The sequence below is a fragment of the Colias croceus genome, chromosome 6 (genome assembly GCF_905220415.1).
Source record: "Colias croceus chromosome 6, ilColCroc2.1".
Taxonomy (NCBI): domain Eukaryota; kingdom Metazoa; phylum Arthropoda; class Insecta; order Lepidoptera; family Pieridae; genus Colias; species Colias croceus.
In genome coordinates, this window is record NC_059542.1 from 8,285,639 (window position 1) to 8,821,568 (window position 535,930).

The window sequence follows — 535,930 nt, forward strand, 5'->3', positions numbered from 1 at the left end:
GATTTTGATAGTAGAATGGATAAAATTAAATAAAGAAATTATTAATATTATTTATTATATTATCATTTTAAATTATTAATTATTCCTTAATATTTTTTACCATTTTTCAAACATTATTATTATTGTTTGATTTATTATTAATAAATAGCACTAAACCCGATCCTTTATTTTATTAACTTTATTATTTAAAAAGTACTCACGTTTTTCTTATATTCCAATCAAACATATTTTTTTAAAGTACTTATAATTAATACAAGAAAATTTCTTATATAATATTTAATATTCAAATGGAATAAACAAACTTTATTCAGTTGGTAAACAAATTTAAAATTACATATTTATACTTTATTCATATATTTTTCCTTTAATAACTTATTGAACATAAAATTTACTTATGATACATATTTATTTACATAACTTATCGATAGTTTAACACGCAATTGATATCTACCCATCCCTATTTGTCACACACACATCTATATAGTATCTATAGCTCATCTGCCTACGATGCGCACTATGCAATTTGTGCAATACACTCGCTCTATACTATTGTAATATATACTCTAAGAGCGTATACAATTTAAATATATTTGTTTCTCTCTATCTAAAGAAAACGTCGTATGAAAGAATGAGACAGCTATAGACAACAAGCTACGTTTCAACATAGTCATGGCACCACTTTTACTATAGGTACGTATTTAGATAGATAGAAGGTGATAGTGATGGGATGTGCTTCAATCGATAAAATCGTGAATGTATTTTGCATTTACGGTTTCGTGAAATAATAAATAAAAATAAAAAAACAAAACTAATAATTAATTTCAGTTGAATACATTATTTGTTTAATCCTACGTATATAATAAATGCGAAAATGGATGATACTCTTTCACTGCGGAACCGATTACAATGAAATTTTGTACATACACACATAGGATAGGTTGTATCCCGGAAATCTCACGTGAACGGGAACTGTGCAGGATTTACTTTAAAAACGCGGGTAGAAAGCTAGTATATTATAAAAGAAATTTTAAAACTTGAAATGTAACTAATTTAAAATAAAGATAGAAATGATGATAAAGTTAAAGGAGTGAAGAGAAAGGCACAGTCAGCATGAAGGAATCATGCAGCATTTTAATTTTAACAAGTTAATAAAAGGACAGTCTTAATTTTATTTTATTTATTTATTTAACTCTTTAATAGTTGTACAGATAGGAAACCTTAGAACTACTTACATATAGAACAGAGTACAACTATTTTGGCGGCCTTATCACTTAATAGTGATCTCTTCCAGGCAACCACGGTAAAAGGTAAACAAGCAAAATGATCACTATTGGCGGGACGAGAACAGAAAAAATAATAATTAATAGCAAAAAAAACAAAAAAAAAAAAAAATGTATCCACCTTAAATAATACATGTCTATATCTGTGGCATCTGGGAGAAACCTGTTAACTCCATTTTTGGCAAAATTTTGTTAGATACATGTTTGATAAGTACAGAAAGCGCAGATTTTTTTGATCCAGGCGTGATATCTATACGACCACGGGAAGCAGGTGAAAAAAATGGTACACTCCTGTTAAATCCAAGATTTTTTGCTACAATCAAGATATATTATAATTATCATTAATATATCATAGTAACTTTTGATGCCAAACCTGATAACTAATATAACAAGTACATAAATGTTAATTCCAAGCTTTATGCCTATGGATTAAAACTTGTTAAGTCCCAGTTACCGCGTATGTACCAAAAAAATGAGATACCTACATGTTAATTATTGAAACTTATCAGATTTGGATTTATATTTCCAATTTGGTACATATAACGGTGACTACTAAATAACAAAAATACAGTGTTATTTTAATGTAAATATCTATTTATTTTCATTAATATTAATTATATTTTCAAAATAACCACTTTTAGCTTTAATACAAAGGCTAACGTTTCCTGAAGTTTTCGACGATTTTCCGTAGCTCCTCTTCAGATATTTTGTTCCACTCACGAGTAAGTGTTCCAGCCTTCAGCGCGTCTACACTTCTGTGTGAAGTTGCACAGGCCCTCGCCTCTAGAATTGACCATACGCTATAATCCATTTCATTAAGGTCTAATGAATAATTATAGAGGGCGTTGGGCTTGGAACTTATGAACTCTGGGAAATGGTCCATACACCACTGCTGCACATTTGAGGCCCTGTGAGACGGAGCAGAGTCCTGTTGAAAAGTCCACGGTTGGTCACCAAAGTGCTGCTGGCTCCAACGAAGATCTACACTCTCCAAAATATCGCGTCGGTATATTTCTTGATTCATTTTCACGAAACGAATTTTTTACGAAAACGAGAGGAGGTTTTCCTGTTGAGCAAATGCCACGGCAAACCATGACTGCATCAGGTTTTTACCGATGGTGGATAATTGATGTGGCTCCAGGGCGACTAGAAGAGTAAACTCTATCGTTTTGGAGGGTATGAGACTGTTCAATCGGAAAAATTTCTTCATCTGTGAAAAAAATATTTTTCCACGCTCCACCAGCGGAGCGCGCTTTCAGTAAGCGACATCTTTCAAGGCGTATTTTTTTATCTTTATCATCCAAATCGCTGCGCTTTTCGCAGCTTGTATGCTGTTAACTTGAGCTCATTTTTAACAACTCGTTGCAACGTTGAATACAACGTTACACCTAAATCTCAAGCCATTTTTATTACCTTGGCTTGTGGATTGCGGGTCAATCTTTATTTGACGATATGTCGAAGCCTAGGCATCCTCACAGTTCTTTTTCTGCCTCTTCCCGGAAGATCACCAAGATGGCCAAGCTCATCGTAGCGTTTAATAGCAGAAGAAACTAACTGCCGACTGATACCGAGAAGTCGCAGTATCTCGCACTGCCGCTTACCAGCCTCATATAAGGATATTATTGCAAACAATTACTATTTCTAATTTATTCTATTCACAAATAACTTTAAGTTGGCGCCAAATCATGTGAAAATAATTATTAAAAAATAAAAGCAACGCAAGTCCCATTTTTTAAATTTATTATTTTCAAATTTGTCAACGTAATTTAGAACCACCCTGTATATTACCTGTTAGGTATCTTTTGTATTGCATTGGCTCAAAAATCTACCCTCAAAGAAATCCACCACAAGTTTCTCGTACCAGGTCACACTCATTTAGAGTGTGACGGTGATCATGCGTTGATAGAAAGATTTGTTAAAGAGTACAACCCGAATATTGCAGTTCCTCAGGATTGGGTGAATGATATAAAAATGACAGGCAAAAATTTATCGGTGAAATTTATGACACAAACCGAATTTTACGGTTTTTCGAAACTACTGACTAAGAATTTTGTCAAAAAAAATATTGACACTTCAAAACTCTTTTGCTTGGAATAGTATTTTCTGGCTAAAATTTAAAAAAAAATCAGAGGAAGTAAGTTTTAAGTATTCATTGGAGAAATCAGAGCCTTTTAGGACATTTTCAATGAAAAGAAGAGGAAGGCAAAGTATCTGTTTAGAAACATTACGCCCTGAACAGGCATATGTAGGAGGATTGGCGATTGAAACCAAAAAGTTTAAAGATTTAATGGATCTTATGCAATTCATTGTTCCAGTTTATCGCGATTTCTATTCTAATTTAAACCAATCAGCTTCTGTTTTGGAAAACTACTCAGATAGCGAAGAAGATTACGATTAGTATCCAAATGAGTGATTCTTTTGTTTTGGTATTTATTTGATATGTGCCTTTATTTAAATTTTTGTTGCATGTACACTCCTGTTAAGTCCATACTTTTATTAAAATTAGCCATAAGAGTGATTCCATTGTGAAATTAACTTATAAATAAAGAAATATAACAAAAATAACATAAAATTGTTTTAATTAAATGAATAGCAATGAAATAATCATTATTTTTATTTTGCTCATTTTGAGATAAGTCCATTCCACTGCCATATTTTTTTTTTGGTGAAAATCTGATAAGTCACATTATTCGCTAAACTACTGCGTCAATTTTGTAAACTGTACATGCAAAAAAAGGGTTAATATATGATATTTCATTATAATATGACATAATTCATTTATATCTTATATCCGATTTTTAGCAGCCAATAATATGTTAAATTGCTTCTCCTGAAAATTTAACTTTTTGGAGTTAACAGGTGTCTCCCAGATACCACAGATATACAATATCACATATACTATACATATACATACACAATATATAAATAAATATATACCTATATTATATACATAAATAAAATAAACAGATATACATACCAATTACATATTATATAATATACATAAATAAATAAACACCTACTTAGAAGGAAACACACTGATATTGAATAAGATAAAATTATTATACGAATACCATCTATATCTAATACAGATACCACGTACATATTGAAACATAATGAAAATATAAAAGAAAAATAAAAAAGTTAAAAAGATATTACTGGTCCGGATCAGAAGCGGAAAGAAAATGTTGTCGCACAAGTTTTTTAAAACCCGAAGGGGTCTGGGCTTGACGAATATTTAATGGCAGAGAGTTCCATAAATTGACTGATATCGCTGCAAAAGACTTGCCATAAAAATTTGTGCGTCGGCTTGGAACACGCAAGATGAGTCTATCCTCAGAGCGAAGTGAGTAGCTTTCACTGTGCAAGAAGGAAAAATTGGACTTGAGGTAGGAGGGTGCGGAGGGGTTAAAAAGGATACGGAAGAGTAGTTGCAAATAGTGTAGATCCCGGCGAAGTCGGATAGGGAGCCACTTGAGCCTTTTCCTGAAAGAAGAAACGTGGTCATATTTTCGAAGGCCGAAAATAAATCTAATACAGAAATTTTGGAGACGCTCAAGTTTATCAAGATGCTCGACTGCTAAATCAGGAAAACATGCATCTGCGTAATCAAGTATAGGAAGGAGAAGGGATTGCGCTAGCGTAATTTTGGTAGGAATAGGCAAGAAGTTACGAAGCCGCCGGAGCGTGGCAGAAGCAGCATAGATCCTACGGCTTAATTCCTGAATATGGTGAGACCAGGACAAGGTTTGGTCAAATAACACACCTAAGTTTCTAACTACCGTTTTGTAAGGTATAACAATGTCACCGATTTTGATGTTTGGTAAGATACCCCAGTCAATTTCCGAAATTAGATAAGGACTACCGATGATGATGACATTGCTTTTAGCTGGGTTGAGTTTTAGTCCAAATTCGTTACACCAGCTGGTTATGTTAGCTAATTCGGAATTAGAAAAATGGATAGCCATAGGTAAGTCAGCAAGGGAGGACTGGGTGTAAATCTGTAAGTCGTCAGCATACATATGGTACAGAGACGTCAGCCGGGAACATAAGGAGTTAATGAAGATGGAAAGGAGGAGAGGAGACAAAACGCCGCCCTGAGGCACACCGGCAGAGACCGCACACCAAGATGAGTACTTAGTATCCACCAAGATACGCTGCCTCCGGCCGTGCAGGTAGGAATGGAACCAGTCAATTACGGAAGGAGAAATGTTAAGTACACGCAGCAGACCCAGCAGTACGTCAAAGTCCACAGTTGTGAAAGCGTTGCTGAAATCTAAAAGAGTAAGTACTGTGAGCTGCTTATTGTCCATACCAGCACGAATATCGTCAGTAACCTTGACCAGGGCTGTAGTCGTACTATGACCGGGACGGAATCCGGATTGGAAATCACTAAGGATATTATGTTTGTTCAGGAAAGAGGTAAGTTGCTGATGTATTATACGTTCAAGGACTTTGGATAGGAAAGGTAATATGGAAATTGGACGGAAATCAGAAAAGGAATTTGGGTTGGATTTTTTGGGTAAAGGGATGACTTGAGCATCTTTCCAAACAGTTGGAAATGTACCGGTGGACATGGAGAAGTTCAGAATGTGAGTAAGGGAGGGAATAATGATATCAAGGATGGGAATGATCATAGTACGGCTAACAAGGTCACAGCCAACAGCATTTGATGAGATGGACAATATGTGTTTCTTAACATCCCGTTCGGAGACTTGCTTAAAAAGGAAAGGAGGATAAGCAGGGGTAGGAAAGGTGGAGAGGTTTTTGAGAGTACGGTGTTTCATATTGGGGTCAAGCGAGGAGGATGATGTAAAGTGCATATTGAGCTGGCTTATATCGATAGTATTAGGAAAAGCATTAGACTCTTTACCAATCCCCAAGCTTTTCAGAAATTTCCATTTGATGAGATGGACAATATGTGTTTCTTAACATCCCGTTCGGAGACTTGCTTAAAAAGGAAAGGAGGATAAGCAGGGGTAGGAAAGGTGGAGAGGTTTTTGAGAGTACGGTGTTTCATATTGGGGTCAAGCGAGGAGGATGATGTAAAGTGCATATTGAGCTGGCTTATATCGATAGTATTAGGAAAAGCATTAGACTCTTTACCAATCCCCAAGCTTTTCAGAAATTTCCAATTTGTACCTGAATCACCGCTCTCAAGGGATTTGTGGATATGGCGTCGCTGAGCGTCTCTACACAATACATTGCAACGATTACGTATCCTATTGTACTTTGCCCGCGCTTCATCCGTTTGTGCGGTTTTTAACTTAGACTTGGCACGGTCTCTTTTTAAGGAAAGAGATTTTAATTCCGGAGTAAGCCAAGGTGCCGGTGTGTGCTTCTTTTTGACAGGTCGGAGTGGCGCAGATTTGTCGTATAGATTTAAAACAAATGCGTTGAATAAGGAGACTTTCTCATCTATAGACTGCGCATCGAACACCTCTTCCCATCTAATGTTTTGCGCATCGCAGCGAAGCAAATTCACGTCCATTCCCCCAAAATTACGCAGCAAAATGGTAGACGGTTTAAGTTTCGGAGAATGGAGCTTGTAGGAAAGGTAAATGAGGTCATGAAAGGAAAAAGCATCGGCTGAACACTGACCATGCTTGGATATGAAGTTGGGTAAGGAGACTATCATTAGGTCAAGTAGTGAAGGATTGCAGCCAGGAAAGTAGTGAGTTGGATTTGAGGAAAGGGGATGGAGATTGTGGGAATTCAGGATGGAAAGCAGCTTATTACTACGGCTATCACCTTTAAGCAGACAAGTGTTGTGACTTAATGAAAACATTTTCCTAACATCCTACTAATAAAGCGAAAGTTAGTGAGGATGGATGTTTGTTACTCTTTCACGCGAATACTACTAAACCGATTACAATGAAATTTGGAAAAATTACTTTTGATCCCGTAAATCCAACAGGAATGGGAACTATGCGGGTTTTTCTTTGAAAACGCATGTATATCAAGTATGTATTTAAATAGTAGTTTCTCATCTATGAGAACTGTCATTTAATCAACCGATCTACAAGTCGGGAGACAGAGACAGTATAACCAACTATCGCCCCATCTCACTTTTGCCAACCATATCAAAGGTTCTGGAGAAGCTTATTAATAAGCGTCTCGTTAATTACTTGGAAAAGAATTGCATACTTTCAATTAACCAATTTGGCTTTCGTGCAAAAAAATCGACCAGTGATGCTATCAATACTCTTGTGTCTCTTATCGCTAACAACCTAGACAGGAAGATAAAATGTTTGGGTGTTTTTTTGGATCTGGCGAAAGCGTTCGATACTGTCTCTGTCCCCCTGCTCCTGGCAAAACTTGAATCAATAGGAATCCGTGGTACTCCGCTAGAATTGTTTAGAGATTATTTATCAAATAGGACTCAATTTGTTAAAATTGGTGATGTACAGAGCCAAAAGCGGTCCATAAATTTTGGCGTTCCTCAGGGATCGGTACTCGGCCCTACGCTCTTTTTAATATACCTAAATGACCTATGTAATCTACATATACCTGACGCGAAGATAATAAGTTTTGCTGATGATACTGTTATTGTTTTTCAAGGGGAGACATGGGAATCTGCTCGTTTGGCAGCTGAATCAGGCATGCGATTGGTAATAAATTGGCTAAATCATAATCTTTTAACTTTAAATTTTACAAAAACTAAATATATAAATTTTTCTCTTAAAAATAATACCAGACCTCCCCATAATTTTACCATAAAGGCGCATACGTGCTTAAATGTAGGAAACTGCGATTGCTATACTCTTTGTCCTGTCGATACTATAAAATACTTAGGGATAACAATAGATAAAAACTTAAGCTGGAAGCCGCAAATAGATGATTTAAAAAGTAGAATACGTAAACTTATCCCAATTTTTAAAAAAATAAGACGACTTAAAGATGAAACCACGAACAAAATCGTCTACCAGTCTTTATGCCAATCACTCCTTAATTATGGTATCTCGGCTTGGGGTGGCGCAAATAAAACAACACTTCTTAAGCTTGAACGCACACAGAGATGTATCTTAAAAGTACTGCAATTTAAGCCGTTTAGATATCCAACAAATCTCTTGTACAACGAATGCCGCGTTCTGACTGTGAGGCAATTGTTTATAAAAGTAATAGTCCTGGAGCAGCACAAAGCTCTTCCATCTTCTACCGTTGTTACAAAAAGAAAAACCCGCATTGAAGAGATCTACTGTGTGCCGGGTTGTAAAACTCGTTTTGCGAAAAATTTTGCATATTATATTGCTCCCTATTTGTATAATTATATTAACAATAAAATTAAAATAAAAGACATGAGTAGATACCTTTGCAGTAAATCTTTGGACAAATTTTTGCTTCGCCTCGACTACAACGAGACAGAAAAACTGTTTGTGGCTAGTACCATCTAGAACCTATTACTTAAAGTTACCTTACTATTATTTATACTCATTAGTTTTATATGTGCATCAGAACTTGTTTAACGAGAACATTTATAATATTATATAAACCGTAGTGTACATTTTGCAAAAAATAAGTAAATAAATAAATTAAAATAATAATAAACTTCCCTGCTGTAACACAGTGGCGTCAGCGACTAGCACGGAGGGAAGTATGTTTGTTTGTACCTAATAATTGTTATGTACCTATATGCCTTATGTTTATGTGTAATAATTGTTATGTACCTATATATCTTACTGAAACGCATGTAACATGTTCTTTGTAAAAAATAAATAAATAAATAAAATAAACCGTTTAATTTTCACATAGTTACACATTTAAAGTAACTTAGGTGTAAAAAATTTCAAAATAAAAATTCACTTTCTTTAATCAAATGTATTTATTATCTATAGGATAACACGCAGGCTCGAAATGCAGTGAACACAATATAGCAAATTGTGGCGGCGTCCAATCTACTCATGTCTCATGTTTTATACCCATTTTTTATTTAGCTCTGGAAATCTAAAACAAAATGAATTTATTAATAATCTAAAAGAGAAATTAATAAACAACAAACTAAAACTAAAACACATAAGTCAAATAAAACAATCACGTGGTATTTTTTATTTTCCTGCGGTAAAAAATTTACATCTATTATTTGCAACAACAACTACATATAAATCTGATATAAGAAACAAAATAAATAAATCAACGTTACCTAATATGAAATAGATTTTTTGTCATAAATCGATATTATACGTCTAGCGTATATTATCGATTTATGACAAGTGTTACAACACTACGGTGGTAAACAAAATGCCAAACGTGTTATTATTGTGACATTTTTTAAAAATTATTTCATTATTTTGTATTCCACAACCCCATAAAGTGGGTAAATGTTACAGTTACAACATAAAATCACAAAAAAAGCGCTTGATAAAACCTTCAAATAGGTTTAAAACATAAATATTTATCAATTTGCTGAAAATCACTTACCGATGGAAAGATATTTTTACATTGTTTTTATCCAAAACTCCCATTCGACTAGTGATAGCCGGTTGCTAAACATACAATAGTTATTTTAGCACACTGACAAATAAAAAGAAACACTGTACACTTTATATTTTCTAAATATTTCGTTAAAAACACTTGACGCACTGAGCCCACCAGCTGGTTGGAAAACAAACTGACTGCCGGCGCGCTACGTTTGAAGACAGTGCAGATCGCTATCTCAATCTGGCTTATGCTGTTATTGACTAAGAGTAAGTAGATTAGAAAATATGTATTTTGTTCTGTCTTAATATAAGAACTCTATAGGTTTATTGCTCTGAGGGCCGGCCAGCCAAAACTGAACCCAGTAAAGGGCGGCAAATTTAAAAAATATGGACCTGGTAACATCGGCTTTAGTAGGAAAAAAACATTTTGATACTTTTGATATTCATAAAGGTGATCATAGTATACAGGGCTTAGATTACAAAATAAAAGACAGATTGAGCGTTGCCGAACTAAACCGAATGATTTATCGTCATTTTCAATAAAGCTATGTGTGCTGTCAGTTCGCCGCTGCACTGTACGTACACGGTGCTTCTGTTTGCGTGTAATGTTAACGGATATTGAAAAATTTCCCAAATTTTTCCCCGACTACGGAAAAAAGAGGGTTATGTTTTTCGAGTTTATGTATGTATGTATAATATTTCTTTGACACGCCCTGCAGTATAAACCGTTGGACCGATTTTGAGATGTGAGGTTTCATTGCAATCATCTGAATTATTATGTTAGTGGCGGTTGTGACGTAGGCTATACACATAAATTAGCAGTCAAGTTTTAATTTTTATTTTAATATAATTTCGGGTTTATGATATTTTTTTTTTATAATATTGTAAAAATTCTTTTATTATATAAAGTACCTGCCTACTAAAGTTATATTATATGGAGAAAATAATTATATTCAATTTTTAAATTAAATAAATCACATAAAAAAAGTTTCAATATTAACTATATTAATTAAATTATTTTTTATTTTTCAAATATATAATTATGAATGCGAATAGCGGTAGTTTTTAGTCGAGAATACGGGACATTTTATTTTCATCGTGGAGTTCACATAAATTAAATCGCTAGCGAAAATGACTATGACGTTTTTAAGCTTTATAAAAGTAACAAAATAATATATTATGCTTATTAAAATAATCTAATAATGATCATGAACCTTTAGTGCACTATACAAATAATCACATTCACGATCGAAAAATCCAATAGCATTACCCTGAAGATCTTTTAACCATTTTACCAATAAAAATGGCAAATTATTCATTTTCAAAATACTGGCAACATACGTTGAAGTTTTGTATTCCTTCATATCTGCAAAATTATTATTCGTATAAAGAAATAAATCAGCCAAATAATCTACAGAAAACCTGTGAAACGATGTTTCATCTTTTTTTTTGTTTTCGGGAACAAATTTTACAGCGTTTTATTATCACAAGACAGCATTTTTTTACTGAAATTGCAAACCCTTTTTGACGTATTGCATGACACTATATGCGCTATAGCACTGGTGCGGCGACGTATTTGCTTTTGATTTCGTATTTTCTTTGACAAGGGCGACGGGCGGTTGTCATGCTCCATCTGTACTTTATTTTGTAATCTAAGATACAGGGTTACTTGTAAAACACCAGCAACCTCGCAGGACAAGATAGCTAATATCATAAGTAACAACATTTGTTCTACGACTTTTGGCAATTAATTATTTTTAAATGATTTTTTAAACTTTTATTGTACTCTCCTAATATTTGTCTATGTTCATTTGTGTATGTTCTATTCATTATCGGATGGACGACGCGACGTTCCCTTCCCCCTCTCGATCGCTTCTTGTTTACGTAATTTTTGGGAGGCGTAGAGTTTATAATATTCAAACGGAAAATTAAATGAATATTTATTTTTCTATGACAATAAAATCTAACAAATTATCAAAAATCGTACAACAAATGTTGTTGCTTATGATGATAGCTATCTTGTCCTGCGAGGTTGCCGGTGTTTTACAACTAACCCTGTATAGGTGCATTATGAACACAACACAGCAGGATCTAGACACGCGGCAGCGTGTCAAGCCGAGTTCAAGCGAAGAGAACTGGCGAGCAGCAGCCGTGTGTATATTTACACGAACCATTTCGAGCCACTTTTCACCCCCTTATAACTCGAAAACTATTTAAGTTATATAAACCAAATTTGGTACATATCAAGAGGACCTCAAGATAAACAAGAACCTTAAATTTCATAAATACAGATTAAACAGTTGCGTAGATATTAATATCCAAAAATCGCAATTTTTAAGACTGACTGACTTATAGACATATACAAAACCTAACCCACTTCCAGATGACCTAGAAAGTTCAAATTTTGTAATCAACTAGGTAATAGTGAGTGTACAAAGGAAAAAATCAGAAAATACTGAATTTATTTACGTATTTAATTTTTTTTTCAATGACATAAATTTTGTTTGTATGGAAAAATGGAAAAGTTTAAAAAAAAAGAAAATAGTATATTCACCTTACTAGTCTTAAAAATAGATCAAAACTAATCAGTGGCCGAAAAAAATTTTGAAATCCATCAATAAATGACTGAGATATAGATTATTGAAGTTTACATATTTTAGGACGAAACATCTGTAGATTCGAAGCGCCTCTGACATCTCAGTCTACGCCAGGGGGGGCACACTCAAAACTGTCATGTAAACGCATAGACGACAGCGACGCGGGCGGTGAGTGGTATAACTAAAATTAAAAAAAAGCCGCCATCTTGTAATGATGTGCGACTGTCATTGTCAACCATAGAGGAAGGATGTATATGTTGTCAAGTGTCAACCATAGTTTTCAACTTTCGGACGGACGTTGATGCGATTTCGAGGTTATCTCATTAATTGTTTTTGTTAAATATATCTGGTTATCTTTTAAGTTTTTGTTTTGGTTAAGTTTTGTTTTGTGATTTTGTTACTTGTTTTATTATTGTTAACTGTTGTGAACGTTGTGATCATGAGTTTTCAACGGAGGAGAAAACACGCTAGAAGCTTAGAACTTTTTAAAAACTTGAGAATCCTGCCTCTTGCATGTATTTATATCAAAGAAATTTGTATTTTCATAAAAAAACATCCTCAATATTTTAAAACTAATAAAGAAATTGGAAAATTAACAAGATATCCAAACAATTTGTTTTATTGTATGTATGTATGTTTAATGTTTTAATGTATGTTTTTACCGAGGCCTAAATTAACTTTGTACAAAAAAAATGTTCCTTATATAGGTATTCAGATATTTAATAAAATCCCAAAAGACTTGCAAGGGGTTCCTCTTCCAGGATTTAAAAATAAATTTAATAAATACTTATTAGAGAATTGTTTTTACAACCTAAATGAATTTCTGTATGATATGAAAAATGTCTAAATAATATAAAATAATGATATTGATATTAATTGATTGACTGTATGACTAATGATTTATGTATAACCTAATTTTAAATGACAATACTCCTGACTCGTATTTTTACTATAAATATCTAATCATTTTCATTCATTATGTCAATTAATAATAATTATTGTATGCTATGTAGTTATAGTAAAAACATGAATGTTCCTTAATTCTGATCTTAATATCTTTGTATGTACCATGTTTTTATGCAATAAATGATTTATTTATTTATTTATTTAGAACAAAAGCTTTAGTTATTTCAGTGACTGCACTGAAATAACTAAAACTTTTGGTTTTAGCAGATTTTAGAGGTTTTAGCAAGTGTATAGTACCTATATAAATCTCAATTTCAATTTAATAAACGTGAATACCGCTAAAGAAATTGTTTTTTATTCTCACCCCTGGTTGCCCTCATTACTTATTTATTATTTACTCAACTTACAAGGCAACTTATGGAGTGAGAGTATGTTTACAAAAATATTACTAACGCCACAAAAAGAGTGTTGTCACGAAAACGACGCTTTTCTTGGTGTTAGTAATATTTTTGTAAATATACTTTCGCTCCATATCTGGTGCTAAATGTCGATATGCATACTGCATAGCTATATATATATATATACCCCTTTAAAGCATTAGTTATCCTACAAAGTTGCAGATGGCAGCACGTTCCATACATGCACTTATTACCACAGAGTAGCCACTCTATCTCAGTTATACATCCTTCCTCTATGGTCTACGCTCTGACATCACACTCACTCGCGCTAGTATCGCTAGGGCGGATTACTTCGATTGCATGATTTCTTTATTCAAAACTGTTATTAAACGTAAAATAAAAGAAAATTGTAATAAAAATATTGCCTTTATTGCTCATACAGTTAAAAATAATATATAATTTTACATATTCACATTTATTTATTCTTTATTTATGAGTGTTTAGTTTAGTTTTAATTTCAGTGTAAATAAATAAATAAAATCTTTATTTTGCTTTAAACATGGTATTCAATGGTGATACAATTATATTAATAAAGCACAAACATGTTTAGCCAATACAAGCATGCAAAAATAATTACCATAAATGGTGTAATGGAAGAAGGCTTCGTCGAAGGTCGAAATGATTTAATTTGCGTAATATTAATATGAGTGAAACATCTTTAGGCGCGTTTAGAGTAAAATTTCAAGATCGCGTCATGGCAATACCGTAACGTCATGGAGTAAGGCGACGATTCTTCTACAACGATCTTTGCATCTTGGTAATAGTGTGTGAGAGCACGCTTAACATGAGCATTAACTTAAACTGACCATCCGTTCAAAACCTGACATTGGCAGAATCCGTCCTCACTAGGATCGGGAATTGCCATTTGAAAAAAAGAAGAAGAAGAAGAATAGTGTGTGTACAAATTCACGCTGGATGTTTAGAAAATCATGTAATCTTTTAAACAGAAAACGAGTTTAAAAAATTGCAGATAATGACGGGGCAATGTGCGCTGACATTCATAACATACAAGAAAATATAGAAAATAATACTAAACAAACCATACAGAGAAACCGCAACAAAAAAAATCGTATATAAAAAGTATTATATTTATAAAGTAAATCAAATTTGCAGAGTAATTTTCTGTACAAAAAGTAATGATATCCCACCAAAAACATAAATGTAAAAATTGGAGCCGAGTTCAATCGTTGACTTAATTTGCCAAAAAAAGAAATGAGATCTAAATGTGTGCCAAGTTCTGCAGACAGTCCAGAAATTTATTTACAAAGATGTATTAAGTTCTTAGGTTGACTGAAAACTCAATTGTTTTATTTTCCCTTAGAGAACAATGTTTATTCCAAAATATAACTTTTTTAATTTGAATAATATAATTATTTTCACAAAGCAAACAACTAATGACCTATTGAACCCCATAATTTGATGAGGCTAGTTTTACATAGGTACTGTTTATATTTTGTGAGGTTCTAAAAACTAGCCTCATTCCTTTTAAATAGTTACTATACTCTTTGGTATTAGATATAAGCTTCTTGATTTGTACACATCTTAGTACACATTCGTGTTCGCTCAATGTTCACTATTCGCCTCGTCTTCACCACAGAGCAAGTAATATAGTAGTCTTCACATTCGAATCGATGATGTATTTGACCGAACTTAGGAGTATATATACTAACTAATAGATAAACGAGATAAACTAACTACTTACTATTACTTACTACATAAACTAACTACTACTGTAATATATACTACTAGCGGTCCGCCCCGGCTTCGCCCGTGGTTCATATTTCGCAATAAAAGGTAGCCTATGTTCTTCAAAATCGGTCCAGTAGTTTATGCGTGAAAACCATACATACATACATACAAACCTTTCCTCTTTATAATATTAGTATACATATAGATAGGGACGAAACATTCGTATACGACTAAGGTATACGAATATCGTCGCAAAATAGGTCGCAAACCACTGTGTGACTAGACCAAGACTAGACACAATCGTCTTCCCAGCGTCTTCCCTATATACTGTACAGCATAGCGAGCGTACTGTTTACATATTGTGTTCGTTATTCGCATCCACAGTTCGCATCGCTATTTTCACGATTGTGGTCTGAGGAAATCTTGGAAACGTACCTTAATAATATGTTGACCATATCTAGTCAGTAGTTTAGTTTTCTAGCAGTTCGTACTTCGTAGACAGAGAATTATTATGTCTACCAATGTCTACGTAGTATGACAAAGATATATTATAAGCTTCTTGACAAAGATACAACGTTTACGTACAACATTTAACATTTTGCACACATTTTGCATTACCCTCCGTGTGGTAGATTAATATGTGCGTATATTAAGATTTTCGCTATATTGGCCACAAAACAGCACAAAACAACAGATGTTGGCTATATTATAGTATGGCAACGTCGTCTAATCGTTGACAAACTGTTATTTTATGAATTTTGACACTTTGAAATTGAAAGTTTGAAGTTGAAGTTAATCTAGTTTTTGAAAAGCCGGTGTATCGTTGAATGAACAAATTTTATTACCTACCAAAATGAGTGATTTGCCGTATCAAGTTGAATATGCGAAATCTGGCAGAGCATCATGTAAAGCTTGTAAACAGAAGATAGATCAGGGGGCTCTACGAATAGCTATTATGGTTCAGGTAAGAATATGGTTTTATAGGTACCTATGTAGGGTATAGGTAAATCAATATGAAATTGATATGTACTCATACAGGAAAAACCTATACAACACTAAAAATTTTAAATATGTATACCTAAATGCTGTCTGACAAATTAGCTTTGGAGATTTTAAATGTCTCAATATTTATTATTTCTGAATATGGTTTAATAAATAAGATATAAGTACCTACACATAGGTAAGTCTAAAAAAAAATTACAAGTCTACTCTGGAACCGTACCCAAATTAAAATTTCATAAAGGGTATCCTGGGGTACAAGTGTACCCCTATGAAAAAAACAAGATTACAAAAAGATTATTAACTTTTATATTAAATTTTGACTTATTAAGGTCATCTTAACATTAATTTAAGTCTTAATAATTTAATTTAACAGGGCATTTTTATATTTTTTATACAAATTACACACACTTTACGTTGGTGATCAAGATTTATTAAAAAGGGTAATTTTGTATGGGCTAGTGGCGTCGGGCTTTCGCGGCCAGTGATGAAACTTGGATAATTTTTTAAAAGAGCAATATATTGTGTATATAAGCTTTCATATACATTGTTTTGATTAGAATTCATAAATAAATCATCATGTGAAATGTGGTATGTGAAAAACATTAACTTGAAGACAAGTTAAGAACTCCTCCTTTGTTAAAGTCATTTATAAACTATAAAGCATAGTAATCCTGAAGCATTGATTCATTTAATCATACATCTTTTCATTTTCAGTCTGCATTCCATGATGGGAAGCAACCAAATTGGCATCATGAAGAATGTTTTTTCAAAAAGAAGTGTCCAACAAGTATTGCCGAAATTTCAAATTTCAATAAACTAACACATAATGATCAGAAAAAAATTAAAGAACAAATTGGTTTGTATAATTTTCTATTACCTATATGTTTAATGCTTTGAAACAGATATTGTGTAATGTAATATCCAACAAAATTAGGTGGCTCTTCTGGTGGAGTGGTTTTACCCACAGAAAAGGGAAAGAAAGGCAAGGGAACTAAGAGAGGCAATGAAAGTAAAACTGTTCAAATCGGGCTTTCCAATTATACAATTGAATATGCTAAGTCCAGCAGATCTACCTGCAAACACTGTGATATAAAAATTTGTAAGGTAGGAAAAGTTAACATTTATTTATAGCTATACTAAAATAAAAATTATACTGACTTCTGTTATGAATGAAAATAGCTATCAGATGAAACTCTTTTTTATTAAAATCTACACAATAATAATTAAGGTTTCAACAAAATCAATGTTTTTTCTTGGGGTAAACAATGTTTGTTATTTTCTTTTCCATTTTATAAAAGTATGTACAATAGTGCTAAATAAATGTTTGTAAAATAAAATTCTGTATTACCATAATAACTAAATTTAAATTAATATCAGGAAAGGATTGTTGTTCACAAAAAAAATATTTATGTCTTAGGATGAAGTCAGAGTTGCCAAAATAGAATATGATCCAAGGTATGGTGAGGCACCAGCATGGCATCATGTTAAGTGTTTTGCTGAAAGGAAGGCTGAATTGCTGTTCCTAGCTGGTGGAGAAGACATTCCAGGATTCGTTAAACTTAGTAAGGAAGACCAAAAAATGGTTAAAGATGAAATAAAGTGGGTTTTATTTTGTTTTGCTTTATTTTGTTGTAAATCCTTATAAAACCAACAAGATGTTGAGTTACAAGTATACATCTTAAAATTATATAAACTAAAAGACAAGTTAAAGATTAATTGATAAGACAGACAGAGAATATTATGTCTGGTTATTTATAAGTTATTTATTTAAGCTTTGTATTTTCCTTGATTCAGATGGAGTTTTCAAATTCTTCATACTTAACTATTTGTTTTTTTTTTTGCATGCATTGCAATGAAAATTTTTATATTTTTTTTCAGAGCTTCTAATCTGGACGAAGTTCCAGTGAAAAAATTAAAAGCAGAACCAAAAGATGCAGCAGAAATAAAACAAGAGAAAGAATTAGAAAAGAAATTAGAGAAACAAAATAAATTGTTTCACAAATACAGAAACTTGCTCAGTGAGTTAAGCAAGACTGACTTGCATGAACTACTTGAAGAAAACTCACAAGAAATCCTAAAAGGCACTGATGAGGTTTGTGATCTATTGTGTACTTGCATTCATCATATATTTCAACATATTTATTGAAAATTGTTGATTTTGGACAAAATTTTTAATAAGTAAGATATTTTCTATATTTAAAAATATTAGGTAGGTATCTAAATTTTTATTATAAACTAGTTACCCTGACATACTTTGTTCTGCCAAATTGCCCCTTTTACATGATTTCTTATTTTCAAAGATAAAAATTAAAGGCTTAGTAAACAAGATTACATACAGTAAAAAATTTCAGTGTCTGGATCATCTGGCTGACATAATGGCGTTTGGAGCACTCCAGCCATGTCCAGAATGCAAGCAGGGGCAGTTAATTCTTGATACATTCCATTATAAATGCACAGGTATATACCCTTCTAAAATTTATTTATTTTGTTATAAACCTTGCACTCAATAAAATAGTGTTTCAGATTTTTTTTTTCATTTTCGAGAGCCCTGTCAAACTTTGATAAAATTGAAAAAATCCTCTCATTAAAAAGGTTTAACAAATTTACAGGTAATATAAGTGAATGGACTAAATGTATCTATACAACTACAAATCCTAAAAGGGCTAAAATGGTTGTACCGGCACCATATAAAGGCGGCTCAGTGTTTAAAAGCTACAAACCTAAAGTGGGGGAGCGAGTATTCGAGGTTGCTCCACCGCCAGCTATAGTCGTCGTCAAGAAAGAGGAGCCAGAGAGGTTTGTGAATAGCATGATTAACTTTTTTATCTATTAAATATGTTTAACATTGGCCACATTAATTCAATGTACACAATGTATTATTACCTGTGATTATTACATTATATTATATTCAAATAATATTATATTCGGCAAAAATTGACAAATCATAGAAATGATTAATAATAATGATCTATTTAAAATTTTAACTAGTTACATGCTTTTCTCAATATTACTAAAAAACAATTAATTGCAGTAAAAAAACTATCCCTCTTCCACCTTTGAAGAATCTCCAATTTTTCTTATATGGAAAATTTAAGGCTCCAAAAGAGGAAGTCAAAAATCGTATATTAAAAATGGGAGGTCTTGTTGTGTCTAAATTGACTGAGACAACTGCGGCTGTTATATCCACACAGAGAGATGTCGAAAATATGCCCAGGAAAATGGAAGAAATCCAGGATCAAGAGATTGAAGTGAGTCATTTTCTTTGAGCATTTGAACTTGTTTTGTAAATAGTGTCCTGTTTTATTTAATGTTGAGTATTCTTTCTCACGTGAGACTCGCATTTTTGCCTCTTCTCTATAGGTTGTGGATGAAACATTCTTGGATCAAATTGACACCAAAACGGGCACTGTCACAGAAACGTTAGAACTTATCAAACAACATAATATTGCTCCTTGGGGATCTGATGTAAGTATGAATAACAAATACTCAATTAAAAAAAATATTTCTAGATTATGTATGGAAAAAATTTATATTATATGTAAAAATTTATTAAATTTACACAGCCAACAAAACGAGTACCGCAAGATGTAATCGACGGAAAGTCCATAGAGAAATCTGGAAGCATGTATGCAAAGTCAAAATCAGCCATACAAAAGATTAAAATTAAAGGTATAATTGACAAGCTTTTTTATCTTCAAAATACAAAATTTAACATTTACAACTGGTTCGGAAAACACTTAACAGATAGAAGCCGCCTAGCGGACAGGATATCTATATTTACTCTTTTAAAATTATGTCAATATCTGCTTAATTGAGAGCGTGATTTCACATTCACGATATGGGCGTTCGAATTATCAGAGTGAGGAATGTCGCTTCTATATTAATACTAACTGCTCCAGCAAACTGTTATGCCCTTCTGACCTTTTTCATGTTTTCTCTCCAAAAACTATCCTTGTGCCTTAACAAAACCGTTAAGAAAATATCAGAAATGGTCGAACCGTTCTCGAGTTTTACGCTAAGCATAACATTTGGCGATTCATTTTCATCATATGGATTATTGCGTATTCTTCGATATTAATATAAAGATTGACCATATAGGTGGTACGGCCGTAGACCCGGACTCGGGTCTAGCGGACAAAGCGCACGTATACACGGACCAATCGGGAGATAAGTTCACCGTGGTGCTGGCCAAGACTGACGTAGTCGCGGGAAAGAATTCCTTCTATAAGCTGCAAGTGTTGGAGGCTGATGATAAGAAGAAGTAAGTTATAGAGCTAGGCTGATGTTATAAATAAAAATAATAATAGTTTTTTTTTCATTCGTTTGTTTTGGATGAACTCAAAAATTACTATTTTGAGTAATTTTTTAATAACAGTGTAGTAAACCAAACACTATCTCTGTTCTAGCATGTTTGTTCAATAAAGAATAAATAAATCATATTTGAGTAAGTGTTTAAGAAAACCATGCCAACATGTTTATTGTTTATATAAAATAATATTTCACAATTATAGTGATCCCAGCCAATTTACAGATGTTATTATCTTTTAGATATTGGTTGTTTCGAGCTTGGGGTCGTATTGGTACACCTATAGGCGGTACCAAAGTAGAGGATTGTAAAACTTTATATGATGCCACTGATAAGTTCAGAGACCTGTATATGGAGAAAACACAGAATGATTGGGAGGACCGAGAAAATTTTGTAAAGGTAAGATTACATAAAGAAAAAAAAATATATCATCAAATGTCTTCTTATATTGTTATATCGCTGGACTAGATACTGGACACATTTCTATGCTATATTGCACTGAATTCTTTGAAATGGGGAAATATCCTATAACTATCCTTCTAAGTGAAACCTGGTTAAGTGAGACATCAAGGGACCTGCAATGTCGTTTCACTTACACTTCACTTATAGAGGTATTCCACTTACCCAGTGTCTCAGATATACAGGTATAAATAAATATCTGCCTCATTTACAGAGGGTTCCATTAATTAATTTCAGTTTTTCGCGTAATGATAACGATTGTAGCTTTCGTTTTGACATTTTTCAAATAAACATCTGTAACTATGATAGTAAAGATAATCACATATGAAACTAAAACTGAAGGTAATTGAAGCTCAAAATTTGTACTTACGTACTTGGAATTACGTGTGGAATTTGTGGGTAGAATAAGAATGACTAAACAAACAATGTTATCTCAGTTACAGAGGTTTATGCATATAAAATTTACTCGCTGTCTCAGTTATAGAGGTAACTATGATGATAAATCGAAAGAACAAATCCCAGATATAGAGGTTTACCTCGTCCCACTAACAGAGGTAATTCAGTGCCAAAGTGTTGGGACCTCAGCATGAGTTCCAGTTATGGAGGTTTCCCACTTATCCAGGTCCCACTTAACCAAGTTTCACTGTATTATAAAAGCGAAAGTTTGTGACGATGGATGAGTATGTGTATGTTTGTTACTCTTCACGCAAATACTACTGAACCGATTACAATGAAATTTTGCACATATATAGAGGGTAACTTGGATTAACACATAGGATAGGTCTTATCCCGGAAATCTCACGGGAACGGGAACTATGCGGGTTTTCGTTTAAAACGCGGGCGAAGTCGCGGGCGGAAAGATAGTAAGCCATAAAATGATAAAAGGTGAACAGATGATGTTTTCAAAAATATACCACAATTCTTAGTCTCAGGTGTTCATTTTTTTTCATTTTAGATGCCAGAAGCATATTACCCCATTGATATGGATTACGGTGAAGAAGAAATTAAGAAACTACAAGTGGACAAGAACAGTAGCCTCCCAATGCCAGTGCAAAATCTCATTAAGAGGATATTCGATGTTGACACCATGAAAAAGACTTTGCTAGAGTTTGAGGTAAATATTTTAAAAGAAAGCTTGAAAAAAATATATTACTCAAAGGGTTGCAAAATTAAATCAAGTAATCAAGAAATTAATATGTTCATTTGCAATAGATCTACAAGTTTTTTATCACATTCAAAAATAATTTGTGTGGTTTTATTTTTATTTTAGCTTGACACAGAAAAGATGCCTTTAGGAAAACTATCCAAGAAGCAAATTAAATCTGGATATAATGTTTTATCTGAGCTTCTAACAAATATTCAGAATGGCAGGGCAAATAACAGTATAATTGTAGATGCTACGAACAGGTGCGCTATTTGTTAATGATATTCATATTCCAGTGCAGTGTAATAAATTATAGATATCAATTTGTTGTTATTTGATTAATATTTTTTATAAAAATAATACTAGTTTTAGCATTATTTCCACTGTTAACTGAAAACTAATGTATCCTTTTTTATTTTTTTATTAATACAATTTTATTAAAGGACTTAAAAAAATTTAATAAAAATCGCTTTAGACCATTTACACACCTATACATATACATACAATACGGTCGACGTATCTTGTATTTTGTCGTCGTGTTTGTGTTGATATCTCGTCTTGTACTCAGTCAAGTATAAATATATATGTTATTTTATGGTACTATTTCAGGTTTTATACTCTTATTCCACATAACTTTGGTACGAATAATCCTCCGCTGCTGGACAGCGTAGACGCAATCACCAATAAAATACAGATGCTTGATAACTTACTCGAAATTGAAATTGCCTATAGTCTTATGCAATCAGGTAAATTGGTTATTTGTGATGAGTATCTGTCCGCATTAAGTCTTTTATTAAGGGCATATAACTCTTTTCTGAGAATTCTTTTTAATTGTATTCAACATATATCTAAAAAAAATGAGAATCTAAAAAAAATATTTATTTTTATTTCTTGTAATATTTGTCCAAAATAATAAAGAACTTCGCAAATGTAATTCTTTTACAGATGTAAATAGCACTTGTCCAATTGAAGCTCATTATAAGAAACTGAAAACAGATATAGAGCCTATCGCCAAGGATAGTGAGGAATTCAAGATGATAAATGAATACATTAAGAACACGCACGGTTCCACGCACTCTTATTATAAACTCGAACTTCAAGAGGTATAAAGATTTTTAAATTTTTTAAGTGTAAGATAAATATAACACGCATTTAGGTCCGGTTTTACGATTTGATGGTGATGTTTGCTGAATTTTTATTCATTATTTGTCATGTTAACTGATCGATAAGATAATAATCATAGCATGTCCTGAAGTTATATGAACCCGTCGTGAGTCTTTAAACACCTTTTTTTTCTGAAGTTATTTATTTTATAAGAATTTTATCACTTATTTTGTAACCAAAAGCATTTTCTTTTATTTTTTAGGTTTTCAAAGTAGTGCGTGAAGGCGAAGAGAAGCGCTTCAAGCCTTTCCGAAAGCTTCACAACAGGCGGCTTCTGTGGCACGGCTCCAGAACTACCAACTATGCTGGAATTCTCTCACAAGGTATAATATAAATCTACAATGCTTAAAAAATATTTGATTTCTTTTGAAAATGAACTGCTGTTACTTTTGTCCTACTTAAATGGCATATTCATAAGGTATTGTGTATTAAAAAACTTATTTATTATTTTTCGTATGCAGGTCTTCGCATAGCGCCTCCAGAAGCGCCCGTGACGGGTTACATGTTCGGCAAAGGTATCTACTTCGCCGACATGGTGTCCAAGTCGGCGAACTACTGCTGCGCTCACACCGCCAGCCCCGTGGGTCTGATGCTGCTCAGCGAAGTGGCTCTTGGTGATATGTGAGTGGAAATGATAATAATTAGCTATATTTTCTGGCTAAATAGTCAGTAGAAAACAGTCTCATTAAAATTGGTAATGAAGTGTTGATTTCTATATGTGTTTGTACTAAATTTGTAGTTTGTAAGCATTTATTTTGTTTGCCATGTTGCTTTTTGTATTATGCTTAAACTGCTTATAATCAAAGTATAGTCGCCTCCGTATATCAGGCAATTAATAGATCAGTATAATAAATTTTTAATATCTTGTCCATTACAAAAAGTACTAAAGACTATTTTCTCTGAATATAATTTAACAGGAAAGAGTGCATGAAAGCGGAGTACGTAACCAAACTACCGAGCGGCAAGAACTCAGTGTGGGGCGTTGGTCGCACGCAGCCTGACCCGACCCAGAACAAGGTGCTAGAGGATGGTGTTATTGTGCCCTTGGGAAAACCAATAGAGAACCCGGTGCAGTGCACACTGCTGTACAACGAGTATCCTTTTACATAATTAGATCATTCCTGCTGTTGTGTGCTTTTGTTTCGAATGATTTTGCCAAAAACAAAGGAAGTTCTCAATTCAACTCTGTTTTTGGTATATATAAAGTACATATTTGTGGGTATGGTAAACCTCTCTGGTAAACCGTATCTTCTATGGCTTAAATTAGCCTAGAACCAAGTCCTAAGTGGATGGGCAACATTGATAAAACATCTCAGTCTGGCAGGACTTGTCCATAAATAATATTATATTCTATCTGTAAAACTTGTTTATTGCATCTGCCCCATACCCAAGAAGCTTATATCTAATACACTGGAGATTGCACTATGAACATTAACTTGTCACAAGAAAATATGACCTTGAATGACGCCTGTATGTTTTTTTTATCCCTTTCACACCTAACTTGGCAAGTTGGTGTGAAAGGGATAAAAAAACATCTTGCCCATACCCAATAAGGTGACACGGAATTTGACTTTATACCTATTATTTCCTTAAGAACTATTTCAGATTTATCGTATACGACGTGGCTCAAGTTAACATCAAATATCTGTTGCAGATCAAATTTAAGTTTTAAATAATACCAAAACAATTGTGTCACAATAATTATTGTATGTGTGCTATTGATTCGCCGTTACGATTCAAATATTTAAACTAAATTATATTTCAAATACTATTCAATTCTAATTGTTTGTGAAGTAAATTTACAAATACTTGTACTTGTGTGATGTCCCTATTTCTGTTCAGTAAAAGAGTTTTTTTTTTTTTTTTTTTTTGTATGGTGTTTCTCAATGTTAGCCAGAAGGGCTACTACATTTTAACGCGGACGCGGGGGTGAACTGAAGGTTCACCCTGGTAGCGACATGCACAAGGGCGTCCCCCCGCCACGGGGACCACGAACCTCGGCTTGAGCTGTCGCTTGAGTGGAGGAGGCCAGAAGGGCCCTAATCGGACGGGAGTTAAAGAGTGCCATAGGCGGTTTATTATGTAGTTTGTACGAATTGTTAAGTTTTGTTTAGTATTACTATTATGGCAGCAAAATCACACTATTACTGTATATATGTAATAAGTGTTTTGGTTCTCTGAAGTTGTATTTCATTACAATATTAAGTTAAATGGAAATTGAATCTTTCAAATAATATTGTGAACGTGTTTTATTAATACAGTCGATTATGTTTTGTTTAATTTTTTTTTATGAATCTGTACTTAGATGATTCGATTATTATTATTAATTGCCTAATTCTTAAAATTTCTGTGTTTTTATTAATATTTTTGGAAATAAAAAAAATGTTTTATTTTACAAAATATATCACTTATATATTTTTACAAAAGGTATGGAGAAATAATATACAATTATTATTGATACTAATTACTATCTTGTATTATGATATTAGACTGTTAATCCTGTATCAAAATGGGTATCATTTAAGCTATCACCAATTTAATTAGTTTTGTGTTTCTTAAATAATAGGGTTTGTCCTCAAAATAGTAGATCTGTCACCAAAATGTAGTCACCAAACAATGCAAAATCAGTTCCACAATAAATCACCTAAAATCCTGAGATATAAGGTCTAGTACCAAATAAATGTTTTTGTATGTATTATAATAGGTGTGTCCTAATAAGTATTTAAGCAAACTAATTTAAAGAGATCACCAATAAATCATTATGTTACTAGAAAATTGCATTACCTTCACCACTACTTGATGCCATAATCAAAAAAAAGTTTGGAAAATCCAAAAGTGCACGCCTCATAATCTCATCCTTTACAATAAAATTGATTATTTATAAAGGTGTATATAATATAAGTATGTAGATACACTTGTTCTCATGTGCCAATGCTCTTGTACTGTCTCAAAACAGTTGGAAAAGTAAAGAAAGCGGTACCGTAATAATTGAGCTATTTTTCTTGTGGCCCCACCTAGATGTGGAACTGCGCAGGTTTAAGGGACTGACTACCAACTTATTTTTTTAAACCTTGGCTTATAGTATAAAGAATCGAGTTTATAATGGTGAATTTTGAGTACACTATAAATATAAAAAAAATAAATAATAAAAAGTCGATATTTTTTTTTGTTTATTTAATAACAATTAAACCACATCGAATCAGACCCTGAAAAATGAAAGGGTTCTATTCCTGAGCATACTCAAGCGTAAGAGAAAAAAAAAGACTCGATTAGTAAAGTATTTCGGTCGCTATCGTGTTAACAAGAAAATCCTCCGCACATACAGACACACGGACGTCCAAGACAGAACTTTTTTAAACTGTTTTTTAACTAGTTTAAATAACAAAAATGACATCAAAAATATCATGAATGTTAAAAATAGTGTTTTTTCTTAATATGTGTGTGTATGTATTATCTTACAAGTGCAATGTATGATAAATAAAGACATTTTAAGTTTGAAAAATCAGATGTTTTGCGCGAAGTGACAGTAGTACCCACCTCAACGCTTCGCTTATGAGGCGTGCAATAAACATTTAAGAAATTAACTAAAACAACAAATTATCCACAACGATAATAAAATGCACCTACAACCACCCTACAACAATGAACGTGAAATCGCGAATGAAGTAAACTTGCATCTCTCTCAATCAATCTTTAAAGTCAATTTCACGCGTCCTACTATAAAATACAGATTTAGTTACGCGCAAATAATGTGCGTAGGACGTGCGAAGGTTAGCGCGCCAATTTGTCTCCGCCCCTTTGATCATTTTTTCATTAAAATTATAAATTGATGTAGGTATTAAATTGGTAACGAATACTATTAATGAACGAAATAAAATGTTACTACTGTATTGGTGACAAAATATCAAATAAAAAGGAGTCGTAGTCAGGGATCGATAATCGATTTATTTGATGACAGATCTACCATTCTGAGCACAGAGCTATTATTTTAGTAACAAAACTGTTATTATAAGAACGAAGTTTATATTCATGTAATGCAATATAATTTTATTGGTTATCGATCTCTTATTTTACACATTATATATTAACATTAATTTGATAATTCATACCTGGGAACAATTTTTGTTTATCTGAGAACGAAAATATTTCGTGGTGATAGATCTATTTATTAGGTGATACAACTTTATGACAAATATAAATTTTGGTGATAGAAAATATAGTTCCCTATCAAAATTTGATAAATTTAATAATATTGTAACTACTTAGATAAATGATATTATGCTATTATGAAAAATAATACCTTCATTAAAATTTTTCTTTCCTCACAAACCATACTAGTGTGAGACCCATTTGTAAAAAAGTCTTCAAATAACGATTTTCGTGGGACTCACCTCCGTCATACGGACTACAGCCCATAATAGATAATTTATCTACAACTAACGTCAATCTCATACATTCGTAGTCTATTCTATTGAACGCTACGCTAACAGAAAGCCACTTGGCTAGGGGGGCTGATATCCACTTAGAGCGTTTTCACATTGTCCGGTCCGATATCGGATATCGGAAGCCGATAGCCGATATCCGATATCGGACACAATTTGCCCTTTCACATTATCCGATAATATCGTCCCGATATCATGAGTGTTGCCAGAAACTGAAAATGTAGATATATGGAGAATTAAAAAAAACAGTGGATGCATTTATGTTACAAAAAATAAACTTTATTTTAAATAAAATAAATAGTAATAAATAAATAACATGTTGTGTGGTCGTAATGAATTTTAGAACTTTTTTATATTAAATCATGTACGACTGTTATGTTCTTATACAAATAAAATAAAATAAAATTCAACTCAGTATTAAAGCGACGAAACTGGCAAATATAAATTCAAATTACATTTACAAATGTAGGTGCTGTTATCTACCACAGAACAGTAAATTATCTACGTAGTACCACAGACTAATAATAATATAGCCATACGAGCCATGACAACCAAAATAGTAAACAAGCCAAACAAGCTCAAAAGTCGCCGCGCGTTCTTGACAAAATGTAAGGTCGCCGCATTCTAATTCTGAAATTTTAGAGAAAACTAAACAAAATTGCCGTATTGTAAATTTTCTTTTCAATAAAAAAGGTTTGATTTAAAAAAAATCAACTGATAGATCGTAGTTGTACATACAGTAAAAATAACTACAAAAAAGAAACCGACTACAAAAACAGCTGGAAAAGTAAAATATAAAAAAGATTTGATATTATTAATTACTTAATATTATTTAGATGTGCTATTTATTATACAGGTTTGATATCGGCGCTAAAACAAAGCACTAAATCTGTGACTCAATGACAACAATACAATAAACAGCTTACAGCACAACAGTAGTCCAAGTAGGAGGAGGAGCGGGGCAGAATGAGTAAATAAAGATAAAAGACACTAATATTTCGAAGATACGGTTGAATTTAAGAACGCAATATATTTTTGTTTACTTCAGTTCAGCCAATTGCCGTATATTATAGGACGGTATTAAAATAGCTCCCGTAAAAATAGTATTTTTAATGCCTTTAAATACTTAAATGAATGTTTTCTTAATAAAAAGGTTTAAAGTAAATGAAAGGATTTTTTTTTTACATTTAGCGCCTAGAAATGACTGAAAATACACAAACTAGTGCTTTTTTGCTGTTGGTATACTACCTTTTCGAAAATTGAGTTGGTAACACTGAACATTATCGTCCGATAGTTCACGGGAATATCGGTGTTGGCTCCGATATCCGATATCGGACCGGACAATGTGAAAGACAGGTACCTAAATCATACATTTTACTTAAGTAGCCTACTCACGATTCAATTTCAGTAACAATCTGCTGACACAATCTGCAGTGAGCTGACAGATTGTGTCGTGAATAGTATAGTTGAGGGCACGTTGGGGGCGTAACCCAACATGTTGTGTATTGGATCGGCGCGGAAGCAACCCGACAAATTGTCTCAGCAGATTGTGTGCGTGTTGGAACGTGAGTATTGTGATTCACAGATAACTATATATTAGTCAGAGATTGTGATTGCTCCAATCTCGCAGTGTTACCAACCCTCAAAAATATTTATCCCTAAAGTTTGTGTCAAAAACTCCTAAAAACGCCTAAATTATTCAGTTGTCCCCCTAAAAAAACATACAAATATAAATTCATGATGATTTAGAAATAATATGCTGTAATATGTTTCAAAAGTCTTTTTATTACAAGTTATTTAATACATAAAATATTTCGTCTTCATCTGAAGATTCAGCGTTTTTGAAATCATACATGTTGAATAAATTTAACATTTTATTGGATGGATTAAAATATGTTGTACAAGATCCACCATTTCGATTTGATGTAAATCGGACCATCATGATGCTTTGCAAAATTTTATTTAATTACGTACTGGATGTCGCTATGAGTCGCTAGGTCAAGAAATAAATATTAAAACTAGTTATGTAATTATCAATTTAAAAATATTAAACAGTCAAAAAAAAATCCCTAAAAATACCCCTAAAAATTTCAGACCCCTAAAAAATTCCTATCTCACTTATTTACCCCCTAAATCTGGGGGGAAAACCCCTAAGTTGGGAACCGTGCAATCTCGGCTCAATCGCGCAGCCGCGTTGCGGCTGGGAGTCACTTATGAAAAAGTGTAACGCTCGGTAACGTTACGATGAGTCACCGAAAGAGGCACGCGGGCATGGTTAGCCCGCCTAAGAGCGAGAGAGACAGACATAAAAAGTCGTTGTCACGTAAAACTTTCGCCCGTATACCGACTTTACAGGCAACAAATTATTTTTATTTTTGTTACATTTAAAGATCATCTAGAAAAATCTGCTTCTTCTAGAGTTTCAGTACCTGTGTGAAGAATAAATTTCTGTGATAGAAATTTTGGTGTGTATTGTGGTTTGGGCATATTTAATGTAAAACCATATTACTTCACAAAATTAATTAAAATACGTCAAGCTAGAAGCTACCCGCCGCGGCCGCAGCGTAAAGCGTTGCCAATACGTAGGTACTGACAATTATTGTTTTTGTACACAAATACAGAATAAACATAATATAACCTTTTGAATCATCAAATCATACTTTATATCAATAGTAATAAAGTTTATAATCAAAAATATTCAAGAAATAGACAAACAACGGAGAATTCCCGAATGTTCGTTGAAACAACATGACACAAAATAAATCTTCCTAGTGGTTGAATGTCGTACCTTACCACTAATTGAACTCATCTAAACCACTAGGAAAATCCACCAGCCACTAAAACCAATATTTGTCCGCTAAATGGGGGAGCTAAACCACCCAGATCTAGTGGAAATTCCACTGAGTTGGCAACACTGGTCATCAGATTGAGGGTTGGATGAATCGTGAGTAGAGAACGCTCAATCGCGACTGCAACAAATTGTTTCAGCAGATTGTTGGTTGTGTTGAACCGTGAGTAGGGCCTTTTAGCCTCCGATATCGGATATCGGCTATCGGCGCCCGATATCCGATATCGGACCGGACAATGTGAAAACGCTCTAATCGGCATGTTTTTCTGAACACAAAAAGTGCGGAAGTCACTTCCTAGGGGTATGGAGGGGGGAGCTATGACGTAGCAAAGGTGGCCGTCGGGCCGTTCTATTGTGCGGTATAACTAGATAACTACTGGACCGATTTACTTAAAAAGGGTGTGAAAGATAATTAAATAAACATTATTTGATTCCGAACATCAGAAAACTTGATAAATTATACAACATGCGTCTCGCCTGCATGTGCTAAGAGCCACCTACCAGGCATTTTATTGGCAGAATGCAAACGTAGCAAGACCCACGACTCTAGCTGAAAGGTTGAGGACAAAAAACTGTTGCCAATTACTTCATCAGTAAAGTCAGTTTATCGAAGTGATATTATCATGACAATGTAAAGCTGGGGGTTTCTTTAGTTAACTGCCGCACGTATTATAGGTTTTTTGTGGGAGGGGAGGGGGGAGGAGGAGGGGGGGACCCTCCCCCCAAAAGGGGAAAGTTAGGAAACCAATAGTTTTGGAGAAAAATCAATTTTCCTATTCTAACCTCAAAATGTATGGAATTGGTGTAAAATCATTTTCACTAAGCAATTAAGCATTAGACGATAATAACAAAAAATTTACGATACATAAATAAAATACAAACAAGTTGTGTAAACCTACGTAGTTTTTTTATTTGAGTGGGAATCGCCCTAAAGTCGCTCCTCGCTACCTATTTGGATATTAAAAATAAAAGTTTAATAGTTTTTTAACCTACGTAGATTTATTTTTTGTTTGAGTGGGAATCGCCCTAAAGTCGCTTCTGGCACTCGCCGAGTCGCCGGCCGCTGCCGCGGCACGCTCGCTTCGCTCGCTCGGCTCGTGCGGCAGTTCAAGGGTTAACCTAACACGCTCGTCGCTTCGCTCCTCGCTACCTATTTGGGTATTAAAAATAAAAGTTTGATAGTTTTTTAACCTACTTACGTAGATTTTTTTTTTTGTTTGAGTGGGAATCGCCCTAAAGTCGCTTTTGGCACTCGCCGGCCGCTGCGTAAAGTCACAGTACAGTGAAATGGAACGTCTTGGTCCGCTTTTTTTGCACAACAAAACGGATAAATGCGCTTTTTTCGTACAAAAAATTATTAACTTTAAAAATTAATAACTAAAAAACTACAAGTTTCCTAACAATAATATTTTGGAATTACAATCTTACATTACCTAGCTAACTAACAATATAAATATTTCCAACAAATTCGTGCGGCAGTTAACTAAAGCCAACCCTAAAGCTGGTTGCCGTTCATCCCGTTGTGTATGTAGTGACATGAAACAAAAGTGCTTGGAAGGGATATGCCACGTTTGATACAAATGTTTTAACCAGTCTTATTATGTAGAAGATATTAATCAAAATAATGACGATGATAATTAGATAAAAACATTTTTTATTTAATTTTAGCCTTGTTGAGTTAACTAAAAACCATTATTATTAATCTTGTAATTAATCTTAACTTAATCCAAGTAAAGTGCGCTGTCCTTATAACGTTTTATTCATTTAACGTTATGCTTATTCTATAAATAAACTAGCTGTCCCGGCAAACGTTGTTCTGCCTTACTCTTATCACTTAGGGGTATGAAAAATAGATGTTAGCCGATTCTCAGACCTACCCCATATGCACAGAAAATTTCATGAGAATCGGTCCAGCCGTTTTGGAGGAGTATGGTAACTAACATTGTGACACAGGAATTTTATATATAAGGTGTAAGTTCTTTAAATTGTAAGTTAGGCGCAAGGAAATAAGAAAACCATATTGATACCATTGATACATAATAATGTAATTTTATTCATGATCATACACAGAACCTTACACGTTAAGATGTATATTGTATGTACAGTGAGCATCAGTGAGCATTCATTAGTTGACAAAGTATGATATGGATACAAGTTAAAATGTACCAATAATGGAATGTAAATAATAATGGAATGATCAATAAGTTTGTCATCTGAGATTGTGATCTGAGTTGATAGTGATCAACTCAGATCATTATTCCACAAAAGCAGGTCGGCAGGAATTCTGACATTTATGTATCTGTGGTGTCCTACACACACCAAGTCGCTGCCAAAGGCTGGTTCGTAGCTATGGTGTCTACAACAGTGGAGACCAATGACCCTGAGTCTGAGATCAAACCTGGTATTGACCTATTGGGTCCCATCAGACAGAAGTTTGTGTCAGTAACCGACTACTATGAACCAACTGATGATGGAAGCCAGAGCCTAATCTTCATATCTGAATCTTATGATGCTACCACTCACTTTGGAGTAATTTTCTGTACAAAAATTAATGATATCCCACCAAAAACATAAATGTAAAAATTGGCGCCGAGTTCAATCGTTGACTTAATTTGCCAAAAAAAAGAAATGATATCTAAATGTGTGCCAAGTTCTATAGACAGTCCAGAAATTTATTTACAAAGATGTATTAAGTTCTTAGGTGAACTGAAAACTCAACTGGGTCAGGGTGTACCCTTGGGGGCGCTATGTAAAAGTTAAATAATATACATTTTTTATGGTTTTATCGGCAAGAATAGCCTAAAATAAACCCTTTTTATTCTTTGTATTTTTTCTCTAAGGTTGATAGTTTTCGAGATAATCGAGTTATAATATACTCATTTACAATGGGATCTGGACTTAGTCGAAATTTTGAAAATTTTTTTTATTCAGTTTAACACCTATTTTTTATGGTTTTATCAGCAAGAATAGCCTAAAATAAACACTTTATTCTGTGAATTTTTTCTCTAAGGTTGATAGTTTTCGAAATAATTAAGCGAGTGTTTTCTGGCACTCGATTATCTCGAAAACTAGAGAACAACGTTTACTCCAAAATACAACTTTTTCAATTTGAATAATATAATTATATTTTCACAAAGCAAACAACTAATGACCTATTGAACCCCATAGTTTGATGAGGCTAGTTTTAGATACTGTTTATATTTTGTGAGGTTCTAAAAACTAGCCAAGTCAAATTATGAGCCAGTATCAAGATAATAAAAAAAAATTATAATAGACTTAAAGTATGAAACCTACAGAATGTGCAATGTGAAATGTGTGCAGTGAATGCCGCGTCGTTTTCTAATATTTACCGGGACAAACGGCTAGGTCGGCAGGTATAAACAGGTAAGTAGGTACCTATGTCGGTACCAGTTAGGGTCAACTCACACCAAAAGAGCGGCGAAGCGCAGCGCAGCGCGGCGAAGCGCGGAGTAGCGGATGCCCGCGACTTCTCGAGCATTCCAGCGACTTCTCGAGCAGTCGCGGGAATCCGCGCGCCTTCCCGCGATGAATTCACGGGTCGCTCTTTTAGTACGAGATCCGGCTGCAGGATTAGTGCGTTCATCGGTTTTTTGCTGAAAACCGAATTTTTATGTATATTTATAATTAGGAGAATATATATCGACTAGGTTGCCAGTCAAAATTTGGCCGCAAGCATGTTTAATTAAAATTTTTCTAATCGATTTTTGGGAAAAAAATTCGTTCACTTGTTTTTTGAATAAAATGTAGTCTACATCACGGCAAATGATATAAAGATTCAAAAAAATCACGGTTGCCGTTTTTCACCTGGCCGCAACATCTTGGCAGCCTGGTGCAAACAGGTATGATTTCGATTCATTTTTACGTTCATAACGTACATTTATGAATCATATATCAAATTAAAGCTAATTTTTTTCTATTTATTATCATATACGGTTGCCTAATTAAATCCGGCCGCAAATAAGGGTTGCCGGCTGTTAAAAATTATACACCGACGCATTCGCGTGCGGCAGCGAAACAACGAGAAAAAGAGAGGATCGGCTGTTAATTATATTAAATCAATATTACTTTTTAAATTTGTCATTTTGAAAAGGACTACATATTTTCTTTCACTCAACCTTAAATATTCAACATCTTTAACAGCCGGCAACCCTTATTTGCGGCCGGATTTAATTAGGCAACCGTATATGATAATAAATAGAAAAAAATTAGCTTTAATTTGATATATGATTCATAAATGTACGTTATGAACGTAAAAATGAATCGAAATCATACCTGTTTGCACCAGGCTGCCAAGATGTTGCGGCCAGGTGAAAAGCGGCAACCGTGATTTTTTAGAATCTTTATATCATTTGCCGTGATGTAGACTTCATTTTATTCAAAAAACAAGTGAACGAATTTTTTTCCCAAAAATCGATTAGAAAAATTTTAATTAAACATGCTTGCGGCCAAATTTTGACTGGCAACCTAGTCGATATATATTCTCCTAATTATAAATATACATAAAAAGAATGCGTCGGTGTACTAATAGGCGTAAATATTTATAATTTTTAACAGCCGGCAACCCTTATTTGCGGCCGGATTTAATTAGGCAACCATATATGATAATAAATAGAAAAAAATTAGCTTTAATTTGATATATGATTCATAAATGTACGTTAAGAACGTAAAAATGAATCGAAATCATACCTGTTTGCACCAGGCTGCCAAGATGTTGCGGCCAGGTGAAAAGCGGCAACCGTGATTTTTTTGAATCTTTATATCATTTGCCGTGATGTAGACTACATTTTATTCAAAAAAACAAGTGAACGAATTTTTTTCCCAAAAATCGATTAGAAAAATTTTAATTAAACATGCTTGCGGCCAAATTTTGACTGGCAACCTAGTCGATATATATTCTCCTAATTATAAATATACATAAAAATTCGGTTTTCAGCAAAAAACCGATGAACGCACTAATCCTGCAGCCGGATCTTAGACTATTGCGCAGTTCGAATGCTCGCGCGCACAGACGCGTGCGGGGAGCGGGCCCGAGGGGCGGGATATTGCCAGCGGCCGCTCGCGAATGCTCGAGCATTCTCTGGAATTCCCGCCACTTCTCGCTCAGTCGCACGGTCCGTCCGCTGGAATTCCACGGAATTCCAGCGGCGCCGCGGGCATCCGCGCGACTCGTTCGAGCTTCTCATGCGATAATGAGTATTATAGTAATGACAATAAAGTTAAAATTCATATGACACGGAAACTGCGCTCCGCTTCGCCGCGCTTCGACGCTCTTTTGGTGTGAGTTGACCCTTACTTTCACTTGATAGGTAGGATGATGAAAAAAAAAAATTAAGTCAGCGCTGTTTTATTACAAAATTCTTTTATTATCTCGAAACTGCAATTGATAAAAAATGAAAATAAAAAATTTTTTAATAATTAATTTAAAAATATCCTGTCCAGGATTTTCCCAGTCAACCCATTTTTAATACATTTTTTATACACTAAATTTATTATAAAATTGGTCTCATTCTATTATCACGCCGGCCGCGGCGCCGGTGAAGGTCGACCTTGAGCACAGAACATAATATATACTGACCTTGAGGTTTATTATTTACTAGCTTCCGCCCGCGACTCCGTCCGCGTGGAAAAATTAAGATTTACTTTTTTTCTACGTATTTTTCCGGGATAAAAAGTATCCTATTTTATGCTCAGGATAATAAGGTATAATTATACCAAGTTTCATCGAAATCGAACCGTTAGTTTTCACGTGATGCCTGAACATACAGACAGACAAAAATTTTTTTAATCACATATTTGGGTTTGGTATCGATCCAGTAACACCCCCTGCTATTTATTTTTTCAATATTTTCAATGTACAGAATTGACCCTTCTACAGATTTATTATATGTATAGATAGATACTATAATACGTAGTAGGTATGACAACGATACAACGCGACGTTTACACACACATTTACACACGTACCTACACAAGTACAACATTGAATGGTGGCAGTACACATGGGGCCAACGTGTTGGGCCTACGTATATTACTTGCTCTGTGATTACTTGCTCTGTGCTTGTTATCAGTATATATTACTTTCCTCTATGCTTGTTATTTCTAGTTTTTGAAAATGAGTGATTTGCCGTATCAAGTTGAATATGCGAAATCTGGCAGAGCATCATGTAAAGTTTGTCAACAGAAGATAGATCAGGGGGCTTTACGAATAGCTATCATGGTTCAGGTAAGAATATGGTTTTATACCTAGTTAATTAAGTATATCAATATGAAATTTATATTAGGTATGTACTCATACAGGAAAACCGAAAACCTATATAAAACTAAAAATTTGAAGTATGTATAGGTACCTAAATCCTGTGTGACAAATCAGTTTTGGAGATTTCAATTAATGTCTCAATATTTATTACTAGCTGCTCCGCGCGGTTTCACCCCCGTGGCTCCACTCCTTTTGGTCGTAGCGTGATGATATATTAAAGCCTATAACCTTCCTCGATAAATGGGCTATCTAACACCGAAAGAATTTTTCAAATCAGACCAGTAGTTCCCGAGATTAGCGCGTTCAAACAAACAAACAAACACTTCAGCTTTATAATATTAGTAAAGATTTCTGAATATGTTTTAATAAATAAGATACCTACATATATAGGTAAGTCTAGAAAAAAAATTACAAGTACTCTGGAGTCTGGAACCGTACCCAACTTAAAATTTCATAAACAATACCCTGGGGACTGGGGTATACCCTGGGGTACAAGTGTCAACAAGGTGTCAACTATAAAAAAAACAAGATTACAAAAAAGATTAATAACTTTTTTAAATTTTGACTTATTAAGGTAGATTAAGGTCATCTTAACATTCATTTAAGTCTTAATAATTTAATTTATCAGAGAATTTTCATATTTTAAGTACAATTTACACACACTTTATAGTCCATTGAAAAGTTACATTTGGGGTCGCATTTTTTAGAGGACGCGATTTTATTTTTTTGATGTGTAGACACCCCCGGCACAGTATTACCATATTTCCTACACTCTACAGTATTCAGACGACGAATGTACTTGTGCAGAGAAACGGAGGGGAACTGGCGGGGGGTCGGGCGACGCGGGCCGCTTAATGCAATCACGCTGAGTTTGCATTAACTATCGCGAAAGGATGACGCAGTAGTATTTTTTGTGTAATAATTTTATTATACATAGACCGTACTTACATATTCTATTATGGCGCCCAAAAACTGTTCCGTTTACGGATGTAAATCTACATTGAAATCCCAGAAGGAAACAATATTTCAGAAAGATTGTATTAATTTTATCTGTTGAATTAAAATCATAGCTATGTATATGTTGTCCTCATTATTTTCTAATCAGATTGTACTAGGTACATCCCAATGCAAATGCATTACTTAGTTAAATGGTATAATATACAATTAATAACATCCAAAAATAAAGTGTCCACGTAAATAATATTTAGCAGTGCAATATCTGTAATTATATAATAATGAACGAATAATTACATCAGATTTAATAATCGCAATTATTTTGAATGTACATATGAATAAATGATTTCATCATAATATTAATAACCACAATTGTTTTATTTCCCATTTGTTGCAACCCTAGCGTATTTTCGTGTGGTAGCGTAAGTACCTACGCTGGCGGCGCGGCGGCATCGCGCGACATCAAAGGCGTTTCCTTACTGTAGGAAATAATATTGTAATACTATGCCCCCGGTCAGCGTGAAGCTATCACCAAGTTTGTGGGGTCGCCACCCTTGTCCCACGGCCGCCACCTTGAAAAGAGCGGTAGATATGGTTTTTACGATATATCTCTTAAACTATTTATCTGATAAAAAAAACATTGTTAGCATTATTTGTTGCAAATTAAATTCTCTATAAATTTAGTCCAGTAACTTTTTATCGTAGAACTATAAATAAAAAAAATATAAGCGAAAATGTTCAGAAATTAGATATTTATATTTTTCAATAAAACTTTTTTTTTGTCATTTTACGAAGAAATGATATCAGACCATTTTTGTAGGTTGTTTTTCGAGGAACAACTTTTATACATAACATTTTTTCATTAGGTCAATAGCTAAGGTTTTACAGCACTTCGAAGTGAGTACTATTTTTCAGTGCTATTAGCATAGCATACCATTATACATATAAGTATATTATGTGTGTATAAATAATAATTTGTCATCAGTAGGTAATTGTTTTTTCTGTTATTATAATATTTTTCATAATTAATTTTGCAATATTATTAATAATTATTTATTGACTATTTTCCCCACCTCCCAGGAGGTAGAGTCTGGAAGCACGTTATTTTTTACGTCGAAAAGCAGGGCTGAAACGTTTTGCAGTATGCTTCCATTGTTCTGGAGTCTGGGAAAAGAGTCAATAGCCAATTTATGTCTAGTTAAGAGTACTGAAAAATAGTACTCACTTCAGATGAAATGTTGAATGTTGTAAATAAAAATTGTTCCTCGAAAAACAATCTACAAAAATTGTCTGATATAATTTCTTCCTAAAATGATAAAAAAAATTATCGAAAAATATAAATAGCTCTAATTTCTGAACATTTTCACTTATAACTTTTTTATTTACGACAAAGAGATACTGGACTAAAGTTGTAGAGAATTTAATTTGCAACAAATAATGCTAATAATGTTTTTTTATCAGATAAATAGTTTAAGTGATCTACCGTAAAAACCATTTCACCCACTATTTTCAAGATGGCGGCCGTGGGACAAGGGTGGCGACCCCACAAACTTGGTTTTAGCTTCACACTGACCTCCCCTACACATCCAAAAAATAAAATTGCGTCCTCTAAAAAACTTAAGATTTGGCCTAAAAAATGTAACATTTCAATGGACTACCTATTACGTTCGTGATCAAAATTTATTAAAAAGAGGTTTGGGTACTTTTGTATGGGCTAGTGGCCGGTGGCGTCGGGCTTTCGCGGCCAGTGATGAAATTTGGATAGGTAATATTTTAAAAGAGCTATATACCTATTGCGTTAGGTGTATATAAGCGTTCATATACATACATTGTTTTGATTAGAATTCATAAATAAATCATTGTGTGAAATCATTGAGTTAATATGTGAAATCGAAATGTGGTATTTTTTAGCTCCTCCTTCCAGCTCCTTCCCTATTATTTGCACTCTATTAAAAGTAAAAAATGAAAAATAAAACTACAGATATAAATTTACTATTGTAATTTTTTATATTATACCTTAATATGGCAGGAATATTTTTGAAAATGAGTTTTATTTCACAAATTAATTTTCTTGTTATTTAGAAAGCATTATTATTATTATAGGATTGAAAAACATTAACTTGAAGACAAATTAAGAACTCCTCCTTTGTTAAAGTCAGTTATAAACTATAAAGAATATTAATCCCAATGATATTATTCTTGGATATCTATATATATAAAAATCAATGCCACTTTTCGTTGTAATTCCATAACTCGAGAACGGCTGAACCGATTTCGATAATTCTTTTTTTATTATATTCCTTGAAGTACGAGGATGGTTCTTATGTAGAGAAAACGTTAATATGTACCACGGGCGAAGCCGGGGCGGACAGCTAGTCTAATATATAAAAATCAATGCCACTTTTCGTTGTAATTCCATAACTCGAGAACGGCTGAACCGATTTCGATAATTCTTTTTTTATTATATTCCTTGAAGTACGAGGATGGTTCTTATGTAGAGAAAACGTTAATATGTACCACGGGCGAAGCCGGGGCGGACCGCTAGTTATATATAGAAACAAGAGGTAGATACGTTACCAACGCACCAAAACGTAAACCGTGAATTGGTCCTAATTGGGACCAGTGGAATCAGTCAGATTGTGACTTGTGACAGCGAACGCACATGCTGATATAAACGTTAAAATTATCAATAATGCCTTCTTGTGTGTTCAGAAAGTGCACAAATTACGATAGTAAAATAAAGAAAGATAGAGGGATATCATATCACAGGTAAATGTATTAAAATATTATAATTTTAGAGCAAAAATAACAATTTGCAATTATTAATGAATGACACTTGCTTGACACTTGTATTGAAATAATGAAAGGGATAAAACATTGCTTCAATCACTAGTGTGACAAAGCTAGCGCACACTGTGTTCAAAGATTATCATGTAGATACGATTATTGAAAATAGAACGGTTATTTTATTAATTTCGATTTGGGTAAATACTTGATTATTTTTATATTTAAATCCACACAGTGCATGTAATTAACAAATATGTATATCTATTTATTATATACCATGAAATCGTGATGGCAAAAATGTGTGTTTGCAAAAATGATGTTGAATATACGTAGGTATACATTAAAGAAAAGATTATCGCTACTGACGAAAAATGCTATTTGCTTTTCTGTAAATAGCTATTGAACATAAATTTTATTTGTGTTTTAGATAAAAAAGGCTTATACAGGTCAATTAAGGAAAGCTGGCATGTTCACAGTACTCACACTTATGCAATTTCACTTACAGTATGTTCAAAAATAAATGCGACTCTAGTTTCATTTTAGACTTGAATTGTAAAATGGGTGCGTTGTAGATAAATATATGCAAATATAATTATGAAAGCTCTCATAATTTACCTGTAAAATTATAATTTAAAAGTAAATCAATTGATGAACTTCATTATTTATTTTAAAAATAATCAATTGGATAAAAGTATTAATAATCATTCAATTATCAAATAATAATTAAATTTCAGGTCATAAAAACAATACAAATAACACGTGCGCTCACTCCCAAGTCCCAACACACGGATGGTTGTTTTGATAGTGATTTAAATGACGGACATTTTCTGCAGTTGCGGAGCAGTCTTGTCCTGACTTTGGTCGAGTAAAAATATCTAAGAAATATTATATTTGTACTAAGTACGTAATACCTACCAATACGCGCTAACAAATACGTGTTACATGTTTATTGTATAATTTTCACACTATTGGTTTTAAACTCAAACTCAAACATTTATACAATTAGACTTCTTCTAGAAGCACTTTTGAATCGTCATAACAGTTTAACAGTTTTAACATTTACCACCAATTCAGAAAGCAGTATCTATAGAGAAGAAGAAGAATCTATTTAATCGTAATCGTAATCTTCTACTTCACTGAAACTTTCATCGCTCGAAGAACACGATGTTTCGCCGTCGGAATTTCTTAATGTTATTATAAATGAGTCAGTGTAATTATCTACTTTTGGTTCTAATTGAATATATTTTTTCTCATGTTTTCGCGTCTTTCTCCAAACGTCACTAAACATATCCAGACTAATAGCATTTGCTTCCTTTCTAAATAATTCTTCCACAGTTTTCAAGTTAAAGTTCACATTTTGTGATGCTACTTTCCCTTTAATTATGTCCCATAGTAACTCTATTGGGTTGAGTTCTGGATGGTATGGTGGAAGGCGCAATACACTATGTCCATGATCTTTGAGGATTGCATCAAGTAAAAATTGTGTATAGTTTGGCGTATTTTTTTTAAATAATGTCATAAAGAATAGGTATTGTGTTTTATTCTGGATATTCGCTCGTCTTTTAATTCTATTAAATATGCTTAGGATATGTCACAACTAAGCGCTCTAAAAGATTTTCCGCAAAATTTAATTACGGATCAACAACTTTACGAACACTTCCAAAGAACACATACCGCAATAAGACATTGGTATTCAATTTTAAGTAAGAACAACCGATATAGTTTGTAAATTAATGTAAATGGTGATAACTCTGATTATTAATTAGTAATTTGATTTTTGAAAAAAAAAATGCCGATCTTAGTCAAAATTTATATTTTTCTAACAAGATCCTTATCATCCAAATTTCCACCTTGGTGAGAAAAATTGACATTTCTAATGAAAATGAACAAAAAATTAAATTATTTTATTAAATACTGTAAAATAGTCTATAATTCTTCTATTTACTGTATCACAAAATTCTTCATAGATTTTTAGATATTCGTACTACACCAATAACATCACCCTGTATTTATAAACAATTGCAAAATATGACACATACATAGGCCGGGAGATACTGACACAAAATTTCGGGTCATTTGTAACAGAATGGCGGTTCTACAGAGGTCTTATTACGCAATGACAAAAAGAAAAATGATGGTCAGAACGCTGGTACCGGCGGACTAGTCGCGTGGGCGTAAGTCACACTCGTCGGATAAGTAAGACCCCTCTAGACCGCCATCCTGTTACAAATGACCCGAAATTTTGTGTCAGTATCTCCCGGCCTAACATGTGCAATGTGTAAATGTGTTGACGTTCCAGCTCTTCTTAATATATCAATACTTCATCCTTTCTTTTATTTCATACTTTTTTTCATCTAGGCACCACTATTATTATATCCTACAAGTTGGAGTGATGACCTTGTACGGGTTCCGGGAACTGCCTTGAAACGAATAGCGTAAGATCGGTCCGTATGGAGTTCTATAAGGAGGACTATGCTCAGCAGTTGGTGTTTATCGGGTGAAATGATGATGACCGAAAACGAACACCACAGCTAGTAATAAATGCTTAATACAGTTATATCTCCAAAAAAGTTTTTTTCATAGTAAATGAAATTGTCACATTTGTTTACGTGTGCAGGAAACGAAACATCTATAACATTGAACCTTCTGTGTCGTTAGTCTATGCCAATTGCCATGGCAACTATTTGTTTATTTATATTTAATTGGTGAATTCTTATGACTTTTGCTTACACCTGCGCGGAAGTGACAAACTATCTTTGTCTTTTTTGTTTATATGATTTTATTATAGCCATCTCTCTTATACAGTCTGTCAATGTAATAAATTAAGTAAAATGAAACTTGTATTTGTGTGTGCCTGACACTGCATATGAAGCATTTTTTTTGGATATATTGTGAGTATATAACGTATCTATACATAAAATATCATTGATTAATCCTGAAGCATTGATTCATTTAATAACCACAGACACAATAGAAAATCTATTGTGTCGTGGCTCGTGGACCGATCGGGCGGCTGGCTCAATGGGTTAATCATCTTTTCATTTTCAGTCTGCATTCCATGATGGGAAGCAACCAAATTGGCATCATGAAGAATGTTTTTTCAAAAAGAAGTGTCCAACAAGTATTGCTGAAATTTCAAACTTCAATAAACTAACACATAATGACCAGAAAAAAATTAAAGAAAAAATTGGTTAGTATAATTTTCTATTACATGTTTAATGCTTTGAAACAAATATTGTGTGGATAAATATTACTTAATGTTATATCCAACAAAATTAGGTGGATCCTCTAGTGGAGTGGTTTTACCCACAGATAAGGGAAAGAAAGGCAAGGGAACTAAGAGAGGCAAGGAAAGTAAAACTGTTCAAACCGGCCTCTCCAATTATACAATTGAATATGCTAAGTCCAGCAAATCTACCTGCAAACACTGTGATATAAAAATTTGTAAGGTAGGAAAAGTTAACATATTTTATGTATAGCTATACTAAAATAAAAATTATACTGACTTCTGTTATGAATAGTCAATCGCTATCAGATGAAACTCTTCTTTATGAAAATCTACACAATAATTAAGGTTTTAACTAAATCAATGATTTTTTCTTGGGGAAAACAATGTTTGTCATTTTCTTTTCCATTTTATAAAAGTATGTATAGTTAATAGAGTGTTAAATAAATGTTTGTAAAATAAAATTCTGTATTACCATAATAACTAAATTTAAATTAATATCAGGTAGGTAAGGCTTGTTGTTCACAAAAAAAATATTTATGTCTTAGGATGAAGTCAGAGTTGCCAAAATAGAATATGATCCTAGGTATGGTGAGGCACCAGCATGGCATCATGTTAAGTGTTTTGCTGAAAGGAAGGCTGAATTGTTGTTCCTAGCTGGTGGAGAAGACATTCCAGGATTTGTTAAACTTAGTAAGGAAGACCAAAAAATGGTTAAAGATGAAATAAAGTGGGTTTTATTTTTATGTTTTGCTTTATTTTGTTGTAAATCCTTATAAAACCAACAAGATGTTGAGTTACAAGTATACATCTTAAAATTATATAAACTAAAAGACAAGTTAAAGATTAATTGATAAGACAGACAGAGAATATTATGTCTGGTTATTTATAAGTTATTTATTTAAGCTTTGTATTTTCCTTGATTCAGATGGAGTTTTCAAATTCTACATACCTATTTGTTTTTATTTTTTGTATGCATTGCAATGAAAATTTTTATAATACCTACTCAATATTTTATTTTCAGAGCTTCAAATCTGGACGAAGTTCCAGTGAAAAAATTAAAAGCAGAAGCAAAAGATGCAGCAGAAATAAAACAAGAGAAAGAATTAGAAAAGAAATTAGAGAAACAAAATAAATTGTTTCACAAATACAGAAACTTGCTCAGTGAGTTAAGCAAGACTGACTTGCATGAACTACTTGAAAAAAACTCACAAAAAATCCTAAAAGGCACAGATGAGGTTTGTGTTCTATTGTGTACTTGCATCCATCATATTTTTAAACATATTTATTGAGAATTGTTGATTTTGGACACAATTTTTCCAAAAAGTAAGATATTTTCTATATTCAAAAATATTAGGTATCTAAATTTTTATTATAAACTAGCTTCCGCCCGCGACTCCGTCCGCGCAGATGTCGGTCTTCGCGTGGATGGTTTATTTCTCCATTTTGAGTAACTCTGACAATGACATCTTATAAATATCTACTGGACCCAAATACGGCTAGGCCTATAATAATACGCATCGTGTGTTCGCGGTTCTACAGAACAACGTCTATGGATAAAACTGAAAAATTAAGCTTATTTTTTTTCTACGTATTTTTCCAGGATAAAAAGTATCCTATTTTACGCCCAGGATAATAAGGTATAATTATACCAAGTTTCATCGAAATCGAACCGTTAGTTTTCACGTGATGTCTTCACATACAGACAGACAGACAGACAAAAATTTTTTTAATCACATATTTGAGTTTGGTATCGATCCAGTAACACCCCCTGCTATTTCTTTTTTAAATATTTTCAATGTACAGAATTGACCCTTCTACAGATTTATTATATGTATAGACTAGTTAACCTGACATACTTTGTTCTGCCCAATTGCCCCTTTTTCGAGATTTCGTATTTTCAAAGATAAAAATAAAGGCTTAGTAAACAAGATTACATTCAGTAAAAAATTTCAGTGTCTGGATCATCTGGCTGACATAATGGCGTTTGGAGCACTGCAGCCATGTCGAGAATGCAAGCAGGGGCAGTTAATTCTTGATACATTCCATTATAAATGCACAGGTATACATACCCTTCCAAAATTTGTTTATTTTTCTATAAATCTTAATAAATTATGGTCTCAATAAATTATGGTCTCAGCTTTTTGATGTTATTGTTGAGAGCCCTGTCAAACTTTGATAAAATTGAAAAAATCCTCTCATTAAAAAGGTTTAACAAATTTACAGGTAATATAAGTGAATGGACTAAATGTATCTATACAACTACAAATCCTAAAAGGGCTAAAATGGTTGTACCGGCACCATATAAAGGCGGCTCAGTGTTTAAAAGCTACAAACCTAAAGTGGGGGAGCGAGTATTCGAGGTTGCTCCACCGCCAGCTATAGTCGTCGTCAAGAAAGAGGAGCCAGAGAGGTTTGTGAATAGCATGATTAACTTTTTTATCTATTAAATATATTTAACATTGGCCACATTAATTCAATGTACACAATGTATTATTACCTGTGATTATTACATTATACATATTATATTCAAATAATATTATATTCGGCAAAAATTGACAAATCATAGAAATGATTAATAATAATGATCTATTTAAAATTTTAACTAGTTACATGCTTTTCTCAATATTACTAAAAAACAATTAATTGCAGTGAAAAAACTGTCCCTCATCTACCTTTAAAGAATCTCCAATTTTTCTTATATGGAAAATTTAAGGCTCTAAAAGAGGAAGTTCAAAATCGTGTATTAAAAATGGGAGGTCTTGTTGTGTCTAAATTGACTGAGACAACTGCGGCTGTTATATCCACAAAGACAGATGTCGAAAATATGCCCAGGAAAATGGAAGAAATCCAGGATCAAGATATTGAAGTGAGTCATTTTCTTTGGGCATTTGAACTTGTTTTGTAAATAGTGTCCTGTTTTATTTAATGTTGAGTATTCTTTCTCACGTGATACTCGCATTTTTGCCTCTTCTCTATAGGTTGTGGATGAAACATTCTTGGATCAAATTGACCCCAAAACGGGCACCGTCACAGAAACGTTAGAACTTATCAAACAACATAATATTGCTCCTTGGGGGTCTGATGTAAGTATGAATAACGAATTTTCAATTTAAAAAAAATATTTCTAGTAATGTATTTTAAAAATGTACATCAATTTCAACAGCTTTTTTTTTTCAAATGATTATTAAGGAAAAATGTATGTAAAATGTTCTGTCTTGTAACAATTTATTAAACTTACACAGCCAACAAAACGAGTACCGCAAGATGTAATCGACGGAAAATCCATAGAGTTAATATCTGGAAGCATGTATGCAAAGTCAAAATCATCCAAACAAAAGATTAAAATTAAAGGTATAATTAACAAGCTTTTTTATCGTCAAAATACATAATTTTATATTTACAACTGGTTCGGGAAAACAGTTTTAACAGATAGTAGCCGCCTTGCCGACAAGATCTATATTTACTCTTTTAAAATTATGTCAATATCTGCTTAATTGAGAGCGTGATTTCACATTCACGATTAGGGCGTTCGAATTTTCAGAGTGAGGAATGTCGCTTCTATATTAATACTAATTGCTCCAGCAAACGTTTTTATGCCCTATTGCCCCTTTTCATGTTTTCTCTCCAAAAACTATCCTTGTGCCTTAACAAAACCGTTAAGAAAATATCAGAAATGGTCGAACCGTTCTCGAGTTTTACGCTTAGCATAACATTTGGCGATTCATTTTCATCATATAGATTATTACGCATTCTTCGATATTAATATAAAGATTGGCCATATAGGTGGTACGGCCGTAGACCCGGACTCGGGTCTAGCGGACAAAGCACACGTGTATACAGACAGATCGGGGGATAAGTTCACAGTGGTGCTGGCCAAGACTGACGTAGTCGCGGGAAAGAATTCCTTCTACAAGCTGCAAGTGTTGGAGGCTGATGATAATGAGAAGTAAGATATAGAGCTGGGCTGATGTTATAAATAAGAAAATAATAGTTTTTTTTTCATTCTTTGTTTTGGATGAACTCAGAAATTGCTATTTTGAGTAATTTTTTATAACTGTGTAGTAAACCTAAGAAACGATCTAGTGTCTTTAAATGATAAACACTATCTCTGTTCTAGCATGATTGTTCAATAAAGAATAAATAAATCATATTTAAGTAAGTGTGAAAACCATGCCAACATGTTTATATACAATAATATTTCACAATTATAGTGATCTCAGCCAATTCACAGATGTTATTATATTTTAGATATTGGTTGTTCCGAGCGTGGGGTCGTATTGGTACACCTATAGGCGGTACCAAAGTAGAGGATTGTAAAACTTTATATGATGCCACTGATAAGTTCAGAGACCTGTATATGGAGAAAACCCAGAATGATTGGAAGAAACGAAAAGATTTTGTAAAGGTAAGATTACATAAAGAAAATAAAAATATCATCAAATGTCTTCTTATATTGTTATATTGCTGGACTGGATGGGGAAATATCCTATAACTATCCTTCTAATATTATAAATGCGAAAGTTTGTATTCTGGACTGTATGTAGATTGAAAACTCAGTTTCTTCCTCGATAGCTCTTTATTCTCCAAACTTGATCTTAGACTAACTTTACAACAAAATCTTAACATATTTATACAATTTACAAGGGTACAATAGCGTAGGTAGGTAAGAGCCGTGGGAAACGATGTTGCGGGACGGAAGCACCCCCGCCGTCGCCTGCGCGCGCGCCGTCGACCACTGTGTATAACTCCGTTTCCGCTCGTTCAACACGAGCCGGACGCCTCGTTGTTTGGCCGCTCGTCGCTCCTCAACAGCTCTCCCCCCGGCGTAGCATGCGTAGCCTCCTTGGCCACGACGACGAGCTTGCTCACCGGTCTTCTGAACACGCCGCTCCGTGTTCTCACCTCTGCCACCCGTACAGCGCCATCGGGGCCGGCATGAGTGCGCACTACGACACCCATCGGCCAGGTGTTGCGGGGCAACGTGTGATCTACGATCACCACCACGTCGCCTTCTAACACGCGCCTCGCTGTGTTTCGCGGCTCGCCGCGTGGCACCAGCGTGGGTAAATACTCTTTCACCCAGCGGTGCCAGAAATGATTCGCGAGCGCTTGACTCGCTCGCCACATCTGCCGGTCTTGCACGTCGCATTGTGTCGTCGTAGGTAGGCCCGCCGATGAGCCCAACAGGAAATGATTAGGCGTAAGCGCCTCCGGGTCGTGCGGGTCGACACTCACATGCGTCAACGGTCGTGCGTTGACGGAAAACTCGGCCTCCGTAAGTAGCGTGTGTAGCAATTCTTCGCTTGGGGCCCTCTCGTGAAGCGTAGCGCCGAGCGCCGTCTTGATAGAGCGTACTAGCCGTTCCCACGCGCCGCCTTGATTCGGCGCGCCCGGCGGTATGAAACGCCACTCGGTGCGGTGTCGCAATGCTTCTTCGCTCAGCGCCGCCGCCCACTCGCCGTGTGCTTTCTTCAATTCCTCACTCGCGCCTTTGAAGTTAGTCCCATTATCAGAATAAATGAGACGCGGCCAGCCTCTACGCGCCGCCATACGTCTTAGCGCCATGATTGCGGAGTCGGTAGACAGCGATGCGACGATTTCAATGTGTACGGCGCGTGACGTGAGACACGTAAATAGCGCGCCCCACCGCTTTTCACGCCGTCTTCCAATTTTCACCTGCATTGGTCCAAAGTAATCCACTCCACAGTTAGTGAAAGGTCTGTGAAATGCATCTAATCGTGCGCGAGGCAAGTCTCCTTTGGCTGGGACTTGTGGTTTCATACGCCGCACTTGACACAACGCGCAGCTTCTTGCGACGGCACGCACTGTCGGTCGTAAGTGTATTATCCAATACGACTGTCTTAGATCGTTTGTCACACGCTCCCTGTTTGCGTGTCCCGCTGCGCAGTGTTCTTTTAGAACTAGCAGTCGTGTGACCCGATGTCGGCCGTCTAGAATAATCGGCCGCTTCGTTTCGACCGGCGCCGTGGCTGCGTTGATACGACCTCTCACTCGCACGATTCCATCTTCTAACACTGGATCCAATTTGAACAATTTGCTTGATTTGGTGATTGAGCGCGCTTCTTGTAGCTTCTTGATTTCTTCACCGAAGCTATCGTGTTGTGCGCGCTGAATGAGTATTCGCTCTGCGCTTTGAATGTGGCGATACTCCATTTTTGTAGCGGTGCGTTTAATACGCACGTCTATGAAGGTTAATACACGCGCTATCGTACGCACTAACGTTTCGTATTTAGAGAAACGTGCGGGATCCGGCAGCCAATCGAATATGGTAGGCTGCTCGTTGATGTGTAATACGTCCACGTCGTCCTCTTCGTACGCTTCTCGTTCTGTGGGCCACCGTTCTTCGTGTTCGTGTAAGAACTCCGGTCCATAAAACCATCTATGTAGGTTTACGTCGACGTTGCAAAGTCTCGTAGCGTCGTCCGCAACATTATGCTGTGTAGGCAGCCATCGCCACTCGGTTTTGTTGGTTAGTTCGGCTATCTCACCGAGCCTGTGTGCGACGAACGGAGTGTAGCGTTTCGTGTCGTTCCTCACCCATTGAACGACGGTTGAAGAGTCCGTCCAATAGACCGTACGTTCGATTTCGTACCGATGTTCCCGCTTTATCGTATCGGCGAGTCTCGCGCCGATAACCGCTGCTTGTAGCTCCAGACGCGGTATGGTTTGTGCGCGTCGGGGAGCTACCTTCGCTTTAGCCGCAATCAATTTGATGTTGTAGCTGCCGTCGTCCTTGAGCGTACGCCAATACGCAACTGTAGCGTAGGCCTGTTCGCTCGCGTCGCAGAACACATGTAGCTCGACGCCCCGTGCCTTCGTAGCGTCGTAGCACCGTCGTAGGCGTAGCTTGCTGACTTGCTTTAATTGTGCAAGCCAATCCGCAAATAACTCGCCCTCCTCTGCCGGTATCGCTTCGTCCCACGATATCTGAAGGCGCCACAAGCTCTGTAGTATAATCTTCGCCCGTATAGTGAAGTGGCTTAGAAGTCCCAGCGGGTCGTATATAGACATAACGGCGCTGAGTGCTTCTCTCTTTGTCGGCGGTCGCTCTCGCTCTCGCACCTCCGCCGGCACGCGATTCATAGATGTGTTGAATCCCAATTCGTCTCGTACGGCATCCCATATGAGGCCGAGTATCTTAGGCGTTGGTGGCGAGCCGCCTAGCTGAGTCGGCGCGGTGGCGTGCAGCTCTTGCGGTATGTTTCGCAATATGCACTCGTTGCTCGCGCTCCACCCACGCAATGTGAAGCCCGCCACAGCGTGTACTTTTCTTGTTTCTTCCACGGCTCTACACGCCTCTTCCACATTGTTGTAGCTAACGACCATGTCGTCCATATAATGGCCGTTAGTGATAGCCTCCCACGCCATCGGGTACTTTTCAGCGTGGATTTGTGCGTTATGATTACGCACGTAGTGTGCCATGAATGGCGAGCTCGCTGCGCCGAAGATCATTGATGTCATCTTATACTGTTGCGGTGGTGAATCACGCTTATCACCTCTCCACAAGAATTGTTGTGCAGGCTGATCTTCGGAGCGAATCTTAATTCGTAAAAACATTTCTTGCACGTCCGCTGTTACTGCCACGCTTCCCTCTCTAAACCGGAAGAGTATGCCCGGTAGAGATAGCAACATGTCGGGTCCCTCTAATAGCTCGTCGTTGAGACAAACTCCGTAGCTCTTCGCCGCCGCATCGAATACGAGTCTGTGTTTGCCGGGCTTGTTTGGGTTGGTAACGGCAAAGTGCGGCAAGTACAGTCACGAGCAATAATATATGCCTAGGGGGCGATGTGCAAAAATATAGGTCTACCAGAATCTGATGGCATATTTATATTTAAGAAATAAAAGATTTTCATGTGGCAACTTATTTGACAACTATCAAATTGGTTGTCAAATTATTTGTCTTTTTTGCAGTTGATAAATAATTTTTAGGATTTTGTCTAAAAAATCTTCGAAAATGTCGAAAATGCCGCTGTGATCACAAGCAAGAGGTGTTGTTTATAATGTGTATAGAAAAATATTTGATGAAGAAGGGTCAAACACATCACAATTTTCAGTTTAGAAGATTTTATTGGTAAATTGGACTTACCCGCTTTGATACTTTCAATTGAAAAATATTATAAGTAGGTAACTATAATATTGTTTGTTGATTGGAATATAATTTTATGAAAACTTATTACAGGAGTTTCCAATACGGCTATTCATCAAGTCCAAGCTGTCCAAGTCAATTTTATAATGTGTGTATCTGTTAATACTTACGAAAATAAACATAGTTTTATTTTATTTTTATTTTATTTTATAAAAAATTATAAGTAGTCTAGTTTTCTATCGATATAACATCGATATTTTTACATGGCATGTGTAAATAATAATATACAGTATTATCTGTATAAAAGTATAATATTATACGTACATGTAAGTATGTACCTACATAATATTAAGTGGATATCTCATTATTTTAGTACAGTATTGTCCACGTAGTAATGTGACTAATGATATTGAGAACAAACTAAAAAATAAGCAGTATCAAGATCGTTCAGTCCATTTTCCCTAGGGTTGCACACTCAAAATTTTGATTTCCCTAATTGCCATCAGATTCTGGTTTACCTATATCTGTCACTAGAATAAATTCAATAATATCTGTCTGCCCGTATACAGCAAAAATATCTGACATTAGTAGGCAACATAATAAAGTGGCATCAAAATAATGTGACGAAAATGTACAGCAAATAATTGTGACAACCTCTCACGGCATAAATATGTGACATCAACTAGATGGCAATAATATCTGACACAATTTCATATTTCTGTATTTTGCATCGATTCCTCACAAAAAGCATTAAAATATGTGACATCAACTAGGAAGCAATAATATCTGACACAATTTCATATTTCTGTATTTTGCATCGATTCCTCACGAAAAGCATAAATATGTGACATCAACTAGGAAGCAATAATATCTGACACAATTTCATATTTCTGTATTTTGCATCGATTCCTCACACAAAGCATAAATATGTGACACAAACTAGGTGGCAATAATATCTGACACAATTTCATATTTCTGTATTTTGCATCGATTCCTCACGAAAAGCATAAATATGTGACATCAACTAGGAAGCAATAATATCTGACACAATTTCATATTTCTGTATTTTGCATCGATTCCTCACACAAAGCATAAATATGTGACACAAACTAGGTGGCAATAATATCTGACACAATTTTATATTTCTGTATTTTGCGTTGATTTCACACAAAAAGCATAAATATGTGACATCAACTAGGAAGCAATAACATCTGACACAATTTTATTTTAATTTAATATTGAATTAATACAAAATATAAATTTTATTTTAACTACGTTGTTTTAAAACATTATTACCATATTAATTAATATGTGCCGTCGTTGTATACTACATATTGTATGTCTAGATATTATATCCTACTAGCTTAACACCCGCGGCTTCGCCCGCGTTTTCAAAGAAAAACCCGCATAGTTTCCGTTCCTGTGGGATTTCCAGGATAAAAGCTCTCATAAGCGTTAATCCAAGTTACCTTCTATGTGTGTGCCAAATTCCATTGTTTTGCCTTTTATTTGTGTGAAAGAGTAACAAACATCCTTACATGATACGAACTTTCGCATTTATAATATTAGAAGGATATCATATCATGACAAAATTAAAGTATTCATATTATACTTATATGAATACCCACTTGGGTAGATCTATTTTATTTGAAGGTTCAGTGTAACCTTCGTGTATTATTTAGAAATTGTTTTGTTATATTTGACGTTAGCGGCGTTTGACACCTTTGACACGATTGCTCCGTTATTCATTTTCTTTTACCTATAATATTGCTATTATTTTATTGAGTATCGAAAATTATGGCAAGTTAACATATGTCATTTAAATAAATTATCGTAATTTCATTTAAATAAAAAATATTTATAAAATATAATGTGTCTTTTGTTCATATTCTTACTCCAGCAAAATACAAAACACTAATTCAATAAAAAACGTTTCGCCTTTTTAAAATCCTATCCAATTTTATCCTACTAGTCCTACTATAATCCTACTTCCTATCCTACTAATCTATTATTATAAATGCGAAAGTTTGTGAGGATGTGTATGTGTGTGTCTGTTACTCTTTCACGCAAATACTACTGAACCGATTACAATGAAATTTAGCAGACATATAAAGAGTAACTTGGGTTAACAAATAGGATAGGTTTTATCCCAAAAATCCCACGGGAACGGAAACTATGCGGAAAGCTAGTGTCACATATTTATGCTTTTTGTGAGGAATCAATTATATTTTACAATACAGAAATATAAAATTGTGTCAGATATTATTGCCTCCTAGGTGACGTCACATATTTATGCTTCGAGAGGTTATCACAATTATTTGCTGTAACATTTTCGTCACATAATTTTGATGCCACTTTATTATGTTGCCTACTAATGTCAGATATTTTTGCTGTATACGGGCAGACAGATATTATTGAACCCGTTCTTATGACAGATATTTTTGCTAATCTGCAAATGGTAATATATTTATGCTTCTGACTGTACCAACACACGTTGCTCTTTGCTTCCGATCCGTCGCACGGTACCGCGTATCCTTTTGCAAATAAATTGTTTATTTGTCGCGTGTACTCGTCGGCAAACTTCGGTGACGCGTCCATTTTCCTTTCGATGTTTGTTAGGCGACGAAGTGCGTTGTTGTAACTGAGAGGCATGATAGTGTTGTCTCTCTTCCATGGCAGTCCGACTTCATAACCATTTTCTATTTGTTTTATAGTTTGTTGAACTATCTTTGTGGCTCTTGCGTCGGCGTCGCTAACGCGTGGTTCGTTAGCGATGCATAAAGCTTCTATCTTGAAATGTTCGGCGACTATGTCGTGCAGTCGCTCGTCGAGTTGTTGTTGATGCTCGCTATCGTGCACGTGCAGCACATTATTTTTTGTTATAAGTGCTCTCTGAGGCGCGGTTCCGTGCACCACCCAGCCGAGTTGTGTTCTTGACGCGGCCGGTTCGTCGGGACCGCCCGTGCGCAGCTCACGCGATACAATGCATTCCCAGTGATCTGTACCAATTAGCAGGCCCGCGTGCGCTCGTTCGTAGCATACTTCATCGGTGGGTATATCGCGCAAGTGTTCATAGCGGAGAAGCGAGTTCGGTATGGCTTGTTGATGAAGTTTAAGATTTTTCATCGTTCGCGCTTTCACCGTGTGTGTGATGCCTTCGTTGTTTCCTTTTAGTTGAATGGAAACTAATTTGCTGTTTTTCTCGCTTTGTTCCATGTTCGCCCCGTGTATGCAAAGAGGCAATGTGGGGCCCTCTGCGCCGATTTGACGAGCGATATCTTCGTCTATGAGAGATATAGTTGATCCCTCATCCAGTAGCGCATGAGTTTTGATCTCCCCCCGTGGACCAAACACGGTGACGGGACACATCTTCAATAAAACGTTGCGTCGATGTGTGGTCGCGCGGTCCGCAACCGACATAACGGTTTCTTCCGCAGATGTCGATGGCTCCTCCCTCGGTGTTTCGTTATGCAAGGACGAATGGTGTGAGCGCTGGCATTCGTTTACGCCGCACAACTTCGCCTTACAGAAATTGCGTCTGTGTTTTCTCGTGGCGCATTTAAAACAAATTCCCTTTTGTTTTACTAGCGCCCATCGCTCGTTTACGCTGAGTTTTGTGTATTGCGGGCACGCAGTGAGTTCGTGGTCACGCCCACAACACGGACATGTTTTTTCTTTCTTTTCTTCATTCGTTGATACAATATTGAAGACTGCAGTTTTCCTTCGTGACGCTGGCTTCGATGTTGTTGTCGTAGCGTTGCTCACAGGCGCGTACGTGTATCGCAGCGCCTGATCGGCCTCTCGCATAAGGAAGCGAGATAGCACGACGATTTCCGGGTCTATCGTTCCCTCTTGTGTGAGCGCGTAGTCGCACCAACGCGATCGAATGTGTGGACTTAGCTTGTCCAAAACCTCTCTCGCCAGCATCGGATTGAAAAGGTATCCTTTGCGGTCGATCGTTTGTATTGTGCAGACTATATTTTGCAACTTAACGGCGAAGCTATTCAATTCTTTCGCCGATGTCCCCGGCCTCGGCATTTTTTTCAATTCGTCCAATGCTCTATCGACGAGTATTTCCGGTCGTCCGAAGCATTGTTCGAGCGTTCGAATTATCAGCGCAGGCGACGTCGCGGTGTGTAGTAATGCCGCCACGGCGTCTCTTGCTTCGCCTCTCAGACACGAGCGTAAACGTTGAATATTTTCCGCGTCTGAGACGTTATACATTTCTGTCGTGTCTTTAAATGCAGCGTGAAACGGCAGCCACTCTTCAATAGCGCCCGCGTATATTGGGAGCTCTACGTGGCGCAGCCGCGGTTGTGCCATTTTTTCTAATGACGCTGCTAACCGTTCGATGCCCGTTCGGGACTTAGTCGGCGTGGGAGATCGCCCTCGTTGCACGCTGAACCGTAGCTGTCTCTCGTCTTTGTTCGGCTCCCCCCGTGTGTTTATGGGGTTCGCCTGCAGCCAGTCGTCCACCTTCTGATGTTCGTCATGTGCGGTGGTGGTGTCTTCTTGTAGATTTTCTTCTTCTATCGCCGACACCTCGACTTGAAGACGCTTCTTTACGAGCTCTTTTTCAAGCTCGAGTTCCTTGCGGTGAATGGCCGCGAGTTTTTCCGCCGCCTCTAATTCCGCCATTTTAATTCGTGTGGTCGTGCTCCCCGTGGACCGTGCCGATCTGACGGACCTTGTAGGTGATCGCCGCCGTGGTTGCGCTACGTCAGCCGATTCGGTGGCTGTGGTAGTCCTCAACTCCGACGGTGAGGCCGGAGGGTCGAGTATTAAGCGTCGAGCCCTCTCCTGCCGCACTTGCTCCATAGCCCGGTCTTCGATGTCCGCGGCTTCGCCCTGGCTGCGTGTGACGACCATGTTGATATTAACCCGTAGATATCGATGGCTTCTTCTTTCAGCAGGGTTTCCGTGGTTCGAATCTTCAATCCGGCGCTCGATGGACCACTGAATATTCTGGACTGTATGTAGATTGAAAACTCAGTTTCTTCCTCGATAGCTCTTTATTCTCCAAACTTGATCTTAGACTAACTTTACAACAAAATCTTAACATATTTATACAATTTACAAGGGTACAATAGCGTAGGTAGGTAAGAGCCGTGGGAAACGATGTTGCGGGACGGAAGCACCCCCGCCGTCGCCTGCGCGCGCGCCGTCGACCACTGTGTATAACTCCGTTTCCGCTCGTTCAACACGAGCCGGACGCCTCGTTGTTTGGCCGCTCGTCGCTCCTCAACAGTTTGTGAGGATGGATGTGTATGTGTATGTTTGTTACTCTTTCACGCAAATTTAGCACACATATAGAGGGTAACTTGGATTAACACAAAGGATAGGTATTATCCCGGAAATCTCACGGGAACGGGAACTATGCGGGTTTTCTTTTAAAACGCGGGTGAATTTTTTTTTGTGTGGTGTTTCTCAATGTTAGCCAGAAGGGCTTCTACATTTTAACGCGGACGCGTGGGTGAAATGAAGGTTCACGGTGGTAGCGACATGCGGGCGGGCGTCCCCCCTTGACGGGGATCTCGAACCTCGGCTTGGACTGTCGCTTGAGTGGAGGAGGCCGGAAGGGCCCTAGTCGGACCAACGCGGGCGAAGTTGCGGGCGGAAAACTAGTAACCCATAAAATGATAAAAGGTGAACAGATGATGTTTTCAAAAATATACCACAATTCTTAGTCTAATGTATTTGTTTATTATTTTCATTTTAGGTGCCAGAAGCATATTACCCCATTGATATGGATTACGGTGAAGAAAAAATAAAGAAACTAAAAGTGGACAAGAACAGTAGCCTCCCAATGCCAGTGCAAAATCTCGTTAAGAGGATATTCGACGTTGACACCATGATAAAGACTCTGCTAGAGTTTGAGGTTAATATTTGACTTTTTTTTGGAAGGAAAAAAAAGTGAAGAAAATATTTCGCAGTGGGTCAAAAAAATTGCCTCAATTAATTAATTTGTTGGTTGAAATCTTTTTTTTATCACATTCAAGATAAAAACATAGAAATAATTTGTGGTTTTTTTATTGTTATTTCAGCTTGATACAGAAAAGATGCCTTTAGGAAAACTATCCAAGAAGCAAATTAAATCTGGATATAATGTTTTATCTAAGCTTCTTAGAAATATTCAGAATGGCAGGGCAAATAACAGTGAAATTGTAGATGCTACGAACAGGTGCGTTATTTGTTATTGATATTCATATTCCAGTGTAATAAATTTTAGATATCAATTGGTTGTTATTTGTTTATTTTTTTTTATAAAAATAATACTAGTTTTAACATTATTTCCCATTGCACATATCACTAGTTAACTAAAAACTAATGTATCCTTTTTTTAAAGGACTTAAAAAAATTTAATAAAAATTGCTTTTGACCATTTACACACGTATACATTATACAATATACATACAATACGGTCGACGTATCTTGTATTTTGTCGTCGTGTTTGTGTTGATATCTCGTCTTGTACTCAGTCAAGTATAAATATATTTTATTATGGTACTATTTCAGGTTTTATACTCTTATTCCACATAACTTTGGTACGAATAATCCTCCGCTGCTGGACAGCGTAGACGTAATCTCCAATAAAATACAGATGCTTGATAACTTACTCGAAATTGAAATTGCCTATAGTCTTATGCAATCAGGTAAATTGGTTATTTGTGATGAGTATCTGTCCGCATTAAGTCTTTTATTAAGGGCATATAACTCTTTTCTGAGAATTCTTTTTAATTGTATTCAACATATTATATTTAAAAAAATGAGAATCTAAAAAAAAATATTTATTTTGATTTCTTGTAATATTTGTTCAAAATAATAAAGAACTTCGCATATATGTTATTCTTTTGCAGATGTAAATAGCACTTGTCCAATTGAAGCTCATTATAAGAAACTGAAAACAGATATAGAGCCTATCGCCAAGGATAGTGAGGAATTCAAGATGATAAATGAATACATTAAGAACACGCACGGTTCCACGCACTCTAATTATAAACTCGAACTTCAAGAGGTATAAAGATTTTTAAAATGTTAGTATTAGTTAGTTAAAATGTAAGATAAATATAACACACATTTAGGTCCGGTTTCACGATTTGCTGGTGATGTTTGCGGAATTTTCATTTATTATTTGTCATGTTAACTGATGCATCAGATAATCAGAGCATGTCCAGAAGAAAGAAGAAGAATTTTATGACTTATTTAGTATCCAAAAGCATTTCTTTTATTTTTTAGGTTTTTAAAGTAGTGCGTGAAGGCGAAAAGGACCGCTTCGAGCCTTTCCGAGAGTTTCACAACAGGCGGCTTCTGTGGCACGGCTCCAGAACTACCAACTACGCTGGAATTCTCTCACAAGGTATAATATAAATCTAGAGTGTTTAAAAAGTACAAGTTGATTCCTTTTCTGCTTTGATTGTAAAAGCTTCAAAATTATTCGAAAAATACAAAATGAACTGCTGTTACTTTTGTCCTACTTAAGGTGGATGCTACGATCTGTTCCCAGCCAATGTCCCGCTAGATGGCGTTGAATTCTACATTTCTAGTTTATTTGAGTTTTTGCGTAATTGGAAAACCTTAAAGTCGTAGGAATAGTCATGGCGGTTACTGAATATTATATTTTATTGAAATATGTCATATCATTGCCTTAAAATCTACCCAATTCGGTAAAAAAATGCATTATAACATCTGTCATTGCATACAGGGTCGTTTACACACACAGACGTATACAAAAATGATAAAGATTTAACTCTAGATGGCGTGAATCGTGAAACACAGACGTATACAAAAATGATAAAGATAAGTCTAGATGGCGTGAATGTAAAACAAGTTTTCCATTTTTCTGTATGGGTAGACAAAACTTCAAAACGCCACCTGCTACGGTTTATATTATGAACGATTAGCTTACCGCCCGCATTTAAAAAAAAAACCCGCATAGTTCCCGTTCCCGTGGGATTTCCGGGATAAAACCTATTCAATGTGTCCAAGTTACGTTCTATATGTGTGCTCAATTTCATTGTTATCGGTTCAGTAGTATTTGCGTGAAACACACACATGATACACATCCTCACAAACTTTCGCATTAGTAGGAAGTAGGATTGTTATAAAAATAAAAGTTATATTTGTTGGCGTAAACTATTTTATTGTAATTTTGGGAAATAAATAATGTCAAAATTGATTACAATAAAACGCAGTTTTATTTTATTACATTACTGATTACACTATTGTTTTTTTTATCAAAACATGTATTTGAAGTAGCATATATATTATATGATATAATATTATGCTGATCCAAGCATTTTCACTCAAAACTAATATCACTAATGATTTGTAAAAGTAAATTATTACAATATACATTTCATAACCAACAAGTAAGAATAATAATTATTATTATTCCTAACTACAACAACAAACCTAAAACACTATTTACTATGTAGTCCATTGAATGAGTCCCTCCAAGGGGGGTCTAGAGTGCGTGAGTTAGTAACGTAAGATGTTTCTTCGTAAACATGTCAAGAGTCCCTAGGTAATAAACATACTAAAACCCCGGGACACTAGGAGGAGCCCCGGAGTGGGGGGAGGGGGGGGAATGGGTACATTTTTTCATTTTTCACTTAAATCTCCAAAACGGTACATGTTAGAGAAAAACTTTCAAGGAAAAGTTGAAAGGCCATAAAATTATCTACAAGTTGTACCAAAATCATTTTTTTCTATTCGCAGCCGTTTTCGAGTTACATCCCATGAAATGTGAAAAATTCGAAAGCTTTTTATTTTACCTAACTACTCTATTAAATTCAATACCTCCTAAACGCCTCCATGGTGGAATCTGGTATTTTTATCAATGAAAGACCCAATTATGAGCAATCTATCTGTACCGGTCACAAGTTGCACTTTTGAGTTTTTTGGAAGAAAAAAATAAAAAGATCAAGTTCAGTATGTAACTCAAACTACCCTAATATAATATTTTGACAATCGATTCCTCCTAAAGGCTTCCATGGAGGAATGTGTTTATTTTACCAATTATAGACCTAATTAAGAGCAATCTATCAGTACCGGTCACAAGTTGCACATTTGAGTTTTTTGGAAGAAAAAAAATAAAAAGTTCAAGTATCGTAACTACCCTAATAAAATTCAATTCCCCGTAAAGGCCTCCGTGGTGGAATCTGGTATTTTTATCAATGATAGACCTAATTATGAGCAATCTATCTGTACCGGTCACAAGTTGCACTTTTGAGTTTTTTGGAAGAAAAAAATAAAAAGATCAAGTTCAGTATGTAACTCAAACTACCCTAATATAATATTTTGACAATCGATTCCTCCTAAAGGCTTCCATGGAGGAATGTGTTTATTTTACCAATTATAGAGCTAATTAAGAGCAATCTATCAGTACCGGTCACAAGTTGCACATTTGAGTTTTTTGGAAGAAAAAAAAATAAAAAGTTCAAGTATCGTAACTACCCTAATAAAATTCGATTCCCCGTAAAGGCCTCCGTGGTGGAATCTGGTATTTTTATCAATGATAGACCTAATTATGAGCAATCCATCTGTACCGGTCACAAGTTGCACTTTTGAGTTTTTTGGAAGAAAAAAATAAAAAGATCAAGTTCAGTAGCTCAAACTACCCTAATATAATATTTTGACAATCGATTCCTCCTAAAGGCTTCCATGGAGGAATGTGTTTATTTTACCAATTATAGACCTAATTAAGAGCAATCTATCAGTACCGGTCACAAGTTGCACATTTGAGTTTTTTGGAAGAAAAAAAATAAAAAGATCAAGTTCAGTAACTCAAACTACCCTAATGTAATATTTTGACAATCGATTCCTCCTAAAGGCTTCCATGGAGGAATGTGTTTATTTTACCAATTATAGACCTAATTAAGAGCAATCTATCAGTACCGGTCACAAGTTGCACATTTGAGTTTTTTGGAAGAAAAAAAATAAAAAGTTCAAGTATCGTAACTACCCTAATAAAATTCGATTCCCCGTAAAGGCCTCCGTGGTGGAATCTGGTATTTTTATCAATGATAGACCTAATTATGAGCAATCCATCTGTACCGGTCACAAGTTGCACTTTTGAGTTTTTTGGAAGAAAAAAATAAAAAGATCAAGTTCAGTAACTCAAACTACCCTAATATAATATTTTGACAATCGTTTCCTCCTAAAGGCTTCCATGGAGGAATGTGTTTATTTTACCAATTATAGACCTAATTAAGAGCAATCTATCAGTACTGGTCACAAGCTGCACATTTGAGTTTTTTTGGAAGAAAGAAATATTTTTTGATCGTATGGGGAAATTGTTTGAGCCAAAATCATTTTTTACTGCGTGTAACTCAGAAACGGTAGGATATAGGAAAAAATAATTGAGGTACAACTTGTAGATAATTTTATGGCCTTTCAACTTTTCCTTGAAAGTTTTTCTCTAACATGTACCGTTTTTGAGATTCAAGCGAAAAATGAAAAAAATGGACCTTTTCCCCTCTCCCCCCACTCCGGGGCTCCTCCTAGTGTCCCGGGGTTTTAGTATGTTTATTACCTAGGGACTCTTGACATGTTTCCGAAGAAACATCTTACGTTACTAACTCACGCACTCTAGAACTTTTTATTCAATGGACTAATGGGAAAATAACCAGGAAGGTGAAAAACATATTATTATTTACGATTTCGACGCACTCGACTTTTAGTAAAATATAGTAGGTAAACATATTATGGTTTTGATTTTTGCTACTAGTATAAGAAAACTGCGTGTTCAATGCACGTCGGGGTCACGCAACTGTGGAGGAAAGAAGGTGATTTCCTCCATCGAATAAGTGAAGTTTCTCAACATACTCGATTGGCAGACCGGCCTCAATGAAGTATGTCGGAAAGTTGTATATGTTCTGTGAAACGAAAAAATTTCGTTTGCGCGATTCAGATTCAGGTGTCGTACAGTATACCTAATGAAGTTTTTCACTTTTTGATTTTACAGCAAATACAAAATAAAAAATATACAATGGATAATATGTAAATTCTAAACAAACTACTACCAAAATACAATTAGAACAAAAATCATTTGACTTGTTGATTTCGGCCGCGGCGACGCGACGCGTGACGTGAACGGAGTAGAGTACCTAATAATACTAATTACTGATACCTACTTTGATAAAACAAACTACTTGTTTGTCTGTCTGAAAATTCGGAAGTACTTTGGTAGTTTACCGATTTATAATAATATTGTATATATATCGTTGTTTAAAAAATATTCAAACACAATAAAATATGATATACTGATTTATCACTGGTTTCAGTGATGAACTGATGAGTCAATGTTAGCCACTATACTTTCGTCATACGTGTGTATGATTGATGTGATTTGCAACGTGGTGATATTTCAGAAAAGTCACGGGTCAAATTGTTGTTTTCCCACCGAAAATATAACTGCGTTATAAGAATAACTATACCTACGATAAATTATACATAATACAATATAGTCTCAAATGCATACTAGTGAAATATTTTAATTTGAATCAATAAAATAAAAAAAAATAAAAAATAATAATAATACAAAAATAAATTCACAACACAAGAAAATCCGCGCGCAAATCATAGCGCGTGACAATACGAGCCGACGACGAAGGAGCCTAACAAAAGTACCTACAATCATAGGCGGCTCGTGACAAAATTGTATGGCCGTGTTCACTTGAAATAAAACAACGAAAATAGGTACTTACCATACCTACCAAATTTCATGAAAATTGTTTCAGTAGTTTAGGCGTGATTGAGTAACAGACAGACAGACAGAGTTACTTTCGCATTTATAATATTAGTATGGATTTCAAAACGAATTCAATTATTATTTAGCAATAATTAGAAAATCCCCGAATTTGCATTCGTGATCGTATTCATATTCATCATGTCATGCGATGCGCAACGTCGCTTGATTGAACGCTCCGAAAATGGCTATTTTTCCATAGTAAATCTTTTGTTACACGCGCAGGACTGATTTCTCTTTCACTCTTATTGGATTTCGTATGTAGGCAATGTACTGAATGTTGTTTCATAGGAGCGAAATCGAGAGCGCTCCGTAAGCTCCGTTTCGCGCGTTACTTATGAAATGAACAAGAGTGTATGTAATGATGTATTTTATTTGTAATGTGTAGTTACTTATTTTATTGATATTAGTATTGTAGTTTTTTACGATAGATTTTAAATAATGAGCAGGTATAACTTTATTATTAATTATTTATGGGAGTTTACTGCACCAGCGCTCCTGAGGACGAGCCGCCAAGGCCGCCGCTGTTCAAAACGCTACCTGCTACGGTTTATTATGAATGATTGTTATAAAAATAAAAGTTATATTTGTTGGCGTAAACTATTTTATTCATCAATTTTGGAAAATAAATAATGTTAAAATTGATTACAATAAAACGCAGTTTTATTTTATTATTACATTACACTATTGTTTTTTTTTTTATCAAAACATGTATTTGAGTAGTTAGTAGCATATAATAATTCTGATCCATGCCTACCTATTCACTCAAAACTAATAACACTAATGATTTGTAACAGTAAATTATTTCAATAGGTATTTGAACATTTCATAACCAACAAGTAAGAATAATTCGTATACAAGATACAATAACAAAAATCTAAAACACTATTTAGTATTTTATTATATTTTATTATGTGAAAATAACCAGGAAGGTGAAAAACATATTTACGATAACATAGTAAACATAATTATGGTTTTGCTATTAGGTAGTGTCAGGAGAGATTGCGTGTTCAAATCACGTCGGTGTTACCATTGTGGAGAGAGGAAGGTGGAATACCTCCAACGATAAACAAGCCTACCTACTCGACTGGCCGGCCGTTGAAGCCCTAATAAAAGATGTCGAAAAGTTGTATATGTGTTTTGTATGGAAAAAATTTCGCTTGCGCGATTCAGAACGAGCTGTTATATTTCAATTTTATCTTTTTATACCTGGTAGAACTGGCCGACGAATAAAAAATATCGTATTAGAATAAATTTAAACAATAAATTACGTAACAAAAAAAGGATTGTAACTGAATTAGGTATGTTTGTTTCTGGGCGCATGAATTATAAGATAACGAACGCGATTCATGCGCACGACATCTAGCGCATCGCCTGTGCGTGACTTTTGCCAAGCAAACGAAAGGCGATGTTTAAACATCGACGCGCTAGATGTCGTGCTTGGCAAAAGTCACGCACACTACTGTAAAAGTGTCGAATTTTGCCGATATTTCACTGTTGTTTTTCTAAGTAAATAATGTAAGTTATTGATTAAAAAGGTCGATCGCGGACACATTTCATTGTATAGAAGCGATAAAATGATTAGTTTTAAAGAAAGAGTGTCTGTGTTAAGTGTTTAGTCGTGTGCAAAAATGTATGGAGGGACGGTCGGAACATTCACCTTAAATGGCATATTCATAAGGTATTGTGTATTAAAAAACTTATTTATTATTTTTCGAATGCAGGTCTTCGCATAGCGCCTCCAGAAGCGCCCGTGACGGGTTACATGTTCGGCAAAGGTATCTACTTCGCCGACATGGTGTCCAAGTCGGCGAACTACTGCTGCGCAAACAGAGCCAGCTCCGTGGGTCTGATGCTGCTGAGTGAAGTGGCTCTTGGTGATATGTGAGTGGAAATAATAATTGGCTATATTTTCAGGCTAAATAGTCAGTAGAAAACAGTCTCATTAAAATTGCCAATGAAGTGTTGATTTCTATATGTGTATAGTACTGAATTTGTAATTTGTACGCATTTATTTTGTTTGCAATGTTGCTTTTTGTATCATGCTTAAACTGCTTATAATCAAAGTATCTTACTCCGTATATCAGGCAATAGATATATCAGTATATTGAATTTTAAATATCTTGTCCATTAGGTACACAAAGTACTAATGACAATATTCTCTGAAAATAATTTAACAGGAAAGAGTGCATGAAAGCGGAGTACGTAACCAAACTACCGAGCGGCAAGAACTCAGTATGGGGCGTTGGTCGCGAGCAGCCTGACCCGACCCAGAACAAGGTGCTAGACGATGGTGTTATTGTGCCCTTGGGAAAACCAATAGAGAACCCGGTGCAGTGCAAACTGCAGTACAACGAGTATCCTTTTACATAATTAGATCATTCCTGCTGTTGTGTGCTTTTGTTCCGAATGATTTTGCCAAAAACAAAGGAAGTTCTCAATTCAACTCTGTTTTTGGTGTATATAAAGTACATATTTGTGGGCATGGTAAATCTCTCTGGTAAATCGTATCTTCTATGGCTTAAATTAGCCTAGAACCAAGTCCTAAGTGGATGGGCAACATTGATAAAACATCTCAGTCTGGCAGGACTTGTCCATAAATAATAATAAATAATAATATTCTATTTGTAAAACTTGTTTATTGCATCTGCCCCATACCCAATAAGGTGACACGGAATTTGACTTTATACCTATTATTTCCTTAAGAACTATTTCAGATTTATCGTATACAACGTGGCTCAAGTTAACATCAAATATCTGTTGCAGATCAAATTTAGGTTTTACTAATACCAAAACAATTGTGTCACAATAATTATAATTGTATGTGTGCTATTGATTCGCCGTTACGATTCAAATATTTAAACCAAAATATATTTCAAATACTATTCAATTCTAATTGTTTGTGAAGTAAATTTACAAATACTTGTACTTGTGTGATGTCCCTATTTCTCTTCAGTTAAAGAGTGCCTGAAGGCGGTTTATTATGTAGTTTGTACGAATTGTTAAGTTTTGTTTAGTATTACTATTAGGCGATCTTCACACTGCCCCGCATCATGCTGCATATTGCGTGTCGACGCACATACGCGCGTTCCTGTGGGAGTGCAGATCTGCATCATCGTGCGGGTTTTTTGCGCCCTCACGCGCGTAGGTGCGTTTGTAGATTCACGCACGGCGGCTCTCATTTATTCGCCGTTCTCTGTGGTGGTCGTGCAATACTGAGCATCACGACGCGCGGCACTGCGGGATTCGGTGTGCCATACCTTGCGTCTCGCCCCGCACCTACGCGCGGGGGTGCATGTTTCTCCGCGTGTATGCGCGTGATCCGCATGAACGCGCGTGGTTGCATTTTCAGTGTGTTGGACTGTGCGTGTTTTCTATACAAACGGAGATACTTACAAGTAACGTTAAACACGCAGTCACGCAACATGCAGCGTGGTGCGGGGCAGTGTGAAGATCGCCTTATGGCAGCAAAATCACAATATTTATATGTAATAAGTGTTTTGGTTCTCTGAAGTTGTATTTCATTACAATATTATGTAAATTGGAAATTGAATCTTTCAAATAATATTGTGAACGTGTTTTATTAATACAGTTGATTATGTTTTGTTTAATTTTTTTATGAATCTTAATTATTATTAATTCCATAATTCTTAAAATTTCTGTGTTTTAATTAATATTTTTGGAAATAAAAAAATGTTGTTTTATTTTACAAATATCATTTATATTTTTACTATAATAAAGATATGGAGAAATAATAAATTAATAACAATTATTAACCGGAAGGAAGTTGGCGCGGAAAGTTTTTTTTTTTTAATTATTAATATCTCAAAAAATTGCTCCTTAAATGCTCCATCAGAATCTGTAATTGCTCCACTTCTATAATTATTAGTTTATTTATAATTAATTTTTTAAAAAATCCAAATACTGAAAACTTGATTTCCCTATAGAATGAAAAATATTCACTTTTCATAAAAAATTTTTTTGCAAAAAAATTGCTCCCGATTTGCTCTATCAATAACAAAAAAAAATTATTTAATTTTGATATTTTTTACAATAATTAACTGAAAAACTATGTTTGCATAGTAAACTACTGCGCTGTGACGTCATCAATTATTGTCGTTGCGACGCATAAGGGCTATATAGTATATTTACATGTATTTGCAGCACTGCAGCGATATATATTAAGACCTTAATATTTATGTTTTCTTATTTATATTATTTACTAGATTTCCGCCCGCGGCTTCGCCCGCGCAGTCAAAGAAAAACCCGCATAGTTCCCGTTCCCGTGGGATTTCCGGGATTGCGTCATTTTCTCGGGATAGCCTATGTCCTTTCTCGGGTATCAAAATATCTCCATACCAAATTTCATGAAAATTGGTTCAGTAGTTTAGGCGTGATTGAGTAACAGACAGACAGACAGAGTTAAGGTAAGGTGGGGTAAGACTAACATAGTTTGTTGTTAGAAATGAAAGATCGCTTCATACACTGAAATTTCACATCTTACTGTTAAATGAAAAATAACACTAAATTAAGATTTCTTTACACTTTTATACAAATCTTTTAATTTTCACGCAAGTATACTGGAATCCGATTTATTAAATGAAATCTATAGACTATTTGAACTGCTAGTCTTGCCCCACTAAACGGGGTAAGACTAACACTGTTTTTATTCTTTGATTTATAACATACTTTCTTAACTTCTGTCAAAAAACCGTTACATAACAGTTGTCACTTAGATTTGGAACTTTATGTGTTACAGAATAACGTTTAGTTTTGCACTTATTCAGTTTTTTCTTAATTTGGGGGAAGACTAACATATGACAAAAATTAGGGGTGTAGAACCTTTTTTCTTTATTTGGGGGAAGACTAACATATGACTAAATTCAGTGTAGAACCCGGGAAATCCTGTAATAAAATTATCAAAAAAAGTCAGAATTTTTAAATATCAGACAGAACATAAGTTGACCTCATTAAAAGATTAGATAATAAAGAAATAAAATCAACGTTTTATTACGTCTTTGAATATATTTTTCAAAAAAAATCAATTAAGTACTTAAACTTACACAAAGAAATTAAAGAATAATTTACATAAATAATTTTTAAAAACATTCATTAAAAACTTAGAAGTTATTTGCTTCTAATGTAATAAATATTTATGAGGATATTTTTTTAAATTAATTGTATATATGCAGAGAGAGCAATATTAGCAACCATCCAAACGTCAAACCAATTTGTTAAAATAAGTCATCATCATCATCAGCCTGTGTCAGTCCACTGCTGGACATAGGCCTAAATAAGTACCTGTACCTACCATAGATAAAAATGTTTACAACATCTGACTTGGGGCAAGACTGCCATATGTTAGTCTAGCCCCAGGTCGAATGATAGTCTTACCCCACCTCGCGATTTAGAGGTCATGTATTTGTTTTGATCAATTTCTCTTTAAATAAATTGGTTTTACGTGGGACCAATATCATTACTTAAAAGCTAGTGTTATTGCAATTATATTCACGTATGTAACGTTCCAAATTCACCACTTTTTCCCTCGAAAATTTTATTCTAATCACTACACGCTGACCTCGTGTTTTGCCTCCTCAAATGTCAACTTAGAAATGTCTCATTTTCACATTTTTTACGTTAAGTAGCGACATCTGTGTTTTGAGCCGAGAACTTCCTGAGTATTTCCTACTTTACCAGCGTATCAAACTAGAGAAAGAAGCTGTGCTTATCGAGTTAATACACTGTGATAGTCTTCCCCCTATGATTGTCTTACCCCACCTTACCTTACTTTCGCATTTATAATATTAGTATGGATAGTGATTGAGTCAACAATTGAATAACAAGTGTAAGTACTATTTTATTCAATAATAATGAACAATTAATAAATATTTCTACTGTCAATCAAGTGTCAATCATCATCAAAGTATTAAATTGGTATTACGCCTTTAGTACACCGACGCGTTCGCGTGCGGCAGCGAATCTCTGCGAAACTACAGCGTAGCGAAATATCAGCGAAACGTTAGTACACAGCAATGTTTCGCAACTTTTTCGCATTGATATGCCATTGTCATTTTTGACGACTGCAGGTGCAGACGTAATTTCAGAATGTCATCTCAGTCAATGTCATTTTTAGCAACTGGTGACACATATACAACAATATATTTTTCTTATCGTTTGGGTGAATGCACCGTTTCAAAGATAGTAACTCAAGTATGCGAACAAATTTGGAAAATACTACAGCCAGAGTACATCCCGGTTCCTTCTACTAAAACATGATTGGAAATAATAATGGGGTTTTCCTAATTGCCTCGGGAGTATTGACGGCAAGCATATTGTTATTAAATTTCCACCTAACAGCGGCTCACTGTTCTATTGCTATAAAAAACGATTTTCTACTGTGTTATTGGCAATAGTTGATCCACATTACAAATTTACTTACATAGATGTAGGATCATAATTATGGTAAAGATTCCGATACTACAATATTTGAGAACTCATCATTTTATCAGCTTTTAAAAAGTGGACGGTATCTGAATTTGCCAGCTCCAAAACCTTTGCCAGGTTTCAAACAGACTACACCACATGTATTCATTGAAGATTTAAATTAGAAACCTTTCTAATGAGACAAGAGACGCAGCAATGAATGACAATGATAAAAAAAGATTTAATAAATCATTAAGTAGGGCACGAGTAGTAGTAAAATGTGCGTTTGGCATTTTAGCACAAAAATTTAGAATATTCTTGAGGCCCTTTGAAACAGATTTGAATAATACTATTAAAATTGTTAAAGCTGCAGTATACACATACGAAAATAAACAATTTTCGGACACTTTAGGAGCATTCGTACCAATGCATGCCAATAGACATAGGGCAGACTTAGCAACGCTTAATGTTCGATCACAATTTGTAAATTATTTCAAAGAAAATTAAAAACATAAAATGTATGAAATATAAACAATAAATTTTTTACCATCTATCAGAGTCTTTTCTTGAAGTTTTCTCCATGCTACCTCTTTTTTGTACGTATTTTTATAATCTGCGTGTCCAATTGCGTATAATACGGGATAATCTCGAATAGAATGCAAAAATAATTCAGTATTTTCGGCATCCATGGCCAATGATATTTTATGTATAGATACGTTATTATAATACTCACAAATCACAATATAGTATATAAATAAACAAATAGTTGCCATGGCAATTGGCATTTTGGCACGTTGGTGGCGTATCTAGGTACCTCTTGTCTATATCTATACATATAATAAATCTGTAGAAGGGTCAATTCTGTACATTGAAAATATTGAAAAAATAAATAGCAGGGGGTGTTACTGGATCGATACCAAACCCAAATATTTGATTAAAAAAATTTTTGTCTGTCTGTCTGTCTGTCTGTCTGTCTGTCTGTCTGTATGTGAAGGCATCACGTGAAAACTAGCGGTTCGATTTCGATGAAACTTGGTATAATTATACCTTATTATCCTGGGCGTAAAATAGGATACTTTTTATCCTGGAAAAATACGTAGAAAAAAAATAATCTTCATTTTTCAGTTTTATCCATAGACGTTGTTCCGTAGAACCGCGAACACACGTTGCGTATTATTATAGGCCTAGCCGTATTTGGGAATTGGGTCCAATAGATATTTATAAGATGTTATTGTCAGAGGTATTCAAAATGGATAAATAAACCATCCACGCGAAGACCGACATCCGCGCGGACGGAGTCGCGGGCGGAAGCTAGTATATATTATTTCTATATCACTTCTATATAATATCATTGTCCATGGACGCGAAAATCTGTCCTCACCGACAGAATGCGAGCGGACGCTATGCGATGCGAAACTCACGCGAAACTTCACTAGCGAAACTTATGCGTCTGTGTAATGGCCATTTCGCAGTTCCTTGCGAAACAATACTGACAAGGACGCAACTATTTCATCTATCTATGTGCTAGAGTGAGACATATCATATGCGAAAACCTTCCATACTACTGACAGATTTTTCGTTTTTTCGCTGCCGCTCGCGAATGCGTCGGTGTACCAAAAAGGCGTAGTACACAGCAATGTTTTCGCAACTGTTTCGCAATGCGTCTGTGTAATGGCCATTTCGCAGTTCCTTGCGAAACTATACTGACAAGGACGCAACTATTTCATCTATCTATGTGCTAGAGTGAGACATATCATATGCGAAATCCTGCCATAGTACTGACAGATTTTTCGATGTTTCGCTGCCGCACGCGAACGCGTCGGTGTACTAAAGGCGATAATAATTGAATTTGAATTTCTATTTACTATAAGAAATATTAATATGCACTTTTTATTTCAGGGTGTGAAGGGATTCAGTCAAGGAGTTTTAAATTATTGAAGAGTGGATATTTAGAAGTACGGTTCGCGAAAAAAGTTGAGCCCTACTTTTATATAATCACCTGAAAATTTTTCACTAGAGTATAAATAATTCTTTATAATATATAATTATATAAAGAATTATTTTTGACAATAGGTTTTACATAAAAATTTTACTCATTACATAAATTCATTATTGAGTTTCATCCATGGTTTCATCTAGCAAAAGTTGAAAGAAACAGATATTATTATGTATTTAAAATCATTCATAATATAAGTATGTTTATAAACATTTCCCTACCCATCCCTAAACTCGCATATTACGTTTATTCGTATTATTAAAACTTCAAATAATTTTTAATTAATTTGTGTTTCAGTCGCTTGTTTCATCTTTCGGTGTCAAGTTGCTATCGTTTGCGGGAACTATGCGGGTTTTCCTTTGAAAACGCGGGCGAAGCCGCGGGCGGAAATCTAGTAAATAATATAAATAAGAAAACATAAATATTAAGGTCTTCATAGATATCGCTGCAGTGCTGATACATGTAAATATGGCCCTTATGCGTCGCAACGACAATAATTGATGACGTCACAGCGCAGTAGTTTACTATGCAAACATAGTTTTTCAGTTAATTATTGTAAAACTTATCAAAATTAAATAATTTTTTTTTGTAATTGATAGAGCAAATCGGGAGCAATTTTTTTGCAAAAAAAATTTTTATGAAAAGTGAATATTTTTCATTATATAGGGAAATCAAGTTTTCAGTATTTGGATTTTTTAAAAAATTAATTATAAATAAACTAATAATTATAGAAGTGGAGCAATTACAGATTCTGATGGAGCATTTAAGGAGCAATTTTTTGAGATATTAATAATTAAAAAAAAAAAACTTTCCGCGCTAACTTCCTTCCGGTCAATTATTATTTATAATAATTACTATCTTGTAACTATTATGATATTAGACTGTATAACCTGTATAAAAAATTGATAAATTTAATAATATTGTAGATAAATGATATGCTGTTATGAAAATAATACCTTCATTAAAATTTTTCTTTCCTCACAAACCTTAATAAGGTATTAATCACGTATTAATAATTTGATATAAAAAATAGTAGTCGGATTTGCCACGTATGGGAGTTTAAAATTTTTAACAACTACAAAAAAAGGCGATGTCGCGGCCGGAGCGCACTGCTTTGTCGAATCGAAAATAATAGGTAATTAATTGATAATAGAAGCCCAACAATAAGTGTTAAAACAGCCGTCTGCGCTATGTTCTAATGCTAGGCGTCCATTACAGGCGGATCGGGCCGGGCCGCATCGCAACGGGCCGTCTCTAATGGACGCGCTGTTTGCTCCTGCGTCCACCTGTACGGGGCGCGGCGGATCGCCTAGGCGGATTTTATCTAACAGACGCTCGCCGCTCACATCCGCCTGCCTGCGTCCACTAGACGGGTCGGGGCGGGCCGGGCCGCAGCGCACCGCCGGCAGAAATCCGCCTGCGAAGCGATATCCGCCAATGCGTTGCGGCCCGCCCCGGCCCGATCCGTCGCTAATGGACGATGTTTCATACAAAACATAGGCCGGCGTATTTTTGCGTTGCGATGCGGCCCGGCCCGATCCGCCTAGTGGACGCCAGCCATAAGAGTGAGGATAAGGAATAAAAATTTATTAAATTCTAGAACGAAACTCATTCTTGTTCTGTGTCAGAAACAGTAATGATTTATGGCAGCAAGCAAGTGGCAACACCGGTCACCGCCTGTCTTCAGTCAGACTTCAAAGTTCAAACATAGTAACCAAGAAGCTTATATCTTATACACTGGAGATTGCACTATGACCATTGACTTGTCACAAGAAAATATAACCTTGAATGACGTCAGTGTTGTTTTTTGTCTCTTTCTGTGGGTGACCACACTGGTTTGTATATTCAGGATTTTTCGAAATAGAAAAAACTAAAAATCATGGTCTATAAATAATAACGACATATATTTTTAACAGTATTAGTTATATTATAATATTACTGGTATTACTTTATAGGTACATACAATTTTAATTGGTATAGAATGATAGTTTTAAATAACTTTTGGCTACAAAGCCTGGATATGAACCGATTTATAGCATTAACATCCTTTGTAAATAGAGGAAAGTTGTGTTTTGCATCAGATGCTGTTTACCAAATTGTAAGTTCTTTTTAAACGCGTTGCTTCGACGGGTCAATTTCAAGCCAAAATCATCAAAGAAAAACTGTTTATAACAGCCTTGCACAAATTTCAGCTAACTTTACAAAGTTTATTTTTCAAAAGGTATTTTTTTCTGGGTCGTAATCCTCAGTAATTTTACCCTTGATGGGCACATATATTTCTTTTTATTTTACTTTTTGGAAAGCTGAAATACCTAAAACAAAAAAATATGAGGTAAGTTAAAAAAGTATAAATTTCAATGTAAAAACGAACAATCTTATAACTACATGTGAGTGCAATACCGATGTCGTGTGTTGTTTCATTACTAGTAACAATCTTGAAAATGGTGTTCTAAATTTCATCATAATATTGTTATTACAATAATATATTCTCTTCACTATCCATAAAAACTCGTCATCATGGTTACCTTTATTGTTAATTTTGTTTATTGAAAACTTGTTGAAAAATGATAAAATATTAGGAAAATAACAAATTTAATATCACTGCTTTCTAAAATGATGCAAAATTTTACAATTTTTGCCATTGAAATGATTCTAAACAGGTAAATGCAGGAGCATTGAGGAATATTGTAAATAACGTAAATATACACTTGCCTGTGAAATTCTAAGCCAGAATTTGGTGTCCAAACACTTCTGCAATTTTTCACAATGCAATACATTATTTATATTCGGAAAATATTTATTAAATACGCAACAATATTAACTTAAATTTTCGAAGCGACGCAATTTTTTTGACACTTATGCCATATTGTCAAAGTGAGAGTTGCTACAATTTTATTATGGTAACTACCCATAATTAGGGAGTATCGCTTTTTAATAATTGGTTCAGATACTTATTTTATTTAGCATAAATAATAATTGTCTCATCCAACAATGCTTCTGAATGACGTTGTTGGCAATTTATCAACAAACTCATGTACAAAAACTAACCTTTTGCACAGAATATTACAGCATACATAGTAGCCTTGGGAAAACTTCGTATTAACAGTGGCAATACCAAGTTAGGTGTGAAAGTGATAAAACACAACAATTTTCTTGTTACACGTCAAATGTTCATACCGAAATCTCCAGTGTTTAAGATATAAGCTTCTTGGTAGTAACCGTAGAGGGAGAATGAACTTCATTCAGTTAGAATGAACTTCATTCAGTTCATTCTCCCTCTACGGTAGTAACTAATACTTGTATACGTAGTATATTATTATTAGTCTGTGCTAATACATAATCTGTGGTTCAAACATGGGTGTCAAATTGTCAAGAAATGTTTTGGCAAAATTGGCGCTAAAGCTAATTTTGTAGTAGGTAGATAAAATAAAATTATAAAAATAATATAACGTTCTAATTTTTCTAATCGGATTATACTTGGTTCGAAAAAACCTATTCGCGTTTAAAAAGTATTGTGTACAGTTGTTTTTTATATAATACCTATCTAATGTTTAAATACCAAATTGACTACGCCAAGAGTAGTCGGTCAGAATGTAAATCGTGCAAAAAAAAGATTCTCAGCAATGAATTAAGGATTGCCTATGTCTTTAAGGTAATGTTAATCAAAAATAAATAACTGCTTACTGCAAGTATATTTGGGTGATCAAACAAAAACACGGGCGAAGTAGTACCGTCTATTTCATTACACCTCACGAATTTCAGCTTAATCTATCTTTATTATTGGTAAAGTAGAGGTGAAGACTGATTGATTTTTAATATTTCCTTTTTAATTGACCTATATTTTAAGTGACAGATTCGTCTAGTACATTCAATTTCATAAGTTATATACCTACTTCGTAAGTTAACTCGACACCCATTATCAAAATTTTAACATGTCTAAATGTCTTCATGTATTTACATCCTAATTATTCTTAATATGAACTTGAGAGTTAATGGTGTTATATATATTTTAAATGTAATGGCCAGAAAACTTTATCTGTTTCAGACAAAAGGGTTTTTTCAGCCACGTTGGAATCATGAAAGATGTTTTTTCAAAAACGGCAAACGCTTTGCACACTTTAGTGAATTTGAGAATTTTAACACTCTTCAGCCTCAAGATCAGATAAGAATTAAAGAGAACTTAGGTATTGTTTCTGTTTATTTTTTTACTAAGCTTAATCTCATTGATCCTGTAGTATATTGAATGCTTTTTATTGTAATTTGTTATATGCTATAAACATCTGTAATGCACATAATTAATATTTTGTAACTTTGCAGTTGATCCTAATGAGCAAAATAGTAATTGTGAAAATGATGAACGAAAAATTGTGCTCGATGATAGAGAGAAAGCTATTCTATCAGAGTTTTCTATAGAAAAAAGTAAAATATCTACTGCTTCTTGTAGGATATGCGGCTTAAGAATAATTAAGGTATTTACATAGTTTGTGTGATTTTATGCATGACTGTTTATGGATAACAACTTTCTATATTGAATTATTTATAAAGTACTGATTGTTACTTTTAGGATGACCTGAGGATTGCCAAAGTAGAATATTCAGTGAGGTATGGCGAAACACCTAAATTCCATCATTTGTCATGCTTTTCAAATATAAGAAGCGACTTCAAATTTTCTGTGGGAGGGGAATATATGCCAGGATTTGAATTGTTGTCTGAAGCAGATAAGGAAAATGTCAAAGATTACATAAGGTAAATATATTTCATTTTAAGTTTTAGGTAAAGTTGTAACAAACATTCTATTATGTTAGAAACGAACTGCGTCGCGCTGTTTCACCCGGCGAATGAAACCGCGGATAAAATCAATTATTTCGATAGTTTCATCCAAATCTGTCCAATAATTTTTTCGTAAATGAGTAACAAACATACATCCATCCTCACAAACTTTAGCATTGATAATATCTTCAAAGAACGCGATAGTCATTCTATCAAATAGCAGATTCAACCAGGTGACGGCGATATGTACATTATATTATTGGAAGTTGGTAGTCGAGTTTAACACATTTAATTTATTGGAAATTTTTCTTTCCTAGACCACATGTACAAAAACCAACCATGAAGCATAAGATTGTGCCCGAGCAGAACACTCTGCGGCGCGGCAACGACGAGGAAATAACACTGCAAAATGAAACCTTTCACAAACATAAGAGAGCTTTACGTGCATTATCTAAAAATGAATTGGAAAATTTATGTCAAAGGAATGATACGAAATTTTTGAAAGGAACTGAAGAGGTAATTTCTTTGTTATCATAAACTAGCTGCGCTTCGCGGTTTCACCCGCGTGGCTACGCTCCTGTTGATCTTAGCGTATTGATATATAGCCTATAGCCCTCCTCGATAAAGGAGCTATCTATCACCGAAAGAATTTTTCAAATCGGACCAGTAGTTCTCAGAAACTACTGGTCCGATTAGCATGTTCAAACAAACAAACAAACTCTTCAGATTTATAATATTAGTATAGATTAATAAGCAACTTGCCAAGCCCAGACTAATATTTTCTATGTTTAACATAAAGTCGTAATATTTATACAATACTAGGTTTCCGCGCGCGGCTTCGCCCGCGCAGTCCAAGAAAAACCCGCATATTTCCCGTTCCCGTTGGATTTCCGGGATTGTGTCATTTTCCCGGGATAAAAAATAGCATGTCCTTTCTCGGGTATCAAAATATCTCCATACCAAATTTCATGAAAATTGGTTCAGTAGTTTAGGCGCGATTGAGTAACAGACAGACAGACAGAGTTACTTTCGCATTTATAATATTAGTATGGATAATATCCAGACGTGTTGGTTATCTTTAGTCTGCCATTTGAACATTTATTGATTGAAATTATTTTTAACTGCTCCCATTTTGAATACCAAAGTTTAACAAATTTATTATCGTCATCTCTTAATTATTGGTTCTGACATTATTGTTGGTTTTGTGGAAATGTTAAGGTTATTTGAGTTATTGACGAAGCTGGGCCGGGGCAACCTTGTCAAGTAAATTGGAATATAATGTAAGAGGGTTAGAACTTAGAACATAAAATATTTACCTAAATGTTTGCATGACTAGCTAATGTCTGACTTTGTATTCTTTAAACATTTTCCATAAAACAAAGGAAGAACATTTATTTGTAATGTTTGTTTTCTTCTTGTGAAAGTTCTATCCAACTTCAGCCAGCAAAAGATGTATGAAGCTTACACACAAGCGTTAACATGAAGTTATGAAGTTAATACAAAGTATTAATTAATATTAAAACAGCTTGATCATGCATATAATTATACCTGCACCAAGTGACTAGGATTTTGCTGTTATGAGAGTTTATTTAGGTACTAAATTAGAACAAAAAGCTTGGTTATCTTGTTCTTTATTCCTGTGCACGTCATCAAAATATTCAACAACTAGCGGTCCGCCCCGGCTTCGCCCGTGGTACATATTTCGCAATAAAAGGTAGCCTATGTTCTTTCTCAGGGTCTAAAGATTGTCTGTGCCAAATTTCATCAAAATCGGTCCAGTAGTTTATGCGTGAAAACCAAACATATATACATAATTAAAAACCTTTCCTCTTTATAATATTAGTATAGAAGTATAGATATTGTTTTGCGACATAAACATAAATATAATATTATTTTAAAATTAGTATTATAAAACCTATTATTTTGGAGACTTTGGATAAGATTGCGTCAATATGTGGATAAGATGTTAGCTTTTTGTCAATACTAACATTCGTATTCGTATATTAGAATATATTTATTTATTTTGGTTTCGTTTTCTAGCTATTAAACTTGCTGGCGGATTGTATGACGTTCGGCGTATTACATAGGTGTCCGGAATGCCTGGGACAGTTACAGCTTAAAACTTCGAATTACGAATGTACAGGTGAGATTTATTATTTTTTATTTTATTACTTTTGTTGTTTGAAACAACTAAAAAAATTCACAAATGTAAATATTTATTTATCAGTGAAAATTGTTACCTGAGTAATAAAATATGATATAAATAAAATTTACAGGTCATCGCGATGAATGGGGCTCGTGTAAATATCAAACTAGGAAACCTCGCAGGAAATTGATGGAAATTCCGCTGGAATTGCTAAAGTATGCAGGCTTTGGGGATTATGTGCCAACCTTAGGAGAAAGAATATTCAACGATGAACGACTGATAGAAATACCTCCACAGCAGCCAAAGAAGTTAGTTTAATAGATACAGATCTATATTTTCGTTACTTTTCAAAACTCATTAAGGTATTGAATCATAGACTATACACTTATTGTCGATTGTCTATGAAATGTGACGTCACTTTGAATCGCATTCCTAGTGGTTGTGACCAATGCACAATTGTTAAGACGGTTATTCAATGTTCAACCCATCTACCATCATTTCGCTTACAGTCTTTGTGACTATTGCGATTTGTTATCAACTGACTACCTACATCAATTATTCAGTTTTGTAGGCAATGCTTATTACGTTTAAATTAATATTCAAACTTTTTTTATTTTCTAACAATTGTTTTTTGGATTATTTTATCTTTTTTTTTCTCTTGTGCTATGCCATAAACTTCTGACATTCCCTTCCCTACCAGGAGGCCCGGCAGAGATTGCTGTGTAGCGTGCCTTTTGTGTATTTTTTAAAGTGTTTATTTACTTTGTATAAGAGCTGCTTTCCATAAAGAAATATAAATAAATATTTAAAAAAAGACGTGTGGCACTCGGGGACTGCCGCGTTAAAGCTATTGCATAGCATGCCTTCAAGCCACACCTCCGTGCCCGTCGGAGAGGGGAGCGTGAGGTTTTTCGTTACGCAATTTCTGGATTCGGTCCCCGCGCTCAAGGCCCGCGATAGAAGCTATGCAATAGCTTAAAACACTAATGTACCATCAAAACAAATTCCAGGCCAAGAACTATACTCGTGCACGCGCCACTAAAGAACGTGCAGTTCTACATACACGGTCTGAAAGCGGAGCAGAAGGAGGCGATCAAGCGTCGCATACTACGGCTCGGTGGGCTCGTCACCAGCCAGCTGGTGCAAACCGTAGCTGCGGTTGTTTCCACACCGGATGCGCTGAAGAAGGGCTCAAGTGTGGTGGAGAAGATCGAGATTGGCGGCATTCATGTGAGATTCTTGTATATTTACGTCTAGCTGTGCGTTGTAGTCAAACTAGTTGAATGTTTTTTGAAGAAAACGTGTTTGAAAAATAAAGATAATAAGTGCGAGAAACAGATATTCGCGTTTTTAATATTAGTATGGAATACTACAATTATACTACAAACTATAATATACACTAAGGGCGCTTTCAATATATGCGTTTCGTGTCGGACGGCTGCGGTGCCGAAGAGGTGCGTTAACGCTTAAACGCTCGGTGCGGCAACCATGCTAACGCACCGCAGCCGTAAACATAATAAGTTCAGTGAAATAACCGATATTAATGAAAGATTATAAACTATTTTTTTAAATATGTAACAAGTTGCTTTGTACCAAATAAAATAAATTTTAGATATAATAATATATATGTTCATATTTTTTTTAATTCCCAGGTAATTGAAGAAAAGTATCTGGATGAAATTGAATCTACTCCTAATATGGAACTAATTGGTGCGCTGTCTCTCATTGAGAAACATAATATCGCGGATTGGGCTTTTGATGTAAGTTTTTTTTTTTTTTTAATAAAGCTTGACAACAAGTTTGTGATTTATCAATTTATATAAAAGAAATCATTTTAAAAAGTTTAAAGAAGAGCTATTTTCCTTCCGGAAATCCTGCTTATATTGGTTATGCATTTTGAATGTATGTAACGTGTTAGTACTATAGTACGCATTTTTGAAAACGCTGTTATATTAACAAACAAATTTTATGGATTGTCATATTTTAGTGGCCTGTATTTTGAACTTTTTATTGATGTTCTTAAGGTTCTATCTCGGGTACCGCAAGACGTCATAGAAGGAAAGCAAGTAAAGGTGTCAGGAAATATGTATGCAGCTAAAACGGTCGATACTGATATTGCAACCACCAAAGTTAAGGGTGAGTTTACGTATTTAATAATAATGACTCATCATTTAACTTATTATTCGAAGAAAAAATTAACAGATGACGAATTTAGTTTAAGGGCCGATTTTTCAATCCTTGGTTAAAATTTATCAAATAAAGTATTACACGAACATTTTAAAATGTCACCTGTAAACTGTCATATACGGACAATTAGAATACATTTTTGAAATGGTAGTTTAATATGTTATTCGATGAATAAGTTTTACCCAAGGATTGAAAAATCAGCCCTTAATAATAAAAAAAGACAATAAAGAATAAACAAATAACAGAATGGTCCTGGGTTCGATTCCCGCTGCGGAACAACTTTATACTTAATTCATAATGTAGAAAGAAATGCTTTAAAAGTATTATTTATTTGCCTGGTTGCAGAAGTTAGATAGACTGGTAACATGAAATATAAAATTACATACACAAGAAAGAACTACGAACATGTTTCTTTTTATTTTATAAATTTTGTTTGGTTCTGCTCACGGCTCCATATTGTTTTCTTTTTAATCCTATCTACAACTTCAAGGGTGGGGAGCGAGGGACAATTGATTTTAATGTTTTGTCATCTTGAAACCTATATTTTTAAGACCTATCCAAAGATGCCTGTATTATCGTTTGACTTCTTTAGTTCCGTCGCTGCATGTATTAAGTTTCTCAATTTATTTGTTTGACTATTTCTATATTATTATTTTAACATCAATTTACACAAAAACATTCAACTCGTTCATTTTCTTCGGAAAATGCACATTTGATTACGTATATAAGTTAATACATAGATAATTATTGTACATAGCATAGGTACTAGTATAAAATGTTATAAATTTATCTGGGAAAAAATCTACTTGGAAACTGCGTTTAAAATCATTCCACTAGCTATTTATTTAAATCAAGTATGTATACCATAGAAGCTAGTTATAAGTTGAATATCTTATAAGGTAGCACTTTTATTTTTGTTTCGATCTCTATTATTATGTTTCTGATTAGATTTAAAACAATTAACGGCTCCTAAAACATTAATAATATTGTTTTAGGTGACACCGCTAACAACAAAAGAAAATCTTTTAAAGATTCTTTTAATAAATACCTTGATGATAGTACTAAAACTGATACTGGTCAAGCGGCTAAAACTGTCGAGATGCTGCCCTGGGGACAGGACGCGTCGTTCTTGCAGCCTTATCTAACGTTGGTTTCGCCCGATTCAAACGTTCAGAGTTTCAATGAAAGCGAGGATTCCATATACGAAGAAGCCGGCCTACAGTCGCAATGTCCTCAGGGTTCAGCTCAACTCTCTTGCGAATCGCCGGCCACGTTGGCCCAATATCCACAAACCACGACACAGCACACTCACGTGAGAGTTAACGAGCCCGCCGTGCCATCCCTCCATACCGACCATAATTCTTGTAAAAGAACGTTCGATCTGAATGAATCGCAAATCGACAAACTAATTAGGTTATTAAATAATAGGAAAGACGATTTGGACCACGATGAGACAGATCTTATATTTTTGGGATATTCTAGAACATTAAAACAAATGTCGAAACGACGTCAAGCCACTGTCAAATTTTGTATAGCGAAGATAATAATGGAAGCCGAACTCGAGAACGCCGAGGAGACCAATGCTCCTGGAATGATGCCGACGCAGAATAACAAGAATAATACGTCCGAAGGTTATGTGGTTACATCGACGCCGCAATACAACCAGGGATCGACGGCCCAGAGCAATTTTTCTTTAGAAGACACTACTATGCCAAGATACACGTTTACTAATACGCTCAGTGACGACCCTAACACAGATCTTTCGAATAATGAAAGTATATCGTCCGTAAATTTTGTGGTGGAATGTCTCGAGACTTTAAATTCTGAAACAAATTACTTGGAATGATAAATAATTAAGAATATTAGGTAAAACCTGAACTGTTCGCTTGATCTACTCTTAAAATGTACCCTTACGTGTTACATTTTTCCTGTGCTGCTTCCTAGTAGATATAAAAAGTTTATTACTTTAACAAAATTAGGGTAAAATAGTGATCAAAATCGATGAAATAATTTCTCTAAGAAATTACTGAATCTTCTTATGCTTTCATGTATTCAATTGATGTAAGTTAATAAAATTAAAAAGGGTAGACATTTTATTCATAGATTCATGTAAATGATATATTCAATTGGAGTTCATTAAATTATTATAAATAATAGGATTCCATTAAAAAATAATTATAATTACAAGCCCATACGTACTGTGTTCATGTCACTGACATAATTGATATAATTAGCATTAAAATAGAACCAGTGCACATTAAATTATCTACGAATATATAAAAATAGAACATTCTGTATTGAATTAAGATAGAATATAAGGATATACCTATTATGCCTATGATACAAATAAATTAATATAAAAAGACTTAAGTAAATGTATGTGATTCAAGGGAATAAAGACTTCTAAGACCCTTTGCATTTTATTGAACACAACATGAAACATTATTTGAATTCAGTTTTAATAAAATTTATTAAAATTTAATTAAAGCTGAATTGATACTTATTTAAAAATAAAGTCATAAAAGATTACGTCGATATTTAATTCGTTACGTTATAAACATACAACTTTAACGTTAATACTTGGGCGATGGTCTAAAAGAGGTTTGAAGTCTTAAAATAAAATGTATAAACATGAGGTATCGTTGGACAGTTCTTATTTTAAACCTGAGGTTTCATATGACATTGAAATGACCGGGACGAAAATCATAGGAGTGATGTGAGCTAGTGCCACTTATAGTAAGTCTGTAAGAGATGTTACGTAAAAAAATGAGTGTGTAAGTGAAAAATTTTAATTCTATATGTGTTTAATAGTTATAGTATATATTCCATCTTTCTTTATACTATTTATTTATAGATGGGGTGCCAGTTTTGTGCATCCAGGGACTGGAACAAGTGGCGCATGTGTACAGAGATGACGAACCATTCACCGCGACCCTTAACCGAACAGACCTGAACTCTAAGTTTTGTGCCAACCTCAGTTGTACCATACAGTTGCTAGAAGCTGATTATTCTAAACGGTAAATAATATGCTATATAAACAAAAAAAGCTTCTAAATATCTGATAATATCAACTGTTTGTTAATCATACGTTCATATTTACAAAATTTCCATTTATTTATTATAATCTTATTTATAATTTATAAATTACTAGCTGTGCTCCGTGTTTTCACACGCATTACTCCGCTCCTGTTGGTCTTACCGTGATGATATATAGCCTATAGCCTTCCTCGATAAATGGGCTATCTAACACGGAAAGAATTTTTCAAATCGGACTAATAGTTCCTGAGATTAGCGCGTTCAAACAAACAAACAAACAAACTCTTTAGCTTTATGATATTAGTATAGATTGTGGAAATACCCTTCCAACAGGTACTGGGTTGTTAAGAGGACGGGTGAAACTGGTTCCAAACCTTTCTTAACTGTGAAAGAGTTTGAGGATGACTTAAGCGGAGCTAAGGAATTATTTGAAAAGGAATTTTTTAAGAAGACAGGGAACACGTGGTGTTCAAGGCATCAATTTCAGAAGGTTATCAAATATAGTTATCTATTGTTGATTATGCAGCACATGTGCTAGTTAATATATTTTTAACATTTTTCTTTTTTCTTAGAAACATGGTAAATACGATTTGGTGCAATTGGCTAATCTGAACAAAACAATTCCTGTACTACTCATGGATAGCCAAAGCTCTCTACCGGTTACATTACAGAAACTGATGATTTTGCTCTTCGATATCAACATCATTAATAAAACAATAGCAGATATTGATGTAAGTATAAAGAGTTAATATATCTACAATACTAACGGATCCTTTAATTACTAACCTACCTTACAGGTATAAGTTTCAAGAATACGAAGGCTGACGTTATTATGATTTATCCATAACTAGCTTACCGCCCGCGGCTTCGCCCGCTTTGTCTAAAACCTAATAAATCTATATAATATATAAAACTCAAAGGTGACTGATATAGTGATCTATCAACGCATAGCCAAAATCACTGGACGGATTGGGCTGAAATTTGGCATGCAGATAGATGTTAGGACGGAGGCGTCCCCTAAGAAAGGATTTTGATCAATTCTACCCCCAAGGGGATAAAATAGGGGATGAAAATTTGTATCATGTTTATTTATCTTTTTCACGCAGGCGAAGCTGCGGGTAACAGCTAGTTATATACTAAAACCTTCCTCTGGAATCACTCTATCTATTTAAAAAAAAACGCATCAAAATCCCGTGCGTTGTTTTAAAGATTTAAGCATACAAAGGGACATACGGACAGAGAAAGCGACTTTGTTTTATACATGTAGTGAAGCATACATAATGTTTTATGCTAAGTTGGTGACTCGATCGAGATTGAGCACTATTGCCGATATTTTCATGTAAATTAAAATTCACAACAATATGAGATGTTAATTTATGCTCGTTATTTTCCTAGTTATTGCTGATAATTAATCATTAAAATTTCTGCAGGTGCAGTGAAGACAATAAACCTTTTTTTCAAAATTTGCGGAAATACAATAAGTAATACGAACACTCTTGTAAGCATTCTAGTAGTTAGATAAACATAGTGTGGGATTTTTATGGTGTTTAATATTTACACATTGAGTATAACAAATATGTGTATTGTGTATATATAACCCTGTAGATTTTTTTATATATTTCGCTTGTATACTTTATGCCCCGATCAATAATCCTATTGTAAATACCCAAAACACATAGTTAAGGGTGCCTTTATCCCAAAGTATTATGTGCATTCCTACTCCTAGTGGAACTTATAGTGACCAATTAGGTAGTATAGATAGGGTGTTGGGTTTTTGTAGTTAAATATATGTAAGTGCTTCATTTTTGAAATGTTTTATAATTTTTGAGTTCTATTTATTCAGGTGGATTCGAGCAAAATGCCTTTAGGTGTCCTTGATGATGAACAGATTAGAGCGGGATATGAGACCTTATTGCATTTATTTCTTCTAGTCCAAAAGGGAAAAGTCAGCTATAATAGGATTAAAGATCTCTCTAATAAGTAAGTTCTATTTTTTTTTCTTTTGCGCCTGTGTATTGAATCTACTAAAAATTCACTGATATTCTGCTCACTCCATCTAGCCTGAAATAAATATAATTTTTGATTGCAGATTCTATACGAAGATACCACATAAGGGAACAGAAAAAGATTTAGTGGTTCTGAATAGCATGGAGTTAATTAGTTCCAAATTTGAGATGCTATTCAACTTGCAGAACACTCACTTATCGTATAGATTATTAGAAGAAGGTAATCCATGTTTTATAAGTTGTGTGAAGTAATGTTTTATAAGAATTTTTTGCTTAAGTATATAAGTGGAGACAATTCTTGTAATGGTCTCCAATCTTGTCACACTTCAAAGATCTTTTTTTCATAGGTCTATTTTTTATTTATACTTTTTTAGAAATGGACGCGTCTGTCAATAGAATGGAAACATACTACCATAGACTGAACACAGAAATCGTTACGTTGGACAAAGATTCTAAAGAATTCAATATGATATTGGAATACTTTACGAACACTCAATCAGAGAGACACTTGAATAACTTTAAGATGCACATTGAAGAGGTGAGTCTAAAAATTTTAGCTTTCTTTAGTAATATGTGACTATTAATATAATTATAATAATATTTTCGATGTCATAAAGGCCTACGAAACAAACAAAAAAAAACATATCACGCAATCCAAAAACAAATTAATGTCATTTGGTAACCGTCGTATGTATTACGTTTTTGAACTTGTCTTGTTGGCCTTACAGATCCACTTAGAATCACGCTTGAATTGTTGTTACACTTATAAGAGTCACATGTACCTTATATTGGAAGAACCCAGCCTTTACAACTATTTAATGTGACGTCGCACTATAATATATTCATTATTCATTAATATTGTTTGTGTACATTTTGGAATCATTTAACATTTATTGCATACTAGCTTTCCACCCGCGGCATCGCCCGCGCAGTCAAAGAAAAACCCGCATAGTTCCCGTTCCCGTGGGATTTCCGGGCTAAAACCTATCCTATGTCCTTTCTCGGGTATCAAAATATGTATCTCTATACCAAATTTCATGCAAATTGGTTCAGTAGTTAAGGCGTGATTGAGTAACAAACAGACAGACAGCGTTACTTTCGCATCTATTCATATAATAAATCTGTAGAAGGGTCAATTCTGTACATTGAAAATATTGAAAAAATAAATAGCAGGGGGTGTTACTGGATCGATACCAAGCCCAAATATGTGATTAAAAAAATTTTTGTCTGTCTGTCTGTCTGTCTGTATGTGAAGGCATCACGTGAAAACTAACGGTTCGATTTCGATGAAACTTGGTATAATTATACCTTATAATCCTGGGCATAAAATAGGATACTTTTTATCCCGGAAAAATGCGTAGAAAAAAAAATCTTAATTTTTCTTAATTGTTCCGCGCGGACGGAGTCGCGGGCGGAAGCTAGTTTATAATATTAGTATGGATTAATCCAGTTCTGGTTATTCAGATATTTCTAGTGGAACGGCAAGGTGAGAAGCAGCGCTATGAGCCTTACAAATCATTGCACAATAGGAAACTGTTATGGCACGGGTCACGGCTCTCTAACATTGCTGCTATACTTCATAAAGGTTATTTTAATGTTGACGCTTTTTATATCTAACATATTTTTGAAGTGAAACTTCTTTATCGAGGTTGGAAAAAAATTTAGTGTAACATTTTTTCGTTACACGTGACATTTTTCCGTTACGCCCATCTTTTTCTTATCCCTACCACGCGTGATTCGACGTATTTCTGTAAAGTTGAAGTACATAAATTATTATTTGAAAAATAAGGTCATAAAGAAGTTTCACTTCTTACATGTGTACACTAGTACACGCACACATTTTTTTATATATATCATTGATGATGATGATGATGATGATAGTCGGTTTTATTCACACTGTGGAATACAAAATTTTGAAAATACTTGAATGCAGATTCTTTCTTTTATTTTTTTTTGAGTACCAATTAATATCTATAGCATTAAGACTTCAGAGTGCTATCCCTCGATGGTATTACAAAAATCCATCATGTATCAAGAACCTAATCTAGAATCTCTCGAAATCAATAATAGTCAACGTTCACCCCTTTTCAGTAGTCTATGGTATCAGACTGCATTATAAATATTGTTTTTAAATACGTAAAACTTGCAAAGGTCTCCGCATAGCACCACCAGGGGTGCCAGCAACGGGCTACATGTTCGGCAAAGGGATATACTTCGCGGACGTAGCGACGAAGTCCGCACAATACGTACACGCTACTGCGGACCATCCCAGTGGGGTGCTTCTGTTGTGCGAAGTGGCGCTTGGTAATATGTAAGTTATACACATGTGCTTGAAAATATCCTCAACTTAAGACTTTAAGACAAGAACTGTACTTAAATTTCTTTTAGTTACTAAATATTATATCAATCGTAGAAATCTTGCTTGGTTATGATTTAAAGTTTATTTTACAAATTATATATTTTATAATTATAATATATTAGTACATACTTCTTAATTGTTAATCTGATAAGTCGAACTGCGATAAAATTTCATCTAGTCCATAATAACATTCAGTAACATTCAAATGAATACTAATTAAAATTTTTCTATATCCTTTTTCCAACAGGAAGAAATGCCACACCAAAGAATATGTTACAAAATTGCCAGATGACACCCAGTCAGTTTGGGGAGTCGGTTGTATTCAACCAGACCCCTCGCGCGCCATCACTTTACAAGATGGCACCATTGTGCCTCTTGGCAATATTGTAACGAACGACGATGTTCTCTCTGCGCAAGGTGAACTTATACACAATGAGTATCCTTTTTGTGAAAATGTTTTAGAGTAAAAGCTTGTCTTCACAGTACAGTATAATTTTAAAAGCCATAAATACTTAAAAAGTAACATTATTTAATGTCTCCCGTTACCTTATTTTAGATTCTGAAATATAATAAACAGTTCATTTTATCTACAAGTAAGTTGATCTAAGTAAATTTGAAGGAAAATAGCTTGCCTAAACCAGTAGGAAAGCTCATTTCGTGCGATTCAAGTAATTTGCCTTGTTAAATTGGATGTCTGAATATCATTGTTAGCCTTAGATCATTAAGTAATGGATAACACTCACAGGCGCTTCCCCTTTCGCCGAGGTATAAGATTATTCGAATCGAAAAATCTTATGCTTTCATAAAAACTACTTGCGTAATCGATTACAAACACTGCGTATTCGTAAAACATCGAAAGGACGTCTGCGAGTGCTCCGCTAAAAATGCCGTTTTGTGCTGTCAAGTCTTGCAGAAACAAGTCAAACACATCAAATATTTAAAAAGATGGAATAACCTTTCATTTGTGAGTATTTTTTTGTTTTTTTTTTTTACGTAAATATCATATTTAAATGCAATTTCTAATAATCGTCGATGTATCGTTTAGCGATATGATCAAGACAAATAATCGAGTCATGTTTACTCGATCATTGATGCGGCCCCACGAGACTATCATGGAAAGAAAATATACAAATTTAATCTTTATGAACTAAGAGATAAAGTTGAATTTAAAACGCGATACTGAACCGCATCCCTTACGAGACTATCTTGTAAAGAAATACAAATTTAATCTTTATGAACTTAGTGATAGAGTTGAATTTAAAAACTCGTCGCTTAAAAGATCGTAAATTTTTACGACTTTCGTGACACAAATTATTTTTGTGGATGTGTGATTGTGTTTCATAGTGTGAGTAACCCTCCCCGGACCAAAATCAGCAGAAAGTTTAGTTAGAACATTTGCCAGCGTACTCCATCCATTACTTATTGATCTAAGACCTAAGTTGTTAGCTGAACAAGGCCGTTTAATAAATGGGCTAGGCTCTTAATTAAACATCTAATTAAGGCTGTGACATAATTATTACATATATCTCTGAATTAATGGACAACTGGAATCCTATATATTACGATCGTCTCCATTTTGTTGGCGTTACCAAAATAAAAATTTTTTTGGACGTTCACCAATTCATGTTTATTTACTTATTTTCTTAACAAATAAACCAGATTTATTGTCTACAATGAAGCTCAAGTCACAATCAAATATTTGCTACAGATAACTTTTGATGTATGTACGTGAAAAAAATATTATTTACAACATTCTGTAGGTACTTACTCTTGTAATCCATTTTTTTATTTATAATAAAATTAATAAAAATGGCTCTTGTTTTTTTTTACCTTACGTCTGTTCTATACAAGGTTCCATACATGAAAGGCTAGATTGTCAAGTGAACATAAGAAGGTAGCGCGCACGAGCAACTTTGTCTCCGCAACTATTTTGTCTCTCTCACCCATGGGCTAGTATGAAAGTGCGCGCACGTAGCGACGCAACTCCGCATACAATAATTGACGGGAGAAACAAAATAGTTGCGGAGACAAAGTTGCTCGTGCGTGCTAGCTCTATACCTAAATCGTTTGAAATAATTAGACTCAGTATTAAGAATCATATTTTTAGACTTAAAACTGAAAACACCGAATCTCAGAGAATTATGACTGGTTCCAAACGTGCATTCCATGGATCTATCCATCCTCGCCTAGATAGATTTGCCTTGAATTTGATATTTTGGTTTTATGGCATTCAAATGAATTTATATGGAATAGAAAAAATTAGCGTATCGTGAAAGGATGTGGGTTCGAGTCCCGCCTCGTGATCGAATTTTTTCTATTTTTTATAAATTTATATTTATGAAGCAAAATTCAACAAAAAGGTCGGGTTTTATTTCCTTATAAAATGGCAACTCTTTTTTTCTCTGTGCAATTAGTCCATCAATTATTAATGATCTATGATCTATACCATCAACAGAAAATGTCCAATGTCAAGGTGTCATCCGTGTGTCATCTGTCAAACAACGACGGCGTAGTAGGGTAAAGAAAGGATGGGACATTGTCAAATTGAGATAATCAAAGTAAAACGCTGGAACTATGTCTTCGCTTTCTCTCTAGTCTTACAATCAGTGTTTTTATTTTTTGTTTAAATTTAGGATAAATTTTTAAGTGAAGTTTTATAAAGAGATTATTTTATTAGTGATCGTGTACACATCATTCTGTTATCATGGATTCGGATATTATAAAATGGAGCAACAAAGAAGTTATTGAATTATTACATAAAGAAAAAATTAGTAGCTTAATTATAGGAATTTGTAAATCACAAGATATCGATGGTCGATGTTTACTGAGCTTCGTGGACAGAGATTTTTACGATTATCCATTCGACAAGTTAAAACTTGGGGAACGCAAACGGTTTATATTGATGGTGAAGAAATTGCAGAAGAGCAATAGAAATGCAATGTGTGAACTAGGTTTGTGCGAAGATTCACTCTCAAACCCAGCGACAAACATAAATTTTGTGGGAACTAATTTATCACATTTAAGTTATAACCTTCATCATCAGCTACAAAATGAACTTTATAGTGGAAATACTGATTGTGTATCGAATTATACAGATGTAAAAGCATCTAAATTAAAACCAGAAATTTGGAAAACTGCAATTGCAATGGGTAAATGAGGATTGTATCTTTTTTTATAGCCTTTTTAAAATGTTGTCGTTTTATTCAATTTTTATTTGTTTCCATAGGATATGTGTTTTTAGTCACTTGGGTGACAGCAGTGGTTATGGTGATAGTGCATGATAAAGTTCCAGATATGAAAAAATATCCACCGCTTCCAGATCTCTTCTTAGATAATGTTCCACATATTCCATGGGCCTTTGATATGTGTGAGATTACAGGCTCTCTATTGTTGGCAATCTGGTTGGTTGTCCTCTTCTTCCACAAACACAGGTAATTTTTTTACATTTACCTTATTTACAGTTAAGGAAAGTTTAATAATTTGAATGATTTAATTGTTAACAATATTTGATTCCTCTTTGTGTCATCATTTTATTGTTATTTTCTTTGTGATGGCACAAAAACAATGTCACTGTTTGGCATTGGATCAAACTCTAATCTACTTTTGGAACTACATTTTTCCAATACAAATTTGTAAACACATTGTTATCAATGCAATGTAAGAAAATATTGGTTGTTATAATTTTTTCTTGGATAATCTTTTTTCTTGGGATTTCCCGACATTAAAGTGTGAATAACCACCTTTGATTTTACATAGAAATACACAGTCATTCACTAATCCATTAGATTTGTCATTTACAATAAATAATTAAATGAATAATATGAATATTTTTTTTTTCTTTATTTTGTAGTTAGAAAATGGTTATTATTGATGTTTACAGTTTTTAAAATTGAGGTTAAAACATTAGTCATATAGGTAAGTAATGCATGAAAAACAAAAATATTTTAGAAAGTTTAAGAAACTGACATTAATCAGTTAATTGCAAATTTAGCTTTCTCTTCATGTATTTTTAAAAGAAATGATTTAGTCGTAGATATGTAGCGACCACACAACAATAATAACTAGCCATTGTTCAATTTATATTGCAAGGGAAAATTAATTATTGATTTTTATTCATAAACATTAAGTCATATTAAAATCATTATGGATTGGCTAAGCATATTGAATAACCTTATCTTTGTCCCTTTTCATATTTTTATAGAAATAAAATAAATAGATTACAACAGAGTTGACTGCACTATGTACTATAAATGAATCACTGATTTTCTTTGTGCTCAAAACAAAAACAATTCAGATTTTGTAACCTTGTTTAATTGATAAGATTTTATTTACATTTTTATGTCACCCTTTGTTGTATTGTCCACAATAGATAATTGAAGTATTTCATAGATAAACAAGTAATGACATAATGACTATTCTATTACATATAAGAATAAATAATAATGAATTATTAAATAAGATATTTATTATCTTTGTTTCAATAAAGTTAGTCAATTAAATAAATCTCTAATATTTTTAAATTCTTTGTCATAATATATTGTTAATAATTATAACTAAAAAACTGACTCTTTAGAATATTTTAAAGATAACAGAATTTTGCTCCAAAAAATTTTATGCAATTCCATATTTTTATTTCCATTTTTCATATTTATACAAGTCTTCTGGCTTCTTGTGCTATCTGGGAAAGAAGCATTTCAACATATAAATTTACTGTTTTTTTATTAATCTCTATAGGAGGATTTATGTAGACTTCTGTTTAATAACAGAGATATTAACCTACTGAGAGTGCATTATCATACTTGATCATAATGGAATATGATTTTTTTTGTAACTGTACTCTTAATAATTGCTAATATTCGTCTTAAAACAAAAAAAAAAAAGGTAGAACTGTATACCGTCACCCATAACAATGGCATGTTATTAACCTTTTCTGACACTGAAACACAATTTTCACTTATCCTTATCAACATCTAACTGTAAAATTCGATTACGAAAATATTGATATGATATAAATGTAAAAAAATAGTTATATCTGAACAATTACCTAATCATTCTTAGTCAAAATGTACTTAACAATACACATACTTAAATATGTAATTCCATGTAGCGGCATTAAAATATTTCACCGCTTTTTATTTCATTTAGTTCAATTAAAACGTTTTCGCTCACCTTTCGCTGTTATGTAAAGCAGTTTTGGCCTTGTTTCTTTGAAAATTAAAAAAAACATTATCGCACCATACGTCATTTTCATAAAGCAGGCGTATGACCTAAAAAGAAGTTAAAGGCTACATTCTACTTTGATCGATTGTATTAATTTATTATGTATGCTAATCAAACTAATAAAAATAAATTACGGGATAATATATTTGTATCATTTACTTAGGTATTTCATTTACGCATTATACGCAATAATATTGCCAATTTAAAATTTATGAAAATCAATATTGTAACTAATATGTTCCCGCACTACGCAATATTTAAGGCAATTTTTCCAGGTAAAATATGACTCGGACGAAACAAAAGCTTTTTTGAAAACTACATTTATTTTATCAAATAAACAACAACGCAAACTGGCAAACACACACAATATTAGTTTACGTAGTTTTTTTGTCAATATTCTTGTGTGTGTGCTCGACTTATAGGTACATCCAGTTAAGGACTTGGGTAATACGTTTGTAACGCCTTATGTCTTGAGATCGGACCGGGTCATGCATTGTATCCACGCATTTTAAATATTCTGTTCTATTGTTATTGTATGAACAGTCCCCGGCACGTAAGTTGGCAAGGGTCGTTGAAAGCGCACAAGGCGTTTTCCACGTATTCCTCTCCTTTCTTAAATTTTCTTCTAAACAGACATTTAACATAGATGATAGCAATAATCATGAAAAAAGCAAGAGATAAATGACCAGAGTTCCACCTACTAAACTCTGGGCGAACTTTTCCTCACTACGCCAAAACCTTGCCAAGTTACGTGGTAGAATAATTATTGTACATGATGTCAATAATCTCACACCTACAAATCCTACAATGCTGTTTAGCTTTACTCCATTGACAGTATAAAGAACAAAACGGCTAAAATCAATCCGCGTTCCTAGGTTTATTATATTGCGGCGGTTCTTCGCGTTGGCGGGCACCGTGTTCCTGCTGCGATGTTTCACGATGTTGATCACGTCGCTGTCGGTGCCCGGGTCGCACCTGAAGTGTGAGCCGCGGTTCTACCCGCCGGCGGACGACCTTACGGTGTGGGGCCGGCGGCTGCGGCAGGCCTACGATATATGGAGTGGTGCCGGCATGTCTGTGCGTGGTGTGCGTACTTGTGGGGACTATATGTTCTCGGGACATACGGTGGCGCTCACGCTGCTCAACTTTTTCATCACTGAATGTGAGTAGTATTTACTGTGATTGTTTTGTATTCTAAATGTTGTGTATATTGGCTATAGATTTAAGCTACGAATTGAAGTTGCTGGTAACAATTTTATGTTCATCTACCATAGCTCAACAAATGTTTGCCATGGTTTACATTTTTTTAAACATAGTGTATAGGTATTATTTGTGTTTAATTTTTACTTCATACTTTATTGTTGCTTCTTGTTAGGAGGTAACAAGATTCAATTAGATCGGTGGAACGTCAGATTGGTTTAACAGGCGCGACATTGAGTCACAGAGAATTCAATGGACGGAATGCAACTGTATCATTAGGTCAATCGTTATTTGTATGAAGCGGATACGCGTTCGTTGTGTAGCCATCTTAATGTATCATAAGATAACATTACACGTAGAGACGTCAATTTCTCTTCAATAAAGCTAAAAATTCGGAAGATAGCCAAAATTAATATCATAATTTAACTCAAGTTTAAGTTACCGCAAAATAAAACTTTACTATTTAGTTATTACGTTTTAAATTTCTTAATATGTAAAAATAAAATGAATGAAATTTGAAATACTTATGTACACACACTTAAATTAACATACTATTTATATCTAGTGGTTTAAATTAATAGCCAAATTAATGCGATACCATTCTGAAATTATGAATCATACGCGGAAACAGCCTGATATCGCTATGTACAGTAAAACCAGATAAAGATATCTTTAATGGCAAACCTTTTCGGCACTTAGCTGCAAATTCTTTATTTCTAGTTTTCGGCGATACAGTTTTAAATTTTATAACATTAATATTATTGTATAATTTAAGTTGTTATTAAAATAATATTTAACTACTGACCGGAATTGTTCATTTAGAGAAAAATTCCAATCCAAAAGATAATTTATCAAATTACTATTATGAGAAAGACTGTGGATAAGTTCTAGAAGAATAGTTCTATTGAAATATTGTATCTTCTAGTACTTATCTAATAATACTTAACACTAATCCCAAAAGTTTTAAAGTCCACAATGATACTCATTTTAGAGTATTGAACTATTGACTCTAAAATGAGTATCATTGTCGACTTTAGAATTCAGATTACTGAATTCTAAAGTACATCGAACAACTTATTGCATAAGTTGGAAATGATGTTTATCTAAACAGACTTTGTTGTTTGATACTCAAACAGGCTAAAACAACTGACCGAGTTTTTTTAATTATAGCGGGTAGATACGTACACATAGTCCTAAAAATAGGGTTAAGGGGAATTGGATGTAATTTGATGTTAAACGTATATTGTATGGATATATTCAGTCAGCAAGAGGAAAACCTAAGTGCCCTCTTTTGTCGATTCAGGAAAGAATAGGAAGAGTATTCGCTTTGAGAAATGTATGATTAAATATTATGCAGTTGTGATCGTACTTCCAGGATGTTTTTTTAGACGTCATTTTGATTTTATCTTTAATGATGAATCGATGAAGGTCGACCAGTTCATTGTGTTTGATAAAGAAAATATTCCCACTTCAAATAAAAATCGCATAATTTAGTTATTAAATAATAGTTTCCATACGATTCAGTTGTGCAGATACGTTAAATGTATTGCTAATAAGACTTGTCTGTATCCTTTTCCTCACTTAGTACTGTGCTTTATTCCCTCACTTCATTTCTTATCCCAACTCCTTTTAAAACTGGCAATCCATTCGAAGGGCGAAAGATTTCTGCTAATGTTTATTGCGTTATACTTAGTAGTTGTTCGTTTGCTGGATATAACATAAAATAATAAAAACGCTTAAACCCTTTTGGATGAAATAAGTATATTAGGGTGTTGGCTAATCTCTTATTCTTATAGAATTTTCTAATGTATTCACTTGGGACCTGTTATTCACATCATATTTTCCGAATCAATGCCCTTTGTATTATTGCTGCTGAATGAAAAACATTTTTTTATAAACATGCATAAAAATCTCCTACTACGTATTGGTCAAGGAATTAAATTGAAAATTAGAATTATAAAAACTTAACGCACATACTTAGAATACCTATTCGTAAAATGTTAAAAATATACTTTTAAGTTTTAACATGACTTATCTCATTGTTTGTTTAGCACTTTTCTAAATTCTCATTGAAAATCGACATTCATCAATTCATTGAATGTTTTCAATAGCAATTAGGAAGTAACGCAAAAAGGTCATTATAAACATTTTGTACGGCGTAATTCGACCTACATTTCTGCAAATTGCGCACAACCCAATTCTTTATTTACCGCAAAACTGCAAATATAAAACAAGTTCCCCATAGTTAATAATTTCTTTAGATAAAAGTATCAAAATTCGCGCTAAAGAACTTCCTTTTGTCTCTCTAAAGTGCAGTTTAAACTTCCCGATACCGAAACAATGTTATCTAGTAACTGACTGTTAATCGGTAATATTGTTTCGTTCAAAGTCAATATTACACAGATAAACGCTTGAAAATTGAACACAGTCATCAATTTTATAAGAATTGAATTACGTTTGCGTTACTCACTAAAGTGATTTAATAAATATTCTACATTTGAAAGATATTGATAGAATGAACAGGTAAAACACGTTGCTTTACATATGCTTACAATTTACATTTTACATTAGAACAACTATTTTGATGATAAAAAAATTTGCATGAGACAGGGAAGGTGCTTGTTTTTGGTATACAGATACATGGAAATAGGCTGTAATATAAGTAGGCTATTTTTAATTGTAAAAATGTTCTTAGTCTCCTGTTTGCCACGATAGAATATGTTGTGGTAATAAATCATAGGTCCGTAGGAGAGACAATTAAACTTTGACTCGAGTCCCGATAATAATCTGTTAGAATGAGATAGAAATAAAAGATGTAGGTTTGTATATTACGTACCTACTTATATTATCTATTTTATTAAATAATTGCGTATATATACATTTCCGTATCAGCAAAACACGCAATAATATAATTGTTATTGTGCTTGTTGAACTGGTAACATAAATATTTAAATCTATCCATTAATGCCATGTTTGATTTGTGTCCAAGGAAGTAAATGCTATATGTTTACATAGAATTACGCTTATTTTAGCGTATCTATGTCGGCTTTATCTTAACCGTTGAATGCTTTGACAAATAAATATTTTCATATCGACCAAGCGGGTCTGACTTCCAGTACTAACATACAAAAAATAGATCTTTCATACAATAAATTGGCAAGACTTAATCCAGTTTTTACTGGTATAAACTTAAATAACTTGGATCTAAGTCACAACTTGTTACAAGTGTTTCCATCTAACTTATTCCAAGATCAGACTAAGTTAGAAATATTGGATCTAAGTTACAATAACTTCGTAAACATTAGAGTTTATAACGCACTGATTGCGTTTCAGAATTAAATAATAATATGCGTCTTATGTTGATATTGGACAAAAAAACAAATGACAACAAAAATGTTTTGTATTTATTTTAATTTAGTCTACTATCTACTGCTTAAATTACGCTAAATTAAAAGTAATACCTATTTACCTCGTTTAGTTAATAATATTATGTAATCAATAATAACAATTTTATCTAAACTTTCTAAAAAAATACATTAACTATACATTACTTGGCGATAAGAAAATAACACTCTTATGACATTAAAATTATAAAGAATGCCTATTTTATTTGTATAATATTAGCATCTTCTTATAATATGAGAATACCACCAAAATTATCTGGGTAGTCTTATGAATAACATTCCTGCAATTTATTTTTTTCATAATACCTACCTAGGATAAAAAAATCATCACTATCGACAAGGTAGGTAATCGAAAATTATATGCTCCATTAAATTCAAAATAGAACACAATAGATACAAAAAGATTTGTTACTATGATTAGACATCGGTATTGTTACCAGAAGAATACAACATAACATAACATTCTGCTTTGAATGAATAGATCAACAGTCGTTTGAATATTATCTATACTAATATTATAAAGCTGAAGAGTTTGTTTGTTTGTTTGTTTGAACGCGCTAATCTCGGGAACTACTGGTCCGATTTAAAAAATTCTTTCGGTGTTAGAAAGCTCATTTATCGAGGAAGGTTATAGGTTATATATCATCACGCTACGACCAACAGGAGCGTAGCCACGGGGGTGAAACCGCGGGGAGCAGCTAGTGTACTTATGAAACGGAAATCTCAAATATTACCACCCCGACTAATCTATCCATGCATCATACGTTAGTTTGTCTGATGTAATTTAAATAAATCTAAAATCGTCTTATTTCAATTAGTTTAACATTTTACTTCATATTTTATATGGGTTCTCTACAAATTAAAGTGAAAATTCTATAAATATGACATAGAATGCCAGCAGCACTACTACGATTCTTCGAAACTACTGCATACCATCTTGTGCGTATTAGTTTAGAATATTGCTCGGTTATTGGCGGCCACATTCCTCCGCACATAATATGTTAAGATATTCCTTCGCTCATAGGAAGGTATATTTGATTCAGATTCCAAAAAATCTTTTTAACCGAAAGCAATTTTTCTTAAATTAAATAAAAAGCTGATTTATCCTCATTCACTTTTTTTCTTTATCAATCGGTCACATTCATTAACATTACATATGGACATATCTAATCTTGATAATATTCGTTAATGTAGGTAACAGGTACTGGATGACCTTTTAGAAATATATTTAAAAAATTGTTTCGTAATATTTCATTTTCCTTTTATAATTCGATAATGTAAAAGGAGATGCAGATTATAATGGATCGAGAAATTAATGAATTCAAGGTTTATGTTACGAAATTATGTGAAATCTTTATTTTTTATTGATCAACTTAGAAATCCTTTATAAACCGATTAAATTAAATTACAATTTATTTAAATCTCATACCATCTCATCACGGAAATCCACCCTGCTATTGTAAATTCCTTCTCTAGGTTAGGTACGGTACGCTATGAATTTGATAACCAACGTTTTTGGGGACGTCAGCTATAAAAATCTCTCGAAACCAAAGAACCTTAAAAACGGAATTCAACTTACAAACAATATGAATTGACCTTTATTTTTGGGAAAATCTACTACCAAAAATGTCGTTTCTTCCAGACACATCGCGCAGTCTGTACCTCTTGCACATCCTGACGTGGGTGATGAACATGTTCGGCATATTCTTCATCCTGGCGGCGCACGAGCACTACTCGATCGACGTGTTCATCGCGTTCTATATCACGTCGCGGCTGTTCCTGTACTATCACACGCTGTCCAACAACCAGGCGCTGATGCAGAGCGACTCTTCTAGGTACCTTTAGTTAGTACTTCTAGGTTAAGAAATTGTCTGGGTGCGGTTTTGAACGCAATAGTTTTAGCGATAACGTTTTTAAGTAAAGTTATTTTTATTGAGTGACGTTTTCCCGCTTTTGTAATATTTTTCATTGATAATATATTAAAAAGGTAATATTTTATAAGATGTAGGATATGTATAAAGATTGGATTGTTTGTTTAATTGTTTCGATTGAACTCAAATATTCTCTCGTCCCTTACTAGGTTGTTTATTCTATTCATTTACATTTGGAGAAAAGTACGTGCTGCAATATGTATTCATTTTTAGAAAATGACAATTGCATTGCTAAAATAAATCATTATTAATTTCTAGTGTAGTGTCATGTGAGTGGCGTGCGCGCATTAGGTGGATATTAGAATTTATCTATACGTATATCTACACTAATATTATAAAGAGGAAAACTTTCTTGTTTGTTTGATTGTAATGAATAGGCTCATAAACTGCTGGACCTATTTTAAAAATTCTTTCATCATTCGAAAGCTACATTATCCACGAGTAATATAGACTATATATTATCACGCTAAGACCAACAGGACACACCGCGTGGCACAGCTAGTCTAATATATAGTGATCGTGTGACTTAAAATTTACTCAATTTTATTTAAAACCCTGTCAAATAATATGATGACACTGAACAGTGTCTTTGATGTACATTGAAGCGGATGAACTATTTTGGTGCACGTCTTAAAATTGCGTTGCAAATTGTCGGGTAAATTGATAATTGAGGGAAGTTATATAGTTATCTCTTGACTAGAGCCTGACATGCAATTAAAATTAATTCTATTTTTAAATTAAAAATAAACGTGTGTTCTTAAAATAGTTATGCAGGTTGGTTAATAATTAAAATAAATGTTAATTTATGATCGTATAATCCGTATAAAAGAAAGAAAATAATTTGGTATATATTATCTTGATTTTAAATGTAGGTAACGTGATAAATAGTTGTGTTGCATAACTTTACCAGTTTTGTGAAATGATTTTGAACTGAAAGATAAGTTTTTTGTGGCATTAAGCCAAATACGTTTTCATACAAACAATTCGTGCATCCATTAACAAGGTTGTCGCCGCGTTGATGACAGGAATTTTATCAATTTACATGACCCATAAAAGGGCAAGAATTAAAACTAATTCTCGTAAACATGCACACGTAATATGTAAATAGCATTCCTATTAATGTTTCCCTTATATGTGACTAATAATAAACAACAAAACTCGAAACATGTTTACTAACGAACATCCGTGCTCGAGCATATAATTGTTTTTATGTTTTTTTGCGAGTGTATTTTATCGTATCCATAAATAATATCAAATAATTGTCTATTCCAGAACAAGAATATGGTTTCCGCTGCTGTCGTTTTTCGAATCCGAAGTGGACGGCACCGTGCCCAATGAGTACGAGGGGCCCATGACCATACTGAACAACTTGCGGCAGTGGCTCATACAGCTGGTGAGCGACGTGAAGACGTCCTCGATGGCCAAGATTGCTGGCACCAAGCTGCAGGAAGGAGCCGCCATGGGGGAGTACTCCGTCGTCAAACTCGTCGACGGCATCAAGAGGAATCTCAGCCTCGTGGAAGAGTTCAAGAACTCGCGACAACGACTCGTCACACTCGACAAGAACGTGCAAGCGTGTCTGTTGGACGAGCTCACGGAAGCCGAACCGCTGCACAGGAACATCGGGGAACTCAGCGAATCCTTCCGACGAGACTTCAGCAATCCGCCCTCGCCCGTCATGAAGAAGACGATGTAAAACGTATTCGGCGTAGGAATGAGGCTATACAATATACATAATTAAATAATATCATTTAAACTTTAGATACCTGAGCGTTATACATTTCCACTGTAGATTTTATATACAGTTATTCCATATTTATGTTAAGCTAAAGATGTAGTAAATTATTAAGGAATTATTTTGCTCAAAATGATAATCATGAAAATATATTACGCTTTCAACGTAAATACGCATTTTGTTTTATTTGTGTATGTTTTCGAGACGACATTTGTTTTAAACGACATGCAACAATCATTCAATGGTCTTCGCATGAAATAGTTACTAACATTCATACAAACACTCGAGTTCATGATAATGAAATCAAATACTTTTGAATGTTACTAAATAATTATATCTTTTTTGATATTTCTATTGATTTATTCTGGGCTTATCGGTCCTTTTACAATTTGGAAAAATGTGAATATGTCAATATAACAAAACTTTCAGTTTTCAGTTTGAATATATACCTATTACATGCTATTCGGACTTATTTGCCAGGGTTTATTCTAACTGCAAATTGCAATACTAAAACTTAAATGGAACAGGCAAAGGTGCATACAGTTGAGGCCTTTTCGGTCCGCTTTATCCGCAAAAATAACAAAATCTCATGCATTTCCATTCTTTGCCTTTAATAATTGTATGTATTATATAAATTAGCTCACTTCCAACCTTCAAGGAAAATATGTTTTCAAAATTAATTGACCGTCGGATATTGTGAAAATTACGTATCCGACTATAGATACGTAATAACTTAGTTCTAACATAGGTACCCTATATACTTCCATAAATGAAATAATTAATAAAAGCATATGTATTTTAAAACAGGCAAGCCAAAGTATAAGGTTCCAATTTTTTAGCGTAGATTCGTTTTTCGTCTGTTATGAACTCATTACACAGACACACGTTCATAATGCTCGAAGCTCTGTTCGGCGCAGTGCTCAGTGTTCGAGTGTGCCTAGTAACCTAAGTTCGTGCTTTGATTCTGTAAAATATTACAATAGGTACACTCGTTGGTTTCGCATTAAACTCACGATGTAACACAACATGGGACGTCGTCTTTGATGGGCAGTTCAATAAAATTTCAAAACGATGAATGCTCGAAGTTGCTGTATCTGATGACGAGATATTTCCACGTTTGTGATATAATAAATACCTACTTACCACCTTTGTTTGGGAACAGAAATAGGCACAGAACAGGAAATAGGTTTTAGGATAAAAGGTTAAGTTATAACTACCAAGCGTATAATAAAGTCGCATTCTCTCTCCCTATCCCTATAACGGATTTTGATGCGGTTTTTTTTAAATAGGGGAATTCTCGTAGAAGGTTCATATCATTTAAAGGGTTAGACAAAGCGCGCGAAGCCGTGGGCGGGTCGCTAGTTTAAAATATAGCTGTTAGATTTATTTTTGTAGGTGTATGTGTAAAAATTAGACAATTTAGAATTGAGAACGAAACAGGGAAGAGGGAAAGGGGTTCTGTTATGTTTAAAGTTAAAGAGTATAGAATTATGTACTATTAAAACTTTAAGAGGGATTAAATAACGACACCATTTGCATTATTATAAAAAAAATATATTTGCTATAGGGGTTATAAATACGAGACTCACAAAAAAGTCATAATACCGAGGGATTTTTTATTTCAGACTGAGTATTCATGACTTGCTCTGTGATTCATGCTACAACTCTACAAGGAGCTAAATCTAAAATTGTATGACTTGTTGTCGTATTGAATAACTTTAGTATGTAACTTCAACTTAGAACGCACGAAATATAAGTTAATGTGATTGGAAAAATAAATTAACTTAACATCGCTGTTGAACAAAGTAATGTAAATCCATCATCTCTAGATATCATAATAATGCATCGCGGAAGATCAACCAATACCCGCGGTCCCATCATTAAAGCGGCTCGACGGAACACAGTGGGATTTTAGTCGGTAAGAATCCGACATAACCCACGGCTCCTTCCCCGGGGCCCTGGGTATCTTTGGAAGATTTCCCCACGTAAAAAAAAGGTATCATAATAATTTTATGAAAGGTCTAATCTTTTTTTAATTGTCTTTAAAACAAAATACATTTAACGACGTTATTAAAAAACAATTACACACATAAAAACGCAGCTAGTGCGTAACTATAATCTCTTCATTACATATTATTATTAAAATGTGCCAACTTAGAAGAATTACATATTATTCAATACAATTGGATGGATTATTCCGCGTCTTTAGGTGGGTAATGAGATTTAACGCCCCTAAAAATTAAAAAGATTAGGAATATAATGACGATGCGAAGATGTGGCTTCTCCAACAATAAGGTCACAGAGGAATATAAAATATTAGCTCGTTTGCAGTAGTCATGTTGATCTTTATAAATAAAATGCAGAAATAATTGTATTTATATAATTTATATGAAAAAAATTGGTTAAAAAATGTCTTTAATAACATTAAGAATATGATGAATAAATGTGTAAACTCATTAATCAAATTAAAAAAAATACATACAAAAAGCACTGTTTAAATAGAAGAATGCTTTTGGGTTAAAAATATCAGCACCTTAAGACTAAAAGTCTTGATATCGGCTTGTACATCTTATAATAAATGTCATGTATTAAGCCTATAAATATTTTAAACTTCATTATAATATGAGCTCTTGGATTTTCGGCTCTTTTTTCTAAAACTATCTTCTTATACCAAAGATTTAGAATAGCTAAGGCAAAATATTTAAAACTTTAACATGCTTCTAATATTCAAATTAAATCCTTGTAAATGGAGGCACATCTAGAAGTGTTAATAATGAATAGTTTGAAACTTTTAAAATTACAAACACAATTGTTACAATATAATATTCCACATTGAACAATAATGTAAAACATATTACAGTCTAATGATAAATGATCGTAGGCCACTCCATTAAATTAGTAACTTCATACAAAGCTACATAACACAATATCTCAACAATACTTTTGTTATATACAATGACTCGATATAATTTTGCAATGTGAACAATGGTTATAAATAATGATTTAGATGAGAAGTGCTTGCTTAGTGCTAATATGATTTGAGCTGATAAGCGTGGAACAAGCTGCATTTATTCAGCAGCAGCTGCCTGTTCACTTTCAATGAGAGCTTCGGAGGGATTCTCTTTTAAATTCTCTACTTCAGCAACTTCTTTTTCATTTGATTGCTCCCGAGAGCTAACTGCGCCATTTTCATTTACATTCTCATCTTTTAAGGGTGTATTCTCCTTTGAGGATTTTTTACTCTCTAAATTTGTTTCTTCTACTGGCGCAGGTGTTTCATTTTGTGTTTTTTCTTCATCTTCTTCCTCATCAGGTTTTAATCTGTCTGCTGACTCTTTTTCTACTGATGACTCTTTTGTTAATGCTGCATCATCTGTGGGAGGACTGTCTGCCTCCGCTGGATGCGAGTCTTTGTTTTGCGAAGCCTCGTTGGCTTCATCATTTTGTTGATCTTCTGCCGTTCCATTGGTATCATTTTCTGTGACTTCATCCTTGGGCTCTTCCTTTGCAATGTCTCCATTTGCAACGTTTTCCTAAAATATTGAAGAGATTATGTATATTTTTCCTATTAATGCTAAATATATAAAAAAAAACATTCAGTAATGTGTGTACCTGAGGCTCTTCTGGTGGTACTTCCACTTTTAAAAACTGCTCTAAGGTATCCACTTCATTGGCAAGATCAAACTGGTCATAGTCCTAAAATAAAATATCATCAATATTAATATCACATAAGAATTGTTTTGTATTGGGTCTTATCAGTTAATAGCAAACACAATTAGTCACACTTTACTTTTAACTACTCAATGACACCTCACTGCAGTTTAAAAACTAGCTTGGCTTTGCTCATAAATATAAAACTTGTTCTTACACCACAATATTCTTCGTCGTTGAACACTTGAGGAGGAAGTGGCGAGCGAGGGTTGGGGTCGCTGACAGTGCCGCCGTTTGATTTGGCATTGTTTTGCATAAAATCCTTATCAGACTCGCGCCCGGGCTCCGTTATGTCGATTATTTCATATTTTATGTTCTTCGAATCGAGTATCATTAAAACTCGTTGCTGTCTCTTTTTTACCTACGATGGAGAGATCGAAAAATAAAAATGAAAGAAACAGAATGTGAATCAGCCGAGCAAAAAGATGATCTTAAGCAGTGTATCAAATATCAGTAATTTACTTACTTCCTTGTTTCCCGAAATACCACTAATATACACTTTGACAACCATTGTTTTTTACTATAATTAACGTGACTCAAAAAGCTAAAACGTATTCTAAATTATACTAGACAAAAATATAGGCTTGGCCATTAGACAATCTGGTAATAATAATTGCTAGCTACTTGTCAAGTGTCGTTGTCAACTTATGTTTGACATACATTTCAGTGTGGCCGTATTTTTTTCATCAAATGAGCATGAATCTTTTGATATAGGTACCTAGTTGTTTTGCGACCTGCGGTTATAGTAATGGTCACAGCTTAGTTTGTTAAAACTTCAGACAACTATTATATAAAACTCTATGTAATATTAATAAAAACTCAATAAAGCCTTTCATGATATTATGTAACTTATGCCTTATGCGGCGTACCTATGTACCTTTTGAACATTATTCAAGAGATAAATAATAAGTAGTAAAAGTAAGTATTAAAATAGCCACTGGAACTCTCCCCTACTTATTCCTTGACAAATGGTTAAACGCACGAGCAGTAACAGTTTATGCCATAAGATGTTCAATTCCAGCTCGCCAAAAAATATTAATAATTATCTCCGAACCTGCCCGTTTGTGTTATCCGAACTATATGAGTGTGCGTGTTTCTGTGCGCGCATACTATACATGAATGCCTACTATTATAGCGCGCTATTCAAATTGTCGGTAGAAGTTGAAATATTAGAGCACTATGAAGTAAACGTGCCATAACTGTGAGCATATCTTTAGTTTAAAGCAGGTTTTTTACAGGGTTTGTAAAGGTAAATTTATCTCAAAGAAAACATCGTTAACAAATGGTCAGACTCCCATTGTTTACATTGGTAATAGGTAAATTAAAATTTAATGCGAAATAAAAAAACACAGACTTTTTATAAAAATTTATTCAATATAATATCATTATTATAATACATAGGCAAATGATGGTTCCGTTAATAAAAACTAGACTATTTCGCAAACGATACTGCAACGCGTGGAATGTTATGCAGTCTTATTAACTATGATCCTATCTCTTAAGCTGTAGGCCTAGTGCACGACAACCAGTACTTAGAAATCTTCAGTAAGTACTAAACGAAATACCTACTTATAATTTCAAAAATCCCCCATACTCATAATAAGTACCAGATTTGCTTAGATCATTACTTGTTCATACATTAACAATGTATGTATTTAAAAAACTAATGTGGTTATATATGATATGGCAACATATTATATAGAAATACATAATATATCAATTTAAATATAGCACATTCATATAGATTCAACCGAGTTCTAAAATATAAGATACAACTATGATATTAATAATATAAAATATAATAATCACTTTTGAAGGATACATTTAATTAACGTACGTATATAATATACAGAATAATTTTTATAAAATAAATCGCATAAAAATAAATAACACAATAAATATTTTTCGAAATCACTTTTGCATATGAATGTAACAAGCATAAAGTAATCAAATCATAATAAAAGGCAAAAAAGAAACAGTGTAGATTATTCTATTGTTTAAAATATATTCTATGATCGGAATCCATTAGTGTAACAATTAAATCACACGGAGACACCGTAATGTAGTCAAAATCTAAAATGTTGGCAAATTTCCAAACAGCTGTTTATTGTGATAAACAAAGTAATTATTTGCTGGTCGTAGTCCGTAGACACTGTTGCTGCTTGAACTTTTCATAAATATCAAAGTATTATCAATGTTTTACGCAACTGCGCAAAAAATAATTTACTAGATACAGAAATTCAATCCGAATTTTACCAATATTCTTATTTGTGCAAATGCTTTCCAATTTAAAGTTTCACGCACACATACGTAAATACGTGTTCTCACATTCCGAAACAGATAATTGCATATTTTCATTAAAAATTTGTACAGTTGCCATCGGGTCGGTGGCATTTTTTTTTTTGAGAAAAAAAAGCAGAGGTGCCATTAGGCGTAATTATCACATTAATTGGCATCGCGTATGTGACGTACTTGATGACTCGCGCCGATCGCCTTCACTCGGTTGTCGACACGCCAGTGTGGGCGCACCATTTAGGTAATGAAAGTATATTTCACGAACATTAACTAGCAACTACGATTAATTTTAGATTTACATACTAAAATTGCATATATTTTCTATTATGGGTAACGTTTTTTTTCGATCTCACCAACTTACGCGTACGAATTTAGCGAAAAAATAATCATAGAATTTCGTTTAATTTCATTAGCGTATAAATACAACAGTAGGGATATGACGATTAATAAAAAATATACCCTATAAGTCTTTTTGCTTATTGTATACATTTAAAACCAATGATCAGTCCGTTAAATAAAAAAATAACTAATAATTTAAGGATGTTTTAAAAGCGTAGCATGCATTGTAATAAAATGCTGCTACAAAATAGACATTATGATCTCTTACACTGAAACACAAGTACTTTAGTGTCACGTGTATACACAATGAAAACCCCAGATGCACAATGACATACCTAAATACACGAATTTTTATATTGTGCGTTTTTTAGCCAATTTTAAATATTTAACAAGGCTTCTCAATCTTTCTTTCTGTGTAAATCGTGAATAAATGTCTGAACCGATTTGGCATTCAGATATACTTCGAATGCAGCGTATTTTTATCCAACATGAACTAGTCTCGAATATTATGTAATATGCAAACAAGACTAGTCATAAGCGTATTTGCGAATCAATCCAATTTTAAAACTCGTGATATTGTACTTTGCAATCACGTTTAATCCGAATTTCATTTTTAGCCGCAAAGTGCATCCAGGGTATAACATTTACAATAAGAAGCGGCCAATTCGCGGCTGAAGCTTAATTTATCGAAACAGCGTGTCATACCAAATGCCACTGTTATGTAAAAGTGATCCAACCCGCTTATTAATAATAAAACGCTTTGTAAAAAATTGGCAGCCGTTAGCAAAGCCAATTTTCGTGTCTACTTTTGTTTCTACTGCAATTTAAGGATTATTTGGAATGTGGGCGTGGGTGGGATCACTTCTGCATAATAATTGGTTGGAGCTATCTCGCCAATGTAGTGAGCGATGTAAGCGAAAACACAGAGATTCTTTTATTTGTGGCGCGAAATCACACCGGCGTGCCGAAGTCGGGGTCTCCGTCGCCATTCAGCAGCGAGCACGCTTCCACACGACGGGCTGACCCTATCCTGTTGTATGGGAATTATTATTAAGATGATATCTACATACATATAAGAAAGTCGTGTTTGTTACACTATTTATAACTCAAGTAAATGATTTGGCTGAAAATTGTCTGGAGGTAGCTTAGAACCAGGAGAAGGACAATAATAATTATTAATACATACTAATTATTATCCCTAAAATTTTGAAGAAAAAAAAAATACAACCGAGGCGGAGCGGTGGCGAATGGCTAGCATTATATAGATTATTGCTTTAAACTCTATAGGTTTAGAATATTGACTCTAGTATTTACATTCTGAATTATATCAATGAAACCCGTGGTTCCACTTAGTTTAAAATTTAAATGCAGAGTATTTCAATAGCTTTTTTTATTGTTCGAAAAGTCAATATTATACACATACGTATACACATTTTAAAGGATTACTGCCAACCAATACAGTGCTGGCTACAGTTTTGCTTTAATGATATATTGCTTTTAATTAAATAAAAATAATGGATGATTTCAGTATAATATGGACACAGAATACTACGATGGCCTTAGAAACTACAAACTACATTTTTGACACAAATAGTTTTGGCACGAAATACAAACTTAGGTTTAAGACCATGAAGAATTCGTTCACGTTGCTAGCATAAAATGAAATTATATTGTGCTAACGTTAATGATATGAACTAGAATAATAAGTTCCGTAACGTACAAGAAGTTATATTTTGGGTATAAGGTTTTAATGGTTCGAGTTCAATTCCAGAGAAAAAATAAACGGAAAATTTGTCATTATTGTATTGTAGTTAAGTCAAGTATTGAATTGATATGATCAAAACTTTATAAAATAAACCGATTAAAATAAAAATTAAGGACACATTACCTAAAGTTTTTAATCTCCTTCCTCGACTTCGTATCACCGTTCAACTTGTTCGATTTCCAATCAACGCTCAACGGAGACGCAAGAGCCGATTGACGTCGGATCGTCGTGGTTTGTACCGCTGACGTCGACAGATCCGCTGATGACGTCACAATCAACGTCGGCGTGGTCACCGACGCTGTTGTTGCCGCCGACGTCATCGTTGCGGCGGACGTCGACGTTGCAGCTGACGTCAGCATTGGAGCTGATGTCGACGTCATCGAGTTTATTGCTGGCGGTGCAGCTTTTTCTGGGACAACATTGGTCGTTGTCGGTGTTAATGATATAATAGTTTCCTTTTCAGCCGGTGCTGGCACTTTAGGTAATACAGATCCGTTCTTGATTACTTCATCTGTGCAAACAAACAATAATAGATTACATTATAATTAACAAAAAAAATCCATTAACCCATACAACATTTCATAACTTTACTAAAATTCTGAAATTGCATTCACCAGGGAATTTTTTCACTATTCTGTATTCATAAATACTACCATAACAATAAATTTCATTCAGCATAATATGATAACTCATAATTAGGGCAAGTGTTGCAAGCCGTGTACGTGCCGTGCGTGCGCCAATCACAGTCCGCCTTTCGCCCTACCGGATAGCGGTACTGCCGACGTATTCATCCTATCATACTAATATTATAAAATGCAAAAGTTTGTGAAGATGATGTGCATGTATATGTATGTTTGTTACTCTTTCACGCAAATACTACGGAACCGATTACAATGAAATTTACGACAAATATTGAGGGTAACAACTCAGATTAACACATAGGATAGGTTTTTCCCGGAAATCCCACGGGAACGGGAACTATGCGGGTTTTTTTTTTTTTGAAAACGCGGACGAAGCCGCGCGCGGGAAGCTTGTCCTACAATATACCGTCTATTGAGACCGCACTGTACAGATTACTCACCGCTCCGCACTACATCGAGCAAGTCATCATCAGACGAGGGTGCGTGTTGCAATGCCGTGTACGTGCCACGCGTGCGCCAATCACGTGCGAGCATAACACCTTCACCGCCAGAACCTCACCCCATTGGACCGGTTACTGTGCCGCCAACCGGTTTAACCAGTGATATAATTATAGTCTATTGACTTTTTACTGTACGCGTTACTCACCGCTCCGCACTACATCGAGCAAGTCATCATCGGACGAGGGTGCGTGTTGCAATGCCGTGTACGTGCCACGCGTGCGCCAATCCCGCGCCGTCACACCCTCACCGGCCCCGCCCCGCGCCGTGGGGCCAGTCACTGTGCCGCCGGCTGGCTCGTCAGACGATATGCCATCTATGGAGACCGCACTGTACGCGCCTTTCGTGCGCCAGTCCTGGGGAAAAGCATGAATATAATGAAAATGTTAACAGCATTGCAATTGGATAGACTTATGATTATAGAACTTATTGTATTCTATGCAAAATGTATGTATGTACGCTGTACTTCAAACAATGGGGGCAACTGAAAATCAGTGCTGTGCTGTTGAAGGCACAGCTAAATACTGAATTGGTCCCCTTCTTGCCACACGTAAATTATTCTTTCTTTCTTCTTTCAAAATACAGTTTTTTATGAGCTGATCACACGCCAAGTCCTAGTATAGATAATAGATTATAAATTTTATCCTTAGAATAATCTATGTATTAATGGAATAGTCTATAATTAATACCATTTCACGCATGCATGTTTTTGAATTCAACTACCCCTTGTATCATCAATAGATAGACATAAATAAATAAATAGCTTTTTCCGACTTACCTGAGCTTTCCGCTTCTTCTTTAGCGTAGTCCTTGCTAAATGCACCGGCGTGGAGCGAGGCGAAGAGTTCTGCCTTGGAGACGCCGGCACCATTGTTGCAGGGACTGTTGGGACAGGGATACTAGGTACTGGTATATTTGGAATGGGGACATTTGGTGTTGGTGCCGCTGGGATACTTTGTGTTGGTGGCGCTGGGATACTTTGTGTTGGTGGCGCTGGGACAATTGGGGTTGGAGCCGCGGGAACACGTACGGGGGACGCGTACTTGCGTTTATTGTCCACATCTGGCTCGTCTAGCTTCACCATCTGAAACAGTGCATATGTTAAATGCCAAAATAACTGTACGACCGTTGTATTTTGAAGTGACACAACAAGTGAACAAGTTTTGCTATTTCTTCATCACATTGATCAATATATTAAAACGCTTATGTATGCAATAAAGGTTCGATTAACTAAAGAAAAAGCATAATGTCGTCGTCCATATCAAAAGAAGTTTTTTCTTTATTAAAAGTTTAATATATTTTTTTTAACTAAACTACATTAGTAAAAAGTCTTTGAACCTCTGAACCCACCTCCAACCGAGCTTCAATCTTAATCGAATCATCGTCCATGTCCAGTATATTGAGATTATTGTTAATATTATTATAATCCGGGTAGGGTGCGGGGTGTGTGTGTGCATTGAGCACGGGGTGTTTGTGTGCGGAGTGTAGGGGGTAGGTGTATGCGGGGGGCAGGGCGGGCCGCGGGGAGTGCTTGTATACGTCGTAGCGGGACTCGCTCTCACTGCACGACCGGTCCTCTGAGTCGCATCTGAAAGGAAAAAATATTTGTGATTAATTTACTCGCATCTGATGACGATAACACTACCCGCTGTTATTCGTTTTTAACTTAAGTTTAAAAATCTAAAACTGTAAATTACTTCGCTTTACCAAAACCAATGAAGTTATTTAGTTGTATTCAATATAAAAATAGATTAATAAAATATAAACAGATAAGCTTTTATAAAAACGAACTTATAACAAAATAGGAACATGGTCGATTTTATAAAATCGCAATAGCCGAATGATACAACAATCAATAACGATTTTCAGTTATAACTAATTAAATTAATGTAATTCAATACATTGAACCCTTCAATAAATCTAACCTATTATTATACTCCGGTGTTCTAGGCGCGGTGGGAGTCACGCCCGACCCGTCTCGCTCCTCACAATAATCCTCGCCATCTTCGGGATACAATGGAAACCTGCAATTTTTAATAAATAAAAAAATCGATGAATCCTCGTTATATAAAGACAACATTCATAATTATATAGTAACCAAAAAATAAGTTTGAGTACGACACTCAACTCGATTAGGGTTAAATAATTAACTTTGTATGGTTAGATTGTATACACACGTATTTAACAAAGTTCATTAAAGTAACAACGACACTACCAAAGCCCACCTGTAATTGTCTTCAGAGAGTCTATCGTCGTCGTCAGTAGCGATATACTGCACGCACAACGCGCAGTCACCTTTCACACTCTGTAGCGCTTGGACAGCCTCTTTATGGCATGCCTGCAAATATAAATAACAAACATAATAAAATTACCTATTCAATGTCTTAAAAATCGATATCAATCGCCAATAGCTCGAAAAAAATTTCTAATCTAATCTAAAAAAGAAAATGAACACCTCCTCTATTTTTGAAGTCGGTTGAAAAGAAATGAAAGGAGGCACATAATTTATATATTAACAGGATACTAAGACTTACTCAACAAACAATTTAAATACCACATAAAACTGTCCCAATTATCATTTCACATTTCGAATCCGGCTCGAAGGACCATTATACCATACCTGCGTGAGATCAACATCGTTGATAGCCAGTATAGCATCTCCCACATACAGCTGGCCCGTGAGAGCTGCCGGGCCACCCGCTTCTAGCTCCGATATAAGGATCGGTACACCGTGCTCTCGACCACCCTGCATAGGAATTGTGAGTTAAGTGTGAGAAATGGTCAGTATAGTACACGACACACGTAGTAACTATTTATTAATATGTGATTGTACTGTGTACATTATGTTGCAGTATTGGTACAAAGTTGTTTGATCAAAATTACGAGTTAGGTACATTTTGACGCAGTATTGGTGTATAGTAGTTGAGATGGAAATTGTAGGTATTTCCATTCAATACAACCATCGAATGGAAGAAGTGGTATTGAATGGAAATAGAATAGATACCTATAACGATACGATACTGGTCTAAAAGAATGATTGATTCATGTGAATAAATATAGGTTAGCTGTAAGCATAATATTATAACAACGACATATTAAACGGTCAAAATTCGTGTCACTATTTTAAAAAATTTGATACATTGATTGTTTCGCCACTGTTATGTAATATAGCCGAAGAGAATGTTACACGAACGTAAATATAGATACATTGTGTATATTTCTCATTTACAAAAATAATAGAGAACATTTTTGTTTTCAATTCTATTTCTATTTTAGGGTCAACTTAAAATGCGGTATTTTAGTGATATTGTTTTAGTAAAACGATGTCGTCTGACAGTTGGATCTTGTTACAGCAAAATTCAAAACATTTGTGACGATTTTTTTAACCTAAAAATGCGTAAGTATACAAAATCACAAAACAAAGAAAATATGCATTCATCATTATTCATATGAAATATTTTACACTTTGTGCCAAAAGATACAAAACGTTTCTGGTCATAGATTAAGTTCAAAATTTTGTCAAAGAAATATTTGAAAAAGTAACTCAAGAATTAAAAAATATGTACATCTTTTATCTATAGTTTAGTTACACTACTTATACCTCAAATTGGCTGAACGGATTTTAATAAATTTTGTTTAAATAAAATTTTGAAAAGCAAAAAAACAATTTAAATCCTTACGGGAATATCTATACTAATATTATAAAGCTGAAGAGTTTGTTTCTTTGAACGCGCTAATCTCAGGAATGATCTCTAATCTCAGGTCCGATTTGAAAAATTATTTCAGTGTTTGATAGCCCATTTATCGAGGAAGGCTATATATCATCACGCTAAGACTAACAGAGGCAGAGAACTGTGGGTAAAACCGTGGGGCAGAGGGTTATGTATACTCACGGTGACAGAGATGCCGAGGCCGAGGTGCGGCGAGCGGCGCACGCGCACGGTGCGCGGGCGCGCGCGCTGCGGGGACGCGGGCCGCGCCGGCCGCGGGGACGTGCCGCGGCACACGCGCACCAGCGTCTTGTGCCGCTGCAGCAGGATCTCCGCCTCCACCTGCACACACGCCACTTACAGCTCGACACACACATAAACACACGCGCAGGAGCTTCTTATGTCAGTAATTGGTCGAACCGCTTAGTATCTTACGGATGGATATATTCATTAGTTTATAAATTTACCTCGAGACGTCGCAAATTGATATATTTGCGAAAATGTGGGCGAAAATTATACAATTTATCTGTCGTTTAGTTTCCTAGGAAGGTTTACAAATTTCCTAGTCCATACATACACACACACACACGTAGACATACTTTTCTGCGCATTCTCCTGCGCACACTATTCAAACAAATCGGAAGGAATTCATCCAAATCGAAAACGTTCCTATTAATTCAATGTGTGACGTTACATTCCAAACAACGAATATTATGGATTTGAGTGCTATTGTCATGTGTTTGCGAGCCACGTGACCGTTTTCATGGTTCTAATACCCAAGAAAAATTTTATAGCGAGTTGTAGAGATTTTAAAACAAATATTTCACCTGCGCCCAAAGAGAGTCCCGCAACTCAGCACGCATGTCGCTGCCCAGCAGCTGCAACTGCTGTATCCGACCAGCTAACTCTTTATCTAAGTATTTCGTAGCTAATCTGAAAACCATATTATACGACAGATAAGAAATGACTCCATGTATAATTAATATTTTCTTAACAAATTACCTACAGATCTGATAGAATATTTGTGTTAATTAAAGTTTTTGAAAACTACCCACACACAAAGTAAATGACTCTAGTTTTATTTGTATGCTTGAACATACATTTTATAGTCTTAGTAAAGTAATTATGTATACAAATTTGCTAACCTAGCACCAAACAGTTCAGAATGTAAGGCGAGCACAGTCTCTCTAAGGGTTGCGTTCTCGCGCGCGAGCTGGCCCGCCTCAGCCCGCGCGCGCGCCGCCTCCGGCACGTTGCCGGCCATGTCGCCGCTCTCTTGACAACCTCCTGGATCAAAATTGGTATAAATACAATGTCCATATGCAGTGAATTTAAAAGAACTTGAATGTCATAGCAACTTTAAACTACATAGATACGCATGCGATGATTTTGAAGTGACGCGAGCGGATTTTTATATTTTCAAATTCAAATTATATTTATTTGTAGGTACATAATACGAAATTTGGAAAACGTTATCGCCCTTTTTATATAAACTAATATTAAAATGCTTTTCTGGTGTGTATGTAGCTTAGACTAAGTCAATAGAAGTAGAGTTTTGTGTTTACAATTTGTTTTACAAAATTTCTTATGCGTTTTCCCATTTTATTACAGTTATATTAATTATTTCCTTCAAGACCTTAGTTTTTAACACCAGTATCGACACGACTCATTTTCAATATAATTAATTAAACGATATAATAATTGAATATAATTTTAGCGTAGCTAGGTCAAAAAAAATCTTTTTGTGACTTGACGTTTTAGTCAATTGATCAAGACATTTTCAACTGCCCTAATTTAATTGCGAAATAAATCACAGGTATTAGACTAATTTGCCTTGATTATAACGCGAAATTGCTTATATCTAGGTTAAAGCAGTAATAAAATAATAACACACATATAATTACACGAAGCTTTGGCATCATTGAGAGCAGTAAAAATGCCGGAAAAGGATGTTCATGAAACATGCAGATAAATCTTAATTTAAAAGCCCAAATCATTTCGTATAATATCAAATTGCATGCTGCAAAAACTCTACATAATATTATATTAGAGACTTAGAGTAACACCAACATTGTAAGTAAAGCGAAAAGCCGTTACCACAAACTAATCTCACATTTAGGATCAGTTATTTGTCCCAATTATTGACCGACGATGCAATCTGATCAGATAATAGACACACGAGCAACTAGCATAATAGTTATTTACAATGTAGAATAGAGATTACCAGCTGAGGCAGCCCGGGTCTGCACTAACTCTGCCCTCATATCCACAAGCTCTGCCTGAAAAAAAACGAAACTTGATTCTTTTTGTTGTTCAAACTAAATGCAGTTAACAAACTGCAATCGCGTGTCAGTCGCACAATGGGATGAAACCTTAAACGTAGATTGAGAGATACGGTCATTGTTGCGATAAATAAAACGTGGCGCCTGCATAATATATTAATGTTAAAAGCATTATAAGGTGTGGTTATGATAAATTATTGTTTAACATCTCAATAAATAAATGTTTAGTGAAAACTTCTTCGAATTTAGAAATTGAAGATTTTTAACGGATTTTATTCAGTATATTGTTTTCCCGACGTTACGCACTTTGCAGGGGGAAACGTTGGGAATAATGTAATAATTAATAACAGTAAATACAGTAATATAATGAATAAATCGCGTTAAAAATCTTTAGTTTCTTCGAATTTATTGAGTCAGTCAATAAAATTATTTCTTATACGTAGATGAGATTAAACAAAACTTATAACAAGTTCATTTGAGCAAATCAATAAACGTATGCATTCATTGGGAAGAATGCTCTAGCAACCCTCTTGTAAATACCCTCATAGAAATAAACGCTGACACTGCTTCCGCCAAACATCATCATTAGAGATATATTTTATTTTAATTTATTGTCCATAAGTGGGTGTGATATATTAAAGAAGAGACAAGTGATAACCCTGCGGGTAAACATTTATATATCGACAATTGGCTAAATGGATTTTCAAATATTAGATTTATGGATATTTAACAGACCGCAACATTTGTTATTTGAAAATTTTGGTGATAATTTATCAACCATTAACCAGATTAGTTATATGAATCTTTTATTTCGAAGTTCTACGTCTCTTATGGTTGTGAATCCATTAGCATAGGGGTCAAGAACATATCCTTATACCGAATATTATGATATTAATACCAAAAACGTACATAATAAATTATGGGACAACAGGTTGATGTTGAACTTACATAATCCATATAGAGAGCTTTTGATACTAACGAATATTGCAATATTCTTTTATTTCTCAACTCGGAAGCCATTCGAAGCATCTAACACTAACGGAATGACTTAAATCCAGGGCATTTTAATCATTACAAAGATACGATTGAGTAACAAATTACCTAACTTGGTTTCACTTGTAGGCAAATAGGGATTCAATTAATGGATGTAACATGTTGAAACGATTGATGTTATATCAATATGTAGCTACTGTTCATTACAGTCAAATGTTCATTTCACATTACCTTGAAAACTGCCTATTACTTTTTATTACCACTTTGAAGTACACGTGAAAATATTACGCATAAAATAGGTATATGATTCAAAAGTAATAAATATTCATCTGATACTTCTTGTTTACTAAATATCGCTGCTATACATTTCAAAGTTTTTAACTGTATAATTATGATAATATTTCCAAAGAAACTATTATATTCCAAATATAGGTAAGTAGATAAACTTTAATGACGTGCTTTGTAGCTTATAAGAAAGTTCTCGGACAATAGAACTTATCAACGAGTATAGACACTAACGAAATGGGAAGAAAAGTGAAACCTTAATAACAACAATTGTTAATACAAACTACAAGAGATGCGTAGTCGTTGAAATAACCCGCATGTGATGTTACGCAACATTACATAAGCTTTTCAACGACTGCATCGTGTGAAGATGCTCGCTGTTTATTGACAATCTTGTTACGATTTGCAACTACATCGTTACTAAGTATTTGAGAATGAGTTATGAAATTTCAGTATCAAATTGTCTCCTCGCTTAGTAGGTATATTAAAGAAATTAATCTATGGAATTCTGCTTATATATCGTGTTTATAACCTTCCCTCAATATAAAATCTCTCTGTTGAACATAGAGACCTATAGGAAATTAATATAGTGTTAGATTTATGGAATAAATATACTAGTTCATTAGCCTTCTGTACTCTGGCCGACCTAGATTATTTATTTTATTGGACCACGTTATTACCACTGCAACTGGTCCAAAAGCTCTGTTTACAGTTCAAAAACATTTTATGATACACTTAACCCTCACATTTTATTAGTGATTTTTTTGAAATATCGATATTTTGATGTATCGATGTTACAAAAAGAACAGAAAAATTATAAAAATGAGAAATAGCGTTGAATAGTTCATTTCAAAATATACGACGGATACATAAATACATAAAACCATCTCAATATTTATGAAGAACTTTCATTAGTGCAACCAAGTCAGAGCGGTCTACAATAAGACAGACCTATTAACTAATAAACACAGCCTACGCGGATTTCAAGATCATTATCGTCTGAATATTGAAGTGGGTGTGTATTTTGACGAACGATCGTGAATATCATAATAGTGCACTCAAGTTGAAGGTTCGTTTGTTGTAAAATCGAGATGAATTATTAAACTTGAAAATGTAATAGACCGTTTCTCAAGATCATTACTATTTAATTATCAGTACATAATAGTCTTCATATAATTATTATATACAAACTTCAGTAGACGAAATGTTTAAATGAAAAATTAATTTAAATACCTCACTGGGTACAGACGTTTAGCAAATCAGACCCTCTCTCTTAAATCTCACTTTTAAGAATATCCTTAAATATACATATAATTAATTTCTATAGGTATCTTGATCTTAAATTTTTGGTAAAAGGATGAAATTCGTTTGCTCCCCTAGCTAACATCAAAACTCGCTAACATAACTCTCTTTTTCATTCCCATGGACCTTTTCAAATGAACAGTTACAGTACAAGACAATGAACAAGATCCATTACGACAACAATAGAAGTCGAGCAGTGCCCCAAGCGATTTACCGAAACATCGCCAATCACGTGGTCCGATCGCATACGAGTATCGTCTAATTAAATAACGATTAATTGCATATATTTCACTCGAGATCACGACACGCTGAGTGATCGTAGAATAGTCTTTCCTCGTTATTCCATGTGGGCTCTGATTGCAGATAACGTCACAGCCGGGAAGATTGATTCACCGCGGTTTAAACGATTTGAATATCCACCGCACGTGCCGCTCTGATCGCGCCGGAACAAGATACAATTTCATCCGAGAAATAACAATAAATCACCTTTCTTCTGTGTCGACACTTTCGGGATGCGACTTGAAATGGGAGGCTAATTTGAATAACACGTAAGGTGTCACATTTTAGTAGCGAGGCCGTTTCTGGACTCTTGCCTCTACATTTCTAATGAGACCACACATGTCGCGTTCTCTAATGTAATCATAATTGATTTATGTAATTATGCTATCAAAATACACAGTGTATATGAACATTTAATGGATTTTATAAGATTTGATAACATCGTCGGACACATAATAAGCATAACAGCTGTTGCGAGACATTTTATACTACCATTTAGAACATTATAAATTTATAAAGATTATCTTAAACAGTTTTAAACGTGACGTAATGAGTTTTTAAATTTGTACAACTTTGTTTATTTGTTCTCATGTTCAACTGCATCCAGATCGCAACGTCTGTTTAGCCAATTTATTTAAATTCGAAATTAGACATCAAACTGGAACAAGGACTAGCCGAAACAAACAAGAAGAAATCTCATAGCTCTATTTAAGAGATAGATTCTCCTTAAGTATTTGAGTTATGCGGTGTTTGTCTAATAGCCGTGGCCGCACCCTATAGGTATTGTTCATACTTGTAGCTAGAGCATGCCTCATCACATTTGCATGCGTGCGGCTGAGGCACGATTGTCCTTCGCCTTTTCACTCATTGTCACTCGGTATGCAAACACCTCACCGCGCTAACTGTTCAAGAATAATGTAAACGGCCTAAAGGTTAATAACTTGCATCTTTTCTAAACATTATTCCTTTGAAGAAAGAAAACGGACTGTATAATTTCTTACGGTATATTAAGGCATCTGCTGTTCCTACTCACGGATACATCGATGGGTGTGTTCATACTTGGAGTTAGGTTACACTATGTAAACATATATAAAATTTACAATTGAAGTTTTAGAAACTTATTTAAAACTACAGTTAGTTTATTTATTATCATAGTGTCATTGAAAATATATAGCTTCATTCGTAAAAATGCAATTCAATAAAATAAATAACATGCCTCGCACATATTTTTACATACAAATTCATCAATAAACGTCTATAAATGAATAAATAAATTGTCGGCGTCTATCAATTTAAGAGGCGTTATTTAAACCCACGCCAAAAAAATAGCTCGTCACATGTATTCCTTTAAAATTCTGGTTAAACCTGCACACCATCAACGTGTTCTCAAAAATAAATTGATACATTACCATAAAATTGAGTATGAATTCATTACCGAGTACCGATATATTGGACTGATTTGAAAGTGTCTTGTATTTGTGTATACGGTAATGAGGGCAAACAATAGTAAGGCGTTTGAGAAACATTGCCACCCATGCGCCTAACGGGTTGTCAGAGCATGTGGTCAAAATCACCGCGGGATGTCGCTTTCGACTTTTCTTGTCCCATCCGAAACAGACAAGACCGCTGTCGGCATTGTTTTCTCAGTATACGCTTTCATTCGTCACGATCTAGCATTCAATTCTGGGAGCATTTAACAAGAGGGAAATAACAGCGAGTGTTGTATGCGTCCGCGTTTTCTAAAAGTTCTTGCGTGCAGTGCAATATGTAACAATAGCGAGGTATGAATAAATTATAATGAAATGCCATCGAACGGCATATGACGAACACTGAAAACTACCTTATAATATATGTACAAACAAGCGAGCTTCAAAAACACGTCTAGGATAATCGTCCGTGATCCGTTGGAAATGTTCCAAGTAGAATACTGTAAAATTAATTTGGTTTATCTTCCTTTGACATTTGTCCGATACGTTATAAAAGCTAACGGAACCACCACGAAATAATCCTAAAGAATTACTTTAATCTGTCTTAAACGTATCACAAATCGTTTATCACGTCGTTTGTAGTGGTGGTTATGTCAGTCAACTTTCCTTATACGAGTTTTATAAATAATTGAATTAATTATAGTAATATTTTGATGTGTCCAAATTGGTTCGAAAAATAACAATGAGATCCTTTGTATTGTCAGTATATCTTTTCTACGCAACCCGGATTTATCAATCGATTCGACAATTTTCCTTATCGCGGTGAATCATAACTCGCATGCTTTTGTAGTACGGCTCCCTTGCAAGGGAATAAATCGGTTGCAAACTCAGAGCATGTCCAACGGATACATGCTGTCCGCATTACAATTTACTATTGCACTTGTTACTGACGGAACATCACGTCTCCGCCAGTGACTGTAATTTACGCGATAATTTCCACGCATAATGGAGGCGTCGATAGCTCACTCCAAATTACTGCTCTTGTATTTTGTAGCAATTTTAAACAAACTATAATTTTCGAGGCTAGTCAGTTTTATATTTCCTGGAACCGCAATTGCTTGCACTGGATACTAGTTTTTCAAAACCTTGCATGTGAACTACAATCTGTTTTTTTACTACTGGCATTATTATCTTCTTTACTCACTAAACTATTCAACTATGTTTTAAATAATAATGTTATTATCCGAATACAAAAATAAATATAAATAAAATATTGATATAACAGATTTTTTCATATTGGTTAACAATATGTATAGTAAGTAAATGATTACAAGGACTTTTGTTACTTTAGTTTCAATAGTATACATTGTGAACACATGAAGACATTTGGCTTGGTCGCTATTCGACCATTTAACAATCATCAGCAAGACTAAATATTTAGTCTAGACTTATTGCAGTGTCAACGACAATGTTTATTTTTGTATATCGAGTGCGAGATATAACGGCGGTGAAATGCATTTGTGCAGGCGAGCGACATTAGGATCGTGATCGCACCTGGCTGTGTGCGCGCGTCGTCATCAGGTCTGACACGACGGCTTCTAGGAATCGTGTCTGTACAATGCCCAGCCGAATGACGATACGCAAAAGTAATGCATTCCCATTAACATCCCGTATCCAATTACCGCTTCATCCTGCAGCTGCATACCTCTACATTACTTTCAAGCTCCAGTAACCAATTGTTGCCGAAATACTTGAGAAAGTTTCAATGCAAAACAATGGCATGTCAGATCCTAATCAATGACTCAAGTGTGACCCGAAAATGTCAACCCACGTATTTAATTAAGAATAGACTGCAGGTCTAGGCTATCAATGGTACAATGATAACTCTACATCACGACCCGTTAAGTGCAAACGTGTCTTGCACGCCCAAATATTTATTTGGTATGACTAATACACCGTATAATTATAGTATTTATGACGGCTCAGATTTTACGAACATGCAAGACCTATTTATATAAGAAGCATGGGTCATACGGTTCACTTGCTGTGGGATTATGAAATCTGGGTGCTTTTCTAAAATCAAAATCTGTACGCTTGATCTTAAAATTACCATAATAAAATTAAGCTAGCATTAGGTACCTCGAATTTACGGATATCAAAATTATTCTAAGAAATAATCACATTTAATGGGTCGTAGAATTTCTTGGAAGCCGTTAAAATAATTGGTATCGGAAGGGAGTCTAAGCTACGCCGAGAAATTCTGGTATTTTTGGTTAAAGGATGGTTGTTCCATTCGAATGACTGTGCTATAACTACGTATTATTAGATCAAAATTCATATTCCGTCGTAAAAATAACTGTTCAACTGTCATTTAAAAGTATTCAAATTAAATTCTTTTGAATATAATATGATACTTATTATTGATTACGCGACGCATGTAATACGTGGGAGCAATGTTCAATGAACATGTCCCAGAGCGATATGATGCGCCGAAACAGGTTTGCACGTCTGGAACAGTGTTTGCGGTCGCAGCCACAACGGTAGAGGATGTCTACGCTTCAGCGGACCTGAAAGCCAACCGCTCGTCTTCTGAGTCAACAAGCGTGACCTACCCGACGCCCTCACTTACGGGACTGAACGTGACAACATAACCCGGGAAGACAATCGTATCGAATAACTCACAGGATGCGGCACAGACACAATAGCTTACGACACATCGATAAAGGAGGGTAATGCTGCGAAAACGCGTACATTTAAGGTACGCCTATGACAATTCTGTATTCAGAAGTCACGTACGATATTTCTAATCCTGGTCGTGCTAAATTCCTATTACTTTGTAATGACCTCGTTGAATGCTCGCCCTACGTCTATCCGTTTGTAAGCCGTGTGCCGTATCTATACATATAATAAAATCGTAGGAAAGTCAAACCTGTACATTGAATATTTTTTTAAAAGAATACATAATCCATGATCTATAATCGATATAGAAGCCAAAAACATAGTTTTTAGAATTTTTGTCTGTTTGTCTGTTTGTCGGTTTGTCTGTTTGTCTGTTTGTCTGTATATTTGTCCGAGCTAATCTCGAAAAGTACCGCATAGATTGACTTCAAATTTTGCATGAATATTACTAACAGGTCGGGTGAGGCTTTTATATACACATTATCATGCTATCACCTCCGGGGGAGGAGCTGTGAACCTTTATTTTTCTAACGTATTCCATGTATTACACAGCGTACAATCTAAAGACTCATGTTTAAATGTAGTTTTTGGGTAAGCCACGCTATTATCTAGCTTTACACTATAAAACTACGTCATTTACGTAATTTTGGCAGAGAAACAGTTTAATGAATCTTAGTAGTATAAAGACAAATTTGAAACAGCGCCATCTATGAGACTTCATTAAAATCAAATCAATTTACATGTTTAACGCTTCTTGCAAATTTATAATTAAAAATTAAATAATATGATGTTGGTGGGGTTTTTAATTGTACTTATTTATTTAATTTTTTAACCCATGTCTTCCCAGAGTCCACTTCAGGTGCTTATATTTTATACAAGTGAGGGTAGATGTTTATTATTTGATGTCAAACAAGACACTATTAACAGTTAATTGTGACATTTTAAAAAATCCTTCTTGCGTTCCCACAAAAGGTAAGTTGTAGCTTTTATATTTATTCTTTATTAATTAATTATAAAGTTAGACTCGTGTTTTTAATTAGAATTGAAGATACGACAAAATAAGAAAATGATGAAATTTTATTTTTATGTATAACTTTTACAAGACGCCCAAAGAAGGTCACTTTAGTTCTTGATAGAATTTTATTTGTTAGTAGCTTTTTAATAAAATTAGGTTAAGTAATCTTTTCATTTTTTTATTTACAGATTCAATGTTCATAAAAATTAACGATTTGCATGAGGATGTAGTAGAAATAAGTATCCTGGCGCGTGGTCAATTGTTGACTAAAGTTAATTTCCAACGTATGGTACAATCATTGGAAGAATCTTGGGTAATTTTAGAGGATATTTTTCGGGAATGAGAAAAGGGGCAGCCAACCACGTATCAGCGTGCGTGCGTGAGAATCTACCTACGTTTTAGTACCAAAAAAAATGTTATTTTGAAACGTAAATATTGCACTCACAACTACAGCTGTACAAGTATGATTTTTAATCGTGCTTTACTGTCATCTGATTGTTTTATTATCGTTATGGCTATCGCGGTACAGATCGTACTGGGATCAGAGTACATATTATTTATCAATTGGTGTGGTAATATACGTACCACACCAAGTAAAATATTTACAATCATACCAAATGGATTAACACGGTATGTACATAAGGCGGTCTTATCGCTTACTAGCGATCTCTTCCAGACTGCCCAAGGTAAGAGATAAAGAATTATACTCATGATCCAGCAATTTTCAACCGAAAAAGAAGTTTTTCTGTAATTGGTAGTTGTTTCATTTATTTATTTTAAATACCTAATTTTACTTTTATATTTGCCCATTTGCATTACATTCAGCTTCCATAAAACTTATAAAATTTTTATGTTTATTTCTGTCTAATATAAATACTCTTTTTTAGATATAAATAACAAAAACAACTTTTTTATTAAAATTTAGTACCTTGGGAAGATATTATCTATGTGTTAATAGAACAATACATAAAGGAAATTATGTTACGATTTTATACAATGAAAATATGTAAAAAAATATTAGCAGGTGTAATTATTAAATTGATCCCGAACCCAAAACTGTAGTTAATTTTTTTGTCATTTAGTGTTTAATTCATGTCAATTGGTTCATTAATAAAAAAAAATATGATCATTTAAATAATCACGGCGAACATTTGCTAAGGCATTCATGTACAAGGTGTAATCGTTCAGTGTGCACAGGCGATTTTTTTTTGTAAGTATTACAGATAACAAAAAACTTTAAACTGATATCGAAAGTACTAAACCTAATAATGGCCGTAATCATTTTTTTTAAATAAATCGAGAAATATAAAAAAAAATATCTTTAAACCTTCCCATACATTAAGTACATAATATGAAATATGAATATCCCATATACATTTAATATGAAAGATTTTAGCTTTCTTTTTCTTTTTTTGGTTGTCTGCTTTAATTACTTCGCAAATTTGAAGTGCCACGCTCTTTCCGGACATTTTCACGCATTTTCCGGATATTTTCCGGGCATTTTATGGGCATCTCTCAGGCATTTTCCGGGGATTTTCCAGGCATTTTCCACGCTTTTTCCGGATATTTTCCAGACATTTCCCTGGCATTTTCCGGAGATTTTTCAGGCATTTTCCACGCTTTTCCCGAACATTTTCACGCATTTTCCGGATATTTTCCGGGTATTTCCCGGACATTTTCACACATTTTCCGGGGGATTTTCCAGATATTTTACAGGCATTTTCCGGGGATATCCGGAAAATGCCCTGGATTTCCGGAAAGTACTTAAGTTTTTTAGCTTAGATTAGTAATAAATTCTATTGACAATTCTATGAATTGTTTATGGTAGTACGTGTTTACTAAATAATTGTTTGTAAAGTAGTAACTGTGGGGTGCGTGATAATGGATAGGTATTAATTACACTAGGTACAGTACCTTTTGTGATGCACAAATAACCACACACTCACAGTTTTAACGTTTATTACTCCACATAGAAGGAGAGAGACAATTATCAGATACAAGCAACACTTTGGACATGAAAATACAAGAACAAAAAAGACACTGACTAGATGCGCATTCGGTAACTAAGATCGAACTGTTAGTTTTAAATTGTTAAGAAACTTGAATGCAAAATATTACGATCTACCCGCTGGATCCGTGATAATTTAGTCGCGGCACGCATACTACGCAAATACCGCGACTATGTCATAAAATAATAAATATTATAATTATTTTGTATGAGTGTAATGTATGTCTGTATTTCTTGTGATTTTGTGTAATGAATGTTTGTGTTATAATTAAATACGAATATAAATATGAAATAAAATATTTAAATACTTGTTGTGTGTAATAAATACGTATGATAAAATACATACACTAAAATATTGTGTGTTAGCCACATCACTCCCCTCCAGAGACCGGGTTAAGGGCGATAAAAGTCTGGGAAGTGAACTCTCCTCCCAGAGCGAGTGGTATATGCCACGGGAGCACTGGGAAGAGGTAGGGGAGGACTGGGAGGTGGAAGAGCGGGAGAAGGAAGGTTTTCAGGAGAAGACGACAGTAAATAGGCTGGCTTCAGGCGGTCTATGCTTACCGTCGTTGACTTTCCTTTTAATTTAATTTTGAAGAATTTGTGATCTCTTGAAATGACCTCGTATGGTCCTGAATATGCGGGTTGTAAGGAGCCACGCAGTGCGTCTTCCCTAAGGAATACGTGACTACATGTGGCTAAATCTTTGTAGATAAATATTTTTTCTTGCCATGATGCTGAGTTGGTACAGGACGAATATTCCGGGCAAAATTCGTCAACCGAGCTGATAAGTCAGTGATATCGGTAGTGTAAGACGATGTGTCGTGACCAAAAAATTCACCTGGTAGGCGAAGTGGTTCACCGAAAACCAGCTCAGCTGAGGAAGAGTGCAGATCCTCTTTTACAGCACTTCTTATGCCGAGGAGCACGAGAGGTAGTGTTTCTACCCAGTTTGCGTCAGCGTGACAGATAATTGCAGCTTTCAATTGTCTGTGGAAGCGCTCCACCAAGCCGTTGCACTGCGGGTGATATGCCGTTGTCTTACGGTGATCGAAGCCGATAGACTTAGCGAGCCGCTGGAATAGGGCCGATTGAAATTGTGCACCGCGGTCAGTAACGACGTCGGTTGGACAACCATAGCGGGCTACCCAGCAGGACACAAAAGCTTTCGCGACGGTTTCTGCGGTGATGTCGGTAAGTGGTACAGCTTCCGGCCATCGCGTGAAGCGATCGACGGCTGTTAGGCAATACCGATAATCACCGCAAGGTGGTAAAGGGCCGATTAGGTCTATATGGACATGTTTGAATCGCGCTGAATATCAGGAAGTCATCGAGATACGGATAACAGAAATCTAGGCCTCGTGTCAATTCATCGACAAATCTCTGAAAAGTTTGACCTGCGTTGCGAAGTCCGAAGGTCATGAAAGGAAATTCGTACAAACCGAAGGGTGTGGTGATTGCCGTCTTCGGGATATCGCCTTCAGAAACAGGAATCTGATTGTACGCCTTAACTAAATCGATGACAGAAAATATAGTACAACCAGACAGACAGTGTGAAAAGTCCTGTATGTGCCTGATTGGATACTTATCTGGTATCGTTCTTGCGTTGAGAAGTCTGTAGTCACCGCATGGACGCCATCCATTGTCCTTCTTCGATGCAAGGTGAAGCGGAGACGACCACGGGCTGTCAGATGGACGGGCTGTTCCGTTGGCTATCATAGCCTCAAATTCCTGCTTTGCTATTTTGAGTTTGTCAGGAGCCAAGCGTCTAGGGGAACAGGAAACGGGAGGGCCAGGGGTTGTGCGAATGTGGTGTGTAGTGTTGTGTTTGACAATACCTGGAGTACCAGCGGGGCGTGTTAATTCTGGGTATTGCGCTAAAATTTTATGATAATTACTATCACCACCAGTTACAACCTTAACACTAGAAATATTACAATTAATCATATTACAATTTATTGCTGAGCTGCTGACATTGGTTAAGCCATCGATCAATTGTTTTTTACTTACATCAACAATAATTCGGTAGTGTGAAAGAAAATCTACACCAATAATAGCTTTAGTGACGTCGGCTACAACAAAACGCCATGGAAAAACGCGACGTAAGCCTAAGTTAAGGTTTAATTGAATGTAACCGTAAGTATCGATGACGGAACCATTGGCAGCACACAGTTGGTAATTAGTTTTACATCGTTTTTCAGACACAGCAGTTATAGGGAAAACGCAAATATCACTACCGGTATCTATTAGATATTCAACATTTAGAGTGGGGTCCGTAATGAAAAGACGACTTGGGGAATTGGGGCAGTCGCTGGTCGCCATCACTGACTGCCGTGTGCATTTCCCGATGCCTTGAAGTCGCATGGCTTAATGCATCTGTTAGCCTTTGTGCCATGTTTATTATGATACCAGCAGATAGGGTAACGCCGGTAATTAGAGTGGGATCGTCGAGAAGAAGACCGTGGGCGATGGTGTGGAGAGGGACCTCTGCGCTCGCGAGGGCGGGACCGGGAACTGCTTACTTGAGCGGACAGCGCGCTCACCTGGCGCGTCAGCTCCGCCACCTGGCGTGCCAGCTCGTCCATAGGTGATGTAGATGAAGATGCCGCCGCAACATGAGCGGTAGGGGCCGCGATGTCATTCACGCGATCAGCTAACTCAGCCAGAGCGTCCAGGGACAGCGTAGGTTGTGACGCCACGATCGGCTGCAATCCAGCAGGTAACCGGCTGGTCCAGATTGTTTTCAAAAAATCTTCTGGGATTTCGGGACCAGCCAGGTGCTGCAAATGCCGTAGAAATTGGGATGGCTTGCGTAGTCCCAGCTGCTCGTGCATCAACAGCTGTTTCACTTTATTTTCTCTGGATACGGACAATCTTTTAATTAATTCTGATTTTAATTTATTATAATCAGCGGGGCCGGTAAGGATGTCTTCGACCTCGGCCGCATACTGCCGGTCCAATGTGGCCAATATGTGATAAAATTTTGTAGTATTGTCAGTTATGTTCATTATAGCGAATTGTCCTTCAACTTGTGCAAACCATATTGCGGGTTTTTCTGGCCAGAAAGGTGGGATCCGTAAATTAACGGATGGTTGCTGGGCGGGCGACACGTGCGACGGTCGTTCCGCCATTTTGACGCACCTTCGCGCTTGAGTATTAACTCGATCAGCGTTGTCGGAATCGCTTGCACTAGACATAGTTTTTATTTAAATAGTGTTCAGAGGGGTCACCAATTTGTGGGGTGCGTGATAATGGATAGGTATTAATTACACTAGGTACAGTACCTTTTGTGATGCACAAATAACCACACACTCACAGTTTTAACGTTTATTACTCCACATAGAAGGAGAGAGACAATTATCAGATACAAGCAACACTTTGGACATGAAAATACAAGAACAAAAAAGACACTGACTAGATGCGCATTCGGTAACTAAGATCGAACTGTTAGTTTTAAATTGTTAAGAAACTTGAATGCAAAATATTACGATCTACCCGCTGGATCCGTGATAATTTAGTCGCGGCACGCATACTACGCAAATACCGCGACTATGTCATAAAATAATAAATATTATAATTATTTTGTATGAGTGTAATGTATGTCTGTATTTCTTGTGATTTTGTGTAATGAATGTTTGTGTTATAATTAAATACGAATATAAATATGAAATAAAATATTTAAATACTTGTTGTGTGTAATAAATACGTATGATAAAATACATACACTAAAATATTGTGTGTTAGCCACAGTAACTACTATGCAGTCGCTATTCCACGCGGACGAAGTCGCGGGCACAGCTAGTTACACTATGTAATTGGAATTCAGTTAGTACGGTGACGGCATGATACAGGTGTAGCTAAAATGCCTTTGACAAAAATGCTAATCTTATGCGATTGTAAGCAAACATCGTGGGCTCAATTTAACAAGCGATTACATTATTGCGTATATACGCCATCCATTTAAATATGACGTTTTATGGCATACTATAAATTGTCACCGTCGGTATATTTTCCTAATAGACCTATCGAATTCGAGAAAGTTTTCACAATAGACACAGTAGAAACTAGAAACTGTGTTTTTGAGTTATTTATAGATGGCTATTCTCGATGAAGTATAGTGTTCCTCGCTTTCAAAATTTTATTCTTAAAAGTAAACAATGTTATATAATGATTATGCATAACAACCTAGTGAAAAATATCTTCTCTTAAATGTGGAAAACGTTTAATATGTACATTATATTGGACTTGTAATGCCAACCCATCTTGGCGCTAGTATAGCCATTATTCTTTTATGTCTTTTAATCTAATCGCATTTTACTCCTTTAGCTGTTGATGATCACGCATCACTGTGCAGTTTATATGATTACTCGGGCAGCCACAATTTTATTAACCATTAAAGTTACAACCGACAATATAATAAACCGCATCACTATTCGGTTAAAACAGCTCAAATAAGTTCACTGAGCTTTTCATTATTGTGTACATTTTCTTATTATTTAACAAACAAAATAATTACCATTAAATTTTTAATGAAAGTAGATATTATAAACTATATTTATATATAAGTTAATGTAATAAACATATTAAACAACTATACCCAGGGAGCACTAGAATGTCGCGATGAAAGTTTTTAAAGAGCTAACCTAAGCTCAGAAGAAGCTCTCAGACCTCTTTATAAAAGATCCCGGAGCAAAAAACACTTCAAGATGTCGTTGTCCCAACAAGCTTGTGAATAAAGAAAATCTTGTTTGAATAACTTTAACCAACATTTTTATCAGGTACCTGTGTCTAGGTATTCCGTCATGCATTCCTTAACAATACATGGAACAAATATTGCACCCAAAACTTTTTAACCCCGAATCTAATGTATAGACTGTCTGCTATGCAGTACCGTTACAGCACCTATTATAATTATTAATTACGATTGTTAGAGCAAAATTAAAATAATTATTGAGAGAGTTCAATCATTACCACCAACACAGTTCCATTCTATTCAAAGCACGTAACACGTATACGGATAGTATTTCATAGCCTACAATCATCGGGGGGCAAAAGCTCGTATATAGTGAAGTTCTAGGCCTCACCGCAAACCGCAGACAAGACAACAAAGAACTTTAATAGCGGAACCAGATGCGTTCTAACAGCAGATTGATGCGGGTCAAATAGACGATTTATTAAACCATTTTTAAATGAGCAAAGGAAAATCTCACCGACTTTGTTGCACAAATTATCTCGAATCAAATTTCTGTCACTATTGAACCCAAATTCAAAATACTAATTACTCTGTCACCGTCTTTACCAGACCCACAAATTGGCGAAATTATGGCATTACCCCTAACATAATAGGATACGAAAGGATCGTTGCATACATGTTGAATATTAATGTAACTGTCACCGAGCAACGAGTGCATAACACGTAATTGCCGGCAATAAATATCGTGTCAAATTAGATTACTTCTTAGAATACTAAACGAACCATGTAGCTAAAGAATGCACTCTTCCTATAAATCCCGGCGATGTGTAATGAAACTTGCAAGTCATAAAAAGCTCAATGGATTTGTAAATGGCATTATAGATGTAATTAAAGAGAGCGTAATTGCGGCGTCGGAGACGGACCAATTAGAAATCTTACATTTTTCTAGACTTCTCAGGAATTTTAAGTAATTTAACGTTTAATTGAGAGTGCGAACATCAATGTTTTCACAGACATCAAGGAACTGAACATCTATTATAACATAGATAGCTTTTCCGTCAGAATCAATTGCCAATTAGTGTTGCCCAAATTCAGTCTTGGTCTTGCAGTCTTGGTCTTGCGTCTTGCGTTTTTGCAAGACCAAGACCAAGAACAAGACCGCGTATTTTTAGCAAGACCAAGACCAAGACTGACCGTGCAAGACTTGAGCAAGAACAAGACATAGCCTGCAAGACTCTTGCGTCTTGCAGCTAGGACTTAGCGCTATTTCACTGAGTAGTTAGGTGTAACAGTTCGGTGTATAACTAGGTAGGTACGCTTAGGAATTCTATGAGACGCAAAAAACTGTATCAAAGAATATGAAAAACTGGACCTATGCGCATTACTAGTTATTTATTAATCTGCTTGATCTTTACTATGGCTATGTTAATTCAAGCTCACAATGTTCCAATTCTAATACGTTTTTCTAAGATTTAAAGTAAACTTTAATAAATAGTAATAGACTAATAGGTAATTGCAAGACTTGCAAGACTTGCAAGACTCTTGCTGCAAGACCAAGACCAAGACCAAGACTGGGAGCGCAAGACCAAGACCAAGACCAAGACTAGGTGTATTGGCGCAAGACCAAGACCAAGACCAAGACCAGATGTATTGGCGCAAGACCAAGACCAAGACTGGCTAAGTCTCGTCTTGTTCTTGCATTTGGGCAACACTATTGCCAATGTATACCATGTAAACCAATGCACATAGAGAAAAATACAACAAAATATAAAGACAGTTCTCCTGAATTCTCCGATACCTTATGTTTATCATTGTTAAATACTTACTATTGGAGGTAAAAAATGTAAATCATAATAATGTAGTAGTGGTCTTGCAACGTATAATTTTGTCATATCTCGAGACATGTCGATATTGTAATTTCGCTATAATAACATTATCGAAAAGCATCGATCATGTCGTGACACATGTTAATAGACAAGCTTTAAACTATATAATTTATACTTTCCTGTTGATTCGCGCAATATCACAAAAATTGATAATAAATGTAGTTTCTAGCATATGGTGGCTATTACTGAGAGAACGTCTTATTAAACAACCAAGTTAAAGATAATAATTCTCGTATCATCACCTTTTTTTGTCGTTTGCTTCCTATGCGTTAATAAAACGGACAGATATTATATTCTTGCTGTAATTTCATATAAATTCGTTTTTATATAGTTTTTATACTATTTACAAAATAATGACATAGCACACGCATATCGCAGTACGGAATTAATAAACGCGTAAATTCCCAAGATCAAAAACCGTCTAGATAAACACCTATTTGACCAACGTTAAGAACACCGACAATTTCGTAACACACATAAACTTCAACAACTTCAACACATAAACTTCAACACAACTAATTCAATGTTTTCAATCCATCAAAATAATTACACGAGTTTGTTAAAAACGGTATATTTATAATCCTAAGTCTGAGGCACGAAGCTGTATGCATATTTATTACATTGAAGTGCAATATCAATCGGGAAACATCTCAGTTTATAGCAGCCATAAAAACATGATATACTAACAGACGGCGAATATAAAGTGAGAAGTGGGTTATATTTCAAATAACCTGATGTAAACTTGCAAAATATACCACGAACTTACAAGCTTTCGTGTTAAGATATATAAGATACATATCGCGTTAATATTAGTATTGATAGATACTTTGGTTATTGGTATATTGCCTGCACGAATCGCGCGTATTGCAGGTAACATCGCCAAAAATTTCCAATAAAATTTATATGCTAAAGACATTATTAAAAAACAATGACAAGTCGGGCGTGTACGTTATAATTATTACGTTTTGAGTAACCTGAGGACCTAACCTATAAATATTATAACGTACACAACTTATTTACAACCTCGACAATTACACTACAAATACAGATTTATTGTACCAACCACTTGACTAAGATGTTTAAATGCATGTTTTAGTAATTTGTTTGTGCGCTAAACCTAATTAGAATGCATAATAGAGATAAGTGTAGGACGACAATAAAAGAACGCCGTTGATATTTATTCATAGATAATATGTAGTTTCTCAAGATAAATGGGCAAGGCCAGGCTCGAGCAAAACATTTTATCCTGCGAGTGACGTAATTTTGTGCAATTAGAATAGCTCGTTGAATACGATATAAAGCAAAATTTCAAATGACGAGAAATCTCGCGATACCGCTAGAGATACGATCGCTAATCTGGCGTCTATTGATACAAATGGCCCTCTAACGAGTGCTTTCAATTTGCTGCAATTCGATAAAATATTTGCGCTAAATTACTTTAAATGCTTATTGTTCGCGTAAAGAGTCTGCTGTAACAAATAAAGCCTTTACCTACATATTTCAGATGAGTCATACATATCATACAATTTGGCATGATTGCTTTTAGTGGAATCTAACATCTTATTTCAGTGTAAACAACACGGCGGTTGAACGTAAAGCGCCTGGGGAAAAGCTTTCGATTGATTGAAATATATGCTTCTTTCGTTTCAGATGTAAAGGAAAAGTGCATCTCATTTTAAATAGTATGTTTAAATTATATTGAAGACTAGCTTTCCGCCCGCAGCTTCACCCGCGTTTTCAAAGAAAAATCCGCATAGTTCCCGTTCCCGTGGGATTTACGGGATAAAACCTACTATAGCCTATATTACTCGTGGATAATGTAGCTTTCGAATCGTGAAAGAATTTTTAAAATCGGTCCAGCAGTTTATGAGCCTATTCATTACAATCAAACAAACAAACAAAGTTTTCCTCTTTATAATATTAGTGTAGACTGTAGACTAATCGACATCTAAAAACTCGAACGTATAACATTATAGTCTAACATAATATGTTTTGTTCCAACAACAGTCTCAAAGTCGGCCATCCAACATACGACTGTACGCCTCTAAGCACCCAATTATAAACGAAAATTGATCTTTATAGTTTAGCATAGTTGTAAAGCTAGGATCGTTTAGTTAAATTGATTTATCGTAGATTGGTCATTCACACGGGCCAGACATTCTTCGTCAAATAGCTCCAGACAGGCCGTATATCATTCTGGATTATGGCTTATTCGCAGCAGCCAATATCCAGTCCCCTAAACTTTTAACCCTAGATTACTAACCTTCGTCGATTCGACGACGCGTCACCAAAAAAATCGCGATAACTTTTACGCGCGCGACCGTATGGTTTTCTAATTTCAGCTAATCTCAACCGACCCGTTGCGCTTGCGATGGACGGTAGTGTTTTTTGCGAGGAAGGCCCACACGTGCTGTTCTAGAAACCATGGCTCGTCACATCGACGAAGGTTAGTAGTAACGTGACTTTTTGTACTATTTAGTTAAGTTAAAATTACGTTATTTTCTTTTATAATGGTGCCTATTATTTTATTTTTTAGATAAGATTCATTTTTTATTATTAGAAGTCAAAAGCAATGAGGTAAATTCATCTGCGAGAGAGCCTGAAGACCACATTAAGGCTGATCCAGTGCATGAAATGGAGGATGATGATGAAGTTTCTATTGTAAATGAAGAGCAATTTCCAGATCAAGATTATGAGGCAAGTAGTAATACATCTCCGCAACGTTCAATTGAAGACGCGACACCTAGCACTTCAGCTGACCCTAGCGATTTGATTATAAGACCATCGCGTCCCATTCTTCTTGGGAAAGATAAACACATATGGTCATCAGAACAGTCAAGGTCACAAAGCAGAAGACCTTCAAGGAACATAGATACATAAGACGTAGGCCTGTACACTTTTTTCTAGATATTTTAGATCCTCTTCAATGCTTTTCAGGTATAATTACTGATGACATTACTGATACTCTGCGGGACTCAATCACATAAATTTTAAACATGTCAGGAAGAAGTAATGTGAGTGTTATAAGTGAGACTGAGCAAAGTAATGCTCCACAGCACAATAAAGAAACATATGTGCTATATGTCCCTCCGTAAAGCAAAGGCAGACTAAAAATAGGTGCACTAAGTACAAAAAATCGTTGTGTGGGGAACACAAACTTTATGTGTGTCACAAATGTTTTAGTTCCTAAGCTATTGTCAAAATTATATTTTTAATTACTTTTTCCGATATTATTTTTGTAATTAATAGTTTATTTCAAGCAATTTGGTGCTATATTTTATATGTATGGAATTTTTCAAAAAATTAAAGAAAGTTCATAAAGCGTGTACACTATGATCTTATTTTGATGATTGTTTGAATTAAAATTTTGTTAAAATAAATATTTTAATATTTCTATACGTAGATTAATACATTTTCCATAAAATAAAAACATAACTACAAATATATTTTTTTAATTAAACCCCTAAATCCCCTCCAATAAACAGCGTAGTCGAAACGACGAAGGTTAGTATTAAACGTCGAAAAATAAGGTTAGTGTTTTAGGGTTAATTGGCTCGTTACGCACGCGTGCATTTGACATACATCGAATGCTAAAATTGAAATAAAACCATTTTCGGTTCCATAAATGGGGCCTATTGTTATTACTTATTGCTTATTTTATTACTTTGCATAACCTTTTGTCAATAAATACAAAATACATACTTATTTTGCATTTTTATATCATTTTTATAATATACATAATTATTATACGAGAGCTTAATTTTTACAAAACACACTTATATACTTTAAAAAAGTACACACAGATACTTTTTTATATTCAAATATACTATAATATAGCCAGAAAAAGCAAAGTCAGAAAGGTTACTAGTATTTAAAAAATCTATCAAGTCGTTAATTACCCATAAATGTATTTACTTACTCTGCAAAAGATAAAGCAACGCATAAATTATAACTTAAAACGTTTACCGATTAAAATAACGTCCGACTTGTCTTTTTAATTCTACAACATTACATTAAGGAATTAATGAAGCGTTTTGTTGATAATATTAATTTATAAATATTCATTAGGGCGTCGTTAATACGATAGTAAAACTGGAGTGTTGACAACTTACAAGTATGGTATGACCTCGGGTTATAATGAGCAGACAGATGCAAAGTTAATTTTTGCGGGAAAGAGCAAAGCCAGTGGCCGGGTCCCGACCAAAACCCACAAAACCAGTTGTCCCGCTGCTTGGCAATACACGCGTCGCGGTCATCGAAAATTGTAATTTGCTAATTGCTATGCAGCCAGCCTGCCCGAATTCTGCGGTCAAATACTTCAATGAGCAGCTTTCAGCAGGAAGCTTTTAACCTTATTATACTTATTTGAGGGAAACATAAATTTAAACATGAAAGAATATGATGAACACGGAGAATAAAACAAATAAAGAATTCAAACAATCCGAGAGTAAACATACGATGTTTCCGTCAGAGGTTGGGTCTAGCACATTCTATCTAACGCCTCATCCATTATTTGAAATATTTCTTATTAGCTTTTGCCCGCGACTTTTTTGGATTTTAATTAATTATGAAGGAGCTTTTCAATGTATTTCTCGTATTTTTCAATGTGTTCTGTTGCCCTCACAATGTACCATGTACATACTTATAACTTTCATGATACTCAGGGGACAATAAAGATAGGAGTGAAATTATAATAAATTTATTTTTTTACGGATGTTAATAGATCGATTCTGATTCCATAAATATCTTAATAGTACCGTAAAACAAATTATATTACCATAAGCAAATTATAAACTTATAACACGAGACTATCTTTAAAAAAATTGTTACCTTTGTAACATAACAACGCTTTATCAGTTTTCATCAGCGCAAACAACAAACAATGACGAAAATCTCCGCTGGCAAAGATAACTAACTGCCTTTACATACATTCAAAATTATATCTTATGTAATTGGAATTTTCTAGCACACTCTTAACGAACTTAACCCTATTCCTAACAAGATCGTAATCCGATAATAAACTTCGATAATCTCGATGAAATTAATTGTCCATTCCCTTCGATTTATCACACAACTAACATAAGTTAATTCATGCTAAAATAATTCGATACACCCATAATTTATCTCGTATGTAAAAAGTGATTTATAATAGAAAATGAAAAATTCTTCGAATGCCCCCCAGTTTGTCGCTAATTACGCGCAAGAACGCAGCGGGCGTAAATCATCCGCGCAGGTGCGCTGGGAAATTTACTTTGACTTTTGATGATCGCGAAATCTCGAGTCTTACGCGCTTCCAATCTAACAGAGAAAGTTTTATGTAACTGAAAGCAGCAACAGCACTAATATTGATTGAGATGATCGATGGTCATTTGAATACTTATAAGTTACTACAGGGGTCATGACGCAAGCGTGACGAGAGTCAAAATTAATACTCGAGTGCACGAGTACCACCTATATGACATCGTTTCACCGAACCGTGCACAGAGATTTCATATTTTCTCAATTAGCATCTAATCAAGGGAATCATTTAGGACGGGCCGATTTATGGGCGGCTTTCTCACGCTGCTCACATTCAATTTCAGCGTGACAGTCTCGCTTTATGATCGCTACTTGTGCTTGTGTTCTGGCGAGTTCAGTAATTAACAATATCAATGGACGCCGTCGACGTTATTGATCTATTAATTACCATACATGGTTACGATAAAGATAAGTGTACCTACCTACGGCTAACTAGCCGGATACGAGGACAAATAGATTTTAATTTAGTATTTAGTGCTCAAACCGTAAACAACTCATATTCTCGAATTTCACTGCTTTCCACGACAGTTAACAAGTGAAAGCTCATAAAACAGACATGGGAAACCACTGAAAATGTTATTGAGGAAGGCTTCAGTGTGCGGCGGGGAGGTGCGCGTACGCACGGGGCGTGGTCAGCCGGCTCGGCGCGACAAGCAGTCAAGCACACTCGTCGTGGATGCTGCGACGGCCGCACCTGTCGCGCGACCCTACGCAAGACGCGACTCCACGCGCGATGTTCGCGATCGCAATATTGTGAATCGTATTGTTGTGTGTGTTGTGACAGTGACCGCATAGTAGCCCCGGGGACACTCCGTGTACGCAGCCCGCTAACGAACCCTAGGTTGGTATGATTTCATTATAATCACCTTATCAGAAGACCGCACGTTCTGTTAACGCGATATCCTTAGCAACCTCTTTTAAATATTTACGCAAACGTGCGCACAATAAAGACTTGATTAAGTGTATCAGAAATTTCTATCGCGCATAAATTATTATCGATTTTAATATATTTTCTACCTTATTAAATAACTACTATTAAACGCATACTATTAGGTGACTTGTTAAAATAATTCTGACGTTTAGTTATTTAATTAGAATAATAGATTATAATGACTCATTTATATGTTAATAGGAGGAAAAATGGCGCCACTATAATAATATATTTATAGGTACACATTATTATCATACAGATGTTAAACGTTCATTTTATGGGTTTAATAATAGCATCATGTAATGCACTTTTGAATCTGTTATTAGAGCTGTTAATGTCAATGTAGATTAGAATTAAATGTTTCAAGAATGTTTTAATTATTACAATCTGCATGAAAGTAAAATCTTCGATGACGAATGTTTTTATTTTTTATTTTAAATACTAATTTTAGTATAAATTACGATGGCTACCAAAATAAATAGATTTGTTAACATAGTTAGATTTTTCAGCAAATTTAAATTTTTTGTACAGTTCTTACATTTAACCAAGATACCTAAATCTATAATTTTCAGTAGGTAAGTACATAGGTAGTTTATACCAGTATGTATAGTAAGAAGAATTAAAACTTATTTTTCCATCTGATTATTTAATGTTTCTATGAAAACTAGTAAATTAAGAGGAAGATTCAAATAAACATTCAATAATTAATAAAAAATCGCTTACTACATTTATTCTAAAACAAGTTTAAAGGGTTCATTGCAAAACAAGTAATTATCTATACATATAATAAATCTGTAGAAGGGTCAATTCTGTACATTGAAAATATTGTAAAAATAAATAGCAGGGGGTGTTACTGGATCGATACCAAACCCAAATATATGATTAAAAAAATTTTTGTCTGTCTGTCTGTCTGTCTGTCTGTCTGTATGTGAAGACATCACGTGAAAACTACCGGTTCGATTTCGATGAAACTTGGTATAATTATACCTTATTATCCTGGGCGTAAAATAGGATACTTTTTATCCTGGAAAAATACGTAGAAAAAAAATTAATCTTAATTTTTCAGTTTTATCCATAGAGTACGTTGTTTTGTAGAACCGCGAACACACGTTTCGTATTATTATAGGCCTAGCCGTATTTGGGTCCAATAGATATTTATAAGATGTCATTGTCAGAGTTACTCAAAATGGAGAAATTAACCATCCACGCGAAGACCGACATCCGCGCGGACGGAGTCGCGGGCGGAAGCTAGTCTTTAATAGAAGCCTAAATTATGAAAAACCTAGAATAGGCTTTTATAATTCCATGTCATAAATAAAGTTAAATATAACCCGTCATCTTTTAAATGAATAAATTAATGTAGTGCACAAAGCATACAAATGCGAAGTAAGAACATAAATCATAATATTGACCGGTTTGCAAACTTTAACTACCGAAGCGTCTCCGAGCAGATATCGTAATCATCAGTTTGCTATACTGTAGATACCGCATTTAAACGTAGAAAGGAAATGCATCTTAATCAGATCTTCGTTTATGCTCCATAATATACGTGTTCATATTTATTTATGTACTCAGCCGAGATCTTTATCACGCTCGTACAATTTTATAGCGATATAACTATGTATTTTACACATAAAAACTAAAACGAAAGCGACACCTTTAGAAGTTTAGATTCATCCTCATTGAAACACAATATATTTTAATAGAAACAGCAAGATTTACGGATAGAATTATAGCGGGAATTGCCAAGTGCAGCGATTACGGGTTAATAAATCGTAAATAGCTACCACAGGGCTACCTCGATTCGCAGCTTTATAATAGCGCTGAAGCGTGGGAGAAGGTGGATAGCCTGATGGCCAATATTCATTTCCTCACATTACTATACTGTAAAGACTATTTTGCTTTGCCTCCATTTAACGCTAATTGATATTATAATGTAGGGATTCATATAATTATTACACTTCCGCTGCTCGTGATTTCATCCTCATCCCCGCGAAACCTGTTCTTGGAAATTTGACCAGTTAGTTCCACGTTGCAAAAAATGACAAAGAATTGATTGTGTGTCTTTGTGTCGATTTCTGACTCACAGATTTCCAACCTATATATTTATATTTTTTTTTACTTCTTATTACAGTTATACCACTTCTGATAACAAACTTATTTTAGCGGACATTTTCCTGCGATTCCATAAGAGTTTAAATTAGCAACATCATCTGCAATAAATTTTACTGCGTATGAACAAATTCTCAACACTCATAAAATTATGTCATTAGAAGAACCAATAGAGCTTTCGAAGAAAACGAAACTGCAGCGGTGCCCTTGAAAGTCGATTGAGTAATTTAGTATTCACACGACATCTTTCGCGTGTTGACATCGTAACCAATTCAAATATTTTCCCGTTTCAATTGCAATACGCAATTTCAATTCGAATCGTACACATTGTTCTCGGAATTAATCTCCGCAGCCTGTGGGCAAGCGGCCATAATCAATTACATCTCGAAGCTGGCCCGGGAACAAGCCTCACTTCCCATAAACGATCTAAGTTCCATATCAAATGCTTAGCCGTAATGGCACACAGTCGAGTACTGTTCTCGCACGGAATATTCAACATGTCTAACTGCGAATAACTACAAATGACTTGCGCACTCGGAAAATAGAGAATGAAGAAGAACCTATTTCTTACGCTGCTATATTAGATGGCGTTTTGAATAGGTATCATAAAACAATAAAAACAACGAACATACAAATTCCATATAGTTATAAGGTTTGAACATTACTGTTAAATCAAGCAATGGTAGGTCAAACTATTTTTTTTTTCAAGTCATTTCGTGATACGGAACAATTACGTAAACCTACAAAAAACAAGCTATTTGTACCACGTAACAAAACATAATTAGTGTAGACAATTGGGACATTCTCGGGGGGTTGTTATTAATTTGGGTGGTATGCATATCAAGGTAGACAAACATGCAACAAGTGGTCCCTGGTGGCTCCCGCGTGTCAAGTGCGTTGTATTTGCCCCTCACAAACACCGCTCCCGACACGTCTTCCGAAACTCAAATATTATTTCCACATAACTGCATAAAAACAAATACCGTATACGAATCGTATTTTATTAAACGCATATATATCTCGAAATGTTACTGATATCTCTACGATGTTTGCTAGGAAGCGAGAACACGTATCTAGAGTAATAAAAATAAATTGTTATTAGGGTTCCGTAGAGGAGATATCTGTATGATGAAAAAATAATAATTGTACAGATACAGAGGTGCATAGAGTACATAAGATAAATATAGCATAGTAGTATAACACGCAACTAGACCACCTTATCACTGTAGGGCAATCTTGTCAAGGGAACCTTAAGGTATCAAAGAATAAAGATTTATAATAGATGTTGATAAAACATCAAAGAACGAAATTTATACTTTCAGAATTTTTAAAAGATGAATTTATATTTTTTGGTTTTTATGGCATTCAAATGCTTTATAAATATAAATTTATAAAGGATAGAAAAAATTCGATCACGAGGCGGGACTTGAACCCGCATCCTTCGCGCCATTCCGGGGCGGATGCCTCACCAACTCAGCCACTCGTGACCCGCCTGAGCAATCGAATTTATTCTATCCTTTCAGTTTTATGTGTCTTAAGGGACACACCGCGCGCCATCTATTGAGATGATTTAACAACCATCTCAACCTTCATATTGGTTGAGATGGTTGTTAAATCATCTCAATAGATGGCGCGCGGTGTGTCCCTTAAGACACATAAAACTGAAAGGATAGAATAAATTCGATTGCTCAGGCGGGTCACGAGTGGCTGAGTTGGTGAGGCATCCGCCCCGGAATGGCGCGAAGGATGCGGGTTCAAGTCCCGCCTCGTGATCGAATTTTTTCTATCCTTTATAAATTTATATTTTTAAAAGATATTCAATAGCTTTTATGATACAAAATTTTCAATTAAATAGGGTACTTAATGTGTGACACAAAATCCTATATAGATTTATTGCTGTGCTATTACGTCCCCACAAACATTAAGCGGTTTATTTTAATTAAGATAGATATATTGAATGGCGTGGTGTAATCACTGTGGATGTACGATTGACAAATACAAGCTGTGAGATTTATTCAAACAACTTGAAGCATAGATGAGCTCTTGCCATTTAATTATACATAACAGCAGCCAATAAATACGGCAATTAGGTATTTAATATTCTTTTAAATCTGTATTTTGAATATGTTTTCATATAGAAAATTTTAATCATGGAAATACATAATATATTTTATTAACCGATAATTTAATATAGTCGAAATTGCTTAATTAAACTGTATAAACATATTCATATTCCATTTTCACTTATTTAGAAATGATTTAATATTGTGTAGACTGTACACTATTTTGATAATATTACTAATACCCAATATTTGTGTAAAAATGCAACATATTATCTTAATCTCCATACTCCGTATCAGTTGTGAAGTAAGAGAAAGAACTCATATTTCATCAACTGTTACATCAACTGAACCTTACCAGAAAAGTGGTGAGTAATGCTATGTATAATATAAGATTATTTATTCAAATTAATCACACGAGCGTGGCGTATAGTACGGTTAAAATATGAATATATTAACAAAATCCTTGACAAGCCATCGATCCCTAACAACATTCATAAAAGATTTCCTTTCTGTTTACATAAAATATATTAAACATCATGTGGCTTAACTGTATATTGTGGGAAAATTATACTACAGTTAAATTTATCCGTCAATAATATTACAGTTACACCATTATTTGTTTAAAAGAGCTATGCCTAAATTAAGAAGTCAATAATGGACTGTGCTAATATTATTAAAATATTCAACGGCAACATTTAACAGATCATAAAACCTCATTTTCACTTACATATCCACTTACGTTTTAGGATACAACATAAATCATTGAGATAACATTTATTTATTTGCTGATTTGTTTTTTTTTATAAAAGTAAATACGAAGATTAGTATGATATATCGATTTAAACGAGAAGGATCGCCAAGAATTGTAGTGACCAGACATAGTCATCATCATGCAAATGTTGAAATTAAGATAATGTCGCCACGGAGCCGGTTTGCGAACATTCGTTATATTATTATGTATACTTTATCAAGGTACGTCTTACGATTTCTATGAATTCCCATACAGCAGTAAATCAGCACTACATGCGCATTAAAATGTAAAACAAATTAAACAAACCACGACCCATTAATACGTTGTTAAAATTTTAAGCCTCGTGATTCTCGAAAGAATGCATGTTCGTTGAATGGAATTAAATATACGAACAATGCATTCAAAAAGCAAAGAAAGCTAGTCATGTACCACACGCAAGTATTTAAACGTTTTTGAGGCCATTGTAAACTTTGGTATTATCTTATTAGGAATATGTTTTAAGAGGCATTTTACGAACACAGGACATTAACGACACCATAATTCCAGCCGTTGAACCTGGCTCGAGGTGACCTCTTTGACACGGCTTCCACGAGCCTCCGTGAGTGAAGTATATGATTCAGACTCCTTTTTCAGCTCACATTTTTGTTAGTAATAATGTAAACAGTGAGATCACGACCGTATTATGATAAATATCACCAAATTTGCGGCATTATGTTCGCAAGGTAGCGCATCTGTATTCAATAAAATTAAGAGCACGTCAATGTTATACGCGTATTCGCAGTTAAATACCTGTTAAACAAGAATCTTCAAGGCGACATATTATTGATCTCAACATAAATAATGTCCAATATTATTTACGACAATATTGTTGGTACTTGGTACCTAATACCTACCTATGTTTCTATAAAGATTTGCAATTTATATATTTTCCGATGTTCGGTGAACAGGTGTTCCTAATAGGTATACAATTTGATACAATTTTAATACATTGAATGTGGCAAGTAATTCATAGCATTTTTTTTTAATCTAACTCAGCATAATTAATGTAGCCTATAGTCTATAGATATCCATTGACCATGCTCTAGAAACGTCTAACTTTATTAATCTCCCTATTCAAGCAATCTTATGGAGACGTTCTACTTTCACTGTACAATCTATTTCAATTATATTTTTTTCGAACACAAAAAGGTTCTCTCTTCCAAAATTTTTAGTGTCACAGTGCATTATTAAACGCTAATTAAACTTTAAAAACTACCCAAATATCATACCTAAGACGATTTAGCAATGTATTGCCAGCAAAATAAATGCTTTCAAAATTTTATAATTTGGCAAATCTTATGATACTCGGTAGCCGAGAGATAGGTACGAGAGATGCGCATTTGCAAATGTTCTCAGCAGGAACACTAAGCCCAAGATTAGAGCGGATTATATATGCCGTACTGTGATTACACAATTTCATGTGTACGACTAAACGCTGGCTGCAATTCAACTGTTTGTTAATGATAACCGAGCTTTCTACGCATTTATTTATCACCACTTTGTCACAACGCTTCGTACGCACTCGGGAAAGTGAGTGGCGTGATATGAAATATACGCCGTGAAAAATCCTCAAAACATTTTTCAAAATTATATAATATGGAGCATATTATACCACCCACACACGTCACAATAAAAAAATAAAAAGCTGCAACTGATCTGGTAACTCGTGCTTTGAAAGAACGTTCTTTTTTAAAGTCCTAACAATAACAAAATCATTGTTCAAATCAACGAGTTCAAATAATTAATATCCATTACAAATAAATTATCTTAATATATATAAATCTCGTGTCACAATGTTTGTCCTCAATGGACTCCTAAACCACTTAACCGATTATAATAAAATTCGCACACCATGTGTAGTTCGATCCAACTTGAGAGATAGGATAGGTTTTATCCCGGAAATCCCACGGGAAAGGGAACTATGCGGGGTTTTCTCTGAAAACGCGGGCGAAGCCGCAGGCGGAAAGCTAGTTTCTGATAAGTTTCAAAACCAATGCTTTCCCTAAAAAGTGATAGAATTAAAAAGCGATTCACCTTTCCGCGTCGAGTTATTAAGCAGTCCACCAAAGTGAATAACATAATAGTAATGCTGTATAATTTAGCCTGTAATTATTGTGCCTCTAGCGAGATAAAACTGTTTAGTTATATTTATTAGAACTCTATTAAAGCTTCCATGGACCACTTTCTAACACGATCAATTGGATGTTACGTAACAGGTAATGAATGGGATAATTGAGTTAAACATATTTTGTTCCCTATACAACATTAACTGTAATAAAGAGATTTTGATTTTAAAAAAATCATAGGAATAGTTCATCATAAGAATAGAAGCGCTTTTTCTTTCTTTTTCATGTCGCTTTACCACTTTTAATTTGCAATCAGAGTCCTTGCCAATAACCTTCATTACTGAAAAAGGCGCTTAATAAATACCGAAGTTTAAACAACGATTTGGTAAGGACAATCACCTATAAAATATATAGAAAACAAAGTAAAAATTTCACGTTTGGATTATGAATCACGTAACCGCATTACTGACTTATCACCATCATGTGTCATCAAAATCGTCAAGTATGACAAAAACTTAAAAGCCTCTGTCCTTTAATAATCTAGAATTGTTTTATTGACATGCTGTAACTGTCGGCTTAAACACAAGAAGAAATGCTGATTACAACAAACCCTTTTTAAAATGTAACACATTTTATGACGGCTTCCATGCATTTTATGATAATACTTCATAAATATTTTAAGCTGGGCTGAGCTGCTAAAACTTCAGGCCGTAAGTCAGCGTTATTATGATTAGACACGATTTATATTCTGTGTGACCTAGATAAGTGGTATGTTTATTAGTTATTAGTAATCAACCGAAGTATTGGTCGCAGTGAATTATAGTAAGTGCTAAAATAGTAAGAGGTCATGATTCTGGTGTTACCGGCCAATCCTCGGCCGGTTCGTGCCGCCGCGCAGTCTACAGCGCTCATTTAACCCACTTTCATGTACATTATGTACAGAAATACATACATAAAAAATAAAAACATTTGCATTCATTACTATCATATTAGTAACTTTATTAGTAACAATAAAAATTTTAATTACCGTCTGAATAGAACTGTTTCAATTAAAGTCGATAATTTTCAAATTATTTTAATTCTTTTCTGATTCTAATTTGTAATTCATATTGATTTATAAATTAAAAAGCTGAGGCAAGCTCAACGTTTAAAATCTAAAATAACAATAGGGCGACCAGTGACACGACCTCAGGCAAGAAGATAACGAGATCTAGGAGAATTGCAGCTATCTTAATTTATATCAACGTATTTTATGGCTATTGCACGAGTAAACAGGCACAAATTTTGGGCAAGATAAATTTAGAATAAGTTCTTGTTTTGGTAATGTGGGTGTTATTACGCCCCAAACCCATCGTCAGGAGCCAGAGCTCGATGACAGGCTGCAGCCGCGGGCTTTGAAAGTTTTATTAATAAGGGGCTATAACGATTTCTTACGCTGCATTTAATTTGTCCAACGTGAAGTATTGTGATGGGCAACGAATAGATAATATTACATCCTTTTCACGGAGGTCCACGAGATGTAAATATTCCGAGCGGTGAGTCACGTAAATTGCACACATAGCGAAAATTTATAATCAGCTACCCGACGACATTCCACGAACGGGGCGGTGCAGGTAAGCTCCTGTGATTTGTATTCATGATCTAATCACATTTATACGAACGAGTATCGGCAGATTTCATTTTCAATTATTTTTTTATGGAATTGAAAAATATATAAATTAAAAACAATAAAAACAACTACGTGTGGTAACGACATTTCATCATCTCTATGTGGAAGGCAAAAAATAGAATATGTAGCTCATTCTCTCTATAAAATCAAAGAACCACTTTATATTTCATCGTCGATAATCTATAATCTGTTGGATTTAGGCACATATGCAATATCTGTATTTTACTATGTCGTTCCACTTAAAAGTATATTTGCATGTCTAATAGACCACAAACTGTTTCACTGATCTCATTCGCGTACGACCTGAAGCAAGTGTATGTTGAAGTTTAAGGACTAAGCGAGTGATGTGTGATAATCAGATATAAATCTTTATTGAAATCTGTGACCTTCATAATTTAGAGCTGAGTTGGGTTGGTCCCGCATCACGCCTAGGTTTGTTTGCATTGTTACTACTAAAAATAAATTAGGAATGTAATAGAAATAAATTTAATACGACGAATGATAAAAAGATCCTTCGACGTCAAAGAAAAAGATGTTTGGACATGTACCGTTCCTACATTTTAATTATAAAACGGAAGCCGCATGACTCAGCAGGAAAAAAAATCCGATTAATTTCACTCCATATCAGGGCAGGCGATCTTTAAAATGAATTGCATTAAATTGTGGGAACAAGTGGGTATTTTAGACAAAGGACCAGACGGTAACTACGACAGAAGGAAGCTTAGAAATAAACGTGATCTCACTAGGAAGCCGATCTGTACAATAGGGCTGAGAAAGATGTAAAGGCCAACGACTTGAGAAAACAAACACAATATCTCTATTTAGGATTTGAAAATGAGTCATGTTCTTGTTGTTTTGTTTTAAAATTCTAGTACCAAAATATTTCACTATGATAAACGTGTGGGAAAACAAAGGGATTTTATTCTTGATGGAAGTAGCTACAATAATTAAGATAACCCGTGAAACAAATCAGACTTAACATGAGGAAAAGGAAATTCGAAATGTGATGTAGACATTTTGGGGTTAATGAAGTCTTATTGCATGCGATCGTTCAAGAAAAAGGAAAAGTCTAACACCTGGAAATATGCCCTAGGCGTTTTGGCTACACTCCAGTCCTACTGCACTTTGACAAACGGTCTAAAATTTATTCTATAGTATATTAGAGACTAGATATAATTAAATTACTGTTTTACCTATTGGGATTAGTCATAAATGATAGATATTTATTAATTTAGTAAGTACTTATAAGCATATCAATGAATCGCTTTCTCATGTTGTTCTAGAAATGCACATGCTGCTATAAAAAGTTTTTAGCCATTTGTTGACCCGTGTTCGTTTGAATTGTTTCCAAAAGGATCAGTTAAAAGAAAACCTGTGTCGCAACTTTTGCTAAGGGCAAGGTTATTGCACTCCCAATTTCTGCATACCTTTCCCTTTCATTAATGGATATAAGTCGCGTACTCAATAAAAGAAATTCTATTCATTTATGAAGAGTTAATGTTGTGAAATTACAAGCAAAATTAACAAATATACAAGGTAATTTCTATTTAAAAGTACTTACATATTAGACATTGGAAATTACTCTTTACAATCAATAAATAATTGATATTTAACAAGTTGTAAGCACGCGGGGCGTTTAAACGCATTTGTTTTCATCGAACCTAATTACTGGTTCGACGTTTAATAATCTATTGTTTGAAGAGCTTCCCGAGTACGATGCCTCCGTAAATCACTTAGTAGACTTTGTAACATCCAACACAATGCTTCATGTTATTTTAAACACGAAACATTCGCATTTTTTAATTTTACATAAGTACATAAACATACGTAAAGAAAGAAGAATTTTCCAGAAACAAAGGTTACACATTTCAAATAAACCTACGAGATTATAATATTTCTTTCTCTTCATTGGTGTCGTTATATTTCAATGAACCTTTTAACGTTTTTAATTAACAGACATGAAATGAAAAAAGTTTGTAGCCTTTAGAAATTTATTACAAAATTGGATTCAAGCTTTTAATTTTAGTACCTTCCAATTAGCGAAAACTTGAACAAGAAATATATTATAGAAGGAATGAAACATTCAAACGCATTGAACATATTACGAGAACATTAAATAAACTACTGAATATCAAGCAGTAAATAGTGTACCGACTATGAAATGAGCTTTTGATTCCTTTTGAAATAAAAATTTAATAGAATTAATACATGGGAACTAATAAGTACTTTGATAGGGTCGCTGCGTGACGAATCAGACCTCTACAACTAACGCGTCGAAATACGTGACTACTCACAACCAACACAGCCTTAGTACAAGTAATCTAAACAATTAAATATTTGAGCAACCCAAATGAACTCTTCTGAATAAAATGAAGCATAATCGAACTTGTGTTGAACATTATTTGATGACAGGCACCCGATACAAGTTGGGAATAATAACTAGACATAAATAGATACTGGTACAAAACGATCCAATCAGGGACCGTGACTGACGTATAATGGAAGACGGATTATGTAACCACATGAGACCAAGTTAAACTGACGAAAGGTTGACCCCGGTCGCATGTGGGCGCACTGTGACAGTCCGGATCTTTATGGTAGTTCCACCACATTAGGAGACATCTTTATTTGGAATAGAGTAAATTCTGAATAGGCTGTAGGGAACACGGATGTGCTAGATCTGTTTGATTGAAAGGGCGGACTATAAACAGTGAATAATCAAGTCCAATGTAAATACCTTTGAGTTAGTTAGCTATTAGCTCGTCATTAATTCCTTTTCTTTAAGCTATGAAACTTTCCGATCGGGGTTCTTCTTTAAAGTAACCTGTATCTTCAGAATGGTTACGGAACAATATATTTGTATGAAATCTGGAAACGCTAGACCTCGTTGGATAATGGCCAATGTGTATTGCAATAAATATAAGTGTGTTTACTTGCCAATGATGAAAGATTCATAAAACATGTTCAATTCACGCGAATTATTTATCAAAGCCCACACGCCTATCGGTCTTGGAACTGAAGAAGAATGCTAACAAATTGATTTAAATAAGGACGAGATAGCACACCTGTTGTAGCAATAAACAATGCAAATCTGCACGCGTTGAGAATGATTCGCCTAACATTAGTCACGACTCATGACAATTTCTTCCGGTCTGTACATTCACCTGAAGGAGAGGCTAGGAACACTATGCGTTTAATGCGATTAGTATTTTTAATACGTACCTATAATATTAATGGACAGCTCTTGTAACCAAACTAATTATAACAGTTATCTCTTCTGTTGAGGCAAAACACGTTTACATTTTCAGAATTACAGCTCAATAGATGGATTCTGCAACGTATTTAACATTTATATGTACCACTCTTCTAACAACTTAAAATAAATCTAAGATCATTAGTAAATATTGTGTAGGTACGGCTTTAACCTTTGTTCTTCAAACGTATTCAATAAGCAAGAGAGAATTAACAAAGGATAATGAGCTACTATAAACAGGAATAATGTTGAGATACAATGCAGAGACAGGAATGAATGGAGCTTTAAATTTCCCTGCCGTATGAATGGACAGTCTTGAAGGTGACGTGTAAACAAATTTCAATTACCTACGTAGGCCAACGGGAAGGCATTTTTCGCTTCGAATTAATTTATCGGGGTTTTGTTTTACGTCCATTCATCATCCTTCATGAGTGTCCATTATATGTTTTTTGCGGAATATTTTTCTGACGTTGATGAATTATGATCTCGCTGACGAAATTATTTTATTTATTTTCAAAGCATATAATGGTAATTTCATTCTTTGTAGGCGACAGACTCCAATTAAAAAACACCGTATTTACGTATGTAGTATGTTAAATATACAATAAATTGATGTTTGCTCTGTGTCTGGGTGTTAATTATCTATATAAATATTTATTTAAAATTATATATATGTATGTTTATCAGCCATCTGGATCCATAACACAAGCGAAAGCTTAGTATGGGATCAGATCGTGCCGTGTGTGAAAATTGTCCTGAAATATTTATTTATTTTATTATTTTTTATTTTACAGACGGGGCGATGTTAAGTGCGGCCGTCACGGCGCTCGCGTGCCTCTGCCTGGCGCGCTCCTCGCCGGCCGAGCCGCACTCGTTGCGTGCGTACGCGCTCGCTGCTTACACTCCTAAGGTATTATCGTATTTTCTTTCTTTCTTTCTATTTCGCATTTCATGGATGTCAGACGTAATACATTTGGTAATTGTAACTATCCTGTATCATATGAAATACGTATTTAGATATATCCGATCCCGTGTTTAGCCACCGCAGTTAAAAATTTTATTTAGACACGTTATTCAATTCAATGATATGCGCGCATTGCTTTTCTAAAACTATGCTTGTAAATATCACACACTTCACTAGTATCTTTTTGGAATGTGAAGTCTGAAACCTGGTAGGTATGTGATGAGTAAAATGTTTGCTTGTTTATTACAGGAACTTACTAGTATATTAGCAAACATCGACGAACGGTTACGTATGTTGGACACCATAAGCGCAGTGCAAGTAAAACAAGCGAGGCGACTCGACGTAATACAAGATAAACTGGGTGAGCGCAAATACATAAAGTATACAACAACCTCACATAAATTGCGACGACAGGCTTCAAAGTTCTAACATCACAAGCCTTAGCTCTGACTTATTGGCATGTACAAACGCATGACCGCGCAAATGTAAACAACTATAGACACTTTTTGATGTCCTGACCCAAATCGCACATTTGTGCTGAAACTAACATATTTCTCAATGCAACGATGAGTCACGATAATCTTATTGTGTCATATCCTATTTTAGTGTCTATCCGTAGGTTATGACAACTTTCGCAATATTGTTCCCGTATGTCATTCGCAATTGAACGAATAGGGCCATCAATTAATCAATTACTGGATGGAAGCGAGTTACATATGAAATTAACTATCTGTTTAAATATTTATGACGTTATTTAGTATAGGAAATGAATAATAAGCAATAATGCTTTCAGATCGCATGGAAACCACGCTATCGTTAAGGCTAGAAAGAGCACAATTAGCGGCAGAACGGTTAGAACACAGACTCCACATGTTACAAACAAGTGTGCAGGTAAGCTTTCGGAAAAATATATTTATCTTTTATGATAAAACAGGTGAATATTATGATAGGTAAAATTTTATTTTTTTGTTTCAGGCCTCAATAAAGGAAAGCAGCGAAAAAATAGAGCGCAGTCAGATAAAAATTGCTGAAATTGCACAAAATATTACCAACCAGATCAGCTCGCATACACACTATTTAGAAAAGGTAAGTGTTTTCTAATTAAATATAACTAGGAATAAAATAATATCCTATATATAGTATCCTTCAGTGTTCAAAATTCGACCTGGGAAGAATCTAAGTATGAACTTCTAACCTAGTTCCATAGATCATTTTGCGGAGACACGTACAAATTATACATAGAGATTGTGTGTAATTCGAAAACCACTAGCTACAATCATATTCATATTTACAGGTAAGCGGTGCATACGCTGACACGTGGCGTCGAAGCCTCCTGTTAGAATCCCTAATGCGAGATGGCATGGCCCTTGTGAACGTGACCAGGCGGGAGTTAGCTGATGGTCTACGAGCCCTCGCGCGGCGACAAAGAGACGCGCGACTAAACTCCGCAGATTTAGAAGCAGCATTCACAAGGAGACTTAATGATAATACATTTAAAATCGACTTGAAGGTAAGATAAGCAGTGAGCAGTTTTTGAGTCCATGACCTTGCCCTATAATACCCAATTTTTAACCATTACAATGGCCAGTAATCACATTAAACGTTTTTAATTAAAATCTTCATGTTTACTAGTCCTAAAGTATTTGTACACTATAATTATCTCATTTCAAAATCTACTTTGCGTGTTTACAATTATAATGAATGCCTTGCTATAATGTCTAACCATTCCACGAGTAAAATAGTACCTTCGGATCAAGCCTTGCAAGTAAATAAACTATTACTCAATAAACTAAACAACAACAGCATGACGCTTGCAACATTTTACATTGAACATAAACATGTAGGACTATGAATCCATAATAGAGAATTTAAAATAAGACAGCTACTTGCTCGAGCTTAAAGCTACGAAGGCCAGAGGCACGGCAAGCTGTATTACGAAAGCAATAGAATTGCTCAGTCGAGCGACTTGAACATTTTATATCAGAATGAATAAATTTAGAATAAGTAATAGGCAGATACTAAAGTCAAAACGCTTTAATTTCACAAATATCGTGAGTAAAACATGAGGTATTTGCTTTGAAACTCGATCGAATAATTAGATTGGTAAAGGGCTAAATGAATAGTTACGTTATGATAGAAGTAGAGTGAATAAATTTACAACAAATACTCAGGTCAAAATGTTCGAATCATGTAAATAAATTCGAGATGCCTGCTTTGAACAAATTACCAAGTTAGGTTTTTGAACTACAATTTGTAAGATGAGATGAGGGAGTCGGGATCAGCGGCATAATAATTTTTTGTTGCAAATTTATTCGATTCTTATTATAGGCTAATTATATGTAATTAAATTACCATCATTTATTAAAAACCTATCGAAACAATGAGTTATTTCTTATAATTAATGAACAATGGTATTTACTTTTTGTTTTTAGATGCAAGAAGTACTTAACGCACAAAAGAGATTTGTTGACTCCTGCCAGCGGGTTCAACTAGACGATCCCACCCACGTCGCCGACGTTTTAGATAAACTTATTGATTCCTTAATAAATAAGTATGTATATCAATCGCCGACCTTTTTATATTATCGTGTACATGATAACGAGTTATTTATTATCATTCATTACGACCTTTTCAGGACTGCTTCAACATTTCACGAGTTACAAAATATACAAACCACGATGCGTAATCACGACAACAAAGTTATGAAATTACTCAACAATCGTCCTGTACAGGTGATGCGAAATACGTATTTAAGTATAATTAATATAATAATTGCTATATCTAATAGTTTATTTTTCATTAATTTAATTAATTAAATTATTTTTTTAACTGATTATTTCAAATGTATAAATGTATACTTTTTAGACGGACGCAACATGTAAGCGATTGGAGAGCGTATTTCGAAACGCATCGCAAACAACCTTCAACGAAAAAGAGCTGCAGCAGCTTACAGAAAAGTTCATAGGTCTAACCAATCGTGCTGATGCAGCGCTGCAGCGGTTGGAGGCGCGAATGACAGACAACACGGAGGAGCAGGCTCCAGCGTCGGACGTCACCGCCGCGGCAGACAGATTGTTTCAAAAGCTTCAAGGAATAAAGTATGTGAATGATATTATTTGTTTAGATGTGTTACAAACTTATGTTAAAAATAAATCGTACGTACGTATGAACTTAAATATCGGATATAAGCAAAATACCTATATGAGTTTGCGTCTAATTGGCGTTCGCAATTTGCAAGTAATACAATTATTTTGAAAACTTTTTACTTTGTTTTCATAAAAGCTTAATTACTTATCGAAAAAAGCTGAAAAATAAGTCTGCATTTTCATAAACTGAAATCAGTTACTGTAACTTATGATGGGTTATTTTTATTTATTTAAAATAATTAATTAATCAAGTTAAAAAAAATCCATTAATAAAACTAAACCTAAATAAAATGAAACACAGAAGTGAAAAGGATTCCGAAGAAAACGACGACTGGGGCGACGATGAGCAGGACGCGAGTTACTTCGACGAGAACATGGACAACTTTATGGACGAGGACCAGGAGATACTCAACAGTTCCGCGGAAAAATCCAAACCAAAGACTACGACAGAGAGCGCAGCCACTCGGCCGCCGCATCGGAGACATCTACACAAACATCCATATGACCGCGGCCCTACTTGGAACAGTCCAGAACCATAATTATAAGTTTGTGATATAAAATCTTTATGCCATATTGATCATTGTTTTATTTCAACTTTTTTATAAAATATAATGTTACAAGTTCTACGAGAAAGATTTTTCTTTTTAACAGTTGAAGTTAGTACTTGACTTCATCAATACATATTATGTTCCCTCAAAAACATATATGAAATTATGAACATGATAAATTGATAATAACACTGTAACACAAATGATATAATTTGTTAGCATGCTATGGAATAAAGTAAATTAACCAAAAACTTCATTTACTATAAATTTTCACATCTCCAACAGCTTGTGTAAAGCAGTGGTGATGTTAAGATCATGCGCAGATAAATTGAAAATCAATTTATTTCCTGCACACTCTAAAGTCTAAAGTCTCAAGCCCCCAAGTTATGAATTTGAATCTGAAATCCTAATCCCATTTTGGATGGATTTGGAATAACCAAATTAATATATTTTCTCACATGAAGCAATAAGCAGCCAGATTTACATTAAATTCAAATTGGAATATATCTGGTTAATAAATATAAATTTAATTTCATATTTCCTTATAAAGCATGGGATAATATTCTAAAACCCTCTAATATATAGAAAATATATCATATTCATTAGATGAGATTATAATACATAAAAAGAAAGAATTTTCATATTTACTTTTTTCATAATACTAAGACTTATTCCTATTAGATTTTGATCTGAATTTTTATTGTTATGTTCTACTTTGAATTTTGATTATGTAAAAATAATATTTCATATTTTTTTTATTTAGAAGTTTAATTGTTTAAATATAATTATTTGGCTCTCATAACCCCTTGTACATAAGACCTAAAAATATTTATTCATTACCTAGTTACCAGTACCGACAGCAGGTCACTCAATTGTCTTAATCATGTGAAGAAAGACTAAATATTGTAACACTTCTATAATGTTTAAACTTACAACTAACTATAATTCAATACTTCATAATATACATTCAGTACACATAACTATTTCAAGTAAGATTAAATTATGACTTACCTATTTATATGACATAGGTATTATATCCTTGTTTCGATATCAATAGCTAAATAATAAGCAAAAATGTTTAAACATATGACGAAACAAGACATTAACCTGAAACACCTACCTCAAGTTTAGCACTATGTTGGAATATTGTTAAGGCTTTGTGTGTGAGCTGGGCAAAACATGAGCTAAGTGTTGCTATTTTCTGTCGTGCTGAAAACACTGTCTCCGGCTCCTCCGTTTCCAGTTCCACTGTAAAACATAACGATTTCGGCTTAATGTTTATTGATTATAGTCCATGACCTAACCGCTCATTTATTGTTTACGTAATGTGTGTAAAATCCTTACGATAGTGCATACGACAAGTTTAGACAGAAGTTTTAATGAATTAAAAAAAAATAAGCGAAAAGGAAAGGAAACTAAAGGAATTATGTTGTAAGTTAGTTCACAAATGAAGCTGTGTTTCTTGTGAAAATGTACTTGACAGATTAAAGCTAAGTTGAGAAAATTATGACAATATATAAAAGTTGCTTACCTAATGATGTATCTAATCCAACACATGCTTTATCGAATTCTTTTTCCAATATATCTAACCACCGAAAACCAACCCCAGTCGTCGCCATCTTCACAATAAACTTGTTGTTGACAACAATAAAATGTCAAAGTGACAGTCATCTTCGTTCAAAAATATTTTTTAATTCTTATTATACATACAATAGGAAATATGCATGATTTTTTGTTATTTTTTTATCAGATAGTTAACAACGTTTTATATAAGGGAGAAAAATATCGCAGCCAAAAAGTAATTAGAAGTATATAAAAAATGTTTTATAAAACCCAACTCAAATCGACAATTCAAACGACGCGGCCATTTGGCGCGCTTCGAGTGACGTCACAGTTCATGACAACAAACAAGAAATTAATGGAACAAGTTTAGAAATTTCTTTGATTCAACGTCTTTATATTCGTTTCATATAATAATTATTGTTAATAAATCGCTATGGAACATCATTGTTCAATAGAAAAATACAAAAACCTACATAGAAGTATTGGGTTGTGCATAACTGCAAAAATACAAAATAATATTGTTAACTTAAATAATATTGTTGAAATAAAAGTGTTAACATTAATATTATTAATTATTATACCCATTATAGATGATGTGATAGTGATAGCAAACGGTTTAATTAATATGCAGTATGTATTAAAAAGATGAATAATTATAAATGTTGTTTTACTAAGTAATCGTTTATTTTCCACCATTCTTTGCTACATACATTTAATGACCCATAAACATCCTAAGATAGTTATAAACTGATTCATTTAAATATAATAGAAGAAAAATAGCACTACAGCAAAAATCTGTACATTTGTCAATCAGATATTGTTTTCTACTTTTATTTACATTTTTAATAACAAAATCCTTGTGTGCAAGCACAATAGAGCACAAAATGTCTGAATTTTCCTCAAGGCTCAATGTAGTATAGTATTCATGGATTTTTTTAAAAAAGGTCTACGTTGGCAGCACTGACGCAGATTAAAATGACACCCAAGAAGCTTATATCTAATACACTGAAGACCTCAGTATGAACACTAACCTGTCACAAGAAAATATGACCTTGAATGACGCCTGTATGTTCCTTCATAAACCTAACTAACCCAAGAAGCTTATATTTAATACACTGGAGATTGCACTATGAACGTTGACTTGTCACGGGAAAATATGACCTTGAATGACGCCTGTATGTTCCTTCATAAACCTAACTAACCCAAGAAGCTTTTAATTAATACACTGGAGATTGCACTATGAACGTTGACTTGTCACGGGAAGGTATGACCTTGAATGACGCCTGGTTGTTTTTTGTCCCTTTCACACCTAACTTAGAAAGTTGGTGTGAAAGGGATGAAGGAACAACCAGGCGTCATTCAAGGTCATACCTTCCCGTGACAAGTCAACGTTCATAGTGCAATCTCCAGTGTATTAGATATAAGCTTCTTGAACTAACCTAACCTAACCTAACTTGGCAAGTTGGTGTGAAAGGGACAAAAACATACAGGCGTCATTCAAGGTCATACTTTCCCGTGACAAGTCAACGTTCATAGTGCAATCTCCAGTGTATTAGTTATAAGCTTCTTGGACTAACCACGTGGTACCTTATGCATTATGACGTCATAGTTCATGCGTTTGCTCTGACCAATGGTGTCGCGTTTTATATTTTTGAATTTCCCAGACTACCTATAATAATTTATCAATGAATTTTATATTAAGTAGGTATATACAGGGTGTAATCGTCAAGTGTGCACAGGCGATTTTTCCGTAAGTATTACAGATAAAAAAAAACTTTAAACTGATATCGAAAGTACTTATCTTAATGAGTAAAATGGCCGTAATAAATTTTTAAAAATAAATCGAGAAATATCAAAAAAATTACCTTTAAACCCTCCCATACATTAAGTATGAAATATGAATATCCCATATACATTTAATAATATGAAAGATTTTAGCTTTCTTTTTCTTTTTTTGGTTTTCTGCTTTACTTCGCAAATTTGAAGTGGCATTTTCCACGCATTTCCCGGACATTTTCCGGGCATTTCTCAGACATTTTCCGGATATTATCTTGGCATTTCCCAGATATTTAGGTATTCCAGGTGTTTCCCAAGTATTTTCCGGGGATATCCGGGGCATATCCGGAAAATGCCTATAAAATATCCGGAAAATCCCCGGAAAATGCCTGGGAAATGCCCGGAAATTTCCCGGGAAAAGTGTGGAAAATGCCTGGAAAATTCCCGGTAAATGCCTGGGAAATGTTCGGAAAATGTCTGGGAAATGCGTGGAAAATGTCTTGAAAATGCCAGAGAAATGTCCGGAAAATGTCTGGGAAATGCCTGGAAAATATCCGGAAAATGCCTGGGAAATGCTCGGATAATGCCTGGGAAATTCCTGAAAAATAACCGGAAAATGCCTGGGAAATCCCCGGAAAATGCGTGGAAATGTCCGTAAAAAGCGTGGAAAATGCGTGAAAATGTCCGGAAAAAGCGTGGAAAATGCCACTTCAAATTTGCGAAGTAATTAAAGCAGAAAACCAAAATAAAAGAAAAAGAAAGCTAAAATCTCTCATCTAATCTAATAAGTATATATTATAAAGGCGAAAGGCTTATCCATTATTATGTAGCAAAAATCGAATACAATAATTATAAAAGAGACGTGACTTCTCTATTCCTCTTATATTCTAGGAGGTAGCAACGTTGACAAGTGAGCATTTTAGTATAGTTGGTTCTTTGATATGCTGTTCCTCTTGCTATTTCGGTTACAGTCCAGGCTGTCTGGCTGGCCACAGTGGTTGCGTTTATTAGTGCGCATCTTATCTGCACAGGAAAATATCCTTAATTTAAAGTCATTTTTTAACGCGTAATTTTTAATCGTTTGCCTTTAGATAGATCCATTAGAGATACATTTTTTATTGCAAGACGTTTTTTTCGTTGTTAAATAGGTGCCAGACGCAATTTTTATTTCAAAATAATTAAAATATCATCGAAATAAGTGAAATTCCATCAACATGAGTCCCAGTGAAGGATAAGTAATCACTGTGTTACTTATACTATATATAATATTCATTTACTATTTACAGTTTTATTGCAACAATCTACCATATCGCCTCCTTTTTCCCAACGAACCTCAAATAGGACGTTAATGTAAACTTGATAAAAACCAAATTTCATCAAGAAATTAAAGACTTTTTAACGGATTTTAAACGCGATTTATTCATTGTATTATTTTCCCAAGTCTTTAATTTCAAAATGTATAATACTCGCGTAAAATCAAGCACTAGAAAATACAAATATCATCAAATTCATATTTATACCCAAAAGTGTAATAAATATGAAACCATCTATTAAAAATATTAGTTTACTAATTATTCAATATAAGTATTAAAAAAGGATAATATAATATAAATAATAAAGTTATTACTTACCTTTTAAGCGGACTCATGTTGATGTAATTTCACTTATTTCGATGACATTTTAGTTATTTTGAAATAAAAATTGCGTATGGCACCTACTTTACAACGAAAAAAACGTCTTGCAATAAAAAAATTATGTCTGATGGATCTATCTAAAGGCAAACGATTAAAAATTACGCGTTAAAAAATGACTTTAAATTAAGGATATTTTCCTGTGCAGATAAGATGCGCACTAATAAACGCAACCACTGCGGTCAGCCAGACAGCCCGGACTCTAACCGAAATATCAAGAGAAACAGTATATCAAAAACCCAACTATACTAAAATGACTTTTTTTTTAACGTTGCTAGCTCCCGTACTATTAGAACATAACTAACAAGCTAACGCGATAAAATGTAAAGTAAAATTCACAGTAAAATTAATAGGTAGGTAGGTATCGCCATAATAATATCGCTTACATAGTACTTGAGACTTATTTTGTACCATATAGGCATATAATCAAAACACTCTAACTATCTCTTCATGTCAATATTATGAATAAAGTTAATATGCAATAAATGGAAAAAGAATAGTTAGATAATATATTCATTTTTTGAGATGCTTTTTTCGTTTAAAAAATTTTTTGAAAACCTTTCTTCTGGATTAAGTTACCTGTGCGAAATTCACAAGAAACATCCTAAATACCTACCGTGGCGCACGCGCAAGTCAAAACATTAAAATAGGTAGGTATCGCCATGATATCGACATTAGTAGGTAAATACTAGGTATACTTTTTTTTCAACTATGCGTAAATAAAACAATCTTATTTTGTAATGCACATAACCCAGTGACGACTTTATTGACAAACAATTTTACTTAAAGCCACATTTTAAGTTCATTCACATTGCAACGTGATTTATAATAAATTGTAATTTAATACAAAACAAAACATCTCTCATACTCATGGAAACAAACCACTTGAAAAAATTTAATATTTTTGCTTGTATGGTAACGCACAAGAGTAGATTCAGAACTTTTCGATGAACAAGATAGAGTCATATTTTATCCTATTTTTTAAACAAGGAGATAGCGACTTAAGTAGAGTCGATAACGACCACGGGAATTATAAACTCGGATCAACTAAAAAGTTTTTTATTTGATTGTATATTTAGTTTATCTGAGATTAGGTACAAATTAGGAAAATACCTACAAAATAATTGAGGAGGAAGGTGTGTGGAAATGTTTTAAATCCACCTTTGTAAGTCTTATCCTTATTCCCTAAATAAATTACGATGCCATACATGTTTTGATTTTCCAAATAAAAAGGATATAAGTAAAAGAATTAATTATAATCGTGATCTTCCTCCTGTTTTAGCAGTACCTACGTAATAATTTTATTTTGATAATTATTACAGCAGTAAGTCCACGCGAGAGCAAAATTAATAACATAATTGAGGCTCACCAGCGCCATCTACCTCGATAGGAATTTCTAATATGCACACGCTTCACTTTTCCAAAATATTTATTGACTTGACTTGCTGAAATTCTAAATTTATTATTTGTGCCATTTACTTTGCTTTAAATAAAAATATTTACATAATTACATTCTATGCTACAGCCGATCACGCAATATTCATACAAACTATTTTACCTAGAAATAAGTCCTTTTTCTACATTTTGATTCTAGCATAACGCAGAACACAACGTTCAAATTATTAACCGTGTAAATTACAATTATAATTTTAATTCTATTAAGTATTAATAAAACATCTATTTTAAACCCATTTATCATATTTAATTTGCCAGTTTTCTTGTAACAAAACAGTATCACAAATACAATTTTTTTTTAGTAACTGTAAAATTTAAATATAATATATGGTAATAGGCCAGTGTTAATTTAATATTTTTGCAGTACTAGTACATCCACAGATTTCATAAGAAATGAGATGTCTAGAACCTCAAGAATGCTATTTGTTCACAGAATATATCAATTGATAATGTGGAAGGATTTTATTTTGCTCCCCTTCATCAAAAAATATCATATTTCAACTTAAATTAAGTTGGAAAACCTACTCCTGAGGAATTTTTCTATACCCGTTTTATCAACAATAATATGCCAGACATTATCTCATTGCTTTACCCAGTGAATTTTAAGTTATTCTTAAATCTGTCAGAGGAAAATTAAGTAAAATAATTCGAGTTTTAAAATTATTTTCAATGTAAGTTTTACCTAAAATTTTTTACATTATCTTCAAGAAAGTAGGTATGCATTAACTGGAAAATCTCAACCAAAGTACATATATGGACCAAAATTGCTGTATAAAAAGATTCCACCATATTGTGTGCTATTCTTTCATCATCATGAATGGCCCTTTATTTTTGATGTGCACGTTTTGCACACACAATACGAGACTTAAAAAATAACGTACACAAGTGTTTATATTAGTAGTTATAATTAGATATACATTGAAAATCTCCATTAACAGTGCACCCATGTATTTAAAAAATGTATGTTAGATTTAATATCCCTTTTTAAAAAATGAACTTTTGAAGCTGCACAGGTAACCAAAGTAAAAAATACATTACCTACCATTATATTGTAGTGCCATATTTCGATGGAATTGTAATTTAATTAAATAGAAACAGTAACAACATAATTTAATAAAGCATGGGTATAAATGTGACGTTAAAATCCAGAATGATCAGTTACAGATCATTTCTATACTTTTTTTAAAAGCCGACACAGAAAGCTATTAACACTATGAAATGAATAACCTTATGATATAATATACAAAGTACGTCGTAAGAGATATCCAACTGAATCATGGTGGTTGGATTAACAACTCATACCTTACAATTATGATAAGGTTTCATGTATGCTAACTTCACTAAATGCAATCAAACACGTCCTCGTAATGAAAACTCTAAAATAATTTTGATAAAATTCTTTACCAAATCAGTAGTGAGTACATATAACTAAGGCCAAAATACAATTATATTTATATTTATCCCAACAGCTTTTCAATTGTAAATAAATATGGATTTAGTCATAATATAAAAAAAATATTTATATTTCTTATCAGTGTAGTTCTCTCTCAAGCTTGGCCTATGACATACAGATTATGATTAAAATTTAAAAACTTAAGTCACACTTTAATATCTTTGCTGACAATATCTATTATACACACTTAAATCTAATTGGATACAAATAAATATTTAATATGCTTATAACAATAGAAAATACCACATAAAAACAAATTATTTTGTCATTTTTTTGAACTGTTATTGGTTTTACCATATTTTTTTTTAATTATATCTTGCTTGCTTGTACAATAATGGATCAACATAGCTAATTTATAAGTTGAAAATAAAAAAAAATATGAAGGCTATTTTCTAGACTGATAATTAACCTTTTTAATCTACATATTTTAATAGAAATTGAGTTATTATTAACATTGCACTTATTTACACCTGCATAATTCTGATATCTAAAATATTCAAGAATTACAACAGTGATACAAAGTTTAGGGACACAAAATCGTGTTTAAGTGGGTAGTGCTGGGTGAATATACACATTTTATCAAAAATTTAACAAAAAGGCTGTGAAATCATACATGTTCAAAACTTACACAAAAGAAAATTATAAAGGTGAGTTCATCAGCTCATTGCCTATTTAACACTTTTTGCCAGGATGAAACTGCCCCTTGAAGTATTTATATTTTGCAGTAGTTTTATCAAACAAACAAACTAAAATGTTATAATTTATAACATCAGTAAGTGCTCTTCTTCGCTCTTAACTATTTCAAATGAAAATTGGGGCTTCTTTTACGAAATATTCTCAATATTTCCACTGTTAAGTGGAATTTGTTAAACATATTTAGAATAGAAGCTAGAAGAACAAACAAGAGCACTGAAATTGGCAACTTATTGAATATTGCATTACTCAACTGTCTTACTTAAATATCTCTTTATACTTACTGATTGTATATTTGTGTACATACAAGTCACCTAGCCACATACGGTACTTACTACTTAACTCTGAAATTTATTGATAAGAGAAAACTTTAAACAGTTCATATCCATTACATACAAGTGAACACAACATAATTTAATTGCTAAATATAATAGGTACTGTTACAGCTGTGCACGAAAATATAATCACATTAAGCACTTTGATTGTGTCCTTTCTTAACAAATAGTACATCCACTTTTTTCTGGCATGTGCCCATCTGATCTCTCTATTTCAGAGAGCATCGCATGGAACATATCCGTAACAGACTGGAAGGAATTATCACAGATTAATATTTAAAATATTAACGTTTTTGAGTTAATATTTTGTAAATTTTAAATTAAAGTATAAGCATGCAACTATTTGTAGATTTTAATGAAAACAGTCATGAAATAACAAACACAATAGAAGCATTTACCTCATTCCGTTTAGCACTGGTTTCTACAAATGCAGCATTCCACTTTTCAGCCAATCTCTTTCCTTCCTCTGTACTGATCTTTCTTTCTAAATGAAGATCTGTTTTATTTCCAACGAGTACTATGGGAACGCTGAAAACATTCATAAAAGTATCCTCAGTGAAAGAACTAAAAGTATTTGACATATTATATGAAAACATGGTTTTGTATGAATAAAATAAAAGTGATGATAAAACATCCAAATTTAGTTCTTATTACTTCTTTCTTCCTCTGTCATTTCAACTATCTACAAATAAAACTAAAAATCAAATATGATATTTGCTCGCTTAGCAAATAATTTTAAAATGGAATTTTAAATTTTATAACTATATGATAGTTGACATAGTAGTACTGTGATAATAATGAAAATAAACATCCAGTATTATAAATAAAATGAAAAAGAATACTCACTGTATTTTTCCAACCATGTCTAATAATTTGTCATATATTATTTGAACAATTTGAAAGCTTTTACTTGATGTGATAGAATATACTAAAACATAGCCATGATAATCCATACTGTATTGAAGAGGGAATATACTATACTCATCCTGACCAGCTGTATCCACTAACTTTACTTCATACTCTGTTGAATTTAACCGGATGAACTTTGTAAAAGCTACAAAAAAATCAACAAATTAATCGCAATAAGAATTGTAACATATTCTAAGGTTAACTTACTTGTAGTTATAACAAAGAAGTGAGTATATTATTCTTCTGTTTAATTAACAATATTACTTACTATTTTCAATTGTTGGATCGTACGAATCTACAAATTGGCCTTCGACAAACTGTATAATAAGAGAAGATTTTCCTGCAAATGTGTTTTTAAAAATTATAACGTCATAATAAAAATATAAACTTAAAAATAATAGGTTGATTCCAGGCCATTACCAACAGATCTGTAGCCCATCATTGCAATTTTCCTTTGCTTCGACGGCATTTTAGTGAACAGATTTTACAATAGCCTTTAATTTAATACAATTTTTCTTCCACAAAAGTTCACAAAATCACAAAATATCAGAAGTCAGAACTGTCAATTGGGCAAAAGCAATTTACTCATGAAACATCAAAGTTCAAAACTCCATCAGAAATATCAATACTGGAAGTACAGATTAAATAAAACAAAACTTGTCCTATTGGCTATTTCCCACATCATGAGGAATTCGTCAAATTTTTTATCTTCCGCTGTCAATGTCAAGGTAGTAAATAGCAATTGTTTGTGACACTGATATACGTCAAACAAAATTTTATAAATACAAATGACGAAACGAAATGAGTGATTTACTGCAAAATTAAACATAATTACTTCATAATAATAATAATAAAGATTTTCCGTTTTTCGGATAAAATTTTACACCTAATAACGATACAATTTGAAAATATTTGAATGTTATTCATTTTATACTGTGAACTTGTGAACTAGGTACCTAGTCGGTGAAAAAACATCAAAATGTCTCTAAACATTCCGGATTGCCCAGCCAGCCTGAAGAGTATTCAATATTACTTAAAAACTGCATCAGAGCACGATGCTAGAGATCCCGTCATCGCCTATTGGTGTCGTTTGCATGCCTTACAAGTTGGGCTTAAACTTACAACGAAGAAAACGCCCGAGGAAACAAAGGTTCTCATGGGTGAGTTATTGATAAGTTTTGAAATAGCGATGAATTCAATTGCCTTGTAAAGGCAACATATAACATTAGTTAGGTTTACTCTGCATAAATATATTTATGCAAATATACAATTGGGTGACAGGTAGATCGTAGTTTTGTATATTAGTCTTAAATCAACTTGCTTGATAATTCATACTTGTTTTATGCTTTCAGCTATAATGGATTGGTTAGAAGAAGCGAAAAAGACAAATAAGGATAATGATGCCGTATCTAATGAAGTAGTGGCTCAAGCCCATTTGGAGAACTATGCACTTAAATTGTTCTTGTTTGCTGATAAACAAGACAGAGAACAGAACTATGGAAAGTAAGTTATAAGAATTTGGATACACTTTTAAACATGTAATTTGTGTAACATGAAAAGGGATAAATCTCGTAATGAAGCCTTACATGACATACGTCATTCTTAAAGGCTTGAAGTTAAATGAATAGAAGAATTAAGAATACTTACCTCATCTAAATATATACTTAATTTTTTGCTAATGCTATATTATAATTCTAGTGATTTGTTTTAGGAATGTAGTGAAATCATTCTTCCTGGCTGGTATGATATATGATGTTCTTACAACCTTTGGTGAGTTAACTGAAGAAGCAGCTCAGAATAGGAAGTATGCTAAGTGGCGAGCTGCACACATACACAGCGCTCTGAAGAATGGGGAAATGCCTGAGCCACGTAAGAAATATATTATTCTTATATGACATTATTGAAATATGAAAGTGTGCTTCATTATTTTTCATTCTATTCCATTGCAAAAGTGTAATTTTATGATATGAAGTTTGTGTTTGAGGATAGTAAGTGACATAAGACTTTTCACTGCGATAAAAGATCCCATTCCTGTGGAAAGATCCAGAATGATTCACACATATTCACATTCAAATCACAACAAAAGTTATAAATTCCGATAGATCGCGCTCTATTACGAATATATGTCACATTGACAACTTTCTTTGATCATGTGAATGAAGCCGCGAATGGTACGCTTATTTGTAGTAATGAGTTCTACCTTACCATAAAATAAACTTCATGTGTTTTTATGTTTTTAGTAGATGGATTTAAGAGAGGATAATCAAATCATGGAATATACATTTACCATCTAGTCTATCATCTCTGATTAATTCAACTAATTGTAAGCCATTTAGATGAAAAGTGTGTGAAGTTGACTGTAATTAATAATTGTACAAAAAATTAAAAGAGTAGATTAATATGAATAAAGGTGTAGTTCAAAATTATCAAAAAAATAGTCACGTAAAATTTTATTTTATTTTCCTTTAGCAACTCCACTCGCTGGTGAAGGAGAACAAAACGATACTGGATCGTTAGCTGAAGGTGGAGAAGGGTCAGCGCCAGCGCCCGCTCCCACTCCGGCACCAACCAGCTTTCCTCAAGAATTCGGTTTTAGTGACAATCCTTCTCAACCCACAATTCCTACCAGCTTCAGCAACTCCCTGCCTGATCCTAACGCTGCACTACGCGCGGCGTCCCAACTTCCACCAGTGCCATACACTCCTGACCCGAACCCCGGCGGCTTCATTCCCTACGACCCATCACAACAACCACAGCCAACGCCCCCAAGCACCCTGTATGGTGATAACTCGAACCTCGTCGCCCAACTCAGCCCAGAACAGATAGCCAAAGCTCAGAAGTATTGCAAATGGGCCAGCAGCGCCCTGAATTATGAAGATATTAAAACTGCAATCAACAATTTGAGAAATGCTTTGGAACTTCTGCAGACTGGACGTGATCCAGCATGAAATAATATGCTTCATGCTTCAAAAATTCATGTCACCTGCGTTGTTCTAATAATATTCACGCTGCGAATTTGTTGCTGTATAAATTTATTAAGATATTTTATTATAGGTGCTAGTATAAGAACGTCAAAAAAATTATAATGAGAAAAATAATTTCACATAAGTGAGAAATACTCAAAGGTATGTATAGTAGATTTGCATCTGGCTTTACATTAAATTACATAAATATTAATATATAATTTTGGTATTGGTAAACTATTCATAATGATATTAAAATTGGAGATTTTTTTTTAAGTACGACTTTTTATGCACTTCATTTAACATTACGTAAATTTAACTATACCTAAATGTAAATCGTAAATATATTGTTGCAAGATATAATATAAATATATCTGTTAATAGTTACCCAGTCTTTCTTTTTAACATTATAGAACTATATAGTAACTAAGTTTTCCTGTACCTCTTTTTTTAAAAACTACGACAGTGGTAGTGAACAAGTTTTTGGGGAAGAGTTAGTTTTAAGTGCACATGAAACTCATAGGTTCATATTATTAAGGTTATTCCTCATATTTCGATGAATAAATAAACATGCTAAGTACTATATTAATCATTAAAATGTATTAAATAAAACAATATGACAATTTATTAAATCATTTTATTGTTGAAATATAAAATGAATTTTTATCGACCGGCAAACAATGAAAATGTTTAATTTATAACAAAAAGAAATAATTGCGCGAAGAAAATGCGTGTTTATCTACAAGCACATCAAAGGTTTAAGGGTACTGGTAACATTCTAAATTATTTATAGGAACTAAATTTTGTATAATACGTAACAACCCTCAGTAAAAAAAGTTATGTACTTAATAGTATCTGAACACATTATTAACCGAACCGTGATAGAACTATTTATACTCTTGTCAATTTTTATGTAGTTACTTGTATATATATATATTTAACTCTAATTATATAAATATACAGAGTTGTTTATCCGGAGTGATATGTTATTTAGCTAAGGCATAAATCGTTCACACAGGTTTTTTTTTAAATACCCTCATGGCCTTATAATTTTATCAAAAGATTTTTTAAACGTGTAGATATTGTAGTCGACATCAATTATAATTCTAAAGACAGTGTATACCTACACGATTCAAAAATGTATCATACTATTTATGACGTAAATCTTGGCTGATAAGAAAAAATATCTTTATCGGTATATTAACCTCCTGAGACCCAGGATTTTTTTTTCTTTCTTTTTTAATAAAAATTAGCTGTATCTGTTCTAATGCAATTATAGATATTCAAAAAAATGGTAAAAAAAATCTTTCGTGGAAAACTTGGATTTTCTTTATGTCATATATATATTACAAGGGGTCCCAGTTCCAAGTGTAATGAGTTTATGAAAATGAAGAAAAACTACATGTGTTTTTAGTTATTATATATTTTTAAACTTGAATCTAAATATTTATGATTCTATCCATTGTTCTGTGTCTATTTTTTGTACCTTGGTTCAAAGATAGGTATTTTTAAGGGTGAGAAATAACCAGTTCAAGTATTTTGCACCGGCGCGGCGGTGTATTTATATTGTCACGTCCACCCCTAGGTCTTATTTCTTATCCATCCTCTCGGTCAGCCTCCTCTAATGCTTGCTCCACGTCATGTGCGTCCCCAAGATGGTCTGCCAACAACTGAAGACGACATACATAGTAACGATTCTGTCTGACATGACTCATACTCAGTGGACGAATGGAAGAAGAATCATTTTCTGGTATTTGGGCGGCTTCATCGGTATCATTTGGGGGATTATCTTCATCTCAAACATTTATTTATTCAATTAGACTTCTTCTAAAAGCACTTTTAAATCGTCATTACAGTATTAACATTTACCACCCTTTCGGAAAGCAGTATCTATGGAGAAGAACCGGCAAGAAACTCCATAGGTCTATCATATAGGTCAATATTTGACTCATCCAGGTGTTGGTAGATCTCAGTATCTTATAATCCTTGAAAATTATAATAAAATCTGTAACATAAACTAAAGAATGTCATATAGGTAATACATGGGGCCCTAGTAACCAATGCCAATTTGGCAAGAATTGAGACCAAATGTCTTACCAGTATGACATAAAAGAAAACATTTATATTTTTCACAAGTTTTAGATTTATCTTACAAAATAACTATTGCGGTTGCAGAAATAATATCTATTATCATTAGATATACAAAGATATACTGAAATATACTAATGGTTTCCCTAGAAATGTAAGATTACTGACCACGTGTTTGCCGTCGCACAGCCACCGTCAACTTCCAAATGAGAATACTTCAAATCAGTGTCACATAAAAAACCAAAAACCGTTTAGTATAGCGGATGACATACCACTACATCGATTTGAGGTATTATTCTCGCATATACGCAAAAGATGGCGTTGAAATATTTTTTTATTGTTTATGTAATATATATATGACCGTAGGCTCCAGGAGGTTAAATGAACCGGGAATACCGACTTGTATTTGAAGTCACCACCGAAATAGAAACGATGCGATAGTATAAACATTTCTGTGTGAACTAGCTGTAAATCAATTCCTTTAATCTGTAAACAAAAAATTGACCGAATAAAATAGTTCTTTATAAACAAGGCTATGAAAACTTCATTCGTGCTACACAATTATTGAGCAAATCATATTCACAACGAGAAATGTCCTTATTATTATCTCCTAAGTGCAAGTTATATTATATCTATGTATAGTGGCAGTTAATATAACCTACAACACACTCAATCTACTCCCATACAAATAAATACACCACACACACTTAAATTAATATCACTTTTACACATTACAATTCATTGCCAATATTTTATTACATGGTTTCACATTATCCTGGTAAGCAGGTTTAAATTATCCTCTACACAATTATGAATGGGCATTCGCTGATTCCGATATAAAAAAGAAGTTATTTTTAAGTAACGTTTCTTGTCACTAGTAATACCTAATTATTATTACGATGTCAGAGTTTTGACGAAAATACACCTATTAAATACGTACATGATAATATACCTATCATTTATCATATTGTACGCATGAGTATCTTATAAAGTGGTCGTTATAAAAAGGCATAATAATTATGAATCCTATCGGGAATAACATACTTGATACATTCTAGTATATTTTGGACTTTATGTGATACAGTCGCAAATATATCTTAAATTTCTAATTCCTTAACTGTTCTAGTACGAATAACTCCACCATGTCGTCTCTAATTATAATTGGATTTATTATTTCCCGCATAAGACATCGCTCATAAATCAGTAGGTACTTACTAAATTTAAGAAAAGTTAAGATTTTAAGAATAGTATTTAACGTCATAAACTTCGCATGTAGAGGTAATAAAAATAATGCAATGAATTTATATCGCTCTAAACATTAAATTATGAGGATTTCATTCAGGAAAATAGAGTAGGTACTTACTTTAATTGTAAATAATATCGTGTAGACTAGATCATAATCACAGTGCATATTAAAACAAACTGCAACCAAAACTTACAACACCTAATTCAAATTGGATTTCGGATTTTTCGTTGGTAGTTGGTATCAAAAGTGCGTATCGAAAAAAATAAATTAAACATAATTACATGTATTCTACAACAAAATAATAATATCAATCTCGCTTTAGACCGTTCCCGTTTTGAGCAGCGGCCATCTTTTCCAGCATTTCACGGCGATGCGTTTGGTACCTGTAACGAGAAACTTATTGAACATCCTGTTTATCGGAATACACAAGTTATATTTTGATATAGATGTTTTTTATTACATTAGAATAGAGAATTTAAATTGCAGTTTTCCTTACATAGCATTCCTAGAGGTTTTGTTAACTTAATAAATAGGTACTCAATTATGCACATGAGACGGGCCTTTTTGACGAACTACGTATATCTACGCAATTTTCAGTAATAACGCATGGAATGTCGTGTCGTGTAATGTAATTCGAGTCTTCCTTCATCATAAAAACAGCTAAACAATGGAATTCACTCCCTAACACAATTTTTCCTAAACAATACAACTTGGACCTCTTCAAAGCTAGCTCTGCTAAGCAGACGTGCAACCAAGTAGGCCACATCGCCGCCCATCAGGTGGGATTGTGGCCAAACCTCTGCCTACTGTTAATAAAAAAAATAAAAAAAAATGATGAAGTGATCAAATAGATTTGTTACTTAGATTTGTTATTTAATAACGTATGTAATGATCAAATAGATAGTTATCTAATATATTTTACATGACCTAACTAATTTTCTCTGTAGGATTGTGTTGAAACGGGATTAATTCGTTATTAGTGTGAGATCGCACCAGCTGCTGTTATTGAGCTAATTAGATTTTAAAGACCGGTTAATGGCTTTCTATTTATATGCTTTTGAAACAAATTAATCGTGTCTGGGAATTCATGTTTTCATATTAAAAGAAAATTTCGCATTCATTGTTTAGATTATCTATCTATGGCTGGCGCTGGCCATATTGCGTACCCGTATAGGCATTATGGCCTTCAAGTTTTGCAAAGAAAGATAATATAACTTTAAAAAAATTATATAAAATGGTATCTACAAGTTTGGCGATTAGTCTGCAATCTTTTTTTTTTTGGCAGCGTACGATGATTATTTTTACCTAAGTACATAATACAGGTTAAACCATACCTACAGGACAAAAATAAACATAAAAGTCAGGTATCATAATTATATCAAATGTGATCCTACTGTATATAGGGTATATTAAACTTTTTAAATTCTGTAGCTACCACAGTAGCTACACTCAGGTACTTATAGATTAAAAATACAGATGAGCCATTACGGACATGATATAACATAACCATACTACCAGCAGCATAATAGCGACCGCATTCAAATATCTAAAAATGATTAAACATTTATTGCCATTGGTTCGAATTCATTATGCCCACGACAGGCGATTCGTCATAGCGGAATCTCTGGCCACACGCCAGCCCCACGCGGGTGTGATAGAACTAATTTTATTCACTAACCCATGTTTATATCATGTAAAAATTGGTCAAGGTGCGGCATTATCATATTCACACACATGCTTTATATTGACGCACGTATCGAAAATAGAAAAATTATTATTGACTATCTCTATTCGCTGATAAAACTTTTAGTGGCCGTTACGGAGATGAAACGAATGTCGTTTCGGATGGATCATATGGTTTGAGCGATATTTTAATATGGCATGAAGTATGCTCCTGTACCTAATGTCCCCTAAACTGAAACATGTATGCAGTGACGTCAGATACCCACTGTACTATTCGAAATATGATGATCGCTAAATATTTTATATCACATCAAATGTTAAATGGTTACCCTTTACGTATAATATTTTGTTTGGATAACTGAATTTATTTTTTCAAGCTCACACAAGCTGTGGCGTGTTGCTGGATTGAATGACACTTGTTTAAATTGTTATTCGGCATAGGACAGAGTGGGAGTATACATATACACAAATAGTTATTTTAAATCATTACACATCGTTTAAAAACCTATAGAGATTTAAATTATGAATTTATTGTTACTTGCGAATCTATAACAGTGTTTTTATAATGGACTAACTCAGATATTTCAAGTAATAGATACTTAATACCTTAAAAATTATAAATTGTAGGTATGTATGCTTTGAAATTATACCGAACAATAAATATTTTTTAAGCAGATATATTTTTAGAGACCTCATCTCCATTTCTGAAAGTACATTTTTGAAGTGAAACTTCTTTAGGCGCGTTGGGAGCAAAATTTCATGGCTATACCGTCACGTCATGGAAAAAGGCAACGATTTTGGTATCTTTGAATCTTGTCAAAGAAGTTTCACTTCTGACACGTGTGCTTGTTCCTTATTTACAACATTAATTATTTGAAGCGTAGATCTTTTTGCAGAAGTTACCTCCATATCTGAAAATACATTTTTTAAAGTTATATTCAATAACATTACCAAACAACAAGCCGTCCACACAGCATGAAGAAGAACACGAGCGTGGGCGCGCACCGGTCGAACGGGTCGCTGATCGCAATGTGCGAGTACGCGGCCAGCACCATCAGCAGGATGAGGCCTATGTTCGCTGCGTTCTTTATCCTCTCTGTAATAGAGGGGACTGGTTTTTAACCGACTTCAAAAAAAAGGAGGAGGTTATCAATTCGGCCGGTATGTTTTTTTTTATGTATGTACACCGATTACTCCGTGGTTTCTGAACCGATTTATGAGATTCTTTTTTTGTTCGATGCGGGATGGTGTCGAATTTGTCCCATAACAATTTTATTCCGATAGGCCCAGTAGTTTTTATTTTATGAGCATTTTTTTCTGTATTTGTAAATGTTGCAAGTGCAAGTTTGAAGTCGGTTGTTTTTAACGCAGTTATCACTTGTATGAAGACATTTTCGTCCGCGTTTTTAAAGGATAACCCGCATAGTTCCCGTCCCTGTGGGATTTTCGGGATAAAAAGTTTTATTCTGGACTTAGCAGCTACCATAGAAAATTGCATTGTAATCGGTTCAGAGTTACGGGAAAGAATAACAAACGTCCATCTAACCATACTCACAAACTTATAATACAAGTAGGACAGGTTTTATGAAATAGAGCGTTTTGTTTGTTTGAATGGTTGAAAAATTAACTGGTTACAGTTACAATTGGAAAGAATAAAAATATAGTAAGTCTAATATTGTACAATGACCGCACGCTTATATACTTTCCATCATACTGGGAAATTAAGAAAAAATGTTACGTATAACAAGAAACTCAGGAAAGAATTAAAATCCAGATACCTTCTACATTTGTCAATTCTCAAATGAAGTTTTAAAACTGAACACATTATCTACATCCAATTTATAGGAGTTTATGACCACGAAGTCTATTCACGTAATCTTTGAAGTTTAAAGTAGGTACCTACTAAAGCAATCATTTAAGAGCTATTATTTTCGAATTCAAACGCTTCAATGCTCCCATGCCTTTCATTCATGTAATATGAATGTTTTTAAAATTAAATAAGTTTACTAACAGATATGTAGATGAAGGATAGTACCTAGGTACGGTAATACAGAAAATAGTCTCAACAGCGTGTTATTACAGAATAATATATAATTTCACAGGAGCCCTAGAATTACGTGATCCTATTTAGGACATACTCACGGTGTGGAATAAGAGCAAGAGCCAAGCCGAAGAGAATTTCGCAGCCTCCGATCGTCCGTCTGTACCATTTCGATGGCACTTTGAAGTCCAGCATTTCAGTTAATGGAAATACTTTTGCGTATCTCACATACTCTTTTCTCTGCAAAAAGAAACATACTGTATACAAGCTGTATACCTACAGATTTTCTTTAAACTGACTTATAAAGTGGAAATATATATAGACTGTTTAGCAAATTATATTTACTGTGATCATTTTTCAATGCTTGACGTTCGTCGATTAATATATTTATTATCATATAATAACAAATGAACATTGTTGTTAATAATGTGATTAACTAACGAAATATTTGATTTATTCAAGCAGGTGTAAATAGATGTTGGTGGCAACCTTCCATACAATTAAAACCGATTCTAGAAGACTAGGTAAGTACCTACATAACAAAGTAGACTGTTCGTTATTACAGTGATAAAATTCAGTTACGAAGTTTATTTTATTTACATTATTTTTTTCAACAATTACCTACATAGACATTCAAATATCGTTTAACACATGTTTACATTTCACTTTTATGAACCGAAAATGAATAGTTATTTCGACGTGTTTCATCCTAGAATATCCGTCTTAATTTGTGTAAGAAATTGGAACATGGTAATTGACTGCTTCTAGATTTATTTGTCTAAACCCAATAAATGAAATACTTACATACTAAAACCTTCCTCAAGAATCACTCTATCAGTAAAAAACCGCATCAAAATCAATGATATTTTATGTATAGATACGTTATATACTAAGACCCCGTTTCCACCTGCAAGTAAACTTCTGCAAGAACTGTCCGACAGTCTGTCTGACAGCAGCTTGCATGTGTAAACTCGGCGTTTCCACCTGCAAGTAGACTTGCAAGTTGCTGTCAGACAGACTGTCGGACACTTCTCGCGGAAGTTTTCTTGCAGGTGGAAACGCGGCCTTACAATATATCCAAAAAAAATGCTTCATATGCAGTGTCAGGCACACACAAATACAAGTTTCATTTTACTTAATTTATTACATTGACAGACTGTATAAGAGAGATGGCTATAATAAAATGATATAAACAAAAAAGACAAAGATAGTTTGTCACTTCCGCGCAGGTGTAAGCAAAAGTCATAAGAATTCTCCAATTAAATATAAATAAACAAATAGTTGCCATGGCAATTGGCATAGACTAACGACACAGAAGGTTCAATGTTACAGATGTTTCGTTTCCTGCACACGTAAACAAATGTGACAATTTCAGTTACTATTTAATTATTATTATGAAGTTTTATTAAAATGAAAAAAACTTTTTTGGAGATATAACTGTATTAAGCATTTATTACTAGCTGTGGTGTTCGTTTTCGGTCATCATCATTTCACCCGATAAACACCCACTGCTGAGCATAGTCCTCCTTATAGAACTCCATACGGACCGATCTTACGCTATTCGTTTCAAGGCAGTTCCCGGAACCCGTACAAGGTCATCACTCCAACTTGTAGGATATAATAATAGTGGTGCCTAGATGAAAAAAAGTATGAAATAAAAGAAAGGATGAAGTATAAGCCTTTTTTATCTAAAACACAAATAAAATTTATGTTCAATAGCTATTTACAGAAAAGCAAATAGCATTTTTCGTCAGTAGCGATAATCTTTTCTTTAATGTATACGTATATTCAACATCATTTTTGCAAACAAACATTTTTGCCATCACGATTTCATTGTATATAATAAATAGATATATTTGTTAATTACATGCACTGTGTGGATTTAAATATAAAAATAATCAAGTATTTACCCAAATCGAAATTAATAAAATAACCGTTCTATTTTCAATAATCGTATCTACATGATAATCTTTGAACACAGTGTGCGCTAGCTTTGTCACACTAGTGATTGAAGCAATGTTTTATCCCTTTCATTATTTCAATACAAGTGTCAAGCAAGTGTCATTCATTAATAATTGCAAATTGTTATTTTTGCTCTAAAATTATAATATTTTAATACATTTACCTGTGATATGATATCCCTCTATCTTTCTATATTTTATTATCGTAATTTGTGCACTTTCTGAACACACAAGAAGGCATTATTGATAATTTTAACGTTTATATCAGCATGTGCGTTCGCTGTCACAAGTCACAATCTGACTGATTCCACTGGTCCCAATTAGGACCAATTCACGGTTTACGTTTTGGTGCGTTGGTAACGTATCTACCTCTTGTTTCTATATATATAATATCATTGATCAAAATCCGTTGCGTAGTTTTAAAGATTTAAGTAGGTATGCATAGAGATATTATAGGGACAGAGAAAATTGAACTTTGTTTTTTTATCTAGTATGATATAATATTATGTATCTAGTGATAATAGTTTTGCTTTTTCATCAGACTCCAAAATAGGAGGACGTTCTTAATAAGTTTTTTTTTTACTTCAATTCCAATTTTGATGATTCTTTTATTATTTGAAATTGAATCCCAAGTCAAAATTTTTGTGGAAATAATTCAATAATGTAAAATGATGGTGATGAGGTCTGCGCCTGCAAGATACGCTTCATAATGCTAGCATTTAAATGAATAACATCTTCTCTTTAAAATAGAGGAGAGAAATAAACATTATATTATTGAGTATATAAACACAATAAGATACGGCGCCTTCGAATCGGTCTGTCACCAGACAGCTCCACCGTGTTATTAGGCGGCAAGCCAAATACCAAAATAGCGAGGAACATCGCTTCGAAACAAAAATGTAATGCACCTAGCGACCTTTACATATTTCTTGAAGAAAATTTTTATCAAAAAATGTATTTAGAAATAATAATTCTCTTACCAATTCTTTGTGTAGCTCTTTAGATATCATTGGAGTTATTTTGGTGGTCCCCATGAAAATAAAAAATAGACCCAAAAGGATGGATAAACTTTTAAGAACAATCGAACCCATTTTTATTTTTTTTATATTTATAAATTTTCAGATTCGATAATCAAATATCGTAGGTAATCGTTCACTTCACTAGCACTAGAACAAGTCCATACAGTATAAACACAATAATATTTCAAGTATATTGAATATTAAATTAAATTAGAGTGTTAATTCTTATGGCAATTTAAAAAAAAACTTTCACAAAATGAATGCTATCATTTATTATCATAGAAAATATCATTTTCAGAGAATCTGTACTCAGACGAATGCGATTCGCGCCGGCGCGAAAAAAATCCATACTTTTTTTTTTAAACGCCATTCAATTTTATGTCACGGATACTGAGTCTAAAGCGTCTTATTCACGGTCCATCTTGACGTACGTCCCGCCAAGGTCATACACGATGCACGACGCATATTCACGGTCCATCCCCGCTGTACGTCAGCTCAAGGCTGCCAGTGTTGCCACCGAAGTATCAAGCTACCCACCAGAAGAGACCTCTGAAACCACCAGAAATCCACTGTGCTGGATGTATAAAGAGTAAATAAATATTTTTAAAAATGTGTTTTTTTGTACTTTTTGCAGTACCTAAGAATTTTTCATTATTTTTAAATGAATTATATGAATCCAAACATTCCAAATCTAAATTTATTTCAAGAGCTCATTTTTAATTAATTTTTAATGAAGCTCGGTTTCTCTCTTCACGCCACTTCACATTCATGACCGAAAAGACTATTTCAGTAAATGCTGAAGTGGCGGGAACAGAGAGTATAATATAGCTAATCATTTTTTTTAAACAAACAAATTTGTTAGGACATTTTTTTAAAATAAATTGCCATTTTTCTGCAGTGGACTTTTGCATAAAATCTTTGTTATTCAACAATTCGCCTTGGAGTTCTTTTAAAATAATAACTTCTGAATATAAACTGTCCATGTGTACTAGGTTGATCCAAAAGTAATGATAATTGGGTATTTCCTGTGTACATAAAAATATAAAATAACTGTTTCTTGCTTGCTCATGTACTCACTACGTTATCACAAAACTAAACTAACTACTAAGTTATCACAAAAAAATCATATCAATAGGCCACGTTTCCAAGTATTTACATTAATTTCTGTTGGCAACACTGATCTGCTGTACAGCAAGCCTATTCACGATCAAGCATGCACGATGCACGATGCGCTTGCACGACGTTCGCGGTGGTGGGGATGCTCGCTGGACGAAAAATTCGTCGTGCACATCCAGCAACGTAATAATAATAATTATTGACGTACGTCAAGACTATTCACGGTCGTTTTGCGTCGTGCATCGTGTATGACCTTGGCGGGACGTACGTCAAGATGGACCGTGAATACGACGTTTATTCTGTGGTTTAATCAGATAATTTTGCGGTTTAGATACGAGTCATTTGGTTTGAAAATATTCCCCGTTTTCCAATTACAGCACTAGAGCGCATTATGCGGCATAATGCTTAACGTTGAATGTTTCAACTACAGCAACGCTTCGCACAATCGAGCACTTTTAAAAGTAATGCGCATGAATTGATGCGTGCAATCGATTTATCATTAATTGTTGGAAAATAATTTAAAGCTTTCGTTTCATTGTAGTTTTTTCGAAATAATCAAAGTTAATTCAAATTGTGTTAAAAAAATAAATATAAGTATGGATGAAGGTACAAACATTGAAAAAAATGATAGTGAAATAATCAAAATCCAAATTATACTTAAAGTAACCGTAAATAGTTTTCAACCAATTATTATGTATACCACTTTATTTACACATTAATGAGGTTATTTCTAACTCTATGAATATTTTTTTTTCAACACTGAACTTAGCGCAACCTGCTGGTGCATTTCACGTTCCAATTAAGCATCAGCATAATTCGGCATTGTGCGGCACTGAGTCGCATTATGCTCTGTAATTGGAAAACAGGCATTATTGACAAATTATGGGCGGTCTACACAACACAAAATTAGTTTGCACATGACTGTCAAAATCACCAAAATGAATGACCTACAAATATAAATATTCGAGGAAGTTTATACTTGAATTGGTTTATTATTAACTAGCGGTCCGCCCCGGCTTCGCCCGTGGTACATTTTTACGTTTTCTCTCCATAAGAAATTAAGAACCATCCTCGTACTTCAAGAAATGTAATAAAAAAAGAATTAACGAAATCGGTTCAGTTGTTCTCGAGTTGCGCTTACCAACACATTTTGCGATTCATTTTTATATTATAGATGTTCAACACTTATAGGCCAGCATGGCCGGTAAGTCGTTCGAAAACTAAAATCGAAAGATTTTGTTTATTTAGTAGGTAACCAATTTTTCGTCCTAGGTTAGTATTAGTTGTGGTATTAGTCTTTCTCTTTCTTGACAACACGACGGATATTGTAGCTGCTGCTAATTGTTTTAGGTCGCAGGCGTTTTGTATTAATTCACCGTTTACAAATGCATTTTTTTGTAATATAGTGAGGATTTACGGAGTTCCTGTTTCTATGTAGTTGAAAAAGAACATGAACATATTAGGGTCATTGCGCCTGTTCGCGTCCACATGCCTATTCGCGTCCATTTTGCGGATATCTTCTAATGTTAAAAAGAATCATTTACATTTAAAACATATGAAAAAAAAACAGGTTAATACGGAACCCTCGGTGTGCGAGTCCCACTCGCATTTGGCCGGTTTTTATTAAATAACTATATTCGTAAATAAATAATTTATTAAAATCTAATTTTTATTTGCATTTATCTGACAAAATATTACCCAATACACTCATAATTCCTTTTCTAAGCTGGTGGACGCGAACTGGTCCACGGGTGGACGCAAACTGGAATTTTTGGACGCGAACTGGGTAAAACGCCTAATTCTGCTATTTGTCTAGATAAAATAAAACCACATGATATTTCCAACACAATTGAAAGTAAATCTTAAAATAGACTATGTAATGAACACGTTTCATAAATTTTGCGTTGAAATTTGTTCTGGAACATTTTTATTTTCTCCTTCAAACATTCCAACTGCACTAAGTGGACGCGAACTGGCGCAATTACCCTATGTCGAGCGTTTCTAAACGGCGTTATAATATAATTTGCCTGCGACATTTATTAGTACAATTTACTAGCTGGCATTCAAACTATTTTCTTATGCCGTGGTGGACGATGGGATTTAAACATTCTTTTTCACTTAATTGAGTAGGTAAAGCATTAGACTGATCACTGATATACAAAGATGGTCAAGACTCAGAACAGATTTATTAAGTTACCAAATTATATTAAATGTATTTTTTAACTCTCGAAAAAAAGGAAAAGAATTAAAATTAAAAAACTGTACAAGTATCAGTAATAAATGTTTCGAAAATTTATTATTTTTGATAGTTCAAAACTTGGCCAGCATACCAATGCAGGATTGTACATTATACATCACAAACTGTGTAAGTACACAGGTATTTTTGTTCCGACTGTTTAGTCTCGAAGAGGGTGCAGGTTTCTCAATGCATTTAGTCACATATGAAGTCCACAGTTAAGCAACATTACATTTAAAAAAAAGGTAATTTTCATAATATATTCTGCAATGATTCATCCAGTGTCCAAAATCAATGTCTATTTTATGCCAATGTTCTGTTGATATATACTTGAAGTACATTATTTGGACCTAGAGCATTTGCCAACCCATTGAACCTCTAAAAATCTTCTATATTTTTCTAAATATTATTTTGCCAGTGAAGTTTTTCTCAAACTTTCTTTATCTGTAGTTGGTTGTTGATTATAAATATACATCAAGTTTATTGAAAGGATTGACTCCACTTTATTTTACATGTACTCAAAACAATTTTATGTTTTCAGAGGGTACATTTTGCAACAAAAATTGACTTCTAAAGTGTTCCATAAAAGCACTAGATCCACAGACCAAATATTGATTTTTGTTTATTTGAGGGAATTGTTTTATATCTTCAAAGTTAAGACGTCTGTTTATAATAGGTTCTTCATATTTCATATCAACTTCCAACAAGCATTGACTCAAGTAAACTTCGTATTTAAAATTCCAATAAGATTTATATGCATATAATTCCTCTCTGAATAAAATTGTTTCCATAGATTGACAGCAGAAGTATAAAATAATTTTAGTTAGATCATCTTCATTCAGTAAAATGCTTTCTATTATAGACATAAAAGGTGCAATGCCTGTCCCTTGTGCTACCATAATTATATTATTATACTTATTTGGTGTAACTTCATAAGAATCACAAGGTCCTCTCCAATATGTTAAATCTCCCTCCACTAAATTAAATAAATAATTGGATACTAAGCCATTGGAATATTTCTTGACAATAATAGAGAAATCAAAATTGTTAAACTCTTGTTGCTTTAATTTTATTGGAGTGTATGCTCGTGAGCACTTCATACTCTTTGATTTGTATAAAACGAAAAAATGATCACCAGGCTTCCACCAGACTCTATGACCATCTACTTTTCGTTTGAATTTTATTATCTTGTGTGAAGTGCATACATTAAAAATTTCAGTAACAACAAATACTGTATACTCCAGCTGTAAAATACCATTGTCATTTTCCTTTTCAACATTTTTATTGCTATCTTTTAACTTTTCGTATAATTTCAACTGCTTTTCATATATATCAAAAATACAAGGATTACAACCACTATTGCAACAATCTTCTTTACTTGGTTCAACTGGTGGTATCATGATCGCTCAATAATTAGGTACCAATAATGATGATTATTGTTAATCCCTATAAAAAATCTTAGAATATGTTTATTAATTTGTATGTGTACCTTACGTAGAAAACATTATTTTAGTCATAACCTCGTAAAGTATCACCTACTGCTGAATTGTATGAATACTACATGAATACTTATAACATGAATATTGTATTATACTATGATTTGCGAATCACAGTTGCGAATTTAAAATTATTCTCTATTTTCTTTTTCTACCTATTTCTCGTAGCTATTTCCAGCTATTTCTAGTCACAACAAACAACAAAATACAAATGACAAATATGACAATGAAATATGAATGACATTTGACATTTTTTTATTAGTTAGAGTGTGTTTCACGAAAGAGTTCCCCTGCCGTTATGTTGGCATACCTGACTGTCAAAAACGAAAATATTTTTTACTAAGAGCAATAAACCTATTATATTTTCGTTTTTGACAGTCGACAGAATAACGGCAGGGGAACTCTTTCGTGAAACGCACTCTACTTTGTAGTTTGTGCCTCGGAGCAATTATAGGTAAACCAGAATCTGATGGCAATTAGGGAAATCAAAATTTTGAGTGTGCAACCCTAGGGAAAATGGACTAAACGATCTTGATACTGCTTATTTTTTAGTTTGTTCTCAATATCATTAGTCACATTACATAAGTGGACAATACTGTACTTAATAATGAGATATCCACTTAATATTATGTAGGTACATACTGACATGTATAATATACATATTACTTTTACACAGGTAATACATATTATTATTTACACATACCTATATTTGTATGTTCATTATCATTATGCCATGTGAAAATATCGATGTTATATTGATAGAAAACTAGACTGCTTATAATTTTTTATAAAATAAAATAAAAGTAAAATAAAACTATGTTTATTTTCGTAAGTATTAACAGATATACACATTATAAAATTGACTTGGACAGCTTGGACTTGACGAATAGCCGTATTGGAAACTCCTGTAATAAGTTTTCATAAAATTATATTCCAATCAACAAACAATATTATAGTTACCTACATATAATATTTTTTAATTAAAAGTATCAAAGCGGGTAAGTCCAATTTACCAATAAAATCTTCTAAATTGAAAATTGTGATGTGCTTGACCCTTCTTCATCAAATATTTTTCTATACACATTATAAACAACACCTCTTGCTTGTGATCACAGCGGCTTTTTCGACATTTTCGAAGATTTTTTAGACAAAATCCTAAAAATTATTTATCAACTGCAAAAAAGACAAATAATTTGACAACCAATTTGATAGTTGTCAAATAAGTTGCCACATGAAAATCTTTTATTTCTTAAATATAAATATGCCATCAGATTCTGGTAGACCTATACGGCTTTGTGCACAGAGGGATTATATAATTGGTTTAGAATAAAATATTAAGTTGATAATGTAGATATAACGCATTTCATTAAAGGAACGAATCTTTAAATGGCGGCGCTTATCATTCCCTCTCGCTTACACACGGCCGTACATTAAAGGGGTGACAGACGTACGAGTAAGTACGCGAACTTGTGGCTCGACGACCTTTTTCGCTCGTGTGTCACCCCAAGTACGCGTACTTAAAAACCGTCGAGTAAGTTCGTTGACGATCCAACATGTTTGAAATTTTACTCGAAGCCCGCCTTGGCTCGCACGTCTGTCACCGCCGCGAGCCGCGAGCCGCGAGCCTAGCCTGTCTAGATATAATAGGTGTTACTAAGTGCAAAAGTTCATCATATAATGGCTCAGGCATCCTTAAATTATTACGCAAGTCTTCCTTCTACATTGTAGCTCCTTCACCAAAGTTACGTGGGATAAACGCTCTCTTTTTTAAGCCAGTTTTTCACCCACTTTTTCTGATTTAGTTTTCTCTTTTAGTTTTATTTTATGAAAATAATTTAATATAAATAATATGAATGAATATAATAATATAATTGAATATTGGCGAAGGTATCTTTGAATCACGCCAAGGAAGTTTCACTCCTGACGCGTGGGCTCGGCGCACACGCTCTTTTTTTGTAAAGTATAATAATAAAAAAGAAAATATCCTTCAATTTTTGAAAGTTTATTTTGTTAGAATGCTATTTACTTAAAAATAAGTGCTGGTTATTAAATTAAAAATGTCTATATTTAATTCCTGAATAACATAAAATTCCCTCTGTTGATGACATAGAGACATTCGATATCGGTGACACGCGAGAAGCTACTGACCAAGCTCTACGTGTGTCACCGACGTCGAGCCGAGTAAGTACGCGAACTTTAAAACCGCGACTTTAAAGTTCGTACGTCTATCAGCCCTTTTACCGTACGGTATGCAAAAAAATAGGGAAAAGTAAACTAAAATGTATTTGATTTTCCCTTAATTTTTATCATAAATTTACAATGACAATAGGAGAATTATGTATTTGCCACACAGGTATTTGCGATAGAAAATAATTTATTCGAATGTGGCATAATAATATTATGTTCTTTGGGAAAAGTTGTTCGGTTTTATTCATTACGAGTATTATGGGGATTTTGTTGCATTCGATAAAAGGATAATTCATATAAATACACTAATACGATCACAAAACAGTTTGTCAACAAACAAATTGAAATAATTTATAAAATAATTATCCATTTACGTTGTTTTTCTTTTCTTTTTTGCTGACCCTTCCATATGTATGTATACCAGAGTGAGCTTTGGCTGCATTTGGCTGCATAATAATTATTGAAGATTCGTTTACGTGTATGTTTGTTACTCTTTCACGCAAATACTACTGAACCGATTACAATTAAATTTAGCACAGATTTATAGGGTAACTTGGATTAACACATAGGATAGGTTCTATCCCGGAAATTTCACGGGACGGGAACGGGAACTACAAAAAAAAAAAAAAACGGGAACTACAAATTATATGCGGGTTTTTCTTTAAAATGTGGGCGAAGCCGCGGGCGGAAAACTAGTAATATAATATAAACTGTAAATATCGCGTCATTGGGAAGTCATTTTAAAAATTACCTATGTTGCGAAACTCATGGATAATGTTGGATTTTATAATTATTATAACCTCCTCCTTTTTTAAAGTCAGCTGTTACTAAAGAATGAGCATGTAAGCCACAATGTAAGCACTTTGCAAAATTCTGTGTCAATATTGTACTATTTCCCACCACAGAGCAAGTAATTTTCCCACTTAAACATAAAATTAACGTTAACATCATGCAAACAGTTGTATTAAATACTAGCTTTCCACCCGCAGCTTCGCCCGCGCAGTCAAAGAAAAACCCGCATAGTTCCCGTTCCCGTAGGATTTCCGGGATAAAACCTATCCGGGGTAAAAAGTAGCCTATGTCCTTTCTCGGGTATCAAAATATCTCTATACCAAATTTCATGCAAATTGGTTCAGTAGTTAAGGCGTGATTGAGTAACAGACAGACAGACAGAGTTACTTTCGCATTTATAATATTAGTTTGTTTCCATCAACGCAGTTTATTAATTTCAATGCAATGAGTAAAAGTAATAACTATATTTTTAAAATATGCTTGTTAGTAATTACAAACTTATTATATTAATTAACATTTGCAGAAAATAAATAAAATTTTTCAATAAAATTATATGGTAAGTGTTGCTGCCTCAGAGCAATAAACCTATAGGATTATTGCTCTGAGGTTGCTGCTTTCAGACTTCAGACTACAGTGGCGACCTCTATACAGACGCCGGACCAGTGACCACTGCTCCTAGCCCGCCATAATCTTTTTAGCAAATTCGATACTGTTTGCTGTAAACAATTCGGTGAGTGGAATTTTATTTTTTTAAATAAAATTATTCTGCAAATTCAGTTCGTTTCAATTCTGGTGGTATAACTTTAAAATATTCCCTGTAAAATATTGTACATTCATAATTATGTTCTAAAAGGCAGACTCCATTAAATTAACATTGTGCTTGGTGAATTTTTTTTTCAATGTATGTTGCATTAAAAATTTCTTAACTATAACGTACATATTGATGCTTTAATTGTAAGTATTTTTATTTCATAAAGAGGTTTGTCGAAGAGTATGTAATTACATTCTTCAGTTATTATGGATGACGCTAGCCGCATAGCGTACCTATACACAACGTCCGAGTAGCGTCGGTTGGTTAATTATTGTCTCATTTTGTTTGTACTTACGTTATTCTAGATTGAATACGTCATGTTTACATATTATTTCTCTGTTCTTTCGTTTATTTTTATAACTACGATAGCTATTTAATGTTTACATTATGAAGGAACAATATTTTTGAGATAATGCCCAACGACGATAAGCGTCACGACTATTGAGCATTTTCCCGGCGCCTTTAAACTTTAATTATAAATATCCAGCATTTAAGTATTTCATTTTGTTTTGTTTCAGCTCTATTTTAACTAAAAACTAATTTACAAGTAAAATGTCTGATGATGGTTCAACCGCCGTTGAAAAGAAAGGCCGAGGTAGACCGAAAGCCAACGGAACACAAGCAGTATGTTATCTATAAATTTTGAATCTAACATTTAATCCAAATCATATTTGTGCATAAAAAATATAATTTGTAATTTCAGGAAGCAAAAGTTGACTCGAAGAAAAGAGGTAGACCAGCGGCAGCACCCAAAGTAAAAGAGTCAAAAAATTCTTCGGATGATGAACAGGCACCAGTAGTCAAAAGGGGTAGAGGCAGGCCTAAAGGTTCAAAGAAAAAAGCGGCACCAAAAGCTAAGGTAGATTGTCACATTTAATGCTAATTTATATATTTCTAAAGGAAATGAATCAAGCAGTAAGAAAGACAACAACTAAGAGTTAAACTTAATGATTATTTTTTATTTTTAGAGTGGTTCCGGTGAGGGAAGAGCTCGAGGCAGACCGCGCAAGGATGCACCGCCTCCTAAAAAAGATGCTGCCTCTACTGAAGAAGAACAAGAAGACGATGAAGAGGATGAAGGCTCAGACCAATAAAATGTCTCTGTGTCTAATGTCACTCACTTTAGTGTAATTTGTTTGTCATTGATAACTCACTCTGCCTGAATAACAGTTTCTTGAAAATACTTATATGTAAACTGCATCTTGAATTCATCGCAATAACATGAAGGGAGTTATCTTGACAGTACAAAAAGTCTCATTTGAGATTTCATCCTACTTTTGTTCATATAAAGTGAATATTTTGTAATTGAAGAGATTTAATAACTTCCTTTTTAAGTATTTTGACGATAGCATTTATTAAAAAAATTAAGAGGATTTATATGAATAAAATTAGGTTGACTTAGCTCTCCCTAGAAACGTACAAGTCTAAGATATAATTTGTAAGATCATTTTTTTGTAGATTTATTCTTATTATAATATTAATAGGTATTTTGTAATCTGATTTGTATTTGTAAGAAATTAATAAACATAATGTGTAGATTTTCTCAGTTTGACTAGAATGTCAAGTATTATTTTCTATAATAAATATTTTTCTTTCTATCGTCATTTTTTATTTTTTATTATTTTTCTTGCATTATTTACAACTGAATAATTGATAAATATTAATTATATTGTGTTCTATGCAGACTGATGATTTTTTTTAATATTGACGTTTTACTGTGTGTATGTGAGTGGTTGTACAATTTAGATTAATATAATATTAAAAATACAAAGATGGGTTTTTAATTCATAGCAGCTTGTACAATAAATTATCTTGTAGATACCACAGATAAATAGATTATAAATAATTGATGATGGGGAAAAGATAATTTCGTGAATTTATACCCTGCTTAGTGACAATTTACTATTAATTTAGAATCAAATATTTTTCAAAATTGTATACTAATGATTGTTAAGATTTCACTACAACTAGATACTCCACCAAAACATTTTTCCCAGTTTAGATATTAATAGAGTATGTACAATGTAGGTACCTATAGCGTCTGTGGCATTTTTAAAAACTCAACACAAGATGGCTAACATGATTCTCCAATAACAATTAGTGATTCTAACACAGAGCAAGTGATCTATGGATTCTAAGCATTGATTCAAGCTCAACGTAGTACTTACATCAAGTACAAATAAGGCATAACTCATTTTAATGCTACCAAAACGTATTCTAAGTAATTCTCCTCTTTTATAAAATAATATTTTATTAAATTTAAAATGTCTTGAAAATAATTATGTCGGTTAAAGGCCCAAAATACCTTGTATCCGTGGTATGTAATTTAACGATAAAAAGTTGCGTAAATGACTCGCTAGACGGCTCGAGTTTCGCCAAATCACAGAACAAATATACTCTGCGCCAAATGCTCGTGTTGTGTTGACTGCAGAGAATACATTATTCTAAAGTCGTTAATTCGCGTCACTAAAACAACGTTTTTATGGGAAACTTTGTTTAATGGGATTATTCGTCGTATTAATTAATCTTTTTCTACATTGAAACAAAGAAGAATATGTTTGGTGTACTTTGACGTCAATTGGTGTTTGATCATAAGTGCCTTCCAAAAGTTTTAAAAGTTGGACAAGTTACAAGTTTTAAAGTGCCTGTTTTTTTGTTAAAATGTGTAAAAATAAGTTAATTGGTGAATGTTTATAATCAAAACAACTGTGATATCTTCAACACAGGTTTGTAAAGGTTATTAATTTCATAATACCAAAATATTACTTGAAAAAATAGAGTTCTAAGTTGATGACGATCTCGTTTTGTTGTTTCGATGGATTTTGATGGACATGTTACAAACTTTACAAATTACAAATTGTATGAAATACGTAGATTTAAATTTTTTAAAGATTTTGTTGTAATAATTATTTATTATTTTAAATTAAATTTAATAATTATTGTTTGATCATATTAAATATATAATTAGTACAACAAGAACCATCAATAGTAAATTCAACAATAATTGTAATAAAATAACCATAGCATGGGAATTTACATAATTTTAACACAATTATTAAGATTTCATACTGTATGATCAGAGTTGTAATAGTTTTCTACAAAAAATGATACCTATATTTCTACAGGGTTGGTACTTCTCTCAATTGTAAAATGGGACTACCTAATATAAAATAAGTTTTCCTTTAAACACAAAAGAATCATGCGAATTGGTTGAAAATGAAGTTATTGAGAAACAAAATAATAAAAAAGACATTTGAAAAGGTTATTATCCAAACCTAATTAATATTAGAAACCTTTTTAATATAAATTCTCTAAAATCATAACGGTATTATGTTCATTATTATAAAATTCATGAACTCTACACAATTTTTCCAGCGCTTATGCCTAAAATATAAAGTGTTTAAAGTTTACAATATTTTTAGTCTGTTATTCATTCAATTTTGTTGTTTTACACATACCTACATATTATTCTTATTTAACCCATTGAGCCCCGAGCGGCCTGATCGGTCCACGACACAATAGATTTTCTATTGTGTCTGTGATTCCGGGGGCTGAGTTATTAATCCAAAAGTCAGTACTATATTCTTTCAATTCAACTACATAATATTCAATTTGTTTTAAAAAATTCCTTCTTTCAATTTAACTTAATCAATTTGTTTGAAGGTGCGTCCTTAGTAGTTTATGCACAGGAATAATAAGTTTTGTGAAATATATTAACAAATATAATGTTTACATACTGATTACAAGAACAGTGATTCTCCTTGTGCTTGCATATGAGGAGCGACCAGTGAATCATGTGAATTAAATCTGTTCTCTATATTAAGGGGGAAATTATTCTCTTTAGTAAATTAAAAAGAGTTTATAGGCCCCAGTGTTAGCATTTGAAATGTTAGTCGGTAATTAACAAAAGTGTGAGGTATGCTAGTAAAAAATGTTCTTCACTTTTAGTATATTTTTTACATGTAAGTGAAAATAAATTACTTATTAGAAACCTTTTTGTTAGGTACTTTACTAAGTATAATACATCCATACTAATATTATAAATGCGAAAGTAACTCTGTCTGTCTGTCTGTTACTCAATCACGCCTAAACTAATGAACCAATTTGCATGAAATTTTTTTTTTTGGATAAATTCTGATACCCGAGAAAGGACATAGGCTACCTTTTATTGCGAAATATGTACCACGGGCGAAGCCGGGGCGGACCACTAGTACTAAATAAATCATTTTATTGACATGCTATTAGATTTTTGAATTAATTTGGAAAAGTAATTAGAGAAGCGCTAAGAAAAATGTCACAAGGAAAACACTGAATCTATTTGAAATAGACGCTGAATTGTATTTATATTATAAATAGGTAGACAAATCTTAGTGTCTCAATCAGACAGATTCAGACTGACTGACTGATTTTTATATAGAATACTACGATAAAGTACAGTTACTGGTTTCACATCCCATTCCAACGTTAGCATTACTCATTTACCAGTTTTTCTCTAAGATCTCCCATCCACATCTAATGAACCATGATTAACATTGTTGCAATTGGAATTAAAACAAAATTGGTCTAACCTTCGAGGTTCTTAGAAAGCGAAAGCGTACCGCGGCATTTGTGTATTAATTAAATGTCTTTTTGATAGCACTTTTGCTATGTCTTTTTTGGGCATATCGTTCAATCAAATCAAATGTGTTCAGAGTTCCAACAGTTGAAACTCGTAATCGTGACACGTGCCGGTAACCGATTGTCGTGAGGGCCTATTGTATTGACTATGTGTCGTATAACGAGTTTTGCATTATAATTACGTTTATAGGGAATTTAAGCAGAGCACAAAACCTGATGCTATGACTACCTTCTGCCGTTGATATTAAGGTTCTAATTTGAATAATGAAATAAAGACATTCATACACGTTAAAATATGTTTCTACGCTTAAGTATTTTGTAACTTATAGTATGTTTAGAAGTCAGAAATTTGAGAATTGTTACCATTTGAAGAAAAAGACCCGAATTCCGAATATTACGAGGTGCTAGGTACATGAAAAGATTTAACTCTAATGAGCGTTTTCGGCGTTCCAAGTATGTATTTGTAATACGGAATACCCAAATTAATGATTAAATACCTACTACGATACTACTACTAAGCGAAACGACAAGGCCTTTTTTTTTTCTTTTTTTTTTTAAGTGGGGAAATCTTGCATAGATACCCACGGTCTCCGGGGAAGAGGCCGTGGGTTATGTCGGATTCCTACCGACCAAAACCCCACTGTGTTCCGTCAAGCCGCATCAGCGACAGTGCCACGGGTATGTGTAGAATTCATCCGTGACGAAACGACAAGGCCTAAGAAAGTAAAGTGAAGTTAGTGGTTACACTGTGATACACGATCAATATTTGTTACGTAATTTTTATTCTATCATGGCCATAGTATAGAACATTAAATTTTTGTAATACTATTTCTGTTTAATATAAGGGTACTATACAAATGTAAAAAATGCAATTGAAGTATAAAATGAAGGTTGGATTCGGTGGAACCACCCGGTCGTTGCCTCAATGAGTCAGATGCGCGTCGTGGTAATATATTCTATGGTACCTAGGTATATTATACATTGTTGGCGAATACCTTTGCATTTTGAAGGAATGTAGGATTATGCGTATTAAAACTCTATGCTATGTTTTCCATGACTAAATCTGCATTATCTTTGGTATCGTAAGCATTCAAAACACATTAAAACATTAAAAAGTTAATAGTTAGCATGAATTGATTCATTTATCATGGCAATAATAATAATAATTAATTATAAAAGTCAACCTATATTATACAACTTGTGTAACACTGGCCTGCTGGTCTACCTATTATTATCAATTACATCCAATTGCAAATGCACTGATGACCTTATTCCCGCCACTGTTAATTTGTCCATATAACATTATGATAATGTACTATCTCTCAATTTGTTGCAGATAGCATGGCGTAGATAACTGCTACACTATTGGCTGTCAAACATATTATCAATCGCTATTTATTTTAACGTAAGTACTTACATACGATATCTAGTTCAATATCTTGAAGCTATCTATGTCTCCTGTAAAAGGACAGTCAATTATCAACATAAAACTTATAAAATGTATTTAATCACGTTTAATGCTATAAAAAGTCATAAATATAAAAGTGTTCAGATCACACCTATGCGTGTAAATTAATCGTAATTATGGCGATGTCTCAAACTCTACTTTAATATAATACTTATTTAAAACATGTTCTGACGCATAAATCGTTGTAACAAATCAACAAATGGATATCAGTAGGTCAGTTGCGGATTGCCGTCCTGAATATTTAAGTACGCCATTAAACAGGGGTCTTTACCTTCTATGTGCTTTTCACCGTCGCTGATTGCGTCTTTAGACTTTCTCGAGTCAGGCACTGGTAAGAAGCGCCTGTATCAACACGTACCTTACGGGCGTTGCCCCATAAACTGTTAGAGATAACTCCAGTCAAAGGATGTTTTAGACTTTAGCGTCGTTCCACATTACCTGAGTAAACTAGCCAAAAATGTAAACACGTAACTTCCTTTCAAGAATGTTTGTTTAAAATGCTAAAGAACCTACCTAGTTAAGATTTCAACGATGGGATCAAGATGTTATAAAATAGACGTAAGTCGGTCAGTGTTATATATTTTCCAGCAATAAACAGTTTTGAAAGCTTTTCTTTTTGGCTACGCTGTGTTGTTTACAAACGATTTAATTGCTTAACCAGTACAATTTATCACATAATGTAACTTAAAGATCATTTGAATTCGTGCGTCTCCCTAACTACCATAAAAATGTTAAAAGTTCATAATAACAATCGTCTATTACCTATTCGCCAATTATACAGTAACATAACAGAATACAAAATAGGATGCTACTTTGAGGTTTCTGGGTCGATGTGCGTGTTTTTTGGTCGAAAAGGGTTCCTCGTAATTTCGGTTTAGTTTTGATATCATTGTCATTTTTGGCGAAACTTTTCATTTTTATATTAGGGACAATTAAGTTTAGAAAATAAAAAGAAATAGCGTCGTTAGGTTATTTTATACAGGAACTTTTGTGTTGGGATAGGAAACAGTAATATTTTTTATTCACGAGTTTTACTATAAGAGGTAAAAGCTTAGTGTTGACGCAGTTGAAACTGTAATTCAATTAGTTCGCAAACGTAGAATAGCGTTCGAGGAAGAAAAACTAATATAGAGCCATTGACATTATTTCCATAGTCTTCTTACACGTACTTTATACGAAAAGAGTATCTTCCATTTCTATACCGATAATTTTTATTAACGACTATGGGCATGATAATGCAATGTTGTATGCGTTATAAATTATAATATGTATAACTAAAACCAGCTTTCCACCCGCAGCTTCGCCCGCGCAGTCAAAGAAAAACCCGCATAGCTCCCGTTCCCGTGGGATTTCCGGGATAAAACCTATCCGGGGTATAAAGTAGCCTATGTCCTTTCTCGGGTATCAAAATATCTCTTTACCAAATTTCATGCAAATTGGTTCAGTAGTTAAGGCGTGATTGAGTAACAGACAGACAGACAGAGTTACTTTCGCATTTATAATATTACTATGGATATGTACGTATAAGTAGTACCTATATTCTTTTGCGGTCATCTATGGCTTTACTTTTCCACTGACGTGAAATGACTACATCGAAGGTGCTTATTAGTTATTACGATGATTTAATACCCGTTTAATTGTTTACGCTAGTATGTATGTAAAAGTTTCACTTTCTAGACACCCGGAGTGGTGCTTGTGGTAGTGCAGAATGTTGGTGTTATAGTTTTTAGCTGACACTTAGGTATTTCCTCATTTAAATATTATACATATTATGCCAGACGGATAGGAACCGTTAGTTTATATAATATAAAAAATAGTACTTACCTCTAGAAAGTAAAATATCTAAGACCGTTTGAACCCTTTGCTTGCAATTAATGCTTTTTTTTGGTAAACCTTTTATTAATATTTTTGGTCTAATTTTATTATCTTGAAGTAAAATGATAAAAAAAAAATAATTAATAATGTGGGTATATGCGAAACTGTAACCTTTTGCAACTTTGACCCTATGATAACCAAAATACTAGGAAGGCGGATTGAGAAGGCACAATGACCCGCATATTTAACAAGTAACATTAATTATACCGTCTCATTCATTTCAATGTATTAAACTTACATCTACAGAAGTGCTCAATTTAATGTACTTAATTAAAAAATAATTTAATAATCAAAAAACGTGTCGGTAAGCAGTGCTTTAATTTCGTCGTGTATATAATATACTGTATGTATTTTTGTGCTTGATCATTGAAGTCATGTCATATTTTGTGCTCTATCGCAGGTCATTTAATTGCAATTTTGTACTGGCACCATACCAACCGTGTGAACGTGAGAATGTTTCGTCACGGCAGGATTGCCAGTACACTTGCATCGTGTAGACTACGCATTATCCACCTAACTACCTTCAATAATAAATGTTTAGTAAACAATGGCTTGTTGTATTTTGTAAAATATTGGCGTAAGAACGTATTGTTTTTTATTATCTTTAACTGATATTTGGAAAAGTGGAACTTTAAATAGGACAATGGCTTGTTGCGTTTCGTGTTCAGGTATGCTGCAGATATGATGCAAGTTTGTTACGGACTTTAGATTGTGAGGTAGTTTTATTAAAAGAACGGACTGAAATTGGTTGGTTTTTTTTTATTGCATTCTTTGATAAAAAATGAAGATGTATGGCATTATTTAGTTAATCCGGCTTATACGTTTGATCGAATGTTTTTGTATCAAATTGCGTGAGATGGGGTGGCACAATGATACCACGTCGTACCTGGCTCCAGTAACCCCTCAACCTTGCGACTGATAATATGTCAAAAATTACAAATATTCCGCGTTTATAAATATGTATACAGTACTGATTATTTAGTATAATTTTCAATGTGTTGTCCTTATATTTGAAAGGATTGTACCATCAAATTTTTATCTAAAGGCAGATATAATGTTAATATAGTAAATACTAAATACCTTATGAGTGTAATGCGTTGATGTAACAAATGCTTTTTAAGAAAATTAATAATAATTATTGAAATTGGTCTATGTTTTTATGCTTTAGGAGCCATTACGCGGAAGTGAGCAATCAGCAATCACATAGGAATTTTGCCGATTCATCTCCTAAGTTTTTTGTGTCTAAGTTCATAACACTCATGACGAGTAGGTTTGAATAGTTTACATGGGTAGTCGTTTTGAATTAGTGTCATACATTAGTCTGATCCTTGGTCTGATCCGGTGAAAATGTAATATTAAATGACAGTGTTGGATATAATAGCAAACCGATCAGGGTGAGGCCTGAGGGTCCTACTTACAATTTGTGGGTCGGAAAATTGAGGTCAAGAATTAAGATAAAGGAAAAATCTGTTACACGACATGAAAGGGATTAACTAGTCTCTTTATATTAAAGAGTCGTTTTACAGATTTTGTAAGAGATATTCATAAAGATCGAAGTTTGATTTTGCAGAAAGTACTTTCTAGGTAACTTAAGTATATCCGTTTTTTTAACTCACATCAATCCATAGAAATTCATTATTGATTATATTTTATTATGTAGTAATAAAGTTTAAATCCGTGAGAAGGTTTTAGCAAGAGCAGTCAGCTGCGCCGCGTGCCTGCGATCTCTCTGACGCGCCCGCGCCGGAACGGAACCAGACTGCCAACAACTTGCCCTACTATCACTTTTCCCAACTACTCTCTAAATGTAACGTCTACGCTGATAATACTTTCTTTAGTTGTTTTTGTACGTCGCATCCCAAATTCCTTTTTTATGAATGTGAAATAGATATGGCGCTAAGTAATAAATCGAGTCTGCACTCTGCAGTTCTGTTGGTAAATAATGTATAAATTGAAGAATTTCGCAGAATGAACAAAGTATCGGATAAGTACGTTTTTTTATCATTTTAATGAGAAATATGTTGTTGAATAGTAGATAGGTACGTCTTTTATCTTATCTGTAGGATGATCATTTGGATACAAGGATATGAAATAATACCAAATAATACCAGGGTTCATCGTATTTATTTAAATTTGAGGATAGATTTGGTCCTTTCATGACTAGGTGTTGAACGTTGAAAAATGTGACTAACTAATTGCAAACTATTCGTCTGTTTCATTCAAGGGCCAATTTATTGAATTCTGAACATGATACATATTATATTAGTCCGTAATACGATCTGTATAAACCCGACATACTCCAGATCTTGTCTTCACAGTTATTGTAATCCGACTCCTAAATCACTTAAATACTAAGAGGAATGCGCATGCGCACCGGCAGGTGAGCAACGATGTCACCTAAACATGTTTTATTAAGTCGACAATTTTTAATACTTTTATTAATTTATTTATTCTAAACAGCAGATGTAGAAGTATCAAGTGATTTCTACTTGAACAGGTTAACCAATCTCATAATAAAATTGCAGTGTAATAAATTTGGATGTTTCTTCATATTTAAGTTCTCCCATTCATATTTAATGTACAATTTTTAAATCTACATCTTCAAGTTCACAGACCCATACAGAAAAATCGTAGTGACATATGCAGCACTGGCAGACATGGCGTACTTTGCCTTATCACGACATTCATAAAAAAAGAAATCATGCTTTCACGTTCAATTTAGATTCAGATAATATTATGCTAAAGCGTTTGGACATGCGTTGAAATGAAATAGTCACTGCAAAGTTGGTTGAAGCTTCGCTCGTACACTAACGATATGCGTTCTTTTTAAGTGAGTCATAATGTTACATACCTGCAATGTCGTTCCTTGTCATTCCTCTATCAGATATACATTATAGGCTCTGCTTCAAGTATAATAAAATGTTTAAAATGATTTTCACATTTTTAATTAGCATACATTAAATGGGAGCCGTGGAAGTGACAATTGCATACAGAGACAAACAAAGGTTTTATTGACCTAGTGTGAACCGCCTGACTCCTAAGCGGATTACTAAGAAAGCGTTATATAACAGTTATACCGTGAGAATTTTTCGTTGCCATTATAATTGACGCATTTTTGCGCGGAAGTTATAGCCGGAAAGCTGGGTTGACGATTCGTTCGATATTTGCATTGGGTGTGATGTAGAATTTTGTATGGATCGTTGATAAAACAGTACCCGTTGACCGTGTGCATTGAGGGCATGAATGCGTTGATACCGGAGCCGGTTTGTGTTAGCCGTGAGAGAGATAAGCGCTACGGCAACGTGCGCTAAAGGATTCACGATACGAAGTAACAAATTAGTGTTTCGTACTAATGAAACTTGTATCTCCCTTTTTTGTTACGCTCTTTCACTTTCCGTTTCGGTTTCATCGTTATGGCTGTCGACTTTCTTCTTGTAAAACACAGACGTTTACGTTTTTTTGTTACGTTTTAATTATGGATTATGCTATGGAGCGATGGAATTTTCTGAAAAACTTACTACAGAAATTGCCATTAGCTATGAATTAATTTAAGTATTTACCTACTTAACTATCTTATAATGTTATCTATTCATAATAATTAAAACACCTACTAAGCAATAAAGTATCCATAATAGTTTTAAAAATAGACTGTATTTTCGATCCTTGCTCAGTTGATATTTAGCGGCAGGTGCTTTTTAATATATATTCGTGCTCATTAAAGTCTGCAAAAAATGTGATATAACTACAATATGTAGACCTACATAATGTAATGTTTACATCGACCTTTAACTTACCTAATATTTTTAAGATACTTAAAATGGCGATGGAATATATTATTTGGATTGGTAGAGCCTGTAGGCTGTACTTGACTTATGTAGTAGGTATGCATAATAATTATCGGATCAATATAATATATATACATATTTAGGGAGGAGAGAAGATACGTTTTTACCTTTTGTTGTCATGATTGGTGATTCGGTAATATGGATTATGTACATTTATTATCATGGCATAATGATTCTTATAATTATTCAAGACTCTATCTCATATTATAATTGAAGTTACTTATAATCGGCACTGGCTTGTCTTAGACAAATATTTTCACTCCTTTACGGTGCTTTCGCTGTAGCTATCAGCACTATCAGTACTGATCACGGCATGGGATCATTTGCAGAGGGTGGCACGTTCCCATACAGCGGCGGTTGCTATGAGATCACTAAGCGAATCAACGTGGTATCACGATTCCCGTAACTCGAGCGCACGGTGCATGAATGGTGCTCACTGCACGGTCGGTGCGTTGTCGCGATGTACCGTGCAGGGTAATGCTGATACCGCTATGATGACCCGCCTTTTGTTCCTCATGACACCAGGCGCTACATGCGTATTATACAAGCGTCTGGGCTTGTGGGAGTTGCATTTGCTAAGCTAATACTACTCGATTACGCGTTACAATTACAGTTGTTACGTTCATGCAATGCTTTACATTTTTTCGAGGTCATTAATAATGGATTAATTAGGCATGCACCTAAATGAAGTGGAAGAACACTCCTAAAATGTTGAATAGTTAGCGTCGTGTCGTGTAACTAATCTTTTCAGCAAACAAGTGTGTTCAAATATAAAAACTCAAGGGCTGTCAATAACGCCATGGAATTAAGAACAGTTTACAAAATGCCATAGCTATCGAGTGGGTGGTGAAAGCCCCTCGATATCTCAGGTTCACTTGTTCCGCCCCTATGCACTTGTTGTAGGGTCGGTGTGCGACCTCATACTTTTTGCACCCTCTACGGTAAACATACTACATTCCCACGCTTTATTTTAGCTTCGCTCAAGTGAACATGGCATGGTATATTTGAAGATGAAATACCATATTTACAAGTGCTGCAGCGACGATTGTTGATCACCTAATGAAAAAACTTTTATTCTTCAATTGTTCTTTATGATCATTAAGAGTAGTTTGTAATGGGAGTTCATCTTTTTACCCTCCTGTTAATCATCAAATTAGCTCCTATTTTCTGTAATTATGAAATAAACACAATTATGTTCCACTCTGCACTTGTTTATGAAGTCGCACAAACGACAAGTATGCCAAGGACCTAAGCTCGTAAGTGAATTACGTCTAATGTGAAACACAATATGTATTTATTTTTATTGTAAATGCATCACTTTTTAATACATTTAATAATATAGGTTAGATTTCTATGTTGTCGATGTTTTCTTCAACATTGACCATTCCTGCCTTCTACAAAACAGTGTAGGGCTGAGGGCATTCTAAAACACAAAAAAATATAATTACAAATTATCAAAATTTGTGTTACGCCCATTAATCATTATGTTTCCAAGAATAATTAATTGATATAAGTAAGTCAATTAAATAGAATCTAATACATATACTATATCTCTATTGTTTTATTATAGTCGCGATAATTATGTTAATGGGCGCGATCTCTACATCACGGTCTAGTGGTAATGAAGAGATATTTTCATAGATATTACGAATAATAATTAATTAGTAATGATTATTCGCTCATAAAGCACGCGTTCTTTTTGTTAAATAAGACTACATAATAATTCTGATATCGCTCGGTTGTTCGCCACAGGAAGGGGCAAGGTCGGCGTTCAAGCGTAAACTATACCGACACCAATGACAACAAAGGTACTTCGCTAGTCCTTACGTACCTCTCGACTAATAGTATAAATTATATTCTATAGTTTATAGCGTGAGATTATACGATTAAGCGTTCGCATAAATTCCTTATTCACATACTTTTATCGAGTAGCATAGTACACGAACGCTCCATTTTCAGTTAGTTATTTTAATTGAACAGTTCCTGATCTAAATAAATAGACGTAGATAAAAATAAGCTAATGCAAGTTACGGATAACTGTGCGTGTTTATTTTTACGAGTCAGCGATCCGTGTTTGAATGGTACGCGGTTCCTGGTTACGTGTCAGCGTACCAAAGAGTCAACGACTCACGAAACCTTATTTTTTTACTATTATTCGCCATAAACTGATGGTTAAAAACGGCTGTCAAGTCTCAAGGGTTTAGTTTTTGCGAGATATTTGAGTCATGTTCAGTTAGATTGTGCGTTAGCAATCTAATCACTAATTTCGCTATTGTAATTATTTTTAAAAACAAATCTTAATGCTTTTCTATATTCTGTTACCGGAAATATTAAGTTCTTCCTCGTTGAGAATAATGTGTACATATTCCGAAAGTAAAAACGAAAACGTGTTTTTATTCGGTCAACAAATTTTGTTTCGACTAGCAACGGATGCGGCTCCCACTACAAAATACAAGATTTGGTTTCAGTCTAACATTAGCAAACTGGCTTAGGGTTAAAACTGAAACAACACGTTTCCAAGTAACGGAAACCTTAATAGGCGCTACAAGCCACTTAGCTACTCGTATATTGCATAGGCATTTCACTACGCAATCCAATATCCAGCGGGCTCGTTTATGTAAACTGTTATTATATTCGTTGGTATTAGCTCTATCCATTCATAACATGAACATTGAATTTCATGTTTGTTTAATAAGCTCACGATTTCCATACTGAAGTCTCTTTATTGGTTAGGGAGGAGCCAAGGCAGCACACGTAAAAATAATACTGTAGTTGTTCGTAGGTTACATAATATTAAATACAATATATTTTTCGAAAACTTAGGATCATGAAAGTAATTTTCATTTGGCTCAGTTCTTTACCAAATTATTTTTTGTTTTTAACCGACTTCAAAAAAAAGGAGGAGGTTATCAATTCGGCCGGTATATTTTTTTTTTTTTTTTTTTTTTTTTTATGTATGTACACCGATTACTCCGAGGTTTCTGAACCGATTTACGTGATTCTTTTTTTGTTCGATGCGGGATGGTGTCGAATTGGTCCCATAAAAATTTTATTCGGCTAGGCTTAGTAGTTTTTATTTTATGAGCATTTTTGTCTGTACTCGATGACTTAATTTCAATGTAGCAAGTAACTTTGATTCACTTCCCGGTAACCGATTGAGCTGAAATTTTGTATACGAATGTAAATTGGATAGCGATGAAACATTATCATGACATGGAGCTGATCTGATGATGGAATCGGAAGGTGGCCATAGGAACTCAGTAATATATTGACTCAACTTTATCGAGTTTTGGCTCGTTTGATTCGTGTTGAAAAATACACTAAAAAGTATTAAATAAAAATAACTGCGTTAAAAACAACCGACTTCAAAAACGGAAAAGTAAGAAATAAAAAAGATTTGATATTATTAATTACTACATATTATTTTTATGTGCTATTTATTAAATAGGTTTGAAGTCGGTGCCAAACACTAAGCACTTAGTATTAAGCCCATGCACCGACATCAAACCTTTTTAGTAAATAGCACATAAAAATAATATGTAGTAATTAATAATATCAAATCTTTTTTATTTCTTACTTTTCCGTTTTTGAAGTCGGTTGTTTTTAACGCAGTTATTTTTTGTTTTTCAATTGATGCATAAACTTGGAACCTTATCTATTTCAATTCTCTTGGTACGAGTGAGTTTAATAGACAATACTTTGTCATTGTCTCATTAACATACATTTAAGGCTCCTTTATCGACCGATGAAAGGTTCACCACGACGTTTAACGTTTCACACATCTTTGATCGCGTGTGTTCCATCGATTGTTCTGCAATAAACCCGCCGGTGTTTGTGAGAAGGGTAATAGACGTGTTCGTCTGTCGGCCGCGGCCGGTGGCTGGTCTGGAGCGCGCCGGCCGCGGCCATATGTTTACGTTATAAATACAAACACGCGAGTGTAGGTGCGCCTGCGCATGATGTATGCCAGGATCCGCCCACCAACAGAATGCTTTCATCGATTTTAAATTTGTATTGGTACTTACCTACATTTTTTTTTGAGGCCAATGTGACGTTTGGGGACATAAATATAGAGACAGAAGTTATGGAACTGTCGTTATTGTCTGGTATCTGGGGATATTTTTAATCATATTTTCTTAATTTTATTTTTGATTCAGTGTCATGTATGATTATCAGTTTTCACCGAAATAAAGCTAATCAAAAGTGAATTTTATCTGAAAAATAAACGCATATATGCTCTGCTTTTTACTCCAAAGTCTTGTTTAACTCATTAGCATTTATGCAAATCATATTACTTGCATAAATGTTAATTTAAAGTGTGATTCAGGAGATCCGTCAACGGAGATATCCAAATACATAAATTAGTTCGAACGCAGACATTGTGGATTTGTGGCACTCCGAGCGTGGCCTTTTAAGTTTTAAGGCGGGAATTGGTTTCTTGATCGATTGTGCGATTTTGGTACGGAATCGTTTTTATTGAGTCATAGGTTTACTGCATTCAATGACATTTGTCGATAAGTACAATTGCCACGCTGACCCATTTTATATCATTGGTTAATTTGTCGAATGGCACAGATTATTGTTTCCTCCCCTACATTACAATTTACAATCATCCTCAAATTCTATTGATTGAATTGGCTTCAATCGTTTATACTGAAACATCAAATGGAGCTTTTTAATCTTGAAATAATCCATATATTACGTGTTCAATTAAAATACAATCCCTATTATAATTGAATAATTTCATTACGTTTAATGTAATACTCGAGTAAAAGAGACGTTAAAATAAAACCCAGATACGAACTAACCGTTATATGTTATAACTTATAGCCATTATTTGAACTCAATAGAAATTACACGAGGGGATTAGTTGTATTGCATAAAATTAATTATGCATTATATAATCTACAGGGTGAAAAGAAATTGCAATCGAGCCATTATCCCAGCTGTTGTTATTATTTATCATTATGCGACATGTCCCTATGCGGTTACAAATCGCTGACACAATAATGCTACGCTATTTAAATGTTTAAGTTTATTAATAAGCAAGTATATCTGTAATCTGTATACCAATTAAAATGACTCACTTTATATTACAACATGATTCTATAGGAAAATGTGATACGGAAATCATCGATATTATATATCATTGTTAAAATTGTTTACATATAAAAATATAACTAATTAATCACATCCTATTGACTGGTTTAAAAGCTCATTTTTAATTTCCGTAAAGCTGAGATTTGTGGATGTAAAAGTCGAAGAATATATTATCAGTTATCACTATATTATTACCTTTACTACGGTGTTCTAGTTAGCAGGTGAACCAGGCATATACCGCACGGTGTCTTTTGAGGCTGCCTGGGTAATGGCCGGAACGCCGCCATGGGATCTGGACGCCGAGATGCTAGCGGACGTGTATCGGCGCGTCTCGGCGTCTAGGTCACATGGGGTGAATCCTTCCTATGAGGAAGTAGAGGAGTGGAGGGCTGAGGCTGTCGAGCGGCGGTTCCGGGAGTGGGAACGCCGGCTCGAAGATCCCAGCGCGGGTGAGAGGACGGTCGTGGCCATACGTCCAGTCCTCCAAGAGTGGTGCGACAGGCGGCACGGGGCCATAACCTTCCGCCTTGCACAGATACTGTCCGGGCACGGCTGCTTCGGGCGGTACCTGTGTAAAGTCGCAAGGAGGGAGCCCAGCATGGTCTGCCACTGGTGTGCCTGCCCGGAGGACACGGCAGATCACACTCTTGCCGTGTGCCCCGCGTGGGCCGAGCCCCGTGCTCGCTTAGTCGCGATTATCGGGCCGGATCTCTCTCTACCCTCCGTTGTTCGTGCAATGGTGGATGGCGACAGATCCTGGCGTGCGGTGATCGCTTTCTCGGAGAACGTGATCTCGCAGAAAGAGGAGGCAGAGCGGGTGCGCGAGAGGGATCCTCACGCGGACCCGATCCGGCGCAGACGTCTTATTGGGCGTCGTCGCCGTGTTGCGGCCGCTTTACACGGTCGTAACGTGCCTCCTTGATGAAGGGCGCCGGGCGGTGGAACGGGGAATGTAATCCATCGTCCGGTTCGGTGAGGCGGCTTGAGACGTGTTCCGCTCATGCCGCCAACGGGAGGGAAGAGCAGGCAAACCATCTTTCCTGTTCTTGGCTTGCGCCTGGCCTAGAGATGGGCTGCCGCCGAGGGGGTCGCGGAAGAATTCCAACCAATACCCGCGGCCCCATCATTAAAGCGGCTCGACGGAACACAGTGGGGTTTTAGTCGGTAGGAATCCGACATAACCCACGGCTCCTTCCCCGGGGGCAGTGGGTATCTTTGGAAGATTTCCCCACTATAAAAAAAAAAAAAAAAAAAAAAAAAAGGTGAACCAGGCATAGCATAGGTGGAATACCTATGAAAGATAACGAGTTTATTACTTAACTCATTTAATATAATGGCTGTAAAATTATATTTATATCAGATAAGATATTTCTTGTGAATGTATAGTTTTAAACACTTATCTATTTTGAGATTGAAATGTGGAAAGTCGTGGCTGTTATAACTATTATAGTGACTTATTATGGCGACATCGATTAAGCTATTTGATGGTATTTTATGACCCATAATAAATTACTTATGTCCAGTACTTTAACTTCACATACATTTTATAAAGCAACGATATTAGAAAGGAAACATGACTACGAATAGGAAATCCGCACTTTGCACTTTCTATTGACGATCATTCGATTTAATTTTATTGAGAGTATTTAAAATTAACTGTTTTGTTTCCTTTCGACCATTTTTAACAATCACATTTGTTTCATACGATTCGAACTAACGAAGATGGATTTAATGGATCCGTTAGTTATAGAAATAAAAATTGTTTGAAGATTTCACAAATAATGATTTATTATCTTAGCTTTGCTCTCGAGTCTCGATTAGGTACCAACTAAATATAAAATAATGTTTAGTCACGGTGGTTTATATAAAAAAAAACTAGGTATGACTATGAAACTATCATCTGCAGCTAGAAACTATTATGTATAATAGAACTATTGTTAAAGTTAGGTTAGAATTAATGTTTTGTAAGTAGGTATGAATAATATGCGTAATTGTAATGGTACGTTTGTTGTTCAGGTTATCTTGAAGATAACGATGATACATCAATTTAGTTATCTGATTACTATTTATACAGTAAAAATTAATTTTAGGTAGGTAGTCATTTTATCTCATGGCTAGTTCAATACTTTTTGTGAATGAAACTATTTATGGTTACATGGTAAATTAAACTTATGCAGTTTTTTAAATATTCGTTACAAACAATATTCTTCCTCTACATAAAATTTGTTTCGATACGTGATCTGTTTAAATGATCATTAATGCCTATAACGTGCTAATGTGTTCTATTGTGTGCTAAGTGAAATTCTTTCACATTGCAGGATTCCTTGATGCGGTGACAAAATGGACGCGGCGGACAAGCGAATGTTGGATCGCGAGGCGCTCCGCAACATGATCCAACAGTGGAACGCCAACCGCCTCGATCTGTTTGAGCTCAGCGAACCGAATGAGGTAAATGATACCACTGCACTGTTTTGATTGTTTTTTTTTATTTAGTCACACTTTGATATACTGTTACGGTGGAAATTTGGATAGAACGGAGAGTAATTGAGTAGGATACAGTTGATTGGTTTGAGACGCGGAGAAAGCGATGGTATTTGGCTTATTGTTTTAAAATTGACGTGGCCAGGTCAAATTTTAATTTGCTTGGTTGGTTTTGTAACTCAATTAATGCTGGTACTTAAAATTGATTTCAAAGAAGAACAATAAAATTACTTATATATACCTAGGTACTTTATGAATGAAGAATAAACGACGACGACGAAATGGAACGACCATATTTTGACCTCATCAATTCGTTGTGCCATCTTCATGACCTTCCTATTGTTTCAAATAGACAATATTGCTAGAATACCACAGCTGCTTTCAATGATTCATAATATATCCTGTTTCATCAAACGAATCTCATTGTGTATGGGTTATTATTTTAATAATATATGTATGCACATTGCCCATTTATAATTTTGTGATATGATTCACTTTACTAGTTAAATGAACAGCAACAAAACAATTATAATCATTTGCGACTTGCGAAGATTTGATAGAGGGGCCAAAAGATATTGATGCCACAAAATACGCACAAAGAAAAATAAGACAAAGAAATGAACTTCATATTTTTAAAATTACATAGATAGTTGGAATGCTTATTTTTCCACGAAAGATGCTTGATAGTTATGAATACAATATATTTAAATCTATACATATTATATTATAATAAATCTGTAGAAGGGTCAATTCTGTACATTGAAAATATTGAAAAAATAAATAGCAGGGGGTGTTACTGGATCGATACCAAACCCAAATATGTGATTAAAAAAAATTTTGTCTGTCTGTCTGTCTGTTTGTCTGTCTGTCTCGTCTGTCTGTCTGTATGTGAAGGCATCACGTGAAAACTAGCGGTTCGATTTCGATGAAACTTGGTATAATTATACCTTATTATCCTGGGCGTAAAATAGGATACTTTTTATCCTGGAAAAATACGTAGAAAAAAATTAATCTTAATTTTTCAGTTTTATCCATAGACGTTGTTCCGTAGAACCGCGAACACACGTTGCGTATTATTATAGGCCTAGCCGTATTTGGGAATTGGGTCCAATAGATATTTATAAGATGTTATTGACAGAGGTACTCAAAATGGAGAAATAACCATCCACGCGAAGACCGACATCCGCGCGGACGGAGTCGCGGGCGGAAGCTAGTTATAAATAAACTTATGCTTCTTTAAGTAATTTCATTTTGCAATACAACTTTTTGTAAGTATGTATAATTTTACTGTTTGCTGTAAAAAGCGTGTTGAAAAATTATGAACAATGCATTTGTATTTTTAAACATGAGTCAGGTATCTTTCCCTCGTCAACATATCGTGAAGATAAAAACTTATCTACAAGATGGAGATAGAGATAGGAATTACAAATTATTTACTACCGTTTAAAATTCTATTGTTTGTTTTTTCTCAAATATGAATCGTTCTTTGCTAATAATGAAAAGGTAATAATATGATTTATAAACCGTTTAATTTGTTAATGTAATTGTACAATTTACAATTCTAATGATTCATTGATAAGAACATTAAACGGTGAATGAATAAATTCTGTGTGATAAAATACCTATCTTCATTTTGAAAGTACGCTCCTATTTCCTTCCCGTCCATTTATGCAAAGATATAAAACACAATCGACACTAATTGCTTGCTTTTAGTATTTCTTTAGAACACGCGATAATGGAGTTTAGCTTCATTCCGAGCAGGATTTGTTTATTTTTGAGTTGGCAAAGTTGATACTGTAATATTTATAATGCTTTTTGCAGAACCTCGAATTCCATGGTGTTATGCGATTCTACTTTCAAGATTCGGGTCAAAAGATAGCAACGAAATGCATTCGTGTAGCGTCCGATGCTACCGTCAGCGATGTTATAGGTGAGTTGTATTTTTAATTAGTGTGAATTGTATCGAATTAAAATAGATACTAAAATTTCTAATGAAACTTACTACAAGATCAATCACTTCTTTTTCACTTAAATTATATGATCGGGTTCATTACAACATACATAAATATTAAATTGCTTAAACCAATTTACTATACAAAATAACCTTTACTTTTCCAGAAACACTCATAGAGAAATTCCGTCCAGACATGCGTATGTTATCGCTCGGTTCGTACTCCCTATGGGAGACACACGGGCCAGATGACGAGAGGAAGCTGGAGCCGCACGAGAAGCCACTGCTGGTGCAACTCAACTGGCACGCGGACGATCGTGAAGGGCGCTTCTTGCTTAAGTGCTGTAGTGGGAATGAGGTAAGGACTCTTGTGGAAGGATTTATTATTAAGCTATTGCATAGCTTTTATCTCAGACTTTGAGCGCGGCGACCGAATGTAAAAATTCCGTAACGAAAAAACCTAACACCCCCACTCCAACCGGCACAGCGATGCGATGCTATGCAATAGCTGTACCGCGGCAATCCTCGAGTGCCACACGTATTTTTTTATTATTATCAACGATAATAATAAAAAAATACGTAATTTGTCATCATGGGAACATACGGGCTCATGTGGTCGGGTTGCGGACGAATTTCCGCGGCCCTATTGAGCGGCTCGACGGACACTGGAAGTTTAGTTAGTATGAATCCGATATTCCACGTAGCCGTGGGTTTTACCAGATTCATGTCAAGATTTCCCCACAAAAAAGTGGTATCGTCATCATTAGAACAAAATTTGAGACAGGTATAGTATGGCAAAGTACATCTATTCTCCATTACAGGAGACAGCATAATATTAATAAGGTTGTTGTAATTTTTTGTTCTTGTCGCTTGGCGATATTTTGCACATTCTTAAGTACATAACACAATATTAAATTCTTTTAATCATCCACCTTACCTGTTTATTTTGTAATCGATTTTCTTTATCGGTCAATAAGCCAAATTACTTTGCAAAGATATGATAATATATAACATTAGTCATTGAAGGTGTACTACACAAATATTCCAAATTATTCCCAAACAATGTTTATGATAAATAAAGAGAGAAGTTCTTTTTACAAAGCTATTACGGGAAATATGTATAAGTAGTATATTAGGGTATTTTTTCCATTTAGTCATCTCGATTGCTAGCAGTAAAGTTGTTGACTATTCTTATTATTTGTATGTTAATTTACTCTATTAAGTAAATGTTATTTCAATCGTTGCAGATGCCTTTATCTGCTGTGAACGAGAAAGGGGACCAAAATTTTAAGCGAAAACTTTCTAAACGGGAAAAGAAAGAACTGAAGAAAAAAGAAAAATTATCGAGACTGAAATCCGACACAAACGATGAAAACCGTCCAGTAGCTGAGAAATTATATACAGGTTTGTTATAATTTTGGTTTTCAATGACAAGTTAGCTTGAAACATACCATAAAGCTCTATCATACGGAAAGCTGATGAATAAATAATAATAATAATTATTTTTCGTATTTTTTGTTGACATTTAACAATTTCAATAGAGTTTAATAGCAGACAGAATTTACTAATATCAATTCCCAGAAACAGTTTACATAGAAGTACATAGATATGTTACAATTTTTGTGTAAGTGATAAGATCATATTACCAAGGAATAGTTTCTGTACTTCAAAAAAATTGTTTTTAATACTTTTTATTTGGTACCTACATCATTTTTAATTCTTATATCTAGTTCTCTAAATAAACAATATTGTAATAACTTGACAGAATTACCGGAAACGTCATTTACACGAAGCATCAGCAACCCGGAGGCTGTGATGCGCCGGCGCAGACAACAGAAACTCGAGAGGAAGTTGCAGCAATTTCGCTCTAAGGACGGCGGACCGGATACTGGTATGATTATACATTTTTATATAATACAAGGATAGTTTTAATTTTGTCAAAATACAAAAATTGTCAGAATTATCTAAATAACAATACTTAACTGTTTCAACCTTGACAATTGTAGTACATTTGCAATGCAACGGGATATAAACTTAGAAAAAGGTATTTCTTATTACTCAGGACTCCTTTTCTACAACAATTATTTGTTACAAGTTATTTATAAGTATTTGGACAAGAAGTTTTTGGGTTAACCCTTAAAAATACACAACCAAATCTTACCATCTCTGTACATATTATCATAATAATATTGGTTAGAACGAGGTATGTTAATTATTTTACGATATTTCTCTAAGTCTAAGATATTAAATGCGATTATGAGTTTAATAGGATTTTCTTCTAAGATATGCAAGACTTATATTGCAGGCTTATAAGCCTGAAATATAATAACTTTACGTTTTCTTTTAGTTTGAAAATTGCATTATTTTCAAACGATCGTTATTCATTACAAATGAATAAATTTCAAAAATTCTGTAATATTTAGCCAAATATATAAGAGTACCTACCTTATGTATTATTACCTCAAACTACACTTTGTAAATATGTATAGAAGACATAAATTTAAATTATATATTTTAAATACATTAAAATTTTACAGGTGGCACGCTAAAAATCTACGGGTCTTCACTTTGCCCATCAGTTCCATACAAGACGCTATTACTCTCAGTGGGCGACTGCGCCGCGGCGATCGTACGCGAGATGCTCGACAAGTACGGACTTTCGAGACACGACCCGCACCACTATTGTATTGTGCAGGTAATTTAAATTGGCAAAAATAATTGTATAGTATTTTTGTAGCGGTAATTGTTGATAGAGTTATTTGGTATTTTGGAGCATTATTAAATTTAGTTTTTAAATACTGGTTGATTCTTTTTTAAATAGAAAAAAAGAGCGTATGTGCCGAGCCCATGGTGTCAACCAAAATAGTCGCCTTACTCCATGACGTGACGGTATTGCTATGACGTGACCTTGAAAATTTACTCCCACCACGCCTAAAGAAGTTTCACTTAAAAAAAAAAAATTAAGTTCAGGGGCAATGAAGCTTATTTTCTTTCTTTCTTTATTTCCTTCTTTAAGAATATATATAGAATTTTAATAAAATCACATCACGAGGCATGGCTCAAAATTGTGTATTTTCACCCGTATTAATAACGTAAATTATTTTCCTCAAAAGTTGTAAGGTTCACGTCGTAAAGCGATGCATATCGTAGTTCATTTTGAGATGATTTACACTACGTATTGCACCGTGTAGCACCTTCTATGTGTCCGTAAAGTTGTTGAATTAGTTGTTTTGGCGAATGAAGTATATTACAACTGCGTGCAGAACATACAAATCTCTGTATAGTAAGAGTTCAAGCGTTACTACTGTTCCTTACGTTAACTGAGTGAACTGTATCATCACGCTTTCATATTATCAGTGTTTATCTAGTTTTCACGCACAAAAAAATGCCAAAAATGCGGTAACACTCAGAATCATATCGTCATTGAATTGGTTGTTTTGAAGACTGACTCGCATTTATTACCTGGTGCCGTCATATACATTTTATTAGCAGTGGTTATATAATACCATAAACTCATAAAAATCTATTACTTGCATGGCGACGCAAGTGGCATAATTAAGCCAAATATTGGATAATGTGAAAGTGCAAAGTGCACACACATACACTTTCACCAGAAGTTGTCACCAACTCCAGCCTAGCTTTAGGACGGATATATATTTTCTTTTTTAAATCGGAGTCGATGTGTTTGGACATTCTTTCCCGAAATATACAAGTGATTTGTTTTATGACCTCAATTAATAACTCAATTATCTTTTCTTAATAAAGTTCATAATCTGATGAGTCTTAAGCTTTTTACGTGTAAAGTTTTGATTTTCATTGTCAGTATCTGATCTAAAAACACCATTAGTTTTAATGTAAAACATACGTTACTGAACATTACAAATGAGTGAGCGCTGACGTTACAATATTCAAAGAATAGCAAACATCTTTTCTATGAACTTTTTCATCTCGCTCGATTCTTGCAAATAACGCTAGTACTTCTATTGAAATCTAAAGAAAATACACAACTATGTATGTACATTTTATAATACATATGGATATTATGTGTAATAATATAGCGTTTGTTGTGTTAAGAATGTATGATACTACGAAAAAGTTAACCATACATGGGTTAACTTTTTTTTTATTAACCTTTTTTAGCTTTTTAAATTATTAACGGTTATTATCCTGAACCAAGTGGAGACAAATAGAAACGAAAATCAATAAACTCCGTTCAGCAGTTTGACACAAACGAAATTGGTCATCTCTTTACCCGACTTCCAAACAAAGGATGAAGTTCTGGTCATGTAGCGAACATGACCAGAACTTCATCCTTTGTTTGGAAGTGTATATATGTATTTTTAATTTTAATATTTTACTTATTTAGATATAGATTATTAATTAATTTTATATTTACAAGGTGGACGCAGCCGACAACTCGGAGTACATACTGGAGGACGACGAGTGCCCGCTCGCGATCGTCATGACGCACCCGCACCGCAGTGAGTAACGTGTTCATTTATTATTTACTAGCTTTCCGCCCGCGGCTTCGCCCGCGTTTTCAAAGAAAAACCCGTTCCCGTAGGATTTCCGGGATAAAACCTATCCTATGTCCTTTCTCGGGTATCAAAATATCTCTATACCAAATTTCATGCAAATTGGTTCAGTAGTTAAGGCGTGATTGAGTAACAGACAGACAGAGTTACTTTCGCATTTATAATATTAGTATGGATGTTTTAAGTTTTACTAGCTTTTCACTTGGGGTTTCACGCGTGAAGTGAAAAGCAGTCACATGGGAATGGGATTTCACCTAGGTAAAAAACTAAAAAGCCTTTGTAAAACTCCATAGTCTTCTAATTATTTATTATCTTCAGAAAAATCATGTCTTAAATTCGCCCCATTGCGATGTGAATGAAATTTGGATTTTGCATTTATTGTAAGGAAGTAAGGAAAAGGATGCCAATCCTGTCAAGATAATCCCACCAAAAACATTTTCATGTAAAATGTTGCCAAGACGAGCCCATATGACTCGCACTGTCAAAAAGTTATCAGATCTCATGTAGAGCCAAGCTTCTAACACTACACGCCCTAACAAGGCCTAACTTCACAAACTCTACACCTTAGTCAAAATATGTGGCTTGGCCATTTCGCTACATTCAAAACGGCGTAAGGTGAAAAATTAATTCACTGTTCATTACTTTTGTGTTATACAATAGTTCTTGTAGTAACGAACGGCCAAGCCACATATTTTGACTAAGTTGTAGAGTTTGTGAAGTTAGGCCTTGTTAGGGCGTGTAGTGTTAGAAGCTTGGCTCTACATGAGATCTGATAACTTTTTGACAGTGCGAGTCATATGGGCTCGTCTTGGCAACATTTTACATGAAAATGTTTTTGGTGGGATTTCATTTCTTTTTGTAAGTTGTTTGTAACAAAATTTTATATGTCGATTAATTTTTTTTTTTTTTTTTAACAATGAGTACCTATACATATATATTATATATCTAGGGAACCAAGTTTTAGATTATTAGATTAGACCTCTAGCGTCATCAAAATTTAATTTAAAATTACAGCTCTCATACAAACTCCCATCCCCTAGTTTAAGGGGTTGGGGGATGAAAGTTACAAGTTTTATAATTTTTTTGTTGTTTGTGTACTAATACTAGCTTACATACAAAATTTCAGCTTTCTAGGACATTAGGAAATACCTTAAGAATTTTGATGATCATCAGTGAGTCAGTGACGAAATTAGCGTTTTTTAGATATAAATAAAATCTGAAGTATAAAAGCTAATGTAATTAAAACTTAATATTTTCAATAAGTCCGCTATTGGCAATATATCCCGAAATTTTTGTTGATCTAGCATAATCCAAACCCAAGTTATGAGGGTTCAAAAAAACGTCGAAGCGCTTCGAGAAAAGGTAGGTAGTGCCCGTGCGCTTCGCTTGTTCGCTTGGCTCGTCTTGGCGGGGGCACTACCGTGCCCCCAGATTAATAACAACTAGATTTAAAATTAGTTAGAAAAAAATTTGACACATACTGTACATCTAGGGTATTAGTTTTGCTGCTTTGTAAATGCGATTTTAAGCCATGTTAATAAGGTTCAATTTGTTTTGATGAATGTTGATGGGTGCACCATACAGGATTGTGTATCAATTTGTATTTAACAATTGAAAACCATCATATTTATTTGATGGAACCTAATTAATCAATCATTCCAAAACCATTGATAAAACTTGGCAGTATTGTACCTTTTTTATGAGACTAACGTTCAAGTTAAGAAAATACTAGTATTTATCGCAGTATCGTCCGCGGGAGTCGGTACAAAACTATTTTATTACTCAACTGACAATATCTATACTAATATTATAAAGCTGAAGAGTTTGTTTGTTTGTTTGAACGCGCTAATCTCGGGAACTACTGTTCCGATTTGAAAAATTCTTTCGGTGTTAAATAGCCCATTTATCGAGGCTATATATAATCACGCTACGACCACCAGGAGTGGAGCCACGGGGGTGAAACCGCGCGGAGCAGCTAGTATTATATAAAAAGCAAATTGTCATTATAATTCTAAAACTTAACTGTCCAACTATTACAATGGTATGAAACTTACTACTTAACCGAGCTTCAACTTTTTGCGAAGAGAATAAATACAGTTGATAAGGGTTGTTAAAGTGAACAATGACTCTTAGTTAGTCGTGACACATAAGATCGAATTTGGACTTAGTCATAGGGACACGAACGAAACCCTCACAAACCGAACAAGTAAATAAAAATATATAAATCCTTATCGTGATTTTTTCTCTTGTACTTTGATATCGACGTAACAACTAAATAAAAAGTACCTACTTGTTTTTGAATACATTAAAAATATCCAAGTTATTAAATCTATAATATAAAAATGAATCCCAAAATGTGTTGGTAAGCGCAACTTGAGAACGGCTGAACCGATTTCGTTAATTCTTTTTTTATTATATTCTTTGAAGTTTGAAGTACGAGGATGGTTCTTATGTAGAGAAAACGTAAATATGTACCACGGGCGAATCCGGGGCGGACTGCTAGTTTATTATAAAAGTTATAGAATTTATAAAGTTATATGTACAATTTGTATGCTCATTTAATTCCGAGCAAGTAATAGTTTATGCTAGAGCGTCAAAGCTCGTATACACCTACTTACATATTAATGCCAAAATAAGGGGGGCTTTACCGGGATTATAAGCTTTGCTCCATATTATATAAATGTCAATGTTTCTGTTTTATAAAGCCTAGAGAGTTGTGAGTTATTTTCAAAAGTGGTATTAAAATATTATGATGGGTGTAATTCAAAAGGTATAATTTTATGATAAAAATAAAAAAGTGATGATAGAACAGTATTTTGATATACGGAATGGCGTTTAATTTATTATAACAGTAGCTTCTATCCTACCCGCCTGCTTCAGAGAATTATTAGGTAAATTTTAATTTAAAAAAGAGCGTGTGTGCCGAGCACACGTGTCAGAAGTGAAACTTCTTTAGCTAAATCGTCGTCATACTCCGTGACGCGACCTTGAAATTTTACTCTCAAGGCGTCTAAAAAAGTTTAACTTCAAAAAACTTTTTTAGGCGCGCTGAGAGTAAAATTTAAAATTTTGTAGAACAGTATGTATAAGATGCGATAAATGCTGTAATTAACATTGTTGATGAAGGCAACAGCTAATAAGATTAGTTCAAATAAGTTATCTTCGTGAATATATAAATTATGAATATAGGATTGGCCTCGAACTCTGCTCTCCTTCGCGTCTTAATGAACATCAATCGCCTCTTCAGTTAATGAGCATACCACGCGAATTTCACAGCTTTTAGTATATTTCGAATATATTTACTTGCTCAAGAACTGTGACCTTATTAATTTTTAATGTTGAGAGGATTTCGCGCGTCATTCATTACGAAAAATTTCACCAAATCCTTAATTGGTTGTCTCATTGAAAATGCTATTTAAAATCGACAAAGACCTTAATATCCCTAATGAATAGTTATAAATCTAACAATGATAATTACAGTAGATAATAAATATTATATAGGATACTTTCCTTATTTCAATTTCATAAGTAGTTTGGTCACTGATTAAAGTTGTTCTATTTTTAATTTTATATTCTATCATTTGCAGTATGAATATCTCATTAATATCTCATTTATATATAACGATAGATGTCTACAATCTACATAGGTATTTAAAAATTCGAAAGAATTGAAGAAAAACGTTCTGGGTTGTATTTCAACCCCGCATTTAGTTTTATCGAAACCTTGGGCCGCCAGTTCAAGCATTCATACTGTATATAATATATGAGAATGCTATGTGAAAACACCTAAAATACAGGCATTTCTCAAAATCGCATGTGTACTTGATATTTTTTGTTATTGCACTTTACGAAGCAAAGGAGTTGCTCATTAAAATTTGTATACTAAAATAATAATTACAGTAAATTTTATCGAAACCGTAAGATATTTTAGATTGTGTAAATAGAGTAAAAGTGTTTTAAATAATATATTATTTGCACTAACAAGCGAAAACTAATCTAACTTTGATCTAATTCAATTGTTAATTGCCAAAGTTAGCGCCCAATCCAAATAACGTCTTCATTAAGTGGCAGAAGTTAATTTGAATTCTAATGTTATTCCTCGTCTACGTTTCATAAATATTTTCAAAGTTTTGATTGATTTATTCACTGTGTTTCACTAAGTCACTTTTTTATTTAAATAGAGATTGAATAAGAAAGAAGAAAATATTATCGATTAATTGTATTAATAGATTAATACATGCTTAAAATTATCGAAGTTTACCTACTGATTATGTTTGCCTTTGGCTCTCTTATTATTTTTAAAACGCATATCTAAAACGTATTTTTTTTCGTTTCATTTTTCGTGTATTCTATTCTATAGAATATGGAAAAGTAACTCATGAAAAAGTAACTTGAATACTTGTATATCTTTTGTGAAAAGAACTCTAAGAACGAAGGGTAGCGAGCATTGAAAAAGTTCGCGTGTTTATTATACTGCAACTCACTGTTTCCTGGAGCGGTTTTAACATACCATTGTTACTAAATGTATAGCATGTATAAAAGAGAAAATGCTCTATAAACCCTTCTCATGATAGTGGTGAGTGTGGCAGAGTAATCGGTGCCTAGTTCAATAAATATCTGTATCAAGATTAAAGATATTAAAAAAGTATCAGAATTACGAAAAGAGACTTATTTGAATATCTAACATTTTGAGTATTTAGTAAATTAAATAATAATATTAAGTGGAAATTCGTAGATTAGCTTCGTGTACGTATAAATATCGCTGGACTGGGATTTAAACAATGCATACTTAAATCCCAGGCGAGTGAACATCTGTATCAAGATATCAATAGAGAATCACTCTGATTAACAAAAACTTATTTGCATATGAGCAGCATGCTTAGAATTACTGAGCAACGTTATACAGATCACGTTCATAATTTCCCAAAAGGATACAATGCTCACCGATCATAATGATTTGTACTAAGTATACAAACAAGATTACTTGGCGGTGGCAATGTATCATATCACATACACTAAGATGCGGCTATGTCCGCGAGCAGTGTGTAGAAACGTCGCCGCGAACAATGGGAATAGTAGAACGGGAGTGTGCGGGCGCCGGGCGCCGGGCGGCAGGACGCCAGTTGACTAGCCGCGGCGCCGCGGGCCGCCCGCTGCGACCGCCGTTCCGACATGGATTGGGGCATTCGTCGTAAGTTCGCTTGCTACTTTCAAAAGTTCGCGACGTGTAGTGTTCGCCCAAAAGCGACTCCAGCCGCCCCCGCCGCCTCGGTGCGAGCCAGCCGATAGTAAACAAACACATGTGACAACAGAGTACAGAGTAGTCTGACCGGTGTGCTCGCAGATGCCGGTTCGTTTGCCGGTGGTGGTATTTTTAACTCGTTTCGCGGTTCGATGCCCGTCGGTTCGCCGAATCGATATGCATAATATCGTCCTTGGAGGTTTTATATCGCGAAAGTTGACAGTGTTCGTAATGTCTTAGGATCGTTTACCGATCCCCCAAACTGAGGAACTCGTAAGTTACAAACTTGTTTGGGACTCATTACGGTTGTCTTCATTCACTTTCCTCGGAACTTTCTAAGCCAGTTTTTAATCGGCAACGAAAGGTCAAATTTTATTCCTTATGTCCAGAGATTAAACTTGTTCTATTTCGCCTCTATAAAGAGCTTTTTATGGTCGCTCCATAAAAGTTGCGCGAGTAAATTGACCTATACCGTTACCGCGAATCTTTTGTTGTAGCTAGTGACAGAACACTAAATAAACGAGTGCAAAACAAGAATGCAAGGAATGTCGCTTATTTTGCATGTACTAAAAGTGGTAAACGAAACTTTTCTAATACTTAAAATAATCCTGCCTCTTTCTATACTATAGAATTGAAGCACCTATACTTAGTGTCCTAAATTCGTATTTTCTAAATGTCAAGGAGAACGAGCACTTGGCCCAATAAAAGCTCTTAGGAAGACAAATAGCTGGTAATGTGTCGGGCTCGACAAGCTAAGCTAAATTGTGTTTGGTCCGCGCCCATGCGATGCCATATACGTGAAATAGCGTACACTTTTTACTTACAGTATTTGCTGGTGAATTAACCTTCATACGTTACGCTCATTAGTTAGAGCCTCAGGCGACGGGCTAATATAGTTACAGATTTATCGTGAGGTAAAATCTAAACTTATAGCAAATTTAGCCTTGCGAAAGAAAGTACCAAGTACCAACGACTTCAGTTAGAATCGTTGTTAGATTAAACCCAAATTATAATGAACTGTACCCACTTATTAATGAAAATTAACTTCAAAGCAGTAAGGAATTCAAGAAACTCTTACATACGAAGCATGTTGCGAACGACGTCTTTGAATATTAACTTTATATTTCCTAACAAGCTTTCCTTGCACTCAAGTGCCCAGGAAGGTATATCCTACATGAAATGCTTTCATTGTTCCGCTCTAAATTGAGTTTGAAGTGTGCTACGTGGATTGCTATCGATAATACGGTCATTAGGGACGTCATTTATGAATGAGCACGTGTTCAATAATATTGGGCTAGCTATGGCCATTCAGTTATATGCTTTAAATTCTTGCTCTAATCTGAGCACAAACCCGTTCTGGCTCTACATAGTAAAATTAAAGTGTGGTATAAGTGGCTCTACATACAAACTTAAAACAGATTTAATTTTGTACCTACATATTTCCTTAACACGTTAAGCTGTACTATTTATGCATAAACGATAAAACATACAATGTAACAGTTTCTGAAGCTTTCGAGCTTTACATAAATTAAACTCGAGCTGTCGTAACAACAAATTGAAATAAGCAATTCGTTGACAATCCCTATTATCACGCGCGTTGGCGTAACATTAAACCCAACACATCCCCTGGCGAAATGAAATGATCATCCTAAAAAAGCAATAAAGATGAAAACAAAGAATACAGCGGTGGCAACGTCGTTATGTCCGAATAACGTGTTTTATGTAGATCCAAACGGCTGAGAGGTTGTCGGATTGCAGAACGAGCCGTATTCGAGTCGTAGCCGAGAACGTGAGACGAAAGTAAACGCGGTCTTACTAACGACTCTATCACAATTTCCATTTGACAAGGTTATTAACCCACATGCAACTTTGCTTACCAAATTTGACTTTCGCTTCATAACCGATATGTGATGTATTAGATAACGCTTCTCACTGCTTCCATGGCAGATGAGTAGCGTATTGCAAATCGGATATTGCTTAAATTGACTTTGTGTATAATGGAGGGTAGAATGATAGGTCGATTAGAAAAATCTTACATGTTACAAATTTCAATTTTAAGTAATGGAATGAATAATTAAAGGTTTGAGAAATTGCCGAAAATTCGTTGACTTAAAAGTGAGATTGAAATTTTCTTCAGAAAACTGTATTGAAAAATCTATATATGGGAGCGAAGCTTGAAGTAAGGGTGTGTTTTGTACGGAGACTAATACTGACGTACACATTAAAACAAAGTACCTACCGTCATAATTTATTACAAAAAAAAAAAAATTGTGAATATTAGTCACTCACAAGCGAAGCTGCCGGTAAAGCTTGTGTTAGATAAAGCTGGAAAGTAAATTGCGTAGCAATGGCGATTGGGAAATAATGTTTTATTTAAATAAAACTTCGAAAGAAAACATCACAAAGAAGCTCAATCGAATAACCAATAACGTATAAGATATATTTTCACGTTTCCATTCTTCCAGTCGAATCACACCCTTGTAATATATGGGATTGACGAATGGCTCTTTCGATGAATTTTTTTAGACATAATATTCTTTTACATTTCTTTTTCCAGTTATTTCATCTGAAATGGATAGTAAAAATAGGTAGACTAGAATATGATCTTATCTGTTAATAGGTATCTAACAATTTCGACAGAAATCCTGGTTTAAGATATTCATAAACTTATGTTTTAAATATTATCTACATTATATAGTTTTCATTCATTTTTTAAACAATGAAAAAGGTATAAAGCCAATAAATTCCGAATACAATTACTCTATTTACCCAAAAATATTTTCCTAGCACAATATAAGTCCATATTTAATAGGTCAAACAAACAATCAATGAACAACCTGAACTGACACGTATCAAACCTCGATCAAAGCTAATAACATTGAAATATATAGAATGTAGAATTATTGTTATAGCTTTAACAAGTTATATCATAACCATATCATAACTTTTCATCTGCAGAGCTTAAGCTTTAGAGGATCTGTTGACATTGAATTCAAAATGAACCCTCAAAGCGAATAAACACAACCGTCCGAATGATAGCCTTGTAAAGTATTTCACAATTCAGTTACAAAGAATTATATAATTTTCCGGTGTTACTTTTTGTTGTGTAAAAGTTTATTTTGGTTGAAATGGAAAATCAACGTTCAAATCACTGAGCGTCAAATCCCGCATTCCAACGGGTGGTGAATATTTAATAACAACGTTTAACGGCTGTACGCCACTCGGTTTCCTAGATAAATATATGTGATGTGTAGGTTAAACTGACATATCCCTACTAACATAGCATAAAAAAATATTGAAGTCGTTACCAACATGCTACTTTTTCATAGTGTAACGTGAATCGTGATAGCGAGTTTCAACGATGTTAGATAAAGTTTTATCTATTAACTATATGGAATGGAATATGAATATGAAGCTTTTTTGCAATCCATCATCTCACATGCCACATCTAAACAATTAGCTAGGTACTTGAGTCTTGACGTTCTTTCCCCTATCCCTTCGCAGCAAGAAGCCGTTGTCCTCTTCTAATAGGAGATGAGATCTTCCTGCCTTTGACTGATGTTATCTTGAATGAGTTTTTGCGTGAACGAGACAAAATATATACAAACTCACACCTTCACAAGCTTTAATAATATAAATACGTTCAACTGTGATTATGTTGATTGATAATAAAATACTTTCGTGATCGTTAATCGTTATCTTTGAATAAGTAATAGTTTCTAAGTACATACATACTTTTAGGTCGAAGGAAATTGAACCTAATTTAGATTCTGTTTGTTTAGGCGTACATAAATCCATCAAATTTTAATATTACGCAGTATTTATGCCTTCCACAAAAATATTTAGATATTAAACTTAAAAGTCTCCAATCCAATTCCAATATTTCTGGTAATCTTAGAAAATCTGCGTCACTTATGTAGCACCTACAGTCCATTTACAAGTCGGTTAAAAGCGAAAAAAGGATCCTTAACAGCCTTCACGAGCATACGAAACGAATTTTCATCTCGTCCCTAAGCTCAGTATGGAACCAGAACACGTTCTACCTTTAGAAAGGTCACGCCCGAGTGGCCTTTACTATTGTATGATATCTTTGGAACAAACTTTCGATTTCAATCTTTAGATTTTGACTCGCGACACTTTTATTTGACTCACGATTTATATGAATCAACAGCATCCGAATTCCGAACTACACCATATTTCTGCATCCGATCGTCCACATAATTCTGAGTCAAGTTTGTAGTCAATTAATCATAAAAAGCGGTTTGTTAATATTAAAGTTATATGTACATATTATAATGTATTTTGTAAAATTAAATTGTAAAACTGACATGATTAAAAAGAGCAACTATGGAGTTTCTTGCCGATTTTTCTCCGTAGATACTGCTTTCCGAATCGGTGGTAAATGTTAAAATATGTTATGACGTTTCAAAAGTGCTTCTAAAAGAAGTCTAATTGAATAAATAAATGTTTGAGTTTGAGTATATAAAAGATAACTTGTAAGTAGAGATGGCGGAAACAAAAACAGATGTACCAACGAGCCGTACACATTGTATTTGTTTGTTCACTATCGATCATTGTCGTGGCTAATCAAACAGAATTTTCGTTTGTTTGTGTTCAGGCAAGAATGACAGAACAGATAATTTACATTTTGCGAGTTTTTCCATAACCGGACAAAAAGAAAATATATTGAATTTAATCGTAGCAATAAAATAGGCATAAAATTAAATAGCGCCTTTTAAAGTAAAAGGCTACCTTAGCCTTCAAATCAATCGAATTCAATTATTCTAATGACTTAAGTATACGCTATCACGACGTGGAATATAAACTTGTAGTTGGAAATGATTTCATCTATTTAATATTGTAAATCCATAACAATTTTCTTGTATTTTATCCAATGAAAATAAGTTATTAAATATCGATGTCCAATGTTTGTTACAAAACTTTTTATGTATTTTATAGAAAATATACTCACAATTCTCCCACGCTGATCTGTTAAAGCCTTTAAAAGAAATGCCAAATTTGAAACGCTTGTGAGCTTCCACTTTATAGATAGGGAGGCGAGGTAGCTAAATGGCGTAATTCAACGGCGTCGTCGAGACTTATCAAAATCGAAAGAGAAAATAATTTCGAAAAGAAAAGCTTCTATGGTAAAAACCATTTTAGCGGTGGGTTTGGCGTGTACGGATTTTCAAAAATGTAAAAAAAAACAGTTACTTGGGCATTCTCGAGCGCGTCAGATATTCATACTACGTATGCCCCAAGTGCCTCTGATAACAACGGTATACTAATCTGCCGGTTTGCGTGGTGGGGCTAGGCATATAAATTCGTCAAAAATGCACAAAAAAAAAATTTACTCGAGCGCGTCAGATTTTCGGAAGGGGTGTTAAGTAGGCCCCAAGGAAGCTCCCCTTAAAAAAACTGACGATTACGACATGACGATAAGTTACGATGAATTTTTGAAAATGCAGAAAAAAAAAGTCCTTTTGAAATACTCGAGCGCGTCAGATTTTCATAGGGGAGGTTTATCTCGGTATCCTGAAAGCATATTTTCTTAATCTGACAAAAATGTTGGTGGGTTCTCTTAATCTGACCGAAAAAGGTTTGTGGGTTTCTTTTTTTTATCACCGTTATTTCATATCAATTTTTCTTAACACCCTCAGTTTTCGAGATATACTCAAAAAACCGGGAGTTTGAGTTTTTATGATGCTTCAAGTAAAAAAAGGTTTAAATTTGGAAAAAAATGAAAAGAGCCCTTTTTTTGTAAAATAAAATTACCTTTTTTGTTTATTTTTTGGAAAAAGTAAAGTTCGCGACATATATGCTGCAACGCGTTTTTCGGAAGACGAAATGGCTCCTCCAGACTTCCGGTCATGCGGAAACCGGCAGATTTTGTATTTTTAGTAAGTTTTAGATTATATTCTTCAAAATAAAAATAAAAACAATCGCGCTCGAGAATGCCGGATTAACGTTTTTTTTTTTACAAGTTCGCGACCCTATAACTCGGCGGCGTCAAGGACTTATGGTCAGATTAATTAAATTTAGTCTTAAAACACTAAAATCAACCCCCAATATCTTAATCTGACGCGCTCGAGTATTTCAGACTATCGATTTTTTTTTACTAATCTGATCGTCTATCCTAGGCGCGCGTCACTACATATAGAGCTAAATAGTTAACAAGGTTGTTCTATTAGGTCTAAGGTATCTCTCATATCTTAAACTGCCACGCTCGAGTATTACAGAAAATTCCCCTCTTCGCCTCCCTATCTATTACTATCGGTATTAGTTTTCATGTTACACGAGTTGTTGTCTTATTTAATTCAAGAAATATTTCTTGTAAATAAATGTAGTGAATTTCTTCAGTGTAGGCAGACTAGTGCTTAATTTGATTTCAAAATTAAATTTTTTGGTGAATTATTAGATCAGAAGAGAGGCTTAAGATAAGGTAGTATTTATAAAAGGGTTGTAAAACAAAATTTCACTTAACAATTCGCGCCTGTATTATTGATTTATTAATGACTGAAGACTAGATTGAATAAAATCAATTTTTCTAAAATATTTCCTTACTGATAATAAAAAAAACCTAAACCTAGAAATTTATAAAATACTACAGACCCAACGACCTCTATTCAATTCGAATACATTACATAGTATACCACGTTCGACTTCATAGCCGTGCCCAAGAGAATTATACACATAAGTCTATCAGATACTGTCCTTTGTACCTACACACGTACAATGATAACTACGCCACTCCTATCAGTATTGTATTGAGTTGTGGTATCGAAAAAATAATGATAAATTCATAAAGGTGAACAATTGAACATCGAGCGAAATGGTTGCATTTCCAATTGTAATGTCCAGTTTAACCACTTATAGTCCAGCCAATTTAATAGGCAACATTTGACGTCTATCAATTTTATCTTCATAGGGTGGTAACCTGCTTAAAAACATCGATTAAAGTGAATTAATCGATACGGACTTAAAACATTTGTCAATCGAACTTGAAACACATGTCAATAATTTATGATAATTTTTATTCCCAAGTAATCAATGCATTCGATTCTAGATGACAGATTTCGAATTTCGAATTTCGATTTTTAGAGTAACGTCTCTGGTATTTAAAAAGAAAAAAGGTTAATTGACACAAAATTGTGGCGACGTCAGTTTTTTAAATCAGAAATTGTTTATTATGTTTAGAATGGTTTATCAGTAAAATCAAATCCTAAAATTACTTGTATCGGTCATTATTATTATAAATATGTAATCGTAATTGAAAAAAGTTAAGCAAATGTGCAGTTCCAACAAAACGAAATATCATGTTATTCTATGTCGTCGTTACTAGATTACGTTGATGAATTTTGTTGAACTGTCAAATGTTGCCTATTAAAATGGCTCTACTATAGTGATTATCAGTGATGGCGTATTTATTACTTTCTTCGTGAATTTAATTGCCAGAAAAGCTAAACAGAACATATCCAGAAGATATCCATACTAATATTATAAATGCGAAAGTAACTCTGTCTGTCTGTCTGTTACTCAATCACGCCTTAACTACTTAACCAATTTGCATGAAATTTGGTATAGAGATATTTTGATACCCGAGACAGGACATAGGCTACCTTTTATTGCGAAATATGTACCACGGGCGAAGCCGGGGCGGACCTCTAGTTGACTATAAATCTTTTATTCTTCTTGTCATAAGTTTGCTCTATGAAATTATTAATTACTGATACGATGCCGTAGTAATATTATATTATGTTTCGTTTATGGATCTTAATTATGGTGTCTAATTTTATGAAATGATCCCAGCATTTCAGGAAAAAGTTTATTTATAAATTTATCTTGACGCTCGAGAAATAATGGAAATAACATTATTCTTATTTGGAAGAGTCTGTTTAACATCACGTTTTTCTATTAGGATCTTCTTTATATTTTAACAACGTAATTTTTGAGTTCGTTTCGTTTTGATAAACTTTGTAAGATTTACGCAGAGAGATATGTCTTGTAGACCTTAGTAGGCCCTGCTAGCCAGTTCATAGCTTGAAACTTGAAAGTTTCTAGCGGTCTGTGTGACTGTGTGTAGTATAGTACAATATGTCTAAACTCATTAATAAGGTAAGGCAACAGGTTAGACCATTAGAGGAATGTTCGTCACGTCACGCAAGGACAGCGGCACACGCAAAGTGCGCCCGGCCGGCCGGGGACGGCTTGTGATTGACCGATATATTTTAGATCACCTGTATATGGATGAAATTCTTTTAAATTCCCTTGAACATTTAAGAACACATAATAAGGGTTTTCTTAACCATAAACTGACATTAATTATATGAAAACTATTCTACCATTCGTCGATTTATGAACTAGTATGTCGACGTAGTTATTAATTATTTATTCTGCAGGTAAATTGAACGGGGCTCACCAAAATCGAGCGTTGAACGTTTATTTGTTTTAACCTTTCTCTCTATTCATTGATATTCCGCATATATTATAAATGTATTCGCACTTCTCATAAATATTTATCCGCCTTTGTATTGCAAAATTGTGTGCTCGGTTTGCGTGTAGTTAATTGTAAATACACATTGCAAATAAAATCTCATTAAATAAATCCAGTGACGTGTGATGTGACATTTTCCTGGAAATTTATTAATTGTGGAATTTCCTTGAATAAAACAATAAATTCAATCTACATAGTTATTACTAGAAACAGTATGCTTTATGACAAAATTACGTTAAACAACTCAGGTGTTTTTCACGCAGACTATCGCAGGCCAATACCGTTTTATGAATATTTACGTTATTTTTGTCGATTGAACACAGCAACGTACGTCGAAGGCAGTTGCAATTAGACCGTCGATTCGAAACCACGTGTGATGGAGTCGAAATGCATTTCAATAAATTCTTCACTTCGCGTCTACGAAATTCCGATAAAGAGATATTACTTGGTAATTTACTTATGAATTCCCATAGAATATATTATAAGTTGGCGTTATTTTTAAGCGCTACTGTAGGTATTAAGTGTATTAAAATTATTAATTACTTACTTTGACCGTTATAATACAGTCGGTAATTACTAGGGTGAAGCCATATAATGCTATGAGCCTAATATTATAAGTGTGTTTTGTCAAAATAACTATAGGAACCTGTGTCATAAAAATATATCGATTCATCCATTCTTGCTGATTATGTTTTATTATATTAATGAATTATGAAAACAAAAAAAATATATATATATATATATATATATATATATAAATACCAACTTGGGCACTAAGTTGATCCAGCCCGACTGCCGTGCATTCCTGACTCCACCTTTACCCCAATATTACTCGACTCCGGTTGCATAGATCTTGCCCGGAGTGGCAACGGCGCAAATATTTGAGCGATGTTGCCAAACGTATTCGTGGAGAAATTGATATACTCAACATTTTTATTGCTAAGATCTCGAACTGAATCGACTCCGTAACGGCCGAAATTCAGAAACCCATAAACACTTGTTGGCTCCGTTTTATATACCAAATCCAAAGTCGTATGTTGATCATTATCATTTATATTATCAAAATTACAGCTTTATTTGATCCGACAAAACGAAACTGTATATTAAGTAACGTAGATTAATTTTTCGTAAACTCTACAGTATTTGTTGGCTCCGTACACAAACATATTATAGTTAGTTAATGTTCCATACATTGCTAAATCCGCCTAGACTAGACGAACTCGACTTCGTAACGGTTCAAATTTTGAAATGCTCAAATACTTCTTGACTCCGTTTTATATACCAAATCATAGGTCGTATGTTGATCTGTTCCATTTATATGCACTTGCATGACATTGACACGGGGATATGAAATTAGGGCTACCAAAAAATCTCCTGAGTTTTATTATATTTTGAAGTTGAAGAAGTCGACCGTAATTCAATTGAAACTTATAGAAAACGTTGTGAAACTAAAAATACGGAACCCTAAAAAGATAGATTTGGACGAACCTTTCGTCATACAGTGACGGTGATAATTCTCAAGTAGTATGCAGCCTACAATTAACAACCTACCTCTTGAATCAGGGCAACTCTTTGGCGAACGCTACACGTAAGATCCATATTGTGATCCGTCAATATTTACTATCGGATTACGATAATTATTGACGTGTAGGGTAGTGTATTGACGGATCACAATACAGGGTTAGTTTTCAATGACCAGCCAAAACTTAAAATTAAGATCTAGATATTAAACCAAAGGTGCATTTGAAACATTATTGTCGAATAAAATTAAATAAAAATAATAGCATTCATTTGAAAATGTCTTAAAAATTTCCTAAATCGTAAACACCCCCAGAATCAATGCACTTGTGTGCGTGCGCGCATTGCCAAATTTATGTGTGTGCTAACTTCTACCTATCTAGGTTGTTGAACTGAATTGTTGCTTTTGTAATGTCCACACGTTCGCTTTTTAGTGGTGGACAGGAATGAAATCTAATTTAAAAAAAAAAAGTTTTTTTTTTCATTAGTTCTAAAATGTTATCGATTCTGAACCATTTCTGAAAATTTGGCCGGTCATTGAGAACTAACCCTGTATATCGCTGGATTTCTGGAACTCCTTGTGATCTGATCCCAGGACCTACATCGCAATATTTATCTTGCCGTCATCACGTCTGGCTCATACAAAGAACGTTTCAGTACTGACGCGATATGTATTTATGGTGTAGGGTGTGCTGTGATCCCTCCCAAGATACATCAGTAAATATCAAGATAATTATCATAATATTTATTGACGTGTAGCGTTCGCCTTTGCCCTGATTCTGATATCAATCTGATAAAATAATTAAAATGTTAGATTTAGGTCAAAAACAAATGACGACTCATATTCTTGCACAAATTATCCATTGCGGAGTAAATATGAGTGTACGCAGATCGCCAACACGTTTAACTAGCAGTGGTGCAGTGGGTACTGCCGGTGGATCGCATCCCGATCTATCAAAGCTAAGTTCGTTTTCTACGAGTTCTACGCCAACTGATACTTAAATTACTTACAGAAAACGGAAACAACCGCTAGAACAAGATTGCAGATGTAATGATGATATGAAGGATATTCGGTCGGAGTTGAGCCGTATTAGTACATTATTTGAAAAATATGTATGCTCAAATAAACAAATAGTAAACAAAATTCATTCAATTAAACATTCATTTCAACATTTCATTCAATTAAACAAAATCATTTCGGCGGTATGGTGACCATTTAGAATCGTCTGAAAAGTATGGCGATGCATGGCGATTTTCGTAAATGGCTGCACGACGATGGTTACCTGTGCAAAAGTTAGCCTGGTACCAATAAAATAATAAATAAAATAAAATTTATTAGCAACTTCAAATATAACATTACAATATTGCTCTGCCTTCTGAACTAGGTAATTCCTATATCTCAGAAGGCAGTGCCTTCCCTTGCAAATTCCATGTTACATTATATTTGGCAAGTTAACAAAATAAATTTTAGTGACTAATGATAAAGGATACAAAGTAAATGATTAAGAAAATAAAAGTATACGATTTGAATTGCACAATACAATGGTTGAATTGTTTTTTTTTAAATCAACGCATTCGCGTCGGTATGGCGGGCTTTATGTCACACCGGAAAAGTATGGCATGACACTACCGTCTACATCTTTTTTATGGGCTATCGGTAAATTCTAAAATTTTTGTGTTACAAATCGTTTGACTTTCGCTATTTTTCCGACGAGTTTGACTAACGCCCACGCGACTAAGTCGCCGGTACCAGCGTTCACACCATCATTTTTCTTTCTGTCATTGCGTACTAAGACCCCTGTAGAACCGCCATCCTGTTACAAATGACTCGAAATTTTGTGTCAATGACTCCCGATCTACTAGGTTTGCGAATCGACAGCTCTCTAAAATGGAATCATCACATCGACCACCTAAAAAATAAATTATCAGCACTTCTGAGATCTCTGCGTAATATTACAAGTCTTGCATTCCTCATAAATTACGCCACACCATCTACAGCACGTTAGTAAAGCCGCACCTAATGTATTTAATAGAAGTATGGGGGAGTGCTTACAAAAATAAATTAGCGCCACTCCAAATTTTACAAAATAAAATCATTAAAACTATCTTTTACTATCCTCTTTTAACTAAAAAAATCTACGACGACACTAAAATAATGAATTTAAAACAATTATACTTTTATAATACGTGTATGTTCATCCGCAAAGCGCTACATAAAAACATAAATACAAATATTATATTCTCAACATCAAATCGCCACTATCCTAATAGACGAGCTAGCTATCTTGCCCTCCCGAAGATCCGAACAAATTATGGAAGGCGAACGGCAACATACGTTTCTATAACGGGAATAAATGTCTTTAAACCTTCAAATGGCTAAGGCCGCAAGCGACCAATGGCTGAGCTCGGTGGGCTCTGATTGGCTCATTTGAATCGGATCAACAAGAGCTAAAACGCAAAAAAGGTGGATTTGTATAAAAAGCACGTAATTATTATTATTACTGATGGTTACACTTGTGGCTCCGTTCGGATCCACATACGGACGGTGGTGTGGCAATGGATCCACAAATACCAACCGGATCAACAAGTGAAAACGGATCAAATAATTACTAACTATATGGCACGTTTGATCAACATAGTGCCCGTGGAGATATCTATATATATATATACTAGAAATATTGCATCTACTACCTATAATCCTTAACTTTAAATACATAACATAGATGTAACATACAATTGATGTTATAGGCAGTATAATAGAAACTTATTATTTATTTAACAAAGGATAACTAAAGCCGCCATCGTGAGTAAATATTGGCCATCGCGGTCGGAATCGAGAAGCTGAAGTAGGTACTAAATTTCATGAATTAAACATAGTTTTGCTGGAGTTATGTTCATAAATACCATTGGGTATTTATGTAGTAATTATGTACTATGTTAGATCGATTGTGAACTACGTCCATAAATTGGTTATGGCTTATGACGCGTGTCGAAACTAAAATAATTTGAATATTAATTAGTAGTTGTATCGTATACGTTAAATATGTATGTATTACTTTTGTTACCGCCTCGGGAGAGGTAAACGCGTGTGCACTGTGCGCAAAACCAAGGCGTCCTGGGTTTGATTCCTGGCGGGAACTATAACATAGAAAGATTCGTTCAGGCAGGACACAGATGGATAATCACTTACTTGTCCATCAAGAGACTCGATCTGTGAACCAAAAGGCACCCGAATATCCTTCTTATACATAGATTTATCAAACGAAGACTAGAAACTACGTTTTGAAAACTTTCTGTGCTTATGTTATTCCTATAAAAGCTTTTTGATTGCCGCTGCACTGAACGTTGACTGTCAATTTATGAACGATTTATAAAACATGCCGCATGACATTTACACACATGTCACGGCGCCTTTGTATCTTTGGCCATAGATTGATATAGTAGACGCGGCGGGAAAAATACAGTCGACACTAATGATGTTGACACTAGAGACGCTCACTCGTTGCCGTCGCGGCGTCTGCCGTGTACCAAACGGTGAGGGCGGGGCGCCATGCCGCACTCACACCTCCAAGTTCATGAAACACTCCAAAGCTGTTAATAGACCACGATGGGGAATGTTATAAATGCAACGCTTTTAATTGACTATCGGCGAAAGCTCTTTTCCTATTTGCAGTTACTGAAATGACAATTTCTGGTTGAACTGTTTTAAGATAACGATGCTTAAAATGCAGCTCTATTAAACCACACAATGTATATATTCTAAAGTAGACAACAGAATAATTACTCCAAATTAAAAATAATCTGCTTTAGTCTGCTCCTTGTCAATTAGCCGGTTATGCTGTCAGTCAGCTGGCGCATTAGCTCGTTTATCATCTTATACTCATAGACCTAACCTTAGAGACTAAACAGAAGATGTTGAATTTTTATTTATCTCATTAAGCTAAATACTAAAATAAAACATAAAAAAATTTCTTCCTATCTTTCTTATGATGTGTCATTCGGAAATGATTTTTAAATTGCATGTAATTTACACCAGCGGGCTTTTGGGTCGACGTATCAAATATCGTACCCTCTCAGAGAAATTGTGTGGGAATAAGAATATTTTGTTATCACGTTCCATATATTGATAAAGTATTCTGTACTCGTATATCTTTGAATTCCCGCTATGCTTCGCTTTGGGACCAATTGCTCTTTATCCCAGAACGATACCATCGATGTACCTAGACTATGTATCAAACAGCTATTTTTTTATAACGCAGGTTCTATAATGTTCCACGTGCGGCGGCGGCCGTCGGACGCCCAGCCGCGGCGCAGGAAGAAGAAAGCCGGCTCGAACGCGAGCTCGAGCGCGCGGCCCGGCAACGAGCCCATGCTCATAGAGGTGACGCCCGACGGCACCGCGCTAGAGAACGGGAGACGGGTCCGCATCACTGATGTTGTGGAGGTTAGTACATGTTTTATTCTAGGGAATCGAAGATGAGTACGATGACGTCATTCCATCGCAATCTTCTATAGCTCTATCTTCTTGATGTTAAAGAACTGAAGACGGGTATGTTGTCATTGAGAATGGGATGGGAAACTGCAGGCTGAAGGGATCCCGTTGTACCACGGATACAAAGAGATTTTTATTTTCATCTGTTAGCAGATATTTCAATTTTGATACCATGGACCAGGATTGTTACTAAAAATTTCGCATCTTTAGAACTGACAGGCATTTTAATCAGATAGGAAAATTATGTGAGTATAATAATACTAAATTACAGTAAAAAGTAATACTATAAATACATTCACCTCAATACTTCTCTAATTATTATTTCACATAGCATTGGTCAGGGTTATCAACCCGACCCAACCCTAATGATATTATTTTGAGGGCATTATAATTAAAAACCCTAAATTTATTAAAATATAAAATTACTGTAATTATTCTATTTGAGGTTTATACGTACGTTACAAACAAAGGTTATAAATTTTAATAAAATTTTGAAACACATTTTGTAGAACCTTAAAATAGGCATAATTTCTGTTTGATGTAGCAAATACATCGGATTGCAAAAAACGTCATTCGTCGTAGTTACTACAAAGAATGATCGAATGTTGAACAGGAAATCAATAACACAGAATTGGGTTATAGATAAAGTCTAAACGGTCACTTTCGGCTTGCGTCGTGTTCAACACAAACTTGGATATCTTAAGAAATAATGAAACGTATATACGACAACATGCATTTCTTACTTTTAAGCCAGCGCAAGTTTAAATATGGTCCTTCGAGGTTGTTATTACTTAATACCTAGTTAAATATGCAAATACTTTATTAATATGTTAATTGCCTTTAAAAATTTTACTGTTTTTGTTTTGTAGGCAGTAGCAATAGCAACTAATTAAGAACCTCTTAAGCTTAAGATAATTCATTCACTTATATTTTGCACAATTACTTCAGTGAAAGCTCAAGGACCTTTTCGCTTCCTCTTCTTAATTCATGTTGATTAACGTTTTGTTAAAACAGGCCATTAATTTGATTAATGCGCTACGAGCTTTGCCGTCTTAGGGTCACCATTATATCCGGCCGTCTATCGTCAATATTTCGCGCAATGCAGTATCTTTTAACCTATTAAAACGTGCACAAAGTCAATTTGATTCTCACAACAAAACGCGATGCTTCAAACAAAAAAGTAAGAGCCAGAGATAAATTAAGACATGCATGTATTTATACTGTTCTGTGTGAGTTGTAACTACTTTGTACTTTGAAACAAAGTGTACCCTATAACTCACTGTTTTGAAAGGTTACATACGCATTTGTGTTAAATTGATTGAATAATGATGCACGTTAACGTTTTCCCAGTGCAAAAACGTACGAGTTCGTTACAGTCGATGAATAAACAAATTTATTTTAATACACTCCTCAGCTAGGAATTCCTTCCTCACTTTGTTGGTTGGCTGTTTAACTGATAGCTATTTATATTGGCCGCTACGGCAAAATGTTTCACGTACTCGTGTACATCATTAACATTATTATTTATTATTTATTATTCAGCCATGGCTGTCCCACTGCTGGGCAAAGGCCTCTCTTCCCTTCATCCACGTTTTCCTATTGTGAGCAATTTTTGTCCACTCCTTGCAATGAGAGTCCAGTTCGTCGCGCCATCTGATTTTGGGCCTTCCACGCAGCCTTTTTCCATTGTCGGGGATCCACATAGTGGTGATTTTTGCCCACAACTCTTCGGACATTCGGCAAACATGTCCAGCCCAGTTCCATTTGAGCTCGGCAGCTTTATGGGCTACGTCGACAATCTGTGTTTTTGAGCGCAGCGTTCTATTTTGTATACGATCAGAAAGCTTTACGCCCAAAATGCTGCGCTCCATTGATCTTTGGCAAACCCCAAGTGCGGACTTTTGGCGATCAGTCAATGACCAAGTCTGTGCACCGTAGGTGAGGATGGGCAAGATGCACATGTCCATGAGCCTTCGTTTTAGTGAAAGAGGCAAGTCTCCTTTCATCAGCTCTTTCATCGACCAAAAGCTTCTCCAAGCGTTTTCAATGCGTTTGGCAACTTCTTGATCCTGCCTTGCTTGAAAAGAAACTATTTGGCCAAGGTAAGTATACTCATCGACATATGCAACCGACCCACCCTCGACAATGATGGTGGTTTTGGTGCTGTTAGTCATAAGCTTTGTTTTGGTCATGTTCATCTGAAGTCCGACCCTGAGGCTTGCATCGCTCAGGTCTTCGAGCATTGTTTGTAGCTCAGAGGCTGTGGAGGAAAAGAGAACAATATCATCAGCAAAGCGAAGGTTTGTTAATCGATGCTCACCGATTTTAAAACCGTTGTTCTGCCATCGAGCTGCCAAGCTTCTAAATACTTCTTCCAAGGTAGCATTGAAGAGTTTTGGAGATAATGGGTCACCTTGTTTGACTCCTTTTGTTATTCGGAAGGATGGGCCATTGCTATTAATTTTTACAGAAGCTGTACTGGTACTATAGATATTTTGTATAAGGTGGATATACGTCGGTTCTATATTTTGTTCTTTGAGGGCTGTGAATATGGCATTGTGTTTCAGGCTATCGAATGCTTTTGAATAATCAATGAAGGCCAGGTAAAGGGGGAGGTTGAATTCATGGCTTTTTTCTAAAATTTGGTTAATCGAATGAAGATTATCATCATCATTAACATATTTTAACAATTTTGTTTCCTCTCACGTGGAATATAAATAACATCGCCAACGTACAGCAGACTATACACAGCTTCTACACCAACTTAATCTTAATCGAATTTGTCTCGAGCCAATTCATAAGACGGGATCGAGATGGCAGGTGCTTAAAATGTTATATAGGGGTCTCCCTCGGTTTGCTTATTGTAGACGTTTGAGGTATATTTCATTTCAAATGACGGAATATAGTGAGATATTAAATTATAGCTATCAAAATTCAGTATAACATGTTCTAAAATGGCATATTGTTGGGTATAATGCAAAATAAATTTTAAGAACATAGAGTAATCACAAAAGCAAAAGATTAACAGTGATAAAGCTACCAGCTTAGCTGCTGGCAACTTAATATAAGCTCAAAAGTAGGTCATTGTGTGCGAAGAATATTTGTGGATGTTTTATTGGCATTATCATATTTTCTTTGTAAAATATTTTTCGCTACTTTTTCTTTAGTACAGGAGAATGAAATTTTTCTAAACGAATATACTTACACTTAGCCTTTAGCTGCTATTAAGTATTCTGTGACTTAGCTTTAAAAAAAGTTCGTAACATGACTACACACTACATGCAACGATGAAAATGTATTGCAAATTAAAAGTTCAACTTGCACTCGAAAATTCCTTGTATCTCGTATGTGTAAAGTTATATCACCGTGTTACAGTCACAATAGATGGATGTTTTTTGTTCAATTCGATCGTGTGAACTTGTTCTTTTTATATAACACATTGTGACAATATGGAACATCTTACTTTCATACTTGTACCTATGTTAGAATAACTACGTTACGTTAGAATAACTACAGTTATTTAAGATGTTCAAGAAGATTGTAAAAGTTTATTCTTCGCCAATTTACATCTAGCTGAAAACGTACCGCATTTTGTCATGAAACGCTTTATTTTGTGATATGTTTTAGAATTTAATACTAAAATACGGCGGTCAACGTTGTGGTTTTGTACACATACGAGTAAATAGCTTGAGTGGCTACTGTTTACAATTTACATGATCGTTCATCGGATTTAAAGCTCAAGCAACAAACATTTGGTGTAGAGATACTTTGGCTTATTGTGTATTCGAAGAAAAAGAGAAAGAATAGAAATAGTTAAAAATGTCATGAGATTTGTACAATATTTGCCAATTTTGATGTTGGTCACAATTTCTTCTCATGTGAATTTTTATAAAAAGTTTATCGGTATGTAGCTTAGGCTTAGTGTTTATTTAGATATTGTCTTATACTACACAGTTATTCAGTAGTCAAGTGCAACTACATCAGGAAGCCCAATAGCAATATTATAAAAATGACAAGATTTTTGAACGCTTTCATAGATACAGTAATAAAAGCGGAATGTGGAGCACAAAAGAAAAGTGTAAATGGGCAAAACTATTTCTTTTGAGAGCAATGGTTCGGATAGTTACTTTATATACCAAGTAACTATACAATAATATTATTTTACACAAGAAAAATTCAACTCATTAACTGCTCGACAAATCGCATTTTTTTTAAATCAAGGCTACATTTTATCCTGTGACAAAATAGGTGAAACTGGTGCAACCAAGCAATTGTAATTTTTTTCCGTGTCAAGACATCTAAATTTGATTATTATTTCGTGCCATACCATGTAAAGCCAGTTCAAAAAATTTCATAATTATTTGTATGTATTTGATAGGTGGGCTCCGGCAACGGCACAGCACTCCAGCTGTACGGGCCGTCTATTCAGCCGCGGCACTGCGTGGTGGCGGGCGCGGAGGGCGGCGGCTACACGGTGACTCCGCTACATACGGATGCGCACGTTTACGTAAACGGCCGCAGGACTATGCACACTGCGAGATTGCAGGTAATGTGGTGTGGTGAGTGAGTGAGTCAGTGGGTATGTGGGTGAGTGAGTGAGTGGGTATGTGGGTGAGTGAGTGAGTAGGTGAGTTTGTAAGTGGGTGACCGTCGATATAGCTGCGGCACTGCATGGTGGCGGGTACAGAGGGCTACACGGTGAAGCTGCTACACACGGACGTGCACGTGTCCGTAAACGTGTGCAAAACTGCACACTGCGCGGCTAAATGTAATGGGGTATGGTGAGTGCACCCACTCACTCACAATTGAGTTTGGCTGTGAGTGAATGAATGAAAAGTACTTTTGTTTAAACAATTGTATAAACAAAACAGGGTTAACGTAAAAGTTTGAAAACTGTTTATAAATAAATTTTGTGTGAGTGGGGTCAAGTACTATGTTAGAGCCAGCGCGCACGAGCAACTTTGTCTCCGCAACTATTTTGTCTCTCCCATCAATTGTATGGGGAGTTGCGTCGCTACGTGCGCGCATTTTCATACTAGCCCATGGATGGGAGAGACAAAATAGTTGCGGAGACAAAGTTGCTCGTGCGCGCTGGCTCTAAAAGTTAGAATTTTAAAACATTTTCTGTTTAATGTCAGTCGGTATAGAAGTTTGTTCAGAAATTAATTAAACTTTTAATATAGGTTTGAAATAAATCTTTAAAAAGGTCACAGTTTTCATTACGTTATAGTTTGTATTCTGATTTGTGGTATTGTACAATAAAGTTTCATAAAATAATAATAATGGACAACTTGAAAACATTTAATAGGTAGCAAAGATGAAAGATTAATGCAGAGGGCAAATGATGAAAAATGCAATTGGTCGTGGTCTATTATTCTATTCTTTTATTTGAGAACACTGTTCCGGTAGCACGTGTTAGATTCAAACAATTGAAATGAAGCAATTGCTTATTTCTTATAAATTATTGGAAGTTTTTATCGCCACTGAATAAATAGGTTAAACGATGGACCATATTCATATTTTTTTAAAGTAATTAACTTTATGTTGCGTAATGTAAAAAAAAACCAAAGAGTATGGAACCTAACACCCTGAAAAACAGAACATATATTTTTAGCGTGTGTAATATGTTTACAGGAAATCAATACATGTGAATTGAAAAGTCGGATATCTTACTCTTTGCCGATGATGTTAAAATATTTAAAGTCATTAAATCGGATGAAGATTACTGCCGCTTGCAAACAGACGTAGATGCAGTTTATATGTGGAGTGTGGAGAACAAACTACACTTTAATATTGACAAGTGTGAATTTATGACATTTAGTCGTTCAGCCTATATACGGAACTATGTTTATAGTTTAGGACAGGATCGAATATCGCGTGTGATTAAAGTGCGCGACTTAGGTATCACATTCGTGCCTCATCTTTCATTTCATGAGCATATTCACAATGTTTCTAACGCTGCATACAAACGTTTAGGATTCTTACTGCGCAACTCTGTCGGACTTTCAGATAGCGCTATTAGAGTTCTCTACTCGGCACTTGTTAGGAGTATTCTAGAGACGAATTCCGTTGTCTGGAGTCCCTACGAGAAAAAATATATCCTTATGTTGGAGCAGGTGCAAAAGAAATTCTTAAGGTCCTTGTATGCAAGAAGTTATAATTATTACCCATATCTGTATCCCACAAAATTCTTGCTGGGTAGTTTGGGTTATAACTCGCTGGAACTTCGTAGAAGTCTATCAACTGTTAAATTTGCTCTTAACGTTTTATACAATAAAATAGATTCTAATGATTTATTAGAAATGCTCTTACGGCTAAATGTGCCTGATAATTATACACGGGCTCGAAGCCACCAACTGTTAGCTGCTTGGCGCACACGCACGGTTCAACGCCAGCAGTCTCCGGTGCCTCGCATGCTTTCGCTGCTGAACTCAATCCTCAATTCTGCACCAGTATATGATTTGTTTGTGTCAGGGATGGGAATGATAGGTGAAGAATGTAAGAGGTACCTAGAACTAAGGTTATAGTGATAAGTTTAGAATTAAGTTTAATATATGTATGGTTTGGCGTATGCCGTAAATAAATAAATAAAATAAATAAATGTGGGGGTTCGCTGGTGTTTATCAAAATAAATGCTAAAAGAATATAAATGTGTGGGAATGTAAAGCGGTTCTTCATAAAATATTCAGAATTAGCCTCCATCCCTTTAGAGAGTATGTGCTTTACGAATTAAACTTTGTTGGTTATAACGACAATGTGGCATGAATAATTATTAAAAATTACTGATTTAATAATTCTACACACGTTCACGTTACGATTTTAAGATTTGCTCTATTCAATTTTCAATATTACTTACTGACTTCGAGCCCGTGTATGCGTGGTAGTATGTAAATTGGTCATAATTATTATGTAAATACTTCAGGATGACTTTCAAACTACTGGCTTTGTGTTATTAGTGTAAATAATAGCTATTATATATAATAATTATTCATATACTGGGTAATTCCTCTTGCGTTTCGAGTCTATCGTAGTAGGAACTATTGAAATTATAAACTAAATTAAACGCTGCCTTACAACACTATTCGCTACTGAATTTGTACACAATACATTACGCTTACGCCTTACGTATTTTGTCAATGTGGATAATCATGGGAAAAATATCATTATAATAGGCAAAAGTGTAGGTGGTTAATCTATTTTCCGTCCAATCGTAGTCTGAACTTTTATTGTGTCAGTCTCTATTAAACATGAAATGAATTATATGTTTTATGTTCGTTAGCACGGGTGTCTGCTGAAATTCGGACGCGTATCCACGTTCCGCTTCGTGGACCCCGCTCAAGAGAACCTCATCAACCGAAACCTCTCCCAGTCGCAACACTACGGCTCCGGCTCGATATACGACAGGTACGCTTTTTTATTTTATTCATCAAATTTTTTATCGATGTTGTATAGTTAGAAGTGTAGATGTCACCTTAAAACTACTAGTACAGCAACTTAGTATCACGACACGAACACTCATTAATTGTTTTGTTTCTATTTCGTTTAATCCGAACGCTTGTGCCGTATGTCGTTCATCGTTTTATTTGCATGTATGTCACTGCTCACGGAACATGCGCTTGTCTATCCGAACGCTAGGTCGGGCGCGGACAGCGGCGCCATGTCGCCCGCTTCGCTCGCGGAGCACGGCGCGGAGCCGAACGCGAACGCGAACGCGAACACGAACGCGAACGAGGCGGAGTTCCCGCGCGCGGCCAGCCCCGGCTCGCACGACACGTACGCGTACGAGCACCAGCCGTACAACAACAACACGCTCAAGCTCGACAACGAGTCGCTCGTGGCGTCCGACTCGAAGGACGAGTACGTGCGCGACGAGCACTCGAACGTGTACGCGGAGCAGGACCAGTCGCGCACGCACTCGCAGTACAAGGACAACTATGAGACGACCTTCGATCTAGATGGCAATGTCGAAACCAAGAGTATATGCAGCGCGAAAAGTGGCGGCTCAGGACACGAGAACAGGTACCAATGCTTGCTATTTCTTTATTTGTCATTTTGCTAACGTATTTTCTTTTTGTTATTGTATGTATGTTTATTGTAACGAATGTTGCGCAGTGCTTGATAGATGTTGTAATAATTCATGTTTTTTCTAACCTTCAACATATCTATAATATCAGTTTTTTTTTGTCCGTATTAAATACTATTTAAAGGTACTACAAGGCGAGTATTTATAGAAAAACAAATAAGCAAAACTAAAAATATATAACACATATATCTATGTATAACGTTTATCGTCGACGGAAATAATTTATGTACATATTTGCAAAGAAGTTTCAGTACTCCCGCCGCGCCTGAGGTTTCCTACTCTCATGAGATTAAGGGAAAACTTTCTTAAATTACTCCGAACACGGGTCCGCTAAATGAATTTACAAGGTACAAGAGATCACCGGCTTAGCAGAAAGGTTTTCTTGTTATACATATAAACCTTGATAATCAAAGTAAATGTCGGGAGCAGATGTTTTTTCAGTACCATTTTCTTTCATTACGAACTATTCAAAATTTTGAGTTATTTATATCATCTGAAATACACTATTTCGTTCTGAATATTAGTTTATAAGAGCTAACTAAGGACGAAGTATCTTCTCCCGGCATTGGCTCTCAAATAATTTTAATAGTACAATTAGAGGCAACGCGCGTTGAAACTTTGTAGTTGAAGTACTTTTGAATAAATTGCTTTATGAAAATTTTACCTTTGTTAAAAGTTGTACCTTTTGTATTTTGTTAAAGATATTTTGTATTGAAGCCTCGTTATCATTTAGAAAAATAAAATTGTCTTTGACAAGAAATTATAAAAAAAGAAAAAAAAATGCCTAATACCTTTATTTTGACAATAATATATTACCAACAGCAAAATACATCAGATTATTATCTTTTTTTTTTAATTTCAGTCGTTTTTGATCATTAGAAATACAATATTCGTATGAATATGTGTGAATTGTATTGGCAAACTTTTTATAAGTACATTTTAAAAGAAAAAAATTTGTATAAAATGTCTCTTTGAGCCGATATTAATTTGCTCGGCAAAATCTTGGGCAAAATACAGTTCATAGATTAAAGATATCAAATCTATGCTTTCCAATCCGAACCGATAATACAGAATATCGTTAATTGAAATTTAACTCATATGCAAATGTGTAGCGGTGTAGTTTAAAGTTAGATATACTTTACTGTGGTTATATATAGAGATATAATAGATATTAATATCTGTTTATTGTATTAGTAGCCGTCTGTCGTGTACGTAATATCTATAACTAGCTGTGCCGTGCGGTTTTACCCGCATTGCTCCGCTCGGCTCCTGTTAGCGTGATAATATATAGCCTATAGCCTTCCTCGATAAATGGGCTATCTAACACCGAAATAATTTTTCAAATCGGACCAGTAGTTCTTGAGATAAGCGCGTTCAAACAAACAAACAAACTCTTCAGCTTTATAATATTAGTATAGATATGATGTACCTACCCAGACAAACTTAAATTTGATGTGTCAATAAAATCAACTGTACTTATAAGTTATAGGATAGTATGAATTCTATAAATATCCTCATTAATAATCGTTATTTCCCCGATGTTTGCGTTAGAAACTATTTATTACCCCATTTTAAACTCTGCAAACATGTGGAAAATATAAACTTTGTAACGAATTTAACGAGGTTTATTAATTACCTCATTTATCCGGACGATCCGAACACTTTACAGCGAGTGTAGTTACGGGGTGTTTTACCACCCCTGTAATTAATTTCTAATTGCAATATGTACTTAAAATTAAACAGAAGGGAAATACTGTGCGATTAAACTAAGACTATAAATTCTCAATGATCTTTATGTATCGATGAAAAACTTCGATTTACTCAGAAATTCTTTTCTACGTTTCAATAATGGTTTATTGAAATTTTCCTGAGACAGATAGATTTACATTATATACTACAAATTTTTATTTGATCATTTTGATTAATAATTCTTTTGAATTAACACCTATGAAGTTACAAAATGGCCTAGAATCGATCCTATCCTTAGTTGAAAAGCCTAAGCGTTTACTCTGTAAAGTGTTTATTATATTTTTCCTCATACTACAAAAACCGGTATAACATCTATTAGGAGCAGTGGCAGCTGGCGGCCGGGCCAAGAGGCGATACTCCCCGCTGTACTGGAGTTCCCAGAAGCGGGGCAGGCGCAGTTCCTCGCTGCGGTCATCACACGCCTGGACCCACACGCACCAGCCTTCAAACTGGCGCCCGTTTATACCCTTTACTTGTGCGCAAGGTGAGTGCAAAGGACAGATTTTATTTCCAGGACTATTTCCTTTAAGCTATTGCATAGCTTCTATCGTGGGCCTTGAGCGCGGGGATCGAATCGAGAAATTCCGTAACGAAAAAACCTTACGCTCCCCACTCCGACAGGCTCGGAGGTGTGGCTTGAAGGCATAGCATGCAGCTTTACCGCGGCAGTCCCCGAGTGCCACACGTCGTTTTTTTGATGCAGGGAAAGAAGTTACGAGGTTCTAGGACTAAGTTCACTATCTGTGGGTGGTCGTGGGAATTTTTCGTCCTTGGTGCATATGCTGGTTTCCTAACGATTTTTCCAATTAAGTTAAGTTGTTGTGACTTTATTTACTGAGTTAATACTAAAGATAAAATATCATTATAGATGCTTCAATCAATTTTCAAATAATTTCCTTTGCTAAGAATCTCAACATTATGTACATGTTTCAAAGGCAAATCATCAGCCGAACCAGAGAAAAATTGTCACACAAAAGTAAGCGCGTTAATATTTAATAAACTCATTTTAGATATCGCGCTTCGACTCACTATCGGCCCGAGTTGACGCCGACCGAGAGAGCTCACAAATTGACAGCTTTCCTACATCACGTCGCAACGCTCATACACGCCACCGTTCAGGTAATCTCATTTTTGTCACGCCCTACTTTGGCTCACATATATTGATATTTACACCCGACATCTTGAGCTCTTAACAGATTTATGGAAGATTGTATTTTTAGGTCAAATAAGTTTGGTAAGGCTCTGAAAGATTTAGTGGAAGTTGCTTCACAGGCACCAGTAGATAAATCATAAGTTTTCTTTAGTTTCTGACCTAATATATTTATACTGTATTGATAATTTAATATTTTTGCAGGAACGATGCACTGATTCCGCCGCTCAAGCGTTTTGGATGGCGAACGCTAGTGAACTTTTACACTTTCTGAAATGTGACCGACACATATCTTCGTTTTCAACTCAAGCACAGGAGTTGTTGCCTACAACTGTACAAAATGCATTCAGGTTGGTAAATTTATACATTTTCTCTCTAGAACAAATCATTTACTTATGTATATGACGACGCGGTTGGCGCAGTGGTAAAGTAACTGCCTACTGATCCGACGGTCCCGGGTTCGATCCCCGGTCAGGGCAAATAATTGTGTGATGAACTCAATTATTTGTTCTTGGGCCTGGGTGTTATTATCTTTAAATGTATTTATTAAATACTAGCTTTCCGCCCGCGGCTTCGCCCGCGTTTTCAAAGAAAAATCCACATAGTTCCCGTTCCCAAGGGATTTCCGGGATAAAACCTATCATATCTCTCAAGTTGGATCGAACTGCACATGGTGTGCGAATTTTATTACAATCGGTTAAGTGGTTTAGGAGTCCATTGAGGACAAACATTGTGACACGAGATTTATATATATTAAGATTATATTTATCGTCGCCTAGTACCCACAACACTAGCCTTAATTGAGCTTACTGTGGGACTAGGTCGATTTGTGTAATAATGTCCTATAATATTTATTTATTTATTTATATTTTGCATATTTTTTAATCATTTTGAAGTTGAGCGACAATAAACGCCCTATGCTCTGGTCTATTCCTCTCCTCAAACTAACTTCCTTCTGTACGTCTGGTTGTCTGGAAGAAATCGCTATTAAGCGATAAGACCGCCATTTGTTTTAATTTATAATTAGATTAAGTTCCTAGTTAAGTTATTTCAGAGCAATAAAGTATGAATAAATAAATGACAATAACTGTTTTTAAACCAATTAAAATACAATGTATTTTGAAGTGAAACATGTAAGTGCCAAAGAACTTTTACTTCTGACACGTGTGGTCGACACACACGCTCTTTTTGTTGTATTTAAATATCCACTTTAAGAAAACTCGTTTTTTGATGCGACATATAATACTTTTGTACATAATGTGCATTGCTTTAAAACTTTATATAATGTTAATTGTTTTTTTTTTGGTAAAATTGTTAATAAGGAGAACTTTCATGTATGAGGATGGGCCTCGGTATCTGTATCAGCTAATCTAAGCTTAACGGGTGTAATAGTAAATTAAATTTACTTGCATTGTGGTTATTTAGTTCGTTTGTTCGTTTCAACCTTTCCGGACGTCCATTGTAGGACATAGGCCTTCCTCCAAAGATTTCCATAAAATTATACTTATTACTTTTTTAAAATATTGGTTGTCTGTAAAGTCGGTTTACTGACGCTAGTTGAACGTGACAACGATTGTGCTTATTTGTTGCTCGTTCCGCGCTCTCGCTTGCACTTCAAGCCTTCAATGGAACGCCTCAGAGCGAGGTAACGCCGCATGAGTCATGTTTTTTCGGGCGTGCAGCCGGCTCTATCGAATTATAAGACGTTGTCACGTCTAAAATCCGGACGCGTACTAGGAAGAATTTCGTACATTAACTTGTTATTACCTGTCACTGTCACTCCCGCGTTAATATAATGTGTCTTGCTCGCACAGATGCAATGACCGCCGTCCTTAGGGATTGTAAACTTTTTACTTGAGATCGTAAGGTTTGTTCTTAATTGCATGTGGTTTTTTTATTGACCTTGAGTCACGACAAATTGTATCGAATAATATATTGTAGTTATTGAAAAAATTAAAATGTAACTAATAAGTATTGTAAATGAATAAACGACATTTATTTAATAAGTTAGTAAAAAACATTTTCTCCTACAAACATTTCATGTAAACTGCACTTCATTCAAAAATGTTTGTGACCACTGTCAGTAGGTAAAGAGGTCATTGTACGAAATTCTTCCTGCTCCGCGACCGGACTTTATAAACAATTTTGAAATGTGCATGTGCGGTTACAGCAACCTAGTGTCCTGTTTCGCGGAGGAGCTGCGCGGCGCTGTGGGTGAGATGGCCCGCGGCGGGGGCGCGCTGGCGGACGGCACGGAGGCCACCGCGCCCGTGCTGCAGGCGCTGGCCGCGGCTATGGTGCTGCTGCGGAGGTGCAGGGTGAACGCGGCGCTCACTATACAGCTGTTCTCGCATCTGTTCCATTTTATCAACGCTATTGCGTTTAATAAGGTGGGTGTAGTTGGGTTTGAATGAAGATTTTCAGGAATATAGATTTTTTTATATTGATTAATTGACCTACAGAGTAGAGATATACAATACTCATTTGTTGAAATAGAAAAAAAGTATAAGGCTGGTTGCAGAGCTTGACCGACTGTCAGTACGTACCGTCGGTCCTGACGATACGCATCAACAATTGTATGACTATGACACTAATGCGCATGACAATACGCGTGCGTATGGTCGGTCTAGCTATGAACGGTTTTATGAATTTCCATACATATGACAAACGCGACTGACGTACGCATTATGAATGTAAAAACGTGTTGTTTCAGAGATATTTTGATTTTATAAAGGAAACTTACTTGATATATAAATTCAATTAGATTTTTATCATAATGATGAACCATATTTCGAATAATGAAACTAAAAATTCAATCTTATTGAAACCATTTTAAGCGCAATTACAACAATTGTCTGTTAAGCGTAAGACTAATTACAATTCTTAACTATTTGATTAATTTTCACAACACAGGGGATCCTAGTGTGGCGTGTAATGCGACAATATTATGTTATTTCTTTGATAAATAATTTTTTTTTTTCATAAAATATCTGATGTCGCAGCTGGTGACGGAGCCGAGCAACGTGAGCGCGCGGTGGGGCGCGGCGCTGTCGGCGCGGCTGGCGCTGCTCGCCGCGTGGGCCGAGCGGCAGGGGCTCGAGCTGGCGGCTGACTGCCACCTCGCGCGCACGCACCAAGCCGGTTAGTGCATGCTTACCAGTATTCATTGATGATTTATTTATTTATTTATTTATTTATTTTAATTAGGCACACCAACAATAAATACATTTGACATTGATATAATTAACATTATTAATTAATTAATATTATGTACTTATCAATAAAAGGTGTACACAGCATTTATAAATTAAATAGAATTATTTATGAACATAACAGATAATTAATTACATTACAATATAAATATTTATTTTTTATTAGTGTTATCTATAATTAAGTATTATAAAATTATTATTAATCGTTTTACAAATTATTATTAATCAAGCAATTAATAATTTTATGTTTGTATTGTGCAAGAGATCCAAAGAATATATCAAGGTCCGGTATGATGGCTTTTACATTCCTTAGGCTGGTTGCAGAGCTTGACCGACCATCAATGCGTACGTCAGTCGCGCTTGTCATATGTATGGAAATTCATAAAACCGTTCATAGCTATGATTTAGAGTAAGCGTAACATTATTTTTGTTTGTTTTAAGAGTTAGAGACGATTAAATAAAGAGCAGATTGTGTAAAAGCTAACTAATTCAAAACTAAAATTACTATTGTTGTTTTAGGATATTTAATACGACATAATTATGTCTGATCACAGAATACATAATAGTAGCTAAACGCTACAGAACGGACACTCTCCGCCTCCCGCCAAAATTAAACACTTACCTCACCCCGCACGATCAGCCTAAAAATGGTCCGTATTTTTCTGCAAGGACGATACGCAACGAAGATTGACAACATTAATCAAATTGACTTATAGTAATTTTATTATTTTGGATTTGTGATTATCGTTTTTCGTAGAAAATGGTTAGATATTGTGCTGTTTACGGATGTATTTCATCAGAAAAACGCAAATTTTTTTTACGCTAATCACAAATGTGCCAACCATAAAGCGTTTACACACACATTTGCAGTCTCTACAGTGTGACTGTTAAAACGATAATATTGTATGGAGTGTCCGGGGTGTGGTCTGATTGAAAATAATATCTTTAAAAACTGGTACTAATTTTAAAAAATAAAGTAATTCCTTATGTATATAAAAATAAAAAATATATTTATTTGCAAAAATATCAAGTTTTCATATATAAAATACTAGCTTTCCGCCTGCGGCTTCGCCCGCGTTTTCAAAGAAAAACCCGCATAGTTCCCGTTCCCGTGGGATTTCCGGGATAAAACCTAGCCTATGTTACTCGTGGATAATGTAGCTTTCGAATGGTGAAAGAATTTTTAAAATCGGCCCAGTAGTTTATGAGCCTATTCGTTACAATCAAACAAACAAACAAAGTTTTCCTCTTTATAATATTAGTGTAGACCACAGCGGATCCCGCACTAGGTAGGCCTGTCTCTAGGGCGATATTTTACGTGAAATAGTAAAAAAAAAAAACTTCAGGTCTCATTTATATCTTTTTTAAAAGTAACTGTTAACACGTGTTCTTTTATGGTACAGCGCGTCTGATCCAAGGCGAGTACCGCACCGCGGAGGAGGTCCGCGCGGCGCTGGCGGCGTGCTTCAAGTTGAACTCGGTGCAGGTGCGCGCGCTGCTCGCGCCGCTGCTGCCGCCCGAGCTGCTCGACGCGGCCGTGCAGCATGCGCGTGCGCTCGCTGACGAGCTGTACCGCGCCGACGGCCGGGAGGTACACACGAACATTTAAAATTAGCGTATACATATATAACACAGCCATTTATTTAAAAAAAATAAACATATCGATTTCTAATATTAATATGACGTATCGTTTGCAGATACGATTGGAAGAGAATGAATGGTTGGGCGCAGCGCTACTAATCCCTGGCGATGGATTCAGCGCTGAAGTCGTTCGAGGAGTTCCACCAGGTAAATTAAAACAGCAACGTCAAGTTCGTCTTTTTAATATTTTGTTAATTTAACATTATAAAAAAATATTTCTAAATTTTCTTTTTTTATTTATTAATAGTCAACGTTAAGGACGCTATAACGTATTTTTACAAAAACACGCTGTTTTTCGGTACCATTTTAACTTAAAGCAATTACACGTGAGAACATAGTAATATCTTAATTTAAAGATAATATATATTCAGCTCTACGTTCATCTTATAAAAATTGTACGACGTCATACAAAATTGTCGCTGAAATACGTTTTTTTCATCACAATAAACGCATAAAATGCAAAAAAATGGGGTCTAAACCGGTACCATTTTAGGAAAATTAAGAGCCTAATCTATCTTCTTAACTATATCTTATTGAGGGATATATAGTCCTTTATATATGGTGTAATTTTTATGAATCTAAATCAAAATTTTATTTCAATAATGAGCTAAATTAATGCCCGGTTCCTATATTTGAAAAACGATCCGTTTTAGTTACGAATAGTAGTATAATTAACCAAGCGTAAGCGAAAATCGTTCCTATAAAAAACGTCTCGTCAAGCAACTTACCGACGGCTTCCTACTGACGGATGGGAGGGTTACTATTAACGAACGGTAAGCATATTGTATGGAGAAGACAGTTTATCGCGTTCCTATAAATATTTTTAATGTCATTATGCTGTCAAAGTTACTATTCGTATAGCATTTTGTTTACCCGTCGATTTCGGGCGGTTAAATTCTTACTATTTCATTGTTTCCGCTTCAATATCGAAATGTGGAGTTCAGATATTGATAGAGAAGTGTTTAATATTATATCGAATTTCGGAAGAAGATAGTGGGCGTGAAAGAGTATATATTATAGAGAAGGAGTGGATTTTTTTGCGACCCTGGATTCTCACGAATTTCAATTGAGATTTCGACTTGATAAAGAATCTGTTGAACAATTACTTCTTGAAGTTTATCCAGACGTACGAATAAAAGGAGCCAGGTTAGTTTAATGGAGGCATTAATATTATACCAAACACGTCTAACCTTATTACATACCTAATTTATGTTGTCATTTCAGGAATCATGGGGTATCTCCATAACATCAATTACTGTTGACGCTGAGGTTCTATGCTTTAGGCACAATATCGATATCAGTGGCAGACCTATTTCCCTTGGTCACGGCATCACGCGTGAACGGGTGGACCGATTTCGATAATTATTTTTTTATAATGTTCCTTGAAGTACGAGGATGGTTATTATGGAAAGAAAACATGAACATGTACCAAGGGCGAAGCCGGGGCGGACCACTAGTATATATATGTGTCTATGTTTGCAATGTAGAAATCAATTTTTTAAACATTGTATTGTAAATAATAAAAAATAAATAAAAGTACATAATAAAATGAAATAAAAGTTTTATTTCTTTATTACAGTTTAATTTTACATAGTAATATGTAACTACATAATATATGCCAAAGAACTGTCCTGTGATTCTTACACGACAACCCTCCATCGATTATCATCTTCTATATTATATTCCTTAACGCTGTAATAGGCTCTCTGAACTAAATACATTTTTTACATAAGATTTACATTTAGCACTACCTAACAAATTCTTTTTCTACCGTATGTCTAGATATATTGCTTAATAATATACAAAAATTAATTAGTTATTGTGTGTTCAGTATTTCAATTATTTCTTCATAATATTTGTCCATCATCCTTATTATGTTTGAATTTTTTGGCTGAAAATAAAAAGTTTTCCTGGTAGGTATTTGACCAATTTTTGCATTAAATGTGTTGGTCAACGAAGTCCAACATTCATCCTTTAATTTATTCGTAGAAGCATTAGTCTCCTTACTGGTTAGATATAATAATTGAGCAATCTCGTCTTTACTCATAGCCTTCTTCGATTTCTGTAACAGAAATATATGTTTGACTTTAAAAGTGTCCGAAGCAAAAAGTAAGCGGCAGACGATTTTAAAGAAGAAATATAAAGGCGTACTTACCGGCGTAATATCCATTTTTAATAAATATATAAACAGTGGTCGTTGTATATTGTTATTCTTTAATTATAAAACTTGACAATGAATCATCAATCAACAATGAATGACAATAATTTGACAACTGACAAGCAAGGCACGCGTGCGCGAGAAAAACGTTCCGTTTTTGCTTTCTGTGTAACGCATTAGGTTGTTTAGAAGGAAAATTATCACGCAGATGTCTACAAATATATAGTTCTTTAGTATTAGTTCTTTATTAATAAGAAACTTTATTCTTAAAGTGTATAATTCGGCTGTATATTTAACTTATTTTGTCCTGAATTTTGTGTTATTTTAATTTCAATTTGGCTTATAACGAAACGCACATCTGTGAGTGAAGAGGGCTCGGTATTTTTATGACCAACGGATGTCCGTCGATAGCACGTCAAGAAATAAAATTGTGGAACGGTAATAACGACTCGTAGTTAGTTCTAGAAAAACGGATAGTAGCTTTGATACTATGACGATCCGTTGAATATAGGAACCGGGCATAAAAATACTTGTCGATTTCTTCATACATTTTGTTCTCGCGGTTCATCAGACCGCGCTCAGTGGGCCGACACTTAGAACATCGTTTTGGTTAGCCTTACATTATCAAGCAATTTTAAACTTAATATCATGTATATAGAGTTCATATTATATTGTACTTTTCCAAGAGCTACCCGTGAATATTGTAAGCCACCATTTAGAAAAAATAAAAAAATATTTCTAATGTTGGCCTCTCCGATTTAATAATATATAAATTATAAAATTAATTTAGTTTTAATTATTTATTATTATTTCTGCTTTTTTTTTAGCCTTATTTTTGAATATTTTAGTTTTAACTTGATACATAAATAAATTATTTCTTTCTTCCTTCGATTTCTTGTCAATGGTCATAGACAACTTGATGTTGATTTGTTGTATGAAATTTTAAATTCGAAATGGCGTTTATTGTTTGTTTTCGGATAGAGCAAGAGGTAGTTTATAAAATTTGTTCGTCGTTTATCGTAGATTTTGTTATTTACTCGGCTAATAACTGTACATTGAATTATCCCAAATACATTTAACTGAGCCTGCTCTTCCAATTTGTTGTTATTTCTGCCAAAAGTGAAAAAAGTGTTATGTGTAAATGATTGTGATTGCGAATCAATATTTGCAATATGTAACCCAATGACTGTTCATATAGGAGGATGTAATATAATAATTACATAACAATTTATGAGAAAATTTCTCTAATACATGTTCTGCCTGAAGAATCAATTGGAGAAGAGATTTTATTATGTGCAAACAGCAAAGAAAACAACGGCTCTTATATAATTCCAATATGGCGAACCGAACGGCAACCATGCATAATTGCATAATATTATAATATTGGAATCGAAATTTAGAACGAGATTATCCAACAGAAATCCCGCTAAATATTTCAAGGAAAAGAATAAAATGTGAATCTAGCTGTTGTATTCACATAGTTACTATTGAAGCCGAATAAGTCCTACATCATAAGTAGGTACATGCATAATTAAGATATTCAGTAAAATTCAAATGAAATTATTCATTTTTGCTGTTAATAGTGAGTTTTAATATTATATAAAAATGTTATACATAATAAACTTATTGATCTACATTGTTGATGTTTTATTTTTCCTTCCTATAAATTTGAATAAGAAATTTTAAATAGGGTTAGTAGTGCTGTACCGAGCATCGTTAATTTTATCGATATCGATATGAAGTTTATCGATACTTGTACTCTTAAAGGGACATCACTAGCAACGTGAATTTTTTAAATGTTGGTAGCAATGTGGGTCATTTTTGACGTGAACTTCTCTATGTTGGTATATAAGATTCACGGGAAGATAAGGAATGCATATGTGTGCGTGAGCTCGAAATCGAAGTACTGAGTGCCGTCTCTTCCTATATTACTTGCTCTGTGACCGCGCTCAGAAGCGCTCTTGGAAGGACGGGTGTATCGCTCCTCGTGCCAAAAATAAAAACGAAATAAAAAATATTATTGTGCGTGCACTGTCTTTTTCGTGATTTGAAATATTTGATACTTTATAAGAGTAAACTGTATAAGTTTCATATTCCAATTATTTGTAATTTAAAATTATGTTTTTAAAATTACCTTGCCTGAGATCCCCTTTTTTATGGGTTGTTGAATAGATTGGTGGGGTAAAAAAATTCAAGATGGCGTCGACAAAAATTTGGCTTTTTTTCGTGATGGGTGTCATTTTCATAGTTTTTGGGGTAGCTATTACCGAATATGAGGTCAAAACTGAAATCCAAGATGGCGCCGACAAAAAATTTACATCTTTTCGTCATGGGTGTCATTTTCATGGTTTTTGGGGTAGCTATTAACGAATATGAGGTCAAAACTATAATCCAAGATGGCGCCGATAAAAATTTTACATCTTTTCGTCATGGGTGTCATTTTCATGGTTTTTGGGGTAGCTATTAACCAATATGAGGTCAAAACTGAAATCCAAGATGGCGCCGACAAAAATTTTACATCTTTTCGTCATGGGTGTCATTTTCATGGTTTTTGGGGTAGCTATTAACGAATATGAGGTCAAAACTATAATCCAAGATGGCGCCGACAAAAATTTTACATCTTTTCGTCATGGGTGTCATTTTCATGGTTTTTGGGGTAGCTTTTAACCAATATGAGGTCAAAACTGAAATCCAAGATGGCGCCGACGAAAATTTTACATCTTTTCGTCATGGGTGTCATTATCATGGTTTTTGGGGTAGCTATTAACCAATTTGAGGTCACAACTAAATTCCAAGATGGCGCCGACGAAAAATTTGACATCTTTTCATCATGGGTGTCATTTTCATGGTTTTTTGGGATAGCTATTAACGAATATGAGGTCAAAACTATAATCCAAGATGGCGCTGACGAAAATTTGACATTTTTCGTGATGGGTGTCATTTTCATGGTTTTTGGGGTAGCTATTAACGAATATGAGGTCAAAACTGAAATCCAAGATGGCGCCGACGAAAATTTTACATCTTTTCGTCATGGGTGTCATTATCATGGTTTTTGGGGTAGCTATTAACCAATTTGAGGTCACAACTAAATTCCAAGATGGCGCCGACGAAAAATTTGACATATTTTCATCATGGGTGTCATTTTCATGGTTTTTTGGGATAGCTATTAACGAATATGAGGTCAAAACTATAATCCAAGGTGGCGCTGACGAAAATTTGACATTTTTCGTGATGGGTGTCATTTTCATGGTTTTTGGGGTAGCTATTAACGAATATGAGGTCAAAACTAAAATCTACTAAAATAAAAATTGTTGTAAAATAGTCACACTTTTTTAAGTTGGTTGAATACACTAAAATACTTATAAGGATCGTACCTACTAATAATAGTAACAAAATGAATTTTTAAAGTTCCCAGTAATCTTCTGGAATCAATTTTAATAAAAATATAAAAAAAATAATAATATCAAGTATGAAGATGGTCTATAAAATGGAATGCGCTATGTTTACGCGAGCGTGATGTTCCCGCGAACCAGGTGGCGACGTTAGATACCTAAATTTGAGTAACGCAGATTTGTGACAGCGTCCTTAAGCTCATTTGTTATATTTTTTTGTTTGTTATAAAAAAGCTTTTCTTCCAACTTATTTCTATTTTTTTTTAATTTTATCATGTATCGTACAGGTCTAGCGGAGTTCGTGGCGCCCCTGCAGCGCGGCGGGCTGTGCCGGCTGGCGCACCAGCCGCACGCGGCGGGGCTGTGGACGGTGTACATGCACGCGTACGGCGCGCCGCCGCGCCGCGCGCCCGACCCGCGCCCGCAGATCATACAGCTGCACAAGAACACCAGCGGCATGGGGCTCAGCATCGTCGCCGCTAAGGTGCGTGTTACACTGTGCCGGCTGGCGCACCAGCCGCACGCGGCGGGGCTGTGGACGGTGTACATGCACGCGTACGTGACGTCACACTGAATGTGTTCACTAGTAGACGATTTCGTGACGCTGCTGTAGTAAGGCGGGTTATGCCAGCTCTCGCACAAGCCACACGTGATAGGAAGATAGCTTTAATGAAATGGTTGAAGTCAGAATTGCCTTGTGGTCAAAAATAGATCTATCATTCTATCAATTTTCACTTACGTTTTTGAATAACATCATTGTGATACATACTCGAACATCTATTCGATGGATTATTTAAAATCTACATCGTACTAATTATTGAAATTGAGAGATTTGAAATTTCAATTTATTCGAATTTACAAAATAAGAAGAACACACATCAGATATGCACATTAACTCTGTATTTGTAAAAACGAAAAAAAAAGAATTTATAATCACATAATATTATATCCTATAGGGTGCAGGGCAGAGCAAGCTGGGCATCTACATCAAGTCGGTGGTAGCGGGCGGTGCGGCGGCGGCCGACGGGCGGCTCGCGGCCGGAGACCAGCTGCTGTCGGTGGACGGACACTCGCTAGTTGGCATCTCGCAGGAAAAGGTACATTAGATATTATCATATGAAGTTCGTTACGTTGAATTTGTATGTTTGAATTATTCACAACAGAAAATTAAAAAAAAAAATATTTGTAAATTAGATTGGGACTCAGACTTTTTCAATTTCAGCCATTTTTATGTTATTCTTGCTAAGATTATAAATGCGAAAGTCTGTTTTGTCTTTTATCAAGTCGCAAGGAGCTATTCTATGCGATATAATTTTTGTTATAGGAGATAGTTTGAAGCTAAAAAATGAAATAAAAATACAAGACTGTAGTGATCTATACTACACTTTTATATGTCACTTATTCGATCATAATTGTCTTTTGTCTCAAGTTATTTTTTAATTTCACAGGCGGCAGAGTACCTAGTGAGGACAGGACCGACAGTTACTTTGGAAGTAGCGAAGCAAGGGGCTGTTTTGCATGGTCTTGCAACGTTATTGCATCAACCAACGTACAGTCAAAACAGACAAGGTATGTTTAATATTAATTTGTAATTCCTTCAGTATTAATTAGTTCTCACGATATTTCAGGTTCGCATAATATGTACAAGAAAATATGTAATTTTTAAGTCTATAAAAATAAAACATGAATTATGTTTACGTCTGTATTTTTCTATAATCCATAGATGAGGAAATTCTATACGAAGACCGAGCGCGTCGTAATTCAGGCAGATGTATAAATCCAATCCCGGTTTTGCTGAAGCCATCATCGCCGCTCTCCGAACTTGCTACAGCAGGCAAACGACTTCAAAAATATCTATTTGGATTTATTTTGCGATTTTTGTTTTTGTTTTTTGATGTTGAATCGGAGGTTCAATTTTCAGGTTTTTGTTTCGTTCTGTTTTTTTTTTGGCTTTCGTCGTATCGTTTTTCAAGTACAGCATAATAATATAAAAGATTTATTTAATTACAGGCTACGGTCGACGCCCGTGTCATGACCGTTGTCACCTTCTAAGAAATATGTCATCAGAGTCTAGTACTACGGATGAAAGCGAGGATTTTCAATCGTATTATCACGGTTCTATCCCAAGACTAATTATAACCTTAGACAGGGAAAACGATCAGCTTCAAGAAGAGTTATCCCCGGAAACGCCTAGTTGCCTAGCAGAACTTAACGGTGAAACAATGTCGCAACGGCAAATACCTATATTTACTTTCACTTGTGAAGACGATGATGATCCGCATTCAAATAGTTACTCACAAATGGATACTCATGTTCCATATGAAATTCCACCACCGGTACCAGAACCACCCACTAATTATGAACAGTCGAGTGATGAAAATATAATTTTACCACCCGAAATGAAACCTATTAATACTAAATTAATGTTGGATTTGTGTAATGAGCGTGCCAAAGAGGATTGCTATAGACGGAGATGTACTGGTGTAGGAGACTGCGTAAGCGCGTGCGAATGTTGTCGCACACCACAACCTGAAACACAACCTATACCGTACATTGATGAACCCAGTTTTGACCCTACCATAGTAGAAAAAGATGGAGTTCATGAAAAAATTGCAACGCCAAAAATACGTAGGATCTTACCTTCACTTTCACTGGATAAATCAGAGGAAAGAAAACCCGAAACCGCCGATGCCATGTGCCAAACGCCGCCCTCGCCTTCAGAGATAGAAATGAAACCATCGAATACGGTAAAAATAGCTCGCCAAAAATTAGAATTAGGATTAAAATTAAATAGAGAGTTTAAAAATTTACAAGACGTTCATAGTAGGTTAAGAAGAACTATTTTTAATATGTCCAAATCATTTTCTGTTAAGTCTGAAGACACAGATGATGCATCAACGTATTCAACTTCCGAATCTCGCAATGCTGTGTTTGATGAAAAGCCCCAGAATATTTTAGTCAATAAGGAAATAAAAAACGGTGGTATGAACGGAAATGTACTAGGCACCGTCGATAAGAAATCCTGGAAATCTCCAGATGAATACCGGCCGGCGTTTGGTAAAGTGAAAGCTTTAACGAAACGTTTTAATGCAATCAATCTGAAATACTGCGTAAAGAGTTATCAAAGAAACTGCCAGTCTAGTCCAAATTTAAGCGTCCGACAAGACTTTTCCCCAAAACATAAACTCAGTCTACCCACTAGCACTAGTTTAGCCGACATACAATACGAGCAGAGTAAAGCTATATCTACCGAAAGTAAAAGCAGTAAAATGTCCGAAGACGAGGTCAAAAGTATCTTAATACAACTGGAAGACTGGTCGAAATTCGGCTCGCGTGGCAGCGAGGACACTTTAGCGCAAGGGAACGAATTCGAACTACCGAATTTACCCTCGGAGGATCACACGGAGACGAATGCGTCAATTAACGGCAGTTTCGTGTTCAGTGAATTCATCGATAAGAAACCGAGGGTGATAACCCTGGAGAATATAAAGTTGAAATCTAATCAGGGCAGCGGGAACTCTGAAAACTTCGATCGGAGTAAGGATTCCTGTTTTAGTGCGAGCACGGATAGGGACGATAGCGTGCCGCGGGTGGTGGCGATGTTCGGCAAGGGCGCGTCGTCGACGGACGTGTCGACGGTGTCGGTGCGGTCGGAGCGGTCGGAGCGGTCGGGGCGGTCGGGGCGGTCGGGGCGGTCGGGGCGCGCGGGCTGGAGCGACGCGCTGGCGCTGAGCTGCCCCGACCTGAGCCGCAGCGACAGGTTTCACAGCTGCCCTACATCATTGCTTCTTTCGTCCGACACGACTTCTCGTAAGACTTCCCCACACAGCGCATGAAATAGGTGTGTTGCTGTCCGCACCTTATGCATACTTTTACGTATTTTTTTTCCTTTTCGTTCTAGATGGGCACTTTCGTTGCGTTATTTTTTGTTCGAGGTCTCGTATACTCCCGATTTTAGTTTTTATTCGTACAGTGGCAAAGTTTATTTGTTGATATTTATTTTTTGTAAAGGCATGATGTTGTGTAATTTGTCTCACAAATGTTTTATTGTTGAAGGGAATGAGTAATTTTTTATTTTTTATTATTTGTTGTAAGATTTTTTAATAGAATGTATTTAAATTTTATTTTCATTCAAATTTGTTGAATTAAACAATGCAAGCACTAGATTTGATAAATAAAATTCACTCGCCACGCTTCTGTATCGACCACATTTTTGCAAGTATCCTGAATATAATTTTAAACATAAATAAATGCATTAGGGTAATATAAAATATCGAATTTATTTGTTTGAGCGAATGATTCTTTAATATAATTTAAATACTTTCCATAACGGAATAAAAGCTGTTTATCCGTCATGTGGTATTTCACATGTACGTATGTATACTAAAAAAGTCATACATATTCCAAATGCAACTGGCAGGAATTTTATTTCACTGCATGGGATGATGTGTACTTCGACCCGACAATAATAAATCCTACAGTAGCAGTTTCACCCAATACACATATGATCGCAGTTTTGTTTTGTTACATCATCCTGTCGATGTCACTATCTGTTTTCTTTTTATGAGCATTATATTTTATTGTTCTCTATTCTTCTATTTTATGCATTTTTGAAAGTGAAACTTGTTTAGGCGATTTAAATTTCAAGGATGCGTCATGACCGTACCATACCGTTTCGTTATGAAAGGTGACGATTTTGCTATTTTTGAATTTTGCCAAAGAAGTTTCACTTCTGACACGTGTGCTTGGCACACGCGCTCTTTTTTAATGTTAATCGAACTGTCCTTACTCCAAACTTTCTCTGTTGATTTTTAGATATATTGGCTTTGCTTTTCAGTCTTATGACACTATCTACAACGTTATTATTGTATTTATCTCTAAGTTGTTCTTCTTATATTTACTACTACTTTACGAAACTTCGCATATTGGCGATATTTCGTGTTGAACATCATCTCAAAACGTTCACATATTGGTGATCTTTAGACTTATGTAGCATTAATGTCATAGGTGGGAGTGCGGGTGGGTCTGTTGCGGGTGTTGGCGTGGCGGGCGCGCGGCGCGCGTCGGAGCGCGACCTGCCCGCGCGGCTGGCGGCCGAGCCGGTGAAGCCCAGCAAGAGCACGCCCGCGCTGCACCACGCGCCCGCAGCCGCGCCTGCACACCAGGCGCACGCGCACGCCAACGTCTCGTGAGTTGAACACTTTATACATGACTAGCTTACCGTTATAGTCTAAAACTTAATAAATGATATACAAAAACCTTCCTCTTGAATCACTCTATCTATTAAAAAAAACCGCATCAATCCGTTGCGTAGTTTTAAAGATTTATGCATACAAAGGGACATAGGAACATAGGTACAGAGAAAGCTACTTTGTTTTATATTATGTAGTGAAACTGCACTTTTGTAAAGGGACTAGCTGTGCCGCGCGGTTTCACCCGCAAAATATCTCTATAGCTTATGGTACATAAGCTACATTACAAATGTCATCAAAATCCGTTCAGTGGTGTACCCGTGAAGGAGTTAATCAGTTAAACATGCATCCATCCATACTTACAGACTTTCATGTTCATAATATTAATGCGATTTTTATTAATGACATTAATTAAATGAATTCTTTTTCAAAATACCCAGAAACAGTTAAAAATAAATGAGATAAATATAGAAATACAGTATATACCAGAAAATTTTCAATATTATGGGGAAATAATATTTGAGTATTTATTTTGTACAATATGTTTATGTATATTCTTTTAGAACCTTTTTTTTTTCTACAACAAATTACTAAAATAGTTCATGATAATAATTAATACTCATTATTTTGTTTTTCACAGTGGCCCGTTAAGCCCGGGTGCTCAATCGGTGGCAAGCAACTCGTGGGCCAACAAATCCCGCAGCAGCCACAACCTGTCCACACCGCATGGCGATTCTTTCTACCAGAATCTATCGTCGGTACACGACAAACAAGACAGGTTAGTAACTTTACTACATATACAGTAGCGTGTTGATTTCAATGCGCTCTCAAAATATAATATTATGAGAATCTAATTACATTTTTTAAATTTTGAAATTAAAAACTACATCAACTATTTGTGTTTCTTGGTTTATAAGAGTTCTAATGTCCAATATATTGTAAAAACAAAAACTAAAATATCAATTATACGATATTTTATTTATAGCAGATGGTCATCTCTCCGCTCCTCGGGTAGTGGACGGCCCCAGTCCGCTCACTTTAACTCCACGGAACCATCCAACGAACCAAGTCCCGCTCAACAACATCAGGTAATAATATTATGTATTAATTGTACACATAAATAACTTGAATAATATTTAATTTGATGAAACTTGAAAGTTATACGTCTATGAAAAATTATTTCAGGTTAATCAAGCGAACGCGAGGGCCGCAAAACTTGCAGAAATGTCCGAAGAAGTAAACAGAAGACAACAACTTCAACATCAACATTTACAACAACATCAACACATGCAATACCAAAAGCCCGTAATGCCGCAGATGTACGTGCACACAGGGTACGGACAGGGCCCACAAGGGTTGTATGGATCTTCGCCACAAGGGTTGCAAAATACCCCTGGATCAATGCAAGGGTTGCAAAACGTGCAAGGTTCGATGCATGGCTTGCAAAATGTACAAGGCTCAATGCAGGGGCTACAGAACGTTCAAGGATCCATGCAAAACGTGCAGGGATCAATGCAAGCTTTACAAAACTCGCAGGGCTCAATGCACGGATTGCAAAATGCGCAAGGCTCAGTACACGGAATGCAGACTTCCCAGTCGATGCATGGATTGCAAAATGTTCAAGGTTCGATGCACGGGCTGCAAAACACTCAAGGCTCGATGCAGGGCTTGTTAAACGTGCAAGGTTCGATGCAAGGGCTACAAGCTATGAGTCCTCAGAACCAACAACCGTCACCGCAACTACACGGCTCGCAGTACTTACACTCGCAACACCAGAGCCCGCACTATCACAATCAACACGGTCAACAACAGCCTCAACGGTGAGTAAAAGTTTTCGCTTCATCAATCATTACTGTGTATTTATCAACTCTTTTTGTTGTTATGAAGGCAATTGATAATGAAGAAAAGTCACTTTTACCTAGGAAGCTCTGTGTAATACAAATACACTAATAATTAGGACAAGAATTTTGATAGTATAGCTCGGTCAGATAAAGAAGGGATTGAAAATGGCACTTCTTCTATTTCTCCATCGCTCACTTAATATTTTCATCTATACAAGTCTAGTAAAAAAATAAAAATAATTTCAAATCCTTTCTTTATTTGACTAAGTTATTTTGCTTTTTTGGTACTATAAATTCGTAATTGACAAAACATTTCAGCTACGAGTGGCACCAGCCTGGCCCGCCATCACCACAACGGTCCCAACCACCAGTGGCTCCCAAACCGCACGGCCGCAGACCCGAAACGGAAGTCGACGAGATGCCGCACCAGCATGGCGCCAGTTCTGTGCAACCGGATGATGGTGAGTAGCTTGTAACATAGTTTTGATTTATTGATTATTGTTAGTTATGCCTACAGATATTATATTCCATAGAAATTGATTTTAAGTATGATTTCTGTTATTTCTTTAATATTTAGATAATATCTCGACAGGACATATACTGTAACAACGGTTACATGTTTATTTATAGTATTTATGCAGCGGTCACAGAAGGCTTCCTTGTCTAATCATTATAACATCACTTTGTTATGTATCTTGCTTATTTGCGTGTATAAAATCTGTGTTCAGCAATAGTGTCATGCGAGTAATTCTAATGATCATTAATAATTAATATAGTGGTATGTGTTGCAGAGCGGTACGTAGCGAGTGCACTAGACCCGCCAGCTGTATCAGTGTACCCGGCGGCACCAGCGGGCGGGGCGGGCCGCGGGCTGGCGCCGCACAACCCCTGGCAGCGGGAGGAGCGCGAGCGGCAGGCTGAGGCGAGGCGGGCTGCGGCACGGGCACGCAGGTACACGTAACACGCATATTTGTCAAAAATAACAATAACTTACAGAAAAATACAATGTACAATCCTGTTAACTCGCTACGCGTTATATAGGTATGGTGTAGGCACTAGGCACCAAAGATAAAAAGAAAAATTCAAATGATTATTTGAGTCTAATAAATAATAAAAATTAATAATATATAACAAAATTATATTTGTCACTTCAGTTTATATATAACTGTCTTTTTAACAACTAGACCAAATATAATTTAATGTGTCCTATGTTTATAATGGAATTAGAAATAATAGACATGTTTTCAAAATAACAGTATTGACTAACAGGATGTCCAATTTCAGAGATGCAGCTATAGCACAATTGCTAGCGCTAGGAGCATCGCGAACACCAGTACAAAACCAACAACTACGCGCTTTGCAACTCGAGAGAGACTTCGAAAGACGTGCCACACAAGATGAACAGGTAAGCAATAGGCTCTACATACAATTTGACTGACTGACTATGACTCAGACTTTTAATGCATTACTTTGAATAAATTTTATCTTGAAAACTAATCGAAGAAATAAATTTCATTCCATAATAATAATCAATATATATATAAAATTCAATCAATAATGATTAAAATTTACTCCATTACAGGACGAAGCCGGTACTGGTGAAGGCAGCCCCGAAGAGGAATCAATACAACCAGAGCTATTAGATCACGAGAGAGACCTACGATCATCACACGGGCCGCACGTAGCAACGCAGCCGCAGCCACAACCACACATGCATCAACAACAACACGTACATACGCAACAGCAACACGTACATTCGCAACAGCAACACGTACATTCGCAACAGCAACACGTTCATCCGCAACAGCAACACGTACATCCGCAACAGCAACACGTACATTCGCAACAGCAACATGTACATTCACAACAGCAGTCGCAATCGCAGCCGCAACCTAAGTCGATATTGAAGACGAACACGCGAACCGAAATTGTCAACGGATATTCAACGCATGTTGTAAGTCAATTTTAATATTTTTGTGATTTTTGTAATATTGTTTTCTTTGTTTGTATATATGTGGCTTAATTTTAATATAGATATTATTATCAATATTACTGTGATAATTGTGAACTGTGACGTCTCTATACTTAGTTATTTTATGCATTTTGAAGTGAAACTTCTGTAAGCGCGTTGAGAGTAATTTGAAGCTTGCGTCATGACAATACTAGCACGTCATGGACTGATGTGACGATTTTGATATCTTTGAATCTTACCTGAGAAGTTTCGCTTCTAACACGTGTGTTCGGAACGCATGTCCTTTTTTATTAAAGTAATTTGACACGTAATTTGTCACTATACCGATAAAAACGAAATCAACCCTACTAATCACCTATATGAAAGAAAGAAAGAAAGAAAATAAATTTATTGCAAAATACACAGCCAACAACATAACAAAATTATCTTAAGATTAGCAAACGGATACAGCCTCAGCAAAATGCTCCCAAATATCCCTTTACAGAGCACAACAGAAGAGACGAGGATATCCGATCTCTCGACAAGCGTGTCCAACCTCTCGATGTCCGTATCGAGCACGACGAACAACACGAGTAGCGGGGAGCCGCTACCGCCCGCTCCGCCGGAACGTGGGTCGTCCTTCGCGGTGATGGCGGGCCGCCGCGCGATGTCGCCGCACACACAGCACGCGCACCAGCAGCTCCCACATGACAATGTGGCGCCGCAGTACGTGTACTTATATTAATAATTAAATTAAATGTGAATGTGTATTACTATTCCTTGACTATTATTTGACTATTCATCTTATACCTTTTATGAGCTCAATACTAATCTATACCATTTCCTAGATCACCAGTGAGTGCGACCCGTGACAAGCGCGTGTCCTTCCACGAGCGGGCCGCAGAAGCAGCCGAAGCAACCTCCCCCGGACAATCTCCAGGCTCGTCCCCCCCTCCCGGGCCAGCAGCACCCCCCGCCCCGCCCGCCTCCTCACCGCCACCGCTAGACACGCCCGTGCAGAGGGAGGACCCCGACGTGAGTACATATTATTGATTTGAGAGACATGAAACATGCACCACTTTTCATATATTATGAATTGTTGATAAAAAATAAAAAAAAATAAAATAAACTTTACTTACTACTGACACACACCGATATGCATTTTTTATGATTATTTTATTTTATTTTAAATAAATTATTAAACTAATTTATTTTACATTTATTTATTGACAATTTGGACAAGATAAAAGATGATAGTTACTCACATTGGTCCTTCGAGCCGGATTATTGAAATTTTGAGAAGATACAGAATTACGTCATTTTACACTTGACACTAACAGTTTTACATAACACACTTAAATAAACAAATGCATTTCAGCGTTTCATAGAGGAAGCGGAGAGCATGATGTCGGGCCCCAACATGACGTCCACCACGTCGCCACTCAACACTCACACGCCCGGCGTCATCGGCGCGCAGGAGGTCTACAGGTAATGTTTTATATGGATTTTTTTTTGTAACATAAACGTATGTCGAAATATACCCTCGAAGAAAGTTCATGAGACCATTTTTTTTAGAAGTCTGGTTGAATTTATATACATATTTTGGGATGCAGGTAGTAAGGATCAGTTTCAGCACTTTTTCACTCAATCTTACAGTCACTGACAGCCTATTTGACACTTTGATTACTATTTTTCGTCAATATTAAAGGAAATTTTAAACAGACTATAGTGTTTACGATCTACCTTCATTTTTGTTTTTTTTTTTTCTTGTTCACACGATTGTAATATTCATTGTCATTGTGCATTGTGTCATCTTAGCGTTTATTGGAAGGAAATAAACTCAAAGCGATACATAAAAAAGGGAGTTTTTAATCATGGTCCTTACGATTGCCGGATATAACATAATTTAACGATATTGGAGAATATATACTCATAATTATCACTATTTCCATACAGAGACCCAGTAGCGCGTCGCCTAGCCGCAGCCCGGGCCCGCGCGGCCCCAGCTCCAGTCCCAGAGCAACTATCGTTCAAGGAGAAGATGAAGATGTTCGCGCTCGAGTCGGGCGAGGCGTCCACGCCCAAGGATAAGGTACACGCTGTACGGGTGATCTTACCGTTTTAACTAATACGGGGTTTGGTGGTGCGGTAGGGATTAATTAATAATATGGGGTGATTTGCTAATTGATAAGTGGTAAAGTCTAATAACGGCTATAATAGGAATAAGTGGGAGGGGGTAGATTTGCTACTAAGTTATAGAAAATAAATTTCACAAAATTGAGTGATTTGATACTTAGTTGTGGAAATAATTATTAATAATTGGTGACTAGATACTAATTGGTAGGTAGAAATAGGTTTGTAAATAGAGCTCATAGGGGGAAGTTGTCAAATAGCTAATTGAAATTATAGGAGTCAGATAACCACACTAATATCGGATATTTTACTACTGATTAGGTAAGCGAAGGTAGGTTTTGTGCAATAGCTAATTGAATAGGTAGGGGTAGGATAATTTCACTAATAGTTAATATCTTGCTTCTAAATGCTTTCATTTGGGTAGGAGGTGATGATAATATAACTAATCTAAGCGATGGAACAGTTTTAAAGGCAGGGGGAGCAACGTTATCTTGAATGAATGAAAAATTATTTATTGCACACAAAAAATACAAGATCACAAAATAAGAGTGATACAAGTTATCATATTATTATGTACAGAGGGTGGTCTTATCGCTGTAAGTGTGTGTCTCTTCTTTATAGCTATGACTTAGAGACTGCATAGATGCCCTCTTTATAGCTATAAATTTTAAAATTTCAATTCATCTTAAGGTTGATCAAGGTGGCGCAAAAAAATAAAAGCATATTAATTATAATGAACATTTTTATTTGCATTTCGCTCGCTCTCTTTGTTTTAAGCATAGTATTAAGCTTTTATTTAACATTTCAAATTTCTTAATTTCCAGGTGAAGATATCGCGCGCCCAAAGAGACATCGACGCGGTACACTGAAGAATTCGTCCCATTACCCTTTAATATAGATAGAAATATACATTATAAATGTAGTATTTGCAGCTGATTCAGTATTAAAGCAATACGTTCGTCTATTTATAAATATCAAATGATACTGCGTAGCCTTCCACGGGCGATAAATATTTTATTCGATACGAAATAAGCGCGGACCACTCACTATACAACGAGACGACGTCTCAATTGCCTTTCTTTGTAAAACCAATTGCACCAATTTACAATTAGTAGGGGATAAGTAATGTTTTAAAACATATATTTTATGGCAGTAAATTTAAAGTAATATTTTTAACAGATTTAATGTCGCCTTAGCAGCTAGTGCAATTATTTAATAGTGATAACGATAGCAACTATTTACCACGTAACGTTTATACTTATTGTGAGCTCGTACTATTCGTGACGGATGGCACATAACATTCTAAAGGTTTTATTTTCCAAATTAGTAGTGCCATTTATTTAAATAAATTGTTAATGTTTGCCACATTAGAGTTTTATTAGAAGGACCAAAAATAATATGTATTTCTGTGGGTGCCTTTATGTGTACTTAGTGTAATTGAACATATCCATATTTATGTAAACTCATAAATTATTTATATAGTCCCGCTGCCTTTTTAGCTTCATTACATTCCAAAGAATGAACCTTTCGAATTATTTCTTCCTAAAGCATTCCTTGACTCGAGTTTTATAGATAGTCTATAAATGGAAAAAATATTTATATCTATTACTATTATTAAATACTATGAAATTATTTGTACAACAAAAGCAATAAAACAGTGAGCTTTTGTGTATATAGAAGTATAAAATAAAAATAAAATAATTAGCACTATGTTGTGCCAAAAAATTTGTACCATTACGATGCGGACGTTGGCATAGAACGATAACTATATAATTTTTGTATTGATTTCAAGTGTTGACATCGGATTCCAATGACTCGTAATTAATGTTCGATAGAAAGAGATATTTAAATTATATGACGATGAGTATGAAAACATTTGTACCGTTTTTGAGCCTAAAGATTAGTTTCTGGAATCCATAGGTGTTGTCTACATCCAAGGCACTAATATAATGTAAATATTAAATTTTGTAGTAGACTTCTATGATTGTGTTATTTGTACACATATTTTTATTTGTAAATGAAATTTATATTTAACGTATATAAAATATCTATAATACATAGAACACATAGTGACGAGAGGCCTAGACGTAGCGGTAGGTATATGATAGTTCTAGCCACTGGGCTCCTTGCTCCCAGTATTTCACCCAACGATAGTCAATTAGAAAGTGTTTAAGATTAAATTTAGTTTCTCCCCTTTATATCACTTAGCCTGTATATAAATCATTATTGATGTCTTAGTTCTGATTATAATTATTATTTAAATATTATAATTGGGAAATTGTAACACAAATTAATTATATTGTTATTCATAGATGATAGATCCTATTGTACTACATTTAATTGAAAATTTTAATAAATTAACGATACAATTGTTGTGTTTTATTTTTTCCTCGAATATTTTCAGTTTAAATGTTTATATTATAATATGAAACCTATGTATTAAATATTTAAGAATACGAGATATCCAGATACCAATTCTTACAATCTATACCACCAAAAAATTAGAGTGTATGTTTTTAATATCAAAATAACCTCTTTTTACTAAATGCATATATAGTTTTATATACCGTACATATACCAAAACAGTATTTTTTTTACTGTTTGTTCCGGAACAATCTAAGTTAGCTAGTAAATCTCTGGAACGGCTGGACCGATTTTAACAGGACTTTCACTGATAGATAGCTATAAGCTATAAGTTACTCCGGCTATTTTTTATACTTCCATTCCCACAGGAACTTTAGTATTAAAGGAAAAACTCATTTACGCGGGTACAACCGCAGGACACAGCTAGTATACATAAAAACAGTCTCCAACCATGTCTCTCATCTCTGTAATCAACTCAAAAAATACTGAATAATTTTCTTCTAGCTAGAGAACTCAACTACCTTTTATCTAATAACAGGCCAACAAAAAAAAGTTCGTAAAAACACAACTAAATTTACCTAAGACCTAAATCATATCATTTTTGTAAGCTGAAACCTTAGGTACATATTTCATAGCAGTTATTTTATTTTTCCTCTCCCACCATATTTTCACAATATGATATCGATTTATTATTTCCCATTTTTTTTCGCTAACAATCATAATTATTTAATTCAATACTCCCAGGCAAAAAGTGATATTTTGCATAGAAATCTTCGTCACAGTTCGGTAACTGTCATATTCCCGGAGCGTCCGAAGACGATATTATACTCCCTTTATACTCCAGTCGGTCAAGAGTCAAGACCATTGAAAAGATTCACAATAATTCCAAAAGTTTTCACACTTCGGTCAAGTGAATGGGTACATTGGGGCGACAATAAGTCTCATTTTGCAACCTTGTCCGCAGTCCGGAACATTGTTAAAATTGCAATTAAATTATTTTTTTGCTGTATGATCGTGAAAAAATTCCAAAAGTTCTGCAAACTTGGGAAAGTTTTCGATACAATATTTCATATCACGTATTAAATTTGCAAAATTGCAACCAATCTAAGTGTACGGAACATTGTTAAAATTGCAATTAAATTATTTACCCGGCCAAATGTGGATGACCAAATAGTGAAACGTTGACGATTTAACGATCTGGCCAAACTAAATTGGCCATTTCTCATGAAATTTTGCTCATGCTTATTGCTCATTTCATAATGAGCAAATCTACGGTATGGCCACGACAGGTATATGTACCTACCATGTGCCTACCTAATTTTTAACGAACATCATAATAATAGCTTTCGCAAAATCATGATGAGACTGTGAGAACGGACCTCATATTTACAATGAAATACAAATGTTATCCTGTCTGAAATGTTATGGCAAAGATAATTTATTTGATCTTGCAAATTCTAATTTATGTGCTGAATAATCTGCACGATTTATCACAGGTGAAGTCAAATTCTTTATTGCAATTGAAAGTAAGTAGATAATAATATGAAACGTTTATAATATCTTCACAGGTCCACTGTAGACAACTTTTATACTGTAGAAGAGTATCTATACTATTATATTATCGCCGTCCCCGGAGAACAATATATCTGCCATTACCATTATTTTATTGTTAGGTATGCCATATTTGAAACCTACGTAGCCCTGTGGCGTAGCCTAATTTTTTTTGTAATTTTTCTCCTGTAATCCACGAAGATATAACTTTATAAGGTATGTATTACAATAATATTCACTGCTTTTTCCAGAACATATTCGTACTAGAAAAAAAGATGCCGCGGGGCACAGAGCTGTAGTTTTTTATAAACCTTCACCTTCTTTTTAACCCACTTTAGAGAGTATTAGCTTAAAGGTACAATTCCGAGACGGGCCGCAGACCGCAAACTGCAACAGCAAACTGCAAGCGACAACACTTGTTTCTATAAACATCTATGAATCGCTGCGCGTCGCGTCTGCAGGCAGCAGTGTCGCCGCGCGAATCAATTTGAGACATGTACCTTGAAGCTCAAACCCGATGCTGTTTAGCCAGTGAAATAAATACAAGGGTGAGGAATAAAATAAAATGCATAAATAATTTAACAGTGTTTATATTTTGTTTCAAGGTTAATAATATTACATGTGCCATGTGGCGTGATGCTGCTACAAACTTCACTTGATCTACAATGTAAAAATTGCACCTTTGTGCAGTCGTTACAAAACGCCATCAACTTAGGGCGGTTAAGAGGATTTTAACAATTGCACCATAGAAAAAAGCACTAAAAGATATCTAAAATGCTATCAACTCCATCGTTTAACATACACATATAATTATGTAATAAACAGAACTAGCATAATATACACAGGTACAAGAATATCTCCACATCTGTGATACCAACCGCGACGGAACGCCGCACGCCTCACATTTGGTGATTTTGTGCACTACTTTATATACCATTTATTTAGATATATTTAGAAATATAAAAATCTTTATAACATCGTGCAACTAAAGCTTACAATTACACCATAACCGCTCGCACGAGGTGAATACCGTCGCAAGTTCCGCCTACAGTGATCCTATAACGAGTGTTCAACGACTTTAAAATTAAAGGCGGTTTTGATAATTGTTGATTCTTTATAAATTGGCATTGAGTGTTTAGGAAGCTGAATCTCGATAATACTTCTTAAACCTAAAACAAATTTACAATTCGTAACAATTAACTACTTTATAGTTATACTTAACGTTAAAGCTTGTTTTATTTACACACTTAAAGAGACGACGAAATTAGTTTCTATATAAAAATATATTTTTTGTTTAACAGCAAGTAAATAAATATTATATGCCAATGAGGATACAGCATATAGTTCTTACCAAATAAAAATATGGCGAACCACAATATATTATATACTGTTTATGAAATCCAGCAGTAATGTATCATTATTAAGACTTGAAGTTTTGTTTTATAATTCATAGAAAAATACACATCGACTATTATATTGAACCTATAATTGAATAAAACATACTCTTTTAACGAATACTTAAATAAGAGACGAACGATTAAATCTAAGTCGTGTACATGGTGGCACTGCTATTCGAGAATCAAGTTAAGAACATCAGTATAAAAATAAACTGCAGCATAATCTATTAAAATCTATCCTTTTCGTAAATATTCTCTGAAGTAAAATAATATTTTCGTATCTATTTATTTGAAAAGGACCAGATACAATAGTAGGGATACAGTCGCACATAACATGACAAAGACAATGATATTTGTTGTTACGCGTCGACTGTACGATACGAGGAACACCGCGTGTCAGTGGTCAATGTAAATATTATATTTGTGTGAATGTACACTGTTAAACACAACACACACACATTCATACTTTACAATCACATTTAAATAACAATGGAAGAATTGTAAGAAGCACTCGGTTACATAAAATGTTTTCCACGAACGTTTACGTACAGTAATTTCGGTGTAGTTGCACCAAACTATCGGTAACGAGCCGGGCTCGTCAACTAAACATACATTTAATTAGCCGTTAAGGGTTAACTGCTTACGGACGGTAACGTTGATTGTCAAGTTATCATTGTTACGCTAATTTCAATACAATTCTAAGATACGTTGTTCAATCAAACGACAATGATCAACAACCACTAACCATGGACCGAGCGTTTTAACGAGCGACTAATTAAATGTCTATCTACTGTATCCTAGCTACGACGTGACAAGTGTAAAACATAAACATCTGTTAATCAGTGGCACAAACCGGCCGGAGCCGACAGAAATATCCTCATGGAGGATAGATAAGACGAACAGAACGAATCCATAAAAAAAGTAAAAATAAAATCTTGCATAAAACGAATGGACACAAATGCATACAATGGAAGAAACGTGGTCAGGAATGCATCGCGTATCCATTATCCTAACGTATATCAAACTTATAAAATCCTTAATATTACATATATTCGTATTACAATATTACATCTGGCACTATCGCTAAGGTGCTAACGTATCCTAGTGTCGAATCGCGGCGTGTTATAACGTGCTGTAAACATTATAAACTACGTCCCGGAGTTGCGACGATCGCACATTCACTGTACTCTATTAGTATGACCTACATCACGCTTTGTTTTGTACTATTGCGCTGTTTGCACAAACCGTTTGTACCTTCTGTAGTCCTGTCTCGGTGTACGCATAATCGCTTCATGTCCCCATTCTTATTTTTAAACGTGTCACTTTTTGAATATTTTAATTAGATAATACTCTCAAATATTGAGATCTCGACGAAATAACTATTAAATACAATCACACATAGAAACACATATTTTAATATAATAATAGGAGCCATTTTATACAAGTAAAACATATTTCATCTCTGGATAATATATTTCTTTGTTTCAAATGGAATATTCAAAAATTGACATTAATCATGTACGTACTCATAATTTTGGCCTAATAAATAACAACTACAATATAAAATTTATTTTCTCGCCGGCGAGATTATTTATAACTATTTGTCCCTATTGACAATGTAAACAAATTTATTTATAAATTTCTTCATACACATATTATTTCAGACTAAGTTTAGTATTGATTCTATTTGAAATTTGTTTACATTATCTGACATAAAATGCGATTACGCGTCATCTTATGAAATGAATTCTAAAATATTTTAGAAATATCGACGAGACGCCAAGGGAAGTGAGAGGTGATCTATTTATTGTATTGAGGTATAGTTCAGGCGGTAGCGTTGTAGGAATATTCCAGAAATGGGACGATGGCTACATCTGAGATGTCTCAAGTGACACTATATTCTTTAAGTGTTGAAAGTGTTATTGCTAACAGGGCATTACTAATGCGTTAGAACAGGAGTTACACCAAAATATTCTAGGGTTCGTCAACGCAGCGGAATATCCGAAGTGATAATGCAGCGTGCCGACGTTCTTCAGATTTTAAGTGCATCACTATTCAGTTTTGTGGTTAGGGGAAGGTCGCTTCTAAGGCCGTGTGTCCTGAGCGAAATGGTTCTTCAATGCTTGCGCTGCTTGAAGTGGCAGGTGGTCGTGTAACGTGCCAAATAAGGCAGGCGCACTGTAGCGATGTAGTTCTTGAGATTGCATCAACATAGGCGTGTCACTTCTGGGGGAAGTGGGATGTTTTTTTTTCTAGGGTAGAGTGTCAGCGCAAAAGTCTAGTATTCTACAGCTGTCACTGTTATTTCTGTTGCAGATCATCTTGCAGCAGATCGCAGCCGAAGTGTAATTGCGGCGTGTCCCGTGCAGCGCTGGAGCGCTGCACGGGACACGCCGCAATTCTTTGTATTCTTTGTATTCAATGCTGTTGTAATTCTTCAAGTTGTGAGGTCACTACATAGTAATTAGAGTGGGGGAGAGGAGCTTTTCTTGTTTCTAGGGTAGCGTGTCAGCGAAAAGTCTACTAATCTACAAGCGCACTTCTGTCACTGCTGTTGCTGTTGCTGTTGGTCTTGCAGCAGGTCGCAGCCGAAGTGTCATTGCGGCGTGTCCCTTGCGGCGCTCCAGCGGTCGAACTCGATGCCGGAGTCGGGCGACACGCCCCCCGGCGCGCACCCGCACGCGGCCGCTGCGCCCGACTCACGCACGCCCAGACCCTCCAGCACCTAAGGCAATAGAATATAGGTACGTTAGTACGTTTGAGGTGTAAATAGGAAAGTAATTTTATAGATGGGGTTATTGAGAAGAAAGGATCTTTAGAAAAACGTTAATGACTGATAAAATATGTAAAAATTCTTCTGAATCTTGGAATATAACGCTTTAAAGAGCAAATATAATATGCAATAATGCTTAATAGACAAAATTAATATTTTCTCGGTATACGTATCTATAACAACTATGCGCTATACTTTTTTAATAAATGACATTAATTTAAACTACTAATATAAAAACTACAAATATACTAATGTAATTCTAAACTGCAAACAAGTAATAAAAACATAATTTCCAGAAAATAGTTATATGAATACTACAGAATTGATAACACAAAACAAAACAAATATTCAATAACAACACAACAAATTTACACTAAACAGCAAACAAAAACACACCACAAACATAAAAACACTACAGCGCGCTAAATCAGGACATTACACAGCAACCAAGGGACGGGGGGGATAAGGACGTAGATACAAAGCGCAGACCTTACTCAGTGGGGCGCTGCGCTCGTGTAGGCCGAGGTCCCGCTCGAACGAGTGCAGCTGCCGCATGAAGTGGAAGTTGGGCGCGATGTCCGTCTTGCGGGAACGGACCAGCTCGAACGCGTCGCGTAACGAGAGACGATGTCGTTGCATCAGATACGCGAGTGTGACGGTCACGGAGCGGGACACGCCCGCCACGCAGTGTACTAGCACGCCGCAATGCGCTGACATCGCTTCCTCTGTGGACGAGGGAATGACACATGAAATACTGCAGTGTAGTAATGGCACTAGATGTAGGGTGGGGACACCTAGAAATAATGTAATATGTTGACATGATTGTGCGTAGCGACGTCGCATCTTCTGTAGAATGCAATGCTCCTTTCAATAAATAACAGGCGGTAATTATGTGAAAGTCAATAGATATTAACATGTTAGTGTACAATTAGATAAACTTTATGGTGTCAATAGACGTGAAAATCGGTGTTGGATAGAATTTTGGTGTATCCCTAAAACTCAATAGACAGTCGACGTTTTCAATTATGCAGTTTATTTGTATAATTTTGAGATGTATATATGTATCTACTGTATCTATAACTAATGATGGAAATAAAAAATTGTAAAAATAAATTGCATTTTATTTGCAATTTTCCCACACTACTAATGATATTCATTGTCACAACTTATATTATTAAAAGTCTACATTACGCAATGGATACCCAAATTGATACTAGAACCAGGAAACTAACATAATTGTCTACTATCTTTTTTACTAAGCAATTAGCATACACCCACATATAAGAAGCAAAAAGTTAATTACACAATATTTTCAATAAAACCTTGACTATCCCGGCGCAATGAACCCATTGACTCTTAGATCCATTGACATTTTTTGTTGATAATTGATATCACATCCGCTAATTACGAATGCACCGGGCATCATTTGTTGCCACCTGCTCATTTGACTTCCGGCGATTATTGATTTATTATCAGATTATTTTCATTTATTCGAAAATGATTTCCTTCTCGTATCAGTTAACGATAATCTACAATATTATAGCCGGTGATAAAGCTGAAGGTTACAAGTGTGCTTTTTAAAGATAACTTTAAATATCATATTATCGGTAATGGATATCGTGTGCACTCGCCTTAATATATTCAGAATTGTAAAAAACAACAACAATTGTGAACGACAGAAGAATTTCTATAATATTCGTTATCCTATTAAATATCTGTAATCTGGTATCCTTTACAAGAAGATAAACAATAGGTATAAAAATAGCAAACCGCATTCAATTTCCGCCAACGAGATAACTCGGTTTCTAAGAAATAAACATCTATAATAATAGATAAAGGTCAAACAGAATATGAAATTCTTCTGAAGCGTGTAAAACCCACAATTTTAAAATATATACTTTTTTCTATTCTCTAAAGTCTAAACCTTTCTCAAGGTTAATCCTTATTAAAATATACCAGTTATGCCATAGTTTATTTGAAGATTAAAGGGAAATAGTGTAAGATTTAAGGGCAGTAGTGCTCAAAGATCCTCACCAATAAACCGTATCGCCTGCGGAAAGTGTACAGCCAGGTTCTGACTCCAGTGGTCCGCGATCGGTATCTTCAGGTAGTTGATCCCGCAGCCCTCCGCCTCAAACGTGTTGGGAAGATCTGGCGTCACGTTTAGCACGTACTGAAAACGAAACAAATTGCTCTTTTATTTCATAATTTATTCAGCGACCTTCATACGCCGCGGTTATTACATTGAGGTACCATAATTGATGGGTGAGTTAATTTTCAGACGGATGCTAAATTGTAGCGCGAAAAACGTTTGAGACTTGAAACGTTTTTTGTAACTTTACGGTTGTGGAGGTGATTATAATTATCTGTAAGTGAAACTAGGCTACATTGCTAAAGGCGTATTTATGAATAGGCTCCACTTTTATATCCTTATATGGTGACTGGATCAATATTAACGCATAATTTTAACAGAAGTATAGTTTCAAATGTGGTACATTGATATTTATACCATTCAAATGCTTGACAAACGAGAAATTTTTAAAGAATCAAAAAAAAATTCGCCCGGCAAGGCAAAAACGCGGTTTCTAATCTCGCGTCGCGTTCGAATTAATTCAATTATTTAAAAAAATTAAAGTTAGGAGTTAGGACATATTTTCAAAAAGCTTGCATTTCGAGTCTCAATCTCACCTTTATATTATGCCTGGCTAGAGCCTCACAGTCTTCGCTGTTCGTCGAGTTGCCAAGGAACAGATTGGGCAGGATCTCGATGGGGAAGTCCTGCTGCACGTGCGTGTGCGTGTCCTCGCACTCCGACGAAGAGCCAGAGGAAAGTGCGTCGTCGCTGCCCGAGCCAGAGATGCGGAGCGACCTGGAATAACGATATTGCACCATGAATATTTTGTTATTATTCTTATAGGGTAGGAAGTTGGAACTAATGTTCTAGGTCAAATTGCTAAGTTAACACTTGATGGTATGTGTCTTCTCTGTAATCAAAAGCATTGTAATACAATTTTACCAATCTATAAACTAATGATAGATGTAGATTAGAATGTGTACTAAAAGAATAATATAACATTAAGTAGAGAAAGGTTCTTTTTTTGTTTTGTCTATCCTTGTTATGTCTGTATAATGTTTAATTAAAATGTTTGTAAAATAAACAAAATAATTTGGTATGACGCTTTTGAACACCTCGATAATATATCTTATGACGAATACAGTTATATTTCCTGAAAGCAATTCCTATTAAAATTAAAATTATCTGTACACACAATTATTTTCCTCCGACAATAATAATGTTATTTGTGCAGTTTATTGAATTTCGGATTTCGTTCCCCATAATGGAAATTTATGACAAACCACATCAAGATACAAATACCGGTGCTTTGTATAACAGTAATTGTTATTCTAAACAGAAGTCAAGCAATAAATAGCTCCTCATATCAGCTCCAACCATCAACTGAGACCATTCGTCACTCGAATTTCATTTCCAAATGTACTTTCCTTAAAATGTTTCATGGCGACCTTAAAACCTAGCTACAAAACAATGAGCGATTAGGCGACCTATAAAGCGTTACATCATAGAAAGTCGTGAAGGTCTCTCGTAAGTGCTCAGGCAGGCTGGGGAGCCCGGCCGAGCGGCGATCGATAGCGGGGCTGCTGTGCTCAATGGGGGTGTAGGCCGGGGCTCTCCATTCACCTGCCCCCGTGGATCAATGGCCGCCCACACAGCGCGTCCTTACTCTACGCCCCCTCCCCCCCACACACCCACCCCTGGAGCTCGTTTGACGCCAACGCGTCTGCTCCCACGCGATACTTTACCGAATTCGCCTTCTCAACCGTCGCGCCGCCATTTAGTATGCCATTTAGAAAACAATCAAATAAGCCAGGCACGCGAGTGATCAGTGAAGGCAAGTTTATTCACTGCATTCATTGACAGCCATTTTTCATTGTTGCATTATGCTGTCGACAATTTGCTAGTTACAGCATATTATAATCCTGATGCGACCACACTGTAAAAGCTATTTATACAACTATCTGTACAGCGCGTTTTGACCCACGGACGATTCTGCAAAACCACGCTCTTCTATAACTTATGTTTTATTCTGATACATAAGCTGCATGACTGCCAAGTATTATCAACATCCGCTCAGTGGTTTTCCCGTGATAGAGGAACAAACATGCATACATCGATAAATGCTCACAAACTTTCACGTTTATAATATAAAAACTAAGTAATAAGACTATTAAATTATTTTATTTCATTCAGTTCCACGAATCCTAAATTTGTAAATACCTATTATGTATTATCTTTGTGGTAATACAAAACTAAGCAACTAACAACATAATTTAATGATAGCAGAAGCAAGTCTTGCCAACTAATAGCAAAATCATCCACTTAGGATATATTATGTCAAGACTCCATCTAGCTCTCTCTATTGAATATCAAAGCTATTAAAACAGTTTATAATATTTTAAGTGTGTATGCAGAAACGCTGTATCTATATGCATCGGAAGCAGTATTCTTTTTCTAGTTTACGATAAATAGGTGAAAGTAAACTGTACTAATAGCATGATACCTTATTACAATTTGAAAAAGTTTTATAATTGACAAAACTTTAAAACAATAATACGATGTTTTCCGCCATTTACAATAGTAGGCAGTTAATCTACGTACGACGTATGTACCTACTGCGTTATAATTCTAATTCAAAGGAAGCCAACAAAGTACATAGGCATTATTTCATTAGACAGCGAGCGCATGAATGGTGCGTGTCCTCCGACAAATGTGATAAATAAACAAAAGTATAAAGTAGTAATCAATGTAGCAGTCGGTCAGCGAATTCGCAAGCGCTGTGTGGGCACCGAGCGCGTGGGCCGAGCGTGGGCGAGCCAACACGACCATTCAGCCCGCCCACGCTCGCTGATCTAACTGATCTAATAATGACAACGCTCGTACCAGTGAATTAAATCGATTTACGTGTGGGTGAGATTCGCACTCAGCTCGAAAGCACCTGTATACACTTTTGTTAATAAATATAGCCCACGAACAATTATTATTCCATTGTTGTTACGAAAATAGAATTCAATCTAAAGGGCGAGCTTCTGTGTATATTTTTTTATGATTTCGCGTTTTATGATTCCTTGAAATTATTTCACAGTTAATTATTAATAATCTAAAGATTTTCTCTTAGGGACAAAAAAACGTAAACATATAGGTACCACAGGCGAAGCCGGGGCGGACCTCTAGTTTGATATAAATTCGACTAACAAGTCATTCTAACGAAGTAAAATTATCCCCTGTCACTCCAACGTAATATGATAAGTTGTACTTCTGTGGAAAGTCTAATTTTCATGGGAATTCACAATTATTAAGTCTTAAGGCATTTCTTCTAGCTGAAGCTGTATTCTGTTTGTAGAGGTAGAGTAGGTATTTCATAAAGATTTAAATTGTAATCATATTATATTTCTATAAAAAAACGGCACGTTCTTCAAATGTAATAATCATAATTCTCAGCCATATTTGTATTGAAGTGTCAGTTCGTTCGTGCGAATACAATTCATATATGAACGGAGGGGCGAGCACCGGAAGCCATGACACGGCTCGCTCGTGTTATTAATGAACGAGTCCTATAACGTGTTTAGTGCCTTCGATAACGCGGCCGAAATGGAAGAGCGCTCGAACCGGTCGGGGTGATAAGAAGAAAGTGGCATCGCGATCGGTTCGGTTAACATCGAGTGGAGTGTGGGTCGGATACGTGTAGGCGTGCGGTTGCGTGCGGTGCGCCAGCGCAGAGGAATGCGGACCGACCCACCCGACGCCAATGACCGCCTGCAAGGGACGCTTTTTTAATACCTCACTTACTAGTTACCATCCTGTCAGGACTTTAACGAGCGAAATCGACCGGACAAAGAAGCGAGAGCGTTTGTTGTTTGTGTTGTGTGCACATGTGTGCGTGCGTGTTGCATTCGTTTGATCATTTAGATTTTATTTGGATTAACACATTGTATTAAAACATATAATAAAGTAAAATATTACTTACTAAACAGCTTTACGTCGGTAAAAATATATTCAGCAAAACACCCATCAGTTCATTATTCTGGTCCTTAATTATTCAATACGTTTTAATAAAACATTTTTCCATTTTCACGAATCCAGATAAAGAGCGATTGTTATAACAATAAATTTCAAGATAGATACCTACATTAATTGATTTGCGAATTCCTTATTAAACGGCAGCTTATTATTTGACTGTTTTACAATCCTTGTTTTATAATATAGGCTCATTCGTGAATCGCAAGCAAGATCATTAACAAAATTACCTATGCTTGTTTAGATAAAACTCAATGTTATGATTTTCGGTGACGCCATACAAACAACGATAAAGTTTACGGTATACCGCTGCGACGTATTCGTCTCGTCTATGGCGACCTATGAATGAATGCCAACCTTGAATATATTTGCAATGTGAACACTAATAAAAACAACGCCATGAGCGGAACGACTTGCCTATGAGACAATGGCATATTAAAATTTACAATTTTATACCATACCATAGTTGAGCTGCCATTACCGTGTATGCTAATCATGTACCTACCTACTGTGTAAGAGTACGTCTATACAATTGTACACCGGTATATACTTCGCAATTAACGTTCATTATGGTATCAATTATGACGTAACCGCTATAACGACGACTACTTGCGGATAGATAGTTGAAATCATAGATTCGTTTTAAATAAAAACTTGTCTTATTGCACCAGGCTATACGAGTTTGTCATTAGCCAAACATTTACAATTTTAAAACATCAAGAATTATATTATAATAAAATCCGTCAATAACGATATTTCTTTTAAAGCAAAACATAGATTATTTATGTTTTGTTTCTGCGAAAGACTGCGAAGACACGGGAGAGATAATAGAGATAAACTTCATTTGACTTCCTATAAGATACTACGGCCACCAGAATTTAAAAGATAACGAATATATGAATGATTGAATGTTATGAATAAAGCACATCCTATAACACACTCGCGAGCGTATCCTGGTATAAAAATGAAAGCGGTCATCCATATTTTTAGCTGTACGCTGGTAAAATTTATTATTAAACGTGACGATGGTTGAGTCATGATTGTTCAGGCGATGATACGCTCCTGATAAATAAATGTAAATGTGGAGTGAGACGTGCAATGCACGCAAGTGGCCGCTGTAAATTCGTGAATGAAGCATTAGGTCGCGTGCTGACGTCGCGGTCGCCGTGACGTCACGTTGATAACCTGCCGACTCTGGCCTGACTGGCGAGCAGCGAGTCAACCAGGATCTCGAAATCATCGCTCGATAACATCTGTGATCTGTCCTACGTTTGTCCTTGAAACTGTTATTTGGCTAGATTAACTAGTGGTCGCGTGAGTTACTGTAATACAAATTGATAAATTGCCGTGGAATACGAATTAAGGAATACGAATTATACATGGTTATCATCAACGATTCTCAATCAATTTCAGGCTGTGTAGATGGTTATTGGGTCCTTTTAAGCGAGACAAATAAGCGTTGATAATTATGTGCCTCCATATTTGCTTCATTTTATTTTAAAAATTAATAAGTGTACAAGGTTAAAATGAACATTGGAATGACCGTTCATCAACATTCATCACCTGCAACATTGTAGATCTTCTAACAAAGCATTTCTAATATATAAAAATGAATCCCAAAATGTGTTGGTAAGCGCATAACTTGAGAACGGCTGAACCGATTTCGTTAATTCTTTTTTTATTATATTCCTTGAAGTACGAGGATGGTTCTTATGTAGAGAAAATGTAAATATGTACCACGGGCGAAGCCGGGGCGGACCGCTAGTTTCTAATATAAATAATATTCAAACCATTTATCATTATCTATCAATAGATGTAGAATATTACGTGAATTTTGCACCATTGTTTGCTTATTTTTGCCAGCTTTTCACACTTGGAAATCTAAAATTATGTTTGTTTGAATTTCTCACTTAACAGATGCTATATTTTAATCCAATAAATACTGTAAATTTAGCATTAAGCAAACCAACATGCCGTGAAATACGAATCATTCACTCAATATGTATTGGCCTTTAAACACAGGTTTCTGTAGTCCTTCCACATATTTTAACGTTATGTTATAAACAGAACAAATACAATTACCAGATTGTGTTTACTGTCGTAATTTAGCTACTGTTAAAAGGTTATAAATATAACGGCCCTGTTTGACGTCAATCTTGCCATGCAATCAACCAAACGGGTATAGTCGAGTTACATAGTAGGTAGGTACCTACTACGCTTTTTCATTGAGCATTCAAGATTGATCCGTTCTTGAAATCGTAACAAAATTGCGAACAATTATTATATAATTAGAATGAAAAGCGCTCCGAGCTGTATCAGGTACCTACAACATTCAAGTTATTTATAATGTTACAAACCCACTCAAAATCTCGTGTAGGCCTCACCGTACGAGCGAGTCGTGGGTGTGATTAAAATTAAATTTACTTTTAGCACAAAATTGAATATATCTATTTATAGACAAGAAACGACGCCTGAATTTTGTGAACGTAGGCGTTAAAGTTCAAAGGATGTAGGTATGGCAAATAATTTTAAATTAGAACAACGTTTCGTCGTACGCTCGAAATCAATGACAGAAATACGATTCGTATCAATGAATTAAACGTCGAGCTCATAGCGACCGTGCGTTGTGTAGTGATAAATACTATTTTAGTTTGCGAGGCGAAAAACTGAATAGTGAGCGCTGATTTCCGTGAGCGCACACGTAGCATGAATGGAGCGTATGCCATTGAACGCGCAAGCCTTTTCTCTATTGCAATGGTTGGTGAGGTAAGCGCACACTCGGCTCAATGAGACCGTAGCGACGTAGACACAAATGGTAATGATGAATGGGTTTATTAACCGAGCGCTTTTTATTAATGTCAAGTGGACTGCAATGCGCCACTCGGCCTCACCGGAACACTGGGGAGAGCGGCGAGCGCTTCATGAGAAAATCATGTTCTTAACGTTTATGGTGCACAGGCACTCAACTGGCCACAACACACGACTTGCCGAGTTTAATTAACGCCGGAACATACCCATCTATGCTAAGCTATGATGTAAGCGAGTACATTTTTATAATTTGTATTATTACGATTTACGTAAACCGTCATTAGTTATTACCGAGATGTAAAGATGATGTTCTAGAGAGGTTTCAAATATCAAAGATTTAATTTGTGAAAAAACATTGAATTAACGCAATACGTGAACAAAACCAGTCATACAAGCGTTGCTAGTGAATGGAATATTTCATACAATCGCGTAAAGTACGAGTCACCTCCAGTATCAATTGACACGTGCAAATGTTAATTGCTTGTGAAACGTAACCATTACATCACCAAATGTAGAACAATGAAAGGCGTTTAATAAACAGTTTCGTATGTAGGTATTTAATGAATAACGCCCTTTTATTGATTGTTAATATTTATAAGAGTGAAACCTACGCCTTATAGTTGTCTATCTACTAAACTATTTCATAATAATAAACTCTCTTTTCAATGAGATCATCACCCCCAATATTTCCACTTTGCTTTAGTTTAAAATTATCAGAGGTGCAAATTACTTTATCGCTTTATCCTATTTATATCATACATATTATCGTTCTTTTAATTTTTAATCCTATTATCGCTTCCTCATCGTATTTATACATTATTTCAGTAATTGAGAGACTGCGGGTGGTACAAAATACTTTGAATATGTCGTATTGAAACAGATTGACCATTGACCAAGTCAACTCAACATGACCAAATGGAAATTGTTTAATCTTCTTATATATAAAAACTAGTGGTCCGCCCCGGCTTCGCCCGTGGTACATATTTCGCAATAAAAGGTAGCTTTCTCGGGTATCAAAATATCTCCATACCATACCAAATTTCATGCAAATTGGTTCAGTAGTTTAGGCGTGATTGAGTAACAGACAGACAGACAGACAGAGTTACTTTCTCATTTATAATATTAGTATGGATGAATAGCAAAATGTGTTGGTAAGCGCATAACTCGAGAACGGTTGAACAGATTTCGTTAATTCTTTTTTTATAATATTCCTTGAAGTACGAGGATGGCTGTTATGGAGAGAAAACGTAAACATGTACCTACCACGGGCGAAGCCGGGGCGGACCGCTAGTTTTTCATAAATTATAAAAAGTTCGTCGTACAAACTACATTTAATTCTGCAGTCGTTCGTAACACAATTTAATTTTGTAGAAATCAATCAAGTATAAATACTGTATATAATACTAGCTTTTCGCCCGCGTCTTTGCCCGCGTTTTCAAAGGAAAACCCGCATAGTTCCCGTTCCCGTGAGATTTCCGGGATAAAACCTATCCTATGTGTTAATCCAAGATACCCTCTATATGTGTGCTAAATTTCATTATAATCGGTTCAGTAGTTTATGCGTGAAAACCATACATACAAACCTATCCTCTTTATAATATTAGTTATATTATATTTACAAAGCTCCCACGTCGATCAAGTTCCAATAATTGATTCTTCGATTTACGGAAGACGACGAAGTTTACAAAACAATAACGTTACGTAACTAATTACTACTTCAGTAAGAAGTAATGCCACGTAGGATTCTCATTTATTAATTGGATTTTTAATAAATTTCTTATATAAACACTCGAAACGAAACTTTTAATGAAAGACAGAAGTTGCCCAGTCGTCTTCTTGCATAAATGTAATAAACGAGTTGGTACGGAAAAACCTAAACTAATTAAATTAAAAGAAAGCTACATAACAAACAACATAATATATATTTCATAATTTTGTTTAATAAATTCAACAGACCCGTATAATACCTTCACTGATTACTTTTAATCAAGTATTGTTATTACCTATTTTTAATTAAACGAACAACTACACCAAGGAAGTGCTGATAACGCTGAAGGTCCTTAATTGATTGGAAAGCAATAAATTTATCACCAAAGACAAGTCGACGCAATCGCTTGGAGAGAGTCGGCATTTGGAACGAGTAGTTACTTGGTCCGGAGGCGGCTTTTTCCGATAAAAGCTGAATGGTGAGTCTCACGCGCATGAAATCGGATTCCCACGCGTGCTAGTTTTTCCACCGTTCGCATAATTAATGACTATCGAGAGATTGCCTGCGCAACTCCTTCGACGTGGATGTAATATTGCTAATAACGACTCCAATTATACGACGTATTAAAACTGTTTTTACATCAGTCACTTTTTATGCCAATGTTGCTAAAATAGGACATCTACATATTAAATAACATATTCATAAGACCACCCGATGAGGTAAGTGCAAAAAAATTAACCTGTGAAGGCGTACGCAGATTGACATAAAAGCTCAATAAACAAAACTGCGTGATTGAAATTGGTGTGCCCCCGCGTATTGATTACACAACGGTTACCAAACATGCGATAACGATATATTTATGAAGGTATCGGTGTCGTCGACACCAAAGCTGTACTAACCGTAAGCCCATGAGCGGTAAGTGAGGTAAGTGCTGAGCCCCCGCTTCGCTGCACCATTCCGGGTAGGCCCGACGAAACTCCGCGAAATCACCTGTAAACAAACAAATTGTTTTAACATGTTCATGCTGTAACTAATATAGCGAGAATGGCAAACATCTGCTAAAAAAAGGTCTTAAAATTTTAATATGACATCAAAAGAATCATTTTACATTTTACAATTCCTCGAAGATTATCAGATTACGTTCAATAATAAGATCATCAATTTTAATGCTACTGAAATACATTTTGGTAAGGATTTTAAAATAGTTACATTTCGCTATCGTATCGCTGTAGAAGCATTCAAGTTTTTGCGACTAAATAAACAAGTTCTTTTACATACTAAAATACATCTCAGAGCACGTCCAACGTATGCCCTCCGTCATTTGAAATTCCGATAGATTCGTACTCTTCTCGGAAAGGAATTCAATAGCGAGCGGCATGTAAAAGGTAAATTCCCGGTATAAGAGACATCTTTTAAAAATGAGCACGTTTTAATTTCGAATTTATAAGGATGAGAGATGGAAGACACCGACAAAACGTCCGGTGCGTCAGGCCTACTTCCGGCTGTTCGCCATCATTGTGATGCTAATGTCGCCCACTTCGTCGTACCACGCATCATGCATACATGTTACATCTATAGATATATTAATACCCAAAACAGAAGCCTGTACGACAGTATAGGTAGGTGTCAATAATCATTTGTTTATACATAATATTTTTTATTCGTATTCGAGTAGGTCACTGAAGGTAAAGAGCGTACGATCCGTGACTAAAGCCATATCTTATTTATTCTGTTAATATTGTATTCATGGAAACCGCTATTACTCAATGTTAATGTACGAAAGAACCCTTGCTTTGAGTTATTTTTGTTGCTTTGTGTTGTTTATCACACCGATACCTGCTTAAGATTATAGCAGTTTGTAAAATGTTTTAATGACGTTCCAAAAAGTTCAGGTCATGGAAGTCCGGAGATGATTGAAACATATTTGAGCGTCCGTGCAAATTTATGCTATAGTGAACCTTGCAAATAACGAGCGCCCACCACAACAAATGCGGCGTTTAAGGCAATGTCCACTTGGGCTATCGCGTGGGCGTGACCTTGCGAATCGCTCCAACTTCTTATACCAACTTGGTTTCGAGTGGGCTCAATGTTTTGATACGTATCGGAAAATATCAAGTATCGTAAAGCAATATTATATTTATTTACATTACGTAACTACTTTTCCAACTTATACCTGTACGTTTGTACGATTCGATTGTAAAGATGATGAATACGTAACTGGTCTAAACATTTTTGTATTCTAGGTCATATTATTATGAGTACCTAGATACTGTGTAACATACAATTTCTAAAGCAAAGATAGAAGCACTATGCAAAATGCATTAACACTATTCGTAATTAAAAATCCGTATTCATTTAAAGCTACTAGGTAGCGTATCTCTTTTCTTTTACGTCGTCGTTCTAATGTGTAGTTCAGACGACCTAATTTGTATTTTTTTCTTTAGCGGTTGCAATTTGGGTGTTGTGCGCAGTCGCGTGGTGTAGCTTGCCGGCGGGTGAGGGTCGCGGGGCGCGCGGTTTCAGCATCGATCCGGTGAGTCATCGTGTCTGCCCATTCATCCGCCGCACTCAATGAAACAACGTGCCCCCGCCCCCGCACGCCGCCCGCCGCGCGTACCACCCTCCTAGCGTCCTCGCCAGCAAGGACTCCATTAAACACCCTCGCCCGCTGAACCTTGATACGCCCACGGAGAGCAAACTTGCGATTCACTTGTTCAGCTCAGCCGTGATTTCTCGTTTTCAAAGATTCCCAGTAATGAATACAAAAATAATTGAGAAGAATTATACAAAGCCGCAAAATGACTTCTTGCATTTTAACCTACTTTTAATTTTATTTAATATTTAATATTTATACATAAACATATTTTTGACGATACCTACAGAAGAGCAGGGTCATTGATTTTCTAAATTCGTAAACTATGTTCCATGCAGGAAGTGAAGTATAAAACATTAATTAAATTCTCGAATTTCTTTCTCAGTAAAGCGGAAATCCCATTCTGACGTTCGCAGCGGTTATTCTCCGGAAGTCAAGCTAACGGCTAATTGGAGTCGTGATGGAAACCAGTAAAGGAATAAATAGTGTAATGTGTGGTAACTGACAAACCACAAACGCGGTGATGTCGCACAAAAGGAAAAGATAACGGAGTGAGCCAGTTTTACCGCAAGATGAATAAACAAATCCCGTATCCCGTCCATATATTTTAAGAATTTGTAAACATATACGGAAGCCGCCTACGCCTGTATTGGATATGTCGTAATGTTTCTCGATATTATCAATTTGGAATTATTACGTGATATGATTTAACCTGCCGACGCGGACGGCTTCAATTAAAATGCTTTTTAGAGCACATTGTTTGTGGGAATGAATTAAAACAAATGCATTAAACTTAATTATAATTCTACGCTGATGGAAGTTAACGGAAGAATAAACATTTACTAAAATTATGAAACTGATAAATGCGTAGGATAAATGTAAGATTGTGCGTAATTCTAATGACATATTAATAACAAAGCTAGATAGCGTATAGGTTTAGTCCAGGTTTATAGGCGGGAGCTCCCAAGGGCGGCGGTGTAGGCGGCAGGTAACAGACCTTGGCACACCCTAGCCACTAGTCACTCACCCTTTTATTTTGCACTCAATTCAGCAATAAACTATTAAATTACATACTTCTTTAGAGCATCTCACAAAAACTACATTACAAATCCGGAAATACATATTCAAATGATATCAAAGAGTGAGGGAAAGTGTTTTGTTATGAATGACGATACAAAATTATGATGCTTAGTATAAATAAATGTTTGAGTTTGAGTTTAGTCATCACTGAATCTAAGAGTACAGATTCCAACAGACTTTATAGTCACACTAAATAAAGACCAATTAAGGCAGTTTAAGGCAATTCATGGGAAGAACATCGTAGGCGAGATATAAATATAATTGAGCTGAGATAGGTCAATTGAAAAGTTAAGTGTTCAATCAAATATTCTTAAAATAAAGCGGTGAGTAAAAGTTCGACTCATTGAATTACTGAAGAAAAAAACATACATAATCAGTTTCTGTGAAACAAGGTTTCTTTATGAAAATGTTTATATAAACAAAGTTCAAGGAATAATACGTTTTATTTTAAGATAATATAAAGAAATCGAATTTGCCGAGGAACAATTAATTTGGTCCGTAAACTTAATACCAATATCAGATTGACGCCATTCGATTGGATTGATGGTACAAACCGATGGAGGATTTTTATAGCTAACTATCCGAAAATAACTGACGTTGAAAGAGATAGAATGGAAAAACAGCGAATTGATTTCGTTCATGAAGCATTTTTCTTAGAAAAACTAAGGTGTATCTTCAGAACTACACGACCAATAATTAAATGGGTAAACATATTTTTCTTTTTTCATATTGCTTATGGTTTTATAATAATTTAAAGCTTATTTTACAACGTAAACGCACTGGCTAAAGGTGTTGTAAAGTTTTCCACTGTATTATATTATATTTCGTGATTAAATGAGATTATAATTTGGCCATTCTTATTTCTTTAAATCTACCTTAACCACAACCAGTGTGATGTGTCTGCGTATCACTAATAGGAAACAGACAATTTGATCTCCATCTATTTTTAAAACAATTTATCTCAAATTTATGTGGGGATAAATACAACAAAGCTGGGCTTTGTATACATATTGAACCAATTAAGAAGCGGGTCGATTTCAGAGCGATAATAGCTCTGGCGCCATTGAATAAATGATAACTAACAGCTAAGTACATTCATAATCATACATCTTATGTATCAGCACAGTAGTCATACTCACGCTTTGCTTACATATAATTCAATAATGAATCGCAGTTCTTATATAACAAAGCAATAACATTATGCCCAGTTTCGTTTCAAATGATAAATGCGCTGAATTTTTGCCTTTACCCATTCAACAATACAACAATGGAGCAACCTTTAAAATGTATTTTTTTTATCCTGGGTCATCGTAGCGAAACGACACAAAATTAATTCAGAATACAATGAATACTAGCAAGCTGTAAATCCGCGGTTTGGACATTACATCAGCATGCAAAAACCTTCAATGCCAATGTTACGACCGTGTAATAAACTGATAAAAGTCTCATTCACAGTTTAATAGTCAATATTACACCTTGAATTACTATAATATTATCAGTTATGATTGTGTTGTTGAGTTTGTGTAAAAATAATTGTAACACTACTCGGAATGAACAAATCTTCTGGATGTATGGTATAAATAGACGCATAAAATTACAAACTATGGAAGTGTTTAGGTCAAGGAGAGGTTTCACATATAAACTTTGTCCCGAAATTTGATCTTCGTTCCTTAGTAGCACAGCTATGACAAAACATATTCTGTATCACCTCAATAACATCAAAAGCTCACTTCAGAAACGAACGATACGATAATATAACTTCCGTGATGATTTCATTTTCCTCTATTAGATCGAGCCAGCCGGCCAGATGCGAAAGATTTCTCATACCATTAAACGGTAACTGTTAAACATTGGTCAGATTTCTCCACATCCTGAATTTGTGCGCACGTGCTGTTTGTTTGGACGAAACAATAACCATCGGTGTTTATGCAGAATTCAATATTTATTGGCAGAGATTCGTAATCGCTTCTGTTACATTTCTTTGTCCGAACCGTATACTAAAATAAAAGTGATGTAGGTATGTACCTACATATATACCGATAAATTTTAAACTGATCGACCCATAGGTAATAAGAGCACACTATTTTTTCCCGATATAATATTTCAACGTTCAAACGAAATATGGCGAGCGAAATTAAAAATTATTGATAGGACGTGAATGAAACAGGAACTTATTAATAAAATTGCGACACTCTTCCGCTGGAGGAAGACCATGCATATGCAGGCATCCGGCCGCTTTTGATCATACTTTAAATGTTTACTTAAACTCCAAAGCAAATAATTCCTTGTTAAAATACATATATATTTTACATAGTTATGTTCTTCTTAATAAACTTTGGTAAAATAAAAAATACAATTTAACTTTCATTCTCATTCCTAGTAAACGTATGCAAGTTGCCTGTAAAATAATGACGGAGTTGATAATAAAACTGAAACTGATGTTTTTTTAGATAAAATATAGATTATAGACACAAAAACGTATGAGTTTTATTCATTTACAGAGAACGCTTTAAAACATGTGCAACTAGCTTCCACCTGCGTTTATATATTCCTACGCTCTCATTACAAAAAAACATCCTGGATCAAAAATGCATAATCACATGCGTGATAGTGTAACAGACATACACATTGCACTCATATTATTATCATGGACGTGGCTGTATTTGTGTTTATAATGATTATAGTAAAACGATGACGCATATTATTTCCTCTGAGCGCGCGCAGTGCTCGCGCTATTTAGATATTCTATGGTTATTATTCGTAGAAGAGTATAAAATGCGGTGGTCGGAAACGTAATCGCGTCCGCGTTAGAGCTACGATCGTAATCTATCGTCTCGCATTGGAGAGCACAATAAGTAACAGACATCCTCTCCCACGTTTGGTAGAACGGATGCCTCAACTTGCGACCTCCGTCATTATTATGCGGCTCGAATACCTACACGACCGACTGAAGAAATGTAACGATATATTCAATGTGATTATATATTGTATTATTGTCTGCTCTATTTTAATAGCTTTTTATTTATCACTACATAGTATAAAACAAAGTCGTTTTCTCTGTCCCTGTTTCCCTATGTCCCTTTGTATAAACTACGCAACGGATTTTGATGCGGTTTCTTTTAATAGATAAGAGTTATTTAAGAGGAAGGTTTTAGTATATGTATAATTTATTAGGTTTTAGACCAAGCGGGCGAAGCCGCGGCGTTTAAATATTGGCATAACTAATTTAAAATATGTAAATCCATAAAAAAATGTGCCTCCTAATGTATGTCTACTTTGATATTCCCTGGGCTTGAAATGAGCAATTAATTCCGCATGGAGATGATAAGAATAGAAAAAAAAGTAACATATTAATTGATGAACATGCATATATATGCTATTTTTCTTATACTGTTCATACTCTTCAAATCCACTTGAAACATATTCATATTTGCATGCAAAAACTCACTATAGATATCATAAATTACTTCAATAAATGCTAACTTGGACTTAAATCATTCATTATTAAAATTAACATACATACACAATCGTAGCAGCAAGCTATGTTTATTAAATTCAATAATTAAAAAAATCATATATTTCATGTATAATATATCGATTTAGTAGCTAATTGTTATGTAATATGATTCAAAAGGAATCAATGAATGTTTGATTTTGAATATCTGTGATAAAAACATATTGAGACTTGAGTTTTGCCTTCACATGCATTATACATAGGCATTAAATTACTTTTTATGCTCAATAAAGCAATGAATAATAATTAATGGTTAATAGAAGAACTTGTAAGTGGCACATGTAGTTTGATGTAGTTATCACCGGTTTTGTATGGGACAAACTTAAATAAAAATCCTTATTTTCTAAATGTTAGTTTAATTATACCCCGATGAAGCAATGCACTATGTATACACATACAGTTTGTATTTGTAATTCTTGAAAAACATTAATAAAATATTATACCAATTACCATGATATTGATTATAGTCTAGAATCTAGATAGATAGATCTGTAACACCAACATCATAATTATAGCACATGTGCAATGAATGCGCATTATATAATTATTTTACTCAATAATTATCAGAGTTAGCTTTACTACATTTAATTATGATCTGCATGTTATCAGTGCTAGCAGGACATTAATTATATGAACCAAATGATGAGATGATAAAGAAAATCTTTATTAATTAATAGACATTAAATATTAAGAATTAGCAATACTTGTTTTACTGATTTAGATATGTACTACTACAATAATTATAAGATAGGAGTATATTAATAAGAAATAAATATTAAACAATCATGAAAATATTTTCTTAAATATATCACATAGGTATCACATAATATTATTTTAGTCATGGGGTTTATTTGTTATATTTTATTTGTTTCTTTTTAATTTTAACGATTAGGGATATTTATTTAGCAAGCAGACATTCAGTTGTCTGTACCCAAAGTATGTAGGTTTTTAGTTTTAAAGTCTCTTCATATTAATTATCATCCTGATCCCATAACCTTGTTTTCATGTTCACACTTCAGATGTGAACTAACAAAGGTGGTCAAATATATGACTTATTCATTAAAAATAGATTTTAGTTTATTTTTTGTTTTTTGGCAGTATAAAACTTGTTGCATGAAATATTTTACATGGATTATTCATATTTTTCATGATTGATTATTCTCAGGATATTTCTGTTGTGCTAGCCAATTAATGTTGAGAACATATTTTGGACCCCATATAAAACGAGTGTGCAAGAAAATTATATTTAAATGAATTGCCATCATTATAAGAAATGTTTCAACAGAGAGCAGGCAATAAAAACTTCATTGAACTCTTCGAAATCTACATGAATGATATTATGTAGATACCAAGTTTTGATTTTTGTACAATATCAAATGTCAAATATTAATGTCAAATGTAATAAAAATACCTAAAAAAATATATAAAGCATGACTTCTATAGCTCTACATATTAATAGATTTTTCATGAGATAAAATTATTTATAATGGTGCTTATAATCAACTTATTAATTTGTTAAAGGAGAATGGCGAACTCCCATAGGACTTTGGGCCTGATCGTTACACTGATGATTTATGTGGGGTTAAATAGATAAAAATATACAGATTCTATAAATATAACAATTAAAGATCTGTTCTATGGGATAGCAGAGATATTGAGCATGTAACGTCACTAAAATTGAGGTTATGTTTGCTCGAGTTCAATGAATAGCTTTGTTTCTTTCTAAGTAGAGGTAAGTATATATCCTATAATATATATTATTTAGATAGAGTGTAACAGAAGAACAGTTAGGTAATAGAGATATTGGATCGAACTTTTATTCTTTTAGAGTACCTACCAAAACACCGTAGGTACTTATAAGTATATAAAATAAAACACGTTTTTTCATAAATCGTTTATTCATCATTATCATCATAAACAATTAACACATCATCCAGAAACTGTGCTGGTGGCATTAAATCTGGTTGATACCTTGCCCAGCTAAGGTACCATATTATGGACATAACGTGACAGCAGCAACCTACAGTTCTTCTTCCTACTAAACAATTACAATAATAGACTCTATGAGAGCACTGTCGACTAAAATATAAGTAAAATAAGTTTTACTACTTCTATGCCTGGATTGAATGCGACCTCTTAAAAGCCATGTAGTACTTGATGTCGACAGTGCTCTCTGTATGTCGCTGTCTGATTCACGGCACACTTCTATAACATATTTGCCATCGTTTCTTATGTGCTCACCATAATAGGACCTTGCTTGCTTAATTTGATATGAACCTAAGGAAACCAACTGCATTGTCATCTTCATGATTTTCAATCCTCAAAGAATCATTTGCAAGTTTCCAGCATGCATCAAATAATATGTGATCAGAGTGAGTGATCTACAAATAAAGAATTAATATTACAATTGGACAAAAGAAAGTGAATATATATAAATCTCGTGTCACAATGTTTGTCCTCAATGGACTCCTAAACCACTTAACCGATTATAATAAAATTCGCACAACTTGTGGAGTTCGATCCAACTTGAGAGATAGGATAGTTTAAACATGTAGGTACCACGGGCGAAGCCGGGGTGGACCGCTAGTATATATATATATATATATAAAACAATGTGTGTTTACATTTTTGTTTGATTTCAATAGCTAGTACTAAATACCTTAGATAATACTAATCCACTAACCGTTAGAGGAGCAGCCCACCCTTGTATAATTGATAATATTGCGTTATCTTGTAACAAATGCATACGTATAGCATTGTTACGATTAGCATTAATACCACAGTTGATGCAGTTCATATTAATTGTAAATGAAAAATCGGATGCAAAGTCGGTGTCCAGGTAGGGTAGCAGTAGTGAGTCGTAAAGGCAGGTAATCAAAGTCCGGTGTGCAAGCGTTGGTTGGTAGTAATAACAGAGATCGTCAGTGTCCGTAATACGTAGCGAAAGTCGATAAAGATGAAGAAAATAAGTTAACCACAAGCACAAAGTCGAATGTAACGTAACGAAAATCCTCAATCAAATGTCAAAAGTCAAACGACAAACATGACATTGTAATTAAAATTGAAGCGGCCAGCTACATTTCAGAAATATTCTTACAAAGTGCGGCCGCCATGAGTAAAAATGTATAGAATTACGGATTACCTAAATAAATAGCGTGCTAAAAAGTTAAAAATAAAATATGTAACGCAGTCAACTTATATTTCTGATTCATAAAGCATTTGAATTTTGTATAAAACTAAAAATGAAAATAAATATTCATTCGTTTTAATCGATATATCGACTATTTTACTCCTGACAGCACTGACAATCTCTGCTTGATAAGACCGGTAGTCATAGAAATCTAAATAACAATGCCGTTAGTGAACATATTATCTTTTTTTTCAAACATTTGTTTTCCCATAGAATCAGAAGTCAATATTTTACCAAGAATTATTAAAAATAACATAATGAATTTTAAATTTATTATCATTTCTGTAAGGCCTTATTTATGTTAGGCCCAATTTCGCCATTCTCCTTTCTATATTAATCCCTCAGCCCCCGGAATCACAAACACAATAGAAAATCTATCTCATTGGGCCGCTCGGTGGTCAATGGCTTATATGGAGCATTCTATATGGTAAACAATTTTGGTCTGTGATATATACTAATAATTGATTTTAAGAGCTCATATATAAATTTTATGGTCTTTTTTCTTATTTAAATACCTAAATATATGTGCTAAAACTGTTTTCCCTAAATAACTAATTATCCATGATAAAATAAGTACCAAGATGTAAAAAATTGGCTCCAATGTTCATCATAATAAAATGCTATTTAATGTCTATGAAATTATGAATTAATTATTATTAATTTGTAGTTAGGGTGTTTATACTATTAATTGGATTATAGTATTTAAATACATGGTTAATTATTATGGTTTATACAGTGCATCAAAATATATAGAAACAAAGGTGAAAATAAAAAGCCTATTGTGTGAAACATAACATAGAACCATTCAAACCTTATAATAGTAAATTAGTAAGTCTTCTAGCTTTAAATAGAAATAATACACATGATTCATAATCTTCACTTTAAATGTTCATGCCTCATCATAGGAAATTGGTATTTACATGTAAACTTTTGTGCAAATTATTTTAATGATTTATTGTATTCTTAAAAAAAAGAAATCCAAGAAAGTAATTACCTTCGAGGCACACGACCTGCACGCCATCTTGTTTGAGTCGTTTGAGCAGGATACCATGCACGGAGTCTGGGTCCCGCGGAGCACCATCGCTGTACAGGACAAAGGTTCCCCTCGAACAGCAGTGCGTGATACGAGCCTTTAACTCTTTACACTGGACTGTTGACGCCAGTTCTATTTTACCCGCCGCTAGTCTCCTTAGCATAATACTGGGTATCGAAAAGTTAACTGCAGAACGTATGTGGGATACAGCATACTCGTTAGACCCTCGACAATCAATCAAAACTGTGTCCCTTTCGTCTGATCTTAACTTTGTTAACAACCATTCTTTCGAGACCAGAGCACATTCGCATTCAGAATCCATAGGCATCTTGAAAACACTTGATTAATTTCTGTTTACAAGGGTCTTTGATAGCCTGTTGCACTCTACACTTCAATTCTATATTTCACAAATAGGACAGTCTTTGATTTTCACTGCCATTTTTTATTATATGAATATGGTTTAATATAAACATAAGTTGAAAAATAGCCGATAAATATAAACACTAACTGAAACGCCTATGAAAAGTAATCTAAGCGACACAACAATCTGCGCTGGGCGCAAACTACGAATGTTTAGCGAAGAACGATTTCGATACGAAGTGGATACTACGATCCACGACCAGTAAAGTAGGGTTTCCATGTATAAATTTTATTTTTCCCGATATTTTTTATTTGCGATAAATATTTTATGAAACTACTGTCATTATTAGTTCTCGAATTTAATGTTATATATTAGCAATTACAAAATAAAAGATCCATCTAATTTATTTTAAATGCAATCAGAATAATTAATTTCGTTTTATAATGTATTAAACAGTATCCTAGTATGGTTTATTTTAATTGTTTTGCTTGCTACATGAATATACTACACGTTTACATTTTTTGTTGTATAATCTATTGTAATAGTTTGAGTTGTGAAGGCAAATAAATAAAGTTTTTATTTATTTTTTATTTATTTATACTTATGAGTAAAGGGATAGTTAATTTCAGTCAGTTATATTGTGGTCGTACTGGACTCCATTCTTAGCTGCTAGTAAGTATTCTGTGACTATTTCTTTTTTTCCATCGTCAATACTTTCCATAGATGCCTTACATCTGTTGGTGGGTGGTGGTGGTCCCTCACCATTAGGTCAATCATTACAGCAACTAACATAAAAATTAGGGTTAATAAATTTTTCGATACTTCGATAGGTTAAGGTTGCCTCAAAATTTGGAAATTTCGTAAAGTGGTAACACTTAATAAACTTTCATCTATAGCTATTGGCTATCACAGAATACAAAAATTAAAATAGGTAGTGAGTTTGGTAACAGATTATTAAAAAGTAAATTATAAAAAAATACGTGAACATTGAAAAAAGCATTTAATAGACGTACCAATAAATTACTCTGTTCAAATTCTTAGATTAGATCCAATTTCCAATCGTCTACAAATTTTCTAAATTTTATACGTCACGTCGCGTCGTCAGAGTGCAGCGCAGCGCCATCCAGTCAAATAGTTAAACACTTACTGTTCTGTGGTTAAACAACTAGTTTTAAAAACAGAAATCGGTTATAGAACGGTATCCTAAAATCTTATTCCTTAGCTTTCAACATTTAAAAAATTTGTTAAGACGATCAATGGAAGAACAGTGTTATGGAAAAAACACTATCCTGCAATGGGCCAATGCTACGCCACGATTCCTTTTAAGTGTCTGTGTACCCCACGTACCCAAAGAACCGACAACAACTCGATCACTCGATTGCGCGAAGAATCGAAGATTGCGCGCCAAGTTGCGCGCCATAACATACCATTACCCTGTGTACACAATGGCTGGTGAGTGCCTTATATGGGCCAGCCGGCAGCCACTGCGCGAAGAATTGAAGATTGCGCGCCAAGTTGCGCGCCATAACATACCATTACCCTCTGTACACAATGGCTGGCGAGTGCCTTAAATGGGCCAGCCGGCAGCCACAGAGGCCAGCACACGCTATGTGTATAGGGCTCTATAGTTTTTCTTCTTTTTTCTTAAATCTAATCTAAGATCTGAATAGATCTATGGCTCAGAGCAATAAACCTATAGAGTACTTGTATCGAGCGTATACAATTTACATATATATTTTGTTTCTCTCTATCTAAAGAAAACGTCGTATGAAAGAATGAGATAGCTATAGACTGCAAGCTACGTTTCAAAATAGTCATGGCACCATTTTTACTATAGGTACGTATCTAAATAGATAGAAGGTGATAGTGATGGGATGTGCTTCAATCGATAAAATCGTTTACGGTTTCGTGAAATAATAAATAATAAAAAAAAAAAAACAAAATTAATAAATAATTTCAGTTGAATACATTATTTGTTTAATCCTACGAATATAATAAATGCGAAATTATGCGAGAATGGATAACTTTCTCTTTCACTGCTGAACCGATTACAATGAAATTTTGTACATACACACATAGGATAGATTTTGCTGTGCGGGATTTTCTTTAAAAACGCGGGCGGAAAGCTAGTATATTATAAAATAAATTTTAAAACTTGAAATGTACCTAATTTAAAAGATAGAAAGGACAGTCTTAAAGAAAACATTTTCCTTTCATCCTACTAATAAAGCGAAAGTTTGTGATGATGAATGTTTGTTACTCTTTCACGCGAATACTTCTAAGCCGATTACAATGAAATTTGGAAAAATTACTTAAAATCCCACAGGAATGGGAACTATGCGGGTTTTTCTTTGAAAACGCATGTATATCAAGTATGTATTTCAATAGTAGTTTCTCATCTATGAGAACTGTCATTTAATCAACCGTTTAATTTTCACATAGTTACACAAGTAACTTATGTGTAAAAAAATTCCAAATAAAAATTCACTCTCTTTAATCAAATGTATTTATTATGTTCAGGAACAAAAAAAACGTAAGCGTAAGATTGCACAATTATTCTTCTAGAGTATCCTTATATCTTGATAACACGCAGGCTCGAAATGCAGTGAACACAATGTAGCAAATTTCGACGGCGTCCACGGTCTAATCTACTCGTCTCATGTTTTATACCCATTTTTTATTTAGCTCTGGAAATCTAAAACAAAATGAATTTATTAATAATCTAAAAGAGAAAATAATAAACAACAAACTAAACACATAAGTCAAATAAAACAACCACGTGGTATTTTTTATTTTCCTGCTGTAGAAAATTTACATCTATTATTTGTAACAACAACTACATATAAATCTGATATAAGAAACAAAATAAATAAATCAACGTTAATATGAAATAGATTTTATGTCATAAATCGATAATATACGCTGGAAGTGTTACAACACTACGGTGGTAAACAAAATGCCAAACGTGATAATATTGTGACATTTTTTAAAAATTATTTAATTCTTTTGTATTCCACAACCCCATAAAGTGGGTAAATGTTACAGTTACAACATAGAATTATAAAAAAGCGCTTGATAAAACCTTTAAATAGGGTTAAAACATAAATATTTATCAATTTGCTGAAAATCACTTACCGATGGAAAGATATTTTTTCATTGTTTTCATCCATAACTCCCATTCGACTAGTGATAGCCGGTAGCTAAACATACAATAGTGATTTTAGCACACTGACAAATAAAAAGAAACACTATACACTTTATATTTTCTAAATATTTCGTTAAAAACACTTGATGCACCGAGACCTCCAGCTGGAAGGCAAATAAAATATAGCCGGCTCGCTACGTTTGAAGACAGTGCAGATACTCTATTGCTATCTCAATCTGGCTTATGCTGTTATTAACTAAGAGTAAGTAGATTAGAAAATATGTATTTTGTTTTGTTCTGTCTGAGGGTTTCTACGGGTTTATTGCTCTGAGATCTATGGGGTAGTTGGTTTTGAAATTTGACAGATGACATTTGAAGTTTAGTGTTTCACACAGCTTTATTTGCTATACTGAGCTATACATGTAGATACCTACGTGTTTTAAATGTTGGTGAAAATTTTGTTTATTTTCAGTTTACAGGGGATATAACCAATTTTCCTATATTACTCACTATAGAAGATATTCAATAATGGATATTCTGTATGATGACTTAGAAAATTATGAAGAAGAAAATATAATACATGATGTAGGTATCAGAATAATTTAGCGCCAAAATAATCTGTCAAGTTTTTTGTGAAGCGTAATTAATAATTAATTTTATTTGCAGTTAAAAAATGAAAATAAAGAATTAAAAAAGAAGATTGAGGAATATACTGTTGCTATTAATAAGCTCCAAAAAGTAAGTTGTTATTGTACATATATTTAGTTTCTTTATTCCGACCCAGTCTGCATTGGTCTACTTATGTTTAGGACTATATTGGGCGTCATTCAACTAAATTCAACTATATCCCTTTTAAATTTTGAATCTTTTTATCAATTTTCGACACTAAAAAACAGATAACACTAACTTATGCAGGGATAATATTATATTGCAATACCTGCATAAGGTTTCTAATGTACCTATGCAATAAATGATTTGATTTGATTCCAATACTATTTAGTTCAGGTTGAGAATTAAAGTTATCAACAAATTTAAAACATTTTTTTTGTACTATAAACATGAGTCAGTGAGACAGTATTTACCACAGTACTATAAACATAAGTATTCAAATAGATATTGTATTTATTTAATATGTAATAAGTACTCTATAGAATATGTAATACTCTATAGAATTCTCTAGAATTGAAACTAAGATATCATTGATACAAACAATGAAACACTGAATTTATGATGTATTTTATACAGTTTTTATTACCTATTAGAGGATTATTTTACCAACCAAGTGTCAAGCTGATGAATTTCCTAGATATACACTTTTTTAGGCAATTGATAATGGGCTATTTCTATCATTTATACTTTATGGATAGTATTTTCTAAATTTCCGCCTTATTAACACTTCATTTTGGATATAATAACAACTAAAACAATTAAAACAAATTGATCAGTACAAATACATGTTATAGTTTTGAATATTATAACAATAATCTATTGATTGATTATGTTATTCCTATAAAATTAGATAGAAATACAATTTAAAGAAAAAAGTATAAAAAGAGGTAATAGTCAAGAAGATTTTTTGTAATTTGTTGGTAGCCATTTTGTCTGGTTTCTTTGTTGACAATTATTATGTAACATCACCTATGTGTGACCTTCATGATTGTGGAAAACTAGGAAAATAACATGGTTGTTCATATAAATGTTCTCATTGAAATACTTCTTTGTTTTCTGGCAATGATGTTAGTTGATATGAAATGGTATATATTCTTATACTTGAAGTATTACAACACATCTGTCCCTATGTCCCTTTGTATGCTTAAATCTTTAAAACTATGCAATGGATTTTGATGCGGGTTTATTATTTAACAAAGTGGGCGAAGCCGCGGGCGGTAAGCTAGTATGACATATAACATATAGAAACAATGATATTATGTATTAGTACATTAGTTGATAAGTTGTAGAATGGATGTGCATTGATTTTATAGAATATTTTGCAGGATTTTGACAAACTAAGTTCAGAATATAAGAAATTGGAGGTGAATTACTCTTCGTTACTTAAAACTGCAAAGGCTGAAATTGAAAGGAAAACAAAAATTATTACTGATCTCAATATAGAGTAAGTATTTATTTTATTAGTTACTAGTTTACCACATGATATTTATTTTCATTGCTTATGTTATTGTTTTTGTAAAGAAATATATTAAATTGATATTATAATTGTTATGTAAATTCCCAAAAATCCTTAGTAGGTTAGGATAAATCTTCGAGACATTTCAAATAACTCATAACGATGATTTTGAAGTATTAATTCAGAGATAGTGCCAATAAGACTGAATTATAATCAGTCATTGATCAGTAAAAGCAATGTTGAATGAATAATTAAGTGTTGAGTCATTATATTTGTGTTTTAATAAGGTCTTTTGAATGCAAAGTAGGGAAGGAGTATCATTTCAGCTGCTAAATGCACATCATATTGCAATTTAAAATTTTACCTTTTCCCAGTACGGTGAATACTGTATTAAGTTTTTATGATCTATAAAACAATCATTTTAAATGTAATTGTTCAAATTTAGACTCTTTCATATGCTTTGTAATATACAGACATTGGCCAGCATATGGAGTAACTATAAAATGAAAAGCTTAACAACATTCATTATGTTAATATTTCTTTTTTATTTTCATAGGAAAGATATGCTTGTTATAAAAGGCCTGCAAACACAAGGGAGAGGATTTTTCAACTCAATTAGAAATATCCACACAGGAAGTCATAAAAGTAACAAGAATGCAGTTGACAACCAGTAAGTTATTTAAATGTACAGAATATAGTAAATATTTATTTTATAAGATAATTTTTATGCAATAATTACTCATTTTTATAGAAAAACGAGAAGTAATTCTCCAGTCAACAAGGATGCTAAAAAAGATGAACAAGAAACAAAAGTAGACAGAATTAAAGATGTAAGAGATGTAATTAAAATTAGTGAAACAAAAGAAAATATATTGGATGATAAATCTATTAAAAGATCAAGGAAAGTAATGGACAGGAGGAAATCTATGCCAGCTGTGAAGTAAGATTAAATTATTTTAAAATAACTTTTGCATGTATACAATTATCTAATTATTTTCACACACAGAATCTATCTTAAAATCATGAAATGCATTTTGGTAAAAAAATTCAGGTTTATTTACAAAGGGAAAATTAACGTTTTCTGTGTAATTATGAAAAGGTTTAGTATTTTATTATTTTGTAGTTATAAATATTTTAAATTAATTAATTTTGTGTTTTTAGCAAAATTTTGGAGGACAGTAAACCTGTATGGAGTTCTGAAGATGAAAATGAGCAATGTAATCCATTAAGACACCCTAGACTGAGTCACATTGACCAATCAGACAGAAGAAGCAACAGAACATCTGAAACTTCCAGTATGGATGATAGATATTCTTACAATAGTCAGACATCAAAAGATCTCAGACATAGACGAAAAAATGCAAGGATTCATGATGATAAACACAAAAGTAATTTCCGATCTGAACCAAATCACCACAGAAGAAATGGAAGTCCGGAAAGGAGTACACGAAACAGAGGACTCGACAATTACTCTATGCAGCATAATTACGAACGACAACGAAGCCCACCGTCTGATCGCTACAGGCGCAATAAAAGTCGAGATCGTCGCTCCAATTACGACAAAGACTCATGTTTTTATGATAATCCTGTGAACGATAGAAGTGAAAAACATGCAACGAAACATAAATTGCCTCACCAGTTCCATTCAGAAGAACCTAGCCACAAGAAAATTAGAGTAGATTCTTATGGAGAATACCTAAGTGGAGATCGGGATCGCGGCGCCATCTACAATGAACATATTGATCCATCCACAGCACTTATATCTCCTGACGATCCATACAGGAACTGTCAATCACCTGATCATTTTATGTCCGAGACCAATGATTATAACAAAGTAAAAGGTAAATATTTAAAAGTAATATTTGAACTTGTAAAACATATTACTATTGCGATTATTATAGTTTTTCTGTTTCTTTTTCAGAAATAATGCACACAGCTGCAACACCATTAGAAGATCCTAGGATTTCAAGCAGGAAATATATTTTAAAGACTGAAAATAGTAAAGCTGTATTAAAGACAACATCTAGTCAAGACATTGATATTAGAATGGTAGACAAATCATTATGGAAACTACCAAAAGTAATAGTACCTGATGCTTTAGTAGATAAACCATCATATCATCATAATATGAGTGAAGAGATAGTGGATGAATTTTATATGAATATTCAAAATTTAGAATTGGATATGTCTCTGGAATCTGGTGAGATAGGAAGAATAGAAGACGAAACTGATTATGGAAATGATATTGTTAAAGAGAGGCTTAAAACTAAACAATCAGATGACCAGACATCTTATTTGGAGAAACCAAAAGAACCTGTGAATAAATATAACATACCTAAAATGAAAAACCAAACATCAACTGAAGTTAGAACTAATGAAGAATATGCAGAACCAATGTTAGAAAACGAAGGAAATAAGAAGTTAAACAAACTTAACGAGGAGTTACAAGATACAATTCAGACTGAAAATCGACAATTAGATGACAAAATATGTGTAAATGAAACTACTGCCTCAAAACCTTTTTCGGATCAGGAAAGTAATGACATTGACATGGAGAATCAAGCTAGCTCCCTGGGTACTGTAGAAAGAGATTTATTGTTAAGTGATGATGATAACATGGATTTACCAACGCAAAAAACTTCAGATGAGCACAAAACTGACGGAAGTCAAAATAACACGAAGCAAGATACAGTTGGTAATGTATCATGTGGCGAATTCAAGGACAAAAAAGAAAATATAGAGGAAGTAAAAGAAGATAATAAATCTACAAAACGAAAAGATAGATGTCGTGAGAAAAGCACTAAGAAAAAATCAGTTAAACCTGTTTCATGTGATCAAACTAAAAACAAAGTGGGTATAATAAAACAGGAGAATGATGCGGCACCAAAAAGTAAAAAAGTAAAGAGTACTGATAATAACACAAAAACCATAGACCCTGTTTCTAGTGAAGAATCTAAGGCAAAAGGTAGTAACATAAAGCTAGAGAAAGTAACAGACGTATTGGAGTGTATTAATACTAAAATAGATAAACTTAGTGAAAATAAGTCAAAGAGAAATACAGCAGATCCCTTACCATGTGAGGAAACTAAATGCACAGTTGGTAATGTAAAGCAAGAAAAAGGTTTAGGTAAGTCTACAAAAACTATGAAAGATAAGTGTAGTAATGATATAAAGTCGCACAAATATACAGCAGAGACTGTGTCATGTGAGGAATCCAATGTCAGTAACTTAAAACAAGAGAAAGAAGTTGAAAAGTCCATAAAAACTACAAAAGATACATGTAGTGATGTTATATCACAGAAAACTACTACTAAGCCTGTCTCATGTCATGAAATCAAGGACAATACCGTAAATCAGGAGATAGAAGTGGACGACACAGTCAAAACTGAACAAGAAAAGAAATCAAAGAAAATAACATGTGAAGTGTCAAAGGCTGGAGTAGCCTATTTAAACCAAGGACAAGAAGTGGATAACACAGTAAAAACTAAACAAGAAAAGTGTAATGAAAAGAAAGTAAAGAAAATAACAGTTGATACTGTCCCATGTAAAGTATCAAAAGTTGAGGTTGTCAATTTAAAGCAAGAGAAAGAACTAATGAAGTCTACCAAAACTAAAAAGGATAGTGATGTAACTGCTAAAGAACCAAAAAGCAAAAGGAATAAAAAGAAACTAGAGACAAAAACTGCAGAGCAAACTAAGGATACAGTTACCAAGAAATCCAAAAGCAAAAATGAAAAATATGTTAAAACTGAAGAGATTAAAACGAAATTTAGTGACTTATTTGGTGAAAGTAATAGTTTAATTATGCCTGAAGATTTAGGTATTGCACCCGCGGCTACTGCTGCGGTAAAGCAAACCGTATTTGAATCTATTTTCGATGATACTCAAAGTGCTGTGGACATGAAATTAGTACAAACAGATGGTCAGGAAAAAGTACTAGAAAATGTACAAAATGTAGAAACTGGTCACAAACAAAATAAAATAGACATTAATAGCTTAAAAATGGATTTCATTGACGACGTAACTTTAACTAATGCTAAGAAAGAGGAACAACAACCAGAAGATAAGCAGGTTCATGATAAAGAAGTTAATATGGATAGAAATAATTTATATGCAAACCTAAACCCTGAAGTGTCAATGGATGGATCAAATGTTGTTATAATATCTACAGGTGTTCAACCTCATATTGACAGAATAAGTCCAAGCACTCATGAGACAGAAGTCAATACACAAATGCCTACAAAAAGTTACTGCTTCCCATCATCATTCATTGACGACGTAACTTTAACTAATGCTAAGGAAGAGGAACAACAACCAGAAGATAAGCAGGTTCATGATAAAGAAGTTGATATGGATACAAATAATTTATATGAAAACCTAAACCCCGAAGTATCAATGGATGGATCAAATGTTGTTATAATATCTACAGGTGTTCAACCTCATATTGACAGAATAAGTCCAAGCACTCATGAGACAGAAGTCAATACTGAAGTGCCTACAAAAAATTACTGCTTCCCAGTTTTAAAAGCTTTGGCAACATCAACACCTCTAAAGGTTAGCGTTGAAGCATCGGTGCATAATGATGATGACACTGCAAAGAATATGACAAGTCAGGATTCAAATATAGATTCATCAAACAACTCAAAGACTGCTGAAGCAAATGACCAGGATGTGCCTGATGTCAGAATATTTGTCAAACGACGAAGGAAAGTGAAGAAATAGGCAATATTTAGATTTTATGTTATATTTATTTAAAAAATAGGAAATACATAATGTATTTAAAGTTTATTAAGTTTTTAAAGAATCAATTTTAATTTGATAATGATAAATATTACTCAATTTTAGAAGCAGCGGGCAGGAATAGGACAATGATTTCCTTTGTGTATTTAATTATTTTTAATGATAATGTACTGGAAAGGTTTTGTAAATATTATGATAAAGATCTTTATTTGAGTAATTGTGCTCCAGTATTTAATTTGATAAATAAGTGTTTAAAAGTATTCTGGCTAGCACTTTGTTTCATAGCTGTCACACGACAACCTTTGTTTTAAGCAATGTTGCTGTCTCATTTATAATATAAGATGTACAAATGATACAGAAATAAAAAATATATTTCATTCCCATAACAGTCTTTATTTTCTTTAAAAATTAGGATAAAATTATATTTACATTACATTTTATTATTTATATGATTTATCCATTCATACAGTTGATATATTAATAAAATAATAATCATTACAATATATTTGGAAACAATATTTGATAGCGGATTAAATCATTAACATTACACCTTTATTCTGAATATATAACATATCTATTGTCAATTCTTTACCAGCACGATACACTTTCACGTAAACCTAAGTTTAAAATAAATTGCATGATACAATTTGAGACTTAAATAACTTCATTTCAATATATATTGTGATTATTTATCCTGAAATATACACAACTTAATTAAAATGTACATGGCATTCAATGGCAGTATGCATTAATGAGTTACATTTGTGAAATATAACATTGTATGTGACGAGATTATGAGCGATTCACGGAAAAGTCAAGTCACTGCACACACTAATAGACTACAAGCCCGCATAGGAAAAAAATATGGGTCAAATGAACCACCAGGGGACATATCTAGAACGATAGCAGAGCAAAAAATAATAAGATTCATCACTATGCCGTCACTTGTAAGCTGTCCAACTGAGTGCAGATGAGAATTGAAAAGTACAGGTAGACTCTGTAAATTTTGGTCATTTGACCATGTACGGCATTCTTAACCATCGATAGATCCATTAAAAATAATAAGAAACCGCTCAGTGCCGTACAAAAATGGTGGTCCACAAAGTCGGAATTTTTATTTAATTTCCGAGAGTTACCGGGGGTAAATTTGGTCATTTGACCATGTACGGCATCTGTGTCATACTATGCCTATACTGCTTTTAATCCATTATTCCGCAACGCCGTACAAAAATCATGGGGACAAGGGGAAAAAATCGAGAGTTGTAATCCCCTCTCTTTCCCCACTCCAGGGGGTCATTTGACACAACACGAAATAAATTTATTTTTAAAGTATTTTATGCATAGATAATATTTTTTCATGTGCCGTACATTTTCGTTGGTTCAAAGGGGAAAAATCTGAAAAAGAAAAAATCCATATAACGAAATGTTTGCTTTATATTTTGATAATAAAATATAAATATACATTAATATTAAGAAGCTCGAGGTGGTTAATTATCACCTTGGAAAGTCGGAGTCAGGTGGAATGGACTCCGTTAAATTGATGAACTAATAAAGAAGCTATGAACGAAAAGATGTGAATTATATGCAATCAGCCCATGAATACAGGTAAAGTCACAAGCAAATGCTAGTAATATATACATATTCAAAATGTACAAGTAAAGCGCTTTCAAATGATACCAAACACGGCATATTTATCTTAACTTTATTTTTTTACTCTGTATGTTTTGTCCGCTAGAGGGCGCCACATTAGATTTTGTGAAACTCCATATAGCCTTTAGCTAGCTGGTCGCCGGTTATCCAGTGAACAATTCAGACGCTTCTAATGATATGTCATTTGTCGAATTCTGATAAGTAGTTTAGAAGTTACGAGGGAATAGATGAACATACATACATGACCTGTCAAAATCATAACCCTCCTTTTGCTTTGCCGTAGTTGGGTAAAAATATGTTAATGCCGTACTGTATCAAATGGCCATAAAGCACCCTTAAAATTGTAGCTTTCGTCGCTTTCATCAGCCTAAAAGATGTGGTCTGCACAAAAATGTACGGCATCGTTTTTTCCTAATTTATCTATGTTAATACTATTTAAAACAACGAATAAAGTGTAGAAAACTATTATATTTCATTAATCTACGATGTTTAAACTTTTACAAAATTTCTGTTTTTGCATTTCTCTATAACTTTTTTTAGAACGGTTTCTTTTGAACGGCAATACTATACAACAATTGAATTTTACAATATCATGTTAAAAAAAAAGTTCCCGTACAGGGTCAAATGACCTTACAGCTCTTTATATCAAGAATTCGATGAAATTAAGATGATTATTGGTATACATTTAAAAGAACAATTATTTTTTGACGGCATTGCTTTTAATAGCAAGTACTTTTGAGTGCTAGATAATGTTTTGGAACCGAAGCCGTACTTAGTCAAATGACCCCCTGGAGTGGGGAAAGAGAGGGGATTGCAACTCTCGATTTTTTCCCCTTGTCCCCATGATTTTTGTACGGCGTTGCGGAATAATGGATTAAAAGCAGTATAGGCATAGTATGACACAGATGCCGTACATGGTCAAATGACCAAATTTACCCCCGGTAACTCTCGGAAATTAAATAAAAATTCCGACTTGGTGGACCACCATTTTTGTACGGCACTGAGCGGTTTCTTATTATTTTTAATGGATCTATCGATGGTTAAGAATGCCGTACATGGTCAAATGACCAAAATTTACCGAGTCTACCTGTACTTTTCAATTCTCATCTGCACTCAGTTGGACAGCTTACAAGTGACGGCATAGTGATGAATCTTATTATTTTTTGCTCTGCTATCGTTCTAGATATGTCCCCTGGTGGTTCATTTGACCCATATTTTTTTCCTATGCGGGCTTGTAGTCTATAACCAGAATAGACAAATAAAACCAGTAGTTCTTATATCCGTCAACAATTGTCATAAATATCCTTACAATTCTCTTAAACACGCTTGCTTGTGTGCGTGAGCCATTTCGAACGTGTTGTATGAAGTTTCCCTACTGGTTGTATCTGTATATTGTGCACTATCCCTGGTCGGGTTATAACTGTCTCTAGGAGGTGGACAACATGTAATAGTCACTGCATGCACTATCAGGATTACAATTTCTCCTTTTCTAAATTATAATTGTAATTTGTTAGGTGGATATATGACCATTATCACTGCTCACTATCCCTGGTCGGGTTATAACTGTCCTTAGGAGTTGGACAACATACGATTGCATTCACTACACACTATAACTGTCCTTATAGACATGATCACATTCACTGCACATTCCCCGTCGGGTTCTATGTCCTTTCAGTCGGGTTATAACTGACCCCGTGACGTAGACAACGTCCGTATGATGTTATCCGGCATGGGCACGTCATCTGTATGTGAGGAGGTGGCTTGAGGCGAGCGTGTTCGTTTGTTCAGTTTTTTGAGTACTGCGGGTTTGGTCTCGCTCTCTAGCGGGGCTACGTGTTGGTAGCACACTGCAGACGCGTGGCCGGACCTCGCCGATGTTAGCGGGGTCCCACTCTCCCACTTGTCCGTCACCGGGTCGTACACTTCCACGATGTCGAGGAACGCGGCTCCGTCGTAGCCGCCTGGAAAAAGATAATAGTTAAATAAAATCACGGAATTGTCATCGAATATATAAATGAAATTTTTGGCACAGTTCAGATACTAATTTGGAAAAGTAAGAAACACTTAATATAAAACAAAGTTTCTGACCGATGTCTGTCCCTTTGTACGGTTCGATGTTTAAATCTAAGCAATGGATATTGATGCGGGTTGTTCAGTGATTCAAGAGAAAGGTTTGTGTCTTTAGTAGCATAGTTGCACGGGTTCCGTAGCGCTCCGCCGCAGGGCTGCCACTCACCCATGGCGTACAGCTTGTTGTCCAGCACGGCCACTCACCCATGGCGTACAGCTTGTTGTCCAGCACGGCCACTCACCCATGGCGTACAGCTTGTTGTCCAGCACGGCCACTCACCCATGGCGTACAGCTTGTTGTCCAGTACGGCCACTCACCCATGGCGTACAGCTTGTTGTCCAGCACGGCCACTCACCCATGGCGTACAGCTTGTTGTCCAGCACGGCCACTCACCCATGGCGTACAGCTTGTTGTCCAGCACGGCCACTCACCCATGGCGTACAGCTTGTTGTCCAGCACGGCCACTCACCCATGGCGTACAGCTTTTTGTCCAGTACGGCCACTCACCCATGGCGTACAGCTTGTTGTCCAGCACGGCCACTCACCCATGGCGTACAGCTTGTTGTCCAGCACGGCCACTCACCCATGGCGTACAGCTTGTTGTCCAGCACGGCCACTCACCCATGGCGTACAGCTTGTTGTCCAGCACGGCCACTCACCCATGGCGTACAGCTTGTTGTCCAGCACGGCCACTCACCCATGGCGTACAGCTTGTTGTCCAGTACGGCCACTCACCCATGGCGTACAGCTTGTTGTCCAGCACGGCCACTCACCCATGGCGTACAGCTTGTTGTCCAGCACGGCCACTCACCCATGGCGTACAGCTTGTTGTCCAGCACGGCCACTCACCCATGGCGTACAGCTTGTTGTCCAGCACGGCCACTCACCCATGGCGTACAGCTTTTTGTCCAGTACGGCCACTCACCCATGGCGTACAGCTTGTTGTCCAGCACGGCCACTCACCCATGCCGTACAGCTTGTTGTCCAGCACGGCCACTCACCCATGGCGTACAGCTTGTTGTCCAGCACGGCCACTCACCCATGGCGTACAGCTTGTTGTCCAGCACGGCCACTCACCCATGGCGTACAGCTTGTTGTCCAGCACGGTGAGCGAGAGCGCGGACCGAGCGACGGGCACGGGCGCGATGCTGTCCCACGCGTCGCGCTCCGTGTCATAGCGCTCCACCGCGGACAGCTGCTGCGTGCCGTCGTACCCGCCCACCACGTAGATGTACTGGTTCAGGGCTGCCACGCCTGGTGAAAATAAACAATAACTGTTTAGTGTTGCGAAAAAGAAACGGAGTAAAATTAGAAAAACCTTTCACAAACTAATAAAGGATTAATCGTTATATATTTTTAAAATACATATTATTGTGTTTTATTTAGGCACAATATTAATGATGTGTTCTTGGCATTTCCCCCCCCCCCCCCCCTCCCTACAACACGCACCCGCACCGCTCCTAGCCACGCTCATAGGCGCGACTTCAGTCCAGCAGTTATTCTCCGGATGGTAACACTCCACAGAGCGCACACGTCTCGCGCCATCAAACCCGCCCACTGCGTACAACAGCCGGTTGACTACGGCCACGCCCACGCCGAGACGCGCACTGCCCATGGACGCTACGTACGTCCACGCGTCTTTCTCTGGGTCGTAACTGGAAATTATACAACGTTTTTAATGTATCACAAAGATCTATCCATACTAATATTATAAATGCGAAAGTAACTCTGTCTGTCTGTCTGTTACTCAATCACGCCTAAACTACTGAACCATATTTCATGAAATTTGGTATGGAGATATTTTGATACCCGAGAAAGGACATAGGCTACTTTTTATTGCGAAATATGTACCACGGGCGAAGCTGGGGCGGACCGCTAGTGAAATATATATTTTAGAAATTAATTACTAATTGAAACATTCACGTTGTATGTGCTGAAAAATAATACAGACTCTAATATATAAACGTCATGGATATTCAATCAAGGTTTGCGCGAAAACGTTAAAACGTCCATCCTTAAAAAACTTTCACATACAACATATGAATTTTACCATAAAATTTGCTACAAACAGCAAATTGCTTTTCAATGCATTTAACAAACTGACAAGAAAACTTTTAATATACTTATTAATGCTTATAATATTTTCATGTACATGATAGATTTCAATAAATACCACAAATATTCAACACTAAAGCATAAATACCTACCATTCGACAGACTTATGATATTCAGATCCAGCAGAACCCCCCACAGCGTACAGCAATCCATCCATCACTGCGACACCTACCTGGAAAGGATAGTAATCTAAATTAGTGTTCGTTTGTCTTGATGCCTTTTTTGCATGATGCCTTCCTGGCTGGTTTCGGCTTCGGTGACTGCATTTTACTGTAAGCACAGTATTGAACATTTCACAAGCTCTTATTTGCACCTAATATGGTATGTATAGATATTTTTGTATGTAATTATATGTAAGTATACAAGATTTTTTTACGAATCAGTAATTTAGACAGTTGGATAAGACAAATGTATGTTAAAAATTTACACAACAATAAATTACCTTATTTATTCTAGATCTTTTCAAGAATACTACTATCTTTATACCTATAAAATTTATATTTTAAATTAAATGCTATATTAATATATCAATTTATATAAAACTCACCCTATGCCTAGGGGTGGACATGGGGCTACATGGTCGCCAGCGCTCCGTAGCGGGGTTGTACACATCTACCCAGTCGCTGTCGTACGACGAGCCGGGTGATGTGTTGCGTCCCCCCACCGCGTAGAAAAATCCCTGAATATTATATATTGTTTTGTTATTATGTTTGTTTTGTGGATGAATAGGTGTCAATATAGTTGTTCCTTATTCCTGTCAGAATATAATTAGCTGTCGATTCCTGTAAAATCCCGCCTTTCTCGGAAACGTGGCGCATTCGTACGGATCGTGCCTCAATTATTACAATCAAGCTAATATACAATCCAACCTCCCCTTAAACATTTACAAATACATTTTTCTCATACAGTACATTTTGTAAGCAGTTTATTTTAATTTACGGTCATAGTTAAAATTATAATTAATAATTTGTATTGTGATTTTAGTGTTTGGCATTAGAATAAATGGGTTACAAAATAAACTAATTTGAATTATGTTTCTAAAATGACACGGCATTTTCATTAATCGGAATTTAGCTAATCACCTAATAATGTAACACATGAATATTTATAATGTGTACTTAGTGATTAATAGCACAGCTTAACTTACATTTTTACGTTAATATACATATTTTTTAGGTAAAAAAAATGCGTTTTTTTTCAATATTTCGTGTATCCAATAATAATATTTACACATATTTGACAATATCATTATTTGTCAGCATTTTTACGTAATTTCTGAACTTCCGGTCAACGAGCAATTCAATCATGATGTATGTAAGTTTATCAGTACCTATATCCTTTGCATTACCGAAATGTGATAAAACAAAAGCCGCTTAAAAACACCAGTGTAGTTCTGCAGACTTGGTCACGCACTAAAATTTATTTTTAGATAATTCAAATACGATAATAGAATTACTTGAAAAAATTATAAATTTAAGTCCTAAACTATCGCGAAAGGTTATGTTTTCTGTCTCTCTGTTTCGGTTAGTGGCTACAATTGTATTCTAATTCCAAACTCGTAATAAATTAACATGAGATATGATGATACAAAAGACAATAATATAACTATGCTTTTCAGATGAACTTATACCAAATGTATGCATACGGTACAAGTAGAAGGGGAGCTTTTGACTGAATGTATTGCGTGTATCTTTTGACATTATAAGCCGATTATTTCTACAACAATGATAAATAATGACTGAAAAACACGTGCCGCGTCATCATCAGTATATAAATATCTTACAGAGAGATTTAAACTTTAAAGCATTGCAGCATTTGTCCAACACAAGAACAAATCCTTTCACCCAGATATCCTAAAAGATAGGAAAGATTTCTGCAGGAAATATCTCTAATGAAAGAACAAATCCGCATGCTTCAACAGATAAGAAAAATCTACTGAAAAGTTGTACAATTATTGGATAAAATACCTTTAAAAACACGGCTCCCAATCCAGATCTAGGCACAGTGAGTCTTGGTAACGTGGTCCAACAGTTATCATCCAAGTTAAACGCTTCGAACATATCTATAGAATGCCTGAAGTATCCCCCAGCCACATATATTATACGCGGCGTGTTCGGCCTCCGCTCTTTTACCACTAATTTCTTGTGTAACGTCAGATCCTGAAAAAATATATATTTTTTATATAAGGTTAGGGTATTCATAGGTATACTTTTTGTTTAAAAATAATTAAATAATAAATAAATATTTCAGGACAAATTTCACACACGGCACTGATCCCATACTAAGCTTTCGCTTGTGTTATGGAAACCAGATGGCTGATAAACATACATATATAATTTTAAATAAATACTTATATAGATAATAATCAACACCCAGACACAGAGCAAACATCTATGTTCATCACACAAATATTTGCCCCGGGTGGAAATCGAACCCACGACCTCTGGCTTGGAAGGCAGGGCCACTACCGACCAAGCCAACCGGTCAGTCAGTAGTATATATAAGTGTATGCCCTTTCAGGCCAAACAAAAGTACAATGTTAACATGAAAATGCCGCGTCCACATTTAGCGGTTGAGTCGAGCTCGAGAAGGAAATATTCAGTTTAATTCGGAGATGAAATGTACTCATTAATAATAAAAAAAGGAAGACAATTTATTGTATCTACGACTTATACATAAATAACGAATAACGATAAAGATACGTACGGTTGTCATTTTGAATGTATAATTTATTTTCGCAGTATGCTATACGTAACACTTCACAAACCTATAAATTCATCACGAAAGTGCGCCTCCACGAATATCTACAGGTGGTTTTATTACCTTACTTGAGCCATAAGAAGCAAATTTTGAACAGTTATAAGTGCTTAGTCATGCTGACTCGCGTCTGGTAAAAGTTTGATCACCTCTGTGTATTGTACAAATAAATATCAAGGATACGCTAATATTTATGCTCGATATCAATAAATTTGGTACAATTATTACCCTTAAATATGGATAAACGTGTAATTCCGAAAAAAGGCTTGAATATGATTAATTATAATACACTAGCGGTCCGCCCCTGCTTCGCCCGTGGTACATATTTCGCAATAAAAAGTAGCCTATGTCCTTTCTCGGGTATCAAAATATCTCCATACCAAATTTCATGCAAATTGGTTCAGTAGTTTAGGCGTGATTGAGTAACAGACAGACAGACAAAGTTACTTTCGCATTTATAATATTAGTATGGATTTAACAAGGTCAAGCCTTGATCTTGTAAATTTTACAATAACATTATTATTTTATCCTAGATAGCACTTTCCTTATCTCTACATTTTTGGAATTCTTTGTCTTAAAATTTCTACTATTTATTTTTATTTTAACTCATTCTTAATATCTATTTGTAATTTAAAAAATATGTACAAATTATTTGATGAAGGAATATTGTAGTAAATGTTTTTTTTTATTCTTTCAATAAAGTCGACATTTGATTTGTTCCCGCGCTTTAATTTTTGCACAATCATTGTGGGTATCTTATATTTATTAAAAATGCAAATTAGCGAAACAATACAATCGTATTTTTTTGATACGCTCATTAAGATTATGATAATGAATCTATATTTCATGTTATGTAATTAATTATTTGAAAATAAATGATGAACAATTTAATCTATACTAATATTATAAAGCTGAAAAGTTTGTTTGTTTGTTTGTTTGAACGCGCTAATCTCAGGAACTACTGGTCCGATTTGAAAAATTATTTCGGTGTTAGATAGCCCATTTATCGAGGAAGGCTGTAGGGTTTCATGTTATGTAATTAATTATTTGAAAATAAATGATGAACAATTTAATCTATACTAATATTATAAAGCTGAAGAGTTTGTTTGTTTTTTGTTTGAACGCGCTAATCTCAGGAACTACTGGTCCGATTTGAAAAATTATTTCGGTGTTAGATAGCCCATTTATCGAGGAAGACTAAAGTCTTCCTGGCTATATATTATCACGCTAAAACCAACAGGAGCGGAGCCACGCGGGTGAAACCGCGAAGCGCAGCTAGTTAAAAATAACCTTGGAGTTCTTACCTGAAATATTTTAGCAAGGTATTCCCTGCAGGCGGGCACCTTCTTGAGCACCGTGCACGTGCTCATTTGCTCCTTGAGAAAGCTCGGCGTCAAGTACTGGCATCGCACCGCTTGGAGGATATGCTCCATACGGGGATACCTTTTGTCCTCGTCGTATTTTACCTGTCAAATATTAATTTTATTATTTGTGATCAATTTGACTAGAAAAGGTTTTAAACTTAAATATGCATTTATTCAATTACACTTCTAAAAAACAGTACTAAATTGTCTTAACGCATTGGGCATTTAGGCACATATTATCGGTTCCGAAGCAGTTTCTACAGAGAAGAGCCGGCACGAAACTCTGAACCTAGTCACTCTTATAATTTATGTCAATTGTCACGCTTAATAGGCCATCCACACGTCTGCCGAACAACGTGACAATCAACGAACACACAGGGACAGCACTATACGAAGAAAAGAGATGTACTTATTTCCTTCTTGCTTCTCTGTATAGCGCCGTCCCTATGTGTTCGTTGTTTGTCACGTTGTTTGGCAGACGTGTGGATGGCCTATTATATGCTCTAGACAGTGATGTTTGTTCATTGATATTATATTTTGCCAATTAGAGTACAAGAGAAGCTCAAGCGGATTCGTTTCTGTGGCCATGTCTGTTTGTTAAACATGATTTGGGATAAAACCCAAGGGATTAAATCGTGAGTTCACAAGAGACGGTAAAGGAGCATGACTCAGATGTTGCCCGTTTTGTTCTGGTTTGATCCAGTTTTTTAGTTTTTTCCTTGACTTGTTTTTTATCTGTGGAGTCAAATTATCGTCTGTCTAATAATAAAATATTTTAATCTAAGGTATACCTGTCGTAGTCTGATTAGTTGTATGATACTTTTTCTTAATGTCTGTGGTTTAGTTTACTGACGATTTCGTTATGTATTTTGCCCGGAATTTATTTAATATTTGAATTACTTTTAAACAGTTATAGTGTTTTGAATATTATCGTACATGACACTATCTACCAACGTTATATTTTATGTAGATAAGACGACGATCGTAATTCGTTCCTAAAGTTTTGTGATGATTTGGTTTATTATTGCAGTAATGTTTAGTCACGATTATTGGGTCAGCAGATCACGTAATAATTAAAGAATCAATTATATTAACTATTACTATAATTTGAACTACAATGAACTTTGGTCGAAATGTTGATTTGGTGGTTCAGACATAAAAACGTAATAGGTACAATATTTCTTTCACATTAATTATTAGATTATTTATTAATAGTTTAACCTGTCCCTTAATCAGTCCATAACTTATTAGAGTGTCATGTACACATTATGACAGTATATTTCTTTATAAATTTATAAAAAAATTCCTGTTTATTAAATGAGTAAGTATACACTAGATAATTTAATACAATTTGCCGTGATAAGACGTGTTTTGGTGACGCGTGTACTATTTTATCAGTCAGTACCTATAGGAAAACGTCGTTTGTTTTAAGTGTTCTTTAGATAGAATGCAATATTTTTAATTCGATTTTAATTCAATTCTAGATATATTTTTTCAAAAAGATTCATAGTATAAATTGTATATATGTACTTTGAAAAATGTTTAGTTACCTATACTGAGCTTTGTGATGTCACTATATTATGTATAATAAATGAATCAAAACGGACCTAGATTTAAATATTTACGCGAATCCGTGACGTAGGTATTTGTATCATACTTTCGTCATGTCATTCTCTCTGTGCGTATGGATGGGGAAATATTGTCAGCATATAGTTGACTCATGTGTTTGACGTGTTAAGTCTTTATTATGTATAGTCTAAGATACAAATAAACAAAATCATATTATGTGTATAGACCCGTCCGACTAGGGCCCTTCCGGCCTCCTCCACTCAAGCGACAGCCCAAGCAACTATTGCACGCCTCATAAGCGAAGCGTTGAGGTGGGTACTACTGTCACTTCGCGCAAAACATCTGATTTTTCAAACTTAAAATGTCTTTATGTATCATACATTGCACTTGTAAGATAATACATACACACACATATTAAGAAAAAACACTATTTTTAACGTTCATGATTTTTTTGATGTCATTTTTGTTATTTAAACTAGTTAAAAAACAGTTTAAAAAAGTTCTGTCTTGGACGTCCGTGTGTCTGTATGTGCGGATCTTGTTAACACGATAGCGACCGAAATACTTTACTAATCGAGTCTTTTTTTTTCTCTTACGCTTGAGTATGCTCAGGAATAGAACCCTTTCATTTTTCAGGGTCTGATTCGATGTGGTTTAATTGTTATTAAATAAACAAAAAAAATATCAACTTTTTTTTTTTTTATAGTGTACTCAAAATTCACCATTATAAACTCGATTCTTTATACTATAAGCCAAGGTTTAAAAAAATAAGTTGGTAGTCAGTCCCTTAAGGCTGCAGTCTAGCAAAATTGCGTTTTCAACAAGTTATTTGACAATTTTTTCCCGGCTATTGAAATGATAAACTGATTTTTTTTTCTTGTTTATCAATTAGTGTTATATACGCAATGCGCATGAATTTTTTCACATTTATAAAGTTACTTTATGTTACCTTAATCAGGCCTTCAAGATAAGTCTCTTTCCCCCAAAGACATTTCGAGCTAAGTTTGTGCACTCACTACGTTGCAACCGATTACAATTTATACAATTTGATCAGCGCATTATTATCCTTATATAGTCGTTATTAAAATCTGCTGAATACAATTGCCGAAAAACTTATGATTTTCCTAATTAGAACGTTATAAATTCATTAAATTTCCCATTTTTTGCCTTACAAAAACTATTGATAAATACTGCTAAAAGTTATTTTTTCCATTAATTTATTCGAGTTGAATGAGTATTAAACCTTTAAAAATTTTTTTTTTGAATTTTGATAATTCTTTAAATATTAAAAAAATATTTAAAATAAGTAGGAAAAATCCTAGCGAATTTCTTTAGTCGCGCTCCTTGGGCCGGAGCGTTCTGACTAGAGATGCACCGAATATTCGGTTCCTATCCGGTATCCGGCTTATCCGGCCCTTTTTTACTATCCGGCCGGATACCGGATGGTAATGTACTATCAGGCCGGATACCGGATAGTAAAATTGGTAGATTTTATAAATAGAATCGAAATAAAGACAGTTGTAATTGAAGCTTTTTATTATTTTTAACGAATTTTTTTTTCACTGACACGATAAAAGTGTCTCTACCGAGAACTGTGACCGCGCAAACGTTCACTACGAAACAAGTCAAAACCTACACTGCACAGGCGTTGTGCCGGTGCGCGACACGCACCTACGAAACTCAAAATGCCGTCGGCCGAATATTCGGCGGCCGGATACCGAACATTCGGCTGGTGGTCAGGCCGAACATCCGGTATCCGGTATCCGGCCAAACAACTATTCGTTGCATCTCTAGTTCTGACGTGTGCTCTACGCTCGATTTTCCTTCATACCGAAGTGAAAGTTGCTCTACTTCATTAAATTTAATATTTTTGTTAATTGATTATTTTTATCTTAGTTTTGTGCAAATATTCGTATTTTTAAACATTTGATTTCGATATGGAAAATAAACGAAAAAATATGCGTGTAACTACTAGAAAAAAAATTATCTTCGAACATAAAGTTAATGAAACCAAAGGTGATTGGCAAAAATTTCGTTATTTTACGGGGTGTCAGTAAAGGGATGTATATTTCTTTAAAACTAAAGTAAGCTCATAAATTTTCTTATAATATAATTTTTTTTGAAGTTCCAAAAATGTTTATTTTTCGTTTGAGAAATACGAAACATAATATAAACTTGTATTGAGAACTTGAACTTGGGACATACGGGAAAAATGATTTGTTTACTCCAAAATTCCAAATATGTCGAGGTGTTTTAATTTTTTCTTCTAGTCATTTTGAACGTAGCGGCATGTTATTTGATTATTAATTTTGTAACTTAAATACAGGATGTTGGTTTTATATTCTGATCTTACAGACGCGCTGACAAATTTAGTCTACCATTTCTAGTTTAGACCTCTAAGTACCAATATTAAAACGAATGGATTATCATCACATCATCAAAACTCAGATGTAATGGAAGATCACAATAACATAGAAAATTCAATAGGTGTTGAGAACTAAACAAACACAAGTAACAGAGACGCGAAGAATAAAAAAAGAGGACGAAAACGATAATTCGTTGATGCTTTCCCTTTTCGACATCACCAATCTGCAAAAAATAAAACTGATGATTCCCAATTGCTGATTAAAAATGAAAAACAAATAATCGACAACAGTGGTGAAAATTTGCTGATCACAATGAAACATCCTTCAGTGGTAGCAGATTTACTCATTTAAAATGTAAAGGAGAGGAGGACAGGAAAACATTATGAATGTGGATGGTGGATTGTATACAGGGTGTAATCGATAAGTATATGCAGGCGATTATGACGTTATTATTGCAGGTATCAAAAAACTTAAAACTGATATCGAAATTACTTTACCTAATGAGCAAAATGACAATTATAACTTTTTAAAAGTATAACGAGAAATATCTAAAAAAATTACTTTATACATTCCCATATCAAGAAGGGAAAATGGGACTAGTAAGTAGAAGTTAAATGTCTAATTCCGGCCAAATACATGAATGCGGAAGATGCGGTTAAAAATAAAAAATTTAATATTTGAAATACAATGCAAAAAAATAACACTTTTGTCATAGATAAGAAACATGACTATTTTTTCCAAATTCAGGGACAACTAAACGTTGCAGAAGCAGAAGCCTGCTTATTTGCTGTTTGGACTGGAGTGAATCATAATCGTCTAATATTAATTTAGTGAGAAACGTCTTCCCAGTTCAAAATGGAGAAATAAACCATCCACGCGAACACCGACATCCACGCGGACGGAGTCGCGGGCGGAAGCTAGTCAAAAATAAATATCTTTTGTTTTCATTTGCGCATTTTTCTATTTTATAATTTTTTACACAAACATTACATTTTTTTTTATGATATACAAAATTTGATAGAACGTATTCGCAAATTTTGTGTACTGATAAAAAGAATCACCCGGTGTAATTTTCACGAAAATTGTTTCAAATTGTCATTTTAGGTACTTATTACGAATATTAAATTATGCATACGAATGATTTAATTTTTAAAAATTAAGTGGAGCAACTTTCCCTTAGTACATTTGTATTATTTACATATAGGATGACAGGATGCATTTGTTTGCACTACTAGACCAAACCCTTAAACCTGCGCAGTTTCACATCTAGGTGGGGCCACAAGAAAAATAGCTCAATTATTACGGTACCGCTTTCTTTACTTTTCCAAATGTTTTATTTTATTTCATTTTTATATTTATAGTCACGTACTCTTTATAAATAATCAATTTTATTGTAAAGGATGAGATTATGAGGCGTGCACTTTTGGATTTTCCAAACTATTTAAATTTTAAATCATTTGTCACATTAACTATGGAATAATATAATTTGCTCTTGTATAATTTTTATTTGTACTTGAACTGTTGGGAATTCCAGTGCGGAAAAATGACAGAGCTATATGGGTCATCTAGCGCCATCACTTTCCCATGCAGGAAAAAAATACTGGCAACAGATGTTGTAAACAGAAGATACTTAGGTAACATAAGATACTTAGTACATTTTCCTCATACATAAAGGTAAAAAAAGATAGCGTGACATTTATACATCTCAATACCAATACCTAACAATAGAAACGCAGTTTAACAATGAATTGCAGATATTCAATGACGCCATAGTATAAAGAGAAAAGTAGGACGACTCCCTACGACGACGCGGCTGCGGCGTTTAGGAGTGCACGGTACCTAAACTTGCAGGGTTGTCACTGGTCACGTTATTATTTTAAATAATTGTATAAACAAACACCGACCGCTCACAGTAATGGCGCAGCCCTCACGAGAACGGTCCATGAGAAGTAATCGAGCGGCGTTGTGTGCGTGCGTCATATTGCGTACGTACATGAACGGGGGGCGTGGCGAAGCGCTGCGCGTACATTAAAACGGCTCTATTTACCTTTGTTCGAAGACAGTTTACTTTATAAACAAGTGATAACTGCGTTAAAAACAACCGACTTCAAACTTGCATTTGCAATATTTACAAATCTAGACAAAAATGCTCATAAAATAAAAACTACTGGGCCTATCCGAATAAAATTATGGGACCAATTCGACACCATCCCGCATCGAACAAAAAAAGAATCACGTAAATCGGTTCAGAAACCTCGGAGTAATCGGTGTACATACATAAAAAAAAACATACCGGCCGAATTGATAACCTCCTCCTTTTTTTTGAAGACGGTTAAAAACGGCTCTTTGTTCGAAGACTTTTCTCTTTATACTATCATGATTCATGACGCTTTACAAATGATTTCAGGGGTGTAACCATGATGTCTGTTAGCAGTATTATTGCCAGTGTGGGAAAGTGATGGCGCTAGATGACCTATATAGCGCTGTCATTTTTACAAATACAAATAATAGCTGTGTTTTACCTGAAATAAAACACATATTAAATACTTACCTATATTTGAAGCTTACTTATTGAGAAGGTACCTAGCTTTTTCCGCCTATTTTCCCTCTCTTTCTCGTTGTATATATGCTATCTCTCTCGCACACGGCACACCTCTCACCAGGTGGCGCGGCCGGCGCACGATAATGTGCAGGCGCTAGATCTTCTTCATTGAGTCGAAATACTCAACAGGTGGACGTTAAGTGTAAGCTTCAAATATAGGTAAGTATTTAATATGTGTTTTATTTCAGGTAAAACACAGCTATTAAACACTTGACCGTAATTTGAAGCTTACTTATTGAGACCTGTTTGTTACCCACCTGGTGTACAATATATGGACGCCAATGTGAATTTGAATAGGTACATAAGTAATTACTTATTTCTTTATTTGAAAGAGTAAGGTGTGCAGATAGTATACCAATAAATCACACAAATTTTTAAATTTTTATATTAACAATAAAAAGTTAATCAAATAAGAACCAAAAAGTAAATCATAATGATTAAAAGTATTAGAACTTATGAGATTGGTTCAAGCGTACCTTAGTTAACCTTTTGGGCTTGAAAAGTTAAAGTTACTACAATTTCCACTATCTTTAGCGTAAATCTGCGAAAGAGCAAGTAACGACTTAATTACGCATTTAGATGTTACTTACAAAATTAAGCAACAGCTCATCACCGACGAGGCAAGAATACCTCAAACTCAAACCTTTATTTATTCAATTAGACTTCTGTAGAAGCACCATTGAATCCTCATAACATAGATTTACCAGCTGTCTCAACTCACACAGTTCTAACCCAACCTGCTACTAGCGGACAAGTAGAGACCTTGGTCTTTACTTTTAGGGTCAAATAAATTAAAAGGTCATCCCTTGGATAAGGTAATAAAATAAACCAGGTAAGCGGTTTAAATTATAATACAGATAATATGTAACATCCAACCAAAGCGTGCGGTGTCTATTAATGTTTAGAGCCAACGCCACCGATCATAATATAAACATGGCTGGTACTTTCAGTGCAATGCATGAATTATTTATTTAAAACTGATAGGTTTTAAACTCTGTACTGGAAACATATAATGAACTCAAGAAGTTAGAGACTAAAATGATAAGAGCTTATCTGTGTCCCAAACCTGCAATTACTACAGCTAAGTACGTTAAGTTTTAATCAAATTAATTTTAAGGTATAGTTATGGTTTACATCAGAACTTATATACCAAAAGTCTCGGGACTACATAACGTGACTTATTTATAATGAAAGTGTTTGTGCATAACATCTAGGCCATCAACAGCTATATGAACGTCAGATAGGAAATGAGCCAAATTTATCCAGTAAGTAACAATTTAATTATGTAAAATTCTAATTCAACCAACTTCTACTAGCTACTCCGTATGTCTTTTGGGTAGACGGAGGCAAATAGGATTTTTCTTCCGACTATAACATTTGATATTTGGAAAATGTATACATTTCTGTATACCTTCAGAGTCAGATTCTAGTGGTGCAGCACTAAACACTGTCTATTAGGTGAATGGTGCTGCTGACCGGGCCTTCAGTTCTGCTTTCCAGAATACCTTCGCCCTTCTCGGTGCTACTACTACTGAAATAGCAGTACTCTTACACGTCGTTCAGGCCTCGAACTGACTAGGATTTCTCATATTATCGTTACAACCCTCGCTCGCTCTAACGAGAACAAATTATCGCTAAGGAATTCTGCTGCAGGACAATGGCAACAGATTAATATGCATTATTATGTTCAGGAATATGGTGCGTTCTGAATACTATCGTCGTCTGAAGGTATCTCCTTTCGATTAACTGCATTAAGGGTGCAGATCTGATCCCATTTTTGTTCCGTAGGAATGCTACGACTGCCTAAACGTTAAACTGGACAAAGAAAGTTGCCCTGAATATGGTCGGTTGTTCCAACATCCCTAATATGGCTAGCTTACCTTAGTTACCCCTTGATTGTAACTGCTACCAATGGAGGCACTGCTCGTGGGTTGTCCACAGTTTTTCGAGTGCAAAAATGAAGAACTGAACTCGTGGGGATCTATGTCGAATGAATCTGTTTTAAGATTATGAAAGGACAGTTGGTTGTGGATGCGAAGACAGGACGTTACTTTAGTCATCTGTAACCACCACGAGAGGCAGCCACGGACAGTGATATAGTAAGAACTAAACTAGCAAAGTTTAGTTGGCTTACTAGACTTTGTCATGTTTAAAATGCAGTATATCATCTGTATAGAATTGCATTTATGACCATTGATAAACTTAATTCAACCGCAACCACGAGAAGCAGGCACGGATATCGATATAGCAAGAACTAAACCAGAAAGGTTTAGTTCGCTTATCTGGTATATTTATAATGTTTCAAAAGCCGTATAGTCTGTATTGCATTGCATTTATTGCCCCCCCCCCCCCTTCAAATCAAAGAAATGTGAAGTCATCTGGCTGAGCTTTCTCGTGAAGGGTAGGGGTTCCAAGTAATATCTAATAATACGAGGCTTTTGTTTGGAAGGATTGACCTTCCGTTATTAATTATCCTCTATCCTAAGTAACTCAATAGTCAGAATTCACAGCACTCGTTGAGTCCTTAAACGTTTTACGTTAATAGTTGCATATAAGTTTATTATATAATATAATAATCCTGGTGGGATGACAAGAAACTTGTCTAAGCAAATGATTATCCTAATCCCTCAGCGATTTATTGTTTGAGCCCTGAAGAAAAACTCATGGGTGCCATAATGAGGCCAAACGGGTTGATAAACGAGTCGAATAAATTGCCTACAAGATCGGGCAACTAAAGTAGGCCTATGAGAGGTCAACTATACATAACCAATCGTAATTTGTTACATTCAATCGCTTTGCGATTAAAAAATCTCTTCAGGTGATTTTATGTGAAAATTGGTCGGCTAGTGCCATGGAATTACGATAACAAATATACCATTGACACAAGGCTTGGTGACAATCCTGGAAACCACCGCCACAAATCATCTGCGAGATGATATTTGATCCGACTCGCCTCCCTTTGTTGTGATTCTCTGCATTGTGAGGCTCTGCATTGGTAAATACAATTTGTTCAAGTCGCAATTTCCATAATTGATAAACCAATGGTGGTTTCCTGATTAAATAAGCGTAAGCTAACCTTTTAGGATACAAAGTATTCATTTCATGCGTTCATTATTTAACGTCTCTTACCTATTTTATTGTATTTATTAGGTTATATTACTATACTTATATTGTATAGATGGCCCACTGTGAATTAGATTTCAAAACCTTTTTCTACCTACCTTAGAAGAGTGAAGATCCGTTACTGTCATCTCTAACATTTTCGTGGGTCCTCGTTGACGAAAGCAAATATCTATGATCATTTTAATGATCAATCCTTTGTATATTTGCACCAACCGCAATCAAAGCCCCGCGAGGGCCGATATATATTTGCACCATTTCCCCGTGAGGGACGGTCGTAATCAAAGCCCCGCGAGGGCTGATATATATTTCCACCATTTCTCCTTGAGGGCGGTTGTAATCAAAGCCCCGCGAGGGCTGATATATTTGCACCTATTTCCCTGCGAGCGACAGCTGCGCGAGGGATGTTTGTAATTTGAAATAAGTAGGGCCTTCCCAAAAATACTTAATAGTCACCCTGCGAGGGTGGGTTTAACCTGGCTAACGAACCTAACCTGCGAGGAGTAGCGGTTAAACCTAGCGGCCACATTTATGTAATCTGCTTCGAGCAAGATTTAAGGTGCTAATATAAAATTAGAAGTTAATAATCATTTAAAATAATAATATAGTAACAAGGTACTTTAACTTATTTTCCAATGCTAGCAACAGCTGTCCAGGATGAAATAAGAATTGATTTGACAATGGTAATTAATTGTTATGTATATGTATATAAAAAGAAGGCTTTAACTATTTAATAAAGTCAAAATTCAAATCATTTACACAAAATTTTAAAATGAACTTCGATTCATATTTAATTTAGTTCATACAATCGATGTCACATTCAGTTGCTTTATATCCGTTAACATTCCTTACGAACGCAGCCATACGTGGCCATACCATCGTAGGACGGTTTTATTGCACAAAATAATCTCCGCTCACCCGCAATTTTTTACTTTTTGTCAAGGTGTACAAGTTTATAATATTATTCTAAAACGTTAGAATATGTGAATAGTAAATCCTTTGAAATGTCTCTAAATTTAATTTCTAATTAAGGTATCTCGATAACTATACGATAACGTCTCTTTCCAAACTAGAAAATTTAAATGTAAAATTTTGGCACTTACTCGTTTTAACCAAAAAGTTGCATCATTTGAAACATAGGAAACGTAATATAAATAAAAGTAATTTTCAAACCAAAATTGCTGTGTGTAATACCTATGTCTATTTTCGCTTATATACGGATCAGATTAATACTCATAAAAGGACACGTATAGACTACGGATACTTTTGAATGTGTGGTACGTGTTCATGGTACCTACTGAACATGTGCATTGTGCGTATTCCATCATTATTCAGATGAGCGGCTAACTCCCGGACGATTTATAACATATCTCGACATGTTCGGACACGTTGTGATTCGTGCAATTACGCTAACATCAATTTGTTCCTGTTATAGGTAATACCTATATAATTTGTTCTTTGAGCTGACTCATCTCGTTCGATAATTTTTAGTTATAAACTATACTCCGAACCGTTCCTAGTGATAACGACAATGTAATAAAGTCGTAGCAATGGATTGCATGCCTGTTAAGCTTTGAGTTGGCTCATAGGATTAGCCTTGGATTTATCCATACATACTATTAATATTCACTTGTAACCTTGTAATAAAAACACATTAAAAATGAAATAAAATAAAAATATCTATATAAAAGAGAGGGTATTTGATATATTTAGTCAATATCAAATAATCACAAAAGTAATATTAACGATACGAGTAAAGCCGAACGGTAAATCCGTTAAAATCTGCTTTACTCACAGTATTAGAAATTCAAATATTCATTAGTATAATAGGTATATTGCATTACTTATAAAATATTTCAAAAGAAAAGTTACTATTTCACGTAAAATGTAACGGTTGTATCGTTAATTTTAAATATCTAACATGCTATTAAGTATTTAAAGCATATTGAAAAATAAACTATTGCTGAAGGATTCACTAAAAGACCTCAGCATTTTAAATAAAGTCCAACGGATATACCGTCGATTTAAAAGATTTTTGCTCATTTTTAAGTAAAATGTCATTACAATAGATGTAAAAATAACTCACTGTACCGATCCGACGGGATACACTTTTTCACACTTTTAGCACTTGCAATATGCAATAGCCAATACTTAATACTTAATAGCACCAAGGTTGTAGTCTTGTAGACAACCTTCTCGCGGCGGAAGCTAGACGCCAATGAAGAAGATCTAGCGCCTGCACATTATCGTGCGCCGGCCGCGCCACCTGGTGAGAGGTGTGCCGTGTGCGAGAGAGATAGCATATATACAACGAGAAAGAGAGGGAAAATAGGCGGAAAAAGCTAGGTACCTTCTCAATAAGTAAGCTTCAAATTACGGTCAAGTGTTTAATACTGCGTTAAGACAGCGTGGTAGATGGGCAGGTTTTCATAAACAAAATGAGTAGCATTTACGTATATTAAGAGGGGTAAGGCGGTCAGCGAAAATTCAGCTATTCGCGCCTGAGGTGAGGGGTGAGGGGGTCCGCGTTTAGTATGGAATCAACGTGCTCGAAATTAAAAATCGTAAGCACCATTCACATTTTTATCAAAACTGAATGAAAATATTTAGTATTTCCTAAATCTTAAACAGTCACGAAATCCAGAAGAATGATTGAAGAATGATTTTATACGAATTATTATCGTACAATACGGTTGTAATGAGCATTTATATGATATTTTATAGATAACTTCAGGATTTTTTTTATCGAGCAAAATTATTCCAATCTTGTTTTGGAAACAGTCATCCCATTACACATACGTTCAGTGCGAAACAACTTCAATATTTTCAATTATAGCTCATAGATAACAGTCCATTATGCCGTTTTCACCTACTAATGGCCCTTAACAGGATAAACTTAAATTTTAAATATAGCCTGTGACGATTGAGGAAAATTGTTGCCTAAAGAAAAAATAAAACACTACGCTACATATTGTGAGACTGCTCGCGTCGATCGAAACAAAAATACAATGTTATTACACACACGGTTATATGTTCAGAGAACAAACTTTTTTTTAAACTAAAAATCTCACCCAACTCAACACAGCATTGTACACTTCTCTCTCCTCTCGGACATTGAGTTCATCTTTCCGTATGAGGCATATCAATTCTGGCGCAGTCAACTGAAGAAATTCTTCTTCTTGACATACCTAGAAGAAGTAAATAGTGAATAAAAAAATAAAATAATAAAAATGTATTTAACAGTTTTAAGAATATAAACCAGTAATGTATAAGTACTTTAGAACATAAAATTTTGGTGTATGTTTTTAAATTATTAAATTAATTTTCATTTAAAAATAAAGGTCACGATTCCATTTTTTGTTAAAATAATAAACACACTTAGAAATTAACAGAGAGCTATTTCTTTGGAATATCTTATTATCAATACAATATAACAAGTAGACAATATGCGTCGAAATATAGATTTTGCGATGTCAGGTAATAATTTTAATAGTAATAATAAAACCGATATTCATATTGTACAATAGCCTCTTCCACCTCTTATGAACACTTTACAATGTCAAGAGGATAAATAGCTTTAGAATAATTAAACGCATCAGAAATTGGAATCGTGACTCGCGATTTATTTCCCGCGTAAAGGAATTGCAGAAATGCCTCAGATTACTTAATAGTTACTATAGTAATGCGAAGACAATAGTATACTGTATTTTAATTAATTTATTAATTAACTATCTTCCGCCCGCGACTCCGTCCGCCCGGAAAAATTAAGATTTATATTTTTTCTACGTATTTTTCCGGGATAAAAAGTATTCTATTTTATGCCCAGGATAATAAGGTATAATTATACCAAGTTTCATCGAAATCGAACCGTTACACACCCACAGTAACACCCCCTGCTATTTATTTTTTCAATATTTTCAATGTACAGAATTGACCTTTCTACAGATTTATTATATGTATAGATTATCACGTAATTATTATCTGCGACTTCACCCGCTTTGCCTAAAACTTTACAGATCATATATTACTATAATCATCATCGTGAACTACTTTTTTATTAAAAAAATGCGTATAAATCAGTTGTGAAGGTCTATGCCTACATAATTCATATAGACAGACAAATAAAGGGAAGCGATTTTGTTTTATACTAGCAGAGTAATAATCTAATAATTGCGACGAATCGTCAACATACCAAAGGAACAATAACTTTTAATCTATTTGTTTCAATTCAATCTTGTTTGCCACCGAAAAGCATTAATCGTTTATCAAAATATTACATATTCATTGGTATAAGATAAGTTATTTCATAATAATATTTTTATCACACCAAATAAAATAATGTCACGAATGAAATGTACATACATAAAATTACAAATGCATGCTTTTATCATCTAGTAATCATATTGATTGAACTTTAATATTATGTATAAATAAATAGTATACTGTTGTTGATGCAACAGGCATTGACAAAGACATTCATGAATATAAATATTAAATGGAAATGTAAACCCCTACGTTCGTAAGTGACACAGCAATTTTACAATCCGGTTTTAGATATTATTGCGATTTTATCAAGATTTTTATCTTGGAATGAATTTAAAATAGTCAAAAGATTATTTCACTAATATCCCTTCCTACTACATTAAATATAATTTATAAACATTAAAATCATAAAAAAAATCCAAAAATTCACACTGTATATTTTATCAAAAAAAGCTTCATCAACAAACTTACTTGTATAAAATTCCTCTCAATAAACTGGTTGGCCTTATTCTTCAAGTCAATGCAGCCGTGTTGTTCAGCGAAGTTGGCAATGCCGATCGCGTTGGACGGGTCCAGTTGGCGCTCGAGGAAGGCGCAACAGGCGTCTATGACATTTGATATCTGCGGCATATGACTGCAATATAATGTCCCTTGATACACTATTACCAAAGGGCATATATTGGAATAGTGCGAAGTGTGACGCTATGGTGTTGAAGTTACAGGATACTATTATACAGCATTTTAAGATTGGAAAGAGATAATGTTAAAGAAGTGCACAGATACTTAAGTTAATAATACAAGGTTAAAAATATAATATCCATTGATTCACGTTATTGGAATTTAAAATTGTTATATTTTTTACTAGCTTCCGCCCGCGACTCCGTCCGCGCAGAAAAATTAAGAAAAATTAAGATTTATTTTTTTTCTACGTATTTTTCCGGGATAAAAAGTATCCTATTTTACGCCCAGGATAATAAGGTATAATTATACCAAGTTTCATCGAAATCGAACCGTTAGTTTTCACGTGATGCCTGAACATACAGACAGATAGACAAAATTTTTTTAATCACATATTTGGGCTTGGTATCGATCCAGTAACACCCCCTGCTATTTATTTTTTCAATATTTTCAATGTACAGAATTGACCCTTCTACAGATTTATTATATGTATAGATGTATAGATAAAAATCGTTACAGCCTTTTTCGCACCGCATGTATCATTCTGAAAATCTGAATAATACATTCAGAATTTCAGAATGATACAGCTTAATTAATTAATTTAATTTCCTTTTTCCTCCTTTGATAAAAAATCATGTTTTAGTAACAACATCGTAAAGTTTCTAGACCTTTGTACACATTTTTATACACAATAATTTGGTGAATCATTTTATGAATGATTTACCCTATTTTTGCGCCACAATATTTGCTGATTAGAGTAATTAAATATTTGTACCAAATGAATACATGCTAGTATAAGTATGCAATTGTTTAATTACTATCGTAGATAACGCACACAATTTTAAGAAACGATTCGTTATGAGGAAAAAATTATACGTTTTTATTTAGTTCGCATTCAATAAAATATATTTTATATTCACAAGTGATAACTGCGTTAAAAACAACCGACTTCAAACTTGCACTTGCAAAATTTACAAATACCTACAGACAAAAATGCTCATAAAATAAAAACTACTGGGCCTATCCGAATAAAATTTTTATGGGACCAATTCGACACCATCCCGCATCGAACAAAAAAAGAATCACGTAAATCGTTCAGAAACCTCGGAGTAATCGGTGTACATACATAAAAAAAAAAAAAAAATATACCGGCCGAATTGATAACCTGCTCCTTTTTTTTGAAGTCGGTTAAAAATATGAATAGGAACTACGAACTGGTACTATTACCATATAGTATCGATTAAAAAAATATCAATAAAAATCCATACTAATATTATAAATGCGAAAGTAACTCTGTCTGTCTGTCTGTTACTCAATCACACCTTAACTACTGAACCAATTTTCATTAAAATTGGTATGGAGATATTTTGATACCCGAGAAAGGACATGGGCTACTTTTTATCCCGGGACAATGACGCAATCCCGGAAATCCCACGGGAACGGGGTTTTTCTTTGACTGCGCGGGCGAAGCCGCGAGCGGTAATCTAGTTATCTATAATTACTAAAGTTCACTATCTATAACCGATAATGAAAACCCGATAACACATATTATAATTTAACTAATAAAATATTTATGAAAAATACAACATAGATTGCCATTCGCATTGAAAGATCTAGTTCCTATGACAGAAAAGTTTATTCAATCTATTTAATTAGATTGCTTTGGCGGGATCACGCGGCAGGCTGAGAGTTCAGGCGTTACCCGGGTAAGTCGGAGGACGCGAGTTCGAATCCCGGCTCGTGATCGTTTTTATTATTCTTTTAAAACATACATCTATTCACTACAATAGAATACCAATTTAATATTTACCTGGAACATAGTAGCAGCCGGTAAGAGTTGGCACACGGTGACCTCGGTAATCCTAACTTTGCCCGTGTACATGAAGTACACGAGCCACGCCATGGCTGAAGGACACACGCCTTGTAAGCGGACGCGTGACATCTCACACTCTTTGAGACCACTCGTGAACATTGCCTGGTGACAAAGGTTATAGTCAATTTTCAAAAGAGAGATAGTTAATTCCACCACACACATTTAAAACGACAAAAACAAAACATCACAACTGCAAACTTAAAAAAAATAAAAAAAGAAAAAAAGCATAAAATTTTGACAGTAATACTTGTGTTGTAATCAATAAAGTTACAATAGATGAAGATTTGCTTACGTTTCACACAAAAATGTGATTGCATCTGGTTAGACTTGCCACATGGAACGAAGTAGAGGCCTAATCGTAATAATATATATCGAATAGGTATTATACAATTCAAAAATTATTTATTTGGACCAAGCACAATTTTGAATGATTAAAGAAGAGCCTTCCATGAGCTGATCATGATCGGAAGAAAATATATACCTTAAAATAAGGGCTGCCAGCTGCTAACACAACTTTGTGTACGTGAAACAATTCATTTCCCACCTCCAGGACGACGTCCGTCAGCATGTGGTGTGATCGCATCGTGAACAGCATCTGTAGCAATTAACATATCTATACTAATATTATAAAACTGAAGAGTTTGTTTGTTTGTTTGTTTGAACGCACTAATCTCGGGAACTACAGGTCCGATTTGAAAAATTCTTTCGGTGTTAGATAGCCCATTTATTGAGGAAGGTTATAGGCTATATTTCATCACGCTACGGGCAACAGGAGTGGAGCCACGGGGGTGAAACCGCGCGGAGCAGCTAGTCGGTTATAAATCTTTTAAACACCACAGATTATAATTTATAGTTTATCTCGTCTGTATAATTGGTTTAGAAATTTTTATAAAGAAGAAAATATTGTTTTTTTCTGAACTCATTCTCCTAATGGTGCGTGCGTAACTTCAACAATCGAATGCTCATTCTAACCCCACTATGTCAAATTATTTTAGTGTAAACAGGCGTAGGGCATTCTTTCGTTCTTAATAGTGCATTCGAAAAGATCTATATTCTATGTAATGTTATAATACTGAACAACACTGAATACACTGAGAAAAATTTTCTTTAGCAAAGTACCAATTTAGCTCGGTTAAAAATTATTCTGCTGCATTCAATTAAGACATATTTAAAATATGCATTAAAGCTTTGCTAGTATTATACAAGCAAGTATTGCTAAATATTCTTGGCTATTATTAACAAAGTACTTATTTATTTCAAAATTACCGACTCGGTCAATATTACCTTTACCGAATTAGGTTCAAAATAGACAAGCTTACGTTATTATTTAATGATAAGCAAGTTATTTAATTTTAGACTTAACCATAGTTGGCTACTATTTACACAGAGTTCGGTTAAAAATAAACAAGCTTACATAATGATTGAATGACAAGTAAATCATTTAAATTTAGACATAATATTATTTGGCTAAAATTAAATAACTTTCTATGATGCATATAACCGTGTTTCTTACTTAAAAACAAACAAGTAACTTATCTATTGGGAGATAAGCACAGCTCGGCAATTAACAATGGAGCGAATACTATTTTTGACCGAGTAACTTGATAAAAATGAAACAAGGAATTGGCTGCGTAGCCCGCAAAGTCAGCCATTTCTATCAAATCATAGTCGAGTGACAAACGTGTCTGTTGAAGCGCCGCGGCCGCCTCAGCACCTACAAGGCAGATTCAAATTTACATTAAAAACTTTTCATCATCATTTTGAATTTTAATCAAACTATTATAGAAGAGCAAGATGCAGAAGACAAACTATTAGGGCTCAAAAACAGCCATGGACAGCCGTAGAACTAAAGTGGCAAGACTCTACAGAGACGAAGCTAATTGCTGCAAAATAGTTAACTAAAGCTCCAATACCTCAATACAATGAATATGCGGCTCTTAAAAAACCCAAAGGATATCTTCTGGTGAGTGCAGTTTTTTTGAATTTTTTGTCTGCTTTAGTTTAATTACTTTTGTATAATATTTACTTAGGTTTTTTTTATTTTTTACAGCTAGAAATAGATTGTGAAAACCACAGAACAGTGAAAACCAAAGGACAATACATATATCACTGAAAGCTTCCCCACAATCAAGCCAAAAATATGTGAATTAGTAAGTTACTTCTGATCAAGCAAGATATTGTCATATACTTATTACTTTATTAAATACCTATTACTTTAGTAAATTACATTAGGTAGGATATAGTTCCCATATAATATGTAAAGAGCTTATTGTACTTTAATTTTTTTTTGGTGCAAAAAATGTTTAAGTTTTAGCATTTATGATCATTTTCCCGATGACGAATGTGAATTATGTTTCAATGAGAATAAATTCAAATGTTTAAAATAACGGTTTTACTTGTTGGGTTGTAATAAAATTATTAGATCAAAAAGATTACTTATTCTCCTAACTTATTCTATAGTTTTTGCCTAAACTTTTGACTTATCAAATACATATAAGTACAATATTTAGATGTAGTAACTTGCTTACATTACCATAATGGTTGTTTGTTTTTATGTAAACAAACCTAAACCACTTTCATTATAGAACAAACTCCAACATCGCGAAATAAAATCAGCTGTTCCATAGATTTTGGCAGAGTAGATAATTCCACTTTTGTATATGAAACAGCTGATATTTCTTTTACGATGTTGGATTTGGCTTTGGATTAGGTATAGACCTAATTAAAGTTGTTCAGGTTCGTAGTGTGAGTCATTCCTTAAAAGTTTACTCATGATTTATATTTAACCCTGTTATTGTGAAAATTAAAACACAAAATAGTTATTGTTTCTTGACATTGTGAATTGTGTACTATTTTTAAAAGTAGTAGTATCTAAGTGTAAGTAGTATGTTACTTGAAATGATTGTATCGTGTACTGAATAAAGCTAATTTCATTAATGTGCATAATTTTCTTTCAGTTTCTTATAAGTTTTTGGTGTGTCGGTAAAATGAGTGTTATTTTCCTACATGAACGTTTCATTTGCTTTTTTTCCGACATGCCAAAATTTTGCCCCCTGCACTGATAATGGTACAAATGACAACATATCGAACTAGGTAAATATTTTCAGTATGAGCTGACTTCACATTGCATACAGGGTGTAACAGAAAGGGGTTACACATCTAAGCAGGGCGTGATGTACCTACTGATGAAACTGAACAATTTTCCCAAAGAACATAAGGTCAAAAGATGAAAATAATGGAGAGGTTTAATTTTTTTTTTCATCTTTCGACCCATTTTCCTTGGGAAACGTTGTTCAGTTTCATCAGTGCATCACGCCCTGTTCGGATGTGTATATCCCCTTTCTGTTACACCTTGTATAGGTTTTACAAACATTCACAGGTCAGCTTATACTGAAAATATATAGCTTAATATGTGTCGTTTGAATTAGTACTTGCAACAAAGTATTTTAGCTATGGTTACCTAATAAACCCGCCTAAGAATACAAAGTAACTTTGCTAAATATACCAATCTTAATTGACTAGAAAGAACAGAGTATATTTAGTTATAGTTAACCAATGAACGCGATTGACAGTACCCAGTAACTTTGCTACGTATACAAATTTTCAATTGAGTAGAAGTAACAAAGTAGATTGGCTGTCCCTACCCAATAAATATGATTAACATTATCGTGTTACTTAGCTAGTTTTACGAAACAACTTTGCTAAAAACAACAGAGCACGTTGGGTATTGTTAACAGAGTAACGCGATTCACTATAGTAAGTAGGTAAGTTATATTTACTGAGTGAATAGGTTAAAAGCAACAAACCTTTAATACGTATTTTTTGACCAGCTTAGTGGGTTTATATTACCAACATACGTTAACAAAGTTGACTTGTATAATTTTAGCCACAAACTTTGCAGGCTCCCTCCGAAGCAAGTTACTCGGTTGTAAATAGCAGCAACTTGTTTATTTATAGCCGTCACGTTTTTTCAGTGTACGAGTTTTCGAGATCACGAAAGAATACTCTTTCTCTAGCTCTATGTTCGTTTGATGTAAATTCACCGTAATATAATAAATGCGAATGTTTGTGACTTGTGAGTATTGATGGATGTTTATTATTCTTTCACGAAAAAACTAAAGGACGTATTTACAGAGTTAAGTGAGAAGCAAATTTTATTAAGTGAGAAGTTTATTAATTTATTAAGTGAGAAGAATTCAAAATTTTCTTGGTCTTCAAAAGTATGTAAGTTTCAAAGAGCGATAATAAGTTCCTTGTCGGCTTTTTAATTATTTGATTTAAATTAGCCAATAGATTATCGGTTGGTTGTCCCTAATATAAATACAACAGTTACACTAAGAATTGCCATTCATTGCACTTGCATAAAGTTTGTGCGTTTGAGATACTTTAGCTGGCTAGCTAGCTGGATAATTGAGATAATAGCATAAAAAGATTACTTACGAGTTTTTCTAAAGAATTGTATTATCTTGTCATTATGTAAAACAGGCATTATAATTTATAATATGCAAACGTGGAGGTACCCAGTATGCAGGCATGCATTATGTAAGTACGTATGCGAATAGTTCAAATCGTAAATGAATTAAAAGAATCTTAGTAATTTATTTTTATGCAATCCGATAAGAATAATATACTATAATCTTATATGTCTGGAATTATTACTTTTTTTTATTACTAGTATATTTTTTACTGAATCCAATAACTGAAAGAAGGTTTATGGACCAATTTAACAAAATATGAGTAAAAACAAAAAAACTAATTATTTCTAATAAGATTTCATCACATAGGTTAATATATTATTTAGTGATGTAACCGATACATGATTTCGCCGATACGATATCGAATACCGATATTTGTAGTAAAAAATCAGCGATACCGATACCAATGCCGATATCGATTGCTTGGTAGAAAAATAAATAGTGAATTATGCATAAAAGTTACTAACATTTAACAGAGACTCAACTGTAAATCGTATTCTTTTAAATAAAAATGCCAAATCAAAAAACAAGCTAAACATTTATTTTAGTATTATTATTTTACAAAGACAGTTAAACTTTAAATAATACACATACAATCAGTAATCAAAGTTTAATATTGATAGAGTTTTTTCAGAAAACAAAGTGCCCACGCGCGGGCGACCTCCCGCATCGTTCATTGAGCGCGGTTTTTTGAATTGTTTGATTTCGATATCGGTTGTTTTATAATCAGCGATACCGATATATCAGCCGACATATCGGTATCGGTATCGTTACATCCCTAATATTATTATAATCGTACTTTTTTAATATGTAATATAAAACAGTTGGATAGTCTGATCCAATTATTAAATCCAATTACAAAACAATTAATGAATTGATTGATCACACTTATGATTACAGTCTTATCGATAAATGTTATAAATTATTGCTAATCAAATAAATATAATTTCATAGTATAACATGACCTATATCTACAGTAATATAATATTAAAAAAAAAAACACAATATGACCCATATCTGTACTCTGTAGTAATCATATATAGCTGAAAATATTATTTGTTTATTTGAAAGCGCAAATCACAGGAACAACAGAATCGTTTCCAAATATTCTATCACCGTTGGATTACATAAATCGCTCCATTGCGACGGGCAAGAAAGACAGACAAACGGACAATCAAACAAACTTTCGTTCTTTGATTTTGTGTGTTCATTCTATATTTACTTAATACTTCTAAACAATCTGTATTAGAATACAAGATAAATTACATAACACCGAATACAGACACACTCTACGTTCCCGAAAAAATCTGATAAAAATAATTAATTTTTCCTTTTAACCTTGGAACGTTTCAGATCCTATCAGCAGGTAATAAAAAAAAACAATGCATATTATGAAACTAAAAGTAACACCGCCATACGTGGCTTAGCAAATGTGCTTTGTCATGATAGCTTGCGTTTTGTAAATCATTCGTTAACAACACAACTCGCTTATCTTGCTATGTAAATAAAATTATTGAAACTGTATTCGTATTATTCAACACAATTTAGACATTGGTAGTCAACTTTATTCCTATTAATATAATATATTTTAATATTAAATCAGAAAGTTTCCCTATTTGTTTGTTTTTACTTTTTATAGTGATTAACCCTTGATCCTTGACCCTTCCAATAAATTATATATAAAAAAAGTTAATCATTATATCTTATCTAAAATCGTTGCATTTATTGACGTCTTTCTTTTATATAATAATAAAGATAAAGATATTATTATTAGGATATTAAAAAGCGTGCTATAGGCAAAATTCTAAACAAAATAATCACCTATAAATCGTATGGCTACAATTCCATATTATATGTCATTATAAATCATACATTTTAAAAACGTTATCAGGCGAATATTTTCCTGTCAATAATATAAGTAGTCATTTCACGAATTGAATGCGTGAAACTAGCCGAATTTATGATAACTATGGAACTAGCCGAATTTATGATAACTATGGAACTAGCCGAATTTATGATAACTATGGAACTAGCTGAATTTATGATGACTATGGAACAAGCCGAATTTATGATAACTATGGGCGTATTCAGAAAGAAAGCTTGAAACTTATAAGCGCTTATAAGCGCTTATCGGCGCTTCTCAGCGCTGGTAACCTGCGCAGGAAAATATATGAACATGCGCCTATAAGCGCTGATCGGCGCCGACAAGTTCCGACAAGCTTCAACAAGCGCTGGTCGCTGCCATATAAAATTTGTTTTGGTCTGCTTCAACCTGCTTCCTTTGTGTAGAACGAACCAGCATTGACAAGCGCTGAAAAGCGCTTATAAGTTTCAAGCTTTCTTTCTGAATACGCCCTATGGAACTAGCTGAATTTATGATAACTATGGAACTAGCCGAATTTATGATAGCACGGGGACGGGGGAATCCCTAGAGCTTGAAGGCTGAAGCTCAATTCAACGATTTCTTTTTAACACAACGTTAAATAAAAGCACACTTTTAGTTTTATTACAAGGCCTTGGCTCACCGACGAGATACGAAAATAATAATAAGATTTGTGCTGTTTTTTTAATGTTCCACAATTTAGTCTCTATGAACATTATGTAGGTATATTTGAAGAGGAATTACATTCGCTGTATTAATTCTAATTTGAAGAAACATTTTGAAACGCTATATTTTCATTGTATAACCCCTTCCAATTTTTTTGTTTAAAATTTAAAACGGAGTGATAAACTACTACTAATAGACTCGTATTCTTATATTTTTATTCGTAACACAAAACGGGAATCTAATCAGAAATATTTCAATACAGGCGATAACACAAATTATTGTGTAATCTAAGTGTGTAATACTGTAATCCATCAGCACAATAACATACATAGAATTTCGCGCGTTACATAATATTTAAAATGGTTTTTGACCTTAAAGTTAAACAATGACTTGCAATATCCAACGATGAACGAAATGGGAGTTGGATCTCGAATCATTACGGGCCCTCTGCACAATGGGCAACATTGGCCCAACAAATTATCGACGTTTGCCGCAATCACGGCGATTATGAAGAAAAATCTAGTGACGGCCTTTCATGATAGACACAGTCTACACAATCGTGATTGCCTCTACCTACTCGCCCTACACTGCCCATTATGTAGGTTGGCCATTACATGATCGTCATAGATTGTGACATAACCGTCTGGGTAGTTGACATTGTAATTTATCGTATTATGAGATATCATAATCATGTTTAGCTGTGTCAGTTTATCCTTAATAGAAATCGTAAACATGATAATGTTAATAAAACTGATTATCTGCTTTCCATGAGTACATTGAAAAGCTAAGTCGAAAAGACGTCTCCGAACGAGATCATTGTGCTGCCTTGTCACACAATGTAAACAATCAACAATGTAGGTACCATACCTCAGAGAACGTAGCTAAGCTGTTAATATAAAAGGTCATTGTTTTTTCTTCATTCCAGTTACTTCTGGAGTACCTCAAGGTTCTCACCTAGGTCCTTTGCTGTTCAATATCTTTATGAATGATGTTATTTGTCAGTTTAGACACTGTAATATCTTACTTTACGCGGATGATGTGAAAATATTTAGAGTGATCAAAGTACAACGTGGCTGCTCTTTACTACAGGAGGATCTTCTAAACTTGTGTCGATACTGTGCTGCAAACTCACTGCACTTAAATGTGAATAAATGTAATGTTATAAAAAACGACGTGTGGCACTCGGGGACTAGCTTTACTCTCGGCGGTAAAGCTATTACATAGTATGCCATACATGTTATGCCTTCAAGCCACACCTCCGCCCGTCGGAGTGGGGAGCGTGAGGTTTTTTCGTTACGGAATTTCTCGATTCGGTCCCCGCGCTCAAGGCCCGCGATAGAAGCTGATGTCAATGTAAACGATGTAAACGCCTCCGTGGTGGAATCTGGTATTTTATCAATGATAGACCTAATTAAGAGCAATCTATCAGTACCGGTCACAAGTTGCACATTTGAGTTTTTTGGAAGAAAGAAATATTTTTTGATCGATTGATGTGATAAACATGGGTATGTAGTATGGGGAAATTGCTTGAGCCAAAATCATTTTTTACTGCGTGTAACTCAGAAACGGTAGGATATAGGAAAAAATTATTTAGGTACAACTTGTAGATAATTTTATGGCCTTAAAACTTCTCCTTGAAAGTTTTTCTCTAACATGTACCGTTTTTGAGATTTAAGCGAAAAATGAAAAAAATGGACCCTTTCCCCTCCTCCCCCCACTCCGGGGCTCCTCCTAGTGTCCCGGGGTTTTAGTATGTTTATTACCTAGGGACTCTTGACATGTTTCCGAAGATACATCTTACGTTACTAAACTCACGCTCTCTAGACCCCCCTTGGAGGGACTCATTCAATGGAGTATATTCATTTAAAAGTATTGATAATAATTTAATTAACACATTTTTACAAGTTTTTGATAACCTATTTTTGATAACCCGCAGAGAAATGATAAGGATCGTCGTTTGTCTGTAATTGCTGTTAGCTTAGTATACCTAATAATTAGTAATCCCGAACTTTTAGGAATATAAAATATAAGTTCCTCATTGAGCAAGGATTAAATATGTTACTATCAGCTTTTCCCGCGTATTCTAAGGCAATGACCAGGGAAATGAGATGTTTCACCGCGGTAAAAAGTTGCCTATACATATATCAGTCGCTTGCTCTAGCCTCCTGTCTTTAGACACACCACCACTATAAATCACTCCGTTCCGACGTGAAACAACACACTTTTACACTTATGATATTAACTAAAGATTATTATCAAAGATAAAAAGCTCACCTTCATAAAATCTGGTATATAATTCCCCAAACAGAAAGTAGTATCACCGATGTCCTTACTGCTTCCGTAAGTACTCTCTGTCATCATATCACAGTTAAAAGGCGGCATCTCGTCTAATAGATTCCCTTTCTTCCCTATATCGTCAACCTCCATGTCGTCTGCAAGGTAAACAAATTCAAACATATAATAACGTACTGAAATTAATAACATGCTTCTTTATCGCAACGATAAAAATCATTATCTTCTTTTTATATCTGAACTTTACTTTAATTTGAACTTGGGCGTTACTGCCCATTTTTTTGTAAATTTTTTATGAGAAGAATTTTAGATTATTACTTTCTATCATTTTTCTTGCCTAACGGATTCAAAACAAACTATGTATCATAGATGTTGTGTGTTCTACTATAATATATTTATTCAATTACTATTGGAATATTTTCGAGTATTTATATTATTGTATTATAAGTATGGCAAGGAATAGTCTATCTAGTACATAGAGTTTCTTATTTCTGTCCCAACTTCGATTTATTTTATAATGTTTCGTAGAAAAATTTCTCAGGTAGGTAGTACCTAAGTGTATTTTACCGCCTCCTTAGTACAAAGGTTGATATAGATTTGGTTATTAATATTGAATATGTGATTATGCTTTATTTGTTTATATTTTTTATCTCTTTTATTTGGAATGGATGGTTATTTCAATCTTGACTTTAACTCAACTTTGGTCTGTGGCACTAGATAAAAAACAAAAAAAAGACGCCCGCCGCCCATGCATTGAAAGGAAATCTTTCAGACTGTAAAGTTAATTCAAACTCAATCTTAGCGTCAAATGAATAACGATTAAAGTCACAAAACTTAATGAATATAACCGCAAAATTAGTTCATTTGCACTCGTAAATAAATAGGTTTCAGAAATAAGTTTTAGTCAGGTGGGATTTCCAATTTACAATATGTATTAACTTACTTAACTAGTAACTTTGGAATAGGTTATATAAAATTATTATAGATTAATACTAAATAGTACCTAATATTTACAATCTACATAAAACTAATATGAAGTTGATGAATCAAACATTCGAGCGATTTCTAGAGCAATTCTTTAGATTTTAACCTTTCTTATTTCGAAATTGTTAGATTGGAAGCCTGAATGAATTAATAGTCTTGTTCGGTGGAAAAGAAAATTGGCCCTAAGTGCCCTAAGCCCCAGTTAACAACCAAAATATAAATACATATAAAGCAGAATTTACCCTAAGTTTCTTCCTCATCTTATTACAAAACACTAAACCTACGTATTTGTGCATGAGATGACAAAATTGAAAATACGCTTTAAACATTTTATTTCAACGTACCTAGGTAATTCAATAAAATTGTCGCTCATCAATTTTCCATAATTCATTAGACTTCCAACAATAAAAATTATATTCAGCTTGACACGACGTTTAAGGTGTTTAAGGTGCATTTATTATTTTGTGAAAGAACCATCATGCTTACATAATAAAAATAAAACATTTCATATTGTCTAGCAAAATTTTATCGTCACGAAAATTATTAATCACATGGACAGCAAATTTTAATGACGAATTTGGTAATGCCGATAAAACCTATGATAGCCTAGACGACATCGAAGAATTGATTTTACCGCATTCGACACTAATTCATAGTACAAAATTAGTACAAAACAAAGTCACTTCCTGCTGTCTGTCTGTCCCTATGTTTAAACTTTAAAACTACCCAACGGATTTTGATGCGGTTTTTTTAATGGGTATTGGCATAAAGACATTCTCGAGGAAGGTATAATCCATACTATATAATATTATAAATGCGAAAGTAACTCTGTCTGTCTGTCTGTTACTCAATCACGCCTAAACTACTGAACCAATTTGCATGAAATTTGGTATGGAGATATTTTGATACCCGAGAAAGGACATAGGCTACCTTTTATTGCGAAATATGTACCACGGGCGAAGCCGGGACGGACCTCTAGTAATTTATAAGTTGTTTTAGACAAATCGGTGTTTTTTATGGAAAAATATAAGTCTAATCCATGTCAATCCAGTATGAATAATCTGAAGTGCTTCAGGGATGAGAAATCATAAAAAGGACACAATTAGGGCATATTATATGTAGTAAGTTTGTCTAGTCAGCACTTTAAGATAAACCTAGGTCACTTATATTTAAAAATATCCAATGAGGAAATTATTTTATAATAAACATAATAAACATAATATTTTATATATAATAGGTATAAAAATTTAGGCTTAGATAATAAATCCTTAAAGGGTTCAGTTATTTTTTTCTCCTAACTATTACAACTTTACGCATTCCAAACTGCTCGTATTAATTCGCAGCCCGCAGGTCAAGTGAATTCAAAAACAGTTTGAATATTTACCGTCAAATGACACAGATCGCGTCATGGTATTCGCGCTGTATATAACAGACTTTATATTTTTTATATGCATCCAGAAAGTATCAACACTATTTTCACTAAACACTCACTTTTACACTTTACACTACACACTACACAAGCAAACTGAAATAGTGATAAAAAATATTTATTTTGAATTAATGAAATCTTAGTTTATTCTATGACCAAGAACGCCACTTCAATAGGAAAAGGTAGTACATAGTAATAAACTAATAAGTGAATAAATAATTTTGTCGATATATTTTACGCGGTTTTCAGCGGAAGACGCGGACGCCGCGGCCGGTGCGACTTGCGTGCGTGTGTTAGCGCGACAGACCGCTGTTTGATTTTCGACCAAAATGACTCAGCAAAACAGAATATTTTTCATATCTTTAATGTCATCAAATACCTGTATATTGAGTACGTAAGAATGACTTAGGTAATAAAAAAATATTATTATCATTTCTCTATGTAGAATTGTTTTTGTTATGAATACAATCTTATTGCTCAACACCCTATATGGCTAAATTTATAATTGATTAATAGCAAAAGAAACTAATTGGAGTGAATTAAGATTTAACAAACATGACACAATATGAGATAGAAAATAAGTAAATGATATATTTTGCAAAACAGGTTAAATTCATGGAAGCGTTTTAACTAGGTTGTTTTAGTTATTATTAGATGATATTTTTAATAAACTTTGTTGGTAAGTTTATTCATGCATAGAATATGGATAAAAACAGCTCAACAACTCTCCAATTGTACTTCAAAATCAGAAACAGATTATAAATAAAACATAATATGTATAATAAAATTTTCATTGCCGACCACCAAAATTTGATGATAGACAAAACATGTGATTTCTGTTGTCATATACTAATCAAATACTTAAAAAATAGTAGGATACTAAGATTTCATAAATAATAATTAAATATGTGTAATTAAGTAATCAATGCCGATCAATTTTTATCAAATTGCTGATATCATTTATATTTAGCAATAATATTTGCTAAGAATATTTATTAAAACTTTTCCATTCAATTTTTGTACATACATATAACTATTAGGTATGTATATCTAAAAGTATTTATTGTTTCAATAAATAATCAGTGATCAAATCTTATCATTGTGAAACAAGTTTCAAATTCATGGAAATTTTTTTGTATCAAAATTGTTAAAGAATTTTCAAAGCCATATTCAATAGTGATGCAATATTTGTTTTGTTTAAATTTGTACCTATATTGACTTCACTACATAGTATATAAAAATAACTGCGTTAAAAACAACCGACTTCAAAAACGGAAAAGTAAGAAATAAAAAAGATTTGATATTATTAATTACTACATATTATTTTTATGTGCTATTTACTAAAAAGGTTTGATGTCGGTGCATGGGCTTAATACTAAGTGCTTAGTGTTTGGCACCGACTTCAAACCTATTTAATAAATAGCACATAAAAATAATATGTAGTAATTAATAATATCAAATCTTTTTTATTTCTTACTTTTCCGTTTTTGAAGTCGGTTGTTTTTAACGCAGTTATTTTTATTTAATACTTTTTAGTGTATTTTTCAACACGAATCAAACGAGCCCAAACTCGATAAAGTTGAGTCAATATATTACTGAGTTCCTATGGCCACCTTCCGATTCCATCATCAGATCAGCTCCATGTCATAATAATGTTTCATCGCTATCCAATTTACATTCGTATACAAAATTTCAGCTCAATCGGTTACCGGGAAGTGAATCAAAGTTACTTGCTACATTGAAATTAAGTCATCGAGTACAGACAAAAATGCTCATAAAATAAAAACTACTAGGCCTAGCCGAATAAAATTTTTATGGGACCAATTCGACACCATCCCGCATCGAACAAAAAAAGAATCACGTAAATCGGTTCAGAAACCTCGGAGTAATCGGTGTACATACATAAAAAAAAAAAAAAAAAAAAAAAAAATATACCGGCCGAATTGATAACCTCCTCCTTTTTTTTTGAAGTCGGTTAAAAACAAAGTCGCTTTCTCTGTCCCTATGTCCCTTTGTATGCTTAAATCTTTAAAACTTCGCAACGGATTTTGATGCGGTTTTTTAATAGATAGAGTGATTCACGAGGAAGGCTTTAGTATATAATTTATTAGGTTTTAGAGAAAGCGGGTGAAGCCGCGGGCGGTAAGCTAGTTTTCTAATAAACTGTTTAAAATAATTAACTCCAGCTTTTGATAGAGAAAACATGCATAGATGATAATAATATTAATTAAGTTGTTGTGATTTACAAATGAAAAGATTCAGATAAGAAGTAATACATTCCATATGATATATAAATCAAATAGCAGTCTGATACATTAAAATATAATTTATCTGTTTTTGCTAATCATATCTCTCTTTTTTCACCACTATTAAAATTTTCACTTTCTTTTTAGTTTTATATGATCTGTATAGTACCTACATAATATATTATGAAAATACGGTTGGATGATTCAGTTTGAACCATTTATATAATTTATGCAATCATATGTTAAGTAATGTGAGAATTATATGTGTATGTCACATAAGTTTCTGTTACTTAAATTTTTCTGGATTGTCTGATTTGAATGTCTGAGAGATTAGAACAATAATTATGATTATGTGAAAAAAAAACTAGTGATAAGAATATTGAGTTTAGGTACATACCTGCTGTAATGTTGGCCGAAGTTTTAGAAAGAGCTTTCCTTTATATTTTTTTATTAATAATTTGACAAAAAAATCACTTATATTAAGCACTTGCTTTAGTTGAACTTTTACATATTTTTTCATGTATCACTTATAACCTGTAATATCTTCCGCACACGAGATTTAAATCAGAAGTTAGACGATCGCAGTTTTTTATTTACTTCCTGGATAAATGGTAAACAGAAGAAGTGCAAAAATTTAAAAGATTATATAAAATCAACTTGTAATAATTGAACCATTTATTGGCTAAATCAAGATATAAATAAGAAATTGATACATCATATAACTTTTTATTTAAAATACAACAAAATCAAAAAGCGAGACGATGAATGAAATTGATAGAATTGACAACGAATAAGATTGACATTGACATTTAGAGTGGAATATTTTTACTTAATTCACAGTGACACACGGTTGTTATAGATTAGAGTAATTTAAGCCATACACGTTTACGATTCCCTTTTGACTTGGAATCCTCCATGGAGCATAAAACCAACTCGATATATTTATTTAGACTAATAGAATACCCAAACCAAACTCAATTCTGATGATTTTTTTCTTGTAAATTTAGCTTTCTCTCACGCGTCCTACTATAAAATACAGATTTAGTTACGCGCGAATAACGTGCGTAGGACGTGCGAAGGTTTAAAAAATGCGAAGAAGTAACTCTATCTGTCTGTTTATCTCTCTCTTCTTCGCGCTTAGGCGAGAGTTTATGTTTAGACAACTAAACCAATTTAAGTGGAAATTGGTACTGTGTATGTTTTTACGCTGTGACTATTCAATCTTCTAACTTCTAATTAAGTTTTCTTTTGACTACGCGGGCAAAACCGCAGGCTGAACTTAATGATCTAAGGGCTGAACAGTAGTGCTATAGGTATATTTTACCCTCTTTTACACAAAGTACCCAACCAAATATTTTTGGATATCGGTGGACAAATACATATACATATCAAGAATACATATTATATTATAGTTATCACAAGTGCCATAACTGCGTTAAAAACAACCGACTTCAAACTTGCACTTACAACATTTACAAATACAGACAAAAATGCTCATAAAATAAAAACTACTGGGCCTATCCGAATAAAATTTTTATGGGACCAATTCGACACCATCCAACATCGAACAAAAAAAGAATCACATCGGTTCAGAAACCTCGGAGTAGTCGGTGTACAAACATTAAAAAAAAAATAAAAAAAAAAAAATATACCGGCCGAATTGATAACCTCCTCCTTTTTTTGAAGTCGGTTAATAACTTATTCATGACGTGTATCATAGAATAATATTCTAACAATATTATTAACATATTTTAATATAACTACACATCGAATTGATAGCTCTATTTTATACAATATATTATACCCCGGTTTATTATATAAAGAAATCTAAAAATGTCGGTGCTCTCACTTGCACACTATCGCAATATCTATAATCTACCTACACCTACAAACGAAAAAACAAGCCGCTCTAAAAGGTTCCTACTTACCACTACTTACCTACGGGCGTTTACAATTTTACAACTAACGCTTTGAACTTACACAAACTTTCACCCTCCTTTAAAAACGGTTTATTTTATTTTGCCACACTCAAATCAGATAATTTAATACGTAATACATAAATGTTATTACTTCAGTTAGATTATCAATTTGTTTGAATTAACAGTAACTGATACGACTACATAATTAATAAAAGTGTTGAATGTGTTGAATACTGTGGTTGAATATCTGATTTAAATGTTGAAAACTGTGGTTGAAAAACATATTATTAATATCCTAGTGAGAGTACCGATAATAATCGGTTTTTTTAAGTTAATTTTAAGTTGATAACGTCACTATTCCGTGCAAGTTTGCTGTTTGCGTCGTGCGACAATGGCAGATGCTAAGCAAGGTATGGTAAAAATCTTTTTAGTTTATTCAGTAGAAGGTAATCGAATAACACTTTTTATATATACTGTTTAATAAAATAACTTGTTTATTTAAAGAATTGAATAAAAGAGTTACATAAAATGTTTCCAAGTATGATTTATAACCACATTTATGTTGACAATGCATTACCTTCGCTTTTTTTTGGAACTTCTACTCATAAATTCAATTTCTGTTTAGTCCTATATTGTTAAAATATCTCATATTTTAAGTGAATGCTTGAATTACAATATCAAAGTGTTCTCGTATGCTCCTGGAAATAATTATTTCCACTTTGAAAGTAATCTAAACATTAACATTTATAGGTACCTGAAATGATAATGACATATCATCGAATGTAATGTAATGTAACGCGATTAAATTGCATTTAAATTCAAACATGTTTTATCTTTAATTATATTAAATATCTGGGTGTTTACAGTTACACCAATTGATATGTAGTCTGAATAAATAAATTTTGTCACTAAAACTATTACAGGAAAACCATCTGAGGATATTTACAATGGCACTCAGTCCCGAATTGTCCTGGCAAAACCTAAATTGGGAGGTTTTGGTGCATCCGGATTTGCTGCTAGTTCTAACAAGGGAAATAATCCTTTTGGTGAGTAAAATTAAAGTTATTAAGTCCTACCATTCGTTACTTGACTTTTCTATTGAGATGGATTATTCTTAATATATATAAATCTCGTGTCACAATGTTTGTCCTCAATGGACTCCTAAACCACTTAACCGATTATAATAATATTCGCACACCATGTGCAGTTCGATCCAACTTGAGAGATAGGATAGTTTAAAACTCAAATCGTTTTAGAGAAAGCGGGCGAAGCCGCGGGTGGTAAGCTAGTATATTATAGATAAATGAAATATGTGTAAATAGATACACAAATGTGTGCTCATAATAAAAAATGCAAGAGGAGAGCCTCTTGGAAAATACTATTGGGAAGCAGGTGATTTATGTTAAAGTCGTGTTTACTAAAGTTGTGTACTTATCGCTTATATTATAAACAAACCGCATATATTATACTGTATAAAATAAGACATAAGCCTAATAAGAAGTATATGTACTAAATCCAGCACAAAATAATTTAGGAACTAGCATGAAGAATCATGTTTTATTTATGTGCAAATTTATAAAAGCAATATTAATCACACATGAGTTGACCAATTTTAAACTTGTGTTTTGTGTTACAAAGCATTAATACATAGGTTTTTATTTTTTACTAACAAATGGATCTGCAATAAATAAACTATAGCAAATTAATGATGAGTATCAAGTATATTTCTGTGATTACTAGGTAGGTATATTGTTTTGAATTTACAATATTGAATGTACATAAAGATCATAACAAAGATATCGGTAAATTCCACCCTTTCAATGTTTATTATGCATGTTTTTGAAAATAATTTGAAGAAAAACCAATGAGTACATTTGTTTATCAAAATGTTAGCATAGTATGTACTCAATGTATATAATAGCTCATTTCTGTATGAAACAAGTATATTATTTTATTTTTAAATCAGTAAAATAAGGAAACAGTATACTTTTTTCTCAAGAGTAGTTTAACAAGTGATACCAACCATGAACCATCTTTATTTATGTTTGTTGTATCTGATATCCTTTCACAATAATTAGTCAACTTGTTTTATTATAGGGAAAAACAAATAACAAATATTGCAAGTTTAAATTTAACAAGCAACATAATCCATACTAATATAATATTATAAATGCGAAAGTAACTCTGTCTGTCTGTCTGTTACTCAATCACGCCTTAACTACTGAACCAATTTGCATGAAATTTGGCATAGAGATATTTTGATACCCGAGAAAGGAAATAGGATAGGTTTTATCCCGGAAATCCCACGGGAACGGGTTTTTCTTTGACTGCGCGGGCAATGCCGTGGGTGGAAAGCTAGTATGATATAAACTTGGCATTGTTTATACTTGTCTTAAATTGTTTAGAATGCATTCAATTTGAACAATACTATCTTCATTCCAGGATCACTCTTACGCCCGTCGCAATTGAAACCTGCCAGTAACCCATTTAGTAAAGTAACCACAGATGATCTCAGCCCTGAAAAGAAAAAAGAGAAAGAAAATGAAGCCGACAGTACTAACGAAACTAGGTTACAAGAAACAGAGGAAGGTGTTGAGACGCCTAAGTTTGTTCCCCTTGGATCTGCTAATGTTACACCTAGGACCAACACAACGGTGCCCGCACCAGTGGGTGCTGCGACGAGCACATCTTCAACCGGATTTGTCTTTGGACAGAATTTAAGTGAACGGGTGGTGATGAAAGAATCTGTGAATAATGGAGATGCAAGTCCCGCAGAACACAGTTCTTCAAATGGCACAGCAAATTTATTGTTCACAACTGCGGCAGCCACAGTTCTGGAAAATCATCAGGTTAGTTTATAATACTGATATTTATAATTTAATATATCCCAGCTTAGCTTAGCTTCTTGAAACATTCAGAACATTTTTATTGGTAAAAAATTGAGAAATTCATGGGCATATTGAAAACTGTCAAATCGGGCCTTTTATTTTGGGATAAGAAGAAAAGATGATGGATGAACTGGACCAATTTAATAGAGACTGCTCTACAATAGTACAAGATCGTGATTCATGGAAGCGCTTTGGGGAGGCCATTGCTCAGCATTGGGACACAACAGGCTAATACAATACACCAATACAACACATTCAATAATTCTTAACACTTATAATCCTTACACAGGCTGAAACAAACAAAGCAAAAATCATTCAAATCCAATCAGTTGTTCTTGAGTAATAAGTATTGTAGTTCAAATACATTTTTTCCTTTTATATAAATAAATAGATATATTTTTGTTAATCTGATTTGTTATAATGTAGCAGCTAGCACTTACTTTATTACTCACTAGCTGCGGTTTCACCCGCATGGCTCCGTCCCTGTTGGTCTTAGTGTAATTATATATATCCTAATAGTCTTCCTCGATAAATGGGCTAACTAAGATTGAAATAATTTTTCAAATCAGACCAGGAGTTATTGAGATAAGTGCGTTCAAACAAACAAACTCTTCAGCTGTATAATATTAGTATAGATTAAACTATATACATTTTCCCAACAGGACGAACCGGGCCCAAGCGAATCTCGAACAGAGAGCCTAGCGGCGGCGGCGGCAGAGTACGAGCGATCGCACGCGCGACCGCCGCCGCCCACCTCCAACTGTACTATGACCGGTGAAGAGGACGAAGTTAATGTATTACAGGTATTTAAAGAATAAATGTATTTTGAGAATTCATTTTCAACTAATTTGAACAAAAAAAAAAATGTATTGCAGGTACTAAAAGATTGTTTAACTTACGTCTTGAGACTTTTCTTACTGATGGCTGTACTACTACTATGCAATTGGATGTATTAAAGCAGTTGTAAAATTGTTAGAACTTCTTTGTCACACTAAGTTTTGATATAGGTTATATTGTTAAATAGTAAATATGTACCTAAAATTTATCCGGACTCATATTATAGCCTACAATTGATTTTGTTGTATCAAAGATAAATATGTCGCCTATTGTGCAATTTATGTATATTTTACTTAATGTTATTTTTTGTTTTGCTATGTACAATTACATATAATGCTTTCATTCATTCATTTATATGTAAAAACTTTAAATGTTGTGATAATGTTAAATTTCAATGGCAATGTTATGAAAAAATTGTAGCTTGAAGTTGTTGTAATATAGGTCATAAATAGTATAAGACAAATTCACCTCGTTATTCACAAATCATGCGCACGCTTCCGTTGACGATTGTGAAATAATCAAAAGTTTGTCCGCGGAGCCGCTCGTCTTGCGTTCGTTGTGCGGTAGTCGTACGTATAAGCTAATAAAATATGTTATCTATTACAAATTTAATATCCCATTTCAACGCAGTGACATATATTTTTATATGATAATGTCACTTAATTAAATGGAAATATAAATGCATTACAAAAACACACGCATGTTTATTATAAATATGTGTGCACCTATGTTTTGCTACAAGTTGAAAAGTATACATATGGAGTACCTTTTATTTTATTCATACCTTTGATGTAACTCATAGTTATCATTTTACTGCAAACCAAATAAGACTATCAAGATGCAATTTTTCAGTAATACTCTGGAAGCGTAAGGTGTGCAAAATATTAAATAAAAAAACGTATGCTCTGTTAATTATTTTTTTGTTATTGTTAACCAATTTAACGCCAAATTGTAAATTATTGTTTTTAACAAAAACCTTTTCCTTTTTTGATTCAAATTTTTTGATATATTAAAAGAACCCAGTCAAAAGTTCAGAGGTAAGAGCGCAAAAAATGAGAATGAACTCATATTTATGGGCTGCTGAAAATAAGATTTTATACTGCCGTTACTGAATAAACGTGTTTTGCGCAGATATCGTGCCGGCTGTTCGCGTGGGAGAGCGGCAGCTGGCGGGAGCGCGGGCGCGGCGTGCTGCGGCTCAACGACGCGGCGTGCGGCGGCGCGCGGCTCGTGGCGCGCGTGGCCGGCTCGCTGCGCGTCGTGCTCAACACCAAGCTGTGGCCCGACATGGTGGTCGAGCGGGCCGGCGCCAAGTCGCTGCGCATCACCGCCGCCGACGCGCAGCTGCAGATCAAGCTGTTCCTCATCATGGTGAGTGACGTCAGCAAGTCACTGCGCATCACCAACTGCGCGGGGCTTCTACAACTGCAGGGACACTGTTCATAATCCACCAGGCAGCAGGCTGGTCAATGGACATTTCATTATTTGTGCAAGAAAAACCATTTCTTAATTTTGCTATTGTGTCCACAGAAAATATTTTATATCATTTTTTTCGAAAATGTTAAGAAGTTTCAAAATGACGTAGTTAACCCATTGAGCCCCGAGCGGCCCGATCGGTCCACGACACAATAGATTTTCTATTGTGTCTGTGATTCTGGGGCCCGAGTAATAATTTTTTGTCATTTCATTCCAGGGAGCACCCGGTGATATAGCACAATTACATAGAGCCCTACTAGCCCGCATCGCGCGGAGTAAACGAATATCAAATAGCAAAGACGACAAAAACCAAAGGCACGACGAAATCGATGTTGATGAAGGCAAATCTGTTGATGATGATGATTACATTCAAGATGACGGACACGATGATGGAAACGATGATGGTCACGACGACGACAGTGATGAAGATGCCGCAAATAAAATAAACCAAGATAAACCAGACGGCAGACTCGAAGCAGACTCTAAAGATAAGACTGAAAATGAAGAAGCCACTGAAAGTGTTGAAGAAAAGGAATCAAAAGCACTAAAACGAAAAGAACCAGTCGAAGACGAAACATCCCCAAAAAGACAATGCCAAGATGTATTGATACAGTGATTTTATTCAAAGTGTATGTGATGCCAACGAGAAAAGAGACAGAATGAGTTCAAAAATTTATGAAGTATTAGGGTACATACTATCAACGGTTAGCGTGATGATTTCTGTAATATTAGGAAAGATATTTAACATTATAAATCTAACTGAGAAAGTGTAATTTTTTTGAAATATAACATTTACTGAAAGTAAAATTGTAATTTTTATTAACACATTCCAAAATTTTGCTGTGTAAATTATTGTGTCCGAGCTGAACACCAAATACTTGTGTACATAATTTTCTCAATAATGATTGAATAAACCTAAAAAGTCTAGATTTATATCTTTTTATTTCCACTAAATCTCTTACAATCTAACACAAGTGTTGTCTACTAACTTTAGGTTACATCTTTGTTAATGGAACAACAACTATAGTCTGTCATTGGCACATATACAAAAACGCCAGTAGACTGAATAATTATAAAATAAAATGTTAATGTTAATTTTGATGGAGGGAGAAAAAATCACTACTCACCACAACACTATATTATAAATATTTACATTAAAAAACAGAAAATTTTCCCTAAACTTTGCCGGCTTCGGTCTCATAAGGGCTATCGCGCAAAAGCAACTTTTGTCTCTGCAAAGATAGAGACAAAAGATGCTCTTGCGCGCTAGCTCTAACAAAATATACCTAAAACAACTATACTACTAGGCTCATAACCACGCTTTTTTTTTTTGCAGCCAAGGGCTGCCTATAATATAATATACTTATAAGCACTTATAAGTATATTATAAAAAGTAAAGAATTACCTAATCATTAAAGGTAATTCTTTACTTAGAGATTTTCTCTGGTTGATAATAATAAATAAACAATTCATTAAAAAATTCATATTTTCTTTTTATTGTTTCTTATAATTTAATGATTGTATTGCAATAAAGTGTAATCCATACTAATATCACAGTATTACAATATTATTTCCTATATTGTAATACTGTGCTAATATTATAAATGCGAAAGTAACTCTGTCTGTCTGTCTGTTACTCAATCACGCCTTAACTACTGAACCAAATTTGGTATAGATATATTTTGATACCCGAGAAAGGACATAGGCTACTTTTTACTCCGGGAAATAGGATAGGTTTTATCCCGGAAATCCCACGGGAACGGGAACTATGCGAGTTTTTCTTTACTGCGCGGGCGAAGCTGCGGGTGGAAAGCTAGTTAATAAATAAATCACTGGATGTCTCAAAAACGTGCTAACACAACAAACATATTTAATTATAATAATATGTACTTAAAGCATTTTCGAAGCAATTATTTCCGTACAATTCCGTCTGGTAAAATGCCAGGTTTGATATACATTTACAGCCATGAATTTACAGATATGCTTACTTTAACGCATTTTAAATGACTTAAATTTGTTGAATACGTATAGATATTTTAATGTTTATAATCATTATATAAATAAAATATTATTAGTAATCTATGTTCCTGTCTTCTTTTATCATAAAGGTGTAAAGTGTTAAGTTTGTTGAACTTCATTAGTATAATATTTATCAATTGGGTAGTGAGATAGACAAATACAATGATAATTAATAAATCAATGGTTAATTACCATTCATTCAAATAGTAATGCTAAATTATATAATGCTATATATTTTAATGTATGTATTTATGTCTTCTATATAAGTATATTTAGATTTATCGTTATTTCCAATTCCTTAAAATTTCAGGTTATAGCACCTACCAATCAATTAAATTGATTTGAATTGAAAACAGTTTCATCAAGATAAAAATAAAGTCAAAATAAAACATCAGTGTAAAAGCGCCTCGTCTAATTTTAATTCAATAAACGCGTCTTTGATGTTTTCTCGCCGCAATGAGTCGAGCGAACGTTTTAAAAACACTTTCCCGATGTTCCGTCGTCTATTGTCGGAATATTTAATGCAATAAACATCGTATTCAACTAAAAATACGTTTTCTATCGTTGATTCGTCTTCAGTATGAATTTATTTTAGTGAATTTGTATGATACTTTTGGAGGGCGAGCGCGGTTGAGTCACGGAATCCGCAGACAATCCAGGAGCTTGCCCCTTCAGTGTTTCGTACGTCGTAAGTGCTGAAAGTCGTGTAAAAAGTTGTATCCGGCCGTGAATAGCGCGCAAGGAATTTCGTTTATAAATACGCGGTTGCGAGAGGAGCGCGGTGTGCGGACGCGGTTCGTCCGTAGTGCGTGTGCGACGTTGACAGCGGCGGCATGCGCGGCCGCCGATGATATTCACGGGCGGGGGTGCGCGCCGCCGCACCTCGCCCGCGCCGCCGCGCCCTCGCCCTCCCGCCTACCAGCGCCTCAATGTAGACAATGTAAGTGGACAGTCTTGGTTTGCAGATGCTACCATGTATCTCTGAATCAAATCCCTTGCTCACCTGCCTGTACTAAATGTTAGGTAGCCAAGAAGCAATACCTAACGTAGAAAAGTACCTACTTACATGAAGTAAACAAACAAAAAAATCTCAATGATCCGCGATTCAAAGTATAAAGTATTTTCAGTTTTCATACGTTTCCCATGTCTAGGTGCTTTCGATAAGTCGACAATCGTGTCTCGATATAAAATAGTCATTCCTAAACTGAGGTCAATATAAATAGATTGCAGATGTTCAATTCCTGTTGTTTTCAACAATGAACGTATTGATCCGATATCCGGTATTCAGAGTCTTATTTATTTAGTTAGTAGGAATGTGTTGTTATACCTACTACGTTACGTTTTTTTTAATATTCATATACATTCATTCATTATTTAATTAGGTACCTATAGATAATAATGAAATATTATCTCTATACAGGGTGTTCCACTATTGGTATACTAAGCGCGAAGAGACTTGTAGTTTTGCAAGAACTGATCACGTAAAAAATACTTAAACAAAAAAAATTGATTGCTAAATTTTTTCCCTAGAATCCATGTTGTATTCTCTAGCTTCACGCAGCCGGCATATACCGCTTCTCTAATGTGAGCATTTTGTCTATGAAAAAATAATCTTAAACGATAGCTCACGTGCTGGTGGCAAAGTTGGGCGGGTATGTTTTGGGTGTACACATAGAGTTTTAAGAATTCATCTATTTGAAAAAAAATGGGTCAGGAATTTTATAAGTACTTTTTACGCACTCAGCGTATGCAAACCTATAACCATACCTAAAACCTATAACCTCCTTTGAGCTTAGTATACCAACAGTGGGAGTTGGGACACCCTGTATATAAAAATGATCCCTATTTCCCTTGGTCACGACATCACATGTGAACGGCTGAAACGATTTGATAATTCTTGTTCTTTAACGTTGGGAGAAGGATCTTATGAAAGAAAACCTCTAGAAACTTGCGTAAAAAATGAAGGAAATTCGAAAACTTAATGGGCCTTATCGCGGGTTTTACTATTTGCGCGAAGGCGGATAACGTCTGTCAGGTCAGCTCGTAACTATCAACTATATCTATACATATAATAAATCTGTAGAAGGGTCAATTCTGTACATTGAAAATATTGAAAATATAAATAGCAGGGGGTGTTACTGGATCGATACCAAGCCCAAATATGTGATTAAAAAAATTTTTGTCTGTCTGTCTGTCTGTCTGTCTGTCTGTCTGTATGTGAAGGCATCACGTGAAAACTAACGGTTCGATTTCGATGAAACTTGGTATAATTATACCTTATTATCCTGGGAGTAAAATAGGATACTTTTTATCCCGGAAAAATACGTAGAAAAAAAATAAATCTAAATTTTTCTTAATTTTTTCCGCGCGGAAAGAGTCGCGGGCGGAAGCTAGTAAGTAATAATTTTGAGTGACCAAGGAACCTTAAATACCTAGTTATATTTATTTTCCAATAGTGCCTAGGTCTCATATGCATAGTTCTTGAGCATAATTCATTAACAAAATATTCTTCATAGAAAGGGTAAGTTTAGATTAATTAAGATGGGAATTTTATTAATTTAGTATAATCATAGATTGAAAAATATTTGGGATAATGCTTCTGAACGAAGATATCTATAGTAGATATGTTTTATCCTGGAAATCCCACGGGAACGGGAACTATCCGGGTTTTTCTTTGAAAACGCGGGCGAGGCCGCAGTTTGAAAGCTAGTTTTAAATAAAGTCCAAACAGACATTTTCAAGATAAAAAAATTATATAAAATTAAATCGATTGCACATAAAAAACAACTAGCATGCATGCCAATAATTATTGAAAAAACACTAGCCTGGTCTATGGTCCTATAATATCTAAACTTATCTAAAGACTTGATAAATCACTATTTGACAAAGTTTTGCGTTGATAAACCACTATGAAAGGCTCTCGTACGCAACATCATTTAACAAATAACAAGGTAGTCTCTAGGTTTGTTTATATATATTTTAGTTTATATATATTTATTTATATGCGTGAAGTTATTATAAACACATTTAATTTTATGATAGACCTGTCGGACGCTGTCATTTGTAACTGAATAAATCTTAGAGCTAGCGTTACACAGGAAGTAAGTGTAAGCACAAGGTTACAGAGCTAGCGCGCAAGAGCAACTTTGGTCTCCGCAACTATTTCGTCTCTCCCATCAACTCTATGGGGTAGTAAGAAAGTGCGCGCAAGTAGCGACGCAACTCCTTGTGTTGATAATTAATGAAGTTGCATATGTATTTAAAGACTTTAAATTAAAGTAACTATGTACTTAGTAACTTTTTAAAAGACATCGCGTTATATGAACGCATGCCTAGAATTGCATATTCTGGTACTGAATTTTGATTATTTACAAACATTTTTAAAATTTGAACTGTATTTGTTATTAGAGCAAGTAAAAACCACCAGGCAACATCATATGATTAACTAGCCGCACTCGTTTGAGAAGTTTTGAGTTTTGAGTTTGTGCGAAAGAAAGTAAAATAAACAGACAATTAATTACTACATTGCGTTTCTGATTACAATATTATGTTAGATTTTAGAGGTATATGTTGAGGTGTATAGTTGTGTAATAAATTATTTACTATTCATCCAAAACTAAACTTACATTTATTTATGAAAGAAACATGAGAATTTTCCGATATTTTCCAAGGTAAAGCAAACGCAGAACGTATATGTATCTTTATACTCCGTGACTGATATTCAACAGGATTAAATCTGGTGAAATGTAAAACGTTCAAATAAGAGCGAAGGTTGAGTGGCGTAGTATCGAGTAAATGCATGGATATAAATAGAGAGCACTAACCGCGTGCGCGCCTTAAACGTTTGAACTTTGATGTAACTACACACGATGTGGTAGACCTTTTATTCCTTGTTGTGCACAAACTGTGTAATGAGGAACACGTAAAAACTGCATAGTTAGATATGTAGTAAAAGTAGTACCAATTAGAAAATTAAATGTTAAATGCGAACGTACGTATAGGCAAATAGGTAACGGTCTTCAGGTAGCCCAAGTTTACTTGTTACGACCATGTTAACTTAGGTTAGATTCGATCGAACTTAACTTTCAAAAATTTCTCCCATTTTAAAAGCTATGGTTTTTTTCGTTGATCGTTACAGCTGGGAACGCCAATCCGTCTAACACTACGTCTTTACGTCAATTCAACATAAAGTACAACTAGAACAGGAAAAATACGTACCTAGTAGTTAAAATTCATGAATGACTAAATTATTGCTGATGAATCATATTGCCAATCTCTCTAATGAGACGACTTCGAGCAATGACACAAACATGCGTCGATATTGGCTCTACGTTGCCCAAGAAAATCGTTTTCACGATCGAATACATGCCAAAAAATCTTCAAAAAAGACCTTGAACGGTACGAACTTGCGGTTTTACAGCAGCATATTGCCCGCTTTTGTAGCTTTAGCTACAGGGCGCTAAAATAATAAAAAAACAATAAACATGGTGTAAAGTATAGAAACGGCTTGCGGCACCCTAGTTCGATTGGCGATGTGTCAAGATATTTGGGAACCTCATTGATGTCGTTTTTGTTTCGGGTATGTTTACTAATAATAATGTTTTTGTTATCACGTTGTTCATGCAAGCGCCCGGGCATGTGCAAGCGAGGAGAGTATGTAATGATTGTGATTAAAATTGCATATTGCTTTTGAAGCTTTATGAATGCAATGCATAAAGAAGATGTAGGTACCTACATGTACATTCACATGATTCCGAACTGAAAATGAATTTATTTGTATTGTGTAGGTGTCTTATCGCAACGTTCTGTAGAACATTAAAAAAAAGAAAAATTAATAAAAGAGGAAAACGAATGCATAAAATAATAGAATAAGGACTAATACAAATATACGTTTATTCAGATAATTTGTATGTTCATTCATTCATAGTTTATTAAAATGAAAACTGTATTTGCTTGTGTTTCCAGTGGGCGTCGGGTGGCCGGAACCGCGCGAGGCCTGGCGAAGTCGGCAGCGGAGATGTGCGCTGCTCCCGCGGCAAGCGCATCACGCAACGACGCGGCGCTATCAAACATCATAAGTATGTTATTATTTAATTATAGACAAATAATATGACACTAAATTAATAATAGTATTTAAAAACAATGAGGCGCGCCAGGTGCCTTACGAGTTTCAAGGCATATGATAATTATACGATAATCATAAAAATATTTTACCTCGGAAGCGTGCGCCTACATCAAAAATGGGCTGACTGATGATGATAAAATAATGATATTTTATCATCATCAGTAGTCCTAGTCCTAGTCGTTGCATTTTACTATAGAGTGAACGTCTCTGTTTGCTATTTGGTATATATTGAAGTTCTCGAAATAATATTACCACTAGCAAATCTTTAAAATCGAATGCTCGCAGTTACCTGGTATATTCTAATTTGAGTTTAGTTTTCATATTTACATACCTACATGTATTTCACGTATAGATATTAAGCGCTATACTAATAAAAGCACGAGTTAAAATAATTCCTTCGAACAAACTGAGAACACTCGGATTATGAAGCGAAACCAATGCTTCCATAGACATAAAATATTATACCTACGTATTTGTTGCTCGTGTTTGCGATTATTCCTTGGTTTCTACTCATATATTTTTAGGTTTATTCTCGGATTTATTGTTTTTTTTAAACATTCACGTTTTGGCTCACTCGAGTTCTATTTTCCTTCTGCAAATTATCGCATTTTAGCTCATACAGAGAATTCGAAATTTCGTTACTAATATATTTTTATCTATCTTTGCAGGGTCCACGAAGTTCAGGGGCATCGTTTCGTCGCGAAGTTTTTCAGGCAGCCGACGTTCTGCGCGTTCTGCAAAGAGTTCCTGTGGGGTTTCGGCAAGCAGGGCTACCGGTGCGTCGCCTGCCAGACGGCTGTGCACAAGCGGTGCCATGACAAACTGCTCGGCAAATGTCCTGGCTCGACCGCACAATCTGATGCTACTGTGGTACCTACATATTTACTTTACCGATACGAAAATAGACTAATGTAAAAAAAAATATTATAAATTAGAAATATTATGGTGTTTATTATTATTGATAAGGTAAAAATATCGGGATATTCTGTAAATAAATGTAATAAATTCTAAATTAACGTAGCTGTAACCGTAGGTACTTGATTTGCAATTGTCGACTGCAAAAAAAGAATATTAGGTATATTAATCGATTAATACAAGGCATACATTTTCATATTATATAGTTACCCTAAAATCAACAGATTATATTAATCAAAATTGGGTACTTATCTACTTATATCATTTGTGCAAAGGTTATTAGCGCTACGTACGTAGTATGTAGAGCCTCTACGAATGTAGAGTCTAGTGTCTACATCCGTAATCTTTGTACAATTCGTTGAAAATAATTGTAGACAAAAGATATCCTAGTAATTTATACCTGTTATATAATATTCGTACCATATCATTACCGTACCATTATTAAGTTGATTTATCTAAAGTCTTCGATGTTTTTTAATAAATTGGATGGTAAGGTGTAAAATGTACTTACGAGACTTTCAAACAACTTACAACTAATTTAGCTGAAGATATGCATAGATTTTATTAGATAGGGCATGATTAATATTGAAAGCGTAATGTTATTTTTATTAGGTTACGATGCAGCCAACATCAGCAATATCCTGAATAATAGAATAATAAAATCAATAATTCTTAGTTATTTAGCAGAAACAATAGAATATAAATAAATCGTTTATTTGCAAGTAAACATGGTATACATAATAAAATCTAATTCATAGTCAATATCTTAGTTAGTTAGTGATACCTTAGTGTTAGTGACCTTTTTGCTCGTTACCTTTTACCGTGGTTGCCTGGTAGAGATCACTACTTAGTGATAAGGCCGCCAAGTTTATTTGTACTCTGTTTTTAGCTGTAATTCTAAGGTATTCCATTTGTACAACTAATTAAAAGTTAAATAAATAAAATAAGCTCTAACTCATTTATAGTAATTAGTGAGTGAACAAGCAGAGGCGTCGCTAGAAGATAATTATTGTAAACTAGCTTCCGCCCGCGACTCCGTCCGCGCGCGGGTCTTCGCGTGGATGGTTTATTTCTCCATTTTGAGTAACTCTGATAATGACATCTTATAAATATCTATTGGACCCAAATACGGCTAGGCCTATATTAATACGCAACGTGTGTTCGCGGTTCTACAGAACAACGTCTATGGATAAAACTGAAAAATTAAGTTTATTTTTTTTATACGTATTTTTCCAGGATAAAAAGTATCCTATGAAATGAAATGAAATGAAATGATTTATTTTGCAAGAAATGTGGAAGATTTACAGATGTTACATAATTCATTGTTCAGCACAAATCGCCAGTTGATTGGCATGCAAAAATTAACAATAGAATGTCAATGTCTTACTACATAAATATCATTTTTATAATAATTATATATGTCAACTATTATGTACCCTTTTTCACTTACAATTTTTACAATTATATGTCCATTACTACAAATACAATTTAATTTATATAAATAAGTAATTACAATATTATAATATTATGTCATTATTTTGATTTTTGAAAAAATTCTTTTAAGTTATAATAACATTTTTCAATTAGCCAGGCTTTTAAACGCTTTTAAAAAATATTAAATGGCAATTCCCTCAAAGATTTGGGAATTTCATTGAATATATTTATACACATAACAGATGCATTTTTTTGGTGTAAGGCCGTACGGCATTTAGGCATCAGCAGCCTTGTAGGGTCTCTATTGCCAAGTTGATATCCCTCTTTTGCAGATCTAAACAAATCCTTATGTTTCTTAGTAAAAATACAAGATTCCACAACAAGGTACAAACCAGTTAATGTTAATAGTTTGCATTTTTTGAAGAGTGGTCGGCAAGAGTCCATTGGGGACGCATTACAAAGAGCCATAGCACATTTCTTTTGTCCAATAAAGACACTCTTTACTTTCGTTGAGTTTCCCCAAAACAGTATACCATACCCTATGACCATACCTTAGCACCTATTTTACGCCCAGGATAATAAGGTATAATTATACCAAGTTTCATCGAAATCGAACCGTTAGTTTTCACGTGATGTCTTCACATACAGACAGACAGACAGACAGACAGACAAAAAAATTTTTAATCACATATTTGGGTTTGGTATCGATCCAGTAACACCCCCTGCTATTTATTTTTTCAATATTTTCAATGTACAGAATTGACCCTTCTACAGATTTATTATATGTAATATAGATTTACTTTTCACGTTATTCAAAAAAGATTTTCAATCCACCGTGCACCTACATATATTTTTATACGTTTGTAAGGGATGTATTGTATTGTGTCAATGAACCGATACGATTTTGACGAAGAAAAATTATTTCTTTTATCTTGCGTAAAACAAATAAAACACCTGTTAGTTAAAATGAAGCACCGATTTCGATTCCAATTTATTTTTTGCTTTTTGAAGGCGGTATATACGAGTGTAAGAACTGTTAAAGAAACAAAAAATAAAATCGGGTTAATTCAATTCAGAATGTTAAACAAATTTTGTGATAAATAGTGTATTTTGGTACAAATTTTTACTTCACACTACATTTTTTAAACAAATTCCGTTTATCAAGTCACATATGTGTTTCATTTTTTATAATTTTCTTTGGTAACTTTACGTTGGTTTTAGAAATTACATAAAGTTAACGGATACATTAAAAAGCATTTTCAATATATTTTCACAGATACCTAAAATCGCAATCATTGAAATATACATGAATATTAGTTTATTTTGCTTACTATTTTATTTTTCGTTTCATATACATCGTGAATTATCATAATAATTCATGCGAGGCGTTGAAAAAAAAATATATCTATACATACGTAAATAATATGTTTATGTAAAAAAACCGGCCAAGTGCGCGTCGGACTCGCGCACGACGGGTCCTGTACTATGGGGACCCCCCTTAATATTTTTTTTTTTATTTTCCTTACCCTTTCGGTACGGAACCCTAAAAAAACATGGTCTTATTCAGTAGGCCTATTAAGAAATACAAACAATTATTATTCTATATCTATTTTATTGTACAGGATATAATAAATATCCTGTAGTAAAAAAATTATATGTTCTGTAAGTCATTAGAATTTTTTAATAATAATAATAATAAGGGCGTAGGGATGTGACGACCCCATCGCCCACGGTTGGAATATCTATTGTCTACGTGACAGTAGATATTCCACCCGTGCAATCAGTCACCCCGCAGGACACCTTGTGGCGGGGTGTCGGGGAGTAGCGACCCCGCGGGAACCGAGTGCTCCCGGGGGAGGCCCCTGTCTTCATCTCCGGCTTGCCTTCACCGGCCGGTCGGAGTGAAGCCTGACGAGGACAGGACCCCCACCTCTGGCTTGCCTTAACCGGCCGGCCAGAGTGGAGTCGCGAGAGCTTTTAGCTCGAAGGGTGGATGCGAAGCGTAAGTGGCGAGTGGGCACGTGATGCTGGACCCTCAGGGAGCGCGTGATCGGAGTTTAAAGTCCAGGGACGCCTCTCCACCCTTAGCTGCTCACAATATGTTGCCCCCTTGTCGCACTATTGCAGCGGCTTATTTCGGGGGCCCATACAGTGAGAGGGCGAGTCACCACCTGCCAACATATTTTTACTTTCTTTTAGTAGAAAGGCAGGTGCCATAGTTTCCCATAGTCCCCAGTACCAGTCCATTTAGCATCCCAATCCATAGCCCAATTATTAAATTTCCATACCCTGCAATAGTCCCACATCGGCCGCGGACTGCCTAGGGCTGTATTTCTATAGTGCAGTCATGGGCAGGCTGCGGCTGGTGTCCCACAACACATTAAAATTCTCGAAAGGGCCTCTGCGTGTTGGATCCGTGTCCCCACGTAAGCCTTCCAAAGATCCGGGTACCGTCCTTCTGGTGGTACCCGAGTATTATGGAAATGAGAAACATAATAATAATAAATTCTTTATTTCAGAGTAACAAAGACCCAAAATTAAATAGAAATAACAATTAAAATTAAAATACGCAATAAAATTAAATCTAGAAATACAAATTATAAAATTGACATGTCACAAAATAATAAATATAATATAATTAATATTTGTTTACTTTCTATAAGTATGTTTCTTTGTTATTCTTCACAAAAATTGAAGGAAAAGAACTTATTCATATAACCAAATTTTCTAATTCAATTAATTTAGAAATATTTATACATATGTATTATGTACACATCATTTGTGTAAGCAGGTATAAAGCGCTACGTACGTAGGCTCTACGAACTGTGTCTACGAATGTAGAACCTACATCCGTACCTACTCTATACAATTCGTTGAAAGTAATAATATGAGACAATACAAATTCTAGATACTATGTAAATCATACATGCTATGCTAATATTCGTATTATTTTTAAGTTGCTTTTTGATATTATTGTACTTACAGAAGTTCTTTGTTCCAGTACCTGAGAGAAAGATTTAAAGTGGACGTCCCGCATAGATTCCGTCCTCATCAGTTTATGTCACCAACATTCTGCGATCATTGTGGAGCTCTTTTATACGGATTCTTTAAGCAAGGACTTAAATGTGAAGGTAATTATTTATGTCTATACTTATATTTTAAAGAATAAAGTTTGTATATATGTTAGTTTGTGACGTTCTAGAGGGTAACCTCGGGATCGACTGAAGCGATTTTAAAAATCATTTTACCTACCCTATATTTTATTTCGTTGCTATCCCTGGTCAAACTGGGTGAAACAGAGACGATTGGTTAGTATGATATTATAATAATGAACCTAGAAATTTTTTCAAAGTAAATAAATTTAAAAAATTGAGCGATTACTGATTTTGCGACCATGCAAATTTTGATTTTAATGAATTAGAACAATATACAGCTGATTTACAATAAACTATAATATTGTTTCGTTATTGTAATACACATGACTATCTCCGTCGAAACTATAGGTATATTGTGCTATAGGTTATGAAAATATATGATGCTGTCTAAATCTAGAATGTGAGAAGTGGGCAATAATAATAATAAGAACAAGATAGAACTCCCTCTACGAACTTCCACAAATAAAGACTGAAGAAAACTTATATTTCCACAATTTTATATTGCAAATACTTCCTACTCAATTTGCTAGATTTTTAACCCTCTTTCATATTATTTAATTGTGTTATATTTGAATTTTATCTTTAAATCTTATTGTGCTTAATGTTTTGCATTGCTTTAGCTTTGGCTACATTCATTTATTCATATAATTATTCAAGAAATCGATAAATAAATAATAAATATACATAGATCTTTCGATAAAAATTATTATATGGAAATTCAATATTCATCTTGCATGCATGCATCGTGATTGCATGTTCTTCGTCGTATAGTATAGAACTATAGAGGTATAGAATAGTATTATATCATCTGTGTCTGCGGTATTATGATTATGATTAAGTATGTTGGATGTGTGGTATGATTTTACAATCTAACTAAACATGGAATTACTTAATTGTCTTAAAGGATAAAATATTTCAAAATATGTTTGAAACTTTTCATAGGTATCTAAAAAATATATGAATATTTTTCAAATCATAAATCGTCACACCGTCATATTAGATGTTAGTTTAGTCTTTCTTACGAAAACGCTACGTCACTTTTATTAGGTACTTTAATCTTTATTGTTAGGTATTACGCTTATAAACTATTTTAATGAGAGTCACAATTATTGTTATGTAATTTGGAAACATTGACCATTAAATAATAGGAAGGTACTTAATACATAATCATTTTTGCACAAATTAAAAATATTTTCTAAATAACACCTCATGAATCATACAAACAATGTACCAAATAATTGAGGTACATACATATTATTTTCGTAAAAATTCTATTATTGTCATGTAAACGTCATCCATCAATCACCTGGGCCGTGCCACGGTATTGTTGGGTGGGCGGATCGCACCTGATGCGCAGGCGTCGCGCGGAGAGCTGTCCCGCGCCAGTCTGCGTCGCGCGCTCGAGTCGAATCACCGAGCCCGTGCGCTCGGATATCCCGCGATAAAATGCCGCTCTTTTCGGAGCACATCACAAACATGTATTACAGTGGTACTCCGTCATATAGTTCTCCCTACAGTTATAGCGGATCGCCGTATGGATCTTCGTACAGTGCATCATACTTGAACTCCGGTGGGAATTATTCAAACCATTCTTCACTTAGTCCTTATACGAGAACCTTGTCATCGCGTTATTTATTAGGAAGTGGCAGGACATATTCGCCTATATTAAGTACAATCTCAGAAAAAGGGACATCGAGTCCTGTTAGAATAAACAGTCCTAGAAGGACTCCCTTAACAAGTAGGACTTATATACCTAGTTATACTTCTAGGCCTGTCAATATAAACACTGCGGATATTGATGTGTCACGTGAAAAATATCGCAATAAAGCTAGGAGTGCAAATATAACGACAGAATCACAACGGCTAAGCTCTCCAATAAATACTGCAAAAGAATCGTCGTCTAACGTTGCTGATAAGCCTGATACAGGCGTTGATTCTTCTCCAGGTACTCCTCCACAAAGATCAACAATAAAACGTGACCGCCCTGTCATAAGATTACATACAGTAAAGAGAAAAGATAGAGATTCGCCTCGAAAACCTATTGATACTTCAACCGTTGTAAATTCTTCAGACGAAACAACAGATAAAGACAAACTTGAGCCGTTGAAATGGCGAGAAAGGTTAGCTGACGATTTAGCTTTTAAAAATAAAAAAGAAAAGAAAACTATCGGAGAGAAGTTAGTTGAAAAATTTACTCTCAAAGATAAAGATGATAATGATGTGGAAAATAATGCAATGGATATCTCAAAAGACAATATTACTGATATTGATCTTAAACCAGCTTCAGTACAAATAAGTGCAAACGACACACCAAGTGATAATATGAAATTGGGTAGACGTTGTTCTATGGAATTATTAGCGGAGCAAGCTACACTATTGGATTCTTTAATAAGGAGAGAGAATTTAAGTACTGCTACTTTAGATTTAAGTAAAATTGGCACCGAAAATATTGAAGAAAAAGTAAACAAGGCAATAGATAACAAAAAGAGAAAATTTATCCATCAACCAAACCCACTTACAACCACCAAGTCAGACCATTCTTTACTATCTCAACGTAGTTCAAAAAGAAAGAGTTTAAGAAAGTCGACATCTGGTGAAAATATTCGCAAACTGGACTGTATTTCGGAAACTCTCCCATTACCTATCACTGAAAACGTTATAAAGAGCGACGAAAGCAAGACTTTAACTGAAAACAAAATTAAAAAAACAAAATTGAAACAGAAAATTACAACCAGTGTGGAAATTTCGCCACCAGCTAGTCCTTTAAAGTTTGTTGTTGAAAATGTTACTGTAGAAGAAAAACCTGTTCCAAAAAAGAAAGATATTATATTCAGTGCTGTGATAGAAGATGTTAATGTAAATATCAAACCCAAAAAAGCTACTTCAAATGCAGTTGATACAGGGCATCGAAAAAGTGTAAAAATAAAACTGAAATCTGATCAGAATAATGAAACTTCAGACATTATCGCTTCACCTGAGCCAGACGATGGTAATTTTTGGGGTAAAATAGGAAAACGAGAAACGGTCTATTTAACGAATAGAAAAAAGGATCTGGATAAAGCAAAAGAAGAAAAAAAGCGATCATTTTGTTGGTTCCCTGAAGACAATGAAAGTGAATTAAAGGATAGGAGTGATAATATCATTTCCAGTCAGAGCGATAGTCAACTAAATATTAAAACTAAAAATGAAAATCACGATGTTTTAAACAAAGCAGATGGTAAAAAACCTAATGAGTGCAAAATTCAGGAAGATCAGCAATCAGTGAAAGAGATCCCTATCGTAGAAAACATTGATGCAAAGATTAGTGAAACTAAGAATATGCCAAATCCTGAAGAACAACAAATAATAATGAATCAAACAAATGCAAATGAGTTTGAAATAAAGGATCGAGAAATGAAGAATAATTGTGATTCAATTATTGATTCAGTATTAAATATTAATGAACCTTCAGATCTACCGCAAACCAAAGGCGAAATACCAGAAAATGACACTAAAAAAATAAAAATTGTTAAGAAATTTCCGGGTACTAAAGAAAATGTAGATAAAGAAAGTCCTGAAAAAAGTATTTCAAGTTTACCTAATAAAGGGGGGAATGATAAAAATGATATCAAAAAGAAAAATATTAAAAACAAATCTTTACCTAAAAGTGACAAATTTTTACCAAAATCGACATCGACACCAACAATACCCAGTAGTAGTATAAATAAAAACGATATCTCGACCCTTAAGGTTGAAAAAACTGATTCTGCTACGGAAAATGGAAAAAAAGGAAAAGATCTAACAATTAATCATGATTTAATCCAATCTACCCCGGAACGAAAAGTAGATACAAGTATCAAAAAAGAAGAGTCCCCAAAAGAAGATATTAAGAATGATCAAAACATACAAAATAGTTCCAATACAACACAGGAAATTATTGAAGTTCCTAAGATTGAATCTAAAACTATATCAGAAGAAGTTAAAAATATAAAGGACAATTCGGCCTTAAAAGTTGAAACGTCTGTTCCTGTATTACAAAATGAGTTACTCTCTACGGGATCTGATAATATCACATGTGAAAAAGATAGTGAAATACCCCCAAACATTACACATAATACAAGCAATAAAGAGGTAATAACAACACTTCCTGAAAACAATTCAACAAACGAATATAAAACAAATGAGGTAGATTTACTTCCTTTAAATGATAATACACTTGAAGAAACAAAAGAATTGCGAACAGAGGAGAATGAAAGTATTATAACTAAAAATAAAGATAATGATTTATCAAATAACAGTATAAAACAAAAAGACATTCCGCATATTAACCCTGAGTTAAGATTATCACAAAAAGAGAAAACTGATAATATTAAGACTGACATAGAAAAAGAGAAAGAAAATAAACGTGAAAGTGTTAAAAGACCTATTCCAAATGCCGGTATTAACTTATTCCTTCCTAAAAAGCCCGTAAAAGATGTTCCTGCTCTAAAACCGCTTATAGCGACACCGCGACCGCTTCAAAAGAAACCTCCTCAAGTAATTCGTTCAAGTAGTTCCTCAGAAACATCATCTACTGAAGATTCTTCTGATGAAGATGAAGACGATTCTAGCGAAAGTTCAAATGACTTTTATGAGTGTGAAAATAACGCTGACGGTAGAACTTCGACTGGTTCAAACGACTCAGGATTCGATTCATCGGCGCCTACGTCTCCATCCGGATTCAGTTATGCTAGAAAAGGTAAAGAAATATACTTTTCAATTCTAATTTTATCACAGACACATTCAATATTGACGTCAACTCGTAGAATATCAGACCATAAATGTAAATAAATTCGCAACAAAAAATGCCTAAACGCACGATTGCTTATGCATGGCCTGGCCTCGGAGCTCTGTCGTAGCAAATGGTTACGCATTTCCCGTGGTAGCAAAGTAAACCCTTTGTTATAGACTGCGATGTAAATTGTCATCGAAAATGTGAAAAATTGACGGCGAATTTGTGTGGAGTCAATCAGCGCCTATTAGTAGAGGCTTTGGCGTCGCGAACGGCATCAAAACGAGGTGGGTTTGTATAATTTGTTTTTATAATTTGATCGAGTAGGTATTTGAATTTAGCTCATATAAAGCGTTAATCTTGTAATGTACATTTGTTTTTGTTGTTAAATGTTAGTAAGCGTGGGTGTACACGAAACCAGATTCTGGATTCAAGCCAATCATTTGCTCACCTGTACCTACACGATTATTACCACCGATAGATGTGGTAATTAACAAACAATTGTAATATAACATAAAGAATTTATAATTGCTTATGTGTAGTGGGCGATGATCTTACCTACAAGCTTATGTAAGACGCATAAAGTATAAAATATACAATACAGCTAACAATTATTTTCAAAATAAAAAAAAATTGTAGACTTGAGCAGATTAATACATATTTTATTTTATCTATTTTTAAGAAGAAACAAAGAATTAATAAGATTAACATTGCAATTTTTTATTATAAAAATAACAATATATATACAATAGAATTTCTTATATTCTTCTTCCATTTAATCGAAAAGTTTTCTACCAGAACTTTTATGACGTTATTTTTGGCCAGACGTAAAACGTAATGTATTTTTATAATCCAAATAGCCTACTGTACATTGCCAATGTTTAAACTTTGCTAATAAGCCGTTATTTGCAAATTTTCATAAATAAAAAAAGCAATGAAAATGTACAAAATAAAATAACTTTTTTTATATGAATAAAAAATATAAGTACATAAGTAATTTTTTCTTATTATCTTAGAAAATAATAAAAAAAGCTATACCTACTTTACTGAAAATATTTTGTAGCATTAAAAAAAAAACTTTAATAACTATAAGTCACACTTTTTTATTAATTTAGTGTAATTTAGTGTATATTTATGAACATGTGCCGATCGAACACATGCAGTCGTTTTTATCGAAACTATGTACAGGTGCGGACCACCCCAGCACGTCCACAAATGCAGTACAAAATAATAACTCGGACATCGTCCAACAAGAGCTCGGTGAGCTATTTTATCATACTAGAAATTTAAAATATCTATTTTCCTCTATTTATTTTAATTTCAATATACAGGGTGTAATCGTTAAGTGTGCACAGGCGATTATTCCGTAACTATTACAGATATCAAAAAACTTTAAACTGATATCGAAAGTATTTAACCTAATGAGTAAAATGGCCATAATAAATTTTTAAAAATAAAACAATAAATATCTAAAAAATTAACTTGAAACCCTCCCATACATTTAGTATGAGATACGAATATCCCATGTACATGGGTTGATCCAAAAGTAATGATAATCAATATTAAACAAGGTCATTACAGTTATAATAATTATGTAGTTCTCTAGATAGTCTTCTAACTAGAAAATATACTTCAATATTTTTTTTCCTAAACTTAAAAAAAAAAACTTTGACTTCATCCACAAAAACCCCTCCACACGGCCATCACTTCGCTGTCGTCTTAAAATAATTTATTGCTAAGAAAGTGTTTCTTGTGCCGAGGAAAGAGATAAAAGTAAATAGGAGCTAGATCTAAAAATAGGGTAGGTGTTCAAGCATTTGGAATGCCGATTTTTGAGTGGCAGCCATCGCAACTGACGCTTTGTGATCTGGTGCGTTGCTTGATGAAACAGCGTTCAGGTCCGCAGTTTGCCATGTCTCTCTTCCTTACTAACCTACCGCAATCTTTTAATTTGGTCTGTTTAGTAAGAGCCCAATAAAGTGGCTACCTTTTTAAAATATTCCACCATAATTATTCCTTCAGCGTCCCAAAAAACTACCGCTTTAATCTAACCTACTGACTTTCACTTTGAATTTCTTCATCGTCACTTTGGAAGCTCGCATCCAGGACATTGATTGTTTTTTTGGTTTCAGCATAAACATGGTGAACTCGGGTAACGTCCATGATCACAAAACGTGACAAAAAATTATCCTGATATCATTAAAAATTTAGAAATTTACCCTCTACATGTCGAATCGTTGTTTCTTCTTTTCGTCGGGAAACATTCTGGCACGCACCGTTCACATTCAAATTAATGTAAATAATTGGAAACGTGGCCTGTTGATATGATTTTTTTGTGATTACTTAGTGAATACATGAGCAAGCAAAAAACATTTATAATAATAATAATAAAGCCCTTTATTCTGAAATCAGTAAACAATTCAACATAATCTAACACTATACATAAATAAATTTTAGTTTATTTTACAATATGTCTCTAATTTCAGTGTGCCTGTTGGCATAGGCCTCCTCCAAAAACTTCCACTGGTTTCTGTCATTTGCCACCCTTCTCCACTTTGCACCTGCCGTCAGTTTCAGATCGTCTTCCCATTTTACTTTTTGCCTTCCTCTATTTCGTTTTCCATCTCTTGGGTACCACTCTGTTGTAGCCTTGCTCCATTTCTCATTTTTGTCACGCATCATGTGCCCTGCCCATCGCCATTTTTGTTTGTCTATTCTTTCGAGTATATCTGTCAATTTCGTTTTCGATCTTAGGGTTGTGTTTCTAATCCGATCCTGTCTTCGTGCGCCTGTCATACTTCGCTCCATTGCCCTTTGACATATGGCTAGTTTTTCCCTGAGCGATTTGGTCAATGACCAGGTCTCGCAGCCATAAGTCAGACACGGCAGTATACATGTGTTAAAAGTTTTTGTTTTTATCGCCATTCCAAGGTCTTTAGACTTCATTATTTCTTTTAGGGCCCAGTACTTTTTCCACCCAATAGCTATTCTCAGATTTATCTCTTTTATATTTTGTTCTGTGGTAGAAATAACCTGTCCCAAGTATGTGTATTGTTCGACATATTCGAGATGTTTATATCCAATTTTTATGTTCGTTTTTTGGTCATTTGTCATAAGTTTAGTTTTTTCGGCGTTCATTTTTAATCCGACTTTCAGACTTTCATTGTTTAGGCCTTGAATCATGACTTCTAAATTTTTGGGATTTTCCTCGAAAAGGACTAAGTCGTCCGCAAACCTGAGGTGGTTCAATTTTTTTCCGTTTATATTTAGACCGAAATTTTCCCAGTCTAATTTTCTGAAAATATTCTCAAGAACTGCCGAAAATAGTTTGGGTGAGAGCGGGTCGCCCTGTCTCACTCCTTTCTCTATGTTGAATTCTCTACCTAGAGACTCTAATTGGATTCTGGCTTTACTGTTTGAGTAGGTTTTTGTAATGATGTTAATGTATACTGCCGGTACTCCTTGTTGTTTTAATGTCTCCCATATGTACTCGTGTTTTATGCTATCGAAGGCCTTGGCATAATCTATAAAGGCTATATATAAGGTTTTGTTGTATTCATTGTATTTTTCCAGCACCTGCTTGACTGTGTGGATATGATCTAAAGTTGAAAAACCTTTTCTGAATCCCGCCTGTTCAATCGGTTGCTGTTCGTCAAGCATTGGGGTGATTCTATTTAGTATAAGTTTTGCAAAAACCTTGTATACATTTGACATTAGGCTTATGGGCCTATAATTACCAATGTCTTCCTTATCTCCTTTTTTGTATAATAATATTATGTGGGATTTGGTCCATTGTTCTGGAATATAGCCACTTGTCAGGATCTCGTTGAATATCTTGGTCAGAACTGGTACTAACTCTTCCATTGTTCCTTTTATTAATTCGTTAGTTATTTTATCTGGCCCTGGTGCTTTGCCCATCTTTTGGCTTGTAATGGCCTGCTCCACTTCTTTCTGTAAGATGTTAGGAATAGTTTCTTCGTCATCTGTATTGCAACATTTACTAACTTTGGATGGTTCTTGTTCTGCGTATAATTGTTGATAGAAATCTGTTGCTGCATCCTTGATAGATTTTCGCTTCGAGGTGGTCTTTGATCTCTTTTTCAGTCTTGTTATCCACTCTTTACCTGTCTCTTTTAATTCACTTAATGCTTTTTTAACGCCTCCTGTTCTTGATATATGGAATTCTAAGGTTTGTAATCTTTTCATCTTTCGGTCTTTCCTTATGTTCTCTCTTATTTTCTTGCTTAGTTCTGTTATAAATTTTATGTTTTCTTTCCCTATTTGGTTGGATATTAGTTCTTTTCTTTCATTGATTAGTTCTAGAGTTTTATCACTGAGTTGATATTTGTTGTGGTTTTGGTTTCTGTTTGTGGTCGCATATTTCTGTAGCTGTTTCTCAAGGTGACTATATTTTTCTCTCACGTTATTTGCACCACTGATCTCCATACCTTCTAGGTAATTTGTGTTAAAGCTGCTGTAGTCAGCTTTCAGCTGTTCTATCACAGAATTTTTAATATGCGTCCGAGAAGTTTTATTTGGGTGTTTTTTGAGAGAGCTTCTTACCATTCGATGATTTGTGTTGAAATTGAGCTTAGATATAACTGTGGTATCTGTAAAAGCCTTTGGGTAGCTGCTTATTACGTAGTCAATCTCGTTTTTGTAAGATCCATCCGGAGAGATCCAAGTCCACTTATTTTTTATCTTTTTCTTAAAAATTGAGTTAATCACAGTTAAGTTGTGTTCCATTAAAAAGTTGATTAGCTTCTCTCCGTTTTGACTTCTCTTTCCTTGTCCATACTTTCCAAGAACATGTTCTTCGCTGTTTTGCCTTCCACCCACCTGAGCGTTGAAATCTCCCATTAAAATTATGTGTTTGTCAGAGTTGGTTTTTACTACTAGTGAAATTTCCTCGTAAAAGGCATCTATTGCTGATTTTTCCGCTTGTTCTGTAGGTGCGTATGCTTGCATTATTGCCCATTGCTTCTTGTATCCTGGGAATTTGATGATCAGCAATGCCAGCCTTTCGGAGATACCATTTAGTTCTTGTATATATTGTTTTAGAGATTTCTTGATTATAAAGCCCACTCCTCTTTGGCCTGGCGTTTCTCCCTTTTGAAATAGAATGTAATCTTTATGCTCTTCAATTTTTTCGCCTAGTCTCCTCATTTCGCTTATGCCTAATATGTCTAGTCTTATGTCTTCTAGTGCTTTTTCCAGCTCCATCAAGCTTTCCTTTGTCCTGAGGGTTCTCACATTTAGGGTTGCTACATTGAATACTTCGCATCTTTTGGTTTGTCGGGCTGGTGACACTACAGGTCCATTTCGGATTGTATTCTGTTGTGTTTGTGTCTTTAAGTTGTATAATAATATGCTGTTGTTTCTATTTGTATTTGGAGGGTTTTGGTCTGCTTCTCCCACGGTGACCGGCCGGATTGGGATGCGATTTTTGTTTGTTTGTTTTGACGTGTTTGTGCATTTTGACATATTTTGGTTCCGGGTGCCTATGCCCATCATTAGTTTTTTGGAATTTCTGTAGGTGAAGCTGTTCTTCCATTCTTAATATATTTGAGTATGCTAGGTTTTATCACTTCCTTTGCTGAGCTTCCCGCTTGTGATAATACTGGTTCACTTTCCAGGGTCACTTTTTTCTGTATTGGTGTGTTTGGGGAGGCTGACTCACCTCGCTTTCTTTTTTCTCTGTTTTTGTCTGAAGGTTTCTTCACTACCAGTTTATCAAAGTTAATGTAGGCAATATTTCCTTTCCGTTTCTCTTCCTTTACTTGTTCCTTCAGTTGCTTCCTTATTTCTAGTACCTCCTTAGGAAAGTCCTCATTTACATAAATTCCTGGTGGGAGTTTCGACTTATTCTTAAGTATTGTATGTTTTTTCCAAATAGTTGTGACTGTAGCAACGACCGGGCGGTTTTTGTTCTGAGTCTTTTGGCCTATTCTATATATATTGCTTATCTCTTGGCTGTCCATAGGTATTCCAGTTTCGATTATAATTTCCTTTAAGTAATCTACTAACTCGTTTTCTGTTTTGCCTGATTCGTCTATTCCATAGAATACTAGATTGTTCTTCCTCTTATCTTTTTCAAGCAAGTTAATTTTCTGTTCCATAGTTGCTACTTTAATTTTCAGGACTTCGTTCTCTTCTGTTAGGGATTTAAATTTTATATCTATCCCTTCCATAATGCTTTTCGTCACTGCTGTTGTTATTTCTAAAGTTTGTTGTTTCATCTTTTCCTCCATTTTCAATAATAATAGTTCTATGTTTGCATCCATTTTTGGGGTAATTTTATTTCTTGATGTGGCCACACTACTTTTGGTAGCTTTTGGAATTTGTTACTGGCAACTTCACAAGTGACGATGACGTTTGACAGTTTGATGACAGATCGTCTCTTATCTATGAAATGATCGTGATTCTCACTTTTTAGGTTGTGTTGTCAAATGAAATTTGATATTTTCTTGCCCAAACTTGTAACTTTGCACGTTTTTCACTTGCGGATATTGCTTATTTGTGTTTCTGTGATACTTTTGTGACTCGGCACAACTGTTCGATCACTATTTACCACTAGTTTAAATGTTTAATTACGGAGCTTCGTGACGCACTTGTTTACAGTATGGACACCGGAACCGGAACTCAAAAAACATTTATTTTATATTTTTATGTGCACAGGAAATATCCAATTATCATTACTTTTGGATCAACCTAGTACATTTAATATGAAAGATTTTAGCTTTTTCTTTCTTTTTTTGGTTTTCTGCTTTAATTACTTCGCAAATTTGAAGGGAAGTTCATTTAGAAACTGTAAATAGAGCTCCTCATTGTATTTCACAATGAGGACATTACTTCGAAAATCTGCTATGAATACAAAATGTAGGGGAAATAAAATGTATGGGAGCGTTTAATGTAACATTTTTGGATATTTCACGTTTTATTTTTAAAAATTTATTATGGCCATTTTACTCATTAGATTAAGTACTTTCGATATCAGTTTAAATTTTTTTGGTATCTGCAATAGTTACGGAATAATCGCTTGTGCACACTTAACGATTACACCCTGTATACTAATATGTACATAAAGTTAAATGCTTATGGCGCTACTAACTTCATAATCAACATTAGATTTGCACTTAAGATAACTAATTAATTGACTCTTAATGCTGCGCTGACGACCATTCTCTAAGGTGAGTTGTATTTCTTACTTATTTTATTCATACTATGATTATGTAATAGGCTTATACGTAATATTTTATTTCGGTTTACAAAAGCTTCTGAATTCTATTTCAAGATAAGCTCATAGTGCGTAATAAATTCATGCTTCCTGACACGATTGGCAAAAAGCGAATAGTATTTTGAATCGTCTATAAATAATACTGAAAGCGCTTCAGGACTTTCTCTCAAGCTAAACGTGGCAAGGCTCGCAATCCGCAAATCAATTAGGAAAATCTTAAATTTTCTAGATATATTTATTTACAGGTACATATTTGTATTATCCTCCTTAACGCTTACTAGCTAATTACTTATGTCTCGGATGGGCCATTAGTGACATTACTAAGGTGCTTTTTTCTTAAATACTATTGAATCAGATACTTACATAAAGTCGAAGAAAATTGCAACAAAAAAATATCTTTAAGCCTTTTATATTACTCATATAAACTAGCGAACAAGATATTCTAATGATCTTATTGTCCTATAAACTGACAATTCTAGAGACAACACAGTGAGTAAAAAAAGGAAAATAAACTAGATTTTTTTCATAAAACCTAAAACGTTTTGGCTAACACTTCTGACTCAATTTCAATCGCACACATAATAAACACGGAAAAATACGGGGTAACCGTTCTGAGAAGTAAATAAATATATTCGCGAAATTGTTTCCTGATGTACCCACATTGAGATGACCCGGTCAAACATCTTTTGTGTTGGCTACAGTTTATTAGCTCTCGTGAAATGTTCTGGATGTGAAGTATGACGCAACGACGGCTCTCCGTCTCGGTTGCAATAACAATATTTTATCTTTCTTTGAAGTATCTTTGGTTTTACTTCTTGTATTCATAAATGTGTAAGCCCAGTAAATGTAAAACATGATTTATTTAATGTCTTTTAGTAGAAGGATTTCAATAAAGCTTAACACCTAGACACGCGTCCTCAATATTAATATTAGTGGTATTCAGCCTACTTACTAATAATTTATAATAACGGGCTTGTTATTCGTACCTATTCCAATTATTATAAAATCTAGATAGTACTCTGCAAATAAATCCACCAACTAAATTTTACCCACTGCACATACATATTTTACCCACTGCACATAGGTACATATTTTACACAATGAACTGAACATATTTTACACAATTAACTGAACATATTTTACATAATAAACTGAATCTTACAAGTTATAATTGCACGCAAAAAATGGGCTCTACATATTGTTGAATGTGCCAATTTCAATATGTTTCACGTGACTTAGATAGACAATCAGACAGTTTTTAATAATAAAGCACTCGCAGTTGTTTCCAAACGTAGTAACAACATACTTCTATAAATAAGCAATGGAGAGATTTATTCAGATATAAAGCGAATGTGTGTTCTGTGATCGATTTATTACTCATTATTTATTTCCATTCGTATCGACCGAGTTCGTCGAAAAACTAAAGACGTCTGTGAGTTGCGTCATAAAAAGAAAAGAAAATTTCCCAAAGCTCAATTGTTTGTTGTTTTTTCAACAACAGCTTTAAGTATTACTTGGAAATTAGAAATATCGATATCTCAACGAGCGATTACAGATGCTTATATCTTGCCAAAATGTACGAACTTTGTTTCGTAATCATTTATTCTCAGAATAATCATAATAACAAAGAATAATATAAATTTACCAAATACCACATTTTGGAGGTACAGTCAATAAAAATATGCAATGAATGTAGGTACGTTCCTTATGTTACATTTTTTCAATTTTGGCACCTTCACGGAACATATATACAAACGGCGCGAAAACATAAACTTTTCGAATTTATTACATCATTTGTGTCTGTTTAATTGTGTGTGAAAACACCGCATAGAGACAACATGTGAGAGTATATGGAAATAATCATAATTATTATTATGACTGACAGTAAAACGTATGCAATAATTCAGTCGTTGAAAGCAACACTCGCAAAGCGTGCCAACCGCGTTAATATTGATTAATTTATCTTCAAATCTTAACTTATTAGAGATTAATTAACTATAATTTAAAAGTTCGTTGTGAAAAAGAAAATAACTCAATTAGGTTGGTACAAGGTTGGTAGATTAAAAATCGTAATTTCTTTAGTTTCAGCGTGCTACAGACAAGATACTGAATTTGTAAACCATAGGTACCATAGGTGTGCCACAGGTAACTGATTAGTGACCGTCGACCGCACGCTCTAGAAATTGAAAAGTAATCCCGCATTTTCATTTATTTTTTAAAACAATCTTGTTTAATTTTAAACATTACGTTTCTTGAAGAAATTCTTCTAGAGGTTATCTAAAAATATATTACTACAGGTTTAATTTTCACCGTATCCGTTATTAGGTATTTGAAACGTAATTTTCGATTTAGAAATTCAGATCTATTTTTGTATCGAATTTCTTATTGTATAATGCCCTTGATATTGTTCAGTAGGAGGAGAATATTTTTAGCAAAGCGCGTGATTCTTCATTATGTATGAATTGTCTATAAAGTATAAAGTAGTGTCATTATGTGGTTATTTACGCGGCGTAAATATACCGTAAAATAAATTTAAGTATTTAACTATGAGATTATCCATCAATCATCGAAGACTCATTATTAAGACATGTATAGAGTCATAAAATAAAATTGTTTCGTTAGTGTACGAAGCAAAAATTAAAAATAAATAAATTGAAAATTTACGTAGGTAGTAAAAATAAAGATGCCATAGCAATCGCAACAAAATTTCGATTAAGCTTACCAAGATCGTTTTTTATATCTGCCGCTACATCCGCGTTTACATACTTAAAATGTAAAAGAATTTACATATTATATGTAATAATTATGAAACATATTCGCTTAATTTGTTTTTTGCAGAACAATCGACAGCATACGGCATTTTCAGGAAGACGGGAAGATTCACCCCTCCCGCTCGCAGCATTCCTCGTTTTAGGAAGTACACCATAGATGACTTCCAATTTATAAAGGTGCTGGGAAAAGGCAGCTTTGGAAAGGTGAGAAAAATCCTAAGATAAAGCTTAGGCTGGTTGCAGAGCTTGACCGACCATCAGTGCGTACGTCAGTCGCGCTTGTCATATGTATGGAAATTCATAAAACCGTTCATAGCTAGACCGACCATACGCACGCGTATTGTCATGCGCATTAGTGTCATAGTCATACAATTGTTGATGCGTATCGTCAGGACCGACGGTACGCACTGACGGTCGGTCAAGCTCTGCAACCAGCCTTAAACTAACAACTTTTTTGACAAAATAGGTGAATTATAGTCATGGTAGAGCTTTTCAAACTAAATTTGGTACTTTTTCGTTTACTGTTCGACATATAGACAAATAAATGAACTTATAATTTTATTTTATGTTGTTGTCGTAATACATTTTATAAATACTTAATATACTTCTGTTTCTCCATCAATGAGGTTGCTTAGTTTGGATGTTGAGTATAAGGATTATGGACAATGTTTTAATTGGTCTGAACACTTTTTAGATAGGGAGGCGAAGAGGGGAATTTTCTGCAATACTCGAGCGTGGCAGTTTAAGATATGAGAGATACCTTAGACCTAATAGAACAACCTTGTTAACTATTTAGCTCTTTAAGTAGTGACGCGCGCCCAGGATAGACGATCAGATTAGTAAAAAAAAATCGATAGTCTGAAATACTCGAGCGCGTCAGATTAAGATATTGGGGGTTGATTTTAGTGTTTTAAGACTAAATTTAACTAATCTGACGATAAGTCCTTGACGCCGCCAAGTTATAGGGTCGCGAACTTGTAAAAAAAAAACGTTAATCCGGCATTCTCGAGCGCGATTGTTTTTATTTTTATTTTGAAGAATATAATCTAAAACTTACTAAAAATACAAAATCTGCCGGTTTCCGCGTGACCGGAAGTCTGGAGGAGCCATTTCGTCTTCCGAAAAACGCGTTGCAGTATATAAGTCGCGAACGATACATTTTACAAAAAAAAAAGTTTGAATAAACAAAAAAGGTAATTTTATTTTACACAAAAAAGGTATCTTTACATTTTTGTCCAAAGTTAAAACTTTTTGACTTGAAGCATCATAAAAACTCAAACTCCCGGTTTTTTGAGTATATCTGGAAAACTGAGGGTGTTAAGAAAAATTGATATGAAATAACGATGATTAAAAAAAAGAAACTCTCAAACCTTTTTCGGTCAGATTAAGAGAACCCACCAACATTTTTGTCAGATTAAGAAAATATGCTTTCAGGAGACCGAGATAAACCTCCCCTATGAAAATCTGACGCGCTCGAGTATTTCAAAAGGACTTTTTTTTTCTGCATTTTCAAAAATTCATCGTAACTTATCGTCACGCCGAAATCGTCAGTTTTTTTAAGGGGAGCTTCCTTGGGGCCTACTTAACACCCCTTCCGAAAATCTGACGCGCTCGAGTAATTTTTTTTTTGTGCATTTTTGACGAATTAATATGCCTAGCCCCACCACGCAAACCGGCAGATTAGTATACCGTTGTTATCAGAGGCACTTGGGGCATACGTAGTATGAATATCTGACGCGCTCGAGAATGCCCAAGTAACTATTTTTTTTTACATTTTTGAAAATCCGTACACGCCAAACCCACCGCTAAAATGGTTTTTACCATAGAAGCTTTTCTTTTCGAAATTATTTTATCTATCGATTTTGATAAGTCTCGACGGCGCCGTTTAATAACGCCATTTAGCTACCTCGCCTCCCTATCTATTTACCCTGCATATTATTTAGTTTCTATAACATGTTCAAACTTCATGGATTAGATCAGCACTGGAGCTTTGCCATAAAACGTACCTACATATTATTGTAAAACTCTTTAAAACATTGCTGTCTTCCCCACTACCTATGTCATATGACATATCTGACTACTCTCCCGTGTACTACTATGTAAAAAAAAAAAAAAAATATTATAGGACATTATTACACAAATCGACCTAGTCCCACAGTAAGCTCAATTAAGGCTTGTGTTGTGGGTACTAGGCGACGATAAATATAATATTTAATAAATAAATATTATATAGATAATAACACCCAGACCCAAGAACAAATAATTGAGTTCATCACACAAATATTTGCCCTGACCGGGGATCGAACCCGGGACCGTCGGCTCAGTAGGCAGTTACTTTACCACTGCGCCAACCGCGTCGTCAAATATATTATGTGTATGTGAGTAAAAATGGTCTGGTAACCCTTTAGACTCTACATTAGTCTTCGAAAATCTATTGTTTAATTTTATCGCATAAGAAGATGCATCTCGGAAAAAAAAAACTAGTGACGTAGTATAAAATGAATGTTACCTTCGAGAGAGCTCTACATTTGCAACCTTCATTGAATTTTTAAAACCTTTTCACGTGACAATAGCAGGTATCGATTGATATGATGTATTGTTTTAGCGTTGACCTAATTGCTCGTGTTTGTAGACGAGTGCCAGCACTAATCACGTTTGGGCACAACACACATTCGAAGTACAATTATATCTATCAGTATACTGTATATGTATATGTATAATGTATATGTATTGATACGTGTTGTGTCTAACAGGCAACAAATCTACAGAATTGTAAACCAAATATTATGTAAGCATCAAAATATTTTTAATATTATAATTTTTTACGAACATAAACAAACATACTCGAGTGATAGTTCCAGAACTTTCTAAGATACTAACATTTTAAAATATTATCAAACATTGCCCGAAATTCTAACAATTAAATTGCTAATATATGTGAGCTTGTCTCACTAAAAATAAATACGAAAAATGAAACAAGGGTTTTTGCCAAGAAAAAAATAGCATTTCTGTTTCAAATACGATAGAGCCGGCTTGTTGACTTGAGATAAATGAGTACGATGAATGTTTGGGTGCTGATTGAAGGAGCTATAAGTGACTGTAGCATTACTTAGGATTAGAAGAAATTAGGATAATAGATAAGAATTTTAATTTTTAAATAGCTATGTGCTCATTTTATTCTACCAGACAGGTAGGCGAGAATTATCGAGGTTATTTATCAATTTAGAGCTCGATAAAATTGTAAATTTGCTTTGTTATTCTTAATATTATGAGAAGATCTTGCCATAAATTCATTTTATAGTGCTATTTATTTTTCTAATATAAAGCAATTCTGAACAAAATATTTATAATGTTATATTAATTGAAAATTTTCTCAGCTACCTGTGTAGCGAGAATAGATTGAAAATGGGTCACTGGAAACCGATTCCATACAGGCACACCTAAATAACATTTCTATACCGGAATTATTTGACGACCATTTCAACATGATTTTTTCAAAAGAATCTGGAACGGTATTTTGACGCACCTAATTTCTATCACTTAGTTCACGACCCATTAATGTTATAGTTATACAGCTAATGTCGTCGTAAATAAGATATACTACAAATTAAACATCATGATTACATTAAATTTAATGCCTATTATATAATTCCTTGTAGGTAATTCAAAAATCATAATAAGTGCAACAGCTCTAAATCTTATTAACGTTAACAGAAGATTGTTTATCACTCAATACTCCTGACAGGTCGAGGTCATCCCTTGTTCCAGGGACATCTATTATTAACTACAGGGCAGCGTGTCGTTAAAATGCATATTTATAAAAAGTATAACAGAAATTCTTCATTACAATCGTCAAATTTTATTTTAGAAAAACCTTACCTAATAACATCTCGTAAGTTTAGATAGACCGCTGCTTTGGAAGATGTCTTCAAGCTCCTGGACTGGCAAGGACTTGGCATCAATGTTAATGGCGTCACTCACCTTCGATTTGCCGACGATATCTACGATATCGTAGATATCGTCGGCAAATCATGGCAGAATCCCTGGAAGACCTCAATACAATGCTCGGTGGCCTCTACAGAGTTTCACAACAAGTGGGCCTTAGCATGAACCAAGTGGCTCTGTACATGACAGACGAAAATCATGTCAAATGTCCATGTTGTGCTCACTCCGGAATCAGTTGGAAACTCTATTCTTGAAGTTGTTAACGAATACGTTTACCTGGGACAAAGCGTCCAATTAGGTAAGTCCAATTTCGGGAAAGAGGTCAATCGTCGAATCCGACTCGGCTGGGCAGCGTTCGGGAAACTACGCAACATCTTTTCGTCCAAAATCCCTCAGTGCCTGTAGACGAAAGTCTGTGAGCAGTGTGTGTTACCGGTGTTGACTTATGGATCTGAGACGTGGTCCCTAACCGCGGGCATGGTGCACAAGCTTCGTGTCTCTCAACGAGCTATGGAACGGGCCATGCTCGGGGTTTCTTTGCGTGATCGAATCAGAAATGAGGAGATCCGCTAAAGAACTAAAGTCACCGACATAGCCCACCGTATTAGTAAGTTGAAGTGGAGCTGGGCTGGGCATATAGCCCGCAGAACCGATGGCCGTTGGAGCAAAAAGGTTCTAGAGTGGCGACCACGTACAGGACGTCGCAGTGTGGGACGGCCTTCAACGAGATGGACAGACGACCTGATCAAAGTGGCGGGGAGCCGCTGGAGTCAGGCCGCTAGTGATCGGTCGTTATGGTAATCTTTGGGGGAGGCCTATGTCCTGCAGTGGACGTCTTGAAGGCTTTAATGGAATGGATGGATGGGAAGTTTAGATAGGTTAGGAATAATACGATTTTATAGGTTGCGTCTGACATATGACTTCTGGTATGACACGGACAGCCTTAAGTAGGGAAAAAGGCATTATAGGTTCAATTGACCTTAAATAATAATTGTCTCTAGAGAATAAAAATGAAAAGTCTAATGTAGGTTAATTGATTCTCTGAAATCGATATGAGCAAGTATTCTACAGATATTATACTGTCGTGGGTAAAAAACAATCATAGATAAAAATGTATCAACTAATCGCTTTAAAATCATTTCATATCTAATAGGTTTATTACGACAATTTATATAATGCAGTGGGTGTAAAACACGTCCTACATCTCTCTGATGTCATTATAATAAAGTCTACTGAAATTCATGAAATGTAAACCAAATGTTCATTTCACTACTTGCTAAAGAGAACAGAAATATCGTAAATAAAGCTGATCTGATGGCTCGCTTCCGAGTCACAAAATGTCAAATTATTTATATCGTTCTTCGGGTAGAGTACGATGAACCTAACTGAACGTTCTACATCTACATTATTGGATTAAGTATATTGCGATGAAACGTTTAATGCAATTAAATTTTATTGTAAAATATATTAATATCTTTGACAAATAACAAATGAAATATTTTTTTCGTTCATTATAAAACTTAATTATGTAAACAAACGTATAGTACCTTATGTAGACACTTAAAGTTATGTGATGGAAAGGATTTGTAGAATAAAATCAAAATATCGCTCTATTTCATTTGTATTTTTGAATAGTCTTGCATAGGTAATTAATTACAGATCTAAGGTAATTACTGAACCTGTAAATCTTGGATCGGTTCAGTCGTTAACATATTATTGTAATACTTCGATTGTGTCATCCAAATAAATAACCATTATGTAGTGTTGTGTTTTGCAAATAAGGGTAATTCATTTTGACCATAACCCTGGCGTCTCATAATATGGCAGTGTGCCCGCAGCCTGCTGCGGGTCACCTGTCACGCCAATCCATTTTACATTCGGGCTATTCTTGGTTTTGACATCATTGGACACATTTGGACGTCAGGCACCACGTGGGAAATCTACAATAAATTAATCATTGTACTACCGACTGCGACGTGAATTATAATTGCGTCACGGCAATGCGATATTTTTACAGTTCAGTATATATATTTTTACAAGCTTCTTGAGTTCAGTATATGTGATGACAAAGGACCTGATGCAAAACTCGAATACTAGATTTATATTTTCTTTCAGTTATGGATGATGGGATTTACGATTAGTTCTTATTCCTTTGTCATGAAAAAATATTCATACCTACCATAAAAAGGCGATTAGATACCATAAGCTTTTTATTAGATACCGTAAGATTTCGAGCAACAAGCTTTTTGCTTGAACTTTTACTTTTTTATAGGTAGGTACCTAATTGTAAAGTTTTGAAATCGATAATAAACTTTAACATTTTTTTTGTTGTAACAAATGAATGCGTTAGTGAAGCAGATTTCGAAGAAATGCCTTTCGTGCAAAGCGCAAATGCTGACTGAAAGTCTGAAAGCTTAAGCTTCCGACTGTCAGATAGCCGCTTTAAGATTAGGCTTGTAATTATTTTCATTTAATTTTAATTCTAGTGCATTCAATGGATCTATCGTTGCCGTCCTTAACTACTACTAAGAGAAAATAATGATACCACCATATCGTACCTGGTACCAGTACCCTTTCAAATTTGGATTATATTCTATTGGTTCCAGGTAATGTTAGCTGAACTACGGGAAACGGAGTACTACTACGCAGTGAAGTGTCTGAAAAAGGACGTGGTGTTAGAAGACGATGATGTCGAGTGCACCCTGATAGAGAGAAAGGTTCTGGCGCTCGGCACCAACCATCCGTACCTGTGCCATTTATTCGCTACGTTTCAGACTGATGTAAGACCCTAATTAATCTCTACTACCTACTGCAACAACTACTGCTACTACTAAGCGTATTTTATAAAGTGCAACATTTTAGTTGGAATTTTTATAGTGCAGGCAAATTTAGCTCTTGGCACGTAAAGTGATTTGATTTTTTACCATCTCTTAACTCCATTTGATACTTGATGTTCTACTCTTTTCTGCCTATTTTTTTCAATTGAAATAGCCATATTTTTAAAATGCTACATTTTATGTCATTACTTTGTAGCATTATGAAATTAAACCTACATAGGTAAAGAATAAAATACGCAACTCTGATAACAAAGTTAAAACGGTTTGGGCAATTATTAATGGTGAAATGGGCAAAAGCCAATCAAATAGTACCATAAAACTAGTTAATGCTGGTAGGGTCATTGACAAAAGTGCTGATGTTGCGCTTGCTTTTGAAGATTTTTTTAGTAGTGTCCCTGCTAGTATTACCGAAAAATTAAATTCGTCATCAGCGCTTGCGGAGTCCTACTTGAGGGACCATGTTGCTGAATGTAATGTATTATTTGAATTGCGACATGTGACTGCAGAGGAAATTGTTAAAACTTTTAAAACATTAAACTTAAAAAAAACATGTGATCTCTGGGGAATGTCTGTAAATCTAGTAAATAATATTATAGAAAACATTGCCAACCACTTAGCGTTTATATTTAATCAATGTTGTGACTGTGGTATATTCCCTGATTTATTAAAGTTAAGTAAAGTTATTCCTTTATTTAAAAGTGGTGACCAAGAAGACTGTAATAACTATAGGCCAATTTCCATTTTACCAACTTTGAGCAAAGTCTTCGAGAAATTAATTTTAAACCAATTATGTAGTCATTTTGTATCAAATGGTTTACTGCACGCCAAACAGTTTGGTTTCACAAAGGGGCGCTCTACCACTGATGCTGGAATAGCTCTTTTGTCACATATATATAAAGCATGGGAAAATTCAAAGAATGCTTTGGGGATATTCTGCGACCTTTCTAAGGCTTTTGACTGTGTAGAACATACCACTCTATTACGGAAACTAAATTTTTATGGTATTAAAGGTTTATCTCAGGACCTCATAGCTTCATATCTTCAGAACAGGGTACAAACCGTTGTTGTTAATGGAGAGAAATCTCGCGGTGCGCCGATTAACATAGGTGTTCCGCAGGGATCTATCTTAGGACCGTTTTTGTTCTTAGTATATATTAATGACCTACCTTATTATTTGCAGGATATGTGTGAAATAGTACTGTTTGCAGATGATACCTCATTAATATTTAATGTGGATAGACATGACACAAATGTTGACGAAGTAAACTCTGCTCTTTTACGCATATCCAAATGGTTCACTGCTAATAATTTATTATTAAATGCAAAAAAAACAAATTGTGTTGAATTTATCCTTCCAAATGTAAAAAAGGTGAAAAGGGATATTATTTTAAACGGGGAGGTATTATACCCAGTGGATTCTACTGTTTTTCTTGGTTTGACACTAGATGAGAAGCTACAATGGGGGGCCCATGTTGCCACCACCGCTGCTAAGCTTAGTTCAGCTGCATATGCAGTTCGAAGAATAAGGCATCTCACCGATGAAGACACGGCTAGATTGGTTTATTTTAGCTACTTTCATAGCATTATGTCCTATGGAATTCTGCTATGGGGCAGGGCTGCAGATATAGAAACTATATTTATATTACAGAAAAGAGCCATACGCTCTATATATAATTTACGTGCTAGGGACTCACTAAGAGATCTCTTTAAGAATACTGGTATCCTCACAGTACCATCACAGTATATATTTAATAATATTTTATATGTACACAAAAACGCAGACTTACACACAAGAGTAGGAGATAGACACCGTTATGGCACAAGGAACCGAAATAAAATTGAAATGCCATTTTACCGGTTAGCTAAAGTTAAAAATTCATTTATGGGCCAAGGTATACTTTTTTACAACAGAATTCCTCATAGTATTAAAGAGTTTAGTAGTGCTAAATTTAAAAATTATGTAAAAAACGTATTAGTTCAGAGAGCCTATTACAGCATTAAGGAATATATGGAAGATAAAAACCCATGGAGGGTTGTCGCGTAAAAACCACAGGACAGTTCTTTGGCATATTATGATATATACGTACAGTTACTTACATATTTTGTAAAATTAAATTGTAATACTGAAATGATTTAAAAGAGCAACTATGGAGTTTCTTGCCGATTCTTCTCCATAGATACTGCTTTCCGAATCGGTGGTAAATGTTAAAAATATGTATTGACGTTTCAAAAGTGCTTCTCGAAGAAGTCTAATTGAATAAATAAATGTTTGAGTTTGAGTTTGAGTTTGAATACAGTTTAATGTACTTAAATATTTCCCATATATTTCTTGAAAGCTAATATTTTTGTTACAGTCCCATTTATTCTTTGTAATGGAATACTTGAACGGCGGTGATCTCATGTTCCACATTCAACAAAGCGGCCGCTTCGCGGAGCCCCGGGCGAGGTTCTACGCGGCTGAAATAGTTTCCGGGCTTAAGTTCTTACACAAAAGAGGAATAGTTTATAGGTAAATGGAATTAAGATAGACATAAAGCTTTTCTCGTATATCCTATCTCTAATGATCTAATTTATCTTTGAAAAGCATTAAAATATTATGTAGAGAAGTGCTTAAAATATTTTATTTATCAAAACAAAAGACACCATGAGGCGCATCAATCTATAAAAAATCCAATAAAAAGAGCTTGTCTTTTTCTTCCAGGGATTTGAAATTAGATAACATTTTGTTAGACTTCGACGGCCATGTTCGGATAGCAGACTTCGGAATGTGCAAGCTTCAGATATATTTGGACAAAACTGCCGATACCTTCTGCGGGACACCTGATTACATGGCTCCTGAGGTAATAGTAAATCCTATAGTAATCACTTATCACTACAACATTTTGCAATAAAAAATCCGTACATCTGTAGGTAAATAAATTGGAGCGTTGTTCTGGAATTTTTCAAAATAAGTATGAATGTTACTTACAAGGATTTGATTGTGCTGTTAATTTGAAGACGATTATTAATTTATTTGGCAAAAGAAGATTCTTAATTAATTTAAGTTTTTAAATTCTACAATAGGAATATCATAAATTAATTTCTCACATACAAGCAATACACACACATTAATTATACATATAGCGTAGATACTCTATATACAGAAAAAGAAAAAAAGGAGTTACGAAACTGTTAAGGTACTATACTAAGGTACCCATCCTCGCCACTACGATCCTCCCCATATCAATCCTCCCCAATACCATCCTCCCCATATTCATCCTCTCCACACCCATCCCCTCCAGTCCCATCCTCCCCACAGCCATCATCCCCACAGCCATCCTCTCCACCGCCATCCTCCCCTATCTCACCCTCTTCACTCCCATCCTCCCACTCCTCCCCACATCCATCTCCCCACTCGCATCCTCCCCACATCCATCCTCCCCAGTCCCATCCTCCCCACTCTTATCATCCCCATCACCATCCGCCCCACTCCCATCCTCCCCACTCACATGCTCCCCACTCCCACATATACCAAAAAAAAGCCTATACATATGTAACCTGAAACAACCATATCCATGTAGGTCATCTTCTGATTAGCATTATAATCCAACTAGAATTCCGCCCGCGGCTTCGTCCGCGTTTTCAAAGGAAAACCCGCATAGTTCCCGTGCCCGATTTCCGGGATAAAACCTATCCTATGTGTTAATCCAAGTTACCCTCTATATGTATTCTAAATTTCATTGAAATCGGTTCAGTAATACTTGCGTGAAAGAGTAACAAACATACACATTACACACACATCCATCCTCACAAACTTTCGCATGTATAAAATTAGTAGGAGTCTTAAAACTTTGCAATCTTTACGTTAATTGCAGATAATAAAAGGCTTAAAATACAACCAGACGGTAGACTGGTGGTCTTTTGGCGTTCTGTTATACGAAATGCTGATCGGTCAGAGTCCGTTCAGCGGCTGCGACGAGGACGAGTTGTTTTGGTCCATTTGCAACGAAATGCCTTCATACCCTCGCTTCTTATCTACGGAGAGTCTTAGCATACTGACACGGGTAAGTTTTGAATCTAGAGGAATCTCTACCAATCTACCATCTCATATGATCTACATTTCAAACCCTTATATGTATTCTAATCTTTCCTCGTGTGTACGTACACGTTAAAAATATACCTTTAAATAATTACAAAATCACCATGTAACATTTTGCGGGTAGCATATCTATGTGGTTTATGAACTTTAAATCAAGTATACATTGAGCTACCACTAAAAGGAATAATGGTCTAATAAAAAAATGTATATCCAGCTATTAGACAAAGACGCGCGAACGCGGCTGGGCGGTGTGGAGTGCATGCACGGTGACATTCGGGACCAGGACTTCTTCAAGCCCATCCAGTGGGACAAACTTGAGAGACGGGAACTCGAGGCGCCGTTTAAACCTAAAGTGGTGCGTATTTACAGGAATGGTTTATTGAAAAGTAGTAAAAATATAGATAGATAGATAGATAGATAGATAATTCTTTATTGCATACACACAAGATTTACAATACACACAGAAAAGACAAATAGATGCAAGTATGTACAAATGGCGGCCTTATCGCTAGGCAGCGATCTCTTCCAGGCTACCATTAATATTAACAGGGAAACACATTTAAAGGAGGTGGGTGAGCAAAAATTATTGCGTTAATATACCTAATAATTTAATTTTTTAAATAGCTCTACGAGCCTTAGCTCGAGGGGCCTTAGCTAGAGGGGCTACATTTTTTGTGTGTATATGAAAAACATAATATTAGTTTAGTAAACACAAGTTTTAGATCTAGACCACAGATAAATTATAATAGTGTGTATGAGTAAAGTTTTTAATTATAACTATAGTTTTAAGAACGTCTGAGAAATTTCTTGTCTGTAGTTGCCGACTTGTCGTTACTTATGTTTCGTAAAATAATATCATAAACTTATTGTGATACAAAATGTATATTTTTCCAGAGACATCCATTGGACACACAATACTTCGACCGCGCGTTCACGGGCGAACGTCCGCGCCTCACGGCGGTCGAGCCGCAAGTTCTGCGCTCTATGGACCAAGAGCCCTTCCGAGGGTTCTCCTACACTAATCCTAATGCTACAGATCGTTGAAAATTTTGATAAAATGATCATTTTCACGGCTTTATTTATCCCTTTTCAGGTTTTCCCTACAGGTTTTGAAATACCTTAGGTGTACCCTGTAGTCTATGTTGTCTATGGTGTAAAAACAACGCACGTTGAAGTTCAAATACTTTATCTAGTCATTTTCTTGTTACCAATGATGAAGTTACAATTTAAACTTTCTATGTTAAATATTTTCTAGAATGGATTTATGTTTTATCTAATAATTATATGTATCATATTATGACGAGAAAATATTGATGTTAACCACCTCGTATGGTTTATAAACGGTTTATATTATTTTTTGGTTGAAGACTTAGTTCTTACAATATCTCAACTGTTCAACTTTATGTAATAACCATGCCATTTCCAGGATGGATGGTGGGTGTCATGTTACATTTTTAAAGATGTTCAAGTAGTTAGATAATTATTATTCAGATTTCAGATGAATTGTTGAATCAATCACTTTTGGCCTGTCGCACTCGAAATTTAATGATTTGTGCTTAATTATATCAAATTTAAATATCTCTAAATATGTTATACTTACCTATTACATGTGTTATGATATTCATAAAAAATGTACCCTTAAACTAGTCCATACCATATTATATCTCATTAAGGACCGACTTTGAGAAGCTTATGGCCTTAATTAAATAAGAAACAAAAAAAAAAAGGAAAAATATAATAAAATTGTACATATCATTTTATTCACGTGTTATAATATAATTCAATGTGTCTGGAACACAGTGTTATGTTATTTTATATTTTAAGTAGGTTGTAAAGTATTTTTTAAATGTAATTAGGTTATTAACCAGCTCAGCTATAATTCTTTTATAAGAAATAAAAAAATACCGAAACGATTTGTAATCGATATTTTTTATGTTATTGTACTTTGTAATTATTTAACGTTAAACTTTGTAATTAAGTATTAAATTTTTGTAACAATAGTGTATAAATAAATTGGTAAAAATATTCTGTCTTTTATTGGTTTACCTTTTCAATATTTTATATAAATGACCATGACAAATTACAAAATGAAATGGCTAAGTCTTAGGGCTAAGTTATAATCACAGAACATAATATAAAGAGAGTTTATAATAATAGCAGCGACATTTTTTTTAGATAGGTTAAACAAAAAACTTCACAATTACATAAGTATGTAATGTAATATTCATAATAGAGAAATTGAATATTGAACTTTGTTTTCTTATCTCTAGGTAAGTAGGTAGATATCTATGTGGTTTATGAACTTTAAATCAAGTATACATACGATCTAAATGGGATATGGAATGAAACATGAAAATATTTCTTCATACTTTTCTTTATTTTCCAATAACACATACTAACATATAGGTACATTCATTATTTAAACACACACAAAAATATATGTTAGGGATACATAAATGTGTAATTATATAAATAAATAGACTTATTTCTAAACATTTATTCCTACTACAACAACCAGGTATAAAATATCCTTATAGCGATAAGGCAGTCTTATATACAGAAAATTGGCCGGAAAAAATAATATAATTTGCAAACAAACAATATTTTTTAAAACAATTCAGTCTTAAATAATAAGTTAGAATGAGAGAGATATAAAAACGACTATTTTTCCTTTTTATTAGAAAGCTCAGCAGGGTTTTAGAATGTCACTTAGACAAAAGATACGAACGAATACGATCGTGTGGCTTAAAATAATTTGATTGGTCATACGACCATCCGTCAGCCAACCGAAAGCGTTCTATTACGAGTGCCGTTTATCTAAAGCCTCCTATACACGTCTGCGGATGCGTTCGCGGTGCGTTATAGCTGCGGCGGCTGGTTTTAATACGGTATTAATTATTGTTACTAACAAAATGAGTCCTGCTTGCTTGAATAAATTATTATTAATATCCATTATCCATGCGCACGAGTAGCGTCTGCCGAGTTTGAAATCAGACAGTGTGCCTAGTGCGAGTTTTCATCGAGTACGAAACGTTACTATCGCGTTTGCGTCACAGCCGAATTAGTATGGGAAATCGAACAGCGCCCCTAGCGGACGTATGGGGAAGCTTTGATTCCCCATACAAATTTCGCTGTGACGCAGACGCGATAGTAACGTTTCGTACTCGATGAAAACTCGCACTAGGCACACAGAACGATCAAGAGACGTGTGGTCGGTTGGTGCAATTTCGTCTGCGGTTACATTAACGTACGTCCGCGGTTGCATCTGCGGACGTGTAGTGGAGGCTTAAGTGACATTCTAACCTTGCTAACGCGCATTCTTTTAGAACTGTACTCGTCTTCTCATCCATCCAATCCCGTTCCCGTTCACCAAAGCACATTTCCCAAACAGTCTTTCTGTTATCATAATATCAGGCGGTATCATACTTATCCTATAAATTCATCGAAATTCACGCGTATTTTTGTATCGCCTACAATATTCAAGCGTAACATAATTAAAACTTTTAGTAATAATAAAAAAAATTATAAATTAATACAAGTTTTAAAGCTCCTTATTCTATATAATGTATTAACTAATAGGTATTCTTATAATGATTTGGCTAAATAGACATTGAGATCACGTGAGAATAATGTATAATGCTACATATAGAACCTTAGTACACATATAAAATCAATATCTTGATATATTGTGTTTAATAACGATCCTATGAAGCAAAAAAAAAAACACTTTTTAATACAAGTTAACGTTCTTATCTTTAATTTGTACAAAATAATGGAAAAACCAGCGAAAGCAAAAAAAAAATTCTTAAGAACCAATTAGAAGTTTTTAAAAATATGTTTGGCACACTGCTACATTGGTGTGACTGAGTATGTATGTGTAAATAATAAGTAATCCAATTAATTACTTATTATTTATAAATCCACTATTTTTTCTATTAAATTCCTTGTGTATTTGATTCTTTTTAGGAAAAATAAATATTTATAAACTTTCGTTTTACTACCCCTCAGCCCTAAGTATAAATTTGATGTACAATCATATATTTTATCTCCTATGCTTATTTAAACGTAAATAGATGAACATTCATTTGAGTTTTGATATACATCCACGTCTTAAATCTAAACAGATAATAATTATAATTACATATCATAGAGCTATAAATAAGATATAATTTAATATAATTACGTACGTAATCCGAATTTGGTAAAAATGTAAGTAGGTACGTATGTATAAAAATAAATACCTACTTACAATAGTTTATATCAAAAATCAATTATTATCAATATTAAAATTTTGAATATGTATATATACAGGGTGTCCCGTAAGTAGTGGACCAACGGGTTATGGGGAGTAGAGGGGCTTATTATCTAACAAAAATACTAAAATTTATTGTCCTAAACCATATAGTTTTTGATTTATGCTTTATTTTCAAAATTTGATAAAAATATCATCCACGTAAGCTTAATATGAACTTTTACCATTTCTGTTTTTATTTTATTCTTATTTTTTTGTTCAACGTTGTTAAGAATACATAAGTCTTCCTAATTAAAATGATACTCAAGCATAATTAACAACAACAACAAAATTAGACCAAAAAGTAGGTAAAATTTTACGTTTTAAAAATTTACGGACTGAAGTTTGAACAAAGCTGGTGTAAAAAAAATGTATGGTGACCCTGTGGAACTTTGTTTTAAAAACTTCTACATCTCATACAAATTACAAGGTATAATTGTGTGGTATAAAGTATTTAAAAAAATGTTAAATTGGCGTTCAACATTCAAATTAGAAATTATCAGGTAGTCAACTCATTAAGTTATTCCGAGAATCATTGCCTTTATGGGCGCGCGCTGGAATTATTTTGTATTGTTTCTGGCCAATCATAGACGATACTTGAACCCACTATTATTTTCTTTGACTTTCAACTATTTCAGTGACTTGCTTATAGCTCGGAACTACACGCGTGTTTAGCTTGAATCCGTCATTACGATATTATTCTTTGTTGAAGTGCGATTGAATTGGACACTGATTTTGCTTGTGATTTGGATGTTGTTCGACTTTGGTTTTTTGAAGAAAAATGCCTAATACGTACACTCCATGTGAATATGCAGAAAAATGTTTTTTATTTATGGACTCAGTGATGGAAATGCTCGACAACAACACGTGTTTATCGTGAGCGTTATCCCAATCGGGTTTGCTATCCTGATCACCGATTTTTTCTCAGAGTAAATAAAGCATACCATGAAGGTCGTATTCCTGGAATTGGAAATCGAATAGGAAGGCTTAGATCAGTCGATGATCGTCTAATATTGACAGAAGTAGAAGAAGATCCTTCAACTAGTACTCGCCGTAATGCTAGACGCACTGGTGTACCAAGAAGTACAGTGCATCGCATATTGAAGAGAAGTAATTTACACCCGTATCATGTACGAGTGAGCAAGCATTAATACCAGGTGATTAACAACGACGAATAAATTTTTGTCGAGAGATGCTTATGCTTGGATCAGAATTTTTTTAAGTCAATAATTTTTATAACATTTTATCAAATTTTGAAAATAAAGCATAAATCAAAAACTATATGGTTTAGGACAATAAATTTTAGTATTTTTGTTAGATAATAAGTCCCTCTACTCCCCATAACCCGTTGGTCCACTACTTACGGGACACCCTGTATATATATTAATAGAAAAATCATTCCAAGGTTGATTAAAAGGAAATATATTTGTATGTATACTAAACTCATTTGCTTTGGAAAAAAGTTATAAATCTATTTAGTTACTAGTTAATTAGTTATGCTAAGATTTTTTTTTTTAATTTCATACACCTACAAAAAACATGACATCATCGACAACATAGAATACATTTACGTGACTACAATACATTAAATACCTACATGTTAAAAGATAAGAAATATAGATACGAAATAAAATTCACATTTAATACCACATGTATTTGTGATTTAACAAAAATAAATTACTTACTTTAGAAACAATAAACAAAAATAAAAAATTAATATATAGGTAAGTACGGTCGAATTGAAGACTTCCTTTTTTTGAAGTCGTTAAAAATACATCTAAATTCAATAATTATAGTACTGCGGGTAGGTCATTACGATTTTCGCAATCCGGTTGCCAATGAGCGCGAATATAGTGTGTTTGCCGAAACATTCGTGCACGTCCAACTCACGAATGGTTACCGGCGGCTGGTCACTGAATTGTATACGGAACTGCAGTTCCGGGGCTCCACCAAGCTCAGTGGACATCGTACCAGGCTTGTATATGCCGAACTAAAGAAAAGAAAATGATACATTAACGTACTATGTGATTCAGCTAAGAATAGGGAAGTCAAAAAGAATGTCCTAGGGTTTATACGAAACATTCATTGTATTATTTATTGTTCATTATTCATTGTATGTAACCTTACTTCGTGGCAGTAATGTTCAAAGTCGCGAATGGTAGCGCTATAAGAAAACTTTGCCTAATAGACGTGTAGGCAGAGTTTTGTTTCAGACACATTTTATATGTGATTGTGGGTGTAGTTCTTCATTGTATTTTAATAGCTATTGAAATTGATAGAAAATGACCGTCGGTTTCACCGCTTGCTTATTGTTCTTCATAGCCTATTCGATAAATTATTACGTTGTCTTTCATAATTGACTTTTACATGGAGTACATAATAAGAAGCTGTGAAACCAACCCTAAATGTTAAATATGCGCTATGTACACATGTATAGTATTTAAGCCTTAAGGAGAATGGAGAAGTAAGAGATATACAGAAAAAGGAGTAGTTTCAAAGAAAGGTGTAGTTTCGCTGTACACATTTTGATGGGCAATTGCAATTAATATAGTAGTTTATTTTTTGATTCTTTCATATGTCCCAAAAAACACACAATTAAATGATAATGTGATAATATAGATTAGTGAATAAAAGGTCCGCTCATGCTGGTGCTATTTTCATATCATATCCAAAGAAATACATGCAAATTAATAAATGTTAATCATGGAACGTAAGGATCGTGATAGAAAATGAGATGATTCGGTTGAATTATAATATTTGCTTGGTACAATGAGAAATTTCATTATATTTCGTATTATTATTCAGTATAATATATAAATAACACTAGATAAACACTAATTGACATTTAAAAGAACAACATGAACATGCATTCGCACAAATAGCCAAGTTTTCAACATAATTGCTGCCTTAAAATTCGCGAAGCTCAAATAAACACATAAAAATAAACTGTAAAGTCTGTAGCTAGAAAAACATAACTTTTGAAAAAAAAAACTATCTTGTTACGATTTATTAAGCAATGTAAGCGAAGCTTGGAAATTGAGTAGTCTTTAATAGTCTATCATAAGTCATACCGCTCCATCGTCAAACCCTAGCAGTAACATATCGCCGTGCATGACGGCTGCGGACAGGTTAGGAAATACCAAAACCTTCGAATTCCTTATCTTATTCTCATATATACTCGGATCGTGGGAGTCGTTTGCTGAAGAGAGCATAATGTTGAGAAAATTTTGCATATTACAGACATTACAATTTAGCATAGGTGCACAATGAAACTCGATGTTCAAGTTGTCAATGTTGAAGGAAATTTTAAATATTGGCCATAAAAATATCAATTCTAAGTAAAAATTGTTTATACAGCATGTTTCCATCTAGTGTATATCTTCATTACTCTATAAAAATATTGATGTTTATAGCTATAGAAACCTATATGAATCTACTCAAAAAAGATGTAAGAAACTAAAAATCAACTTACTTCCATAAACAACAGTCAAGCGATCAAAAGTAAGTGGCTTCAAATTGAATATCCACGCTGGTGCATTCACACGGAATATTATGCTTATGTTCCTGCTAGTCTTATCCACAAAAAGAACGCTGCCATTAAGCAAGTAGATGTATACGCCATTTGTGTGAATAGACAGGCTGTAAACAGGCTCCCTCTGACCGTAGTATCGGCCCATAAGTCGTAAGTGCCGACCGCATTTTGGAAGGAACGCCCAGAGCGTGTAACTCTCGTCAAAAAAGTAACAACCCCTGTCATGTACACTGTACCTGTGAATTGATTTAGGAATGTGTAAAAGTATCATCATAACAAAAAAATTTAGACTAAAATTTTTCTAATTCAGCCATCTAATTATTATGTTAATATGTATCAGGCAAAAAATAATGCACAGAATAGAATGTAGTTTTCGCAGGTAAAACAGTTGGTTATATTCCCTTTGGCAGTAGGTGAGGTTAATTTTTATCTTGTTGCTTATTGTGTGTGCTACTGTTTATCATTAAAAATTTAATTTTATAAAAATAATTCAATTTTCGGTAGATAAAATATACAATATTTATTCTTACAGAGTTGTCTTCGGAATTGGATGACTGTATTCGCTGTCAGTGCAATGGCAGGTTCCCTTTTTGTATATTTTTAAAGTATGAGACTCCTCTACACCAGGAACGGGTGCACTGAGTATTGTGAACAATGTGGCAGACTCTTGATAATCAACACCTGTTTTGGATCAATGTCTTTATCAAAACACAGAAAAGTGTTTAATCCTAAAGTACTATATGCATTTTGTCACCATCATTTTGCGACAAAATGCTCCCCATGTTACCAGGGACACTTTTCAGAAATATGTGCCCACTCTAAGGTTAAGAAAATTCTATAAAAAAAAATTACTAATGGTAAATAGTTGCTAAGATAAATAATTTTTATATTCAATTTATAGTTGCTATAAGATGTAATAATTATATTAAACATAGCTACACTGAACTACCATTTTTTTATTTGACTGAACGAAATAATTCTATCCTTAACGTTTACCAAGGCAAGCATTCAATTACACAATACTTACATTTAATATTCATTGATTTTATCAATTTGAAGGTATATACATTCAGTATCTGTACACAGTTATCGGTAACCACAATAAGCATTTCTAAAAAAAAACAATATGTTATTTTTGTAAACAACAATAATTTTAATTTATTTGTAGTACAAAACCTACCCTTGCAAACATGTATATGTTTAATGCCATCCTTTTGGTAATAATCTCTTATGTGTCGCTTTGCTTTTCCTACATCCTGCCATAATAGAGCATTTAGATAAGTTTCTTTACTGGTCATACATGATCTTAACCGATGGCTCTCTCCATAATTAGAAAGGCATTCTTGCACCATTCTGTCCCATAATCTATAATGCTAAAATAATAAATAATTTAAATAGTGTGTGGATAGTTAGTACTATAAATAAAATTAGTGTAATAATTATTATAAGTTCAACTCACATCACAGTAATATATTCCCATGTCCCTCCAAGCTTTGTTCACTCTAAAGCATGTAGAGAGTGTTTCAAAATTTAAATAACTATAGATATGCATTAATACATCTGATGGAATATTATTCCAGTAAGAATAATTTGCACGTTTGATTTTCGCACAAGCCATATTTACTTTCACTTATCTACTTTTAATAGTGAGTAAAGAATATAATTGTTTTCTGTTATTAATTAAAATAGATTTTCCTCTTTTCCCTCAGATTTTAAGAGAAGTGTGTACTGTAGGTACTGTTAACTGTAGTTTGTTTAATTTATTATGCCAATTCCAATAAAATAAATCACAGATTAGATCGCCAGACGCCAAATGCCAATACCTAGATGTTTTGAGTTTTGACATTGACTGACGTTTTAATTATTGATCCACTCACAGATCCACTACAGTACACAGAGTAATCTAAAGCCTAGAGAACATTTCACAGAGTAAGTAATATACTACGTGTAGAGTCATGAAATAATAATAAGAAATAATACGAGAGAACAAGCGAGAGAATCTTGCATGTAGCAACCTTGTTTATTGAGACTATCTCAATCTCAAGAACGATTGCCGACACGAAAGCATATAAGTATTCTATGACGAAAGTCTCTTTTGTATAGCTGTACACAAAACAGTAAAAACAAACTTTGTTTTTACCTTTCTTTATTTCAGGTTATCAGGGAATTAAAAAAAAAGGCCGTTTAGTAAAGCCCGTAAAGCTAAATGGAGCTAGTTATATGGAATACGGAATTTCTCGATTCGGTCCCCGCGATCTAAGCCCGCGATAGAAGCTATGCAACACTTACAGAGTTTACTTGCAGAACTTATGCTGATGCTTAATTGGAACGTGAATTAGTTTTCAAATTCACCAGCAGGTTGCGCTAAGTTCAGTGTTGAAAAAAAAAAATCATAGAGTAATAGGCCCTACTCACGGTTCAACACAACCAACAATCTGCTGAAACAATTTGTTGCAGTCACGATTGAGCGTTCTCTACTCACGATTCATCCAACCCTCAATCTGCTGATACAATTTCATTCCGCAATCCGCGATTGCTTGCCACAACGTGTGCACGTCACGTTGATGCCTGGCCTGATGCTAAACCTCAACGCAATAATACGCATTATTAATGGATATACTAATTTATGAAATATAAGATAATTATCTTTGTAAGCTTGTATTTTTTCCAATTTTATTGATAGATTTCAAGGGCTATAAAGTATAAACGGCTATAAAATATAAACATCTTCCTCAAATATGTAAAAATGTCTTTCCCGCGTTTATCTCAAAACCGCCATTTTGCGAATTTGCGATTACTGCGCAGCGCGATTGAGCCGAGATTGGAGCAATCACAATACTCACGTTTCAACACGCACACAATCTGCTGAGACAATTTGTCGGGTTGCTTCCGCGCCGATCCAATACGCAACATGTTGGGTTACGCCCCCAACGTGCCCTCAACTATACTATTCACGACACAATCTGTCAGCTCACTGCAGATTGTGTCAACAGATTGTTACTGAAATTGAATCGTGAGTAGGCTACTTTAGCAACACGCACAGGCAACACGTTAGCAATAACCTCATTATTGTGTAATAAACGCTCGGTAACGTTACGATGAGTCACCGAAAGAGGCACGCGGGCATGGTTAGCCCCTGTGGTTAGCCCGCCTAAGAGCGTGAGAGACAGACATAAAAAGTCGTTGTCACGTAAAACTTTCGCCCGTTTACCGACTTTACAGGCAACCAATTTTTTTTCAATGTTTGTACCTTCATCCATACTCATATTTATTTTTAACACTATTTGAATTAACTTTGATTATTTCGAAAAAACTTTAGTGAAACGAAAGCTTTATTTTTTTTCCAACAATTAATAATATTACTAACGATAAATCGATTGCACGCATCACGTGAAAACATTACTTTTAAGAGTGGTCGATTGTGCGAAGCGTTGCTATAGTTGAAACATTCAACGTTAAGGCGCTGCCCTGAGTAAGGGACCTTGAGCACTCACACACACGCCGCGCCACAGCTGCAGCCTGCTGCCTAAATAAATATATGATATTCTTCAGGAGATATACTAGCTATATAGTGTGTTGAAAACACAATACAACTAATTTTACTGGATAGAAAAAAATCACAAAAGTACCTCAAAAAAATCTTTTGATGCTTAAAAAACATACTAAACTACATGCAATCATTCTGTTTTTTCGGCAAATAATTCTACAAGCAACATACGAAGATAATACTGTGTTATTTTTTTAGTCCAATCAATAGATTTCGTGTTAAATCGCAAATTCTTATTCCCAAACCAAAAACGTACGCATGTGTGCGTGAACGCCTGTGTACCGACACTACCGGCCGAGGCCTGTTCGAAATGATGCGCGTTAAGGTAGAATTCCGAGACGGGTCGCAGACCGCAAACTGCAACAGCAAACTGCAAGCGACACCACTTGTTTCTATGAACATCTATGAATCGCTGCGCGTTGCGTCTGCAGGCAACAGTGTCGCCGCGCTTAGAATCAATTTCGTTTAGCTCTTATTACTTAGTACTTATTGCGCTCTAGTGCTGTAATAATTGGAAAACTACCATAGTGTCGAAAGCAACGGAAGTGCCGTGTACAATAGGTACTAGGACGCTGAACATGAGATGTATCTGTGATGAGATGTCATATGGATGACATTGACATACAATTCTCAAAAAAGACAACTGACATGTGCTAGTTTCTGTGGATCTGTCAATTATTGTCAAGTGGTGTAGGTAAAGTGTACATACTCGTTGTTATCTGCTTATTTTTTATTTAATTTAAAGGTGTTCAGTATAATTCCGTATAACTAATTAATGAACCCCAAATATCTTTGGATAAGACTGTAGTAACGAATTAAGATGGTAAGTTGTTCTAGCTTTATTATTCTCTGTTTTGTACATTTTGTAGCTTTACCTTGTATATTGTTATAAGGTTATTATGTATAAAATACAGTTAAGTTAGTCGTTTTCTTATTAACTGATAATGAATTCTTATTTTTGTCATGTTTGTCAAATGGTTCGATTAATATATTTTTATTTTCTTTTAGGCAAGGAACGCAGAGAAGGCTATGTGAGTAAAACAACTTTATTATGTTTTAGCTATTAAGGAAATACTTATATGTTTTATTTTAAGCACCTAACCAAAACATAATAATACCTAAATAACAAATCATATTTAATATAGCTTCCTGAAAGATACACCCAAAACAATTATACAAATTGAATTTTATATTAGCTTATTCATTTTATGAATTTAAGTTCTTAATTTTACTCAAAAACATAATATTAACTAGATCTATGAGTTAATCAATACTAGAGGTACATTTTTCATTCAATCCAACCAATATAGTTCAGGATACATCGCCCATTTTCAAGTGACTACTATCAAGCTAATTTTACATTTGTAGCTTTATTTTGATGAGACGCCCAATAATTTCGTGTACGAAAGTCTCGATTGTGGTAGCTAACAGACAGGGCCGTCTTAGACTATGCCGGGGCCTTTGGGCACACAAGAATTGGGGGCCCTTTGAAACCAAACTAGTTATACATATTTTTTCCCATAAATATATGTGTTTTTGCCCTAAATTGAAACTTATAGAAGTAACCAATAAGAAATGAGAAAATTTTTGCTCCATTTTTTTATACATTTTACAAAAAAGTTACTTCTGACCAATTTTGTATTAGGTATATGGTCTTTTGATGAAACTTTTTTTCCTTATTTTTTGCTGCTGCTGTAATGGCGCTCCAAAGTTGACTTAAATTTAATTTAATTAAGAAATATTTTAAGAATTACTTTTTCAAATTACCTTTCTCTTTTTCAAATTTATCTTTTTAATATTAGCATCTGGATTTTTTGAAGTGAAACTTCTTTATCGGGGTTGGAAAAAAATTTAGTGTAACATTTTTTCGTTACGCGCCATTTTTTTCTTATCCCTACCACGCGTGATTCGATGTCTTCGACGACGTTTCTGTAAAGTTGCATATATGTATATAATTTTTGGAAAAATAAGATTATAAAGAAGTTTCACTTCTTACGTGTGTACACAAGTACACGCACACATTATTCTTTCGTAGCCGTTTCTTATTAAAATGGTAGGAAGCTACATCTACAAATAATGTATTGATTCTTTTGTATAAATAATTTTATGATCTACAAGTACTAGTTCGCGTTCGCGTTCGCGTTCGAATTCGAATTGGTGTTGGAGTTTGAGTTTGTGTTCGCGCTCGCGTTCACGTTCGCTTTCGCGCTCGCGTTCGCGTTCGCTTTCGAGCTCGCGTTCGCGTTCGCGTTCGCGCTCGCGTTCGCGTTCGCTTTCGCGCTCGAACTCGCGTGCGCGCTCGCGTTCGCGTTTGCGTTCGCGTTCGCTTTCGAGCTCGCGCTCGCGTGCGCGTTCGCGTTCGTTTTCGCGTGCGCGCTCGCGTTCGCGTTCGCGTTCGCGCTCGCGTTTGCGTTTGCGTTAGCGTTCGCGTTCGCGTTCGTGTTCGCGTTCGCGTTCGCGTTCGCGTTCGCGTTCGCGTTCGCGTTCGCGTTCGCGTTCGTGTTCGTGTTCGTAGTTTAGTTTTACCTAATTTCAGTGTAATGAAAGAAGGCTTCGTCGAAGGTCGAAATGATTTAATTTATATAATATAAGTGAAACATCTTTAGGCGCGTTTAGAGTAAACTTTCAAGATCGCGTCATGGCAATACCGTCACGTCATGGAGTAAGGCGACCACGGCGACGATTCTTCTACAACGATCTTTGCATCTTGGTAATAGTGTGTGTACAAATTCACGCTGGATGTTTAGAAAATCATGTAATTTTTTAAACAGAAAACGTGTTTAAAAAATTGCAGATAATTTTTTGCACAGGGCAATGTGCGCTGACATTCAAAACATACAAGAAAATATAGAAAATAATACTAAACAAACCATACAGAGAAACCGCAACAAAAAAAAAATAGTATATAAAAAGTATTATATTCTTGAAGTAAATCAAATTTGCAGAGTAATTTTCTGTCCAAAAAGTAATGATATCCCACCAAAAACATGAATGTAAAAACTGAACTCGGCTCCAATTTATACATTTATGTTTTTGGTGGGATATCAATTATTAGTATCAATAGCGGATTCTATTCTCTAGCGTTTCTGCCACTTGTCTACAGGCCCAGAGATTAAAGTTTTGTCACAACGCCCATATTAAAAGCTAGGTATTCTGTAAACTTATACTTGTTATTATTTTCATAATTCCGAAAATAATTCAAGTAAATGTCTGATAAGTTAATTATAATGGTGTTCGAATCACTCGAATTATTTCTATACATAGATGTTTTGATTCGAATAAATCTGAAAATGATCTGACGTTCTGGCAACGAGAAAAGTGTATTGCTTTTAATAAAATATTTTGAGATATATGTGAGAAAAATTGTCTCCAAAAATCTCCTCCAGGGGGTCCCCAGACGATGGGGGGCCCTGGGCACTGGCCCCCTGTGCCCCTATGGTAAAGACGGCAATGCTAACAGAGATAACAAGGATAAAAAATTTTGATTTGATGGTTCTCAAATATTTATTACGCAATTTGTAGGACAATATGTCTGTTGAATTATATAAACATTAACTAAGTGAAAACAAAAAAATCAGCTTGTTAGTAATCATTTATGATGACCTCGTTATCGATACACTTTGGAAAGGGGGACTCTTTGAACCAACCGTAGATTTTGTAGGACAAATATTTTTTCGAATAATTTAGGTAATTATCTTGAGATTGAACAAAAAAGAAAAATTCAAAAGAAAAACAAAATATATAATATATTCAGGGTGTAATCGTTAAGTGCACACTTAACGTTTACACAGGTGATTATTCCGTAACTATTGCAGGTATAAAAAAACTTTAAACTGATATTGATATGAAACTTTACGTAATGAGTAAAATAACAATAATAACTTTTTTTAATATAACGAGAAATATCTAAAAATGTAACTTTAAACCCTCCCATACATTTTATTTCCCGTAACGTATGACATATATTACGTTCCCACTGCTGGGACATGGCCTCCTATGAGGTTACAGGCCACATCCACCGCACTGTCCAAGTGCGGGTTTAAAATGAATGTTGCATAATATCTTCGCTTTTTCAAAACAGGATATTTTTAATTCTACTATATTTAGCTATTTAGCCATGTATTACGTTCCGCTAGATTGGACGGAAACCTGTAAAGAGAAAAGAAGATTATTTGCAAAATATAAAAAAATGTCATTTAGATACAGAAAACACAAAATTTGTGCTGTTGTCTAGTGCCTCTATTTCAGGTAGGTAGGTACTATATATTACGTACTTTGAGTTTTTGATTTTACAATATATTATTATATAAAAGTAGTAAACAACGTTTTTATACCATTAACTGTCACGCCAATTAAGACGTAGCCAGTGGAGAAAGACTTCTCTTTTTCTTTTACCTCATATAAAATACCGTACCGAAATCTATACATATAATAAAATCGTAGGAAAGTCAAAACTGTACATTGAATATTTTTTTAAAAGAATACATAATCCATGATCTATAATCGATATAGAAGCCAAAAACATAGTTTTTATAATTTTTGTCTGTTTGTCTGTTTGTCGGTTTGTCTGTTTGTCTGTTTGTCTGTATATTTGTCCGAGCTAATCTCGAAAAGTACCGCATAGGTTGACTTCAAATTTTGCATGAATATTACTAACAGGTCGGGTGAGGCTTTTATATACACATTATCATGCTATCACCTCCGGGGGAGGAGCTGTGAACCTTTATTTTTCTAACGTATTCCGTGTATTACACAGCGTACAATCTAAAGACTCATGTTTAAATGTTGTTTTTGGGTAAGCCACGCTATTATCTAGCTTTACACTATAAAAACTACGTCATTTACGTAATTTTGGCAGAGAAACAGTTTAATGAATCTTAGTAGTATAAAGACAAATTTGAAACAGCGCCATCTATGAGACTTCATTAAAATCAAATCAATTTACATGTTTAACGCTTCTTGCAAATTTATAATTAAAAATTAAATAATATGATGTTGGTGGGGTTTTTAATTGTACTTATTTATTTAACTTTTTAACCCATGTCTTCCCAGAGTCCACTTCAGGTGCTTATATTTTATGTGAATATACTAAATAAAATTTTACAAGTGAGGGTAGATGTTTATTATTTGATGTCAAACAAGACACTATTAACAGTTAATTGTGACATTTTAAAAAATCCTTCTTGCGTTCCCACAAAAGGTAAGTTGTAGCTTTTATATTTATTCTTTATTAATTAATTATATAGTTAGACTCATGTTTTTAATTAGAATTGAAGTTACGACAAAATAAGAAAATGATGAAATTTTATTTTTATGTATAACTTTTACAAGACTATATTAAACGCCCAAAGAAGGTCACTTTAGTTCTTGATAGAATTTTATTTGTTAGTAGCTTTTTAATAAAATTAGGTAAAGTAATCTTTTCATTTTTTTTATTTACAGATTAAATGTTCATAAAAATTAACGATTTGCATGAGGATGTAGTAGAAATAAGTATCCTGGCGCGTGGTCAATTGTTGACTAAAGTTAATTTCCAACGTATGGTACAATCATTGGAAGAATCTTGGGTAATTTTAGAGGATATTTTTCGGGAATGAGAAAAGGGGCAGCCAACCACGTATCAGCGTGCGTGCGTGAGAATCTACCTACGTTTTATTACCAAAAAAAAATGTTATTTTGAAACGTAAATATTGCACTCACAACTATAACTGTACAAGTATGATTTTTAATCGTGCTTTACTGTCATCTGATTGTTTTATTATCGTTATGGCTATCGCGGTACAGATCGTACTGGGATCAGAGTACATATTATTTATCAATTGGTGTGGTAATATACGTACCACACCAAGTAAAATATTTACAATCATACCAAATGGATTAACACGGTATGTACATAAGGCGGTCTTATCGCTTACTAGCGATCTCTTCCAGACTGCCCAAGGTAAGAGATAAAGAATTATACTCATGATCCAGCAATTTTCAACCGAAAAAGAAGTTTTTCTGTAATTGGTAGTTGTTTTATTTATTTATTTTAAATACCTAATTTTACTTTTATATTTGCCCATTTGCATTACATTCAGCTTCCATAAAACTTATAAAAATTTTATGTTTATTTCTGTCTAATATAAATACTCTTTTTTAGATATAAATAAAAAAAACAACTTTTTTATTAAAATTTAGTACCTTGGGAAGATATTATCTATGTGTTAATAGAACAATACATAAAGGATATTATGTTACGATTTTATACAATGAAAATATTATGTAAAAAAATATTAGCAGGTGTAATTATTAAATTGATCCCGAACCCAAAACTGTAGTTAATTTTTTTTGTCATTTAGTGTTTAATTCATGTCAATTGGTTCATTAATAAAAAAAATTATGATCATTTAAATAATCACGGCGAACATTTGCTAAGGCATTCATGTACAAGGTGTAATCGTTCAGTGTGCACAGGCGATTTTTTTTTTGTAAGTATTACAGATAACAAAAAACTTTAAACTGATATCGAAAGTACTTAACCTAATAATGGCCGTAATCATTTTTTTTAAATAAATCGAGAAATATAAAAAAAAAAATCTTTAAGCCCTCCCATACATTAAGTACATAATATGAAATATGAATATCCCATATACATTTAATATGAAAGATTTTAGCTTTCTTTTTCTTTTTTTGGTTGTCTGCTTTAATTACTTCGCAAATTTGAAGTGGCATTTTCCACGCTTTTTCCGGACATTTTCACACATTTTCCGGATATTTTCCGGGCAATTCCTCACGCATTTTCCGGGGATTTTCCAGGCATTTTCCACGCCTTTTCCGGTCCATTTCACGCATTTTCCGGATATTTTCCAGATATTTTCCAGGCATTTCCCAGGCATTTTTCTGACATTTCCCTGACATTTTCCGGAGATTATCCAGGCATTTTCCACACTTTTCCGGACATTTTCACGCGCTTTCCAGATATTTTCCGGGAATTTTCTGGGTAATTCCCAGGAAATTTCCGGGGATTTTCCATGCATTTTCCACGCTTTTTCCGGATATTTTCCAGATATTTCCCAGGCATTTTCCAGGCATTTCACAAGCATTTTTCGGACATTCCCTGACATTTTTCCGGGGATTTCTAGGCATTTTCCACGCTTTTTCCGGACATTTTCACGCATTTTCCGGATATTTTCTAGATATTTTCCAGGCATTTTCCAGGCATTTTCTGAACATTTCCCTGACATTTTACGGAGATTTTCCAGGCATTTCCCACGCTTTTTCCGGACATTTTCATGCATTTTCCGGGGATTTTCCAGGCATTTTCCAGACATTTTCCTGACATTTTCCGGGAATTTTCCAGGCATTTTCCACGCCTTTTCCGGACATTTTCACGCATTTTTTTAATATTTTCCGGGCATTTTCTGGGCATCTCTCAGGCATTTTCCGGGGATTTTCCAAGCAATTTCTACGCTTTTTCCGGATATTTTCCAGACATTTCCCTGGCATTTTCCGGAGATTTTTCAGGCATTTTCCACGCTTTTCCCGAACATTTTCACGCATTTTCCGGATATTTTCCGGGTATTTCCCGGACATTTTCACACATTTTCCGGGGGATTTTCCAGATATTTTACAGGCATTTTCCGGATATCCCCGGAAAATGCCCCGGATTTCCGGAAAGTACGTAAGTTGTTTAGCTTAGATTAGTAATAAATTCTATTAACAATTCTATGAATTGTTTATGGTAGTACGTGTTTACTAAATAATTGTATGTAAAGTAACTACTATGCAGTCGCTATTCCACGCGGACGAAGTCGCGGGCACAGCTAGTATATTATAAACACAATTTATAAAGTATGGACACCCTAGTCTAATATTTACTACAATCATGAAACATTTAATAATAAGCAAATAACGATGCTAAATGGAAAAAACATAATCGAAATTAACATTATAATCAATTAATCACAACTTCGATCTATTATTCCAGATTTAACAACAATTATAGTAGAAATATTACTAAACTACAATTTTACATGAAGCGTAGTTTATGGATAGTTTTTTGTACTTACGAATGAAATATAATATCACATCCTGGCTGCCACTCACTTTTGCAACCGCGCACAATATATTTACAATCATTTATTTTGATGAGACGCCCAATAATTTCGTGTACGAAAGTCTCGATTGTGGTAGCTAACAGAGATAACAAGGATAAAAAATTTTGATTTGATGGTTCTCAAATATTTATTACTAACTGAATTTTTCTTTTTTGTTCAATCTCAAGATAATTACCTAAATTATTCGAAAAAATATCCAAAGTTTTTCTTTCCAAAGTGTATCGATAACGAGGTCATCATAAATGATTACTAACAAGCTGATTTTTTTGTTTTCACTTAGTTAATGTTTATATAATTCAACAGACATATTGTCCTACAAATTGCGTAATAAATATTTGAGAACCATCAAATCAAAAATTTTTATCCTTGTTATCTCTGTTAGCTACCACAATCGAGAGTTTCGTACACGAAATTATTCGGTGTCTCATCAAAATAAAGCTACAAACGGAAAATCAGCTTGATAGTAGTCACTTGCAAAAATGGGAGATGTATCCTGAACTAATAATGATTCTATTATAATTACCAAAAATGAAATGTTATTACAGTAAAAATCACTTGTTCAAGTTTCACTAACTCATAATAATAAAATAGGACCACATTAGCCCGATGGCGGGCAGCACAAGTGCAAGAAGCTGGCGGTCAGAGGGAGCGCAGACCATACCTTGCTTCAGAATGCAATGACCTTCAACAGGCAGAAAAATGGAGACTACAGATTGTGAGAGAAATCGCAAAGAAAGTAGCGCAAATACAGAATGGTAAGCATTTTTATGAATCAAATACAAATGTTAAAATATTTGTTCCTCTTCCTGTAGTTTTTAAATATATCTATTTAAAAACTGAACTGCTTTCATATTTTTGTATTTCATGGTATTATGCGTTTGTATGCTAGTAATAGAATCTGTTTGATTATTTAAACTGCAAGTATTTTACTTATTCACTCCGCATTTCATTGTGTAGTAAGTATAAAAAATTGTATGCATCATACAGATTATTTATTTACATCCTTTAATATATTTTTAACGCTGTCAACCCACACTTGCCCAGCATGGTGGGTTATGGCCTGATCCCTTAAGGAATGTACCCAGGGCCCATGTACCAGCAGTGAGAACATAATATATAGGCTGATGAATATGATTACATATTTTTACAATAACAAATATTATATTTTTAACAAACACTATAGTTCAAAGTACCTTGATCTGATCAACAAACTTCACTGACCTTGCTTACATTATCTATTATATTCTGGAATGATCTATACATGTTACCACACACATTGTTGCAAAAAAACATACAAATTTTTGGATATTGTGTTACATAAGAAAAATTGTTGATTAATTTGCCCTGATTAAACCTTCGTAAATCATAATGAATAACGCACTTTTCTAAAATCACGTCGTGTATAGGTACTTTAATAAAATAAGCTTCATTCTTATATTTAACTTTAGTGTTCTAAATAAAAACCATAGGGCCATGGCATTATTTTACAACATTTGATATCACATTAATTTCAAAATTATGTAATTTTTCCAATTAAGTCTTTATTCACAAACATGGACCAACCTAGTACCGAAGTATTTAAAACACCATCTCCCGTGATAGCTAGTCCGCGTGAAGCCAGTATAAAATCGCAACACGAGACAAGTGTAAAATCGCAAAACCTCACTATATTGGACGTGCCGCCGACCATTGAAGATCAAGTATTCCTGCAATCCAGTCCCCCGTCTTCTCCGTTAATAATGCCAATTAGCCCTGTTAAGAAATCCCCAAGTCCACCTCCTTCAAACCGAAACTCACCCCGTATATCGTTAAAAAGTGAAGGAAGTCGTAGGAAATCAAGTCCGGAAAGTCCTCGAAGTGTAAGCCTGAAATCGCAATCCGTCAAGGAACAACTCAATCTCTTAACTGAAAACGAACAAAATATGGATGATTTATTGAATTCTTCTAAGCTTTCGGAAAACAAACAAGGTTCCCAAATACCTGTACTGAGCAATATTAATAAAATCGCCAGTATGAGTAGAAAATTAACTAGTGAAGCTAACGCACTTAGAGAATCGATAAAAAGTTTAAGCGATGATATCATTAAAACGAAGAAAGAACTTTCAGTTGATGCTAGCGAAAACGTTAATTTTCCATATCATTTATTTCTAATTGAACTTATTATTAACAAAATACACATGAAGTGTGATTGTTTCGAATTGGATTACAATAATCTTGTTATAGCTGCCACATTTTTAGGAAAACAGCCCATAGTGCTGTACGATTCTTCGTATGGCAAAATTGTAGATTTCAATAATTTAAATGTTGGAAAATCTATTCTTTTCGCTATGACCTACGATAAAATATGTTGTATAAAAGACTTCATTATACATTTACAACTTACGAAACAACCTCCCTGCTCTAGCTGCGTTACAAAAATTGCTGAAACAAATATGGATTACACCAAAGATTTCGTGAGTTTAAGAGAAGAATTATGTAAAAAATGGACAGAAGAGCAACCACAAGATAATATAATATGTACGACATCAACACCGCTTACAAAACAACTGTTTCATTTATGCTGCGGAGACAGTGACCATTGTGATTCTATAGGTATGATCGAAATTACAACGCGAATGTCATTTCTTGGTAAAGAAATCACTACAGCATTCAGTGCTTCATCGAAATCTCACGAAACTTCTTATCTTAAAAAAGAAGACAACGGAATGGCAATGTATTCATGTCAGAATGTAGAAATGGATTGTCAGGGCAAGGTTCTTTTAGACGAAGATGTTCTCACAAAGAGAGAAGTACAACGTAGCATGCACACTTTGTCCTCAAGACGAGCAGGGAGTCCGGTGTCCCAGCTATCAAGTGGACAAGCATCTAATAGAGGATATGTTGTGCAAAATAATAACATGTACCAATATGATCAGGGTAAGTACATTAATATAAATTAAAAATATGTGGGAGACATTTACTATTTTACCTAATTAAATATCATAATTGATTTTAGGTAGTACTAACAACTATGATGAAATATTCTCAAAAGTTAATGCAAACGAATTAAGGATCAGAGTACCAAAAAGCACGAGAGTTGAGAGAAATGGTAAATACGAAAGAATTCAAGAGCTGTGTTCCTGTGAAGAAACACCATATAATACAGGCGACCAAATACAGTTTCAATTGCCGAGAAATAAGACTTCAAATACATATACTTCTAACTTAATGTATACTCATAAAACATCGGACAGAAGATACGACAGCAGAGATAGAAAAGTGATTAATGTCACACCAACAAATTGTCCAGTGCCAGTTGATATGGCAAAGCAGTTACATCCGCAAAAGGATGTGTTCATTCTTAAAATTGGAAAGAAACTAGAAACAAAAGACAAAAAGACGGATCTCGAAATTGAGCTCGTCACACCGAAGATTCCTCAACAGCAGCAAGTTAACAATAATATATCTCAACAATGTATCACAAATGAAATTAAGTCCAAGGCATCGAAATCAAGCGTGAAAAGGGGAAAGAAGAAAAAGGGAAAGAGTAAAACAGATCTAACGAAGAAGAGCAAACGCAAATCTACAAAGAAATCCAAAAAAAGCAAAACATAAATTGATTTATCAATTTGCCATTTTCATTGATAAAACCACATACAGAAATATTAAAACTTATACATTTTTAAGTCACATGTTTTATTTTCTACTTAGTTAAACTGCAATTTTCAACATACAATTGGGAACATATTGTAAATCCATAACTAATCCATCAATCATTATTATCCAACTTTCAGCTGGTTTAGGTGAGTTTCGAATACGGGATCTCAACGATGAGATAAATAAATTGATGAGGGAGAAACGTCACTGGGAGGTGCAGATCAAATCCCTCGGAGGGCCGGACCATGCGCGCGTGGGACCGAAAATGTTGGACCAGGATGGGAAAGAAGTTCCAGGGAATAGAGGTTATAAATATTTTGGTGCTGCAAAAGATCTACCAGGTAAGAACGATTGAGAAATATTTACTTTTCTGTTTCCTTTTTTTTTTAATAAAAAATTTATTATTACCACAATTTTTTACATAGAGATAGATCTAAAAGCATGCTTTCAAGTACCGATTGTCTAACATTTCCAAAGAGAAACATAATCCGTAGATACAGGTGTGCCTTCGTCGTATTGTAATAATTCTTAATTGTACTGTTTTTTTTAGAATTTTAAATTTCCAGGCCCTTTATAGGACACATTAAAGTCTTGTTTTTCCCCAGGTGTCCGTGAGCTATTCGAACAAGAACCGCCGCCGCCTCCGCGCAGAACTCGCGCGGACTTGATGCGTGACGTGGACGCGGATTACTACGGGTATCGAGATGATGAAGATGGTCTATTGATACCTTTAGAGCAAATTGCTGAAAGAGAGGGTATGTTCATATTGTCTGTTGCAGTATATAACACTAGTATTTCTGCCATTTATGCACTTACCTTAAAGATAAAGATGTGATTTTCATCAAAACTCTAAAGCATAAACATGATATTAACATTGTCTTTATAATTTTTCTAGCCATAGCACGAGCAGTGGACGAATGGAAACGAAATAAGGAAGAAAATAAAGAGCAGGATGTACCAGAGGAAGAGAATATATATCCTGAAGATGTAAGAAATAATACAGCTAACACTTTTTATCATTCTTTTTACTCCGATGCTAAAATATATAGTAATTTAAAATATTTGATGCTATTTACACATGACTAACATTATTTTTAATTCTAGCCCGAAGATAAGCGAATAGAAGATGACAGTGATTCAGAAAAACCAGTATCACATGTTGCAGTGCCGTCACAGAAGGATGTAGAAGAAGCGCTTCTTAGAAGAAAGAAACAGGAGCTTCTAGAAAAATACGGGTGTTTAGACGTTAAAGTCGAGGAGAGCTGACGTAGATTGTAATTTAGGGCTTTAAGAATATAATATTTTTCAAATATGCAATGATTCTTTTATTATTTTTCCCTTTTCGTCTTAATTCTAAGATTTAGACACACGATACTTATTAAGTACACATTGTGACTAAGTATTGTGAACTTCGTATTTAGTGAAGAAATAAATTCAGAAGAGCAGGCTGCTATTATAGTTCAATAACACTGAACACACCATTATGATTCAATTGACGGGTCATTAAAATCTAATTTTCTTCTTAATCCAATCTTACTATTGATGTATGTAGGTACGATTGATAAACGACACCTTTAAATGAGATAATTAATGAGAATCGTTGTTGAGGAAAATACTTAAATTGTATTTTAATTCTATACTAATTTATACTAATGACTACTATTACCATTAGTTGAATCAACGAGAAACAATTATAACACGATAACAATAACGATAACAATTATCTTAATATATATAAATCTCGTGTCACAATGTTTGTCCTCAATGGACTCCTAAACTACTTAACCGATTACTACAAAATTTGCACACCATGTGCAGCTAGATCCAACTTGAGAGATAGGATAGTTTAAATCTCAAATTGTTTTAGATAAAGCGGGCGAAGCCGCGGGCGGTAAGCTAGTATTATATAGGTATTCCTTTTTATTGGCGTATTGTTTCATTAAAGTTAAATAAAAATATTGTAATACAAATAGCTGTAAGGAATCTATGTATGTAAAAATAAATAAATAAACACGATTGAAAAGCAGAATAGCAAAAATTACAATGGCTATTCAGTTTCGCTTCGATGCAGACTACCAAGTCTGTCAAACAAGTATGAAGCAAACCAATTGAGCCACAACTGAAGCCATTTTAAGTTATCAGACTTGGAACCCAGACCCCAGTGTTTCTTTTCCACAATATTATTTTACAAAGGCAAGCAAAAATGTATATCTTTTTGACATTTTATTTTTATTTAGTCGATAGAGCTATAAATCTTAAGCACAAGACTCAAGAGGATTGGATCATCAATAAAACAATAAAATATATTTGCCATTTTATTTTCGAACAACTTTGTTTTATATACTCGATTCAAGCAAATTATACACAGATTGGATACACGTCACGTGTGTCCGCGGCCTTATACCTTGATATATAATTACATTGTAGGCCATCACAAGCATCTATAAGAATACTAACGCTAGGAAAAATTGCACTGGTTTCAATAAGCGGACTGTAAGAAATAAATATTAATAAATTGCATTAGGTATCGTAAATGCAACAATTTTGCCTTTCAAAATATACATTTTATTTTTCGTTCATAAATAAGTTATTTTCGTTATACTCGGGTTATTTCTAAGAAGCTTGAAATATCGACAAAATTATATTCATCTAAGGACGAGACAACGGAATGTATAAAATTCTCCCACTATAAGCTCAATGACGTTTAAATATTTTCAACCACCAAAACTGTTCACCATTTTATTATTTGGATTAACATAATACTTATTCCATCACGCGCACTTAACACTAACAATGAGAAAATATAACTTCTACAATACGCTATACGTGAGAAAAATTATTTTTAATATGTACTTGTATTTATAACGATCTACTCTATCTAATAAACGAATTTCGAATACAAGAAAAAACACGACTATAACATTTAAGTTACTTAATATTTTACATAAGTACCAGTTCAGACTTTGTCTAGAAGAATTATAAAATTTTAAACTAATTTAAAAAATACATAGAATTTTATCCCCGCAAAATATATGTAAATAATTCAAAGCTATATTTATCTAACTATACATAAACGCGTTCGTGAAATTATTATCAAGAATTTTTGCAATATAATTTTTAATACTTTGCACTAAAGAAAATAAAAATTATGAATGCTAGATTTTTTTTTTCTATTTTTAAATTTAATTTAATTAATTGAAAAGCGAATTAACGTTATGTACAATACTCTGTTTAAATTCTGGGACGTTTGCCTATCGATCATTTTATTTTTCTATTTCAACTAGTTCATAATTACGTATTAAAATCTATAAATGTTGAGTATATTATTTATTCGTCTAGCAAAAATTATACTAAGCATTAATTTTGTTAACTGCCACAAATAAAAATAAATAAGACAGCCCGTTGATGATGATAATAAAAAAAAACTTAAGAGGGTACTTTACAAAAATGAGACAATTCTGTATTCATACGTTATTTAAGCACATCTTCAACACATATTGAAATAAATAAAAAGTGCTGTTCTTTATTTTCGTGTTCAATAAATAATAATTTTGTGTACTATCTTCGACTACCGTCATTTATAATTAAGTAAAAATGTAAGTACTCTCTAAAAAGAAAATACGAAGTTGACAACTAAATTGAGTTGTTTTCTCTTCGATCCTAGCTCTTACATCGTAAGAACGCCGATTTGAAAGAGTATTAAATGATATAAATTATATTTAACCAACATAAAAAAAAAATATAAGAATGCATAAGAGTCGAGCGCTTTTTTTAGAACTAAAGAATATAATTTCCGTGGTATAAATAATGTAGTATTCCTAAAATAAAACGAAATATTTGTATCGAAAGATCTGGAAGTTACGCTCAAGATCACTTCGATATCTTTTGAATTAAGATTGGAATAAGTTTTGTTGCTTAGCGTCATTCTCGAATTCGCTCCATGCGTTATTAAGTTCCATGAATATCATTTTAGCTATGTTCTCGTTCTCTGTTCCCATTTGCTGAAAAGAAAAAAGTAAAATTATAAAGAAATTCTTGGCAAATGGTAATACTAAGCACAGGAATATCTAATACCTGTATGTTTCATTTCAAAATACGATTTATTTACTTCCTAATATATAATCTGTTATGCATAATAACTTTTACATCAATTTTTGTACGCCGCTTTATTGGCCTCGGTTGCTCTTACGAGCGCCATTCATTATATGTCTAGTGTCTACTCCGCGACTGTCAGGCGAAATGCAGACGAAAAAGTTTGAGACGATACGTAATAAAAATTTAATAAATAAAACATTTAAAGTTCCATACAACTTTGGAGTGAAACTTCTTTAGAGAAAAATTTCAAGGACATGGCAAGACCGTCACGTCATGGAATAACGCGGCCATTTTAGTATCTTTGAATCTTGCCAAAGAGGTTTCACTTCTGACACCTGTGCGTGTCACACATTTCTTTTTTTTATTCGCCTCACCTTGTCGGGATGCACGGCGAGGCATGCGCGGCGGTAGTTGCGCTTGACGTCCTGCGCCGACACCAGCTGCGCCATGTCGCAGCGCGCCCAGCGACAATCCGCCCATACAACTGTGTGCAGCGAGCACAGTAACGCACGGATGTTGGCTTTCTTGCCCTCCGTCTGAAGAACATTTTAACGTGTTATTGAAGTGGAACTTCTTTATGGGGAAAAAAAATTAGTGTAACATTTTTTTCGTTACGCGTGACATTTTTCCGTTACGCGCCATCTTTTTCTTATCCCTACCACCCGTATTTCTGTAGTAAATTATTTTTTGAAAAATAAGGTCATAAAGAAGTTTCACTTCTTACGCACACATTCTTTTTATGTACAATGCGATCAAATAAGAATAAATTTGCACTGAAAAGTATAGAACTGCCACCACTTTTTGAGGCAGAAACGTACAAAGCATTTTGAATCTTATGTTTGTAAACATAAAGTTGCTACAAAGATGGCAAACTTGCTAAAGACTGAACGAAACTAAATACTGTAACAACTAAATGCAGAATATAAATATTATGTTTTATATCACCCCATATACTATACTGCAGAGCAAAACCCCTTACCCAGTCATGAATCTTCAGTTTATCCGGGTCCATTTCTTTAACCATCTCTTCCTTCCTCATAGCGTTCATTGTCTTCGGTCCAGTTTCACGCTTCGCAAAGTCGTAGCCTTGACTACCGAGGAGATCGCCGAACACGTCCATTGGCTTCTTGACTTTTTCCTCGCCGGGAGCTTTTGGCGGGTCGAAGTGGCTGCGGCTGCAAGAATTGAAACATTGTAACATCATTGGTCAAATTTAAGATGGAGGAAGTTGCTTAAATGGTGCCATATTACAAGTCTATATAACTGCGTTAAAAACAACCGACTTCAAACTTGCACTTGCAACATTTACAAATACAGACAAAAATGCTCATAAAATAAAAACTACTGGGCCAATCCGAATAAAATTTTTATGGGACCAATTCGACACCATCCCGCATCGAACAAAAAAAGAATCATGTAAATCGGTTCAGAAACCTCGCAGTAATCGGTGTACATACATAAAAAAAAACATACCGGCCGAATTGATAACCTCCTCCTTTTTTTGAAGTCGGTTAAAAACTATAGATAATACATACAAGACATCGTGTGTAAGTAATTTTTTTTCACAATCAAAAGTTAAGCAACTGTGCAGTTCTAACAATAAGAAAAATATGCAATTTTATGCCCGCCGTTACAAGGTTACGTTGCTGAATTTTTATGACGTGTCAAGTGTCGCCTATTAAAATGACTCTAATGATACGAACTACATATTTTCGGAAGGATGAAATGAATCTTACCTATAATCAGGTTGTTGTGGTGTTTGCGCTCGATGCGAAGGTGTATGTGCTGGGGAAGCTCTTGGCGTAGTAATCGGTGTTGCGCCAACATTGGCCGCAAACGCACCAACACTCGCGTTACTTGGCGGCACAGTGGGGATCACATTGGGGCCAACGTTGGCCGATGTGAGAGGTACATTTGGTGCTTGGCCAATGTTGCTAGAATTAGAACCAGTATTCAATCCCGTTCCCAATGAACCAAGATCAGCGAATGGATCCTGACGTGCTTGAGCCTTTTCGAGTGGTACGCTTTGTGATCGACCTGTGTAACAAAGCAATAATTCCTAAGTACAAATTATCTAGTAAAAATAAAAAAATGATCATCATGGAGAATTAAAGGATTTGGTCAAGTTAATTTGAGTTTCCAATACAAAGTTTTTGCTGCACAATTTATTTTAATCAAAATTTGTATGTGTATCAATTCAACAATGTAATGGAGCATCATTCAAGTACGAAACTTAATAGAAAAAAAAATCATAATTATTTCCCTAAATTAAAATTTTCTTTTTTGAACTCACCTTCCTCTTTAATCAATTGAGGAGTCAACAGTGGTTCCTGTTTAGGCAGAGGATCGTTCAAACCGAACGGGTCGAAGTTAATATCGCTGGAGTTAGCTGCGGCTGCTGTAGGCGGTGGTGGGAGGTCGCCGAATATGTTCTCAGAGAAAGGCTGGAAATATTAACACGAACATGATTAACAAATTCAAATTGCCTTAAATGCTAAATTTAGTAACATAGATGGTAGGTGCAAGTTAAAAAAATTATTTTAAACCTCGTAATTTGAGTGTACAAATATATTGAAGTACAAACGAAACACAAATCTATTTCAATCAACATAAAGTATGCAATTGAACTTAGGTAACAAGAAAATTCTAGTGAACTTAAGCAATCTTGGGTGAATATTTTTTTAACATACTTTGTTAATGTAAGAGAACGTACCAAAATTTGTCGGAATCAACTTACCGCTGGATTATCCTCAACTTTCTTGCTCAGGAAGTCGCCAAACGATTCATCCGCCGGTTTCTCCATCATGCCAAAGAAGTCGAACGAGTCTTCGGTCTTCAGTTTGGGTTTTGCTTCCTCTTGCGGTTTGCTTAAGTTCAGGAAATCAGCTGTATCCGTCGTGTCAGTAGGAATAGTGGGATTGGTAGGAACTGTGGGATTGGCAGTAAGAGTGGGATTGGCAGAAAGAGTGGGATTGGTAGTAATTGTGGATACTTTTGGTGGAGGAGGACGTTGTGGGGACGGTGGGGCTGGACGGTGGGGACGTTTTTCTTCGCGTGGTGGATAATCTGCTGTTACTGGGAGTTAGAAATATAATAAGTTTGGTGTTCGTAAATTTGTGCTAAAATTGATTTGCAGAAATTTGTTTTATATCTAATTTTACGAGAGAAAGCAAGAATTTTACATATGTGATCAATTTATAATGGTTCTTACTACTTTAGGACATTCTTTTTAAAGTTTTATCTTTTTGGGTATTGTCATAGAATAAATACTGTTACGTAATCGAAATTATTCCTAATTATAAAATGTAAGCACATCAATTTGACATTATTCTTTACTAAATATATAAAAGCATGATTTTTTCCCAGATAAGCATTTACGCACATGATACTATGTCTATAAAATAGAAGGAGAAAGAAAAACGATTTATTAATAATGTTTTAAAAATCATAAGTTGTGCTTCATGAGGCTAACATTTGAACTTAATTTGTGCATGAAATTAAATGTAGAATTATATAGAAACTGCCAATGAAGTTTTAAACACATGCACACTAAAATGCCTATTGCATTAACATACTTGTTGGTGGAACTGGGGGCGGGTTCCTTCGGAGATTAGCTGCGTAATACATTTCAATTTATTTCTTATGTCTATAGCCATAAGGTCTACTTATTCTTATTTAACTTATATATTATGTCGCACGAAACTTTAATCTATAGTAAAAATATAAAGAGTTCTGATTGTAGGTTTATTACGAATCAAAAGCTGCTCGATCTATTTTTAAAAATTTGGTACTTGTTCGACTTTTGAAGGTTTCGCATTGAGACAGTAGGTAAGAATAATTACAATTATTCTTACTGTCTCAATTAAATATTTTTTTTTGTAAAATATTTTTTCATGAATTACGAATTTCTTAACGTTACCATATCCTTAGGTTCAAAATGGCACAGACAAATACGTTTGCCAGAATACACCATAATTTAATATTCTATTCAGTTTTATACCAAAAACACATAAAAAAAAACACTCACCAAAGTTATCCACCGTTTCATCTCTCTCCAATGTAGTAGAGAACAGAACATCAGGTGTCCGTATGGCAAAGGAATGGTCCTCCTCCCATACGTCACTGCGCGGTTTGCGCCGTTCCCCGTTCTGCACCACGAGGCTTATCACCACTGACACGTTTGATGAAAAGTGCTCGTTCATCGGTGATGTCTCGTCTATACCGTCTATTTCTGATCTGTAAGTTTGTTTGCGTGAGTCTGGTGTTTTGATTTTAATATTTTGTTTTTTAAATTGATGTTAAAGAGTTTAGTAGTTCTAAATTTAAAACTTATATAAAAAATATACTAGTAGAGCCTATTACAGTATTAATATTTGGACGGATTTGGATTTGGATTTATGAATATTTGATAAAAACCCATGGAGGGTTGTCGCGTAAAAACCACAGGACAGTTCTTTGGCATATTACTATAATATATGATGTTACATATGTATTTTGTAAAATTAAATTGAAAAACTGACATGATTAAAAAGAGCAACTATGGAGTATCTTGCCGGTTCTTCTCCGTAGATACTGCTTTCCGAATCTGTGGTAAATGTTAAAAATATGTACCTAATGACGTTTCAAAAGTGCTTCTAGAAGAAGTCTAATTGAATAAATAAATGTTTGAGTTTGAGTTTGATGTATTGTAGAAGTGATCGGCATACGAGCAACGAAATGTTAGAGGAATCATTTTTTTTTTCTTACATTTGTTGTGTTATTGATTCTGAATATTTTTTTAATAAGTTGCTATTTTATTTAAAAAGTTATTTATGAAAATAGTGTTTGAAATATGTGACTGAAATCTTTTGTTTGTAAGATTTGTGAAGCAGAAAATGTATATTTGATAAGACATTACAAATGCTTTATTACTTCTGTAATCTTCGATTAATGTTGCTAGAATAATTACAATCGGCCGCCTGGCGCACGTGGTAAGCTAGTACTAGCACGTCCCCTTTGAGTTAATTAGTGTAGTATCACAATATACAGTTGTTTCATCATCATCAGCCCATATACGTTCCCACTGCTGGGACACGGGCCTCCTATGAGGGTACAGGCCATAATCCACCACGCTGGCCAAGTGCGGGTTGGCATATACAGTTGTTTATGTGTGTGTTTTTACGAGAATCATAAGGGTATTATTACAATTGACAGAAAACCTTACGATTCTCGTAAACACGCTTGCTTGTGTGCGTAAGTCATTTCGAACGTGTTGTATGAAGTTTCCTACTGGTTGTATCTGTATATACTGTGTTAGTATGAGCACTACGGCATATGGTATGTTAAAAATATGTAATGACGATTCGACAGTGCTTCTAAAAGATGTCTAATTGAATAAATAAATGTTTGAGTTTGAGTTGAGTGTATGTTTATCAGTCACACTCGCCTGGTGAACTTGATGGCGTGTTGGTCGTACGCCAGGAAGCCAGTATGGAAGGACACCGAGAGCATCGGCACGCGCTGCAGGCGGCCGAGCTGCTGGCGCGCGTGGTACGCTACCACTAGCACGTCGCCAGTTACGGTCGAGTCTAGCGGGAGAGTTACCTGCGATGATGGAAACGAATCTTAAAGAAAGTACGTTACAAATAAAAACGCGCGTGGTACGCCACTACTAGCACGTCGCCAGTTACGGTCGAGTCTAGCGGGAGAGTTACCTGCGATGATGGAAGCGGAACTCTTATGTAAAGTAACATTAATTGTGTTACAAAATAAAAACACCACAAAACCAAAAATACGATGCAAAAACATATTATAAAGAAGTCACGATGTCCAAATCACGTTGTGCTGTACGTTCTTTAAGCCCCGCCCCTTTAGCATTATCTTATGTTTGCCATTTATGAGCACACTATCCGTAGATCACTATCCATACTTTTTTAACTTAACGCTACGCTTTATGACACCAAACACTACAAGACTTTATTAATTATAAAACTTGGCTATAAATCGTTACATACCTTTCCTTCTGTCATATTGTAAAGGTGTAAACTCTCATAGCTCCGTAACGGGGGAGATATTATTCTATCTTCGTTGAACACTTCTAGGTACGGTCGGCAACCATCTCTGCGAATTTAATTTATATAATAAATTGATTTTCTAGTTCTAGATTAGAGAAATAATATGTGATATTTTAAAGAAAATTACCTTGCTTTTGTAAATAATGGCACTGGCTGTATCGTAAGCGATACTAAGGAAACAGGTCGGAAGTGAGGTAACACTGGTTCAGGTCTGAAATAAAAAAGTTAGTTTACCAACATACATGGATAACATACGGATAAATAACTTAATAATGAACATGTATTTCATTTTCTAATTGCTTACCTGACAATATTATGTAAATAATATAAATATCTCAATTGGCTCGGTGTCATATTGATAGGTGTACGTTTCACAGCGAATATTTGAAGGGCGTCTTCAGGTACGGTTACCAATTTCGCGTATAACAATAACCCACATAATAACATAGCAGATCGAGATTTTCCATCCTGAAAAAAAAAACACGTTGTAAAACTTCGTTCAACCTCTATCTTAAGCTTTTCTAAGTAAACACAATTTTTAGCTTGATGGAAGATGCTGACAGATATCTTTCTGCAATGAAAGTCCTTTGAAAATCGATCCTGATTAGCCAGAACAAACCCGGCACATATACAAGCATGATATTTTATCTTATGTAATCGCTACATAGTATAAAACAAAGTCACTTTCTCTGTCCCTATATACCTATGTCCCTTTGTATGCTTAAATCTTTAAAACTATGCAACGGATTTTGATGCGGTTTTTTTATTAATAGATAGAGTGATTCAAGAGTATATAATTTATTAGGTTTTAGACAATGCGGGCGAAGCCGCGGGCGGTAAGCTAGTCTGTATATATACTTTAATTTGATAAACAGTGTCAGTAACAACTAACGAGGTACTCATGGAAACTATTATTATGTACTTACCGGACAGGCGATAACGAGTGCGCTCTTATCATCCCTTCCCAAGTATTGATACATATGCTGTAATAGCGAGTAGTAAGGAGCTAGTAATGGTGCTCTATGCTCTTCGCTCGGCCATACTGATGTATCGGTAACGAGTTGCCGTCTTGGGAAACGAGCTTTTGCATCGTGCACTGTGTACACGCAGTACTTGCCGCCCGGGTGATGGCTCTCGAGGTATAGCTAAAAAAATGGTAAGAAAAAGTCATAATATAATACTGTAGATTCGTATAATAAACAATAAGGCTCTCGATTATGCTCAAAAAATGTCCGAAGGAAAACTCTGCCTACATGTGTATTAGGCAGAGTTTTTTAATGAAAGATTTAATTTTAATTTTACTACCGCGTAATAAGGTGTAAATTTCAATGAACATTTTATACAATTCCTCTCGGATATTTTTGGACGAACTGTCTATAGTAGTAAGTAGAAGACCTTGCTTTTGTTTCTAGTTAGTAGTTAGGCTTTACGTATACAATTGCGAGTCTCCAAATTAATTTAACATTTACCGTCACAGAACAATATTTTTACTTACCCGTACATCCTCAATATGGTTGGTCTTGTAAGCGCTCTCCAGTAAGTCTGATGGGTACGACATCACAATAACACGACTAGTTATATAGCTTATATCTAAATCGGCTCGAGCTATTGATCTGAAATACAAAAAACATACACATATAGTTTTTAAGTTTCAATTTAAATACGAATCAAATTAAAATTTTACAAGATTGAAAATTTATCTAACATTTTAAGTTAAAAACAGTACATAACAAATATGTAACAAATAATAATAATTTCTTAAAACCAAGTTAAGCATAGCAAGAAGTATAACCATAAAAAATAATACCATTGAACCATAAATGGCCTTATGAACATAATTATTTTCAACCAACTCACTGCTGCACAGTCTGCATGACCTTCGACGAGGTATCCTTCAAGTTCTTCAAGAAGCTGCCAGCGCCATCTTTGATCGAGGAGAACAGTCCCCCCGAGGGGGGTTGTGCGGCGTAGTGGGGCGCGGCGGGGGGGCGCGCGGGGGGCGGGGGGCGAGCCGGCTCCGGGGGGCGGGACACTTCGGGGATCGTTGGGCCGTTGTCTTTGACTCCTGCAATGGAGGTGAACAGTATTAGTTGTGATTAAAGATTTTAACGGATTCATTATATTATTATCCCGAAGTTTCGCACACTTTGCAGCGAGCGTTGTCACGGGAAGACTAAGATGTTATGTTGACGTATACGAGAGTGTAATACTCGCGTAAAATCAAACAAGAAAATACTATTAGTATTGGCTTGTGTTTGTAGTTACATGGCTTGTCTTTACAGAGATAAAGCCTCGTAATCATGGTCCTATAAAATGGTGAATCATGTGGAGAGAACATGTGGAGGTGTTGCAGTCATACATGCAACTGGAACCACTGCGTATTGCATAGTTGACAAATGTTGACCATATGAATACTTTATAGTGGTGGGTCTACATTGTTAACAATCATCAGGTTCGTGGGTCGTCCGAATTGAAACCAATAGTCTGTAATAGTCCTTGATCTGCCAATGGTAAATATATTTTGCGAAAGAAGTATGTTGTTTGGAAGTAGCATACGAGCATTGATTTTGACTGACATTTAGGAGACATGTTCTGTAAGGATTGTGTGAAGTAGTATTTCATGAGAAATTTCGTTTAATTTTAATTGTCTCATAAAAACCTGCAATGAGAGATATGTTGTAAAATATCTATAAACGATGTCAAATGTAGGTGTACCTATTTATAATGATAAAATGTATTTTCGTTGTTGGGAACATTTGCTGATATATTTGTTTAATCATTATCAATAAAGTAATATAAAAGAAAATGTAATCGTGTTGAGTTTGTAATGCAGCTCAGAAAATTACATATTGCATAGTATACAAAAATTGCGATGACTAAATCTCATACAAAAAAATTAAAGGATACATTTTTTTATAATCAACTCATAGGGAAACCTCTGTTGACAGAACACTGCATGAGCTGCGATTACAATGTGTAGTGAATTGTGAATTACCACCTCAATATAGTTGATTCACTTATATCTATGTCTTAAAACTACGTCCAATAAAACTATGTCATTATTTTACATATTTATTGATAATTTAAATACCTTACAAAGTTCAAATCACTTACATTACTAATAGTAACAAAAATATTGCTCATCTATCAACTACGTAACAAAATTTAAATTTTAAATAAATATTTTAGATTAGAGAATCATAAGTTATATTATTGCAAATGTTAAGTTATTTGTACGAAAATTTCAAATTTTGAGCCTTACAACGGTTTTTCGCATATAAGCAAACCACATTTTTCAGTCCTCTATTTAACTACAAATGTAATTATTTTAGACAATTTATCATGTTTTATAATAACGAGTAAATTGTGAGCAAACAATCTAATCATACCTACTCGAAATGTTTAATGTATAGAATATTAAAAGCTCTCATAGTTTTACATTAATTCAGAAACATGATACATAGTCTCTGCGATTAGAGCATATTCATTAATTTCACTTAATTTATGTACTATCACAAATATATCAAATTTATTATTGTATCATATTATGAAACTAAAATATGTAATAATGGAATGAAAACCTCTTTTAATAAGAACAATTCCAAGAATAACAGCTGCCTAAGAAACGAATAAGCACATATAAAAAGGTATATTAGTAATAATACAAATTCAGTGCTTTTATTAATAAATTAAAAATTAAAATTAAAAAGGAATATGTCCTAGTCCCGTGACGTTCAATAAAACGTTCTATTAAAGTCAGGCTCGTGAATGTTATAATATGTATAAACACAAAATTATAAATACGTTAATATACGATAAATAATATGTGATGTTGGAAATCCTATTCTATATTTTATCTTATTCGTTAATAAAATAATAAAAATTATAAACTAAATGGAATGATCACACGATGGTAACACACTATTGTACGAAGTGTACAATATTATTAATTATTGTTAAGTACTGTAGAAAGTAATGGTAAAATAGGATATTGTTAAAATTTAATAAAAAATAAAATTTTAAATTATTTGGACAGTCGTTCAACAGCGTTCGTTATTTGGTACATTTTGCAATTGTACTTAACCGAATTTATTTTACTCCATCAAATAGTTGCAGTTTTTATTGTATAGCTTGTAATAGAAGAAAACGAAAGAAATTCCTGTGGCGCTCAACACTTAGCACCGATATTATCCAAAATAATCTTGCATAAAAATATGTATTCACTTAATTTCTAACAAATAAAGATGAACAACAAAACAACACACGATTAATTCACAGCACGAAAAATAATCACTCAATTAAATTCCTTATTTAAAAAAAAAACACGAAAACAAAATATTCTTAGAGCTAGCGCGCAAGAGCAACTTTTGTCTTCGCAACTATTTTCTCTCCCATCAACTCTATGGGCTAGTATGAAAGTGCGCGCACGTAGCGACGCAACTCCCCATAGAGTTGATGGGAGAGACAAAATAGTTGCGGAAACAAAAGTTGCTCTTGCGCGCTAGCTCTTAATATACATATGGAATTTTTTTGGAAAGTTTTCTATTTTATAACAACAAGGTTACAATACTGATCGACTTATATGTTATGATATAAAAGTATATCATATAATACTTAAGTTGGAATGATTAACATTATTGTCTTATTACTCTATTAAATTACAATGAATTTAATGTCATTTGAGCTTTGCGTTTCCATTAATTTAAAAATATTAAGAAGTACCAATCAAACGTTAGCACTTCACAATAATAAAATAGTATTTTCGTCAATATTACAAATATATTACTTATACATTTAGCTAACAAATTAATAAAAACAATAAAATCATATTAAGTGAAATAAAAATACTTTTAAATGAAAAAGCTTCAAATGTCTATATAGGTAACTACACATACTCATGTAATTGGTCAAAATAATATAGTCATCGTAAAAATTAATTATTATTCAAAAACTGATTTAAGCGATCTTTTAAATGTATTTTTTAAGGTTTTTTTTATACGCGATTAAAGGTTCATTTAAAAATAGTTGAGCAATTTAGCTACCTACTAGATCATTGCACATTGCTCTTATGTTTTAGCAAATATAGTTGAGAAACATCACCAATGCTTGCTTCTTTTGCAATTTCAGATTTCAATATTCCTATATTTTGATGGTGTGGATATTCAATACTTAATTAAAATTTCAATACACTGCGTGTATTTCCCAACAATATTTGCCCTAAAAAACACAATCAAAACTATATAAAAAAAAACTAATAAATGAAAACAATACTCATCATTGCGAGCATGTCCGTAATCTAGCAAGCGGTCAAGTGCGAGCGGCGCGGGACGCATGCGTAGACGAGGTCATTTAAACGAGAAAGCAATCGGGCACCCGAAAAAGTTGAAAACACCTAAAATGAAAAGAAAACGTGATACATATGGATACAGTATCGTGGCGCACGATCAAAAAGTCTCGTCAATAGCTTAAATAACCTCATAATAATAATTTGATACCACATAACTCTTTATATGTCTTGTATTATCATCTGTAAACCTTTGTAACAACATTTCTTGCAAATTTATAATATGTCTTGATATAGTTATTGCAGAGGCTGTACATAAATGTTGCCGTATATATAAAGGAAAGTATGATTTCGAGACTTTTTGATAAGCAGGCAACAAACATGCAATAAATGAGCTTATCTCTAACAAAACAGAAGAAGCTGACACTAAGAGATACATGCAAAGGAAGGTAGAACAAAAATTATTGTAGGTTTCAAGAGTCTAGTGAAAATAGCTTCTAATATAAAATACATAAAGTTGAGAATTGGTTATTTTCATATTTTTATAATATTTAGTTTATTCTATAAAAATCGATAAACAAGAAACTACAGTTTCTGATGTACAAATATCATTTACAATTCAGATAGTTGTCGGGAATATCTAATGATTGTCTCCAGCTTGCATAACTTATTTTTCATTTATTTGATGAAAAATACATTCCTATATATTTAAGGAAATCGGTACAATGCAAGCAAGACGACAGGGAATAACTATTTTATAAATTTCCTTATACAGGGTTACTTGTAAAACACCAGCAACCTCGCAGGACAAGATAGCTAACATCATAAGCAACAACATTTGTTCTACGACTTTTGGCAGAACACAATAAATTATTTTTAAATGATTTTTGAAACTTTTATTGTACTCTCCTAACATTTGTAAGTCTATGTTCTATTCATTATCGGATGGACGACGCGGCGCCCCCTTCCCCCTCTCGTTCGCTTCTTGTTTACGTAATTCTTGGGAGGCGTAGAGTTTATAATATTCAAACGGCAAATTAAATGAATATTTATTTTTGTATGAAAATAAAATCTAACAAATTATCAAAAGTCGTAGAACAAATGTTGTTGCTTATGATGTTAGCTATCTTGTCCTGCGAGGTTGCCGGTGTTTTACAAGTAACCCTGTATTATAATAACATCTAATAATAATAATTAAAGGGGATTATATTTTACACCTGCTTTTAGCACTTAATTTTCATAATCTATTGAGATGTTAATCGATTTTATACTGCGAAATATAGAAAGAGTGCTGTACCTACTATATAAGCTAACGCTAACAACTTTTAAGAAACACCAAACAGTGAAATGCAGAAAGCACAGTAAATTTTATCTTCTAATCAGACATATGTGCTTTGATCAACAAGTAAATTGTAATGAATCTAATGATGACCTCTAATTGAGTTCTTTTCTTTGTGCTCTTAGATTACTCTGGTACTAATAATGGTAAATACTCGAGTACTTTTTAACAAAATAATATTTTTTATCGTTTCTTAGATATTAAGTTTACCAGCGTAGTAAAGTGAAGTGCATATATTAGTCACCCATGCTTAGGTTATATTAATAGTGTTGCCTTTAGCGAAATGTTTGTATGTCATAAGGTACATAATATATTTCCTTTGGCTTTAATAAACTTATACTAATTTTTAATTACAATTTTAAATGAATTATATTAAAGATGGTTACAATTATAACATGACTAAGTGTTCAAAAAATTATTTTACACCAAGTCATAATATATTTATATAGTATGTTTATATGAAATAAATGTATAATGTGAAAACAGAACTAAAAGTTAACTTACGACATACATACATGAACAGAAGTTATTACCAATAACAATAGCACTATCATAGTGAAAGATTGCAAAGAACAAACAAAAACAATGACACTTAACACTTAAAACCAAAGCATTGTTCCTGTAAAGGTGTTACTATCAATGCTTGTGTTTCTTGAGAAATATTACGATTCTATCTGCTTTATATAATGAATTTAGCCATAAAGCGTTAGTAATACATTTAGGAAAGTGTTAGTGATAAACATAAACTGATATATTTTACCCTCATCCTCGTGAACCGCCCAATCACTTGTAAGTATTCCTGCTATGAAGTATTTATGTTTAAAATAAAAAACAAAGCTAATGATTACAACATTTTCATTTATTTCTCTTTAAACACAATATGTGATTAAATAAAATATATGAAATAGAACATTGTTCATGACTATATGACCGCTCGCATGTGATGAAGTGACATTATTATTTGTGATTATATTTTTTACATATCATGTTAATGTTAAAGATAAGATGAAGAGAGAAGCTATGTTTATTTTAATCTGCCAAAGAACATAGACAAAGAATAATATTTTCTACAGCATATTTCTGCCCACATTTTATGGAAGCAGAGCTTTAGCATTAACATAATTTGTCTCCACCTAATAGCGAACACTTGTACCAAATTACGTATTTATATTGTCCAAAATTTGGTTAAGACACTGGTGTTTACTTATATATGACACCGAAAGTATACATATAAAATTTTTGGTGCGATTTTATCAAGCCACCGTATGTTAGTGCAAAATGCAAGTTTCTTATAATTATAGGTAACCAAATGTTAAATAATTTAAAATCACGATGTTAATAACCATACCACGGTCACAATATTAGTATATTAGGTTCCAATTTAGGCCAATATTCGTTAATAATGTATAATTTTAGTTAAGCAACTTAAAATTCTAATAGTATTTAGACATCGATTTCTAATATACAGAATTATTCGTTGAGAGTAGACGTAGTATTACTAAAACAGATATAAGGCACGATTAGGATCCTACTATATGTATAGTCTACTAGTATGTACCGTTCTTACGCTTTGAGCGCTGGACGGATTTACATGAAATTCTATACATAAGTACCTAGATGAAAAGATTAAAAAAAAACACTTTTCTAGGAGATGTAACGTTATTTTCGATAACTAAGATATGATGACATGATGTGCAAGTGGATGAATATACGAGCCGAAACACACGTCATACACGTATAAGAACTTAATACATTTTAGATATGGACATTATGACGTCACTAACTCATCAAAAGTAATTTTTTCCGGCATTTCATCTAAAAATTATGATAATGTTTATATTTTACGTGCTCTATCTAAAACTGTTTGTTTGGAAATCTGCCAGGTCAAGTGTCATGGAAAATGAAATTTATGTCCCTTCTCGAATAAATCCGTATAAATCAGGCCGTTTTTTTTTGCTCTATCTTTACAAGTAAAAATGGTAATAAAAACTAATATTGTGACTAGTATGATTTATATACAAATATAATAAATAATTATGTTTAATAATAGAAAAGTGTTACTCTATCCCCTATGGAAATTATATATTAGAATCAAATTAAATGATGGAATGCATTAATATGTCTAGGCACATAATGACTTTCTAAGTAGAAACAATGTCTTATATTATAAAAAATAGGTTTTATAATTATACCTATAATATTATAGCATTTATAATTCAATGGCTTTTGGGAATTAACTATACGCAGGAATGTACAAAGCTTTGGAAAGTGCGATGTGTTCAAAATATTAAAATATATTTTGTATTAGTATAATAAGTAAATTTTTAAAGATTTTATCTAATTTTTAACTTGCTATAATCCCAGCATGAAATTCGTATTTAAGACTGCGTTTTAAGTTAAATATGGTAATCGAGCTATAAATATATTTTGAAAAATACATTTTTTATTATTTAAAGCTCATTTATACCAATATAATTATAATAATGATTATTTAGCCTTATATTGCACTTGTGACAATTGTTTATAAACTATACCTACTTAATAATGTTATTGAAAAAATTATATAATATGGTAGCTAATTTAAACACATTTATAATGTAAAAAAATATATATGTAAAAGTCAAATAAATGCTATACTACCTTTTTTCGTTCGACGAACAATGTCATTATTCTTACCTTTGGCGATGTTTTGTTTTGTCGAAAAAACATTGGAATGTAAAGACATCTCACAATAATTTACCGTCAAATAAACCTCTATGAAACTATTCAATTGAAACAAAACGAAATTGAAAAAATAAATTTGAGTGTAAAAAGTCAAAAAATACTTGACCATTTTTAGCTCGATAAATGCAAAATAATAAACCGCCGTTTATATACGAATCGACCGCGTCAAAATTAAAAATAAAAAACGCATTATTTCGTTCGCGATTGGTAGCGCGTCGCGTGTTTAAGATATGGTAGTGTAATATTTACTTGACTTCTTATTACCTGGCGAGCTAGTGGCCACAGATTGTTCAACTTTTTTACGCTCAAATTTGAGTGGTTGCTTCATATTGACGTTTTGTGTCTCCGCTATGGCCGCCAGCCGCTCCAACACGCCGCTGATCGACATCCGCATCTCGGGGTTCACTGTCAGACAACCACCTAACAACAAATAATACGAGGTTTTAGTGCGAGGTTTCACATAAATAATGTTTTATTTATTTTTATTAATTTTTTTTTTATGTGACTTGAGGGTAGTTAAGCTATCAAAAAAATTACGGAACGGAATCCACATACAATATGAATAGATTTATTTTAAACCGAAAAACAAATAATGAAAATCCTAAATAAGATTGAATTTAAATATGCTTTTGTAATAACTGTCAAATTTGATAAAAAAAAATCTAAAACAACATCCCAATCGAACAATAACCATCATCGATCTAAATCACCGCACACTTACTTATTATTTCATGGAAACATTTGTAGCGCTGATCATTTGGGTTCAAAGTGTAATTGCCGTTCAGTATAGCTAATTTGGCAGAGTCCTCGAACGGGTGTTGCATGTAACACAGAGTGTATAGAATACACCCGAGCGCCCAGATATCGACCGCATGATCTATCTTTCTATTGTCCCATGTGTCCAACATCTCTGGCGCTCTGTACATCGGCGTTGTGAATTGGGCCAACTGAAATGTGAAAAGGAATTTAATTAAAAACTAGCTCTTTTTTAATTAATGATATACTAAAACCTTCCATAAGTAGTACGATATCGATTTGTAAAAAAATAATGAATATTGGTGCAGTAGTTTCTGAGGTTTTTTCGCGAGCCGCAGACGCGGCGGAGAATTTTGTACAATAATATGAATATGATAATTGTGGCGTTAGTATATACCTTAAGAGTCAAGGTAAGTTTAAGACAATGGTCGGAAAACGAAGAGCTAAGCAAAAGGTGGCAAAAGTAAGGTCAGTCTATTGATTGTGTTCGATTATTTATCTGAAAACCTTTTATTTTGGAGACACATTAAAATTAAATCTTTACTACTTTTTTTTTACTACTCTCCACCGGGAATCGAATCCAGGACACCTTGGTTCTACGCTCACGCGTTAACCACTTTGCCGATCAGCCGATGTACTGGATGCGGCTACAAAAATAATGTGGGACGCTTCACGATTTCGCGTGTCCTGATATCCGTCCGTCGCATGGATCCTGTGATCCAGCAATGTTAATATTGTTTTTAATTTGAAATTTGTCGACGACATGTAGTTCGGAACTGTGCCCAAATTATAGCAGTTAACTCACCGCCAATTCCATGGAATATACATAATTGGCAAAATATTTAAGTAGGTGCTTTATGAGTAACGCCCACAAGGGTGGTTGTGCATTTTGGAAAAAAAAATCAATTTACCGTTCATTATGATGTAAATAAAACACAATTTGTTAGACTAGCAACTAATCCATAAGAAATGTACATTATAATGAGCAATATATTTAATTGCAACAAATGATAGTATAATTAATCCATTTTTACATGAACATACTGTATTACTAGCTGTATTCTGTTTTTATTACAATTTACGAAAGTAGTTATGAGCATATATTTATTTACACAGTAAAAAAAGTATAATGTTTCCTACTTACATTTTCTTCTAGCATGTTCCTTTGGTTTGCACTCCATGAGGGGTTGGGAGTATATACCTCAGTTGTTGCAGAACCAAAATCACATAATTTTATTGTACCTAAAACATTGCTCATTAAAAATGACATCCTCAGCATTTAAGGACGAATCGAATCTTTAGAAGTGTTTAGAGAATTTTGGAATGTTTCTTTCTCTTAGAGGAAACAAAGCTTTTACCAAAGCTCTAATTAAAAAATTCTATGCATCATAAGTGATAACTGATAGTGATAAGTGATAACAGAAATAAAATCGTATTTTTTATGATCCTAGGTAGCATAGTAGGAGAATAAAAAAAACGATTTGATTTCCAAATTAAAGCAAAATTTTCATGAACCAAACATTCCAAAAGCAATAATAATACTTGATATATTTAATAACAATATTGGCGACTGATTGGCGCAATGAGTAGTGACCCAGACTATTGCGTCAAATTGCGTCGAATCCAATCCCGCAATTGTACAGATCGTAATATATTTTAAAACTCTTCAAATATAAGTTTTATAATACAATAAGTTAGGTACATTATCCTATCCTACTAATATTATAAATGCGAAAGTTTATATGGATGTATGGATGTTTGTTACTCTTTCACGTAAAAACTACTGAACCGATTACAATGAAATTTAGCACACATATAGAGGGTAACTTGGATTAACACATAGGATAGTTTTTATCCCGGAAATCCCACGGGAACGGGAAATATGCGGGTTTTCCTTTGCAAACACGGGCGAAGCCGCGGGCGGAAATCTAGTTAAAGTATAAATTATTAACCATCAGGTCCACCAAGCAGGACCAAGCAGGTCAGGCCCGGCTTCGCCCGTGATACATGTTTTCGTTTTCTGCATTCATACCATACTATACTCGTACTTCAAGGAACATTACAAAAAAAGAATGAACGAAATCGGTTTAGCCATTCTCGAGTTTTGCGCAAACATAGTAATTCTAATTTAGGGTAAACAAAAAATGTGATACTACCTTCGTTAGATATAAGAAAATTTTCTAATTTGAGATCACGGTGAGCTATCGGCGGCACTTGGACGTGCATGTGTTGCACAGCCTTACAAGCTTGATAGAACACTCTCACTATTGTCGGCAACGGGAACGCCTGCCCTCTATTCTGTAAAGCCTCCATAAGACTGCCTCCACTACATAGGTCTGTTAGCAACAAATATTCACTCATCCCATGAGTTGTTTTCGTTTTATCAATAAATGAGGCAGCAATATATTTAATTATATTCGGGTGTCCGGAGAGCTTCTTTAGTAAACTAATTTCTTGTATAATATTTTTATTAGCCTGCTCATCAGCTGCCATTAGCCTTTTTAAGGCATATTCCGTTCCAGATGCGACATCTTGTGCTACAAATACAAATGCGAAACCGCCTGCAAGAAAGCGAGAAATTATAATTAATTATTGTTTCAGGCTAAAGGCTTCACCTCAATTACTAAAAATAGTTGTCCTATTGCATATAAATGAGTGCTATTTATAAAACACATGTACACAATTTTATCATTATTTACAGTCAGTGTATTGTTGGGAGTAACAAATATTGTCACTCTATTAATGCAATGCTATTGGATTTTTCTATCATTTTTCTCCCTCCTCCTCATTTTTCTAATGTTTAACCCTTAACTAGAGTCGTGGGTCCAATGGACCCAGGTTGAGTTTTTAAAGTCTCGTTTACTCCACGGCACTTACCGCAGAACCTCCCAATGCTCAGTACCTTCCTGTAGTACGCCGGAGAGTATCCTGTGAGACAGATGTGTTCGGCTCGGTACTCCTTAGGTAGGTACTGACCTTTACAGGGGTCCACTGGACCCACGACTATAGATACGTAACTTTTTTATTTTCGTTATTAAATTTATTATTGTATTTTTTTTTAGTTTTTCGCTATGTCGAATCCCAGAAGTGTACATGTTGATAACGAAGAGATGTTAGAACAATGGTTAAATGAAGAATTGCTAAGAAATGATGAAGACTCCGATGAAAACTCAACACCTACCCGTATTGCAGAAACTAGATCAGATAATGAGTTTTCCGATGATGATGTAGATTTTGTTGTCGAGAGAGAACATGACGCGAGCTCTGAAATATCTAATTGTGAAAGTTCTGATCATTTGTGCACTAAATGCAGGGAGCCCATATGCATGACTTGAGCAAATATAATTTGTAAATCTTGCATGTAATTAGGGATTGCTATTTTCTTAATATAAGAGTTTTTAGTTTGTTTTTGTTTTTTCTAGGAAGCAACATACTTTTTTTAGTTAGATAAAAAAATTTTGATTTAAAAAAAATAAAAATTTTGTTGAGATTTACAATTTTTGTAAGACGCCTTTTTGTTGTGTAAGAAAACAACGACTGATTTTATAAGTGAAATTATGTTAAGTAAATAAAAGTTCTAATTGTTGATTTTTATAATATGTATTCTTTATAAACTAAAATATCATATTTTATTTAAATTTACCTAAAAAAATGCATAAATAAGTAATTATGACCATTTCAAAATACATGGGTCTAATGGACCCACGACTATACATACGTAACAATGTTTCACGACTCTAGTTAAGGGTTAAAAATACAATTTTGTTTAAAAAATATACTATATCTCAGTCACAGATTATCATCAATCACCAATACTCAGGTGAAGTATTTTATAGTTTTTTTTTAATAAGCACTTCTAGTTTGGATAATTAACAAAATACACCTATAATTGACTTTTAATAATTCAATATCATCATACTTAAAAATTAACTGAGTATTTAATGATCTTCAAAGGTAAACATTTAATAATTACCACACAATTTGTTGAAAATATTCTATATCTTATAATATGCAAAGTAAAATTAAAGTTGTTGCATGATCAACATAGCCTTTAAACTTTTCTGTTATTAACCTTTTATTTCAGCTGAAATGCTGTATAAATAAAAAAAATAAAAAACAGAATAAATGACAAGGCCAGATAGTTATGACCCTGCATTTTCTGCTCATATAGAAAAAAATTGAGCAGTAGGTGAGGATAACTATTTTTTATTTAATTCGTCAACTTACCGTTAACCTAAAAAGGGATGATTGAAATCATGAACTATAATATTTTCTGATTTTATTACATGTTTCAAAAGTATTCAAAAGTGACTGACTAACAGATAAATCAACACAAAGCTACATAGGATAAAATCGGTATGCAGATAGCTTCTATGATGCAGGCATCCACTAAGAAAATACTTTGATAAATTCTACCCCCAAGGTGATAGAATAGGTGTTGAAAGTTTGTACCATGAAAAATTTAATTGTTTAATTCATGTGACCCATTAATTTATAATGTTCCAATATGAGTTCATAATAAAATACAAAATAAACATAAATATACATTTATATAGTACATATTAAGTAAGTCATTTTGACTTGAATTTAAAGAAGAGTAAATTGATTAAATTCTTCATTGTATATTTATAGTTTAAACCCTTTATAATACATATTTATTTCAATCAATAAAAACTGATTGGAAACCTTCCAAGTGCTATTTATGCATGCTTAACTCTTTTTTACAAAATCCATTAGGATGTGAAAGTATTATGAATTAAGGAATGAATATAAATTACTCATAATTAAAATTAAACAATATGGTACTTTCAAATGCTCTTCAAAAATAATTTTAAAATAATCATAGGTACCTACTTTATAAAATATTATTAATTGTATTATAAAACCACAAATTTCTATTCTTTATGTATTAACTACCTATAATGTAAAAGGTAATGTGTGTCATTTGAAAATCAGTAAGCTAAGAAAATGTACAACTTACAGGTGACACACCAAAGAACATTGGTGTAAGAACTTATAGTGACAAATATACCTACATCAATGAAGTACCTAACAAATAACAATATCAAATCAATTTCGTTGGAATGTTTTTTGTTAGACAATGAACCCGCCGCCCCCTAATGTACGTACATCTTGAGTGTCTCGATTAGAACATGAATAAAAATATATTCCTAATAGGTAGTTATAAAAGCTATTTTAAGACATTGAGCTACATATATGGAGCAGACACCACGAACAAAATCTGTGCGCCAAGCGCGGCGGCGCGGGGCGCGCGAATGACGGCTAGACAGTCATAGATTATGCGATGTCACTGACTCACCGCTATAGCGGCGACACTTTGTTTCATTCTGTCTATTTTATTGGGTGCCACTGATTACATGCACGTTGACTTGAAATTTTCTTTGTACTTACTTAATATTTATTTTAGGTATAAACTGACTTTACTACGCGGGGCTAACTATATCTGGCATATAATATAGGATGATGTAAATAGTGACGTCATATGGAATAATTTAATTTTTTTCGTGTTTTAGGTTCAGTCAGGGAAGTTTTATTCCTTACAAATTGAGCCTTTTTTAGAAAAAAAATAATTTTTCCCTTTCTTCACGGCCCAGACATGGAAACCTTGAATAGAAAAAATATTAATTACTTATCTCTGAACTAGCAGTCCGCCCCGGCTTCGCCCGTGGCACATATTTCGCAATAAAAAGTAGCCTATGTTCTTTCTCAGGGTCTTAAGATTGTCTGTGCCAAAGGAGAATGCCCATGAAAGTATGGACCACAGTACAGTGTTGCGTCAATGCCAGAGTGGTTTTGGAGGGTTCTTCGATATTCAAAAGATTTTTACCAATTGATTTTTTTGTGATAAAAACAGGGGTTTTCAAGATATTGAGAAAAATGTGAAATAACCTCAAAACTTAAATAACCCCAATTTAGTTAGGTTTATGTGTGATTTAGGTAACATTTTATCGTCCATAGGTTATTTTTCGATTAACATATTTAATCTATGCGTAGAGCTTATGCTTTCAGACAAAGTCTATCTGTTCATCGGCTAGTGTAGGTAGGCACCAGAAATCTTCCGGGACGGATTTCAAGAAAACCTAAATATATACTTAAAAAATGCCAATTGAGTTTTTATTCGGTTTACATGTTGTTGTTGTTGTTATTGTTTGAATCATTTTTTCACTACATATTCGAAGAAAGAAACAAATAAGAAATAACTGGTTACCTACCAAGCTATGTCATAATAATATTTTTTTTTATATATACATATTTATATTATTTTACTTCACTATCTTTGTTAAAACAACCTATAAAGTATAAACAATACCTTAAAGAGTGATTTTATGTTAATTGATTTTTTTTTATAATTCAATGAAAACAATAATCGATATTAATACATTTAGCTATTTACCATAGTAAATGTAATAAGTTACCGCTTGGTTACCGTGGTAACCTGTAATGGACACTAATTAATCTATAATAATGGATCTAAACAATTACATGTCTTATTAGATTTTACAAAACATTCCCTGTTCAAAATATATTTTCCGATGGTAAGAAGGCCTCTAAATTGCCGAGATTTTTTTTTAATAGTATTGTTGTCTTGATGCATGAGAAAAACCAGTACCAAAAATGGGCATTCTCCTTTCATCAAAATCGGTCCAGTAGTTTATGAGCCTATTAATTACAATCAAACAAACAAACAAAGTTTTCCTCTTTATAATATTAGTGCAGATAAATAAATAATAATTCAATTATACGTTCAAGTCAGTAGCTTATACAATATCAATTAAAAACTTGATTAAAATCAATTAACAAAAAAAATTGGTGATTGAGTAATTGATTTTCATATTTCATGATTTCACCTTTTTTCAATTAACAACCAGTCTATGCTTTTCTAAATATGTAAAATTATTATTTTAAACTATAAAAATATACGCCAGCAAATATTACTAACAACACTTATTTCATGCCCAATGTCATATCTTAAATTTTTAATCTATGACAAAATGTCGCCCGCCAAAAATTTTGCTCTCACTAAGTTTTAAAAATTATTATCTAGTTACTTACTGATGAAAAGTTATTCCTTTGCACTTTTCCGTATTCTTTGTATTATTTGTGCAATATCGTAACACACACGTAGACATATTTGATGCGTTTCACTTTAAAACAAATAAAAAATGAGCGTGACGTTCGCGCCAATGAGCGGAGCAAGCGACTGAGTGCAGTTACGCCAGATGACGTATGTTGAGCGGAACATATGTGATGTAGGCGGTATCGTCTCCATGTTAATATTATCTCAATGTTTTAAGATTGATATATGACTTACCCTCTGCTATAACTTTTTTGACCCTAAGTTTCATATTTCCGATTTCGACAAATTGACCAACAAAATCATTATCACTGCCCCCGTTGGCACTTCCAGAGCTGAAGTACCCCATTGCAGATTTGAACACACTCATTTTTGCTTATTACTTCGAAACATTAAAACAACATAAAAATAAAAACAATAATGTTAACACTTGTACATGGCCCTATCCATTTTATAATTTGCGAAAAGATAGTGATTGAAAAGAAAATTTAATAGAATGGCAGATTGGCAGACAGATACGACAAACGACATACGTCACTCCACTGAATGCCGATTGCTGACACTATAGTGATGCTCTAGAGACGTAGAGTATGTTTTTTATTCCATCGGTCTATCGAAATCGATAATATCGTTTTATAAATTATATTAGCACCTAAAATATGTTTAACCAAAGAATTAGATACATAGTTAAAGAGTAATACATAGTGTTGGATTTTGTACACCGTACCTACGTATTTTGCACATATTTTTGTGAATATTTTACATCCGATTATGACTTTTGCTTACCGGTTATGCCTAAGTTGCCAGTTTCTATCAAAATGGAAAGAATATGCAATGCAACACTCAATTTCACATCACTATCAGTTGCAAGTGTGAAGTGCATTTTGTGTGCTATTTGTATTATTTTTTTGTTGATGAATGATGTTCACTTGGATTTAGCGGAAACAAATCCATAGATAGAGTCTGAATTTTTAGGTGTTTGTTGGTGAATTTTATAAAACAGTCTAGAAAATTATAGCGTGGATGATTCATGACATCCATTGGATATAAGGATGGGCTTTGAAATCAAAAGATTTCAAGGTGACGTTGACGAAGAACTTATTTGTCCCATTTGTTCAGGGGTTCTAGAAGATCCATTACAGGTATTTCTTGAACTAAATAAACTATCAAGTTTGTGTTGATAAACTTTATAAAAGTTCCGATAAATAATTTTATACAACTGTTTTAAGGCACCTGCTTGTGAACATGCGTTCTGTCGTGCCTGCATAACTGAGTGGATAAGTCTCCAGCCAACTTGCCCAGTAGACCGGCAGGCAGTCACAGCAAGTCAACTAAGACCAGTTCCAAGAATCCTACGTAACCTACTTTCAAGGTATTGCAGTTACGAAATTATATTCGAATCTAGGGCAGTGACTTTTAATGTTTTTGTAAACAAGAAATGCAGGATTTCCTTATAGGTTTTCATTATGAATGGATGTATATTAATTTAAAAATGCATGCCCCTAATATAATATTAAGGAATCTAATAAGTTCATTTGGTTTTCCTATTTTAATAAATTTATAGAACAGTAAAATAATATTTATATATTTTACATATTAAAACTTTTAGGACTCATGAATTATTTACTAAAAACTATAATTAATGTAATAAATAATAAACAACTTATATTTGAATTACAGATTATGTACAAGCTGTGATAATGCACCACATGGTTGCAATGCTGTTTTAAAACTGGATTCTCTTGTTTCTCACTTAGTGGAATGTAAGTGTAACATTTAATGTATGAATTACTTTCATGTCATTATAAACAAAGTCATTTTATCCAACTTTTTTTAAGAATTTTATATGAAAACCTAACTTTGCTGCATGCATAATAAGCGGTTGGTCAATATAACCGGCGTCATAATAAAAGGATTCTACTGTATTTTATTTTAATTCTCATAAGAATAGTTTTTAATATTTATACATTTAGTCTTTTAATCAACCAAACTATACAGTGGTGGTCACATAATTAAAGACACTAAGAACATTTTATACTACCCAAGACACTTTCCTCAACATTTTTTTTACACTATCATTGGAACTTGTTAAATAATTTTAAAATATTCAGGTATGTGTTGTCTTATGCTAAACTAAATTTTATCTACAAAACTTGTCAGTTTGTTAAATTTTAATCGGTTCATCCTTACTACTAGCAGTTTTAACCTATAATTAAAGACATAAGACTCGCTTATAAGAAATATAAAAAATTATTGTTTTAATGAGATTATTTTTCCAACACAAAATGTCTGACGTATTTACAAAACATTTTTACACTTTTCAATATTTGGTTGCATGTCCTTTGGCAGTAATGACGGTTTACATCTCTTGGGCATTGAGGAACTAATTTTGTACAAGTTGCATCTCTAATTTGGTTCCATTCTTTGAAAATGCTTTGCAAAGATAGTCAATGTTTTGTTGACCGCTTTGCCGCGACTTCTTTCTTTCTTGATTCCATAAGTTTTCGATCGGATTTGAATCCGGACTGTCAGGGGGCCAATCCAAAACAGTTACAGATTGGTTCCTTAACAAGCACTTCACTACTTTTGCTGTGTGCTTGGGATCATTATCGTGTTGAAAAGTCCAAACAACAGGTAAATTTTCCTCTGCATAGGGCAGCATGGATTGCTCTAAAATATACTTGTACTGGAATTTATCCATGTTTTCTTTTTGACAGGTCCAACACCAAGTCCAGAAAAACAGCGCCACACTTTGATATTTCCACCCCCATGTATGACTACTTTTTAGAGTATCTTGGATCCATTTCCTTATTGAGATGGCGTCTTAGATATTGTTTTCTGACAGAATTAATCATATTAATCTTAGTTTCATGCAGAAACAGCACATGTTTCCATCTCGTTCAGTCCAGTGTTCGTATTTTGTAGCAAAGTGAAATCTTGCCTTCACATTTTGTTTTTTCAAAAGTGGTACTTTCCGAGATACTCTTCAGTGCAAGTTTTCCTCACACAGTCTCCGTCTAATTTTGCTTGCAGACCCCCCTTCAAGCCTGCTGCACCATACAACTCTGAACTGTATCAGTTCCGACCCTTTAAATGGATCTTTTTAGCCAACAACACCATTTTTGAATCTTTCGGCCGAGTAGTTTCACTTGGTTTTGCTTTTCTGAGTACGTTTTTTGTCGTGTGGAACATCTTGACATATTTTATAGCATTCATAACCATATCCTTGAAACAGTTTAATTATCATGGAAGTTAGAAATATTTTTTCTTGCGGAGGAGTCGCAACTCTTATTTTTAACCTAGTAATTGATATTAAAACTATTAAACGTATGAATTTTAATTTTAAAAGTTAATATTATGTAATAACCAAAAAAATTATAGTGTCAACGATTTATGAAATTACGCGACAAAAGGAAGTAAAGCACAATGCTGTTTCTTTTTATTTATAAAAAATTGTAACTCATTTCTTGTTGTCTTTAATTAAGTGGCCAGCTAGACGTACGTTAACAAAGTTTGTGTTACATTTCCACAGAGAGCAAGTGTCGAAACTAACAAGGAATATAACTATTTTTTGTCCCTCATTTTAAAGAACGTATTGTCTTGTATGATTTAATAAAAATAATATTAGATTAAATACCTTTTTCAGATAATTGTACTTCCTAATGTAAATATTTTATGGTCAATTAGAGGGTGTCTTTAACCCTTAGCTGGTATCGCCTTTTTTGGCAACACTACCGGTATCGTGGGTCAAATTCTACCCATACCAAACAATCTGTTGTAGAACGTAGATTTTTTATTATTTGTATAAAATATGGTTAGATAAGAAATAAAAAAATATTTTTTTACAAAATAACCTTATTTAATTTTAGAATATAAAAAAAAAATATCATGTTTTACACACATTTGTAAATAACCTTATTTTTTGGCACTTTTTGGTTAATGTGAACTTAAAACATAAAAAAAAATAGAAATGTTAGAAAAACTTTAACTAAAATATATTTATGGCACTTCTCATATCTTTATTATAACAAAAAAACAAATTGCTTCTGAAATCAGCATAAAATAAAAAAAATGACAACCAAAAACAAAATGACTTCTACCATCAACTATCATCCTCATCTTCTTCACTCTCATCTCTCGTATTTTCGTTGCTCGTATATTTTCTATTATTCTCGTATCTCCTCTTCGTTTTCATCGTCGTCAGAACTTACTCCAAATACACTGTCTTCTAAGCAACTAACAGATTAGGGATTGTCTCGATCGCTGATGATTTCGTCGTCACAAAGTTGGTTTACATTTGGTATTCTTTCACTTTTCAATTCCAAATCATCACTTAAGTTGTTCATCAACTCCTCGATTTGTCTGTCGTTCAAAAAGCCCTCCAATGTAGTACAAATAAACAATAAAACCAAAAAAGTAAGTAATTACACTCAGTGAAAAAAGTTACTTATTTGGTGTCGTGGGTCGAACGTGACCCAGAAAGCTACTTACCTCCGCTCCTAAGATAGTCACAGTTCTGCACATCCACCCCCCGCTGCAGCTAGCGACGCACTGAGAATACTTAGAAGCGCACAGTCGTTGCATAAATATTTAAAGAATTATAACCGAAAATGTTCGCTTCTGGGTCAAATTTGACCCACGATACCTGCTAAGGGTTAATTATGTGACCACCACTGTATATGATTTTTTTTTAATGATATAACAATGCAACAAATAAATAATACAATAATTATTCAAGCTTTAGGCCTTATATACCATTTTCAAAAAATATTTACAATTCTGAATCAGTTGTAAATGTTAAAAAAAAGTTGTGACGATTCAAAAGTGCTTTTATAAGAAGTCTAATGGAATAAATAAATGTTTGAGTTTGAATTATTATTAATGACAAATTTTAAATATATTTATTGCATCTATATACCATAAAATTATGTTTTATCAAAAATTATTTGCCTAGGTGAATTCAATCCAAAGCGGCCAATGCCTTGTGAAGCTGGCTGCGGTCTTGTTATACCCAAAGATGAGTTAGCAGACCACAATTGTGTGCGTGAGCTGCGAGCTCTTATAACCACACAACAGGGGAAACTGACAGAGTACCAACAGGAGCTAGCTGAACAGAGACTTATTATCAATGAACATAAGCGGGAATTAGCTTTGCTAAAGGTACATCTATTACTGATAGATGAATACATTATTTATAAGTCTTAAACGGCCATAGTCAAGAAAATAATATATAACTTTAAAAATAAAATCAGTTATGTTCCAGGCTGACCTATTTTACTTTCATATACTGTTTTTGAATTTTTATCTCCGTTCCTTTTAACATTTATGTATATATATATAAGGTATTTTCCCAAGTTTTGGGCGACACAAAACACAATTGAGTTTCTCTGTAAATAAAGTTTTATTGTAATTAGTTTACATAGTTCACATTTAGTATTCATTAGTTGAATTTCACATTTAGTATTAACACAAGATCGTACCTGTAAATAAAGAAACAACATTTAATGTTTATAATTGTGTCGTTTCTTAATTAAATCACAATAAAGGATCAATAGTAATTTTATCCACAATGACGAGCGCTTTTTGTGAGATCCATAGATTACCTTCAAGTTTTCTTTACCACAGATTAGACTCAAACATAGAATTATAAATTACTGTTTTGATGTTTCGGTCAGATTGCGCGGGAATTCAAATTAATGAAAAATATATTTTTCATTACATCTCCCTCCCAAAGAGAAAATAATGAGCTTAACATACATACTCTTCAAGTGCAGCCAGGGGCTGGCGTTAGTTTCGAGATGTGGAAAAAATTTGACTCTGACTTCCTATGATCCGTGTTTATCCTGTAAATTGACTTTGATATTTTTTCTAAAATTTTGTAGGGCCCAAGTTTTAATACATCAAGCTTCTTCCTATTAAGTCTGTTTCCATTCTCCACAAAAACGGTATCACCAATTTTGAAGTCTATATGTCTGCGATTTTTATCATAAATTGTCTTGTTGTAATCATGTGATCTGATTGTATTTTCAAGAGCTTTTTTCCTAGCCTGGAACAAATTGTATTCTGTCTTCTCCTGCTTCAGCTCATTTGGTAAAATTGTCACATCTGTGCCATAGAGTAGGTATTTTGGAGCATACCCTGTAACAGTGTGTTCTGTTTCGTTGTAATTTTTTACACAGTTGTGGGCTATAGTTGACCAAGCTATTTTTGTTTCACGTTCATTTATCCGGCACCTGATTCTATTGACTAGCGTTTGGTTTAGTCTTTCATTTATGCCATTTGAGAAAGGAGAGTTCACTGCAGTAAAAATTAATAAAATATTCTTTTCGTCCAAAAAATTCTTGAACTCCTTTGAATTGATACCTGGGTACTGGTCTGAGAGTATCAATTCAATCTCATCTGTTTCTGCACAGTTTCTTATCAGTTTGATGAAATCATTTGCGTTTTGAGTGCTTGATGTTAAAATATATGCATACCTAGTAAAGTGGTCTGATAGCAGGTGTAAGTATCTCTTTGTTGATCTAGAACCTCCAAAACCCCCAATGGTATCAATAGAGCATATCTGAAAAGGTTTTGTAGCAGGACCCAAGTGGGACATCAATCCATATTTATTTTGTCCTCTTGATTTATTTTTTAAACATACTATACAATTTTCACAGATACTTTTTATATTTTTTGACATGTTTTCTGCTGTATACACTGAGCTAATCATTCTTTGCATCTGTTTAATTCCTATGTGACCAAGATCTGTATGGACATTTTTCATAAATTCTAAGCTGAATTTCTCCGATATAATTATTTTCTCTTTTTTGTTTACTTTCTTGTAGTAAACATTGTTCCTTATTTGTAACTTATCTTTTCTGCACTGTATATATTCATTTTTTATTTGATCTTTTAAGATGTCTTCTAGTGTTATTGTGTTAACTATTTTTAACTGTTCATCTTGGTTTTCATGGGGTTCGAGGACTGGATTCCTACTCAGGCAATCAGCTTCAGTGTTGTATTTTCCAGGAGAATATTTAATTTGGAAATCATATTGTGATAAATAGTATGACAGATCACCTAATTCTTCGTCTGTTCTTGACCTTATGTTCATATTCTCCAGTGGCTTGTGATCGGAAAAGACAATAAATTTCCTACCTATCAATAGATGTTGCCAATATTTTACACATTCTTTAATTGCAAGACATTCCAGATAAACAGCTTTCTTTCTTTTTTGTACTTGATTCAATTTCTTTGAGAAGTATGCTACTGGTTTCTCTTCGCTGTTTTCTTGTGGTTGTTTTAGGACAGCTCCCACTCCTAGTATACTGGCATCTGTGTATATGTGAATAGGTAAGTTTGGGTCAAAGATTGTTAATATTGGTTGAGAACACAATATTTGTTTCATTTCTTCAAATGTTTTTTGGCACGATTTCGTCCAGTTAAAAGGTTGTCCTTTTCTCAAAAGGTTATGTAATGGTTCTAATTTTATTGCTATATTTGGCACATACTTATGGTAGAAATTTATTTTCCCCAAGAATTGCCTCACATTTTTTTGAGTTTTTGGGGTTGGAAAATCTTTTATTGATACTAAGTTATCTTTCAGTGGCCTGACTGAGTTATTCTGTATTACATGACCCAAGTATTTAACTGAGTCTGTTGCAAACGTGCATTTAGAGAATTTTAGTTTTAAACCTTCACTTTTAATTGCTTGAAATAGTTGTTTTAGGTGCCTGACATGATCCGAGAAAGATTTTGAGAACAGCAAAATATCATCAATGAAACATACCGTAAACTCTGTGAGCTTGTGCTTCCGTATTATATTACACATTATCCTCTGGAAGATGGCTGGAGAAGTTTTCAATCCGAATGGTAAGCAGGTCCATTGATAGTGACCTTCTTGTGTCACAAATGCAGTTTTGTGTCTATCTGAAACACGCAAAGGTATAGACCAAAATGCTGAATTTAAGTCAAGAGTTGAAAAATAATTGCAATCTCTTGTTTTTATTATGAGGTCCTCAATAAGAGGAAATGGCTGTGATTGAGGTACCACTATTTTATTTAAGTCACGAAAATCGATGCACAATCTTGATCGTTTGTTTTCATCTCTTTTAAATGCTAATGTGACTGGTGCTGCGAATGGGCTATATGATTCTTCTATAATATTTTTTTCTAATAATTTTGCTACCTGGTTCTCAATTTCTTTTTTGTCTTCCATTGTGCAACGGTATGGCCTTTTACTGCAATATTTTTCTACTAGCAGATCAATGTGTGCTTCATAATCAGTTACCTTTCCTATGTCATATTTGTCCTTTGCGAACACTGTTTTATTTTTGGATATTAATTCATCAATCAAAGCCTTTTCCAGATAGTCCAGATGGTTAATACAAATTTTGAAGTTTTCTTCACTGAAGTCTTCGTTGAAGTTTACTAAATTTTCGGATTTTATTTTCTTAAAATCCGTATTTCTTTTATTTGATTCCTTAGAAACAATTTCATTTCTTTGTATTGGTATTTTCTGGCTAATTTCCAAGTTTTCATTTTGAACTAGATAAAATTCCTTTATGCAGTCTAGTCCCACTAAAAAATCATAATCAAAATTTTCTTTGTCTATTACAAAAACATTCATTTTTTTTTTCAAATCAAATATGCCAACATCAAGAGTAATTATTCCATTTGCCTTCTTAACGCCATTAATCGTTTTTAAATTTGTCTTGTTGGAGAGACCGGTATCCTCATTCTTTATCTTTAATAATTTTGAGTTTATCAATGAGACATTAGACCCCGAGTCATAGATTCCGAATACTTCAATATTTTCATTGAGTACTAATTTTATTTTGATCAATGGCGGCACTATTAGTTTTTTTGGTCTTCACACTGTAATTCACATTCTAATTCTGAATTGTTTATAAGTTTTATTTGCTTTTTATCCTTTTCAATATTAATTGTCTTTTGTTTAAACCAACAGGAATCTTCTGAATGAAAGCGTATGCCTTTTTTTAATTTTTCACATATACTGCATTTTTCTTTAATTGGCTTTAAATCTTCTTTTTTCTTGAAGATATTTTTTTTCTTTGTGACCAGATGTTCTAATTTGCCTAGTTCATTGAATAAATTGCTTGTATGTAAAATTTCTTCTTTGTTAATTTTATCTGTTATAAAATCTGGTAAGCCTGCAGCAATTATATCAATTAGGGTGCCTTCATCCATTGTTTTCCTTATCTCGAGTAAAAGTTTTTCCTTTTTCACTGCATACTCTAGTAAAGATCCTGATTGATACTTGAACGATAAAGCATACTTGCTAGATGTCCAACCTTTATTGGCATAAGTTTGCAAGAAACTTGATTTCCATTTTGACCATTCGGAGTGTAGACTTAACTTTATCATCATGGAAGAATACCAATCAGTGCATGATTTTTCTAAAAATAGTCGGAAGATTTCAATTTTTTCTTCATCTTTTATTATGTCAAACCTTGTACATTCTTTTTCAAATACATTCATCCACTCATATGCACTTGAGTTTCTTCCGTCAAACTTTTCAATAACAAATCTCTCGGCTAACTTTTTTACACTTTGTTTTTCTTTGTTTTGTTGATCTTCAACTAATTTTTCTAAAATTTTTATTACAGGATCTTCAGAATACTTTTTACTCTCAAAAGATAATTGTTCTTGGGTACTTTCCTCTAGAAATTGGTCCTGGAAAATCATGTTGCCGTCCTCATCAACATATGTTTTTAAAATATCCTCTGTAGTTTTTATCCAAACATTTCTGGTTTGATATCGTTTTTTTAATGTATTTTTCACAGTGGTGAAGCTTTTCGAGGCTAAGATATGTTTATGAAACGATATTGTTTGATATTCTTCAGGGATTAAGTAGACTTTGTCATCTTGCGTGGCAATTGAGGTTATGGCAATAAAGTTTGACTTTCCATCTGTTGTTGGTTTTACTTGGAACATAAATTTAAATTTTTCCATCTTCTTACAATAAATGTTGTTTTATAAGGTATTTTCCCAAGTTTTGGGCGACACAAAACACAATTGAGTTTCTCTGTAAATAAAGTTTTATTGTAATTAGTTTACATAGTTCACATTTAGTATTCATTAGTTGAATTTCACATTTAGTATTAACACAAGATCGTACCTGTAAATAAAGAAACAACATTTAATGTTTATAATTGTGTCGTTTCTTAATTAAATCACAATAAAGGATCAATAGTAATTTTATCCACAATGACGAGCGCTTTTTGTGAGATCCATAGATTACCTTCAAGTTTTCTTTACCACAGATTAGACTCAAACATAGAATTATAAATTACTGTTTTGATGTTTCGGTCAGATTGCGCGGGAATTCAAATTAATGAAAAATATATTTTTCATTACATATATATGAATTATTATTTCATACTGATTTAACTTCTTCATTTTATTAAACTTTGTCTACACTGAAGCTATTGTTATTATTTTAAGTGTGTCTCAAAATGTTTATAATATTATTCATCCATAAATAATCAGGAGTTCATGCGGGCGATGCGTGTCTCCAACCCAACGATGCGTGCGCTAGCCGATCAGATGGAGCGAGAAGAAGTGATACGCTGGGCAAACTCACTGTCACGGGCGAGAGTCACACGCTGGGGCGGTATGATCTCCACACCTGATGACGTCCTGCAGGTGGTAATAGTCTGAGATATGTGTAGCTACTTGTGTACTGGGCTGTGGTGTGGGATTTTCTTTACGTCTGCTGTGGGCGGATTTTCAATTTTTGATTAAATCTTATCTGAAAATCATATATTTAAATTTTCGTATTGCATATTATACAAAATTGAAAATGTGTTTTAACAAATTTCAAAGTGTTTGTTTCATAAAATATACAATGAATAAGTATTCTTTATGTTTTGGTCGTTTTATGTATCTTTTTAGGTGTAGTATGAATTCATAAAAGGATCCTAAAACATTGAATTTTTCAACAGATGATGATCAAGAGAAGTTTATCGGAGTCAGGATGTCCCCCTCACATAATAGATGATCTGATGGAAAACTGCCATGAAAGGAGATGGCCACCAGGCCTCTCCTCACTAGAGACTAGACAAAATAATAGAAGGTACAATGCTTATTATACTTTACCTAATAGTCTCTAAGGTAATTTTTTTGATATTGCTGAAGTAATACTAATCAACACATAATATATTTTATTCACAGATTGTATGAAAAATATGTATGTAAGCGAGTGCCTGGAAAGCAGGCAGTATTGGTGCTCCACTGTGATAATACACATGTCGACGAACACATGATGGTTGAGCCCGGGCTTGTCATGATATTCGCTCATGGCATAGAATAGTCATAGATATTAAGTCGGTCAGCGTTCATCAAACTACTGCATTTTTCAAAATTATGCTATTTAGAAGGCTGATACTGGGAAATTTCCGGATAAAGAAGCACGGACTAGAGAATTGAGGCGATAAAATTTGGACTGTTAATTTACGCAAAGCAAATAACCATGACTGTTGAATACACTCTTTGGAGTTGTGTTGGTTTATTGTTTATGAATAAACAAAAATCATGTTAAGATTTTGGATATGGATGGCACGTTATAAAGCATATTGAAAGCTGAATAATACAAAAGTTGTATATTTGAAAGAGATTAAATGAGGCACTGAAAAACGAACATTCCGTTATGATACGGCGTTTGACCTTAGTATATAACATCATAACATTTGTATAATAAAGAGTGCTGTGTTGTTAGTTTTTAAAAACTAGTAATAGATTCTTTAATAAAGTACGCAATCATATTGCTATTGAAAAAAAAAACAAATTATTGTGTAATTATTTTAAAAACTGATTTCTCATAATACCAACGAAATAACTTTATGATACATAGTTACTCATACATGTTTATTTTATCAACAGATATTTGTTTCAATAAATTTTTATTTTTAGCTCAATTGAGATAAATAATTATCATTAAAATTGTTTTTTCCAAAAGCATTTGTTTTATTTCCTACTAGGTTTCCGCCCGCGGCTTTTCCCGCGCAGTCAAAGAAAAACCCGCATAGTTCCCGTTCCCGTGGGATTTCCGGCATAAAAAGTAGCCTATGTCCTTTCTCGGGTATCAAAATATCTCCATACCTACCAAATTTCATAAAAATTGGTTCTGTAGTTTAGGCGTGATTGAGTAACAGACAGACAGAGTTACTTTTGCATTTATAATAATACTAGCTTACCACCCGCGGCTTCGCCCGCTTTCTCTAAAACGATTTGAAATTTAAACTATCCTGTCTCTCAAGTTGGATCGAACTGCACATGGTGTGCGAATTTTATTATAATCGGTTAAGTGGTTTAGGAGTCCACTGAAGACAAACATTGTGACACGAGATTTATATATATTATAAGAAAGAAGATTAGTATGGATTCAACATCATAATATCATATCTTATTTGCAAAATGTTTGCAAGGTTTGAATAATGCACATGCTTGTTGCTGTTGCAGTTGCTGAATAACTGGTAAATAACTTAGTTGTATGATTTTTAAGGATTTTTAGGTACCATTGGCATTTGTCAGAACAGATAATATGATATACTATATTTTTGTAAACGGGTCAAAATTTATCCATTTATGATGCATGTGTAGCGTGGCGTACCTATTACGAGAACCGACAGATTTATAACGTAGTGATTATATCCTCTCGCTCTTCGTCTATACGGTTTAGTGTTTACTAACTGATATTCCTATTGTTGGAGTGTGCACTATAATATATTATTTTTAAACCATCTTAGAATGGCTATCATAGAAAAAATATCTATTCAAATGCCTTGAGGAATGATAGGTACCACATAGGTACTTTAATTTTCCTCAAGAGTCGCTCAACTATAATTTTGAGATTCACTGCCTATATTAAATGAGCTCTATGCAGGAAACTTTGTCCTGTTAAGTTAAAAAAAAATGTTATAGAAATGATAATATGTTTTGCCTTGGTAATAGTGCCGGGCTATATCATTCTTTAAAATCTTATATCTCTAGCTAGTCACAAAAATCATAATGTCGCTCCGTTGCGAGTTGCTACTTGAAAGAGAGAAAAACAATCACAATTGCACATTTAAATGTGGTTTAAACCAAGTAAGGATTTGGCAAGGATCACAGAGCAAGTAATATGCAAGGATTAACCCTGTGAATAAAAAAAATCCTCTGTATTTTCAACGTGGTCAGATACTTACCCGGCTAAACACCAAAAATGAAATTGACACTGTCAAATAAAAAAAAGTTAAATTGTCAATTTTGTAATGTCAAAATATGCATTTTTGTATGTCATTGTGTCTATCTGAGTAAACATATTTGAATGTATTTACTGTTTGTAAAGATCTTTAAAAATACTCTAAATAATGTCTGAGATGGAAGTTACAGAGAGTAGCAATGATTGCTCAAATGATCTATGTAAGTTGTTTGGTTAAGTAACGTATACTTCAATTTACAAAGACATGTATACGTTTGTAACCTAGCTATTCTATAACCGACTGTTTTAATTAAACATAATCTCCACTGTTTTAGTGCTTCTTGATCGTGTGTTTCTCCGCCTGGGAAATGCCGATAGTGATGAACAGTTGGAGAGTTGTCTTAACCGATTCCTACCACCTGTAATGTTGAAGTTATCATCACCTTTTGAACAGGTATGTTAGGAATTCTACTTACTTGTTGTTACTGTTCAACCATGTGGAATTACATAGTATTAAAGACGACACAGTTTAATTACTTAACATGTTCCAGGTTCGCACAAAAGTGATGGAATTGTTAGTTCATGTAAATAAAAGAGTGAAGTGCAGATCCGATGTCCAGTTACCTGTTGAAACTTTACTGCAATTGTATCGAGACCCAACTGCCAACAGCTTCATTATTGTAAGTACATTTGCTTTTTTTATTCTATTATCCTCAGGTTTAATTTTTTTCAAACTAACTTCAAAACTAGTTAGCCTGAAAAATAATCTATGATTCAAGGAAACAGTAAGAGAGTCTATATTTTATTTTATAGTTATTGCCTTTGATTGATATACATAATATAATAGTAATCATTCTCTGGATAAATGAGTACTTATGTATAATAATTTTTAATATACTCATCTTGGTCATTGATTAATAAATAATTATTTTATTGTAGAATTTCTCAATCATTTATATAACAATGGGATTTCCGAGATTGCCTCGAGAGCTGCAACTGAAGTTAGCCCCTTCGCTACTGGAATCTATTGAGAACAGACCTCAAGGACATCAAGATCAGTAAGTTTATAGAGATCGGTTAATAATAGTTAAATCATATAAAAATATAATGTGTGATGTTTTATTATTAGAGTATCTGCAATCAATTATCAACTATGAACTGAATCAGTTATATGTATTTGAAAGGAAGCATTTAATACAATAATTTTCTAATAAATAATTCATTGCAAAAATCTTATAACAATACTGCAATGTTAGTAGTTCCTACTTTAAACTATTTTTTTAACTTTACTAACGTTAATAAAATTATTAGCAACTTCAAATATAACATTACAATATTGCTCTGCCTTCTGAACTAGGTTATTTATTACCTGTATCTCAGAAGGCAGGATGTTTTTGAGTATTGCTAATAATTTGATATTTTCAGATTATTGATGTTGGTCATCCCTCTGCTTGCTGATATAAAAGAATCAGACCTTAATCTGAAAGCAAAACCAAAGGTCGCTACTTTAATTCTTAAATTTGCAACAGATGTCCTTTTGTTACCATACAGGTAAGTTCTAACATAGTAATACAAAAATCTTCATGCATCTATGTAGTGTTACTCTTTTTTATCATTAGTTAGCATATTTTAAGATTTCTGTAAGTTTTGAAATTTTTCCAGAATCCATATTTAATTTAAATTATTTAGATTTTTGAAATTTGTATGTTGTAATTTTGTTTGTAATACTTAAATTATAGTGATTTTAAATATTTATAAAGCTATTAAATAATAAGTGGGATATGCAAATCTAAATTGTTTTATTATTATTAATTGTGTGTATTGTTTCTCATATTTGTTTTTTTTTTTTTTATACAAAAGGGCTCTGCCCAACGCAGGAGAGAGTGATTTTCAAGTGCCACCAGGTATGAGCGTCAAATCATATAAAAGGATTGTTGAAAAGAATCAGCTGAATCCAAACCAATTAGAGGAAGTAAGTTAAGGTTTGATTTTGTAAAGTTTTGATGATAAATATTTAAAAAAGTTTACTAACACTTGAAAAAGTGAAGACTACAATCAAAAATATGTTTAGTATTCGATTTATATTATATAGATACAAAACAATAAAAGGAGAACTTAATAATGCTTGAGATTATTTTTAAAGAATAGACCTGCGTCTTTCGCCTTGCTGGAGCGACGATAACTCAATATCTAATTCATAGTGCTTTGTTTTAATCTGCAATCCATTTGAAGAAAAGATCAGCTTCATGTAATATTACGTTTTTTTATGTTTTGCAGATGAAATTGTCTATAGTGAATTTTATTAGCAAGGATATATTTAACATGAATGATATTCTGTTAACACTGATTGTGGCTGCAGCTGATTCTAGGTTCAGTGTTGCCAACCACGCCAATAGCCCCTTGATAAGAGTTAATAGGTAAGACATTTGTTTTGATTTTTTTTTATATTTTATTATATTTCCGTCAATGCAATAAAAAAAAATGTGTGCGTGTACTAGTGTACACACGTAAGAAGTGAAACTTCTTTATGAACTTATTTTTCAAAAAATAATTTATAATATGCAACTTTACAGAAATATGTCCAATCAAGCGTAGTAGGCATAAGAAAAGGATGGCGCGTAACGGAAAAATGTCACGCGTAACGAAAAAATGTTACACTAAATTTTTTTCCAACCCCCATAAAGAAGTTTCACTTCAATAAATATCTGTTATTTGTGAGACCTTTTTAAAGAACAGGAAAAATTCTATAAAGCATTTGAATGCTATAAGACTAAAAACCTATTTGCTTATTAATTTATCTTTGATCATGTTTTAATGTGCTTTCTTTGGTGCATAGTGATGATAAATACAATATAAGTTGTGTTCATTCTGACATTGCAAGTTAGATTTTACAAGTGTAAATAAATTGTAATGTACTTTTTCAGTTCTGTAGATTGGTCGCAACCATCAATAGTGGCACCCTTGTACTCTTTATATTTGGGTACTTGGGGTGGATTGAAAGTACCTCCAGATGATCGCAAGGTAATTATTTGAGTATTTTTTAAATTTTAGACAGTTACTGTACGGTGTTACTAGTAACAAAAATATACCATAAATTTTAATGTTTATTTTATAGGTACCCGCATGTACGAGACTTCGTCTAAAACTTATCCAGTATTTGAATAAAGCTACTGGGCCTGCTATTATGTTCCCACATTGTGTACAAGTGAGTTTTTTTGGATCTTGCAACATTTGTTTTTTCTTTGTTAATTGCCAGAGACATTATGTTCATAAATAAAAATATTTTACGATTTAATATTCTTTTTCAGGTTGTATTTTCTTCGTTATTTGACCCCAATACTAATTCACGGTTGAGGAATATGGCGCTTATGTTTTTGTTGAATGTCATCAATAAGTGAGCATTTTTTCGTGTTTTTCTATGAGTAAGCTTTTAAAGTGCAGCTATTATCTTGCTTCTTATACAAAAAATTGTCATATAAATTATTTTAAATTGTTTTTTTTTCAGTGGTGATCAAGTACAACTCAAAAAGGTAGCCACAGTATTTCTCCAAGGTCTGTTAAAGTTGGTACGAGCTGAAGAACACGCAGAACATCATCAGAAAGCTTACATGTGTTTGGGTAAATATAATATTATATTAAACTATCTGATTGTCCCCGTTTCTTCTGGGTTGATTTGGGATAAATAATTGAAATGTACTTAGTCTATTTAGTTGGTAAAGATGTACCTTTCTTATGGTATGTTTGGATCAAATTTAAAAAAGCAACAAATATCTATTTAATTACCAATTATTGATTATTCCACTAAAAACTTTAATTTTTTTTTCATTTACGTTGTGAAGATTCACATAAAAACTTTTACATGGATTTTGAAATTGTTTTCATATTCGTGTGTTTAGGTAGACTAGCAATGAAGTCCCCAGAATGCTTCAGTAACCAGTTTGCGTTGCTCGAAGAATTGGTAAAGAAGATTCCAGAAGCTGTTCCCGAAATTAAGACGGCATTGAGAGATGCATTGTTGGAGATGGCTGTGGCTTTTAAAATTAATAGTGAAGGTACAATTAGGTGTAAGAATAAATAGGGTTGATATATGTTTTATTTCCATTTCTCATTTAGATTTTATTTAAGAACTAGCTTCCGCCCGCGACTCCGTCCGCGCGGATGTCGGTCTTCGCGTGGATGGTTTATTTCTCCATTTTGAGTAACTCTGACAATAACATCTTATAAAATATCTATTGGACCCAAATACGGCTAGGCCTATAATAATACGCAACGTGTGTTCGCGGTTCTACGGAACAACGTCTATGGATAAAACTGAAAAATTAAGATTAATTTTTTTCTACGTATTTTTCCACGATAAAAAGTATCCTATTTTACGCCCAGGATAATAAGGTATAATTATACCAAGTTTCATCGAAATCGAACTGTTAGTTTTCACGTGATGCCTTCACATACAGACAGACAGACAGACAGACAGACAGACAAAAATTTTTTTAATCACATATTTGGGTTTGGTATCGATCCAGTAACACCCCCTGGTATTTATTTTTTCAATATTTTCAATGTACAGAATTGACCCTTCTACAGATTTATTATATGTATAGAAATGATTATTTATTGTCTTTTGTTTTATGGTATAAAAATAATGCTGAATGCTGTGAAAATGCTTAGTATTGCTATTTATTTTGTTATACAATACATATTATATACATTTTAAATTTCACTGAGCCATACAATTAAAAAAGTTTATATCAACCCTCATCAACAAAAAACATACTAGTGTACCTATGTAAATCTATAAATATTTATTTTAGAGAAAACAGAAGATAAAGAACAGTCGTCTTCTGGAGCGGGAACGTCACGAGATGAAAAAATGGATACAGATGAAGTAACCGAAAAGAATACTAGTCCATTCAACCAGCCGCAAGCATTAGCACTGTTTGCGCTTTTGGATCAGTAAGGAACAACGTATTAGTTAATATTCAAATAATATAATAATTCACATCATTCAGAGTGTTAAAAAATAACTATATATTAAAATTAACTTTGTATTTTTTTTATAAGCGATATTTTCATAATTATTATAAGATTAAATAAATTTAAAAATGAAATGCTAAAGACCTTTCATCAATTAGTAGTTGATTGTTAAAAATCATGGTTAGTTACTGTGAAAATTATATGAGGGTAGTTATACAATATACGTGTTTTATTCGTGTTCAACATTATTTTAAAAGAAATAAATTATTCTTAAATCATAAAGAAAATAATTCATTATTAGCAATAATTATAATTCATTATTCGTCCACAGTTACATGCACAGCGAAGAGCCAATGATACGTTACGTCGCGATGAGATATTCAGCTGCTGTGTTCCCTCAGGACTATATTCCTTCTAGATATCTGCTATTGCTGGCCAGTGGAGACAGGTATGATTATAATTTGATTGATTTTTGATTTGAACATTCTTCCGTCCAAAAATAGAGGCTAAATTTTCCCCAATTATACTGTATATGAATTAGCTTGTAACGATAAAAGCCACAAAAAGTTGAAACGAAAAAAGTTTAAATGAATTTTCCAAAAAACAATTTAAAAAACCTAATTTTGTGTATAATATTTGATACTGTTTCTGGCTGGTTCCTTCTATAACTTATTATAACATTTTATAATTTACTTTATTTAGCCAAGACGATATATCAAACGAAGCACTAAAATGTTTATACGGAACGTCACGGCCGAATGAAATAGATGACGTCGTTAACAACGTGTCGAAGAAAGAGACAACAACAGTCAACCTAGATGAAGATTCCTCCAAGCGAGACAAGGACAAAGTACAGGAAGATGTGTTCAAAGCGCCGAAGTTTAACGAAATGTTGAATTATATTTGGGAACAAATGCAGAAACGAAAGAAGGGCTCGAACTCTAAGCATAGGTTTGTTATTGGAAATCAGGTTTTGCAGTTTCATCCTCAGACTTATCAAGAGGTAAGAAATCTAATTTATCTATATATATATAAATGAAACCTGTTTCGCGTTGTCACGGCATCACGTGTGAACGGCTGAACCGATTTGGATAATTCTTTTTTTAAAGTGTTTGTGGAAATCCAAGGATGGTTCTTATGTAAGGAAAATGTAAATATGTACCACGGGCGAAGCCGGGGCGGACCGCTTGTACTTAAATAAAACACATTTATTTAAGTTAATAACGCATGTGATTATAATTAGAACGAAGTTCTTTATCGCGCGTTGCAAACGGGGATAGTCGGAATTCAGACTAAAAGTTATAACGACATTTTTTGCTATAGTTGTAAGCCGTGTGGTGTACGCGTGTTTCTCTGTCTGTCTCTCTCTCATAGAAAGTAAGTCAGTTATTTTAGTAACTTCGTTCCATAAAGGTGTCCCTTGACACCTAAATTTTTTTTCTAGGTCGATTACTGTGTGAATTTTATTTTAAACTACCGTTTCACCCTGGCTTGGCCAGTGGTACATATTATGTATTTACGTTTTCTCTACATAAGAACCATCCTCGTACTTCAAGGAATATAATAAAAAAAAATATCGAAATCGGTCCACCCGTTCACGCGTGATGCCGTGAACAAGGAAAACGGGTTTCATTTTTATATGTATATCTGACTGTTATAAATATTGTTGTAGATATTACGCTACTTCCGGATGTGTCTCAACCATGACGCGAATCTCAAAGACTGTTCCAATCATCCGAATGCGACATCACCTTTATTGACCAAATACCTGTATAGTAATCTGCTTGAATCTGAAGTTTTGGAGAGATATTTGGCAATGATCACCTCTTTGCTTAATGCTAGCCCAGGTAGTAAATAAAATATAATTAAATTGTAATTTGTTTCTTATAGTGTTGTTTAGTATAATGTGTAATACTTATTCTGTAGAAAAAAAAGAGCGTGTGTTCCGAGCACACATGTCAGAAGTGAAACTTCTTTGGCAAGATTCAAAGATACCAAAATCGCCTTACTCCATGACGTGGCGGTAGAGCCATGACGCGACATTTTTACTCTCAATGTGCCTAAAGAAGTTCCACTTCTTAAATATTTTACATGTTATGCAGTTATTTAATAATTCAGAACACTTTACACATTGAACGTTTACAGGTGTGATGCCGCTCACATGTTTCCTAGACATAGTGGGATGTGTGCCCGACGAAATGGCGCCAAAATACACGTCACTTCTACCATTCTTACTGAATCTCTTAACAACCAGTACCAAGGAGGAGATCCGCGAAACGGCAGCGACAATTTTCGCGATAATTACAGTACATACAAGCGAGAAATCCGCGATAGATAAACAGATAAAGGAGTTCGTGGTACAGGGTGTGAATAATAAAAGTTTGGAAGCGCAGTGTGGGTATATAGCTGCGTTCACTAATATGTGCGAGCGGTGTATAATGCAGTATCGGAAGGGCAAGTTCGGTGGTAAAGGCTTCAATCCAGTTAATTGGGAGCCTTATCAAGAAGCAGCTTTGTGTTTAGGTAAGATATTTTTATATAAATTTTGAAAACGCCTATTTTTTAGTTATACAAGTAACTATTTATCTAAAAAAAAAAAAATGCCAATGAATGTATTAAGATTTAAATGTTTTTGTTCTTTAATTATTAGTATCTTCACTTTACAGAAAATATTTCACTTATTTCATAAATTTCAGCAAATTTCCTCTCCAACTCGCAATCATTGCTAGTCGCGACATCTGTAACGGCTGTATCCCTACTAGTGCGATGTTCTGCATTACCATTACCAAACAGTTCTTCAAAACAAGACGCGCTCATACAAAGCGATAATCCCTTCAACATAAAAGCAGAAGCGAATGATAGTGATGACGTCACAAAGTTCCTCGTCGCTGATAGGCTGTTCAGGATTGTAGGGAATGCCAAATTGCCGACCAAAGTTAAAGAGAGGTCGTTGTATACGCTAGGCCTTATGTGCTGTGGGGAAAGGTTGGTTTTCGCGAAGCAGATTGTTAAAGGCTTCCTGCAAATGGCTAAAGATGTGAGTTTGTGATTTTTTTTAAACATTAAATTTCAAAATCAATGAAACAAATATTAGAAAGGTTCTTATTTGGTCAAATATTGTAAACTAATATGATTATAACGTTTTTATATGCTAATGTTACCTATAAACTTGTAATTTGGGTTATAAAATAATACTACAAATTTTAGATTTTAAATATTGAACTTTTTTATTTCCTAGAGCAAAGAATTCGAGATCCATCTACAAATCGGTGAATCATTAGTTCTGTGCGTAGAAGGCGTAAACTCAAATGAAAAACGAGACTTGTGGACAGAATTGCCAAAGGAGGTAAAGTTTGTTTCATTAAAATCTATACTAATAAAACTGAAGATTTTGTTTGTTTGAACGCGCTAATCTCAAGAACTACTGGTCCGATTTGAAAAATTCTTTCAATGTTGTATAGCCCATTTATCGAGGAAGGCTATAGGCTATATATCATCACGCTAAGACCAACGGAAGCGGAGCCAGGCGAGTGAAACCGCGGAGCGCAGCTAGTCATCAATAAAATTTAATGTTGCAAATATTATGTATTTATATATTTTTATTTGTGTAGGGAGACGCGAAAATAAGAGACGCGGAGGCTTTGAAAGAAAACGATGAACTATTAAGCTGGCTGTTACAAGAATTGTTTAAGATTGGCAGACACCCACATCCACATTCTAGACAGGTAAGGCAATTTTTTTTAGATATGAAAATTATTTTATTTTGAGTGTCACAACAAAAGTTATAATCCATACTATCTATACATATAATAAATCTGTAGAAGGGTCAATTCTGTACATTGAAAATATTGAAAAAATAAATACCAGAGGGTGTTACTGGATCGATACCAAACCCAAATATGTGATTAAAAAAATTTTTGTCTGTCTGTCTGTCTGTCTGTCTGTCTGTCTGTATGTGAAGGCATCACGTGAAAACTAACGGTTCGATTTCGATGAAACTTGGTATAATTATACCTTATTATCCTGGGCGTAAAATAGGATACTTTTTATCCTGGAAAAATACGTAGAAAAAAATTAATCTTAACTTTTCAGTTTTATAGACGTTGTTCTGTAGAACCGCGAACACACGTTGCGTATTATTATAGGCCTAGCCGTATTTGGGTCCAATAGATATTTATAAGATGTTTAATTGTCAGAGTTACTCAAAATGGAGAAATAAACCATCCACGCGAAGACCGACATCCGCGCGGACGGAGTCGCGGGCGGAAGCTAGTCCATACTAATTTTATAAATGCGAAAGTAACTCTGTCTGTATCTGTTACTCAATCATGCCTAAACTACTGAACCAATTTTCATGAAATTTGGTAGTGAGATATTTTGATACCCGAGAAAGGACATAGGCTACTTTTTATCCCGGGAAAATGACGCAATCCCGGAAAACCCACGGTTAACTGCGCGGGCGAAGCCGCGGGCGGAAATCTAGTAAGAAATATTTTTCCGACATACAAGAAGTAAGTATGTCATTGTTTTTCAGTGTCAATTTTTTTATATCTATGTTCCATATTTTAGAAGTAAAGGTAATAAATGTAGTTTCGAATTTTTAGGCAACAAGCATCTGGTTATTGGCTCTTCTAAAGAATTGTCCAGAAAGGTTACCAATAAAGAATTCACTGCCGAAACTACAAGACGTATTTATGGACTACTTGTCAGAGAATAGTGGTATGTATTTTATAAATAAGCAAAAAAATAAAACGTTGATTTTCCTCCTTTTATGAGTACTATTCCAGCGTAAAACATGGTCCAATTTTTCTATAAATGTTGTTTCAAAGAATTAATTTTCAAGTTCTAAAATGATAAGTCAGTACAGAGAAAAATTTCATTGGTGGTATATGTCAAATGGAAATAAAGATTGCCTTTTGGACGGAACAATTACTATTCTTATTATGTCAAAATTTTTAGATATCGTTCAAGACGTAGCCAGCAAAGGTCTCAGTCTTGTGTATCAGAATTCCGATGAAAGCCAGAAACAAGCGCTAGTCGCTCAAATCATCGACCAATTGACGATGGGCAAGCGATCAGTGGCACAAGTCACTGAAGATACCAAGATATTTGAGGAAGGACAGTTGGGAGCAGCGCCTACTGGGTAATGTTATTATTATTAATAGTGATAATTCGTTTTGGTTTCAGATAAATTAAAGACTTAAAACTGCATTGTATTTTTAATTGATTCTTATGAATATGTGTTTTTAATTATCAATTCAAAAAGTAAGTATGTTGTAAGTATCAAAGGTGGAGAACAGAGACTAGTACCAGTAGATAGTTAAGACGAAGAAGTAAAAAGATAAAAGTATGTTTTGTGACAATTGTTTTTAAGGTTATAAGTGAAAATAATATAAATTATATTCGCAGCGGAAATTTATCAACCTACAAAGAGCTCTGTTCGCTGGCATCAGATCTGAATCAACCGGACTTATTGTACAAGTTCATGCACTTGGCTCATCACAATTCTGTTTGGAATTCTAAGAGAGGTATGTAGATTAATTATTGTAATATTGATTTATTACAGTTTCACATATAAAAATTAATTTAGTTTCAGTTATTGCTTAATTTGTCATATTATGTATTTCCTAAAATAACAACATTCCCTTTTTCCATGCATTTTTTTAATATAAAATATTGGAACTATTAAAATACCATAACGATTTTTCAGTCCATTGATTATACATCTCAATACTTCAACTTCAACTTTATTTGATCCTTCAAGTATTCATAGTCCTGCCTGAAATAAGCCAATAAGCATTTTATTTGAACATTAATAAACCACTTTATATATTATCAGGTGCGGCCTTCGGTTTCCACTCCATAGCACTGCAAGCTGGTGCACAACTATCAGAACACTTGCCCAAAATAGTGCCGCGTCTTTATCGTTACCGATTCGATCCGACACCGCGGATACAAAACTCGATGGCGAGCATTTGGCACGCTATTGTGCCGAATACGCAGGCTACGGTGAGATATTTATATATAGTGGGCTTTTTGTCTCGTTTTTTAGGTTCCATTGAGGTATTTGTAAGTGACCTACAATATACAGTTAGGCTCATAATTACGCTTCAAAATTGTCCGAAAAGTAACTCTGCCTGAGCAGATAAGATAAATAATAATCTATACATATAATAAATCTGTAGAAGGGTCAATTCTGTACATTGAAAATATTGAAAAAATAAATAGCAGGGGGTGTTACTGGATCGATACCAAACCCAAATATGTGATTAAAAAAAATTTTGTCTGTCTGTCTGTCTGTCTGTCTGTCTGTCTGTCTGTATGTGAAGGCATCACGTGAAAACTAGCGGTTCGATTTCGATGAAACTTGGTATAATTATACCTTATTATCCTGGGCGTAAAATAGGATACTTTTTATCCTGGAAAAATACGTAGAAAAAAATTAATCTTAATTTTTCAGTTTTCTCCATAGACGTTGTTCCGTAGAACCGCGAACACACGTTGCGTATTATTATAGGCCTAGCCGTATTTGGGAATTGGGTCCAATAGATATTTATAAGATGTTATTGACAGAGGTACTCAAAATGGAGAAATAACCATCCACGCGAAGACCGACATCCGCGCGGACGGAGTCGCGGGCGGAAGCTAGTAAATAATAAGGCAGAGTTTTCTAATGAGCGATAAAAGGACTTTGAACGTGCTTGTGAACGCGAAATTCATTACCTTCTGTTATACCTTCACGAGATTTCTAAAAAGATAGATGCCGGATGAATTATCATTTACCAAACGAATGTATTAGCAGAGTAAAGTTAGTATTTCTTTTGTATAAATTGTAATATTCGTTTCCAAAAATCTTATACGTAAAATATTTATTATAGGTACAAAAATATCACAAAGAAATATTGGCGGATCTCGCAACCAACCTTACTTCTAACCAATGGCGCGTCAGAATGTCTTGTTGCAATGCTCTCTCAGATTTACTAAGGTAAGATGTTTGAAATAAAATGTTGTGTTATATTTGGTTATTTGATAATCTGTTTCTTTCGCCGATATGATAGTACTTACAAATTTTAGCAATAACAAAAGTTAACTTGCCTCTAGCAATTTATATAAATTTTCGAGTTGTTCTTTTTTATCATAAAAAATAAAATTATTTTTTTTAATATTTTTTCTCTTTTTTCCAAACAGGGGTGCAAAGAGCCTCCACGAGTCGTTAGAACAATTGCCATCTATCTGGTGTCAACTTTTCCGCGTGATGGACGACGTGCACGAGGGCACTCGGCAAGCAGCCACCTCTACTGCTAATGTGCTGTCTAAAGTTAGTATAATCTAAATTAGTGCCTTATGTCATCAATAATGAGGTTCTAAATTCTGTATACAGAATTTAGAACCTTGTCATTGGGATGAATTCGATAGCCTGCGCGGTAAGCAGCCACTTCCACTGCTACTGTGCTGTCTAAAGTTAGTATAATCTGTATATGAACTTTAAACCTTATTGTGTATGTATTAAGGAACTCGGCTTGGGATGAATTCGACACTATAGGCGACAAGCTAATGTGCTATCTAAAGTTTTGTATATTGTGAAATTAGGGAATTTCGAACCTTATTGTATATGGTAGCAAGAAACACATAGTTTGTGGAAAAAATCTAGTCGACTAAACCTTGGAGATATACAATAATTTAAAATCTAGTCAAAATGTGAGAGTATGGTCTTCTGAAACCTATTATTTAGGAATGTTTCACGTGTGTGCGTGTAGACTATTTTCTATTTGACTTATCGTTTTCCTAATTCGGCATTATATTTTTTAGCTATGCATCCAAGCGTCTGATGTGAGTCAGGGTAAAGATGGGAAGGAGATAGTGTCGGCCATTTTGCCGGTACTATTGGATACAGGGATCACTAATCTAGTCAAAGAAGTGAGGAGTGTGAGGTGAGCAACATTTAACCCAGATGTTACTGAAACAATTTTTGTTATCATATTAAGGTGAAATTTACATATTGTGTCCATATAGCATAAAGTTTCACTGGAAAAATAATATAAAAATTTTATCTGTTGTGGAAATCCCGGAAAATGGTGTACTTTTAAAAGGACGGTAGTAATATGTACTACTAAGTAGGTAGACTGTGATATTAAAATGATAACATACATTTCTCATATATTTATTTAGCAATATGAAAGTTTTCAAAACATAATTTAGGATGCAAGGTTACATTACATTTAGGACAATAGAAATTGGCTTTTTTGTGGCATTCTAAACACCGAAGTTGCTTTTCTCTGTACCGAATGATATGTTCTTTTCCATCAAATCGAGAGGTTTCGCGGAAACTTTGGGATACCCTAGCACCTTTACGTTCCATATTCTTTTTATATGTTTCGAGCAGAGCAGTTCCAACACTTCTGCGAAAGTGGAGATAGTCATACTCGCCCCCGTTTTTCTTATATATTTGCCAAGAATTATGTATTGCCATATCTAGTCCATGACAAATCAAAGAAAAATACCACTTCTTGCCTCTGATAGATGTCCTGTACAAACCGATGTTTTGGTCGGATCTGTCCACCCCTCCCATGTTCTCGTTATACTTTTTTACGACAGCAGGCTGATCTACAAGAATATGTTTCTTCTGTTGTTGTGAAAATCTCTTTACCTTAGACACAGGCTGAATCGTATCAGAGTTTGATGCAACAGTCACAACACTGTTATCATTCCATTTGCAAACTAAAATTTGTTCTGCCCTGGTTGATTGATGCTTGATTGTACCTCGTGGTGTCTTTTTTAATGCTTTGTTAGCAGGCAAAGGACATTTCGCGACGCGATTTTCACGTACTGTGCCAGTAGCCTTTATTCCTCGTACTCGAAGTTCATCGATGAGATGAATGGATGTAAAAAAGTTGTCAAAAAACAAATGGAATGCAGCTTTGCCATATATTTGTCGCAGTACATCGGCATACTGTAATACAACGCTTGCACCCAATCCCAGAGGCTTTTGGTATTTGTTTTGACTACCAACATCATTCGATTGTCCTTGGTATGGATCAAACCAAACTATGTAACCTAGCCGTGTCGCTCCGACCCAAAATTTATACCCCCATCTTATCGGTTTCCCTCTTATAAATTGCTTGCATGGATGGCCTCCATAGTAGGGAACCATAGCTTCGTCGATGCTGTGATGCTCTTCAAAGAGTGCATGCGCAGAAAAGTTTTTGTTGAGCAAATCAAACAGTTCTCGTACCTTAGCAAACTTATCATTAGTCTTCAGGGTTGTGTTGTCACAACAATGCAGATTTTTCATAATGTAAGTGAATTTATCCCTAGATATTGCGTTGTATACTATTGGCATGCCGCAATCTGAAGAATTTTCCCAGTACATATACCTTCTAGGCAAAACGACGTATCCGCTATAAAGTAAAACTCCAATAAAACAACGCATATCATCGGTGCTAACGCTGACAGGCTTGTTGGAATTTTTTTGAGCTGCGTATAGATTGGTGTATTTTACAAGCATGTTTATAATATTATCTCCAAAGAGCAATTCAAAATACTCCAATGGATTCAAATGTGTAGCCGCTGTCTTCAATTCCTGCCATTGCTCAAAAGAAGGTTGAATGTCTCGTGAAACCCATTTATAAGTTTTGTTTTTTTGAATAGTCACGCTAATCGTCGTCTCCTCATTTGAATCTGAAATTGACCGAGGTGTATGGGTCTCTTCTTCCGGCCCTACACGTCTGCGCTTTGATAACTGTATCAGGGGTATGTTGTCTTCATCGTCATCACTACAGTTACCTGCCAATGTGTCACTTATTTCAGCCTGTGCTCGTAACTGGCTTCCTGGCAAATTACTCAAAGCTACATGGTTTTCATCTCCTGAATCCTCGTCAGTAACATCATCGTTACAATTTTCAGGTGGCAAGATGATTATAGAATCGGGTACTTCGCTTTCTTCGTCCTCTTCTAACTCGGTAATAATCTCATGCAGTCTCAAAGGACGTGACCGTTTCGCTTTCGCCCTAAAATACAAAACAATACTCTGTAGTAGTACATATTACTACTGGTCGTTTAAAAGAACGGCAATTAAAACTGCATAAATATCACACATAAAATGTAATCTTATACTAGGTGATATATATTTCTGATAAAACACGTTTCGAATTAGGTGTATTTAGAATCATTTACTAATTTGTTATAATTTTAGTGATAATACACTTACCTTGAATTATCCATGGAAAATAACAGAAATTCGAAATTAATTTAAAAATATACCACTGTTATAAAACGACACAATACTTTAATTGTCCACTTCCTACAACCGTGAGGTGTCGAATGAATATAAACATTTTTTTCAATAATGCCCTCATTGTTTATAATAATTTTATTTATGCTGCGTCCTTTTAAAAGAACGATAGTAACAACTGGGTTAATACTGTCAAATTAACTGTTGTTGACTGTCAATATTTTTGATACTGCTTTTTTCATTGTTCTATGTTTATTAGCAACGAAGGAGCTTGAGAACGCTACAATGCTTTATTTTCCAAGATTTAAGCTAGGATATTACCGTCTTTCTGCACCGATTTGCACTGTTATTTTTACAAAATTATTAAAAAAAAAACGACGTGTGGCACTCGAGGACTGCCGCGGTAAAGCAATTGCATGCTATGCCTTCAAGCCACACCTTTGCCCGTCGGAGTGGGGAGCGTGAGGTTTTTTCGTTACGGAATTTCTCGATTCGGTCCCCGCGCTCAAGGCCTGCGATAGAAGCTATGCAATAGCTTAAACATATTTATTACAAAAAAATCCGTATATTCGCCCCCACAAAAAAGCAAACAACAAAATGTATTTATTTTAAACATTACAAATATGTTTCTCAGTCTCCAAACAGTATCTAAGCTGGTAACAGCAGCGGGCAGCAGTCTCACACCATTCCTCAGCAAGCTAGTGCCCGCGCTAGTAGCGGCGGCGGGCGAGCTCGAGTCCGCTAAACTGTCTTACCTTAGTACAGCACTAGCGGATAGTGGTTCAAGGGAAATGTTGGACGATTTGCGCGCTAGTGCTACGAGACAGCATTACACTACGGACACTGTTGTTAAGGTTGGTGATGGTAAAATAACAAAAAATATGAAAAAATAGTTGTTAAAGTTACGTTTGAGAGGAAATGAAATGTTGTAATGAATAGTAAAATATATTTATTAGACTTCTTTTTCTGAATATGGTATGTTTCGACTTTCAAGTAGTTGCATTTGTTCCATAAAGTCACTGTAATATCTTTATGGTATGTATTTTTCTACACAAATCAATTAAAAATACTATAGATTCCGATGATCGCTTATACTTGTCTATTTACATTTAGTTTATGTTTCATTCTGATTGCATTTTGTTTGATTTTGTTTTAGTTTATTAAAAATACAATATTCATTTTTTGCAGTGTATGCCATTCATAGACATAGAGGCGATGAAAGAAATGCTCCCAAAGATTCTAGAACTTGCCAAGTCACCACAACTAGGTACTAAAGTGGCCTGCGCACATTTCCTAGTGTTAGCCGCACACTATCTAAGGGCAGAATTGGAGCCAGTTGCTGGAAAGATTATGACCAATTTGTTGAATGGCACCTTTGATAGGAACGCAACTGTAAGAAAGAATTATGCGGAGGCGCTGGGACAAGTGTCGGCGTTTGCTAAAGTGAGTTTATTTCCTAATATTTATTGCATGGTTGTTGCAAAAATAGTGATGAATTAATAATAAGGGAAAATGTCTTATTGTTTTCTTTAACGAGATCAGTCACATCAAAATTTTGCAGAATAACCACAGAATTCGATTTTAATAATTCCATCCATTCATAACCAATGGATGGAATAAATGAAATTATCGCTTACAATGTTCCTAATCTGAATATGAATTGAATTAAATGATGATAATTGAATTAAATGAAGATACTTGAATGAAATGGAAATATATTTATGGTATTATTTTTATCTTAAAATCATTTTTCATTGTAGCCGCAATCCATCGAAAAGTTAATGAAAAAGTTGATAACCCTCTACGAAACAAAAGAGGATGATTCTGCGAGGTCAGCCATAGCCCTCACGTTGAAGTCTATCGCCAAAGCCAAGATAGAACACATTAAAGACAATGAGGCCATACTAGCTCCTATTGTGTTCTTGGCCATGCATGCTCCTAAAGATGATGGTAAGATGAAAAACAAAATACGGTCACACTGAATGGTCAGCTCTATTGAATATTTTGATAATTTTCATGCGTGAGATTTAAGAATAACTGATGTAACTTTTGAAGTATGTATCAGAAAATGTGATGATAATCAACACAACCAAAAAGAAAAATTCCATTAGAATTTTCGGTATGACGTTCGAGGAAATGGTCAAACAGCATTTTTCATTTATCTCATGAGCGGAATTGCTCAAGCTATTACGAAATTTGAGGAAGGTTCTTGCAAACATTGAAATTAAATTAGAGTTTAGACCTTATTGTACATTGTTATAGATTCGAATACAGTGGAGATGTTCGAAGAGATATGGACGGACATAAGCCCGGGTCGGGAGAGCGGCATCAAACAACACTTGCCCGCGCTACGGGAAGAAATTGAGAAGGCGCTTAATTCGAGCAGTTGGACTAAGAAAGTACAGGTAAGGAAAAAAAAACGGGATAGTTGGAAAAAAAAAATATATGTAGGATTCGAATATTAACTTGATAAGGATTATTTATTAAGAGAATGACTACCTAAAGTATCGTCATTTTTTATTTAATTTTCTGATGATTTACTTATTCCTTTCAGGAATATTCTTAATTGTAAAATCCAATTTCAAGGACAGAAATTAATTGACCATTTTCATATAATCTGTGATTAAATGTTATCAAGTACGTATAACTTCTTTATATAAACAATTATTTTCCAGGCGGCAAACGCAATTAAAACAATAAGCAAGGAGCTATCGAGTGGTCTGGGCGATCAACGGGAGGCGTTTATTCGCTCGCTCCTCGCCGCAGTTCACGGGAAGACGTTTGATGGGAAACAACATGTTGTTGACGCGCTTGCTGAACTTTGCAGGTATTTTTTTATAACACATTTAATGTATGTAGGCAATGAGATTTTTTAAGATTTTATAGTTTTGACAACTTGTTATTTGACATGATTTAGAATATCGAATAAAGCCTTTATTCAAAGTTACGAGGTGAATGACCAATTGAAACTTCTTTTCAGTGTAAAAGAAGGAGAAACACCCGTTTCCCAAGCGCTCAGCACAGAGTGTATCAACGCTTTATTAGTTGAAAGCAGAAAACAAGAGATGGTGTACAAGAAGCACGCGATCACAGCGCTCGGCTCCGCGCTCGCGGCCACCGGCTGCGATGTGTTCCACCAAGTGTATGATATCGTCAAGGTCATACTGTCCAAGGTCAGTTGGTATTCAGCTATTTTTGTACCTTTTTATAATGTTAAAAATAATAACCAATCGCTCAACGCAACCGATCGCTGCCTAGCGATAAGGCCGCCATTTGTACATACTTGCATCTATTTGTCTTTTTCTGTGTGTATTGTAAATCTTGTGTGTGTGCAATAAAGAATTATCTATCTATCTATCTAACCAACCTAACCCATAAATTGTTCAATAAATGATTTATATATTTATTTATACCTAGTAGTTCGCCCCGGCTTCGCCCGTGCTACATATTTCACAATAAAAGGTAGCCTATGTCCTTTCTCGGGTATTAAAATATCTTAATACCAAATTTCATGCAATTGATTCAGTAGTTTAGGCGTGATTGAGTAACAGACAGACAGACAGAGTTACTTTCGCATTTATAATATTAGTATGGATTTATTACAATCCAGTACCAAGAAGTTACAAAAGTATTGGAAAAATAACTTGTTATGATATTCAATCTTGATAAAATTAAGCTTTATACGGCATTATGCTGAAAATGAATTTGAAAATTCAATTATATCTGTGATCCTTATAGAATATTAAAGGAACAAGACCTTCCCTTTTCTGATATTTTGGTGAATATATTGTTGTTCAAAGCGACTAAATCTATCCTTAAAATATATAAATATACACTAGCTTACCGCCAGCGGCTTCGCCCGCAGCTTCGCCCGCTTTCTCTAAAACGATTTGAGATTTAAACTATCCTATCTCTCAAGTTGGATCGAACTGCACATGGTGTGCGAATTTTATTATAATCTATTAAGTGGTTTAGGAGTCCATTGAGGACAAACATTGTGATACGAGATTTATATATATTAAGATGTATATTGGTCATAGAACGAACACTCAATGGACAAGGACTCCGACGAAGAAGATAATGAAGGCGCCCGCCAAAGGAGGGAACAGTTAGCGGCGCTTAAGGAAGCCGCTTACGAGCTGCTCGGGAAGGCGTGGCCTAAGAGCGCTGATACACAGAGTAAGTAAATATTTTTACGAACGAATTTTATTAGAAGAAACACATTAAGGGCCGATTTTTAAATCCCGAGATAAACAGTCTAATAACTAACCCTCGAATAGATTTATTCAATTGTTTATCTAACTCATAACGGCTCGCCTATTTTTCAATCGTGATTTATTCCATGAATAACTTAGAAGTGAGTCAGATACTGACCAAATATTTCCATATTGGCAGCTCTGCTCTCGGAGTGGCGAAACATACATATTAAATTAGTCAGGTTAGAGCGGGATTGAGTCAACTCTTACAATTTGTCAACAACCGTCATTATGACTCACGTCAGGAGTGCATTTTAAGTTTGTCTTGAATTGCTCTTGTGTTCTATGATTGTTGTTTTGATTCGAGTGAAAAGTTTTGGTTAAATTTGTGTTTAAATTTATATATTTTACGATGGAAACGACATAAAGGCAGCGTTCGGCAAATTTTCAATGACATGGTCATCAATACTAGCAAAAACATCAATTTCAATATGATTTTATTAAGATTTTAATTGATAATAAGTATAAGTCATGTCTTAATCGTGTTTTAGTCTTATACAAAACTAAATATTACATTCCAGGTAAATACCAAGACGTGTTCTTCGGGCACTGCTCCCAATCGTACCCCACAAGTTCCCGCTCCACGCAACTGGCGATACTGTCGAGTGTGAGCCGCGTGCTCGAGCGGCTCGCGGCGCTCAACGAGGAGCCCATGGACACCGACAGCCCGGCGCTCGGGGGCAGGGACCAGGCGATTAGTGACGTCACCGCACATGTCGCTACTATCGTCGAGTTCACGCTTAGTGAGTATTTGCTAATAATGTTGTAAGTGTATATGTTTAGCTCAAATGTACTGTGATTTTTATACGAGACTAGTAAGTGAATGTAAGTGTAACTAATGAGTAGATGACTGGTTAACATACTTTAATATGATACATTTTGAAGAAAAGAAAAGAGTCGATCATGCGAAGCGGCATGAATGCATGCGGGATTCCAAGCCAACATCTGACCTGTCGGCCAACCATGGCACATAAAACCGAAAGAGAAGAAGAAATTATTCAATTAATTTTTTAACAATTTTCATTTATTTTACAGAAAACAGTAACCAAGTGAGGCATAGAAGAGATGCGCTGAATATCATGGAAATATTGATAAAACGCCTAAAAGGTTAGTTTTTCAATACTGTAAATTGATTGTAGAATCAATTGTTGAATAGGTTTTTATTTTTGAAAAAATTTTTTCTAAATACTGTGTAAGAAAAAAAAAATATATATTCCCTGATAATGTACACTCCTATTTCTTTCAAACTCAAACATTTTTTAACATTAACCACCGATGTTACCTTTCGTTAAGATGGTAAATGTTTTTTTTTAAATTTATTATTATTGTTTTACAGATTTGAAGAAAACGGAAGAAATCAACAAGCTAAAACAAATTTACCAGACGTATGCACAAGATCTGTCAAAGGACTCGTCACACGAGCTACGGTCCAAAGTAGACAACATTAAAGTGTTGTTCTAATAATGTAGTAATTTATTAACTATTCCTTAATAAATGAATGGAAAATGAAACACTTGTTTATTTATTACAACATTTTATTTAATTTACTTAAACTATGGAATGAAACAACAATAAATTCAAGTATTTACATAAATAGCTGCAGGATGATTATATAGAATAACATAAACCATATTGACAAATTCATTAACTATTATTTTCGTGATTAATTTTATACAATAACTCGTTTTATAATATTGCAAATAATGAGTCATATGACAATGGAAAAATTTATTATAATAAAGCCATAATATACTTAAGCATCACTTTAACTAAGAGGACCTAGTGTTGTTCGTAGCGCTACATCCCTATATTTATCTATCATCGTGAATGGTAAAGACAGTTTTCCTTATTTTCAGACTTATTTACAAAAATATTTAATTGAGAGATCCATCTTGTTCGACACGAATATTCATCATTCATCATCAATCCAGTCTTTCAGGACGTCCACTGCAAAGATTTCCATAACGACCGATCACCAGCGGCTCCCCGCCACTTTGATCAGCCCCCCTAGCCAAGTGGCTTTCTGTTAGCGTAGCGTTCAATAGAATAGACTACGAATATGTATGAGATTGACGTAAGCTGTAGTCTATTCTATTGAACGCTACGCTAACAGAAAGCCACTTGGCTAGGGGGGCTGGTCGTCTGTCCACCTCGTTGAAGGCCGTCCCACACTGCGACGTCCTGTACGTGGTCGCCACTCTAGAACCTTTTTGCCCCAACGGCCATCGGTTCTGCGGACTGTATGCCCAGCCCAGCGCCACTTCAACTTGGGTGGGCTATGTCGGTGACTAGTTCTTTTGCGGATCTCCTCATTTCTGCTTCGATCACGCAAAGAAACCCCGAGCATAGCCCGTTCCATAGCTTGACACGAATATTAATTAACATATATAATTTGATGCCTGTTAAATGATTTTATGACTATTGATTATTATTTTTACAAGATTTTAATAAATTTTGTACAAAATGTATTAATTTTTTATGCCCTTGAACTAATATAAATAAATAAGTAAATGTAGTTATAAGCGACTGGCATTCGTAATTGACGGCATATTCATTATTCCGCCAACACTTATACGCAAGGCTTCCAAGGCGCTATAATTATCCTAAAAACCTTATTAGATCATTTTGTACATTAAATCACTACTTAACATTGTATATTTAATATTATAATCTTATTTTTACATGACTATTCTACACATTGCAAATATTATTAACTAATTAGTATAGTAAGTATTTATTTCAATCACTATGATTTCATTAATTTATATTATATTATTGTTAAAATTTACACAAATATATTAATCCACATAAAGAAAGTTTAGCAATAATTGATTATGTTATAATAATACGGTAACTGTTATACATAACGTATATGCGAAAAAAATAATATCTTTATTACGTCAAAGCCTATACCCGGCGCGGCCTAAAAGCATATACAGACGCTCCGATTTGGTTGGTGCCAACCATCCGACCACGACCAAATCGGAAAGTGAAGAGAGCGGTCGGTCCGACATAATTATTATTAAGGCCGTGTACGCGGTCCGTGCGCTGTTTGGCTCAAATATGTGATTTTTCAAACCAGATTGTCCATCAACCACTTATCTTACAAACATATGAATTACTAATAATTTTAGGGAATTTTATTGTCTATATAGTTAGTTAAGAGTTTTTTTCAATTAATACAGTATTTGTGAATACCATCAAGATAACTGAGCCGATGATTACTTGATTTCACTTTTAGTGTCAATTTCGAAGCTAAAAATATCTGAAATTGCTGACAGATCTAACACACATTTTTTTTTAACTAACTGCAAAAATCCTTATTAAAATAGTTAGTTAAAAGATTTTTTTAATTTGGACTCCTAACTTACGAAATTAAAATCCGAACCATGTGAATTTTTTTAGAAATTATACTCGACAAAATGATTATTTTCACCAAGATATTTGACTTAGTTGAATATAATTTATACATATTGCAATAAAAGAACGTATTACTTATAAGACAAAATTTAAAAAATCAACTAAGGTACCTCTATTATTTTTCTACAATTTTTTTTAAAGTACTATAAAACACTGCGCGCGACCCGATTAAAATCAGTCGGCAGCGAGCCTTCCCAGAGAGAGGACATGTTGCTCGGCGCTCTCCTGTGGACCTATGCTGTTCATAGTAAAAGGATAGCGCAAGCCGCGATCTATCGTAATAGATCGCGGAGATTTTGACTTGCGTTAAATTGAATAAGCGCTCTTAATATTGGTTTGACGTGGTCGGATGCGCCGGCGATCCCGACCAAACCAACTTCCTATCGGATCCAACCAAATTGGAACGTTTGGAAGCTTTGTTCCGACCAAATCGGCTCATTCCATAGAGTAATATAGGTAATTGGCTCATTCGCATTCGCAACGCCGCCGGTGTAGGACGTCAACATGAACGCCGAGGGAGTTACGGTTACCGAACGTGACATAATAATAAAGTAACTTGAACTTTATAAAGAGTTTCCCTGTTTGTAGAACTTATGTGAGATTACGCTTAATAGAGATGCCAGAAATCAAGCGTATTTGATTATGCTAGAAGTTTTAAAAAAACGACGTGTGGCACTCGGCGACTGCCGCGGTAAAGCTATTGCATGCTATGCCTTCAAGCCACACCTCCGCCCGTCGGAGTGGGGAGCGTGAGGTTTTATCGTTACGGAATTTCTAGATTCGGTCCCCGCGCTCAAGGCACGCGATAGAAGCTATACAATAGCTTAAAAAAATTGACAGTGCGGCTACTTTAAAAACATAAAGAAAAATAAGTTGTACAATATGCGTACATCCTATAACGCTATTTTAACATTTTTTGATAATACCGGTGGCATGAGGCAAGACGTCCGTTCACTAATTCATAGCAAACACAGAGCAAGTAATATAGTAACAGAAAAATCAACTGACAGCTGGAAGGCCAACCGTCGGACAATCTGTAGCAATGTTGGAATGGTTGCTATGTCGGTTCCAATATGGTTGGCACCAACCAAATCGGAGCGTCTGTATATGCTTTAAGATGATCCCTATGACACTGACAGTTATTCTCAAGAGACAAACTTGTAATGGCGTCACCATTAAATTAGAAACGTATTGGAGGCGTCTAAAAATGGCATTTATTAATTTTTACGTAGCTTTATGCTATTACAATGATATTCCGTTGGAATTATAACAATTCTTATCATTTACGAGAAATTATATCAATCTGACTTTACGTTTACGTCCTTCAAAACTTACATCGTTGGCATTTATCGACTAGTGCGGAAAGTATCGATAAACAAATTTCGATAATGGAAAGTCACATTTCGAGTTCACATTTTTTCCATGCTTAAGCTATAGTTCATTCACTATTAAATGGAACAGAAGATCGCAGCATAATTAATTAATTAATTACCGTTCGCGTTAATTTACTTACCTATGATAATATAAGTTTTTTAGAAAAATTAAACGGGGGATTCCATTTTCATGATAAAATAATATACACTGTGTTAAACGGGTTAAAAATAGAAAATGATAAGGTGCATTTTTATGTTTTGGAAAACTTTCGTTTTACTTACCGTTTCGTTTACTTAATAGACGTTAAAAATTCATTTTATAATATTTGTAAAAACATGTTTACCGACGTGGCTGAATGCAAACCACGCCTTTGCCTATAAAATAGTAAAGTATCGACACGATCCATCATACGAGCAATCACTAAGACGAACTGTCATAGGGATCATCTTAGGCCGCGCCGGGTATACATACAAAACAAGGCCTTTATGTATGTAGGCAGAGCAGCGTATGCGTTTTGGAGTCTTTAATATTCTTTAATGTAATTTATATGTTTTTTAAGCAATGAAAAATAGATTATAAATATTCAACCAACTCTAAATATAGCTACAATGAATAATTTGCGTGTGTCTATGTAATCAAGCGTGCTGAATAAAATGAAGTTTATCTTCTATCTATCTAAAACGTTAGCCATCATAATCTCAGATGCAGCACCAACGCTTATTGGTGAGCTGTTTTATAACAATTATACGACAATAATTCGTATTATACTATATTACGCAAAAATCCTTGTCAATGACGAAATCCTCAAATGAATAGTATTAGAAATTACAGTTAAAACAATTATAAATATACATTTTATGTATTACTACTCAAAATGTATATTTTCTGAAAGAAATTCAAATGTAAAGAGATTGTATATCTTTATTAACTTGTACATTTTATACTATGACAATAATTTAGCTACAAATTATTAACTACACACACAATATACACCCTGATAAAAGCTTTTAAATATTAACACTATCATTACTTATATTATATTAGGCAATTAATATAAATATATTTTACGCGTAGAAAATTGCCTTAATTGCACTAGATGGTGATAACAATTTGATCTTAGTATACACTACTTATGATTGGTCGTATGGGGTCGTTTATGTTTTCAATATTTACAAATAATATATCTCTATACGTAAAGTAGCAAACTACATTTATACTGGCTTATGTAAATACAATACAATTACTGAAGTATATTTTTATATGCATAATTGTTAAAATTACGAAACAGTAGCGGCTGCAAAAAGCTGCAATATAAAGACTAAATTGTCCAACCTTATCTAGAAAACTCCATCAGCAAGTAGCAACACCTAAATATCTTCAAATAAATATACTTATTTTTATAGGACAACGTTGCAAGGCGTTCGTACTGATGTTTTCTTTGCTGCATATCTATATATCGTTGTTATAAAGAGCTTCTTTTTCGAGCTAACACATCTAAAAATTATTATAATAATAGGCCATAATATAGAATACTTTAACACACGACATCACTTTAATACGATTGATTACATAAAGTAAAATCATCCTTAAAAATTATAAAACACGAAGAATATCAGCATATTTTTGCATAATAGATAATATAAGAAATGAAACACAGTTAAAACATTTAATATATCTATTACATTAAACGCATTGACGTCCATAAAGCAACTGGCATCACAATAACGCTCAAAAATCTTCTGAAGAAAAACTCTGCCTACCGTGTCTATTGAGCAGAGTTTTCCAATGAGCAATACAAAAGTCCTTGAATCTTATTGCGACGAAATAAGGTGTTAATTTCAATTAAATCTTTTTACAACAGGCATTGACGATCTTCTAACAGACGATTATAAGTCTAGCTGTCTATAGTAAATGATTAAACATCATCAAATAGTCCCCTAGGTGGCATGGTCAGTTTGTCCCTCCTATCGAATTCCGTTCTAACCGCCGGTAGGGTACTTTCCCCGAACCTACGGTCTAGTTCATCTTCAAGGGTCAGGTTGGGTCTATTGTAGGGTTGTTCTGCTTGCTGATAACTGTGTATCTGTCTGTCTGTTGGCGCGTAGTAGTCGTTGTCGACGTCGTGCAGAAGCCCGGTGTGGGCTGGAACGTGACACACATGCACAATAACTAATGCATTACTTGTATATTGTTTGAATATTATTGAGTTCAATTGGTTTGTCAGAGAAAAGCCTAGTTTTGATAATACATCTATACTAATATTATAAAGCTGAAGAGTTTGTTTGTTTGTTTGAACGCGGTAATCTCGGGAACTACTGGTCCGATTTGAAAAATTCTTTCGGTGTTAGATAGCCCATTTATCGAGGAAGGCTATAGGCTATATATCATCACGCTATGACCAACAGGTGCGGAGCAATGCGGGTGAAACCGCGGGGAACAGTTAGTATTCAATAATCGTTATAAAACAGGCGTTTGATAATAATAATGAAAAAGGCTTTTCTACTAATAATTAAGTTTAACATATTATGACATTACAAAGTCAAAGATAAAGAATATTAATAAATGGATCGAATATGTTATGAATAACACTATGATAGAATAAGTTTCAAATATATATAACATACAACGACATCAGTGACTACCCACCGGAATTTTCTTTCCCATATAAGAATAACCTAGCCTACAATCTAAAAAAAAAAAATGTGTGCGTGTACTAGTGTACACACGTAAGAAGTGAAACTTCTTTATGACCTTATTTTTCAAAAAATAATTTACTATATGCAACTTTACAGAAATACGTACGCGTGGTAGGGATAAGAAAAAGATGGCGCGTAACGGAAAAATGTCACGCGTAACGTAAAAATGTTACACAAAATTTTTTTCCAACCCCGATAAAGACGTTTCACTTCAAAACCAAAGTCACACTAAATTCCCATAAATAACAAATCAAATTCGAGTGTTACCTCCGTCGTTGTCCCGTGCGGTGCGGTACTGCGAAAACCGCTCGCTGTAGTCGCGACGACGTGACATCGACTCTTCTACGCGCTGACGACGACGCTTCTCTGTAACAATATTAAGTATACAGGGTGTAATCGTGTGCACAAGCGATTATTCCGTAACCATTGCAGATATCAAAAAACTTTAAACTGATATCGAAAGATCCTTAGGTTTATCGAAAGATAAACCTAATGATTAAAATGGCCATAATATTTTTTTAAAAATAAAAACGAGAAATATCCAAAAATGTTACATTAAACGCTCCCATACATTTGATTTCCCATACATTTTGTATTCTTATCAGATTTTCGTAATGACGCTCTCATTGTGCAATACCATGAGGAGCTTTATTTAAAGTTTCTAAATGAACTCAATTTTTTTTTTCAAATTATTTATTTCTTCCTTTTACAATAGGTCCTTAACTAATTTGTGATTGGAATACTCCTAGTAAGCAAATAAATGCTTGTGTCAGGAGGTTCCGCTCTTCCTTAACACTATTAGACACAGAAACAGAAATAAAACAATATGAATGAATACAATGCAAAAACACAAAAGAAAAGAAAGAATTTAACAAAATCTCTGTATGAGTGTGTGTGTGTGTGTGTGTGTATGTGTGTGCACGTTTATTTTTTATATTGGAGCAACTTCCCTTCAAATTTGCGAAGTTATTTCAAACTCAAACATTTATTTATTCAATTAGACTTTTCGAGAAGCACTTTTGAAACGTCAATAGTCAATACATATTTTTAACATTTACCACCAGAAAAGCAGAACACCAAAAAAAGAAAGAGAAAGCTAAAATCTTTCATATTAAATGTTCATGGGATATTCATATCTCATACTAAATGTATGGGAGGGTTTAAGATAATTTTTTTGATATTTCCCTTTTTATTTTTAAAAATGTATTACGGCCATTTTAATCATTAGGTTAAGTACTTTCGATATCAGTTTAAAATTTTTTGTTATCTGTAATAGTTACGGAAAAATCGCCTGTGCACACTTAACGATTACATCCTGTATAGTAAATAGTATCAACCGCCTCTGTTTATAATTTGACCTTGACGCAGACATGATAAATACTTAGTGTGGAGGTAGAAAACTGAAAGCATTTCACCGAAAAAGGGTCGACCAGTCGATAAGATCCTGTTAAAGATGTGCTCGGGTTATATGTATGCTATGTAGCGATTCACGCAAAATTCGTAAGTCAAGACTTTCAGGTGTGCTCGGCACTCACGTTTTTTTTTAATTTCTCTTAGGCAATAATGTAATGAAATTATCATAAAATACGCATATCTGAAACAGCCATCTGGCAAGAGAGAGCAGTATTGCCAACTTTTGTGGGTTTTGTAAATTGTTGCAGCTTTTTTCCTTACCACGTTTAACAATCTCCCGTCCCTCATCCACCAAATCCGTAGTGAGCTCATCGTCACCAACGAACTGCTGGAAGCCGCACATGGAGAGCAATCTGCTGCCCAGTGAGAAGTATGTGGCTAGGCAGAGGAATATCACCAGCATCGGGAAGTATATGTTGAAGCCCTCCGCTATGATCCGCAGTACGTCCATGTGGCCCATTATCTGAGAAGGTTATATGGGTTAATTTTTTTTTTTATTCATAGATAGGTGGACGTTTGACCCCAGTCCCACCTGATGGAAAGTGGTGACGAGATCTAAGGTGGTAAATCACGCCCGCCTAGAAAGTGCCTGTTAATTCGTTAATTTTATTAAGCTATTGCACAGCTTATATCGCGGGCCTTGAGCGCGGGGACCGAATCGAGAAATTCCGTAACGAAAAAACCTCACGCTCCCCACTCCGACGGGCGGAGGTGTGGCTTGAAGGCATAGCATGCAATAGCTTTACCGCGGCAGTCCCCGAGTGCCACACGTCGTTTTTATTTTCTTCATTATTAATGTGTAAAATAGCGACTTTTGGTCTTCATTTTAACATGAAAAATGCTGATTTACTGAATTAAGGCAGTAAAGGTATTTTTTGCAATTTTTTGTTGCATAGAATTTAGTGTATTTTAAACTAATGGTGAAAATAGTTTTATGTCTATATTCTATATAAGCCGTAACGTTAAATAATCTGTTGATTTAACATTTAACAGTCGTAAGCAGAAATTGTAAAACACTTATTAAACTTCTCCTATAAGAACAATTACATATAAATGAAACAAAATACCTACTACTATAATAATTTATTACTTTTAAATGTAACTATTTTATTATTTTACCTGTGTATAATAAGTCTCCATGATCCGTGACGTAATAATATGAGAATCTAGGTGCGTCAAACTCAGAAAGTTCAAGCACATAGCGGGTGTGAGTCTACACGCCATCATGCCGGAGAAGATCAGACTATATTCATTCGTTTGGTGATGTGGAGCCAAATAATACAGGTTGAGTACGCGTATTTTCAGTACGGTTGAGTACGCACAGTAGAATATGTACCCGATTATGAGGGTTGATATCGTCTGTAATAGAAATGTTTAGTTTATAACAGAGTGCGGTTTACGATATTATATTCACGGTATATTTAAAAAGGTCGATTTACGTTTCTGATTTTTTTTGAATTTACAATTTTTTTGATTATTCATTTTACTTCACTATGTGAAACAATAGGTAGCTATTTAATTACTAAATGAGGTCACCCGTTCAAAATATACGAAAAAAAAATATAAATAAATAATACAACAATATTAATAACAACTTATAGATAGTATAAACTTCATAAGGTTTCATCCACAGTATTTAGCTAACATTCAATAAGCGAAAAAAATCTAGCCTAAAATATCAAAATTAAATAAATAACTCACCACAATAGCAACGTAATTGAAATTATCCCCCGCCGCGTTAACAAAGATGGCGAACAGCGACAGCACGGGCGACTTGTTGAAGAACGTTAACTCCGACCACACAACCATCACCGATAGGATGCAAGTGATCACCGCCATTGTCTTCAGGAAGTATTGCTTGAGGAAACACTCCCAGTACCATTCTGTTACAATAAATGTATGCTTTCAAATCTATATATGTCGCTAACTACCTTAATTTGACGTTTGATTAACTGCCTGAATGATATCCAGCCATTCAATAAAACAGCTAGCCAAATATTTAAAATTTACCGAAAAAAATGTAATGTCTAATATTTTACACTTACAAAGAAAATGTTTGTCTTGGTATAGTTTTTAAAGTCATATTTTTTTAGTACCTGCTACAATACATTTTGAAATTAATTAATGGCAACACACACACTGTATTTACTAAGCTATAATATCGATCTTTGATATTTAACCAACTTAAAAAAAAGGAGGAGGTTATCAATTCGGCCGGTATGTTTTTTTTTTTATATATGTACACCGATTACTCCGAGGTTTCTGAACCGATTTACGTGATTCTTTTTTTTGTTCGATGCGGGATGGTGTCGAATTGGTCCCATAAAAATGTTATTCGGATAGGCCCAGTAGTTTTTATTTTATGAGCATTTTTGTCTGAATTTCTAAATGTTGCAAGTGCAAGTTTGAAGTCGGTTGTTTTTAACGCAGTTATCACTTGTTGAACTATTGTACATCTCCCTCTATTTCAGAAAACTGTTTAAACTGTTCTGGAATAGCGTAGCGAAAAAGTAATCAGAAGTATTAAAAGGGCTTTTTCTATATTAATATTACATACCTACTATAGGCGGATAGAATAACCGCTGCAACCGTGGCCTTGGCATATGAAACGTGTGTTGGAACCGATGGTCGGGGGATCGGCTGTTGGTAGCGACGTCTTCTAAATGGTAGATCTTTTCTAGCATCAGGCCGTATTGGGTCTCCGTGCGTTGTAACACGTGGAGTGCTTTGATTGTCTGTGAGGAATTATTGATTTTACTTTAAGTTTTTTTGCCGATTTGATTAATTGTTTGATTAAAAAATTAAATATTAAAATTGACTCGATAAAAAAAAAATCACGACGTTACCTCTAATTATATTTTTTTTCATAAACAATTATATTGGAACATTTGCGAGGGCTTTGACAAAGCATTAAGTGTAATTGCCTTTTGTTTTGGTTATATCACAATAAAAGACTTTTGACTTTTTTTTTGATGTTTGTGATAAACCCAAATGTTTTCACAAGAAAAAAAGGAAGCCAAAATTGTTTAAAACTTGAAAATATCATCTAGTTTGATATAATTATATGTATTTTATTTTTCAGCCCCTCCTAAATTACTACTTATTTGTATTAAGTACTTTAAAGAACTGTAAAATCGATTTTTTCATTAAAAAAAAATTAGGACAAACCTTTTTGTGTAAATTAATTAAGCTCTTCAAAGATGGCGGCGGGGCCCTGTCGGGTGGAGCCCTAGAATTCAGTTTGTCGCGAAGTTGAACTGGTAACTTCTGAACAATTGTTTCCACATGACGCTGCAACGGATGACCAGGCCCTACTGCTGCTGTGATTGTGTTTAAACTCTGAAATATAGAAGAAGCAATTTGTTTATTAATTTAGAATAATTTAATTTTATTTTATTTTATCTAACACACAATTATTATAATAAATTATTAAATAGATTGTTACAGTAGCTGTTTTTGCAGGATTTATTTTCAACACACAAATTGGCATACATTTTAGACTTTTAAAGGTAGTTAATGGCATATAAAATATTATAAAAAATGATTACATCCGTAAACATGCAGTAATTCGCAAACAATTTTGCTCGTAACTTAACTTATTATATTACATAGCCCTCACCTCCAATATGTCATCAATTGTCTCTTCCGCTTCACATTTATCAGTACTCAATTTAGCGATCTTGAAGTAACAGTACGACAGAGTATAATTCTTCTTCGAGTTATTCCACAGATTCCTCGGAACTTCCACTAGAGCGTACCCAAGAAGCAAGATCAATAGAAACAGACCCCATGTGTTACTTGCTGAAGATGCTATGGCCTTTATTTTAGGTCCGTCTAGTTGTACTCCAGATGTGAAGGCTAGGTATATAAGAAGTATGCCACATATGAATAAGTAGGATCCATAGTAAATGGCATTGTCGACGAGCGCTGATTTTAACTTCCCTTTCACTGTGAAGTCACCAGCTTTACTGTATGATTGCATCATTGGCATGATCAACCTGAAATTTTTATTTTATAGCAGGTGAATAAATATATTGCTATGTTAATGCTATCCAATTTATATTATTCTCTGTATAGTAAACGGCCTATTATATTAATTACTAGGTTTACGCCCGCGGCTTCGCCCGCGCAGTCAAAGAAAAACCCGCATAGTTCCCGCTTCCGTGGGATTTCCGGGATAAAAAGTAGCCTATGTCCTTTCTCGGGTATCAAAATATCTCCATACCAAATTTCATGAAAATTGGTTCAGTAGTTTAGGCGTGATTGAGTAATAGACAGACAGACAGAGTTACTTTCGCATTTATAATATTAGTATGGATATAAAAGATATTTTATTATAGAAAGATAATACTAAAATGTTTTTAAAGATAATTCAAAGTACATGTATTTAGTGGAAAAAGTATCTTAATAAAGATTAGTGTGTATCAACACACTAATCTTTTTCTTCTGAATCATATTCACAAGTATAGCTAGAGGCTGAAGCAAGACCTTGTTATAATTATTTATTAGATGCTTATGCAATAGCCAACCATGAGAAGTTTTAATAAGCTGATGAATCCAGCACAAAATTGTATAAAAATAATAGTTGAGCAAATTATTTGTATTATGTTTATAACTAATTGTTTGCCCCAGCTCTGCATGGGTCATTTTTTTTTAATTTTATCGGTTCCGTGAACCTCATGGAATAAATCTTAATATATCGCACCTTCGGTAGAACAAGGGCATAATTGTCATAAATTGCCAAAATGACTTAAATATGCAGAAATGCTTTAAAAAGGCCCTTTCAACTGGAGGGACAAAGACATTCGTTTAATTCCTACAAAAAACAGCCAGATTGAAATAGTGGCGTTGTCATTTTGGCGCTATTTTGTTTCTCTCTTGGCGAGACAAAGTCTCATTGGTTAGTTGTGCCATCGGCGGGGACTGAGCTAGCTGTCACTTGGAGCGCTAACGTCGTTTATGTAAATAAGCCTTATAATGTTTTTGATTTCTGGAACGACAAGGCCATATCTGTCACACTTATGCCTAGTTTACGATTTAAAAATTGGGAGGACAAAGTCGTTCAGACAATTGTGCCCTTGTCTGTCCAAGATTTGTTATACTCCATGGTCTTAAAAGTAACATTTTATTCCGATAATTGCTGTAGAGAGCAAAAAAACAAGTTAGTTTTTTAGAAATTTAAACGATAGGACTGCCAATCAAAATACAACAAACATACCCTCACACCCACAAATCTATCCTCAAAAACTTTCGAGTTTACATAATAAATAATAATATTAGTAAGATATTTATTCGTAAATAATTATTTTTCTTTTTCAAATTTGTTTTTGGAATGTATTATTTTGCTGTGAACACATTGCCTATAAAATCGATCATACATAAACTAGGGGACCCAGCATAAAGCCGATGCCGTCAATTCTGGAATGTAAAACGTGCAAAAAAAGCTGGCCCAATATCAATATGCACTCCGGCAGAATACATAAGCCTTATAAAAAATGCCTCGAAAAAGGAGGAATTATTTAATGTCAAGGAATTGAATTATGATTCTTTCTTGTTCTGTTATCTTAATATAATATTATTCCAATTTTAAAGCGATTCCAAAGAATTTTGCTAGGAAACATAATAGTTTCAGATTGTTGAAGATGTGTAATGGCTGATTAGTAAGTTTTGATCTCTATTTTTGTGATAAAGTACTGCGGCTTTCTAAAGTGTTTAAGAAAATAAAACATTTATACAAAAAAACACGTTATTATCATTCCAAAATTATTAACTTAAAGCTTTAGATATGGCCATATTTACAAATTAATTTTCTTGTTGGTGGAACAAGGGCACAAATGTACACCTACTTAAGAAAAAAATATTATTAAAAAAAAACTAGCAGTTTTTAATATTTGTAAACGATACACCTAAAAGAATATAGTATATAGTTTATGTCATACAAAGCAGAACAACCATAAAAAAATTATTATCATAGCTAGACCACATTAAGTACTACAAATATCTTAAAATGGCTCTCCTGTAAAATTGCAAAAACTGTAATTGTGCCCTTGTTCTACCGAAGGTGCGATATATAAATCTCGTGTCACAATGTTTGTCCTCAATGGACTCCTAAACCACTCAACCGATTATAATAAAATTCGCACACCATGTGCAGTTCGATCCAACTTGAGAGATAGGATAGTTTAAACATGTAGGTACCACGGGCGAAGCCGGGGAGGACCACTAGTATTTAATATAAATTAGCCAAATTGATTTGGCTAATCATGTCAACATTCTTTTTTATGTATATAGATTTAACTGAAATTTTAATGACTATATAATATACAAACCATGTCAAACATTGTGACGTCCAATACACCACTCTCCACAGGCTGGGGAATACATTATCGGGCCATGATATTGGGCATACATTGACAGGTGCCGGTGTACTTGATACATTAACCTGAGTTGGTGTGATGACTGGTGTAGAGGCGTTTAGGCATTGGTGTTGGCGGTATACAGTCTGTAAAATAAGGTTTCTTAGGAGAGAGGAATAAATATTGATGATAAAATTATAAATTATATCCTTTTATTATATAGTAATAGTAATAAAAACAATAGCATGAATACTTTGAAGTTATGGAAAAATGTACATTTTTTTTATGATTCATCATTATAGTCACTGATACAAGTAATAAATGATAAAATTTACTCTTAATCTAGATTCATTGTGTGATACATAATTTTAAGACACTAACTTGGCAAATCGGTCATGAAATTTGTTTAGAATGCTTGTGCATGTTACAGTATTTAGAAAATTTTGAATCGTTTAACATTTTAAAGCTTTCATAGCTTTGCACTCGTATTTATAAATTAAGGTTCATTCATGTGAAATAAGATATATTATAAAATAGTGAATTAGCAATTAAAATTAATAATAAGAGTGCACATACCCAAGAGATATCCAATGGCAATATAAACATAATTAGGAATGAAAAGTACCACGCCGTCATCACAGACACTGTCACAATAATATGATTTCTATAGCAATCTCCATATCGGTACAATAATGTTCCTGCTAATATGAATGCAGATATAATTTCTACAATAAATAGGTTATAGTACATCTTGAAGCTTATCTTTATCAATCAAAACAACAAAGAAATAATATTTTCAATTCTTATCAGAAGATTTTTGTTTTTCTTTCCACGCTCGAACTGCCTCGGTTTGAAGCTCTTCAAAATGTGTTTGGGAGCTGCTTTTCAACGGCAATAATATAGGACGAGGAATTTCATATTCTGCAGGACATTCTTCGTAAAACAAAACACCAGAATCTGGCAGAATAGGATCGAATCGTATTGCTATGGTTTTTTCCGTTTTCTCTGCCGACATTTTACGTATTACACTGATGTTTTTGAGTCATTGTTACCAATTAAACGACTCTGATATTAATACGAGTAGTTTTATTATTATTTTGTAATGCTTCTTGAAACAAGTATTTACAGCCCGAATTAGGTACCTACACAAAAATTCAACAAAATTGATTTAGCATGAGTGATTGAATCGAATGATGTTATTTGACAATTGACATGTACATTGTACACAATTTGACATATGATAATATAGATTATAAATAAATAAAGATAAAAATTATAGGCATGCATATATTTTGGAACAGTTTGGAACGGATCACGGATTTTTATCAATTGGAATAGGACAGAAATAAAAAAAATATAAACCTATTACTTATCTTTGTAATATCACAATTCTTTCCTAATTTATAAACATAATAAAATAATATAGCCTTTATGTACCTCCACGTACCTCATATAGCGCCCGGCAAACTTCTTGGCCATAAAGTAAGGTGGCATTGTAAATAGTGGTCAAGTAAGGTGGCGCATTTTTATATGCGCAAGCGCAAGCTTCCCCCACCACGCTACTTTTTGGCAAAGAAGTTTGCCGGGCGCTATAGCTACACAGAATTAGACAGAGAAAAAGAATCGGTATTATATCATTTAGGATTTCTTGTATCAGAAATTAAAATATATATTATATGTTTGTATATAGTTCATATTGGTTCTATTATAATTTATGCCATACATCTTCATATTATCATTATTATGATACCTACTGGAAATTGGGAATAAAAAAATAATCTAGATTGAGAGAAATACTCTTGAGAATACTGTCTTACTCCTCTATAAATAATTAAAACTGCAACCAAAAATTTTCAGAAATTCGATTATCTGGGCAGGCGCGGCGTTATTTTGAAGAAATGAAAAAATATATAATTATAAACATATAACCACACCCCGGACACTCCATACAAAATGATTGTTTTGACAGTCACACTGTAGAGACTGCAAATGTGTGTGTTAACGCTTTATGGTTGGCACATTTGTGACTAGCGTAAAAAAAAATTCGCGTTTTTCTGATGAAATACATCCGTAAACAGCACAATATTTAACCATTTTCTACGAAAAACGATAATCACAAATCCAAAATAATAAAATTACTTTATGTCAATTTGATTAATGTTGTCAATCTTCGTTGCGTTTCGTCTAAGACGTCGTTGGTATCGTCCTTGCGGGGAAATGGGTACCATATCATGTCTGATCGTGCGGGGTGAGGTAAGTGTTTAATTTTGGCGGGAGGCGGAGAGTGTCCGTTCTGTAGCGTTTAGCTACTATTATGTATTCTGTGATATAACTTAAAAAATAATAATAAACATATATAACTTAAAAAATAAATTCAGCATTTTAATATGTAACCTAACGCACAATTTTACGGTTTATTTTAGAATAACATCCCTAGGTTCATGAGATGTTTTGTTTCTTTTTGCTCAGAAAAATACAAATACGAAAAAATTCGGATTTTCTATAACAGAGGGCGTTAATTTTCAATAGATATAATATTAACTTTGAACCTAAACACATATATATAAGGTTGAAATTTGTGTTAAACGTGATAATAAGAACGGTCGACAATGTCATTCATTGTTATTTTGATTTCTATGATGACATTCGTATTACTTGAAAAAACTGCATTTTTTTTTAAAAAATAATATTAACCGATGAAATGTTATTCCTATTTTAGTATAATTACAATTTGTGGAAGAATTTCCGCAATGGGAAATGCTGAAACACACCATGTTTACACACGCATGTCTTGAGAGCAACTGAACAGCGACGAAAGCACTGGTGGCTTGAGAGTCACCTGAGTGGCGACAAGGTCACGCGTGCAATACGACTTCTAATAACAAAAGGAAGAAGAGGTGATGGGAAATAAAACTACATATTTTGTAATTGTATAACAGTTTACTTAAGTCTTCGTATATGTCCCATTACAAGATTATAAAAAGCAAACTAATTCGGCCTATGCGCCGACGTAACACTTTGGAAAAAAATCTTTAAAATAAGTTTATATTAACACATTTTCCCTTTTTTATTATAATGTTATATATACAAGGTTTATCCGATATCTTATAAAGCTTCTTTGATAACAGGTAACTTGTCGTTTTAATTTTAGTTAAACATCAAGGTAACACGCGTTTGTAAACAATGAACAATTTACGAACTAGCTATGAAATATTATAAGTAATTTGGAAGACCTAGATACATCACCATCATAATATAAAAACAGTAAAAATTTTGATACTTTAGAAGGCAATGAATAACATGTTGTTATTAGTATAAAAATATTTAAGGGAGGATTAATCTAGGTTTACATAATATAAGCACCAAAAATCCATTATAAGTAATGATAGAGCTTTGATAGAGTATAAAATTAATATTGAGCAAAAGGCTGAATTAATTCTAATCTATGTACAGTTAATGAAACATTAACTTTAATAAGAATAATATTATATAGAAAAGTATTTATTTAAAAATAAATATTTTTCTTATGTTATTCTTTGCGTTAATGCGAAATATTTAATTGTTGGCATCTAAATCCAATAAAAAATATCCTATGACATTAAAAGTACCTATAACATTACATGACTCTCCCTACTTAAAAAAATATTTGTATTTTTATTCACTATTCCCTTCCTTATTAATTTATCCTTAAAGAGATAAAATCGTAAATCTATTCGTAAATGTACATCATGTCTATATTCTTGCTTTCCTCCAAATCTTAAATTATTATTTACAATTTATATTTTAGTCGTATTGCTTGTATATTATATTTGAAAAATACAAAAGTATTCGATTATTCGTCTTTCTTTGTGTAAGTTGTCCCATTTGAGGTACCGTTCGCAACGACGCCATTTGTTTTGTGGCTGGTAACACCGTTGGTCTTGCAATCCGTTACTGCGTTGCCATTGGCTACTTTATTTTTGCTCTCAGGTTTGCCATACGCTTTGTAATAGAAATCGTAGAAGAGGTAGTAGAAGAAGATCGAGTTAGGAAGCGTGAAGACAACAGACCATCTTGGGTAGCCGCAATCGTAGAACAATAGCTGGGATGAGTGTAGGAATGCGATGCAGAATTGCAGCTGAAATAATAATAATAAATTATTTAAATGTAATGTGGCGATAAAAAATCTCAGAAAATGTAGTGGTCATTACATTTAAATAACAACTACTAATGGTCTATTTGATGTGGAATGACTATATATATATAATATAGTTAAGTCTATTTCTAAGAATTACTAAGATAAAAAAGTAATGTACCTAACATAAAGTTGTATCATTGAGGTCTAACAAAAAATAAAATTCACCATAGTGTCTGTGTTATTAATTATAGTCGACATACCATTTGAAGCGTAGTGATGTGACGTTTCCAGAACAAGAACCTCTGGTACTGCGGTCCCATGGCTGCCAACATATAGTAAGTGTACATTATGATATGTACGAAGGAGTTGATCACACCAATGAGAGTTCCATGACCTCCGGGGTAGTATTTAGTGGCGCCCCACGATATCATTGGCATCACTGTATGGTGGTACAAGTGGAGGAATGTTATTTGTCGATCCTTTTTCCGTATCACGAAGAATATCGTGTCGAGAAGTTCAGTCATTTTCGCGAGGAAGTATATGTAGACACCTCGTGCTACCTGAAATGGAGGTTAAAAAAAATAGTATAAATCTAAGCTACAAAGCACAATCTGATCAATAAATTTGAATAATCTAATTAAATTCAGAAGCTTATGAATAATTTTTCTATAGAGTTCACGGAATGAGAAATTGTTTCTCTTTCATCTTTACCTATGTTCTGAAGAGAGGCTCTCAATTCGTAGCGTGTTTATTTTTTAGATATTTGTGGATAAAAATTAAAATACAATCAATTTCAAACAACAGATTGAAATAAAACCTTTTAATATTTTCAGGAACATAGGAACGTGCAAAATATGATGTCTATATTTTCAATGAATGATTTATTCAATGGTATGGAACTATGAAACTTCAATGGTAATTGAATAGGTACTACAATCTGATTGAAATAGCTAAAAAGTAATAACCACCGACTAATAATAATATACCTACTACGTATACAATAATAACTATAAATCAGTAAACTGTGATTGTTATTGTGAATTAACAATATATTCACGCTTTATGAGTTATCTTCATATCGTAAAGGAAGTAATATAATTCTTTTATGAGTATAGAATATTGCATTATTGAATTACTTGTTAAATTACTAATGACTCGTTAAATAATTATTTACCATGTCATCTAAGTATAATAGGGGATTTAATTTGATTTTTACGCTATGCAATAATTTTGCCCTAATGCGCGCTATGCAAATCTATGTTGTTATAATATGTTAAGGTACATCTTGGTACTGAAAGGAATGTGAAATTTCCTTTTCTACGATGCAAGAGATAGATCTCTTTGTGCATGTAAGTTATTGTGTGCAGTAATGTTAGAGTCTATACATCTGCTTCAATGATTTACATTGGGCTTTGAATAGGAATCATATTATGCTATTGTGTTATTATTGCAATTGTACCGAATCATAAATCGCGATTGTGCTAATAGGACGTAGACGCAGTGTGCAATATTATGCGATGCATCCTGTATGTTTCATAAGGTATACTGGGTCAAGTGACCAATTATTGATATAAATGGAATTTCCCTCCAAATTCCAATACATGACTGTTTCTTTGCATGTAGAGTATGCAAAGTAAATATTTTTTTTATGTTTTTGTAGGTATATGTACCTACTTCGTATTGTCTTCTATTCTTATTTTAAAATCAGTTACTTCTTTCAGCCTAAGACCTTTCTGACAGACCTAAGATTTTTTTAAGATACAAAAATCAAAGCAATCTCATAAAGAATCGGCAAAGGGCATCAGTGAATAAATACCTACATGTGCAATTTCTGTAAAACGTGTGTAATGCATGCGTAAATAAATACTAATTGCGAATAGTTAGTTTTCTATTACCTACTGACAAAAGTGTATATTGCGGGTGTCATATTGTAGGTATGTTATTTATATTATATTAAACTCAAAGGTGACTGATATAGTGATCTATCAACGCACAGCCCAAACCACTGGACGTATCGGGCTGAAATTTGGCATGCAGGTAGTTGTTAGGACGTAGGCATCCGCTAAGAAAGGATTTCCCGAAATTCTTGCGGGAACGGGGAAAAACGGGGATGCACGTACAAAGTCGTGGGCGGAAGCTACTGTTATTATATTTATCGAAATATTATTATTTCTTACCCGCATTGCTTCTGGTGTCGTAGAGAAGTCAACTGGTTGACATTTCCAACTGTAAGTCCTCAACCATCCTGCGTCGAGGCCCTGAAACCGTTGCGTTATTCATTAGTTATGTACTTTACTAATAATAGGTAAAAAAATAAAAATATTAACTACTACTGATTGACAAAGTGGTAATGACACACGAAAAATATCTAATAAGTAAGGAGAAATATCTGAATAGTGAATAGGTACTTAAAAGTAAAACTGCTCTAAATTATTATAGAGGTTTCAAAAAGGGTTCCTAATATCATAGTAGACAGCTTTTATCAGTACCTTAGAGCAAATATTATCATCATAGTTTGCGTAAACGGTCTTTTGACTAAAATTTCGATTTTAATAAACATACAAAATGTGTACAAACCTCGTAAAACAACCAGATGCTAACTAAGACTTGTATGAAGTTGTACACGACTAAGGTTTTCTGTAACTGTAGTGGTTTCTTGTCGGCCATATACCGAGGTCCCCATTTTAATGTGAAATACAGGTATAGTCCTAATATTGTTAATCCTGGCACTGGGCTTTTGATGAGGAACCAATCGTTCGTTCTGGGATCTGAAATAAAAAATATGTAAATGAAAAATAAGTATTTATTAATAAACGACGCATATATTAATCGAAAGATAACGGAGTAACATACATTGTTAAAAAAATACTTTCATATATGTAATTTATTTAAGCCTACTGCAGAGTAAAAAACCAACACAGAGCAACCTACGTTGGATGTTGTATTTGTATGTCTGGATTAGGATAAAGATAGGATAGGATATAAAAAGGGTGCTTCTCAGTTTTGTCTTGCAAGTAAAGAACGAGAACGAGATTAAATATAAATAGAAACTGGGCAATAAGGTCATCGTTATAATAACATCAATCAGAATAACGCTATTTAAATAATTGTAATATAAAATATATTGCCTTGGCACTTATTCATAAATTTTATATTCTACTTTAGCTTGAATGAAGGGTCGTTATTTTCATTGTAGTATACGTAAGTATATAGGTGTTCAAATTCATATGAAAAAGTTTTTGCATTATGTTTTCGCATTGAGACATATGATCAAATGTGTAATTCCATGTAGGTATGTAGGAATATTTCGATATAAAAATTTAGAAACTAAGATATCATAAAGTTAATTAATCAGATACTAATCTGTATCTACTATTCTAATAAATCTGCTAGGGACACTTTCAGCATGGAATCAAAAATAATAAATAAATTTTCTTTCGACTACAGTTATGATTTTGGAATTAAAATGATATATCATTTGTCGATTACTGGAAAATCCTTTGTTGTTTTAAATATACCGTATAATATTATTAATTATATTAGATATAATTATTAGATAATTTTGTTTAAAATAACAGTCAAATAAACATTTACTTAAAGGTCACAGAATTGCAAGCGTTACAAAAAAAGTTGACTACATTAAAAATGCGTGTTTACCAGACAAGAATATACGAAAATAAATGTGCGACTAATTCCCACATTAACTGATAAATTATACATGTAGGTACTAAGCATTTTCCATTGCCGAGGTTGATTATATTAACCGCTGGTGTTAGTTGAAACGTCAATAAATAACTCATTAGCTAATTAACAATTATAAATTAGAAATTCCTATTCTTTTTCATTGTTAGTATGTGCTAAGTTGGAGTGTAAAATGCAGTTTGAGAATTGTCTCCTTATTACCATTTTCTCTAAAGAATAAGTATCTGTTTGGTAAACTAACACAGAAACCCTACCTACCTATTTCATCGATCTTATAATAACATCGTAGTTATGAGATTGTAAAAAAATTAAAATACATGATATAGATATTATATTATTAGCTCAAATAGTAAAGTAGAGTTTCAGTAGAGTCGTGTTAGTTTCGTTTTATAGTCATTGTTGAAATTATTTTTTAATTAAATCATAGAATTTGTAAATTGTGTCACATACAAAATACTATATTATTCAATATGGAGATATTTAGTAATAAAGTTATATGCAATACTGAAAGTTGGAACCTTCATGTAAGAATAGGTGTCGTTTGGCGTAAAATTTAAAGGAAAAAATAAGCAAAAACTTTTTGGCGTACAAATGTAAAAATATCTATGTTATAATTTTGTGCTGCTTGCCTCTAAATTAAGAAGTATAAGTATTAAGTATGCTTTTTATAAACATTCCCCATCCCCTAAAGCTAGATAAAATAATCCAATAGTGTTTAATTATATGTAATTATTATAACGGCTAAGTCCAATTTAAATCTAACCATAATTGCTTCCAGCTAATAAAAAAGCTAATAAAGTTAACTACATTACAATTTAATTTGTAAAGCATAAAATAAGGTTATGATCATTGTAAATCTTAAATATGCTCAATTAAAAAAATGAACTGGGGAGAATGAATTTCCTTCAACTTTTCCGAATTTTTTTGATTGATTGAAACATGATGTTTCAAATGTCTCATTGGACGAATTTATAGCGTATTTTTTTAGATTAAAATTAAATATATATAAAATAAAAAATACTTACCAGCTAAGTCCACGAATAGCCGTTGGTAGGTCTTCGCAAAAGTACTGTTTGACGTAGCCATCGCGGCTGTATTCCAATTGTGTTTTTTCGTTTTCTACACTCGCGTCATAAGAGACCTTTCCGCATCTTATTTAGAAGGAAGCTCTATGTGGACTCTGTGAACAATAATTTTTTGTTAAACAATATATACAGTTAGCAGTAAAGAAACGAAATTATATTGTCGCTTATTATCTATAAATGAAATGAATATAAAAATATTTAATACACTTTAAAATTTATTGAACGTGTAATTCCTGATCCTTTTGTATATGCTACACTTCTCGTTTATTTACTCGAGTTAAATGCTGTTATAATTTTAAAATGTAGTTAGTACCTATTAATGTCTATAATTTGTTTTTTTACCATAATAATAGGTAATTATCGCTAATCATAATAACAAGGATAGTATGATAGTGTAACTTTCATTAGAACTAAAGTTAGTAATATGAAACGCTTAACATATAATTTTAATTAATATATAAGATCATATTTTATGTTTAGACAAAAATTGTTGTTAAGTGTAGTTTCATAGAAACGTTGCTCTAAAAAGTAACGATTAAATAAATTAAAATATTGTAAATTTATATTTATATTAAAACTCTACTCTTTATTCAGCTAATACTTATTATTCATAGCCGTTTTGTTAACCAGCTATTTAATAATAAAAAATACATTAAAGAAATAAGTCTTACGGTCAAGTCACTTTAGCACAAAAAATCATATAAAATTATTCACAAATAAAATTAACGGTAGAATTAAAATATTCACGTAGAGCAACGCTTTTGACACTTCCTATTTTGTATAATAAAAAAATACGTTTATTTATATCACAACCACTTCACAGTAGTGTTTTGCCGCAACTGAGCTTTTCATTTTCCGACCCTTTGACGTCCCTATCCGTCCGCCATTTTGAAATTCAGCGAGGGCGGCGCGGTGGGGTCCTACGTACGTCATACGTTGATTAAAACAGTTTTATTAATAATAATAAATAACAAGACACGTATTATTAAATTTAATTAATTATATTGCAATTTTGAACAATTTGCTTTGGTCATCGTACGTGAATATTTTCAGAGCAATAACATTTTAAATATTTTGATTGTTTAAATATTTTACATACAGGAAGTTTACGCGTGATTTAGCTGTAGGTACCTAACAACTGCAATGTAATTACATAGTCATTGTTTTAGTTTACTAGAAACATTAACCATTTTGAACTTTACTGGTCACGTAATAATCCTTGAATTATTTTTATGAGTGATGTTTACAAAACTAAATACTTATTTATTTGAATGAAAATATGAAAGACATTTTAAGTTTATTGGCTGTGTATTCTAGGAAGACACATGGTCTAATAATAGTACTCTTATAATAATACTTCGGATTAATTTAGTGAATAAAATAAAAAAAACTCTTTAACTATTTTGTGAACTAAATCTAAAATTATTATAATAAATACTATATATTCTTTATGTATATCAAATTAAGGAAGCGTGACTTTATTTTTAGCTTAATTACAAGGCCCCGAATAATTAGTTATTATTTCAAGAATCATTTAGCATTATGGATAATATAAATTATGCAAATTTATAATTCTGAATTATTTAAAAATGAAAAACAATTAATCATGCATAACAAAGTATGTACCTATTACCTACCTACTAGTATTATTTTTATTTTCATAATTTCTACGATTGTAAATGATATGCAGGAATATTTGTACGAAGAATAAATTAAAAGTACCTCCAAGGGATGTAACAGGTAAAACTGTTTTCTTTTAATAATATCTTTCATAAAATTATATTTTTTCACCACTATGGTACGTGCGCTACCGTGAGCTCTGAAGAGTATTGCTTTTACTTTCTTCGTCAAATTTCAGATTGCAAGCTTAGGTATAGTATGTATGTATGGGATATTTTACAATTATATTATTTCAATTCAGTATTCTCAATCATTTGAACAATCAAATTATAAAAAGGAATCATATAAAAACCCTTTTTATTTTAGAGTTATGAACCTAAGCATGCCGCATACAATCTCCTGATTGTAAACAAGTTAAAGAAGATCAAGAACACCCATGTGTTTCTTTTTTCAAAAATGTTAACGACTTTCACTATTTTCGAAGGAACTCACTCTTGATTGTCGCGGCCTTGAATATTTTCTGTAAGCTTATGAAACGAGTTTCTTTACGGAAGTCAAGGGCATTAACACGATGCGGTAAAAATAACGTTTATTGTGTCCAATTATGTAATTAAATCGTATTAATTATTATATGAGTGCAGTAACATAAGACACAATAGGTATGTCATGTTTTTTTAATTGTCTCTAACGATTTTTATTTCAATATTAATTCGGTACATGTCTTATCTCTATGTAGTCGATATCTACTTAGTCTAAGATTCCAATCGAGGGATGATATTTTTGCTTATTCAACGTTATTTGAATAAATTTTCACGATTTAAGTTATCAATAAGAATATAGGCGATAAAATGAATAGCTTTCGGTAAAAGGATTAGATAAAATGCCCATCTCACTATGTTTCGTCAGATAAAACACCTCCATCCTTTTCCTTTCTTCCTTCTTCCTTTAGAGTTTTCACACTAGAGAAGTGAAGATTATTATAAATAGATTTGCAACCTTTGATGGTCAAAACAATTACTAATTATGTATAGTTTATCACCATATAATAAACGGATTGGAGTAATAATTTTCCTACAATGGAAGTAACATTTTAAACGTTGATAGATAATTTATCAGTAAATGAATCGAAGCATACATTATTGGAAACACGAACTACGCGTGAATCGTGAATTTGCAACGATTTATAAATGCCGAGATCCTTTCGTTGCGTCGCAATTTCAAAATATAACGATTCTGTCGGTCGTAATATGAAATATTGTGAAAACCTACACCTGTTGCTAATTATTATTAGGTACTATCAGTTTATTAGCTATCATGATATTTCATGCAATTTGAACATCTTATTAAGTGAAGCAATTAAATATAGCGTCGTAGAGAATTCATCTTTATTCTTTGTTTCCCCTTTCCTATTGCATCCGAAGAAGGTTATATCGATTGCGTATCGATTTTCCGCAGACCATAAAATAATGTCTCATTGACAGGTATTCAAGTCTAAACATTATCTCTGAATGCATTGTACATATTTTTCGCAACATTCATTCATACTGACACCGTATAGTTTAAACGCTATCCATTTACTGAGAGCCTTACCGCAGCTTGGTTACATTTGCAATGACTCGTCCACTCTTTAGACAAGAGATCTTGTGGACTGGTGGCTGCGGCTCTTTCAATATTTGCAGCAAGAATGCACTTTAAGTATCAATTCTTAAAGGTCATATTTGCTTATTAACATGATCTTTCGACACAGTCTCGGTTCGCTAGCTGTCCTAAATACCTCGGACCAAAGAGGGCCGTTCGGAAATCCCTACATCGGTAGATGATTACAAAAGATGCGTCCTTTTTACGAATAACCTTATATTTCATTGTTTTCAATTGACATCAAAGTATAACTCATATCTTTAATCTCAGGAAATATTCGTGTATATTCAAAATCATTTCCTACCAATTTTAAATTTATATGTCATGTAATGTACATTGTTCTCTCAAATCTTCAGTTTTCGACACAATGTTACCTACTTATATGCATATAATATACTATCAATCGTTTTCATTGTTTCTCTACAATACATAACGATTCTAAATAATTTTTAAATTTCTTCCCTATCTGAATAATTAGAATCAATAAAGAATGCATATTTAAAAACACTAACCTGCTTTTCACGATGTTCATGTTCATTGCATATTCAAATTGCGTTTATGAAAAATACGTAAGTAAAAATTGAACATAAAACATATTTTATAACTGAATCTTCTTTGTAAACTGTTTCTGATCGCCTCCATCGATGTCACATAGCGTAAGTGATACTAGAGTTTAGTTTAGTTTAGAGAAACAGGAAGGTTTCGTCACTCAGTTCAACCGACTGAGCAAAAACCTAATGACTTTACAATGACGACCTTTCCTTATAGATGCCACGTTGTATATTAGTTTCCTTGCTTCATATTATGAATTATAGTTTTAGTGAGCAAAAATTATAATTAGGGCCTTCAGCAATATTAAAATGGCACACGCAGTGGGAGTGTTATAATGTTAATTTAAAGTTTATTGAATTAATTTGTGTAATATTGTTAACTATATTTTTTATTTGATATGTAAGGGAATAGTCTTCAACAATTGTAAAAGGTTCTGCAAATGCACTTGCACCGTGCTTTCTTGCACCTAAGAGATGAAAAACCTGTATATTTAAAATTGTTTAAAAGCCTAATTTGTATATATGAACTTATTAGTAAGTATTATCTATAAAATCCATATCTAATATATAGAATCTCTTTCACGTAAAAACTACTGAACCGATTACAATGAAATTTAGCACACATAGGATAGTTTTTATCCCGGAAATCCCACGGGAACAGGAACTATGCGGGTTTTCCTTTGCAAACGCGGGCGAAGCCGCGGGCGGAAATCTAGTCATTTAATAACTATGTAACATAATGACCTTGTTTACATTCTTCGCGTTTAACCTACGAAATTAATAAGCAAATAAATTTAAGATTATCGATGTTATGTGGATGAAAACCAGTTGCAATACCTTTTACATAATACGCTTGCCCTGGTTTGGCATTTTCTATGTTACTCGTGTTTATAAGTATATGTATAGAAGAAGATACGTCACAGTTTAAAGAACCATCTATAAAAAAAATACGAGGGATCTTGATTCTTGTGCTGGGAGTTGGGACATAGGGAAAATGAATATTAACGTATTTTCACACACGTAACACGTTCGGTTGTAACTGTCACACTTTTTATGACTATGCTAGAGCTTTTATGGTTTATGAAAATACAAGCATGGTAATGCATAGAAAATTGCATTTGTGCTATTCCAAACTACATCTATAGATGCGAACCATTTAGATCCTATCCATTATTATTTTTAAATTTAATATAAAATATAATAAGCATCAATCCATCTATCCTAACGGCTTATAAAAAGTACCGTATCAACCGTGGAAAGTACAATAATTACGTATACTACGATGAAGTTTTTGAGTACTTCAAAGAGAACCGAAATCATATACGTACAAATATTTCAATGTCTGTGGTAGGTTCATTTTATAATAATAGACTGCGGTCGTGTATGCAACGGCGCGGGCGCTCTATGATTTGTAAGTGGTCGCCATTTTTGAAATACTTGGGTTATTGACCTGATAGGCGGGAACTAAAAATCAAAAGTTGGAAAAACATTTTTATGTTTTATCACTGTTGTTTTGATTTTATCATGTTTTTTAAGCAATATTTATCATGCTTCTATCGCGGGCCTTGAGCCGCAACCGAATCGAGAAATTCCGTAACGAAAATACCTCACGCTCCCCACTCCAACGGGCGGAGGTGTGGCTTGAAGGCATAGCATGCAATAGCTTTACCGCGGCAGTCGGCAGTCCTCGAGTGCCACACGTCTTTTAATTTTTATACGTCTTAAACTAATAAAATACAATTCATTTTTTTACCAGTTCAATGCCATTCAGCATAACAAAAAATATTTTATAAATACTTTGTGTTATATTATTTAATGAAAAAAATAAAATATTAATGTGAAATATGTAGTAGGTAATAATATAAATGTAGTTTTATGATGACGTCTTGAGTCTTTAATAGTTAGATAGGTATATATATAATAAGTTATGTTAGTAAGTAGTTAGTTTAGTTTATGTTTTACAGGTTTAATAAGTATGTAAGTAATAAATTAACTAAATTTCGAACAATGAAAAATGACTTATTGTATAAAAATATTCTAATGTTGGATAAGAGGCATTATCCACCTGTTCCGTTGAATTCTTTGGATTCTTGGGATCCTGGGTTCGATGCTCATCCGTGAACTGCTGTATGATACCAATAAAAGTATATAATAATAATATCTGTATAAAATTGTAGTTTGTACCTACACGTATATTATGTATTCTCAATTGGTCCATTATAAATATAATAAACATAAAGTTCAATGTTAAATTACATATTTTCAATTCTTATTAAATGCATAATCGGTCACGAATACAATTATTATTAACATAAACTTATAATAGACGTTACTAGCAATGATTTTAATAATATATAAATTAAATCTAATATAAATCACACAACATAATAATATAACATATTATGTATTTCTACAAATCCGTGGTGTAGCATTCCACAAATATTTTTAAACTGAACATTGCATGAATTATGAAAAAAAAATAGAATATATTCGAAATTCAAAGTTCATTAAACTATGGCATAGACAAAGAGCGATATAGACAAAGATTTTAATTTTATAATATTTTTGCTCGATAAATATTATTGATAAATCGTTCGATAGATTTTAAAAATGCTCTTTGTTACACAGATTAACTAAACTCGGTTGAATTTAAAGGTAGGTACATCGCACCTTTCTTTCGGACAGTAGTTGCGTAGTGGGCAGTGGCCGCAAGCTAAACAATTCGGTAGTAAAAACGAGAACAAGCTCGAAATGATTTTATCGAGCAGAGAGGAAGGGCACAGATTATCTAATACCTTCTACGTAACACGACCACAAAATATTCTTGCTAACTACATAACTTGTTTTTTTTTTATTTGGCGTAGCGTTGCACAAATTGGGCTTCATTTGTTTAAATGGATTGTTTTAAAGTTAGATTGTATTTGTTATATGAAATTATCATGGAAGAGACTGTAAGGATTTATCTTATTTATTATTTGACTAGCTGTTGCCCGCGACTTCGTCCGCGATTACGTCGTTTTTCGTCATTCGTCGTTTAAAAAAAAAATACGTGACACTTTATTTTTGAATGTTCTTAAGGCCGTGTACGCGGTCCGTGCGCTGTTTGGCTCAAATATGTGATTTTTCAAACCAGATTGTCCATCAACCACTTATCTTACAAACATATGAATTACTAATAATGTTAGGAAATTTTATTGTCTATATAGTTAGTTAAGAGTTTTTTTCAATTAATACAGTATTTGTGAATACCATCAAGATAACTGAGCCGATGATTACTTGATTTCACTTTTAGTGTCAATTTCGAAGCTAAAAATATCTGAAATTGCTGACAGATCTAACACACAATTTTTTTAACTAACTGCAAAAATCCTTATTAAAATAGTTAGTTAAAAGATTTTTTTATTTTGGACTCCTAACTTACGAAATTAAAATCCACAACAATGTGAATTTTTTTAGAAATTATAGTCGACAAAATGATTATTTTCACCAAGATATTTGACTTAATTGAATATAATTTATACATATTGCAATAAAAGAATGTCTTACTTATAAGATAAAATTTAAAAAATCAACTAAGGTACCTCTATTATTTTTCTACAATTTTTTTAAAAGTACTATAAAACACTGCGCGCGACCCGATTCAAATCAGTCGGCAGCGAGCCTTTCCAGAGAGAGGACATGTTGCTCGGCGCTCTCCTGTGGACCTATGCTGTTCATAGTAAAAGGATAGCGCAAGCCGCGATCTATCGTAATAGATCGCGGAGATTTTGACTTGCGTTAAATTGAATAAGCGCTCTTAATTATTGTCTCTTATAAAATTTAACTACATTAAAATTGAACACTGATAAAAAAATCTTAAAATCTAAAGACAACATGAATGAATGTGATTTAAATTCTACAGTACTTAGTATTTCAAATAATAATCTAAATTAAATGTAGATTAACAGTTTGAGCGCACCATTATAGAATATGTACCTAAGTATTAAATTACGTCAGTATACATAGGAACTTTACTAAAAACACGATGACTTTCTTTCGCGCTCGGTACCACAAACTAAGCATGTTTGTGGTACGTGGCCCGCGTCCGAGTTCCCCTCCGTTGCTATGCGAAAATACATTCGTTGCTCTACGGTAGGAAAAATTGTAATACTGTGGCCTGGGCGTTATAACACGTCCAGGGAGTTCCTGAGTGCCGATATAACCATCTTGAGGAAAAGCTTCTAATGTCGATTTAAAACTGCATACATACGAATTAACCTGTTCTAAAATTGTGAAATGAGTTCAGTTTTAAATTTGAGAAATATTGATTTCTTGTATTCCACTATTCGTTGTAGTCGAATACAAAATATATTTAAACAAACTTAGGTTGGCCTTCAGGCAAAAGGGATCCTATCAAATGGTAAACTTGACCTTGTATCTTAAAAGTAAGCATGAAAGGACCTTCTGATAATTATTGAGCACCAAAGGATCATTTGAAACTCACTACTATAAGAGCGAATATTGTGTAATAACAGTTTAGATTGCACAGTATGTTCCTCTAAAAGTAGTGATTTCAAAGGTTCCGGTGTATCTTCAAACGAAAGCCGTCTCCTTACTCCACTTTAAAGCATGTAAAGCATGCAAAGAACATACTACGTTAATATCGCCTATACAGAAGATGATCTGTAATAAATTGTGAGGTTATAAGCAAACCCACTTTTATATTTGTCGGACCACACCACCGAATTCGTAGATTGTTTACCTCTAAGTCATCAAGACTATGACGAAATCGTCTGCAGTAAGACGGGCCTCTCGCAATTCGTCCGTTTTCAGAGACTGAATAATTTCAATTCTTAATCTTTCATTAAACAAATATTAATCGTTCTTGTCTCAAATAATTGTAATATTCGCGTCCCTACTCTAGTCATTGCTTATGCTCATGTTCATCTTCAAGAGATCGAATAATATTATGATGCACCCTATCATTTGTCAAACGGTCTTCATATTGAGTAAAGTTTCAGATTCTCGAGATAAAATATGACTGTCGTGATCAGTAGTGAGACGTAATTCCCTCTCAGTGAGGGTTTCGGTCTAACGGGATAATAGGGGAAACCGGGTTTGTTTGTCTCACGGGTTGGTTGTCACAGCGGTCTTAACACAAAACTGAACTATCGAATAAGTCTGTTGAACAGCGCAGCGTGGCAAAAGCGATACAGTGACAACGCTGTCCCCACTTCGCGTCAGACCGCCCCGATCTGCCGTGAGGGCCTTTTTTTTTAGTGGGGAAATCTTGCATAGATACCCACGGCCTCCGGGGAAGAGGCCGTGGGTTATGTCGGATTCCTACCGACCAAAACCCCACTGTGTTCCGTCGAGCCGCATCAACGACAGGGCCACGGGTATGTGTAGAATTCATCCGTGACTGCCGTGAGGGCCTCACAAGTGTTTATTGTTTTCGCACAGATTTTTGATGATATGAGGACCGAATATGGTCCTCATAACATCACTTTTTGTGAACGACAGCGCCCTTTAATTCAATGCGAACACCATCAGAAAAAAGGAAATATTTTTAATTGTGAAAAAATATTAATATGATTTTAACATAAAATATTATGTCTGTGAGTGTGTAAAAAAAAAGACGGGTTGCACTCCGGGAGTGCCGGCAGAAGTGAAAACTTGATTATTAACGTTCAGCATGTTTGATATTTTGGAATGGTATCTGTCTTACGCCACAGAATACACAATAGTAGCTAAACGCTACAGAACGGACACTCTCCGCCTCCCGCCAAAATTAAACACTTACCTCACCCCGCACGATCAGCCATGTTATGGTACCCATTTCCCGCAAGGACGTACCAACGACGTCTTTAGACGAAACGCAACGAAGATTGACAACATTAATCAAATTGACTTAAAGTAATTTTATTATTTTGGATTTGTGATTATCGTTTTTCGTAGAAAATGGTTAAATATTGTGCTGTTTACGGATGTATTTCATCAGAAAAACGCGAATTTTTTTTTACGCTAGTCACAAATGTGCCAACCATAAAGCGTTAACACACACATTTGCAGTCTCTACAGTGTGACTGTCAAAACGATAATTTTGTATGGAGTGTCCGGGGTGTGCTTACGCATGGAATATAAGGGCTAAAAAAAAACATCGGTCTTACGCTTTTTCGATGGTCACGTGTCCTGAACTCCTGACGCGAGTTTTAGATTTTATACCCAACGCCGCTAAAGAAGTTTTCACTTCAATAAATCCAGCTAATAACACATCAAACTTATGTTTATAATTAGGTATACGACATGAAAATATATTAATTACCAAGCAATAATAATACAGATAAATACTGAACATAATTATAATAGTTAGTATTAAGTAGTATTAGTTAAAATATACTTTGACTGTTAGTCAAAGTTTATTTTTACTAACAACATGTAAATGAAGAAGAAATAATAATTACCAACGAACTAACCTTTTCTATAATACTTAACGCGGCACATTTTTCAAATTATCTTGCTCAACTCTGCTCAAACATATGAGGGTTTTGTTGGAACTTTAATGTGTCAAAACTATGATATATCTAAACTACGATACTACTTGAAATAACTTGCATGCGGAAATGCTCATTACAATTGTGAATCTAAAGAATAACTAACAACATACTATTCAATTTTATTGAGCTGATGAATATCTTTTGCCTGGAAGAGATCACCGTCTCCTAATAAATATACTGTGTTTTCTTATAAAATCGTTACATAATTTATTTTATTTAGTAGTTTAGTTTTTGTTATTTTTATGTAAAAATGAGCTTGAGCAATGAGCTTATACATATTTGGCAAAAGTATACATAAAATTTTTATAATTTCAGGACCGCAACTTAAATGGGGCGCTCGGAAAATATGCCTATGGGTTATTAATAGAGAAATGATACACAACAAAGTTATGTTGGATCCATTTTATTTATAAATAATGAAAATGATATATTTATAAAATATAAAACATATTAGTTATGTAAAATGATTAAAAATAAATAAATGAAGCAACTACGATTCAAAGAAAACATCTTTTTCAGTGTGAAAATGCTCTTAGCAATCCTGGATGATGAACTGTATATCATGTACTCTGATCCCAGTACGGTCGGTACCTCGATAGCCATAACGATAAATATTATAATCAGATAACCGCAAAGTCAAAATAAAAACATTACTTGTACAGTTGTGAGTGCAAAATTTACGTTTCATTTGGCAATAACATTTTTTCGGTACTAAAACGTAGTAGTTTGATATGTGGCTGGCTGCCCCTCCTCTCCTTCCTGAAAAATATCCTCCAAAATTTCCCGAGATACTTCCAATGATTGAACCATTATGATTAACACTATTATTGATATTGATCAATGATTGAACCATTGGACGTTGGACATTAACTTCAGTCAAAAATTAACGAAGCGGATGATTACTACTATTTCCACTTAATCCTCGCTGCCACTATCTTTATCACCAAATCATCAATTTTCAAGTGGTGTTGTAAAATTGTCAGCAGAAATTGTCTTCCAAAGGCGATATAATTTTATGAGCATTGAATCTGTAAATAAAAAAATCAAAAATAAATGGAAATCTATAAAAAAAGCTACTTAAAAATAAAATTTTATCAAAAACTACTGTTCCCAATGCACCTCAAAATCGTGTAAAAGTCATATATAAAAGAATTCATCAATTCATCATTTTATTATTTCATTCTAAAATTGTAATATAATACCAACAAAAAACATGAATTGAAATGAATTATAAAAAAATAAATACCTGTATGTAACAACTGACCTTTAGTGGGAACGCATGATGGTGAAAATTCACAAAACACGAAGATTGCATTTGATATTTTTGGTTTTATGGCATTCAATAGTCAAAAGTCGATTTCTCTGTCCCTTTGTCCCTTTGTATGCTTAAATCTTTAAAACTACGCAACGGATTTTGATGCGGTTTTTTAAATAGATAGACTAATTCAAGAGCAAGGTTTTAGTATATAATTTATTAGGTTTTAGACAAAGCGGGCGAAGCCGCGGGCGGTAAATTTATAAAACACGAAGATTTTTAAAATTGTAACTAATGAACACAATCAATATTAGATTAATTACTGTAGATAATGGTGTTTAGTTTTACTTAAAATAATAAACATCTACCCTCACTTTAAAAAAATGTAGTATATTTATTATTTACACGAAATATACCTTATAGGGAAGGGAAGATATGGGTTAAAGAGTTAAATAAATAACATGATTATATTTAAATTATTAATTTTCAACAGTGTATTCAGTAGTGTTAACATGTAAATTGATTTGATTTTTACGAAATCTCATAGATGGCGCTGTTACAAAATTAACATTATACAACTTACATTCTTTAAACTATGTTTCTCTTCCCAAGTTACTTAAATGGCATAATTTTTATAGTTTCAATCTAGATATTGTCAAACAACATTTATATATGCGTCATTTAATTATGAATTTCCAATAGTTTCAATAATTGATTTTTATAACACTTCATAGATGGCGCTGTTTCAAATTTGTCTTTATACTGCTAAGATTCATTTAACTGTTTCTCTGCCAAAATTACATAAATGACGTAGTTTTTATAGTGTAAAGGTAGATAATAGCATGGCTTACTCAAAAACAATATTTAAACATGAGTCTTTAGATTGTACGCTGTCGTAGTACACGGAATATGTAAGAAAAATAAAGGTTCACAGCTCCTCCCCCGTAGGTGATAGCTTGATAATATGTAGCCTATAGCCTCACCCGACCTGTTAGTAATATTCATGCAAAATTTGAAGTCAATCTATGCAGTACTTTTCAAGATTAGCCCAGACAACCATACAGACAAACAGACAAACAGACAAACAGACAAACAGACAAAAATTCTAAAAACTATGTTTTTGGCTTTTAAATCGATTATAGATCACGGCCCAAGTATTCTTTTAAAAAAATATTCAATGTACAGTTTTGACTTTCCTACGATTTTATTATATGTATAGATCAGAGTAGTTGTATCACGTATTGACGAACCCACAAATCAGTGGCACCCATCCTAGCGCCAGAACCGGCGTAACACGTATTGGCGAACCCACAAATCAGTGGCACCCATCTAAAAAAAAAAAAAAAAAAAAAAAAAAAAAAAAAAAAAAAAAGTTTGGACTCTTTTCCCACTAAAGCGACCACGCTGAGTCGATAGCACTCACTCCCAAAGCGATAGGATGCACGGTTTCGAAGATGTGCAGATCGATTAACTCATATCTAATTGATATCCGGTGGGTCATTAGCGTCCCATTGTTCACCTTTTCCTATTAGCTAATTACACCGTCCGGCGTTCTTATCTATTACTCATTGTGCACCTCGCTTATCACTGCTTTTGTATTAAACTTCTTTGTTATGACCTACCTCACTATTCTAACCAAACGATGTATTATTATATTCAAGAAAAAATACGTCTAAAATCCTATAACTAAAAATTTGTACTGATTGTAAAAAAAAAAAAAAAAAAAATTATATTGCTATAATGTTATATAATAGTTTATTAATAGTTTTATAATAGTTTAGTATTGTTTGATTGTAAATTTGTAAATAACGTAAAATACCTATTGTAGTTTTTATTTGTGTACTTAAATTTGATGTTGAGGTGATTGTGAAATTCTGATAAGTACTAATTGTGTTAGAAATAGTAAACAGATCATTTTTTTAGCAATATAATATTATATATATATTAAATTTTTACACCAACATTTTCATTTTTTATTTCATCCCTTTAAACTCTAGACGTGTGAAATGTTTCACTTTATCCATCCGTTTACTGCTATTGTGGCCGGACCAAGTGGATGTGGGAAGTCAAATTTTGTAACAAATTTCATAAAATCAGTTAAAGAAATATGTAATTGTGATTTTAATCATATCACATGGTGCTTTGATGAAATGCAACCTTTATATAATTTACCAAATGTTAACTATCATCAAGGAATTCCAAATCTTAATATGTTTGATGGTGAAAACCCACACCTTATTATTATTGATGATCTAATGAGAGAGTCTGATGGAAGAATTGTGGATATATTTACAAAAGGTAGTCATCACCGGAATCTTAGTGTATTTTATTTAACACAAAATTTATTTCATCAAGGTAAAGGTCAAAGAGACATTTCTTTAAACTCAAGTTATATAATTTATTTTAAAAACCCTCGAGATAAAACTCAAATAAGATATTTAGCACGACAAGTGTCACCAGATAACACAAAATTCATTGAAGACGCCTACAGGGATGCAACTTTAGAAGCACATGGATATTTAATGGTAGATTTAAAACAGAATACAAATGATTTTTGTCGTATCAAGACAAATGTATTCCCATTTAATGGTCACTGTACAGTCTACGTCCCCACGAAAGAGTTTAAATACACCAAGAATCAAACAATTCAAATCATTTCTAAATGATGCATCGTCGAGTCACAACGCATAAACATTTGCTAAATGCTTTGCATACGCTTAAACCAAAACATCAAAGAGCATTACTTAAAACGTGTGATGAAAAAGAAATAAAACGTTTTACAAGGAAAGATACCACTTAAAGATCAAGATAAACAAAAATTGAATAAACACAAAAATATACTCCGTAAACTGGTGCGTAAGTGTAAACATAAACTAAGAAAAAATATTATTATACAAAAAGGAGGGACTTTCTTACCAATAATATTAGGTGCAATATTGAGTGGATTAGTAAGTGGACTAGCCAGTTAACATGGAAAATGCTAAGAAAATGATACTTATTGAACCTGGATTGATTGAAAAATTAAAACAAGAAAATAAGGATACAAGTAATTTGTCTCGATTAGATATTGAAATGCAAAATATTATGAATAGTAAGACGGAAGACCGAAAGAAGTGGATGTTATATTTACAAACACTACAAAGATACCTTCACTTTACCGAAGAGGATCGTCAACCACTCAGATTACCAATTTATTCTGTTACATCTAATGAATATTCAAATGAGTCTAAAATTGGTTTTAAAAATAAAGATAGAGATCTAAAAAGTTCAGTTGATGCTGAATCTTTGTTGGAGGAGAAAGGTTCCATTAAAAGTATAGAAAGTGAGGCAAATCCACTGTATTCACCAACACAAATACTCAGTTTAATACCAAAAACTTATAATAAAAAAGGTGAGTCATTATTAAACTTAATTGGAACAAGTAAAAGTAAAATACGTTGGGATAATGAAGGCACAGTCATAATTGATAATGAAAAAATTCCAGGAAGTAATATTGTTGATTTAATAAATGATTCACTTAGACCCTTAAAAAAAAGTGATCCGATAGGGTGGGATAGATTTGCTAAAGCATTGAAAGATATTAAAGTACCACTTACTTATATTGGAAATCCAAAGAGATGTGAGTTTATTAACCAACTTCAAGCGAAAGATCTGAACAAAACCTCTGAGATTGAAGTTCAAGAATTTTCTACACCGAGCAGTGGAGATAAAAGATATATAACTAAAATACGTAAAAAGATCGATTGGGAAAAATGGACCCCGTACTAGAAGAAATTAACAGGATTTATTATGATCCATCTAACCCCGCTGGTTTTGGTAGTATTGATAAATTATCAAAAGCTATGAAGGGTAAAATGGATAAAAAGCAAGTAAAGGAATGGTTACAATCACAAGAAACATATACATTACATAAACCCATTCGGAAAAAATTCCCGCGTAATAGGTACATTCTATCAAATATTAATGAGCTGTGGCAAGCTGATTTAAGTGATATGCGAACTTATTCTCAATATAATGATGGTTTCAACTACATACTTTGTGTTATTGATGTATTTAGTAAATATGCTTTTGCAAGACCAATGAAAAAGAAAAACTCAGAAACAACTAAAGAATGTTTTGAAAGTATATTTACTGAAAGTAATTCAACCCCTACTCACATACAATCTGATAAAGGTACAGAATTTGTTTCAAAAGATGTACAAAAATACTTTAAATCCAAAAAGATAAATTACTATACAATAACAATCCTGATATTAAGGCTAGTATTGTTGAACGATTTCAAAGAACTCTAAAAATGAAAATGTGGCGTTATTTCACTCATAATAATACTTATAGATTTATAGATGTTTTACAAGATTTATTATACTCTTATAATCACAGCATTCACTCGAGTATTAAGATGTGCCCATGTGATGTAAGTTCCAACAATATTATGACAGTTTGGACTAATCTTTATGATAGAGGGTCAAACAAACTTTCTTTAGTAAATTCAAAACCAAATTTCAACGTGGGTGATTATGTTCGAATAACTAAATATAAACATGTTTTCCAAAAAGGATATGAATCAAATTGGAGTGATGAAATATTTATTATATCTTCAATAATTGATAGATCTCCATGGGTTGTTTATACAATTACAGATTTACAAAATGAACCAATAGTTGGTACTTTTTATGAAAGAGAATTACAGAAGGTCACTTACAACCCCACCTCACAATATAAAATAAATAAAATAATTGGTACTCGTTATTCGGGCAACAGAAAAGAAGTATTAGTGAAGTGGAAAGGTTATCCAGATAAATTTAACAGTTGGATTTTAGCTTCTAGTTTAAAAGAAATATGAATAAAGAAAGTTTTTATTTAACTTTGCTCAGCAATAGTTCAATGGAATACTTTCCTGATAACAAGACCACAAATTTTTCAACAAAATTACCAAAAGCTATGAAATTAGAAGGTGAATGGTTGGTTGGAGTTGTGGAGTTTCAATATCCATGCACAATGTTTACTGTTCAAGATCATGAAAATGTTGTATACATCTCAAAAACCATGTTAATTCCTAATGAAGATAAACCATCATCAGTGTACTACAAAAAACATATTCCCGCTACCAACTACGATAACGTTGAACATATTTTGAGAGCGTTAAATGGTATCGGAGAGAACTTGAAATTTCGTTATGATGAAATAACAAAATTTGTGTCTGTTTCTGTTTTGGATAAAAATATAACATCCGTAACATTATCACCCAAATTAAGTTTACAACTAGGTTATGAACCAAATACAAATCTCCTAGACAGAAATTTTGGGAAGTGTCCTGCTAATTTACATTTAGGGTTACCATCTCAACTATTTCTATATTGCGACATTATCGATCCTCAGATTGTGGGTGATGTTATGACTCCACTATTAAGAGTCATTTCATTAGATCCTTCAAAATACATTTATGGTGCGTATAAAATGCACGTTTTCTCTCCACCTCACTACTTACCCGTTATGCGAAGAGAGTTCGATACGCTGGAAATGGATATAAGATCGAGCGCAGGACAAAAAATACCATTCCAGTTTGGAACCGTGTGTATTAAACTACATTTCCGCAAATTATAATAATGTATTCTCCTCATGATCATCATAAATGTCCATATGAAAATTATTATTCACATCAAGCTGGATCAGGAGTTGGAGTAATTTATAAGGGTTCACCATACCAACGCGGTCATGGTATTGGGAGCTTCTTAGGAGGGTTATTTAGATCAGTTTTACCTTTACTTTCAAGTGGTGCTCGAGTGGTTGGTAAGGAGGCATTAAACGCTGGAGTAGGACTTTTATCGGATATGATTCAAGCCCGTCCTATGGAAGCCTCAATAAAAGATCGTCTAAAGCAAGTTAGTACGAACTTAAAACGAAAGGCTGATAACAAAATTGATCGATTAAACATGACAGGATCTGGGTATATAACTAAAAGAAAACGATTGGCCTCGTTCATTCCACCACTAACAGCTAAAGTGAAAGCTACGAAAAAACTTGGCCTAAAACCAAAAAACATCAAAGATATATTTTCAAATTAAGTATGTCTTTCCTTCATAATCATTCTTGTGAGTGCGTTAAGTCAGAATTAGATTTGTTTGCATTACCGTCCACACAAACAAGCATTGAAAATGGATTGTGGATTCACTATAAACCAATTTCATCTCTTGCTGATGATGGACCTATCGAGTTTCAAGTTCCTGGAACAGGCGATGACTACATAGATTTGTCTCATACATTACTCCACATAAAGGCAAAAGTATTAAATCAAGATTCAACAAACTTGTTATCAACTATAGTAGTAGCACCTGTAAATAATTGGTTGCATTCACTTTTTAGTCAACTCGATGTTTATTTAAACCAAAAACTTGTATCACCACCTAATAATACCTATGCCTATCGAGCATACATGGAAACCCTTTTAAACTATGCTCCTGCTGCTAAACAATCTCATCTTACTTGTAGTCTTTGGTATGATGATACAGCAGGCAAAATGGATTCCACAGATGGTAAAAACACAGGATTTGCTAAAAGACAGGAATTAGTTAATGAAAGCCGGGAAATAGAAATGATTGGTCATCTTCATGGTGACATTTTCAATCAAGATAAATTTTTAATTAATGGTGTTGAAATGAGTGTAAAATTAGTTCGGTCAAGAGAGAGTTTTAATTTAATTGCTGGGTCAAATGATGAAAAGTTTAAAGTTTGCATTACGGATGCAACTCTTATTGTTCGAAGAGCACGAATTAATCCAAGTGTATTACTCGCACATCAGAAAGTTTTAGCTTCTACAACTGCTAAATATCCTATTACTCGTGCTGAAGTTAAAGTTTTAACAATTCCATCAGGTGTTCAAGGAAAAACTCTTGATAATATATTCTTGGGACAGGTACCCAAAAGATGTATTATTGGATTTGTTAACAATTCCGCATTTAATGGCTCACTTACTAAAAATCCATTTAACTTTGAAAACTATGGTATTAACTCTTTCAGCTTATATATTGATGGTCAACAAATACCTTCAAAAGCATTGCAACCATCTTTTAATAATAATATATTCACATCGGCATATCATACTCTATTCTCGGGGACTGGTATTCACTTTCTTAATGAAGGAAATGCAATCTCTCGTGAACAGTATGCCAAAGGCTACTGTCTTTTAGCATTTGATTTAACTCCTGATTTATCAGCTAACTCATCAGCTCATTGGAATCTCATAAAGCATGGTTAGAAGTACGATTTGAATCCTCACTAACACAAACAATTAACTGTATTGTTTATGCTGAGTTTGATAATATTATTGAAATAGATAAAAATAGAAATGTTACTGTAGACTATAGTAGTTAAGGTTATAATGTGTGTTATATTTTAGATTTATGTGTTATGCTTAATGCATTTTGTGTATATGTAACTAAAGGAAACATTATAAAATTAAATAAAACAAATTGTATGCAATTTACTATTTTTTATTTCATTACAAACTTCCTATTTAATCTTATACAAAACACTATAATTGAACATTCCTATGACAACCATTGAATAGATTGGTACTGTAATAATCTGCTAATAACAGTAATATCATGGATACACTAGAATTACAAAAACATATGAAAAAGATTCATCCTAGTCTAGAAAATAATGTTTATGCTGCTAATAGACTGCCTATGTATACCCATGTACCAACGTATATAATATGCAATTTGGATGCGGATGATAAACCAGGTTCACACTGGGTAGCTGTACATATCGATACGAATGGCATCGGTCAATATTTTGATTCATATGGACGAACACCTGAGCGATATCATCTCCAGTTTTTGAAAAGGAATTGTAAGAGATGGGACTGGAATGTTGATAGGATTCAGAATGATTGGACTTCAGTTTGTGGTGAATATTGCTTAATGTATTTGCTATATAAGTTTCAGGGATATTCAATGCATAGTTTTACGAGCATATTTACAGGGAACACACTGTACAACGATATTTTAGTGGATGAGATGTTTCGCTCCTATTTTATAAGTAGATAAGGCTACAATTCAAATGTTCATCAATAATTATTTTTATATAGCAAAATGGACAAATGGTCGCTAAATACACAAAGCAGTAGATAATAAGCAACAACATTTTGGAAATAAAAATGGCAGTAAAATGAATGTGTTTTATTGATGATTCAGAATAGCGAGGTAGCTCGCAACAAAGTTCGATACATCAGATTACCCGGAAAAATAATTAGGTTAGGTTAGGTTAGGTTAGATTTTGATAAACAACGCCAGAAGCGAATCGCTTTTTAAAAAAACAACAATTAGGTTAGGTTAGGTTAGACTTTGATAAACAACGTCAGAAGCGAATTGGTTTTTTAAAAAACAGCAATTATAATAATATAGTACGATAATATATAAATATAGTTATAGGATTTTAGACGTATTTTTTCTTGAATATAATAATACATCGTTTGGTTAGAATAGTGAGGTAGGTCATAACAAAGAAGTTTAATACAAAAGCAGTGATAAGCGAGGTGCACAATGAGTAATAGATAAGAACGCCGGACGGTGTAATTAGCTAATAGGAAAAGGTGAACAATGGGACGCTAATGACCCACCGGATATCAATTAGATATGAGTTAATCGATCTGCACATCTTCGAAACCGTGCATCCTATCGCTTTGGGAGTGAGTGCTATCGACTCAGCGTGGTCGCTTTAGTGGGAAAAGAGTCCAAACTTTTTTTTTTTTTTTTTTTTTTTTTTTTTTTTTTTTTTTTTAGGATGGGTGCCACTGATTTGTGGGTTCGCCAATACGTGATACGCAACTACTGATCAGGTTGATGAAGTAATTATTAAAGAAGAAGTATTTATAAATGCCAAATCGACGTGATAAATGAATTTTGTCTTTATTTCAAATTAATTCACCAAATAATTAAAACACTTAAAATCTTAAGTTGCATTTTTGTTAATGCACCTATGTATTAAGCAGTATTTTAAAATTAAAAATTAAAGTAGGTATCATTTCAAAGGTCACATGCAACGATAGCCTTCGAGTTTAGCTTCCGTTGTCAAAAGGATGATGCATTTTCCTAACAAGAATTTACACGAAACTTCTATAAGTATACTAATCAATCAAAACTAGTCATTAAAATTTCATTAAAACGAATAGATTTAGTATTGCGTTAAACCCAAGACTTGCGAAGTGCAAACAGCGCGCTAAGCGAGCAGTGTAGATATTTCTTACTAACCCAATGGCCTACTTATATTGCTAGCAAGCATCTAGATAATATGTAATAAATATCCACCTACGATCAAATTTTATGGGGATTTTATTCACGCTTCTTTTGATGATTAATAGTTATGGACAAAGGCTACGAGAAGAAAGCAAAGACAAGTAGGAAGATATTCGAAAATATTTAGCGCGTATTCACATTTCACAGTTTTTGATTTATTTTATTAAATATCATATTTGTTTCATGAATATAACCTAATATTTACATTTCGTGTGCGACAACACAAAATGTATAAATATTTGTTTGTTTCTAAGTTTCTGTCACTTCGCAATTATTTGATACTATGAATTTTTATCTATCTTTGTTTAGCAACTACATACTAAGTACCTATTCTGTACTATTTCTCCTAGTTGGGCTTTTAGTTTACAAGGGGTGGTATTTTGTGTTAATTGGCTATTTCATTTAGACTTTGTATTATAATAAGGTTTAATCTCCCCATGCCTAACTAAGAGAACCCATAGAACATGCATTTACTACAACACTTTATGAGTTATGTTGTGTATTAATTAATATGAATACAAAATTAATCAACTCCATAATGTTAATGGGAACATTTTCGTTGGCTGTACATATTTAACTTCTTGTATGGAACAAGTTGTGATTGCCAATCTATTCAAGATTATATAACATGCCAATATTACTTTTTTTGTTGAAACATTACGTAATTTAATAGGCCTATGTTTTTAATCGATGGTGGATTTAAACGTTGCATTAATAATTCAAAGCAAATTATCAATTTGTTTATTAATAGAGGCTTAAAGCTTCAAAGCTTAAATATTATGTAAAATGTTTTTTGTAGAACTAATAGTATGGCAATGAAAATAATTACGTATTGATTACACTTGTAATGATAAGATAAGGTTTCCGATGATTTTGTTTTAACACCTATATCTGTACTAATATTATGAAGCTGAAGCGAGTTTGTTTGTTTGAACGTTCTTACCTCAGGAACCACTTGCACTGGATTTGAAAAAAATCTAGATAGCCCATTTATTCAAGGCAAGAATACAAGAGCGGAGCAATGCATGTAAAGCCGCGGGGCGCAGCTAGTTATATTGTATCTAAAATCATTTTCATATACCTAAGCATGCTAAATTAGTATAATTATGCATATAAATGGTTGCAAATGAATTAAATTACCATAGAGTATATTATAACATAAACTGCGTTTTCGAGCGGAAATCATAAAGCGTGGATACACACGTGAGCACTTTCGCTGGTGTAGCCCACTTTCAACTAAACAACCAATTTTGTGGAACAACCATCCGCGTTTATAAGGCCTTTGTTTTGGGAATTAGCGGCATATAAGTGCACTTGTAATACATTCCAAGACAATGAATTTACGCATATTACGTAGAACGAGAAAAGGCAACAGTATGAAAGAATTCAATTGATAAAATGTAACAGTTACATAATTAGATACTAGAATGCAGGAGGTGCATTCTAGATTAGATATTGGTCAGTTTCAAATAAGTTTCGTTTCATAAACTTTTTTTATACTATTTATAAAATATTGCTCTACATTTGGAAATCAATTTATTTCTGTTTAACTCAGTGTCCGCCAAAACTAAAGAATACGATTTTCACTAATATAGTGTAATCATCGTATAAAACATATCCATAGCTTCACATCCTATGTATCTTTAAAACTATGCAACGGATTTTTATGCGGTTTTTTTAATAGATAGGTAGAGTTATTCAAGAGGAAAGTTTAAGTAAATCATTTATTAGACTTAAAACAATGCGGGCGAAGCCGCGAGTCGAAAGCTAGTGATATATAGAAATGTTAGGTTGTCATGAGCGAAGCTAAGCTACGGCGGAAAACTAATTCGACGTTGTATATTATATATGTATATACGTTGCCTGTCTTTGTATCCGCTTGTAATTATTATAATATTGAGAAATACAACACACTATTGCATAGAATGGATACAACAAAATTATTAGTTGTATACGTTACGCAAAAAACAAACGCTATAAGCGATTTTAAATAATCATTTAAAAACAAAATTAAATAAATATTCATGCATGACATAACATATAAATACTACAATAATTTAATTAAGGATTGTGTTAGAAATCTTTAACCATTTTGCCTTAATAAAGAAACAGGAATTCAAACCAGGTGCTCTTTTCAAATCCTTTGAAAAATGTTAAGGATCATGAAATTTTACACGAAAAATTTTCAATTATATTATTGTATTATTGTGTCAATTATATGAAATACTCTTGTAAATTTATTACGATTATCTATCTGTGGTTTTGATGCACGATAACGTAGATTGTATATAAAGTTTTCAGTTGTAACAAAATTAACGAGTTTACAAGAGTAAAAAGTACGTTCAATGTTGTTATTTGAACTGATGAATTGCGTCACATTTACTGACTCTAGAGACTAGATGCACACTAGATGCATGTTTTTCTTTTATTTTAATATGTGTAAAACTTGTGTAAAATATCAGATTTAATAACAGTATTTTATTTTGTAATTGAATCTATTTTGTTAGACGTCGTTGTGTTAATAATAGTGTACCTTGTAGTGTACAATAAAATATGCGAGTATCAAACAAATAAGTCCAACTATATGAATCTAAAATAAATAAACTTTACTTTAATAAATATGACTTCAGCTATTAGTGAGAGAAGATAAAACTATATTTTTGTAAAATTACCATAGAAAAAATTAGGCCTATAGAACAGATGTAGGTCAAAGATGATTAACGACCACCTGCTTTATGACTGGTATAAAGTATTAATATTAATATGCTTTCACAATAAGTACTAGGCCGTTTCACAGAACATTTATCCGTCCATTAGATATTTCACATTGCTTCATCGAAATTTAATCATTTATCTATAAACAACAAAATAATGCTCTTAACAATCTTTGTGCCCTAGGTCATCCAGTATAATCTACAAGGAAAACCGAAAGCATAACAGATGATAATAGTCAAGATCATTTAGTCCTGCAATTGCGATTTTACGTAGAAAACAGGAAAAATAATGCAACGTATTGAAGATCACCTTAAGGTCTAGTACCCGAACGACTCTAAAGAACTTATCTGCATAGGAAATTTATACAATAGTGACTCTTATTTAAATAGCTTTAGTTATTAAAGTTATGTTTGAGATATATGTGAAGTTCGTGTTGTTTCGACATTGATTTTAATTGTTAGTTTGCGCTTAGAATACTGTTAACGAATAATTACGAAAGTCATTTCGTTGGCTTGATACACGTGTAAAAATGTTTTTTTAATCATATCACGCGGCTCTGATTTACTTATGTAACGTGTATGCTGTAATAGTAATTAAGGGCAGACTGTTTCTCCACATAACAGTTTAGACAATGATATTAATGAGATTCAAATTGGTTCATCATAATTTTTTTATTTCGCATTTGAAAATGATAATTTCGGAAAATCTAAATGTTGTGAGATTTTCTTATGGAATGGATTGTATCACAATGTTGTATTTTAGTTATACTAGATTGAAATTCTAAACCATTCTCGAATCCATCTGATACATAAAAGATTCAATAAAACGGTCCAGTCGCTTACGAGGATTGCAGTGACAACATACGAAGAAGATATACAGGGTTACTTATAAAACACCAGCAACCTCGCAGGACAAGATAGCTAACATCATAAGTAACAACATTTGTTCTACGACTTTTGGCATAACGCAATAAATTATTTTTAAATGATTTTTTAAACTTTTATTGTACTCTTCTCACATTTGTAAGCCTATGTTCTATTCATTATCGGATGGACGACGCGACGCCCCCTTCCCCCTCTCATTCGCTTCTTGTTTACGTAATTTTTGGGAGGCGTAGAGTTTATAATATTCAAACGGAAAATTAAATGAATATTTATTTTTGTATGAAAATAAAATCTAACAAATTATCAAAAGTCGTAGAACAAATGTTGTTGCTTATGATGTTAGCTATCTTGTCCTGCGAGGTTGCCGGTGTTTTACAAGTAACCCTGTATATAATATGATAATAAATATTGTAAAAATCGATGACTCTATTAACCTGATAAAATTAACGATTTATAAAAATATTTTATCATGTCTGTGTCACGTCTAGAATGTGTGTTAATGTGAAATGTAATTCATAAAGAGCTAAATCAAAACAATTCTTACGAAACTATACAAAGAAGACTGAACTAGCAGCAAAAATTTTAAAAGTTCATCGACTTATACACGATTCTTTAAAATGCGGAAGAATGTTACCGAATTTTGTTCGATACTGAATTTTTTTTGACTCTGTTTGTCCTTGACTTTATTATGCAATTAACATTTATTGCAACCTTTCGCAACTTTCTTCATGTGGACGTGACATTTGGATATAAACTCACATGACAAAGCTGCGGTCATATCAGCATAAAAGGTTACTTCCCTAGCCATTGATATAGCAAGGATTTTTCAAATCTCCTTCAAATTAAGAAATTTTTAAAACTTTCTGTTTCTATCATTCTTCTTCTACTTTTTCCCTTCTTTATTAAAAAATGATTAATAAAGGAATTATTAGTCAATAGTTCTTTTTACTAACATGCAATAGACGTTCGCGAAATTTCCATGAGAGAGGCTTTTTCGAAACCGGTTTAAATATAATACCGCCTTTCTATAACTGATACGCGATATCGGAAAAATGTTGTAATAAAATGCTGACGTAGGCGTGAGTGCTAAATTCTGGTTTAATCGTAACTTTAGCACGGAAAAGCTTTTTACTTAAATATAAGGAAGGTTTCATTTCCTAGGTAGTTCATACGATATTGCATTACTGTTTTTAGTGTTTATTATTATGTAGAATTAAATAATTCGTATATTTTTACGTTATTAATAACTCTGTTTATTTTTGTCTCGCTTGAATTGAATGATGTAAATGGTAATTAAACTATTGTAACGTTATTCAACAACCATACCATTTACGTCATAAATTGGCGTTGGATTTTCGAACGTAAATTAAAACTTTGTTACACTACAAACGTTACTTTTACTACAGGTAGGTACACGAAAATAACTACCGTGACTAATAATAGTATCTAATAATAGATGGTATCTATTCGTTATGAATGTAGAAGCTGAGATATGAGTTGGTTATGGTAACACAAATAGTTCCGAATTCCGTAGTATGGAGTAGGCCACTGGGTCAGAGCAATTTTGATGCAATGAAACAAAACAAACTGCTCAACTAGTCGTCAAGCCGCATAGGATTTCACTTTTTTAAATGAATGAACCATTCACCATCATTTTTTGATGTTGGAGCGACGTGCATCTTGCATTCTGATGATTTAAACCTAAATTGAGCATAATATTGTCGTAATTATTATAGGATTATTAAAAAATTGCTTATAAAGTTGATTTATTATCTATATTTTATACTAATATTATAAAGGTAAAGAGTTTGATTGTTTGCTTGAACGTGCTAATCTCGTGAACCTGCATTTGAAATATTCTTTCGGTATTAGATAACCCATTTATCGAGGAAGTCTAGGCTATCATCACGCTAAGACCAATAGAAGTGGATCACTGCGGATAAAACCACGGAGCACAGCTAGAGAAATATAAGACAATGAAAACAGTATAGATACATAAAGTAATCAATCCTCTGAATGTTTAGAAGATATTCTTTTACAACGGACATGAGGCGACGTAATTTACGATGGAGTCTACTGAGTTAGATAAGATTACACATATAATATTATGAAATACATGGAGTGTGTCTATAAATATTTTATATCATATGACATGTTACCATATGGCAATTCTATATATTATAAACACGATAAAAGTTTAGTATATCTAATTATATCTTATTTTTAGTGTATTTTTAAGCGGCTACATATTATTATATACATCTTTTTGACAAACAATTTTAAAGTAAAAGGGAGTAAATAATACTGTTAATATTAATCTACTAGTAACTAGACGATCGTGTCGCAAGTTTTATGAGATATAATGTTAACTATAAAAATATTATGCCGCTCTACACAGACTCTATCGTCCAATAAAATCTCTAAAATTACATGACATGTAGACATACAGAGTTAAAGGCCATTTTTAATATAATTATGTATTTATAATATATTTTTAATATATTTATGCATCATTATGTACATGCCTATATTTGCTTGCTTATTACCTACTAAGGGTAAAAAATAGTCAACGATCTATATTTGGACATGCCAAAAATACACAAAAAATTGCGTTAAAATAGCTCACGGCGTCTTGTATGATTTTATTTAAGAATGCTACGATATCAAAAATATAATTTAAATATATTTTCCATAATATTAGTATGGTTATATAGACGAGATTTTAATTTAGAAATAATTATATCGCATGATAGATTTAGTGGAAATTGCACATTTCCGCCTCGGTGCTTTGAGAAGATGTTATGAAATATGTAATGATTACAAGTAGCAGTAATTTGAGAGTTATTTATAACAAAATGTATGGTAGGGTGTACGAGAAGTGAACGGATCTAGTTACGTCATTGTGCCGAGGAAGTGGTTGACAAGTCGGACAAGTGCGTAGTGCACACTATGTAATTTGTCGTACTACATTCGCAAGTGTATCGAATTTTCTTATGTACTTTTCTTCTATGTGTAGTGTGTACCTAGATGAAAATATGTTATTTGTGGAAAATATTCGATTTTATGCGTTATTTATTACAATCATTGGTGAATAATAATTACATAATAGAAATTAGGTATGAATCGCAAACGATATATTTGACCCGTAGGTTCAATGTCAATAAATTAAAAACTGAATAGCGGTTTCTATAATCATAAGTAATCGCACGTAGTATTTAAATGATCCAAGTTTATGAAAAACAAAGAATCAAAAGTAACTAACTAGGTAGTTTGAATACATCTTTTCGATACCATAGCTCCTTGATAATTATATCAAGAAGCTATTTTATCGATTGGGTTAAATTTGGGAAAAAAAAAATCATTAAATTTCTATAATAATATTATAAATATGATTTAATATCTATACTACTATTAACGGACATAAAAATAAACATGACAAAATACGCGCTAAAATTCGCTATTTTTACGATAGGTACCTATACGAATTTTTGAAGTAAGACGTCGGCACTGCGTCAGCGTGGCGTCAGCGGAAGATATCTTTGAGATACTTTCCCGTTTATATTTCAAGTACAATATTGTTTTAACGCTTGTTACGGAAATGTCACAGCATTTTGAGAACTTTTGTTTCACCTTTTGCCCTTTGGCCTATAAACCCGGAATCATCGGATGCGAGCCTTGGAAAGTAAACGACTTTCACACAACTCACTAAGTAAATGCTTTGTAAAATTGCTAAGAGAAACATTGTATTTGAAACAGTGCTAAAACAAATGATTACAAATTTAATAATAACAATCAAGAGCGTTACAATCATGAAGAAATTATTCGGTTACACCAATTACCACTTGTATTAATTAATGTTTTTTACAGATGAAGATTTTCCGTGTACAAATTCTTATTGACCAATAATATAGAAGATTAGAAACTGTATTAAGTAATTAATTTCTTGTCGTAGAACATTCTACGAGCAGACAAAGTGCAAAGAGCAATTAATCATAATAACTCTACATTTATTATTGTAATTTTAACAAAAAGCATTCCTTCATAGTTAAATAAATTATCACTACATAGTATAAAACAAAGTCACTTTCTCTGTCCCTATGTCCCTTTGTATGCTGAAATCTTTAAAACTACGCAACGGATTTTGATGCGGATTTTTTTAGATAGATAGAGTGATTCAAGAGGAAGGTTTTAGTATATAATTTATTAGGTTTTAGACAAAGCGGGCAAAGCCGCGGGGGGAAGCTAGTTATACATATACATATTTCTGTAGGAAATTAACCCAAAATAGAATGGATTCATTCCAGTGCTGGTTTATACATAATTGAATCGTAATTGGTTGACACTTGATATAATAAGTAATAACATCTTGTATACAAGATTGACCGTAAAATCCTAGAAGCCAATCATTGTTATTAACTTGTGTTTACGTTTTTTCCATGATATAGACCTTACTTAATAATCTAAGTACAGACCTGACTCTTCGACCTGTTCTATGTATATTTCTTCCTCTTCATATTAATTATTTGTTCATGTGTTAAGTCGAATAATGATGAACAGAGATTACCCTTCTAAGAACAAGTTTTAAAGTCTAGATTCGATAGTGTTTCTGAATAATTGAAGAATGTATCGCGAATAGTTATAGGCTATGCAGGGTGTAATCGTTAAGTGTGCACAGGCGATTATTCCGTAACTATTGCAGATATCAAAAAACTTTATGGTGATATCGTTTTACTTAATGAGTAAAATGTCTATAACATATTTTTAAAAATAAAACGGGAAATATCCAAAAGTTTTACATCAATCACTCCCATACAATATTTAGTATGAGATATGACTATCCTAAACATGTAATATAAACAATTTTGGTTCTTTTTTTGAATTTGTGCTTAAATTACTTCGCAAATTTTAATAAAAATTTATTTAGCAACTGTAAACAGAGCTCGATGTGGAATACAATGGCATTCCAAAACAAGGACGTCTCTTCGAACATTTGCTTTGAACACAAAATGTATGGAAAATTCAATGTATTTAATCTAACTTTTTTGGATATTTCCCGTTTTATTTTTTAAAAGTTATTATAGTCATTTTACTCATTAGGTAAAGGGCTTTCGATATGAGTATAAAGTTTTTTGATATCTGCAATAGTTACGGAATAATAGCCTGTGCACACTTAACGATTACACCCTGTATGAACATGAAAACATGTCTTTATTTTTTATGCAAATTCTGTATTACTGGTTAAGGTCAGTATAATGCTTATGTCGGATAATAATAGAAGTTAATATCATCAAAATTATTTGCTATTGGTATTGGTTATAGTGAGAGTGGCAATTTTAAAGAAGATTAATAGAATTAAGGACGAAGTAGAGTAGTATTAGAGGTTATATGAAATATTATTTTAAATAGAGGTAAAATAATTTAGGTACACATGAACAGAAAAAATATAAATAATCGAGAAGAAATGTAAACACATTCGTGTACTTCTTTATGAAACTATTTTATACTATAGTTGGTACAAATAATTATAATATGTTTAGTGTATATTTTAGAAGTATAGGTATATCAATTTTAATAAAGAGCTTTTCATAAAATTTATTTTTCTTATACTATTTACACAAGTCCTTGTTTTTCAGGTCACAAAGTCAAGGTTTGAAATGCACTCGTGGAAATTGTTAATTTGTTTTAATTGTTGTTGGTTATTTTTTGTATTACATATTTAGAAGGAAATCGACTTATTTAAATTTTCTGTATTTAAATTGATTAATCTAATAGGGATTGAATCTAATTGAAAAAATTAATGGCTTTATTCTAAATATATTAATAGGGTGACTATGTTTCCGCCCGCGGCTTCGCCCGCGCAGTCAAAAAAAAAACCCGCGTAGTTCCCGTTCCCGTGGGATTTCCGGGATTGCGTCATTTTCCCGAAATAAAAAGTAGCATATGTCCTTTCTCGGGTATCAAAATATCTCCATACTAAATTTCATGAAAATTGGTTAAGTTGTTTTTGGCAAATAAAGATTTATTTTATTTATTATTTATTTAGTTAGTTTAGGCGTGATTGAGTAATATTATAGTATGGATTTAAAATTTCGATTTACAATGTAAAATCCACTTTTACGAGGATATCTTTAGGCCTTCAGTGGACGCCGGACACACAGTAATATGTTCGCATGACGGACGTCTAAGATAGATCAATTCGTAACTATGTGATCTGCACTATGATTGATGTTTCTTATGAGTAACTTTCGTTTTAGTCAGTGGATATAACTTGTGAATATTATATACGCATTATATAAATACATGGAATATTACTAGGTATATTTAGATTCACATTACGTAACGTTCGTCTGGAAAAATTGAAGCTTACGATGGGAAAAAATATCCTAAAGTGCCAAAAACAAATGTAAATCTATATATATATAAAACTCAAAGGTGACTGATATAGTGATCTATCAACGCACAGCCCAAACCACTGGACGTATCGGGCTGAAATTTGGCATGCAGATAGATGTCATAACGTAGGCGTCCCCTAAGAAAGGATTTTAGAAAATTCGTCCCCTAAAGGGGTAAAATAGGGGATAGAAGTTTGTATGAAACTTTTTATTCCTTGGATGTATTTGCATGAAATTGGGCATGTAGATAGATCATATGACCCGTAGGCGTCCGGTAAGAAAAGATTTTCGAAAATTCATACTCTAGCTTTGCCCTGCGGTTTCAGTCAGTAATCTATATATTATATAAAACTCAAAGGTGACTGATATAGTGATCTATCAACGCACAGCCCAAACCACTGGACGTATCGGGCTGAAATTTGGTATGCAGGTAGGTATCCCCTAAGAAAGGATTTGGATCAATTCTACCCCCAAGGGGATTAAATAAGGGATGAAAGTTTGTATGAAACTATGTCAATTTTATACCGATCGGGCTTTGTAAAATTCCACCTCTAAGGGGATAAAATATGTGATTAAAGTTTTGTAGTTTTGTAGGCCCTAAGTTTTTACATACGCTAAAAAAATGTACCAAAGCCGCAAAAAATATACCTAATCAATATTAATACTTCTTAACGCGAGCGATGCCGCGGGTAAAAGCTAGTATGATATATTTTATTACGATGTATCGGATTCTTTGTTGTTTTTTTTATAATCGGGGGTAGGTAAAGACCATTAATTGAACCGTTTTATAATAAGTAATATTTGCACAGTCTAGCATTGATTACATTAATATGTACTTATCGATTAATTATTTTTTGTTGATTCATATTATTTTCTTATATCTTAGGTGTATTTATACTAAGAATTTCCATTTGTTGGCTAGTTAAAACCAAGCCAAGTTAAGTTGGTAAGAGTGCCTATAACGAAAGCCATTTTACATGGTCAATATATACGTATAAAGTAGAACGTCCCATACAAATAAGTCGCCTGAATTTGAGTTATAATTATCAATATTCTTCTTATAAAATCACAGAATAAATCAAGCATATTAGGTTGAAAGGTAAACAGTTACTACGGATATTCTCCTAAAACTACTTTTGCTAAAACCCGACTTAGAAATAAAAGTGTTAAATGACCTCCTTGTTCTTTCTATAGATACCATTATCGTATAGACGCTAATTTGTAGTTAACCTATAAAAATAAGTCATAATAAAATTTTACTTTTTCTCTACTTTGCCCATTTGAAAGAAAATTATGGACATGCCTAAATTACTAATGAATACAATCTATACATATAATAAATCTGTAGAAGGGTCAATTCTGTACATTGAAAATATTGAAAAAATAAATACCAGGGGGTGTTACTGGATCGATACCAAACCCAAATATGTGATTAAAAAAATTTTTGTCTGTCTGTCTGTCTGTCTGTCTGTCTGTCTGTCTGTCTGTCTGTATGTGAAGGCATCACGTGAAAACTACCGGTTCGATTTCGATGAAACTTGGTATAATTATACCTTATTATCCTGGGCGTAAAATAGGATACTTTTTATCCTGAAAAAATACGTAGAAAAAATTAATCTTAATTTTTCAGTTTTGTCCATAGACGTTGTTCTGTAGAACCGCGAACACACGTTGCGTATTATTTATAGGCCTAGCCGTATTTGGGTCCAATAGATATTTATAAGATGTCATTGTCAGAGTTACTCAAAATGGAGAAATAAACCATCCACGCGAAGACCGACATCCGCGCGGACGGAGTCGCGGGCGGAAGCTATATTTATTATTTATTCTTTATTGTACCACAGTCTTATAAAATAAAAGTACAACAAAACCATTCAAAATGTACAAATGGCGGCCTTATGGCTCTAAGCCATCTCTGCCAGGCAACCTTCAGGTAAAGGACAGAGCAGTATATATATAAAAATTAAAAATCTACTAGTATATTTATAGTGCCTTGTCAGAACTGCTTATTGTAACAAAAAACTGTTGAAATGTTTCATACATATCATAACTTTAAACAAGTTATTTTTGAAAATATACATAGATTTTTATAAATAAGCAAGATAGAGCGTATTTATAAATGACAGTAGACACTCTAGAAAAAAACTTTATTCTCTATATAGATATTTATCCTACTAATATTATAAATGCGAAAGTTTGTATGGATGTATGGATGTTTGTTACTCTTTCACGTAAAAACTACTGAACCGATTACAATGAAATTTAGCACACATATAGAGGGTTACTTGGATTAACACATAGGATAGTTTTTATCCCGGAAATCCCACGGGAACGGGAACTATGCGGGTTTTCCTTTACAAACGCGGGCGAAGCCGCGGGCGGAAATCTAGTTTTAAATAAATATATAGACAAGACTTGTAACATTTAATCAAATTGTGTTTCATCCATTTCCATACGTAATCAAAGTTTAATAATGTATTGCTTATAAAAATTGTGTGCTTAGTACTTGTGAAATATGATTATATAAGTATTTAGATCAATCCCTGGGCTTAGATCTGAATAACATATCAGTATAAATCATATCTTATAATATAATTAATGAATTTCAAAATGGGTTGGTAAGCGCATAACTCGAGAACGGCTGAACCGATTTCGTTAATTCTTTTCGTTATTCTTTCCCTTGTAGTACGAGGGTGGTACATAAGGAGAGAAAACGTAAACATAAACCACGGGCGAAGCAAGGACCGCTAAATGTTTATAAAATAATGATTATGCCAAGAATTAACCATAAACGAATAATGTCAATATCAATGTACTGTTAACAAAACGTATTCGTTCACACGATTGTTATTCATTTGCGTATAATATTTTTGCATTGTAATAAATAATTATTGGTTTTTCCTTTAATGTTCTTGATGCTTTATGTAAGAACTTGCTTGAGCTTCAGAAGATCTATGTCATGTTAAACTAAGTTATTTTTTTAATTAACTTGATATTTTTTATCTGTTAAAACAAAGTAACGAATATGACTACACAACAAAAAATAAAATTAATTATTATTTTTTATCAAATATTATTTGCGTATTATATTACCGAACTAACTATTTTTGTTCAGTTCACGTCATCCATTTATCATTATTAATTTGTGAAAAAATTTAATTACTACGTAATACGTATTTCAGATAAAAAAATAAATAAACAAACTAACGCAAAATATAATTTATTGTGTATAGCCGATATATCCGTATGTAATGTATGTATGACATTTGTATGTAACTGACTCCAATAAGGCTTGATTTTACCCACTTTAAAAGGACAGATTTAATTCATATTTTGTACACTTTATGAAGGATCGACGACAATGTATTAATTTCATGAATTTAAGCATGTTTTCTACTTTTTTTTCCTGTATTAATTAGCCAAATAGGACGTGATAATGAAGGAAATAAATAGGCTCTGGATTAATTGTTTTGTTAGATTGAAAATGACGTCAACCATATTTTAGCAAGTTTAAACTATTGAATGTCAAGCTCTTCATTTGAATATATTATTGCATTTATTTATTACATCTATAATTATAGAATAAGTTACCGCCAAAAGTATTCGTTGTTTTCAGTCTTCGATATTATTTATAACCCGATTTTATAATTATGGTGCGGTGGTATGCCGTTTAATTTTTATCTAACGCATCAGGCTGTTTTGAAATTGGTACCTATGTATTGTTTCGGCCCTGTGCACCTGTTTGGTTCTAAATAAACAATAAACAACCCTAAAATAATAATTTATATTACGAAACAGTTAAAATAATCTAGTTTACGGATAAATATTTTGATCAGGTTTCTATAACAATTGCAGCGTAGTTTTCGTAGTTGTCGAAACTATTATATCTTACTAAGGTATTGTGAAATAAATTTTCAAAACAACACTGCATTTAATATTTAATATTTTTTTATTAAGTATTTTCAAGGTCAATGTAAATTGCAATAAGAATTTATGTTTATTTTTATGTAGTAAAATAACATGAAAGAGTATTTTTACTCCCTTTGTAAGAAATTCTTTAATTTTTAACGGTTATATCATGGAGCATTTTATATTTAATGTATGACGATGAAGTAGTATCTAAATATTCAAATTAGTTCGTTATATGGTGTATGACACTTTTTACACATTACTAAGATCATAAATATTCAAAAGCGCGATATTGAGTTTAGAAAATTTAGCTCTAAGATATTTATCATAGATATTTTACTGCAATAAAGGTGATACGGTTTTGTTACTTGTATATATTAATTGTAGCAATAATTTTAATATTTGACTTCGAATATTATAATTGTATGCTTTTATTCTTAACTTATGGAAAAAAATTATTCATTTTATTATAATTAAAGTTAAGTTCTAATTCAATTATATTCACTCAAGATTATATGGTTACCTACACAAAAATACAGAAATAATTAAAATTTTAAAACCTATGTTTAATTAAAATTTCAGGTCAATCCAATAAAAAAGCTTATTTGACAGAATTCGTCTATTGAAGCATCATTCTAATAATTAATTGCACAACTGGGTTACTATTGTTACACTTATCAATACAATAAATTTAAATGATCTTACAAATATTAACTAACCTCGTATTGCTGAAGTAGGCACAAAACAAAAAGTGTTATGTTTATTTTACGATCACCCACGATAAAAATCTAACGTTGAGGACGACCTACCAAAGCCGTGGTTCAAAAGCAACTAACTTGATTTAGAATTAAGCTTACCAACTGCAACCAACGTCTTGTCTTGGGGTTCTACACACCGAAATCTAGTGTTATGCAACGTAGTACTATGATCATAACTTGGTAGGTGTTAAAGGTAAATGTGTTTTGCAAGTTTACGTTTTGGGACAGTTTATATGGGTTTACTCACAGGGTTTACTACTCAACTTACGTGCTCTGTTCATTCTTTACTGAGAAAAGTACCATCGTTTCTTGTATGCTATGAACAATGATTAAATATTTGTAA

At 34.0% G+C, this 535,930-nt stretch overlaps 28 protein-coding genes across 50 annotated transcripts; 17 read left to right on the plus strand and 11 right to left on the minus strand.

Annotated features, from left to right (window-relative positions):
* Window positions 1–16,102: 16,102 nt before the first annotated feature.
* Window positions 16,103–25,303, plus strand: LOC123692887 (poly [ADP-ribose] polymerase-like). Its single transcript, XM_045637732.1, has 20 exons — window positions 16,103–16,308; window positions 17,061–17,202; window positions 17,281–17,450; window positions 17,764–17,945; window positions 18,225–18,438; window positions 18,698–18,803; window positions 18,956–19,142; window positions 19,378–19,594; window positions 19,707–19,811; window positions 19,910–20,015; window positions 20,445–20,607; window positions 20,895–21,051; window positions 22,067–22,225; window positions 22,382–22,518; window positions 22,865–23,001; window positions 23,201–23,358; window positions 23,622–23,742; window positions 23,881–24,040; window positions 24,337–24,513; window positions 25,025–25,303. Exons 1-20 carry the CDS (start codon window positions 16,198–16,200, stop codon window positions 25,089–25,091), a joined length of 2,976 nt encoding a protein of 991 aa, XP_045493688.1. The 5' UTR covers window positions 16,103–16,197; the 3' UTR covers window positions 25,092–25,303.
* Window positions 25,304–36,711: 11,408 nt separating this feature from the next.
* Window positions 36,712–67,422, plus strand: LOC123692886 (poly [ADP-ribose] polymerase-like). 3 transcript variants are annotated; one of them, XM_045637728.1, is made up of 20 exons: window positions 36,712–36,953; window positions 43,776–43,917; window positions 44,007–44,176; window positions 44,502–44,683; window positions 44,978–45,191; window positions 45,910–46,015; window positions 46,180–46,366; window positions 46,606–46,822; window positions 46,935–47,039; window positions 47,199–47,307; window positions 47,740–47,902; window positions 48,205–48,361; window positions 57,783–57,941; window positions 58,108–58,244; window positions 58,580–58,716; window positions 58,921–59,078; window positions 59,300–59,420; window positions 65,537–65,696; window positions 65,993–66,169; window positions 66,530–67,422. In XM_045637728.1, exons 1-20 carry the CDS (start codon window positions 36,843–36,845, stop codon window positions 66,597–66,599), a joined length of 2,982 nt encoding a protein of 993 aa, XP_045493684.1. In that variant the 5' UTR covers window positions 36,712–36,842; the 3' UTR covers window positions 66,600–67,422. The 3 variants fall into 3 exon arrangements, with proteins under 3 accessions (XP_045493684.1, XP_045493685.1, XP_045493686.1); XM_045637729.1 differs by having other exon boundaries at window positions 44,040–44,176; XM_045637730.1 differs by lacking the exons at window positions 36,712–36,953; window positions 43,776–43,917 and having other exon boundaries at window positions 44,062–44,176; window positions 44,540–44,683.
* An 8,178-nt stretch (window positions 67,423–75,600) lies between these two features.
* Window positions 75,601–90,547, plus strand: LOC123692552 (poly [ADP-ribose] polymerase-like). Of its 2 annotated transcripts, XM_045637310.1 has the most exons (20): window positions 75,602–75,883; window positions 76,277–76,415; window positions 76,549–76,700; window positions 76,796–76,977; window positions 77,319–77,517; window positions 79,042–79,144; window positions 79,278–79,455; window positions 80,158–80,377; window positions 80,800–80,907; window positions 81,172–81,283; window positions 84,189–84,351; window positions 84,704–84,860; window positions 84,943–85,101; window positions 86,214–86,350; window positions 86,460–86,596; window positions 86,751–86,914; window positions 87,841–87,961; window positions 88,528–88,687; window positions 88,983–89,171; window positions 90,395–90,547. In XM_045637310.1, the coding sequence occupies exons 1-20, from the start codon at window positions 75,779–75,781 to the stop codon at window positions 90,465–90,467; spliced, it is 2,958 nt and encodes a 985-aa protein (XP_045493266.1). In that variant the 5' UTR covers window positions 75,602–75,778; the 3' UTR covers window positions 90,468–90,547. The 2 variants fall into 2 exon arrangements, with proteins under 2 accessions (XP_045493267.1, XP_045493266.1); XM_045637311.1 differs by lacking the exons at window positions 87,841–87,961; window positions 88,983–89,171; window positions 90,395–90,547 and having other exon boundaries at window positions 75,601–75,883; window positions 88,528–88,669.
* Window positions 90,548–91,246: 699 nt separating this feature from the next.
* LOC123692380 (ceramide phosphoethanolamine synthase-like) lies at window positions 91,247–102,395 on the plus strand. The gene is made up of 5 exons (XM_045637119.1): window positions 91,247–91,884; window positions 91,962–92,166; window positions 94,831–95,117; window positions 100,202–100,394; window positions 101,763–102,395. Exons 1-5 carry the CDS (start codon window positions 91,440–91,442, stop codon window positions 102,184–102,186), a joined length of 1,554 nt encoding a protein of 517 aa, XP_045493075.1. The 5' UTR covers window positions 91,247–91,439; the 3' UTR covers window positions 102,187–102,395.
* Window positions 102,396–104,591: 2,196 nt separating this feature from the next.
* On the minus strand, window positions 104,592–106,560 carry LOC123692381 (SH3 domain-binding glutamic acid-rich protein homolog). 2 transcript variants are annotated; one of them, XM_045637120.1, is made up of 4 exons: window positions 106,403–106,560; window positions 106,094–106,297; window positions 105,838–105,921; window positions 104,592–105,758 (listed from the first exon to the last, which is right to left on the minus strand). In XM_045637120.1, the coding sequence occupies exons 1-4, from the start codon at window positions 106,445–106,447 to the stop codon at window positions 105,294–105,296; spliced, it is 798 nt and encodes a 265-aa protein (XP_045493076.1). In that variant the 5' UTR covers window positions 106,448–106,560; the 3' UTR covers window positions 104,592–105,293. The 2 variants fall into 2 exon arrangements, with proteins under 2 accessions (XP_045493076.1, XP_045493077.1); XM_045637121.1 differs by having other exon boundaries at window positions 106,094–106,295; window positions 106,400–106,503.
* Window positions 106,561–107,287: 727 nt separating this feature from the next.
* Window positions 107,288–158,509, minus strand: LOC123692393. Its single transcript, XM_045637132.1, has 14 exons — window positions 158,405–158,509; window positions 157,994–158,121; window positions 117,409–117,463; window positions 116,330–116,471; window positions 116,012–116,117; window positions 115,368–115,526; window positions 114,095–114,220; window positions 113,700–113,812; window positions 113,400–113,498; window positions 112,825–113,062; window positions 112,253–112,558; window positions 111,623–111,830; window positions 110,459–110,846; window positions 107,288–109,600 (listed from the first exon to the last, which is right to left on the minus strand). Exons 1-14 carry the CDS (start codon window positions 158,490–158,492, stop codon window positions 109,522–109,524), a joined length of 2,235 nt encoding a protein of 744 aa, XP_045493088.1. The 5' UTR covers window positions 158,493–158,509; the 3' UTR covers window positions 107,288–109,521.
* Window positions 136,282–136,917, plus strand: LOC123692395. Its single transcript, XM_045637134.1, has 2 exons — window positions 136,282–136,479; window positions 136,570–136,917. Exons 1-2 carry the CDS (start codon window positions 136,458–136,460, stop codon window positions 136,911–136,913), a joined length of 366 nt encoding a protein of 121 aa, XP_045493090.1. The 5' UTR covers window positions 136,282–136,457; the 3' UTR covers window positions 136,914–136,917.
* Window positions 139,999–156,898, plus strand: LOC123692394. The gene is made up of 10 exons (XM_045637133.1): window positions 139,999–140,172; window positions 153,010–153,125; window positions 153,429–153,540; window positions 153,973–154,070; window positions 154,155–154,265; window positions 154,474–154,689; window positions 155,612–155,730; window positions 155,815–155,911; window positions 156,045–156,277; window positions 156,627–156,898. The coding sequence occupies exons 2-10, from the start codon at window positions 153,018–153,020 to the stop codon at window positions 156,862–156,864; spliced, it is 1,332 nt and encodes a 443-aa protein (XP_045493089.1). The 5' UTR covers window positions 139,999–140,172; window positions 153,010–153,017; the 3' UTR covers window positions 156,865–156,898.
* A 4,127-nt stretch (window positions 158,510–162,636) lies between the features above and the next one.
* On the minus strand, window positions 162,637–167,330 carry LOC123692499 (GTP-binding protein Rheb homolog). Its single transcript, XM_045637255.1, has 5 exons — window positions 167,169–167,330; window positions 167,017–167,088; window positions 166,686–166,893; window positions 166,238–166,367; window positions 162,637–166,088 (listed from the first exon to the last, which is right to left on the minus strand). The coding sequence occupies exons 1-5, from the start codon at window positions 167,215–167,217 to the stop codon at window positions 165,999–166,001; spliced, it is 549 nt and encodes a 182-aa protein (XP_045493211.1). The 5' UTR covers window positions 167,218–167,330; the 3' UTR covers window positions 162,637–165,998.
* Window positions 167,331–167,521: 191 nt separating this feature from the next.
* On the plus strand, window positions 167,522–170,098 carry LOC123692904 (vacuolar protein sorting-associated protein VTA1 homolog). The gene is made up of 4 exons (XM_045637767.1): window positions 167,522–167,908; window positions 168,101–168,251; window positions 168,460–168,617; window positions 169,218–170,098. Exons 1-4 carry the CDS (start codon window positions 167,728–167,730, stop codon window positions 169,694–169,696), a joined length of 969 nt encoding a protein of 322 aa, XP_045493723.1. The 5' UTR covers window positions 167,522–167,727; the 3' UTR covers window positions 169,697–170,098.
* Window positions 170,099–172,888: 2,790 nt separating this feature from the next.
* Window positions 172,889–180,048, minus strand: LOC123692908 (novel acetylcholine receptor chaperone). The gene is made up of 4 exons (XM_045637772.1): window positions 179,711–180,048; window positions 176,871–177,009; window positions 175,680–175,824; window positions 172,889–173,428 (listed from the first exon to the last, which is right to left on the minus strand). Exons 1-4 carry the CDS (start codon window positions 179,819–179,821, stop codon window positions 173,353–173,355), a joined length of 471 nt encoding a protein of 156 aa, XP_045493728.1. The 5' UTR covers window positions 179,822–180,048; the 3' UTR covers window positions 172,889–173,352.
* A 2,692-nt stretch (window positions 180,049–182,740) lies between these two features.
* On the minus strand, window positions 182,741–184,793 carry LOC123692906 (NADH-cytochrome b5 reductase-like). Its single transcript, XM_045637770.1, has one exon. It carries the CDS (start codon window positions 184,499–184,501, stop codon window positions 183,620–183,622), a length of 882 nt encoding a protein of 293 aa, XP_045493726.1. The 5' UTR covers window positions 184,502–184,793; the 3' UTR covers window positions 182,741–183,619.
* Window positions 184,794–188,175: 3,382 nt separating this feature from the next.
* On the plus strand, window positions 188,176–189,991 carry LOC123692909 (high mobility group protein I-like). The gene is made up of 4 exons (XM_045637774.1): window positions 188,176–188,306; window positions 188,906–189,011; window positions 189,091–189,246; window positions 189,356–189,991. The coding sequence occupies exons 2-4, from the start codon at window positions 188,940–188,942 to the stop codon at window positions 189,479–189,481; spliced, it is 354 nt and encodes a 117-aa protein (XP_045493730.1). The 5' UTR covers window positions 188,176–188,306; window positions 188,906–188,939; the 3' UTR covers window positions 189,482–189,991.
* Window positions 189,992–190,794: 803 nt separating this feature from the next.
* On the plus strand, window positions 190,795–268,876 carry LOC123692893 (afadin). 8 transcript variants are annotated; one of them, XM_045637742.1, is made up of 36 exons: window positions 190,795–191,113; window positions 194,341–194,409; window positions 207,611–207,740; window positions 209,595–209,703; window positions 209,892–210,082; window positions 210,972–211,128; window positions 211,490–211,615; window positions 212,262–212,419; window positions 214,124–214,205; window positions 233,773–233,957; window positions 238,384–238,551; window positions 241,285–241,409; window positions 241,641–242,024; window positions 244,157–244,321; window positions 244,848–244,956; window positions 245,192–245,337; window positions 247,158–247,377; window positions 247,990–248,128; window positions 249,603–249,790; window positions 249,897–249,987; window positions 255,678–255,874; window positions 256,347–256,487; window positions 256,839–256,959; window positions 260,398–260,578; window positions 261,223–261,360; window positions 261,568–261,670; window positions 261,768–262,402; window positions 262,742–262,884; window positions 263,215–263,374; window positions 263,708–263,828; window positions 264,006–264,377; window positions 264,880–265,100; window positions 265,223–265,409; window positions 265,753–265,862; window positions 266,331–266,475; window positions 267,332–268,876. In XM_045637742.1, the coding sequence occupies exons 3-36, from the start codon at window positions 207,633–207,635 to the stop codon at window positions 267,374–267,376; spliced, it is 5,871 nt and encodes a 1,956-aa protein (XP_045493698.1). In that variant the 5' UTR covers window positions 190,795–191,113; window positions 194,341–194,409; window positions 207,611–207,632; the 3' UTR covers window positions 267,377–268,876. The 8 variants fall into 8 exon arrangements, with proteins under 8 accessions (XP_045493698.1, XP_045493701.1, XP_045493700.1 ...); XM_045637745.1 differs by having other exon boundaries at window positions 266,331–266,466; XM_045637744.1 differs by having other exon boundaries at window positions 261,571–261,670.
* Window positions 268,877–274,245: 5,369 nt separating this feature from the next.
* LOC123692903 (dual specificity protein phosphatase Mpk3-like) lies at window positions 274,246–297,206 on the minus strand. 2 transcript variants are annotated; one of them, XM_045637766.1, is made up of 6 exons: window positions 296,571–297,206; window positions 286,099–286,189; window positions 277,281–277,461; window positions 276,627–276,765; window positions 275,087–275,317; window positions 274,246–274,544 (listed from the first exon to the last, which is right to left on the minus strand). In XM_045637766.1, exons 1-6 carry the CDS (start codon window positions 296,935–296,937, stop codon window positions 274,519–274,521), a joined length of 1,035 nt encoding a protein of 344 aa, XP_045493722.1. In that variant the 5' UTR covers window positions 296,938–297,206; the 3' UTR covers window positions 274,246–274,518. The 2 variants fall into 2 exon arrangements, with proteins under 2 accessions (XP_045493722.1, XP_045493721.1); XM_045637765.1 differs by having other exon boundaries at window positions 275,082–275,317.
* A 3,325-nt stretch (window positions 297,207–300,531) lies between these two features.
* On the plus strand, window positions 300,532–307,363 carry LOC123692896. Of its 3 annotated transcripts, XM_045637758.1 has the most exons (8): window positions 300,532–300,700; window positions 300,782–300,853; window positions 302,098–302,228; window positions 302,797–302,910; window positions 302,992–303,180; window positions 303,402–304,081; window positions 304,162–306,303; window positions 306,562–307,363. In XM_045637758.1, exons 1-8 carry the CDS (start codon window positions 300,644–300,646, stop codon window positions 306,960–306,962), a joined length of 3,786 nt encoding a protein of 1,261 aa, XP_045493714.1. In that variant the 5' UTR covers window positions 300,532–300,643; the 3' UTR covers window positions 306,963–307,363. The 3 variants fall into 3 exon arrangements, with proteins under 3 accessions (XP_045493714.1, XP_045493712.1, XP_045493713.1); XM_045637756.1 differs by having other exon boundaries at window positions 304,162–307,363; XM_045637757.1 differs by having other exon boundaries at window positions 302,110–302,228; window positions 304,162–307,363.
* A 2,514-nt stretch (window positions 307,364–309,877) lies between these two features.
* LOC123692897 (kelch-like ECH-associated protein 1B) lies at window positions 309,878–348,150 on the minus strand. 2 transcript variants are annotated; one of them, XM_045637760.1, is made up of 13 exons: window positions 347,780–348,150; window positions 342,706–342,863; window positions 333,890–334,003; window positions 333,346–333,510; window positions 331,329–331,478; window positions 329,666–329,782; window positions 316,878–317,039; window positions 314,784–314,975; window positions 313,364–313,495; window positions 312,909–312,988; window positions 312,151–312,356; window positions 311,779–311,955; window positions 309,878–310,591 (listed from the first exon to the last, which is right to left on the minus strand). In XM_045637760.1, the coding sequence occupies exons 2-13, from the start codon at window positions 342,856–342,858 to the stop codon at window positions 310,311–310,313; spliced, it is 1,929 nt and encodes a 642-aa protein (XP_045493716.1). In that variant the 5' UTR covers window positions 342,859–342,863; window positions 347,780–348,150; the 3' UTR covers window positions 309,878–310,310. The 2 variants fall into 2 exon arrangements, with proteins under 2 accessions (XP_045493716.1, XP_045493715.1); XM_045637759.1 differs by lacking the exon at window positions 347,780–348,150 and adding an exon at window positions 345,092–345,325.
* A 1,430-nt stretch (window positions 348,151–349,580) lies between these two features.
* LOC123692901 (ran-binding protein 3) lies at window positions 349,581–355,431 on the plus strand. Its single transcript, XM_045637762.1, has 6 exons — window positions 349,581–349,711; window positions 350,225–350,347; window positions 351,744–352,150; window positions 352,852–352,992; window positions 354,158–354,397; window positions 354,720–355,431. The coding sequence occupies exons 1-6, from the start codon at window positions 349,693–349,695 to the stop codon at window positions 355,116–355,118; spliced, it is 1,329 nt and encodes a 442-aa protein (XP_045493718.1). The 5' UTR covers window positions 349,581–349,692; the 3' UTR covers window positions 355,119–355,431.
* A 1,797-nt stretch (window positions 355,432–357,228) lies between these two features.
* LOC123692895 (putative protein kinase C delta type homolog) lies at window positions 357,229–394,732 on the plus strand. Of its 5 annotated transcripts, none has more exons than XM_045637753.1 (13): window positions 357,229–357,461; window positions 361,487–361,599; window positions 362,315–362,516; window positions 366,997–367,126; window positions 372,077–372,187; window positions 373,089–373,160; window positions 381,976–382,112; window positions 388,460–388,633; window positions 391,045–391,199; window positions 391,392–391,530; window positions 392,545–392,733; window positions 392,983–393,123; window positions 393,663–394,731. In XM_045637753.1, exons 1-13 carry the CDS (start codon window positions 357,369–357,371, stop codon window positions 393,810–393,812), a joined length of 1,806 nt encoding a protein of 601 aa, XP_045493709.1. In that variant the 5' UTR covers window positions 357,229–357,368; the 3' UTR covers window positions 393,813–394,731. The 5 variants fall into 5 exon arrangements, with proteins under 5 accessions (XP_045493709.1, XP_045493711.1, XP_045493706.1 ...); XM_045637755.1 differs by lacking the exon at window positions 357,229–357,461 and adding an exon at window positions 360,965–361,100; XM_045637750.1 differs by lacking the exons at window positions 357,229–357,461; window positions 361,487–361,599; window positions 362,315–362,516; window positions 366,997–367,126 and adding an exon at window positions 368,517–371,867 and having other exon boundaries at window positions 393,663–394,732.
* Window positions 394,733–398,561: 3,829 nt separating this feature from the next.
* LOC123692902 lies at window positions 398,562–402,326 on the minus strand. The gene is made up of 7 exons (XM_045637763.1): window positions 402,051–402,326; window positions 401,772–401,964; window positions 401,619–401,702; window positions 401,122–401,272; window positions 400,532–400,827; window positions 400,131–400,258; window positions 398,562–399,049 (listed from the first exon to the last, which is right to left on the minus strand). The coding sequence occupies exons 1-7, from the start codon at window positions 402,207–402,209 to the stop codon at window positions 398,843–398,845; spliced, it is 1,218 nt and encodes a 405-aa protein (XP_045493719.1). The 5' UTR covers window positions 402,210–402,326; the 3' UTR covers window positions 398,562–398,842.
* Window positions 402,327–404,806: 2,480 nt separating this feature from the next.
* LOC123692907 (pre-mRNA-splicing factor ISY1 homolog) lies at window positions 404,807–417,185 on the plus strand. Its single transcript, XM_045637771.1, has 7 exons — window positions 404,807–404,961; window positions 405,147–405,169; window positions 412,829–412,992; window positions 416,011–416,214; window positions 416,479–416,628; window positions 416,769–416,860; window positions 416,978–417,185. Exons 1-7 carry the CDS (start codon window positions 404,959–404,961, stop codon window positions 417,137–417,139), a joined length of 798 nt encoding a protein of 265 aa, XP_045493727.1. The 5' UTR covers window positions 404,807–404,958; the 3' UTR covers window positions 417,140–417,185.
* On the plus strand, window positions 413,150–415,902 carry LOC123692899. Its single transcript, XM_045637761.1, has 2 exons — window positions 413,150–415,153; window positions 415,233–415,902. The coding sequence occupies exons 1-2, from the start codon at window positions 413,791–413,793 to the stop codon at window positions 415,829–415,831; spliced, it is 1,962 nt and encodes a 653-aa protein (XP_045493717.1). The 5' UTR covers window positions 413,150–413,790; the 3' UTR covers window positions 415,832–415,902.
* Window positions 417,186–418,175: 990 nt separating the features above from the next.
* Window positions 418,176–443,759, minus strand: LOC123692910 (cyclin-G-associated kinase). Its single transcript, XM_045637775.1, has 20 exons — window positions 443,458–443,759; window positions 438,281–438,685; window positions 437,269–437,366; window positions 436,090–436,315; window positions 435,633–435,788; window positions 427,879–428,086; window positions 427,517–427,634; window positions 426,948–427,166; window positions 426,326–426,489; window positions 426,149–426,232; window positions 425,962–426,067; window positions 425,394–425,551; window positions 423,996–424,204; window positions 423,544–423,582; window positions 422,706–423,043; window positions 422,262–422,412; window positions 421,705–422,005; window positions 420,948–421,143; window positions 420,343–420,504; window positions 418,176–419,874 (listed from the first exon to the last, which is right to left on the minus strand). The coding sequence occupies exons 1-20, from the start codon at window positions 443,588–443,590 to the stop codon at window positions 419,764–419,766; spliced, it is 3,582 nt and encodes a 1,193-aa protein (XP_045493731.1). The 5' UTR covers window positions 443,591–443,759; the 3' UTR covers window positions 418,176–419,763.
* A 305-nt stretch (window positions 443,760–444,064) lies between these two features.
* LOC123692905 (E3 ubiquitin-protein ligase NRDP1) lies at window positions 444,065–455,181 on the plus strand. Of its 2 annotated transcripts, none has more exons than XM_045637768.1 (7): window positions 444,065–444,362; window positions 444,450–444,592; window positions 444,901–444,983; window positions 448,175–448,380; window positions 453,715–453,873; window positions 454,170–454,300; window positions 454,399–455,181. In XM_045637768.1, the coding sequence occupies exons 1-7, from the start codon at window positions 444,273–444,275 to the stop codon at window positions 454,535–454,537; spliced, it is 951 nt and encodes a 316-aa protein (XP_045493724.1). In that variant the 5' UTR covers window positions 444,065–444,272; the 3' UTR covers window positions 454,538–455,181. The 2 variants fall into 2 exon arrangements, with proteins under 2 accessions (XP_045493724.1, XP_045493725.1); XM_045637769.1 differs by having other exon boundaries at window positions 453,715–453,870.
* Window positions 455,182–456,514: 1,333 nt separating this feature from the next.
* Window positions 456,515–477,378, plus strand: LOC123692413 (proteasome adapter and scaffold protein ECM29). Its single transcript, XM_045637155.1, has 37 exons — window positions 456,515–456,627; window positions 456,742–456,860; window positions 456,958–457,086; window positions 457,346–457,464; window positions 457,832–457,957; window positions 458,267–458,378; window positions 458,684–458,823; window positions 459,331–459,427; window positions 459,522–459,611; window positions 459,715–459,800; window positions 459,912–460,024; window positions 460,303–460,458; window positions 461,218–461,359; window positions 461,712–461,828; window positions 462,083–462,383; window positions 463,053–463,227; window positions 463,526–463,903; window positions 464,077–464,417; window positions 464,619–464,726; window positions 464,992–465,105; window positions 465,985–466,099; window positions 466,340–466,523; window positions 466,790–466,908; window positions 467,220–467,389; window positions 468,259–468,365; window positions 468,569–468,698; window positions 469,190–469,311; window positions 472,246–472,465; window positions 472,800–473,054; window positions 473,372–473,561; window positions 473,874–474,016; window positions 474,287–474,438; window positions 474,592–474,784; window positions 475,652–475,790; window positions 476,389–476,610; window positions 476,903–476,974; window positions 477,204–477,378. Exons 1-37 carry the CDS (start codon window positions 456,576–456,578, stop codon window positions 477,326–477,328), a joined length of 5,673 nt encoding a protein of 1,890 aa, XP_045493111.1. The 5' UTR covers window positions 456,515–456,575; the 3' UTR covers window positions 477,329–477,378.
* A 4,944-nt stretch (window positions 477,379–482,322) lies between these two features.
* Window positions 482,323–492,316, minus strand: LOC123692475 (LMBR1 domain-containing protein 2 homolog). Of its 2 annotated transcripts, none has more exons than XM_045637230.1 (10): window positions 491,703–492,316; window positions 491,100–491,272; window positions 488,390–488,768; window positions 487,939–488,109; window positions 487,328–487,505; window positions 486,472–486,653; window positions 485,890–486,129; window positions 485,032–485,233; window positions 483,625–483,723; window positions 482,323–482,752 (listed from the first exon to the last, which is right to left on the minus strand). In XM_045637230.1, the coding sequence occupies exons 1-10, from the start codon at window positions 491,874–491,876 to the stop codon at window positions 482,577–482,579; spliced, it is 1,974 nt and encodes a 657-aa protein (XP_045493186.1). In that variant the 5' UTR covers window positions 491,877–492,316; the 3' UTR covers window positions 482,323–482,576. The 2 variants fall into 2 exon arrangements, with proteins under 2 accessions (XP_045493186.1, XP_045493185.1); XM_045637229.1 differs by having other exon boundaries at window positions 482,323–482,803.
* A 1,730-nt stretch (window positions 492,317–494,046) lies between these two features.
* Window positions 494,047–535,674, minus strand: LOC123692321 (elongation of very long chain fatty acids protein 7-like). 2 transcript variants are annotated; one of them, XM_045637056.1, is made up of 6 exons: window positions 535,549–535,674; window positions 499,971–500,125; window positions 497,821–498,011; window positions 497,421–497,501; window positions 495,504–495,803; window positions 494,047–495,243 (listed from the first exon to the last, which is right to left on the minus strand). In XM_045637056.1, exons 2-6 carry the CDS (start codon window positions 500,029–500,031, stop codon window positions 494,959–494,961), a joined length of 918 nt encoding a protein of 305 aa, XP_045493012.1. In that variant the 5' UTR covers window positions 500,032–500,125; window positions 535,549–535,674; the 3' UTR covers window positions 494,047–494,958. The 2 variants fall into 2 exon arrangements, with proteins under 2 accessions (XP_045493012.1, XP_045493014.1); XM_045637058.1 differs by lacking the exon at window positions 535,549–535,674 and adding an exon at window positions 500,702–500,869.
* LOC123692689 (uncharacterized protein F54H12.2-like) lies at window positions 517,698–518,885 on the plus strand. The gene has a single exon (XM_045637464.1). The coding sequence runs from the start codon at window positions 517,698–517,700 to the stop codon at window positions 518,883–518,885; it is 1,188 nt and encodes a 395-aa protein (XP_045493420.1).
* Window positions 535,675–535,930: the final 256 nt, after the last annotated feature.

Bases quoted from the DNA above. Each gene is read 5' to 3' on its own strand.
- LOC123692887 (XM_045637732.1), top strand. From the start codon at position 16,198: ATGAGTGATTTGCCGTATCAAGTTGAATATGCGAAATCTGGCAGAGCA. The intron at 18,804-18,955 runs GTATATACCCTT...ACAAATTTACAG, and splicing joins ATTCCATTATAAATGCACAG to GTAATATAAGTGAATGGACT. The intron at 23,359-23,621 runs GTATAAAGATTT...TTTATTTTTTAG, and splicing joins ATAAACTCGAACTTCAAGAG to GTTTTCAAAGTAGTGCGTGA.
- LOC123692886 (XM_045637728.1), top strand. From the start codon at position 36,843: ATGAGTGATTTGCCGTATCAAGTTGAATATGCGAAATCTGGCAGAGCA. The intron at 59,079-59,299 runs GTATAAAGATTT...TTTATTTTTTAG, and splicing joins ATAAACTCGAACTTCAAGAG to GTTTTTAAAGTAGTGCGTGA. The intron at 65,697-65,992 runs GTGAGTGGAAAT...ATAATTTAACAG, and splicing joins GAAGTGGCTCTTGGTGATAT to GAAAGAGTGCATGAAAGCGG.
- LOC123692552 (XM_045637310.1), top strand. From the start codon at position 75,779: ATGTTTAAATACCAAATTGACTACGCCAAGAGTAGTCGGTCAGAATGT. The intron at 80,378-80,799 runs GTGAGATTCTTG...TTTAATTCCCAG, and splicing joins TCGAGATTGGCGGCATTCAT to GTAATTGAAGAAAAGTATCT. The intron at 80,908-81,171 runs GTAAGTTTTTTT...GATGTTCTTAAG, and splicing joins TCGCGGATTGGGCTTTTGAT to GTTCTATCTCGGGTACCGCA.
- LOC123692380 (XM_045637119.1), top strand. From the start codon at position 91,440: ATGGATTCGGATATTATAAAATGGAGCAACAAAGAAGTTATTGAATTA. The intron at 91,885-91,961 runs GTAAATGAGGAT...TTGTTTCCATAG, and splicing joins GAAAACTGCAATTGCAATGG to GATATGTGTTTTTAGTCACT. The intron at 95,118-100,201 runs GTGAGTAGTATT...CGTTTCTTCCAG, and splicing joins CAACTTTTTCATCACTGAAT to ACACATCGCGCAGTCTGTAC.
- LOC123692381 (XM_045637120.1), bottom strand. From the start codon at position 106,447: ATGGTTGTCAAAGTGTATATTAGTGGTATTTCGGGAAACAAGGAA. The intron at 105,922-106,093 runs GTAAGAACAAGT...ATTTTATTTTAG, and splicing joins ACGACGAAGAATATTGTGGT to GACTATGACCAGTTTGATCT. The intron at 105,759-105,837 runs GTACACACATTA...TCAATATTTTAG, and splicing joins TACCACCAGAAGAGCCTCAG to GAAAACGTTGCAAATGGAGA.
- LOC123692395 (XM_045637134.1), top strand. From the start codon at position 136,458: ATGGCTCGTCACATCGACGAAG. The intron at 136,480-136,569 runs GTTAGTAGTAAC...TTTATTTTTTAG, and splicing joins GGCTCGTCACATCGACGAAG to ATAAGATTCATTTTTTATTA.
- LOC123692394 (XM_045637133.1), top strand. From the start codon at position 153,018: ATGTTAAGTGCGGCCGTCACGGCGCTCGCGTGCCTCTGCCTGGCGCGC. The intron at 153,541-153,972 runs GTGAGCGCAAAT...TAATGCTTTCAG, and splicing joins CGTAATACAAGATAAACTGG to ATCGCATGGAAACCACGCTA. The intron at 154,690-155,611 runs GTAAGATAAGCA...TTTTGTTTTTAG, and splicing joins CATTTAAAATCGACTTGAAG to ATGCAAGAAGTACTTAACGC.
- LOC123692393 (XM_045637132.1), bottom strand. From the start codon at position 158,492: ATGGCGACGACTGGGGTTGGTTTTCGGTGGTTAGATATATTGGAAAAA. The intron at 114,221-115,367 runs GTGAGTATACAT...ATTCCTATGCAG, and splicing joins GCCTCGGCATCTCTGTCACC to GGTGGTCGAGAGCACGGTGT. The intron at 109,601-110,458 runs GTAATGTGTCCT...CCCATACAACAG, and splicing joins AAGGAGATTAAAAACTTTAG to GATAGGGTCAGCCCGTCGTG.
- LOC123692499 (XM_045637255.1), bottom strand. From the start codon at position 167,217: ATGCCGTCGAAGCAAAGGAAAATTGCAATGATGGGCTACAGATCTGTT. The intron at 166,894-167,016 runs GTAAGTAATATT...ATTTTTTTGTAG, and splicing joins CGATCCAACAATTGAAAATA to CTTTTACAAAGTTCATCCGG. The intron at 166,089-166,237 runs GTAAATGCTTCT...AATTCCTTCCAG, and splicing joins CCAGTGCTAAACGGAATGAG to TCTGTTACGGATATGTTCCA.
- LOC123692904 (XM_045637767.1), top strand. From the start codon at position 167,728: ATGTCTCTAAACATTCCGGATTGCCCAGCCAGCCTGAAGAGTATTCAA. The intron at 167,909-168,100 runs GTGAGTTATTGA...TTATGCTTTCAG, and splicing joins GGAAACAAAGGTTCTCATGG to CTATAATGGATTGGTTAGAA. The intron at 168,252-168,459 runs GTAAGTTATAAG...GATTTGTTTTAG, and splicing joins AGAGAACAGAACTATGGAAA to GAATGTAGTGAAATCATTCT.
- LOC123692908 (XM_045637772.1), bottom strand. From the start codon at position 179,821: ATGGGTTCGATTGTTCTTAAAAGTTTATCCATCCTTTTGGGTCTATTT. The intron at 175,825-176,870 runs GTGAGTATGTCC...CCTCTATTACAG, and splicing joins TCTTGCTCTTATTCCACACC to AGAGGATAAAGAACGCAGCG. The intron at 173,429-175,679 runs GTAATGTTATTG...TTCTCGTTACAG, and splicing joins TGTGGACGGCTTGTTGTTTG to GTACCAAACGCATCGCCGTG.
- LOC123692906 (XM_045637770.1), bottom strand. From the start codon at position 184,501: ATGATACCACCAGTTGAACCAAGTAAAGAAGATTGTTGCAATAGTGGT.
- LOC123692909 (XM_045637774.1), top strand. From the start codon at position 188,940: ATGTCTGATGATGGTTCAACCGCCGTTGAAAAGAAAGGCCGAGGTAGA. The intron at 189,012-189,090 runs GTATGTTATCTA...TTGTAATTTCAG, and splicing joins AAGCCAACGGAACACAAGCA to GAAGCAAAAGTTGACTCGAA. The intron at 189,247-189,355 runs GTAGATTGTCAC...TTTTATTTTTAG, and splicing joins AAGCGGCACCAAAAGCTAAG to AGTGGTTCCGGTGAGGGAAG.
- LOC123692893 (XM_045637742.1), top strand. From the start codon at position 207,633: ATGGACGCGGCGGACAAGCGAATGTTGGATCGCGAGGCGCTCCGCAAC. The intron at 249,791-249,896 runs GTACACACGAAC...TATCGTTTGCAG, and splicing joins ACCGCGCCGACGGCCGGGAG to ATACGATTGGAAGAGAATGA. The intron at 262,885-263,214 runs GTGAGTAGCTTG...TATGTGTTGCAG, and splicing joins TTCTGTGCAACCGGATGATG to AGCGGTACGTAGCGAGTGCA.
- LOC123692903 (XM_045637765.1), bottom strand. From the start codon at position 296,937: ATGCCTATGGATTCTGAATGCGAATGTGCTCTGGTCTCGAAAGAATGG. The intron at 277,462-286,098 runs GTTAGTACAGCT...TCGTTATTCCAG, and splicing joins TTACCGCTCATGGGCTTACG to GTCGCTCCGCATCTCTGGCT. The intron at 274,545-275,081 runs GTCTGCGCTTTG...CTATTGCCTTAG, and splicing joins GCAGCGCCCCACTGAGTAAG to GTGCTGGAGGGTCTGGGCGT.
- LOC123692896 (XM_045637756.1), top strand. From the start codon at position 300,644: ATGGATATTCTGTATGATGACTTAGAAAATTATGAAGAAGAAAATATA. The intron at 300,701-300,781 runs GTAGGTATCAGA...TTTTATTTGCAG, and splicing joins AAGAAAATATAATACATGAT to TTAAAAAATGAAAATAAAGA. The intron at 304,082-304,161 runs GTAAATATTTAA...TTTCTTTTTCAG, and splicing joins TGATTATAACAAAGTAAAAG to AAATAATGCACACAGCTGCA.
- LOC123692897 (XM_045637759.1), bottom strand. From the start codon at position 345,161: ATGCATATAAAAAATATAAAGTCTGTTATATACAGCGCGAATACCATG. The intron at 313,496-314,783 runs GTATTTTATCCA...TATAATATTCAG, and splicing joins TGGGAGCCGTGTTTTTAAAG to GGATTTTTCTACGCGGTGGG. The intron at 312,357-312,908 runs GTAGGTATTTAT...TATAATTTCCAG, and splicing joins TATCATAAGTCTGTCGAATG to TTACGACCCAGAGAAAGACG.
- LOC123692901 (XM_045637762.1), top strand. The intron at 350,348-351,743 runs GTGAGTAAAATT...TCTTCATTCCAG, and splicing joins CAAGGGAAATAATCCTTTTG to GATCACTCTTACGCCCGTCG. The intron at 352,993-354,157 runs GTATTTAAAGAA...TGTTTTGCGCAG, and splicing joins ACGAAGTTAATGTATTACAG to ATATCGTGCCGGCTGTTCGC.
- LOC123692895 (XM_045637750.1), top strand. From the start codon at position 368,597: ATGCCGCTCTTTTCGGAGCACATCACAAACATGTATTACAGTGGTACT. The intron at 388,634-391,044 runs GTAAGACCCTAA...TTTTTGTTACAG, and splicing joins TCGCTACGTTTCAGACTGAT to TCCCATTTATTCTTTGTAAT. The intron at 391,200-391,391 runs GTAAATGGAATT...TTTTTCTTCCAG, and splicing joins AAAAGAGGAATAGTTTATAG to GGATTTGAAATTAGATAACA.
- LOC123692902 (XM_045637763.1), bottom strand. From the start codon at position 402,209: ATGGCTTGTGCGAAAATCAAACGTGCAAATTATTCTTACTGGAATAAT. The intron at 401,703-401,771 runs GTAGGTTTTGTA...GTTTTTTTTTAG, and splicing joins ACATATACATGTTTGCAAGG to AAATGCTTATTGTGGTTACC. The intron at 400,259-400,531 runs GTAAGTTGATTT...TGCTCTCTTCAG, and splicing joins CTTGACTGTTGTTTATGGAA to CAAACGACTCCCACGATCCG.
- LOC123692907 (XM_045637771.1), top strand. The intron at 416,215-416,478 runs GTAAGAACGATT...GTTTTTCCCCAG, and splicing joins TGCTGCAAAAGATCTACCAG to GTGTCCGTGAGCTATTCGAA. The intron at 416,861-416,977 runs GTAAGAAATAAT...TTTTAATTCTAG, and splicing joins AGAATATATATCCTGAAGAT to CCCGAAGATAAGCGAATAGA.
- LOC123692899 (XM_045637761.1), top strand. From the start codon at position 413,791: ATGGACCAACCTAGTACCGAAGTATTTAAAACACCATCTCCCGTGATA. The intron at 415,154-415,232 runs GTAAGTACATTA...AATTGATTTTAG, and splicing joins CATGTACCAATATGATCAGG to GTAGTACTAACAACTATGAT.
- LOC123692910 (XM_045637775.1), bottom strand. From the start codon at position 443,590: ATGAGTGTGTTCAAATCTGCAATGGGGTACTTCAGCTCTGGAAGTGCC. The intron at 428,087-435,632 runs GTAATAAGAAGT...CCTCCATTGCAG, and splicing joins TGTGGCCACTAGCTCGCCAG to GAGTCAAAGACAACGGCCCA. The intron at 426,233-426,325 runs GTAAGCAATTAG...TTTTTATTTCAG, and splicing joins TATTTACATAATATTGTCAG to ACCTGAACCAGTGTTACCTC.
- LOC123692905 (XM_045637768.1), top strand. From the start codon at position 444,273: ATGGGCTTTGAAATCAAAAGATTTCAAGGTGACGTTGACGAAGAACTT. The intron at 444,363-444,449 runs GTATTTCTTGAA...AACTGTTTTAAG, and splicing joins TTCTAGAAGATCCATTACAG to GCACCTGCTTGTGAACATGC. The intron at 444,984-448,174 runs GTAAGTGTAACA...TTATTTGCCTAG, and splicing joins TGTTTCTCACTTAGTGGAAT to GTGAATTCAATCCAAAGCGG.
- LOC123692413 (XM_045637155.1), top strand. From the start codon at position 456,576: ATGTCTGAGATGGAAGTTACAGAGAGTAGCAATGATTGCTCAAATGAT. The intron at 459,801-459,911 runs GTGAGCATTTTT...TTTTTTTTTCAG, and splicing joins TTGTTGAATGTCATCAATAA to TGGTGATCAAGTACAACTCA. The intron at 461,829-462,082 runs GTATGATTATAA...TACTTTATTTAG, and splicing joins TTGCTGGCCAGTGGAGACAG to CCAAGACGATATATCAAACG.
- LOC123692475 (XM_045637229.1), bottom strand. From the start codon at position 491,876: ATGTACTATAACCTATTTATTGTAGAAATTATATCTGCATTCATATTA. The intron at 486,654-487,327 runs GTATGTAATATT...TTATTGTAACAG, and splicing joins ATTCTATCCGCCTATAGTAG to AATGGTACTGGGAGTGTTTC. The intron at 482,804-483,624 runs GTAACACTCGAA...GTCACGTTCCAG, and splicing joins CGCACGGGACAACGACGGAG to CCCACACCGGGCTTCTGCAC.
- LOC123692321 (XM_045637056.1), bottom strand. From the start codon at position 500,031: ATGGCTACGTCAAACAGTACTTTTGCGAAGACCTACCAACGGCTATTC. The intron at 498,012-499,970 runs GTAAGTATTTTT...TTTTTATTTCAG, and splicing joins GCTATTCGTGGACTTAGCTG to ATCCCAGAACGAACGATTGG. The intron at 495,244-495,503 runs GTATGTCGACTA...TTATTATTTCAG, and splicing joins ACATCACTACGCTTCAAATG to CTGCAATTCTGCATCGCATT.
- LOC123692689 (XM_045637464.1), top strand. From the start codon at position 517,698: ATGTCTTTCCTTCATAATCATTCTTGTGAGTGCGTTAAGTCAGAATTA.